Source organism: Lagenorhynchus albirostris, chromosome 17 (genome assembly GCF_949774975.1).
Source record: "Lagenorhynchus albirostris chromosome 17, mLagAlb1.1, whole genome shotgun sequence".
NCBI classification, from domain to species: domain Eukaryota; kingdom Metazoa; phylum Chordata; class Mammalia; order Artiodactyla; family Delphinidae; genus Lagenorhynchus; species Lagenorhynchus albirostris.
The window spans coordinates 13,340,696-13,917,411 of NC_083111.1; the positions used below are offsets into that span (position 1 = coordinate 13,340,696).

The following is a 576,716-nucleotide window of genomic DNA, read 5'->3' on the forward strand; positions in this document are numbered from 1 at the left end:
TCTATATAATAGGGTTACTTAATATTGTTTTAAGGGTTAAACATGGTGTAAGTGTATCATCTTATCAGAGTGCTTGGCACTTATTAAAATCTCAGAAGTTAGTGATGACTTATATTACCATCAGTCACTGTGATTTTTGATTGTAATAAAAACTGTAGCTAAAACCTAAGTAATTTCTACCTGCCAAGCAATACCTCCAGGTGCTTCACCCATACTTTGTTGTTATTGCTTCATTAATCCTAATGGTGATCTGAGGTGATAGTCTTTGCATCACCCCCATTTTACCGTTGAGGAAGTAAAGCAAAGAATAGTCCAGTGACTTGCCCAAGATCACATGGCTGACAAGTGGTAGAAGCAGGATTTGAACCCAGGAAGTCTGTCTTCTTAATACATTGTGCTGCTTTTCCTTATTCATATAGGAAATGTAATATTGCCAATTATTTGTTAGTAAAGTTGGAGTTATGTGTGGTGTGGGCCATTAAACTATACATCTTATACTGAGAAAAAAGTGAATTGAAATGTGTAAAATGCCTTTAATATATGAAAACCATAGGATTCCCTGGACATTTTACCATTCTGGATACACATTATGAGGTAACCCAATGCTGTTGCAATCTGAAAAAACATGATATATCCCTCATAATTGAAGATAACAGTTTTAGATATGCTTTGAAAGTCTGGAATAGTACATTATATAAAATTTGACTATGATTCCAAAACAGTGATAACAGTAAAAAATGTCAAATGAGTGAATTAATAAAGACAACTCTTCAGCACCACGATGTACCTCTGTGTGACGTCGGACATTTAACTGCCCTTGAGTTTTTAGATGAGAGCGGGTATGTTCAGGGTGGTATGACCATAGACTGGCCTTGAGTTTTTAGATGAGATCGGGTATGTTCAGGGTGGTATGACCATAGACTGGCCTTGAGTTTTTAGAATGGGTTTACCTCAATGCTCACATACTCCTCTGCAAGCAGTGTACCTTTAAACATTACAAAAGCCTGCTAACAGTTATTCCAAGTTCTGATGACTTTGAAGTTCTGAGTTTGGACATCTGCCTCTCTCCACCTAAAAGGGAAGGTCACACCTAGAAATTTTGGTTCTTAATATGGGACTGATTCATAAATACTTGTTAATTAGTCATTCATGGTCAATAAATCTTAAACATTCCATCATATCTTATAAAGTTTTCTCATTAAGTATTACAAAATTTAATATATTATTGAAAGTGTGAGTAATTTGAAGAGACTAGAATTTTACATCTACTTTCATTACATTTAACAAGAAAGAAAGAAAGAGGGAAGAAAGGAAGGAAGGAAGGAAGGAGGGAAAGAGAAAGAAAAAGAAAGAAAGAAAGGAAGAGAGAAAGAAACATGGAGGAAGGAAGGAAGGGAGGAACTTTTGTACTAGTTTTACTTATATTGGATATGTAATTTTGAATTTAGAGTATAAACTTTGTTTTATGAACCAATATCCCCATTTTGGAAGTCTCACACTATTTTCTGTCTTTTCAAATCATATTCTACCAGTGGCTTAGATTCACTGTGTGGTCAGTGGCCACTGTTATTGCAGCAACAATGTTCAATTTAAAAGTAGGTTAATTTCTCATGATACTATAATACATATGACATTATATTGATATTGGTTCTGACTCTACTAATTTAAATTTTGTGATAGTTAAATTCAGAATGAAATGATACTGACCTTGGCACTAACTGTAAAAGCCAAGAAAATGAATGGGCAAAAAAATCCCTAGGGGATATTAACTCATTTAAGAAACCAAACTACTTTCAACCCTTTGGACACATTTTAACAGCAAAACTAATGTTTATTGACTTGGAAGCATTCAGTTGAGTTAGTTACTCTATGTATTTGAAAATAATAAATTTGCAATTAGAACACCAAAGTATTCTTTCGTTAGTTCACGTAGATCTTTTCCTGTGTAGCATGATTTAGTGCAGAATAGAGGGCATACTTTTATTCATCTATATTTTCAGTAAAACATAAGATTGAAATTTAAAATGATCTTAATTTAAGTCATCTTCATTTACATTATACTTTAAAGGTCATTTTTAGATTTTCTTCACTAGCTGTATTTAGTAACAATGAAACTAACCTTTATCGTGTGACTAAATTGCTTCTGAATTTTCAAAAACTATGTTTCATTTTTAAAGGCTTATTTTTAAGTGAATTATCGTACAAAATTATACCTCAATTACTTTCCCAAAGTGAGTAGTAGTTATTTCATTAACATGTATATATATTAGCATTAACCAGTTTGCCAAATGAATTGTCAGTTGCCCTGCATAAACATGAAGGCAAAAGCTTTGGAAACGATTTAGGATGATCTGAACCTCGATTAAGAAAAATATTCTGAACTTTATCAACTTTTTTGAAGGGTTAGAGATGAGCCTCAGAAAAGTTTCACCCTTGATGAAGCAGATGAGGTGGGGTAAAGTTACAGCAGGCATCTGGGCCAGGAGTGGGCTTAGGCTGGTTCCTTTTACATACAGTGGCCATAACCTTTGTAGGTGCTGTGATTCCATAATAGTTATCATGGTTAGTCTTCTGTTTTCAAAATTTTTACTACGTAAAAGCTTTGCTTTTAACAGTGATCTCAGCGTTCATATTGCCAAGCTGTGCTATGCAGACACATGGCCTACTTCACTCAGGATAGCTTGCTTCTCTCACTGAGAAGAGATGTCTGAAGTCTACTAGGTGTACTAAGATATATATATATATACACATACACAGACACATATATTTATAATGTTTTGTTTTTACGGTAATACATTATAAAACTTACTTAGATTCTTCTGTCTTATTTTGTATGAAGGTATGAACTATATACTTGTTCAATATGTTGAATGTCTGTCTAAATATGCCGTAAGCATACCTGGTAGGCTATCTTTTGATCACTGGCACTAGTTTACTGCTCCATCTGGAGTCTATTGACCTGGCTTTGCCGTCAGAAGAAGTAGCCAATTACGAACAAAATTGTTGAATTCTTACATGATAGTTCTAGTTTGAATAGCTAATTTGGGGTGCAAACAACAGAATAAATGTTATCCACTCATGTGTTCATTCAACAAACGTGTTTGAGAATTCACTTTGTAAAAGGCACAGCCAGTGGGCCTCATTTATGTGTTGCATGTATTTGGTTCAAAAATCTTAACAGTATCTCCGCTGTGTTAATCTCCTCTGTGTCTTTTACTTGGAATGATATTATTTGTAACACAAACCTATTCTAATACCATGTATGTATATATACTGTGTGAAGTCAAGAATGCTAAGTAAGTAAAATGCCCTAGAAAAAGTACATTTGAATTTGAGTATCTAATGCCTCAAGCAAATTTACTAGAGTTTCAGATGAATGTATATTTTTGTAACTGCCAAGTAAATGAGTAGAACATAGCTTTTTGTTTAAAAAATATTTTTATAAGTATTCATTTACCCAGTATTCATTATTTTCAACATTAAAATATCAAATTGGTTCTATAAATAGTGATTCTTTTGAATATATTCATATTTAACATTGTATAACACCCAAACTGTAATGACAATTTCATCCAAATATATTATTATAGTAGTCTGTTTTTCCTTTGTAAAATATACATGTAACATAGTTTCAATCACTCAGTATTTTGTGTGTGTTAAAACGATCAAGTGTATTATGTATTTTATGTCATTTATTTTTGTCGGCATAAAAAGACTAGAACAGTGACATTGTACCATACATGTCAAAAATAATAAAGAGAAATCTAGTACGACCATCTCAGTTTCTATCCATTTAAATTTAACTAATTTCTATTATGTTCTCACCTGTTTAGGAGACACAAATATCCATGAAACAGAGCTTTTCACCCTTTAAGAATTCACAAGCTCAGTAGAAGAAATTTGATAAACATGTGAAACAAGTCTACAAATATGACCCAAGGTGAGTTGTAGAGACAGTGACTGTTAGAAAAAGAAGCTAACTATGAGCAGGAAAGCTTCATGGAAGATAAGAGACTGTGTGTTCCCTGAATTAACTAGCCAATCTACCAGGGTTTATTCAGTACCTGTTATGGATAAGCTCCTAGCCTAGTTGCATAATATATGCAATTATAAATGCATATAATTCCCAAACTCTGCAGTTAAAGAACTTGGTATATATTGATGATTAACGCAGTGCACAAACCAAAATTGTAACTACCAACATAAGGCAATACACACTAATACAAAATGAGAGGTAAGACAATGAAAAATGGGTACTATAGAAATTCGAGGAATTTATCAATAGATTCAATCCAACATCTCTTTATGGGACACCTAGGAATTACTTATCAGGTACTGAGCTAAGCTGGCTATTTAATCCATATATGGATTAAATATATATAGCTATTGCACATGTGGAGTTTACTGTCTAGAAGGGGAAGACTGACCAAAAAATACAGAAATAATGAGAGATGGCTAGGTCAGCTTTCAGCATGTGTAAGATTAAGCAATGGAAGAAGGGACTGCAACCTTTTTAACAAAAACATCATGCATACAGGCGAGATGCAAATGTGCCAGATATTTTGGTGAGTTGGTGAGTAGATCAGTTTGGATAGAGGATTAAGATTTGTGAATGTGGTAACTAATGACGTTGAGCTTTTTATCCTGTGTTTTTGGCTATTAATATAATGATTTTTAGGAACTGTCTGTTTAGATGCTTGCACATTTTTACTGAGTTTTTTGCTTTTTATTATTGCTTTATAAAGTTCTTTATATACCAAAAATCAAAACAAAAAAAGATTTGTGAATGGAATTTGATAGGGATTGCATTGAATTCCATAGATTGCCTTGGATTGTATAGTCATTTTAACAATACTGATTCTTCCAATCCAAGAACACGGTATATCTTTCCATCTGTTTGTGTCATCTTCAGTTTCTTTCATCAGCGTCTTAACAGTTTTCAGAGTAAAGGTCTTTTGCCTCCTTAGGTAAGTTTATTCCTCAGTATAGTATTCTTTTTGATGCAATGTTAACTGGGATTGTTTCCTTAATTTCTCTTTCTGGTCTTTTGTTGTTAGTGTAGTTAGTGTATAAAACTGCAGCAGATTTATGTGCATTAATTTTGTACCCTGCAACTTTACTGAAATCATTGATGATCTCTAGTAGTTTTCTGGTAATGTCTTTAGGATTTTCTATGTATAGTATTGTGTCATCTGCAAAGAGTGATAGTTTCACTTCTTTTCCAGTTTGGATTCCTTTTATTTCTTTTTCTTCTCTGATTGCTGTGGCTAGGACTTCCAAAACTATGTTGAATAAAAGTGGAGAGTGGGCATCCTTGTCTTGTTCCTGATCTTAGAGGGAATGCTTTCAGCTTTTCACCCTTGAGTATGATGTTAGCTGTGGGTTTGTCATATATGGTCTTTAAAAATGTTGCAGTATGTTCCCTCTATACTCACTTTCTGGAGAGCTTTTAGTCATAAATGGATGTTGAATTTATCAAAAGCTTTTTCTGTATCTATTGAGATGATCATATGGTTTTTATTCTTCAGTTTGTTAATGTGGGGTATCACACGGATTGATTTGTGGATGTCGAAAAATCCTTATATCCCTGGGATAAATCCCACTTGATCATGGTGTATGATCCTTTTACTGTATTCTTGGATTTGGTTTGCTAGTATTTTGTTGATTTTTGCATCTATGTTCATCAGTAATATTGGCCTTTAATTTTCTTTTTTCGTGGCATCTTTGACTGGTTTTGGTATCAGTGTGATGGTGGCCTCATTTTTTCACAGAACTAGAACAAACTATTTTTTAATTTGTTTAGAAACACAAAAGACCCCAAGTAGCCAAAGCAATCTTGAGAAAAAAAAAAATGGAGCTGGAGGAATCAGGCTCCCTAACTTGAGACTATACTACAAAGCTATAGTAATCAAGACAGTATGGTACTGGCACAAAAACAGAAATATAGATCAATGGAACAGGATAGAAAGCCCAGAAATAAACCCACACACCTATGATCGATTAATCTATGATAAAGGAGGCAAGAATATACAATGGAGAAAAGACAGCCTCTTCAGTAAGCGGTGCTGGGAAAATTGGACAACTACATTTAAAAGAATGAAATTAGAACATTAGATTAGAAATTAGAAATTAGAACAAAAATAAACTCGAATGAATGGATAAAGAAGATGTGGCACATATATACAATGGAATATTACTCAGCCATAAAAAGAAACGAAATTGAGCTATTTGTAATGAGGTGGATAGACCTAGAGTCTGTCATACAGAGTGAAGTAAGTCAGAAAGAGAAAGGCAAATACCGTATGCTAACACTTATATATGGAATTTAAGAAAAAAAAATGTCATGAAGAACCTAGGGGTAAGACAGGAATAAAGACACAGACCTACTGGAGAACAGACTTGAGGATATGGGGAGGGGGAAGGGTGAGCTGTGACAGGGCGAGAGAGAGGCATGGACATATATACACTAACAAACGTAGATAGCTAGTGGGAAGCAGCCACATGGCACAGGGATATCGGCTCAGTGCTTTGTGACCACCTGGAGGGGTGGGATAGGGAGGGTGAGAGGGAGGGAGACACAAGAGGGAAGAGATATGGGAACATATGTATATGTATAACTGATTCACTTTGTTATAAAGCAGAAACTAACACACCATTGTAAAGCAATTATACCCCAATAAAGATGTTAAAAAAAATAAAAATAAACTCGAAATGGATTAAAGACCTAAATGTAAGACTGGATCCTATAAAACTCCTAGAGGAAAACATTGGCAGAACACCCTTTGACATATATCACAGCAGTATATTTTGGATCTGCCTCCTAGAGTAATGGAAATAAAAACAAAAATAAACAAATGGGACCTAGTTAAACTTAAAAGCTTTTGCACAGCAAAGGAAACCATAAACAAAATGAAAAGACAACCACAGAATGGGAGAAAGTGTTTGCAAACGATGTGACCTACAAGGGATTAATTTCCAAAATGTACAGACAGCTCATACACCTCAATATCAAAAAACCAAACAACCCAGTCAAAAAATGGGCAGAAGATCTAGACATTTCTCCAATGACATACAGAAGGCCAAGATGTACATGAAAAGATACTGCCCATCGCTAGTTATTAGAGAAATGCAAATCAAAACTACAATGTGGTATCACCTCACTCTGGTCAGGATGGCCATCATCAAAAAGTCTACAAACAGGGTATCCCTGGTGGCGCAGTGGTTGAGAGTCCGCCTGCCGATGCAGGGGACATGTGTTCATGCCCCGGTCCGGGAAGATCCCACATGCCGTGGAGCGGCTGGGCCCGTGAGCCATGGCCACCGAGCCTGCGCGTCCGGAGCCTGTGCTCCGCAACGGGAGAGGCCACAACAGTGAGAGGCCCGTGTACCGCAAAAAAAAAAAAAAACAGAAAAAAAAAGTCTACAAACAGTAGATGCTGAAGAGGGTGTGGAGAAAAAGGAACTCGCCTATACTTTTGGTGGGAATGTTAATTGGTACAGCCCCTATGGAGAACAGTGTGGAGGTTACTTAAAAAACTAAAAATAGAGTTACCATATAATCCAGTGATCCCACTCCTGGGCATATATCCCGAGAAAACTATAATTTGAAAAGAGACATGCACCCCAGTGTTCATTGCAGCACTATTTGCAATAGCCAAGACATGGAAACAACCTAAATGTCCATCGACAGATGAGTGGATAAAGAAGATTTGGTATATATATACCCATGGAGAATTAGCCCTAAAAAAGAATGAAATAATGCCACTTGCATCAACATGGATGGACTTAGAGATTATTATAGTAAGAGATTATTATAGTAAGTGAAGTAAGTCAAAGACAAATATATGTTGTTGCTTATATGTGGAATCAATAAAAAGAGATACAAATGGACTTATTTACAAAACAGAAATAGACCCACAGACATAGAAAGCAAACTTATGGTTACCAAAGGTGAAAAGGGAGAGGGGATAAATTAGGAGTTTGGGATTAACATATACACACTACCGTATGTAAAATAGATAAGCAACAAGGATCTACTATATAGCACAGGGAACTATACTTAGTATTTTGCAATAACCTATAATGGAAAAGAATCTGAAAAAGAATATTTTATATATATATATATATACTGAATCACTGTGCTGTCAACATTGTAAATCAACTATACTTCAATAACAAAAGATTTGTGGATGTGATTAGAGAGAGATCTGGATAGAAAAGAAGGTTGAATCTGGATGCTATAGGTCTCTGAATGCCAGACTAAGAAGTCTGGACATTTTATGTGTTAAGAAAATTGAGATATCTAGTTCATAACAGTAATAAAGAATTATGAAATCCCAGTGAGGAGTTTGAAAAATGTGTGTGTTGTTGACTGTATAGGTACCTCATAAAAGTGAAAAGAAATAATCATTGGCGGAAACAAAAATCAATAACTAAATTTGACCTTTTGGATATTGCTGCTATACTGAGATTGCAAATATAATGCAGTAATAAGAAGAAAATGGAATCAACAAGCAGAGGCTATTTGGTTTAGAACAGCATTCCAGACACTGGTGTTCCAGAGATGCTATTAGGTGACACACACACACACACACACACACACACACACACAATGTATTTTGTGGTTCAAATAGATTTAAGAAACACAGAATTAAGCAGATTTCTTTATCATAGGATAAAGAAATCTGACCTTTTAGTGTACTTATGAAAATCATGATTTTGGAAGAGAGAGGTAGGATGTTGTGGTTCCCAGCTTACCAGAAGATAGGACATGTTTCATAGAAGATTTGCTAATATTTTCTTAGAATACTAATATTTGGCAGAGCACAATGTGGGAAAACTCTTCTAAAAACTTCATGATAACACGAAGGAGGAAAAGGTAAGCGAGATGGAGTAGCCATTTATTACCTGGTTGGGGGTGGGGTGCCGTGAAGGCTTAAAGGAAGAACTGACAAATATTTTTTTTTGGTTATCTATTTCTTAAAAAATTTGATTGCAGTATAGTTGACTTGCAATGTTGTGTTAGTTTCAGGTGTACAGCAAAGGAACTGATGAATATTGACGTAAATGAACAGTAACAGTAGATTAGAATTAAAATCAGGTTGTGATATTGTCACCATTCTTCCATGTTCAGGATATTAGGGGCTCGGATGAGCTTATTCCACAGAGAAATGCAGATGGCTCCTCTCCTTTCTGATCGTTTCAGCTCTGTAATATGATGGGACGTTAGGGTAGAGGACATTTTAGTAAGTCAACAATTGACACCAGTTTGCCAAGTTTTCTGGACTAAATTTGTAATTCTCCGCGGCCATGTCCAGGGTGTCTTGTTAAGATGACTTAAAGGTAAAAGACCAATTTTCTCTTCACAAAGGGTATTTTAAAATATGTTAAGTGTGGGGTTTTCTAGACTGACATTGGTCTGCCATTTGAACATGATCTGAATGCAGTAATACAAATATCTCACTGATTTTTTGAAGCTGGGTCTTGATAATATGAACCCGCAGGTCATCTCCGAGATCCCTTGGGATCAGGAATTTTCCAGTGGACCCTCTTCACTGTTAATTAAAGTGAACGAATGGGAGAAAGTTTCAGTATAAAACTGTCTAGAAATTCAGCAAGTCGCAGAGTTCCTCGACCCTCTGCCCTCAACTCACTATCTTGCTTTTACTTAGGAGAGTCCTGTGAATTCCTTGTCAGAAAAGTGATAAAATATATGATTCCAGGGCTGGGTGCTCGGAGAAAAAGGCAGTGATCGCCACATGATATAGTAGAGTGTTCTTCTGAGGGCACTTTAGTGCAGAAGGATGAAGACAAGTGGGGATATAAATGATGGTCCAAGAATGACTAAGGACATCCAGGGACAGGTTGCCAGGAAATATGAGGTCCATTAAAAACTGCTGCCACTCAAACTGCCCTCATGTTGACTCACTGTGAAAAATGTTTATCTCAGTCAGAGGTTAGAAGTTAAGATGTTACCTAACCTTAGCAGTGGGGTATCTGGAAATTACAACCAAACAGAAGAAATTGGCTTGATGATGATATGAAAAGTCTTTTCTATACAGCCTTTGAAAAACTTATTTGAATTGTACAAAATATTGGTTGGAAGGTTAGCCAGGATAAGCTTTTTTTCCCACTTTTCCCTAATTTAGGTGAAATTTGCATAACATAAACTCAACCATTATAAAGTATGCAATTCACCAGCATTTAGTACTTTCTCTATGTCGTGTGTGCAACCGTCACCTCTGTCTAGTTCCAAACATTTTCATCCCATCCAAATAGGTTTTTATTAAATTAAACTTTTGAGATAATTGTAGATTTACATTTTTGACAAAGTTGCAAAAGCAATTCAATGAAGAAAGGACAGCCTTTTCACCAAATGGTCCTCAGACAATTGGACATCCATAGGTATAAAAATGATCTTTAAACTCAACATTATGCCTCATACAAAAATTAACTCAAAATGGATCATGAACCTAAGTGTAAAACACACAATGACAAAACTTTTAGGAAAAATATAAAATAAAATCTGTGAGATCTAAGGCTAGATAGAATTCTTAGACTTGACACAAAAATCATGATCTGTAAAAGGAAAAATTGATAAATTAGAGCTTATCAAAATTTAAAACTTTTTCTATTTTAAAGCCTATGTGAAGACAGTAAAAAGACAAGTTACAGACTGGGAGAAAATAGTTTCAAACTAAATATTTGACAAATTATGTCTAAGAATATGTAAAGAAGTCTGAAAAAAGCCCGTTGCAAAAGATTTCATACTGTATGATTCCATTTACATAGTTTTCTTGAAATGGCAAAATTACAGAAATAGAGAATAGATTAGAGAAAAGTGGACAGGAAGGAAGTGGTGTGGCTATACAAGGGTGACAAGAATGATCCTTGTGGTGATGGAAAGTTCTCCATTTTGGCAGTATTAATACTGATATCCTGGTTATGAAGCTCTGCTATACTTATGCAAGACATGACTTTTCAGGGCAACTGGGTAAAGGGCATCCAAGATCTCTCTGAATTATTTCTTACAACTGCATGTGAATCTATAATTATCTCAATAAAAATTTCAATTAAAAATATAGAATGAGTGGCTTCCCTGGTGGCGCAGTGGTTCAGAGTCCGCCTGCCAATGCAGGGGACACGGGTTCGTGCCCTGGTCCGGGAAGATCCCACATGCCGCGGAGCAGCTGGGCCCGTGAGCCATGGCCGCTGAGCCTGCGCGTCCGGAGCTTGTGCTCCGCAACGGGAGAGGCCACAACAGTGAGAGGCCTGCATACCGGAAAAAAAAAAAAAAAATATATATATATATATATATATGTGTATATATATATATATATATACACACACATATATATAGAATGAGTTTTAGGTGCCTCTCAAAATGGTAGTTTTCAAGGTAGCTTTATTAGTAAGGAAAATATATTCCTGAAAATGAAATCACATTTTGAGATAAGGTAAGAGAGATAAGATAAGCATGATAATTTCTTCCTTATTCTTTCCTCCTCCTAGCATTCATTCATACAATGATTCAGAAAGTCATCTGCACGAATTGAGCACCCACTATGTGAAAGCTTGGTGTTGGAATTGAGTACCCTGCCGCCCTTCGGGGCTGCTTGAGGAGCTCATATTTTAAAGGTGTGGCAAGCCTGTGACCAGAGGAACAGTCTAGTACTCTGATTCAGGGGGCCGCTGCAGCAATTAATAGCTGTGTGACCAAGGGCAACTTACTTCTTTGACCCTCAAAATTCTCTGAGCTGTAAAACTATAATAATCATGCCCCTTACTTCACAGGACTGTAGCATGTATTAAATGAGATAATGTAGGTAAAAGTTTAGCACTGAGCCTGTCACCTAGAAACACCCTATAGTGTTCACTAGATAACAGAATATTAAATGTTATGAAGTAGAGCATAGTTAGGGGGAAGGACCTATCCTCCATTTCTTCAGACAGATGGCTTATCTGGGGAATAGGAAGATGGGATTGGAGGGGTTCGCTGCCCTTTGAAAGCATGGTATGCCATGTAAAGGAGTTTGCAGTTTATCTTGCGGGCGATGCTAGACCTTTGGAAGTTTTCAAGCAGGTCAGCAAATGAAATGATCAAAATAGCTACGTTCACAGCAGTGCAGTTAGAAGGCTGTTAAACAAAATCAAGTTTCTCAGAGTGGGATTTTCAGACCAGGTTCATCAGAGTTTCTTGAAGGATTAAGCTTAGGGATTTCATTTTAGTAAGCTTCTCAGGTGATTCTCTTTGCACGTTGGGATTTGAGAATCGCCGGTCTACAGGAAAAGTGATGGAATTCTTAACAAAAGAGTATCACAGAGAATAGAGAAGAGGAGTTCTGAGAAGTACATAGGAGGTACATTAACAAGATGTGTTAATTCACTGGATGTGGGGAAGCAAATTAAAGGAACAAATCAAGGACATCTCCAAAGGTTTTAGCTTGGACAGTTGGCCCCCATAATAAGGGAAGGCAGGATGAGTTGCAGTTTTGAAAGAAAATAAAATACAGTTGGCCCTCCATATCCACAGGTTTCACATCCACAGATTCAATCAGCTAGAGATCGAAAACATTTTTTAAAAATTCCAAAACGTTTCAAAAAGCAAAACTTGCTGCATGCCAGCAACTACTTATATTGCATTTACAACTATTTACATTGTATTAGGTATTATAAGTAGCCTAGAGATGATTTAAAGTATACAGAAGGATGTGCATAGGTTATGTGCAAATACTATGCTATTTTATTGAAGGGACTTGAGCATCCCAGGTTTTCGTATGTGTGAAAATCCTGGAAACAATCTCCCATCGATACCGAGGGACAGTGGTATATGCACCTTGCAGCATGTTGAATTTGAGGACATCCAGGTGGAGGTAGCCAGTAGTCCAACTAAAAATATCTGTATGGATTTTAAGTAAAAGATGGGGACTGGAAATCTAGGAAATATATGGGAATAATAAGGCAAGGCCACCTGCAAGAACACATGGAGTTAGAAGACTAGAAAGCTGAGTATAAAATTCTGGGACACTAAACTTTAAGCAAAAGTAAAGATGCTGTGAATGCAACCCAGAGGAAATATTTTAAGTGGTTGAGAGGAGATTCAAGAAATAACGGTGGTCATGGAAGTCAGAAAAGTAGAGTTCAGAGAGGGAATTGCCAAATGATTCATTGATTTTAAGTAGATTGAGAAGTAAAAAGAACATTTGACTCTTTTTAATTATTATTTATTTATTTTGCGGTATGCGGGCCTCTCACTGTTGTGGCCTCTCCCGTTGCGGAGCACAGGCTCCAGACGCGCAGGCTCAGCGGCCATGGCTCACGGGCCCAGCCGCTCCGCGGCATGTGGGATCTTCCCGGACCGGGGCATGAACCCGTGTCCCCTGTATCGGCAGGCGGACTCTCAACCACTGCGCCACCAGGGAAGCCCTGACTCTTTAATTTTTTAAATTTTCTTTATCTCTACATACTTTGTAAGATCAAAGAAAACGGTTTTCAAAAAAAAATTATAGCGATTAATCTCACCAGTGCCCACTGTCCATCACCTTTATATATCTATTATATAGATTATATAATATTGATACCTGTATTGACCCTGTTCTTTGAGTATAAGTAATAGAGAAACCAAACTTTGAGTGACTTGAACAACCAAAACAAAACATTAAAAGGATACAATGAAGTTGTTAAATGTTTTAGGACGATCTCCTGGGCAGGACCAGCCCTCAGGATTAAAATGTCATCAGAAATTTCTCTTCATCTCTTCACTTTGCTTTCCTCTGTTTCTGCTTCTTTCTCAGACCATCCCTCCCTTAGTGATAGCAAATTGGCCACCAGCATCACTGAGCTTGTATTTCACACAATTTACCACCTGCAGTTGAAGAGAACTTACCAAAAGTGCTGCAGAATTCCTGCACTGCTTTTGATTGGTTTAGTCTGAGTCATGTGACTTCCCTTAAACCAATCGCTAGAGCCAAGCAGATTCTGTACTCTTATTGGCAAGACTGGAATTACACTGTCTATCTCTTAACTAATAGTGGGGGCTGTCAGAGGATGCCCAAAAGAAAATCAGGGTGATATTACCAGAAGCAGAAATGGATTCTGGGCAAGCATAAACAACTGATGGCTTTGAGAATAGTACTAGTCATGTGCCAATCTTAATTACATGCTTTATCTTGCATTGACAAGTCTATTAGTGTATTTCCTCTTCTGTGAATTTCCTGATCTTTTAAAACTAGAAGTATTTATCTTTAAAAGAGACACTTGGTCCAGAAGACAGATTACAGTAGGTTATATATTGAGCAGAAAAGGAAAACAAAGGTCACTTTTCTTATCAAGTTGATGAAAAGGAAGGGAGCTATAGTTTGAATAGGAAGCAGTATAAAGTTTTTTGGGTTTGTTTTTGTTTTAGCTTGTAGGCATGGGATCAATGAAGATTTATTTCTTTGTTAAGAATGAAAATGCTAGATTTTTTTTCCATGTAGCTATTAGGTCAAATGCTTTTCACGATAAGCGTATATAAATATACATGTCTTGGATTTGTTTTATTTGGCTTCGGATCCTGCGGTCCATTATTTAACTGTAAGTCTCCAATGTGATGTTAACCTCGGGAGAGGTTCCCATGTGTTTTGGGAAAATGTGTTAAGGAGTCCCAATGCATATTTGGCAAATTAAGTGAGCCAAACAGAGCTTCATATTTTATATCAGACATCATCCAAGAGTTGAAAAGTTGTCAGTGTGGCTAGCTAAAGAATTTAGATACATTTTGAAATTTTAATATTTAAATTGCACACATTATTGTCCATAGTATAAAAGTATTCTTAAAAAGTAAACCAAATGAAGAAGGTTGTTGGTACACAATCTTGTATTCAGATCTAAACAATGTGTGGAGTGTGCGATTCTGAGCTTATTCCCTGACCATTCTCTCCCTGCTTTGGGGATAAAGTTAAAAGTCAGAGGTAGAAAAACGAGATGATTATTACCAGGGCAGTATTCACTGTGTGAGTTAATAAATAAATATCACTGGCCTTGAACTTCAACTTTAAAACTCAAATCCAGAGAGAAATATGACTTGTGAGTAAAAGAAGTTGATGAAGGGCCGTCACACTGTGTTTTCACATCTGACATTATAAATCATGAAGACATGTAAGAGGCATTGCCTTTAGCTTTTCTCAAGTTTCTGGGGTACATTTCAAGCATCTTTTGGAGTGACTTTAACCCACTGTCACTTATTCCTCAACTAGAGGAGAAAAGGAAAAGGGCTGTGATTAAGTTTCATTTTTCCTAGGACCATTTCATCAAAGTCTATGACATTAGCCAAACAGAGTTATCAGATGCCTGAGCCCCGGGTGACAGACTACAAGTGATGCCAAGTTCATCATTAGAGAAGAGGCAGAGTGAAAAGTTATCCGAAATATCTTTTTTTTTTTTTTTTTTTTTGGTATGCGGGCCTCTCACCATTGTGGCCTCTCCCGTTGTGGAGCAACAGGCTCCGGACGCACAGGCTCAGAGGCCATGGCTCACGGGCGCAGCCGCTCCGCGGCATGTGCGATATTCCCGGACGGGGGCACGAACCCGTGTCCCCTGCATCGGCAGGCGGACTCTCAACCACTGCGCCACCAGGGAAGCCCTTATCCGAAATATCTTATATTAACATCATGGGAGTAATGTCATCTGAAATGTTAAAGTTGAATTACATCTCCATTTCCAGTATCAGAATTATTATTATGTTAAGTATAGAGACAGTGGAAAATGGCATGCCAGAAAGGAAGGGTATGATATCAGTAAGGTAATGTATATTCTACAGATAAGGCAGTGCTAATTCTATGATTGGCATAATTTTCCTGATCTTAGCTGACTGAGTGATGGGGCTTAGGGGGTTGTATTGACCATGGCTTTTATTTTCTGCATTCTGATGTTTTGACATCTGCGGCCTTACTGACCCTGAAGAGTCTGCTCCTCCCAGGGTGACCCAACTCCTTGACAGAGTAAACAGCTCACCAGCTGCAGTGCTTTTCAAATGCAAACCAACCAATCCAGGGCCCATATCCCCACCATCTTTCTTATCAGGCTCTCACACTTGGGCCCCTCTCCCCCTGCCCTAGTCACTGCAGGTCCAGGTACCAGACAACTAGGGACAGCCCCTGCACCCCAGAGCCTGCTGCTGTTGCTGAAGCAGCCAGTCCAAGCCTGCTTACCCTGCCCCACCTGTTTCATCTCAGAGAAACAACAATAAAGGCTCTTGTTCTCATGTTCCCTCCTCCTCCTCTGCGTCCTGACCAACCCTGGTGCTTCCCCTTTTGTCCCCCTTACGGCATGGTGTACCCCTCCTCTTGGGAACTGTAACAAACTATCTTTTCTTTTTTTTCGTTTTTTGTAAATTTATTTATTTATTTTTCACTGCATTGGCTCTTCGTTGCTATGCGCAGGCTTTCTCTAGTTGCGGCGAGCGGGGGCTACTCTTCATTGTGGTGCGTGCGCTTCTCATTGCGGTGGCTTCTCTTGTTGCGGAGTGCAGGCTCTAGGCACGTGGGCTTCAGTAGTTGTGGCTCACAGGCTCAGTAATTGTGGTTCGCGGGCTCTGGAGCACAGGCTCAGTAGTTGTGGCGCACGGGCTTAGTTGCTCCTCGGCATGTGGGATCTTCCCTGACCAGGGCTTGAACCCGTGTCCCCTGCAGTGGCAAGCAGATTCTTAACCACTGCTCCTCCAGGGAAGTCCCAAACTATCTTTTCAATGGCAATCATCTCCTGGTCTGTCAGCCTTACTATCCCCAAATAATAATAAAACCTATCTTTAAACAGGGATGGGGGTATGAGAGGTGGCAGGAGTTAATTTCTTCTTAGGATATCTGATACACTGACAGTAAAGCTCTGTTGGATGGTCAGATTGTTCCCAGTACCACTTTGTGACAGTCCTGGCAGAGTCTCTCACTTTTAACTGCTTGAAGGCAGGGGACATCAAAACTTACCAGCATCACCTACCGTACTTCAGAGTCCATCAGCTTTAGGATTAGAACTGCATGACATTTTTCCAACAGAGCCAGGACTCATTCTTTTTTTAAATCATGTAGTGGGTTAATCTCTATGTGGGGAATAGGGGTCAAGTGGTAGTTCCTAAGTCTAGCTCACCATCAGAGTCACTCACAGAATCAGAAGACAAAAACGTACCTTTTCTCAGGCCTCCCCCCAGTTTCACTAAGTAATTCTGGTGACCTGCCAGGTTTGGAAACTCTTAAGAGAATATAGCTTAAACCAGTGCAACTTAAACTTTAATTTGCATATACATCCCCTGGAAATCTTGTTGAAACACAGATTCTGACTCACTGGGTCTGAGTGGGGTCTGAGATTGCATTTCTAGTGAGCACACATTTTGAGCAGCAAGGACCAGCACTCAGTTTACCCAGAGGGGCCTTTAAATATAAAGATTCCTGGGCTTCCCTGGTGGCGCAGTGGTTGAGAGTCTGCCTGCCGATGCAGGGGACATGGGTTCGTGCCCCGGTCCGGGAAGATCCCACATGCCGCAGAGCGGCTGGACCCGTGAGCCATAGCCGCTGGGCCTGCGTGTCCGGAGCCTGTGCTCCGCAATGGGAGAGGCCACAACAGTGAGAGGCCTGCGTACCGCAAAATAATAATAATAATAATAAATAAATAAATAAAGATTCCTGGGAACTTGTCTGGAGATTCTGATTCAGCAGGATGGGCTGCACCTGGGAATCATCTCAGATAATTTTAATCATCAGATTACTTTATCATTTAGGATACACCAGCCTAACGAAAATATCTGAGAGTCGTACAATAGTGACAATAGCCATAATACAAAGAATTTATTTTTTAATGGTACGTATTAGCCCCCTCTATGTACCAGCACTGTTCCAGGCTGTGGGGCTAGATGATACATTAAAACAGGAATTCTCGCTTCCCATGAAGAGGGTGGCCAATGAAAGAGTAAACTTCCCAATAGATAAAATAATTCCACAGAATGGTAAGTGCTTTGAACATGATAAAGCACTATGGTAAGGAGACAGCATCCTAGAGAGTTGCTGATGGGCAAGATAATAGCAAACACAACAGTAACTGTGCTAAAAAGGACACTTAGCATCTGGGAAGCAGATTTTACAAGTCAGGAAGTGTTGAAGCATTTTGCCTGCATGATTCTGTTTCCTTCCCACACCCAACTTAGGACAGATCGACTATCATCTTCATTTTACAGGTGACGCAGCTGAGGCTTACAGAAGTTTACTAAGTTGTCTTTTAAATTTTTATTTTTAATTGTGATGAAATAGCTATAACATACAATTTACCATCTCAACCATTTTTAAGTATACAGTTTGCACACATTGTTGTGTGACCAATCTTCATAACTGTTTTTAAGCTTGTAAAACTGAAATGCCGTACCCCTTAAACACTAACTCCCCTCCCCACTCCCCCAGTCCCTGGCAACCACTTTTCTACTGTCTGTCTCTAACAATTTGACTACTCCAGGTACCTCATACAAGTGGACTCATACGGTATTTGTCTTTGTGTGACTGGTTTATTTCACTTAGTCCAATGTCTTTAAGATGTAGCATGTGATAGAATTTCCTTTGTTCTTACAGCTGAATAATATTCCACTGTATGTATGTGTGGCTGAACCACACTGATTCCCTTTGGTCAGCTTCATCTTAGGCCCATAGTGCCACCCCCTCCCTTCTCTGCATGACTTGAGTGTTAGACTGCTCACAAGGAATGCACCCAAGCCAGACAAGTTTCCTATCAACTTTTCCCCTTGCCTACATCTGATATGAAAACTGGAAGAATGCTTTTTGCTGACACAGGTGGTTAAGGGTCATGAGAGCCCCCCCCCCGCCCCGGGAGGAGAAAACACTCCCATTTCCAGTCAGTGCAGATGTGCTTCTCACTTGGTAGTCAGATTCCATTGGCCTCTTTAAATCACCTGCAGCCCTTTGGGTGGTGCAGAGTGCAGCTGAGGAAGCCCCTGGATTATCGCGATCCTGCCTGCATGTAAGTTCCCCCCAATGCACTTCATAATTGCACTTTATGGAGTTGCCTATTTCATTTTTTGCTCTCAAAGTTCCTTCTCAGTTTGGAGGCTATTAATCAATATCTCCACCTCCCTGCAGTGTATGTGCCACATTTTGCTTGTTTATTCCTCTGTGGATGGACACTTAGGTCGCTGCCGCCATGTGACTCCTGCAAACACGCTGCTGTGAGTGTGGGTGTAATAACTGGCCTTCTTGCCTGTTTTCAAACACATCAAACTGACCAAGGTCCTTCTTGCCTCACGCCTTCATTGCTAGTTCCCCTTCCAGGGAGGCCTCTCCTCACGTATTCTCCTGGTTCAGTCTGACACTTTGCTCAAGTCTCTGCCGAATGTCACCTCCAAGGAGAAGCCTCCCCTGACAACCCCATGTAAAACTGTGCCTCCCCGGCCTCATGTCTGTGATTTCACTTTGCTTTATTGTTCTTCAGAGCACTTGTCAGTACCTGGCATTATATTATGTACTCTGTTTGTTTATTGCCTGTCTCCCCCTGTCCACAAATATTACCTCCAAGAAGGCAGACTTTGTCTCTTCCTATAATGTTCTATCTCTAATGCCTAGGATAATACCTGGCCATGAGTAGGTGTAAATATTTATGAATGAATGAATGGATGATGGAAGGAAGGAAGTGGTGAAATACGTATTTGAATCCAGACACTCTGCTTCCAAGGCCTTTGCAGGGGTGTTGGATGGATGGGGCATGGAAGTAGAGCTTCTAGGTGGAGGAAAACTTGTGGTGGGGATGCATAGTATCCGTGATGAGGTTCTAGAAGTATCATCCAGCTGCTACAGTTAGAAGAAACAGAGCCTAAGCATAAGAAATCAAAAGTGAAACAAAATCCTTAGAGTGGGTGGAATAGTGGCCCACAGAAGATATGCCCATGAACTAGCCTCCGGAACTTGTAAATGTAACCTTATTTATAAAAAGGATCTTTGAAAATGTAATTAAGTTTAGAATCTTGAGATGAGATCATCCTGAATTATGTGAGCAGATCCTAAATCCAGTGACAGATTCCTTATAAGATACAGAGGGAGATTTGAGACACAGAGGAGAAAGCCACGTGAAAACAAGGCAGAGACTGGAGTTATGCAGACACAGCCATGGCGACTCTTGGAGAAGCAACAAGGAAGGATTTTCCCTAGAACCTCTGGAGGAAGCCCGTCCCTGCCAACGCCTTGATTTCAGACTTCCGTCCTCCAGCTCTGTGAGAGAGTATGTTCCGGTGGTTTCAAGCTACCAGGTTTGTGGTCATTTGTATGACAGCCCTAGGAAACTCATAAATCCTACATTTAGCAAATCAGAAGCGATTAGGAGTGAAGGCTAGAGTTTGGCTTTCCTGCTGGTTCTAGGACGCAGTTGAGCCACGTTGAAGACAGGCCTTAAGGCACCAGGGGTACTTGCAACCTCCTGACTCTGCATATGTGACCGGACTGGCTCTGGCGCTGCACAGGGCAACATGGGGCAGTGTCTTCCCTTCGGGCTTCTGGGTGAGGTGGGCTGTGTAGAGCCAGCAAGGGCTAACTGCACCGCAGAGTGAATAAGCAAGCTCTTTCAGCTGCGGTTTCCACGGTCTGTACAACTTTATATGGTTTAACCAAGTGGCAGAGGATTGTAAAATGCAAAATATACATACCAAAAAAGAAAACATCGTGGGGAATGAAAATATCCCCCCAAAGTCAATTCTCCAAATGATAAAAAAAAAAAATTCCCATTTCTAAGTCTTTATCAAGTATATCCAATATTTTGCTAGGTGAAGAAATGGCCTTTTTTTCTTTCTCTCTCTTTCTGAGATTTTAAAGAGCTCAGAGAAGAAGTTTATTGAGATGCATTTAGATAAAGTTCTTTCCCGAGACAGGAAGATGAATTTAATAACCTACTGCAGTCCCTTATAGCCTTGCACTTCTAAAATTTGCTCAGTGCCCATTTATCCTAAGCCAATATTTCATATAAAAATTTTAAGCCTTTGGAGTTATAATCACCTCAAATAAAGCTATAAATCTTCTGCATAGTCTTGCTTAGTGTTTCATATAATAACTTTTAATTCCAGAACTTTATATTTATTATGAGAATTAAATTTTGTTTTATGCTTACACTAGCTTAATAATAGCGTTGGGATTATAAAGCAATAGGAAAAACTTGTTACTATTTTAATAAATACTAAGCTTTTAACTTGTGAAATTCTCTCAACTTTTTCTTCTCTAGCCAGCACATGGGCTTGTGTTATGGCGGTTTGCTATAGACGGAATATTTGTGTCCTCCCAAAATTCACATGTTGAAACTTAATCCCCAGTGTGATGGTATTTGAAGGTGGGGTCTGTGGGGTGAAGCCTAATGATGTGGGTGAAGCCCGTATAATTAGGCCATGAGGGTGGAGCCTTCATGAATGGGATTATTGCCCTAATAAAAGAGGCCCCAGAGAGCTCCCTCTCCCCTTGTAGGGTGCAGCAAGAAGCTGGCTATCTGTGAACCAGGAATCAGGCTCTCACCAGACAGCGAATCTGTTGGCTGCTTTATCTTGGAGACTCAACCTCTAGAACTGTAAGAAATAAGTTTCTGTTGTTTATAAACCACCCAGGCTCTGGTAATTTGTTGTAGCAGCCCAAATGGGCCAAGACACGGTTCTGCTTGGTCAGAAACAGACACAGAGCAAAAGCCTTGCCCATCACTACAACAGTTCCCACATTGTCTGTATTTGTGGGTTCTCCAGGAAAATTGTCTGTTTTCTCCAGGTTTCTCTAAGAAATCTTCATGTGGAATAGTGGAAAAAACAAACAACATACATACGTACATATGACAAGGATTGTGTACAAACACCGGCTAACCAGATACTTTGGCCAAGTCAACCTCTTTTACAGTATGGATGTGTAAATTAAATAAGATGATGTAAAATGCTTAAAACAACTCCTAGCACATAGTAGTATTTAATATATGTTACTTTCCTCTAATACATCTCTTTTCCTTTTTCCATGATAGTTTCATTTCCCCGTCAGCTTCAGGGAAAATAACCTTTATCCTTACTTGTTTTGTATCAGGGGTGTTTTTAGGAAATCCAGTCTTTTAAGTCTTCGTAGTCAAAACTTTCATCTAAAATCAGCTAGTTGCTAGCTTCCTGATTATTAGAGATTTCCAGACTCAGCCATTCCCATGTTAGAAATTTGGCCATCCATCAATAACAGAATTTCTTCTATTTTCTCCTCTCAGTATTTCAGCAGAACAGGTAGCAGCAAAAGCAGGTTTCCACCAAACTCTATATATTTATGCCTATTCATGCTGTTCCTGCTCCAAAGGGCTATCCATCTCTCAGGATACAGCAGACGGAGCAATCATTGCTGACTGATTTGAATAGAAAGTCTTCTGAGTTGGTCACGAACTTGGCTGCACATTGAAAGATGAGTGTGATTTTGCTACATGGAGTTAATAAAGAAGAACAGACAGGGTTTATGCTAAAATGTTTGGAAAATATAAATAGCAAGGCTCTGGTAGGACAATGCCACATTGACTATTGCTATTATGTTCTTTTTTGCAAGGGGCTCTGAATCAATCTTTGCTAATGATGGCACATGGACCACAAAATATGTTAACAGGTTAAACCAAAGAAGAGCCGGCAGTGGGGTGGGAAATGGGAACTAGGAAAGCACTGTGAGGGTCATGGAGAAAATACACTGCAGCAGAAACACCTCTTCAACCTTTGCTAAATGCTTCTACCATAAAAGCGGTAGTTTAGTTTAGAAAATGATTTCAGTTCTAGAGTCTAGTTTAAAGCTCATAAAAGCTTCTCTTTGGAGATTAATATCACTGTGATGTAATCAGCTTTAAAGTGCTTTTATAAAAGATCTAGAATCACGGTGAATATATTCAGGTAGCATGAAAGTGGGAAATGCTCTTCAAAGAGTATAATCATTAATACAAATGCATTTCACTGTGAACATTTCAGATACACGAATACCCTAATTTATCAAAAATATACATTGAGCATAAGTAATTCTTTCCAGAAAGTTGTACAGCATTTTTTAAATTGTAAGTATCCCTACTGTGATCATCTCTATTTGGTAGTATAACCATACATCCATCAGATGAGCTAGAACTCTCAGCTGATAATGGCAAAGTCGGTCATCTACCTTAGGCAGGTGGTATGTGCAGGGGAAGAACACAGGAGACCTGACTCCCAGGCTCAGGTCCTCCACTGAGAAGTCACTTTGGGGAAGGCCCTACATGCTTTGGGACCTGTTTTCTCATATGTTGAATTAGAGAGTTGGGTCAAATCAGATTTAAGGTCCCTTCCAGTTCTAAAAGTATATCAGAGGAATTGATCAAATGTTCAGGAGTCCCAGATGGAAAGAGAAGATGAGGAAATGCTTACTAGAGAAGGTGGAATTGGAAATGGACACCGAAGGATTCAGAATGGAAATCAAGCATGTTAAGTTTGCATTCCTGGGGAGCAATCCAATCCATTCTGTCTATAGGTATGGAAGTTAGGGAATGCAGAGCCTTAGAGGGAATAGCAAGGGCCCTCGTTTGTCAAGTACGGTAAGAATATGTAGAGAACAGGTGTGGACATGCAGATCAGGACCACACAGTTTATTTATTCAGCAGATATTTATTAAGCAGTTACTATGTGCCAGACACTGTCCCAAGCATAAGATATAATAATGAGCAAGAGAGGCAGGGTTTCCTTAGGGGAACTTATGGTCGGGGGAAGAGAGATACTTAACAGCCATGATAGGAAAGCTTATGGCAAGAACGTCTTCAAGTCTGTGGAGCTGGGCAGTCTTTGAAGATGTTATATTTAAGAGATACCTAAAGGGTGAATTGATATTAGCCAGCACTGTTTGGAAGACTGTCCCAAGCAGTGAAATGTCTGCCTTTCTTAAACTTTTATGTCTAAATCCTGTTAACCAAATTACAGGGCTAATTACAGCGTACATGTGTCCAGTAGCCAATAAAAATGAGTCACCAGGGACTTCACTGGTGGTCCAGTGGCTAAGAATCCGCCTTCCAATGCAGGGGACACAGGTTCGATCCCTGGTTGGAGAACTAAGATCACACATGCCGCAGGGCAGCTAAGCCCGTGCGCCACGACTCCTGAGCCCGTGCACCTCAACTAGAGAGCCCGCATGCCACAAACTACAGAGCCTATGCACCACAACTAGAGAGAAGCCCACATGCCGCCACGAAAGATCCCAGATGCTGCAAGGAAGATCCTGCAGCTAGGGCCCGACGCAGCCAAAAGATAAAAAAATGAGTCATTGGCACCCCAAGCAATTGAAGTTGGCAGGCAAAAGAGGTATATTTACCGACAGAGAGGGGTCCAAGCATTTCTGAGAAGACTGCTTCCAGGAAGAAAGTGGTGTCTACTGGCTGCCCAGGTTGGAGGACCTTTTGTGATTGAAAAGAGGACACATTGCAAGGCACTCTGCTGCTACAGTGATTTAGAAGAATGAGAGAGAAAGAGAGAGTGAGATCTCACCCTCGTTGCAAAGCCTGGCTTGTTGCATCCTGCTGCTGTTTCTCCTGCTGCTCCTGCAGCCACCATGTCTGCCATCAGCTACCTCATGCACAGATTCAGGTGCTTACAGAGACTGGAGTTAACAAATGTTTACAAAGCTCATGCTGTTTGCCAGGGATTTCTCCATATACACGCTTCTCAGCATTGTTCCCAGTGCTGGAAACTTAAAAGATAGGGATTCTGCCAGCAGCCTTCATTTGGGCTGCAACTCTTCCCAGAGTCTCAGGTCTGCTGGCCTACTACATCAAATTTTGGATTCACCAAGCCTCCACAGTCATAGTCTTGGAGCTCCGGCCAGGTGTTCAGGCCTGAGCCTCCGAGGTGGGACAGCCGAGTTCAGGACATTGGTCCAGCAGAGACCTCCTGGCCCCACGTAATATCAAACGTCGAAAGCTCTCCCAGAGATCTCCATCTCAACGCTAAGACCCAGCTCCACTCAGCAACCAGCAAGCTTCAGTGCTGGACACCCTATGCCAAACGACTAGCAAGACAGGAACACAAGCCCACCTATTAGCAGAGAGGCTGCCTAAGATCATAATAAGTTCACAGACACCCCAAAACACACCACCGGACGCAGTCCTGCCCACCAGAAAGACAAGATCCAGCCTCATCCACAGAGAAGAGGCACCAATCCCCTCTACCAGAAAGCCTACACAACCCACTGAACCAACCTTACCCCCTGGGGAGAGACACCAAAAACAACGGGAACTACAAACCTGCAGCCTGCAGAAAGGAGATCACAAACACAGTAAGTTAAGCAAAATGAGAAGACACAGAAATACACAGCAGATAAAGGAGCAAGGTTAAAACCCACCAGACCAAACAAATGAAGAGGAAATAGTCAGTCTACCTGAAAAAGAATTCAGAGTAATGATAGTAAAGATGATCCAAAATCTTGGAAATAGAATGGAGAAAATACAAGAAACATTTAACAAGGACCTAGAAGAACTAAAGAGCAAACAAACAATGATGAACAACACAACAAATGAAAATTTTAAATCTCTAGAAGGGATCAATAGCAGAATAACTGAGGCAGAAGAACGGATAAGTGACCTGGAAGATAAAATAGTGGAAATAACTACTGCAGAACAGAATAAAGAAAAAAATATGAAAAGAATTGAGGACAGTCTCAGAGAACTCTGGGACAACATTAAACACACCAACATCCAAATTATAGGGGTCCCAGAAGAAGAAGAGAAAAAGAAAGGGACTGAGAAAATATTTGAAGAAATTATAGTTGAAAACTTCCCTAATATGGGAAAGGAAATAGTCAACCAAGTCCAGGAAGCACAGAGAGTGTCATACAGGATAAATTCAAGGAGAAACATGCCAACACACATATTAATCAATCAAAAATTAAATAAAAAGAAAAAATATTAAAAGCAGCAAGGGAAAAGCAATAATATACAAGGGAATCCCCATAAGGTTAACAGCTGATCTTTCAGCAGAAACTCTGCAAGCCAGAAGGGAGTGGCAGGACATATTTAAAGTGATGAAAGAGAAAACCCTACAACCAAGATTACTCTACCCAGCAAGGATCTCATTCAGATTTGATGGAGAAATTAAAACCTTTACAGACAAGCAAAAGCTAAGAGAATTCAGCACCACCAAACAAGCTTTACAACAAATCCTAAAGGAATTTCTCTAGGCAGGAAACACCAGAGGAGGAAAAGACCTACAATAACAAACTGCAAACAATTAAGAAAATGGTAATATGAACATTCATATCAATAACTACCTTAAATGTAAATGGATTAAGTGCTCCAACCAAAAGACATAGACTGGCTGAATGGATACAAAAACAAGACCCATATATATGCTGTCTACAAGAGACCCACTTCAGACCTAGGGACACATCCAGACTGAAAGTGAGGGGATGGAAAAAGATATTCCATGCAAATGAAAATCAATAGAAAGCTGGAGTAGCAATTCTCATATCAGACAAAATGGACTTTAAAATAAAGACTATTGGAAGAGACAAAGAAGGACACTACATAATGATCAAGGGATCAATCCAAAAAGAAGATATAACAATTGTAAATATTTATGCACCCAACATAGGAGCACCTCAATACTTAAGGCAAATACTAACAGCCATAAAAGGGGAAATTGACAGTAACACAATCATAATAGGGGACTTTAACACCCCACTTTCACCAATGGACAGATCATCCAAAATGAAAATAAATAAGGAAAAAGAAGCTTTAAATGACACATTAAACAAGATGGACTTAATTGATATTTATAGGACATTCCATCCAAAAACAACAGAATACACTTTCTTCGCAAGTGCTCATGGAACATTCTTCAGGATAGATCATATTTTGGGTCACAAATCAAGGCTTGGTAAATTTAAGAAAATTGAAATCGTGTCAAGTATCTCTTCCAACCACAACACTAGGAGACTGGATATCAGTTACAGGAAAAAGTCTGTAAAAAATACAAACCCGTGGAGGCTAAACAATACACTACTAAATAACCAAGATCACTGAAGAAATCAAAGAGGAAATCAAAAAATACCTAGAAACAAATGGCAATGAAAACACAATGACCCAAACCCTACAGGATGCAGCAAAAGCAGTTCTAAGAGGGAAGTTTATAGCAATACAATCCTACCTCAAGAAACAAGAAACATCTCAAATAAACAACCTAAGCTTACACCTAAAGCAATTAGAGAAAGAAGAACAAAAATACTCCAAGTTTAGCAGAAGGAAAGAAATCATAAAGATAAGATCAGAAATAAATGAAAAAGAAATGATGGAAACAATAGCTAAGATCAATAAAATTAAAAGCTGGTTCTTTCAGAAGATAAATAAATTGATGAACCATTAGCCAGACTCATCAAGAAAAAAAGGGAGAAGACTCAAATCAATAGAATTAGAAATGAAAAAGGAGAAGTTACAACTGACACTGCAGAAATACAAAGGATAATGAGAGATTACTACAAGCAACTCTATGCCAATAACTTGGACAACCTGGAAGAAATGGACAAATTCTTAGAAAAGCACAACCTCCCGAGACTGAACCAGGAAGAAATAGAAAATATAAACAGACCAATCACAAGCACTGAAATTGAAACTGTTATTAAAATCTTCCAACAAACAAAAGCCCAGGACCAGATGGCTTCACAGGCGAATTCTATCAAACATTTAGAAAAGAGCTAACACCTATCCTTCTCAAACTCTTCCAAAATATAGCAGAGGGAGGAACACTCCCACACTCATTCTACGAGGCCACCATCACCCAGATACCAAAACTAGACAAAGATATCACAAAAAGAGAAAACTACAGACCAATATCACTGATGAAAATAGATGCGAAAATCCTCAACAAAATACTAGCAAACAGAATCCAATGGCACATTAAAAGGATCAAACACCATGATCAAGTGGGGTTTATCCCAGGAATGCAAGGATTCTTCAATATAAGCAAATCAATCCATGTGATAAACCATATTAACAAATTGAAGGAGAAAAACCATATGGTCATCTCAACAGATGCAGAAAAAGCTTTTGACAAAATTCAACATCCATTTATGATAAAAAACCCTCCAGAAAGTAAGCATAGAGGGAACTTACCTCAACATAATAAAGGCCATATATGACTGACCCACAGCCAACATTGTTTTCAATGGTAAAAAACTGAAACCATTTCCACTAAGATCAGGAACAAGACAAGGTTGCTCACTCTCACCACTGTTATTCAACATAGTTTTGGAAGTTTTAGCCACAGCAATCAGAGAAGAAAAGGAAATAAAAGGAATCCAAATCAGAAAAGAAGTAAAACTGTCACTGTTTGCAGATGACATGATACAATACATAGAGAATCCCAAAGATGCTACCAGAAAACTACTAGAGCTAATCAATGAATTTGGTAAAGTAGCAGGATATAAAATTAATGCACAGAAATCTCTTGCATTCCTATACACTAATGATGAAAAACCTGAAAGAGAAATTAAGGAAACACTCCCATTTACCATTGCAACAAATAGAATAAAATACCTAGGAATAAACCTACCTAAGGAGACAAAAGACCTGTCTTCAGAAAACTATAAGACACTGATGAAAGAAATTAAAGATGATACAAACAGATGGAGAGATATACCATGTTCTTGGATTGGAAGAATCAACATTGTGAAAATGACTGTACTACCCAAAGCAATCTACAGATTCAGTGCAATCCCTGTCAAACTACCAATGGCACATTTCACAGAACTAGAACAAAATATTTCACTATTTGTATGGAAACACAAAAGACCCCGAATCACCAAAGCAGTCTTGAGGGAAAAAAATGGAGCTGGAGGATTCAGGCTCCCTGACTTCAGACTATACTACAAAGCTACAGTAATCAAGACAGTATGGTACTGGCACAAAAACAGAAATATAGATCAATGGAACAGGATAGAAAGGCCAGAGATAAACCCACACACATATGGTCACCTTGTATTTGATAAAGGAGGCAAGAATATACAATGGAGAAAAGACAGCCTCTTCAAAAAGTGCTGCTGAGAAAACTGGGCAGCTACATGTAAAAGAATGAAATTAGAACACTCCCTAACAGCATACCCAAAAATAAACTCAAAATGGATTAAAGACTTAAATGTAAGGCCAAACGCTATAAAACTCTTAGAGGAAACCATAGGCAGAACACTCTATGTCACATATCACAGCAAGATCCTTTTTGACCCACCTCCTAGAGAAATGGAAATAAAAACAAGAATAAACAAATGGCTACCTAATGAAACTTAAAAGGTTTTGCACAGCAAAGGAAACCATAAACAAGACAAAAAGACAACCGTCAGAATGGGAGAAAATATTTGCAAACGAAGCAACTGACAAAGAATTAATCTCCAAAATATACAGGCAGCTCATGCAGCTCAATATCAAAAAACAAACAACCCAATCCAAAAATGGGCAGAAGATCTAAATAGACATTTCTCCAAAGAAGATATACAGATTGCAAAAAACACATGAAAGGTGTTCAACATCACTAATCATTAGAGAAATGCAAATCAAAACTACAACGAGGTATCACCTCACACCAGTCAGAATGGCCATCACCAAAAAATCTACAAACAATAAATGCTGGAGAGGGTGTGGAGGAAAGGGAACCCTCTTGCACTGTTATTGGGAATGTAAACTGACACAGCCACTATGGAGAACAGTATGAAGGTTCCTTAAAAAACTAAAAATAGAGCTACCATATGACCCAGCAATCCCACTACTGGGCATATACCTGAGAAAACCATAATTCAAAAAGTGTCATGTACCACAATGTTCACTGCAGCAGTATTTACAATAGCCAGGACATGGAAGCAACCTAAGTGTCCATCGACAGATGAATGGATAAAGAAGGTGTGGCACATATATAGAAAGGAATATTACTCAGCCATAAAAAGAAACGAAATTGAGTTCTTTGTAGTGAGGGGGATGGACTTAGAGACTGTTATACGGAGTGAAGTAAGTCAGAACGAGAAAAACAAATACCGTATGTTAACACATATATATGGAATCTAAAAAAAAAAAAAATGGTTCTGAAAAACCTAGGGGCAGGACAGGAATAAAGGTGCAAATGTAGAGAATGGACTTGAGGACCTGGGGAGTGGGAAGGGTAAGTTGGGACGAAGTGAGAGAGTGGCATGGACACATATACGCTACCAAATGTAAATAGATAGCTAGTGGGAAGCAGCCACATAGCACAGGGAGATCAGCTGGGTGCTTTGTGACCACCTAGAAGGGTGGGATAGGGAGGGTGGTAGTGAAATACAAGAGGGAGGAGATACGGGGATATATGTATATGTATAGCTGATTCACTTTGTTATACAGCAGAAACTAACACACCATTGTAAAATAATTACACACCAATAAAGATGTTAAAAAACACTTTTTTAAAGATCTAAAAAAAAAATGAAGTATATTTACCATCCCTCGTCTAGAGATACTATGCCAGATATAGCATGCCCTCTCCTTGTTTTTAAACACAAAAAGCATACTTACAGTTCAAAAAGCGTTACAGAGAGTCGTCGAAAGTCAAGAAATAGAATGTCAACAGCAAAGTGTTCTTTCAAGCTTAGGCAAATTTCAGTAAAATTCAGTAATTTTAAGAAATGGAAGTTGTGTGGTAAAGCAGCTTCTGATTAGGTCTTCAAGGCTGGATGATAGCCCAGAGGTAGGAGGCTATAAATTTTAAGTTGTGAGTTTCTTCAGCAAGATTTACCAGTTGGAGTATATAGTAAGAGAAGTCTAATGGTTAGATTCATCTAAGGTTACAGTTTGGCAGGAAAAATAGAATTGATAGTAATTGTACAAAGGGGTCTAGGCAAGATAGAAGAGGACATAAAGTCAGAGAGTTGGGGGTAGAGCAGGAGAGAAGGAACTGACAGTTTCAAGAAAGATGAGGAATGTATTGGGAGAGAGAGGAGAAATGAAGGAGAAGCATGCCAAGAGTTAGATATTGAAATTTGAAATGTCCGAAAGCGGGGCAGTTCTAGGGGATGACAATGTTTAGGGTGTGGCCACAGGAGTGTTGGCTGAAAGAAACAGGAAAGAGCACGTCCCTGTGAAGCTGTGATTTGTATTGAGTTCTCATGTAGATATTTAAGTCATCCAGGACAATTACAAGTGTAGGAATGGGGTCAAAGCTTCAAGTCCTATGACAAAATGTTCAAGGAATGTGGGCAATTTTATTGCAACTGGGAACAAAAAGGGAAGCAAGTAAATCCCAGTAGCAGGGATTATGTAAGCATCAGATGCAATAATCAACCTAAAAGCCCCTGGGAAGGAGGAACAAGGAATTGTTTGGAAGGGATAGTGGAGAGCAGGAGGGATACAGCCACTTGCTTCCGGGACGATGATGCCTGGAGAAGACGCAATGAGGCAGAGCCTTTGAGGAAGAGCTGAATACACATAAGATCATGGTGTGAGTATGGGACGAAGGGGTGGGGGTGTGTAAGGTGGGCACAGTGGAAATAAACGGCCAGGGGTTCAAAAGAACAAAGATGGGTTTGGAAAGCCAAGGCCTAGGGATGAGAACACAAAAATGGAAAAGAGACCGAAAAGGCTTGGGTTTATGACAATGATGAACGGTGGCCAGGATAAGGGTCTTGGTGTTCATTAGCTGATTTTAAAACGCTGACTTGGATCTTGGATATAAAGGCGTGTCCCTGTTGATGCAGAGAGAACGCAGTTATGTCTGAGGCCAGATGACCATCTCTGCCCTGTGGCTGACTTCTGTTCTTAAAAGCTGAGCTGTCTTTTGTGGAAACAGGCATAGCCGGACAGGAGCTGCGGTGACCTGCCCAGAGTTCTTCTATGGACACAAACAGATTTGTGGAAAAGGGAGCGGCATCTTACTTGAAGGTTACTAGGCAAGGGCATTAACTATCAATTGGTGTTAACCAGTTTATCTGGGTTGGAATTCAGGGTTGGCCTCTATTCTCAGCAGGGAGCTGGAGTGGAAGGTGTGTGGACCAGTCAGGAGTGAAAGGGGGGCTGGGAGAGTGTGGAAAGAGAAGGTAAATCTCTATCAGCTACATGCTCACACCAACCACTAGGACTCCTCTGGCCACGGAAAGCCATACACACAGGATTCAGACCCTGTCACTTTTGGCAAGAATTCCTCAAACATTTCCAAGTCTAGCCCCCTGTGATTGCATGACTGTGTGTAATTAAGGCAGCGGGACAAGGGTGAGTCGGGGCATGGACCACACAATCACGACTGTGAACACATTGAGCACTGAAGCCACTTAGGTGCAAGTCCTTTAAAGATGACCTAGTGGACAGTATATGAATGTTGGTGACAGGTTACTGTACCCACTAAAGGGGAGCAAATGCATCCTCTTCTCTGGAAAGTGAAGCCTGAGGTGGACACATTTTACCCGACCTCCTATCTGCTTTGAACAGCTATCTGAAGAGTTTGGGGGTGAACAGCCAAAGATGTGAGCCGCATCCTGAATTGGATGAAGACACATACCTTAGGTTTTCAGCATATAAGTCAGGAGGGTCGTCAAGACTTGTCTCCTGGAAGCATCCTTAGGATAGGTTTTCCACTCAGCATGGAATCGCTCAGAGCACTGCAAACTGCAACACGTCCCAACTGAATTCAAGAAGAGAGAAGAGGGGGGAACCTGGAAAAACCTAAATCAAAATTGACCTTTAAGACCTATTAAAAGGTGACTGTGCTAAATAAAGGCTAAATAACATAGATGCAAATAGCAACCAAATGTTACCCTCTAGAGAACAATGGCACTGTGACATTAATAATACACATAGCAGACTGGGAACATAGGTCAGGTTTTCTTTGTGGGAAGTGACTTTTTTTTTTTTTTTTTTTTTGGTTTTCATAATGCGAGAAGCTGGGTTTGTAATTTTGTTTCTGACTCAGTCATTTACAGCAATCTATTCAGGTACCAGTATTATTCACCCGTGTTTTAAGTAAAAGGTAGATGAAAAAAATGTGATTGTAAGGCTCCAATATTTGATTCAGAATAAAGTTAACTTTCCCTTTTGAGAGTATATCTGTAGCTTTTTATTTCAATTCAAGTTCAAATTAGAGCTGTATGAAGCTTATTTTTTTCGAACAGGAATTGAAGTATGTAGAGTACTTTATGTTCTCTTTTTTTAAGTGGAACTTGAAAGAGAAAAGGCTCAAGGAAAGTTCTCAAGGAGGTGTCATCATTTCCCTGTGGCCCTCTGTCTTGTCTTGTAAGTTAGTTGACACCCAGCTCCCCTGCCTGCACCCCTCACCACCTTTAAGGTGGGCCTCACAAAAACAAACCAGATCTCAGCGAAATGAAATTTAGTGAAATGAAGTGAGGATCTGGGTCAGGAAGGGTCCTCGGCCACCAAATAGAATGGATATCTGCCTTCAAAAGTTTCAGTTTTATCCAAAAAAAAAAAAAAACTCAACGATAGCCAAACTTTTGACCTATTTAAAACATTTCCATGGAAATTGTTTATATATATACACACACATAAATATACTTTAGCTCATATGGAAATTGGTTCTATATTTAGTTTATATACTTCCTTCCACTTAATCATTGTAACGTAATCCTTCCTGATGCAATTAAATCCCACTTCCTCTGCTTCGGTAATTAATGAAAAAAAGAGAACACTTTTTCAATTTGCCAGTGTTTCCTTCCCAGGCTGCACATCTTTTAGTTATCTGTTTTTTATTAACATGAATGAAAACTCAAATGGGAAACTTAGCAAACATGGAATTTTATTGTGTAAGCCTCAGTTAATCTCTGATGAGGTATTCAGTCTCCATTTCTATAATGTCAGTTAACTGAGTAACAATGAAAATCGATTCCAATTTCTATCAATGCTTAGCAAGGTTGATGGGTTAAGGTCCATGGAAGCTAGTATTTTTATTACACAAATTCAAATGCAATTGATTCTTCTCTACCATTTTGATACCAGACATAAAACTTTATATAATACATTATCCTTTTCCTACTACCTCTTACAGTATTTTATTTTGAAGTTTTGGGAGATCTCAAGCTGTGTTTTCCAGACCCCAAAGCTAAGATATGCACTAGGATTGATGTGCTTTTTGGAGACAATTTTTTTCTAAAGTCTGGTTTTTATCCAAGAATTATTTCCTTCATGAAGCTGTAATCATGAAATACTTTTTCCAATAAAAATCCTTCAGTGATATACCAAGAGCTTTTGCAACAGTTTATTACTACAGAAAGAAGTCATTTAAATCCAACAAAGCACCATCCTCATTTAACCTCCTTTATGAAGAGGTGAGCTTAGCTATTATAAAACATCTTTCCAAGTTTGGGCTTAAAAACAATTATGCAAACAAATAAAGATTTGACATTGGGTAAGAGCATGGGTTTTGCTTTGGGAAATTTTGAATCTTTGCTCTTTTATTTGCTAAGCTGCCTAATCTTGGGAAAATTAACTCTTATCTTCCCTCACCTGAGAAAGGGAGGAATATTGAGCCCCCCAGAGGTGCTAGTGAGGAATAAATGTCATAATGTAAATAAAATACCCAGTCCGGCAGCACCACAAGCATTCAACAGATGGTAACTGTTTATGTCAATTTAGCTATATTAGTTTGCAGTTATATCAGTCAGTTGAGTTATTTTTTATCAATTGTGTTATGTTAGTTTGCAGTTGCAACCTTTCCTTTATTTTTAGTTTCATTTATAAAAAAATGTTTAGCAATGAAAATAGGATAGGAAAGGTTACCCCCTGAATTTATGAAAAATCAAAAGGAAAGAATATTTACAAAATTATTTATCCTATTATATACTGTATGAATTATATAATAATTGTATATTATTATACACACATACATAAAATATTAATAAAGTTATATATTTTATTATATATTTACATATGTAAAATTATTATTTTATTTTTAGCTTACAGCAATGTACTAGTGTTTAATTACTTTCCAAGTGGTTTTTCATAAGTCAAATGGCATCAGTTAGTTAAAACTTACAATGTGTAATACGTGTGTTATGGCACGTAAGATTTTCTGGACATAAAAGTATTAAAGTAATAATCACCTGTGACCAAGTTCATACAAATTGCAAGTCAAGGGATGTCCAGTACATTAATGAAGTTTTGTAGAACAATTGGAATCATTTGCCTTGACAAGATTCATTATCCTTATGGTAATCTGAGCTTCCTATAACCACGTGGATTCAAGAGATCAGGGAGCGAACTACAGCCCCTCTAAAGGCAGAGCACCTGTGGTGGCTCCTCTGACGTTTTCGCATAAGCCCTACCAGTCCTTCTTGCTGAGATGTCTGGGAGCTCTCCTAGGAATGCTGGGAGTTAAACCGGGGAAAGAATAATCTGTAATCAAATCCAAACGGTGAAGTGCAAGCCAAAAGGAGAGACAGAGTCACGTGAGGGTTAGAAACTCAGCACCAGGAATGTGGCAATGAGCAAAGTCAGTTTGAATCTAGCAAGTTCTACATACAACAAGTAGAGACCGAAAAGCACCTGATGTTTTTCTTTTTCATTTCCTTATTTACGAAAAATTTCATTAGACACTAATTGCATGTTTTGTAGATGCTCTGCTCTGCTTTAAATATAGACATGAAAGAGTTTGGGTTTTATTCTGTGACAGTTGGAATGCACACACAAAATAAGTTTTGAGCAGGAGAACATTGGATGGGAATTTCAGAAATATTCATCTGGCAATAAGATGTCAGCTCAATTTAAGGTCAAGGTTTAACTGTTACAAGCAATAATTTCTAGAGAAAATAGTCAAAGTATGACTTGGGGAAATAAACATAGAAATGGAAATGAAGAGAAAATAAGGAAATTTATCTTGGAAGTAGAATTGGCATGGATTGGCAACTGGTTAGATGTGAGAGATCTCTCCTTAATCTATTTTTTTCCCATAATTCTTAGAGACATAGTCAATAATTGTTGGCTATACTACAGGAAATCTCTTGTCTTTTGCATGTTTTGCCAAATGCTCTTTTTCCTGTTTTGAGTCTAGAGCCAAGATTCTAAATTTTATGATACAGTAGGGAGTGTTGTAAGCGCCAGGTGGTGAGTACGCTCCAAGCACACCTATTAAATGCTACGACTGTAGAAATCTAGAAAGAATAATCAACAAAACACACAATTTAATGTTAACTTAGCAAAGCGTGTATAGTATTTGCTTTGTTTCCCCTCTCCCTGCCACCACATTTTTGGTTTTATAATTCATCAAAACATCATTTGGGATGCCTGGAGATTAGAAATCGCTTTCTATACAGCTTTTTCTACGTTCCTGTTTACTGTCCATGTTATAATGGACTCTGGTCCCCACAGCTGAGACCCTCAGCTAGGCAGTTTCTGATTTCAGCAGGAGGTCTTCAGTACTTTAAGACACCACGTGAAGCCTTTGCCAGTTTCTGAGGTTGTGAGCAGAAGGGGATCTTCGTTGTATTTTCTCATCATTGCTGTCTTTCCCCCACCTCTCTCCATGGCTTTTGTGTTGAGGCATAGAGTCACTTCCATTCCCTTTTTGTAGACTTTGCCCCATTTAAACCCTCAAAGATTTCTCTGCCCATAAGCTCTATTCCTACTTCTTTCTAACTTCTATAATCTTTCACCACACTTAGATGGAACGCTTTTCCCACTTCATTTATAATAGTTTATCAAGCACCATTTGGTTTTGGCCTTGGAGGGCTGATGGAAATCAATGAAAAACATTTCCTGCTTCATAGGGAAGTGGAATCTAAGTTCCAGGTTCCATAGAAGTAGACTGGGGAGCTGGCTGTCCCCCAGGAAAGGCAGAGATGCGGGAGACCAGAGGCAGCTGCCTGCAGTCTTGTTGACACTTCCGTGGATGGTTATGTTGTTGGCAGATGGTGCCTTGATAGATGTTCACTGTGGTGTTGAAAATGTTGTGAGCACTGAACCACGGGCAAGTCTTTATTCCCCTTGTTTCTGAAGCGACAAGAAAATATTTTCTGTCTCTCAAAACACTGCTGCAGATCCCCTGAGACTAGTTCAAGAGTGGAATTCTGGCCATTTTAGATTCCCACTCTTACGAAGTGTAACTACAGGGACCGAGAGACCACCCTATCTGTCTGTCTGTCCATCTGTCTATCTGTCTGTCTATCTATCTCTATTCACTTATTTATTTGGGGAAGCCATCCCTAGTTCTATTTTTATTAGAACTTTTGAACTATTTTATGTTTCCTGGCTGAACGGAAAAATGAGAACAAATAAATAAATACACAAATGAAGACTTCCTTAGCAGTCATCGGTTTGGATTGAACTGTGATTCATCTTGGACACAAGCAAATAGCCACCTGTCTCAAAAAAGTCACACCAAGTTCTGCTCTAGCAGAAACTAGCTGGGGAAGCCTAAACAGTAAGCTACAGCTTAAATATAGGCTGCAAATGGTTTCCTTTGTTCCTCTGGAAGGAGAGTGGTTTGAAAGAGGAGGAGTTGGGTGACAGAGCTCAGATACTTCTCATTTAAAAAAACTTCGTCGATATTATTTTCCATAAAATTTCTGTTTCTCAGGATTCTTTTAAACATTTTTGTCAGCAGCATAGCTAGGCATTGTTGATTTGTGCCTTCAGAAGCCTCAGAGCAAAGTGATGAGAGGACCAGCAGGTGCAGTTCAGCCCCATTGTCTGCAGCCGGGATTGTTTTATTGTCTGTTACTTGGGGTTGTGTGGGCCAAGCTATTCCATAGATGTCCATTCTTCCCTCTCATCTTCGTATCAGTGTTCTGTTCCTGCACCTGTATTCTATTATCGCTTTGTACACAGGTCACCTATAATACCCTCCACATCATGTTCTAGTTTTCTGTTTATACAGAAAAGCCAAACTGCTGACTCATATAGCATGTAATTTATAAATAAGCGAATTCTCCATCCTTGATTACAGTAGGCAAAATAATGACAGCAAAAATATATTTTTCTTCATGGTTCAAGACTAATCATTGGGGACTCTCCATTCAAATTTGACTATAGAAGGATGTTGTATAATTCATTATCAAGATATATATGATGGTTGGGAATGAAAAGTTTCCTTCTATCCTTCTAGGTTCTTCTGGCTGGTCTAAGAATTCAATTGACATGAGACACGTTAACAGGAGAAAAATCAAACAAAAGTTTAGGAAACATGGGAAAAACCCAGGAAAACTGAGTAACTTGCCCAAATAGTCTAAGCCTTCACCTTAAATACCATCTTCAGCTAAAGACAAAAGGGGATGTTGGGAGTAGTGGATTAGGACTTCAAAGGGGAAGAAGGCAATTGACATGGGGGTGAAAAAGCAAGTGTTTGGGAAACAAAGCTTTGTTGGACCATGCAGAGACAGTGGGGCACAAAGGGAACTCTGATCTCCAGGCTCTGCTAGTTTCCCCACCACACCTGGCCCGTATTCTTTGTAGATATCTCTGGTGATGCTCTATTCCGGGAACAGACCCTTTATCTAAATTCTTTTAGGTATTTAAGGGGGAGGTAACAAGTTCCTGAGTCTTCTGTTTTCTTAAAAATAGTTAGCTTAATCTTCATTCAAGAGACACATTTTGAGGTGGCAAATTTTGCTCCCCTACAACTTTAAGGGCATTTCTGTCCATTTTGCAAAGCAAAGCATACAATAGGAATTGGCATCTGACCCATAATTCAGAACTGAGATTTATCAAAGGACCTCTATCACACATAATGATAATTTTACCTGGTGAACACTAGAGTTAATTGAAAGATCTGAATCCAAATCTTAATTCTTACATTTTGTAGCTTTGTAGATGTGGGTGAGTTTTTGAGTTTTTATTCTCCCACCTTTAGAAGGAACCAGCAATAGGAACTGACACATAGGATTAATGTAGGGATCAAATGAGGATTTATATAAAGTGTTTAAAAACAAAGTGCTATGTATTTGTTGTTAGAGTGGTTGAGAAGGCATAGGTCTTTAACACTACACTTTGCAAAAAGTATCTGGTTCTTCTATTTTCTGTGATATGCAAATAAAAGTTGATCTTTCAGGAGACTGCATCTCCCCCAAAATAATTTTTTCTTTACTCAGAAAAATAGATAAATGATTCAGAAATACTTAGGAAGGGAATGTCAGTTTTATTAAAAATATTTGGTAATGCTTTAATTCAGTGGTTTGTGGTTCTACCTGTAGTTCCCTTTTCAGTTTCACATCCAGTTAGACATTTAGAAAACTGGAAGGCTCATTTGTTTATTTCTCTGTTTTTGAATGTTTTAGAGGGTGGTTTACGCTTTTAAATTATTAAAAATCTGATTAATTGGTTCACAAATGGTTTTCGTTTTTAAAAAAAACTGTACTGATTATATTAGATGTATAGTTCAAACACTGAATTCCTGTTTTAAAAGTTTGATAATACTATTACCAAATTTAAAATCAGAAGAAGTCATAACTAAGAATCCTTCTTTAAGATTCTTGGTTGAAAAATGGATTTGATCATTGTATGTACGCACATGTTAACTTGAATTTAAGTATCATTGTTACACTCACACAATATCTTTTTATCGCTAAGTTGTAACCAGAAGAAATGCTATTTGGTTTTTTCATATAAAAATATAATCCAAGTGGAACTTAATTAGTTGAAATCGTGTTTTGTTTTATTCATGGCCTTGGTGTGAAGGGCGTTCGCTTTGTTGGCTCGGCCCAATACTCTCCTGCAGCCTGGTCGATTTGTGGTGATGTGCTGTCTCTCTGTCCTCAGCAAGAGGGTAAAGAGTAAACACAGATTGCTCTCGTTGAATTTATAAAATACTGTGAACTGGAAATCAAGTTACGAAGAACACCATGACTTACAGGAAAGGTTAGGACACAGCAGAGTAACAACACTGAAACAAAATGAAGCCCCACCTAAGATCCTAAGAGAGGGTCCCATTCCATCATGGCAGACTAGTTCCCCTCTTCCCAAGACCACCCCTTACCATCCTGATCTCTGTCTCCATTTTTCAGGACCTCTCTGGATAGGACACTGAAGCATCCTCTTTTTTGAAAGTATGTTGTCAGTGACCTTGCCACGTATATGGCTTTACCTTTTGCCTATGAGAAAACTTCCAAATCAATCTATGATGTCCTGAAAAACAACTTCAGGGCGATAAACTACAGGTAGAATCAGAAATGAGTGTACTTAGTTCAGCACTGAGAAGTGGACACAGTATAAATGGAAAAAGCTCCATAGATAGGCACAAATCAAAAAGATAGTTGCAGAGTACTAATTGCCACAAATCAGAAGACAGTCTTATGTACAAATAGTGCTTTATCTGTCCTTTTGACTTTGCTGTCAGTAGCCATTTTCAAACACAAAAGATGCAATAATCTTAAATACTTTGGAGCAAAGGAGTGTTTTATATTTTTTATGGCCAAAAGCCTAGATCAAGGTCAACTTTTGGTATTAAGCCCAAGTTTAACTGATGGTGGGTCAAGGTATTCAGTCAGCGACACACAGAGAATATCTGACATGCAGATATTTTGTGATATGTCCTCGTAGTTATTGCTTCATGTGAAACATACCTGAAGCTAATAGAAGGGAATTTCTTACTTGAATTGAGGAATGGAAAGCTTTTAGAAAACATAATATTATTCCCTCCAACCAACACAAAAATCCATGTGACTGTGATAATTTAACTAATAAGTACTAAGTGGATAAATTTTAGCAACTTCTATGTACAAGCTATGAAATTTTTAATGTCTTTAACTAAAAGGTTTTAAAATACAGTTGGAACGGAAATATTTTCTGACATATAATCCAGTATCTTTTATTGTTTATAAAATGAATGATGGGAAACTAAATGTAAACCCAGATATTGTTTTTATCTCTATGAAAGCATAAATTCCTTATTATTAAGCAACTGCAAAATCTTTTTATGAGTTTAATGATGTGGCTGTTATAACACTAGATTGAATAAACTGCTCATTCGTTTGTGTTTTTTGTGAGACAGTTTCATTAAGAACAGTTAAGTTGCATTATGTGAAGCTGTGATCAGAAATATTTCTCATTTAAATTGTAAAATGTCTGAACAGCATAGTATTGGGGAGAATTACATCTATATTAGTTAGAAGACTGAGTTTCCACCCTTGGATTTTTAGCAAAAATATTTTCATTATGTCTTAATTTAACTTTGCATCTTTAACTTTTTATTTACAGTAGTATTTTTGTACTGGGTGTCAGGGAGGGAGAAATTTCCCCCTCTACCCCTCTTGAGCTCTTGTGGCTGGACTAATAATAAAATTGTTACAAGACAGATTAACAGGAGAAGAAACAAATTTAATTCATGTGCAAGGAGATCTCATAGAAATGGGACCTAAGAAGTGGCCAAAGCAGAAGGCTTTTATATTTTTTAGACAAAGAAACAATAAATTTAAGAGGAATTGACAGGACAAAGAAATGTAAGTGGCATGGTTAATTAGTAAGGAATTTAAGCAAAGTTTGGGCTTGGGTAGTAAATTAAGAAAGAAGTAACAAGGTTTGTTTCTACAGGCTTCTGGGCCCGGAATCCCCTGTCTGGTGATAAGGATGTCTTTCTACATCCTTGTTCAGAGAGGGTACCTTTCACATGGGAGATTTATTTCCTGCTTTCGGGAAACAGAGAGGAAGGTCAAAGTGTCCCTCTTACAATGGCTGTTTCTTAACTAACTTTAAAATAATCAATATGCCATTGAGGCATTGTTTGGGGCAGCCTGTGCTGGTCCCCAACATGGGTTTATTATTAAAGACTTGAGTTCTGAAAATTTGTGAGCAGCAAGTTCAAAGTGACCTTCAAGGTTAAGTGGAAATCTTCTCTTTTTTTCTAGCAAACTCCCTCTCTCACAGCTGTCTTTCCAGAACATTACCATTTTCTCAAGTTCTCTTTCTCACCCATTCTTGTGCCAATACTGTGGTGTTTGCTTTTAACCCATCTGGGTCTTTATATTCTAAGTGGATATGTAAAGTACAGTTGGATCTTGTTTGTTTGTTTGTTTGTTTTTAGCAATATAGTAATTTTTGTCTTTTGAGTGTTTATATTTAAATTGATAACTGATACAGTTGGTTTATTTTTTTTAACATCTTTATTGGAGTATAATTGCTTTACAATGGTGTGTTAGTTGCTGCTTTATAACAAAGTGAATCAGCTGTACATATACAATCCCCATATCGCCTCCCTCTTGCGTCTGCCTCCCACCCTCCCTATCCCACCCCTCTAGGTGGTCACAAAGCAGGGAGCTGATCTCCCTGTGCTGTGCAGCTGCTTCCCACTAGCTATCTATTTTGGTGATACACTTGGTTTAACTCTATCTTCTTGCTATCAGTTTTCTACTAGTCCAATGTGTTCTTTATTTGATGTTATTTCTCCTTTCCTAACTTCCTTTAGAATAATCAAATATTTTTTATTGTTGCATTTTTCTCCTCTGTTTAGTTCTAGTTCTAATTCTTTGTGCTTTTGGTAGTTGAATACACATTTCAAAATGCCTTCTTATTACCCTTAAGTAAATACTTGCACCAATTTCTGAATGATACGAGAACCTTACACAAGCTTATGCCCATTTTACTTCTTCCCACCAAACTGACACATCTTTGAGAGTGAAAAAGTTATGCTGTTAATAATTGTTACCAGAATTGGCATAGACTGGGAATATGTTGGGGCAATTCAGGACATGGAGAGACCCTGTGGACCCTGAACAACAAAATGGAGTCACTTATGTCAAAGGGATGTAAAGTGGAGGCAGAGGTCATTAAGGACGCAGAACTTACACACATCCACACCTGGAGGCAACATAAACTTCTGATTTAGCCAACCAGTCAGGCCACCTGGAGCTCATTTTCTTCAGTCTCTGGAAACTGCAGCTTAACCACCAATCAGCTGTCGACAGGTAACTGAATGCCTGCCAACACCAACCCCTGTTCCGCAAAACTACCTAAGTTACCTCTCTGGAATGTCTTTGTTCTCTTTCTAAACCGCTGCCATTTCTACTTCCCTTGGAGCTTCTTTGAGTTGCTGCTCAAATCTGTGCTTCCCGAATTGCAATTCCTAAGACCCTAAATAAACCCTTTTCTCATCTGCAGCTTTATGGTCGGGCCACCCAAGATGGCTGCCCTCTTGCTCTCTATCCATCCCCTGCTCAACCAGTGCCTGCTTCACCTGCACCTGCACCCTACTCACGTGACTAACCTTCCCGCATACTTGTCCCCAGAACCCAGCTAGTGATTGTTCTAACCTTTAGATCAGAACATCTCCACCACGATAGCTTATCAAAGGAGTGGTAATGGGTGTGCCCCTCTTCTAGTTTCCCTGGTAACTGATGGGCCAACCTGACATCAATTCCCCCTATAACTGGTAACCTCCCTCACCTCCAGGGAGCAAAGACTGCTACCGTGTCCTGCCCAGCACCTACCCAAGCCTCCCACCTTGGCTGAAGTTCTAGTTTATTTGGGTGTCCTCTGTTCCTGGCTTCTGTTCTTGGGACTTTGTTTCCTGTTTTGTCTTGGTGAGTAATTACTCCTGGCTTAATGGGAAGTTTGTTTTAAGGGTGAGACTGTTGCAGCCTCCTCCTAGTACTCTTGCTGGTTTTATGTACAAGAACTATGGTCCCCGGCTTCCCTGGTGGCGCAGTGGTTGAGAGTCCGCCTGCCGATGCAGGGGACGTGGGTTCGTGCCCCGGTCTGGGAGGATCCCACATGCCGCGGAGCGGCTGGGCCTGTGAGCCATGGCCGCTGAGCCTGTGCGTCCGGAGCCTGTGCTCTGCAGCGGGAGAGGCCACAACAGTGAGAGGCCCGTGTACCGCAAAAAAAAAAAAAAAAAAGAACTATGGTCCCTCAGCCTATGAGTACTTATCTCACTGGACTATGATTACCTGGGATGATTTACAATTAAACTGGCCAACTTGGGGCTCCTTTGAAATTCCTAAGTTATTTGACCTGGGCAGTCCATTAGAAAAGGGATGTAAGACAAAGCAGTCCAAATGGGAAGCTTATTTCAATGGCATTTTGAGACCTCAAAATGAGTTAGCTATTCCCAAATTGCTTCCCTCCAGGACACTAACTCCAAATTATCTAAGGCTAATTCTGACTAAACTCAAAGAATACTGACTAAACTCAAAGAAACTACTAAATGTTCCTCTGTCTCTGTTTTCTTCTCCTGCTGGTGCCCACCTCCTCCACTTCTCTCAGCCCATCCCCCTCTCTACCCAGCTCTCAAATTTCCCTTCTATAATGCTGAGGTTGATTCCTCGCAAAAGACTAGCCAGACTGCGCCCTGCTGTAATGACAGCCCCTTTGAAAACCATGTGTAAAATGTAGTTGAAGGGTGGATCAATGTTATCTCTTACAAATCTTTGCAAAACTGGAAATGCAGCTCCAGAGGCAGTTCAAATCCCACCCATTGCTTTCCACTGAGCCCCACACCTCTCCTATTTATTTAAAAAGTCATGTAACCTCTTCGGTAGCTCTTATCCAGACCATCTCCAATTCCTAAGACTGAAAAATAAGGAAAAGAGACCGCTTTAAACACAAACTGCTGAAAGGATTCTCTCCCAAACAGCCTCCTTAAAATTGCTTGTCAAGGTCAAATAAACATCTTAAAAGCCTTCTCCACAAGCAATAAAAGACTTCAGCCATCTGAGTGGGTAGACTTAATTTATTCTAACAGTTTTTTGTAAACTAGTGAGTTTTGTATTGTACCTGATTCGTGACTAAAATTTTAAAATGAAAACTATGGTATTTCTATCTGTATGTATGTACGTCCATATACGTTCATTATAGATGTGGTATTTTTCTACCTTTGGATGGTATAGCCAAAATTAATTTGTAAGAGAGTTTATTTATTTGGATTAAACAAATAATAAGCACTTATATAAAATTCTCAGAAATAGAAACAAACCCAAATGTTTTTCAAGTTCCCATGATCAAGGATTAATCCTTAGTAAATAAAAGCTAGTTTAAATTTGGTTTACTTAATACGGACAAGTCTTTAGAATTATTAACATTAAGTATAATACTTTCACTGTACCTAGGATTACTACAAATTTTTCAGCAAGAAAAATAACTTGGTAAGTTGGAATTTTCATAAGTAAACTAAATGTAAATGAGATAAGAATTTTTAGGTGAACCTTTAAGAATAATTATGCTTTTCTGTTATGAATACCTAAAAATAGTTTCCCCAAATCTTTCTGGTAACTTGAAACTTTAGAGTTTTGCTAGGTTAAGTTAAATGATGGGAATTCATTGGAAGTCTATGTTATTTCAAAATAAGATAAAATACTGAAACGTTGTTAAAGAAATCTAAGTTTACCTACTTTTGTCTTACTACAGGAAAACTAAAGACGTTTGGGTCTATTAGAAACATGTTTTGTACCACTTTGAGAAAAAAATACTGGTATAACAAACAGTTCACAATTGCTTAGTTTTTACTAAAAATTAAGGTTTCTAAGGGTTAAGAATTCTAATTAATATATGTACTTAAAACTACTAAAATTAATAAGGAAAACAATTTCATATGCAAGGAAATTTTTTTAAAAGGTCTAAGGAATGGAAGACCCATTTTGTTAAGAAGAAGAAAATGATTTTGTCCTAACAGCTGGTTATTTCTAAATGGGAAAGAAAGAAGGAGACAAATGGGCGTAGAAAGTTGTAAAAGGCTTGTGGAAAAAGGGATCTTTAGAAAGGAATTTTATGTGTGGTCAGGACTGGCTGAAATTGGATTAAATTAAGTAAATGAGTTTTAACTTCTCGGAAATATTTTTTTTTTCTTTTAACATCTTTATTGGAGTATAATTGCTTTACAGTGGTGTGTTGGTTTCTGCTTTATAACAAAGTGAATCAGTTATACATATACATATGTTCCCATATCTCTTCCCTCTTGCGTCTCCCTCCCACCCTCCCTATCCCACCCCTGTGGGTGGTTACAAAGCACCGAGCTGATCTCCCTGTGCTATGCGGCTGCTTCCCACTAGCTGTCTACCTTATGTTTTGTAGTGTATATATGTCCATGCCTCTCTCTTGCTTTGTCACAGCTCACCCTTCCCCCTCCCCATATCCTCAAGTCCGTTCTCTAGTAGGTCTGTGTCTTTATTCCTGTCTTACCCCTAGATTCTTCATGACATTTTTTTTTCTTAAATTCCATATATATGTGTTAGCATACGGTATCAGGAATATTTTTGTCTGTTGTCTTTATAAATCTCCGCCATTTTTACTTCCCTGAGAGCACGTTTGAGTTGCTACTCAAATATTCCTCCTGAATTGCAATTCCTAAGAGCCCAGATAAACTCTTATTTGTAGTTTTCTGCGTTTCTTGGTTGACAAGCCTGTTTATGTGGCCCTCCTCTGACTAGAACATACCCCTTTCGAAACTGCCACTGTTGTGAACAAAATCAGCACAGAGTAACGATGGAGATAAGTTGGGGCCGGGTCGGGGCCGGGAGGGGGTCACAGATCATGAGCCCAGTCCTTGATCTGCCACTTTCTAACTGTGTAATTTTTGGCAAATTAATTAAACTGTGCTGCCTCAGTCTCATCACCTGTGAAACAGGGATTAAAATGTGATCAGATGAGATCAAACTCATGTAGATGTTATGAGGATTTTTTTAAAAAAATGCTGAGGGGGCTTCCCTGGTGGCGCAGTGGTTGAGAGTCCGCCTGCAGATGCAGGGGACGCGGGTTCGCGCCCCGGTCCGGGAGGATCCCGCGTGCCGCGGAGTGGTTGGGCCCGTGAGTGGTGGCCTCTGAGCCTGTGCGTCTGGAGCCTGTGCTCCGCAGCCTGTGCTCCACAGCAGTGAGAGGGCCGCGTACCGCAAAAAAAAAAAAAAATTGCTGAGGGCACAAGACACTGCCTGGCATATAATAGTTACTTAACAAATGGTAGCAATATTTTTCCCCATCGTTTTTTTCATAAACACATACTTGCCTTAGCTGAAGTTTACAGTTTGCATTTTTGAGAATCCCCTGTTGTTCAAAGATTGGGAGGCACTGTCCCACCAGCCCAGCAGGAATGGCCTTCAGTCTGTCCCTGCTACTGATCTTTCTTAATGCACATTGAGCACAACACCCTTCTGCTTGCAAAGCTTTACAGGTTGGCCACCACCTGAGAATGAAGTCCAGACTTAGCACAGCACAGAATTTCCTTAGTCCTTCAGTGCCACTCCCTCTATACAGCCCACATTCTAACAAACTCAACTCTTGCTTCTCCCTGTTCAATAAATCACTCTTTGGGGCCTTTGCTTAGGCTACCTGGAGAGCACTTACTCTTCATGCCCAATCTCATCTTCGCTGTTTAAGTTTCTCTGGTCTTTCACAATTGAGTTAAGTTTTTCCTTTTCTCTGCTCCAATATAACCTAGTATAGGTAGGCAGCTCTGAAAACAAGATAAATAAGTGTTTGAGAGTTAACCTAATAACTGAGATCAACATGCCAAAGACACTTTATTTTTTTATTTTATTTTTAGTATTTTTTTAAGATTTTTCTTTTTTTTTGATGTGGGCCATTTTTAAAGTCCTTATTGAATTTGTTACAATATTGCTTCTGTTTTATGTTTTGCTTTTTTGGCCATGAGGCATGTGGCATCTTAGCTCCCCAACCAGGGATCAAACCCGCACCCCCTACATTGGAAGGCGAAGTCTTAACCACTGGACTGCCAGGGAAGTCCCTGCCAAAGACACTTTAGAGGTAACATTTCTCCAGTCAGAATCACGAAGTGCTACAATGGTGGTTCTCATCCCCAGAGAGGCATTTTTAAAAATTCGTTGGATGTTTTTTGTCATAACCATGATTGAACATACAGTCACTTCTGCTATAATGCTTGTTTTGAAACCATAAATTTATTCCAAGGAAATCAATATATTAGGGAACACATTTAGCATAAGGTGAATGTCACATTTGCTTTTTGCAAAATTTCATCAGTGGGAAAGCTAAGATAAGGTAAATGACTGCATCCGGTTGAATCCAGATGCATGAGAATACACAAAATACACACACACACACACACACACACACACACACACACTTCAAACATCTACCAGCTACCTCAGTTTACCATGTATGTTATCCTACAAAGTTATGTTTTATTGTTCTTTGGCATTTGTGAATATATATATATAGACACAGACAAAACACTTTTTCAACATCACAAGTCTGTTTAAGCATTCTGGTTCAAAACTCCAAGCAGTACTTACAAAAGAGAAACCACTTGAGGATCCTAATGGAAATTGTCAATTATCCTATTGGTGCTAGTAGTGTCGGGTTTAGTGGTTTCCAACATCACTGCAATTTCCAAAGTCTTCAGTTGCCAGATGAAACTCCCACTGCAGATGAGAAAGCTGGAAAAGAATTTCCAGCAATAATACATAAGTTAATTAAAGCAGAAGGTTATACATTGGATCAAATTTTCAATTTTGATGAAATAGATATCTGTTATAAACACACGCCGTGAAAGACCTGAATCTCAAATTCAAAAACGTGCACTGGGATTAAAGGCTGAGAAAGAGCTCTGAAAGGATAATGAGTCATACCTCTCTGCATCTGGTGTTACAATTCAGAAAACCCTCCTTCTAGTACCTCACCATCATTTTCAAGTTGCAGCCCTTCCCGTGCCCACTTCCCCAAACTCCAGGTCTTTTGGAAGGTAAAGTGCCGTATTTATCCTAGATTTTTTTTCTTTTCCTTTTTCTTTTTTTTGGCTGCGTCACGCAGCATGTAGGATCTTATTTCCTGACCAGGGATTGAACCTGTGCCCCCTGCATTGGAAGCGCGGAGTCCTAACCACTGGACCGCCGGGGAAGTCCCCTATCCTAGATTTTATGCACTTATTACCATTGAACATATATAAAATTGTGCTACCCTTTTTATTAGGTTTCTGTCTTTAAACATGTTGATGACAAAACTTAGCCCATTCTTCCCTATCATAAGCCCTATGGTTCTTAACTGCAGAATTTTGCATAGTAAGTGTTTTTTAAGGAGTGTGTATGTCATGTTAAAGTAGAACTAGCTGTACCACTGATACCTAGTGTGCAGATGTTAGGAATGGTAGACGTTGCCTATGTGGGAAACCCCCCAAATTTTATGTTGGACACTGCTTCCCAGTGTCCCTTTTGGCATAAGCATAGATGAAAAACTATATATAATTATCGGAGCCTAGAACCCAACTCAATTTTACATATAGACTAAAAATGTTTTTGAGTAGTTTATTATTAAACTGAATTTTCAAGAAATGTCATTACCATGTAAATTAAGAGGGGATTTTTTTCTCAAGAATTGTTCATCATCTGGGGAAGGCAGTCTCCTGATTGCAATGCTAATTAGGATTTTTTAGTCACCAAAAAAAAACACACACAAAAATGTAATAAACAAAACCCCACTGTCATCCATCTGCTTTTATAAGTGATACCTAGTGTGCAGATGTTAGGAATGGTAGACGTTGCCTATGTGGGAAAACCCCCAAATTTTATGTTGGACACTGCTTCCCAGTGTCCCTTTTGGCATAAGCATAGATGAAAAACTATATATAATTATCGGAGCCTAGAACCCAACTCAATTTTACATATAGACTAAAAATGTTTTCGGTTGTAAGGTCATAAAAATAAACCATGGGAACAAATAAACTCCATAAATTTCCAATTATAGGATTACCTATAATTTAGGTTATTACAGAATAATGTTAAAGATGGCACAAAACCTTCTAAAATTAACAAAAATGTACCTACCAAGAACACAGTTTTGGAACTTTGAGGTTCACGTACAGTACTCACTGGAGGAGCACGTACCTGTAGACTCACTAATTTTGATTTCTGCTGTTGTCCCCAATTCCAGCGCCAACTTCTCTGTGTTATGTGCATTAAAGTTTATTGTAGGCTCAACAAAAAGTTTACAGTTTGATGCCAGCATTTATTAGTGGTGTTACAAATCAATTCCAAAAAAAAAAATATGTTGGAAACACAATAGTCAGCACAAGCACAATCCAATAATTTGTGAGCAGTGTTGGCCACTTTCCACGGAGGAGTGCCTGGGGAGAATGGAGGGGAAACTTCACAGCTAAGTAGTCACTGGTCTTTTCACTTATTGGCTTTTAAATAGTGCAATATATTGTAGAGATATCCCCAGGTAAAGCAGGGGTGAAAAGGGCCTCAAAACATGGAAAAAGTAGAATACTCATCTCTATAATGTTCAATAAAATAATTCATTTCTGATATACGATGAGAAGATCATGGCCATGTTGAGTTTGAAAAAACTCACCATAATATTAAGGCTTTTGGCAATTTTCTCATAGCTGGGACATTTGTGATTTAAATCACCTAATTTAGTTCTTTGCTCCTTTTCCTTTTCAATAATGTTTTTTTCTTGTTTTATTCTAAAGCAACTGTGTATGTATTACCCATTCTTTAATAGAGATAATAGATTAAATGGAAATGCCAATGATTTATGATGATTGCTTCTTTGACATATGTAATTTAACTCTCTTGGTTATTTGAGATTCTATTGCATTCAGTTACTTAAAAAATATTTTCATGTGTAACTGTACATGTGACCTTATAATGCATTTCATTTGGAAAATGAGGCATCACCTAAAGTAGTATCTTTTTAAAAAATTCCCAGAACAGTAAATGATAATTGATAAAGCGTGCATTCATTTCAACTCAATTCCAAAACCTTGCTACATGTTCAGCCCTAAACTAGGTGCTACGTGGAATACAAAAGAATTCTACTTTAGACCGTGTAGGTGACAGTATGCAGTCTCTGAGCATGAATAGTTACATTCTTTGCTCATGAACAAAAACGTACACCTTGGGACTGAATATCAATCTTTAAAAATCGAACTTGGGATATTAACAAATGATAGATCAGATTTTCCTGCTAAAAGAAGATAATGAACAAAATAAACAAACAGATTTTAAAAGACAAACCCACTGGGATAATATGAGGAAACTGGGTGGAATAAGAAATAATCAAGGACCCAGTTTTCAACCTGGGTGTTCAGAAGAGGGAATGTTAATGCTTCAGCGACAATCATGTAAGATAGCTTTTTAAAAATAATTCAGTATAACAAATACCAATGTCAAGATAATTGCTGAAAAGCAAAGACGTCTGAAAATATTTGCTAAGCTAACTACAATTCTTCTTTTAAAACACTCAAGAATTGAATTTGTAAATCTAAGAAAAATGGGGACATTTAATCTTTATGGAAACCCCTAAAAATGAGTTCTGATTCATTTACAAGGAGCCAGTAAATTTACAGTGCTGGCCTTTCAGGGAGGTGCATAAGCCCCTAGGTTTCTATAGATGGGCATGAAGTGATGGTCTTGGCGAGGGTGGCAGTCATCTTCTGGGGTACGTGGCAACAGACAGCAGGGCACTAGTTTCTGGAAAGATCTAAGTAGAAAAAGAAGTAGAAAGACCCCATTCCCAGGAAACTAGAGTACCTCCTGAGCACCACAGGAGAGATTCATGTGCTCAGAAAAGAGAAATTAAGAGGGAAGTTTGAGAATCAAATAGACCCAGGTTCCAATCCAGACATATGATTTGGAGAAGTTACTATACCTTTCTAGTTTTAGTTATCTAGGCAGTAAAATATAGAAAACTGCAATACATATTCTGTATACTACTTTTGAGAATTTAATATGGTGCTTGGCATATAATAAACGTTGCCCCCCAAAATGCAGCTTGTGTACTAAAGTTGGTCTAATGTTGTGCTGATAGAACTAAGGAAAAGATGGAAGACAAAGGTTAGGGCAAAGCTAAATGTGGCAGGGGGGTGTTGATGGCTCCAAAGATAAAAGGATGAAAGGGCAAGTGAGGGCTGGTGAGCACAGCAGGTGACCACAGGAGCCAGTAGGGACTGGGTGAAGGAGATGCAAGGGTACCAGGAATGTCTTCAAATCATTAAGAATTGTGTTTGGATGGATATGTCTGCCTTTTCCCCTCCCCTGAGGACAGTGTCCATAGCTTTCACTGGCTTCTCAAAGGAATATGTAACTTAATTAAAAGGAGGAAACGCTGGGAGAGCATTTTCCTCTCTTCATGATTAAAGCACTGCAGTGGAAGACCAATTCATTCTCTTATTTTTAGGGGGCTTCTTTCCTGCCACAGCCAGCTCATTTAAGTAAAACAAACAGGTGCATGGATCTGCACAGCATGTTCATGGCTACTGAGTGTGAACTTGGGCTTCTCTCTGCAAGAAGTGCGATCAGCTGAAGAAGGTGTGACTGAGATGAAGAGATAGACTTTGACATTTACAGAAAAAAGATTGTCTGAGATTCAAAATCTGCGGTTGCATTTAGTGATCGTGGTGCTACTGAATCTTTTATCAAATTTGAAATTGTTTGCATTCGTGAGTACACAGCATTCTTGCCAGGTAAAGCTACTTTAATTTGGTGAGCTCAGGCCTGGAGTGTATTTTATTTCTAAATTTATTACTTTTCTCAAATTTATTCAGTTCAGGAGGTTGTAAAGTGGATGCCAATGCCTCTTATAAGGTAAAGATGTTGTTTACTTTGGCCAGCTTCAAACGCTTTTGGAAGGAGCCGGGTGTCAATAAATACAAATATAGTCGCACTGACTTCAATTTGGTAGAAAGAAATTTGGTTCTGATACTTTGAACTGCAGTTTTTAGCTCATGACCCCACTCCTCAGCTGTAATTCTACAAAAATTTTCCATTAAGGGCAGAGCACATTAATTTTATCTTTGAGCTAATATGTACACTTTATTGAAGTCTTTCATACGTTTTTAAAATTGTTATTGTTTTTTAGACTATCAGATGTAAAAATATATGAAGTCTATTCAAACATGGAATAACTCAGATTGTTGCTTTTTATAATCCTTTTCTTTTCAGTGAGATCATTCAAGTTTTGTTTCTCCCCTAATATGAGATCTCAACGAGCTTAAGCAACCAGGGGTGACATCACATCAAGTCATCTGGCTCAGGATAAATTTAGACAATATTTCTTAGTAACTGTTTTGGCTGAAATTCATACAGAATAACATCCTAATAGCTATTAATATGGTGAAAAGTTCACTGTCATCTATCAGAATGCATAGCACGCAAAGAAGATTCACCATCGTACATTTTCATTAAATTAGCACCTTTGACCCAAAAGTTCCAATACAAGAATTAACAAGAATAAAAACATTTTTGCATCAAACCCAAAAGTCCATGACATACCAGATCCATCTATGTCCCTTCATACATACATGGTCAATAGCTTTGTTTCCTTTTCATTACAACATTTTTTTTACATTAATATGTTTTATTTGGGAAAATTGTTCATATATATTTAAAGGTTTCTAGTTAATAAAATTCTATTTATTCTGATGGGAAGCTCAAACAAGTCTTTTTTAAAAATTTCTGTGCTTTATTGAGAAAAGGAACACTGACATCAAAAACGTGTCGCCACAAACCCAAATCAGGTCTCATATCTGTGATGTTATTCGTGATGACTAAGGTGATTATTGGTGAGCCTGGCACAGTGTAAGATCTGAAAGTCTTTCTGAACCACCAGGAAATGATTGAATTATTGAGATACAGAGGATATAATATGAAATCAGAAGAGCTGTTTTAGGCTACTGACTCGTCCACTTACTGACAGATCCTTTGTGCACTTTCCCCAGTCTCCCCTAATATTGAAATTTTACAAAAAATGGCACTTTATCATCACCAGAATGTTTGCATTGAACTTATTCACTTACCCAGTTTTACTTGTTCTCATTTATGTGTGTGTGCATTTAGCTGCATACAATTTTATCCACTACCACAAGGATCTCTTCTGTTGCCCTTTTATTATCAAAGCTACCTTCCTCGGCCCCTCCCCCATCACTAAGCTGTTCTCCATTTCCAAGTTTTGTCATTTCTAAAATGTTATACGAAATGGAGTCATACAGTTTGCAACATTTTAGGTTTGGCTTTTTTTCACTTAGCATAATTCCCCAGAGATTCACTCCAGTGACTGCTTGTATCAATAGTTCATTCTCTTTTATTTCTGAGTAGTATTCCACAGTGTTGATGGAATAGCATTTGCTAAACCATTCATCTGATGAAGAACATCTGGATTGATTTCAGTTTTGCATTTTTGTGAATGAAGCTGCTATGAACACTCACGTACAGGTTTTTATGCAAATGTTTTCATTCCCCTGGGTTAAATGCTCAGGAGTGCCATTGCTACACCACATGATAATTGCGAAACTTTTTCCAGAGTGGCTGTACTATTTTACATTCTAATGTGCAGTGTCTGAGTGGTCCAGTTCCTCTACATTATCACCAGCATTTGATATTATCAGTATTTAAAAGACTTTATCCATTCTGACATCCATGTAGTGATGTCTTATTGTGGTTTTAGTTTGCATTTTCTTGATGGCTAAAGATGTTCAGCATCTTTTTTTTTTTTTTTGGCGGTACGCGGCCTCTCACTTGTTGTGGCCTCTCCCGTTGCAGAGAACAGGCTCCGGACGCGCAGGCTCAGCGGCCATGGCTCACGGGCCCAGCTGCTCCGCGGCATGTAGGATCTTCCCGGACTGGGGCACGAACCTGTGTCCCAAACGCGTGTCCCCTGCATCGGCAGGTGGACTCTCAACCACTGCACCACCAGGGAAGCCCTGTTCAGCATCTTTTAATGTGCTTATGTACCATCTGTATATCTTTCTGGGGGAATTGTCTCTTCATCTCTTTTGCCTATTTTCTATTTTAATTGTGTGTTCTTTCCTGTTGAGTTTTGGGAATACTTTTATATGCTACACATTAGTCCTGTGTTGGATATCTGATTTACAAATAATTTCTTCCAGCCTGTAGTTTATCATTTAATCTACTTAATGCGGTCTTTTGCTAAGATGTTTTAAATTTAGGATAAAGTCTAATTTATCAAGTTTCCCTTTTATCGATTGTGCTATTGGTGTCAAGGCTAACACTTCCTTTGTTTTGCTCTAGATCCTTAAGATTTTATCCTATTTTTTCCTAAGAATTTTATAGTTTTACATTTTATATTTAAACCCACATAATTAACCAAATTTGAGTTAATTTTTGTATCAAGTGTGAGGATTAGGTCAAGCTTCATTTTTTTTTGCTTGTGGTTGTCCAATTGCTGCAGCACCATTTGTTAAGAAAACTGTGGTCGCTCCACTGAAGTGCTTTTGCACTTCCATCAAAATTAAGTTATATTTGCGTGGGTTTATTTCTGGGTTCCCCTTTTCATTCCAGTGGTCTATATGTCTGTTCCTCCAATACTAGACTATCATGAGTACTGTAGCTATAAAATTTGACTTTTTTGGTGAGAGTAATTTTAATCATTTCATTCTTCTTTTTCAAGATGATCCTAGCTCTGGTAGAGTCTATGAATTGCCATATAAATTTTAGAATAACTTGACCATGCCTATAAAATATCCTGCTGGGATTTTGATAGGAATTGCATTAAATCTACAGGCCAATCTGAGGAGAATGGCCGTCTTTACTACATTCATGAGTGTAACATGAACATGCATGTCTCTCTATTTATTTAGGTCTTCTTTTATTTATTTTATTAAGATTTTGTAATTTTCAGCATACAGATCCTGCACATGTTTCCTCAACTATATACCGAAGTATTTTTTTTCCTTTGGAATGATTATAAATGGTGTTAGGCTTTTGATTTCAGTTTCTGCATGTTTACTTTTAGTATACAGAAATGTGATTAAATTTTGTATGTTGCTCTTGTATTCTGTGACATGACTGAATGCACTTATTAGTTCTATGAGTTTATGTGTAAATTCCTTGGGATTTTCTATGTAGCTAATCATGTTGCCTTTAAATAGAGATAATTTTATTTCTTCCTTTCGCACTGGCATGCCTTCTATTTCTTTTTCTTCCCTTACTGCACTGAGTAGAGTTTATAGCATTATGTTGAATAGCAATGGTAAGAGGAAACATCCTTGTCTTATTCCTGATCTTAGGGGGAAATCGATCAGTCTTTTACCAGTAAATCTAATGGGTATATTCAACTGACATGTTCTTGAACAAATCAAATCATCAAATTGTATTCTGACTCATTTCGCATCTGTAAAAATAGGGAGAATCATAGAAAATATGTCTCTGAAATCTGTTTCTAGATAAACCAGTGATGGTGTGAAAAATGTAAACTAGCAAATGAGGGAGTTATTTTGGCAAAGACTCTCATGAGATTTTGAACCAGAGATTTCTTCAAGTTCACCAAATCAATAAATACTCAGAATATCTCACCATGTGACTTTAGGCTTTAGACATTTCAGTCTTCTCCTTGTCAATTTCCTATTCTATAATTCAACTTTTTAAAATGGATCTCAAAGATTCTTCCAGTTTTCTTTAACTCTGTGTTTTATAAGCTCTATTCTGGGCATTAGGTCAGATACAACGATTGAGACTGTTCTGTATGTGTTTAAAATGTCGTTACAGACATAAGATCTATACATGTAAAAATATTATTTAAGATATATTGTTAGAATCAAATTGTGGTCAAATATATGAATGAAAGCTTGCTAACTCCATGAGAGTAAAGACTGAGGAGTTGATTTTAATGCACTGTTTATCCCCAGTGTCTAGAGTAGAGGCTCAATGAACATTTGCTGAATTCATAATGGGTAGCACAGTAGAATTATAAAAGTTACATTTGATATGGTGCAATTTCCAATGAACAAAGAAGCATAGCTAACTAATCAAAATGGATGCCGGTTGGTATGCTGTACCAGTGTGCACCCTTGATATGATCCATGGGTGCAGATCCAGGAGAGGGAGAAATTGTTGGGTGGCTAGAAGAGGTGCCAATGGAGCTGGGCTTCAAAGATTAGTAGATTTCAAGTGCGGGGGGAGCGGGATGGTATTTAACTAGGGGAAATTATTTGAGTAAAACCACCAAGGTTAGAGTTGTGGAGAAAGCAGAACAATCTGGTTTAACTGGAGGATAGGAAAAGGAATTTTTAAACGTAGTTTGGCATCCAGGTATTGGAGGGTCTGACACTTATTACTTTTTACTGTTATCTAAATATTCGTGTACTTTTCCTGCTTCAAAACAATAATAACAATAAAACAAAAACTTCTGAATGTATTTTTTGATCATCTTCCTTTTCATTATATTATGTTAATTAATTTTTAGAAGTTCAGTTTTAAAAACCATTAACCATTTAATAAAAAGTGGAATAATGGTTCAAAATGTAGAAATTATTTATTATAGCAATACTTAAATGTTCTTATAAAATCAAATGAAACCTATTACCAATATTAAAAAACTGAAGGAAAGACATTGGCATATCTTGACCATGTTATTTTTAGAGCCTGTATAACCTATATTGGTTATCTCTTTCTATAGGAGGAAATGAAAACAGCTAGTAAAGTTTTATGTGGTATGAGTAATAAAGAGAGTGGGAGGGTCACTTTATGTGCTTATAAATAAATCATATTAAGACTCCTTCATATGTTTTACAGTCCTCCTCGACCCTGTTTTGATCTAGAAGGCATTGAAGAGAAAAGCAAGTGGGAGCCATTGTTTTGTTACATAGAAGAAAGGGCTAATAATTGTTAAATCCAGGACTTGGCCTCTCTTCTCTTTTTATGTTTTCCCAGCACTGTCAACTGGGACACAGACTGTCTTCTATCAGAATCTGGAAAAGTGAGACTTAATCACTGATTTTAAAAAATATCTGAAAAGGGGCTTCCCTGGTGGCGCAGTGGTTGAGAGTCCGCCTGCCGATGCAGGGGACATGGGTTCGTGCCCCGATCAAGGAAGATCCCACATGCCGCGGAGCAGCTGGGCCCGTGAGCCATGGCCGCTGAGCCTGCGCGTCCGGAGCCTGTGCTCCGCAACGGGAGAGGCCCGCGTACCGCAAAAAAATATCTGAAGGAAAAATTATTATTATAGAAACAGACAAAAACACACATTTCACTATTTGATTTGAACCTGGAATCTTATCGTATACATTGTATATACTGGCAAAGAAAGCCTGTGATAAGCGAGGCACCAAAATGTTTTTCTCGCTTAAGCAATACACAGGAGATCTCAAAACTGCACTATTGTGTTTTCTTCCACCCAATAGCACAATTGTTTCTTTCTAGGAAAATCAAAAGATAAAGAGTTGCCTCTAAATGATGAAAATGCAAATGTGGCATTCAGTCTTATTGTAACCTAAGTTCCTTTCTTTCTCTTAAATTGGGAAGGTTTGACCCAGCAAAATAATACAACGCATTCACCTTAAGAATTGCTTTCATGCCTTTAAGACGTTAATCGATCATCTCCTAACTAATCCAACTTTTCCCTCTGAAGGGCCATTGCAATTATTGGAGGGGAACACAAAAGCGTTTGGAATCCTCCTTTTCTTTAGTTTTAAAAGATGCTAATCTCAATGGTAATCTCCATAGGCCAATTTGTTAAACGGAAAATTAGTTTAATACTTGGGGAGTAGAACTTTTAATTAGTTCAGCGCCAACATCATTGTGGTGTTTGACTAATTGCAGTCATTTTCCCTTTTAAATCCTTTTCTTATCTCCTGTATCTTTCCAAAGCCCTTTAGCATTCTGTGATTTTTTTTACTATTATTTCATTCTTTCTTGTATCCTTATATCTGCTACGTGATCACTTACACTGCTCTTCGTGTCATTATTTTTTAATTTAGTAACATTTTTATTTAATCAAATAAATCCAAAATATTACCATTTCAAGATGTAATCCGCATACAAATGAATAATATATTTTATATTGATTTTTACTGAGTGTTCAAAATCCAGTGTATAATTTACACTTACAGCACATCTTGATTTCAAAGTTAAATTTTATCAGATTATTTGGTCTGTATTTAGATGTTATAAGATTTACAGTTGAAAAAGAGATTCACATGCCCAAGTTGTTCCAAATACACCTTAAAAATTTTCAATAACTGAATCAAATATCAGTTTTTAAAATTAAATATACACTAATGAAAATTAAATTTAAAAATCCCTTTCTTTTTATTGTAATAGAGCAGCTGTAAGATTTACATATAGGTTTCTGTGTGAACATAATGTTTCATTCTTCTAGGGTAAGTATCCAAGAGTGGGAATTTTGATTTCTTAACTTGAGGCATTTCAGGATTAGGTTTTGTTTTGATTACCTAGACTACTAAGGCATTAAAGCCACGTCAATCTAATGACCTTTTTAATTTAACAATTCAGTTAGATTATTTTGGCATCATCTGCATTTCATTCTAAGATCTCTTGACCTTTTAAACTGCTTTCTAAAAATTCGTACATATTAAGGTTCTTTCTTTGATCTGTAAAGTTCCAAGGGTTTTGATAAATGCATAGCATCATATGCCCACCACTACAGTATCATAAGAAATAGTTTCACTGCCTTAAATAAATCCTCTGTGCTTCACCTACCCTACCCAAACCCAACCACTGATGTGTTTACTGTCTCTATCATTTTGCCATTTCCAGAATACCATATAATTGAGATCATAAAGTATGTAACCATTTCAGACTGGCTTCATTTACTTAAGCCATATGTATTTAAGATTCCTCCAAGTCTTTTTGTGGCTTGAGAGCATGTTGCTTTTTACCATCAAGTGAGACTTCAGTGTATGGATGTACTATACTTTGTTTTTCCATTCATCTGTTGAAGAGCAACTTGGTCACTTCTAGTTTTTGGCAATTATGAATAAAAATGCTATAAACATTTGGATGAAGGTTTTTGTGTGGACATTAGTTTTTAAATCAGTTGGGTAAATCGGGAGTATAATTGCTGGATCATATGGTAAGACTATGTTTAGCTTTGAAAGAAATTGCCAAGTGGTCTTCAAAAGTACCACTTTGCATTCCTAGCAGAAATTAACAAGAGCTTCTGTTGCTCTGCATCCTCCCCGACAATTGGTATTGTCAGCTTTTTGGATTTGAGGGTAAAGTCTTAATCCAACCTGACCGCTGTCCTTATAAGAAGAGGGAGAGGCACTCGGGATGCATGCACACAGAGAAAAGCCCATGTGAGGTCACAGCGAGAAGGCAGCCATTCGCTAGCCAAGGGGAGCGGCTTCAGGAGAATGCAAACCTACCAACACTTATTCTCGGGCTTCCAGCTCCAGAACTGTGAGTAAACAACTTTCTGCATTTAAGCCATCCAGTCTGTGGTGTTTTGCTTTGGCAGCCCTAGCAAGCTAACATACTAGGTCTCATATGTTTTTCTTCTAGAAGTTTTATAGTTTTTAATTTGATATTTAGGATTATGATCCATTTTTTTTTTTTTTTTTTTTTGCGGTACATGGGCCTCTCCCGTTAAGGAGCACAGGCTCCGGACGCGCAGGCTCAGCAGCCATGGCCCACGGGCCCAGCTGCTCCGCCGCATGCGGGATCTTCCCGGACCGGGGCACGAACCCATGTCCCCTGCATCGGCAGGCGGACCCTCAACCACTGTGCCACCAGGGAAGCCCTATGATCCATTTTGAGTAAATTTCTGGGACAGTTGTAAGGTCCATGTCTGAGCCAAGCAGTATAGATACTACAAGATGTCATTTTTATTCAGGAGCTAGGGGGGAGTCAAGTCATATAAATTCCTACTCTAAAATCTTCACACCTAACTTTCCAAGATTCACATTTTCTTACATAGACCAGCCTCCTCTCGGTTTCTTCAGTTAAGTCAAAAATATGTGTTCCTCTTTGCCCATGTATTTTTTCTTGTTAGTATATTTCTTGAGCTGTTTTCATATTATTTCTTTCCTTTCTGTGAATTTTTTTTTTTAATTTGGAGCACCAAGTTGTAAAGATGTGTGTATTTACCTGACAATTATACTACAGTTAAGTTGAGAAGGGTGAATCAATAGCTTGTATTTGTTTTTCAAATTAAATTAATCCTGGACAAGAAAACAAACAAAAATACGGATGTAGAACTGTACCCACACCAATTATTGGAAAGACTTCTTTTTCTATTAAATTGTTCTTGCACCTTTGTTAAAAATCAGTTGACTTTTTGTGTGGGTATTATTATTTTAATATTTAAATAAGTGAATTTGAATTAAAATTTAAAACTAAGTATTATCTGCAATTATGGTAATAATCCACCTAGCTCAATATTAACTATAAGGCTATAAACAGATCTGTATAACTTACTGAATTATTTATCTCCAGCTTGATTTTTTTTTTCATAGATGAGTTCAGACTGATCTATTCCTTGAAGAGAATACTTCAATTTAAGGAAAATACTAATTATTTTGATTGGCATTTGGGCAGGCTGGCTCCAGGCCAGAGTTTTGCATGTGATCTTTCAGGTCCAACCATAGGCAATTACAAAGTCCTTAGTTGAGAGACCCCACATCAGACCGGGTGCACAGACAGTGCACGCCAAAGGGGGTTGCAGTTAAAGACTCCACTCCAGTCGGACTCCACACTTCCCAGTCCTGCTTCCTGTACTTACCACACATGCATACTTTTGCCAATGCAAAACTTTAACATGTTACAGTTGCTTTGATCACATTTTATCCTTTCTTCTTATTTCTTTGATTCTCTACATTCCATCTGGTTATGTAAACATTCTCATGGTTTTAAATTTTCATTTTCTTCACTTTGGGGTGAGGAAACTGGTGGCATACCTATTTTCAGAGATGTATTTCATTTGAGTGTAATGAAACTAACACTAGATACATTTAAAGCATAGACTCTATAATTTCACTTTTATTTATTTTCGGGATCTCAAGTCTAGTTCCTTGTAGCTATGAAGTATTGCATCTATTTGCAATCCTCAAAAGATTCTACGGAATTTTAAGCCAAATTTACTTGGAGAATATTTTTTCCTAATGCTTCAGTAGATTCGCACAACAGCTGCTGATTCTCCTTCAAACAGTTTGGTAACATGAAGATCTGGAAAAAGTACCACTCAGGGCTCCTTCTGTATACCAGGTCTGGAGTTTGCCACTTGTAATTGAAACGTAAGGCACCACAGATTATTTTATAAGTAGTAATTCCATCTCCATCACTGTGTAAAATCAACTACTTAAAAAGCTATTATATGTATTTATCCAGCTGACACCTGCACACATGAATACACAACATTTCAGAATGGAAACATATTTGCAAATTCATTACAGAACACATCTTCTCTCTCATATTAAATTCCACAACAGAAATCATAGTAGATAAAAGGGTAACAGACTCTATCCTACCTATAATGCATGCATTCAAGTTTATCAAATGAGACTCTAAATTATCATAACTTAGAATTTTAAATACTTGAATATAAAATAGCTTCAGCTAATACTTTCTTAAAATGTTGATGACACATATATATACACAATGCACACACATATGTATTCATTTTTTAACTAAATGCTATTCTATATTAAAAGTATCAGGTCTCTCCTGGGGCAATCTGAATCTTACTACAAAGAGAGTATAGAATGCCATTGATATGGATCTGTGTGGTCATTAATGGAGATGCTATCAGTTGGTAAGTTTGGTTTCAACAAGTAATGTGTGTCCTTGCCTTTATGGAATTCACAAACCAGTAAGAGAGACATATAAACAAAGTTATTGGAAGAGAAAAAGTAAGTATATGAATAGAGGTAAGTGCACTGTTTCAGTTAAATATAGAAAGGATGAGTCAGAATGAGTCTGTCTGGATAAGTCAGAAGAACTCACAGAAGAGGAGATCACTGAGCTGAATAATGAAGGAAAGTAGAAGCTTTGTAACTAAATAGAGAAAGAAAGGGGGTATTTTAGGAAGAAAGTATGTATTGTGTAAAGTCATGAAATTATGAAAGACTAAGATCTGTTTGACAGAAGGTAAGTAGTTTGGTATGGTTGTAACATAGGATTCACATGAGAAAGAAGAGCCTCTCTTACTGAGGATGAAATAAAGTTCCAATGAAAATAAAGGTAATTGGAATATCATACCATCCAGCACTTAAAACAAAATTTTAGGATTTTGAGGAGTTTCTGCTTGTTTGGTTTTGGTTTTGCTAATTAAACTGAAATATCTAATTCAGTCATTAAGCAAGTGTTCACTGAGAAAAGCCTGAGATAAAAGTAAAATAAAATAAAGTATACGCAACACACCTGAAAAAGGAATTTCATTAAAGATCTCTACCTATATGATTGACAACTACCTTAATTAACATATTTTCAGTGTGAAAATGATATGGGGATATCTGACTATATAACGGACCCATCCAAAGGAAAAGGCCTGTAGGTATGCATGTTTGAGGGTATCCCATCAAAGTAATGAGGAAATCTCAACAAGATTGTCCTTAAGAAAAGTCAGCCACTCAGGAAGCTACAGCCACCAGGGTGGACCTTTTACTCTGCCTTTTAGTGCATCACTGTTAAAAGTGAAAGTACAACCAAGGATCACCAGACGGTTAAGAAAGGTTTTAACATGAAAGGGACCCAAACAAATCAGTAGGAGAAAATCTTCAGAGGAAACAGAGAGAATGCAGAGAGTGGTAGAAAACTTCAAAAATGAGCTACTGGGGGCCCCACTTCCTGTGTGGTGCCCAAGTAATTTCCTACTAGACTGAACTTCCTGTATATTAGGTCTATAAACTCTGGACAACATATGAGAAACAACTACCTCAAGACACTAACGAATGAAGAAAAGTAGGTAGATTCTGGAAGGGAGATGACATTTGGAAGAAGACACCCCCCCACCTTTTAAAATGGCTTTTAGCCTAAGAGCAGCCTGAAGTTGTCACCACATTGAGTGACCAACAATAAGCAAGAAAACAGGTAGTCTTTCTGGCCAGAAGAGAGGACAGAGTTTGGAGCTATCAGAGACTCTGGAGAGGGAAGGGGAAATCCTAAAAAAGGTGAGAGCAAGGGAGAGGGATCTCCAAATGCTATGTTCAAGCTTTGCAAAAGATACCTGGTTGACCCTTACGCATGCACATGTGAAACAGAATCCAAGCAGCACAGAGTCCAGTATGAGATCAACCAAGTTAACTACCTACAAACCAAAATTTGACACTATTTGAAGGAATAAGGCAGAACCTAGACTTTCTAAGTCATAGAGTTCATGATAATGAGGATATAATACAACATTACTCAGCAAAGAAGAATAGGAAAATATGACCCATTCTCAAAAGAAAACAGAGACTCCACCCATTAATGACCCAGGTGTTGGAAACAGTATACAGGATCTTAAAGTGGATTTTTATAACTATGCTGAATGAGCAAAGTGTACTCATAATAAATGAAAAGATAGAATAAAATTAAATGAAAATTTTAGAATTTAAAATACAATATTTGAAATTAAAATTTACTGACTAGATTTAGCCAAATGGAGATAGCAGAAGAAAAGATAAGTAACCTTGAAGATAAAGCAGTAGAATTTGTCTAATCTGAAGAAGTGGAAGGAAAAGAGAGGAGAAAAAAGGGTGAGCACCTCAGGGATCTGTGAGGCAATACTGAAATGTCTAATATACATGTATAACTGAAGGAGAACAGACTGAGAGAAAAAAGTATGTGAAAAATAATGGCTATGACTTCTGCATCTGGCTAATATGCATGACCCAATCATTCCACTCCTAATGAAAAGATTGTACATGAATGTTTATAGCACCTTTCTTTGTAAGGGCCCTGAAGAGGAAACAATCTAGATGTTCTTCAACAGGTGAATGCATAAACATAATGTGGTATATCCATACAATAAAATACTACTCAGCAACGAAAAGGATCGGGCTGTTGATACATACAGTAACATATGAATGACAAAATAGTTACACTGACTGAAAGTAGCTAGACAAAAAGATGGACACATTGTATAAATTCATTTACATAAAATTCTAGGAAATGCAAAGTAATGTATAGTGTTGGAAAGGAGATCAATGAGCTTGTGAATGAGATGGAAGGTGGGAGAAATTATAAAGAGAAGAAAACTTTCTAGGGTAATGGATACGTTCATTATTTTGATTGTGTGGTGGTTTCCTGAGCATGTATGTCAAAGTGTATCTAAATGTACACTTAAATATGTGCTGATTAGGGTATGCCAATTATACTTCATTAAGCTGCTTTAAAATAAGCAGGGAACACAAATGTGAAAACTTAAAATAAAACCAAACTTTGGCTCATCACAATAAAATTACTGAATACTAAAAATAAAGAGAAAATCTTGAAAGCATCCAGAGAAAAACAACATACTCTAATAGTTGAACAAGGTCATGGAACAACATACTTAGAGTTTTGATAGACCAGAAAAAACATCTGACAACCCAAATTTATATATTCAGCAAAAACAAAGAAGGCTAAATAAAGGCAACTTCAGATAAGGAAAAGAGAATTCGTCATCAGCAGATATGCCCTTTGAGAAATGCTAACGGGAATTCTTCAGGCTGAGGGGAAATAATACTGCATCGAAATTCAAACTTCAGGAAGGAATTAAGAGCACTGGAAATAGAGTTTTTTCATAAGGCTAAAAGGGTCAGTTCGTCGGGAAGACATAATATTCATAAGTGTTTTTCTCAGAACAGCTTCAAAATTAATAAAATAATGATAGAATTGAAAGGAGTAATAAATGATTCTACAGTCATAGTTGAAGAATTTTTAACACTTTTTTAGCAGTTGATAGGACTAGATAAAGAAAATCAGTGAAGACATAGACGGATATGAACAAATTACCAACCACCTTGACCTAAATGATGTTTATAGAACACCACATTCAGCAACTACAGAATATACACTCTTTTCAAGCACACATGATATGTTCAATATGATAGATCATACACTGGAAGATGCAACAAGTCTTAATAAATGTAAAAAATTGAAAGCATACAAGATACGTTTTCTGAGCATAACAATTAAACTAGAAATCAATAATGATGCAACATCAGGGAAAATCACTGAAATCATTTAAAGCCCCCTATTTTCTTTAGCAAAGAAATTAGAAAAGACTTTGAACTGAATAATCAGCATAAAACCATAAAGCTTTTGAAGGGAAACACAGGATAATATCTTTGTGATTTGTGGAGAAGCAAAGTTCTAAAATCTGATGCAATAACCATAATAGAAAAAACTGAAAAGTTAGACTTGGCAGAATTAAAAACCAATTAACAGAAGGCAGCATTAATAACTTGGGCATGCCACAGATTTGAAGAAAATATATATTGCAAAACACATATCTGACAAAGGACTGGGATGCAGGGTATATAAAAAACTTCAACTCAGTAATAGAAAGACAGCTCAATAAAAATGAGCAAAGAATTGAACATACACATCAACACGCACATGATACAAGCACATGAAAACGTTCTCAACATCATTAGTTGTCAGATTAAGACTACATAGACATACCACAACACACACATCAGAATGACTAAAATTAGAAACGCTGTCAATACCAAATTTTGGTAAGGATGTGCAGCAACTGGAAAACTCACATATTGCTGGTGGGAATGTAAAATGTGACAGCTATTTTAGCAAAAGATCTAGCATTTTTTAGTAAAATACATGTTTACTAACCTACGATCCAGACAAAAAAATGTATATACTACGCTGCTTTATTTTTATGAAGTTCTAAAACAGTCAAAATCAATCAATGATGGAAAAAAAAATTGAACAGTGGTTCTTCTGAAGTGGTTTTAGGATTGGTGATTAGGAAGGGATATAAAGGATCTTTCTGGGATGATAATGATGTTCTATCATGATAGGCTTTGCATTATACTTACAAGTATTTGCATATTTTAGAACTCAGCAACATTTGTGCATTTGATTGTATGTAAAGTTTACATCAAAGGAAAAAATACTTAAATATTGAACTCTGTGACAAGAGTGCTTACACTGAATACAGTTGTCTGCAATTTACTCTAAGATGCATAAAACCATATGGTATATCAAAGTAAGAATAAATACATGAAAGAGCAAGGGTAATAAAATATTAATCCAAGAATCTAGGTGATGGGTATATTGGCATTTACTCTAAAATTCTTTCAGTTTTGCTATATGTTTCAAAATTTTGCTTAAAATTTTTTTCAGAATCTAAAGTGCTATAACCAACATCTTTAGAGAGAAGAGAAAGCATAGCATTTGGGTACACTGGGCCTGCAGGATGCCAGGGCTGGAAAGGTCTGTGCTCGCAGCCAAGACTATATTAGGGATCTTGGAAGCGTTGCCAACGTGTACGACATTCAAGAAGCCACTAACCAACTCCTGGATGTGAACTTTCATGAAAACCAGAGATCTATTCAAGTGACAGAAAGTGGCCTCAGAGTGAACATGAGCATCTCCAAGTCACTATTAGAGTGACTGTACCCACTGGTTTTGAACAAACAGGGGCAGATGAAGTGAGAAAAAAATTCAGGTCATCATGCAAAATCAGCAGAGACCAGGCAAAATATATTTTGACGTTTCAGTGGAAAGTCTGGCTCAGGTTCATTGTCTGAGATCAGTTGATAACTTACTTGTGGTTGTTCAGGAGTTTAAAGATTCTAATTCAAAGGGGGGAAAAAAGGAAGTTCTAAAGGATTTTGAAGAATTGACTGGGAAACTCCTGCACTCCGATCCTTTGAAAGTATGGAAAATTGACGCCAGTTTCAAGAAAAAAAAAAGGTGTAAAAAGATAAATCAGAATTCATGTAAAAGGAAGATGGATAATGGACAAGGAGACAAAATCGTTGAGAGAGTTGTTAAAAAAGAGTTTACTAACAATGCCTTAAGTTCAAAAGAAGAAATTGATTCTCAAGTGCTGAAGTTTAGAGTCACACGCAACAGGGTAGAAGAGAAACATTGCTTTACTGCACTAGAGACCACAAGAGATTTGGGGGGCGCTGTTCAAGATTATTTTAAGTGGAAGGCTGACATGACCAACTTTGATGTGGGTGTTCTTTGAATATCCATGATAATGAAATCACTGTGGGTATTGCATTGATAGAAGAGTCTCCACCAAAGAAATATCACACATTTTGGATTTGCAACTCTCAGATCTTCTCTTGCTTATGGGATGCTCCAGCTCTCTTCCCCTCACCCTACTGATATAATAGTTGATCTGATGTATGGACGAGAAACAAAACAATAGAGAGGGCGACTGAATGATCTCACTGTTATTATGTTGTTGGTAATAATAATCCAATATACCAGTGGCTATGATTAGAGCAGCAATTACATCTAATTTTTATTGACAAAGAGCCAAATTAAATAAGGCAAACTAAAAAAAGAAAAAAAAAAAAAAGAAGGCAAACTACCCTGGGGCTTGCCCAACGATGCTGCTCAATGGGATATCTGCAAACTGGCTCTGTGGATATATTGTAATGTTAGTTTGAAAAAGGATGGACTCCAAGAAGAGAAATTGGAACCTTTATCCAGCTTGCCTACACTACACGAATTAGTGGAAGGTACATCAGAAATAAATTAAACATGTATGAGGCATTGATTGAAGCCAGGGAAGCAAAAAGTTGTACAGGGAAATGTTTCCTTCATCAATGACTACAAGGCTCAGCTGTGATTATTATATGACAGTATTAATGTCAAACTGAATTATTAACCAAAAATGACTACACTAGGTGAATGGAGGAATGGGTATATAAGAGAATGAAATCTTCATGTTTCATAGTGTGAAGTCAATACATATTAATATTGAAAGAATCAAAAACAGTAATATGTGTTATAATTTAGGAATTTGATAGTAAATACCAGAAGAAAGTGACCTGAACAGCTTTTCTCTGGGAAACACAAGTCAGAGGTGAGGAAGAGACCAGAAGACAGCTTTTTAAAACAATGTGCGATAAGCTGTGTAAAGTTATTTGACTTTAAGTAAACAAATAAGAAAGTAAAATTTAATATGCAGTGATGTTAAAGAATGGTATCACTCAGATGACTCTTTGTTGAGAAAATTCATTCCTCCAGCTCTAATTCTTATTATAAAATATAAGAATCTTAATGTTTTTCTCCATGGGAATAGGTATGGAAAAGTTAAGCTTATTAACAAGAAATGTATGAGTATAAACTTTAGTGAAGCAATATACATTTTCCAGTGAATTTATTTATTTATCTATTTGGGCATATGAGAAAACTCAGTGATGTTTTCTAGACCTCTCTGCACTCAAGAAATTTACCAAGGGTACTGGAAATATGAAAAGTACAAAAATAAAAATGGGAGAAATTTTTATAGAATATTGAATTTACTTAGAAGAAATAGTTGTGAAACTTGCTTTATTGTATTCCGTATAGATCTAACAAAATATGTCACAGACGTAAGTTGATACAGATTGATTTCCATAAAACACAGCTTTGAGCAGGTCACTCCAAGCTCAAAAACATAACTTCTGTCTTATCACCTACAAAATAAAGCCTGAATTTCTTGACATTTAATGCTTTCTATGCTCCACCCGTAAAACGTATTTCCTAGGTAATTTACTGCTGTTCTCCTTTGTGTACCCTTCAGGATAGTCAAAATGAGATTCCAGCAGTGCCTCATAATCAATCCTTTATTTATTGTCTCTATGACTGTTTGTTTGTTTGTTTGGTTTTTGTTTTCCATTGACTAGTCAGCATCCTCTTCCCTCATCTCTAAAATTCTGTTTATCTTAAAAATTATTATTTTATCCTAAGAGTATTTATATATTAAATTTGCATAATTTAATTTAGTTTAAATATATTTACGCTTACAATTATTTATCTTAAAAATTATTTTCTTAAGAATTAAAAATAAATTATTTTACCTTAAAAATCAACTTTTTTTTTTTAAATCAACTCTTAACCTTACATCTCTTTCTAGCTATTATCTGGTCTAGATTCTGTCTTTTACAGATATGTTTCTTGAAAGGACTTAAAAATGTATTTAGATTTAATTAGGTCTTTGGCTACCTTAGCCAAAGCAATGTCAGTAGAGTGCTGGAAAGTTACAGAGATAACTGTAGATATCTCATAGAGATAAGTAAGAACTCAGAGAAAGCAAATGGAGATCTTTCTAGGCTAGCTGTGAGCAAACATTTTTCTTTTGAATTTATATTATATATAAATTATTCCATAATATATTACATATATTATGAGAAAGAAGGAAATTCTGCCATTTGTAACAACATGGCTGGACCTTAAGGGCATTATGCTAAGTGAAATAAGCCAGACAGAGAAAGACAAGTACTGCATGATGTCACTTATATGTGGAATCTAAAAAAAAGAAAAAAGAGTCAAACTCACAGAAACTAGAGTAGAATGGTAGTTGCCAGAGGCAAGGGTGTGGGGAAATAGGGAGAGGTTGCTAAAAGGGTACAAACTTTTATTTATAAGATAAAGCCTGAGGGTCGAATGTAAATTATGATGACTATGGTTGAGAACACTGTATTGTATAATTGAAATTTGCTAAGAGAATAGCAAAAAAAAAAAAGTGAGGTGATAGGTGTGTTAATTAACTCGCTGGGAGGAATCATTTCACAATGTATATGTACATCAAATCATCAGGATGTTTGCTTTAGATATCTTACAATTTTATTTGTCAATTGTACCTCAGTAAAGCTGAAAAAAGAATAAAGGGGCCAGGAAATACAATGTTTTTGTATATCTAGAATAACAGTGAAACCAGATAGTTCTGAATCATGAATGCTGTGTGGTAGGAAAACTATAGAATAAGTGGTCGGTTGATATGTCCACCATATAGATCCAACGTGTTTTGGTAAGACTTTTTTCTCTTCATATACCATTTTTCTCTTCATGTTTAAAGTAGAGTAACACTTTCCCTACTCCCCTGAGAAACTGTAAGTGAGGTCAAAAGTTTTGTCAAGTAAACTGTGGGATTGCAAAATCATATTGCAGACAAACATTTCCAGTCTTCCAGTTATGCTGTGAAAAAAGAAAATGACTCATTAGATGTGTGAGAAATTGTGAGATGACCAGCAGGATACACGCTTCTCTCTGCATGAGAAAGTCCAGAGTGGCCATGAGGTAATCACTTCCTCCTTCTACGCCCAGAAGAGAACTGAACTTGGCCTGCCTTGTTTGAGAACAGACACTGTGCAGAGGAAGGGTGCTAATTGTTTATCATGTTGTATCCCAAATTCATATTATTGTGGGGCGTTCCTGCCAGGCTTGCCATACGGGTTATGCGGTGAACCTCAATCAGTTTATTTCAATTTAAGTAAAGTGTATGGTACGACTGCTAAGTAAAAATGTTGTGATGTGTGTATGGCCTGAAAGGGTAGTCAGAGAATCATGACAACACATGACATCATAGCAGAATAAGTGGTGTCTTACAGACTGGGACCTAAGGTTCCATTCCTGTGCAGAGTCAGATGCTGAGATGTCGTTTCTCACAGCCTGAACATCCTCAGACACTCACACTGCCTAGTCTAGGGGAAGAGAAAGCTTTTTGCTCAGAATGCCTCTTTGAACCTAAAAAAGCTGAGGGGCCTATATGGCGAGCAGAAAGCCAGGTGGCTAAACACGAAGTGTGTGGACAGAACGGGAGGGAAGAGGCACGCCAGGGAGCAGCCAGCCAGCGCTCTGGCCGCGTTCCACGTGGGGAGGATGAAGGCGTCTGCGTTTCTTTCTTCCCTTCTTGCGTCTGTCAGCTTCTCTAACTCGCCACCTTCTAACATCCTTGCTCCCAGCCTGTATAAACGCTCGGCTGGCCCACACTGAACAACAACTATTTTGCTTGTATTCTGGGGCACAAAGAGCCTTCTACGTAAAATTCATTTATCATTAGAATCATTAAACTTGAGAAGTAGTGCTGTGATGTGGCCAATGTTAGATTGTCCGGGCTGGGGATTGAAGGGAAGATCGTTTTTTAAATATTCATAGACAATACAAAAACAAATGTATAATATGCGTTACTCTAATTGATTTATCACATGATTATGTAGCGTATGCTGTGTGTCAGATATAGTTCTAAGTATTTTTATTAATAGTAACTCATTGACTTCTTATACCAGTCCTACAGGTTAGGTTCTATTATTTACATACGTGTCCTACAGATGAAGAAATTGAGGCTCAGGGAGAAGAAGTAAATTGCCCAAGGTCACACAGCTAGTAAGAAACTAGTTGGGGGCTTCCCTGGTGGCGCAGTGGTTGAGAGTCCGCCTGCTGATGCAGGGGATGCGGGTTTGTGCCCCGGTCTGGGAAGATCCCACATGCCGCGCAGCGGCTGGGCCCGTGAGCCATGGCCGCTGAGCCTGCGCATCCGGAGCCTGTGCTCCGCAACGGGAGAGGCCACAGCAGTGAGAGGCCTGCGTGCCGCAAGGAAAAAAAAAAAAAAGAAACTAGTTGGGATTCAAACTCAGATAACCTGCAGAGTCCCTACCATTAATTTAATGCTGTGCTGCAGTGTGGTGACTAAAGAAAACACGTGAAGAGAGTTTAGTGGCTCATTGTAGTTGCTAATTCGATTGTACTTATTTTCTTTATGGAGTCCAACATCTGGGGAGTGCTTAAAGATTGCTCAGGTGCTGAAAAATGCTGTCAGGCATTTAAGGGTCTGGCAGTACAGATAACTTGAAAACCCTCCAGCTACAAACACCAGGAATTGCTCAATAAATTATAACTAACATCCTTATAAATGCATGACTGAACTGCTAAGAAAGGCCGGGAAATTGCCTTGGGCCAGAAATGAAGAAGAAACGGAAAATCAGGACAGGTGAACTGCAGAGCTGATGCTGTGACTGCCTGGAGGTTATTTATCTCTTTTAATAATATAGGGGCATGAATTTAATACCAATGCAGGGAGAGTTAGGACTGAGACCCACGCCTTTCATAGGGCTACCCCTTCGGTGTGAGTGAGAAGTCAGGAAAAGCGAACTCTCAAAAGTTGTGGGAAGGATTAAAAATTTATACAACCACTTTGGAGTGCAATGTAATCACGTCTCATGAATTTGAATATGTGCATCCTTCTGACCAAGCCATTTCTTTGCTAGGCTTATACCCTGGAGAAATTCTAGGCCATGGAAAAATCAGACATGGACAAGAATTTTCTCACAACATAGTTGCATCAGTAAAAACTTAGAACAGGAGAGTAGATAAGTGAATTATGCTATATTCATACAATGGAATACAGTGCAGTGAACATCAATGTCCTGTAGACATGTATCATCAGGGATAATTCTCAAAACCTTCACTTTTGTGAAACAGAAAGATAAGTTGCAGAGTATTTGCAGCATTGAGCCTAAGCGCTGAAATATAGAAAAATCAGAAAGAATTTTAAAAATTATAATTCTTAACCTCAAGAAAAAAAGAAACTAAAAGCACTTCTAATTATCCCTTTCCAACACAGAAGCTGTACCAGCAATGCAGATGTAGTTGGCTTCCCTTTGGCCCAGCGCTTACCCTCCAGACAGACCCTCAAAACAGGTCTTGGAGTACAGCGAGAAAGAAGTGGTTTTACTGAATGTTTTCTACTTACAGGAATATATATATATATATATATATATATATATATATATATATATATATATTCTCATCTATTTCACCAAAATTCAAAGCAAATCAATATACCTGTAACTCTCCTTCCACCTACACTGTATCTTTGCCTCTCTGGCCTGGCCAAGTGTCTCTCATTTCCTGAATCCGCACAGATGAACATAGTCCCAAACTTACGGCAAAGTCGTTTAATTCCCTTTTGCTTTTAATCCTGCATTTTTAGCCCATCATGCGGCTCACCAAATAAAGGACCATTTTAAGGATCTGTTTATAACTGTGTGTGTGCTTTATACTAACATTTTTTTCCATCACAAACAATTAAAAAAACCAGGAGTCAAAGAAGACCCTGGGACATACATAATATAACAATTATTGTTATTTCTTAAAAAACATTTTTATTGAGATATAATTCACACAAAATAATTCACCCATTTAAAGTGTACAATTGAATTTTTTTAAGGACGTTCAGCAGAGTGGTGCAGCCCACAGCACAATGAATTTTAGAACATTTTGATCACCCCTAAGAGAAATCCCCATACCTATTAGCAGTCACTCACTATTCCTCCACCTTGACCCCCTTCACCTCCCCAAACCCTCTCCCCCATTACCTGCCTCCTGCTCTCCCACCAGCCCTAAAAAACCACTGATCTACTTTCTGTCTCTAGACATTTGCCTATTCTGAATATTTCACATCAGTGGAAGCACACGATATGTGGTGTACTGTGACTGATTTCTTTCACTTAGCATGTTTTCAAGGTTCACCCATGCTGTAGCATGTATTAGTACGCCATTCCTTTGTATTACCACATCATATTATATTGTATGGTCATACCACCTTCTAGTTAATCTTTCATCAGATAATGAATATTGGGTATTTGGATTATTTCTACTTTTTGGCTTTTATGAATATTGCTGCTACAAACAGTCATGTATAAGTTTCTGTGGCGTCATGTGTTTTTCTCTTGAGTTTATACCTAGGATGGAACTGCTATGTAATATAACTTGATGTTTAACCTTTTAAGGAACTGCCAGACTGTTTTTCAAATTGGCTGCTCCATTTTACATACATACCAGTAGTATATGAGGGTTCCAACTTTTACACATCTTTGCCAACACTTGTTATTATCTTTTTGACCGTAATGAATAATGATGTTAGGCATGTCTTCACGTACTTATTGGCCATCTGTATATCTTCTTTGGAGAAATGTCTATTCAGCTCCTTTGCCCATTTTTAATTGGTTTATTTGGTATTTTTATTATTGAGTTGTAAGGGTTATTCATATATTCTAGGTATGTCACTTATCAGAAGTATGATTTGAAAATATTTTCTCCCATTCTGTGGGTTGTCTTTTAACTTTCTCGATGGTGTCCTTTGCATCAAAAAAGTGCTTGTCCTTGATGATGTCCTATCTATTTTTTTCTTTGTGCTTTTGATGTCATATATAAGAAAGCATTACTTAATCCAATGTCATCAAACACCTTTGTTTTCTTATAAAATTTTATAGTGTTAGATCTTATCCTTGAGATCCATTTTGGGTTTATTTTTTGTCTATAGTATGGTAGAAGTCCAGCTTCATTCTTTTGCATGTGGATGGCCAGTTGTCCCAACACCATCTGATGAAAATATCGATGAAAATATTGATCAACACCATTTGATGAAAATATTGAATTACTTTGACACTTCTGCCTAAAATCAATTCACCATAAATGTGAGGCGTTATTTCTGGACTCTGAATTCAATTCCATTGATATATATGCCTGTTCTTATGCCAGTACCACACTCTTGATCACTGCATAGCTTTTTAGTAAGTTTTGAAATAAGGAAGTGGGAGTCTTTCAACCTTGCTCTTCTTTTTCAAGATCATTTTGGTTATTCTGGGTTTCCTGCATTTCCATATGGATCTTAGGATGAGCTTGACAAAGAAGGCAGTTGGAATTCCAGTGGGAATTGTGTTGAATCTGTAGATTAGACGGTGAGTATTGCCATCTTAACAATCTGTGAATACAGGGTATTCATTTTATTTAGATTTTCTTTAATGTCATTCAACAATGTTTTATAGTTTTCAGAATGTGAGTTTTATTACTTTTATTAAATATATTCCTAATATATATCTTTTTCATGTTATTATAAATATAATTGTGTTGATTTCCTTTTTGGGTCGTTCACTGAAAATGTGTAGGAATACAATTGATTTTTGCATCTTGATCTTCTGTCTTGCCACCTTGCTAATAAATTGATTTACTAGTTCGAATAATTTTTTTAAGTGGATTCTTTAGGATTTTATATATACAAGATTATGTCATCTGCAAATAGAGATAGTTTTACTTCTTCCTTTCTAATCAGGATAATTTCTTTTTTTTCATTTTCTTGCTTAATTGTGCTGGCTAGAACCTCCAATACAATCTTGAATAGAAGTGACAAGATTTTTAATATATTTTTATTTTTTAGACTATGTCTCTCTGATTTCTTTCTCTCTTACGATTAGTAGTAAAGTATTAAAATAAAAGCTCGTGTCTTTTTTCCTTAGAAGCAGCAAAGGAGGAATGAACTGGAGGAAACCAAACATTGCCCTACAGCTATTGTCTGAGAAGAACAAAAAGGGAGAAAGAGGAAATGGTGACCTTTAGTAGTATGAAGAAGAGAAAATCAAACTGGGGCTCTCATGCCTCCTCCAGGAGACAAAAAGTGTGCAGGAAACTGGTCTGGGCCTGAGACATGTTTTTGAGAATGGACAGTATGAAAGTTTATAGAGGTTCCTTGTCAAAGCACGAAGCTTACTCATTTTAGAATATGTATCAATGTATGTAGGATTACCACACAATCAAGAGTGCTTTAATGTAATTAGATCTCAAAAATTTTTGCTGGAGGGAAAAGCTCATTTTAAAATAACTCCAAACTTCTCTAACTTTTTCTTATATAATTCATGCACATCAAAAATCAAATTCATCAGTATCAGGTATTAAATGATCTACTTACTTCTTGTGGACGGGAAAGAAATAGATTACTTTAAACTAGGCCTAGGTAGCTTTTGATATGCTAGTTTTTCTTTATTTTGAGTTTGAAAATGAGTATGTGTCATCAAATAAAAGTTTAAAAATATTAGACTGTCAACAATAACTTCCAAGTTAGGCCTTGATGTTTTTTTCTCCATAGTGCTTCTCCTTTTTTTTCCCTAAAACTGTCATTTGAAGTCCATTAAAATATTAAATACAGACAAATAAAAATATATCACTTAAATCTCCAATTTTTCATAAGTAGCAAGCAATACAGTGAAATGAGAGCTATTTTAAACTAAGAGGTAAGATATGAGAAAATGAGAAAGTCAGTCTAGCATTACTTGGTCAGATATTTCTTACCTTTAAAATGGGGAAAAGAAAGGAGGAAATATGGGTTATCTCTGAAATATCCTCCAGTATAGCCAAAAGCAATAATACAATGAATATCCATTTATTACCTGCTCCTTGGCATGCTCCGTGCTAAGTGCTTGATATATTCTCATGGGAACCTCACAACAACACTAACTTAGGAGGAGTCTTTTTAGTATCATCTAATGGTGTATCTGAGAGAACTGAGGCTTAGGCAACAACTTGTCAAAATTCACAAGTTGGTATGTGCTAGAAGCAGGGTTCCAATCCATGGAATCTGTTCTGTGTTCTTTTGTGAGACGGTCAGTCAGGTGTGGCCACAATAGCAGACACAGGACAGGCTCAGGAAAACAGATTTTTATATTCACAGGTCCTAGAGACAGGAGGCAGGACACACAGGGCCAACATGGGGGACCTCAGAAAGTAGGAGCGAGGGGAAAGCTGAGGTTAGACCTTTAGGGTTTTCTTAAGAGTCAAGGCAGGGCAGAGTGAATAGTTTAAGATTGGCTAATTTAAATAATTTCCTTGGGCTCTGAGATATAAGGGTGGTCCTTAGTTGCCTACCTGGCCCTGGGATGATTAAGGCAAAGGGATATTGACTCATAGGTGTCTGGGCCAGATAGAGGTGGTCTGGTTCTGGATTGGTTAGCTTACATATCAAGGGCACACGCTTTGCTGTTTCTAAGTACTGGCTAGCCTGAGGAGGGGCAGTCTCTCCCCAGTCAGAAAGGTTCTCAAGATGTCAAACGCCAAAGATAAAAACTGTATGATGTCACTTATATGTGGAAATGAAAAAATAATACAAATGAATGTATATGCAAAACAGAAACAGACTCACATATACAGAGAACAAACTTGTGGTTACCAAAGGGGAGAGGAAGATGGAGAGGGACAAATTAGAGGTATGGGGTTAACAGATACATACTACTATATATAAACTAGATTAGCAACAAGGGTATACTGTATAGCACGGCGAATTATACCCACTGTCTTGTAATAACCTATAATGGAGTATAATCTGCAAAAATACTGAATCGCTGTGTTATACACCTGAAATGAATATAATATTGTAAATCAACTATACTTCAATTAAAAAAATTTAAAAAGATGTCAAACACCATAATATACAGGAAATTTAAAAATGTGAACAATACAGAGTCTAACTTCAGAGCCTATGCTTTTAAACAGTCTCCAGTATTGCCTCTTTTATTCTAAAAACGGTTAGTGAGAAATTACCAAAAAATTATATTACAGTGTTCACATATCTTTCACATACTGTTGAAAAATAGGAGATTGACCAGTTGCATTAGAAATGCAGTAAATGGTGTGATTGAATACTGTTCTAAATAGAAATAGCTTTGAAAGTAAAAATAGTACCAAATAAAAACAAAAAAAGAGAGAAGTAATTGAGGTGTTGATGGGTATTCAAAACAATTGAAGTAGAAATTGGTCTTGTGTAATAAAATGAAAGGACACAAGCTTCGGAATAAGATGGACTTGGATTTTGGTTTTCTCACCAACTAGTAGGGGATGTTATTGAACTGCTCTGGGCCTCGGTTCCCTCATCTGTAAAATGCAGTGATAATGATCGGTGATCGTGGTCACACAGTTGGAGCTGTGTGTGTAGCTGACCCACAATTCAATCTCGGGTTTGACCCCAAAGCCCGTTTAATTACCTTTGAGAAAGGTACACTCTAAGGGAAATAAAAATGTCAAAGGACACTTAAGCTAGCAGGTCAAATACTGAACAAATACAGAGACCATTTATTTTCTCTTAGAAGCAGACAAGACACATATTCGAAAAATTCAGTCTTGCATATTTCATTTCATAAGGTGCCAGTCAGTGCCTAATTTAAGTTTTTCACTGGAGGGAGACTATTGTGAAATTAAATATTAGGAAATAGAAAAGGTTGACCATATTTCTTTGTTCCCTGCTTAAATTCCAAAACAGCCTTACTGTCATTGCTTTAAGACAAGTTTTTACATAATGCCATTTTATTAGAGATAATGAAATGAAAAGGAGAAAAGATTATATTTAAATACTTTATAAATACTTAGAATAATGGTGTATTGAACAAAATCGACTAACTTTATTATGCATGAAAAGGGGGATTTAGACATAAATGACTGAGGACCTGGTTATTAAATATGCCTCATGGTTACCTAATGAATTATCAGCATTTAATTAATTCTTTATTTCTTTCCTTCCTCTGTTCTTCCATCTGTCCACCTATTCATTCATTCATTCATTCGTTCATTAAATTTTTGGTTTCCTAATCCTCCCAGGTAAAGTTAGTAAGTTTAGCTGCTGTTCCTCATGACCTCATCAGAAATCTTTCGTGGTAGATATATAATAATTCAGTGTGATTCTCTGACGTTTGTGGAAGCTTCGCGCAAACCTTAGACATCACAAAAGAAACCTCTCTGACTCTCAGGACCAAAATCATCAGAGGGTTGGAGAGGGATGGGTATTATCCACAGAAGATAGACCAACATTTGCTTTGGAAGGAGGGAATCTGCTGACTACTTTGGGTACCATAGCTTCCAGAGTGCTTTTGCAGAGAGCTGTCATCCCTTTTTTTTTTTTTTAATTTAAATCCCCTCTAGGCAACGGTGGTTCCACTAATTCTGCTAAAATGTACCTTTAGCCTTTAGTGCTGGAGTGGTTGTGATGTGCCGCATTATAGCTGAGTATTAGCTGGCATTTACAGAGACGTGTGTTTGAGAAATAGGTCCCGTGTTATTTATTCCTTGATAGTTAGATTAGAGCAATAGCACATCCTGTCCTAGGCAGAGTGCCTGACTCTCCCCAGGGTGCACACCAAGTAGAATTGTTTTCCTTTCTAAGTCATCCTTTGTTTGTTTAGTCGCTCTTATTTTCTCCTCCCTTTCAATAAATTCAGTATCATGTTATAGTATTCTGTAGTATTTTTCATTGTTTAAGCTGTTTTTCTTAACAAAGACTCTCACTTATTGGTATGAAGAATCAAGACAGTATCATTTTGGAAACTATAAGTAAAAAGCATGTCGGGGTTAACAGTTTATTAGTAATTAATATCAAAGCTATCTGCAGTTTGATATCTGTAGATTTACTTTAAATGATTCATGATATAATGCAAATAAATGTTATAAAAAGTTATTGACATAAAGTATTTTAGATGGTGATTGCTTATAAACATGCCATATATTAAAAGTTAAATATTAAAACCTAATATTTAGAGCTTCCCTGGTGGCGCAGTGGTTGAGAGTCCGCCTGCCGATGCAGGGGACACGGGTGCATGCACCGGTCAGGGAAGATCCCACATGCCGCGGAGGGGCTGGGCCCGTGAGCCATGGCCGCTGAGCCTGCGCGTCCGGAGCCTGTGCTCCGCAATGGGAGAGGCCACAATAGGGAGAGGCCACAACAGTGAGAGGCCCGCGTACCGCAAAAAAAACTAAAAAACAAAAAACAAAAAACAAAAAACAAACCTAATATTTAAATGTGGAAATTTAAGAGATAGAAATGTCACCTGAGAAGGCTGGATGCAGGATTTCACAAGCTGGCAGTATCATTTGAGTTCTCAATTTAGGAGGTCCAGTGAGTCGATGTTATCAGTTCAGTTAGAATCAGTCCCAATATGATTGATTAGCATTATTCAAGCTCTCAAGAGACATATAAACCAGTTTGCCAACGTTTCCATTTAGTATGAGGCCAGAAAATTACATGGGTATCTGCCACCCAGGTTACCTCCTTCCCCATATAAACATACTAGGCAAGTCAAAGTAGTCACCCAGATACCTCCTGGTACAAACAAGTTCGAAGCAAAGGAAGTGACACTGGTAGTCAGAGCCTTGAGAGGCAGTTGAGTGGTGTTTAAAATACTACCCTCGTTCAAATACGGACTTTGCTACTAACTAGCTGGGACCTTGGACAAGTTGCTTACCCTCTCTGTGTCTCAGTTTCCTCATCTGAAAACAAGGGCATGTGACGCTTATGTGCTGGGTCCTGTAGCTTTTTGTCCTACTCGACAGATGTGGATAATCACCGAAAAGTTCCTATTGCCTCTCCTTTTACCAGGCTTCTTGTGGAAACCTTTCTTCCCTTATAAATAATTTCTTTATGTAGAGTAATAAAATTGAGTAGATCATTTTATATTACACTTTATACTCACCTTACAGCTCTCTTTTTGAATTTAGAAGTACCTTTCTTATTTCCTTTAATTAAGAGACTATAATATCCTGTCTTACTGCTTTGATTTGCAAGACATTCTACGTAGGACTTCTTCAGGTAATTGGTTTGATACAGCTTATGTGAATTTTGCAAGTCTAAATCTCAAGGACTTGATAATGATGGTGGTGATAATGATGATGACATGATGACAATAATGACAATATTAGCACTACCCTTTATTGAATCTTTACTCTGTACCTGGCCCCATATGCATGCTTCCTGCATTAGCTCGTGTAATCCTCATAATAAAGTGATGAACTACGTACTATTTACCTTTAGTTTACACATGAGGATACTGAGGATAGAGAGGTTAAGTAGCTTGCTGAACATCACACAGCTAGTAAATGGCAATGCCTAGATTCTATCCTGGGCTAGAACTCTGAGGTCAGTGTTCTCAATGATAATGCTGGTAGACTCCCAAATAATGTGTCCCCCCACCCCCTCCCCATTTCAGCTAGATTTGAACCACCACCTAAGAGTACTCAAGAAAACACTCTACATTTTCCTAAGGAGATACTAAAGAGAGAATCAAATTCAGGGAAGACCTAAATGATCCTTCACACATGCTAACACAGATATTGGTCCTCAGGCTAATCACAGATCTAACAGTATGTGGAAATCAGTCTTTATAACTAAAAGTATATTATACTATGTGAAGTGGTAATAAATATTCTTGCATTAGCATCAAAGTATACCCAGGCATCTTTTGAATTCTTTCCTGAAACATGTATTTTGAAAGTTTCCATATATAGAAATCCCACTATGTAATAGTTTTATGTGGTTTAAAGCATAATTATCATTAAGTTTTTGACAATTTGTAATTTAATTGAAATCAAATTACATTTAGGAAGTTCCCCATTCAGGACTTTTCTATGCCCCCACTTGTCTGCTTTATCTCTTCCAGAACTCCCTTTATTTCAGTCTCTGAGGCCACCTCTCCACTTAATAGGACAAAAATGAAAATCCTGGGTGATACACTGAGTTCTTTGGGAAAATAGAAGTCTCTGGCTGTTTTAAAGTGGCAAGGTGAGGGAATTCCCTGGCGATTCAGGGGTTAGGACTTGGTGCTCTCACTGCCAGGGGCATGGGTTTGATCCCTGGTCGGAGACTAAGATCCTGCAAGCCATGTGGTATGGCCAAAAAAAGAAAAAAAAGAAAGTGGCAAGGTGAGAGAGATACAGGAAGGGGACAAATACGCTTCAGGCTAGCAGCCTAAATTCAAGAAACCCGTATAGAGCTTCTCTGTTTCTTATTTCAGTATTTAATTTCAAGGGATTACATTGTTTATACTTCCTAATTAGGTCTACTGCCCTTCACCATTGTTCTCTTGTCTCTCATCAAAAATTATTTGTTTCAGGAGCTGTGCAAGATGCAGTTACACAAGGGCTTTAGAACATTCTATAAATTGGATTCTGTATATTTGTAAATTATGCTGATAGGCACTTCTGTAGCACAATGAGGTCAAGACAGTCTCACTGAAAATGGCCTTTTCATGCTGCGCTCGAGCCAAAAAAAAGGGAAAGCATCATAAAGGTACTGTGCTATGTTTGCAGAAGAATGCTGGTCAATTCAATCCAAGACAGTGGTTACAGACTTCCCTGGTGGCGCAGTGGTTAAGAATCCGCCTGCCAATGCAGGGGACATGGGTTCGAGCCCTGGCCTGGGAAGATCCCACATGCTGTATAGCAACTAAGCGTGTGCACCACAACTACTGAGCCTGCGCTCTAGAGCCCGTGCTCTGCAACAAAAGAAGCCACCGCAATGAGAAGCCCGTGGCGCACAGCAATGAAGAGTAGTCCCCATTTGCCGTGACTAGAGAAAGCCCGTGCGCAGCAACGAAGACCCAACGCAGCCAAAAATAAATAAATTAATTAATTAATTTTTAAAAAAGTGGTTGTCAGCCAACCTTAAAGAGACTAAATGAAATTCTCAAAATGTATAGCAATAGGATATTAAAGATATGTTTATGAAAAACATATTGTATGAAAATATACTATGTTGCATGCTATAAAGTGCAAGAGAATTATTAAGATACAGTTCATGATTTTAGAGAGTTTGCAATTTAAAAGAGAGACTAAAATATGCATGCAATTAATTAAATGGAAGAAAACAAAACATAAATGACACATGTCAGAGGCAAAGTTTAGCCTGAAAGAACATAGCTGGATTGAATTGAGCTACTAAAATTTAATTAATTCATTTAACTGCTATTTATTGAGTACCTAATAGGTGCCAGGTCATGAGACATAACCCTTTCTACCAAAGGATACTGATATCTGGAAACTAAATTCTTGACTAATTTTCAGGATACAGGATAAAAAATGGAAGTAGCTTCAGCTTGAGTTTGAAAATACTGGATCAAAATCTGGCCCAATCAATTATTCATTGGGGGACTTGGGCAAATAATTTATAATCGTTTAGCTTCATTGTAGAAGTCAGAGGGTCATCTTTGATTGCCTCTTCTAATTTCATCCTACATAAAGGTAATCAACAAATGAGTCTTTAAATGTTCCTTGAATATTTCCCATCCTCTCCATCCTTTTATCTCCCGTCCAAAGGCTGGCCCTCATGATTTGCTTGTGGATTCTGTACCCTAAATTAGTTTTGCTCTCCCTGTATCATTCTTTTTCAATCTATTATGCATGTTGTAACCAAAGCAATCTTTCTAAAACTTTTACCTGACCATAACACTCCTCTGCTCAAAACTCTTTAGTCACTTCTCATCACCCAGAAGATGCAAGCCTGTGTCTCTTAGCAAGTAAGACCTTTAATGAGCTGAACTCTGCTTGCATTTTTAACCACACACGCCAATCTTCCTCCATATCCACCCTATGTTTCTCTGATCACCAGGCTGTTTTGTGCCTCTGTGCCTTTGCATATGCTATTTTTTTTTTTGCGGTACGCGGGCCTCTCACTGTTGTGGCCCCTCCCGTCGCGTAGTACAGGCTCTGGACGCGCAGGCTCAGCGGCCATGGCTCACGGGCCCAGCCGCTCCGCGGTATGTGGGATCTTCCCGGACCGGGACACGAACCCGTGTCCCCTGCATCGGCAGGCGGACTCTCAACCACTGCGCCACCAGGGAAGCCCAGCATATGCTATTTTTTTAATGCCGAAGCCTGCAACGTTATCCCCATCCTCACTCCACCAATGCTATCTGGAAAACTTTAAAATTTTACTCTTCCTTTGACAGTTTGCTCAAACACAATCTCCTTCATGGAGCGTTCCTTGATTATTCGGGCACAGGTCATTTTTTCATCCTTCGGTATGCACACAGCATGTTTTATTTATCTATGTTAGCACCATGCATTATAATGTCATTATTCGTGTATATGCCAATTGCCTCAAAAAGACTGAACACCTGAGAACAAAGACAAGGCCCTTCACCTTTGAATCGTCACTCCTAACGTAATGTCTGCCATGGAGAGCCTGTGCAATAAATATTTATTTTAGTAATGAAGTCAGATTTGGGCATAAATGGAAAGAACGAAGAAATGCTTTGTGGAGGAGACGGTATTTAAGGTAGGCCTTGAAAAACTTCTGAAATGTTTCCTGAATTTTAAAAATGTAATTTGGGGATGTCCAGTGTTTTGATATACGTATATACATAAATGTATATATCTTCATGATCTTCCCTTTACTGCTTAAGTATTTTGCCAGCAAAGCTTTGTCTTTTCCATTCAAGGCCCTAGATGCAGTGCTCTGAGTACGGTGAAGGCTTAATAAGTAGGTTAATAGTCTGATGTAAAGAAGCATCTTCCTCAGTTCTCTTAGAATAAGGTATTGTTCTGATTCTCCAGTGCTATGTGTGGTGTCAAAAATGCCTGACTTTTTAGCTGAGTCATAGATGGCTGTGTACCATACCTAATAGCAAATAAAAATGTTGATATTCACTCTCTATATTTAATTTCTCCTGAACATATTAAAAATATATATAAGTGAGTATGCTTTTGATACACAACAGAAAATATGTGAGAACCCTGGGCACCTCACTGCTATTCAATTTAGCTCTCCCTGGGCAGATCACCTGAGTCTGATTGTAAACGTATTAACTTGGGCATCTTTTCAATCCAAATCATGTCTATTTCAGGTTTTCAGTGATGGTTATGCTCTTAGGTATTCTGGCAGAATAATAATCTGAATTATTAAATAGAATTAACAGTACTTTTGGAGATATTCCATTCTTAATTAGTGCATGTTTCTACTTAAGTAGTTCATTTAAAATACAGATGAAAAAACACTGGGACTTCCCTGGTGGTGCAGTGGTTAAGAATCCGCTTGCCAATGCAGGGGACATGGGTTTGAGCCCTGGGCCGGGAAGATCCCACATGCCGCAGAGCAGCTAAGTCCATGCACCACAACTACTGAGCCTGCGCTCTAGGGTGTGCGCCTAGAGCCCGTGCTCCAAAACCTACAACGAAGAGTAGCCCCTGCTCGCCACAACTAGAGAAAGCCTGCACACAGCAATGAAGACCCAATGCAGCCAAGATAAATAAATAAATAAATTTATCAAAAAAAAGAAAAAGAAAGAAAGAAAAAACACTGACACCAATAAAGATACTATGAATTACAGAAATCTAGAAAGTGGCGAAAGAAAAGGAAATCTACTCTGTTGCAGTCTGCTTTAGGATAACTGCTCCCTTCATTCTAACTTTCATGTTTACTAATATAAATCTTTTTATTTTGATAGCACATCATGGTTAGGAGACAGGGAACTCGTCACTGGAGGCCTCAATGATTGCTTTTTTTTGTTTTTCGTTTTTCCACAAGAAAGAGCTTGTGAAGGAACCTCTGCTGTCTGGAGATCTTCCCTCGGAAACTGCTGCATGATAAAAAGTTCCTGGCTAAATTTGAGGAGCTCAGGAAGCATCTATAGGAGACATCGTTAAGTGCACTAGCGTAGTATTTGAGATGTAGCTATAGATATATAGCCATAATTACGTGTGGGTTGTAATCCACACAATTATACGACGATTAGGAAGGCAAACTGGGAGGGAGGGCTGGCTCGCTTCCATCTCTTCTTCCTGTCAAAAGCTAAAGGTTTGCCCCAGCCTCTGGGCGTCTGCACCTTGGGAGTTTCCAGCTGAATTCTCCTCCCGTCGACTTGCTCCAAGCCAAGCCAGACCACCTGAAGGAAAGAAACTTCATGTTCGTGGCAGACCCTCAGACTCAAGCACCTTCTCACAACTCTCCCCATCTCGGCCCCTGAGCTAGCGGGGGCAGCGCAGCAGGTGCGAGGAGAGGCTCAGAAGGGGCGGTGGGGACGACCCCCTTTCGAACTGCCTTTGTAGCTGCCAAGGAGTAGCCAACAAGCGCCAGATTTATGTGCACTTTGAAAGAAGCACCTTCACCATTGGCTTTCGGAGCGGCGCTGTCGCTAGGGAGCAGCGGGCAGGGCGAGCAGAGACTGGGGAGAAGCCCGGGCGGGTGTTCCCGTAACCTGGGAGAGCGGGCACCCACCGTCGGCGCGGACACGCACGCACACGCACGCTCCCCGCGAGTTCGAGCCCCGCGGCCCCGGCCCGCCCGAGGGCGCCCCCCTGCGCCGTTCTAGGCAGAGCCGCGCCTCCCAGCTCGCCTCCCGCCCCCTGATTCCCGCCGCTGCAGCCCAGAGAGACAGGAACCTGGAACCTCTGCTCCAGGTGCCCCCGCGCGGGCGCGGCGGAGAGCCGTGGGGCTCGGGGAGGAGGAGAGCGCGATGAATGAGTGCTCCCTTCGCCTCCGAGTTGTCTGAGTTGGCGGCGCCGCGCCCCGGCTTCCGGCTCTCGGCGCCCCACGCGCTCGCGGCTCCAGCGGCTGTAGCCCACGTCCGCGCCGGGAGCCAAGCTCGCCGCGCCGCGCCGCGCCGCGACGCGCCGGGGGAGCCCGGGCTCCCGAGCTCCTGTCCCGGCCCCGGTCCAGGGGAAAGCAGGGGTGTCCCCGGGCAGAGGCGCACGGCCGCGCGGTCTCTCGCACTCTCCACGGCCCATCGGTCTCTCCATGGCCTCTCATCAGCAATCCCGGATCCAGGCTTACCTGGAGAAGAACAAGATCGGTCCCCTGTTTGAGGTAAGGCGCTGCAGGTGCGGGCGGTACCGTTTGTCTTTGGGGGGTTCCGGACACCCCGGAGGGAAGGAGGGAGACAGAAGAGATGCGCGGGAGGGACGCCCCTGTGGCCCCAGTTCTCTCTCTCTGTCCGGGCCAGGTGTCCTGGAACGCGGCCGCGCGGGCGGTTCTTCGGTTACTTGGGCGCGGACAGGTAAGCTCTGGAGGGACAAGCCTTATCCTGGCATGGCAAGTTTGAGGTGTCTGACTGTCTTGCACCTTGCAACCACATGCACGGGGCCCGGACAGGCTGAGACAGACGGATGCACACATTCAGCCTTACACACGCTCACTTTCTTCCTGGAATTCACACTGTCTTGCGCGTTTTTCCCCAAACGTAGGCAGTAGTAGAACCCGTAAAAGGTGGAGGAAGTGCTTAGCAATGGGATGGAATAAGGTTACCTGGGAGAAAACTGAACTGGTAGGAAGTAGGCTTCTGTAGGTGCGGGCGTGTGGAATGAAATTGCCAAGCTGAGGCGCTGACATGGGTCTCTGGATGAAAGGAGAATCCTTTGCCTTGCGGCCCCCCTACCTGTGTTAGGGGGAGAGAGGGGGCAGAGAAAGGTTCGGGAAAAGCACACGCGTATTTATGGGAAGGAGACAGCTCTGAGCTGTTTTCTCTCGCCATCAAAGAATTGATGACAAAAATACAGTAGGAGAATGGAAAAGTGGGAGAACAGGAGAAAATGAGAACGGGGGACTGAAACCAGGCACCGGCAAAGCGTCCCTCCGGTTGCCAGGGCGCTGGGTAGCTGCAGAGGCCAGCGGGGAGCGACGCCCACGGTCCCCTCCTTTCCTGTCCAACCGTCCAGCTGGGCACGGACCCGCTGCGAGAGGACGTGGGAGGGTCGAGATCCCCGCCCCCCCGCCAAAAAAATCCGTTGTGGTCATACTTGGGCGTTTACGTGACCGCGGTGTCTTAAGGCTGAAACGAGGCAGGAGGAAAGAGATAGCAGAGGATGGAACACCTTCTCCAGGACTGAAGAGAGGAGAATGATAACTGCAGAGAAAATAAGACTGCGAATTAATGTCCCAGCACAAAAAGGGAGCTGACAAGGGTGTGATCATAACGGGTTTCACATAACCAAGATTTGCAAAATCCCTTGTTTTTCTGACCAACTTTTAAGTTAACCATGTACTGTCTTGGGAGATATGACCATTATCTCAACTGAGAATCACTGTTGTATAGTCATAAAGTCCTACAATATATGTCTTGATTCTTGTTTTTGCGAAAAGTGTTAGCAAAGGAAGTGCATATACAAAAGCAGAGTAGAATTGCTGGAGCTACTAGAATTCCTTTCTTTGCCTTTAGTGTAAAGATTAGAGACTATACACTGTATTTAAAGGAGAAATATAATAACCCTCTGTGGCACAGTGTGTTAATTGTATCAAAAGAAACATAAAATAAATACATTTAGAGGGTTTCTTCTCTAGAATATAAGTACATTTTCCTAGGGAGAATAAATGAATTGTTTTTAATAGATGCTGTTCTCATTTGCTGACTTTTATAATTCCCAAGATTCTCTCCAAGTGACAGTAATAGAGTTTGGAATGTATGTAAACTTTCTATATACATAATTAGGAAATAAATCCAACTTGGTTTTAAATGCTCACTTTTTCAGTTCCACAGCTGAATCTTAAGGGATGGCAGAATTGTTTCGTAAAATCATTAAACCTCCTCACTAAAAAACAAACAAGGACAAAAGTATATGCTCTGTATTTTATTCATTTTTTCGGTAACATATTACATACATCCCCATTAGCTTGGATTGCAGTGATGAGTAGTTAATTTTTAAGGGTTGATGTGCACTTTAAATAATTAAAGGGAGAAAATGGATAAGTTCTCTTCTACTGAAATCAAGTCCTTATGCAACAGTTTTGATCATGAGAGAGCATCGTTTTGAGAGTAGAATTACATGTACTTTACAAAACTGGAAAGTTTCCTCATACTTGAAAACCAGTGGAACTAGTGTAAAATGGACATATTGATCTATCATTCCCCTCAAAGCTCCCAGGCCTTTGGTTAATAGTTCTCATAAAAATTGCTTCAAGAGATCAGAAGAGGAGCCTAGGAACCTGAATTTAGTAAGAAGTAGCACAAATGATGGTCACATATTTAATTCCTGGGCCACATTGTAAGAAACAGTGACATAAGCTAAAATCTCCATTTACCAATTACAAATTGAAATAGGTGGTACCAAGTTTTATTATCTGTGCTTTGTGGTGATTTTTTTTCGTGCTGAGGCACTGGCATTAGTGACATAGCTTTACTTTAGTTTTGAAAATATATAAGACCTGACAATATGTTCCCTTTACAGATTTTGTTAGCTAGGTCTGTTTTAAGAAAACTCACTGAAGCGAGGCACTTTAAAGAGAGCACATGAATGTTATTTAAAACAGTAGCAATGGGCTTCCCAGGTGGCGCAGTGGTTGAGAGTCCGCCTGCCGATGCAGGGGACATGGGTTCGTGCCCCGGCCTAAACAGTAGCAAAAGTAACATATACTGGTATTGAGGATACTTACATCTCATTTTTTTTTAAACCTGTACAGTTTACTTAGTTTAGTTTATTTCTTACTTAGTTTATTTATTTCTAACATTTTATCACTTGAGAAGCTTATCAAAGTGCTGCACACAATATGGTGTTTCAAAAACTACTTTAGAGTGAAATTAATCTTGTTTCCAGGTGATTTAGAAGTATACATTTATACTACCTTTAACTATGTTTGAAGATATTTTGAGGCATTACAAAACCATGCCTAGAAATCATTGCATTAGAGTCTTGGGTAATGATATTTTAATTAAATAGTATGAAGCTATAAGGTGAAAATGGCAATAATGACTTAAATTCCACAAACTCTTTGAAATGTTTGTAAGATATAATACTTTTAGTGCTCTCATTGGCTTGCTCAGGGCAGGCAAGTAGTTAGCAGTCTGGCATCAATCTATAACGAATGCTTGATGTTGCTACAATAAGTTAGAACTATAATCTTAATACAGATTTCACACATAGCTCCTCACTTAACTGGCAAGATGTGAAATGGTTTGGCTGCCACCAAAGTAGAATATTTTTGCAACATACGAAGGTAAGATACATGGGGCAAACGTAAGACTGATCTCAAAGCCTAGGGCTAGGCACCTAACAGTCAAACAACTTGGTGATCAGAAATTCTGTTGCTTATTAGGATCAAGCCATCTACTTTGTTTATATTGTAAGCAGTTTAACTTAATTCTCAAGAGGCTATATGATGTGAAACGTTGCAATAAATTCATTATTTTTAATACAAAGAAGTATACAATTTTCAGTTTCTCTCATCTTGTTAAATAGGATAATTATTTGAAAATTATGGGTTGGAATGGTGCTCAGGGCAGCCATATGTCTTGGTTCCGGCCTAGTCACACTCACAAGAGTGGGAAATCCTGCACCATATGATATCACTTATATGTGGAATCTAAAAATTGATACAAATGAACTTATTTACAAAACAGAAACAGACCCACAGACATAGAAAACAAATTTATGGTTACCAAAGGGGAAAGGGGGAGAGGGAGGAATAAGTTAGGAGTTTGGGATTAACAGATACACACCACTATATAGAAAATAGATAAACAACAAGTTATACCACAGGGAACTATACTTAATATCTTATAATAACCCATAATGGAAAAGAATCTGAAAAAGATTATATCTTGATAAATATATATGAATCACTTTGCTGTATACCTGAAACTAATACAACATTATAAATCAACTATACTACAATTTTTAAAAAGCAGAATAATGCGGTCTTCATACAATCTCCATGGAATTTTTAAATCTCTCTCTATTGAAGATGTGGCAAACTAAGTTCACTGCATTTTCCCAAATGTGGTCTGACCCACTCCAAGTAGAATGGAATCACTTTACAACCTTCTGTGTTTAGTACCTCTACTCACATAGTCTAAATTTGTGTTAACTGATTTGGCATATATGTTATGAGGTGGACTCATCAACTGGTCAACCATAGCAACCAGATTTGTGTTCTAAATGATATTCCCCATTAAGTGGAACCAGGTATCCTTGGAGAAATGGTTAATTCAAGGCTTGGCACTGGGAAATACAAGATGAACCTGGAACATCTTATTACGCTAAAAAGTAAGGAAGTGGTCAAAGAATGATAGGAACATGTCCAAAGGACATAGAAGCCAGCTTGAAGAGGCTCCTATTAACTAAATCTGGGACAATTTAAGAAGCAAAATAAAGAATGATAGTAACATTATCTTACTGTATAAAATAGGAATATTTTATTCCACACATTCATGGGATACATGAATGTGTTCAATTTATAGGGAGAAGAGAAAGCTTTACTTTATCATAAGTACAATGCCAATTAATAAAACTGGAAGGGATGATGGAATTAGAAAATCACTACTTGGCAACCATCTTAGTAATAATTCGGGCAAGAAACATTAATCAATGCTAAAACTAATGGGTGAAAGTTGGATAAGGAATGAGATGTTACATAATCTCTAGTATCTTTCCACAAAATAAATGTTAATTATAAAAGGGAAAAAGGTAACTCTGTAGTGAAGAAACCTGGCAGACGCTACTTTACTCAAGTGTTGTGCCCCCTCTTAGGATGCATTTAAAACAACATGGCATCGCTTCTGTAATATTCCTGCCCATCATGCATAACTTGAATTGAATAATGGGAAAATATCTGATAAGCTTGATGGGGAAATTCTGCTTATCTGGAGTCTTAAAAAATGTTAAGATCATGAAAGTCAAGGGAGGTCTCAGACTGAAGAGACGTGACAAGTGCAAAATATGTTTCTAGAGTTGATACTTTTGCTATGAAGGACATTTTTGGAAAAGTTGGCGAAACTTGAATGGGGTCTCTAGGTGAAGGGTATATGGAGTCCTTTGTGTTGTTCACATACTTTTTCTGTAAGTTTAAAATTATTTCAAAATTTTTGAAAATATTAAAAATAGAAAAGGACATCTAGGAAATGAGGATTTACAAAATAATTCATCCATTGGGTTTCTTTAAACATTAAATTATGTGAGCGTAGTTAAGAATTGTTATCAATGATTTATACATGGCAACCAATGAATAATGAACTAAAATTCTGAGTAAAGAAAATTTACAATTCTGGTTAATTAAGCATATGCATTTTCCTCTACTCCCTCTCAAAATTTTATTGAAATATCAGCAAAAATATTTTAAAAATAAATGCATAAGAGTGCTGGAACACAAGAAAGGGTGCTGAGGCAGAGATACTGTTTCTGTTTGTTTATGAGTGGTGGCATCTCCTTTGCACCTACATATGATCGAGTGTCATAGAGTCAATGATATGTAGTGAAAATGTTTGCAATTTCCTGGAAGGTACCTAAAATACATGGACTCAGCTGGGACATCTTCTCATATGCCTGTCCTCCATCCTGCTGTCTGGAATGCCTCTTTGTAATACCTCCCTCCTACCTTTCTTTACTTCTTCCACATCCCCAGGCAACCACTGATCTCCTTTTTGTCACTAAGGTTGTTTTTCCATTTCTAGAGTTTTGTATAAATAGAATCATACTCTATGCTCCTTTTTGGGGGGAAGGTGTATATCATTTTGTACTTGACATCATTATTTTGCAATTCACCCATGTTGCATCCTGTATCAGTAGTTTACTTCTTTTTATTGCTGAATTAGTATTTTGTATGGATTTATACTTTTGTTTCTCTTGGGGACCTGGAATAGGTTGGATGGATCATATAGTAGGTGTATGTTTAACTTTTTAAGACATTAGCCACTAGTTTTGAAGCTTGTACAATTTTACGTTCCTACCAACTGTGTGTGAGAGTTTCAGTTGTTCACTATTCTCACCCAAACTTGATATCATCTGTCCTTTTACTAATAGTCATTCTAACTGGTTTGTGTGGTATCTCATTGTGGTTTTAATTTGATTTTACATTGTTGCTTCACTCTTACCCCCGATCTGAGGCCAATGTCAGTGGAGACCATGTGGGGAGGCTGGCCTCCTCCCACTCCTGACAGTAATAAGGCATTCCTCTCCCTCCCCATTGGGGTTGTGTCAGAAGAGGCCTAGAGAAGACTCAGGACTTGTGGTCCAGTGGTAACAAGGCCACCCCTGCCATGAAATCCGTGCCAAGACACATCGAAATTAAATTTCTGGGAAAGAAAGACAAGAAAAATCTTGAAAGCAGCCAGAGAAATGCAACATTCTACCTATAGAGGAAAAAGCAATTAGAATGACACCAGATTTCTCATCAGCCCATGGAGGTCCAAGGGAAGTGGCACAATATTTTTCAAGTGCTGAAAAAAAAGAACCTAGGATTCCATTAGAGAAAATATCCTTCACAAATGAAAGGGGAATCAAGAGAATTTGTCACCAGCAGGCCTTCCCTAAAAGTATGGCTAAAGGAAGTTCTCTAAACAGAAAGGAAATGATGAAAGAATAAGGAAGTTTAGAACATCAGGAAGGAAGAAAGAACATGGAGAGTGCAAAAATATGAGTAAATATAATACGTTTTCCTTCTCCTCTTGAATTTTCTAAATTATGTCATGATTGAAGCACAATTATAACAATGTCAGATGAGGTTCTAAAAGTATGTAGAGGAAGTACTTAAGAAAATTGTATTATAATCAAGGAAGGGTTAAGAGGTGCAAAGAAGGTAAGGTTTCTCTACTTCACTTGAACTGATAAAATGACAATACCTGTTGACTAATTGTATATGTATAATGTAATACCTAGAGCAAGCACTAAAAAAACTATACAAAAAGATGCCCTCAAAAACAGTAGATAAATAAAAATGGAATTTAAAAAAATGTTCAAGTAACCTCCAGGAATAGGAAAAAGAAAAAAATAAAGCAGAGAGAACAAACAGAAAAAAAATAAATAACATGACAGACTTTAGCCCTAATATGTCGCTAATTCAATTAAATGCAATGGTCTAAGTATACCAGTTAAAAGAGATTGTCAGAGTGGATTAAAAAACATGACCCAACTAAGAAACTCACTTCAAATACAAAGATACAGGCAGGATAAAAGTAAAAGAATGGAAAAAATATTATGCAAACATCAAAGGAAAGCAGGAGTGGCTATGTAAATGTCAGATAAAGTAGACTTTAGAGGATAGAAAATTATCAGAGACAGGAATTGTCATTTTGTAATAATAGAAGGGTCAACCCACCAAGAAAAAGAGCAATCCTGAGTGTGTGCACTGAGCAGCAGAGCTGCAGACTGTGTGAAGCAGAAACTGATAGAACTAAGAAGAGAAATAGACAAATCTGTAAATATAGTTCAAGACTTCAAAACCCCTCTCTTGACAATTGAGAGAACAACTAGGCAGAAATTCAGAAACACCATAGAAGAACTCAACAGCACATCAGACAACAGGGTCTAGTTGACATTTGTAGACCACTCCATGCAACAGTATCAGAATGCACATTCCTTTCAGGTGGCATGGAATGCATACAGAGATAGACCATTCCCTGAACCACGAAACAATCCTCAATAGAAAACATACAAGGTGTTTTCTCCATCACAGTGGGATGAAACTAGAAATCAGTAATAGAAGGAACACAGGAAGATTCCCAAAACACTGGGAAACGGTGCAACACACTTCTACATAATCTACTTGTCAAAGAAGAAATTGCAAGGAAATAAAAACCCATCTAACAATGAAAAGGAAGGTATGTCAAAATTTATGAGACACAGCTCAAGCAGTGCGGAGAGGGAATTTTAGAGCACTAAAATGCATAGGTTAAAAAAGTGGACTGGGACTTCCCTGGTGATCCAGTAGTTAAGTCTCCGTGCTTCCAATGCAGGAGACACAGGTTCGATCCCTGGTCAGGGAAATAAGATGCCACATGCCGTGCAGTCAAAAAAAAAAAAAATCTTAAAAACGTGGACTGATGTGTGTGACTGGTCTGAATAGGGCCTCTGCTTTCTATACCATTTTTGTGTGCACTCCCAATAGTACAGGACAGTCTATCCAGAGGGAGAGAGGACCGTTCCACAGTGAAGGATGTGTGTGCATCAGTAATCTGCAGACAATAGGTATCAGTTCATATACTATGTCATGTCTTGTATCTAGAAGTAGATATTAAATTTTTATTTATTTATTTATTTAGGCTGCATTGGGTCTTCTCCACTGCACATGTTTCTCTAGTTGTGGTGAGGGGGGGCTACTCTTTGTTGCAGTGGGCGGGCTTCTCAGTGTGGCGGCTTCTCTTACTGTAGAGCACGGGCTCTAGGCCCACAGGCTTCAGTAGTTGTGGCTCGCGGGCTCTAGAGCACAGGCTCAGTAGTTGTGACGCACAGGCTTAGTTGCACTGAGGCATGTGGGATCCTCCCGGACCAGGGCTTGAACCTGTGTCCCCTGCATTGGCAGGCGGATTCTTAACCACTGAACCACCAGGGAAGTCCCCAGCATTACTTTAGCTGTCAATCCCAAACCCAGTCCATTCCTGGTGGCAAGAATCAGACTGTCTATTATTTACTTATGGCTACGTTGGGTCTTCGTTGCTGCACATGGGCTTTCTCTAGTTGCAGGGAGCCGGGGCTACTCTTTGTTGCGGTGCGCCGGCTTCCATTGCAGTGGCTTCTCTTGTTGCAGAGACATGGGCTCTAGGTGCGTGGGCTTCCGGGCTTCCGTAGTTGTGGCTCGTGGGTTCTAGAGTGCAGATGCAGTAGTTGTGGCACACTGGCTTATTTGCTCTGCGGCACGTGGGATCTTCCTGGACCAGGGCTCAAACCCGTGTCCCCCGCATTGGCAGGTGGATTCTTAACCACTGTGCCACCAGGGAAGCCCCTGACCATTTTTTGATTGGATTGTTTGTTTTTTAGTATTGAGCTGCATAAGCTGTTTATATATATTGGAGACTAATCCTTTGTCTGTTGATTCATTTGCAAATATTTTCTCCCAGTCTGAGGGTTGTCTTTTCATCTTGTGTATGGTTTCCCTTGCTGTGCAAAAGCTTTTAAGTTTCATTAGGTCCCATTTGTTTATTTTTGTTTTTGTTTCCATTACTCTAGGAGGTGGATCAAAAAAGATCTTGCTGTGATTTATGTCAAAGAGTGTTCTTCCTATGTTTTCCTCTAAGAGTTTTATAGTGTCCAGTCTTACATTTAGGTCTCTAATCCACTTTGAGTTTATTTTTCGTGAATGGCGTTAGGGATTGTTCTAATTTCATTCTTTTACATGTAGCTGTCCAGTTTTCCCAGCACCACTTATTGAAGAGGCTGTCTTTTCTCCATTGTATATTCTTGCCTCCTTTATCAAAAATAAGGTGACCATATGTGCATGGGTTTATCTCTGGGCTTTCTATCCTGTTCCATTGATCTATCTTTCTGTTTCTGTGCCAGTACCATACTGTCTTGATTACTGTAGCTTTGTAGTATAATCTGAAATCTGGGAGCCTGATTCGTCCAGCTCCGTTTTTCTTTCTCAAGATTGCTTTGGCTATTCGGGGTCTTTTGTGTTTCCATACAAACTGTGAAATTTTTTGTTCTAGTTCTGTGAAAAATGCCATTAGTAGTTTGATAGGGATTGCATTGAATCTGTAGATTGCTTTAGGTAGTATAGTCATTTTCACAATGTTGATTCTTCCAATCCAAGAACATGTTATATCTCTCCATCTGTTTGTATCATCTTTAATTTCTTTCATCAGTGTCTTATAGTTTTCTGCATACAGGTCTTTTGTCTCCTTAAGTAGGTTTATTCCTAGGTATTTTATTCTTTTTGTTGCAATGGTAAATGGGAGTGTTTCCTTAATTTCTCTTTCAGATTTTTCGTCATTAGTGTATAGGAATGCAAGAGATTTCTGTGCATTAATTTTGTATCCTGCTACTTTACCAAATTCATTGATTAGCTCTAGTAGTTTTCTGGTGGCATTTTTAGGAGTCTCTATGTATAATATCATGTAATCTGCAAACAGTGACAGTTTTACTTCTTCTTTTCCAATTTGTATTCCTTTTATTTCTTTTTCTTCTCTGATTGCCGTGGCCAGGACTTCCAAAACTATGTTGAATAATAGTGGTGAGAGTGGACATCCTTGTCTTCTTCCTGATCTTAGAGGAAATGCTTTCAGCTTTTCACCATTGAGAATGATATTTGCTGTGGGTTTGTCATATATGGCCTTTATTATGTTGAGCTAGGTTCCCTCTATGCCCACTTTCTGGAGAGTTTTTATCATAAATGGGTGTTGAATTTTGTGAAAAGCTTCTTCTGCATCTAATCAGATGATCATATGGTTTTTATTCTTCAATTTCTTAATATGGTGTATCACATTGATTGGTTTGCGTATATTGAAGAATCCTTGCATCCCTGGGATAAGTCCCACTTGATCATGGTGTATGATCCTTTTAATGTGTTGTTGGATTCTGTTTACTAGTATTTTGTTGAGGATTTTTGCATCTATATTCATCAGTGATAATGGTCTGTAACTTTCTTTTTTTGTGACATCTTTGTCTGGTTTTGGTATCAGGGTGGTAGTGGCCTCGTAGAATGAGTTTGGGAGTGTTCCTTCCTCTGCAGTTTTTTGGAAGAGTTTGAGAAGGATGGGTGTTAGCTCTTCTCTAAATGTTTGATAGAATTCACCTGTGAAACCATCTGGTCCTGGGCTTTTGTTTGTTGGAAGATTTTTTTTTTTTTTTTTGGTGGTACGCAGGGCTCTCACTGTTCTGGCCTCTCCCATTGTGGAGCACAGGCTCCAGACGTGCAGGCTCAGTGGCCATGGCTTACGGGCCCAGCTGCTCCGTGGCACATGGGATCTTCCCGGTCCGGGTCATGAACCCATGTCCCCTGCATTGGCAGGCGGACTCTCAACCACTGTGCCACCAGGGAAGCCCGGTTGGAAGATTTTTAATCACAGTTTCAATTTCATTACTTGTGATTGGTCTGTTCATATTTTCTATTTCTTCCTGGTTCAGTCTTGGAAGGTTACACCTTTCTAAGAATTTGTCCATTTCTTCCAGGTTGTCCATTTTATTGGCATAGTGTTGCCTATAGTAGTCTCTTAGGATGCTTTGTATTTCTGCAGTGTCTGTTGTAACTTCTCCTTTTTCATTTCTAATTTTATTGATTTGAGTCCTCTCCCTCTTTTTCTTGATGAGTCTGGCTAATGGTTTATCAATTTTGTTTATCTTCTCAAAGAACTAGCTTTTAGTTTTATTAATCTTTGCTATCATTTTCTTTGTTTCTATTTCATTTATTTCTGCTCTGATCTTTATGATTTCTTTCCTTCTACTAACTTTGGGTTTTGTTTGTTCTTCTTTCTCTAGTTCCTTTAGGTGTAAGGTTAGATTGTTTATTTGAGATTTTTCTTGTTTCTTGAGGTAGGATTGTATTGCTATAAACTTCCCTCTTAGAACTGCTTTTGCTGCATCCCATACGTTTTGGATTGTCGTGTTTTCATTGTCATTTGTCTCTAGGTATATTTTGATTTCTTCTTTGATTTCTTCAGTGATCTCTTGGTTATTTAGTAACGTATTGTTTAGCCTCCATATTTTTGTGTTTTTTACATTTTTTTCCCTGTAATTGATTTCTAATCTCATAGCATTGTGGTCAGAAAAGATGCTTGATATGATTTCAGTTTTCCTAAATTTACTGAGGCTTGATTTGTGACCAAAGATGTGATCTATCCTGGAGAATTTCCATTTGCACTTGAGAAGAAAGTGTAATCTGATGTTTTTGGATGGAATATCCTATAAATATCAATTAAACCTATCTGCTCTATTGTGTTTTTTAAAGCTTGTGTTTCCTTATTAATTTTCTGTTTAGATGATCTGTCCTTTTGTGTAAGTGAGGTGTTAAAGTCCCCTGCTATTACTGTGTTACTGTTGATTTCCTCTTTTATAAGTGTTAGCAGTTGCCTTATGTATTGAGGTGCTCCTATGTTGGGTGCCTATATATTGATAATTGTTATATCTTCTTCTTGTACTGATCCTTTGATCATTATGTAGTGTCCTTCCTTGTCTCTTGTACCATTCTTTATTTTATAGTCTATTTTATCTGACATGAGTATTGCTACTCCAGCTTTCTTTTGATTTCCATTTGCATGGAATATATTTTTCCATCCCCTCACTTCCAGTCTGTATGTGTCCCTAGGTCTGAAGTGGGTCTCTTGTAGACAGCATATATATGGGTCATGTTTTTGTATCCATTCAGTGAGCCTGTGTCTTTTGGTTGGAGCATTTAATCCATTCACATTTAAGGTAATTATTGATATGTATGTTCCTATTACCATTTTCTTAATTGTTTTGGGTTTGTTTTTGTAGGTCCTTTTCTTCTCTTGTGTTTCCCACTTAGAGAAGTTACTTTAGCATTTGTTGCAGAGCTGTTTTGGTGGTGCTGAATTCTCTTAGCTTTTGCTTGTCTGTAAAGCTTTTGATTTCTCTGTTGAATCTGAATCAGATCCATGCCGGGTAGTGTAATATTGGTTGTAGGTTCTTCCCTGTCATCACTTTAAATATATCATGCCACTCCCTTCTGACTTGTAGAGTTTCTGCTGAGAAATCAGTTGTTAACCTTATGGGAGTTCCCTTGTATGTTATTGTTGTTTTTCTCTTGTTGCTTTCAGTAGTTTTTCTTTGTCTTTAATTTTTGTCAATTTGATTACTATGTGTTTCGGTGTGTTTCTCCTTGGTTTTATCCTGCCTGGGACTCTGTGTGCTTCCTGGACTTGGGTGACTGTTTCCTTTCCCATGTTAGGGAAGTTTTCGACTATAATCCCTTCAACTATTTTCTCGGATTCTTTCTCTCTCTCTTCTCCTTCTGGGACCCCTATGATGCGAATGTTGTTGCATTTAATGTTGTTCCAGAGGTCTCTTAGGCTGTTTTCATTTCTTTTCATTCTTTTTTCTTTATTCTGTTCCACGGCAGTGAATTCCACCATTTTGTCTTCCAGGTCACTTATCCGTTCTTCTGCCTCAGTTATTCTGCTATTGATTCCTTCTAGTGTAGTTTTTTTTGGTGTTTTTTTTTTTTTTTTTGCGGTATGCGGGCCTCTCACTGCTGTAGCCTCTCCCGTTGCGGAGCACAGGCTCCAGATGCGCAGGCTCAGCAGCCATGGCTCACGGGCCCAGCCGCTCCGCGGCATGTGGGATCTTCCCGGACCGGAGCACGAACCCGTGTCTCCTGCATCGGCAGGAGGACTCCCAACCACTGTGCCACCAGGGAAGCCTGATTCCTTCTAGTGTAGTTTTCATTTCAGTTATTGTATTGTTTATCTCTGTTTGTTTGTTCTTTAATTCTTCTAGGTCCTTGTTGAACATTTCTTGCATCTTCTCGATTTTTGCCTCCATTCTTTTCCCGAGGTCCTGGATCATCTTCACTATCATTATTCTGAAATCTTTTTCTGGAAGGTTGCCTATCTCCACTTCATTTAGTTGTTTTTCTGGGGTTTTATCTTGTTCCCTCATCTGGTACATAGCCGTCTGCCTTTTCATCTTGTCTATCTTTCTGTGAATGTGGTTTTTGTTCCACAGGCTGCAGGATTGTACTTCTTCTTGCTTCTGCTGTCTGCCCTCTGGTGGATGAGACTATCCAAGTTCATCTATTTTCTTTCCTTCCATTGTTTCCATGGCTTGGACCTTCCCTTCATTTCTCTTTGCAGCATTATCTGATTCTCTCCACATGTCACTGATTCCTGTTTAAACAAAGAAACACATATTAAAAAATCCAAAAAAAACTGACCAGTGTAGGCCACTTTCTAGAAACTAAGAAAAAGCAAATTACTGTCTTAGATACAGCTGTGCCAGGGTACCTTCTGATCCTCATGGGTGCATATGTCTACACCTCACCCTTTGTCTTGTTGTATATTAATCCGAGGCTCTATGGTTAGAGAAAATACCTTCAGGGCCTTTGAGATTTTAAAATACGGTCCAATATGCCTTTAAATTTACTTGATAAATTTAAAAAATATTAGCTGCATTTTTCCCTGACAGGAACAAGATGTACTTGAAAGAGAAATTGAGTTTCAGTTCAGAAAAATAAGTTGTAGAGAATGAAAGAAACATGAAGAGAAATCTAGCATTTAATTATGTTTAATTGTCACTGTGGAAATTTCTGTTTACAGTATTGGCATTTAAAAAAGATATTTTCAGAAGTGACATTTTGATTAGGATAATCTTCTGCTTCCAACATAGTGTGTTTTTATCTTTATTTGGCTCCATGGCTGTCAAGGCAGCAAAACTGTTGATAAGCTTTTTTAGATTGGATGAATGCAGGTCCCAGATGTCTTGGTTCTAACTGGGGCTTGTTGTATGCATTGCTATTTCATTGACATAAAAAAACACTTTATGCCACACTAACTGAATTTAGTTGTACAACTTGGTGGATAGATATACTTAAGACATTGGTGAGCTCAGCAAATATTTTATATGTGTGACAATTTGGAAGGAAACTCAGGATTGAAACCCAGGCTCAGAAGAATTCAATTCAAAGCAATCAAAATTTACAACACATGCACTTGCTTCAGCAGATGTTTTTGGGAAAAATCTTTGACGCCTTTTTGAGTGTCAAAGCATGCCTTGAGGCTAAATTCCACCTGAGGGTCAATATTAATAAATTAGGTAAAAAGTGTAAGCAAAAAGATGGAAGCTAGTAAGATAAGTTATCCTAGCGAAAAGAAGGCTTTGAGGTGATGGAATTACAGTTAAGAATGGTAGAAGAAACTATCATGAACTAAAGTGTGAAGGATTTCAGTTATTTAGTACAAGTATAGGTTAATGAAAGAATACGTCAGCATTTTTTCAGCATAATAAGAAATGCAACAAAAAGCTTGACTACCTTGGCTAGTTTAATTGTCGCATTATCTGAAGGAGGAAGATTAGGCTATGATTCTCTCCAAAGGAAAAACAATAAACTTCATGAATCTGTATTCAGAAGTCCCGCTCTAAGTTTAAATCTTCCAGAGGGGCTTTGTGGGTTAACTAACCAGGCTCTAATTAATCCACCAAATCCCTGCATTTCATGTGTAGTCAGTACTGTATTATGTTGTTTTATGCTTTTAACAATGCTATTGTTTTATCATGCCTGTTTCCCATGTGAAGAATCTTAGCTCTCTAGAGTTGACATAACTTTCCCCAAATATACAGAGCGTAAGTGGGGGAGATGACGTGAACCTGGGATATGTCTGAGTCCAAAGCTTAGACTTTTACATTTTTTTATTTTTAGAATATTTTCAGCTTTTTTGAGATATAACTGACATATAATATTGTGTAAGTTTAAGGTACACAAAGTGTTGGTTTTCCCTTCTGGTAGCCACCATTCTACTCTCTGTGTCTATGAGTTTGGCTTTTTTAGATTCCACATATAAGTGATATCATACAGTATTTGTCTTTCTCTGACTTATTTCACTTAGCATCATGCCTTCAGGGTACATCCATGTTGTTGCAAATGGCATGATTTCCTTTTCTCATGGCTGAATAATGTCCTTGTGTCTGTGTGTGTGTGTGTGTGTGTGTGTGTGTGTGTGTACACCACATCTTCTTTATCCATTCATCCATTGACAGATATTTAGGTTGTTTCCATATCTCGGCTATTGTGAATGATGCTGCAGTGAACATGGGAGTGCAGATATCTCTTTGAGATCCTGTTTTCATTTCTTTGGGATGTATACTCAGAAGTGGGATTACTGGATTGTATGGTAGTTCTACTTTTAATATTTTGAGGAATGTCCATACTGTTTCCATACTGGCTGTACCAGTTTACATTCCCACCGACAGTGTACAAGCGTTCCCTTTTCACATCCTCACCAACACTTGTGATCTCGTCTTTTTGATGATCAAAGCTCATACTTTCAGCTGCTAGGCTAGTTTGCCCGCTGTCTGCTTAGACTCTCCACACTGTCCAATACAGCAGCCACTAGCCACATGTGACTGTTTAAACTAAATGAAATGAAATTAAAAATTCAGTCCTCATTCTCACTAGCCATATTTTAAGAGCTCAGTAGTAACAGGTGGCTGCTGAATTGACCACAGCAGACATAGATTATTGCCATTATTGCAGAATATGTAATTGGACAGCATTGCCTTAGCTTCAGAGGTATCTCCTTTTCCCATTCTCCCTGGCCTTCCAACTATTCCACGCAGTGAGATGCTGTTTTCCCTGGGCTCCTGTAACACCATCCTCTCCTAGTTTTCCTTCTGCCTCTTTAAGCCATTTCTTCTCTGTCTCCTTTGGGAACTCTTCCACCTCCACCTCCTCTTTAAATGTTGAATATTCTCAGGGCTTAGTCCTAGAGCTCATCCACTTCTATGGATTCAAATTTCGATTTGCTGACAATTCTGAATTTTCGACTTTCACTTCATATCATGTCTTCTGATATGTCTCCATCCTTGCCATTTGGATTTCTTTCCAGTTCCACCTACCTGGGAAAGAAGGCCTCATTAGACAAGAATTAGAAAATGAGAGGATGACTCTAGTGATTAGAAGAAGAGTATTATCTTTCCCTTTGGACCAGACATTGGGTCTGGATATCTATGAAGCTATTCAGTGCAGCAGAGGTTAAGGACGGCATTGGGCCAAGAACTAGGAAATGCAAAAGACAGGCAAGATGTAGCTGTCATCCTTGGTCCAGTGCACACTTGAAAGTAAAATTATCTGAGATCATTATCATGACTGTGTTCATGGTTTTCTTACTTCATAATCTTTAGTAAAAATGTTACTGAAAATTCTGAACCTATTTCAACAGTACTGTATGGAACATATTAAGGAGAGAAACTTTTGCCTAAATTTGGGTAAGAGTTAACCATGAAATTATGTCTTCCATCCCTCCATCCTTTCATTCCCTACTTCACACCCATGTGGCAGTGACTGTGATTATCATGAGTTGCTCCAGAGGTCTATGTCTTGCTTTTGTGGTTCAGACCTTTCCCCATCATGAAACTTTCCTTCCAGTGTTAATATTGAAGTTTATAGTTTTCAATATTACTAAAAATGCACATTCCTCTTAAGCTGCATACTGAGAGGAAATATATTTGTGTCTGGAAGATTTCTTCACGGTTTTAGACCTAATATATACATCCACACCTGCGATATGAGGATGATGAAGATTCTAAGTTATCACATTAAATTTGTGCTTCAAGTTGTAGAGTGTGCAGCAGAGCACCTTTCTGGGAAGAAATTAGGAAAAAACTCCCTCACCTCTCCTCGGCTTGCCTCCACCGAGCCTATCCTGATTCTTTCTATGGTCATATCCTTTCTATGGCCACCGGGATCTCCATAAATACTTTGCAGCAGTGTGCCCAAGAGAATTTTCTGGCAGTAACTATATGCTGGAAGAGTACTGAATGAAGGAATCCAGGTTTATATCATTAGGCAGTCTAAATGAAGCCATGTAGCTTTTCCAGTAGGGTGGCAGGTATATTTCTATTTTACTAAAAGCAACATACTAGACTTTGGGATCGATATGGGTGTATTTTAAGCAGTCTGCCATTCGGATGTGTGTCCTACTTATAAGGAGACACTTAACCACAGTGCCCTTTCTCAGCAGATACAATAGGATGGGAGGTTTTACCCATTTTTATAACTTGAACTAAAGCTAAATCTTTACAGACAGAAATTGTTCAAATTCTGCATTCTGAAACTATTAATTTAAAATTTTGTTTGCATCTCAAGTCAACATCAATGTAGACTTCTCAGCCCATTTCTTTGAAGTTTTAATGGGTTCCTTAATTCCAGAGGGAACAGATATCAGCAAAAGCAATGGATCAGGAGAATGTGTATTCAATGACTTTTGCCAGTTTAGTATTCTGCATCCAAATGTATTGCTGTTTGTGTCAATTCTAGGAGATTTGCTGAGTGGCCCCAACATCATGTTTGGAATGAATGTGTAATATGTGGAGCTGGCCTCTGCTTCTGGCTCTGTGCTTTTGTTGCCAGTGTATCACTTTACTTGTTAAATGAAAGAAGAGAAGATTAATTGGTTAATATTAAAATTCTAAGATTTATGGTTAAGCGTGGTATAATAAAGAACACTGAGTACTAAGGAAGAGAAACAATGCTCAGTGGACGCCAGTATGAGTTTACTGTGTACAATTTACCCTTTGCTGTTGCTGGTCACTATTAGATTAATTGGCTAAAATTGGTTGCTGAAATACAGAAAAATACTTTGACAAGGAAATTGATTCAGTTACTATGTGTAGACATCACTGTTATTTCCACCTAGCCAAAGGTGTTGTTCTCTCTCTCTCTCTGCATATATTTTGAAAGATTGGAAGTATAGGTTCTAATAATGTCATGATGGAACAGAGCTCATGGTGGGAGCAGATGGTGAGATTTTAGCAGATGACATGGAAAAAGTGGAATAATTCTACCTTTATTTTGCTGATATATTTTCTATCAAAAATGATTATCTTTAAAAAACTACAAAATAGGATGTTCTTGATTAAGAGGAAGCTGAAGATCTAGAAATGAGAAAAAATAATGCACTATACTTTTAATCAGTTAAAGGTTTCTTGTTCCAGAGCACTTATATCCTTCTGAATTTAAAGAACTTGGATTGAGGTCATAATAAGCTGACATTTAACCACAATTACTATGTGTCAGTCACTATTCTAAGCACCAGGATATATTTTATTTGATTCTCACAACAATCCTATGTGGGAATTTTGTTAGCTCCATTTTAATGATAAGGGTATTGAAGCAAAGAGAGGTTAACTTACTTAAGGTCATACATCGATCACATAGAGGAGCTAGGATGCAAACCCAGGTATTTTTATATCAATATCCCTGCTCTTCATCCCCATGCCAGACTTGCCAAGCTGGAACATAAAAGTGCCAAAGTATGGGAGGCAGGAAAAGGATTTTTAATTTTCAAGGTAGTAGGCTAGGTATATTCAGCAGAAGACAAGAATAATTGTTCTATAGTAAAATCAGAGAATTTATGATGAAATGTTGATGAATAAAATCTGTGTGCTTAGAGTGGGAAATCTGTGCCACTGAAGCCACTATTAGTTTATTGAAAACAAATCATTTCACTCTAGCTCAATCTTCCTTTCTGATATAAGATAACTAGGCTCACTGATACGATCCATTTAGGAGACATAGTCTGAGATTTTTTTCCCAGGCAATTGGAAAAGTCTTCCATATGCGTAAGATGGTTATATATAAGGTAGAGAAATGTGGATTGAGTGATAGTACAGTCACTTGGAGCTTGTTGGACCACCCTATCCAGGAGGATGCACTGGTGACTGATGTGAGCCTGGAGGGCAGTACTCAGTGACTTGCTGGTGCCAGAAATGTCCTGGTCAATATTTTTACCAATGACTTAGGTGATGAAAGGCAAGCTGTATTTTAAAAATTCATGGATGATATAATCAGAATTTTGAAAAACAGAGCCTGGAACTTAAGATGGACAATATGACCCTTCATAGGAATAAAGATGAAGTTCAACATTTAATTGGAAATAATCTAAATGCAATTGTCATTGCCATAATGGCTGGGATAATGAGAAATGTTTGAAATATTTAGAAATACTAAATTTAAGAAATAAAACTTAAGAGGAACATCACCTATGTCTTCAAATACATGAAAGATTATTGTATGGAACATATATTTTTGTCTGTATATGTTCAGGAGACAAAACTGGAATCAATGGGTAAAAACAACATGACAACTTCCTGATGATATTAACTGTTTAAACATTGAACAGTTTATTTTTTCCTTCTATAAGCTCCTAAGGGTTTATGACATAAGAGATTGGTTTTAGGTAACTGCCATTTCTACTTGGATCTCTGTAATTATTTGAGAAGTGTTAAGGGACTCCCTTCACCTCTTTCCAAAATGCCTTTTTCCACTCGAACTTCCGTAAACCTTTAAGCTTCCATCTTATTTATGGCATTAGGGCACGGTTTCTCAGCCTCAGCACTGTTGACATTTTGGACCAGATAATTCTTTGCTGTGGGGGAATGTGTTGTAGGACATTTAGCAACTCTACCCACTAGATGCTAGTAACACTTCTCCCAGTTGTGGCAATCAAAAATGACTCTTGACATTACCAAATATGCCCTGAGGGACAAAATCATCACAGATTGATAACCATTGCTTGAGGGAAAGGCATTAAACGTCTTTGCAAAATGCAAATGTTCGCAGGAGGTATATAAACCAATTACCAGTCAAGAATACAAGATGAATGGGACTTCCCTGGTGGTCCAGTGGTTAATACTTCACCTTCCAACACGGGGGTGTGGGTTCGATCCCTGGTCGGGGAGCTAAGATCCCACATGCCTCACGGCCAAAAAACCAAAACATATAACAGAAGCAATATTGTAACAAATTCAATAAAGACTTTAAAAATGGTCCACATCAAAAATCTTAAAAAAAAAAAGAATACAAGATGAAGGAAACATGATTTTTGGTTTTTTTCCCTAGCAGAATAAGCTGCCTCCTTCTCTAGCTTGAAGGCTCTTGCTTAGTACTTTCAATAGGTCTTCGGAAAGTGTTCTTTGTATTACTGCTAATTATGTTTTCTCTTACCCTCTAATTCAATTAGAAGTTTATTGAGGGCAGAAGTTGTTTACTTGGTCACACTGCCCTCCCCTTCCTGCTCTACCTCAGCATCTCCCTGTGTCTTGTCCAGTAGATGCTCGAAAAAGTAGCTGTTGAGTGAGCACAGGAATGAATAAGTGAATGAAGTTGCATTTGGGATGAATCTTGAGTTAGAAGAAGAGTTTTCAGCACAGTAAGAGATTTGGGAGGTGACGGAGGCATTCCAGGTCAAAGGATGGCATGATCCAAAGATGGGCTGCTGAGACTGGAATGTTTTCTTGGAGGAGCAGTTCGGTGTAGTTGGCTCACAGTACACGTGTATAAGGATGGTGGACGATGGTGATGGGACAATAGACTGGTCCCAGACATGGATCAACTTTAATGTCAGGCAGGAAGTAAGTACTTAAGTAGGTTACCAACTATTTAAGTTGGTATTAAGACTAGCTAATATTTGGACTAAGTATTAAGTTAGTTAATATTTAAGTTGGTATTAAGACCAGCTAATATTTGGACTAACTATTAAGACTAGCTAATATTTGGACATGGTCGTGCGCATCAAATTGCTGCTTTAGGAAGATACATCTTATAGTGGTGTGTGGGGTGACTGGGATGTAGAGAGCACTAGTTGGTGTCAATTACCAAGGGAAAGATGACGATGACCCAAACTAGGGTGATGGTAGGTGCAACTGGAAAGGGAGGCAGCAGGTGGGGGCTATTAAACAGGACATGCAATTGAATAGTTGTAGAGTATGTGAGGGTTGGGTAGGAAGTTATGGAGTATGTGAGGGTTGATCAGGATCAAATGTGAATTAATGTGGATTAAAAAGGTAATGTTAGTAATACAAATAGAGAACCTGGGCGGGGGGTGGGTGGGGGGTGGGGGTGGTGGTGACGCTCAGTGCTGGTGGTGGAGAGGATGATGAAAAAGGTCCTGAAGAGAAACACAGTTCCTACAGAAGAAGACACTGAATTAGATGGAGATTTTCCACAGACTAAGAGAATTCGATTTGTGGTACTGTGTGTCTATACTCCATGTGATTTTTTCTAAAGAAAAAAATCATATAGAAAGCCACTCTTAATGATTGGGCAGAACTAAAAACAATAAAAAGTAGCTCTTTCTTTGAGATACATACTTCATTGTTTACTGAAGTCTAAAATAAACGCAAAACAGGCAATGGAGCACGAATGTGACATTTCTAGTGAGTGTTTCTTTTTCCTTTTTAGCTCTAGTGTGTGTGTTATATGTTATTTCCCCTCACTCAGTGTTTGGGCATTTAGCTTCAGTCAGTAAAAGCCGCTTCACTGCCCACAAACTTGAGCTTTCTATGATAGTTGTAGGATTTCTTTGACATTTAGGGAGCTACTTTCTGACTTGCACCAGCTACATTTCCTTGTAGCGAGTTCATGGAATACTTAATTGCTTTCTACTGTTGATGGTTATTTTCCACTGATCATTTCCAATGAGTTCCATGAAGATTGCCTCTAGTTTTTATCCCCAAGACCAATTTTGAGGGTTTTTTTTTTCAGATAAAACAGACAATTTATGTTTCTCCCCCCCCCCTTTACTTATTATTCCATGGAGGTAATTCTTCACAAAGCTTGTAACAAGAGTTTGGGGATACAATGCAATTGCATATGTATTTTATTTAGCAGCTCCATCCTTTAAGCTTGCTTAACCTCATTGTATTTTGCTCCAGAGCCTCAGTGGAGTTGAACACAGTTGTCCTTCCTTATAGCGGTCATAAGAAGTCTCATCTGATCTCCTCAGCTGTTCAGCCAGCTGGAAACAACTCCTCCTCTGAGGTATAAAGTGTCTGTAACCACTTACCACCCATGTCGCTATCGTATGCATTTTGATATGAGTATTTTTTTCTCTTCTATCAAATTTTAAGTTCCTTGGGAGTAGAGACCTGTTTTCCTGCCCCCCCATTCCCCACCTGCCCCCCCCCAAACATCGTTTAGCAGACTGAGGCAATATGGTGTTGTGATACTGAATCTACGAAGAAATGAGCAAATGGGTATACATACAGTTATTTTTAAAGTTATTCTTTCTGGATACAGGTCAATGCCTTGATGCCAAAACACAGTGCAGGCAAAGGGATGCTACAGAGGACCAGTAACGTGGCCTGTGCTTTAGACTATTTTGAGGAGTAGAAGGACGTCATATCCTTCAAACCGTCTTCCGTGGATATTGTCTTGCTAAACTGGCAGTTCTCAAAACTTGAGCGTGTATCAAAGTCACCTGGAGGGTTTGTTAAAGCACCGATTCTCGGTCCCGTTCTCAGAGCTTTTGGTTTAGTGGCTGTGAAGTGGGACCTGAGAATCTGCACGTCTGGTTCCCAAGCATGTGGGTGCTGCTGGTCCAGGGATCCCACTTTGAGAACCACTGCTCTAAACTGAGCTTTAATGAGTGTCATCAGTTTCATGTTAGCCATTTCTGATGTACCGTAACCCTTCTGCATAGTCTATTGATAAAGTGTGCATGTAAATGATCAATTACAGAGTGTGCTGCCCACCAGAAATTCAGTGAATTGAAGCTTTATCACTGCTAACAAGATTTGGCATCCAGATTTTAGTATGCATTCATTATATGGGGGTTTATTAAATCCTCTCTCTCTGCTAGAAAATGCAAATAGGCTAGTGAGCAAAATATTGTCTTCAGGGAACCTGTAATATATCAAGGTAAAAGAATAGTAGGTAGGCAGTTATCAAATTTGAAGATACAGTTTCCATCTCAGTGATCCAGCATGATCTATGATCTAGGATCACAGTTTCCACATCTGTGATGATGATGATACTTGCATAACGTCCATGAATTAAATGAGGTATCATAAGGTGCTTGTATACTGTCAAGTGCTACGTAGAGGTGAGGCACAAACTATAAAAAATACGAATACTCCTAGTACAGGTAGGAGAGACCATGGTAGATAGAAAGAAAGATGACTGGACAGCATTGTGGTGGTGACTTATAGGCACATTTTGAGCACATCCAACACCTAAGTCTACATGTATCCACGTTGCTGCTCATGGCACACAGGCCTCCCTCTTTAAAGGTATGAACTTATTTTGTAATTATTATATTGTAAAAGGCATGGGTGACAATATCTTTTTAAATTATTGCTTAGGAACTCAGAACTTATCAGGCACTTGGAGACTTATTTATCCAAAGGGTTATATATTAATAATCGAAGGTGAGACCAAATTAAAGAAATACAGGAATCTTTTGATATATAGAAGAGATGATTTGACAATTTCTCTTCTATTTTTTAAAAGTCTTGGTGAACTTATGTGTATAGAAATATATTTACTTTTCACATAAGAAGAATATCTGGTTCAAGGACGGTGTCTTTAGATGGAAATTATTTTTAGGCTTACGCAATCCTAATGATGACCACTTGTCCTTGAACCTCTGTCCTAAGGTGCTTATGTATTAAGGCATGTGAGTAAGCATTTTGGTGACCTGGTTACTCTTGAAGTTATCCCCACAGCTATTAGTGAAAAGGTGATACCACCATTACCCCAGATTTGTGCAACTTGTTTCAAAGTTGAATGTGTTTTCCCTTTTCCCTTGCTGTTGTATCTTTCCTTTTGGCGTGGGGTCTTTTGCCATGGAAGGAATGAGAAGGAAGCAAGATTCAAGGAGAATACACTCAATTGGAGATGAGAGAGTCATGGGTTCTGCTTCTGAGTCTGCTAGTCTGTCTCCTGGACCAGTGTCCTAAAATTTTAATACCTTAGATTCCATGTCCATGAGTTAAGGACCATGAACTGAGTTTCTTCTCCTTGGAAAAGAAAAGTCTGAGAGGTAGCCAGATTTCACTGATTACATCTATGAAGTTTTTTGACCTAAAAGCTGGTGTCTGTTGCTTTCTACATAAACCACAAATGGGTCAAGAAGAAATAGCTAGCATTAAGATAATGTGTACAAAGCAAATGCCCTGGTTGTGGAAGTTAGTACAAATCAGAAGGGATCATGAATGGAGGCTGTATCACATAGAATTCTTTAGGGATCATGAATGGAGGCTGTATCACATAGAATTCTTTAAAAGTGGGACAGACTCTTGCTTTTCATCCCTGTCTATTTCTTTTTTTCCTTTTTCTCTTGAGCTATGGGAATTTTAGCCAGTGTTAAAAACCCAGCTTGAGTATCTCCCCCAGGCCACAGGCTTTGGAATCATGGCGTCCGAATTGAATTAAATTCTACTGCTTATCAGTTTAGTTGTTGTTGTTTGTCTTTTATCTGTAAAATGGAGAGGAAGGTTACCTGTGAATGTGGTTGTAGTCTGTATCAGTCAGGGTGCTCCAGAGAAAACAGATCTGTTAGAGATTTATTTTGAGGAATTGACTCATGCAGTTGTAGAGGCTGGCAAGTCTGAGATCTGTGGGGCAGGCTGGCAACTCAGGCAGGAGTTGGCGCTGCAGTCTAGAGACAGATTTCTCCTTCAGGAAACCTCAGTTTTTGTTCTTAAGGCTTCAGCTCATCAGATTAGATTGTACGTGTTAACCACGTATGCAAAGCATCTTTACATGATACAGCCACTGTGGAGAACGGTATGGAGGTTCCTCAAAAAACCAAAAACAGAACTACCATACGACCCAGCATTCCCCCTACTGGGCATATACCCTGAGAGAACCATAATTCAGAAAGACACGTGCACCCCAATGTTCATTGCAGCTCTAGTTACAATAGCCAGGACATGGAAGCAACCTAAGTGTCCATCGACAGAGGACTGGATAAAAAGATGTGGTACATATATACAATGGAATATTACTCAGCCATAAAAAGGAATGAAATTGGGTCATTTGTAGAGATGTGGATGGACTTGGAGACTGTCATACAGAGTGAAGTGAGTCAGAAAGAGAAAAACAAATATCGTATATTAACGTATGTATGTGGAATCTAGAAAAATGGTACAGATGAGCCTAGTTCCAGGGCAGAAATAGAGACATAGATGTAGAGAACAGATGTGTGGACACAGTGGGGGAAGGGGAGGGTGGGATGAATTGGGAGATTAGGTTTGACATAAATACACTATCATGTCTAAGCTAGCCAGTGGGAACCTGCTGTATAGCACAGGGAGCTCAGTTCAGTGCTCTGTGATGACCTAGATGGGTGGGATGGGGGTGGGGTGGGAGGGAGGTCCAAGAGGGAGGGGATGTATGTATACATAGAGCTGATTCACTTCGTTGTGCAGCAGAAACTAACACAACATTGTAAAGCAATTATACTCCCACTAAAAAAAATATTGGTAACTGACAGTAAAAAAAAAAAAAGTACCTTTACAGCAACACCTAGATTAGTGTTAGATTAAATAATTGAGTACTGTGGACTAGCCAGGTTGACACATAAAACTAACCATCACACAGTTGTCATGTTAATGATAGTTAGCATATGGTTACTATGTGAGCTACGTGTTCACATGGATTAGTTCATTTAGTTCTGATAAAAACCACAGGAGGAGCTATTATTATGATCTTAGGATAAAACTTGTCATTGTCCCACAGTAAGTTAAACAAGCATGGGAGCCAGGCCATGCATGGATCAACCAGAGTCCTGTCCCCCAAATTTCCAAATTTAAATTGGAAAAGATAGTTTTCCTTTACCATCTCAAAGCTCAAAGCTGAACCGATGTGCTGATGGCCATGAAAGAGGCTGGTTTAAGAGCGTGAGGCCAACATGCTTAGAGAAGATGACAAGAGTCAGAAAAAAGTAACCATGAATGTTTCAAGAGGTCATTCCTCTTCTACGACGTGACCTGGTTAACTAGTTGTTGCTTTTCTTCCCTTAAACAACTTTGAGCTGGGTTTCTGTCACTTGCTATCAGAGTCCAGCATGATCTGGCCATATTGCTATCCAAGTGATGGGTAACAAACAACCATACGATCTCAGTAGCTTAAAGCACAAAAGTTTATTTCTTACAGTCAGTGGTGAGTTCTGGTTTTTACCATCTTCACTCGAGAGCCTCCACTTTCTGAAATATGACTGGCCACCGCGGCAGAGGGACGAGAGCATGGAAGATCGTGCACTGGCTCTTAAGGCTTCTGCCCAGAGTGACATAATCACCTCTCACATTTCATTGTCCAAAGTAAATCACATGGCCACCCAGAACTGGGAAAGTGTAATCCTACCACATGCCCAGGAGGGAAAAACCAGAAACATTGATGACTATCACTAATACATACTGAATAGTTCATACAACTTGTCACTCATATAAAACACATTGGATAGTTTTGTTGGTAAAGGGTAACTGATTTGAAGAGAATATAAATTCTGATTTCAAAATTATTAATTTCCTCATTTTTTTGCCATGATTTTTGTTTCTTATCTATAAAATATTTTCCTTTTCTGAGGTTATAAAGATTTTTTTCTTATATTTTCTTCTAATAGTTTTTTTGCCCCAGTTAAGCTTTTAATATATCTGGAGTTTATTTTTATATGGGGTTTGAATTAGGAATCTGATTTTATTTTTTTATGTATAGAAAGCAAATTGTCCCAATACCCTTTTTTAAATTGTCCATTTTTCTCCTCTGATATATAAGGCCATCTCTAAAATATATTAAGTTCCCATCTTTACTTGGGTGCATAGGAGATTTTGATTTTTCTTTGCAATGTTCTACTTATTTTATAGTAAAAAGAAAAAACTGGAAACAAAAATAATGAATGTTACTTTGGTTTTGAGTACAGATGTTTGCTGGATTAATCTTTGTAAATTTTTGTATATTTTCCCCAAATATAAAAAGTCATTTTCTGCCAAAACTGTTATCTTGCTTTTTAAAGTCGAAGATATTATAGATAAACTTCCATTACAGGGACTTTCCTGGTGGCTCACTGGTTAAGAATCCACCTGCCAATGCAGGGGACCTGGGTTCCAGCCCTGGTCCGGGAAGATCCCACATGCCCCAGAGCAGCTAAGCCCATGCGCCACAACTACTGAGCCTGCGCTCTAGAGCCCGTGCGCCACAACTACTGAAGCCCGCACACCTAGAGCCCATCTCTACAACAAGAGAAGCCACCGCAATGAGAAGCCCGCACACCGCAACAAAGAGTAGCCCCTGCTCGCCGCAACTAGAGGAAACCCACGCACAGCAACGAAGACCCAACGCAGCCAAAAATAAATAAATTAGGACTTCCCTGGTGGCACAGTGGTTGAGAGTCCGCCTGCCGATTCAAGGGACACGGGTTCGTGCCCCGGTCCGGGAAGATCCCACATGTCGCGGAGCGACTGGGCCCGTGAGCCATGGCCGCTGGGCCTGCGTGTCCAGAGCCTGTGCTCCGCAACGGGAGAGGCCACAACAGTGAGAGGCCCGCGTACCGCAAAAAAAATTAATTAATTAATGAATTAATCGAAAAAGAAGATCCCACATGCCAGCGAAGATCTCACACTCAGCAATGAAAATCCTGCGTGCTGCAACTAAGACCCGGTGCAGCCAAATAAATAAATATTAAAAAAAATTTCCATTACAAATAATTTTGCTTACCAAATACTTTTTATCCCCAATTGTACATTACTTTAAAAAATAATACAAGTATTCCAATTAAATATATAAAAAATGGGTAGCCTCTGAGAATCCATTTTAAAGGAGATTGACCCTAGTTCATCCTCAGTCCATTCTCGGTTTGAAGAATATGCCTGTTAGGGACTACGGTCCTATTTTCTTTCATAGGTTATTATGATTTTGAAAAGAGATAACATCATGTTCTTGGCTTCAGGAAATAAAGACTAAGCTTTGGAAAAAGCCCGAGGATTGACTGTCGACCTTGGAAATGTTTCCTAAGGGAATATATTAGAGAAACACATTACTTTCTTAATTTTGTTCAATCCACTAGCCAAAATTTCATTTCATTTGTAAAACAATGCTGTAGTTCTCACTTACGCTTTAACCTAATTATTTGGGGCTGATGAAAGATGGAAATGCTGAAAACAGAAATGGTATATATCCATGTACTGATATTTAGTGAATTTCCTACAACTTAATAGCCTTTTTGTGAGTAACATGAGTTGAATTCAGGTATTAGTGATGGTTGCTCAAGTCTAGTCCTTCTGAAACCCAGGGAGAGTTTCAATCTTGTGCTGTATATTACAAGGAATGTTGGCTATATTAATAGGATCTGATTAAATATAAAAATGTGGAGAATTGACACATTCCTCTAGGCAGAGTTGTTCATTGTTGATGAAATAAATGGAGGATATCCTGAAGCAAAATAAAATTCACTAATAATCTCACATTTTTTGTAGAACAAGGTATGGAAATGTGATCAGATGAGTGAAAAGTGAGGCATTTTGCAGTGAACCTTCCTTCCCACCATTATGCAACAGTACTAGGTTGCAGTGACAAATCAGAAGTTATATCACAGCCTAAAAGTCAAGTTTCAGCATGACCTTTTCCCTCCCTTGGCATCCTAAGAATGGTGTAGGGAAGGAAAATGAACATTGTGGCAAAAAATAGAGAAAGGACGCCTTTAGAAGATTTACCAAAGGAAAGAAAATATTTCAGTGCAGAGTTTGAGAAAGAAGTGGCAGGAGATGAAATTAGAGAATTCAGCAGGAGTCAGTTCACGCAGCTCCCCACAACAATCTGTGGGAGATTTTACATGATTCTGAAGGTGATAGCAAGCCATTGAAGGGCTTTGAATAGGAGAGTGAAATAATTAGATGAGAGCAGTACAAACATGCTCTTGCTTCAGTTTGAAAAAATGGATTAGAGGGGAACAAGGCTGAAGGTGGCGATACCTGTTAGGAGAGCATTACAGTGACCTAGGGGAGAGATGATGGTGGCCAGGACTAGGGGGTGGCATCTAGATTGGAGAAGATTGATTAGATTCGAGATCTAATTATGAGGTTCTATCAGTCAGACTTAGCATTTGACTACCTGGGGGTGCAGGTAAAGGAGAAATCAAGAATAATGCCACAGTTGAGAAATCAAGTGGGTAGTCGTGCTATTTCTGAGAGGAAACATGCGTCCCTTAGCAATTATTGCATGGATTTAAGTGCCAACTATTGTACAAAGTAATTTTGTTTCTAAATTTATAACATTTCCTACAATTTTAATGAGGAATTCCATCTTATTTTGGACTTATATGCTTTACAGTAAACTCATAATTTCTCATTTTAAGTAAAGGCAGTTATCTCAATAATTTAGTTCTGAAAATAATGGCATGTCTGCTGTTACCATCTAGTGGCCACCGTTAGTTATGGTACCTTTCATTTAATTTTGTGCTCAAGATTTCATTTTTCCTCTGAGGGAGAAGTAAATATTAACTATTAGAGGACCAGCATCTTTGAAAATGCAGTAGGTCTCCCTGTAGTTGAATGAATTATACCATGTATGATGTTGAGTGTTAGTGATATGAAGATACTGTTAAATTTTTTAGCTTAAATTCTGCAGTTTTTCTAGAGTAGGACTTGAAACAACTTATTTTAACAGCTTTAGGGAGAATTTAGCAAAACATTCAGCAATAATTTGAATTCTTCCATATCATGTCAAGTAAGAGGATATACCTCAATGGCAAATATGTGGAAAAGGTACAAAGGGATTTTTATAACTATCAGTGTACAAATACCTAGTGAACAACTTTTGTGTGCCCAGGGATTAACACTGTCGTACTCTGAGGGACAAAAAGAGCAGAGCCTGGGATTTTCCCTGGACATATAACTCTACAGGGGGAAGGTATTAAAATATATTATGTTTGTTCCACTCCTCTCTGAATCTAACTACTACACGCACACCTTCATATTCTCTCCTTCTCTCTCTCTCTCTCCCCCCAGCCAATAATTCAAGATTCTGAACATCTGGAACGGGACCTCCTGTTCCTGTTTAGATTCATTGGTCAAATACTAATTGTAAACTCCTCGATGTCAAGGAATGTGTTCTCTTTTATACTTCTTATGTTTGCCTCACCGTGTCAAACAAACAAACAAAAAATTAAAATAAAAATTAACAGTCCTACTTAATCAATACAAATCACTGCTATGTACTAGGAGAAATTTAGAAATATATATGAGCCCAGATCCTTGTAGTTTAGGAATTTATGGTATATTAAGGGACAGCCCTGTGGACAACTATTATATTAGAACTATATTATTAGGACAATTATATGATAGAGGGGTATTGGAAGGGCCAATTAGGAAACAAGTCATCTTCAAGTATCTATGCTGGAGGTTGATGCTGTGGGGTAGAAAACTAACATCCACATTTTGTCCAACGTGTTCAGTGCTATGAAAACGTACAGATTCTGAAGGCAGAGAAATAGAAAGTGTGCTGGGTACTTTTCATGGTACATGTTATAAAGCCATACACTTTTTCAATATCTGTTCCTAAGTAGACAGTTCATATTTAAAATTTTCTTTCAACGTGGACCATTTTTAAAGTCTTTATTGAATTTGTTACAATATTGCTTCTGTTTTATATTTTGATTTTTTGGCCATGAGGCATGTGGGATCTTAGCTCCCTGACCAGGGATTGAACCTACATCCCTTGCATTGGAGAGTGAAGTCTTAACCACTGGACCACCAGGGAAGTCCTGGCAGTTGACATCTAACTGCAGCAACTTTGTTTTTGTTTTTGTTTTTTTTGTGGTACGCGGGCCTCTCACCGCTGTGGCCTCTCCCGTTGCGGAGCACAGGCTCCGGACGCGCAGGCTCAGCGGCCATGGCTCACGGGCCCAGCCGCTCTGCGGCATGTGGGATCTTCCCGGACCGGGGCACGAACCCGTGTCCCCTGCCTCGGCAGGTGGACTCTCAACCACTGCGCCATCAGGGAAGCCCCCAGTTTACTGGATTCTTATCCTAAAAACCATAAACGAACACTCTGAGTGTTGTTTTCATTTAGCAATTTAACTTGTAGAAAGATCCATATGAGTACGTATAAACTGCTTTATTTTGCTTAATAATTGTAAAATATTCCAAAGTATAGTGTATAATTATTTCTTTAGCCAAAATCTTATCAAAAGACTTATAGTAGTGCTCAGTAAATATCCATGTATATTTCTGATTTTTGAATTGCTAGATTGGGATTCACATTTTTACTTTTGAAATGCTCTGCTAAATTGTGTTGCAGTGTGTAAGAGCCATTCCTTTTGTCCTGTGAATTGTCTCTGCATATTTTTTATTGGATGTTTTTAGTCAATTTTTTTCTTTTATTCCTGGTGTATCTTCTAAAGAAAAGCAAAATAGGGCTTCCCTGGTGGCGCAGGGGTTGAGAGTCTGCCTGCCGATGCAGCGGACACGGGTTCGTGCCCCGGTCCGGGAAGATCCCACATGCTGCGGAGCGGCTGGGCCCGTGAGCCATGACCGCTGAGCCTGCGCGTCCGCAGCCTGTGCTCCGCAACGGGAGAGGCCACAGCAGTGAGAGGCCCGCGTACCGCAAAAAAAAAAAAAAAAAAAAGAATAGCAAAATAAAGAAATTTACAGCCCTGAAACATAGATTATAGAAATAAAGGTACTAAAATATAGCCTATGATTTTTTTGCAGCCACTTTAACTATTAGAAGGCTACAGGGCCTCTTAATTAATTTAAAAGCCAAATGGGTATGCTTAAACAAAGCTAATTAAAATTCCCTTGCAAATGAACGGGTGATTAATATCTCTGACCACTATCCTATTTATTTTAAATATATGCTCACAGGTTGATTAGCATAGCCTGAAAGGAATGTGTAATCAAACACTTATCAGGAGCAAAGCATAGTATACTGAAATAATATTTTGAAAATCCAGTGGTGTTATCACAAAATAGTTATTGTTTTGGCACAGGAGAATTTACTTACATAATCTAACATCCCTATCAAAGAAATGATTTTTTAGCAGTTTGAAAAAGTTTCAAGTACTTGAGATGTTCATGCTGTATTTGAATTGTTTTGCTGAATATGCACTTTTAGCATTGGGGAGATTTACTGAAAAAGCAGTTTATAGCACAGCAGTGTCTGACTCAGCAACTCTTTACGTTCCTGTAGCCAGGGCTGGCTTCGTGGGCATGTGCCCTGTGCAGTCACACAGGGCCCTACGTTCAGAGGTCCTCACTCTTGGTTTAATGCTCTGCTCTCACTGACTTGAAATTCTTAATAATTTTTGAATAAAGGGCTCCACATTTTTGTTTTGTACTGGACCCCACAAATGTTACAGCCAGTCCTATCCTTAGTATATTTTTCAGGACGAAACTGTTTATTCGCATGTATCCTTGAATCAGTATTCATCCTAATTACAGTGAAAACTTTCGAACGAAATCTGTATGACTACATCTATTCTATTGGAAACCAATGGCCAACGCATGATGATGGCAAATGAAGTCCTCATCCCTACAGGGTCTGTGCGAGTAACCCCTGCCACCCCAGCCCTGTCTGTCTCCCCTTCCTGGTTACTGAGAAGCATCAGGCATTGGAAACCCCTTGATGAGGTTCCCTGCTACTCCAGGAGTTTCAAATCTATGCAGTTCAGTGTCTCCAAGTGCCAAATTACTTCTTGAAGACCCTCACTCAACCGGGAGCAGACATCAGTAAGGAGCTTTGTGATGTTATCTTTGCAGAAGAGGAGGTCACACCTCTTCTGTGATGTACTTTTATGCCCCCGCGGGAAGCTGTAGGGAGACAGGAGTGCCTGAATCACAGGGTGTGGTTCCCGGGGCCACCTGGTCATGTTCCATCCCTTGCTGGCTTGCTCGTTCTCACCACTGGCTGCTCTTGCGCTTATTCCTTTTTTCCCCCTTTTTTGGAAGCCTCAGAGTTACTACATATTGAGTGAGTCAATTTGTCTTTTGACTCTGCACATTCTTTTTTTTTTTTTGCCGTACGCAGGCCTCTCACTGCTGTGGCCTCTCCCGTTGCGGAGCACAGTCTCCGGACGCGCAGGCTCAGCGGCCATGGCTCACGGGCCCAGCCGCTCCGCGGCACGTGGGATCTTCCCGGACCGGGGCACGAACCGGCGTCCCCTGCATCGGCAGGCGGACTCTCAACCACTGCGCCACCAGGGAAGCCCTCTGCACATTCTTAAGGTGATTTGAGGATCATCTGTCATTTGGGGCCTGTCATCAAAGTTAGCTTAGACTGGGCTTATTTTGACATAGAGATCTTACGTTGGATCTTCACAAGGAGTAAAGAAATACGGGTCTCTTAGGACACTTCAATCTTGAGAGCTTGGGAATACTTTCAACCTAAGAATATGGTTTATTCTAGGATCACTGGGTCCACCCAGGTCCTAAAATAAAATATTGTAAGTCTGTTACCTAACCTGATCTCCCTAAGATATTGTGAGTTCAAAGGTGTAGGCAGTCTGAGTCATGGCTTTTTAGCACAGTTCTCATAGACTTGCCGTGAGAACTTGACGGCAGATTCAACTCTGGGCTGGCAGAGAACATACAGCTGGCTGATTGGTTATGTGATGGGTTACAGTTCATACATCATCTAAGGTGTTTTCCAGAGAGGGTCATTCACCTCTGACAGTATTCCAGTCTATAACCACCTGCGTCACATACACAGAGGAACAGCAAGACAAACACATAGGACAAAATCTGGTTATTTACCACTACTGAAAACTAACCCAGAAGAAAATAAACATTCAATTTTTGTTTCCAGTTTAACTTCTTCCCGTAATTCCTTGAAAAATTAAAATAAAGGCAAATCAACTACTTTTAAAAAATCACAAAGCAAATAAAATAAACTCTCTCTTGTTTTCCTGCTATAATGAAACCATTAGAGAATTCTTATTGTTGGATTTCCACTTTCAGATTTCCTGAATTTGTCTGACTTCTTTGGCCATGAAAAATACCAAAAAGGGCACAAAAATGTTGGCTTTTGGAGCAAGGAATCAAAAGTATGGGGACAGAAAAACCATGTTACCAAGGAACAGGCACAGAATAAGATTGACAGAAAGTATTTCATTTACAGGCTGGAGAGTTGAGTGTTAAGAGGAAGGGAGTGAGGTTCTGAAACGTAAAGCAGGAGTTGGTGCTGGGGACCCAACCATGAGCTAAACGCCTGAGTGGACACAGAGAGGAAGCAAGTGGGAGGAATAACATGGACTATTTGATCTGCTGGTCTGCTGGTGGCTTTAGTTTCAGTAGATTTAAACATGGTTTCCATCCTTCTTTCAGTGTACTGTCATAGAACGTGGTGGAAGGGTCTGGAATCATAGAGAGGGGGTGAAGATAGGTTAGATTTGTGAATTTACAGAAGACTATGGGTATGACAGTCTGGGTGCTAAACTGGGAGGCTTGTGTTTCTGTTGATGACACAGTTGGGAGAGGTGAGGCATGATGGGACCTCCTGAGAGCCTTGTGGGTGAAGGAAGGTCATCCAGTTACACTGGACCTTCTTGGGCAACACTGTTCTTTCTGCAGATCCCAGTGTTGATGTCTTGGAAGGCTGCTTCTTTGGCTGGACTGGAGTGTAAGGGGCTGTGGGAGCATCTTCTTTGGGTGGAGCTGTGGTGTGGGCCCCTCAGGGAGAGGAAAGCCAACCTGCCCCAGAAGTAGGACACCGTGGAGGCTAAGCACGAGGTGTGGGGCTGCAGAGTCATGTAGAGTGACTATACCCATAAAAATGGAAAAGTAATCACCTTTTACTAAAATATTATTACCTGAAGAACTTACTAAAGGTCAAATTCTAGATTAAAAAATTCTTTCTATCATTTCACCATATTTCTGAATACCTGGCTGCCTTTGGTTTTTATATTCATGTTATACTTTTACTTAGATTCCTTTTCTATCATTGTAGAGCATCTCTTTAACTTTTTTTTTTTCAGGAAGGGGGGAAATAAGCTCTCCGAATTTCATGTCTGAAAATATCCTTATTCTTTCCCACACATTTGATTTATATCCTGGCCCATTCATACAATTCTAAGGTCATGTCCCCCACTCACCCCAGGTGAGCATCTTAAAGTTTACAGCCCTTCTGTTTTTTAACATTGAGTTTTACTGATGAGAAGTTTAATATCACTCAGATTCTTTTTATTTTATAAGGCAGCACTTCTCCCCTCTGACATCTTTTATTATTCTATTTTTGTCTGTGAACTCATAACATTTCATCAGGGTATTTTTAGTTAAGGGTCTTTTGATTAATTCTGAGCTCTTTCAGTCTGATGCTTTGGGTATATCTCTTTAGCTTAGGGAATTTTATTGTATTTTTCTTTGTTTTCTTATCTGCATTGTCAGTGTATTCTTCTGAAATGTTTCTTAACAGAGTGGTGGGCCTTCCATATCTTGACTTCCATACCTCTTAATGTATATTTCCCGATTTTTGTATTTTTATTTCATTTATCATTAGGTTTATTCAACTTTAGTCTTTAGATCGCTACATTGCCTTGAATTTATTTAGTCCTTCCATTTATATTTTGATTTTCGCAATTCCATTTTAATCCTCATCAATGCTATATAATATTTTCCTTAGATTTCTTATTTTTCATGGCAGCAAGTTCTTGTTTTATAAATGTAACACTCTTTCCAGTAGTTTCCTGAAATTGCTCTATTTCTTCTCGTCTCAGTTGTCTTGCTTATACACTTGCACAATTTTTCCTAAGATTTCTGGTGATTTCTGGTTGTCGATTCATCTGTATGAATGAAAGATAAGATTTCTTATTATAGGTAGCTTGTGTGGGTTCCTCTGTACTTGAGTAGATTCCCCATCTTACCTCTTCCTTGACTGGGAAAGCTGGGTGAATGGGCTTAGAGAGCTTAGCAATCAGACTTCCTTGTACAATATGCAAGTGGAAATCCAGCGTCCCCAAGAAAGAAGGGCCCTGCTCTGGGGGTAGAAAGCTTTCCTGTAGTTCACTCACTGGACTCTGTCCTCACCTTCCATGAGATGTGGAGCCCAGGGTTACCTCAAGTTGTACTCTGCTGCTTCTTGGAGTCTACGGCTATTCCTAGAGTCCATTCTTAGACAGATGGCTTTGGCAAAGAGTTCTCTGGGGACTTCCCTGGTTGCACAGTGGTTAAGAACCTGCCTGCCACTGCAGGGGACACGGGTTCGAGCCCTGGTCCGGGAAGATCCCACATGCTGCGGAGCAACTAAGCCAATGCACCACAACTACTGAGCTTGAGCTCTAGAGCCCGCGAGCCACAACTACTGAGCCCACGTGCCACAACTACTGAAGCCTGTGTGCCTAGAGCCTGTGCTCTGCAACAAGAGAAGCCACCGCAATCAGAAGCCCTCACACCACAATGAAGAGTAGCCCCCGCTCTCCACAGCTAGAGAAAGCCCGCGCACAGCAACGAAGACCCAATGCAAACAAAAATAAATTAATAAATTAATAAATTAAAAAAAAAAAGAGTTCTCTGACCTCACTCTGTGTAAAAGCCCCAGCTGCCAACAACATCCCTTAGAAGAGGGAGATGGGTCTCTACAAGCCCAGCTGCTCCGGATGTAGTTCTTTGATGCGTTACGCTGATGGCTTCTCCTTGGCCTACGGTTGGTGCTTTAGCTGGAATGGTCTCTCTGGCTCTCTTGGGAAGAAGAGAACTTCCTTCTGGTGTCTTGGGCTGTAGTGTCTCGGCTGTTCTAATGTAACCATTAGCCTTACCCCATCTGCTTAGTTCTTCATGCTTTAGAGTTTCTCAAAATTTCCAGTCCACCGATGGCACTCTTTCTTGCTTTCCCGTGCTATTGTGCTTTCATTTTTTACATAACATCCTTTCTGTTATTCTAATAGGGCTTTGGGGCATGAGGCTAGTCACTGTGTAGCTTTGTAAGGTCATTCCACTGTATTATACAAGAAACCAACTTGTATTTAACCTGTTAAACATTACAGAGCCACTGCTTCCAAATAGTGTTTGTGGTCTAGGTTCAGTGTTGAGGGAAAATGTTTTTGGTCAAATAAAAATATATAAGCATACACGGCATACTTCATATGTAAGACCATCTTGACAACAGCTGGCAAGATTATTCATTGCCTCAGCAGAAAATGGATTTTATTGAGTGATTGTGAATCTTTCTAAATCACCTTGTGATTTACCAGCTGCAGTGAGCCTAGTCGAACTCAGTGAGCGTTTGTTGAAACTGATTGCTGTTTATTGTTCATTAAGGAATTTAGTCTTAAGCATATGATGTCTGTTTTTATCAAAACATATATAACTCTATAAAGCCTACGCAGAGTGTGTATATATATATATATATATATAAAATCTCTCTCTCTCTAGATATATAGATATAGATATATATCGAGAGAGAGAGAGAGAGAGAGAGAGATTTTAGCACATACCTTCTGTGAATGGGGTATTAGGTGTCTGTAAAATAGAAATTTATTACCAGCAATTACTAATGATGTCAATTTGCTCTTTTACGTTCCATAAACAGTAGAGAATATTTGATGCCAGCATGCTGCTAAATTAATTTATGTAAGAATTTCTGTCTATGCTTAATGCCATGACTTTTACTTTAATGTTGGTTTGGGACTAAATGCCTTATCAGTTAACTTTTTTTTTTGTACATTGACTTGGTGTTCTGCATATTAGCTATAATTTTTCTTTGAAAATGAATATATAAATTTGTATATTCACCTAATGTTTTATAATCTTGGATTTTAATAATAAATAGTATGGTTTTTTTCCTAGCTGAAAAAAATTTTTTTTAACTTTTTAGTTTATATCAGAGTGTAGCCGATTAACAATGTTGTGATAGTTTCAGGTGCACAGCAAAGCGACTCAGCCGTACATATACATGTATCCATTCTCCCCCCAAATTTTTTTTGCTGATGAAATATTTCTAATAAAGAGGAAACATTTGTACTTAAATGTTCTAGACTTACTAGATTTAAGGAAAAATTTAAAAATAGACCTATCTTTCAACTGTGTCATCAGATTATATTGCCTACCACCTCAGTTGTAACTTTTATAGACCCCTGGGTGGCTCCCCTATATTCCTCAATAGTCTTAACTCTATAGACGTCTGGGTCGTTTCCCTGTATTTCTCAGTAGCTTTAACTCAATATATTGCCATTCTTTCTAATACTACTGTGTTCATTCTTGCAATCTTTGTATACATGTAAATGACCTTTCCGTCACACTGACCTCTTTGTTGAACTCCTCTCACCCAGTGATCTATTTTTCACCTTATTTCCTGTCTTAGCCACTCCTTTTGTTGTTACTCAATAACTGCAGTTCTCCAGTCTCACTTTCAAGCATCCTTCTCTCCAACCATCTTCTCCTCTTTATCTAGCTCACTGCCTCTAGTATCCCAACCCCAACTTTTCCTTGACCCCACCTGGCTGTCCAATCCATTGATCCTACCACATTTTCATTTTCCCTTACCTCTTTGATGTCCTTGCTCAGCTTATATTCTGGGGCCAGTGGCCAGTCGTCATAATCGCTCCATTGCACGTACTCCCAAGTATTGCTACCTTGCCCCTCTCTCAGCTCATCCTACTCAATTAGTTACACCATAAACCTGCCTAAATACAAACTTTTGCCTCTTTCATGCCTACACCTATGCAGCTGAACAGGGCTGGGGGAAAAACACGCTACCACACAAACTTGTCTTACTTAAATTTGTGACACCAAATCTCAAGTGGCCAGGTAATCCTACACTCCTGGGTCACTATCTTTCATTTGTTTCCCTTTTCTCAAAACTCCCAGTCTTCATCTCCCATTCTGTTTCTGCTGTTGACACTTGTTTCCTACTTCCAGACGATTTGAGGAGGAAACCCACAGACCAACAACTGCAGAGCAGGGATACCATTCTGTTTTGTTCACTGACCATCTGCAACGCACAGTGTCTAGTTTATAGTGAGCGCTCAATAAATATCTGATACACAAATAAAAGAGAATGATTGTCATTCTAAGTAAGCATTTAAAAATATTAATTGAAAAATTGCTGTGAACACTATCTGTCTCTTCTGTCTGGCTAGTTCACAGCTCCTTTCCCATGTTCATGTTGGAACGCTTGGTCTTCCACCACTGAAGCATCCCTTGTTCGTTGCTCCGTATTATAGTGAATGGCACTGACATCAGCTCAGTCATTCAAACCCAACACCTGGGTGATTCATCTTTTTTTTTTTTTTTTTTTGCGGTACGCGGGCCTCTCGCTGTTGTGGCCTCTCCCGTTGCGGAGCACAGGCTCCGGACGCGCAGGCTCAGCGGCCACGGCCCACGGGCCCAGCCGCTCCGCGGCATGTGGGATCTTCCCGGGTTGGGGCACGAACCCGTGTCCCCTGCATCGGCAGGCGGACTCCCAACCACTGCGCCACCAGGGAAGCCCTGGGTGATTCATTCTTTAGGCTGATTTGACCCACTCCTCGCCGGGTCAGGTCTACTTTTAGGAATTTATGTATAAAGTCAGGCCATTGCTTTGCACCCTCACTTAAAACACCACTATATAGTTCAGTAGTCTCTGAACAGTTTCGGCACATCTTTTCAAAGGGTAAATCAATTTCATTTCCTTAATTAGCATCATTCACTAGCTTTGCATTCCGTTTAAAGTAATATTCAGTCTATATGTCAACCGACAAAGCCTTGCAAGTTCTGGCGTCTGCCTACCTCTTCAACTCACTATTCCCTGCTGGCATTTGACAGCTGTTTAGAATATACCAAGCCCCACAATGCCCAGGACTCTTTGCATTTATTCTTCTCTCTGCCTGAACTGCTAGATTTTTGAAGGTCTGGTTCTAGTTTTACCCTCAGGTCTCAGATCAAATATCATTTCCTCAGAGAGGCTTTCTTGATCACTCCCTGTAATATATCTTACCCCCATTTATCTAATATATTCTCTGCCTTTTTTTCCCTAGAACTTTCCAGAATCTATATTTATTTTACTTATTGATTTTATTATTTGTTTATTGTCTTACTCTTCCAAAGAATGTAAGCTCCCTAATCCCTGGGCCATGCCAGTCTTGTTTATTCTGAGATGAGAGCCTACTATAAATATGTGATATGAAAATGAAAGATGTATCAAGGGAACGTTTTCTCTCTGTAGAATCTAGAGCATCTTATCATAAGAGATGAAACCACAGGTTGGGGACCATGTTTAGGTAGTTTTGAATGCTATGAATGGAGGTATGTGGGGTTTGTTTGTTTTTTTGTGGGGATTTTTTTCAGGTAATAATGCAGCTACAGAAGGGTTTTAGTAACGTTATTGACATGATTTATTCATTTATTCATTTTTTCTTTTAGCACATGTGCCAGGAACTGTTCTTTGATCTTGGGAAACAAAGATGTCTAAGACATGTTTCCTGACCTCAAGAACTCTTCAGAGAGCTGAACTGGTAAACACATGATTTAATACAGTGGCATGAGTGTTGTGTACAATTGTATTTGTAATATTATTCAGACACTTACTATGCCTAACTAACTCTGCTTGGAGCTGATCAGAGCCTTTTTTTTTTTTTTTAATTCCATGTGGTTCCTATTATGCTGGTGACTTCTTTGAAGCTATATTGAGTAGGCATCTGTGTCATCATTTGCCCACAATTCCTTCTTCTTTTAATAAATGCCATTTTTAACATTCACATGGCAATTAAAAAGGCTATAATTTTCTTCATGTCCTTACGACTCTAGCCTCAGTAGGATAGCTCCAGGTGGGCACCTGATCAATACGTCCACTCTCTCTCTGCTGGCAATATTTGTATTTAAGACCCAGAGACTCAAAGTTCACTTCTGTCTGTTGATCTAAGATGTAGGAGCTAAGTAGGTTGGCTGTGTGTGACTGTGTAGCACTGCAGTCCTGGAAGACCAGGAATCATGTTTCCCAGCAGGTGGAGAAAGCCAGATGCAAAGAAAGATAAAGGATGTGGCGAGATGAGAGATGGAGAGAGACACGTGGCAGGTTTCAGGTGCTTGCCTCCACTTGTTCCTGAGACCCAGCATCATCACTGCACTTCCTGTAGATTGGCTGTCCAACCCATTCCGGAATCCATAAGCCAAAATATTCACCTATTCATCCAAGCTAGAGATTTGACTGAGCCATACTCTTTTTCCAATATTATCATTGCTCTCAGTTTTATTGTGATTTAATTGACGTACAGCACTGTGTAAGTTTAAGGCGTACAGCATATGCCTTCACGTACATATATTGCAAAATGATTACCACAGTAATTTTAGTTAACATCCATCATCTCATATAGTTACAAAACAAGAGAAAACCTTTTTAAAATCCCTAGAAAAAGCTAGATTTTTTAGAAAGAAATATGGTTGAATTCTCAAAAGGAATAATGGGAAAAAAAATGGAAAGTAATCCCAATATATAGATACAGTGAAATTATCTTCAAGTTCAAAAAGCAAAAAACAGACATTTCTGTGCAAACCAAAACACACAGAATTTGTCACCACTAAAAGAAAGGTATTCCTGGGCTTCCCTGGTGGTGCAGTGGTTGAGAGTCTGCCTGCCGATGCAAGGGACACGGGTTCGTGTCCCGGTCCGGGAAGATCCCACATGCCGCGGAGCGGCTGGGCCTGTGAGCCATGGCTGCTGGGCCTGCGCGTCCGGAGCCCGTGCTCCGCAATGGGAGAGGCCACAACAGTGAGAGGCCCGCGTACCGCAAAAAAAAAAAAAAAGTATTCCTTATGCTGCTGAGAATAATCCCAGATGGATGGTTAGAGATGAATAAAGATATAAAAGCAATAAAAATGGTAACTATGTGGGTACATATAAATGTATGCTAATGGCATAAAATAAAAAATGCCTTGTGGGGTTTATGTGTATATATTTCATATATAATATAATATTATATATATATATATTACATATGTAATTATAGTACACAACAATAAAAATAAAAGCCAGGGGTGATAAGTGGTATCAAAGTATTCTAAATTCCTTGCAAAATCTGAGATGAGGGAAAGATACCAATTAATACTTAATGTAGATAAGTATTAATTTTATAATCTCTAGGTAACCACTAAAAGAATCTTAAAAGTGTGTATAACTTTCAGACTAACAGAGGGAAAAGTAGAATAAATTTCAATCAACCCAAAGAAAATAAGAGAAAAATGAACATAATCTTGGCAGAATAACTAGAAAGGTGATAGAAACAAAATAGGATGATTTTTTCCACAAGACATTAGAGTTATTGTATAGCTCTAGTCATTAAGATATTGCAATGACGGTATAAGATTGACAAATAGATTAATGAAATAAAATGTAGTTCTAGAAATAGGCCCATATGTATATGGTCCCTTTGATTTATGACTCTTTTAGGATGGAATCAGAGTAAGGCTTACTAAGTAGTAGTGTTCACCTAGGATGGTCCCATGTATCCATAACCAACTTGAAGATATCCTTGCCATAGAGACAGAGATGTGGACATCCTTTCCTTAGATCATCAGTTCCAAAAGGAAGTACCAGGTGTGCACTATGAAATTTCTTCATTATTCTGTCATGCTGAGCACCTGTTTTAGTTACACATTATTTATAAATGGCAAAAGGCTAAAATAAAGTAATTCTGACTCAACTGAGGGACAGCCTCCTTACTCAACTTCTATGTACATCTACTACTTCCACCATGGATCGATTTAGTTATTTTCTTTGAGTTATGAAGTGCTTGCCTATTTCTGCTGAGTTTCACCTCTATTGTACTCCTACAGACATATTTTCAAGACCGTGGAAAGTCCTACCTAACATCAAAATAGTTGCGTTGATAGACTATATATTGAACAATGTAAATTCCTTAACTAAAAGTATTTCCATATAGTATGCTAATATTTCTCTGGAGACCTTGATGTTTGTGTGGAAATTTAACTACAAGCTTGTATGTTTATATGAAAACTGTTTCAAAGTGGATACTAAATATTCAATAATTAGATTAAATACTAAATCTCCTTTAGCATCTCTAATATAGAGATGTCAGAGGAGGAGGGATTAATAGGTATTAGGCAAAATATTCTGTCACTTGTCATCTGCTGGTTAGAGTTATTATTTGTCTATATTATTAAAAGCAGAGAGAATTTAGTATCCAAAATTCAGCTCTAGAACTTAGAATGATTATTTTTTAATTGTGGAATTTTCATTATTCTTAATCTTCATTATAAAACTACTCATTTTTTTTTTTACTTTCCCTAACTGGATTATATTCTATAATATATAACGAGGTAAATTAGTTGCCTTTTACTGTGTATTACAAATGAGTATCATAACCTAATTTTATATTACATGATATTTAAAAAGGGCCAAAGAGTCTTTCAAACCAGGGGTGAGAATTTCTTATTCCCTGGGCCTGTATGTCTGTGTTTGGATGCGTGGCTAAGATTGTTTGCATCGGTGGGTTGTTGGTGAGGGGCAGGTGACCTGAAATAAGCAGGGAGTTAACACACACCTTTGTAAAAGTGCATATATCCTAGTTGGGTTGTGCATCTTGTATGCAGTCCTTTAATGTATAGTGAGTGGTTAAATCTGTGGAATATACTTGACACTTGTGCATATCAAACTCAGTAAATAACTGATACTTTGAATTATTGCTATCTTTCCTGTTGAGCTCAGCCTTCCAGTGAAATCTCAGTTCTGACTGGGAATGAGAGAACGTTTAGGGTGGGCCTGGGCACGGTCCTGAGGTGGAGGAAGGTTGAGTAACCAGAGGACAGTTTGAGTTCTGTGAACGGAAGAGTCTGACCGGAAAACATCAAACAGATGTCTGTCCCCTTCTCACTTGTGCATGGAAACCTAGATGCTGTATTGGAACCTATTTGTTGCCAAAGCCAAAACTCGTAACAGAGGCTAGAGGTGTAATGAAGCAGGAAAAAAAATTTCCTCCATTCTACTTCTATTTAGAAAAATGGAATGAATGAAAAGGCAAGGGTTCTGGTGGGGGTGGAAACCAAGTGGGATTCTATCAGTTGGGAATGCTGACATCAATTTAAAATAAGGCTGTTTCAGAAAACTAAGCTACTTTGGAGACAACTGATTTTCAAGTTGATAGTCTCTCATTTATTTGTTGACAATTCAATGCCCATTAACTACCTATTTATGAAAAACAGGTGGTGGTGGAGAGGGTGAGTGATTGGAAGGTTGTGATCTCATGCAAATTTTTAAAAGACCTAGTTAAAAAGAGAAAATTGAAACATATGCAGATTTAGAATGAATTAATTCAGCCGTCAGATCTTAATGCCAGCTTTGAACTAAAATATTCTACAGATGGTAATGTGCCACATGCCAATTAATATTTAAGATAATTATGGTGTTGAGTAAAAAATATATCTGATTGACACCACCTCCATTATTACTATAGTGTAATATCCTGTATATTTATTGATTTAACAAAAAGACTATATGATGAGAAAGTCCTGAGATTTTGGAGATGGTTTTAATTTTGTTTCCTGATAACTTTCTACTGAGGCTAGTACTTACCTCTCAGGAAATGAAGTAAGAAGTAACTTACTCCCAAGTAAGAAGTTAAGTAAGTAAGTAAATTTTTAGGCAGAATGCCATGCTGTTTGCTGTGTGACCTGAAGCAAGGATTCTTAACCTGGAGTCAATGAAACCTTAGAGGGTTAGCCCATGGATGGGTAAACACCCAGGAATATTATGTAAGATTTGATGTTTGTGTGTATACATGTACTTTTTGGTTTTTTAACCAAGAGATTCCATAGCTTTCATCAGATGAAAAGAATCTATTAAAATGTTTTCTACTGTTGCCTGATTACTCATTCCCTTAACTACTCACACATTATTTAATAATAAATGACTGTGATGAGCTACTAACTCACTCATGGTTTTGCTTTTATCTAGTGGACGTTAAAATTAAAATGTATTTTGTGACAGTCATTATTGCTATTTAGTTAGCATTCATTCTCCAACTTATTGATTATGGCCATGCTCTATATAGTACAAGGTTATAATAGCCCTAACTTCCATGTATTCACATGATGTATAATACAAATTTGCAGTCAGTAATTAATGATTTATGTTCCCTAGATTGTTTTTCAAAATTTTTAAAAATAATGTTATCTTCCTATATATTTATGTTTTAAAAATAGATATATTTGAATTGGTAACAAAATTATAATTAACAAAAAAGGAAACATATCAATGCAGGGGCTGTCTTAATATTCATGAAGTTAAAGACTGCAGTTTATAATAAACTGTATTAAGAGAGCATTAATTAGTTTTATAATCAGAAAAAGTAAAGCCAATAAAAAGATGCAATGTACATAGTCTATCAAAAACATATGCTATAAAAATATCTGATAAAAATGGTAATAACTGTAGTGGTAATAATAAACATATAAATATATAAAAATAATATAGAAATATATAAAAGCAATAATAAACTTGAAAATAGTAGCTAACACCACCTTTGGGTAGATCATTAAGGGGGGTTTAGTCAGGAAAACAGAAGCAACTCCGTATCTGGGTCATATAGGGTTTAATACAAATAAGTTTGCATGATGGAGAGTTAGAAGGTCGGGGCGCAGAGGCCAGGGAAATGCTGTCTGTCACCAAAGGTGGAGGAGCCCACCCTGAAAATCACCACCTGGATATCCAAAGCAAGTGGTTTTCAATTCCTTGCCTGGAAGCTGCTGCAGTTCTCCAGGACTTTTGTACCACTCCTACAGCTATCCCAGTCTGCAGTGGAGGTTTCCACAAATTTGCTGGGAAGCTGATGTGAATCCCTCATCTGCCATCACATCTGCTTGCAATCAACTCCAGAGAATAATTTCTTCTGCTTCTCTTACTTTCTAAGTCTTCTATGAATTCCTCACATTGGGATACTGTACTCTAACCCAGATCATATAAAGAAGATTCTGGGAAACAGTTCCCAGCCTTAGAAGAAAATGTTAGGCCTCCCATCACAATAGGCTACATATATCCCAAGCACTTTATGAATGCTTTACGATCATTATCTTATTTAATCCTCCTGGCAACCGTATCATGTAGGTACTATTATCATCCACATTTAGTAGATGAAGTATTGAACGTTAAAGTGATTGAGTTTCTTGCCCAAAGTCATACAGCTACTAAGTAGAAGACGAGTGATTTGAAAAAGTGTCCATAAGATTTCATTCAAAGCTTCTGTGTCTAATCGCTGCCTTATCCTGTTTCTTCTATTGCATCTCGCTTACATCGGTGATATTATTGATATCAATTAACTATGAGTTAAATCCTCTGTTGAGGACAGCTGCTAACATATTTTGTTTGCAACTTGAATGCCCCATCTTTAGCCGTTGAGTGCAAACAGGGTCACATTAAAATTAATACCTTTATTTTATCAATTCCCAAGCCCTTGGCCTAAAATTTCCACAAAGTTTTTGTTCCAGAACAGGAGTGCTATTGCCATTTCCATTGTTTCAAGTTATTTATGCCCACAGCCAAAACCTCCCAGGGATCCTCCGCTAAAGGAAAGCTTGAAAACCACCAAAGGAGCAAATGAGGAGGCGGCCCATACTACAGGCCTGATTCCTGGTTGACAGGCAAGGGTATTAGTAGAAGCTGCCAGGCGGGGACCTTCCAAACCTTCCTGCCAAAGTTCAGGGCAGCCTCTGAGCCTAAGGCCTGAGCTCTGGGGAGGGCTCTCGTCACGGAACTGTCAGGCGGGGACCGGGCCCTGGTCCTCCGAGCTGGGAAGCATCCTCATTGGGTCCGAGGCTTTAGCCTCTGGTGTGGGCAAGGCAGGAGGGTGGGGTTTCTGGCTCCAGACACGACTCAGTACATACAGGGATACCCTGGTACACTGCAGCCAGCTCCCGGGGCGCTGGGGTCGCCATCCAGACCGTGGCAGGGTTCCCGGGCTCTGCAGAGGGCGTCTCGGGACAGGCTTGGGGCAGCGGCCCAAAAGCCACGTCGGTGTATCTCCCTCGGGACAGCTTTGGGGGCGACTGCATTCCGGGGCAGGAAGAGGATGACACCCCAGGGACCCTTGCTGGGGAGCCTGCTCTCAGGCGCTCGGGCACCGCTAGGGCTCGGGACGGGCGGGCGGGATTCCCCGCACCCGCACCCGCACCCGCACCCGCACCCGCACCCGCACCCGCCTCCGCCTCTGCGCCCGAGGCCGCGCCCCAGAGTGCGCCTGCGCGGGGCCGCCCTCCGGCAGAGCGGGCGGCGTCGGCCGAGCGCGTCGTTGCCGCGCCGGCTGGCGTCCGCGCGGGCGACTGGTGGCCCAGTAGGGGAAGGGCGGATGCAGCGTCGCTCTGTTGGTCAGGCTCTGACACCCAGGAGTTCCATGGCACAACTCTTACGCTCAGGGTAAGAATAGTAAATGAGCCCCGCTCTCTCTCCCCGGAAGCACGGAACATTCCCTAACGGCGTTCGGCCTCCATCCCCGACACTGGCCCGCGCTTCTGGAATACTCTTTTCCTTATGGTGGCCGGTCCCTGACCGCCTTCTGCGGTCGGGTGTCTCTCTTCCACCTGACCTTCAAGGTGCGCGGCTCCTTTCTCATCTCCTCGATCTGTCGGCCCCTCGGTTCTATCTCTGTGTGTCTCAGTCCTAGTGGGGAAACCAGTCCTTTTATTGCCGGTAGCATCTTTGCAAATCTAAGGATTTAAAATATTCACGTCTGGGAAAGAGTTTAAGTCCTCAGAATCATTAAAGTCCGAATGCCAGTGGATATACATGGATTGAGTGAGAGGCAGGGTAATTCCTCTTATAAATGCAATAATCTAGAACTAGACTCTTGATCAACCAAGATACCCAATACACCTTATTGCAAACATTAGCTCTTTTCATTTTGTTTGCGACGGTTTTTGTCCTGTGTCTTTAGTCTCGTATATTCATTCATGGAATATAAGGGTATCCAAAACTAGCTACTAGACGGATGTTATTTAAAAAAAATTAACAGTGACTACTTGGTCTATTATGACTGTATGGTCCATCTCCTAAAGACAATGTAGGGACACTTCAGTTTATTTTAAAAGGAAAAAAACCCAGAAACTTTCCATCTAACTTGAAAGTTAAAAAAAAAAAAGTGCATGAGATCTTCAGAGATTTCAGGGTAGAAATTGCTTTAGCTTTAAAGCCTTGTTATCTGACCTAATTTTGCTTTATCGGAGTGCCCAGGCCTTCTGTGACAAGAGTAATCTAGTTGGTCCTTCTATTTATTTTTCTCTCTATTTTCTCATAGCTTTTGTAATGTACAGTTAATTTAAATAGAATATAATGCATCTTTTCTACAGTAGCAAAATCTAAAATGTTTTAAATTATGTTCCACTTCTGTGTAAGTTTTTAATTGAACCTTGCATTGCTCTACCATGTAGAGGAATGACCTCTTAAGTTATAACCATAATAATTGAGACTTTAAATAACAGAAGTAAAGAAGACCTTTTCCAACTGGTTGTTTGCTCACCTATGTTTTAGAATATAAAAACATCTTACGTTTGTCTGACAAATATTTTGCTTCACAGTGTGTTCATAGTAGAAATCGTTTCCTCTTTTTAGTTCCAACTTTATGTTCAGTCTGCACATTTTTGAAATACCTTGACTTACTTTATCCATGTCTCTGAGATCAGCTTGGAATCTTGTCATCTATAAAATTCATTTAGCCTCTACTCAGATAAATCCATGTGTTTCTAGACTATTATAAATGTCAACAAATATCCCTGAGATATGACAGCAGTTTCTTGTGTAGGAGTTCAGAAGAGTGTGTTTTGCTGGGCTAAGAAATTTATGGATGCTTTAATTATTGTTTATTAGGACAGTAAGGGATTTTAATTTCTAATATTTACCTGGGGTCAGTAAACCAAATGTTCATTTGTTCATTGAACACCACCTATGAACTAGGTAGAATCCAGACCCTTAGGAGAGAGTAGAGATCAAACCAGGCCAGTTCTTGGTCTTAGTGCTGTAGTAGCAGGGGAGAAGAGTCAGGCACAAACTGATGAGCAAATATTAAATGAGATGATTCTGGACAGTTGCTAAATACTGCGAAGAAGATAAAGAAGTGATAAAAGCTTATGAAGATTCATTAGGGTAAGCTTTTTTCAGAAGATATCATTAGAGACTGAATGATGACAAGCCAGCCATCTGAACATCCTGGAAAAGAGCATTCAAGGCAAAGGAAATAGGCCACCAACAAAGAAAGACAAGGGGATGGGGAATTTCCAGTATCCCTTCCATTAGCAGTCCTAATACCTGATACCCAGTGTATCACTAGAACCACCGCCTCTCATAGAATCTGAACTTAGAATGACAATTGACAGACTAGAATTCTGGGCTAAACCCAACATGATGAATTGTGACTAATATGAATCTAAAGTGGTGGATGCAAGTTCGCAAACCCAGTTGCACAGCACGAAGTGATGTTCAGTGGGCTGGGCAGCCGTTCATCGGAGAACAGTCTGGGGATTCTAATGGACCATAAATTGGCACTTGCTCTTGCTGTTCCTGACTGGCAAAACCAATGTGTAGAGATTACCCTTAAGCAGATTTCTCCCCAATTTAAAGCATCCTTAGAGCTGTCTAAAAATGGGACTCTCCATCGCTTCACTCATTAAAAAAAAGGAAAGAAAGAACAAGAACAAGAAAGAATGAATACCCATCAGGGCTTTTGGAAAAAGGAATTTCTGATGGAGAACCAGTTGAAGACATTTTTTTGGTTGCTGTGAAGCTGTGACTTGTTACTTTCATTCCAACAACATTTTCTTCATTTAGGGATATTTATATATAGTTAAGAAAGAAAAATGATATTGGTATATAAGGCATATGGTGAGGTTTATTGAAAAGTTAATATATAATGGCATCTCTCAAAATAGTAACCTGAAATTGAAAATTCTTTTTAGAATAAATTTCTAGTATGTTTTTGGACAAATATAATAATAAAAATAAATATATCTTGGCTTTGCCATGTATTAGCTGTGTAACACAGTTTACTTCTCTGCACTTCAGTTTCCTCAAGATTTGGGCAATAACTTGTGCCTGCCTGAAAAGATTATTATGAGGATTAAATTAGTTGTAGTGCTTGGCAGTAGTAAGTTATATATACGTGTTTGCTATTATTATTAGATGTAAACATATGCTTTACTTTGCCTTCAGGAATTAATGACCAAGTTAATTACTGAGACACCTGACCAGCCAATCCCATTTCTCATTGACCATCTTCAGTCTAAACAAGAAAACCGTGGACACCTTCAGAGAACTTTATCTGGATCTGCAGCTCTCTGGGCAGAAAGTGAAACATTAGGTAAATGAAAAATATATTTTACAGTTAATGTTAATGCATTTAAACTAAAATTTACGAAAGTCTTTCTCTTTATAATGAGTAAATCTAGGTGGTTACCTAGGGTTTCACGTATTCATCGGAGACTTCATCTGTATGCTAAAATTTGTCAAAAAATATTCTTGAATTTGAATATATTGTTATGTATTAGCTTCAAAATATGGGCATCTTTGTATTCAGTCTGAATAGAAATAAGATTCAGATTTGCATGAAAAGCTTTCATATGAATGAAAACTAATTATTTTAAACATCTTTTTTTTTAAACTTCTTATCTTTTTATGAAGAATTTGAATTAAGTGCTTATGGAGCTCATCTGTGTAGAAAGGTAAACAGTAGATTTCTACAGTTACCTTTTTTGTAGCCCAAATGGATAATTACTCTCTGTTTCCCTCAGTTCTTCTTTTTTTTTTTTTGCGGTTCGCGGGCCTCTCACTGTTGTGTCCTCTCCCGTTGCGGAGCACAGGCTCCGGACGCGCAGGCTCAGCGGCCATGGCTCATGGGCCCAGCCGCTCCACGGCACGTGGGATCTTCCCGGACCGGGGCACGAACCCGTGTCCCCTGCATCGGCAGGTGGACTCTCAACCACTGCGCCACCAGGGAAGCCCCCCTCAGTTCTAATTTTACCTTCTGTAGTAAGTTCAACCTGAGGAAGCTTTATTCACTCTGTTGGGGAGCCAGCCTTACCAAGTATGCAATAGCCTTACCTCCCCAGTAAGCACTGGTGATATAATTGGGTAGACGTGACTTTGATTTTTATTTATAAAATGTGTGTCCGACAGCTTATTTCTTCTACACCCTGTTCTGTTCGTTTGGTATTAGTATTTACTTCCAAACCCAAATCCCCACTCCCCCCCAGACCTGTTGCTTGGGTAGCTGACTCCTCACCTGACTCCCATGGTTATCTGACTGACAGGATTCCAGATGCTCCTGCGGATAACACCATCGCTTCTCTTCTCTCATGCTCTATGGGATCCCGTGAAAGGATTTTGGTTTTCTTTGGCTGTATTCTCACATTGGTGCCTAATGTGGGTAGGGGATAGGGTATCCTCTGAAGAATGTAGACAACTCTGGTGTTAGTTATCCATACAGAAGTTCTCTGCTGCATACAGGAAACTAGAATATGGGCTTCTGGCGTACAAAAGAGGGGACTCTTGGTTTTTCTTGGCCTCACTGTCTTATTGTTAGATTCCTAGTAGGGTGGCTCTTAGGCATAGGCTCTGGTTTGTAGCTGCAAAGAAGGCACCATTCTTCTGAAGGTGGACCAGATAAACATCTGTGAGCTCATTGAAGTTGATATGAACCCATATTTATAAATTATATCTGGAGAGACAGTAGTGTATTAAATTCTGTAGCTTTAATCAGCAGACATGTAATATCTCACATTTTTCACAGGTCAGAAGTCTGTGCAGGGTTTAACTAAATCTTCTGTTTAATCTGCAAAGCTGCACATCAAGGTGTTGGAGGCTGGAATAGAATCTGCTTCCAAGCTCACTCAGGTGGTTGGCAGAATTAATTTCCTCGCAACTGTATGACTGAGGTCCCTGTTTTCTTGCTGGATCTCAGCCAGGGGCTGCTTTCAGCAAATAGGTACAACCCACAGTTCTTTGCCACATGACTCTTGCATCATGGCAGCTTATTTCTTTAACAAGGAAGGGAATTTCTTTCATACAAGTTTACTAAAATGGAATCTTATATAATACAATGTAATCATGGCATTGACATCCCATTACCTTTGCCATATTCTGTTGGTTTGATGCAAGTCAAAGGTCCTGTCTACGCTCAAGGGGAGGGAATTATTTAGGGCATAACATCAAGGGACAGATATCGGGGGGATCACTTTAGAATTCTGACTAGCACAAGTATTTAATGCCTCATTGCTTGGAAAGGGAAGGAGATTATTATAACTTGCAGTTTACTAGGGTAATGGCATAAGTGCTTGTTTAATAAAGCAAGATGGGAACACAGGACTAAGTTTATGAAGACCCATAATAAGTCCAGGTCCTTTGGATGAATTTGAATTTCTTGTGGGGTATCTTAGTAGGTAATTCCAGCAAGCTGTTGGATATGAGTCTAAAACTCTGGGAATGGCTTAAGGCAGGAGTCGCAGGTATGGCATTCAGGATTGTGCACAATAAAACCATGTGAGTGGGAGAATGGGAGAAGTTGTGGTCAGATTTAGAATAGGAGATGGACTAGGGGAAGGCAAGGGTCTTTTGCCTTAAATTCTGCCTGTTTATTAGGAAGTGAGGTTGTTTGCTGAGGGCAAGAGGTTTGGGGATTGAATAGGGGAGATTGAAGTGAATGATATTAATTGTGAAAAGTCACCATGGGAAAGAAAAGAAGAGTTGGCAAAGGAAAATAAAAAAGACTAAAGCAGTTCTGGGGCTTCTCTGAAGTTCAAGACATGAATTAATCATGGAAACCATGGGCAAGATTGTGATTTTTCCCCACAGTGCCCAGAAGTGCTGGGAGGAGGGACAGAAAAGCCTTATGAGAGACTGATGAGAACTGTAGTCGTGCCCTAGTGAGGACGGAGAGTGGAAGAGCAGTTCTGCAAAGGAGCTGAGGGTATTTGTGGGTAAATTGTGCAAGTGATCAAAGCACATGGTCTGGTATGAGCGGGTAGGGAACAAGGAAACAGTGTAGACATAAAAAGCTAGTCAGAGAGCTAAAATCCTTTGAGAGGCCTGTGTAAGGGGAGGTGTGGTGAAAACATGAAAGATTGAGAAGGACAGGGAAATTGTGATATTTGGGATCAAGGCTTTTGAGGTGGAATGATTCCAGATGATGGGAACATCCTGTGGGTGACCTGAGTTTGGGGGTGTCTGATGTCCAGGGAAGGGAAGCTCTTTAGAGTTGAGGAGGACAGTGAAGTATGAGGTTCAGTGCATGGTTTGTTTAAGGATTAAGAGGTCACCAGGGTTTCATTCTCGCTGTTAAAAGGTCAAGGGTGAGGGTGCCAGTGTCTCGAGTAGGGCTGCGGCAGGAATGAGGATGCAGTAATGAAGAGGGGTGAGCAGTAGAGACAGGCAGCACTTACCGGAAGAGAGGAGGGACTTTCAGCTTAACGTGGACGGACCAGAAAAACGCAGTCTGTGGCAGGTGACACGTGGGGGAATGAACACCCTCCATTCCAGGAAACTGCAGAGGAGGGAGTGCCCTTGTGGAAAGAATGAGTGGCTCTCCTGACTTGAAGGAGGGGATTTGAAGATAGAGGGCTGTTTGTTTACCGTGGAACGTATGCCCCAGAAGGTGAAGAGGAAAGATTTTAGAGGGAAGGGTATGGCAGGAGGGAGAAGGAAAGCATCGACTAATTCTTGGATGTGAATATTAACTGATGAAGTTATAATTCAGGTGACAGTAAATAATGCCAGTTTAAACTGTAACTGTAATTTTGAATTATTTCCTTTGGTGCTTTTTCTAATTAGTTAGAAAATGTCTCAATCGTCAAAATATATAGGTCAGTACTTTTTGAAAGTATCTGAAGGTGCCCTCTTTTTGCTTTTAAATGTATCCAGCATCTTGGGACATAACATCTTCTCAGAAGTCTGTCATTTAATGTCTAGGAGAAAATTGAAAGCAACCTTGTTTTTACTCATTTTTCGATATTCTGTTATTAAATACTTATGGGATTTGTTTTTTCTTTATTTCTGATATTCCAAAGTTTTACTGGGACTACATCTAGATGTTTTGTCTTTTTTCTTTAATTTTTCATTTTATTCAGTGAATCCTTTCAATTAGCAAACCCAGGTCTTCAGCCTAGAACAGTTTTCTTCTTATGTCCTTAGTTAGTGTTTCTGTGGTGTTTGTTTTGATTTCTTCTTCAAGAAAATCAACTATGTATAAATTGAGTTTTCTTTACTTCATTGGAACTTCTAGGGAGGTTTGTCAAGCATGTTCTCTGTGTCACTGATTCAGTTTTCTGTAGTATTGGTTTTCTCTTTCTGGCTTTGTACACAAATTTAAATGTTGGTACGTATTGCATTTTAGCTTCCTGTCGGTGTTTCCTTATCTTCTTTAATTTCTCTTAGCAATTATATTTTTATAGTTTTATCTCTTTTCTCATTTCTTTTTGCTTCACAGAGTCTATTTTCTTTTTCTTAAGAAGATAAAATAGCCACATTCTAAAATTTGAAGGTTTTTTCATAGTAAATCTTTCCCCAAACTGTGAATTTCCTCTGTATTTTGAATGATGTATTTTTGTTTTTTATATTAAATCTTCCTTCTTAAAATGATATTTATTTTGTTTGTTTGAATTTAAATGAGGAGTGTTCTGTCTAGTTTAAGGTTTGTCAATAAATAATGGAGGTAGACTCTTCTTTTCTGTTCGCTCACCATATAGCTTGGAACCGTTTCGTTTTCAAAACTTTGGGGGAGACAGGTGAAATCATGGTTGCTACTAAACTTTCCAGTATCAGTCAAATCCTGTAGGTCTCTGCTAGACTGACAAGTGACTTTCTGTCTCTCATCTCTTTTTAACTGACTAAATAAGAAAAATATCATTGCTGGAATATTTAAATTAATGTGGATTTTTTTTTTCTTTCCAATAGTGGAGAATTTAAAAAGCCACAAAATCCAATATATCATTGTTTCTGGCTCCTTTTAGTTTTTCTTTGTATCATGAGATGCTATGTTTTGTGTCCATGATTCTTTATTCTTTTAGCTATGTTGCACTAGAAGAAAGTACGGTTCTAGTTTGTATGTAAAACGACAAATTCTGATAGATTGTGAAACAATATAAGGCGATGAATCTGAGCTAGGGGCAAGCATTGTGGATGTCTAGAAATTTTTCAGTCTCTTTCTGATATGCCGATCTTTTGTCTTAATTCTATGTATGGAAATACTTCCTGGGTTCTGGCAGAATATGGACCAATATTTCTGTTCCTAGTGTTTTAGAATATTTATGCCTCTTTTGATATTTAATGGGATGTTGGAAGTAAAAAAATTGGATAACAGCTCATTAAGTACAAACTTAACATGAAAATTTGAGGAATCCCGATAATATTTCATGATGTCTACTTGGTATTTATAAGTGGGTAGTCAGAGAAAGATTTATGAGTCATCCATAGAGCTGGGATGATTTGAGGCTGTTTAAATTTAAACAAGAAGGCAGAAGGAAGCTAAGGAATGTCATACAGATGAAAGATAAGGAAGCATGAGTAAGACAGAGAAGGAACAGTTAGATAGGTGATATGGGGATGAGGAGAATGTAATGCCCTGAGAATAAGAGAAGAAAAAATTCCACAATATAAGTCTGTCTAAAAATATGGAATGCAAAGGAGTTAAGAGAGATGAACTCCTGGAAAGATCATTTCATTTGGAAGTTGGTATGACACTGACCACCTTTGAAGGGGAACTACAGCTTTCAGTAAAGGTGGTTGAACTACTCTTTCTTGAACAGAACAGTGGAAAAAATGAGGGATACTATGGAGGAAGTGTAGGTGAGCACCAGTGGTTTTATGTGCCACAGTGAATACAGGTAAGGTAGCATCAAATGAGTAAAATTTACTTTAACATTTAGCTGTTTTTATTTACAACAGAATACAAGGCTTTATTCCATGACACCCATGTATACAGTGTTATTTTAAGTAATCTGTGCCTTAAAAAGACTTTTGAATAATTTCCCAGTTTAGCATGATCTTAACCATATTAATATATAAGCTAATTCATATCAAATTCAAAACTCAAATTTACAGGAGAAATAAAGCAAGTATTACTTTGGGACATTTGCATTATTTTGATATGAGGTGACATAGCTTTTGCCAGGTATATCTAATTACTTCATGGATTTAGTTTTTGGCCAATCATGAAATCACTACTGTTTTTATATGTATTTTTTTTTGTTTTAACAGAACATAAAGGAACAAGAAAAGAATTGAGAAACTATGATAAACCCTGGCAGTTAAATGCAAAGAAGCCTAAAAAGTCAAAAAGCGACCTTGCCGTGTCTAGTATTTCTCCACCATCACCAGAATCAAAATCATGTAAGGAAGTTTGTCATTCAGATATTACTTAATGTATGTAAGTGTGTGTTAGTAAAATGAAGAAAAGGTAAGAATTGAAGCCACATTTTTTATCTGATATTCTGGCTATTCTAATGAATTTCACATTTGTTTCAGCATTAACATGGGGCTTTACTTATATATAGCTACTCATATTCTCAAGCATATGTAAGTGATTTAGATCTTTTTGAGTATAATATTCTTTTAAGAATGTAAACTGCGTGGAGCAGGTCCCTTGCCTCATGAATAGTTGCAGTGTTTTATCACATTCAGAGCAATACCAACCCTACATTTAATAAAGGACATAAAAGCAAATTAAATATTTTAGAGAGAAAGCAAAGATTTCTGTTCAAAACATTTAACAAAATTTAAAAAAAAATCCTTCACCCAGGATCTCTCTGAAGCCCTACCCATTTATTACTGAAGCTTGTATATTTACTCTCTCCCACGATGATAAGTACCCCTTCTCTCTCAATGCCTCTCCTCCTTTCCCACTGCCTTTCTAGCCACTAAGTTTTTCCAGTGCTCTGTTACCACCACGTACGCATAAACATGTCATGTAGCTTAGGATCTTGTAGCAAGTCAGTTATTCTTGGAAGACAAGAGAGCTTGAAAGCTGTTCTAACACATCAGTTTCTTGTGGTTGTTACAGAGTGAGATGTTTGATTTTAATTTAAACAGGAAAAGGAATAGGTAGAAAATGTTTATTTTTGTTTGAAAATTTTGAAAAATCATTATGTGCTAACTGGAATCTGAATTTGGGTCATTTGTGAAAATGACTGAAATTAACTCCTTGAGTTTATTTATATAGTGGTACTCATAAAAAGTATTGTATCAACCACAAAGTTCTTGTGAGAATTATGTGAAGTACTACAAACTACAAATGTTCTTTTAAAATTATGATTGTAGCTAAATTATCCTGCTTCACCAGTTTGGTTTATAAAATTCGGTCCCAACATTTAAAAAAATATGCAAGTTTAAAATTTAAATGTGTTGTTCACAACCATATTCCCAGTAATGTCCAGTATAGTTCCTGGCTCAATTAATGTTAAATGAAAAAAATGTAAAGGAATAAATGAAAAATGAAATCATCAGTTCTCAGTCTCACATTTCCCTTTCTATCCTTGGAAATGTCTTTCTGTCTGCCTCTCTTCCCCTCTCCCAGTGATAAATCCATAACCCTAGGGGCTTATTTTAAAGGGCTGAGTCCTGGATCGCATCACCTTGAGGGTAGAATGCTGTAAGGTCTTTCATTTTGTAGAGCCTTTGCTATTTATGGGATGCTATGTAGCCACAAAATGTTACTGGTGGACTGGCATCTGGTATCTTTTTCTGTTCAGGTGACCTACTCTCAACTTCTGGTTCCATCGGACTGTTAGCTCTTTAAAGGAAATTAATAACAAAGTATCATGAATATTTAATAATATATGTAGAGATATTGATACATGACAGTAAGATTATAGGATTCAGAGTTATTGACTGGAAATGTATTGTTGAAACATAAATTATTCCTGAAGTAATAGAATATCTTTTGAACATAGACCATGGTAAGTTAAAGCTGTATATTGTAATATGTAAAGCACCACTAAAAAGCACAAAAAAGCATAAATAAAAAGTTAATAAATTTATTAAAATAGGATGCCCCAAATTTTTTGATTTATTCTCCCAAAACAAAGGCAAGAAAAGAGGAACAGAAATAAATAACAATCTCCTATTGAAATAAGTACAATCCCTATCCAAAATCTAGCAGGTATTTGACCCATAGAAATTGACAGTATTATTTTAAATTGATTTGGAAAGGGAAAGAACCATGATTATCTAAAGCAATCTTGAAAAACATGAAGTAGTTTCGAGAATTTACCCTACCTGACTTCAAGTCTTATAGAACTACAGTTATCAAGACAGTGTGATTTTGGTGAAAGGATGGACAAATAGATCAATTGAATTTAATAAAGAGTCTAAAAATAGACCTACATATGCGGTCAAATGATTTTCCACAAGGACATCTAAGCAATACGGTAGGAAAAGAAAAATCCCTTCAACATTGAACATTCATATGGAAAATACACACAAGTTGATCCCTACCTTAATTCATACTGAAAATCAATCTGAGATGGGTCATAGACTTAAAGATGGAAACAAAAACAATGAAACTTCTAAAATAAAACATACAAATATAACTTTGTGACCTTGGAGAGGCAAAAAAGTTTTAGAGATGTTCTAGTTACCATGGCTTCATAACAAATCACTCTAAAATGCTTTTTTTTAGGTTAAATTAGCATAACAAAAATTAACCATTTTAAAATGTACAATTCAGTGGCATTTAGTACATTCAAAATACTGTGCTACCCTAACCTCTTTCTAGTTCCAAAACATTTCATCATCACAAAAGGAAACTCTGTAACAGACAGTCACTCAGCATTTCTACCTCCCACCAGCCCCTGGGAACTTGCTTTCTGTTTCTGTGAATTTACCTGTTTTAGTTATTTCATATTAATAGAATCATATAATGTGTGATCTTTCTGTGTTTGGCTTATTTTACCCAGCATAATATTCATATTTTCACGGTTCATTCCCATTGCAGCAGGTATCAGAACTTCATTCCTTTTTTGTGGCTGAATAACATTCCATTGTATAGATATACCACATTTTGTTTATCCATCCATCTATTGTAGGGTATTTTGGTTGTTTCTACATTTTGCTATCATGAATCGTGCTGCTATAAAATTCATGCTCAAGTAACTGTTTGAACACTCATTATCCATTATTTTGAGTATATACCTTGAAGTAGAATTGCTGGGTCATGTTGTATGTTCAAACTTTTGGGAGAACTGCCAGTTGTTTTTTATGAAGGCTGTACTATTTTACATTCCCACCAGCAATGTAAGAGGTTTTCAGTTTCCTCACATTCTCACCAACATTTGTTTTTTTCTATTTATAACAAAAGTATTATACCATCCAAATGGGTGTGAAGTGGTATCTCACTGTCGTTTTGATTAGCATTTCTGTGATAACTAATGATGTTGAGCATCCTTTCATGTTCTTCTTGGCCATATGTATATCTTCTTTGGAGAAATATCTATTCAGGTCCTTGGTTTATTTTTTAAAGTAAGTTGTTACTCTTTTTTTCCTTGAGTTTCAAGAGTTCTTTATATATTCTGATCCTACACCCTTATCAGATATATGATTTACAGATATTTTCTCTCATTCTGTAGATTGTCTTTTCACTTTCTTGATAGTATTCTTTGATATGCATGTTATTAATTCTGATGAAGCCCAATTTATCTATTTCTCGCTCTCTTTTTTTTTTTTTCCTTGTGCTTTTGGTGTCAACCCTTGCCTAATCCAAGACCATAAAGATTTACCCCTATGTTTTCTTCTAAGAGTTTCATAGTTTTAGTTCTTAAATTTAGGTCTTCGATTCATTTTGAGTTAGTTTCTGTTTATGATGTAAGGTAGGGGGTCTAAATTCATTCTTTTATATGTGGATATTGAGTTGTCCATTTGTTGGACAGCGTCATTTATTGAAAATACTATTTTTTACTCATTAAATGATGGTCTTGGCACCCTTGTTGAAAAGCAGTTGGCAATGAATGTATTTATTTCTAGACTCTCAGTTCTATTTCACTATTCTATATGCCTATCCTTATATAAGTACCACACTGTTTTTATTACAGAAGCTTTATAATGAGTTTTAAAATTGGGAAGTGTGAGTACTTGACCTTTGCTTTTCTTTCTCAACATTATTTAGGCTATCCAGGGTCCTTTGCAATTCCATATGATTTTTAGGATCAGCTTTTCCATTTCTGCTAAAAAAGGTCATCAAGATTTTAATAGGAAATGCATTCTCTTAATAGATCATTTTGGGATTATTGTGATCTCAACATTGTTAAGGATTCCAATTCATGAACATGGGATGCCTTTACATTTATTTGTCTTCTTTAATTTCTTTGAACAGTGTTTTGTACTTCTCAGTACCTTCTTGGTTAAGTTTATACCTAAGTATTTTATTCTTTTGTATGCTATTGTAAATGGAATTGTTTCTTATTTTCTTTTTCCAATTGTTCATTGGTAGTGTTTAGAAATACAACCGATTTTCAAGTATTGATCTTATATCCTGCAACTTTGCTGAGCTTGTTATTAGCTGCAACCATGTTTTTGTGGATTCTTTAGGCTGTTCTACATATAAGTTCATGCCATCTGCAAGTAGAGATAGTTTTCCTTTTCCTTTTCCAATTTGAATGCTGTTTATTTCTTTTTCTTGCCTACTTGGTCTGGATAGAAATTTTAATAGTATTGAATAGACGTGATGAAAACAGGCATCCTTTCTTGCTCCTCATCTTAAGGGGAAATTTTTATTATTTTACTGATCTACATGATATTAGCTGTGAGGGTTTCGTAAATGTCTTCTTTCATATTGAAGACATTCCCTTCTACTCTTAGTTTATTGGGAACTTTTATTATGACAGAATGTTGAATTTTGTCAAAAGCCTTTTTCTCCATCAATCAAAATAATCATTCATTTTAAAATTGATTATATGAACATAATTATTATACCGATTATTTTCTTATGTTAAATAACTTTTGCATTCATGGATAAATCCCACTTGGTCATGATGTTTAATCCTTTTTTTTAATGAGTTCACTTATCAGTTTTAGTTTTTATTGCATGGGAACAGCTTATAAATACTTTTTTAAATTTGATTTTTATTTTATATAGGGTATAGTTGATTTACAGTGTTGTGTTAGTTTCAGGTGTACAGCAAAGTGATTCAGTTATATATATACATATATCCATTCGTTTTCAGATTCTTTTCCCATATAGGTTATCAGAAAATATTGAGTAGAGTTCCCTGTGCTATACAGTAGGTCCTTGTTGATTATCTATTTTATATATAGTAGTGTGTATATGTTAATCCCAAACTCCTAATTATCCCTCCCCCCACCTTTCCCCTTTGGTAACCATAAGTTTGTTTTCCAAGTCTGTTTCTGTTTTGTAAATAGTTCATTTGTATCATCTTTTTAGATTCCACATATAAGTGATATCATATGATATTTGTCTTTCTCTGTCTGACTTACTCCATTTAGTATGATCATCTCTAGGTCCATCCACGTTACTGCAAATGGCATTATTCCATTCTTTTTTATGGCTGAGTAATATTCCATTGTATATATGTACCACATCTTCTTTATCCTTTTCTCTGTCTATGGACACCTAGGTTGCTTCCATGTCTTGGCTATTGTAAATAGTGCTGCAATGAACATTGGGGTACATGTATCTTTTCGAATTATGGTTTTCTGTGGATATATGCCCAGGAGTGGGAATGCTGGATCATATGGTAGCTCTATTTTTAGTTTTTTAAGGAACATCCATACTGTTCTCCATAGTGGTTGTACCAATTTACATTCCCACCAACAGCGTAGGAGGGTTCCCTTTTCTCTTCACCTTCTCCAGCATTTATTGTTTGTAGACTTTTTGTTGATGGCCATTCTGGCCAGCGTGAGGTGATACCTCATTGTAGTTTTGATTTGCATTTCTCTAATAATTAGTGACATTGAGCATCTTTTCATGGGCTTTTTGGCCACCTGTATGTCTTCTTTGGTAAAATGTTTATTTAGATCTTCTTCCCATTTTTTGATTGGGTTGTTTGTTTTTTTGATGTTGAACTGCATGAGCTGTTTGTATATTTTGGAGATTAATCCCTCGTCGGTAGCTCCGTTTGCAAATATATTCTGCCATTCTGTGGGTTGTCTTTTTGTTTTCTTTATGGTTTCCTTTGCTGTGCAAAAGCTTTTACGTTTCATTAGGTCCTATTTGTTTATTTTTGTTTTTATTTTCATTACTCTAGGAGGTGGATCCAAAAAGATATTGCTGCGATTTATGTCAAAGAGTATTCTTCCTATGTTTTCCTCTAAGAGTTTTATAGTATCCAGCCTCACATTTAGGTCTTTAATCCATTTTGAGTTTATTTGTGTTTTATAGAATATTCTAATTTCATTCATTTACATGTAGCTTTCCAGTGTTCCCAGCACACTTATTAAAGAGACTGTCTTTCTCCACTGTATGTTCTTGCCTCCTTTGTTGTAGATTAATTGACCATAGGTGCATGGGTTTACTTCTGGGCTTTCTGTCCTGTTGCATTGATCTATATTTCTGTTTCTGTGCCAGTACCATACTGTGTTGATTACTGTAGCTTTGTAGTATAGTCCGAAGTCCTGGAGCCTGATTCCTCCAGCTCCATTTTCTTCCTCAGGATTGCTTTGCCTATTCAGGTCTTTCGTGTTTCCATAATCCTTTTAATATGCTGCTGAATTTGATTTGCTACTATTTTGTTGAGGATTTTTTCATCTGTATTCAGAAGAGATATTGGTATGTAGTTTTCTTTTCATATCTTTGTCTTTTGTGTCAGGGCAGTGCTGGCTTTATAGAATGAGTTTAGCTGTATTCCCTCCTTTTCTGTTTTTTTGGAAGTGTTTGAGAAGAATTGGTGTCAGTTCTTCTTTAAATGTTTGGTAGAATTCACCAATGAAGCCACCTTGTCCTGTGCTTGACTTTGTTTGTTGTGAGGTTGTTGATCATTGATTCCGTGTCTTTACTTATTATAAATCTTTTGTTTATTCTTGAGTAGCTTTTGGTAGTTTGTTTGTTTCTAGGAATTTTTCCATTTCATCTAGGTTGTCCAGTTTATTGGCATTAAATATTCATAATATTCTCTTATAATCCCTTTTAAAAACATTTCTGTAAAGTTTATAGGTTACAGACTTGATTACATTTCTGATTTTAGTAATTTGAGTCTTTTCCCTTTTTTCTTAATCTAGCTAAAGGCTTGTTAATTTTTAAAATCTTTCTTAAGAATCAACTTTTGGTTTTGTTGATTTTCTCTGTTACATTTGTATCTTCGATTTCACTTATCTCTGTTCTAATATTTATGATTTACTTCCTTCTGCTGGGTTGAGTTTAGTTTGCTCTTCTTTTTCTACTTCTTTAAGGTATAAAGATCAGTTATTGGTATAAGATGTTTCTTGCTTTTTAATGTGGGCTTTACAATTATAAATTCCCATCTGAGCACCACTTTTGCTGTGTCCTATAAATTTTGGTATGTTGTGTCTTCATTTTCATTTGTCTCAAGATATTTTCTAATTTCCTTTGGGATTTCTCCTTTCACCCATTGGTTGTTTAAGGGTGTGTTGTTTAATTTTCTCATGTTTGTGAATTTTCTGCTTTTTCTTTTTTTTTCTTTCCAATTCATTCCATTGTGGCCAGAGAAGATACTGTTATGATTTAAATATTTTAAAACTTATTGAGACTTATTTTGTGGCCTGACATATGGTCTATACTAGAGATTGTGCCATGTGCACTTGGAAGAAGAATATGTATGGCTGTTATTCTGTGTATTTTTCTCTATATGTCTATTAGATCTAATTGGTTTATAGTGTTGTTCAAGTACTCTGTGTTCTTATTGATCTGTTTAGTTGTTCTATCCATTATTGACAGTGAAGTATTAAGAGTCTCCAACTATTGTTGTAGAGCTCTATAACCTCAGTTACGTCAATGTTTGATTCATGTATTTGGAGTCTCTGTTGTTAGGTGTGTATATGTTAAATAATTGTTAAATCTTCTTGACTGATTGACCCTTTTATCAATATATGATATTCTTTGTTTTGTAACAAGTTTTGTCTTAAAGTCTGTTTTGTCTGATACTAGTATAGCCACCCCTGCTCTCTTTGGTTTCTGTTTTCATGGAATGTCTTTCAATCATTATTTCTTCAAATATTCTTTCTTCTCCTTTTTGGGACTACCATTAGGTGTATGTTGGTACATTATACAAATTGATAAAGTAAGAAAAGTCATATGACATCTCAAATAATACTTGAATGGTATTTGATAAAGTTTTACATCAATTTCTTATTTTAAAACAAAACTAAATAAAAGGACTTTTAGAATAAAAGGATATCTTCTTAACTGAATTATTGTCTGGCAGAAACATTTATATAATATGTATAAAAAGTTTTCTAAGTGATTGTTCTCAAAAGGAAAAAAAGACAATAATGTTAAGTCATTAACTTTCATATGGGGTAAATATCATTAACATTCATTAAAAACATCTCTATTGCTAAAGCTTACTTAAAAATAGATACTATATATTAATTAGGCCAGTGAAGAACAAAATAACCTGTTAGCCTATCCAATAGATTGTGAGCTCCTATAGAATGTCATCCCCATGAGGGCAGGGAATTTTGTTACATTTATTCCCACTGGTTTACTCTCAGAACCTAGGACAGTGCTTTGTGCTATATACCAATGAGAGAATAAATGAGTAAATGAGAATTTAAGGATTAATTAGTGCTAAAATGTTTAGAAGCTGTGCATTTTCAGATAACAAAAAAGCACCTTACACCGTGCAAACTGGTATAGGTACAAAGATCTGCAAGATAATATTATGTTTTTAATTTTCAATTTCGATTTCTCATAGAGGAAAAATAATGACAAATAGGGTTCGATGAAGTTTTTTCCTTTGTGGTTCAAGCATTTCTACTATTTATCTGGTGGAGTGGTGGTTCTGCTGGAGTGGTTGAGGATGATGAGTAGGGTCTTGGCAGAAAGAACCAGCAGAACATGTGTCTGTCAGGCCCTTGTGCATGATAGTGTGCACGGATTCTTTTAGAGCTATTTCAGATTTGTGATCCAGATGAGAAAATTGAGGTAAGTACGTTAGCTTCAGTTAAAACCAAAAACTAAAACCAGTCCTCAGTAATTTTATTTATGCGCATTTAGAACAGCATATACAAAGAGGAATAGCTGTATATTTGCTAAAATTTTAGGAAAGAAATGAAAAGACCATGCATGTGTATAGAAAACACAAGTTACATAGATACGAGAGAATGAAGATGGAAAAACAATGTCTGAAAAGTCATAATATGGAAATGCAGAAGGCAGGAGACATGAAGTACTACATTCACTGTTATCAATTTTAGGTATATCTATAGTACTGGGGAACCTCCCGGCATATTTAAATGAAAGAATGGGAGAAACTTTCAGGAAAGAATATTAGCATTTATTAAATTTTAGAAAACAGAGTTGAAAGATCTAAATAATTGAAATTATTTTGGTTCCAAAGAAATAGATAGTATCTCAAAAGTTATTTGGAGGAAATGGTAAATTTATTATTTAACCCACAGATGGAAATTATTGGTGGAGGTATCAGTGAGTCAGCATTTGATTAATATAATAAAGAATTGTTCAAAATAGGCCCTGTTCAATATACAATCGGCTGTTTTGTGAAGTAGTGACCTCTTTATGAATGAATGGAGCATGCCCATCTACACGGTGCTGTGGATGGGCTCCTGCTTTGGGGGTGAGTTTTGTCTCAGTGATGTTATGGGTTGTACCTAATCTCAGATTCTTTCACCTCTTATGGGTCATATTATGTTGTTTATATTGTTCTGCTGTTTTCCATATCTCCTGAGGATATTTTTTAGAAAATGTATTTAAACTGTAGCCCTGAGTTTTAATACTAAGTATGACCTAAGCAAGGTTTTTTGTTTTGTTTAATATTTATTTATTTATATTTATTTTGGCTGTGCTGGGTCTTAGTTGTGGCATGCAGGATCTTCGCTGCGGCATGCAAACTTCTTAGTTGCGGCACGCGTGTGGGATCTAGTTCCTCGCCCCGGGATCGAGCCCAAGCCCCCTGCACTGGCAGCGTAGAGTCTTACCCACTGGACCACCAGGGAAGTCCCTCAAGGTTTTTAATCCATCAGAAACCTTTAGAGATTCTCATCTGGAGACTGTATACTGGGCTGATGACTTCCCAAATCACCTTCCATTATTTACTGAAACATCTTTTGAAATTATCCAGTGTAGTTGATTAGACCATGATTATACTGTGGCCTTTCTTGTCCTAGATTTGGATCCTATGATAAATTGGGTATCACATGTGTAGCAAATTGTCACAAGCTACAAAAATATAAAAAAAAATTTGTCTTAGTTTCTCTCAAAAGTTGCTGAGGAAAAGAGCTTGGGTGTCGTTTCATTTCTCTGTAGTGCTGCATATGACCTCTCCTAAACTCAGTAGGTTAAAACAACAATTTATAATTTCTCATGGTTCAGTGAATGGGCTGGGCAGTTCTGCTGGTCTCACCTGGGCTTGCCCACGTGGATACATTCAGGTGGAGTTCTGCAAAGGCTGCTAGGGTGGGCAGCGGGGCATGTCACATGATTATCTGGGGAGGTTGATTGGAACTGATTTTTTTAAAAACCTATGTTCTTATTTTTTTTAATTGATGAGATCTTAATAGGATATGGTAATTTCCAGGAAAATTAGATAATGTAATGATGCAGATTAGAGAAATTATTCAAAAAAGGTTAACAAAAGTGCCAGTAAATGTTTTGAAGGATCTGGTTCAAACACAGTTTTCTCTGTCTCCTCTTCTGATCTCTTCCCTGTGCCTGGGCTTGTCCCCCCGGGAGCTCCTGGGTAATGACCTGTGGCGTAATAGCAATATGCCTGGAAGTGTTTTCTAAAACCATTGATCACAATCACTGCTTCCACTGTCCACACTTGAACACTGGTGTGTTGATGTTAGCTGACATTTCCTTCCCAGAGTCCCTTAAACAAAGAAACATGGAGGAAGCAGCTGCATGTTTTTAGTTTAGATTTATTTAAATTATAGAAGCAATGTTTACTTATTTTGACAATGAAAAAAATAGAGACATGTGGAAAGATAGTCTCTCTCCCTTTAGCCCTCTCAAAGTCTACTCCCTCGGAAATAGTTTGCATCCTTTTACATCCTTTTCTTTGTATAAACTAACATAAGATGTGTGAGTTGAATTGCTTTATAAAATTGGCTTTAAACTGTACAGTACACATTCTTAAGCAACTTGTTTCTATTATTTTTAAATGTATTACGGACATATCTCCATGCAAATAAATTCAGATCTATGTTATACTTTTCCGTAAGTGCCTACCTGTACCATAGTGTGAATACGCTATAATGTATTTATTCCCCTGTTGAAGTACAGTTACATTATTTCCAGAGTTTTGCCACCACAAACTTTTCGGTGAAATAAACAAATATCGTGCACTTTCCGATAAAATAAACAACCTTGTACATATATACATAAGTATGAGTGTTTTCATTTATTTATGATAATTTACCAGACAGAATAAGATTGCTGAGTCAGAGGATCACTATATGTTTTATTATAATAAATATTTCTGAATTACTTTTAAAAAGGTAGCAGAGGACTTCCCTGGTGGCGCAGTGGTTGAGAGACCACCTGCCGTTGCAGGGGACGCGGGTTCGTGCCCCGGTCCGGGAGGATCTCACGTGCCGCGGAGCGGCTGGGCCCGTGAGCCATGGGTGCTGGGCCTGCGCGTCCGGAGCCTGTGCTCCACAGCGGGAGAGGCCACAATAGTGAGAGGCCCGCGTACCGCAAAAAAAAAAAAAAAAAAAAAAAAAGGTAGCAGAAAAAAAATTTCAGTAGGTTGAGACTGTCTTTCTTATAGCCTTACCATATAAACTTTAAAAAATTATTTTATTTTTATCAAAACAAAAATATATATGGTTTAAAAAGCAAATTAGTACCACAAGGCAACGGTGTCCTTCTTTTTCTCCTGTTCTGCTTTTAATGTGGAGCCACTTTTAACTCTTAGATGTTTCCTTTGGTACACAGATCTACATATGTAAATATACAAGATACTTATATAGTTCTCTTTCAGTTTTTAAATTTGAGGCATTATCTCTTGACTTCCTTCTAAGACATTGTGCTTTCTACCCAGGGCCCATCACATTCTCATAGTACAGGCAGGCAGCTATTTCAGATGTTGGTTGATGTATACTTTGCATTGATTTTTTCATGATTACGTTAATTAGCCTTTTTCACAGTAGAGCCATAAAATAGCCAACTGTTAATTTGTTTCCAGAATTAATAATTGGCTTGTTTTTCTGTTTGCTTTGCTTTCTCTGTACCCATCACTAATGCTTCACCAAACTCTGCCTTACAGTATATATTAAACACTCTCAATATGCTTAAATACATCGTGGTCTTCTGTCTTAGTTTATATTTTATACTTTATTTCATTTAAGAGGTTTTAGAGACTTCTCTCCTGTAGTCCTTTGTCCTCTTGCTCCAGTCTTTACTCCTTAGTTTCCAGACTTTTTCTCAGCTCTCTGCTGAGACCATCCTTTACTGTCATCCCAAGACTTACCTTTTCCTTTTTCTTATGGAGGATTATCTGTTTCCTGAATCTCAGGTCTTTCCAGTCTTGGGTTTACTTATTTATTTTGGTGGAGCACCTCCATTAGGAGCTTTCTGTAAAAGAGCGCTTGCCAGATATAGTTCTGAGTCCTTACAAGTATCTTGATTGATTCTTTCATTGGATATAAAATTCAAAGTTAGAAGTGATCTTCAGTTGGAATTTTGAAGGAATTTCTCCTGTGTCTTCTGGGGCCAAGCATTGCTATTGAGAAGTCGGATGGCAATTTGATTTGCTATTTTTGTCCCTGAAAGCTTTTAAAGATGTTCTCTTTATTACCACTGTTGTAAAATGTTGTGATGATATGCCTTACATTATGCTGTGGACGTTTTATGGATCCTTCCAATCTGAAAGGCAATTATGTTTTTATATCCTTATTATTTTGGCATTGGTCCTCCTTGATTGATGCTTTCATGTTTAAATGGTATGAAATGTCCACTTTTTTGGGGCATCTCTCTCTTCAGGGACTAGGTTTCAGTATTCTCTACCTTGCTAAATCCAGTTACCACTCAGTTCATTTTGCATCTTCCAAAAACAAATGTGTAGCTATTTCTTGCCTAATGATGTCTTCTCTCTTTATTCAACCAATTCTTTGATAAAAGAAAAATACCATAATGTAATTTTAGTGGGAATTTGAGGCAAAGTGAAGGTAAATAGAAGTATTCAGTCTTCTTTGTTTTATCAGAAGACAGCAGGAATGTCTTAAAAATGTTTAACTAATTGCTCATGAAGAAGGTAGCAATTATTTTTTAAGCTGCTAAAACATAATAGAAAATATACTTTGCTTGTGTTTTTCCATGATTTATATAAATTATTAGTTTTACATCAGCACCTGCATTTTCTTTGTTCTATAAACACTGTCACACTTCCTTACTTGTTCAGTTAAAACATGTCTTAAAACCCAGCTTCATAACTTCCCCTCTGTTTGCTCACAAGAAAACCATTTCCAAGCATTTTTATTCTGTACACTGATCTTGATACAGTCTTTCACGTAATGATGAATAGTAAGTTTTTATCATTATGTAGCATGCTTATGAAGTAATCATTTTTTTTAAACATAGTGCCAAGGTCAGTAGATCATCCTAAGTGGAACTGGAGGACTAAACCAGAAAGCCGTGATTTTGATGAATTGAACCACATCCTTCAAGAGAGCAAGAAACTGGGAAAAGCCCTTGAGAATCTCTCTCGAAGTAAGTTTATTTACTTCATTATAATTGGAATTCCTAACCAATATTAAAGTAGAAACATTCATTACTATTACCAGTAACATATTTCCAACATCCTCATTATAACTCCATGAGGGATTGAGGAGTTCTAAGAGCGTGAGATGGGAAATGAGGACTGATCTTGCATGTTACAGGGATTCGTGGGAAGACTAGTTTATATAGAGTAGGAGGGGCTCTAGACCCCCTCCCCACAATGGCTATTTGATTCCAGTCTCTCTACAGGGTCTTTGTGCATTGCCCAGGTGAGCTGGACACCTAATGGTCCCTTACTCATTCTTCTCTTTGAACCCTGTTGTTTTGTGTCATTCCAGTTAATGCATGTACCTGTTTCTTCCATGACTTTCTGATGTCTCTAAACTTCTTAAGGATAGTGACTGGGCCAGATTCTTCTTCGAATCCTCTCAGAACCTAGCAACATACCTTTTTGTAAAAGCAATGATCTGTAATCCTAGGGCCTGGGTCAGAAGTTTTGCTCTGCCACCTGTGAGGTGAATAACATTACGTAAATCATTAAACCTGTACGAGCCTTGGTCCTCTCATCTCCAGATCAGGAAGACATGATTCTGTGTCCCTCTTCTGATAGGGGAGAAGGTTTGAAATGATACATTTCAAGTAAAACTTTTAAACGTTATTGTTATTGTTGTGAGAGTAGACAAACAAATATTTTGATTTGATAAATGCGTTGTGTATGTAGAAATACATATGTACTTTATGGTTTTAGTAGTGAGTTCAAGGTATTTCTATCTTTCTCTGGTTCTAAGTAGCTCTTAGTTTTAAAAATTAGGCACCTTTAGATGCGTATTAATGCTATAGCCCCACTAAAATTTTCTTCTGGTATTATGGAATATTAAAGATTCTTAAATGGAAAATAGAACACTAGCAAATTGTAGTAGATTATATTTGAGGATCAGTATGTTTTGTAAAATAGCATTGTGTTACTAGTTTCATGATACCTTTTTTTTAAAATTAATTAATTTATGGCTGTGTTGGGTCTTCGTTTCTGTGCGAGGGTTTTCTCTAGTTGTGGCAAAGCGGGGGCCACTCTTCATCGCGGTGCGTGGGCCTCTCACTATCATGGCCTCTCTTGTTGCAGAGCACTGGCTCCAGACGCGCAGGCTCAGTAATTGTGGCTCACGGGCCCAGTTACTCCGCGGCATGTGGGATCTTCCTAGACCAGGCCTCAAACCCGTGTCCCCTGCATTGGCAGGCAGATTCTCAACCACTGAGCCACCAGGGAAGCCCCCATGATATTTTTTAAAGTTAGAAATTTCCCTTGGTATATATTTTGGGAGAAGTTTATATATATATGTATATATATGTGTGTGTTTATATATTGTATTATACTGTAATTATATATTTATATACTATATTTTATTGTATTACAATTTTATATATAGAGAGAGATTTCATTTTTTCATACTTCTTAATTTATAATTTACTAGAGCCTTTTTTATTAGACTTTTGTGCAGTGAACCTGTCTCAGAAGTTAACTTGACTTATGATAGGGTCTCGTAATTTTGCCATTAGTAGAAACTCTTTGGTTGGGGTACGAGAAAATCCTGCTTTTGTCTAGATTTACTGTTGGAGCAAATAATGATAAAGTGAGTTTTCAGCTAATTATTACGTTCATGAAAAGAACCTTACCTGTTAACATGTCAAAGGCTGTATGTGTGCATATGTATGTATGTCTTACCCCTTTGGTCAGAGTCTGTGGCTCTTTATTTATCTTAATTTATCTATAAACGTGAGTTTAAAAAAAGATTGAAGAAAAAGCCCAATTATTACACATCTTCACTTATAGTATTAGTCAATTTTTGTCCTTTAAAACATGACAACTACCTTTTAAATACTTGTTATATCATTGTTAATTTGTAAGAAAGCATTTGACCACTAACTAAAACATTTAAATAAAGGAGTTTGACGCCCTTGCCCAGATCTGTAGCAGACGTGTCAAGGTTCACGCTGCGGTCTGTCCCAGGAAAACCTAGCCTTAGATGGGGGCTCAAAACTGAGTCGTCTGAGCAGAAGCGAGTGGGAGCTATGACAGGGGTTCATTTAACGCAGGCAGGGAAGTCTGGAGAGATAAAATGGCTGGGGTAGCGGTTGATCAGGGGAGTAGAAGAGATGCAGGTTTGGGACATTCCTCTTGGGACAGAGTCAGGGCCAGAGAAGTTGTTGGGTGAGTCCGTAGCTTGGCCAGGATACAGTGTAACGTTCAGCGTCTATGTATGTGATGTGTATGACCGAGAGTTGTTTTCGGCTTCACTGATCATTTTAAGGGGCTCTTTTTTGTGTGGCAGTAGTGGTGGTGTTTATGTGGCATAAGGGAGCAGTTGGTCACACAGTGAGGGGTCGCTCATTTCTCTGTATATGTTTTTCGAGTCTCTTTTAGAACAAGATGCTACTTTCTTGGATGACTTGAGTTTCTGTGACTTTCACTGAGATTTAATATTAACGTCTTGTCTTAGGCCCAGCATGTATCTCACTACTCAGTTATCAGTTCACCTGAGATGGTGATGTTTATGTACTGACCTCACTGCCCAGAATTGAGCTATTTAATCTCAAACTGTTCTTCCATCTTTCTGAAGGAGGATGCTGTTCATTCTTGTTTGATCTTGTTTTGACTCTTATGATGGCTGTGGCTTGGTAACTCTTTCTCTAATCTAATGATAACTTTATTAACCATTGTTTTATTTACTAGGAAGACTTAGGGAATGGAGTCTTTTCTCCAGTTATAGTCAAAAGGAATGTTCATTGTCTTGTTATTGTGGACCTTCTTCTCCTGTGTTACAGGAAAGGTTGAAAGTTTTTAGTGATCTCCTAATTTTCATACAGTCTCTGATCGAATTCTCTCTGGCAAGGTTGGTCTTTGCTTTATCTTAGTTTTACTTTCTGAAAGATGTTACATGCTTTTAAAGTATTTGTTATTTAGTTGAGATTGACAGCAAAAAATCGTTTATATCCCTCAAAATGGTAGAATTATCTCATCTCTACACCTGTCAGCTTATGCAAACTGTACCATGCTCTTTCTGGCTTTTTGCAAACCTCTCGATGTAATGCTTTATCTTAATAAAGTCAGTCATGAACTGTGACACTCCTCATGCTGTGATTCTCTCCTCAAGGTATACGTGTTAGAATAACTTCAGTGGCTTGCAATAATGCCAGTTATTAGTTTTGTGACCTTGGGAATCTTTCTTAACCTCTCTGTGTTTGTGTCACCTTTACTGTAAAATTGCAATAATCATGGTACTATTTCTAAAGGTTTTGTGACTGTCACATGAGATGCTGTATCTAAAGTGCTTGGTATGGTACCTGGTATGAAATAATTGCTAATTAAATGTTAGATATAATATTCAGTTTCTATTATTGTGTAACAAATTACCACAAACTTCGCAGCTTTAGAGAGTACAGATTTATTATCTTACGATTTCTGTGCCTCAGGAGTACGGGTGCGGGTTAGCTGCGTCCTCTGCTCAGGGTCTGGGCAGGCTGAAATTAAGGTACCGATTAGGGCTGTGATCTCACCTGGGCTTGGGGTCTTCTAAGCTCATTCTTGTCGTTGGTCAAATTCAGTGCTTGCTCTTGCAGCACTATGATCCCTGTTTTCTCACTGGCTGTTGGCCAGGGGCTGTTCTGAGACCATCCTCAGGTCCTTCCCTCGTGGCCTCCTCCTCTCGAAACAACAGTGCACTGTTTCTTCTTTGAAGCCACTGGGGCGCATCTCTCTGAAGGTTTGCCTTCTTTTAAAGGGCTCATCTGATTAGGTCAGGGCCACCAGGATCATCTTCCTTCTGGTTTACATAGTCAGCTGTTTAGTAACTAAATCAAGAGAGTGATACCCTTTCATCTTCAGCGGTCCCACCATGCAGACTTAAAGGGAAAGGACTGCACAGGTATGTGTCTTGGGAGTCGTCCTAGAATTCTGCCCGCCACAGATATTATTAGCGTTATTACTGTTTATCCCTAACAGCCTGTAACATGCTTCAGCTGAGTGCTGCCCAACAGAAATGTAACACGAGCCACATGTGTGATTTTATATGTTCAAATAGGCACATTTCAAAAAAGGAAAAAGAATTTAAAATTAATTTTAATAAAATATTAACCCAGTGTGTCTAAATTATTTTCAGTTTAATTTGTATTCCATGTAAAAATTATTATTGAGGTATTTTATGTTCTTTTCCTTTCATACCGAGGCTTCAACAATCCGGCGTGAATTTTATTCTACAGCACACCTCAGCATGGACGAGCCATGCTTCAGATGTTCATTAGCCACATGCGGCTCCCACATTGAACACCAGAGCTCTACCTAATGTTAAAACAAACACACGCAAAAGCCCTTCTCAGGGCTTCCCTGGTGGCGCAGTGGTTGAGAGTCTGCCTGCCGATGCAGTGGACACGGGTTCGTGCCCCGGTCCGAAAAGATCCCACATGCCGCGGAGCGGCTGGGCCCGTGAGCCATGGCCGCTGAGCCTGCGCGTCCGAAGCCTGTGCTCCGCAACGGGAGAGGCCGCAACAGGGAGAGGCCCGTGTACCGCGAGAAAAAAAAAAAAAAGGCCCTTCTCTTGAGGTTGAGTTACCTCACACAGAGGTACAACAGAATTCCTTCTTCCTCTTTCATCCAAAGTTTCAAAAAGAACAGTTAACACGCATGGTCTCCACCTGCTCATCTTGCCCTCACTCCTCAGTGCGGTTACATAACTGCAGCCATCATTCTACTCAGACCTTTCTCGCTGTGGTCACCAATTGAATCCAAGTTGTCAAACTGAATGAACACTCTTCCTCACCTTACAGAATTGCTCTGGTAGTTTTAACACCGTTGATTACTTTGTCTGCCTTCAAACTCTCTGATCTTTGAGTTTCTGGGACTTGGCCCTCATTTGATCGTTTCTGGATCTCTCCACATCATATCTTGTAGGTTTCATTCTGACGCTTCTCTTTCTTTCCTGCCGCTATGAATGCTGTTCCCACAGTTCATTCTCTGCCTCTGTTCTTTCAAATGCTCTCTGTGTCCAGCCTTATCCTCCCTCAGAGATTTAATTATCACCCCTACACAACTAACTCCGATAAGTGTATTTCCCATCCAGACTGTGTATGCTTTTATACAAGATGGTGGATATCCCACTGCCGTGCTAAATTCAGTATATCTAAGTAGATCATACCTCCTTCTTTACTGTGACCTTTCTTCTTCATGCGTTGTCTCATCAGTTACTGGTTCAGCCAGCCTGGAGCCCTTCTAGACTCGTCTTTCTCCCTAACTGTTAATAATTAATTTCCAAGTCTTGATATTTTCCCTCTATCTTGGGTATGATTTTCTTCTCTGCCACATTAGCACCCTCTAATTCACACTCAGCACCACTGACCAGACCATTGGTTTATCCATTTAACATGTTCCATTTTGTTTCATGTCATTCCTGCCCCGTGACAGAAAAAACAGGTGCAGTCCCTGCTCATACTGAGCTTGTGGCTGGAGGGATTACCATGGCCCTAAGTTAGGGGAGTCTTATGGCCAAAATCTCTGTGGCTTAATACAGTGTAAGTATTTAGTCACTCCATATAGTGTTCCAGGGTTGCAGACGGTTCTATCCTGTTATTCTCCTATCTTTAGCACCTGATCGAAGGGTCCTGAAAGCAGAAGGAGACAATAGAGGATTATGGGGGTGGTTTCTCATGCCTAGAGGTGGAAGTGCTCACATTACATCACCCACCTTCTGCAACTGACTGCAAGGGAGGCTGGGGAATGTAGTCTAGCTTGTGAGCCCAGGAGAAATACGGAAATAGTTTGAAGCATGAATAACCATTCCCGTCCACACTCTTGTTTCTCTGTATCTCCAAACAGCCCTCACTGCAATCAGTGGGATGGATCTAGAGTGAAGACTTGGCACCACTTGTTGCAGACGTTCAAGGGCTCCTTAAAACCTCATAGAAGGTGCTCCATGCTCTGACCCTTAGTCATGTGTCCAGTATCATCTCTCATGACTCATCATCAGGCCACTTGTGCACCGGTAACAGGGAAGTTTTTCACACTCACTGATGTTTCTGCATTTCATGTATTTGCTTACGCTGTGTCTGTACCCTGAAATCACACCCCCACTTGCCCCAAGCTAATCTCTGCTCCTCTCTTTAGCCTCAGCTCAGATGCCACTTGATGGTTTAGTGCTGCTGTCTTTCTGTGGAATGGATCTGGTACCCCTCTTTCTGTGCTTCCGTACTTTTCTCTGTACGCGCTGAAATGCTGTGATCTGCTTTCACAGCTCTCTAACTCTGAGCTGCGGGGAGTGCAGGGGCACCTGGACTCCCCAGCATGCAGCACAGTGATCAGTGCATAATTCAGTCCCAATTCGCTGGGCGAGTGCCACCTCTGCTTCCATTTCTTCCTGGTCCATCTTCTCTGTGACCCCCCCCCTTACTCTTTCTTCACTGCACATCTACCTTCTGCTTCTCTAAGTGTGGGCCTTTGATGTCATATTACATAGGTTTTGGTTTTGATATATTTGATTTGTTTGCTGAGATCTTTGGCTTTAACTGTGGGCCGTCTATTAAATTAAACAGATAGGTAAGCAAGTGGGAGCCCAAGGCTCTTCTGAGCCCAAGGCCTTTGCTGCCTTTGGCAGTTTTCTGCGAAGGAAGGCAATGATAGGATGAGTATCTTTAGCCCATTTAGACATTGATCTTCAGATTGTAGTTCATGTGAAACACTGGCTGGAGCTTTTCCAAGGAAAAAAGCCCAGCTGTTGGGAGAACAGAGGACAGATATTTATGCTCTGTGACTGATAATAGCCATCTGGACTCAGCCAGGAAAAAAATAAGAGGACTTTTTTAGTTCAGCAATCGTGAACGTCCCCCAAAAGTCTCTTCTGACAAACAGCCTGAGGAGTTAGGGGATAATAGCCTGTGAGTGAAAATGGAAGCAGATGATGTGGTCATTGTTTGTTCATTGCATGCAGACCTCAAGTTTACCTTTTAGTAGGAGAGAGAGTTGTGAAAAGCAGAATTTCAAAGCCTTGTAAGGAGACGTGCGGGAGCCTTCAACAAGGAGGTTTAGGGCCAACGTGGTGAAGAATATACCTGAGTAGAGTCTGTAAGGATAAAAAGGTAAAGCTAAGGTAAAAGGAGAGTGAAGATGTGTCATGAAGTGGGAGGTTCCTGACAGAAAAGCACGTGTGTAAAAAGAAGGAAGAAAATTCACAGAAAAATTTCAGAGAAAGAAGAAAATTTTGTACTGTTGATGCATTAAGGTTGAAGTGAGTAATAAAGTCAGCGAAGGTGGAGGTCTAGGCGGCAGGGGAGTCGGGGCTGAAGATGATCCTGTGCTTCCGAGCGATCACTCTGGTGCCACGTGGAAGATGCAATTGATATGGTTCATGTCTCGGCGAAAACCAGATGAAGAGAGCCTGAAGAGCAGTAGCTGTTGGAGCGAAAAGAGGGAATGGTTTAAGACAGGTATTGGTACTGGTCAGCTGCGTGTTAGCAGCCAGGCCGCACGGCAGGAGGTGAGCGGTGGGCAAGCGAGCAAAACCTCATCACCCGCTCCCCGTCACTCGCATCACCGCCTGGACCATCCCCGCCCTCCCCCCGCATCCGTGGACAAATTCTTCCATGCGACCAGTCCCTGGTGCAAAAAGATTGGGGACCGCTGGTTTAAGAAGTGTCGAAGATTATATGGTTAAGACTCACTGATATGAAAGAGGTGTGAGGATAAAGAGAGAACGATGTGCTTAGATTGTTTTATTTTTTTGGTTTTGTTTATAATCAAGGTGACTGGGTGCTGCCTCTGCCTCAGATGGGAATTCAAGAGGGTTTGAGGGTGGAGGAGGAATGTTGTTTCGAACACCTTTGGTATATCCAAATGGTGTGGATAGCCCTCCTCTGTTCCCAGCAGTCAAGTGTGTGTGTGTGTGTGTGTGTGTGTGTGTGTGTGTGTGTGTGTGCGCGCGCGCGCGCGTGCACGTGTGTGTAAATTGCTATTTGGAGAAGAAATTTGATTAGGGATATAGGTACAGGAATCTTTAGCATATAGGGAAAAAGAGCCCTCCCCCAAACACATACCATCAACATTTGAGATACAGGAAGAAAAGTGATCTAGTTGACACTGAAAAGGAATTTTCGGACAGGTAGGTTGAAAACCAAGGTAGAATGCTTTCAAAAAATCAGGGAGAGAAAATATTTCAGAAAATCTAGCTGTCCGAAGTGGCAGATAACTTGGTAAAAAAAAAAAAAGATGGCAAACACATTCATCGTGTGTGCAGGCATCGCCAAGCTGTGCTTGCATTGTTTCCTGCAATAATAGGAAAAGCTGGAAATTAAGTATCTTTTATTAGAGAAAGAAAAATGGATGAAGAAATCACGGTACATTCACACAATGGTATACTTTATAGTCATTAAAAATGATACTGTAGAAAATAGTTACTAATATAAAAATAGAGTTTTATACAAAAAGCAGATAACAAAATAGTATGTTTGCCTTTACTTTTGTTTTATATATGCATATAGAGGCATACCGCATTTGTATGTATGCCTGTATACGCTCAAAAAATTCTTTGGAAGAATTCACAAGAAACTGTTATCCTTATTTATGAGTGGAGACTTGTTTTCCTTTTCCCTTTATTATATTTTTTATTTTGTTCTGTGATAAATATGTATCGGTTTGACCAAATGAAATCAAATAGGCTTTTTGCAAAAGGCAGAATCGGGGTAATCTGTCTTTACAATTCTGATATCATTGGGATTTTTTCCAATAGGGAGTCAGACTTTGGAAAATAGCTACTTCCAATTTATACCATATGAATTTTCTGATCTACTCTCATGAAATGAATTACACTGACTAAGCTGTAAAGAATCGTGAAAATTTGCTACTTTCATTTGTCTTAGCTGCCACCTGATTCTAACTCTAGGGCTAACCTGATGCCTGGGAGAATGGAAAGCTTGGTGGAGCAGGTGGCCCCTGTTTACTTGATCTAGCGCAGCTTGGAATGTGAGAACTGTTTTGGAAGAAATTCCTGATACCACTGAGACCTCTCTGAGGGTTGGAATAAATGGAAAGGCCCATAAGTTGAAGGACACAAATGAAAGTATCCAGATAGGTTTGCAGTACAGCAGAATCAGGAACCAACCTCCGATATGCCTGTGGGAGCCCTTGCCTCTTTATCTAGAAGAGAAGCTTAGTTTCTGAAGGAACTCACTTCCCCCTGTTCATTTCCAAGAAGCCCACTTCTATCTGGGACACTGTTGCTGCCCTAAGCCAAGCCTCTTTGGCTACTCTGAAAGGACAGTGTCTCCTGTAAGATCTCACTTGGACTTTTAGGAAGACCATGTGATCCAGTATGCATCAAGAGTCCCATAATCAAATCCTGGGCCTTCTTTCCTTACAACATATTGTGGCAACCCACTGTATTTTCTCTCGCAAATTCTGTTCCCCACTGCCCCTCAGTTTCTATAAAATTTAAAACTATACCTTAAAATATGATGGATTTTGAGAGTTAATGAAGTGCCTAAAAGTTGTGGATCTCATCTCAGGGAATAGCTGTGAATGTTCTGCTTGGCACTGGGAGAACTATCCTGGCTACTCAGTATGAATGGTTCTCATTAGAGCTTCCTGCTTCTGTAAAGAAGCGTGTCTTTAATATTCTTTCAATGGCTTTTAGTCAGGTTAAGCTTTGATTAAAATCGAAATATAAAAAGTGAATAATATCCTAGGCAATTTGACATGGATAATAGAGAGCCTAAAGAATTATACAATGTATAGTATTTATTTAGATAAATTCTTAGGTAAAAATCATCAAAATATTTAAATGTTAAAAAAATATAATAATAGGTATCTGAAAAAATGTGTAAGACCAGACATTTAGAACGATTAGAGGCATTTCTTCCCCAAACCAAGTTCCCCATTTAGTTAGTTTGAGCTTTATTCTGGGACTCATCACTTCTTATACTTTAATATGTCTTCATAGCAACCTTTGTCTTCATTTTAATTTTCCATTGGTAAAATTTCTTGGCCCTGCAAAACAGCTTCTGATACTTGCTAAAATGGACAGTGAACAGAGGATGTACGGAGCTAGCTCACAAGTGAGGTGCAAGTTCTGTGTGACATGCATTTTGACCATTCAAGGTCGTTAAGGCCTTTTGACTTACTTACCTGCAAGTTCTTGGCTACACTCTAGATAGGTGAAGTATTGCTGCTGTCTTTATGAATAATGGATTCATAAGTCTGAGGTGTAAAAGAAATTTAAAGACCAACTGATAACTTTCTAAAAACGGAGTGAGGAAACTCTTTGTGCAGGGCCAAGGGCATTAATGCAGAAAGTTAAAAATAATCAAAGGAGTTTCAGAAATCTCAGACAATTGGGTAATGGGTTATTTAATTCCAGATATCTAATTTTTATGATTTTGGATGAGAAAGAAAATTTTGTTTTATGTATCTACTCTCCCTTTCTGTCTTTTAAAATAGATTAAGTCTTTTTAACATTTATTTTTAAACAATATATTCAGTTCTAATCTTGAAATCATACTGGAAAGGAACATTTTTGTAATAATTGTATCAATGTAAATATAAGCATTTGAAATATATATTTGGCTTCTATAAACTGGACTAATATGTTTACATAAACCATTTGGTACTGTATAAAATTCCTACATTATCTTGAAATCTCAGTTATTCCAGGTGAGCCTGAATAATTTCATATATTTTTTAAACCCAAATATTCATAAGTGTGTGATATGCTAGACCTCTAGACATGTTTATCATTGCTCAGAAAGCTGTGGGATCTGCCTGTCTCACAGGTCCTCCCTACTGTAGACTCATTAGAATATCTCAGAGTTCTTCCCCACACTCAGTCAGTAGTGACGCTGCCCAGCTGCAATGCTACCTTCATGAAGCGTTCTCTCCCTGAACTGTTGAAGCAGGTACCTTCATAATACAGCAAGTTCCTGAATAATTGTTAAGCTTAGGTCACCCCGAACCCCCAAAGTCATGGCCGGACTCTGTTTTAGTGTACTGACACATAAAAATTCTTAATTACCAACAGTTTTTACCAAAGAAGAATTTTATAGAATACTGTTATGAAAAATTCATCTTGAATACACCTGTGTTTCTGGTTTTATCTACAAGGGGAAGAATGATGCCATTTGTTGAGATGAAGTAGGGCATAGTATTTTTTCTGCTTTGTGTGTGATTAATTTACTAGTTTAGTGGACTGAGATGATAGAGCAACTGGTAAAGTGTCCTCCACAGACACTCTGTACCTAAGCAGAGAGGGGATCTTTACTCAGGTTCATTTTCTTGAGACTACTTTCAGATTTTCTCTTCCAACCCAGTTCATTCTTTCTTGTGCTTTAGAGTCTGCTGAACGCTGGCTTCAGTCTGTTCTTATTTTCTGTGTTTCCTTGGACTTCAGAATTTTCCTTGTCTCTTGGCCCAGGAAGGTGATAGTCATCATGACAGCAGAGCTAGGGACTGACACCTTGGTAAAGAAAAACAGACAGAGACAGGAGAGAGCAAAAGAGCTGCTGAGAATGAAAGATAGATGTAGACAAAGATTGAAGTGGAAAAGAATCTTTTCAGTCCTACTTTCTGTTCAATTTACATTGATTTTATGAACTTCCAGGAGCCTGAGGTTTGGAATTATTATGTGGAGGTCCATAGAAAAGCCAACCCCCAAATAAGGGCTAGGACTAGATTTGTCTGCAAAGGTTTAAATGAACCAGAAATCAGAAAGTATGCTAACCGCTGCCATCTCAGGGTTTCTCATCACTAGTCACTCCTAGTCACTGCTTTAGGAATAATAAAAATCATTTCAGTTAGAGGTGGAATTGTGCCATCAGTCTGTTGTTATTACTCTACAAGGAAGTAACAGAAACTGTTGAAGCATATCCTAAGGAATGAGGCTTGGTTTGAATATTCAGCAAACATTTACTGGGTTATGATCATGTGCTTGGATATGAACTGTAATGGGAGCCACGGAGATAAAAAAAACGATAGCTGCCTTCAAATAACTTGATGGTCATAACTCTAAATCCTTAAGTCCTGTATTATGTCTTCTGGCATATAAACCAGGCTTATACTGGAAGAAACTCCATGATGAAACCAAATTATGAAAGAGACCCATAACCCTTTCCTTCCAAATCCCCTCACAAACTTCATGTCCCTGTATTTCAAGAGCTCATTAAACAAAACAGAAATCAAGAAAAGCCTCATGCACTCCCTTCAACTAAGTTGAAGGAATTTAGTAATGATTAACTATAGATGGAGAAAACTAGCTTGGACCACCAGAAGATCCCACTACAGTTCTTTGGTGAATTGGACAAAAGACAATGTAGCTCAAATTCCTTCCCTCTTCACCCCACCAACCCACATTCTGACTGTATTCATTATGGTCAATAGGAAATGGTTTCTCTACAGGGTGTTCAACCATGTGAATTGTGAAGTAGAGGGAACACTCTTTTGGACACATTTTCTTTCTAAAAACTTCTTCAACACCATCTCAGAGACAAGAAAACAAACTTTTTGCCGTTAAAAAAAACCCTTTATTTCATTTATTTATTTTTTACAAAGAATACCCCCCACCTGGGGTGAAAAATATATCTGGTTAAGTACAAAATATAGTTTTTGTCATACAAAAAGATATACAATTAAAAAGCAACAAAAAAATGAAACCACCTTCAGCCCACATACTTTCTCAGGAAAGGGAAGATAGAGCTCAGTGCTCTGACACAGGACCGTGAACAAAGTGCTGAAGCTGAGAGAGACTGAGCCAGTGCTAGAGGCTGCAGTGAGAGAGGGGCTGTCAACATCCCTGTCTCCTAACACTGGGCAGGAAGGGAGCCTTCACGGCTTTTGTGAAGACCTGCCCTCTAGTTTCTCATGGCAACATAAAAAAAAAAAAAAAAAACAACAACAACACTGGGGTTTGACACCAGCTTCCCTCTGTCCTATGTCCTAAACCTGAGGGCTGGCCACACCTGCTCCAGTGCCTGGCCACAGTGCCTGTGTGCAACCATAGGCACAGCATCCTTCAAACAGAAGGGGAAGTGAGACAATGGGAGGAGGATGTCTTTAGCCTGACGCATTACGACTGAAATGCCCACAGGGATTCAGCAGCTGGCTCGGAAGAAAGACTGTGCTGGTGATAAAGATTTGCTGGTCATCACCATATAGAGGAATAAAAATGTCAGTGGTATGGGTTAGGTTACCAAGGGAAGTGTACCCTTGGCATTTCAGGCAAGGACTCCCTACCCCCAGAGAAGAGTATTCCTGTGAAGGAGACAAAGGAGAATAGAAAAGGTAGGGTAGCATTTCAAGAAAGAGAGTGGGGTTAACAGAGTCTCTCTCATCACAGAGAAATAAATTAAGGACTAAAACTTTTTACATTACTAACTTAGAACAATTTTGGAAGAATGGTAAAGACAGAAATTGGACTGATGTACATTGAGGAGTGTGTAGATGGGAGAAGGGGAGCTTGTGAGGATAGGGGAATTAAAATACATGACCTACAACCACCTTTCTGCCTTAATGTTTTATCACTCTAGGAATCTGAATCAGTTCTTAAAAGAGAACAAAATTGTAACAGGCTAAGTTGCACTTGATTGTCATTATCACATAAAGACAACATCTCTACAGTTGTCTTTGCAAGTTAGCTCTGCATTTAATAGCCTACAAGCTGGTAGGCTTGTAGGTGCCTGTTTTGTTTGGTATTTGTTTTGTTTTTGTTGCATCATTTGCATTGTTCCAGCAGTTCACGCTGTTATAGTGACTTAAATTTCTAATTTGTTTTCATCAGTAGAAAGGATGGTACCACATTATTCTGAAGCACTCTTAAAAAGAAAAAATAGCATGGAAAATGCACTAGTTCTACAAATTGGAACTTTCGTTTTTGTTTTTAAGATTGGGTTATTAAGGATTGCTTCTAAAACTTTTTTATTTCTCTCTCTCTTGAATCCCAGGTATTGCAATTTCAGAGGAACTCGATAAGGTACGTTGAACCATCTAATGAAAATAAAATATAGAACTTACATTTTAATCCATTGTCTAAATGAAAGAGTTTCTGAAGCATAAAGTGTTCAAATGTAATTTATTTGGTGCTAACATTTTAAAACTTTCAAAGTTATATGCTTTAAGAAAGTTATTGCATGAAATATATATCACCTGTTCTTTTGAGTTGAGAGTTTTAGAATTTGGTTAGAGAAAGCTGAATCCCTGTAATCACTGAATCACTATATTAAAAATGAAAACTAATATGAACTATTTGGATTCTGCCTGTATCTAGATGATGATGATGATCATGGTGATATGGAAGACACTTGTACTTTTCTATAGCTACCCATTAGAAACCTTACTCAGTCAGATTTTTTTTTTTAATTCCAAGATGCCAAGGGAATATCATGGTGCCTTGGACTGGGGTGATAGTTGTGAAGGTGGTGAGAAGTGATATGATTAGGAATATATTTTAACAGTAATGTCAGTGGAACTTGCTAATAGATCAGTTGTAGAAGAAATCAGTCAGTGATGATTCCTAGGTTTGGGAGATGAGCAAGTAGGTGAATTGTGGTGCCACTTGACAGCATTGGAGAACCTGGCGAAACAGCACATTGGGCTGGTTGGGGTGGCGTCAAGATTTCTCTTTTGAATTGTTTAGTTTGAGTTGTCTATGAAACATATTTATATGAGTTCTTGCTCATGAGTGAGATTTGATTTAGAGTTATACATTTAGGAGTCATTGAAATAGAAGTTCTCATTTTTTTTGGTCTTAGGACCCCTTTATACTCCTAAAAATTATGTAGAGGACCCCAAAAGCTTTAATTTATATAGGTTTCATTTATCAATATTTGCCATGTTAGAATTTAAAACTGATAAAAATTTTACATGTTTATTCATTTTAAAAATAGCACTGATAAAACCATTTCACAAAAATAACATTTTTATGAAAAATACTTTATTTTCCAAAACAAGATATTTGTGAGAAAGTGGCATTGTTTATACATTTTTGAAAATAATCTTTTTACTGTCTGGTTTAATTGAAAATTTTAGATTTTCATATCTGCTTCTGCATTCAGTCTGTTGTGGCTGAAAAAAAATCTGACATCGTATTGGAAAAAAGAGAAGCACCTAGAAATAGCCATCAGTATTTGGTGAACATTGGTCCAGATGTCTCTCTAAAGAGAAAACATATTGAAATTTGGCTTGGTGCCTAGATATATAGGTAGAAAGAAAGTGCAAAAAATGGGATTATATAAGTCATGACATTTTAAAATAATAAACTATAAGGTAATAATTATAATTTACAAAAGCAATAAAGTTAGTATCCTTCTATTCCAAATAGGACTATACCTTTTGAGTTTCATACCCAAAAATACATTTCTGATTCACTAAATAAATGAAATTTATGAATGTACTTTTAAATATGAATTGATAGGGCTTCCCTGGTGGCACAGTGGTTGAGAGTCCGCCTGCTGATGCAGGGGACACGGGTTCGTGCCCTGATCCGGGAAGATCCCACATGCCGCGGAGCGGCTGGGCCCGTGAGCCATGGCTGCTGAGCCTACGCGTCCGGAGCCTGTGCTCCGCAACGGGAGAGGCCATGACAGTGAGAGGCCTGCGTACCGCAAAAAAAAAAAAAAAAAAAAGAATTGATAAACCATCCTAATATTTTAAAATTATTTAAATTTCAATCTGTACTATGTGCAAAACCAGATTCTGACTATATACCATAGCAAGTAGAATAAGTGGCAGGTGAGGTCTTCCAGCTTTGTCCTGCTCTTCTAGTCCTCTGCTGTCCATCACTGTCTTTGCCCCAGCTCGTCTCCTCCTTGTACCGTGACTTTCCTTATAATTTGCAGAAATTTAATAATCCCTGTCTTGTATTTATTTTTTGTGTACATTCTAAGTGCAAAGACATAATTATCACTATTTCTGGGTTCATTTTTTTGCTCCTTCCAGTATATTCTGCAAAGCCCTGCCTGCCTGAGCCATAAATTAGCTTGTGAGACTGCTTGGCCCTTGCCCTTCCCTTTTTTTCCTGGGCTCTGACTTGCAGCCTGGTTAGTATCTACGTCAGCCTTATTTTTTGGTGAGCTAAAGGACATACTAATTGTTCTTTGAACTGAAAATGTATTTCACCTTCATTGGATAAAAATGTGGAAGCCTTGACACTTGGTTAAATAGCATCCTTAGGCTACATCCTCCCCCTTCTCACCTCCTCTCTTCTAAGCACTAGCTCAGGGGAGTTTCCATTTAACTAAGTTGCATAAACTGCAGATTTTCACTACTTACCTAATGTTCCCATTTTTGAAGACTCTGTGGAAATTGCTGAAATTTATTACGTATTTATTATTTTTCAATAGGAAGATGCCAGCTATTGTCATAAATAAGCTTTTATTGAAAAAAATTATGTCAGTGCAAAAAGATTGTTCCCACTCTCACATCTGATATTCAGGAGTGCAAAGTTATACAGAGGACACACAGGCTTCCAGAGCCAAAGCACCATCCTTTGCCTGCCCCTTGGGGGAGAGGGAGAGCCTGCCCCATGGCGCCCTCTGCTGACCATGAAGCTCACAGTCTTGCATTTTTCTCGCTAAGAAAATGTGAATCTCAGGCTGGTACTAAAACTGTAGTCAAAAAGAATGATTTAAAAACTCTTAGAGGAAAACATAGGAAGATCACTCTTTGACATAAATCACAGCAAGATCTTTTTTGACCCACCTCCTAGAGTAATGGAAATAAAAACAAAAATAAACAAATGGGACCTAAGGAAACTTCAGAGCTTTTGCACAGCAAAGGAAACTATAAACAAGACGAAAACACAACCCTCAGAATGGGAGAAAAAATTTGCAAACGAATCAGCGGATAAAGGATTAATCTCCAAAATATATAAACAGCTCATGCAACTCAATATTAAAAAAACAAACAGCCCAATCAAAAAATGGGCAGAAGACCTAAATAGACATGTCTCCAAAGAAGACATACAGATGGCCAAGAAGCACATGAAAAGCTGCTCAGCAGCACTGATCATTAGAGAAATGCAGATCAAAACTACAGTGAGGTATCACCTTGCACCAGTTAGAATGGGCATCATCAGAAAATCTACAAACAACAAATGCTGGAGAGGATGTGGAGAGAAGGGAACCCTCTTGCACTGTTGGTGGGCATGTAAATTGATACAGCCACTATGGAGAACAATATGGAGGTTCCTTAAAAAACTAAAAATAGAATTACCATATGACCCAGCAATCCCACTACTGGGCATATACTCAGAGAAAACCATAATTCAAAAAGACACATGAACCCCAATGTTCACTGCAGCACTATTGACAATAGTCAGGTCATGGAAGCAACCTAAATGCCCATCGACAGACGAATGGATAAAGAAGATGTGGTACATATATACAATGGAATATTACTCAGCCATAAAAAGGAACGGAATTGGGTCATTTGTAGAGACGTGGATGGACCTAGGGACCTGGGTCATACAGAGTGAAGTAAGTCAGAAAGAGAAAATCAAATATCGTATATTAACACATATATGTGGAACCTAGAAAAATGGTACGGATGAACCAGTTTGCAGGGCAGAAATAGAGACACAGATGTAGGGAACAAACGTATGGACACAAAGTGGGGAAAGCGGCAGGGGGTGGGGCTGGGAGTGTGATGAACTGTGTGATTGGGATTGACATGTATACACTGATGTGTATAAAATGGATGAGTAATAAGAACCTGCTGTATAAAAAAATTAAATTTATTTTAAAAAAAGAATGATTTAAATGGGTGTTGAGCTGACACCTGTGTCTTTAATATAGTAATAAAAATCAATACAGCTTCTTCCTTTTAATCTTCCATTAACAATTTTGGGGGCTCACTAAAGATCTGCTTTTCTTAACCTTTATAATATACTGATCTTTAACTGTCATATTCGAATTGACTTATTATTTCACTGAAGTTATTTTTTCTGTGACTTTTAAAGTTAGTTTATGAATTCTGATAAAGGTAATAAGAATTATTAATTCTACTTAAGATGGAAAAATAAAACAGAAGCTAATGTTATTTTTAAGGCTCTTTTAAAAATTGTGAGACTTCAATAAATGTCTTATTCATTAGTCTTTTCCTTTCCCTTTTCTTAGCCATCGTATTGTTTTCTACTGCTGTTCTAACAAATTGAAACAGCACCAATTTATTATCATACAGTTCTGTAGTTTAGAAGTTAAACCATGCGCCTTGCTGGGTTAAAATCAGGTGTAATAGGGCTTCATTCCTTCCTGAAGTTCTAGGAGAAAGGTGTTACCTTGCCTTTTCCACTTTCTAAAGGCTGCTGCATTCCTGGTGCATGGTCCCTTTTCTGCATCTTCAAAACTAGCAGCAGTGTCTCATTTCTCTCTAAGTGCATCCCGGAAAAGCTGTCCACTTGTATGAAATCCCGTGATTAGTTTGGGGTCACCCAGCTAATCTGGATAATCTCATCTTAGCATCTTTAACCTTAATCATGCAAAGCCCCTTTTGCCATGTAATGTAACATATTTAGAGGTTTGGGGATTGGGATGTGGACATCTTTGGGAAGAGCCATTATTTTACCAAACAGCCACTATCCAAGCTCAGATGGGATTACCTTTCATATCTTTATCTAATTCTTCAGGCTCCTGCCATTCTGATTCACCCTTCAAAATGCCATATAGTAAGCCTGGCTGGTTCCTGCTCGGTTACCCTTCAGTAGGGCAGTGTGACCCATCCTTCAACTCCTGTGAATATTGGGTGCTTATGGACTCACCCTTCTCCAGAGGATGGTTTCGACTCAGTGGGAGCCATCCTGCCCAGAGATGCCTGGGTTCACCATCAACCAATGACTGACTAAAGTAAGACTGAGTTGTCGTTTACATTACAGAGCTCCTTATGGGATAGGCTGAGAGTAGACTTTAGCTGAACCCATATCTTTGCCTAGCTTCTTCCCGTCTTCTCCTGCTTCCTTTAGTCTCTTACAGGTTTCACTTAAAGAGACCCCCATCAGTAAACCACTTGGTTAGCCTCGGGTTTTAGGGAACCCTACCTAGGGAATTCTGCTAAAAAATTTTCCATGACTCCCTGTTACTTCACAAATTAAGTCCAAATTTCTAAGACTAGAATTAACAGTTTCCATTTTGTCTTTCAAATCTATATCTTATGCTTCATTTTCCTCTTTTTCTCTACTCAGAGTCTGTGCTGTGCTGACAAAAGGAGTACTGTAAGGCAGCCAGACTACAGTACTTCCAAGTCATATTTTTAATTTATTTCCACATTTTTGCTCATTGTCAGTCCCTCCCCTTTCTCCAACTCTTTTCCATCCTTCAAGCTCCAGGCTTTCAATGTCTTCGTATATAAAAAATTATATGTGCAGTTATTCTTTGATCAGATGATCCTACTTCTATGAGTCTATTCCAAGGACACACTGGCAAAACTATAAAAAGACCAATGTGGGTGACTATACATTGTTGTGCTACTTTAATAGGAAAAGAGTTGAAATAACTAAATGTTCATTGAAAGAAGAATAACAGATAAATTATAGTACTTCCACTATAGAGTACCATACAGCTATAAAAATGAAAGAATATCTCTGTAGATACTATAGAGTGATCCCCAGGATATACTGTTGAATAAAAAAGGCAAAGAAAAGAAGTGTGTTTATAGTGTGCTATCATTTATCTAAGTAAGTGTAATGAAAATATAGATGCGTATTTGCTTATATTAAAGCCAAAACAACAATGGCAGAACCTGCCATACTGTGAAACACACACACACACAATTACTTTTTAAACGTTACCTATGGGAGAAGGGAAGGAATAGAGAGTAGGAGTGAGGAAGGTGTAGAGAGGATAGGAATAGAATCTTGACTTCCTAGAATTTTATGTGAGACTTTGGAATCATTTAAATATTTTATATAATTTTTTAAAAACAAGGTTAAATCTTAAAACAGTGATTTCTAAGAAGCAAAAGCAAATGAAACAAATGAGAACAACGGTATTTCAGGTTGATGGCAAAACACACTGAGGTGAATTACTCCAAGTCATTATAAACACAGTTATTTGATTGTTCTCTAGTGGGATATACCCAAAGGCCCAAGGGAACAGCATCAGCTCTTAAACTGTTTTTAGTAATTGTATCGTTAATGATAGTGTTGATATTATTATAAAGAGACTTTTGTGTATGCTTTGTGTGATATAGCAAAGAAGTAATTATATTGATATCCTAAGAACCAGAATTTTTGGCATAGGGGAAAGGAAATACAGATATAAGATTATAAGTTTAAGTAACAATCCTATATCCTGTTTTGAATTGAAAGTATCATTCAGAACTCATAATATTTTTTTATTTTAAAAACAAAAATATACTATCTACAGGCAGTAAACTCAACTAGAGCCCAGATATTGTTTTCTGAATATTTTTCTCTATTAAAAGGAACCAGGTCTCTTTGGAAAAATGTCTGAATCTAGATTCAGCAGCTGAGAAAGTACAACTTGAGTCTGGATATCATTTAGCACCAGCAGGTAAAGATGAAATCAAAGAATGATGGAACATGTCAGAAGGACACAGGAACCTCCTTGCAGGAGCTCCTACTAGGAACATTAAAGCCTGAAAATAATGATAGTAATGTGTTATAGTCTATTGAATGAAGTAAAATCCATAAGTCCATAGTGATAGACCTATGTACATACGTATACCTACCTACATACCTACATAAGTGGAGGTGAGGGAGAAGCTCTTTCTCATAGTAGAGTACCAACAAATACATTCAGACCGAATGGTGAAATTAGAAAATCACAGATTGGCAACGTTCATAGTAATTGATGAAGACAAAGGTCAGCAAAGAATGTTAAAATTAGCTGATGAAATTTTGATGAATTACAGGATATCTACATAGTCTCACAGTTACTACTTTAGAAGATACTTAATAATTGACAAGAGAAAAGTAGCAACTTTACAATGGAGAAACATGGAAGACACCCCCTTAACCAAGCGATCAGGGTTGTTGTCATTAGTCCTGGGACAAATCAGCATCATGTGCCTTTTGATATGAAAGGAATACATCACTTCTGTGTTATTCTTGCCAAAAATGTATAACTTGAATATAATCATGTGGAAAAATTTGAAAAACAAATTGAAGGACCGACTAAAAAATAACTGGTCCTTGTTTTTAAAAACCATGAAGGTCATAAATGTCAGAGAAAGACTGAAAACTGTTCCACATTAAAGGAGATAAACACATGACAATTGAATGCCATACATGATCCAGGATTTCTTTTGTGGTGTGCAACGTTATTTGAATAATTGGGGAAATTTAAACAACGTTAGTCTGTTAGTAGTATATCACTATTAATTACTGGTTTTGGTAATTATACTGTGGCCATATAGGAAAATGCCCTTCTTTGTAGGAAGTACACCCTGAAGTATTTATGGGTAAAAGAGTATTCATATCTACAAATTACCTTCAGATGGTTCTGGGGAAATTATGAGTGTGTGTGTGTATAAATACGTATGATAAAGCAAAATGTCAACTAACAACGTTGACCTTATCCCATTAACAATATTTTGGCAGTCTGGGTGAAGGGTATATAGGAATTTTTTTTTCTTTTCCTCAACTTTTCTGTAAGCCTGAATTATTTCAGTTTAAAACATAGGTATTTCTTAGACCTGTCCACTATTACCAACCCCAAAACAGTGAGTACCCCGAGTGTTCAGATTCTAGTCTTAAAATGTATTTCCAACTAAAAAGAATCATAATCCCTTGAAATAGTGGTTGCTTCCAGGTCAGGAGCAGACAGTGTACAAAATGAGCCTAAAATATCTTCTCATGCCAGAGGTAAGAACTACGGGAGGCCACTAGGATTGTGTCAGGAGAGCTCAGGAGCCGGCTCGAGTAGTCTTCTGCTGGAGAGAGTTAAGAAAATTTGAACATGAATAAGAACAATAACTGCAATGCAGTGAATTATACCTAATATGTTAAAATCCATATGTTCATCCAAAGAATTATTAATCTTTAGCAGGTGCTAGGGGACCAAAGTTACCATTTTAAAAAACTGGTAAAAGTAAAGGGAAAGAATGAAACTTTTAATCTTCCTTTCCCATATAAATCGTACTTCAGAGTAACCAAATATTTGATGACAGGAAGTTTCTCTTTCCAGAAGTATTCCAGCAAATAAGTGAATATGGAATTATAAAATTAGACAATTATCATTTATCAATTCCTAGTGAATTAATGGATCTAAGCAGTAATATCAATGCTGCCAAAATCACTAAAGAAGAGTCAAGGGGATGGTCTGTGCCATTCTCTCTGAAGCAGTATTGGCAAAAAACAAAAACTACAACAAAAAAAACTTTATCCTGGGGCTTCCCTGATGGCGCAGTGGCTGAGAGTCCGCCTGCCGATGCAGGGGACGTGGGTTCGTGCCCCGGTCCGGGAAGATCCCACATGCCGCGGAGCGGCTGGGCCCGTGAGCCATGGCCGCTGAGCCTGCGCGTCCGGAGCCTGTGCTCCACAACGGGAGAGGCCACAACAGTGAGAGGCCCGCGTACCGCAAAACAAACAAACAAACAAAACTTTATCCTAACTTACAGAAAGTATAAAGAGCAGAGGAACATTTTAAGCCACATCACAGGGATGCAAAGGGAAAAACCAGACTCTGGAAAACACACAGGACAAACAACTCGAGTTTTCTGAACAACAGCAACAGCAAAATTACAAGACAGGAAATGAGACAGAGGAAGAGAATACATAGCTTAAAAGAGGCATAAAAGACTGTTGATCAATCATAACCTACCAAGTCTTGCTTAGAGTCTGATGTGTGCCAACTGAGATAATTCCCTGACATAATCAGGTAAATTTGATAACTAGTTAGATATTTGATATCAGAAATATTCTTACTTTATATTTAGGTATGGTAATGGTACTGTATGTGTTTACAGAAAAAGCACTCTTACCTTTTAGAGATTACAAACTGGATTATTTACAAATGATACGATATATAGTGAATGGGATTTACTTCAGAATGATCTGAGCAGAGAGAGGGGTGATGTGGGTGGAGATAAGGGTGAAGTGAGTTTATCCATGAGTTGTTAATTGAGGAAAATGTCTGGGGGTACAGAGGGGCTTGCTTTACTCTTCCTTCTACTTTTGTATTAGTGTGAAAATTTCCATAATAAAGAGTAAAAATTTTAGATCATGGGTAGGAGGGTGCATAAGATAGTGAAGGAAAGGAGGAGAGATAGTATTGAACACCTGTTAGGGTTAGCAGATATGCTAGGTGTTTTTTAATTTTTATTTATTTATTTTTTTGCGGCACGTGGGCCTCTCACTGTTGTGGCCCCTCCCGCGGTGGAGCACAGGCTCTGGACGTGCAGGCTCAGCGGCCATGGCTCACGGGCCCAGCTGCTACGTGGCATGCAGGATCTTCCCGGACCGGGGCACGAACCCGTGTCCCCTGCGTCGGCAGGCAGAATCCCAACCACTGCGCCACCAGGGAAGCCCTATGCTAGGTGTTTTGATATGTTATTGAATTTAGTTCTTGTACCAGTCCAATGAAGTGGTTATGCTTTTCCTGTTTTACAAATAAGAAAACTGAAGCTAGAATGATTAAGTGATTTGCTGAAAGTCTCAGAATTAGTGGAGATGGAATAAATAAATACTCCCCTGCTAGCTTTTGATTCTTTATCTGCCTGATTCCAAATCCATGCTTTTCCCTAGCACTATGTACTGTGTACTCCACCATAAAAGGGGAAAATCTGAGAATGAGTTGTTAAAATATATTATTTTAACAACTTTATTGAGATAAAATTCACATAATAAAATCTACCCTTTTATACAGTTTAGTGGGTTTTAGTGTATTCAGAGAGTTGTGTAACCACTACTTCAACCTAAATTTAGAACATTCTCATCATCCCCAAAAGAAACCTCATGTCTACCCCCAATTCCTCCTAACCCCTTAGCCTAAGACAACCACTAATTTACTTTCTGTCTCTTTAGATTTGCCTATACTGGAAATTTCATATAAATGCAGTCATAAAAATATGTGGTCTTTTGTGACTGTCTTCTTTCACTTAGCATTATGTTTTCAAGGTTCATTAATGTTGTAGCATATATCAGTACGTCATTTCCTTTTATTGCTGAATAATATTCTATTGTATGGATATACCACACTTTGTTTATTCATTCATCAATTTGTGGACATTGGAGTTGTTTCCACTTTTCAGCTATTAAGAATAATGTTTCTATGAACATTCATGTATAAGTTTTTGTGTGAACATGTTTTTTAAATTTCTCTTGGGCATATATGTAGGGAATGAAAATGCTAGAACATATGCTAACTCTATATTTAACTTTTTGAGGAACTGTCAAACTATTTTGCACGGTGACAGCACCATTTTACATTCCAACCAGCAAGTATGAGGGTTCAAATATCTCCATATCCTTGTTAACACTTGTTGTCTGTCTTAAATTATAGCCATCCTCCTGGGTGTAAAGTAGTATTTTACTGCGGTTTTGGTTTACATTGCCCTAATGACTAGTAATGTTGGTAATACATATTGAAACACTGAATCATACATTATCTTAATTTTGTCATTCTTTTATTCACTCTACAAATGTTTATAAAGTACTTTCTATATGTCAGACCTTGGAAAAGAAATGACAGTTCAACTTTTGTAAGTGTAGGCAACAGTGCTAGTAGCTGGTGGGTTTGGTGGTGAGAAAAGGAACAAATTCTCGGCCGATTGCTTTCATTTCTCACTGAGATAAGCACCATGATCAGCTGAGAATCAGGAGGAGACAGATGTTGTAACTAACTAAGGAGGGAAAATATATCTGAACTAGAAAAGAAAAACACAACTAATTGAACTTCAGTTAATCTAGCAATATGGCATGTGCATTTTTAACTTTTACTAGATACCGCAGAATTTCTCTCAAAAGAAGTTGTGTTAATTTATACTCCCAGCAGCAGTTTATAATAATATATATCACTCCTGGTCCTTGCTAACACTCACTGTCATCAGGTATTTTAATCAAAACTGGTTTCTCGGGCTTCCCTGGTGGCGCAGTGGTTGAGAGTCCGCCTGCCGATGCAGGGGACGCAGGTTCGTGCCCCGGTCCGGGAAGATCCCACATGCCGCGGAGCAGCTGGGCCCGTGAGCCATGGCCGCTGAGCCTGCGCGTCCGGAGCCTGTGCTCCGCAACAGGAGAGGCCACAACAGTGAGAGGCCCGCGTACCGCAAAAAAAAAAAAAAAAGGTTTCTCATGGATTCAATTAACAATTGTATAATTTTTTAATAGGATTGAATGCCCACTTGTCTCTTTTGCTCATGTTTATTGCCCAGTTATTTTTCTTTTCTTTAGATTTGTGTGAGTTTATTATACATTCTGGATGTCAGCTCTTGTTGTGCGTCTCAAATCTATTCTTAAATATTGAGGCTTGTCATCACTTTTTAAATAGTGCCTTCTATTAACAGAACATTTTAACATTAACTTGTAATGTTTTAAGAAATTCTTTTCTACTTGATATCCTGAAAACGTTACTGTTTATTTTCTATTAAAAATTCTGTTTTTATCTTTAATCTACTTGAAATTATTTTTTTAATATGGCAAAAAGTTGGAACATATGCATTTCCTATAACTGTTTATTGAAAAGTTCATCATTTGTCCGTAAATGTGCGTGCTTCTGTCACTTATCTTGTTTCTAGACCTTCTGTTTTCCTCTTTTGGTCTGTTTGCTTGTTTCTGTTACTCCATTGGGTTTGGAATTGCTTTGTATTTTAGGTTGATAGGAGAGAATTGACATCTTTACATTTCTGAGTCATTCTATCAATGAACGAAGCATGTTTCCATTTAATTAAATATTATAGTGTTTTATGATAAAGTCATATAGTTACATTCAAAAAGAGCATGCAGATTTTTATTAAATTGATTCCTAGGTACATTGTCTTTTGGGCTATTATTGTCAATGGTATCTGTTTTATAAGTTACATTTTAAAACTTATTGGCATATAGGAATGAATGTTATTTTTCTAATTTTATCTTAAATTCAGTAAGCTTGCTGAACTCATATTAATTTGTAACTTGTTTCTGAGTTCTCTTGGTTTGTCTGTATAAAAAATATATGTGAATGATGATAGTTTTGTTTCATCTTTTCCATTAAGTGATGAGACTGATGTGGGATAACCACATTAAATATTCCTGTTAGAGAAGGGAAATAATGAGAGGTTTATAGAAATTACTGGTTCATAGCAGTTCTTAAATCTTGCTGGGCAAATGTCATCAGGTCTTCCTGTCCAAGGGGTTGGGAGGTGTTCCTTAATTAAGCCCCAGTTCTGTTCCCTGGGAGTCCCCATCTATTGTTTTCCACAGCTTCTGGTTTCTTTCTTTTTTGTTAACCTTTTGGCCACTTCTGAAGAAGGCATTGGAAAAGATGCCTCTGGGCAACTTCCTCAGTTTTCTTCCTTTGTGTAGAAAAATGGGTCCCCGAGAGCTGTTCACTTCTTGAATAGTCTCAGTCCCTTTTACTTCAGGCTGTTGCCTTTGCCAATTCAACTATCCCAAATGATGTTTGGGTTTCCTGTGTATATGATTCCTGTCTTCTTCTGGTGCCAAAAACCACATCCACAGTTCTTTTCAAGACATGCCTCTCTCTAGATTTAACTGCTGGTCTTTTAGATGTTGCGAAACAACATTCTTAATAGACACCATCTTAGTTTTTTTCAGAGGTCTTAATGAAGGGTCTTATGGCAGCATCCTTGATTTTTTCTATACCCTGCTGTATAGCACAGGGAACTATACTCAATATCTTGTAATAACCTATAATGGAAGAGAATGTAAAAAAAGAATATGCATATATATATATATATATATATATTCTCTCTATATATATATATCTGAATCAGTTTGCTGATTCACAACTTTGTAAATCAACTATATATCAATAAAATTTTTAAAAAAAATTTTTAAAAAGAGAGTTAAAAAAATTGTTAATCAGTGTTGTCCATCAATTTTTATATGATTTTTAGACATAAAGATACTTCATAATTCACCGTTTTTTATTCTTTGAATTATGTTTAATTCAATCAGGACAGATTTTTGTGCTTACTTTATTAAATCATTGTGCTAGTTATTATGGAGGAGAAAGGAATTTAAGACATGATTCCAGCCTTCCATGAACAGCTCGTTTTATTAAGATGAGAAAACATTCGAATAACGTGGAATATAATCAAATGTTGTGCTGACAACCAGTGGTCAGAGCTGTTGAACTCACTGTGAGTTAGCCAGCGGGAGCAGGCTGCTTGGAGAGAGTAGCCTTCCCCTAAGGTAACTACTTCTTGGATAGAATAGCTTCCTATTAATAGGAAATATTAAGCAAATCTGTGACCTTTGGAGAATGTTTGACTACTAATGCTTTTCTTATTATTTAAGCATACTTGTTTAAGAATCTGAACATTTAGGGACCTCTAGCCTTAGGAGGGCAAAGGAATATGTATTTATACATTTCTAAGGAATCATTAGCATTTACATTGTTTAGCACTAAAATTTTAAATGTTTTATTTATCCACGTACTTCAAATATTTTCCAAAACTTGTATTCAGTGTGAAGTTCTAAAATTTCTTTTGCCATGTACTGATATTTGTGGAACCGCTTTCTCCACTGAAATCCTTTCGTAATGATTTATGGAGAGATTTTTACTTAGCTTAATCAAATGTAAGTAATAGAACCAAAGAAAAATCTGCTGTTTTGCTCTGTTACAAGTAAATGGACTATATTCAAGAATTTTTAGAGATATAACATTCTCATAAAGCAGTAAATATAAGAATAGCTTTGTGCATTCTGAAAAATAAAAATAGAAGAGTCCCACTTTTCACCTGTAAAATATTCACTCCCTAACTCCTCTGACCCTATTTGCAGCTCTTTGTATTGCTTTGCTCATCAGCTATTTCTCACTAAATTTCTGCTGCCAGCTGGAGTTAAACAGGCTGCATATCAAACTATTTATCCTTCTCTCTGTGCTCTACTTTCCAATAGCAGTGGTATCTATCATTTAATTTCCCAGTAATCAACCAAAAAGTTATTTCTGATTCTCTGCAGTTCTCAACTTTAAGATCATTCTCAACTCTATGATCATTCTCAACTCTAAATCCTGTTTCATGTTTTTCATTTATAATGCCTAAACTCACCCACTTCTGTTGTGGTCAGTGGTCAGTTTCTTTGTCCCAATTCTTATTAAGCCCAGTTCTGTCCCATTATGTAGAGATTGATAATGCTAAATTAATTATCCAATCTTTTTAATATACTCTCTGTAAAATAAAACTTTATAGAATGAAAACCTGTATTATCAATTCCCTGTTCTGTTACTCTGCCCATATTGACAACCAAGCATCTGTTCTCACCTAACTCACCCATTCCTGCTGTTCTGTACCATTTTTTCCCAGTTACGTCACATATTTAGAAGTAGTTTAAATACAGCCCACGTCCTTAAGTAATTGTGTCTAGCATATGTACAGAATTCTGTGGTTTAACTATGCTTCTTACTATTTCATTTGATACAATAGGTTTTATAATTTCTATCATGACCATTTTACAGTTGGAGAAAACAAAATTCAGAGAATAAGTAACATTTCAAAGTCACACAGGCCAAAACTGATTCTGAAGCTGTAAATATGTTTATAGATTTTTTTCTCTAGAACATGTCTTTTCCTTAATCTGCTCTTAAATGCAAATATACTTTTAAAATTTAACAGTATTGCTGTTAATTTTAATTCTTGTGCTTCAAATGATATTAAATTGTGGCAGATGAATATGCCTTTCCAGTAATTGCAAACATTAATTTGATTGCATGATTTCACAGCTGCAAGCTTTGGGAATATAAATACAGAAGGATTTCATATTAGTTGCTACATTATACAAACACTAAAATTTATCTACTACATTTTCCTGTAGGCTGGGGAATCAATATTAAGATATCCAGCTACTTTCTATCACTTATAATCACTTGGATAAATGTTCATCAGATATGTCTTAGTCATATTTCACATGTTGCTTTTGGTGTGTATTTGTATATTAATTAATGCTACATTGTATATATTATAATATAGTATTTGTATAATATTGAGGAGAATTGTACAGATTCAGAAAATCAGATCTAAATTTTTAAGGAATTGTTCAAGACTCTTGTAATACTACAAATTAAAAGCCTGTGTTTCTCAGATCAAGATATTTTAAAAATACATTTTTTCTCATTTTAAGACAAGTACATATTTCTCATAGAATATTGAAAAGACATGGAAATGCTAAAAGAAGAATTAAAATTACCTGTAGTCCCTCCATTCAGATAAAACCATTACATTTTGGTGTTACCATTGTTTTCCCAATAAATCAAGCAGTATCTGGCACTTAGTAGGTCATAATAAGTATAAAAGAATGAATAAATGAATGGATTAGTCTATGAATGCTGGATTGATGGATTATAGTATAAACCCTGACAGTTTTTGTTTGTTATTTTTATAATGCAAGTGCCTGACTTAAGCTTTGATTGCTGAGGCATCCACTTCAAAGATGGCTATCTCTGATAAACTACTGCAGAGATCCAGGTCACTTCCCCGTACTGCGTGCAGCACCTTTGTTTTAGAGTTCTTAATTGATTGTTTTATTTTATTTTATTTTTCACGGGCCTCTCACTGCTGTGGCCTCTCCCGTTGCGGAGCAGGACGCGCAGGCTCAGCGGCCATGGCTCACAGGCCCAGCCGCTCCGCGGCATGTGGCATCTTCCCAGACCAGGACACGAACCCGTGTCCCCTGCATCGGCAGGCGGACTCTCAACCACTGCGCCACCAGGGAATCCCGTATGAATTTTTTAAACAAAAATTAGATCATACAATACGTATTGCTTTTTAATCTGTTTTTTTCCCATGTACCGAGATACCCGTAGCAGTTGCACGTGTTCAGTATTCGTTTTAAATTATTAAATGATTTAAATATTTAAAATACCATTTTAAGAGCCACATCACATCCAAGTCTATGAAAAGAGTTTAGCATTGTTTTGAATTGTCATAGCATGCCCGTCATCGATAGTGCTCTGCTTCCAACCTCTACTGGATTTCTATAAGTCCAGAGTGCTTTGCAATTGGAGGCCCTGCATCCTTCCAGCCCTGTCTCTTCTTGACTTTGTTCCCTGACTCCACCTCAGTTTCCTCCATATTTGAGAGCTTATTTCCTAGCAGCACCAAGCTCTTCCGCTGTGTGGGCCTTCGCACACACTCCTCCCTCTGGTACAAATGCTAATCCTGCCCCGCCATCCTGAGAACAAACATGCAGCTGTCCAAACCAGAGATTTCACCTCTGGATCCCTTCTCACGGTGGCCTTCACGAGCCAGCACAAATCAGAGAGAGTAAGTCATCTAGTAGAGACGGAGAGAACTGAAATTTTAAGTCAATTCAGAAAGAAAAAAAGGAACATTTTGATTTGAGGGAGCAGTTTAAAATCTGCACAAGATTATTTCCCTGTTGTCCTATTCATGGGAATATGTAATCTAAGGCACAGAAATTCTTCTCTTCTCCTCAGGAAACAGTGGCGTTTAATTCTTCTCTTCTGAGACCCCGTGTAATTGGAGAGTGGATTGGTCGAGAAGAGAATGACGCTGATCCACTGGCCGCTGAAATGCTACAGCCCCCAATTCCGAGAAGTAAAAATGAACAATGGGAAAATGAAGATAATACCTCTAGCCCTGCAGGAAGGTGAGATGAGATGTCTTCTAAGATTCTGAATATTTTAATCATTTAAGGCAAAGGGGAAATCAAGTGCACGATTTTGATGAAATAACTCTTGGCAATTTTATATAGAAAATTATGTTACATATAAGATAAAAATTAATTTATCTGTTTTAAAATTAGAGTTTTATTAGATTTGCTTTTATTATGGATTTGGTTTTGATTTTTTTTTTCTTTACATCTAAGAAGAGTATCATCTCTTCGTTACTAAAACCAAACAGAAAAATAATTTCAGGACATAAACTGTCAGTTGAGACCTACTATAATACTGGACAGGACCTACTATATTATTGGGCTGACTGTTAAGATTGGAGAGGGAGGAATTCTGATGTACCATAAAGATCTAGTTGTTCAACAAGAAGAAAACTATTAAATGTATGATAGACTACACAAGGTGGAGTTAGATGGAATATAGAGAGAAACCTTTAGTTTAGAGTTGATAACTATGATTGAATGTAATTATTACATTCTCTATGTTTAATTTTTGAAATTATTCTTGAAACTGTTGTGAGTTGTGAATTTGAAAGTCCCTAATTCATTTTATTCAGCCCTGTGATGCTCAAAATGGTGTCAGAAGATTTGCCTCAAGTTCCCATATGCTGGTAGAAGTGGGGTAATTTTGAAAAGTCTAGATCATATTTTTTAGAAAAAGTATCAGTATATTCAGTGTAGCCATTTCTTGTAATACTAACTGAAGTGAGTAAAATTCGAAACAAAAATGAAAACTTCTACAAGGAAGTTGGAGTGAAAAAGCATTATCGAGGCACGGCTCACACGATATTGAGAAAAAATACTCATGAATTAAAATGTGACAGGAGCTTAAACTTTCTGTGAGTGTTACTAGCTGACCACCACAGAAGAGTTTTTCCCATATAGAGCATAGCCACAGTAACTTTGTATTTCCTACATTAAATTTAGCAGCAACCAATAATTATTCTTTCTCAAGAAGAAAATTGTATTTTCTACAACGTAATATGGCTTTCAGGGTTTTTTTTTTACTTTGACTTATCACTTGGCTGGAGGGAAGGAAATTCAGAATACTCGTTCATGCGCTTCAGGCATATAGAAAATTGATTCTATTTCCATGAGAAATAATCTTTAAATTATTTAAATAGTTGAAGTGTACTGTATAAGGAGAAGAAAAGCATTTCTAAAAATCCATTTACCTTCTTTTGTGAAATGTCAGATCAGTTTCACCTGTCAATGAGGGTAATTTTATTTCTAACACTAGACTAATGAAACCCACTAGACCTTTATCTTTATTCATTGCTAGATCTTTAGTTCTTAAATATAAAATAGAGAAATGTTGACTTTCATTTTGCTTTCATTTAGTCATAATAATAAATAGGAGCTGTTTATTGCAAATGTTAGTGCTTCTGTTTTCTTCCTAGCTTCAGTGAGCTCTTATTCCCTCTTGAATATCCAATAAAGGAGAATCTTTCCTGCAATCCTGGTCAGATCCGTTACCCAGAAAACTTAATCCATGAAGATCTCACTCAAATATCTGTTTTGAAAAGGTGTTTTCAGTTTTATTTTTCTCTGTCTTTAAATTATGAGTTGATATATTACCTATGAAATGAAGAAAGTGGTGAAATCCTGCCCAGATGCCCCATTAGAGGAAAAAAAAAAGAATGCATGCTTTCTGAACTAAATGTAAGAGTAGCAATTAAGTACAGGTTAGGAACTCTATCCCATCCTCTAATATAAAACCAGGATTTCTGAATTTATACCAGGAACTCACATAGCATTAGGTTTGATTTGAATGAATAAAAACAGATTGGGGAACAATTTTTTAATGACTCTAGTGTCTATAACTAGAGTATTAGCTTTTGCCCTTAAATAGTAATGATCTTGTCATTTATAATTTAACAGTCTTAAACATTAACAGACTAACTGATATTCTAGACTCTTGAAAGAGAAGACTTAATTTTCAAGGATGACTTCTTCCGTTTTTCTCTCCCCTACTGGGCCTGGCACATTGCCATTGTCAGTAGGCATCTGTTATGTGAGTGAAGGAGGCACATAGAAGGCCGTGAGTAGACGTCTGATTAATAAAACTTATTTATAAGAAGGGTTGTTTATAGTCTATCTTAACTTTTTATCCCTTTTCCTATTATGGATTTCCCTCTTGTTAATTGCTCAAGTCTTATTTGAATGGCTGTTATTACAACACTCCATCTTTAGTACATAACCAACTTTCCCGTTCATTCAGAACAATACATACATGATTGGCTGGACTTTCACCATTAGATTAGAGAAGATTAAATAAACGGTGTAGTAAACTTTGAGATTCTTATGGGTAGACTTTGAGCCACGATTTTTTCCAGGAACTTTTTTTTTTTTAATGATATACCTTACCTGAACTTTTTCCTTAGGTCCTACAAATACAACATTGTGTGAAGAGGGTCAGCAACTTTAGTATACATAGCTGTCACCTGAAAGGTTAAGTGCTGGTTAAGACGAAGGCAATTATGAGGGCAATATGGAGAAACTAATAAAATAAGACAAGAGCTACTAACGTGGAGTTCATGACCCCTACATGATCTCTGGAAGGACACAAGAGATCTACGAGTCTCTTGAAATGATGTGCAAAATGCCCCGTGTGTGCAAATGGACATTTTCCTGCCACATCTTTCTTAGATTCTCCACGAGCTTCTAGATTAAGAGAGTTTAAGAAAGAAATTAAAGCATCTGAGCAAGAAAAGGAAGAAGGATTCATAAGGGAGAGGTGAATGTGTTAGGGAATGATTGCTGGCTTCCTGTGACCATCACGTACTACCAGTTGGCATTGGTTGCCATGGTTTGTCCAGCCATCTAGTGGGAAAGCATATATATTCCTTGTACATTCATAGTTACTGAAATAATCACACATTGATAATATAAATGTAAATAAAAATTGAGTTAATAAACCTATATACTTCTATTTGGAGCCATCTTAATTCGACTTTGCAATAGCTGATAATAGATTTCCTAAAATTACTTGCTAAATTATAATGTGAATTTTTAAATAGGCTTACCAAGCCTTGAAAGCCTAACGAAGCTCCTCTAAGCTGAACCACTTTATTAAAGTAAGAAAAATATCAATAAATATTATAGATCTTGTGAATTGGCTTTGTTCATTAAGTGAGCATTGTTATTAGATGGTAAATATTGCCATGAAATGAATAGAAAATCTTACAACTTAGAAATATATATTAAATATTAGAGGCTAAATTCACTTCCCATTAAGAAGTGTTCCTTTTCATTAAAGCTCATAATTGCTTCTGATATATCTGTTAACAAACCCTAGAAATGTTCCCCTCCTCTTAGAGCTCCTCTCTTGGCAGCAAGAGACAAACAATAAACAAGCAAATATACGAATTTATGACATAAATTCAAGTAGTGATAAGTGGTATGATGGGAAATAAACCAGAACAAGAAGGAAGAAAATGGATGGAGGGCACTCTTTAACGTAAGAAGTCAAGAATAAAGAAGTCACCTTAATATTGTGTAAGTTTGGCTATTGTGGACATGTTAGAAAATATACAACACATGTGGCAGAGACTAAAACAGGCTTGGTAATTTAGGAATATTCTCACATGCAAATTTTAAGCACAAAGAATATTGATTAATCAAAAATGATTTTGCTAAAGTAATCAAAGAACAGAAACCTTAAGAATATCTAAAACATACAGAAATTGTATCTTACGACTCACAAATTTATCTTTAAAACCAAAAGAAGTATTGATATGTAGCTAAATCATGTGTTTCAGAATATTGATGAGGTCATTTTAATATATTCAAAATTTGTTCTCATTTATTTAGGAATTCATTTATTTAGGAAATACATATAGTAATTCAAATAATTATTTTATGAAACACATTGCTAGTCATCTTTGGACTCATAGACTCATAGATGGACTCTTATTATTAGACAGGCAACATTTTGGATTCAGTCAGTGTCTAGTTCTTATAGGCCAGCACTATCGTCATGGCCAAACCATGTATTTTATTTTATTTTATTTATTTTTTATTTTTTTAATTTTTTTGCGGTACGCGGGCCTCTCACTGCTGTGGCCTCCCCCGTTGTGGAGCACAGGCTCCAGACGCGCAGGCTCAGCGGCCATGGCTCACGGGCCCAGCCGCTCCACAGCACGTGGGATCCCCCCAGACCGGGGCACGAACCTGTGTCCCCTGCATTGGCAGGCGGACTCCCAGCCACTGTGCCACCAGGGAAGCCCTCCAAACCATGTATTTTAATGAAAACACTTGCTTCAACCTTCATGAAATGGTCTTGGTCATTGTCAGCTGGTGACTGGGAGTTACAAATTTATTATCTACCATTTATTCCTCATTATTCACATTCCAATCTATTTTTCCTTCTTTTATTTCACTACCAACCTTTCCATTTCCCTGGATTTTCACATCTGTCAAGTTGGAAGACTCAGATTACATCTACTTAAATTAATTCTTATTTTATTTAGTGTGTTAGAAAAAATGAGGTTCACAAAGAAGGAGTGAATTTGTTAAATACTTATTGAGCATTAACACAAGGTGATGTGCTGGGTACTGGGTGAGACCAATATGAAAACAAAAATCCTAGATTCAAAGTACTTGCTTTAAAGCGAGGAGAATGACAAGGACATGTGTCTTATTTCTGCAGCTCAGTGCCCACAATGCCTGGTATGTAGCAAACACTTAATAAATGTCTGCTAGATAAATTATAAAACATCACATTTAGACGTGAAGAAAAAAAGACAGAGCTCTTTTGCATAAATCAAAATGAAGCTATTAAGTGTGAAACTTTTTGTTAGCTCTTCAACAGCCTGGGCCTTAATAAAAGAGAACCCTTTAATTTCTGATTAGAGTCAAGAGAAAAGGCACAGATTTCTCTATTAGGCTGCAATGGTGAACTAAACAAGCTTAGGAGATAGTTCAAGAGAGGAATCATCCAGTTTTCCACCAAAGAGAGCACATGTGGCCAGATAAAATTAATCCTTACCAACCTGTGTTCCGAGTCAGAGTGTGAAACAAAATGGAGCAAGGTCAGGCCCCCTGGAAGAGTGCAGCCAGGAGGAAGAGAGCAGATGGTAGGAGGCAGGCCATCCAGTGGGAAGAAGTGGAGGGCGTGGCCACTTTAAACTGTCCTTTTCCAGCTGATCCTGGTTTAGAACTTAACCTTTTAGACCAAAGCAAAATGGAGTCCTAGAGTGTATTGACACCACATTGAAATGTAGCTGCTATTCTTTTTCATAAAGACACTTTTTTTTTTTAAGAATTGGCTTTTTATTCTTTTTTATTTTATTTATTTAGTTTTGGCTGTGTTGGGTCTTCGTTGCTGTGAGCGGGGGCTACTCTTCGTTGCAGTGTGCATGCTACTCATTGTGGTGGCTTCTCTTGTGGGTGTGCGTGCTTCTCATTGAGGTGGCTTCTCTTGTTGTGGAGCACAGGCTCTAGGGGCATGGGCTTCAGTAGTTGTGGCACGAGGGCTCAGTAGTTGTGGCTCATGGGCTCTAGAGCACAGGCTCAGTAGTTGTCACACATGGGCCTAGTTGCTCTGTGGCATGTGGGATCCTCCCGGACCAGGGGTGGAACCCATGTCCCCTGCACCTGCAGGTGGATTTTTAACCAGTGCATCACCAGGGAAGTCCCAAGATAGTTTTTTATTTCCTTTCTCTGTTTGTTGGGATGTGGGATGTTATGGCTCAAGAAAAGACATGTAAATATCTAGGATGCTGCCCATTGTGTTCTTTGAATATATAGTGATATTAATTACCAATTAGTAGACTGCTGTATGTTCTCTACATATCTTAACCCATTTCATCCTCTTGAGAACATTACTATTACCCCTGTTTTAGGAGTAAGGAAACTATGTCCCAGCATGGTTACATCACTATCCCAAGACTGGATAGTTATTAAGTGACTGAGCCAGGCTATCTTGCTCCAAATTCCATATGCTTAAATGCTTTGCTATACAGCCTTTCTTCAGGAAGGTATTCTAAGAATCCTGTTATTAAGATTCACGTCCAAAGTCTAAATAAGGGGACCCAGAAATCTGAGTGCTCTGAGAAAGACTCCAAACCCCACCTCTTCCCACTTACTCACCACTTGTGTGCATTAAGACCCCTACTTCCCAGTAGCAGGACCCTCTTTTCTCTCTAATGATGCAGTTTTCACTTGTGCAATCCACAGGAGAAGAGGGAGGTGTGAACCTTGCATCTCATTCCTGCTTACAGACCTCGCTGTCTCTCTTCCCCCTAAAATTATCACCAGTTCTGAGTCTCATGTTTTCACACGGTGGTAATCTTCCACCTCTTCTTGTATCAATAATTTACCAAATCCTATGTCATTTCCTTTTCCATGAATAGTCAAGCATCTGTCTATAGCTATTTAGTGGGAAGGCATATATATTCATGACACATTTAGAGATATTAAAATAATCACACATTGATAATGTAAATGTAAAAAAAAAAACCTAAGCTAAACATGAAACTACCATATAACCTAGCATTTGTACTCTTGGGCATTTATCTCAGAGAAATGGAAACTTTCACACAAAAACATGTACATGAATGTTCATAGCAGCTCCATCTTAATAGCCAAGAAACTTAAAACAGCCAGATGTCCTTCAATGGGTGAATGGTTAGATAAACAGGAGTATATCCATGCCGTGGAATACTACACAGCAAAGAATAGGAACGGACTTCTGATATACACAACTACATGAATGATTCTCCAGGGAATTAATTGTACTGCATGAAAAAAGCCAATCCTAAAAGATTACGTACTGTATGATTTCACTTACGTAACATTTCTTGAAATCGCAGTATTATAGAAATGGGGAACAGACTGGTGGTTGCCAGGAATGAGGGAAGGGGAAGGAGAGTTATAGAGGGAAGTGGGAATTGTTAGGAAAGGACAACACAAGGAAATCTTGTAGTGTTTGACCTGGTCTGTACCTTGACTGTGGGGGTGGATACATGATACACAAACCCACAAAAATACTAAAATAGTCTAGAACTAAATACATAGAGAGGCACACACAAAAGTGAGTCCAATTAAAATGGGAACATGAATAAGATTGGAGAATTGTATCATTGTTAGTGTCCTGGCCGTGATATTGTGCTATAATTTTATAAGATGTTACCATTGAGGGACGCTGTATCAATGGTGCACAGGATCTCTCTGTATTATTTCTTACAACTTCATGTAAATCTATAATTCTTTAAAAGCAAAAAAATTCAAGTAGAAACATAAATAATCTGTTGGAAACCACCTTGAGATTTTTGACAGTCCTTCTCCCCCAACAATCTGTCAGCAAAGGGCATTAGCATCCCTTGATGATCCTTGCCTGAGCAGTTACTGTGTTGGTGGTTAAAATGGTGGTTTTCTGATTCCATCATTCCTTGTGCATTTATTAAATAGCCTTAACTTGGGGGAGAGAACAAGCCTTCTCTCCACCCGTTTCCCTTGGTCTTCTCTGTCGTGCTCCGCCTAGCTTTGAAGTGAACAGTGAGGTGGAGCTGACTGGTCTTTGCCCACTGATGACATACGATGCCATTTTGCCCTTTCCAGCCTTCTCTTAGTGTGGAACCTGGCCCTTCTATTAAGACCGCTTGAAATGTTTTGATCCATGCCCTGAAACTCACCTGGTTGTTTTTTTTTTTTTTTTTTTAACCAAGTGCATGTAGCCTCTTGCTCATTTGCCTTCCCTCCTGGACCTTCTCTCTGAGCACCTTTAGAAAGGGTCCTCTCTCCTTCCTGCTTAAGAGAGACCTCCTCCTTTTCATCATGTCTTTTTCCTTCATGAGGTGACATTTGCCGTTTTCTTCCTTTGGGCAGTTATATGGAAAGAAATCAGATTATAGGAAAGAGGAGAACCTTGGGACAATTTTTAAAACTATAAATGGTTGCCACGTGGACATGTAAGTTTTCCCGTCAGACACTGTCTTGGGAAGTTGGGGGAGAGAGCCATGAAAGACTGGCTCCTTTACCCAAAGGAGTCTGGCTTTATCACAGGAAGCTCTTCCAAATTTGCAAAGACTCCTTTAGACTGGAGGGCACTGAGAGTCATTTAAATGCCAATTCTGGTTCCATCCCTCCTTCTACCCTGTCCTACCCCCAGACCTAGGCAACATGAGAGGACTAGTGAGGACATTTATTTTAATGATGGAAATTAAAGTTTGCATTGAAAAAATGTTATTATAGTGTGTTAAAATAGTTATCCCATTACATGTGTTTTGCTTGACATGCATTTGTTTTGTAAATCAGGGAATTTTATGTAATGATCTGAACTTCCTACCTCCTCTAAAAAATTACAAATCCATTAATAGTGGGCTTTAATTCCCACATGGCAACAATTGTTAGGAGCCAATTAGCACCTCCTCCCTTAAATGGGGCAGGGGTTGTCGTATTCTTCATGTATTCCAATCTAGGAAATTGTTAATGAGGTACCGAAGGATGTCTTAGAAAGAAGACGGTCTATATTTCCATTATCCTTGGGGGAAAATTTTACTAATATGTGCATAGATTTGCAAAGCAAAATAACTGAGTGAAAATTTGTTTGTAGATTTTCTTTAGTTACCACAGCTAATTGATGATGTTATCATCATTGAAAATTAACATTTAACTGTTTCTTCAGCTTAAAGGTGGAGCCCAAGACTAAAGGATTAAAACAGCAGCAACAGCAGCATAAGAAACTTCTGGCAGCAATGCTCTCTCAAGATTCTTTTGAGTCTGTCCATAGCCCCACCCCATCGGTAACAGAAGAAGATATTGATAATGAAGATGATGCAATGGAATTGCTGGGTAATTTTAAAAATTAATAATTTCTCTTTTTCTTCTCTGGCATTGTAAAAGTGCGTAGTGGTTAAGAGATTCTCAAAGTTTTGAGTAGTTTTGTCTTAGGGGAAAGAAACCATTTAGCACACACTTGCATTAGACTTTCATGGAGTTGCATGCAAGAGTTAAGCTGAAATCACCTGAGCATGTGAAGTATTTATTAGACTGTATTTTGTGCTTTGTATATGCAGCACTTCCCTTCTGACTACTTAATCAAGATTCATTCTCTGTGCACTTGTGATACTAATTCAAGTTTGTCTGCTTTATCCTCCTATTGTGATTGCCTTGATCACATCTTTTGTCTAAAATGTATCCAGAGTACATATTTCAGCCCGCATTCCAAGATGTCTCCTTGTTGTTTCAAGGATGTTTTAGAAAAAGCAAGTTAAATTTAAAAGGGAAGATAGTAAATTAATGTTTTATGTCTTTCATAAATGACAGGAAAGTTGGCAGAGATTGCAGTGTTTTTACAGGCTCATACTTTTCATGAAAGTTTTATACACAGGAAATCTTTTATATCTTTTAATGAAGTAAGTGTATATTTTTGTTTCATCAGAAATCTCTGCATAATAGTTTTTTTAAATTGAACTTCCTTTTGTAAAACCATTTTTTCAAAAGAAGGAAATTAAATTTTATTTCAGAGCGAATTATCCACATATAAAACATTGAGTTTTTAATTCAGTGATATTAGCTATTCTATTCTAAATAATTAGAACAATTTTCAAATACTTTGTAACAATATACTAGAAAGTGAGTAAATAATAAAATCATTTGAATGCTTCAGATAAATTTAACATATAGAAAAAGGAGCTCCAGAAGTATACAGATTTTTTTTAAATTATTTTTTTCTAAACTAGCTTCCTTGGTTTTAGGTGTTTATGGTACTAAAATACTATCATTATAATAAATGATATAGGTCTCCATGCATAGGCCTACAAGGTGTTATTAATTAGTGGTGGCAGGTTCACTGATACTTTCTGATGTTATAATAACTACATTCATTCCAGCATTGAGGAGGCTATGTCATGGCATTTTCACTTCATGCTGTCCATCTTTTTTTTAAGAACTGTTAAATCTGGGTGTTTTTTAAGGAATCTCATCTCCCTGCCTCCAAATCGGTAATGTGGCAGATGTGGCAGATGTGGCAGATGTGGTAGATGTGGTGGTGCCGCCTTCATTCAGCTTCCATTCAGCGAGCGTTTACTGAATGCTAGGCCCTAGACTCGGTCCTGGGGACGTAAAAATAAAATAATCATGGTTTCTGTTTGCAGGAACTTCACATTCTAGTGTTCAAGATGAAGATGTAAATATCACTCTAATATTTTTTGCTACAGTTGCTAACGTGATTAAGCGCAGTGTGTACATAGGAATAACATCTAATGCAAAAGTAGCGGCCGGTTATCAGGGAATGTTTCCTAGAGAGTCTGATTCCTCTGGTAAGTCCCAGAGGACAAGTAGATGTAGTTCAGCAGGCAGTGTGGTCATTACCCCTGCAGGTTTGCTGTTGTAAGGATGGACTCTTGCAGTTGTGCTCCATGACTGTGCCTGTACATTGTTCCTCTGCTTCAGTCAGTAACAGTGAAGGGGGCAAGTCTGGAACCGTTAATGGATGTTGCCTATGTAACATCAGTGTTGGTGTGTTGGTACATTGACATTGGGTTTGCAGGTATCCTTCTGTCCCCCTCATTTCCTTTATACAACAGCTCATGGTCAGTTGATAGCCACATGAAGGCGGTTATGCTCTATGTTGCAAAGAGAATCTTTTGAAGAAATCCAAGCATTCTCCAAATCACTTTGGGATTCCTGATAGCCTCAGGAATGTCTAGTCAGAGTGGAGGAACTCATATAACCTCAGTAATATCAAGAGATTCTTTAAGGAGACTGAGGTGTCCAGTCAGTGCTGGTATCCCTAGATCTCAGCTCCTCTGTTCTGAGGTTTCTAGTCTCCCGAGATGAAGACCAAAGGATTGGGTTTTGGAGATTACCTAATGTGAGCAATTAACAGCTGGTCCTCACTAATTTTGTTTCATTTGACATTTTAGCCTCTGGTCTGAGCAAATTTAAGAATGAGAGATAGCTGGAGGTTTGGACTTTCGCCATGTCGGTCCACATGTCAGCACAGGCAGCTGGTGGTGTACTAATGCTGGTCTATAGGTTATGAGATTTCCCTGCAATAATATGGAATGTTCCAAGTCCACTGGGCTGTCCCCTAAAATAATGCCATATTTAACCCTCTCGCCTAGTTGTCTCAGTGAACAAAGGTCATATAACAGAAAATTCTATCCACAAATTGTTTTGCCCATAAAGTTCATCAATTAAAGTAAAATGTTATTTAGATATGAAATATATTTGTCTTTAAGGCTCTAATACTCCTACCCATGAATATTATTCTATTATTTTAGAAATATATGTTTAAAATATAGACTCAGAGTTTTCTTCAGAAGTAGAGTATATAAGTTCATGACTTATAATGTTATGTATGCCTTTAACTAAGGTAATGAATGGCTCATGTCTTACATGAAATCAGACAGATGTACATGAATATTTTCAGTTAATGCAGGAGCTAAGAATTTTTCAGTCATGATAATAGTAATGGATAAATATGTGAAGTATAGGTATGAAATAAAATGGTTGTTAAGTTATTCAGTTTTAAAACCTTCATCTTCAATAGGCATGTATATCTCTATTAATATTCCATTGGATATCAAGTCCTACACTAATAATTGAAGCAATACTCCTAAATCAATATAGAAACTATATAATATCTGTCTTCCCAGTCCTTTTAATATTAGATTTACATCATTTTGTTTATTATTAAAGAATTTTAAGATAATAGTTTTGAAACTCTGATTCCAGAGAAACGTAAGTGATTGTACATATGTGAGGCAAATACAAATGCTAAGTTCTTGAAAACATATTTGAAATAAAATTTTAGTGCATGAAATAATTGTAAAATGCAAGAGACATCTGGTATAAAATATCCTTTTGAATCCACAACATTGTTTAGAATGAATTTGCAGTAGCTTATATGTTTTAAGGGTTTAACTTGTCATTGTTACCTATACCAGGTATAACTGGCTGAAAATTTTATTTATTATGCATGGGAAGCAGTCTATATGCTTTGTGCACTGTTAAATAAGTAAAAAGTATAATTATTAGTTAACGTTAATATAACAAAGGATTATTCCTAAATAAAACTGGTTGATTTGAAGGGGAAAAAAACTTTTAGTTTAGTAGTAAAACTATTGACCCTTGTTTTGTTTGTTAAGGAATCTAGCATTGTTAATACATACTGATTAACATTTAATTTTTCGCAGTTGTTTAATTGTATATTTGTGAATTTCTTTTCTAAGTGTACTGGGCATGTGAAAATACTATAATACAACATCTATGACTTTTAAGTAGATTAAATATTTTCTGTAATTGCTTTAAATACTACTTATAAATTCATAGTACAAAAGTAGCTTAATATGGAATTAATATATACCAGAGAATAAAATTTCCAAATTTGTGGAATTTTAAGGTATAACAATTTTAAGCACCTCTGAAATTGGTGCTTTAATTACAGAAGTTGAATAAGATATCTGCCAATTCATCTCAAACTAAGTAGGTCTCAACTTCATATATAAGATATTCTCAAATATTTTGGTAATTATGCTGGAAATTGATCACAATGAATAAAACTATGAAGAATCTGCATATTATTTTTAAAAGTTATTAAAGTCAATAATCTTTCAAAAGCAGAAAAAAAGTTACAATGGAGCAGTAAGAGATTAAAAAAAAAATCTCTATATATTTTACTCCATTAACTTTCACAGAAGATTTGAGGAACTTCATTAGTTTAAGAGATATTTCAGCTTGTAAATGTGAGTCCATTTTCATTATATTACATGGACTTTTCATTTTATTTTTGATGAAATGCTGATTGCAATTATGTGTTTGATTTTTCTCCATATAATTTACACTCATTTAAAAATGTCATCAGAATTATTTAAAAACTACTTTTCTTACACATTTTAGTATATTACTTTAAAAAGTTGTTTTTAGATTTTCTCAGAATTGATGATGAGACAAATATCTAAAAATCACATTCCAGAGATGCTAAAAAAGAAAACTAGCATTAGTCATGCTTTATACTACCTGGTCTTAGCTTTTTGCTAATCATATAAAAATTAAAACTGTGTTGGCAAAAATAAACAAGGTGATTGCAGATACATTTTATTTATTTTAAATTTAATAATCAGGAACAAGTATAATCATACTGGTATTCTTTCAAGAATACAGTTATTGAGTTTCTAAAACCCCAGTATCTTGCCAAATTATGTAAAATATAAACTTAATTTTCTAGAGGGACTCATTACATTAAGGTGATCCTTTGGTAAATTCTTTTTTTTTTTTTTAAGTTGCATGCTTCTTAAAGCAGAAATCACTCGTTTGCAAAATAAACATGCATTTCACCTAGTGAGAAATGGATTCTGTCACTCGATGTTAAAAAAAAAAAAAAAGAAAGGGAGAGGGCCTTTAAATGTTTAAAAGAAAAAAATCTACCTACCTATCTCTACACCTGTATTTTAGTGATCTAAAGTATGTGAAGTGGTCTAAAGCACAGGGGAACATTCATACAAACTTTATTTCTTTTGAGTATTGATTATTGGGAGCATCAGGATGACAGATAACTTGTCACTTTAAAATATTCTTTGTAAAATGATTCTTTTAAAAAGTCTGAGGACTTCCAAAAATTAAATTTATGGATCCTTTAATATTATCTGTAAGATTGCTTTAAATACTGCTTAGAAATTCCTTCAGCATATACCAATGTAATTTAATATGGAATTAGTACATATTTGAGATTAAAATATCCAAATTTGTGGGTGTTAAGAGATAACAATTTTGAGTACCAATGAAGTTAGTACTCTAAATCTAGAACATACTGAATAAAATATCTTCCAAATCACCTCAGTGTAAGTAGCTCTCATTTTTAAATATTAGATATTCTCAAAAATTAGTTATTAAACTGACAATTGATGACCACAGTTAACCAAAATAGAAAATCTGCACATACATTTTTAAATGTTCACTAAATTAATTAGCATAATTGAAAAACTAGGATATATGTACACAGATGTGCGAAAATATTTTTCACACGCTAAATAATAAATATTTCCTCCTGTTAAGCCATGTGATATATTGTTAAAGAAATTCTGTGAAATACTTCTGCTATAGAGTTTGTCCTATATTTCTGAATTCTGACTTTCTTGCTTTAGTGCCATCATTGCCTGCACAAATGCCAAGTGAGCTTGGGTTGAAGTGTAGCCTGAGTGGAGTTGAATAGCACAGTGCTTGTCTCTCTGAATTACAGTAAAAACATTTGAGAAAATCCACTGAAACACATTTTCATTCAGCAAGTATCATGCACCTGCCATGTGGATAGTACTAGTACATGTTAATATATAGCACTAAGAATATTGTGCCCTTTGTTTTTCTAATTATCTTGACCTCTTTAGGCTCTGAGAGAACAATGAATCTAGTGAGTGTTGGCATCTATGTAGAACCAAACATTTTGTAGGTCTTTAGTTCAGCTCTCAATTAGTCCATTAATTCATTCATAGATTTATTAATTTCTCCACTTACAAAGTGACTCTGCATATTCCTGGGAGTTCAAATTTGCACAAATACAGACATGTTTCACGAACTGTTAACTATTCAGGGATGATTCTCAGGATTTGGTTTGCTTAAGAATCATTTGAGAAGCTTATTTAAATGCCAATTCCAGTGGCCTTTACCCCCAATTTTTGTTTCATTAGATTTGGATACAGCCCATGAATCAACATTTTTCAACACGACTGCCCTTCCTCCTGTCCTCCAAGAGATTCTGTTGCAGGTGATGTGTAGAACATACAGTGAGGAATTCTAATCTTAGTCTGGGTATGGTCAGTGCACTTTATGTTTGATGTGATATATCCTGAAGCAAGAGGAATAAAATATTAGAAAGTCTAATTTTTACAACAGAGAGAGAGCATGGAATAGAGGTTTCTGAGTTAACCAGGCTCTATTGAATTGTCTCCTGGAAATAAGGAAAAGTCTTGCTAAGAAGCTATGGGTAATGCAATTTGTATTACCTTATTGTCTCTGTCTTCCTTCCTGATATCATATTTACAGGAGTGCTTGAAAAATGAACTGCTTAGAGTAGGAAAATTACATATTAGGAAATGATTCTAGCATAGACCTGAGGACATGGTTCCGATGAGCTTCTGTTTTACATTAAATCTTTATTTAGGACTCTTACTTTGCTTTCATTAGATGTGACTCATAGCCTCCTTCATTGCTTTCTGGACGCACTCGTTTCATGTTTGGAATTGTATTTATGCTTCATTCTCTTCACGCTTTTTTTTTGTGTTTCTTTTCAAAAAATATCAGAACATTTGCAGATGATAACTAGGGTTTGTGTATAGAGATTGCATTTTAAATAAATATAAACTTGCATGCCACCAAAAATAGATATCATGCTACATGATTTACTTCTATGGTATTTGATAAGAAATGTTGCTTTTTTCCTTTAAAAAGTTTTCTACACTTCTATATTTAAAACAGATAACCAACAAGGACATACTGTATAGCACAGGGAATGCTACTCAATATTCTGTAATAACCTAAATGGGAAAAGAACTTGAAAAATAATAGATACATGTATACATATAAATGAAAATAAAAAGCTGAACAATAAAAACAAAACAAAAAATGATCTACTTTCCACGCATAAGCAGCTTAGAGGAAAATGGCAGCTCACCAAGGAACAAAAAATAATAGTGAATTGTTGAGATTTTTCTATATGTATAAAGGGATGAATAAACTATTTGAAATAATGAGTAAAAAAGTTTTTTTTCCAATGGTAAAAGCAGATCAGCATTATAGAGTGAAGTCAGCAGTTTGAAAATAAAATCTAAACCCATAAACAAATTATTGACAATTGTCCTTCATCTCATTTGTATACCTGTGTGACAATTCCTTAATTTGAGAGAGAGCTGTTCTTTATATTCGTGGGTAGGTTGTTTAATACATATTTCTCGCTTTGAAGTAAGTTAGAAAATTTTGACATGTAACAATGTAAGTTAATGTGCTTTTTCATACTTAGGCCATAGCTTTTCACTGATTATTTTGCAAAGGTATGAACCACACTGTGAGATGTTTTGTGTGGTCTGTGGTCAAAGCACTGGGCTAGAACTCTAAGACCAGCTCCAGCCCTCATGCTGCCTCTTGTTAGTTTTGTCACCTGAGCTACAAGTAATTCATTGTAAAATGCAGATAAAAATATTCCTATCACATAGAGATGCTGTGGGAATAAAAATGAGGTATTCTCTGAAAGTGCTATAATTTTTTTTTTTTTGCCTTGACTAACAAGAATATCTGAAAAAAGACACTGGAATTTATATACAAAACTTTCCTTCCAAGTAAATTCATATCTTCTAAGTTACATACATGTTGTCTAGTCATAAGCAACGAAAAAAAAAAAAGCTTTCTTTAGCATTGAGAAATTGCCTATTAACAGTAAAAATAGAAGTTTCCCACAAGACAGTAAAATCAAAAGCTTGAAGACAAAGAATGTAAAACTACAGATGTATTTGCAAGCCAAAGTATTTGCTGTATCACTACAAAATATTACATTTATTTTTAACATGGATATTTAAGCAACAGCAAACATTAATGTGATTTGGTTAAAGATATAGAGCGAATTATTCTACTCTCTTCAATTTTCTTCCATATAAATGGTTTTTAGGAAGAAAAGAAAAATGATTTGTGCATACACATGAATGTCCACTAGCAAAAGTTGGGCTGGGAGCAGGAATAGGAGGGGGAGAGACAAGGAGGAGAGATATAAGAACTAGAAATCTGTACTTATGTTTACATACTTCTGTGTAAGTAAAGTCGTAAATGTATTGAGAAATCTATGAGCTTTAAAAACTCTTAATTATATTGATAAGTATGAAAATATTTGAAACAGCACAATTTTGATGGTTTTACATTAATTCATTGTATAAATGAATCACAACCAAATTGAAAATCACTGTTAAATATTTTTAGGGTTTTGTTGCTTTTGAAATAAACTTGTCCATTTCAAATACTTAATAAAATGGTGATGTTATACTTCAAGATGATTTGTTTAGCTGTGGTAATGATTTTCATATAATTTGACTGAATTTGAATTAATTTTGCACTCCATGTAAGAGCCATTTGAAAGTGGTACAAAATCATGGCTTTATTGTGTTTTTTTTTTTTTCTTGGTTGAAAATGTGCAAAGAAATGCAATTAATTCAGCAGTTATTTGCATTTTAACATCAAAAACAATAGATATTAAAGAGGCATTAAAACTCTTCTCTGAATTCCTTAAAACTTCTTATATAACTATAGTAATCTGTTTAGATTTTCATATGTTATGATACCACTGATATCTTATTTAATCATCTCTAAATAGAAACCTTAAAATTATTGAAGTTGAACACTGAATATACATTAACAGAAGAGTGCTCACAAAATTTCCCAGTTTTCAATATCTGAAAACAGTAGTTTTTGTGAAATAAAGTTTCATTCAAAATTTTTAAAGTTATTTAATAAACATGTTTTTCAAAATTTGAAATATTTAAACTGGTCCTGTATATGAATTTCTTTTGGAATGGAAATATAATTTTCTTTTTTAATAGTCTCATGTTCAGTAATTTCAGAAAGGAAATATTCTTAAGAATAATGAATGTATTTTTTGAAAATTATTCTAAAGCTTTTAAATAGAAGAGTGCTAAAGTACATAATGGAAAAAATATGACAGTGTTCTAATGGAGGTTAATTAGATTTAGTGACTTAGATTTTACTTTTCACTTTTTTAGTTGCTTTCTGCAAGAGATGAATGAGTGCCTTATATTGGTATAGGATGAATTTGCTTGTGTCAGAATATAAACTTAAAATTCCGTATAAAGTTTTAATTTCTTTAAAACTCAGTTTTTCAAGAATTGTCAGAAGGGGGTTCATGAGGCCAGCTATTTTTCATCTCTTAAGTGCTGTCATATTTACTTATTAATTACTGACATTTGTTTTGGGATTCTGTATTTCAAGAATTTAATGTAGAGTGTTGCTAATATCATAAAACAAAATTGAAATTAACCTTCTGAAACTGATTTTTGGAAGGTAATTTAGCATAGTGTTAGGAATAACAGCGGCATGCATGAGCTTTGTATTCAGGCAGCCCTATTTGCAGGTTTCCCCATTGCCCCTTACTAATTCTATGATTTGAGAACAGTAACGTCCTTCTCCCAAATATCAGATTCGTCATCAGAAAAATGGGAATTATAACAATACTTATATCACACGGTTTTGTGAAGATTAAAATAATTTCTGTAAAGTGCTCAGTGTAGCTGATAAAGGATTAGACCTAGAAAAAAAAGGTTTGTTATTGTAATTCATATCATTTTTATATCAGTTTCTTTCCTGTCTTCAACTAGCACAAGAGGTTTAGTACATGTGAAAAAGAAAGTGAGACCATAGGATTTTGGCCTTAGAGGTTTATTGTCTTTTGTCATAAATGTTTCATCTAAATATGCTCCACATGTTTAGATATCATTTCAACAAGTACTCTCTACTTGATATTTAAGTCCTAGGAATTATTTTATCTTCTCACAATTTTAGAGAATTCATATCCAATAATAAAAGCAAAAATATCAAGAAAGAAACGGGTGGGGGGATTTTTTTCTTTCTTATTTTTCCCCAGGCTAAAATCTGATGTTCTTATCTTCTTTTTTATGGACTTCGCACATTTACGATCTGAAATTCTCAAATAACATTTTAATATCTGATACCATCGGATTTCTAACATCTCGGTGGCTGAGTTAAGGACATCTTTTGTAGAAAGCAGTTTAAGATAGGAAACATCTCTGTTCATATACAGTTTAAACACAAAAGGGACAAACAAGCTCCAAGTAGCTCCATTTTGTTAAGGAAAATTATGAATGTGAAAGAAGTTATTCTCTGATATAAAAGCTTTTAACTGAAAGAAAGAAAATCCTAAGAACACACATTTTAAAAAAATCACAGACACAGCATTCCTTTTACAATAAAATTCAGACTCTTTGCTCATAAAGCGATTCCTTTTTCCACAAAGCAACAATCATAGTTGTTTCCTTAGAAATCCTATGTTTGTTTAAAACACACTTTCCAACCATAATGCTGTCATAATATACACATTTATAAATTTACTTTTTAAATTGTATCATTGCTTTCCCTAGTAATCAGGAGTTTAAATAATTCTCAGTTAAAAAAAATAGCAAGAAAAGTGATATGTGCTCATCACTGGCCTTTTAATGGCTTCAAGATCTTAGCATCTCTGTGCTACTGACTGTTTAAATGTGTATACTGTCAATGTGATTACATTGCTTATTATCTTCCTGACGAGCAAAAAATTTTAGAAATTTGAACAAAGAACGATTCTTTTGGGGAAAACTATTGGCACTTATAAGTCAACATAGGCTAATTTTAGGGACTTGTCATATCAAATCTTCTAGGAGTCAAATTTTCTTTAAAATAATATTTTTTTGATTATTAAAAGACAGATATTCAATTTAAAGAGCATGGCATTACAGAGGTCAAAATAAGTAAATAAAAAGTGTTACCCAGAAATAATTACTTTTAATGTTCAGTGATGTACCTTCTAGGTATTTTTATACATAACATAGAATAGTATTAACATTTATGTGCATTACAATATGCAATGCACTGCACCTAAATGCTTTGTGTGCATTACTTAATTACAAAAGTACCATGGGATAGACAATATAATTACTCTTACACCATAGAAAAGGACACAGATCCTTGCGAAACAAAATTTTCTTAGATTACATGGTTGGTACTCAAGAGTTAGATTCCTAAGCTTTAAGAATCAAACACTAAACTGTGGAATACATACACATTAAAATACCCATTTTTGTTAATATTGTAGAGACTTACTTGCCTATATATGCAGTTTCCACACAGGCAACAAAGTTTTAAAATTTAACGTCGGGCTTCTGCTTCTGCTCATGATGGAGTAGCTGGTATTAGCCTTACTCCTTCATATTAAGTAATTATAAAACTAGACAAAGTATATGCCAACTTTACAGGCACAGGACAAAAGGTAGCATGGGACTGTGGTTCTTGAGAGGAGGGAAACGAGAGGTGAGCCATGTGTTTCATGCTGGCTTTCTTCATGGTGACACTCTCCCTGGCCAACTTGTATGGAGGTGGAGTTCAAGTGGAGTGAAGAGTGGCGATCTCACTGATCTGAGGAGGAAATGGCTAGGATTTGTGGGACAATGTGCCAAGAAAAGGCAGCAGAGGGAGAGGACAGAAGTCTATACGTGTATTTTCTTAGATTCTTAACTGAGGACTGTGCTGTTCTTGCACAGGGCAAGACTACTTTAGACCTGAGAGAGTGATTATTTTGAGTCTGGGAACTGAATAGAGAAAGAGAGGTCAGGCAGAGCTGGGACACTTCAGAGTTACAGCCCAGCCAAAGAGAATAAACCTTCCTGAGTTCCTTGAGCATTCAGAAGAGACCTTGGAAAAATCAAACATTAAGAGTTATAACCACACACTGAATTGAGAGCCACTTATAAGAAAGAGGGAAAAATTGAAATAGACCCAGCCTAACAAAGCATACTTTGTTAATGCTTATGAAGGTGAGGTAGATCTGCCAATAATTTAATTCCTGACATAAAACTTAGTATCCTTTAGAGAAGACAACATAAACCAGCCTTCCTACAAAGAATCAACTATAGTATCCACCATATTATAAAAAATTACTAGTCATGTAAAAAAGCAGGAAAATTGTGACCCCAAATCAAGACAAAAGAGCATTCAACAGAAACAGACCTTATTATACTCAGATACTGGAATTAGCTGACTTTTAGTAGCTTTTAAAAAACAATTATACATATTTTGTGGACTTAAAGGAAAGGAACACAAGGAATAAACAGATGAGACATCTCGGTTGAAATACTGAAACTAGAAAAAGAACCAAAGGACAGCCTAGAACTGAAAATACAATATGTGAAGTTTTAAAACTCACCAGATAGAAATAACAGCTGATTTGAACAGTGCAGAAAGAAGGGTCAGTGAACTTGAACACAGGTCAACAGAAATAATCCACACTGGAGATCAGAGATTTTTAAAATGAAGAATAAAATGAAAAGGGCTTCAGTGACCAGTGGGACAATAGAAAATGATAAAACGTTTAATCAGAATTCTAGAAAGGGGAGAAAGAATGGGAAAGAAAAAAAGATTTTAAGAAATAATGTCCAACTTTTTTTTAAATTTGGTGAAAAATATGAGCCTACAATACAAGTTCATAGAATGTCAGGCTGATAAGATAAAACAGTTTCAGGTAAACAGAAGCTGATAGAATATGTTATCAGCAGACCTGCACTATAAGAAGTGTTAGAGTCTCTGAGGCTGAAGGGAAATTGTATCAGATAGAAAATTAGATTTGTAGGAAGGAATGAGAACACCAGAAATATTTAATACATGAGTAAATATATAAGGCTATCTTCCTTTTGTTAATTTTTAGAAAGACAGCTGACTGTTTGAAGCAAAAATACAAACAATGTAGTGTAGGGTTTATAACATACAAAGAATTAAAATCATAGGAAAAATAGCACAAAGGATGAGAGTAAATGGAATCACTTTTTATAAGAAGTGATACAATACTAATTGTAAATAGACTATAATAAGCTAGGGAGGCATGGCTTTAATCCCAAAGGCAATCACTAAAAATAAATAAATAGAGAGCTTTAGCTAAAAAGCTAACAGAAAACATAACATCAAATACTAAAATACGTTTGACTAAGGAGGAACAATGGACTCCAAGGCAGTTGGGGCAAATAGAATACAAATAGTGTGATGTTCAACTTAAACCTAAACATATTAATAATTACATTAAGTATAAATGGACTACACTCACCAATTAAAAGGCAGAGATTGTTAGCCTGGATAAATAAGCAAGACTCATATGCTGACTATAAGATTCATAGTTTAAAGATCAGGTAGGTGAAATTAAAAGGTTAGAAAAGACATTACATGCCAGAAGTAGGCACAAGAATGTCGCTGTAGCACAATGATGAAAAGTACATTCATCAGGAAGACATAGCAGTTGTAAATGTATATGCACTTAAAAATATTTTCAAAATATGTGAAGTAAAATTAGAAAAATTAGAGAGATGCCTAGTCACAGTAGGATATTTAATACATTTCTCTCAATAATTGATAGAAAATGTAGACAAAAATCCATAGGGATATGGAAGACTTGAACAATACTATCAACATTTATTGTAGGTTGAAATTTACAGTATACCCAACAATGCAGAAAACACATTATTTTCAAATGCAGATGGAATATTCATCAAAATAGATTGTATGGGGACTTCCCTGGTGGTGCAGTGGTTAAGAATCCGCCTGCCAATGCAGGGGAACACGGGTTCGAGCCCTGGTGCGGGAAGATCTCACATGCTGTGGAGCAACTAAGCCCATGCGCCACAGCAGAGCCTGTGCTCTAGAGCCCGTGAGCCACAACTACTGAGCCCACATGCCTAGAGCCTGTGCTTTGCAACAAGAGAGACCACCGCAATGAGCAAAGCCTGCACACCGCAACGAAGAGTAGCCCCCGCTCACCACAACTAGAGAAAGTCCTCACACAGCAACCAAGACCCAACACAGCCAAAAATAAAAAAATAAATTTACAATTAAAAAAAAAAAAGACTGTATGCTGAGCCAACTTTCTGTACTCTGATCACAACAGGATTAAATTAGATATCAACATAAGACAAGTAGGAAGATTCCAAAATATGGAAATTAATTCTTCATAACAGATGAAAGAAAAACCAAAAGGGAACTTAGAAAATAATTCAAACTAAGAGAATGAAAATACAGCATACAATATTTGGGGGGATGTAGCCAAAGCACTGCTTAAAGGAAACTCAGAACCTTAAACAAAAGAATTTTAAATTATTGATATAAATTTCTCCCTTTAAAATCCAGAAAATAAATACAAATTGAATCCAGATAAGTTGAAAGAAGGAAATAATACAGATAAGGATAGGAATCGATGAAATAGAAAAAAAGGCTAACACAATATTCGCAATGTTGTAACTAATAAATTCCTAGTAATACTGACAAAAAGGTAGAGAAACACAAATTACCAATATTACAAAGGAGAGACACGGCCAAATTTCACTACTAGATTTTATATAGACACAAAAGATAACAGAAGAATATTGCAAGCAACTTTATGCCAACATAGTTGACAACTTAGATACAATGGGAAAAAATCCCAGCAAAACACATCATACCAGAGATAAAACAAGAAGAAGTAGTGCATCTGAATAGTTCTACATATGTTAAAGAAATTGAATTTGCAAGCAAAATCCTTCCCCAAAAGAAAACTTCAGGTTCAAGTTTTCAGTGGTGATCTCTATCAACAATTTAGGGAAGAAATAATGCCAAATGTAACAAACTCTTTCACAAAATAGAGAAGAGGGAAAATTTCTCAGATTGTCTTGAGACCAGCATTGTTCTGATATCAAAACCTAACAAAGACTTTAAAAGAAAAAAAATTACAGATGCATCTCCCTTATGAACATAGATACATGTGTTCTTAACAAAATATTATTAAATTAGATCTGTATGATCCAGTACAATTGAATTAAACTCCTAATGGGCTTTAAAAAAAAGAAATTGATGAACTGATTCTAAAATTTATATGGAAATCATGACCTTGAGTGGCCAAAGTCATCTGGGAAAAGAACAGTATCTGTGGAATTACAGTATCTGATTTCAAGATTTACCATAAGGCTATAGTAAGACAGTGCAGTATTGACATGACTAGATGAACAGATCAATGGAATGGATTAAAGTCCAGAAATATATCTGGTCAGTTAGTTTTCAACAAAAGCTTCAAGGCAATTTGATATAGAAAGGAAAAGATTTTCAAGTATTAGTGCTGGAACAATTGGATATATATACAGAAAAAGAATGAACTTTGACCTTCTACTTCATACCATGACAGAAATTATTTTGAAATGAATTACAAGCGCAAACATAAGAGCATAGATTCTGAAACTTCTAGAAGGAAATGTAGAATATATTCACAACCTTGGGGCAGGCAAAGATTTTTCTAGAGATAAAAAAAAATCACTAAGGGTAAAAGAAAAATTTGATAAACTGGACCTCATTAAAATTACAAATTTCTTCATAGAAAATGAAAGTAAGAGGAAAATAAACAAAATGTAAAGGCATGCCACTGACCGGGAGAAAATAGATGCAGTATATCTGACAAAGGACTCTTATCTACAATGTATACAGCGCCCCTGCGAATCAGTTTTTCAACAGGACAAATAACCTAATAAAGATAGGCAAAATATTTCAATATACAGTTCACAAAAGGAGGTAAACAAATGGTAAATAAGCACATGAAAAGCTTTTAACATTGTTAGCCATCAAAGAAATGTAAATTAAAACAACATTGAAATATCTCTTCCCACCAACTAGAATGACTAAAATGAAAGACTTTAAACACCAAATGTTGTCAAGAATGTGGAGTAGCTGGAATTCTCAAACAGTTGCTCTTGGGAATAAAATTTTATAATCACTCTGGAGAAAATGTCTGGCAGTTTCTTATAAAGTTTAATATGTACCTATCATGTGGTCTAGCAGTTCCTAGATGTTTTCCCAAGGGAAATAAAACATGTATTCACAAATACTTGTACATGAAAGCAGTTTTATTCAAAGTAACCCACACAGAAAACAATCAAAATTACATTCACTGCAAATTGTATATTCACACAATGGAATACTATTCAATAAAAATGAACTAAGTACTGATACATGTAACAATATGATGAATCTCACTGCTATGGACTGAATCGTTTCCCCCTCTCCCACCAAAGTCATATGTTGATACTATAACTCCTAATGTGATAGATTGTATTTGGAGATAGGGCTTTTATGAGGTACTTAAGGCTACATGACATAAGGGTGGGTTCCTAATCCAGTAGGACTGGTGGCCTTGTATGAATAGGAAGAGCTTTCTCTCCCCCCCTCTCCCTCTCCCCACGTGCATGAACTGAAGAAAGGCCGTGTGAAGACACAGTGAGAAGGTGGCTATCTGCAACCCAAGGAGAGAGCTCTCACCTGTCAGACCTGCTGGCATCTTGATCTTGGACTTTCCAGCCTCCATGACTGTGAAAGAGTAAATTTCTGTTGTTGAAGTTACCCAGGCTAACATACTTTGTTATGGCAGCCTAAGCTGAATAAGAAACTCATAAACATCGTATTGAACAAAAGAAACGAGACAGAAATGATTACATACCATACTAATTTAATCACAAGAAATTGAACAACAGGCAAAACTAATTTATGGTGATAGAAATCAGAACGTAGCAGGGGCAGTGAGGGATTGGCATGAGGAAACTTCCAAGGTGATAGAAATATTTTATATTTTCACTGGGGTATTCATTATATAGGTGTATACATTTATCAAAACTCATTACATTTATCAAAACTCATCTGCATTTCATTGTAAATTTGAATTAAAAAATAAGACAACAATTTTAATATATAAAAATCATGGCTACATAATGTTGCATCATAGAATACTCAGGGAGTCAAAATTAAACTTGACATTTGTTATTGTTTCTGAAATGAAATGATTAAATTTAGGTAAAAGACACATGAGGTATGAAAAGTAATTCAAGACACTCATATGGGCACTTGCTATGGAAATATCTCATAACCGTGACCTCTGATAAGTTTTCAAAAAGTCTGTGCTTATTGTAAGCGTGATGTTTGAATAATCCTGAGCAGAAACAGAAATCGTCATTTTAATTTCATAGTAGCACATCGAAAAGCAGAATTTGACCTTTGTTGATGAATTTCCTAGTTTTGAATATATATACTCTTCCAATATGGTCACACTATCTTTTATTTGATATACTAACAGTTCCTTTCTCATCAATTTGTCTGTGATATAAAGAGCTAAATATGTGGAAATTTGACCTGAAAATGTCCTTACTATTAACTGCAAATGTGTAGTATTAAAACGGGAATCTGCTCATATTCTTTTTTTAAACATCTTTACTGATATATACACATGACATGAAACTCACCCATTTAAAGTGTACGGTTCAGTGGGCTTTTACTATATTCACAGAGTTGTGCAACCATCCCAGAATCTAATTCAGAGCAGTCTCATCACTCCAAAGAAACCCAATTAGCAGTCACTTCTTGTCCCTAGCACCACCCACTCCCACACCTCTAGGCAATCAGTAATTTTTTTCAGGCTTACAGTTTTGCCTGTTTTGAGCATTCTACGTAAATTAAATCATACATGTAATATATGTGGTCTTTGGTGAAGGACTTCTTTTGCTTAGCATGATGTTTACAAGGTTTATCAATGTTATAGCATGTATTCATTCTTTATTCCTTTTCTAAAAAATATAGACTTTAGGTTTTACAGCATTTTTAGGTTCACCGGAAAACTGAGCTGAAGGTACAGTTGTTTCCCACATACTATCCTGTCCCACATTGGTACAACCTTTCCTACTGTCAACGCCGCACACCAGAGTGAAATGGTATAATAAATGAACATACATTGACACCTTATTATCACCCAAAGTTCATACTTTAACCATTGTTCATTTTCGGTGTTGTTCATTCTTTTGGAAATGAAAAATGTTTAATGACTTGTATCCATCATTATAGTTTCATACAGAGTAGTTTCACTGCCCATAAATCCTCTGTGCTGTATCCATTCATGCCTCTAACAGCCCCTAACTGTCATTGACCCTTTTTAACTGTCTCCATAGTTCTTTCTTCTCCAGAGTATTGAAAAGTTGGGATCATACTGTATGTAGACTTTTGAGACTGGCTTCTTTCACTTAGTAATGTGCGTTTAAGTTTCCTCGAGGTCTTCTTATGGTTTGATAGCTCATTTCTGTTTAACACCAAATAATATTGCATTGTCTCCATGTACCACAGTTTCTTTTCCATTCTTCTACTGAAGAATTACATCTTGGTTGCTTCCAAGTTTTGGCAGTCATGAATAATGCTGCTAAAAACATCTGTGTGCAGGTGTTTCTGTGGACTTAAGTTTTCAATTCATTTGGATAAATACCATGGAACATGATTGCTGGGTTGTTTAGTAAGAATATATTTAGTTTTGTAAGAAACTGACAAACTCTTTTCCAAAGTGGCTGTACTATTTTGCATTCCCACCACCAAGGAATGAGAGTTTCTGTTACTCCACATCCTTACACAGCATTTGGTGTTGCAAGGTTTTAGGATTTTAGCAGTTCTAATAGGTGTGCAGTGGTATCTCATTTTATTTGCAATTTCCTAATATGATGTTGATGTTGAGCAACCTTTTCATATGCTTATTTACCATCTATATATCTTCTTTGGTGAGGTGCCTGCTCATATCTTTGGCCCATTTTTTAATTGGCTTGTTTGTTTTCTTATTGTTAAATATTAAGAGCTGTTTTTTTTTTCTTTTGACCACTTCACCCTGTTTGTATATGTTCTATGTATTTTGGAAAATAGTTCTTTATTGGGTGTATCATTTGGAAATATTTTCTCCCAGTCTGTGGTTGTCTTCTCATTCTCTTGACATTGTTTTTCACAGAGCAAGTTTTTAATTTTAGTGAAGTCCAGCTTGTCAATTACTTCTTCATGGATTGTGACTTTGTGTCATATCCAAAAAGACATCTCCTTACCCAACGACATCTAGGTTTTCTTCTTATCTTCTAGGAGTTTTATACTTTTGCAATTTATACTTAAGTCTTTGATCCATTCTGAGTTAATTTTTGTGGAGGGTGTAAGGTGTGTGTCTAGATTCATTTCTTCTGCATGTGGATGTCTAGTTGTTCCAGTACCGAACTATCTTTTCTTCATTGTATTGCCTTTGATCACTTGTCAAATCAGTTAACTATATTTATGTGGGTCTATTTCTAGGCTTTCTATTCTGTTCATTGATCTGTTTCTTTCACCAGTGACACCATCTTGATTACTTTAGATTTATGGGAAGACTTGAAGTCAGGTATATCAGTCCTCCACCTTGGCTCTTCTGCTTCAGTACTGTGTGAGCTACTCTGGATTTTTTGCCTCTCCATATAAACTTTAAAATCAGTTTGTTGATATCCACAAAATAGCTTGCTGGGATTTTTATTGGAACTGTGCTCAATCCATAGATCAAGATGGGAGGAACTACATCTTGATGATATTGAGTCTTTCTATCCATGAACATAGAATATCTCTCCACTTATTTAGTTCTTTTTTATTTCATCAGAGTTTTATAGTTTTTGTCTTGTAGATCTTGTACATATTTTGTTAGATTTATACCTAAGTATTTCATTTTGGGAGTTGCTAATACAAATGGTACTATGTTTTAAATTTCAAATTTCACTTGTTCATTGTTGGTATTTAGGAAGGCAATTGACATTTGTATACTAACCTCTATCCTGCAACCTTGCAACAATTGCTTATTAGTTCCAGGAGTTTTTTTCAGTTGTTTTGAATATTGTACATGGACAATCATGTCATCTGCAAACACAATTTATTTCTTCTTTCTTAATCTATATACCTTTTACCTCTTTTTCTTGTCTTACTACAACAAAGTAAGAAGTTGAAATGCAGTGTTGAAAAGGACTGATGGTAGAAAAAACATCCTTGCCTTGTACTTGACCTTAGTGGAAAAGCTTTGAATTTCTCACTTTTAAATATGATTTTAGCTGTAGGTTTTTGTAGGTATTTTTTCTCAATTTGAGTATGTTCCCCTCATTCTTAGTTTATCATGAGAGTTTTTATCATGAATGGGTGTTAGATTTTGTCATATGCTTTTCTGAATCCATTGATACGATCATGTGATTTTTCTTTTTTAGTCTGTTGGTGTGATGAATTACATTAATTGATTTTTTTTTTTGTGGTACACGGGCCTCTCACTGTTGTGGCCTTTCCCGTTGTGGAGCACAGGCTCCGGCCTTCAGGCTCAGCGGCCATGGCTCACGGCCCCAGCCACTCCGTGGCATGTGGGATCTTCCTGGACCGGGACACGAACCCGTGTCCCCTGCATCGGCAGGCAGACTCTCAACCACTGCGCCACCAGGGAAGCCCACATTAATTGATTTTTAAATGTTGAACCAACCTTGCATGCCTGAGATAAATCTCCCCTGGTTATGGTTTATAATTTTTTATACAGTGTTGGATTCGATATACTAATATTTTGTTGAGGATTTTTGCATCTGTGGTCATGAGAGCTGTTGGTCTGTAGTTTTCTTTTCTTGTATTGTCTTTGTCTTTTTATTAGGGTAATACTGGCCTTTAAAAATGAGTTAGGAAATATTCTCTCTGCTTCTATCTTCTGGAAGAGATTGTAGAGAACTGGTATAATTTCTGCCTTAAATGTTTGGTAGAGTTCACAGGTGGACTCAGGTGGGCCTGGTGCTTGTTTTTAGAAGATTATTAATTATTGATTCAATTTCTTTAATAGATACAGGCTTATTCGGATTGTCTATTTCTTATTTTTTCTTATGTGGGTTTTGGAAATACGCATATTTCAAGGAATTGATGTCCCCTCTTTTCTGATTTTAGCAATTTGTGTCTTCTCTGTTTTTTATTTAGATTGGTTAGAGGCTTATCAATTTTATTCAGCTTTTCAAATATCCAGCTTTTCTTTTTATTTTCTTTATTAATTTCCTGAATCAACTTCATTGATTTCTGCTCTGATTATTATTTCTTTTCTGCTTCTTACTTTGAATTTAATTTGCTCTTCTTTTTCTAGTTTCTTAAGGTGGAAGCTTAGATTATTGATTTTAGATCTTTCTTCTTTTCTAATGTACATAGTCAGTGCTATACATTTTCCTCTAAGTACTGTTTTACTGTATCCACAGATTTTGGTAAGATTTGGTTTGCTTTCATTTTCATTTAGTTCAACATATTTTTTAAAATTTTCTTGAGATTTCTTCTTTGACTCATTTTGAAATGTGTTGTTTAATCTCCAATTATTTTGTGGTTTTCCATTTTCTTTCTGTTACTGATTTAGTCTTATTGTGGTCTGAAAGTAGACATTTCATGATTTTTATTCTTTTAAATTTATTAAGTTGTGTTTTATGGCTCTGAATATTGTATATCTTGAAGCCTGTTCCATATGAGCTTGATAAGAATGTGTATTCTGCTGTTGTTGGATATAGTAGTCAGTAGATGTCAATTATATACAGCTCACGGATGGTGCTGTTGAGTTCAACTATGTCCTTACTGATTTTTTGTCTGCTGGATCTGTCCATTTCTGATGGAGGGGTGGTGAAGTCTCCAACTATAACAATGAATCCATCTATTTCTCCTTGCAGTTCTTTCCGGTTTTGCCTCATGTGTTTTGAGGCATACCTGTATATGTACATTAGGCATATACATATTAGGAATTATTATGTCCTAGGAGAATTGACCCTTTTATCATGCTGTAATGCTCTTCTTTATCCCTGATAACTTTCCTTGCTCTGAAGTCTACTCTATCAAAAATGAATTTAGCTACTCCCAGTTTCTTTTGATTATTGTTATGCTGGTATATTTCTCCATCCATTTACTTTTGGTCTATATGTATCTTTGTATTTCAAGTATGTTTCTTATAGACAAATATAGCTAAATCTTGTTTTTTAGTTCACTCTGACAATATCTGTCTTCTAATTGGTGTATTTAGACCATTGATGTTTAAAGTGTGATTGATATAGTCAGATTAATATCTACCATATTTGTTATTGTTTTTTATTCATTGCCTGTTCTTTGTTTCTGTATTTGTCTTCCACTTTTTTTCTGCCCTTTTCAGTTTTAATTGAGCATTTCATGTTATTCTATATTCTCTCCTTAGCATGTCAGTTAATATATATAATATATTTTAACATCTTTATTAGAGTATAATTGCTTTACAATGGTGTATTAGTTTCTGCTTTATAGTCAGTTATATATTTTTTTAAAATCTTTTTGGTGGTTGCCATAGAATCAGCAGTATACATTTATGACTTATCTAAGTTCACCTTTTCACAGGTAGTACAAGTACATTATAATAACAAAATAATCATAATTCCTCTGTTCCCTCCCTTGTATCATTGCTGTCATTCATTTTACTTATACATAGGCATACATAAGCATATATATATAATACTATGTATTTGTATATACATAATCAAGTGCATTGTTGCTATTATTACTTTGAACAAACTGTTACCTGTTAGGTCAATTAAGAGAAAAGAAAATAAAAAGTTTTATTTACCTTCACTTATTCCTTCTCTGATGTTCTTCCTTTATGCAGATCCAAGTTTCTTAACTACATAATTTTCTTTCTCTCTGAAGAACTTCTTTTAATCTTTCTTACAAAACAGATCTACTGGCCATAAATTCCAGTTTTTGTTTGTTCAAGAAAGTCTTCATTTTTACTTTACTTTTGAAGGATAACTTCACAGGGTTCAGTATTCTAGGTCTGTGAGATTTTTCTCTCGATGCTAAATGTTTCACTTTTTTCTTGCTTGTGTGGTCTCTGAGAAGTCAGAGGTAATTTATACCTTTGCTCTTCTATGTAGGTTAGGCTTTTTTTCTTTAATCTTTGATTTTGTGCAGTTTGTATATGATATGCTTAAGTGTAGGGTTTTTTGGTTATTTATCCAGCTTCCTGGATGTTCTCTGAGCTTCCTGGATCCGTGGTTTGTTGGCTGACATTTATTTGGCGGAAATTCTCAGTTACTACTGCTTCAGATATTTCTTCTGTTTCTTCCTCTCTTTCTTCTCCTTCTTTTATGTATACGTTATACCTTTTGTGGTTGTCCCACAGTTCTTGGATATTCTGTTCTGGAGTGTTTTTCCTCTTTGCTTTTCTGTTTTGGAAGTGTCTATTGACATATTCTCAAGCTTAGAGATTGTTTCCTCAGCCATGTCTAGTCTACTAATGAGCCCATCAGACACTGTTCATTTTTGTTACAGTTTTTGATCTCTAGCACTTCTTTTGGATTCTTTCTTAGAATTTCATCTCTGCTTAAATTGCCCCTCTGCTCTTGCTTGCTGTCTTCTTTATCCTTTAGAGCCCTTAGCATATTAATCATGGTTGCTTTAATTTTCCAGTGTGATAGTTCCAACATCCTAGCCATATCTGTCTTTATCTTATTTTGTTATACTTTATCCAGCATTTCTGTATTTGGAATGGCAGAGAGCCTTTTGTGACATTCAGTTAGTCATATTGGTGGAAACTTACATTGTCTAATTTGAATGAAATCCAAATAATAGTAAAAAAAAAATGAAACAGAAATATATAGGGAAATACACAAGAAATAATTAGCTTTTAAAAACAAGTAGCAAATATGTATTTCATCTAGTTATTGAAAAAATGTGGTCAAAAACTGTATAAATTTATATGAGCTATAAATATGTAAATATTTAAGTATCTATTTTTATCTCTCTCTATATTAAACCAAACTACTATCCATGGTTAGCTTAGGGGAGTAGAATTAATGTGGTAGAGATCTTTAATTTTTCTAGCTTATATATTTCCTTATTGTTTGATTTTGTACATAGGCATTTTAAATAAGAAAAAGATACTAAAACAGCGAATTATTTTAAGGTGAAGTGATCTGTAATTTCCCTGATTAATATTTTGATAGTTACTAACAGTGAAAACCCTGTACACCTAAAAGGCAGATTGGGAATTTGTTTCATAGGCTGAGGTGTTAATGGCTAAGTTGGGAGGTGCAGTCAGCCTCACAGTGGACCCCAGGATCCGAGTGCTGGAGCAGGTGGGGGAAATGACCAAGAGTAGACCCAGTCTTGGACACCTGCTGGAGAGAAGGATGGTGCGAATCAGACCATGACAGTTACCACCCACAGTGGAAGTCAGTAATCGGCCTGTGTCCTTCCTGTTGTGTCAGCCTTATGGCATTTTGAGTTTGTTAGAGAGGGCCACAAAGTTCTTGTGGATTTTAAAACATTTCTGGTAATGTAGGTTGTAGGCATGATAGATACTATCCACAAATGGCATTTAAAGGTCAATTGAATTTCCCTGTCATGTCCCACACTGACTTCAATTCTGATAACCATATACCACCTTTTAAAATGTTTCATTCTTATTCAACCTTCCACAAAGCCACATTTGATTCATCATAAGAATGCTTACAATAAATTTTCTCGAACCCAAGTTTCTTAATTTTGATTCGACTTATAGATCCCTTCTACCATACATACAACCTATGTTATTCATATCAACAAAGACAAAATGTGTGTTTTATTGAATTTCAGTACATTAGTAGAACCAGGGAAAAACTGTTGCTCTCTCTACATACTGATTGAACAGTACTTCAGGCTACATTATGTCCCTGCAGGGTAAAATAAAGTTTGTTAGCTTCTGTGTTTTGTAATTAACTCATTACACATTTATATTTGGCATCTTCCTCTGCACTTAGTTCTAGGCAAATAATCTTACACTGAAAAATCCATTAACCACCTCTGTGGGAGAATCATTTTCTTGTAAATTAAATTTGCCTAATTAGCTGATCCTTTGGAAACTGATTCTAGGCTTGATCCCCAAAAGCTTAACCAAAATGTTTCTCCTTTGAAAATAAGCTACTTACCTACTACTTCATAAAGATAGCAGATTTAAATTACTCTTAGACCAGCAATGAGGCCACTTATCCTAGGAATTAAGTGACCCAGGATAAAACTGTTATTATATTTAGCTGGTATTTATTTGCTGTATGCCCACCTAGATCTTGCAAGTGCATAGAAAACCCTCACCTCGCGTGTGGGCTCTCAGAGTGTGCTTCGCTTTCCTTACAAACTGCCTTGCCATAGAACAGCCTGTAACAAAACGTGTGGCTTTATTAAATCAGCTTCCTACATCAGCAAGCAACAAATATGCTTCCAAAAGAGTGATTGAGAAGCATTGTTATTCAGGGAATATTGTGACTTTCATTATGTCTCCTACTTAATATTCAATTTGTAATAACAGGGATGTTTTCCTATGTGCAGTTTTATTCTAACAGACATGAGTGGTGGAGCCTTTGCACACCAGGTGCGCATAGCATAAACATCAGAACAATGGGCAGCGTGGCTGCTGGCAGTCAGAAATGAGAGGCGAAGAATGAACAGATGTGAGTTAGTAATGAAATATTTTAGAATGTTCTCTGCCTTGATTTTTTGGCCACTTGAATGAGATGCCCTTATAACTGGAGAAAGGAAAAGTGGACATTTTGCACTTAAAATGTGAACAGATGCTAAAAAGCCTGTTGTTCAGAAGGTGCTTCTTTATGAATCTGGTTCTCATCTACTGGTATTCATTTCTTAATTCTAAAATTTTTATAATGGTGAAAGTTAGACTAGATGAAGATCATACATGATACTCTAAGCATTTTCTTTCTGAATCAACAGCAAAATAAAGCTGTCCATTGTTCAACAAACATAGCTGTGTAGACACCTAATTTAAGAGGAAAGTTAAAAACTACATTTCTGTCACTTCATTTTGGGCTTTGAGACTAATTTTGATGACTAATCTGAAATACAAGAATTTTTAAAAATTGCCAGTTAAAAACATTTGGAAAGCAAATGTTTGTTGCTGTTAGGTTTTTTAATTAATAAAATGTGCCTCTCTTACAATAAATTAAACTGTTTTCAACAAACAGAAGAGAAAATTCCTGACCATGTAGTTTCTTTTTTTCCTCCTCATAGAATGTAATAATATGGAGAATTTAACTCTTTGAAAAATGTTCATAATTTTTAGGAATATGCCGGTAGGAGGAGGGGGAGGGAGAGGGATATATCATAGGGACACAGGAAATCATTTTTTGTCTTCCAGCAAAAAAAAAAGGTTAGACATAAAAATAGGCTAATTTTCTTTGTGATTGTAGCTGGATAACAAGACCAGTAGAGTTTTATTTTTCTATGTATAATTAGCTGTTCAGGTCACTGATTATGCCGTGCCCTGTGCTAGGTACTGAAAATACAGAGTCAAATGAAGTACAGTCTCTACCCAGATGCAACAGACAAGAAAAATACAAAGCAAAACAAAAGAGTAGCTACAAACCCATGTGATATATATACACTATCAGAGGTATGTACAAGATAAGGTGCGATTCACGGGAGTGGATGATTGACTCTTTTAGTGGGAGAATCAGGGAAATCATTTCAAGAATCCAGGTGAGAGATGATAATTACACTAGGGAGGTTAGGGAGATACAGCAGAGTATAAAGTCATTTCCACGTGTCTGGCCTGGGTACATGTTGGTGTCACCAACCTAGAGAAGGAATGCAGGAAAAGTTGTTAATTTTTAGTCTTAAAGGTGTTTTTGATATATTCTATAAATTATAAGGCGTGTGGGTAAGTCTGTAAGTTGGGAGTGGGGTTGATGAAAGAGATAGGATAGAGAGTTTAGTTTTGCGGATTAAAACTGCTTCGACAGAATGTTAAAGTAAAGATAGAAGGGACACTAACGAGGACTTGAGAAATGGCAACAGTCATGGCAAAGAGTCATTTTTCTTTGGGTTTTATAAGTGCCTGTCTTAATACAGAAGAATGAAAAGATCATCTGGATTTGTTTTTATTCATACATGTCCTCAACTACCTCACCTTAAAAATTAAAACCCAACATGATTTAGGTATGAAATTAAACATATAGCCAAGAACTTCAGATTTAAGAAAGTAGTAGGTTAGGTGAACAGTTAAATACCAAGAGATACATGCTAAGAATAGCAAGAATGTGATACTGTGGGAACATATGGATGGGCTCCACACGAATGGAAGAAGGTGGAGATTGAAGGGAAACTGATGATGGCACAGAATCCCTGAAAGTCAAGTAGGTACAGAGAGGGAAATTAGGTTTTAGATGAGGGCAACAGAGAACATGGAAATACTCATCCTTGGTGGGTCACAGGCAGGAGGCAATCATTGAAAGTGATGAAGCAGACAAATTGGCTGAGGTCAGATAATGGAGGGCTTTGTGTTTCACATTAAATGTTTTGGTTTGTCTCCTGAAGTGAGTGGAAAATTATGGACGGGTATAAGTAATAGAGTCACGTGATTATATATACATATACTATATATATATACTATATAAATATAATATATATATTATATATATATGTATGTATTTTTTTTCATGAAACATTGCCCTAGTGACAGCTTGGAATATGTATTGGAAAGCATTATGGCCACATGTAGGGAGAAACACGTACATATATGTGTACAGAACCGCACATAACAGTATGGGAAAGAAACAGAAACTTTCATTTCTGCCCTTGTGTTTGCTTTTTAGTTTAATATTAAAAATAGTATTAAATTGTATAGTCACACCTTCTGAACATTTTACTTCTAAGGATTTGCCTTTCACTGCCTTATGCTGTTTCCCAGTCTGCCCTGAAACCAGGACCTAAATTAACAACAACAGATGTACCTTCATCTAAGTATTTGGTAGGGTGAGAGCATGATACTAAAATGAATCTGATACTTGGGAAACCCATTTTCTTTTGTGACTTTTCATCATGTTTAGCTGCTCTTTTAAGTCAATAAAGGGATTTATTTTCATTCAACATTCAGTAAATCATTTCTGCATTCTTAGCTCTGTGGCAGATACTGTGCTAGGCACTATTTATCAACCTCTGCCTCTCTGATTATGTGGAAGTTGGAAGGAAAATGTATGCAGTTGCAACACTCATAGTTATTTAAAGCAGTAGTGGGAGAACAGGGGAGACTGTGAGGGAAAAATAGCATGATTTATCCTAAAGCTACTAGGGATACATTGTGTCCAGTGTCTTTTAAAAGGCTTTGTTGCATGGAGGTGGGGGAAGGAGGAGGGAAAGCACAGGCAAACTATTTTGATGCATAACTATATTGTGTAACTTATTTATTCATGTGTATCAGTATGTGTCTCCCATCAGATTGAGAATTAACACTTAGAGTGAATACTTGATCTTTGCTGTTTTTATACCCAGTAATTTAGCATGCCATCTGAAACGTTGTTGGTTTTCCTAATACCTGTCAAAAGTTGACACATTAATATTTCCTTAAGGAAATATTTATATCCTAGGATATAAATTTATATTTATATCCTAACCTTGGTAGTTAGGCATAATTGCTGGACTTGTATCCCAAAACTACATTTTATAGCATATCACTGTAATTTTTAAAAAATAATTTCCTGAATGGCACAGTTCATTTTGGTTTTAGGTTACTATATTAACAAAGTGATGCCTTTCAAAGGTGTGTAAAACTGTTGTTTGGGGGAGCCATTAGCCTATACAACATGTCTCAGTCTACCTGGACTGTCTGACCCATTATAACACCATTAAACCCCCCCGCCCAATGCTACTAACATTGCCACATCCTCAGTACTGCTACTAATTAACAGGGGTTCAGAGAAATTGTCTAATCTAGTTAGACAGCTAGGAAAATGGTTAAAAAACAGGAAACTTAATTAGAATACTGATTTTCTCTTCAAGGTGAAGAGGTATGTAAACACATATGAACAGAGTTCTAAGGCCGTAGCTTCCTGTATTTTGAAAAGCTGTTCTCTCAGCTTTTACACTTGTGGCATCTCTAAGTATTCCCAGCTCTATTTAGAGACGAGGGGTTGAAATTGAGTCAAGAAAATAAAAGTGTTTTTTTTAAGTGTTTTAAAAATGCTATGTGTGCCATAATAAGAAGCAGTCCTATCCGTGACCTTAACAAAAGTCTGGGGAAGTTTAAAATAAAAACACAACTTTTAAAGGGTTCTTATAAAATGTTTTCTTTTTTGTCACATCGGGTGACCTGCAGATCCCAGTGCCACAAAGAGAGAAGGAGATCTCAAATGAAAGCCAGCTAGGAGATTTTGGGGGGCTTGTGTTTCCGGTTTGGGATTATCTGCTTGAGAGAGCTACATTTTTTAAAAAAAATGGGTGGGGGGCATATTAACTCCATCAACACTCAATACGTGTGTCATGTTATATTGCATTGATACTTAAGTAAGTATAAAGTTTCTACCCTTAAAACTTTTGCAGATTAGTGAGGAAATGGATATGTAATTGAATAATTTACATTGCCTGGTAAGTGATGTAACAGATTCGTGTGCAAATTTCTAGGGGGAATTCAGAATGGAGCAAATTACATTGTCTAAAACAAAATCAAACAGACATATAGAGGAAAGGGGAATTACTGAACGCGATTTAGCTTCAGAAAACTGCCAGGAGCTATCACATAATATTTAGTAAAGACTAGATAACGTGATAGGATAGCTGAAAAATAAATGCCTGTATCTTATTTAAATTTCAAAATAAAAATTGCTATGATATGTGACTGCAGAGTCTACATTATCCTTAACTAGATGAGTTTGCTGTTTATTTCTTAGTAAGGAAATACCTTTATGCCCTACATTTTGTTAGTGTGATAAAAATGCCATGTATGTATATTTTCATTTCTGAAGTTTTCTATTTTACAAATGAACAAAAACTGCAGTTTTCATGAACTTTGCAAACTGGCACTTGCAGACAATATATTTCTCTTTAAAAAGAGACTATGTTATTTTAAAAGAACAAAAATGAAATAAAGTATAGTTGACCATTGTTACATCATTCTCTTGAAAAGATGATATTGTGATTACATATTTTGTCATCTTTTCTCTTTGGAATGCTACATTTGAATTAGAAGAGGTTCCAAAAGGAGACTTAGAACCTGCTGACTGAGGATTCCCCCTGGGAAGTGTCACATGGTTATAAAGTAAAAAACCTTCTGCTTTTACGTATTTTGCAGGTTAGTCCCAGTTGTGGAAATGAGCCTAGGCTGAAAATAGAGTATTTGGACAGGGATGCCTAAGCCTGGAGCCATTGGGCTGATTGACAGATACTTAAGTATCTGCCCTTGTCTTGGGTCTCCTTGACCTTGGACTAGTCATCTCATCCTGTGGGCTCTGGTTTCTTACTCTGTAAAGTGAAGGAATGGGAGTAGGGGCCCCTAAGGTTCTTCCATCATGGATGAGGATATTGTTATCTGAGAAAAATTGGTACCAGAAAAAGATCACTTAAAATGGTGTGCACAATTTCATACTTAATACTGGAGAAAAGTATGACTAGAAGGTTTCCTAAAAAACTAACAGTTATTTTTTTAATTATATTTTACTTATAAAGCTTAGGTTGCTCTTCTACTATGTACTCACTCTTAAAAATAATGAATGTGTTGTGTGGACTTTTTCGGCATGGTCAGTGTAGGATGATAATAGTCACTGTAGCCTAGTATCACAGCCTTTATCCACATTTAATTTTTCAGCAGTTTCCTAGAAATGGCCAGTTTTGCAAAATTATTTGAAGGCTTCAATAATGTTTCCAGGGTTCTCTCTCAAGCCCTTGATATGCAAATACTCCTCTTCTGAAGCCCCTGTGATCTCCTCATTGCTGTCTTTTCTTTTTCAGTTGCTAACTGCTCCAAACTCAACCCAACCCCCATTTCTCAATAGCTAAGCACAGAACTCCAAGTGGTCTCTAGTCTGCTTTCATGTTCATGTTCTCAGCACTTCTTGTTATCCTTTTATCTGTTTCAAGGTTTTCAGTTTGCGTTTTTTCACTGTATTGCCAGGTTCCAGCAAGAATGCCTATGGTTAAAGAGTGGAGAATAAGGCTAAGAGGGGTTTGAGAGTGACGGTTGATTTGTATGCGTAGTTAACTCATTGACAAGTATTTTTAGTGACTTAGTATTTGTTTCTCTCTTCAGCCCTGAGATGGGGGGACTGGTGTAATGAAGAGCTGGAGAGTGCATCCTTCTTCTCTGGCCTTACTTTGATCCTGGTCTTTGTATGGCTAGAGGTGCAGGAGCCTTATCCTGGACCAGGCTGCTGCTTTTCAGACTATCTTTAAAAGCAGGCACAGGTCCAGGGTGGCAGCTCCTTCCAGCCCCCTCACTTGCCCTTCCTCCTGAGCTCTGTATCTCTCATTGGTCTACACTGCTGGTCTATGATCTGTGGCCGCAGGACAAACAGCAGAGAGGGTGGGAGAAAGGCAATATTAGGTGAAGCAAAGCAAAAGAACACAGAGAGGTTTGTAGGTGGAAGTCAGTTCCAGGGCTGCTTTATATGATGTCTAACCCCTTTTTGTCTTGTCCTTGTCAGTCCGTGTTGGCCTCATTGCTTCTATCCTTTCTGGTTACCTTTAGCACTGTAGTTACAGTGTTTTCAGAATTGGATCTTTGCTTTCTTAAAGAATGGGCTTTTTATGATATAGATCTTTCTTAGATCCAACTTGGTTAACTTATTCTCCCTACATTTTAGGAAGCAAATCAATCCCCCCAAATATAAAGCTGTTAGCCAATGGTTTGAGGTCGGGTGAAGCCAAAACAAATTAGTGCCGTCATTCCCCAAATAGCCTCTGAACATCCCCTGCAAGGCAGGACTTTCTTCAACTCTCTTTCCAAGGGTGAGAGGAAAGGAGAAAGCAGAGAGTGGTGAGGGAAAAGAAGAGAGAGAGGGAGTGAGTGAGCCTTTAAAGGAATACATAGAAACACAGGGTACATTTCAAAAGCTAAAATAATGCTCATTGCAGAATGGGTCTATCTTTTGTATAACAAAGCTGAGGGCTCTGTAACTTCATTGAAGAGCAGTGATAGACTGTACAAAATTTCTCATAACATGCTTAAACTCTTACGTTATGTGGCAGCATAGACTAAGATTTGCTCAGGTTTTATCTTACCTTTAAACAGAATGTTTAAATAGGATTTAGGGAGTTTGTTATGAGATGATTTTTTTTAATGAAGCATAGCTATATAGCTGTCAAGGATTTTTAAAAAATTGTTAGTGTATCCAAATTGAACAATCATGTAAGAAAGAGGAAGAAGGTACATATTATACATGAACAGCTAAGGAGAAATTGGCTAATCAGAGTTTTATTCCAAATGTTGTTGTTAAACATTATAGCATCGTTTTTTAATCTGTATTAATTATATTTTTATTTTATCTGTTAAGCATTTCAAAGACATTTATAATTTCATATCTGTGGTTACTTATTTGTAATTTTTTTAAGTTTGCATGTAATTATATCAAAATACTATTTATTTCTGTTTTGTGAAGTAGTAGTTTACTGAACTTTAGCAGTAAGAATCTACTGAATATTTAATATAAATATTGCTAGAGAGACTTAAAGGCCAAGGATTTGAATAGGATTTAAGTTTTAATGTTGACACCGTCACTCTAGTTATGTGATACTAAGAAATTTTATAGGCTCTTTAAGCTATTGATTATTAATCTGTAAAATGTATTACTATACGGAGCAACTGAAACAATGTATTTATATTTCACAGTGTTTACAAAGTAGACGACTAATGTATGGTAATTTACACAATGACTAGATCAGTAGATTTTATGAAGGCCCACATTGTTCATAATCCTTTGTTGGATGATCTTTATATGAAAAATTCTAACAGTATAAAGCTTCATAAAATAGAAACTGATAATACTTTAATATGGAACCTGATAAACAGGATTTTGTCTCTAAGGTTGAGAATAACTATTAGAAAACTTTTTCTGTAAAGGACCACATAATAAATATTTTAGGCTTCTTAGGCCAGGAAGTCTCTCTCACACTGTACAACTCTGCCGTCGTATGGCGAAATCAGTCATAAGTCGTCAGTAAACAAATGGGCATGGTTGTGACCTAGTAAAACTTTATTTACAAAAACAGGCATTGGGTCAGATTTGGCCTATGGCCTTTCATTTGTCCACCCCTGTTGTAGTTTGTCTTCTTTCCCTTCCCTCCACCCACTTATCTTTCCCCCAAGAATAACCACTTGGTTTATTGACTTTTAGAAATAGGGTACAGATTTCTATGCCTAGAATTTCAGTCTTCACCTGCTGTTCCTGACTAAGAAAAGATAATTTGGAACTAACCCTGCATCACTTAGAGTGTGCTCAGAGGAACAAAAATGCTAAGATACAGAGTAAGGGATTTACTTAAGATTTGACCACATGCGTGGTGGGAGTGGGTTACATATCTATGTGAAGATGTTGCTTCTGTGTCTGGTGTTGGGCTCAAGTCAGCTGAGCAGCATGTGAAAGAGAAAAGACGGGCATGAAGTAGCAGAGAGCAGAGACAAACCAGAACCCAGAAGGACCAGCTGGGGCCCACGGCAGCCCCACCCTGCCTCTTGGCCTCCAACTTCACTGATGGAGGTAACTCCCAGCAGAAGTAGCACATGCTTCTGGCCTGGAGGTCACAGACCCCCAAGGTAGACATCCAGCTGGAGCTGGAGTGGCTGCAGGCCCCCTGCTGCACCCCAGACAACCTAGCCAAAGTCTGCCTGACCTTCCTAGCCTCAACATGGCTACTTCTTCACTTCCTCTTTCCACCTCCCCTGCAGAGTTCTTAGCCCTGAGCTCTGCAGGACAGGGTACGACAGACCCTGCAACCTAATTTGAGTATCATCTGCCAGGAACTCAGAGGAGGTCAGTCAGTGTCATTAAAGTTTAAACATGCTACCCTTGCCTCTGCTTTTAAAATAGTCTTGCGGGCAAATACTGCTGACTTTGGCATTTTAGAAACTGCCTCTGAAGAGCACCTACATTCCCTCCATGCTTAGAGCCTATCTATCTGAATAATTTAATAAACTTCAGGTCATCAATTAAGCTACCGGCACCAAAGCTTCTGTACAGGGTGCCCTTGAATTTCAGTCTTCCCTAGACTGAGTCTCTTCTCATTGCTCATTCCCTCCCGTTCTGTTCTCTCATACAGTATTTTCTATTATCCTCAAAATACCTGGCTGGAAGCCCACGTTTTTCTGTATTGAAGACCATTTTATCTCTTCAAAGTGTCATAACCATTACCAGAGGGCAGACCCGAGCATGTCTTGAGCATAGAGTCACTGTGCAGCTGAATCTGGCTTAAGAACATTTAAACAAATTCTGGAACGATCTTCTTGATTTTCCTTAGTTTTATTTATATTTTTTCTGCATTTACTGTCTCCCGCTCATCTTTAGAAACCTTCCCATCTCATGCATGTTTCCTGTGTTGTCATGAATCTAGTCAGTGTCCAAACTCATGGGAACAATAATAGGAGACCCATCTCCCACCTGCACAGAGCAACGCAGAGAAGTCAGTATTCGGCAACAGTCTTAATATGCTCCTGTGGTGAGGAGGGCAATCCGCATGCTGATGAAGAAATGCAAGCCAACCTCACTGTGAATGTCTGTGGAGCATCCAATATTGATTGCAGTTCCCCTGCCTAATTTTAAAGCATCCAATATTGATTGCAGTTCCCCTACCTAATTTTAATACACAGCTTGAAATATACCTTTGACTACTGTCAGGGGCCCAGATTTTCACCTGCTGAATATAAGCCCTGTGAAATCAATCATTCACCCCTTGCTACCCAACAGATGCTCTGAACCAGCAGCATAGGCGTCGCCTGAGAATTTGCAAACCTGTGGAATCTCAGTCCCAAACCCAGAGCTGCTCTATTGTAATCTACATTTTAACAAGATCCCTTGTCATATACATACAACTTAAGGTATGAGATGCTCTGACTTAACTCTTGGAGTCTTCTCATTCAGTTAGAAATCACAATATAATACACAAGTGGTCAAAAGGATTATATGAGATGCTTTAATGCTGAGTGTCTGGCACAGAAGCCTGGGACAAAAGGAGCTTCCTCTACGGAAGAGAAGGGAATGGGTACTTTTGTTAGTCTCTGACTGATCATGAAAACTGATAGAAGAGGCATTGACTGTAAGGCAATTATTGGGAAATGGCACTATGCCGCAGAGGAGAGCAGGGCCTTGCAGGAAGGAACTTGCCCACCCTTGGGAATTAAGCACTGAGAATATGTATGTGGTCGAGCTCTGTGATCTCAAGAAAGCCATTCCAGTGAGACCCCTCCTCCCTGCAGAGGGAGTGCTCTGAGCCTCTGGCTAGACCAAGATTCGTTTAGTCACAAGACCACATTAATTTGTTGTTGTGTCTGCTTCCCACATAATGAGGCATTTATTAGGAATTCTGCTTATTTTTTCATAAGTGAATCTCCAGAAGGGAATTACCCTTTGGGACCTTCGTAATTAGGGTAGACAGTAGTCAGTCTTCTAGCCCTGAACTTGAAGACAGTGGATACAATGGCAGTCCATCAGGAACTATCATCTAAAAAAAGGTATGGAGCGCCCATAGCCTGTAGGTACTTTAAAAGTTATTCTTAATCCTACTGTGCTTATTGTGCTGGTGGTCGAGCTTAGTGTAGGCAGATAGTGTGTGCCTGTGAATAGTATAAAAAAGAGATAAGGAAAACCGCTTTCTGTGTGCAGGCTTAATCTGTTACGGCTGATAAATAGCCCTTATATCACAGTAGGGAAAAGCATAGAGAAATTGCAAACTAGCCTTCTTTTTATATTTTAATGCCAAGGAGAGCTAGGTGTTCACTTATATCACTCACATGGATTTCAGTATATGAACATATTGACTGAGTCTTCTATCTGCTATGAAAAGCAAACGTAGATTTTTTAATACTAACAGTAATGGTAAATATAAAATTATATATATATGTACATATATATATTTGTTAAATAATACTTTTCAATGATTTGGTCATTGGTCTTCCCAAATGAGATTATTTGTCTACTTTAATGTTTTCTACTTGAAGATATCATTAAAACGCTATACTTGCTATGTATCTTGCACTACTCATCTGACGCTTTCCCACTATAAATACATAAAGATTTTTGGAACAGTGTTGCGGTATTATTATAATCACAATTTCAAGAATATGTATAAATATATTTCCAGAATATATATTTAATATAGTTTATAATATAATTTCTGGTATATATATGATTTTTAAATAGTATATGTGCATATATACGTGTGTATGTGTATATATACGTGTATGTAAATATACGTATGTATGAAACACTGATGATCCAGAAAAAGAAATCCATTTCGTTTATCTACATCTTTAATTGGTATGTATGGCGTTTTTGTTCCTTATCAGGTTATAGAAATATCGCTCTGCTTGAAACTATACTTAGGGGTACTCTTAAATGTATTTTACTCCTATTTTCGCAGCTTTGGTTATTACACTTTAGTGCACCATAAACAGTACGTTTGGGTTTTATGGCTGCTGTCTGTTCTTGAAAGTGCTAAGCTTATTAGCAGGATTGTGCTGTGATGATCATTGCTTTGAATCTGACAGATGTTGTGTGTTTCTAAACAGCATGGATAATGATAGTGCATGACCTGTCTTTTTATATAGGGCTGGAATTTGCCTTTCTGTTATTTCGGTCTCCTGATGCAACCCTGAATAATTCTTTCATACTCAGCTGTTAGCTGAGTAGAGGCATCATGGATATGCCAGCTCATCTTTTCTTCTGCTGACCATCTCGTTTTCTTCAGCTCCTCCATAATATACTCGCTTTTAGGGATTTTTCCACTCTAGGCTGCTCTTCATGATCTTCTCTAGTTAAAGGTGGTTTAGTGTTGCATTTGGCTTTTTCTGTTCTCCTATCGCAAACCTATTCTTGGCTCATTCCTGGCTATGATAGATCTCCTTGTCTCTTACTCATTTAGTTGACCTTTTTTAATGTAATCTAAATATGTAATTTTATATTGATCCCTATTAAATTTCAGTTCAGTCATTTGGCCATTTGTATTAGACCATCAAAAGTGCATCTCGTGAAATATTAGTCCTATGCACAGATGTAGAGAACAAACGTATGGACACCAAAGGGGGGAAATTTATTAAATTTAATAATTAATAATATTATATTTAATACTATTAATATTTATTAAATTTAATAAAATTAGTGATGAACTGGGAGACTGGGATTGACATGTGTACACTAATATGTATAAAATAGATAACTAACAAGAACCTGCTGTATAAAAAAATTAAATTAAAAAAAATTCCTTAAGGAGAAAAACCTATGGTCAAGTAAAATTGTAAAAATTATTTATACTATATTCCTGTCTTTCAGATTTTCAATGACCATTAGATAATCAAAAGTTCTGAGAATTTCTACAGTTATATAAATAACTTAAACTTTATTTACCCAGTGTTTTACAAATTTATTTGACCACTGAATTATTTTTCAAATAATACTAATGACATACTATAAAGCCAGTTTTCTGCTTAATATAGTTTGTGAATTGTTAACTTAGTCCATTGTATCTGTTTAATTTTGATTTGTTTTTCCAATAATATTAGCTGCTATTTCAATATCTGTATAAAAATGTAAGCATTTGATAGGTGTGATATTTATCTTCATCCAAGATCCTGAGAAAAATGGTGAAAACTTAATGTTATGACAAGTTAATGGAGATTTTATCTAAGCTTATTATCTGTCCCCTGATTATGTGATATTCTTTGAACATCACTGTTCAAGTAGAAATTATTCATCTACTTGAGATACCATCTATCCTGCACTACTTCTTCTTGTTCACAAAATTAGAAAAGGAATATTATCCAGTGTCTTAAAATCAGGTTATTTCTCCAGTTTTAAAAAAAAAAAATTAACGTATAGCAAAGGTTATCTCTGTTTTACCTCTTTGTGCTTTAAAGTTTTTGGAACTGCAGAATAGACAGTACTTCTTATAGATCATATAGAATCAATTATGCAGGATCTAACCTAAAATAGAGACAAGAGTAACAGAGAACTGGTTATATTTTTGTCTTACGTGTAATAATGTACTGCACGCATTTGTCTCATTTCATATAAACTCAAAATGCATGCATAAGGAGCTACTATTCTACCTGATGTAAGATCTTATTTGAAATTCTACTAGTTTTATAGTTATTTGTCAAAAATCTGACAGCAGTGGTAATTTCTTCAGAAGTAGAAGATAGTCCAAATCCGTCCATATTGGAAGATTTTCTGTGCTTGCTAGGACTTCCACAGTGAAATATTTCTTCTTCTTCTACTTAAAAAAAAAAAAAAAGAAATAGATCTTATTTTAATAAGGAATTCCTTATTTTCATATATAAATTTAAATAAATATTAACCTCACAGCTTGAAGCTTTTCTAAGTAAAACAATAAGTTCTAATAAAATTTAAACAGTAAGTGACATTCCTATGTTAATTATACTGTGTCTGCAAAGAAAGAAATACAAACCATTGAAAGTTGGAAATGTCATTAGGAGAAAGGCACAAGAGTATCATAAGTTTATAATTTTTCACTTGTAAATATGCCTTGTACTTAGCTGTGATGCATCACATTCTTGGTGAATTATATTAAAATGCTAATAAAATGGCTGTACATCTAAGTCAGTGTAAATTAAATGTATAAAGCTAAAAGTAATTTATAACAGCTACTTCCTAATCACTTTTGTCTTTCAGTTTATATTGCTACTTTTGCCATTATAAACAGTGCTGTTTCCCAATCCTTCATACTGTCACTTCCTAAAGTCCTTGTATTATATTACTGCTTACTGATATTTTCAATCCCTTGTATGTTACGCTCTGCAGTGGTACACTGGACAAGAGTTTGAACTGGCATTAGAGATCAATACTCCTTTTTCATCTCATGAAATAATTGAAGTATGAAAAAAGATACTTTGTCAGAAGAGAGGTGTATCATCTCTGGAGCTCACACACAGTGAGAACATTCTAAATCTGTCTCGAGACTGAAGTACCCAGCCGCTAGCATGGGCACTGACCACCCAACAATGGGTGCTCTTTTAATGGAGGCCTATGTTAAGAGTGAACAGAGGCAATATGATGAGTCTTCCATATACTCTGTGTCCTAAAGGGCCTACATACATTAGAGAGCTGTAGTTCCTGTCTTCAGGAGCATATCATTTTTACTGGGACTTAAGTGTTATCAATGGCTCCCAGAGACAAGGTAAGTTATTTACCGTTCTAAACTTTGATTTCCTAATTTGGACAAGTTGGGTGATAATATATGCTTATTTACATGCTTATATATGCTTTGAGGGTTTTTCCCCTTTTCTATTTATTTTTTAATAAAATTACGTTATTTACGTATCAAAACTGACTGTCATTCCCAAAGTTTCCTAGGACCTGAACAATAACTTTTTTCCCCTATCCGAAGATTCAAGGTATTAGGTCATTTGCTTATCACCAGTTAAATGTTCTTTTATTACACATGCACACACACACACGTCATTCTGTATGTTATCTATCTGCCTTTCTAGAAATAAAGATGATTAGAATAATATTTTAAGTATATGGAAATATTAAAAAAAATAATAACCTTTCCCTGAGGATTTAAAGCCTCAAATGCTTTGTGGTAAAGGGTAAAACTCAAACAGTAAAGTGTTCAGCTAACATTCAAGTAGTATTTTCGATCTTCTAAATACGGCACTAAATTAGGGATGGAAAGTTAGTGAAACCAAGAGTCTTTAAAATAGCTGTTTACTGTTATAGGTGATAGGCAGTGTCCCTTAGCAGAAGGAAGCACAACTAATTAGTTACTTTTTCCTAGCCACAATCTTTTCAATATAATTGTCTACAAAATCATTATTGTAATTGATGGAACGAAATAATAATAGCTAAAATATAAAGAGTTCTTATTATGTGCCAAACAACTGCATTGTTCCTTTGATATTTGGTGCTGATAAAAGTTCGAGGGTCAAATTCATTCTTCTAAGTGAGTTTTGGCTTAAGCAAATATTTCTGTGAAAGTCTGATAGGTAAGAACATTTAAAAGGAAAATATATATCAAAACAGCCTTTTGTTTTGCACATTTGCACATCAAAAAGCATAGAAGAAAACTATAAATGCAACTTGGGAATTTTCTGTGAATTTATTAATATAAGATAGCATATTAAAATGCACACAAATCAATTAGTTCATAAAAGTATTCCTCTTTCTAAAGTGCAGTTATCTCCCAAAGAATTGTATCTTTATTACTTAGCCAGACATGTAAAATATATATAAATATTTTTAAATGGCTTTATACAAAAAGTTTAAATATTTTTCCTGACTAATTACCACTCAAAGTGTGCGGCTTGGACCAGCAGCCTCAGTGTCTTCAGGGAGCTTGTTAGAAATACAGTTTCCACACAAACCTATGGAATCAAAATTTACGTTTTATCAAAACCTCAGCTGATTCATACACACATTTGATGTTATATATACTTTCTAAAAATAAATTTAAGTGCTTTAAAAATATTCTGTCATTATCATAAGGTCAGAGAAAAAATATCACAGAGTATTAATATAAATATGTAACAAAGTATTAAATTTCTCTTTAAGTCAGTAATACTACTTTTAACATTTTTGATTGATTTATGCTGGGCATTTGCACTTTGAAATGACCAGAATGTATTTAAAATTACAAGTTACGTGTAAGAGATTGTAAAATATTTTATGCATTATTAAAAACAAGATAAATGAGAGGACAGTTGAAGCAAGTTTGAAGATACCACTCCTTTGCACTTAAAATTTGTTATACCACAAGGGGGCGCTAATGCCTTGGATTTGCAATTTCAAAGATTTACATGTGCTTGAAATTATTTTCACACAAAAGAATGAATATATGTAGTATATAAGTAAAACTCACACAGGACAAAATGTGTAGAAACCATTTGTTTCCATTTTAAATGGAAACCTGCGTTGTAAATTACATGTGTTGTACAAGATTCTTTTATGTAAAAATAATTTTTAGAACTTCCTTTATATTTCTACCTTTTTGAACTTTCTGCAAAGTTTAAAGAAAAATATTTAACATAAAAACATTGAAGAAAATATGCGAAAAGGTGAATAGTGGCTACCTCATGAGACAGGCATTATAGGAGAGTATTTTCCATTTCATTTTCTACATGGTCATGGGAGATTACATTTATAACCAGCAAAAAAAATGAAAAAAAAAAATTGAAGGAGAGAAGGTAGGAGATTAAGAGGAAAGAAAGAAAGAGAGAAATTCATTTAGCACTCATTTGCAAAGATATCTGATGGTTAAAACTCAAATTTTGCTTGAGATTTGCAAATTATTTAAACATATTTAGGACACAAAAAACAAAGCAACTGAAATCTTATGAATATGATTCCATAATATGTACGATACCAGGATGGGCCTGAACTTTCTTGTCTTCATGTGGTCCATATGGAGGTTACAGAGGAAAGTAACACAGCTTCATTTTTAGTTCCTGCATAAATTAGTGCAACATTACACAGTCTTTCAATGGAAACTTCTTACTGAGTGAGACTAAGCTTAAACTAGTACTAATGTGTTCCTCTGGCAGGATATACTAATTCTTTTAAATCAGGAGGGTACCACTGATGTGGTTCCTATGAAATCTAGAACGGACTTGGTGGCCAAAAGAGGCACGTTACTTAAGAGGCTTCATTAATGTGCTGATAAGTAATTTAGGCCCAGGAGAAAGAAGAAGTATGGTAAAATATTTAGTGAAAGATATTTGTAGTTCATTGTAGATTAAATATGATATGCAAATATATATATATATTCTCCGATACTGACCTACAGCCTGAAGAAGAATTTAACTGGTTAGCAGGTTTTATCTTGGTTCGCTGTTATTTTGTCATTAGTATATAAAACAATTGATTGTCACTAATGTATTTGCATTTCATGCTGTTGCATTTCTAATCAAAAGTTTATCTATTGCTTTTCTAATTTTGGCAGAAGATCTTAATTAGAAGAAAAAAAATACTATATTGTTTAAAAGTTAAAAGCAAACACCTGATCAAAATTACTAAACATGCTACTTTTACTTTCCTGTGTGGAGTATTTGCCAGTTATTTAACTTGTAAAGTAATCAAACCTATTTCTTTGTGACGCAGTAGAGCTCTTTAGATGCTCATAAAGCATAAGTCTCCCTCATTAAAAGAACACAGCACAAGTCTTCCAAAACTGTGAAGAAAATGTATATTTTTTAATGTCCGAATGAGAATTAAGGAGTAACACCTATATAGATGGTTCACGTTCCAGACTCTGCCCCTCTGAGTTCTTGTCGCCTTCAGGCTCTGAGACTTTACTTCTTATAATCACAACTGTGTACATTGACCCACTGCTCCCATTTACAGAAACTGCTTTGCCTTGGTTCATCTTGACATGAGTGAGAGAATTCCTAAATCAGTTTTAGCAAATTCTGTGTGAACACAAAATAGAAATAATTGATGAAAACACAATTTAAAATTTTCACTTTTCCAAAGCATCTCTATTCTTAAAAATGTAAATGGACATACTGAACAGGTATTGATTAATTCTTCGTATCATGATATAAAGACACGTTAGTTCCAAAGGACCTAGTACTTCTTTAAATTCATTCTCCTTCTCAGACAGTACCTACTTCTCAGCCAGGTAAACTCTGACTACTATCTTGTTCTTTATTGCCTTCAAGAACTAGTCTGATGGTTTATCTTACTCTTCTAAAGGAAAATTGTGAAGTAAACTTTCTTTTTTTATTAAATGAAGCAGCTTCTACCTTGCTATTCCCAGTGTCTGTAGGTGAGCAGCATCAGTGTCCCCTGGGAGCTTGTTAGGAAGGCACACCTGTGTCCCCTTACCATTTGTGATCTGAAGGTTATGCCTAGCTGAGAGCTTATCCTAAGGGCAGAGATGACTGAACTAATGAATTTTAGTTGAAGGGTGGCAAATGTGTGGCACCTGTGCTATGACTTTCTTCTACACCAACTGATGGTAATAACAGTCATCACTAAAAGAACATGCCACTCTTTTCCCGTGATCCCAGACTTTGCCTGAGATAAATTCTCAGCCTAGCGCTCCAAGTAGCCCCTAGGATAGATTCACATAACCTCTAGTCATTACACTTTATCTAAGCCTTCAGGTCTCACTCAGATTGTCAACTTTATTCACCCTTAGAGAAATCTAAGACATAGAATTTACTTTATAAACAGCTGCTTATAAGAGTATTACAATATAAATTCATAGTAAGTAAAGAATCTAGAAAAATATATATTATGAATGAGTAACAAGGGTTGACATAAACATAGTGAGAGAGGATTATTCATTCCCAGACTGTAAAGAATATCTTGGACAAAAATCTCTGTAAACCAAGAGCTTTTTTTTTTTTTCCTAAATACAGAAAGAGAATATCAGAGCATTAAGGGATATGAGAAATCACCCAAGCCCTCCCTTTTAAATTTATAAAAAATAAAGAAGAGGAAGAGAAAGAGGAAAAGGAGAGAAAAGGATAGGAGGAAGGAGATCTAAAGTGCTTATTTGACTTGCTAATATATTCATTTATATTATATTACATTAATGTATAATATTTGACTTGGGATTTTTACTTATTTAATTAGAAGTTTAAAAACCCAGGCAATTTTACAGTAAATGCTGTCGATACAAGTATAGCAATGTACTTATGGCTCCAATCAGGTTGATTCAAATTCAAGGTGTGTTCTGACTTTAACAATTAGATTGCAGAAGAGGACAGAGGTTATGGGTAGAAAATTTGAGTTACTAACTTATGTCTACCAGTATAATCAGTGCCTAATACTAATAAATCATAAGAAGATAGGCTTAATTACATCTCAGAAAATGAGAAATTAAAGAATGTGTACCAAAGTTATTAATTTTATATAAAATATAATATTTTCCAGGCATTCTCTTGTGAATAAGGAAAAGATATTGATTTTTCTGATGATGGAGTTGCCTCCTCCACAGACTTTGACGTTGTCGAGATTTGAAAGAAAATCTTTTTCCACTCTACATTTCCAGTGTCTAGAACATGCTTAGAACCTGTTGTGGTCCGAACGACACCAAATGTTGTGGTCCGAACGTGGGTTGGAAAAGAATTTCTAGACACAAGGCAGAATGTAAAGAAGATAGAATTTATTAGAGGGAAGGGTCGCTGCCAGAACAGCGGGCCAACTTCCTAGTAGTTGGGAGAGTAGAGCCCAAACATGTGCTATTGATCAGTTTTTATAGCCAGAAAACAAAGGAATGGTCCGAGGTGAAAATTTCGTTTACTGATTGGTCAAGGCACATATACCTTCCTTCTCTAGGGTGGGAATGGGACAGGGCGGATGCTTTTCCTTATTTGCGACAGTTCCCTTCGCCCAGGTGGGCTCAGGAATTTCATGACCATAGCAACATGGTGCGGAGGGTGATTACGAGTCCGCCCGGTAGGGGGTGTAACGCTGACACTTTTTCAGGCAAGGTTGTCCTTTGTCCTTGGAGCACCACAGAACCTAGTCAAGGCTCAGTGCAGAAAACCCTCTAGCTATTTCAAGTGATGAATGATATAGTACAGGGGTTAGGTGCTAACAAAATTATTGGGATAGATGGAGAAGCGAAAGGGTTTCAGGGTTTCAGGTTTTCACTTCTGTCACTTCCATTTCAGTTTGCATTCTTGGGAGGTAAAGGTGAAATGGACATCCTGCTCTATAACACATTATTTTTAAATAAATCCCACATTCACTGTGAGTGATTTTATTGATGGTGATGAATCTTAAATTATTTTACTTAATCACAAAATTTGTTTTAAAATTGTGTATATCTATAGGAGTATGTCATCTATGTGAATATGGTCAGTCATGTAAAGGTGATATTTTTATCGTGGAAGAAAAAATAGTTGAAAATTGCTGATGTAGAATATTGAGAATGACTTTTCTCTAGCTGTGGATTCATAGGTAATCACTTGGTGCATTAATCCTTTTATTATTCAACAAATATTTATCATGTGCCTACTGTTTGTAATGCATTGCATAGGAAGAATTAGAAATCTGCTCCTAATTCTAAAATGGTACCTTCAGGCAGATAAGATCTCTCCATTTAGCCCCTAAAACCCACTTGAGATTGTTGCAAAAAGCCCTCCATCCCGGTAGAATTCTCTAGAAGAAAAAGAAGTTGGATGGAACCTGATCAAATAATAAATGCAAACAAGAGATTAGCAAAACAGAGTATTCATATGGGTATCCATTTTCCTCAGTAGGGGAACCTTTTTGTCCCACCAACTGAGATGTATATATCTTTCTATGGAAATCTACTTATATGCATATAAATATACATGTCCGTATCTTCAATGTCCGATCTCTTAGGCACCAAATGGACAGAAAGAACACATGCAACACAAAGAGAACAGCTGGGAATCATTAGGCACAAGCATAGCCAGGATCAAGGTAAAAAACCCTGCAGGTGGAGTGTTCCCACTGACAAAGTAGTCATCTCGAGAGAGAAACTTTGTTTAAAACACAGGTTTTAAAATAAATCATAACTGTAACTTCTGTCAGTCTTGATTTTCTTTCTTTTCTTTTTTTTTTAAACCTGGTTCTTACTGCTTGAAAGTGGAATATTTGGCATGATAAAAATAATAAACATGAATTCAGTTGAGATGGGACTTAAAGGATTCCACAAAGAGCAGAGAAGTAGGTAGAACCACTTTTCCTCTGTTTCTGCAGTTTATTAACTGTCATACCAACATCATTTTTTGTTTTAAAGTGGTGATGTGGAAATAGGACTAGATGGAGAAATATCAATAGAATTCCTGAATCTAATGCAGACCTGTCATTATGTACTGTTGAGGAGGTTGTTTATTCTCTCTAGACCTCAAATATTAAGACTTCTGTACTCATTTTAATTATAAAGTTCTGTCTTTGAGCCTGATGCTCAGCATTGGGCTATAGGCAGAAACTTAAAAGCTTAAGATGTAAACTGAGATTACCCTTAGGATGCTTACAATTCAATGTAATGAGCAAAATGGGGAGAAAATAGCAGTGTGGTGAGTAGATCTGTAGAACAGAGAGAAAAAAAAAACTAATGTTTAGTGTAGCTTCTTAGAAGTCATGGAACAGTGAAAAAGGCTTAAAAAGGTAGAAAGGAAATCTGTGGGGTAATTTATGGATTTAGTTTGATCAAGAATGGGTAAAAGACATTTTCAAACAAAAAAACTGGATTCTCATGTTGGATAAAAGGTATATTAAGTAAAATATTAAGAAATTATATAGTAGTTTGTGTTTCATTTTGCCATGTTAGAATACTATATTAGTAATCTATCACTGCATAACAAATTATCCTAAAACCTGATGGCTTGAAACAGCAAATATTTATTATCTCACAGTTTCAATGGGTCAAGAACTTGGGATCCTATTTGCTCAGGGTCTCCTACGAGGTTATAGTCAGGATGTCAGCCAGGTTTGATGGAGGCTGCGCTAAGAAGGCTCACTTACATGGCTGTTGGCAGGGGGCCTCAGTTCCTCGCTACATGGACCACTTCATAAAACTGCTGAAGTTTCCTCATGATATGGTAGATAACTACTCCCAGAGAGAGCAGTCTAGGAAGGGAGAGAAAGGAAGATGAGAAAGAGAGGCAGACAGACAGACAGAAGAGAAGACACATGTCTTTTATGAGCTAGCCTCAGAAGGATCACGCCATCTCTTCTGCCATATGATATTAGTCACCCAGTTCAACCCTGATGCAGTGTGACAGGGGATGGAGTGTGATACTAGGAGATGGGATCACTGGGGAGCATTTTGGGGACTGGCTGCCACAAATACTAAAACAAAATACCATACTAAGTACTGAAGACAGATGAGATTTTGATTCTAAGTATATAGTATACATAAAAAGGAGAGGAAAGATTTTACAGAGGAAGATTATTCCACACGTCCTTCATTGTGACTTTTATTATTTGCTGAGAAGAATGCAAAATATTACCAAGTCAAGCTGATTGATAAAGAATAAATCTTAAACAGATCATTGAAATGGACTACCTACTCAGATATACTATGTATTTTTACTGGTTTGTGCATGGATCTGAAAATTAAGTGCTTTAAACACTGAAAGATATAAAATATTTCTCAAATACCATAGAAGTCTTTCTGACCAAGAAGCCTTAAAGTTTCTGTCTTTCTACTATCTTACATTAATGTTTGCTATCATAGAATCTAGGTTGTTGTAACACATCTGCTACCCTAAGGAACTTGTATATTTTTATTTCCAAAAGCTTTAATGATGATATATAGGGCTTAACTGCAATGTAGTTTAGGTTTCTATATGAACAACAAATGTAAGATGTCCCTATCCACCTTGAAGTCAGTGGACTCCCATGATTTTGCATAGTGGTCTCGATATTCCCAGGAGTAATTTCTTACTATATAAGTAATCCTCTGTTGCTTGTCTCTTTGCCATTCTCTAATTTAGGATTAGAGAATGGAAATTATTGGGCTCAGGTGGTATTGTTGCATTAATTTCAGCATTCAGTATACATTATGAAGTGCATACTCTGTTCCAGGCACCGTGCTAGGCACTGGGTGTGTAACTGTGGTCCCTGCCCTGAAGCACCATTAGATTCTAGTAGAGCAATGGTCTCCAGCTGCTTTTGATGATGCCCCTCTCTAAAGGGGGGGAAAAAGAGCATCAGTGCATGTATATATAATTATTTACAAATTGTCTACAGGTCCTCTATCATCAGTAATATTTCAGTGAAAACTATGCACTTACGTAGAAAATCTGCACTTGTTGTCAGATGTGATTAGATGATTATTTTTTTACCTCCAATGTGTCTGACAAAGATCTTGTACTATATGAAGGAGAAGAGGCAGTGCTACAATTTTCTTGTAAATTGCTTATGTTCTCATTATTGGTGTTATCTTTAATAGGTAGCTTCTCTTCAGAAAGCTTTTAAGCTATCTATTTTGTGAGGGCTAATTAGTTAAAACTGGATAATAAAATCTATTAATAATCAGGCCAGATATAAATGGTATACCTTTCAAGTCACCAAGAGCAGATAAAATCTAGACTGTGTTTTTTTTTTAATTTTGCAGTTTTCTGGGATGATTCTGTAACATAGAAACTCTGTTGGTTCCATTGAAGTTTGGTTGAACCACCTGTGAAATTATCTTTGTTTTCACTTGGGTGAAGAGAGATTTTTTAAATATTATTTTAAAAATTTCTTTAGTCTTTTATAATTTTCTTTAGTATTTCTTATTAGCCTAGTAGAAGTATTTTTCTTCTAACCGTTTTGTTTTTAGAAATGTTTCACTTATAAAATCTCAGTTATTTCTATACTGTCCTGTTTACCTTTTGAATTTTGTTCGTTTGCAACTTTTCTCTCATTTTTTTCTTCTTCCATCTTGCCAAAGATTTCTCTATCTTAATAGTCTTTTCAAAGAAGTATGTTTTAGCTTATTACTCATCTCCTTTTTGTTGTTTATTTGTTTTCTATTTTGTTGATTTCGTATCTAATCTCTATCATTTTATCCTTCTAGTGTCCTCAGGTTTATTATTTTGTAGTGTTATGAGTTTCAATTCTTTCTGTTTTCTAATAAACATGTTCAACTCTCTCATATTCCTTAAGTGCTGATTTAGTTGTGTCTCACAAATTTTGACATATAATGTCTTCATTTTAATTTAGACTTAACTATTGTTTAATTTCCTCAAAATGTTCTTTCTAAGCTAAGGGTTATTTAATGGTGATTCATTTGAATTACAGACAAGAGGTTTTTTTGTTCCTTTAGGTATTCTTTTTGGGGGCATAGTTTCAAAATTCGTTCATTGGTATTTATTGAATGTCATGTGCCATGAAGGACTTTTCAGAATGTTTAAAATGTGCTTATTCTCTGCTTGGGAGTGTGATGTCCTCTGCATCTGTATGTTGATTCTAGTAAATATGCTCTCAAATATTCTGCTTTTTTTGTCCTCTTGATCCTTCTGTATACACATTTGTCTTTTCTTACATTCTGTCAAAGAGTTGCTTTACATCTTTAAAGATAATGTTAGACCAACATATGGAGATGATGATTATGTCTTCTTGATCTATTGTTCTCTTCACTTAAATATAATTTCCCTTTTCCTGTTAAGATGTTTCTCTACGTTAAATTCTCTTTTATCTAAAGGTATCAAAATGGGTACTCTAGAATCCATTGTTTATGTCTTCATGGTTCATTGGTTTTATATCTTTATGTTCTACCTTCCTGCACTTTTTTGTTTTATATTTATAGTTTTTGGCCATTATAATTCTGAATCTTTTAAAAATTCAACCTGAGAGTCTTGGGCTTTTGATCAGAGAACTTAACACATGTACCTTCATGGGAATTATTCTTCTGTCAGGGAATAGTTCTGCCATCTTGTTTTAAAGTTATTGTTCATCATGATTTTTTTCATCTTTCATAACTTCAATAGGATAGATCGATTTTACTCCTGCTGCTCATTCAGTATCCACAGGTGACATAACAAGGCCAGGTGACACCTATGCATCGTGTACAGGAAATTAACCCCAAACTTAGGCAACTCTTGTCTTCTACAATGGGCTGCAAGCAAACCTGCCTAACTTTTATCCTGGAGGGAGATATCATCTCTAAACAATTCTTTCTTCTGCACCTTAGCGATATATTCTCTGTGTTCCAAGCCTGTTCACTATAAAACATTCTTGAAAAGATAGTACAGAACAAAAGGCAGTCAAGGCATGTAGAAACACAGTTGTTTCTGAACATAGGTGGGTAAACTATTCTAATAATCAATTCAAAGAATTTCCCAAATTATGTATAGTAATGGATCCTCAATGTATATATAGTTGCTATGAATAGTACATATAGTTGCTATGAATCATTTAAGCCTTTGAAATACTTTCTACTTTAGAGCTGAGTGTTGAAATCTGATTTATTTATCTTTAATTAAAATAATGTTTTGCCGTCATGTTGCCCCCTGGAAACATGCAAACTTTCAAAACCACATTTCACAAGGAGGTGGAAAGTTTATGGTTTTGCTAAGAATTCTTAACTAGACCACCATCCTCCTCAAAAACAAACTATATGCCTATAGAGTAAAACTCTGAAAAAGTAAGTCGTCGTTTTAAAAGCCAAAGATGAAGGAAATCTGAATCATTTCAAACAGGATTTTGCTTTTCCAAAAGCGCAAAAATACAAATGAAACTCAGAGGGAAGCTCTCAAATTAGAATTCTGATCTCAGAGCATCAGAGATACTAGAAGATTTTCCTGACAGAATCTTCGGTGAACCTACTCTCATGAGCATGCTGCTGAGGTCAGATACCCCCATGGAACAAGGGGTGAGGGAGGGTGACACAAAGAGAAGCATTGTGTCAGCCCAGTGGCAGGCATCCGGTGTCTCAAACGTGAGGGGGTCACATGCACATTCATGTGGCCTACAGATTGGCTTTCTGACTCTATTCTAATGACTAGAGTTTTTTTATTATTTTTATATATGTATGAAATAAGAGGATATTTATTTTAAAATGATTTTACAGGGAATGCCTTTATCTTTTAAACAAAGGATCCATGTGCTTTGGAAGAATGGTTGAATTATAAGGGCATGAACTTTGCATTGAAAACTCCTCTGTCTATTTTTCTAAGTACAAATCTTGGGAAATCAGAGGAACTTTAATAGATTCAACTTGCAGTTCAGAAGTTCAGATAATACATATGTCAAATTAGTGTGTGTGTATGTGCGTATGTGTGTGTACTGGTAAAGGAAATTTAAATGGATTCTTTCCCTCATTATTTTGGCATCCAAGGAAGAACCCCAAAGGGACTCTCTTTGCTAGAAAATTGATATGGTAAGAGCAATTTTTCTCATGTTTCAGATAATACCTTTAAACCCACTTTAAACCTTAAAGTAATATAACTACTAGGAAAGAGTAACTTTATTCCTGTTTCTTGTCACACTCTGACAGCCAGTAGCGCATATGTCTTAGTTCTAACTTTGTTTATACTGATCAAAAAACTGAAGGTGGTGAATACTTTATTTTAAAACCAGAAAGTTTTTTTCTTCCCACAACTAGTTAGATTTAAGCCCTTTTGAATTATGACCTTCCCTTTTTTCCTTACCTACATTCAAGAAAATTAACATTTTGACACAATTGTGATAAGGTAATTTACAAATTCAAAATAATGTTATTCATTGTTTTTACAAATTCGAAAGTAATGTTAAGCTAAGGTGACCACTTGAACAAATTTAAGCTACTCCCGCTTTTCTCATTCTCTCCCATATCAATCAAAATAAACAGTGCGTTACTACTGACAACCAAGGAAAAGGGCCACCTATTTCCGTAATCCTTGAAGTGTTTCTCCTAGAAATAATGCAGCAGAGATCAAAATAAAGACTCCACAGAACAGCTTCAATGCCCCTCCCTAGACAGTTAATACACTGTTCCATTAAATCCCCCAAATACCATTTGGGATTACTTTTGCTACAGGAGGTCAGAAACAATGGGTACCAGTGCTTCTTGGGGTCCAAGATTTATTGGAGTTATCCCTGGTGTGGTGAGGTTAACTCCTTAAATAGCAAAAAAAAAAAAAACCAAAACCAAAAACGGAAGAACCTATGGCACAGCTAACCATGCTGGCATGGGTATAGAAATCTGGAGCATGGCTTTAGGGTATCAACAAACAAAACAGAAACTAGAAACCAGATGAAGGCATTCCTCTCTTATGACTACCTATGGCTCCCGTTTCCTCCCAATTTTAAGCTTGTTGGTTCATTGACTATATTATAGAAATTTTTATCTGTCAGGTTTTTCTTTTCAGATGTGAAAAGAAGATTCTAATAGTAATTAAGTGGAGAATGAAAGAATCCAATGAGAACCTATAATTCTCATTCAGGGAAAATATCAGATCCGAATAGAAAGCCTCATAAAATTAACTAAAAGAAAAGTGAAAATGTTCTAGATCATAAAATAAATAGAAGAATCTAGTATACAGGTGAAGAAGATTTTCTGTTGATAAGCTGACAAGATTTGCTATATAAGAGAGAGATAGGTAAAATTCAGACATTTGTTTTGTACTCTTAACATTGAGAAAATATGGAGTTTATGAAACAAGAGATAAAAGAATATTAAAAGACAACATGGTGAAATTTAAGTGGAGCTGGAGGAGAGAAAGGAAAACTAAAATGAAAATGAAATGAAGTTAGGTCAATACACAAAAATCAACCTTATTTTTACATGCTAGCAGCAGAAAAATAAAGATAATCAAAAAACAAAATCCACATAAAAATAGCATTACTAACATAAAATACTTAGAAATAAATTAAACAAAATTGTAAGAGTATACACTAAATGCTAAGCATACATTTCTGGGAAATATTAAAGAGGACCCAAATAAATGGAAGTTACATTATGTTCATGGATTTGATGAGTCAGTCTTGTTAAGATGTCATCATAGTTTTAATGAAATCCCAATGAAAATCCCAACAGGCTTTTTTTGTAGAAATTGACTTGTAAAATTTGAATTTGTAAAATTTGAAAAGTCCTAGAGAGTCAGAAAACAATCTTGTAAAAGAAGAACAAAGTGGAGAACTCTTACTACCTGATTTAATATTTACAGACTGCAGCAATAAATACAGTGTGGTACTAGAATAATATAGAGAAATAGGTCAGTGGAAAAGAAAACAGAATCTGGAAGTGGAGCTTTGTGAATATAGTCTGAAAGGAGTTTTTTAAATGAATTATTCTTGGTAAAAATGAAGATTGACTCCTTTTTCACACAATATACAAAAATGAATTCAAGCGTATTATAGCACTAAACATAAAAGCTAAAACCATAAAAATTCTAGGATAATATATTCACGGCCTTGTGGGAAACAAAGATTTCTTAGAGAGGACATGGAACATACCAGTCACTAAAAGAAAAGTGATAGGGGCTTCCCTGGCGGCGCAGTCGTTGAGAGTCTGCCTGCCGATGCAGGGGACACGGGTTCGTTCCCCAGTCTGGGAAGATCCCACATGCCGTGGAGCGGCTGGGCCTGTGAGCCATGGCCGCTGAGCCTGCGCGTCCGGAGCCTGTGCTCCGCAACGGGAGAGGCCACAACAGTGAGAGGCCCGCGTACTGCAAAAAAAAATAAAAATAAAAAAATAAAATAAAAAAGTGATAAATTGAACATCATCAAAATTTAAAAGCTCTGTTATCAAAAGTCATCTTTAAGAAAATGAAAAGGCCAAAGGGGAATATATATATACACACATACATATATGTCAAAAGAACTTTTATATATCTAAAGAACTTTAATAACAAAAACATAACCCACAAAAATGAGGAAAACGCAGACATTTTACAAGATACATTGATGGCCAGTAAGGACATGAAAATATGGTCGATGTAATTAGGTGGTATTACAATTTTTGTTTCAACTATCAAATATGATTTTTAAAACTCATGGCAAAGATAGCCTATTATATTTAAATATCCTAATGTTCTTCTTTCCTTTCTGAAGTTCGAATTCTTCTTTTATTATCGTTTCCTTTCTGTTTAGAGAGCTTCTTGTAACCATTCTTTAAGGATAGCAACACAGTCTCTTAATATTTCTTCATCTGAGAATGACATTATTTCTCATTTATTCCTAAAGTATATTTTGACAGATGAAGATTTTCAGTTGATAGTTTTTACTTTCATCACTTGAAAATGTGTCACTTTCTTCTGGTGTCCATGGTTTCAGATGAGAAATCCAGTCATAAGGGAAAAAATGAAATAAGATTAGGAAAAAAAAATTTAAACTAAAAAGTAAACCTACAAAATTAAAATTTGCATTGGAAATAAAGGCAGAAAAACACCATGGAAATTCAAATTATTATATGGAAGGCACTGTTTGGGTATTTTGAACCTAAATTTGACTGTTTCTACGTTAAAAAGAGACTAAGCTTATTGAAAGCAAAAATTTAAGCTAGAAGAGATTAAGATACCTTTAAAAGGCAAATTTAAGGTTATTATTATTATTTGTTTCGTTTTGTTTTGCTTTCCCTGTTACTCAAAAGGATGGAAGTTCAGATCACTTATAGAAAATAAAGATGTTCCATTTTTTAGCCATCTTAATTGTAGTTGGTTTTGGAGCCAGTCTGCTTGTGTTTTGGAGGCTATGAATAAACCAAGCCTCCTAAGGTGGAGTGTTTGTGTTAGGAAATAGTGATCCATAGAGTTAGAAAAATACAAGTAGTTATCTGGATGTGGGAACACCAATATATTGAAGTTGGATCTTAAAATATGTTCAGTATGTTTTATATGAAAAAGTGCTCTAATTTCAAAAGTTCCAGAAGATGAACCCCAGAAGAAATATTGGATGAGTTTTTCTCTGGCTCTTGCTTTATCTAAGCCATGGGTATAGTCCATCTGGGAGATTCTGAGCTAGGACCGTGTGGAACATAATAGGTCATGTGGTGCTTTAGTTACTCCAGCAGTATGTGTGTGTAAGTGTGCCTGTATGCATGTATGTGTGTAAGTGTGTGTGTCCGTGTGTGCATAAGTCTGTATTTGTGCATGTCTTCTATGGAAAGCTGCTACAGGCTGACTTCCGTTTTTTGGTCAGAATGTGTTCATGAAAACCACATACTGGATCTGAGACTCACAAAGTGGATCATATTTTTCCTACCCAAATGATGTTGTAATTTTGGTTTGAATTTAAGACACAGCATCAAATAAATCATAGCTGTAATCAAAACTATAACTACAAAGGGAAAAATTCAGTTACTACAGCCTTTATAGATTATATCATAAAGTTATGAACTGTGGATATAAGTATTATATAAAATGATTATAGGTGGGACTCCAATATACAATAAACTGTATATAATGTACTCTACAGACAACTTAGCTTTATCATATATTGGGTCAAATGTTAAATTATGATAACTATTAATCTTTAATTCATAATTTTACTTGCCATTTTGAAACTGGGAAAACACTTTAAGGAATAATTTATATGACCAGGTCTTTTAAAATAAGGTGGTCTGAAATTTTAACTGTCTTTTATATATTTTGATAAGTCTCAACTGATCTTCAACTAGGGTTATTTAATGTAAAACTACCTACGAAAATAATTCTTTAAGACTTCATTAAGAACTTTATTCTAAATAATTTAGAGAAAAGAAAAATTGTTTGCATGTTGCATTTGTTGTCTATAGCTTTATAACAGGTTACCATACACTTAACATATTGAAACAATACACATTTATCACCTCAATTTCTTTGGGTCGGGAATCTAGGCACAGCTCAACTGTGTCCTCTACTTCAGGGTTTCTCATAAGGCTATAATCAAGGTGTCAGTCAGGGCTCCTGGGGTCTCTTCTGAAGCTCAACTGGGGAAGAATCTCCCTCCTACTGCTTGTTGATAGAATTCAGTTCCTCAAGGGTGTTGGACTGAGGGCCTCAGTTCCTAATTGGCAATTGGCCAGAGGCCATCCTGAGTTTTTTGTTGTGTGGGCCTCCAAAACGTGGCAACTTGTTTCATCAAAGTGGGCAAGCCAAAAAAGCAATAAAGTGTGCTAACAAGATGGAAGCCACAGTTTTTCATAACCCAACCACGGAAGTGATGTGCAATCAACTTAGCTGCATTCTACTAGTTAGAAGCCGAGATGCTATGTTTAGCCAATTTTCGATGCGAGAGGATTATATAAGGGCTTGGGTACCAGAAAGCAGGGATCAAGGACCATCTTAGAGTCATCCTGACACGGATGTGTTCAGCATGTTGATCTTTACTTATCTCTTTTTCTTGTTTTCTTTCTCATGTACAGTGCTCTTGAAGGGAAAAAACTCACAGTATCGTGAGTGGAAAAGGGACCAGAACATATGTGCTTTTTGTATTGCTTATAGAGCAAAGTGGTAGGTTGATGGTATGGTTATAACCTTGATGCTTTCATGATACTAAGAGGCATTGTAATAAATGGTCATGGCAGAAAGTATTTCCTAGGGAAGATGAATCTCAAGGCAGTATCTTTGTTTTACTAATCATGGCGTTGAGTGGGGATGCAAACTGAACAGTGAGTTCAGTTGTTACTTCAGAAGGACTGCAGATGAAACTATAGTTAAGAAAGGTGGGGGAATCAAAAAAGAATATATTTTACGTATGGAACAACTGTAGAGAGCAAAAACTGATGAGATGTCTAAGATGTTTAAAGGTGATTTGGGGAGGGTTTTGCTGTGCAAAGTTCAGTTTAACTCTCTCTTCTGTAGACTCATGAAATTTCCAGTAAAAATCTCCATCAGTTAGACATCATTTGAAATGCAGTGAGTGAGCGATGAGATACTGAGATTGGTGTTAAGGCAAAGGCAGAGCAGCCTTGCTGACTAGAGTTCTGTAACATAGACTTAATTGGGAATATAGTGTGAACAGGGTATTATGCTGTGGTTGCGAAAACACGGCCTTAGTGTTCAAGTCCAGGCTGTACCACATACTAGCTGTGTGACCTAATCGAACTAAACTCTCACTCAAATGTCAGAACCCATAGGCTGAACGTGGCTTACACTGTTTGGCTTATACTTTAAATGCCTTCAAAACTGCCCAATCTCCAGCCAATACTCTATTTTTCATACCTACCTCTTTTATTCCTATATGGCACCTGCCTGTAATGCAGGTAAATAAAATAAGCCTTAGCGCAGCGATTCTCAACCTCAGCACTGTGGACATTTTTTTTTTTTAAATATCCTTATTGGAGTATAATTGCTTTACAATGGTGTGTTAGTTTCTGCTGTATAACAAAGTGAATCAGCTATACGTATACATATATCCCATATCTCCTCCCTCTTGTGTCTCCCTCCCTCCATCCCTATCCCACCCCCCTAGGTGGTCACAAACCACCAAGCTGATTTCCCTGTGCTATGCGGCTGCTTCCCACTAGCTATCTGTTTTACATTTGGTAGTGTATATATGTCAATGCCACTCTCTCACTTCGTCCCAGCTTACCCTTCCCCCTCCCCGTATCCTCAAGTCCATTCTCTGCATCTGCATCTTTATTCCTGTCCTGCCCCTAGGTTCTTCAGAACCACTTTTGTTTTTTGTTTTAGATTCCATATATAAGTGTTAGCATATGGTATCTGTTTTTCTCTTTCTGACTTAATTCACTCTGTATGACAGTCTCTAGGTCCATCCAACTCACTACAGATAACTCAATTTCATTTCTTTTTATGGTGGAGTAATATTCCATTGTATATATGTGCCACATCTTCTTTATCCATTCATCTGTCGATGGACACTTAGGTTGCTTCCGTGTCCTGGCTATTGTAACTATTGTAGAGATGCAATGAACATTGTGGTACATGAGCCTTTGAATTATGGTTTTCTCAGGGTATGTGCCCAAGTAGTGGGATTGCTGGCTTGTATGGTAGTTCTATTTTTAGTTTTTTAAGGAATCTCCATACTGTTCTCCATAGTGGCTGTATCAATTTACATTGCCACCAACAATGCAAGATGGTCCCCTTTTCTCCACACCCTCTCCAGCATTTATTGTTTGTAGATTTTTAGATGATGGCCATTCTGACTGGTGTGAGATGATACCTCATTGTACTTTTGATTTGCATTTCTCTAATGATTAGTGATGTTGAGCATCCTTGCATGTGTTTGTTGGCAATCTGTATATCTTCTTTGGAGAAATGTCGACTTAGGTCTTCTACCCGTTTTTAGATTGGGTTGTTTCTTTTTTTGGTATTGAGCTGCATGAGCTGCTTGTAAATTTTGGAGATTAATCCTTTGTCAGTTGCTTTGTTTGCAAATATCTTATCCCATTCTGAGGGTTGTCTTTTCGTCTTATTTATGGTTTCCTTTGCGGTGCAAAAGCTTTTAAGTTTCATTAAGTCCCATTTGTTTATTTTTGTTTTTATTTCCCTTTCTCTACGAGATGGGTCAAAAGGGATCTTGCTGTATTTATGTCATAGAGCATTCTACCTATGTTTTCCTCTAAGAGTTTTATAGTATCTGGCCTTACATTTAGGCCTTTAATCCATTTTGACTTTATTTTTGTGTACGCTGTTAGGGAGTGTTCTAATTTCATTCTTTTACATGTAGCTGTCCAGTTTTCCCAGCACCACTTATTGAAGAGGCTGTCCTCTCTACATTGTATATTCTTGCCTTCTTTATCAATGATAAGGTGACCATATGTGCGTGGGTTTATCTCTGGGCTTTCTATCCTGTTCCCTTGATCTATATTTCTGTTTTTGTGCCAGTACCATACTGTCTTGATTACTGTAGCTTTGTAGTATAGTTTGAAGTCAGGGAGCCTGATTCCTCCAGCTCCATTTTTTTCCCCTCAAGATTCTTTGATGATTCGGGGTCTTTTGTATTTCCATACAAATTGTGAACTTTTTGGTTCCAGTTCTGTGAAAAATGCCATTTGTAGTTTGATAGGGATTGCATTGAATCTGTAGATTGCTTTGGGTAGTAGAGTCATTTTCACAATGTTGATTCTTCCAATCCAAGAACATGGTATATCTGGCCATCTGTTTGTATCTTCTTTAATTTCTTTCATCAGTATCTTATAGCTTTCTGCATATAGGTCTTCTGTTTCCTTAGGTAGGTTTATTCCTAGGTATTTTATTCTTTTTGTTGCAGTGGTAAATGGGAGTGTTTCCTTAATTTCTCTTTCAGATTTTTCATCATTAGTGTAGAGGAATGCAAGAGATTTCTGTGCATTAATTTTGTGTCCTGCTGCTCTACCAAATTCATTGATTAGCTCTAGTAGTTTTCTGGTAGCATCTTTAGGATTCTTTATGTATAGTATCATGTCATCTGCAAACAGTGTCAGTTTTAGTTTTTTGTTCCAATCTGGATTCTGTTTATTTCTTTTTCCACTCTGATTGCTATGGCTAAAACTTCCAAAACTATGTTGAATAATAGTGGTGAGAATGGGCAACCTTGTCTTGTTCCTGATCTTAGTGGAAATGGTTTCAGTTTCTCACCATTGAGGATGATGTTGGCTGTGGGTTTGTCATATATGGCCTTTATTATGTTGAGGTAAGTTCCCTCTATGCCTAATTTCTGAAGGGTTTTTATCATAAATGCATGTTGAATTTTGTTGAAAGCTTTTTCTGCATCTGTTGAGATGATCATATGGTTTTTATCCTTCAGTTTGTTAATATGGTGTATCACATTGATTGATTTGCATATACTGAAGAATTGTTGCATTCCTGGGATAAACCCCACTAGATCATGGTGTATGATCCTTTTAGTGTGCTGTTGGATTCTGCTTGCTAGTATTATGTTGAGGATTTTTGCATTTATGTTCATTAGTGATATTGGCCTGTAGTTTTCTTTCTTTGTGACATCTTTGTCTGGTTTTGGTATCAGGGTGATGGTAGCCTCATAGAATGAGTTTGAGAGTTTTCCTCTCTCTGAGTTTGGGAGTGTTCCTCCCTCCTGTAGGAAGAGTTTGAGAAGGATAGGTGTTAGCTCTTCTCTAAATGTTTGATAGAATTCGCCTGTGATGCCATCTGGTCCTGGGCTTGGATTTGTTGGAAGATTTTTGATCAGTTTCAATTGCAGTGCTTGTGATTGGTCTTTTTATATTTTCTATTTCTTCCTGGTTCAGTCTCAAAAGGTTGTGCTCTTCTAAGAATTTGTCCATTTCTTCCAGGTTGTCCATTTTATTGGCAAATAGTTGCTTGTAGCAATCTCTCATGATCCTTTGTATTTCTGCAGTGTCAGTTGTCACTTCTCTTTTTGCATTTCTAATTCTATTTATTTGAATCTTCTCCCTTTTTTTTTGATGAGTCTGGCTAATGGTTTATCAATTTTGTTTATCTTCTCAAAGAACCAGCTTTTAGTTTTCTTGATCTTTGCTATTGTTTCTTTCATTTCTTTTTCATTTATTTCTGATCTGATCTTTATGATTTCTTTCCTTCTGCTAACTTTGGATTTTTTTTGTTCTTCTTTCTCTAATTGCTTTAGGTGTAAGGTTAGGTTGTTTATTTGGGATTTTTCTTATTTCTTGAAGTAAGATTGTATTGGTATAATCTTTCCTCTTAGAACTGCTTTTGCTGCATCCCATAGGTTTTAGGTCGTTGTGATTTCATTGTCATTTGTTTCTAGGTATTTTTTGATTTCCTCTTTGATTTCTTCAATGAGCTCTTGGTTATTTAGTAGTGTATTGTTTAGCCTCCATATGTTTTTATTTTTTACCGATTTTTTTCCTGTTATTGATATCTAGTCTCATAGCATTGTTGTCAGAAAATATACTTGATACGATTTCAATTTTCTTAAATTTACCAAGGCTTGATTTGTGACCCAAGATATGATCTATCCTGGAGAATGTTCCATGAGCACTTGAGAAGAAAGTGTATTCTGTTGTTTTTGGATGGAATGTCCTCTAAATATCAATTAAGTCCATCTTCTTTAATGTATCGTTTAAGGCTTGTGTTTCCTTATTTATTTACATTTTGAATGGCCTGTCCATTGGTGAAAGTGGGGTGTTAAAGTCCCCTACTATGATTGTGTTACTGTGTATTTCCCCTTTTAGGGCTGTTAGCATTTGCCTTATGAATTGCAGTGCTCCTATGTTGGGTACATAAATATTTACAGTTGTTATATCTTCTTCTTGGATTGATCCCTTGATCATTATGCTGTGTCCTTCTTTGTCTCTTGTAATAGCCTTTATTTTAAAGTCTATTTTGTCTGATATGAGAATTGCTATGCCAGCTTTCTTTTGATTTCCATTTGCATGGAATATCTTTTTCCATCCCCTCACTTTCAGTCTGTATGTGTCCCTAGGTCTGAAGTGGGTCTCTTGTAGACAGCATATATACAGGTTTTATTTCTGTGTCCTTTCCGCCAGTCCATGTCTTTTGGTTGGGGTATTTAATGTATTTACATTTAAGGTAGTTATTGATATGTATGTTCCTATTATCATTTTTTTAATTGTTTTGGGTTTTTTATTGTACGTCTTTTCCTTCTCTTGTGTTTCCTGTCTAGAGAAGTTCCTTTAGCATTTGTTGTAAAGCTGGTTTGGTGGTGCGGAATTCTCTTACCTTTTGCTTGTCTGTATGGTTTTAATTTCTCTGTCGATTCTGAATGTGATCCTTGCTGGGTAGAGTAATCTTGGTTGTAGGTTTTTTCCCTTTCATGACTTTAAATATGCCCTGCCACTCCCTTCTGGCTTGCAGAGTTTCTGCTGAAAGATCAATGGTTAACCTTATGGGGATTCCCTTGTATGTTATTTGTTGCTTTTCCCTTGCTGCTTTTAATATTTTTTCTTTGTATTTGATTTTTGATAATTTGATTATTATGTGTCTTGGCATGTTTCTCCTTGGATTTTTCCTGTATGGGACTCTCTGTGCTTTCTGGACTTGATTGACTATTTCCTTTCCCATATTAGGTAAGTTTCAACTATAATCTCTTCAACTATTTTCTCAGTCCCTTTTTTTTTCTCTTCTTCTCGAACCTCTGTAATTCAAATGTTGGTGCATTTAATGTTGTCCCAGAGGTCTCTGAAACTGTCCTCAATTCTTCTCATTCTTTTTTCTTTATTCTTCTCTGCAGTAGTTATTTCCACTATTTTATCTTCCAGGTCACTTATCTGTTCTTCTGCCCCAGTTATTCTGCTACTGATTCCTTCTAGAGAATTTTTAATTTCATTTATTGTGTTGTTCATCATTGTTTGTTTGCTCTTTAGTTCCTCTAGATCCTTGTTAAATGTTTCTTGTATTTCCTCCATTCTATTTCCAAGGTTTTGCATCATTTTACTCTCATTACTCTGAATTCTTTTTCAAGTAGACTGCCTATTTCCTCTTCATTTGTTTGGTCTGGTGGATTTTTACCTTGCTCCTTCATCTGTTATGTATTTCTCTGTCTTCTCATTTTGCTTAACTTACTGTGTTTGGAGTCTCCTTTTTGCAGGCTGCAGGTTGATAGTCCCCGTTGTTTTTGGTGTCTGCCCCCAGTGGGTAAGATTGTTTTAGTGGGTAATGTAGGATTCCTGGTGGAGGGGACTGGTGCCTGTTTTCTGGTGGATGAAGCTGGATCTTTTCTTTCTGGTGGGCAGGACCGAGTCCAGTGGTGTGTTTTGGGATGTCTGTGAACTTACTGTGATTTTAGGCAGCCTCTCTGCTAATGGGTGGGCTTGTGTTCCTGTCTTGCTAGTTGTTTAGCATAGGGTGTCCAGCACTGTAGCTTGCTGGTCGTCGAGTGGAGCTTGGTCTTAGCATTGAGATGGAGATCTCTGGGGGGTCTTTCGCTGTTTGATATTATGTGGGGCTGGGAGGTCTCTGGTGGAGCAACGTCCTGAACTCGGCTCTCCCACCTCAGAGGCTCAGGCCTGACACCTGGCTGGAGCACCAAGACCCTGTCAGCCACATGACTCCGAAGAAATGTGAGAAAAAGAAAGAAAGAAAGAAAGAAAATAAAGTTATTATAAAAAAATTATTAAAATTAAAAAGTAAAAAAAAACAAATGAAAGAAAAAGAGAAGAGAGCAACCAAACCAAAACACAAAACCACCACTAATAACAAGTGCTAAAAACTTAAAAAAAAAACCCAAAAACTGACAGACAGAACCCTAGGACAAATGGTAAAAGCAAACCTATACAGACACAATCGCAAAAAGAAGCATACACATACACACTCACAAAAAGAGAAAAAGGAAAAATATATATATACACAAAATTAAAAAGACAGCAACCAAATCAATAAACAAATCTGCCAATGATAATAAGCTGTAAATACTAAACTAAGATAAACATAAAACCAGAAACAAATTAGATGCAGAAAGCAAACCCCAAGTCTATAGTTGCTCCCAAAATCCACCACCTGAATTTGGTATGATTTGTTGTCTATTCTGGTGTTCCACAGATGCAGGTACATCAAGTTGACTGTGGAGGTTTAATCCGCTGCTTCTGAGGCTGCTGGGAGAGATTTCCCTTTCTCTTCCTTGTTCTCACAGCTCCCGGGGCTCAGCTTTGGATTTGGCCCCGCCTCTGCGTGTAGGTCGCCTGAGGGCGTCTGTTCCTGCTGAGACAGGATGGGGATAAAGGAGCCGCTGATTCTGGGGCTCTGGCTCACTCAGGCGGGGGTGGGGGGAGAGAGGGGTATGGAACGTGGGACGAGCCTGCGGCAGCAGATGCCAACATGACATTGCAGCAGCCTGAGGCGCACCGTGCGTTCTCCTGGGGAACTTGTCCCTGGGTCACGGGACCCTGGCAGTGGCGGGCTGCACAGGCTCCCCAGAAGGGGGGGGTGTGGAGAGTGACCTGTGCTCGCACACAGGCCTCTTGGTGGCGGCAGCAGCAGTCTTAGCGTCTCATGCCCGTCTCTTGTGTCCGTGCTGATATCCACGGCTCACGCCCATCTCTGGAGCTCGTTTAGGCGGCGCTCTGAATCCCCTCTCCTTGTGCACCCCGAAACAATGGTCTCCGGCCTCTTCGGCAGGTCTAGAGTTTTTCCCGGACTCCCTCCCGGCTAGCTGTGGTGCACTAGCCCCCTTCAGGCTGTGTTCACACAGCCAACCCCAGTCCTCTCCCTGGGGTCTTCCCTCCAAAGCCCAAGCCTCAGCTCCCAGCCCTCGCCCGCCCCGGTGGGGGAGCAGACAAGCCTCTCGGGCTGGTGAGTGCTGGTCGGCACTGATCCTCTGTGTGGGAATATCTCCACTTTGCCCTCTGCAGCCCTGTTGCTGCGCTCTCCTCCGTGGCTCCAAAGCCTCCCCCCCTGCTCCCCGCCCAGTCTCCACCAGAGAAGGGGCTTCCTAGTGTGTGGAAACTTTTCCTCCTTCACAGCTCCCTCCCAGAGGGGCTGGTGCCATCCCTATTCTTTTGTCTCTGTTTTTTCTTTTTTGTTTTGCCCTACCCACGTACATGGGGAGTTTCTTGCCTTTTGGGAAGTCTGAGGTCTTTTGCCAGTGTTCAGTAGGTGTTTTGTAGGAGTTATTCCACATGTAGATGTATTTTTGATGTATTTTTGTGAAAGAAGGTGATCTCCATGTCTTACTCGTCCGCCATCTTGAAGTTCCCCCAGCACTATTGCCATTTGGGGCTGGATAATTCTTTGTTGTGAAGGACTGTTCTGTACCCACTAGGTTCCAGTGGCATCAACCCCCCACCCTCCTTTAAGTTATGACAACCAAAAATGTCTTCAGGTGGTATCCTGTGTCTGCTTGTACTGGAGGGAGGAATAAATCACCCATGATTGAGAACCACTGCCTTAGAGGGTTGTTTTGTGGAGCAAAATGAAGTGTGACATCTCAAAGCACCTAAAAGGGTACTTAAAGTGTAATAGGGACTCAACAAATGATGGTTTTCCTCTAAAATTTGGCATTGGAGAATAGTATCTTATACATGGAGTTAACTCAGTGTAAGTCTGCTGAAACATGGAAGGCAAATAGTCCTGTGTTAATAATAATTTATGTAGCTACTAATTTGAGAAATCATTTGTTACAGGTATTTGTGTGTATACATAAAAGGTGACCCTCACCTCTAAAGCCAGACCAATCAGACTTCAATTGCTGTCTGTTCCAATTAATACTGTGTGCTCTGGGGAAGTCCTTCACACTTCCTGAGGGACTTTATTTGTAAAATACCTTATTAATAAAATGGAGTAACAGTGACATGGATATCATGGTGTTGGATGATTCAGTCACTCATTCATTCAATGTATACATTGAATGAATGAGTGACTGAATAGTCACTCAGGCTATATAGTCTGAATAGTCATTCAGAGATAGTCTCTGCCATGTTGAGAATTCGTTAGTGAGGAATCAAATGATGAACAAATAAATTAAAAATGTAATAATTCCAGGATGTAACAGTTGTTCTGAAGATAAACAGAGATAACAAGGATAAAGAATAATAGAAGATGCTCTCTTAGACAGAGTAGTCAAGGAAATCCCCTCTTATAAGGCAGTATTTGAGCAGAGACTTGAATGAAGGGAGAGAAAGGCAGTATGGTCATATCTGGGGCAAGGGCACCCGAGGGAGAAAACACAGCAAGTGCAGAGACCTGAAGATATTAATGATCTTAGATTGTTCATGGCACAGGAAGAGGCTAGGGTTGCTATAGGGAGTATATTGCATAGTCAGTTCATTCTCTTTTAGATTTTTATGTTTTTTTTTCTTATCACCAAATACTCTTCTTTAGGAAACTCAAAAATTTATATAATGTAGGAAGTGAGATGAGGTTCTTAGGTGGTATCATCCTGCATGACATGCTATTAAAGAACAGTTCCATGGAGGCAACTGTCCAAGAAAATGGAACAAGATGAAAATAATCTTGTAGAATTTAATGTGTGGTGGCAACGTTTTGTGGCTTGAAGTGTAAGGGATGAGAACAGCATGTGAATTCCAAGAAAGCATCACAGAATGGAAAGTGGATTTACAATGTGTCAGACAGGGTGGCAACATCTTGTGGCATGTGGCTCGTATCTCGGTGATGGGAAAGGTATGTCCTGTGACTGCTTTTCGCCTGTGGCACACCACAAGGGAGAAGGAGTTGGCAGCCGTACCCAAAATACATCAGCAGCAAGTTTAGCATATGACCAGCCACGATCTTCTTTTTTTATTTTTCCTAAAATGTGATTCTTTTTTTACTTATCCCAAAGGGCTCTACATAGAACAGAAATGAAGGAAGATTGAAGGAGAGAGGATAGGAGGCAGTTATGAGACTTAACATCTTTTTAGACTAACCATATTGGATTTAGGGTCCCAACACATGTGACAAGCATACTAAAATACTTTTTTATATTTTATTTTTACTTTTTAACATGCGTTTAGTTGGTTAAAATTTGCTTCATTGAGAATATTGCATGGTGGGTTGAAACTCTCAGTATCGACAAGCGCAAAGTTCAGAGGAGGGTCGCCAAGTACAAAGGAAATAAAACGGAGGACGGTTGAAGTGAAGGAAGTCTACTCGGCTGAGGCTTTAGTGAAGGAAGGGTACTATCAAAACTGGAGACTTAAGCAAAAAGAACTTCAGAATACAAGAGAAGAAAGAGGAAAGGAGGGTGATGGCGGGAGGTGTTCACCACCAAGACCTGTTACACTTGAAATCCAAGAAAAAGGTAAACTAACAACAAATTCTGAGTTTAATCACTAACCTCGTAGCAATCTAGTTTTATGTGTTTGTGTCAGGTATGTGAGGTCAACTGACTTCAGGCAGAATCACCTTTACCAAAGACAAGTTTAGAGCATGGATACTGAACTGTATAGTATTGGGACTATAGCAGTTAGGGTATGAATGGATCATACTCTCTCCAAAGGGCTTATTTCGAGTTAGCAAATTATGTAAATAATGCAGAAACACTTATCAAAATGAACTCAGTTGATACTTGTGGTCTGGATCAAGAATAAAAATATCATCCAGGGCTTCCCTGGTGGTGCAGTGGTTGGGAGTCTGCCTACTGATGCAGGGGACACGGGTTCATGCCCCGGTCCGGGAAGATCCCACATGCCGTGGAGCGGCTGGGCCCGTGAGCCATGGCCGCTGAGCCTGCGCGTCCGGAGCCTGTGCTCCGCAAGGGGAGAGGCCACAACAGTGAGAGGCCCACGTACTGCAAAAAAAAAAAAAAAAAAAATGCTTGAAAATATTATCCAGTATGGTATAGGGTGTAATTATTAGGTTTATGGTCAAAAGTTCATTAGCAAGCAACAAATTGATACAGTGCACATAGGAACTTCCCAACATAAGACCTTATTTATTTAACACAGAGCCTGTGGGAACATAAAAATTATATTAAATAGCATTCATAAGTAGTTTAGAAACAAACAAAAAAATAAGTGTTAGTGTGATGTATCACCTGTAATGGCTGAAATAATGCTTACTGTAACATAATGGTACCTAACAGGGTAAGTAATCATCCCATAACTAAACCATTGGGATGAGAAATGCTTTCTCACTATTGAGAGAGATAAATGATATGAGTGCTTTAGCCAGAGACATGTCCCAGGGGAATTAAAATTAAATACACTTTTAAATGGTGGTTAAAATGATGAGCTCTGCAAGATTTTGTATGATTCTCATTAAAAAATTACATATTTTACCCATCATCCTACAAAAATTAATAATCTATCTAATCCCAGCCTTTTAGATTAACCAGACTTCCTTGCCTTGCTCTTGTCTACACTGTGAACCCTGTGCTTGGTTTGCCTCCTTTCTGTTTCCCAGCTCTATTCCTGAACACCTGTACTTAGCTCTGCTAACCTCCCATCTGTGGCCTCCCCCTCCTAGCCCTCAAGTCTGGTCCTTGGTGCACCTCCTCTGGCTGTCTCTAGATTTCTGTGTTGGTCGCGAGGTGTCCTCACTTCAATTAGGGCTGTAACGAAGCTTTCAGTCATACCAGACAGTCTGCTTATCGAACTCCACCTGAAATGAGTCCACATGCCTGGAATTTCAGTTATTTTTAAAATAAAGAGACTTGTTCACAACGTCTGTCTGTCAAACCTTTAGGGGGTGACAAAAGTTTCAGGAGGAAGTCAGTTTTTTTGTGTATACAATATAATCTTTTGAATTTGTGGTAGGTGCAAATTGAGGAAAATATAGATGTACTCTGATGCAGAAATCAGACTTTGAGTAATGTTTGGGTTGAAATTTGTTAGAAGCACTAGTATTTTCTTACGGAATGGAAGGAGAAAACCACTCCCAGATGTCTTAATTTTTCTGACTAACAGAGAAGGCTTCACAATTTATGTAATGATGGGTTCAATGAACACAAGTCTTGGGATTCATTTGCAATCTAAGCAAACAAGTTCCAGCCCATAAGTTTTTACAAATGTTTGTGATCATCATGTATTTGGCTGTTGATGGTCAAAGAAATTAAACAGGAACTGGTAGCTAACAAAAAATATCTCAGAAAGTTTTTTGCTCTTTTCAGTTAACACTAGAAGACAGAGAACGAATGTAAATTTAAGTTTACATAAACATTTTCCCTAACCCACTGGCCAAATCACTTTCTTTGTTTATTGATCTCACGTGGTCAAGGAAAGTAAATATTCTGTAACCTACTCTCTCTCATTAAAAAGGGAAACTTCAACTCAGCTTTTAAATTCCACCAAACTTTTTAAAATGCAATGCTAACTTAAATTTTTTAAACTAAGTTTATTCTAAAAAATTCCAGCCTGTAATTTCTCATGTCTACCATTTTGTTCTTATCAATTATGAATCTAGTTAAGCCATACTACACTGATATACTGAGAAAGAAAACCGAACTCATATTGGAGGCATGATTGTAGAAATAGAGAAGCAATAGAAGCATGGCCTCGACATCCTTCTTCCACCTTTCAACCAGAATTTATCCCAGCAAAGTGAATTATGTTTTGCTCTCAATTCTTTCTTTCCCTTTTTTAAGGAAATAGTTTAGCTGTCTCACATAACAAAAAAGTATTCATAAATATTTTATTAAAACCTGTCTCATTTCTTATATGTTTTCCTAACATTTGTTTTTTTTTTTTAATAATTCACTCAGCATATATAACATCTGTTTAAAATATTTGACCAAATCAGCTCTATCGACGTAAATCAACCAAACAGTTGCAATACAGGGAAAAACTGCCGTATAATCTTGTGTAACCCATCACTGAATCACTGTGAAGGGACTTATGTTTGGAAAGCTTTTAATTTTTGTTCCTAGAAACAGATGTGAAAATTCACTCATATCCCACATTGTCTAGTTCAAGCAGCTGTAAATTATTTCATGGATTACACTTGAATGAAATGAAAGTCCTGGGATTATTTCATCTAGGCAGCAGTTATTTCCTTAAATTAAATGAAAACAATTCTTTGCTTGATTAATTCTTGGTTATTTGGATTGCGTGAAGTGCTCATGTCTTTAGTCATAAATTAGTTCATTTTTCTCTGTAGTAACCCTGTGATTCAAAAGGTGCATCACAACTTTATTGGCTACCTTTAAAAATAAATTACTGCTTTGGGCTCTCTATTGTGAAAAAGAATAAATATGGTACTCTTCTTTTAAATATAATATTCATATAATGCACACATTTCACTTGTAAAGAAAGTTAGACATAAGAAGTGTCACTGCTTGATTTTAACTGCTGGGCTGATAATTCTATCAGCTTTTCTCAACCATATGGTCTATAGCTTCATTCCACACTCCATTACTCCAGACTTGCCCTTCTAACTGCCTACCAAATATCCATATGGATATCTTGACGATAGCTCCATCTAAGCATGTGTGAAACCAAAGATGTTATCTCTTCCTATATTCCCTGAAAGTGGTAATATGGAGAAACCTGCAAGGATTTCACATGCAATCATTCACGACAACCTGTTGAATCTTCCTCTGAAATTACCTTCTGATGCATTTCTCTCTCTTGCTACTGTTACTTCCTTACTCCAGGCCCTCAGCAGCTGGTACATCCATTATGGAGGATACAGGCTTCTTCCCGCCTCAACTCCTTGTTTCCGGTTTTCACTTTGCCAAATGGCTGTAGGCAAGTGCAACACATGTATTCCTTCAAAAACCAATTTTCCAAAAGCCAATTCCACATAAAGATCAACTTGTCAAATAGTTAATTAACCAAGTTTATCAAATTATACAAAAATCTTCTCTTGAGACAGGTGTCTGATAAGTGCTCTGAGTGACATCTCAGGGGAGCTCAGGCCTATCATTTGCAGAAAAAAAAGTCTTGTAGTCAGCAAATATCAGTGAATGCCTACCCTGTGCTAGACATACTTCTAAGACAGTGAGATTACAATAGTAAGTGAGAAAAACTTATTTCCTATCTCTAGTTATCAGAAAAGCAATTTTGTAAATTTAGAAAATTGTTTATTTCAATAAGTACATCTACAATGATCTCTATAAAACACAGATTCAATGACTCTATCTCCCTTCACCATCTGAGACTAAACCCTTTTCCAGTATTACATTCTTCTAACCCTATACATCTCAAGTTACGGTCATATAGCTGTATAACTTTCCCTGATATACTATGTCCCTTCAAATCTCTGCTTTTTCAAGTTCCTACATCCCTCTTTACCACCTGGTCTGGCTTGTATACTTTTACTCAACTGTTACCTAATTATTCCTTCCTAATAATTCCTTTATCATTTAGGTTTCAGTTAGGAAACTGAAACTAACCTACATGATTAAAATAGAATATTGTCAAGTGCTGACAGATAATACTTGGCCGTTTCATGGGTTTGTTTTTAACTTCAGTTAGTTGATTTTTCATATGTTTTCCATAACATACAAAACATTTATTTTTGTTTTTTTTCTGGGATAGAGCTGATCACATTACCTTATAGTTATATCTAACTTCTTAACTAGACATTAACAGTCACTACAGAGTTTGACCTCAAAGTATCGAAATAGAACAAGTATATTTTAAAAAATTCCCATGAGGTTATTTTTACATAATCTTTCTTTACCACTGTTACCTTAAGAATCATGAGATCCCTTGATGAAAAAAGTATTACTGCTTGCTTCAAAGAAATTTCTAGTTGGCTAGAGTCTCTCCTTAATATTACTGACTTTGGGAACTCTGATATCTCTTCCGTGTGACAGACCTTTAGATATTTGAAGTTTGCCATTTGTGGAGATATGCATTTAGCTTGGGGAGCATATTTGGCTTTCTCTGCTTGGTTCTGAGTTGGGCAAAAGGAGGGGACGTGGCCTCTATGAACCAGGTCCTGAGTGCTTTGGGCCAACTGCTGCAGATGTTGTGATTTGGCTTCACTGATCGTTTCCATCAGAGGTTGTGGGTCTCTGTTCTAATGTCATATATGATCTTCCCATTGTCTTTTTGTACGTTCAGTCTCTCACTCTTCTCTTTTAGTCATTCTCTCCCTGGCAGGAAGTTGGCCAAAAGACAAGACTCAAGATTCAAATCTTCACTGCTTCATGATTGTCGACTTGTCTCCATAGTCAGTTTTATCACAAGAGCTTCTTAATCTTTTTGGTGTTGTATTAAAATGGTGATCATCTGATGAGAGAGGGGCTGCATAAAAGCATATAAGACTCTGGATAGAGTTCAGTGGATGGGCATCATGACCACTATGACAAAAACAAGAGTAATGAAAAGCGTGTTTAAGATGCTTCAGAACCAAGAACCCAAATTATCCAACCAAGGCTAAGAGAACAATCCCACAAGTCATAAAGATCAGCCTTGGTGAGCCAAGTAGCTTTTTCCTTCAAGTGATAGGTAGCCTTTTCTACCTTACCTGTTTCATCGAGCCAAGTATAGCAAGAACTGTTAGCAATTGCACAGGTACTGTCGTGACTAGTGAACAGGAAATCTAGATTGTCCATCACTGCTCTTGCCAAGGAATTGAGACTGATCTGTATTCCGTCTAAGGTAGAGGTGATATTATTTTTAACTTCTGCCAGAATTAAAATGATCTATGTCTCATAGCCTTTTGTTTGTATGATTCTTATTATTGGAAGCACTGCTTTGATTGTTTGCATAAACAATGAATCAGTAACACCCCCAGGTAAAGTGCCTAAATAATTGAGGGTAACCTCATTTTGGAGCGCACATCTGAATTTCCTGCTTTCATGACTTTAGAATTAAGGTGTCTGTGCGCAGATAAGTTTTGGAATACTGTTTCTAAAGTGCGTGCAATATTAATTTGAGACAAGCAAAACTAGCCATCCTGGTTGCAGAGGAAGTAGTATCTGGTAGGAATACATGGATATCCAGGAAAAAAGAAATTATTCATGGCATGAAGTTGAAACCAAGACCTTACATTGGCCTGTTTGCACATTTGTATCTATATTAGTCTCTTCCAGATACTAAGTAATTGGCCCAACATTTTAGGAAATTCTGAATTCAAATTTAGAATTACCTAGGGTCTAATTGATAGATCGTAATAATTTTTTCTTTTTCTGTGAGAGGGCATTGCTAGGAAAGTAGCAAATGACCTTGTTTAAGGTCATTTGTCCACATAAGTGCAAGTGAAATGCCATTGGCTGTGATTGTCTTTGATCTCATTTGTTGAGACTGGAAATAGCCCTAGGTTTTTACCATGGAGGTCTGGTGAGGAATGGCATATCCAGCAATCAGTAAGCTTGAAGGGTACTATTTGGGAAATCTAAGATTGGTGTTAGAATAATTATGCTCTGATCTAACAATTTTAGTAAGAAGGGAATAAAAGGAGAAGGGCCATTATGGGTGAGTGATAACCAGGGGTCTATAGAAATTAGAAGAAGAATGTAAATAAGCAGATAAAAAACAAAATAGTAATTAGGCAAGGGTTTTGGTCCACTATCTTGTGCAGAAGCTGTCCACTATCTGAGGTCATCAGGTTGTTCTGAGGATCTTGGGTCATCTGTCTACTTTGAAGATCAGCTGCTTCTAGAGAATCTTCATTTTGAGGTCCCCTATTAGAGCAGGCTTCCAATTTTGTTGGTTCTGGATTGTTTCTTTAGTTATGAAATGTGAGCCCAAGGATTCACTCCAGGGAGCTTTCCTTCTGTATTCGTTGTTAACAATATCTGATAGAATCCCTTCCAGTGATGTTCAAGAGCGACTTTTCTCTGGTGTATCTCCCAACAGATGAAATCTTATAGTTGAATGTCATGAAGAGGCTGTTTAAGATGTTTGAATGCAACATTAACCTGTTAGTGATAGGACTGAGTGTAGTCCGTGAGTCTCTTGCAACATTTTGCAATGTCTACATGCATCAGGGCAGAGTATAGTATTGTAGGTAAAATCCTGATGCACTTGGGCCTTCCAGTAACTAGTTCACAGGGAAATAAACAGTATGTTCTCTAGGAGTGGACCATATTGGCATAAGGGTGGGTGGGAGTACCTTTGACAAGGGAGCTCAAGGACTTCTGAAAGTTTTGTTAATTTCATTTCACGATGTCATTGATTCTTTTCACCTTTCAGAAGTTTGTAGGTGATAAGAGCAGTGTGGTTTCTGAGTAAAGGGTAATACTTTACAGAGCTTTTTTTTTTTTTTTATAATATTTCTTGTGAAGTGTGTGTCTTGGTCACTTGATATGAAAGTTTATATTCCCAAGATTGGAATCACAAAATCGACCAGCTTTTTAGCAACTGTAAAGATTATAGCTTTTTGGCAAAGAGATGTTTAAACTCACTCTGAAATTATATAGACATTCGATAACTAAAATATATTCAAATCTCATGAAAAGTGGAAGCTATATAAAATACATCATGAGGTGTTCAAAGGGCCTTCGAAGCTTTGGTTCCTGGTCATTTCCCACATTCACAGGTTCTCTAGAGTTATGCTGTTGACAAGTCCATGTGACTTAAAATTGACCTCAGCTGTCTTTTTAAAGTTTCCCCAGCCGTGTTGATTTAAGATAGTAACCAATTTAACTGTACCATGATAAGCAGTTTCATGGAGAAATTTAGCTAATATCTATTTGAAACCATATAGTGCCACTACGCAGCTGTCTTGGGAGCACCAGAGATGATCTGAGTGAAGCTAGAACCACTTTTTTTTTTCCATTTTTCTTTTCAAAATGAGGGGCTAAAAATTGATATTTTATAATGGTTTCTTTGAATTCCTTTAAGGATTCATCCTTTAAGAGTTTAGATAGGATCAAAACCATTGTTAAGGCTGCTTGTTTGGCAAAATGATCTGCTGGAGTATTTCTTTTAGCCTCCATGTTATTTCTTTTTCACAGCAGCTACCTCTTTATGAAGTAAGAGGGCATCTAAAAGTGTGTTAAACATCTTGTCCATTTTTGATGGGGGTTCCAGCAGAGATGACCCTTTCTTTCCAAAGCATCCCAAAGTCATGGTTTTTCTAAAAAAACATGCCTGATATGTATTTACTCTGTGGTCTTTGGCTATAGTAGACAAGCTCAAGGAAGTGCAGTGGCTCTGCCCTTTGGGCTGATTTTTCCCTCGGGTAGAGGACTGCATTCTACAGGCAAGCTTAAATTGGTGTTAGCGTGTTCTGCTCCAGTTTCAAGTTTTGAGGTATGATCTGTCAACAAATAACATTAGGTCAGAGTTTTCAATGGGAGTCCTTAAAAACACTGAATGAGGTATAGCAAGTTCCTAACTGAGCTAAGAAAATGTTAAGGTTCCCTTCCCCTGGTGCAGGGAGGAGGGTGGGCAAGTCAAGGTGTCTCAGTGGTGAATAGTAGTGTGATGGGGAGAGTCTAACAGAATCTCATGGGAGGCTAATTAGCTAACTGAAAAGTGTTGTGTGTTCTCAGGCAGTAGTACTGTCTGTGCCGCATGACATGAGGAACCATGAGAAGAGAGGGGCGCTTATAACTAGTTAAGCAGAAGCAGCACGTTTTGAAGGGGTTACCCCACAACAAGGGGACTATACGTTTACAACCAGGTCAAGGTGATGAGTTTTTTTTGACTCTCATAAAGTTTAAGTTGAACCTCTAAGGACACACCCAGATTGCTCATATGCAAGTAGATGAAAGGATTTCATTTGGGGTTGCCTGTGGAGGTAGTGTGTTGACTAATCTTCAGATAACAGAAGGTCTGTTTATGACTTAGACTAGTCACAATCTCAGGAAAATTTGGCACTTGTTTGCCATATTCGGTTGTTAGAAACAAAATTCAGCTGAGTAGATGATTCATGAATCAGGCAGCCTCCAATCTAGCAGGAAGAAAGGAGCTCCAAGGAGCTGTACAAAACTGAAGACTTTTATAGACAGAAGGCAGTGGATGCAGGATGCTATACTAGCAAACAACAGGTTGGTCGTGGCAAGGTCACTTTCCTTTAGGGGACAGCAGGGGTCTATCAGGCAAGTTAACTCACTAGTGCTGACCAGGTGATGCCTGATTGTTTAGGATTCCGTTGCTGAGAAAGCTTAAACTGTGATTAAATTAAGTATCCGTTTGGTAACGTGGGCTTAGCATAAGCAACTTCGTTATGGGCCTGCTGTCCTATTTTTAACAGTTAGAAATCCTCTCGATTGTTTTGTGAGAGGCCTAAGATGTTTGGATAGTCTACAGCCTTATCAGGAAAGAGCGATTTCCCTTCTTATATAGGTAGTAACCTCAATCGTGGATTATGTCTTGGCAAAATTATAATTGATCTTTTGAAACTTTATGTCCCTCTTTCGCTAAGGCTGAGAGCAAGTAAATAGAATCCTTTTTACAAGACTCCCTATCCTCTGAATAAAGCAGGAGATCATGTACAAATTGTATCAGGACTAAATTACAAGAGAAATAGACGTTTTAAGTGTTGATTGAGGGCCTGGAAGAAATAGGAGGCTTCAGTGAACACCTGGGGTGTGACTCTCCCGGTATACTACTGTCCTCCCAAGGTGCAGACAAAAAGGAATGGTTTAGAATGGAAAAAGAGAAGGCTTCAGGTATATTCTGATTGGAGGGTGTTGGATGGGGAGGCTCAAGGCAGGCACATTAGAAATGAATGACCTTGTGTAATTGGTTTGGGAGCATAATTTGTCTTCCTCTGGATTGTTCTTAGTTGGAAGGGGGCAGTCACTGACTAACTCCTGACCATTTGGGGCCAATTGCTGTAGAGATTATGGTTGACTTCTGTGGGTGGTCACAGCAGAAGTTGTGGATCCACGTCCCACAGTCATGTATGGTCTGCCCATCGTGCAGACAGATTCATCTCTCACCATTTTGCTCCTGTAAATCTTCTCATATAATTTTCTCCAACTACATCTAGAAATAATTGGAAAACGAATTGATGCATGAAGGAAGATTTTTGCAAAGTGGAAATGTAATGTTTTGCTAACCAACTACTGGCAGATATCTGAAAACCTGGACTTTTCTTCTTCATTCTATTAGAGTTAATTTTTTTCTCTGCAATTGTTTATGTTGTTACAGAGGATCTTGATGATTTAAGAATGGAGGGAGTAACTACCCTGGTACCTTCTGGGAACAAATTTAACCAAGGTCGAGCTACTCACTCTGCTGAACCTCAGGCCAAAGTCACACTGAACATCTGTTCAAGGTGTGCCAGGTAAAGCAAATAATAGGTATATCTTTGTATAAACATGATGTTGAATTTTTTAAATCTAAGCTTTTGATGCAATGCGTGTACTCTTCTGTGCTGACATTGACAAGGGAGTTAGTTGTACAGTTTATCCCTGTGCCCAATGCCACTCAGACCGACAATGAATCAAAGAGTTTAGATTGTCTTTACTTCACAGCCGGAGACTATTTTAAGACTTTCTGTCTCTGAATTTCATTTGCTGTCTGCCCTTCTGTTCCTTTTCAAAAGAAGATTCAAGGGGCTCTGAAAGTTCAAAGCCACTCTAAAGCACCTGCATAAAGGCCAGTTTGCCCAGGTACAATTTTAGATCTGATATTATTGGCCTCTTAACATGCCCCACATCCTATTCTCGTCCTGGAAAGAATTTAATCAGCTTGATGCCTTTCAGTTTTGGCAGCTGAAAGCAATCCTTGCATACACTGTATGTGGCCAAAGAAGTAGCTTAAGTTACTGCCAAGTCAGCTCCCAGTGCTGGTCTAGCAGAAACTCACCAAATAGCTAGAATTCATTCTTTTGTACGAACAAAATCTCATTTGCAAAGAGGCTTTTAAGCCTGTTTAAACGATAAAACAAGCCTTCTAACCCTTATGTAAATGGCGCAGATTAGCAAGAACAATGCACTGGCTGGCCAGTTTTATCTCCTTTTCTTTATGTCTCTGCTGTTCTATTGTACAGTTTGAGAGGGGATTAGTGGCTTGGAACTGGGTGGGGGGGGAAGTGTAGGAAAATCAAATCAGATTTTTGTAGCTTTTCCTTGCCTTTACCCCTTTGGAATTTTAATTTTAATTGTCATAGGCTTAGAAGAATAAAAAGAAATAGAAATAAAAATAAATAGAAAATCAGGGGATATTGTTTGAGACCATTAAGAGAAATGGCATAGCACAGTGAAAACACCAATGGAAACGTTGCTTCAGACAAGTAATATTTGCGTGGATTGATTTTTCGATGAGGGCTGTGACCAAACCGGCTAACATTTATGTGATGATATTTAGGCATCGTGAGTGTGCAAGGTCATCTCTGGAAGAGTTGTTTGGCAGTTTAAAGGAACTTTGTAGTATATTTGTACATTTACAGTTTGACTGGAGAGGGGTTGGTGCTTGGTCCTTGGTCCTTCTTATTATTGGTAGAAGACTGGGATATGAGGTGTTTTCTTTTTGAAAGGAAATCCTATGCAAACGGTATGTTTTAATGAAGTATTGAGGACTTGAATTGGCAAAGGGCCAAACCCATTCATAGCCCTAAATTATTTACATTTAGTTTCCCAGTGATAAGTTAGATTATAAATTACAGGCCACCTGCATTTAAGGTAAACTCCTACTGAAAGTTTTGAATATTCAACTGAATAATAATCAGTTACATTTATTGTATTCTTTCTATGTTACCAAAGTACACAGCTAGTGAGTGGCAAACATAGTTTCAAACCCAAGCAATATAGCTTGACAGTCTGCCTGCTTAGTCGTTTTATTTTTGTGCTAAACACCAAGCTATTGTGTGAAGTTGAAGAAGGAAGCCTAAAATAGAAATGTAGAAATGATGAGCTACAAAGAGATTTAGGTGTCTGAAATGCTTTGAGTTCATGATTGCCCTGATGGAGAATAAAGCAATACTGTACTTTCAAAAGCAAGATTGATTCAGGGAAATCAATGGGAGAAGTATGGTGGAAGACACTAGGCTGTTGAGTTTAGAGCAGCTGCTGTAGCCAGAGTTTAGAGTGGAAGAAAAACTAAGATCAGTTGTCAAAAACTATGAGGAACCTGAAAATTTACTCTATTTGCAACCTAATACTGTTTTATGATGCTGGCAAAAGACATGAAACTTCTGGGTCAGAGACCAAGGACTTACTACTCATGACAGTAACAACTGTCAGAGTATTAGCACTTTCATTGGTTCCCTGAGCCACAAATCTCATGGGATGACACACAGAGGACAGCAGGTTACAGTATATGAGAGGAACACTGAGTTTAGGAAACCTGAATATTTTATATGAAGTTAGCACTGCTCTAGAGAGAGACCCCATAGCTGTCTTCCAAGGCTGTTTGCTATACAAACATCCCCAAACAGATGGTTGGAAAGAAAGGCTGTCAGTGTCTCTGCTCATAAGATATGCAGACACGTGAGAGATTCATGGAGAACTGTCTCCCAGTACTATTTAGAGTGGACTGCCTCTGTGATGCACTGATGTAGTTATCAGAGTTTTCTGCAGTTAGTTGTCAAACATCAATTTGTGTTGCTGGCTCACCTCTTCTAGTTACAAGTAAGGCTTTTAGGACTGTGAGAATTAGACTTTTTAAGCCAGGGCTGAGCTGTTATCTGAGGCAGAAGTCAGAAACTGGAGGACTGTGGGTAGTGTCCAGTTTTGTATCCACATAATATTTTAAAAATACCACTGGAGGGAACCTTCAAGATGGCGGAGGACTAAGACGTGGAGATCACCTTCCTCCCCACAAATACATCAGAAATACATCTACATGTGGAACAACTCCTACAGAACACCTACTGAACGCAGGCAGAAGACCTCAGACTTCCCAAAAGGCAAGAAACTCCCCACATACCTGGGTAGGGCAAAAGACAAAAGAAAAAACAGAGACAAAAGAATAGGGACGGGACCTGCACCAGTGGGAGGGAGCTGTGAAGGAGAAAAGGTTTCCACACACTAGAAGCCCCTTCGCGGGTGGAGACTGCGGGTGTCGGAGGGGGAAAGCTTCAGAGCCCTGGAGGAGAGCACAGCAACAAGGGTGCGGAGGGCAAAGCGGAGAGATTCCCGCACAGAGGATCGGTGCCGACCGGCACTCACCAGCCTGAGAGGCTTGTCTGCTCACCCGCCGGGGCGGGCGGGGCTGGGAGCTGAGGCTCGGGCTTTGGTCGGAGCGCCGGGAGACGACTGGGGTTGGCGGCGAGAACACAGCCTGCAGGGGCTTAGTGCGCCACGGCTGGCCGGGAGGGAGTCCGGGAAAAAGGTCTGGAGCTGCCGAAAGGCAAGAGACTTTTCCTTCCCTCTTTGTTTCCTGGTGCGTGAGGAGAGGGGATTAAGAACGCTGCTTAAAGGAGCTCCAGAGACGGGCGTGAGTCGCGACTAAAAGCGCGGACCCCAGAGCCGGGCATGAGACGCTAAGGCTGCTGCTGCCGCCACCAAGAAGCCTGTGTGCGAGCACAGGTCACTCTCCACACCCCCTTTCCGGGGAGCCTGTGCAGCCCGCCACTGCCAGGGTCCCGTGAGCCAGGGAAAACTTCCCCGGGAGAACACACGGCGCGCCTCAGGCTGCTGCAACGTCACGCCGGCCTCTGCCGCCGCAGGCCCGCCCCGCACTCCGTGCCCCTCCTTCCCCCCTAATCAGCTGCTCCTTTAACCCCATCTTGTCTGGGCCAAGAACAAACACCAGAAGGTGACCTACACTCAGAGGCGGGGCCAAATCCAACGCTGAACCCCGGGAGCTGTGCGAATAAAGAGAAAGGGAAATCTCTCCCAGCAGCCTCAGGAGCAGCAGATTAAACATCCACGGTCAACTTGATGTACCTGCATCTGTGGAATACCTGAATAGACAACGAATCATACCAAAATTCAGGTGGTGGACTTTGGGAGCAACTGTGGACTTCGGGTTTGCTTTCTGCATCGAATTTGTTTCTGGTTTTATGTTTATCTTAGTTTAGTATTTAGAGCTAATTATCATTGGCAGATTTGTTTATTGATTTGGTTGCTGTCTTCCTTTATATATATATATATATTTTTTTCTTTTTTCCTTTTTCTCTTTTTGTGAGTGTGTATGTGTATGCTTCTTTGTGTGATTTTGTCTGTATAGGTTTGATTTTACCATTTCTGCTAGGGTTCTGTCTGTCCGTTTTTTTGTTTTTTTTTTTTTTTAGTATAGTTCTTAGGGCTTGTATTCATTGGGTGATTTGTTTATTGGTTTGGTGGCTCTCTTCTTTTTTTTATTACTTTTTTATTTTAATTATTTTTATTTTAATAAATTTTATTTTATTTTTTTATTTCTTTTTTATTCCTCCCTTTTCTTGTGAGCCATGTGGCTGACATGGTCTTTGTGCTTTGGCCGGGTATCAGGCCTGAGCCTCTGAGGTGGGAGAGCCGAGTTCAGGACATTGCTCCACCAGAGACCTCCCGAGCAATGTAACATCAATCGGTGAGAGCTCTCCCAGAGATCTCCATCTCAACACTAAGACCCAGCTCCACTCAACCATCAGCTAGCTACAGTGCTGGATACCCTATGCCAAACAACTAGCAAGACAGGAACACAACCACACCCATTAGCAGAAAGGCTGCCTAAAATCATATTAAGTTCACAGACACCCCAAAACACACTACCAGACACGATCCTACCCACCAGAAAGACAATATCCAAACTCCTCCACCAGAACAGAGGTACCGGTCCCTTCCACCAGGAAGCCTACACAACCCACTGAAACAACCTTACCCAATGGGGGCAGACACCAAAAACAACGGGGACTATGAACCTGCAGCCTGCAAAAAGGAGACCCCAAACACAGTTAAGCAAAATGAGAAGATACACAGCAGATGAAGGAGCAAGGTAAAAACCCACCAGACCAAACAAATGAAGAGGAAATAGGCAGTCTACCTGAAAAAGAATTCAAAGTAATGATAGTAAAGATGATCCAAAATCTTGGAAATAGAATGGAGAAAATACAAGAAATGTTTAACAAGGACCTAGAAGAACTAAAGAGGAAACAAACAATGATGAACAACACAATAAATGAAATTAAAAATTCTCAAGAAGGAATCAATAGCAGAATAACTGAGGCAGAAGAACGGATAAGTGACCTGGAAGATAAAATAGTGGAAATAACTACCACAGAGCAGAATAAAGAAAAAAGAACGAAAAGAATTGAGGACAGTCTCAGAGACCTCTGGGACAACATTAAATGCACCAACATTTGAATTATAGGGGTCCCAGAAGAAGAAGAGAAAAAGAAAGGGACTGAGAAAATATTTGAAGAGATTATAGTTGAAAACTTCCCTAATATGGGAAAGGAAATAGTCAATCAAGTCCAGGAAGCACAGAGTCCCATACAGGATAAATCCAAGGAGAAACGTGCCAAGACACATATTAATCAAACTATAAAATTTAAATAGAAAGAAAAAATATTAAAACCAGCAAGGGAAAAGCAACAAATAACATACAAGGGAATCCCCATAAGGTTAAACGCTGATCTTTCAGCAGAAGCTCTGCAAACAAGAAGGGAGTGGCAGGACATATTTAAGGTCATGCAAGGGAAAAACCTACAACCAAGATTACTCTACCCAGCAAGGGTCTCATTCAGACTCGACAGAGAAATTAAAACCTTAACAGGCAAGCAAAAGCTGAGAGAATTCAGCATCACCAAACCAGCTTTATAACAAATGCTAAAAGAACTTCTCTAGACAGGAAACACAAGAGAATGAAAAGACGTAAAATAACAAACCCAAAACAATTAAGAAAATGGTAATAGGAACATACATATCAATAATTACCTTAAATGTAAATAGATTAAATGCTCCAACCAAAAGACACGGACTGGTTGAATGGATACAAAAGCAAGGCCTGAATATATACTGTCTACAAGAGACCCACTTCAGACCTAGGGACACATACAGACTGAAAGTGAGGGGATTGGAAAAAGATATTCCATGCAAATGGAAATCAAAAGAAAGCTGGCGTAGCAATTCTCATATCAGACAAAATAGACTTTAAAATAAAGGCTATTACAAGAGACAAAGAAGGACACTACATAATGATCAAGGAATCAGTCCAAGAAGAAGATGTAACAATTGTAAATATTTATGCACCCAACATAGGAGCACCTCAATTCATAAGGCAAATACTAACAGCCATAAAAGGGGAAATCGATAGTAACACATTCATAGTAGGGGACTTTAACACCCCACTTTCACCAATGGACAGATCATCCAAAATAAAAATAAGGAAATGGAAGCTTTAAATGATACATTAAAGAAGATGGACTTAATTGATATTTATAGGACACTCCATCCAAAAACAACAGAATACATTTTCTTCTCAAGTACTCATGGAACATTCTCCAGGATAGATCATATCTTGGGTCACAAATCAAGCCTTGGTAAACTTAAGAAAACTGAAATCGTATCAAGTATCTTTTCTGACCACAACGCTATGAGACTAGATATCAATTACAGGAAAACAACTGTAAAAAATACAAACACACGGAGGTTAAGCAATACAGTACTAAATAACCAAGAAACAATAGAACTACCATATGCTCCAGCAATCCCACTACTGGGCATATACCCTGAAAAAACCATAATTCAAAGTTATGTACCACAATGTTCATTGCAGCTCTATTTACAATAGCCAGGACATGGAAGCAACCTAAGTGTCCATCGACAGATGAATGGATAAAGAAGATGTGGCACATATACACAATGGAATATTACTCAGCCATAAAAAGAAACGAAATTGAGTTATTTATAGTGAGGTGGATGGACCTAGAGACTGTCATACAGATTGAAGAAGTCAGCAAAACAAATACCGTTTGTTAACTCATATATATGGAATCTAAAAAAAAACAAAAAAAATGGTTCTGAAAAACCTAGGGGCAGGAGAGGAGTAAAGATGCAGACAAAGAGAATGGACTTAAGGACACGGGGAGGGGGAAGGGTAAACTGGGATGAAGTGAGAGAATGGTATGGACATATATACTCTACCAAATGTAAAATAGATAGCTAGTGGGAAGCAGTCACATAGCACAGGGAGATCAGCTCGGTGCTTTGTGACCACCTAGAGGGGTGGGATAGGGAGGGTGGGAGGGAGACGCAAGAGGGAGGGGATATGGGGATAAAAGTATACGTATAGCTGATTCACTTTGTTATACAGCAGAAACTAACACAACATTGTACAGCAATTATTCTTCAATAAAGTTGTTTAAAAATAAATAAATAAAAATACCACTGGATTAATTACTCATTTACATGAAAGTTGGGGTTTCTGTCTTCTCTTCAGAATGCACACACGTGACAACACTGGGCCCACATTCTCTAATGGTTTTCCAGCTGCAGCTTCCCTCTCGAGTCCCTTAACCCCAGTTGTGCTTTAGTTCACCTCTGGTTATCTTTCCCGCTTCCCTCATTTACTCCACCTATCTGAAGTCTGTAGGTCTTTCTTTGTAACCTCTGATTTGTAGAAACCCTAGAACTCCAAAGATAAGCAGGGAATCAGTACTGGAGGGTGCAGGTTGAGGTACATGGCCAGGCCACTGGGAGAGGAATCTGGAGCGTAGAAGGGGCAGATCGTAGTCTCTCAGGGTTTCAGGTTAAGGGGTAGGGTATCAGGTTATGGGGTAGTCAGGCAGTAGTCTTACAGTGACCAGGTAATCCTTCAGAAGTCAGATGGAGTGAGCTGGTCAGAAGCCTAGCACTGCGGACTAGACCAACATGGAGAAAATGATTGCTTCATTTAGAGAACTGTGCCCATTCCCACTGCTCTCTTTGTGGGCACTGGTACCCAGCCTGGAAGATAATGAGAGATTATATGGGATTCATAGAGGGAGCCCAGACATTGGATTTGGGGCCTTGGACCAAGATTTAAGTCCAGATCTCCCTAGATTGGAGACAGTATGGTGCTAATGGATAAACCGGATAATTAATGTTAAGTTGTGTCAGATACTTACCAACACCTTTCAAGAATTTACAACAAAGGTAGAATAGAAAGACCACCTACTTTCAAGTCTGACAAAGGGATCTAACATTCATACTCTAAATTACCTAGTATGTCATCTTGGGGATAATTATGCAAAGATTAAGAAAATCTGACCCCTTGTCTGTGAAATAGAGTTCGCCTCTTCCTGGAGATAACCTCTAAGGATGACTGAGAGTACTGAGCAGGATAATGTATGCAAAGGCAGCCAGCGAAGTGTTCCGGTGCATGGCTCTCAAGGAACTGGGGGTTTCTCATCTCTTTCTCCCCGCTCATTGGGATAATTACCATGTAAATACTTAAGCAGTTTAAAATACTTCAGGTTTTTTTCCCATCTTTTAGAAAGGCCCACATTAAAGTACTCAGGTATTGAAAGAAAAAGCCTCATTTTCCTGACATTCAGGAATTTTCTCCTGTGTTAGGCTTGTGACTGACCCGGGGAGAAAACTATTGTCCGTTGTCGAGGACAGTAAGACAGTGTAGGGTGGCAGTGTTTTTGTTGGTTTGTTTCTTAGAGTTTCGTGGTCAAGGAATCATTTTTCCCATAGAACTGGAGGGGTAAAATATAAGTAAGTTTAATAGATGTGTTGTGATCTTGAAATACTACCGTAGCCCCAAGATACCCAGGAGTCACTGAGACTCAAGTGATGTTCAGAGTTTCTGCAAAGAACCCATCAACGATCAAGTTAGTGAAAAGAGGTGCAGTCTACTCTTTAAATTGTCATTTTCCTCAATCTCTTTTTTTCAAATACTGCACCGCTCGTGAGCTACTTACAGGGTCACAGTATCCAGAAGTGAGTTTGCATATATTTCCAGAACATTATTGCTCTTATCCAGCTGAGGGCGTACAGCCAAAGGCCACAGAGCCCTTCTCATTCAGAACCTGACTGGAATACAATGATCTGTAATGAGACTAATACATTCTGCTGGGAACGATTGAGGGATGTAAGATATACATGACCATTGGAAGGACTTCCGCTTTCCAAGAGATCAGAAAAAGAGGAATTCAGCCCACATTAAATTGCTGTGTAAAGTTTTATGTGCAACAAAGTGACTAAAATATCAAGAATGTCAAAAAGTTTATTGATTAGCATGGTTACAAGAAATAAAAAGATTACAATTTTTTTTTCGTAAATATTTCACACATGGTTAGAAAAGTGCAGATGGAAGAAAGCTTGTTTTCAAGCTGGAAAATTATTCCAGGGTAATATTACTCCCATACCTCTTAGCGACCTTAATCAGATGTGGACATTGCTGCAATCTGTGTGATTTAAACAAAGAGATGACATCATTTGGCAAGTGGAGATACGCATAGTTAATAGATGTCTGACCACCAAGATGTATGAAGATTCTAACCCAGAATATCTCAATTCTCCCTTCAGATCATAAGGGAAAGAAGCCATTACAAAACAACAATTTTAAGTAAACAAAGAATTTTCTCTGTAGGATATAGTAGTGTCCTTCTAATTGTTGATTTTTTACATTACAAGGTAGATTTTTAATATATTCAGCAAGTGTCTTGGCTTGACTTTTAGAAGCTTCTATTCCTATGGCTAAAAATCCTTGAATAGCATGGACAAGATAAGTTTAATTTGTTGCCTAGGGGTCACACTAAGTCATGTCAACTGAAAAGTAAAATGTCAGTAGGTCACTAATGCAAATTATCAGTAATTATCAGAAGAACTTTTGTGGTTTTAAAAACTAGTGGTTTGCAAAATTGTGAGTTTCAAATTGAATTTCTCTATTAAATATCCTGAATTTTCTTTTTAAGATAACAGTTAAGATACCAATAACAAGCAGACAAATGCTGATACCAAGGCACCGAATTACTATTTCAGTGAAGTTTATAAGCCATTTTTCTGGAAAGACCACCCATTAATTCTGTCTACACACTGCCATTCTGAGGAGTTAAATCTTGTTTTTGTGGACTCCTGCCAGGGCATTCCGGGTGGTAAGATGCTATTTGTTTTTGATTGTGCAAGTGTTTGCATTCATTCATGCCTAATATCAATAGTGCACAAAAAAGGAACGGAAAGCCATTTTAAAAGAAATTGGATTATAGAGAACATACAGTGATACTGGCTCAGAAACTACAGCAGGAGACTGTTAGGAGAAACTTGTTTCCAGACAGCCTGCTGATTTTTCACCGATTTGCTTCATGTCATTGTACCAAAAATTGTTCATCATTTCTCCTAAACACCATCTGCTTCTGCTTTATCAAATAAACATAAAACTAAACTCAGTAGAATTGGTGATAGGATGCTGAAGAAAAGAAGAATGTCAGAGCTTGTAAATGTGAACGAATTTCAAACTATACGTTTAGGATTACTAGGTGACTTGAGAAAACCTACGTAATTAATCATACATTATATTTTGTTTCACTTCCCTATGCATTTTTTCTTTTTTTTTTTTCAACTATTTTTATAAGGTTTATTTTCAGCAAGTTCCCATTGGGAAAAAGGGTGAGCAAAACTGACATAAACGAAAACGGATAAGGACAAAAAGTACTGCTATCATTTGTTTAAGGTTAAAAGTTTTCCATAAAATTGACTTCTACACCTAGAGGATTAAAGGTCCCATTTGAGTGATGAATACAGTGCACCACCTACTGCCATGTTTTAAGTGACAAAAATGTTTAATTTGAACCGAAATGAATTTATGGAAGACTCACTCTGTGTCAAGTGCTGTGATAAACTCTGGAAATAAAAATTAGTACCGCTGACCACTAGGAACTTATATTCTAGCTGGAAACAGACTTGGAAAAAATAAGTGCAACCCAAAATGTCAGATGGTGATAGAAAAAATAAATGATGGTAAAATGGCTCAGCTATGCAGCTGTGATTGATTGTTATTTTATAGGGGCTTTTGCTTTGGGAAAATCAATACCCTTGGAGAGATTGATATATGGTTTTCATTGTTCATTCTGTGTGAGAGAAGAAATGAGACCAACACACACCAGCCAGAAACTGGGGACCACTTCATCTCAGTTCTAAACACATTAACGTCACAGTTTTTCTTTTATTTATAAATTGATGCAAGATCCTCCCCATCTTCACTTCTTGTAGTGGTTGCTTTGTGATTCGTAGGGGAGGGAGGGCCTTGGATGCAAGCACTTGGGTGCATATGCACACAAACACACACATAATCTAAAAAGCCATTTTCTTGTTATGTGACAAAGAGCTGCAGCTTTAAAGCAATAGAGACTAGGGTTAGAATCTCAGCTTGCCCACTGAACAACTTTGGGAAATCACTTAACATCTCTAAACCTCAATTTCTCATTTATAACATGGGGGTAGTAATTTCTGCCCGTGGGATCATAGCGAACTGGAGTGGTTAGCTCAGTTTGAAGCATAGAGTCTACTCTGGGAAAAAAGTATTTCAAGATAAAAATAATTATATACATTTCAAAAAAAGTTAAATATGCATTTGAAATTCAGGGAAGTCACATTATGTGCTGAGAAAAACAAAAGGAGCATCAAGTTCAAGGTCTATAAAAATGTTCAACGGTTTAGGGAGTAGAATATTACGGGTAATATTGGTTGATTTTGCACTAAATACATAGAAGTGTTTTGATTATAGAGACTTTTTCTCATCATTTTCCTCATAATTCCTCTCTCTGTGCCTGTACCAGTCTACATATTTATTTTATCTATCTATTCATCCATCCTATAAACCCTTTCCAAGACCATGATGTAAGAGACACTTGAAGGAAATGGATAGCAGGAGAGGCAGGGAAAGATGATCTTCTAGTCATCTTTGCTAAGCAGCAGCAGCCTTGAATGACAGCCAAAAACTGTGAACCCCACAGTCTGTATTAGTACACTGGTTTTCAAGTTCATACCAGAACACCTGAGGTTATTTTTTCGGCATCTCCATTTAGTTTGTCAAGCCTGCTGTGGTCTTCAATCAGGGTAACCTCTTTTTCCTTTATAGACTTTTTGGGCCTTTCATATCATCTGTGCTTTATAGAAGAGTCCTTTTGGGGAAAGCCACCCAGAGAATACGCATCTTAGCATTAGGGAATGGGAACAGCATATTGCCTGGAGAAAGTCAATGTTGTCAGTTTGCAGGTGGGAGAAGATTCCTAACTTTCCAATGGGACGTTAAGTAGTACCCATGGACTGGCTTCCCCACATCCTAACAGGTACAGTAGGGCAGCACACACAGTAAGAAGTAACTGTGTTAGAAAATCTAGGAACAAATAAAGTATCAATATTTGTTCTTGTCGATTCACCCTGCCTCCTTTACCCAGTGTGTCCCTGAAAAGGGTGCCTGAACCAGCTGAAGGAGGTGGACCAGCACACTTCATTCCTGTTCTTTTATCAGCAGATGGACATTGGGTTGTTTCCACTTCTGGACTATTATGAACAGTGTTGCTATGAATATTTCAGTACAAGTTTTAATGTGAACATACTTTTTCATTTCTCTTGAGTATATATCTAGGAGTGGAATTATTGTGGCATATGGTAATTCTGTATTTACTTTAAAGGAACTGCCAAACTGATTTCTGAAGTGGTTGCACTGTTTCACAATCCCACCAGTAATGTATGAGAGTTCCAATTTTTCAGCATCCTCACCAACCTTTGTTACTGTTTCTTTTCATTTTGTTTTGTTTTGTTTTTTTAAATATTAGTGATCCTACTGGGAGTAAAGTATTATTCCATTGTGATTTTGACTTTCATTTCCCTAATGATGTGATGTGGAGAGGCTTTTCATGTGCTTATTGGCCATGTGTATATCTTCTTTGGAGAAATGTTTATTTCAATTCCTTGTTCATTTTTAATCGGATTATTTGTCTTTTTATCATTTAGTTGTAGGAGTTATTTATATATTCTGGATACTAGACCCTTATCAGATACATAGTTTGCAAATAATTTCTCCCATTCTGAGGGATGTATTTTCACTTTTTTAATGGTATACTTTGAAGCACAAATGTTTTCAATTTTGATCAAGTCCAACTTATCTATTTTTTCTATTGTCATGTATGCATTTAGTGTCATATCTAAGAAACAATTGCCTAATTTAAGGTTATGAAGATTTATACCTGTTTTCTTCTAAGAGATTTATTTATTTATATAATGTATGGATACTTTATGCATTCATAAAGTACCTTTTTAAAAGAATTTAATTAATTTATTTATTCATTTTGGCCACGCTGGGTCTTAGTTGCTGCACGTGGGATCTTCTTTGCACCATGCGGGATCTTTTTTAGTTGCAGCGCGTGAACTTTTAGTTGCAGCATGCTTGCAGGATCTAGTTCCCTGACCAGGGATCGAACCCAGGCCCCCTGCATTTTGGGAGCATGGAGTCTTACCCACTGGATCACCAGGGAAGTCCCTCTTCTAAGAGATTTATAATTTTAGCTCTTATAGTTAGATTTATCATGCATTTTGAGTTAATTTTTATATATGGTATGAGGTAGAAATCTAATTTCATTCTTTTGCATGTGGATGTCGTTATCCCAGCACCATTTGTTGAAAAGACTGTTTCTTCCACATTGAATTATTGTGACACCCTTTTCAAAGCCAAGTTAACTGTAAAAACTTCCTTGCTTTCGGATGTAATATCTTCAGGTTTATCTTATGGCTTCTAGCATCAGACTTGGAATCAGCCATTTCTCCAAGGATCCTTGTTTCCTTTCAGCAGAAAATTTGTAGTAGAGAATAGATTCTGCTCACTAGGGTGCATTATGGGAGTGGCATTGCTTTTTGGCCATTTTACTGAAAAAGATTAGGACAGAAATGTACTTTATTAAATAAAAATGTCTATAAGACAGGAATTCACATTGATATTTCCAATCCAATTATAGCAGTATAGTGTTCCTACTTAAATTCTTGATTCTAAAATTGAAACTTCTTTTATTGAAAATCTTTACTTACAACAAACTATACAATTATTTATTTGCTGTACTACCAACTCAAGAAAATAGATCACAGATAAAATATAGGGTGCGCCAAAATTCTTAGTGCAGTCCTAAATTGTTACAGCTTAAAACTGCACTAAGACCTTTGGAATAACCTGTACAGAGTTATGCAAACAATAAAACTACTGAATTAGTTTTGGAAATTCTATGTGGTTTCTTTTTCTTTTAGATTATATTGATTACACCAAAGATTTGCAGTAAAGTTACTCGTTTTAGAGACTACAGTGTCACTAATTATGCCTTATTCTGTGTTGCAAGATAATAATCAATAGTCAGTGAATAGTTGGTTCCATTGTTTCAGTTCTAATACCCTAGAAGACTTCTGCTTTTAGCTACTAATCTTTTCTTGATGGAGATTGTCAACCACTAAGAGGAGGAAGGGTCCAGCTTTAAATAGAGAATTGGAAAAATACTCTAAAATTATGTAACATGGTTTTATTTGGCCACCATCAGATCCATCCACAATGTTTTAATACACAACTATACATTCAAGATTCATATATATTATTTTTGCCTGAATAAAACAATTCTGTTTCATATTATTAAACTTCTAGGAATTTAGAAATAATAATTTAATGTTGAGCAATTTAGAATTACTATACCTTCGTTCATTCAGTACTTTTTAACTTTACTAAATCCTGATGTATTATACAAAATTTATAATTTTACTTCTTTTTCTGATCCACAAATACATCTTTTATTATAATCAAACATATCAATTTATATATACATATAATATAAAAATCCAAATGATTCTTCCAATTTTTTTTCTCAGTGCACATCAAAGGTTCCTATTTTTCCACAGGAATATGAGGAAATACCATGATTTCTATATGATGTCTGTAGTTTTATATGAGTAGCAAACAACAATACAGATAAATGTGTTGATGCACTTCAAGTTTTGCCTAAAATTCTTTTGATTCATGGGTTAGAAATCACAATTTACTTTGTAAAGTAAATAAAATTTCAAGCATCTTAATGCTAATTAAGAATATTAGTTATATAATTTTTTTTTTTTTTTTTTTTTTTTTTTGCGGTACGCGGGCCTCTCACTGCTGTGGCCTCTCCCATTGCGGAGCACAGGCTCCGGACGTGTAGGCTCAGCGGCCATGGCTCACGGGCCTAGCCGCTCCGCGGCATGTGGGATCTTCCTGGACTGGGGCACAAACCCATGTCCCCTGCATCGGCAGGTGGACTCTCAACCACTGCGCCACCAGGGAAGCCCTGTAATATAAATGTTATGTAGCCAGAGTATATAAACTAGAATCCAACTGATATTTAAAAGATAATTGGAAAATGTGTCAGCTATGATGCCTGTGGAGTATACCTCAAAAGTTTTCATGGAAAATTTTCTAAATAATCAACTTCCAGGTTATCTGGATTTTCTAGAAGCATTTAGATGCAAATGGTGTTTGCATTTATTACACATTTCAATTACAATATGTTTCATTGAAATCTCATATTTTATATTTACATAAAGCTTTAGCTTTATATTCAATTTCAGTGTAGAAATTTAAACTCTTATATGAAATCAAATGACATTCTCCAAATTCCCAGTATTATATTCAGCAATGACCATACCAATTACAACAAAGTAAAACACATAGAGCCATCCCTCAGTATCCCAGAAGATTTGCACCAGGACCTCAGCAAGATACCAACATTTGCAGGTGCTTAAGTCCCGTATGTAAAATGGTGTAGTACAGCCGGCCCTCCATATCTGCAGATTCTGCGTCCATGGATTCAGCCTTTGAAATTAAAGTAAACCCATACATCACCCAGTTTCATTACAAGATAATTTTTTTCCTGTTGCCAATTAAAAGGCATTTTAATATAATTTTCTTGATTTTGACAATATGGAGGAGGGAGGGAACTCTACAGCAACAACAGCAACAAAATTTACAACTCAGTTTTTATCTGATAAGAGGGAGAACGTTTTTTATCCTACCTCCGTTTTATAGAATCTCTGCTTTGGCAGATTAGACCCCTACGCTTGAGACCCAAGCCACTTTTTAATTCCTTTGCCTGTGACTTTTTCCTTGTTAACCTGAAATTAAATTGGTCTCTTGGAGTTTAAAACTGCTAAGGGAAAAATAGAATTATTGCTTGAAAAATTTAACTCAGATAGGATCATCTTCCTCAGATGCCCCAGGCACCGCTGCTCAGGCACTGCAGATCGCGCCTGAGAAACCGCAGAACTACACCTGTATTAGATCCTAAAGAGGGCCTCTCACAATCCACATGCATTTCTAGAAATCTGCAAAGACTGGGACCCATTGGTAAGGGCTTCTGGACAACTGTGAGAGCAACTTAGAGAGATCCATGTTGGGCACACTCCACAATGGAGCTCCTTCTCTGGAAACAGCACCCAAGATAAGTGCACAAAAACTAAATACTCTCCTGGACCTACTTCTTCCTACTCTCAACATCCCAATGCCTGAAGTGTGTAGAATATGACCAGTGATATCAAGAGCTGATAAGGAGGAGAAGATGGAAAGTGTTGAAGTGACAAAAAATGTCATGAAGAACTGTGTCTATGATGGCCATTCTGACTGGTGTGAGGTGGTACCTCACTGTAGTTTTGATTTGCGTATATGGAGAGCTGATTCACTTTGTTATACAGCAGAAACTAACACACCATTGTAAAGCAATTCTCCTCCAATAAAGATGTTTAAAAAAAAAAGAACTGTGTCTAAAAAATATAAATTTAAGACCGTTAGCCTTTTGGCAAGAACAGTTCCTCAAAATGTTGACACATTGGGATCAACTCCATAGTCAATTAAATAAGTCAAATGATTTCACCCGGTTTTCCCCAGCTCTTGATGCATTTACAGATGTCACTGTGGCTGTTCAGTTGTTTATTCATGGAGTCAATGCCAGGTTTAAAGGAGATATGGGGATGTATGTATACATATAGCTGACTCACTTTGTTATACAGCAGAAACTAACACACCACTGTAAAGCAATTACACCCCAATAAAGATGTTTAAAAAAATAAAAATAAAGTGACTGCAGAATTAGCCTCTGTGAATAGTCTGCTTGGACCAACTGCAGGTACTTTAAGGAAAATATTTGAATCTATCACATGTTATTGAACCAGCAGCATCAGCGATGAATTTCACTTGCTTTTTTGGACTTAACCATCATCAATTATGTGAATTTTTGTCAGAAATAAAAGCTGAGTATTCTGACTTTCCCTGCTACGTAGCAGTTTGATGACTTATCAGTGGTAAAGTTTTCTTGCAATTTTTTGAGCTAAGGGCTGAGATTGAAATTTTTCTGAATGAGAAGAATCATCCTCAACCGTTATTATTGAACACTGAGTGGCTTTGGAAATTAGCTTCTGCTTCCGACTTGATAATGTTACCTAATGAATTCAACCTAAAATTAAAAGGCAAAACAGCACTTATACGAAAATCTTATATTGTGTGAAGTCATTTTGATGACAACTAATGTAGTTTGAATCACATCATGCCAAGCTATTTTATATGCTTGTGAGTTAATATTAGCATTTGACAGTACCTAGTCGTGTGAAAATACATTTCAAAGATGAACTATGTAAGGTCTCATTACAGAATCAGCATTAACAGATGAAAATTTGCTATCAGTTTTGATGAAAGGGAACCTCAATTTTGAGAAATATCGTCTCCCCCCCAAAAATTTATTGTCATTACTAGACCTGTATTGTAGATTGTAATCAATTATTATATTTTGAATTTAATCACTAAAAACTTGTGGAAAAAGTGAATTCACATCATTTTATTCACAAACACAGGTACTCACCCTGTCCATGTCCAAAAAAAAAAAAAAAATCAACATCTGTCTTCAAACACGCTTTTAAAATTCAAACTCATCAGATTTCCTGGTTATTACCATACATATTTTGGATGTGTGAGGTCACCTTTCCAAACAGATAATCCTTGAAACCCTGAGATCCCTGAAGTTGTTTTTAATAAAACAGCCTTATGATTAATCTGTGATGTAGGCATTAGTCCCTCTAAGATATGAGGGGGTGGTCTTCCACTCTGTGGCCTTTTAATTTTCCTGAGAAGGATTGTACTCAAAGTTTTCTATTGCTTCTCTTTTGAAGTCCTTAATGAGTTTCTGTGACTTCTACTGGGTATTGGTGAGGGAGGCAAGTAAAGAGTTTTGTTTTTCTTTTGAAAGGTTTCTCTTCCTACAGATAGCATGGCTTCATCTGTCTGAGATGGAAGGTGGATATTTCAGGACATCTTGGTCCTGAATTAAACCAATGGAATCTAGTAGATTAGGGATGCATAAAGAAAGAGGAGGGCTGGGATGCTCTCCTGACACGAGAATTGAGAAATGCACTTAGAAACCTGATGTAGTTTAGGGACCAAAAAAAAAGTAGATCCATGGTTTTTTGTTTGCTTGTTTGGTTTTTGTTTTTGTTTTTTTTTTTTGGTTGTTTGCTTGTTTTTCCCTGGTAAGAGAAATAGCACAGGTAATAGACAGCCACAGATGCCCACAGGTTCAGTTTATGATGCCTACCTGAAAGAAGGAAGTCTTTTGGATATGAAAACTGCTCAGGTATGAATCATAGGCAACCCTTCCCTGGAAGTGGAGGAAAATAAGGAAGAAAACATAAAAATAAGAACTTGTCCGTGTCCTGTAGGCTGCGTCTGCTATCCTCAGGGTCTGCATTGCTTGAATCCTACCTGGGGTATGCCACCTTTGTTGTAGAAAAGAGAGCATGGACTCAGTATCTTGAAATACGGTTTATGTCATTTCATCAAGATCTGCCCACAGGAAGAATTGAAGTGAGGTATTCACCCAGCTTCTGGTGTGAAGATCTTGAGAAACAACAAAACTTATGTCTAGTCTTAGACCAAGGTGATAACAGTAGAGATGGCGAGAAATGGTCAGATTTAGAAATCTTCGAAGGTAGAGCTGACAGGATTTGCTGATAGACTTCAGTGTCATATATGAGACAAAGAGGATCACAGATGATTTCAAGGTATTGGCCAGAGTAACTAGAATATGGGATAGCATTTGGTGATAGAGAAGATAGGGAGAAACTTGTTGAGGAATCAGGGGTGTTTGCATATTAAATTCGGGTTGCCCGTTAGATGTATGTGGTCAAAATCTCTCCCTCAGCAACAGAACTGACAGTTCATAGAGTGAGAGGTTGTATTCTCTTTTAGCAACAGTGTGAAAGAAGGGAAAGACTTCGTCATGTCTTTCCAGAACAGGCTTTGTGACTGGCTGTCACCGGCATTGGGGTTAATAGGCTACATGTATCAGAAGTCACCTCACACCTCGTAACTCTTCACCTCTCCCGGCATGCTTGGCTCACGATCTACCATAATCTGCTTGACTTGAATTTCTTTTATAAATTGGTTATCATTCCTTCACTCTCATTAAAATATTAACTCTATGAGAACTGACACCAAGTCTGTCTTGGATCGCTGATACATCCTCAGTACCTTAAATAACCCCTGACCCACATGAAGTAGTCACTGAATACTTGGATGAATGAAAGATTGGAGGAGTAGCAACTGGAGTTTCTTTCTTCCTCTCTTTCTGTCTCCCTTTCTCTCCATTTGCGTCTCCATCTCTGTCTCCAAACTCAACTTTCTTTCTGTCTATCTACATCTCTATTTTTACCTCCAGATTCTCCTTTCTGTTGGGCTGCTCCATGTAGTAGGAAAGATGGCCCTGGCACCTGGGTGCTCCAGCATTATAAGTATCCTTAGAACTTGGGCCCTTTTCTCATCCAGAGTTCATGTGATAATCTTTAAAAAGACTGCTAACCCCTCCTCAAGTATTTGCTACCAGAGATCAAGCACTGCATAGGGATGACGAGATCTCTAATTTATCTTCAGTCATATAGGCTTACCCCTATGTTAGGGGAAGAGGCACCCATTGGTTGGAAATTTCATCAGAAGTTGAGGAGAAGCATTTATCAAAAGAAAGAGATTCAGTGCAGACAGAATAATAGCATGACCATCCCAACAAAATAAAATTAATAAGATACTCAATTCACAGAGAGCTTAAAATTGTATGAAGTACTTTAACAAATACTAATTCATTTAAAACCAGTCCTCCTAATTTTTACATCAACTGTACGGATGGTAAAACTTGACCCAGAAAGTTGAAATAACTTCTACACACAGCTAATAAAGTCTTTGGTGGGCATAAACCCAGGGCTTCTGAATCAAAACCTGGTATTCCTTCAGCTATAGTACACGGCTTCTGTAAGTCATTCTGAAACTCAGTGCCATTCCTAACCTTCCATTTTCTAACTTGAGATTAAAAGTCCTGTATGATGTCCTTTCCACTAACACTGTGTCACCTTTAAGCCTGGTGACAGGTTCCAGTCTCGCATCCAACAAACGCTTCAGTTGCTACCCACAGCTACCTTGGGGACACTTTCCTTCTCCCTCTTTCAATGCCCTGTCTCTCTATTTTACCCCGGTTCCTTTCCTTTCCTAGATCCAGTTTCCACTCTAAGTAGTTTTCTCATTTTACAATGTAGGAATTCATATAGTGTGACTCTAGATTCTTTTAGTACGAAGTCAGCATGGTAACATGGTTAGGAGTTAAGTCCTGAAAAGTGGTATCTTCTTCTTACTTTGGATGATAAGGGTAGAAAGTGGGTATGGGAGAACAGCTTGAGAACATGCGTATATTTTTGTCTTTACATCTTTTTATTTTTCATTTTATTGCCTGAGCCCCAACTAAACTGGGCTTCTCTCTTTCCCCATAAAGATTCTGTGAGTGTCCCCCATCTGCCCCATATTCTCCCTTCCCAGGTGAGCGGACCTCAGTCTGCATGGAAGGACTTGTTCCTTCCCTACAACCTATGGACACATTCAAATACTCGTTCTTCTCCAAGCACAGCTCAGATTTGCTTCCTTTCCTCTAAGGTTCTCTCAGTGCTTCTAAACTGAAAGCCATTAAAGGTGTCCCTCAGTATCCGTGGGTGTGGAACACACAGATAAGGAGAGCTGACTGTCTAGGCCATTTCATATCAGGGACTTGGACATCCACAGATTTCGGTGTCCCTGGACTTTGTACGTCTTTTGTCCTGGTTCATTTAAAAAATCTGCCCCCTTGGGAATTCCCTGGAGGTCCAGTGGTTAGGATTCCTCACTTCCACTGTAGGGGGCACGGGTTCCATCCTGTAAGCCATGTGCCGCAGCAGAAAAAAAAAAAAATCTGCCCCTCTTGAATTTCTCACTAATTGTTACATACTGACTTTCTCTCCTCTTCTAGAGAAAAAGGAAGCTACATATGTATTGATTCATTTTGTATCCAATTCAGAGCTCCAACAGTTTACAGGGAATATGTTTGAAATCTGACTGGAATGGCTGTCATTCCCGTCACATTGCCTACATGTTTAATGAAGGGGAGAGGGTTAGTGCCAAGATTAAGAGCCGTTTTTTTTTTTTAAATTTGTGATGAAGTCTGAAAGTTGGACACTTTTCCTTGCTGCGTGGCCTAGGAAGTACACATTTGTACTCTGATGGTTTGAAATTATCTTTATAGGGTTCCAAGATTTTATTTGTTGATTTTATTCACCTGTTTCCAGCAATTTTCTCCCTCGTGAGCAGTCCTGGCATTTTGACCATGTTTTTTAACTGACCCCATCCTTCCCGCCCCACTCATATACATTTTTTTCCATAATAACAGGATCAAAGCACTTTTCATTGGATCTCAGTAAGTTAGGAATTTTACCATTACAAAAAAATCACTACTTAATACCCACGTTTTTCTTAAAATTTACTTTTCTTCTTGCTGTCATAAGCCATTTAACACCTTTTTTTTCAGGTGCTCTCTAGGTAGTAGAGAGTACCAAAACACTTAGTTTTTGTGTGTCTGAAAATGTCTGGAATTCTCTCTCCCCTGTGAGTCGCAGGCTCCCCTGTGAGTGATAGTGAATCTAGTCACTACCACTAGACAGTGATTAGTGTTCCAGTGCACCTGTAGATGTTATGCCATTGTTTTTTCTATCAGTGTTGCTGATGAGATCTCTAATGTCTATATAACTGTCATTCCTTTGTAGGTGATCTTTCTTTTCTCTGTGGAAACTCTTAAGTTCCTCTCTTTTTGCATAAAATTCAACTCTTAAACTTCCACTTTGGGTAAGACTAGCAAAATGAGCATTCTCCACCTGAGATTCATGGCTCCCCTACTCTAGTCAGGTTCTCAGACTCTCTCCCTTTGAATAGTTATTCTCCTCTATTCCTTCTTTTCTCTCCTTCAGGCACCCACCTAGTTAAATGTTAGGGCTTCTCAGTCTATTCTCCACACCTTCTCTTTGATGTTTTTCAATTTTCTTTTTTTTTTTAGCATCTTTATTGGAATATAATTGCTTTACAATGGTGTGTTAGTTTCTGCTTTATAACAAAGTGAATCAGTTATACATATACATATGTTCCCATATCTCTTCCCTCTTTCGTCTCCCTCCCTCCCACCCTCCCTATCCCACCCCTCTAGGTGGTCACAGACCACCTAGAGCTGATCTCCCTGTGCTATGCGGCTGCTTCCCACTAGCTATCTATTTTACGTTTGGTAGTGTATATATGTCCATGCCTCTCTCTCGCTTTGTCACAGCTTACCCTTCCCCCTCCCCGTATCCTCAAGTCCATTCTCTAGTAGGTCTGTGTCTTTATGCCTGTCTTACCCCTAGGTTCCTAATGACCTTTTTTTTTTTCTTAGATTCCATATATGTGTGTTAACATACAGTATTTGTTTTTCTCTGTCTGACTTACTTCACTCTGTATGACAGACTCTAGGTCCATCCATCTCACTACAAATAACTCAATTTCGTTTCTTTTTATGGCTGAGGAATATTCCATTGTATATATGTGCCACATCTTCTTTATCCATTCATCTGTTGATGGACACTTAGGTTGCTTCCGTGTCCTGGCTATTGTAAATAGAGCTGCAATGAACATTGTGGTACATGACTCTTTTTGAATTATGGTTTTTTCAGGGTATATGCCCAGTAGTGGGATTGCTGGGTCATATGATAGTTCTATTTGTAGTTTTTTAAGGAACCTCCATACTGTTCTCCACAGTGGCTGTATCAATTTTCATTCCCACCAGCAGTGCAAGAGTGTTCCCTTTTCTCCACACCCTCTCCAGCATTTATTGTTTCTAGATTTTTTGATGATGGCCATTCTAACTGGTGTGAGATGATATCTCATTGTAGTTTTGATTTGCATTTCTCTAATGATTAATGATGTAGAGCATGCTTTCATGTGTTTGTTGGCAATCTGTATATCTTCTTTGGAGAAATGTCGACTTAGGTCTTCTGCCCATTTTTGGATTGGGTTGTTTGTTTTTTTGTTATTGAGCTGCATGAGCTGCTTGTAAATTTTGGAGATTAATCCTTTGTCACTTGCTTCATTTGCAAATATTTTCTCCCATTCTGAGGGTTGTCTTTTGGTCTTCTTTATGGTTTCCTTTGCGGTGCAAAAGCTCTGAAGTTTCATTAGGTCCCATTTGTTTACTTTTGTTTTTATTTTCATTTCTCTAGGAGGTGGGTCAAAAAGGATCTTGCTGTGATTTATGTCATAGAGTGTTCTGCCTATGTTTTCCTCTAAGAGTTTGACAGTGTCTGGCATTGCATTTAGGACTTTAATCCATTTTGAGTTTATTTTTGTGTATGGTGTTAGTGAGTGTTCTAATTTCATACTTTTACAAGTACCTGTCTAGTTTTCCCAGCACCACTTATTGACGAGGCTGTCTTTTCTCCACTGTATATTCTTGCCTCCTTTACCAAAGATAAGGTGTCCATATGTGTATGGGTTTATCTCTGGGCTTTCTATCCTGTTCCATTGATCTGTATTTCTATTTTTGTGCCAGTACCATACTGTCTTGATGACTATAGCTTTGTAGTATAGTCTGAAGTCAGGGAGCCTTATTCCTCCAGCTCCATTTTTCGTTCTCAAGATTGCTTTGGCTACTCAGGGTCTTTTGTGTTTCCATACAAATTGTGAAATTTTTTGTTCTAGTTCTGTGAAAAATGCCATTGGTAGTTTGATAGGGATTGCATTGAATCTGTAGATTGCTTTGGGTAGTAGAGTCATTGTCACAATGTTGATTCTTCCAATCCAAGAACATGGTATATCTCTCCATCTATTTGTATCATCTTTAATTTCTTTCATGAGTGTCTTATAATTTTCTGCGTACAGGTCTTTTGTCTCCTTAGGTAGGTTTATTCCTAGGCATTTTATTCTTTTTGTTGCAATGGTAAATGGGAGTGTTTTCTTGATTTCACTTTCAGATTTTTCATCGTTAGTGTATAGGAATGCCAGAGATTTCTGTGCATTAATTTTGTATCCTGCTACTTTACTAAATTCATTGATTAGCTCTAGTAGTTTTCTGGTAGCATCTTAAGGATTCTCTATGTATAGTATCATGTCATCTGCAAACAGTGACAGCTTTACTTCTTCTTTTCCAATTTGGATTCCTTTTATTTCTTTTTCTTCTCTGATTGCTGTGGCTAAAACTTCCAAAACTATGTTGAATAAGAGTGGTGAGAGTGAGCAACCTTGTCTTGTTCCTGATCCTAGTGGAAATGGTTTCAGTTTTTCACCATTGAGGATGATGTTGGCTGTGGGTTTGTCATATATGGCCTTTATTATGTTGAGGTAAGTTCCCTCTATGCCTACTTTCTGCAGGGTTTTTATCATAAATGGATGTTGAATTTTGTCGACAGCTTTCTCTGCATCTATTGAGATGATCATATGGTTTTTCTCCTTCAATTTGTTAATATGGTGTATCACGTTGATTGATTTGCGTATACTGAAGAATCCTTGCATTCCTGGAATAAACCCCACTTGATCATGGTGTATGATCCTTTTAATGTGCTGTTGGATTCTGTTTGCTAGTATTTTGTTGCAGATTTTTGCATTTGTGTTCATCAGTGATATTGGCCTGTAGTTTTCTTTCTTTGTGACATCTTTGTCTGGTTTTGGTATCAGGGTGATGGTGGCTTTGTAGAATGAGTTTGGGAGTGTTCCTCCCTCTGCTATATTTTGGAAGAGCTTGAGAAGGATAGATGTTAGCTCTTCTCTAAATGTTTGATGGAGTTCGCCTGTGACGCCATCAGGTCCTGGGCTTTGGTTTGTTGGAAGATTTTTAATCACAGTTTCAATATCAGTGCTTGTGATTGGTCTGTTCATATTTTCTATTTCTTCCTGGTTCAGTCTCAGCAGGTTGTGCATTTCTAAGAATTTTTCCATTTCTTCCAGGTTGTCCATTTTATTGGCATAGAGTTGCTTGTAGCAATCTCTCATGATCCTTTGTATTTCTGCAGTGTCGGTTGTTACTTCTCCTTTTTCTTTTTTTTTTTTTTTTTTTTGCGGTACACGGGCCTCTCATTGTTGTGGCCTCTCCCATTGCGGAGCACAGGCTCTGGACATGCAGGCTCAGCGGCCATGGTTTATGGGCCCAGCTGCTCTGCGGCATGTGGGATCCTTCCAGACCAGGGTACGAACCCATGTCCCCTGCATTGGCAGGTGGACTCTCAACCACTGCGCCACCAGGGAAGCCCTACTTTTTCATTTCTAATTCTATTGATTTGAGTCTTTTCCCTTTTTTTCTTGATGAGTCTGGCTAATGGTTTATCAATTTTGTTTATCTTCTCAGAGAACCAGCTTTTAATTTTATTGATCTTTGCTATCATTTCCTTCATTACTCTTTCATTTATTTCTGATCTGATCTTTATGATTTCTTTCCTTCTGCTAACTTTGGGGTTTTTTTGTTCTTCTTTCTCTAATTGCTTTAGGTGCAAGGTTAGGTTGTTTGAGATGTTTCCTGTTTCTTAAGGTAGGATTGTCTTGCTATAAACTTTCCCCTTAGAACTGCTTTTGCTGCATCCTATAGGTTTTGGGTCGTTGTGTTTTCATTGTCATTTGTTTCTAGGTATTTTTTGATTTCCTCTTTGATTTCTTCAGTGATTTCTTGGTTATTAAGTAGTGTATTGTTTAGCCTCCATGTGTTTGTATTTTTTATAGATTTTTTCCTGTAATTGATATCTAGTCTTATAGCACTGTGGTCAGAAAAGATACTTGATACGATTTCAATTTTCTTAAATTTACCAAGGCTTGATTTGTGACCCAAGAAATGATCTATCCTGGAGAGTGTTCCATGAGTACTTGAGAAAAATGTGTATTCTGTTGTTTTTGGATGGAATGTCCTATAAATATCAATTAAGTCCATCTTGTTTAATGTATCATTTAAAGCTTGTGTTTCCTTATTTATTTTCATTTTGGATGATCTGTCCATTGGTGAAAGTGGGGTGTTAAAGTCCCCTACTATGATTGTGTTACTGTGTATTTCCCCTTTTAGGGCTGTTAGTATTTGCCTTATGTAATGAGGTGCTCCTGTGTTGGGTGCATAAATATTTACAATTGTTATATCTTCTTCTTGGATCAATCCCTTGATCATTATGTAGTGTCCTTCTTTGTCTCTTGTAATAGCCTTTATTTTAAAGTCTATTTTGTCTGATATGAGAATTGCTATGCCAGCTTTCTTTTGATTTCCATTTGCATGGAATATCTTTTTCCATCCCCTCACTTTCAGTCTGTATGTGTCCCTAGGTCTGAAGTGGGTCTCTTGTAGACAGCATATATACAGGTCTTGTTTTTGTATCCATTCAGCCAGTCTGTCTTTTGGTGGGAGCATTTATTCCATTTATATTTAAGGTAATTATTGATATGTATGTTCCTATTACCATTTTCTTAATTGTTTGGGGTTTATTATTGTAGGTCTTTTCCTTCTCTTGTGTTTCTTGCCTAAAGAAGTTCCTTTAGCATTTGTTGTAAAGCTGGTTTGGTGGTGCTGAACTCTCTCAGCTTTTACTTGTCTGTACAGGTTTTAATTTCTCCGTCAAATCTGAATGAGACCCTTGCTGGGTAGAGTAATCTTGGTTGTAGGTTCTTCTCCTTCATCACTTTAAATATGTCCTGCCAGTCCCTTCTGGCTTGCAGAGTTTCTGCTGAAAGATGAGCTGTTAGCCTTATGGGGATTCCCTTGTGTGTTATTTGTTGTTTTTCCCTTGCTGCTTTTAATATGTTTTCTTTGTATTTAAGTTTTTATAGTTTGATTAATATGTGTCTTGGCATGTTTCTCCTTGGATTTATCCTGTATGGGACTCTCTGTGCTTCCTGGACTTGATTAACTATTTCCTTTCCCATATTAGGGAAGTTTTCAACTATAATCTCTTCAAATATTTTCTCAGTCTCTTTCTTTTTCTCTTCTTCTTCTGGGACCCCTATAATGTTGGTGCGTTTAATGTTGTCCCAGAGGTCTCTGAGACTGTCTCAGTTCATTTCATCCTTTTTTCTTTATTCTGCTCTGCAGTAGTTATTTCCACTATTTTATCTTCCAGGTTACTTACCCGTTCTTCTGACTCAGTTATTCTGCTATTGATCCCTTCTAGAGTATACTTAATTTCATTTATTGTGTTGTTCATCATTGCTTGTTTCCTCTTTAGTTCTTCTAGGTCCTTGTTAAACGTTTCTTGCATTTTCTCTATTCTATTTCCAAGGTTTTGTATCATGTTTGCTATCATTACTCTGAATTTTTAAGGTAGGCTGCCTATTTCCTCTTCATTTGTTAGGTCTGGTGGGTTTTTATCTTGCTCCTTCATCTGCTGTGTGTATTTCTGTCTTCTCATTTTGCTTATCTTACTGTGTTTGGGGTCTCCTTTTTGCAGGCTGCAGGTTCGTACTTCCTGTTGTTTTTGGTGTCTGTCCCCAGTGGCTAAGGTTGGTTCAGTGGGTTGTGTAGGTTTCCTGGTGGAGGGGACTAGTGCCTGTGTTCTTGTGGGTGAGGCTGGATCTTGTCTTTCTGGTGGGCAGGTCCACATCTGGTGGTGTGTTTTGGGGTGTCTTTGGCCTTATTATGATTTTAGGCAGCCTCTCTGCTAATGGGTGGGGTTGTGTTCCTGTCTTGCTAGTTGTTTGGCATAGGTTGTCCAGCACTGTAGCTTGCTGATCGTTGAGTGAAGCTGGGTCTTGGTGTTGAGATGGAGATCTCTGGGAGATTTTCAGCATTTGATATTACGTGGAGCTGGGAGGTCTCTTGTGGACCAGTGTCCTGAAGTTGGCTCTCCCTTTTCAGAGGCACAGCACCGACTCCTGGCTGGAGCACCAAGACTCTGTCAGACACACGGCTCAGAATAAAAGTGAGAAAAAATAGAAAGCAAGAAAGAAAGAGGATAAAGTAGAATAAAATCAAATAAAGTAGGATAAAATATAATAAAGTTATTAAAATAAAAATAATTATTAAGAAATAAAATTCTTTAAAAAGTAAAGAAAAAAAATGGACAGAAGAACCATAGGACAAATGGTGAAAGCAAAGCTTTACAGAGAAAATCTCACACAGAAGCATACACACACACACAAAAAGAAGAAAATTGGAAAAAATAATATATCTTGCTCTCAAAGTCCACCTCCTCAATTTGGGATGATTCGTTGTCTCTTCAGTTATTCCGCAGATGCAAGGTACATCAAGTTGACTGTGTAGATTTAGTCCACTGCTCCTGAGGCTGTTGGGGTAGATTTCCCTTTCTCTACTTTGTTTGCACAGCTCCCGGGGTTCAGCTTTGGATTTGGCCCCGCCTCTGCACGTAGGTCACTGGAGGGCGTCTGTTTTTCGCTCAGACAGGACAGGGTAAAAGGAGCAGCTGATCTGGGGGCTCTGGCTCACTCAGGCCGGGGGTGGGGGGAGGGAGGGGCATGGAGTGCGGGGCGAGCCTGCGGTTGCAGAGGCCGGCGTGACGTTGCACCAGGCTGAGGTGCGCCGTGCGTTCTCCTGGGGAAGTTGTCCCTGGATCACAGGACCCTGGCAGTGGCGGGCTGCACAGGCTCCCCGGAATGGAGGTGTGGATAGTGACCTGTGCTCATACATAGGCTTCTTGGTGGCGGCAGCAGCAGCCTTAGCGTCCCATGCCCGTCTCTGGGGTCCGCGCTGGTAGCCGTGGATCGCACCCATCTCTAGAGCTCCTTTAAGCGATGCTCTTAATCCCCTCTCCTAGGGCACTGGGAAACAAAGAGGCAAGAAGTCTCTTGCCTCTTCGGCAGGTCCAGACTTTTTCCCGGACTCCCTCCTGGCTAGCCGTGGCACACTAACCCCTGCAGGCTGTGTTCACGCCGCCAGTCCTCTCCCTGGGGTCTGACCTCCGAAGCCCGAACCTCAGCTCCCAGACCCGCCCGCCCCGGCGGGTGAGCAGACTAGCCTCTCGGGCTGGTGAGTGCCGGTCGGCATCGATCCTCTGTGCGGGAATCTCCCCGCTTTGCCCTCTGCAGCCCTGTGGCTGTGCTCTCTTCCGCGGCTCCAAAGCTTCCCCTCTCCGCCACCCGCAGTCTCCGCCCGCGAAGGGGCTTCCTAGTGTGTGGAAATCTTGCCTCCTTCACAGCTCCCTCCCACTGGTGCAGGTCCCGTCCCTATTGTTTTGTCTCTGTTTATTCTTTTTTCTTTTACCCTACCCAGGTACGGGGGGAGTTTCTTGCCTTTTGGGAGGTCTGAGGTCTTCTGCCAGCGTTCAGTGGGTGTTTTATAGGAGCAGTTCCACGTGTAGATGTATTTCTGATGTATCTGTGGGGAGGAAGGTGATCTCCATTTCTTACTCTTCTGCCATCTTCTCCTGGTCCCCCCTCAATTTTCTTATTTGTCTTAACCCAGTTCTTTCAGTTTCTTGATTTACTTTCAAGTAGCCAAATGATCTCCTTATGTCCAATTTAGCTGAAATATCTCTTAAGTTTTTAAATCATGTAAACTCTTTTTTCCCCTTGTAGTAAATGTTTTCAAATATCTTTGTTTTTCTCTTTCTTTGAGATTCTTAAACATACTCATTTCAAGTCTTGGGTTGTTGTTGTTTTATGCTGAATGTATTCTTACCATTTTATTTTCAGTTGTTTGGCGATTTTTCATGGCATATATTTTTGTCATGCACTTTAAAGTTTTGTAAACCCATCTGGAGGGGGGAATCCTTCTCTCCCTCTCTCTTTCCTTTTCTTAACCCTTGTCTGTCTTCTGGCTTTTCAGTTTCCTTCACCACTCCTCTCTGTGGTGTCCAGTATAATACTGGTCTGATGTAATATTAGATCTTGTATTGGAGCCTCAGGGCTCCCAGCCAGCAGATGACTTGGTTGGATTTCTTACTGATGGCTGTTTCTGCATCCTTGAGCCATCTTTAAGTCTACAGACCTACAGTGGTTTTATGCATTTCCAGCCTTTGCTCATCATTCAGCCTCATCTCATACAGCAAGCCTGGTTTCAATGTAGGGTATTTTGCATCCTTTTGCAGCCTTCTACCTCTTTCTCATGCTGGGAGCTCAGTAGGCTATGGTGATTTTAGCCTCCTCTTTGTCAATCTGTTTTGCTTCTATTTCAGTCTGTTATCGTGTTTTATCTTGTATTGAGCATGGTTCTATCTTTTAAAACATGTTTTAAAATGTATTTTGTCTCTTTCCACTCTGTGTGTGTATGTGTGTGTGCAGGCAGCACATTTTTATATAAATTTATTTCATTGATTAAATACTTCAGTATCCATATACACAGGTATGAAAGTAGAAAAGAGATGAATGGGGTCATCAGATGAATATGCTGAGAATTAAAACTAAGGTTTTCTGGGAGGAAGCAGTCATAGGAGTAGGAGGGAAGCAACTCAGGGTATCTTTAATATGACCTCATATATAATTAATTTCCTATTACATTTTTAAGAAAAATATTTTTTGAGCTATGCTAGTCGTAGACTATCATGTTATAAGAATCAGAAACTTTAGTGGAATTTACTTTGGGATTTCCCAGCTTATCTAGAAGTTGAGCAAACAGTGCTTAGGACCCAACAGGCCACCATGGTCCTCTCTTAGCTCCTCCATATCTGCTTCTCTCTCAAGATGCTTTGTCAACAAATAACTGCTTTCAACTTTTTGCAGTCTGCTGGATTTTAATGCCTCATGGAATCTGATTATGCTCTTTTCTTTGTGCCTCTCTAGTTCTACTGTTATAGATTGAATATTTGTGTCCGTCCCCCCTCCCCCAATTTATATTTTGAAGACTTAAACCTCCAATGTGATGACGTTTGGAGGTGGAGCCTTTGGGAGATAATTAGGTTTAGGTGAGGTCATGTGGGTGGTGTCCTCATGATGGGATTTGTGCCTTTATAAGAGGAGCAGGAAGAGACAGGAGAGCTGTCTGTCTGCATGCACACAAAGAGGTCATGTGAGCACAAATGAGATGGTGGTCATCTGCAAGTCAGGAAGGGAGCCCTCACCAGGAACTGAATCTGCCAGCACCTTGATCTTAGACTTTATAGCCTCCAAAACTGTGAGAAATAGATGTTGTTTAACCCACTCAATCTAAGATATTTTGTTATAGCAGCCTGAGCTATGACATCTATCTTTACAATCATAGTTTTCACTAAATTTTATATACAAATTCCCAGAGAGGGAATCTGATGGAGTCCACCAGTTACTATTCAGTATTGTGTCTGAACTTGAGGAGCAGAGTTCTTATTCTACACCATCTTGATATCAGTGCCTCAACTTTGAGGGATCCCTGGTATAATCTTCTGGAACCATGGGCATCAAGGCCACTTTGTACAAAACAAGGGTACTTAGGTTTCAGTAGCCTTATGAGTACCTTGCCCAGAGCAGAAATTTAGAGTTTTAAATTTAGTATCCTAGACTGTTTAGACTTTTTTTTTTTATTCAACAGAAATAAAGTATCACATTATTGCTAGTTAGTAATCTGCCATTCATTTGTAACAAGATTAATCAGATGCCCCTTCCTTCTTCTTGTGCTTGAATGAGTTAGAGTGCCCTAGTCCATTCTCAGAGAAAGCACCAGGAAATCCACAAGATGGCATATCCTGCTGCATTCAGGAGGGGATGTGCTGGTGGTGCAGTAGCTGCTGCCTGGGAAATTCATATTTCAATATGATTCACAATGCCCATTAGCCATTAAAAGTATTATGTGATGGGGTACAATTCACATTTTAAATCATGCAATTAGAGAATTTCTGATATAGATCTTAGAATATCCCATATGTTTTTACAATGGAGAGAATACCTAAAACTTAGAGAGATTTATAAAAACATCATCCAATAAAATAATACTCAGGGAACAGCCTCTACTGCCAGAGTTTCAGCCAAGAAAATATGGGCTCAATTTAGTGATGTCATAAGGTCGGGAGAAAAGTCATTGTCAAGATGAAATTCACATTTGTGTAATGAATAGTCCACTCCTTCACGTGAGTTAATATAGAGATATTTGTGGTATGTCTTAGTAGATCAATTTTGATTTAAAATACAGATGAAAATAAGAAAGGCAACTTTAAATTGTGTATGCAGGCAATGTGCAGCAGTGAGTTTGCCCAATTACTTGGATATTTTAGGAAAGTACCTATTTTGGGGGCGAAGGAGGATTGTCCTTTAGAGCCAATCACCCCATTTTATTACCTTTCCTAAAAGGAATTTATGAGATAACTGCTTGACTCTCTATTCAGAGTTCTTTAGCTTTCACAGAAGCAGGCAGAAAAGGGTAAAACATTCCTCTCCACACAGCTGCCTTTCCCCCAGCTGCAGCTTTCCTTCATTGTTACATAAAGGCAGCTGGGTGATACGTACTGCATCCAGGTTTTTCTTCTTACATTTGCTAGAAGCACTAAATTCTTCTTAACTGTCCACAGAGCACCAGTGCTTCCTGGCTTCTTCTCTCAGAACATTTGCACTATTCTCCACTTGCTCTTGAACAGCAATCATGCTAGCCTTCTGGCTGTTTCTCTAACAGGTCAAGTGCATGCCGAGCTTGCTTTTTTGACACTTCCTATTTCCCCTGATGGATGACTTTTGCATGGCTTACTTCTTCATTTCAAAAGTCACTTAATCAGAGAAGCCTTTCCTGATCCCAACCTCATCTCTCTCTCTCTCTCCTTACCTGACTTCTTTCTCAAAGTTTCATTACTTATTGTTTATTTCACTACATGCTCCCTTTGTCTCGTCCTGCATGAGGTCAGGAACCTTGTCTGTTTTGTTCACTGCTATAATTCCAGCACCAGGAACAATGCTTGGAACACATATAATTATTGAATGGTTGAATAAATTAATGGCAAGTGCATGAGGCACATTACTTATTAAAATTAGGAGTAATAGCTGCTAATTTTTGTTGAATGTGTTTCATGTCAGGTATTTTTCTAAGCTCTTTATATGTATTAATTCATTTAACCCTGACAGCATCACAGAGGTTGGGCAATTTACCAAATGTTACACAACATGTAAGTAACAGAGTAGGGAATTTAAGCAGCAGGTTTGCTCGGAGAAGGCACTCTTTCCCCCTGTGCTGCCAACAATAATAATGGGGGGATGTAGGTTTAGGAGGAGGCCAGGGAAAGGAGGGAACGATATGGCTATGTGGCAAGTGGCTGTCATAATTAGTTGGATTTTTAATAATGAGTTATGTCATCACTTCCTCATCAGTATGATGAACAATCAATAAGAATAAATTTACTGATGTTGTTATGCCTGCCCTTGTGGTATACAATCTAACCAATATTGCTGTTTAAAGTAGAATGAAAGGATACACAGAATTATCAAAAAGTCTGAAATGCTTCCAACCAAGTAACTTCACTGTAATTCATTAGAAAGGAATGTGTATCTATAAAAAATTTTTGGACCTTCAGATTCACTATGATAGACAGTGTGTAGGTGGCATAGATTTATAAGGTACTGAGTCTGCCACTCATGGGTTAACCAGAAAATCATAACAAATAGACCTGAATGGCATTTGACATGTAGATTTGCAATAAAATTTGCTTGCACATATTCTTCTTGTTTAGGTGTATCCCAAATTATATTTTGACTTACATACAAATAGAAACAGATTTAGAAACAATAAATTGATTAGTGTTTCTTTTGGCCTTAATATGATTGTTGCCTTGTCAAAGTGACTTAAATTGTGGTCAAGGAAAATGCCACTTTCATCCTCAATGTTATTTTTATCATCTTACCATGATAAAAATAAAATCAGCCTCTAGCCAGGGTAAAAAAAAGGAAAGTCGACACAAATTACTAATATCAGAAATGAAAGAAGGGACATTATTACAGATCTTATGGACACTGAAAGAACAATAAAGAAATGCTATGAACAATTCTGTGCCCACACATTTGATAATCTAGATGAAATGGGCCAATTCCTTGAAAGATACAATTTGTCAAAACTCATAAGAAGGAATGGATAATATGAATAGGCCTGTCTTTATTAAAGATTGAATCAATAATTAATAAGCTTCCAAAATAGAAAGCACCAGACTCAGAGAGGATCACTGGTGAATTCTACCAAACATTTAAGGAAGAAATTATACCAATCCTCTACAATCTCTTTCAGAGAATAAAAACATAGGGAATACTTTTTAACTTGTTCCATGAGGCCAACATCACCCTAGTACCAAAACCAGACAAAGATATTACAAGAAAAGAGAAATACAGACCAATATCTCTCCTGAATGTAGATACAGAAATCTTCAACAAAATATTAGCATATCGAACCCAACAATATATGAAAAGAATTATAAACCATGGCCAGATGAGATTTATCCCAAACATGCAAGGCTGATTCAACATTTAAAAATCAATTAATGGGCTTCCTGGTGATGCAGTGGTTAAGAATACACCTGCCAATGCAGGGGACACAGGTTCGAGCCCTGGTCCAGGAAGATCCCACATGCTGTGGGGCAACTAAGCCAGTGCGCCACAACTACTGAGCCTGCACTCTAGAGCCCGTGAGCCACAACTACTGAGCCCGCAAGCCAGAACTACTGAAGGCCGCCCGCTTAGAGCTCCTGCTCTGCAACAAGAGAAGCCACTGCAATGAGAAGCCCATGCACTGCAACAAAGAGTAGCCCCCACTCTCTGCAACTAGAGAAAGCTGCCCATGTGCAGCAATGAAGACCCAACACAGCCAAAAAAAAAAAAAGAATCAATTAATGTAATTCATCACATCAATAGACTAAAAAAGAAAATTTACATGATTATTTCAATAAATGAAGAAAAGCATTTGACAGAATCCAACACCCATTCATGATAAAAACTCTTAGTAAACTAGGAATAGAGGGGAACTTCCTCAACCTGAGAAAGAATATCTACAAAAAGTCATACCTAATGGTGAGAAACATGAAGATTTCCCACTTCAAGGTACAAGGCATGGATGTTCTCTATCACCAGTCCTTTTCAACATTGTATCAATACATCAACTTCTAGCTAATGCAATAAGACAAGGAAAGGAAATAAAAGTGTATAGAGTGGGAAAGAAAAACTAAAATTTTCTTTGTTCACAGATGACATGATTGTCCATATACAATATTCAAAACAATTTACAAAAAACTCCTGTAATGAATAAGAAATTATAGCAAGGTTGCAAGATAGAGGTTAGTATACAAATATGAATTGCTTTCCTAAATACCAGCAACGTACAGTTGGAATTTGAAATTAAAACACAGTACCATGTATATTAGCACTACCCCAGAATGAAATACTTAGGTATAAATCTAAACAAAATGTGTACAACATCTATATGAGGAAAACTACAAACTTGATGAATGAAATAAACAAAAGAACTAAATAAATGGAAAGGTATTCCATATTCATGGATAGGAAGACTCAATATTATCAAGATGTCAGTTCTTCCCAAGTTAATCTATAGATTGAGTGCAGTCCCAGTCAAAATCCCAGCAAGTTATTTTGTGGATATTGACAAACTGATTCTAGATTTATATGGAAAGGCAAAAAAACCCACAGTAGCCCACAAAATATTGAAGCAGAAGAACAAAGTTGGAGGACTGACAGTACCCAAGGTCAAGACTTACCATGAATCTAAAGTAATCAAGACAGTGTAGTGTTGGTGAAAGAATAGACAAAAAGATCAATGGAAAGAATAGAGAGCCTAGAAATAGGCCCACATATAGTTAACTGATTTTTGACAAAGTATCAAAGACAATAAAATGGAGAAAAGTAGTTCTTTCAACAGATGGTACTGGAACAACTGGACGTTTCATGCAGAAAAATGAGGCTAGACATAGACCGTATGCCCTTCACAAAAATTAACTCAAAATGGATCACAGACCTAAATGTAAAATGCAAAATGATAAGACTCCTAGAAGATAACATAGTAGGAAACCTAGATGACCTTGAGTAAGGTGATGCCTTTTTAGATACAACACCAAAGACATGATCCATGAAAAAAATAATTTATAAGCAGAACTTCATTAAAATTAAAGACTTCTGCTCTGAGAAAGATGTCAAGGAAATGAGAAGACAAACAACAAACTGGGAGAAAGTATTTGCCAAGACGTATTTGATAAAGGACTGTTATCCAAAATACACAAATAACTCTTAAATCTCAACAATAAAAACACTAACAGCTCAATTAAAAAATGGGGCAAAGACCTGAACAGACACATCACTGGAAGAAGATATACAGATGACAAATAAGCATATGAAAAGATGCTCCACATCATGTGTCATCAGGGAAATGCAAATTAAAACAAAAATGATATGCCACTACACACCTATTAAAATGGCCCAAATCTGGAGCTCTGAACACCAAATGCTGATGAGAATGTGGAGCAACAAGAACTCTCATTCATTGCTGTTGGGAATGCAAAATGGAACAGCCAGTTTAAAGACAGTTTGTTACTTTCTTACAAAGCTAAACAGACTCTTACTATAGGATCCAGTAACCACCCAAATGAGTTGAAAATTACACCCATATGTAAACCTACACGTGGGTGTTTATTGTAGCTTTATTCATAATTGCTAAAATTTGGAAGCCACCAATATATTCTTCAGTAGGTGTTGGATAAATAAACTGTGGTACATCCAGACAATGGACTATTATTCAGTGTTAAAAAAGAAATGAGCTATCAAGCCGTAAAAAGGCACAGATGAAACTTAAATGCTTATTACTAAGGTAAAGAAGCCAATCTGAAAAGGCTAAACACCATATGATTCCAATTATGTGACATTCTGGAAAACACAAAACTATGGAGACAATAAAAAAGATTAATGGTTGCCAGAGGTAGGGTGGGTTGGAAGAGATGAACAGATAAAGCACAGAGGATGTTAATGCACTGCAAATACTCAGTGTGATGCCATATGATAAATACATGTCATTATTCATTTGTCCAAACCCTAAAGAATGAACAACACCAAGAGTGAAACCTAATGCACACTATGGACTTTGGGTGATTGTAATGTATCAATGCTGGTTCATTAGTTGTAACAAATGTACTACTCTGGTGGAGATGTTGACAATGGGGGAGGCTACACATTTGTGGAGGCAACGAGGTCATGGGAAATCTCTGTACCTTCCTTTCAATTTTGCTGTGAACCTTAAACTGTTCTAAAAAATGGTTTTAGTAAGTTTTTAAAACAAATTAAAACAAAATGCATCCATTATTTATGGGATGGTTTACTATATCACTTGTAAATTACATTAACTTATTGCTTATTTGTTTAAAGATTTGTTTTTGCTTGCAGAAAGGATCATTTAACAGCAAAAGAAGAGAACTCACAGAACTCATAGTGATAGTTATCACAGGATAAAAAAAGCCTTTCAGAGCCAACATATGATTGATTTTCTTTGCAAATAATAAAACAAAAGCACACCTCCCTGTTTGTTTAAAGTCTTGTGGGCTTATTTAAGTATATACATAATAAATAACAAACTCAAAAACTTATATCCCTTTGGTCCATCAAAATATAAATATTTCTTAATGATTACCAAATGACTTTATGCCTTAAAAGTAAAAACTTCATGGAAATATTTGTTACTTTCTCTTTTTAAAATGAATCAAATCAAACAAGAACCAAAGCTGTGCAAATTAGACATTTCTTCCCTGATTTCCAAACCCTTAATTTCAGTTTTAGGAAATGACTTGTTAAACAGAAAATTAATGTCAACAGTTCAGTTTTTAATCTCAGTGGTTAGAGATTTTTTTCTTTTCTATACCAGATTTTCCTGCTGAGTTAAGTCTAGTAGCAGCTGTTGTTGTACAGCAAATTGATCAAATTCAGTCAATATTTTTTGAATGTCTACCTTATGCAAGGAACCATGGAGCTAACTACAGGAAAAATAAGACCTTATCTAAGGGTTTTCCTGGTTGTCCAGTGGTTAAGACTCTGTCTTTCCACTGCAAGGGGTATGGGTTCGATCCCTGGTCAGGGAACTAGGATACCACGGGGCTCAGCCCCCACAAAAACAAACAAACAAACAGAAGACCTTATCTAGCCTGTAGTCTCATAGGCTAGATGTGATAAATACTCCAATGACTATAATTCAGAAATTGACGTAATCATTAGTGTTCTGGATCCACTTAACTCATTTTTATTAATGAAAAACATTTTACACTAATATTTTTGTCAATTATCCTAACAAGTGAATAGGTGCTTATATTTAAGCCAATTTTCTAGTCACTAGAGGATTAATAGATAACTAAAAAAGAAAACTGTCCAGGTAAATGTTTCTGCTTAGGATGAAGGAACCTGAATTCTCTATCAAAACTAACCAGCACACTTTGAAAGAGACTTCACAAAAATATAAAAACAAATCACGTTATGACAGCTTTAATTCAGCTAAATAAAATCAGAGGAGAAAATAAAATGCCCCTCTGACACATTTAGCAATGCAAAGCGGAAATTTTAGGTGGTAGTTATGTAGTAATTTAGAAATAATTGAGAGCTCAGAAATTCTAGAAAACAATAATATAGATATTAAATAGATAATCAAGGAAGGTCCTTTTAATTTAAAGTATAAAGGTATATAAAAGACATCAATTTTTTCTATATGTCAAAATATAGCTACTATATTTAGTCTTAAAGACACATTTTTTTTTGAAACTCCATTAAAAATTGTCTTTGGGTCTAACTACCAAGTTGTCCAACACAGGAGAAACATAAAATTTTCCTCAGCTCAATGGTTCAAGAAAATAGGAGGATTTAGGGAGTTTATATTGGAAAAGAATAAATGGGGCTATGCATTTTTGAAGGACAGTCCCATGGAAGAAAAAATATACTTTTTTTTTTGCTCCAAAAGGCAGTACTGGCATTAAACTGAAGGACACAGGCTTTACTTCAACACAAGAAAGGACAGTGGGACACTGGAGTGGTAGAAAATGGACCAATCTGACTCTCAGCAAGTGTGAGTGCTCTATTGCTTGAATTATACAAGCAGATACTATCTGATGGAGGGTCTGTGCAGAGTAAGAAATAGGGCAAGATGACCTAGTAGGCAGACCTTCCAGAACTGGGAGAAACTCCTGTTGTTTGTAAGCCACCCAGTCAGGTATTTCGTCATAGCAGCCTGAATGGACTAAGACAGTGTTGTATCCATCTTTTTGAGCTACGAAGAGCTCTGAACTTGAGCTTGAATTCATACATCTATCACTTGCTGGCCCAGTTCTTCCAGTCCAAACAGTTGGGTTCCTTAGTATATCAGTAGGTCTTTTAGAGTTCCAAGGCAGAGATGCAGGCAGCTCATTGGAATGATGGAGCATTATGTCAGAGTAAATTCTCATCTCAGAGCACGGTCACTTCAGGGCTCCTTTTCTCAACTCTGGGATGGGTTTCTGGTTTTCCAAAGATTGAGAAAGCTGCTTTTCATTGTTGAGGACAGGTAACAAGAGCTTAATAACCTGCCTGACCACTGTTTACTCAGCAGCCATGCCTCCCAGATATAGGGTTAGAGCTGACTGCTTTGGCAACATTCAGGATGATGGAGCTTCTGTATGGAAAGCAGACTGCTGTCCTCCCTGGTCAACAGCTCTCCCTTCTGTATTGTCTCTACAGTTTCCTGGTGTTAAATAATAAAATTCAACCGAGTAAATTTTAAAGATCTAATCGGCTTTATTGAACAATTTGCGAATTAAACATCCATCAAGTAGAAAAGAGTTTTGAGGAGCAGTACAAAGTGGAAGGCTCTTATAGGTGGGAGGGGGAAGGGAAGAGGAGAGAGCAGATTACCTCTTCTTCCTTTAAGGGACAGGGAGGGCCTATGTGGCAGGTTACCTCATTGGTGCCAACCCGAAAATTCCAGACTGACTGGTTAAGATTACATTCCTAGGGGAGGTTGAAACTGCAATTAAGTTAGGTATTAAGTTTTGGTTTGGTGTCTCATGCTTTAGCACAAGAGACTCTGTTTGGAGCTTGTTGTTTCCTTTTTAATAATTTCCCTCTTTTGATCAAAATCTCAGCTTAACTAAGAGATGTGATTAAAATTTTAAGGCATTAGTGCCACTCTGAGCTCTGTAGTTCTCTCGACTTTTGTCAAACTTTTGTGTGGTATTCATAGGTCATGATGTTTTTTGCTTAGTCCCTGTGTATTCACAAGTTACAGCTTCAGGTTCACAATGTCTAAGTCTGTCAATCTATTAGTTCCTTTTCTGATGTTCCAGTCTTAGGGAGATCATTTGCGTGATGGTTAGTGGGTGTGAACAAGCATTTAACGCTTTTGAGAGAATACAACACACCAGGAAGATTTCAACGATTATAATACGCAAGATAATTCCCAGTGTTTGGCATGCACTTTGGAGACATGGTTCCCAAGACCCAAACCCATCAGAATCAAGTAAGTCAAAGAAAGACTGCTGAAGGAATCACCAAGCCAAGTGGCTTGCTCAGTGATCTTATGTAACTGAGTTTCAACTTCTCCAGAAGTGTTGCTCCAGGTCCAGCAGGTGGTGTTGGTTACAGATACCTCCTTGCTCAGCTAAAAGATAATCAAGGGCTATCCTGTTATCAAGAACAACTTTGGTCAGAGAGTCTAGGGATCTTTGTTGGGCAGCTATTTTCTTAGCAATGGATTCTGCAATATAACCAGGGAAGTAGGGCCCTGTCAAAAAGAAGTGAATCCAGAATCCTGAATGCCTCCTGGTAAATTTGAATCTGTGGCTCAGAAATGGAAAGGTGACAGCTATGGAGGCCAGTAAATTCTAAGGGTCTGTGGACCACACAGGCAGTTTTATTCTGGCTAATCTTGCCTTGTGTCCCTTTCTTTGCAAAGAGCATAAATGCAAATTTCCCTAAGTTTGGGATGTTAACTGCAGACAAGGAAATGGACCAAGGGGTCTCTAGCATCATGGACAGATCAGAGATTTTGATGACAAATCCAGCACCCTGAAAGGTTACCCCCATTAGCAATGGCCTGGGAGATACAGATGAGGGCATTATCTTTCCAGGTCAATGCCAGAGTAAAGGAAAGAAAAAGGAGAAAGAGTTTCATGTTGAGTATGAAGTCTTGATCTGGCATCTTAGGCAGAAACAGTCTACTCCGATGACAACTACTTCTCTTCCTAGTCTGTTTGATTTGGAGGTCCCCAGCATTTGCAAAGGACCAGATGTCAAGTGGAGACTTTTTCATCTGTGAGATGTGTATCCAAGGTTCAAGACCCTGCAGTTTGGCTACAGTCTGGGTAGTGAGCAGGAACTGGTATTGTCTCTTCCAAGGAGATTCAAGGGCAGTCTTTGTTCTTAGAGACTGAAATGTTAGTTTGAAGATTTGTAGCCAGATATTTGAGACTAGAAAAATTTAGGATCCAGTCCAGTTTACAGATCTATAACAAAACCTCAAAAACAACAGGATTAGAATATAATACAGGCAAAGGTGCAAACATAATTTTTTCCTCTACACTTGCCTCCGTTTTCATCAAAGATAATCACACTAAAACTGATTTATTTGCGTTAAAACTTGGCCTGCTTATTTACGTAAGTGCAGCAAGAATAGTGATTGACCACATAAACTCTTTTTAAGACTGCTTTACTGGAACCTTTTATAGTGAATCTCAGATTGATCTCTAAAAGCTTTTTTTTTTTTTTTTTTTTTTTTGCGGTACGCAGGGCTCTCACTGTTGTGGCCTCTCCTGTTGCGGAGCACAGGCTCCAGATGCGCAGGCTCAGCGGCCATGGCTCACGGGCCCAGCCGCTCCGCGGCATGTGGGATCTTCCCGGACTGGGGCACGAACCCGTGTCCCCTGCCTCAGCAGGCGGACTCCCAACCACTGCGCCACCAGGGAAGCCCTCTTAAAGCCTTTTGAGGCCAGGAAGCCAAGCCAAAGTCTAAGCAGTTTCTTAAAGCTGTCTAGTCATATCTGGGTCTATGCACCTCTGTCTCAAATATGATATTCCAGCCAAACCCTCAGTAATACAGACAACGTTTCTAATTGTCCTGTTATAAGGAGAACAGATTTTTATTGAACTTATGTAAATAACTAACTATATTGTCTTCCAAATTTTAGAGGGATCAGGTAGGGAGAAAAAGTAAATGTTTCATCTTTGTTCACAAAGGTATATTTTACCAAATTGCTGTAAGTCATAGATAGGTTAAGAGAAAAGGTTTCCTTAAGTCTGGAAACTCAAAACATTAAGGAACTAACAAACATCACCTCCTCATTTCATTCAGTTCTATGTTATAAATTCCTGTTCTTCTTGAATCCAGTTTTTTCATTAGTTCTGGAAATTGTTGCCCGTTCAATTTTATAATCTTAAAGTTGTCAGAAACCTGTATTTATCAAAAGTCCTTTCCATGACCTGAAGATGAAGCACTTTTGTAGGAAAACTTTTACAAAAGTATCTCAGTGAAACAATAACTGTAAATGACAAGAGACTTAAAATAGCCATGGAAGCAACCCAAGTGTCCAATGACAGATGAAGGGATAAAGAACATGTGGCGTATATATACAATGGAATATTACTCAGCCATAAAAAGAAATGAAACTAAGTTATTTGTAGTGAAGTGGATGGACCTAGAGACTGTCACACAGAGTGAAGTAAGTCAGAAAGAGAAAAACAAATGCTGTATGCTAACACATATATATGGAATCTGAAAAAAAAAAGTGGTTCTGATGGACCTAGGGGCAAGACAGGAATAAAGACGCAGATGTAGAGAATGGACTTGAGGACGTGGGGGGGGGAAGGGTAAGCTGGAACGAAGTAAGAGAGTGGCACTGACATATATACACTACCTAATGTAAAATAGATAGCTATTGGGAAGCAGCTGCATAGCACAGGGAGATCAGCTCAGTGCTTTGTGACCACCTAGAGGGGTGGGCTAGGGAGGGTAGGAGGGAGACGCAACAGGGAGGGGATATGGGGATATATGTATACATATAACTGATTCACTTTGTTATACAACAGAAACTAACACAGCAGTGTAAAGCAATTATACTCCAATAAAGATGTTAAAAAAAAAATAGCCATGGTTAAAGATGTGATGAGAGTTCATTATAATGCAATTGACAAGGAAATTTGCTAATTTCTATGACTTACAGTTTAAGGTAATAAATAGATTTATGACTGATAATATTATACTGGAACATATATTTCTGGGAAGTTCATAGAATTTTTTTTCATATAACGTATACCTCTATAGACACAACATAAAGAGGATTAGTATTCTTATTTGACAATGCTTCCCATGTCAGTTAATATATCAAATAAGTCTAATTAGGTTAATATCTCCCTTTTTAGAAGGAGAGAGAGCAAATCTTTTGATATGTCCTCGGAGCCCTCTGGAAAACTTTAAAGTTAGTTCAAGGTAAAAAAAATTCATTTAGAATTTGATTTTGGGAAGTTTGTCAAACATATCAAAAGGTTATAAAACACTTGGTCAAATAGGATCAGAGGTCACTATGAAACAATAGTTATCTGCTTAACCATGGTGACAATTAGAGACTGCAGATAAATACAGAAAGTGTAATACTTTTACATCAAACTTAGCTCTTTTTAATAGAGGAGACTCAGTTTTCATAAGTAATCAAAGGCCTGATAAAAACAACATGGAGGGCTTCCCTGGTGGCGCAGTGGTTGAGAGTCCGCCTACTGATGCAGGGGACACAGGTTCGTGCCCCAGTCCGGCAAGATCCCACATGCCGTGGAGCTGCTGGGCCCGTGAGCCATGGCTGCTGAGCCTGTGCGTCCGGAGCCTCTGCTCCGCGGTGGGAGAGGCCACAGCAGTGAGAGGCCCGCATACTGCAAAAAACAAAACAAAACAAAAAAAAAACATGGAACATAGGTGATTATTTTGACTAGACACACCCTCTTTGTTTTGTCTAGGCAGATTCATAGTCTATTATGAAGAGCAGACCAATAGTTCTAAAGGACTTGTCCTTTAAAAAGAGGGAAAACCAAATTCTAATTTTGTACCAGCTTACTTTTGATATTTAAACTTATTTTTTAACTCAAATAAATTTATTTAATCTTAGTTAGCTTGAACACACATAAAATTCTTTTCCCAAGACTTCTTTTTTGTAGACCTTTTACAACCTTTTTCTGGCATATGGAGATATTTTCCTTATTATTTCTAGTGGCTTTAATTACATACATTAGAATTTTAGCTCTTTAAAATCTTATGTTTTGGGACTTCCCTGGTGGCTCAGTGGTTAAGAATCTGCCTGCCAATGCAGGAGACACGGGTTCGAGCCCTGGTCCGGGAAGATCCCACATGCCGCAGAGCAACTAAGCCCGTGCGCCACAACTACTGAGCCTGCGCTCAGTGGCCCACGAACCACAGCAACTGAGCCTGTGTGCCACAGCTACTGAAGCCTGCATGCCTAGAGCCCATGCTCCGCAACAAGAGAAGCCACTGCAGTGAGAAGCCCACGTACCACAATGAAGAGTAGCCCCCGCTCACCACAACTAGAGAAAGCCTGTGTGCAGCAAGGAAGACCCAACGCAGCCAAAAATAAATATAAAAAAATAAATAAATGAATTTATAAAATCTTACATTTTAATGAAAATAAAGGATTAAACAATTATAAACCATTTTTGATATTAGCATTCTGTGGCTTGGTAAATCTGTAAATACCTTTTATAACTTCTAGAAACATGTGCTTTCTCATAAAAAGTTTCTCAACATGGCATAAAAGATGTTTACTAATAGATGCAAGTATTTTTAGTTCTGTAAAAGAAAACCAAAAGTGGATAAACTTGTGTTTAGTAATTAGTGTTTCAGTGTTTTATCTTATTTGGAAATTATTTGGCTATTCAATGAATTTAACTTAACTCATCATTTAACTGAACTTAGTAAAATTTTGAAGTTCCAGGTTACCAAAAGATTTGGGGAAACTATTTTAAAAGGTCACCTAAGAACTTTTTGTCCTACTTACATCTATTCCATTTACTTATGTTTAACAACTCTATTTAGATTACCCACAAAAACTTTGTAAGACATTAAACAAAGTCAGCCGTCATCTCAAGCTAATTTTTCTTGCTGACAAATTTAGTAAGAGATAATGTGAGCTCATTTGATTAATAAACCCAGGTGAAATAAGAGTTATTCGTCTGCATTATGTTCATTGTTGCAAACTCGAAAGACATGTCTATTTTAATTAAATCAACACACTTAAACTAGCTTTAATACTGAATATTTTCCCAGATCACATGAACCTGAAAAGCATTTGGGTTAATTCTCTATTATATTTCTGGGAATTTTATAAATAATTCTTGTAAGTGCTTGATTTTCTTTAAGCCAATTAAATAGAACTCTTTTACAAATTAATATAAGTAATACCATCCAGAGGTAAAAAAAATTTACCACACATCTAACACATAACTAGACACACATACACACACAAACACGGAGACTTTATAGTTTCATTTAAAAATGTCTAACATGAATCAGGTCCAATGATACAAAGCTCACTATTATAAAAGGACAGTTGGAATAAGTTAAGTTTATCTGTTCAGATGGCTAAGGCTTTTTGTTTTTCTCTTTTTTTACAAATATTTGTGAAGATACATGATTTTTTTTTTTTTTTTTTGCGGTACAAGGGCCTCTCACTGTTGTGGCTTCTCCCGTTGTGGAGCACAGGCTCCGGACGCGCAGGCTCAGCGGCCGCGGCTCACGGGCCCAGCCGCTCCGTGGCATGTGGGATCCTCCAGGACCTGGGCACGAACCCGTGTCCCCTGCATCGGCAGGCGGACTCTCAACCACTGCACCACCAGGGAAGCCCGATACATGATTTTTTTATTTGGTTAAATTTCAAATGACCTTTTCCCCTTTTATTCCCCTTTTGATAAAAATTATCTCCCTAAACTTGTAGAATATTCACATCTCAAAAGCACAAGGAAGGAATGCAAGTAACAGGCCTTTTAAGATAAATAGGTTTGGTTTGGGAATTGGTAGGATTAGGTGAACTTTGAATCACTTCTAGAGCTTCATTTCTGGCTCTGCAAATACTTGTAAGGTAGAGTCATTTGCTTTTAATTCCTCAAAGAACTGAGTTGTATCCTGGATGGTGAAGGACTGACACATCCATCCACCTATGTTGGAATGTTTTCCTTCCCCTGTGGGTACATTTAGCATAAAGGAGAAGGGCTAAAAGAAAATTTCTATCAGGCTCTCAATGTTAGCTTCTAATTTGGTGAAATTTCTGATTATAGAGTTATTAAATCCTTTCAAATATCTTGTCAGGTTTCAGCCTAGACAAATAGTAAATATTTCTGACAGTATTAAATAACTCCGTGGACTAAGAGGCATCCTCAAAGAGATGCAAAGGTTACTACCTTCCCAAAATCCAGAGTCACTCCCAAAGACAGACACAAGAAGGAACCTACATGTTGCAGGCAGGCAGAAACTCTTAGGACACAGAATGAGACAAATTAGAAGGCAATAGCTATCCCTTGGAGAGGAAGTATCAAAAACCAATGTGTCAGACTTGAAAAGGAAGGGACAGTGTGAAATTTTATTTTCGTCTCTCAATTGTTTGCTACAGAGAAAGTTGGGAGAGCTGATTCTGGTCAGAATTTCCACCTTATACTGGCTTCTGCCCAATGCCTCAGGATCCCATCTGCAGGTACTGAGTGGGGTTTAAAGTGGAGAGTGTAGCTCTGATATTACTAGAATTTGTCAAGGTGCTTTGTTAATTTTAATTTTAGTCTCCCCTTGGTTGTTTAAGGGAATAATGTAGCAGTTTGTCATCAACAAGCAATTGTTGAATTAAATCAATTTGCACCAAAGTATTAATTTGGAAATTAAAAAAATTAAATTCAGACCATAGACATATTCACAGTATTTTCTAGCTAAAGAAATTTTTTTTTTTTTTTTTTTTTTGGCCATGCCCACACATGGGATCTCAGTTCCCTGACCAGAGATAGAACTGTTGCCCCCTGCAGTGGAAGCAGAGCCCTAACCATTGGACCACCAGGGAATTCCCAAGAAATTTTATAATAGCTCCATGAAATTCTTTTTTAAATCTTGTTTATTTTTTCCAAATTAAAAAGCAAACCATTGTATTTCCATTGAGTTTTCAGAAGGAAAAAATATTTTGTGCAGCTGTACTTGGAAAGGCACTCCTAGCAATCCCACATCTTATAGACTCATTGTAGCCAAGTGCCAGCATGGCAGACTGACTGCCAAACATAGCTATTGAGATTTAACACTGATTTTGGACCCAAGGAAGCTTTTCAGTACAATCGTATTGAATGGAAACAAACAAGGTGATTTATAGTTGATTTTGACAATAGTGAGAGACTCTGGAGTCTCAGATCCTGGACTACAGGCTCACTTAGTTGATGGTTTTCAAATGTTGCTGCATAAGTCATATGGAATGTTGTTTGGGGAACTCAGATTTTACTTAACAGGATATTCATAAGATTTAAACAAAATTATGGCTTGGAATTAATGTGTGAGTATCAGTTCCACTCACTGTTGAAGTTTCAGAAATGGAGTATGGCTCCATTAGATGGTCAGGATCTTAAAATTGATTCTTATGAAAAGGAACAAAGATCCCATCATGACCTAGCAGGGAGTACTGATCTGTTTCTCTACTACCTATTGCTCAAGTGCTTAGAGAAAGGGTGATATGAAGGGCTGTAACTCTATTTTCCTTTGCCCCTCTTGATACCAGAAAGAAAGAGAAATAAATAAACAAGAAAAGAACTGTGCTGTGTACAAATTTAAAACATGAGTAGAAATCAAAATGGCAAATTTAATCATCCTGGAAAGAAGTCTCAATTTGAGAAAGAAAGTGTTAGGTTGGAAACCCAAACAAACTTTTTGGCCAACCCAATATATATCCCAACAGCTTTTAAATATTTATTGTAGTGAAAAATCAGAATCTAATTATACATAGTCTTTCCAACAATTATAAGAAAAAAAATAGATGGTAGTTAGATAACAATAAAAAAGATGTTACATGGGAATTCCCTGGTGGTCCAGTGGTTAGGACTACGCACTTCCACTGCAGGGGGCAAGGGTTCCATCCGTTGGTTGGGGAACTAAGATCCTGCAAGCCGCGTGGTGTGGTCAGAAAAAAAAAAAGTTACATTTATTATTTTTGATACCTGGCTTTGGGGAAAATTTTCACATTCAAATTATGGACGTAAACATAAGAATTAAAAGTGGGCAGACCCCGTTGGTACAAGCCAGCATCCAGCTGGCTGCATCTGCATTCATTGTAGCCCCAGATGGTAAAGGCAGACAAGGGCTGCACTGTGCTTACCTTCAGAAGTGTTTTAGAGACTGGCTAATGTTTTCAAATTGACTTTTAAAATAAAAAAACCCTATAAAATCAGAAAGCATTATATGTAACATCCAAAGGAGGGTAAGTTTGCTTATTTCTCCTTCTGTTTCTTTCATCTTCTTTATTTCATTTTTTCCACTTCCCTTTTCCTTCACCATTTGAATGAAGTCCCATGTGACCAACTGAACCTTGTTTATTTTAAAACATTCAATGAACTTATAAAAAATACAGAGTGTGATGGGGCCTTCTTCTGAGAATCAATGTGTGTCATCGTTGGCCAAGGTTATGTCTGCTTCATGGCAAAAATAAAATACAAGATCATCATTCCAGAAGAGACAGAGAATTGGAAAGGACCTAAATACTTTGTGTGTAAAGTAGCTACATATCACAGAGAGAAAATCTTTAACAGAAATAAAGTATTAGGATTTAGGAGGCGGTTTGCATAGATATTGGGATTGCAAAAAGTTTGAGTTGTAAGAAATATTCATAAATTCTGTACAGGAGCATATTACTCTGGATAGGAGACAGTTACGCCATTTAGATAACTTAGCAAGCCATTCTCCTTCCTCCAAAGTCATGAATTGTTATTACCTCTTTCTAAACTTGTCTGATTTTAGATTTGAACAGATATAACTGATTCTGACTGATTGTCTAACTTTAGTCTCTGACATTATGTGTGATTTCTGAGAATGATTTAATAATTAACATAATATTTAGCCTTTAATGTTCAAAACCAATAGTGATAAGAATCATGCTAATAGATGTGTAAATCAAGTTTCTTTCTTTAAAATGCTCATCTAGTGTTATTTAGCTTTCTAGAAGAATTTTAGAAAAAAAATTATAGCCCATTTGTAAAAAACAAAAAATTAAAAATTTTGTATGATGAAAGGAAAATGGCGTTATGTTGAATTTAGTAAAATAAATGATAATAATTTAGAATAATTAGTTTTGTTATATCATGTATTTATTAACATAGTATATTAATTATATTTTATTAATATACAATAGATAAAATGAGAATATGGTCATTACGCAAATTTCAATTATCCTGTTTTAGTAAATCTCAAAAAATCAGAAATTTGTACCAGTTGTTTTATCATTATAATAATTATAATAATTAATTATAATACTTCGGAACTAAGGCACTATATTAGCAACATAGTAGACACTTTTCTGGAATAAAATGGTCTTTGATAATGGAAGTGGTAAGAGAATCCTTAAATGAATATAATGTATGTTTAATGCATGAACTTCCTATTATCACAAACTTTCCTCTTTATCCCTTTTTTTTTTGAAAACCAGAGCTCCTCTTCATTATCACTAGTATCAGTTAACACAGAGAGTTCAGACACATAAAGAGTTCAGATTCAATTCTATAGCCTGTTAAATTCTCAAAGCGAAATGGTCAGAAAAAAGTTGGGGAGGGGGAGATAATGGTGATTCAGAGCCAGAATTGACATTTATTGAACAGCTAAGGCTCAAAAGTCATGTCTGTAAAGTGTTAAAATCAATGATCAATTCAGTTAAAATTCTCAGTGAATGAATTCAGCCAAACTGATCAATTTGATGGCCTTATATGTAATATTGAAATTCATATGTACATTGAGGCATGGATTTGGCTATTACTTTCAAAAGTACATTGACAGCGTCCCTTGTTCCGTGGCATTTTGAAGCTATCGTTGTTCAGAAGCACCAGGTGTGTACCAAACTTCACATTAGGTGTTTAGAAACATTATCTCTAATACAGACAACTCTTGCAAGTGGATGCATTTAAGATTCATTTTGCAAGTGAGAAATGAAGTTCAAGGAGACTAAGTAAACTGCTTAAGGGCAAAAGACTAGTAAGTGGCACAGGTAGAATTTGAACCTTGCTCAATCTGACTTGAAAGCCCCAATTCTTGCTTCTATATGATGCTGCTTCCTGGTTTTAAAGCAAATTGTTGCTTCTATTTTGGAATTAGGTACATTTTTCAAATTTATTGCACTGTCTAATCCATTTTAGGATAAAAGGCTGTTGGGGGGGCATCAGGAATGGTATTTAAAAGAAATTAAAAAAAAACTGTTAGGCAACAAAAGTTCAAATAACGAAAGCAGATAAATTTTTGCCTATATTATTGGGATGAAAAAATTACCCTATTTTTATAGGTTATGAACTTTGTAATTTAGATATTACACTAGAAATTTGGAACCAATGTAGTAATGAATAACTTCAGAGTGAGAATTTGATTATTTAAATATCCTTTTTCCAGCTGTGCTTTAAGAAAAAATTATATTGTTGTTATTTGAAATGAAAACACAACACAAGCATTATGAATTTTATAGGTATCTTGATTCTGGTTATTACTGTGCTTCATATAAGGGGAGGAAAGCCTTGTTTCTAATTCTTAATGGGTTTACTTAAAGTTCAAATTCCGTTTAGGTTTCTTCGCATAAACATTAACTTGTCAAAAAATATTTAGTTGCTATGATGGAATGTTTGTGTCTCCCCAAAATTCATGTGTTGGATCCTAAACCCCAGGGTGATGGTGTTAGGAGGTGGGGAGGCCTTTAGGAAGTGATTAAATCATGAGGATGGAGCTCTTATTTTCAGACTGAATTGCTATGATTTGATAGTTGATCCAGTAAGATGATGTTTCCATCTCACCAGCTGAGCGCATGAAAACAAGTACAGCATGATGTTTAAATCCTTAAATTTCAGCGTCTAACAGTATCCCAGTTTCGCTGAGCATCCTTGGGCAAGATGTTTAATTCCCCAGTGACTGGCACATAAAAGTACTGGACATGTTGCAGCTCCTATGCAAATCAGGAAGGGGCACCACAAGAAGTGGAAGAATGTTACAATGTACATGCTGCTGTATTTTTGTTCAAATTAATAATCTCCCTCAGGGATTTCCCTGACAGTCCAGTGGTTAAGACTTTGCCTTCCAATGCAGGGGCTCTGGGTTTGATCCCTGGTTGGGGAGCTAAAATCCCACATGTCTCGGGGCCAAAGAACCAAAACATAAAACAGAAGCAATACTGTAACAAATTCAATAAAAGACTTTAAAAATGGTCCAGATCAAAAAATCTTTTAAAAAACATAGAATATCAGTCATTATGTGAAAATAATTTTGAAAATATTCTAGTATTCATTCTTGCTTAAATACCCTTTCTAATAATGTAATAGCAAGAGCACTATTGGACTTTATTTTGTTGTCATAATATATGAAGATTAATTTAAATGTCTCTTCCTATTTTTTTCATTTTTATTTTCATTTCCCTACTGGAATTAAGATGAGGTATCTTATGTGAGAAATAGGAACAAATAGTGAAAACTTGTATTTCACTTTTTTATCCATATCTGGAAGCTTCTTATTATTCACTTGCTTGACATGCTGGACCTCCCAGGTACCCTTTGTAGTAAAATTAAAATCGCAATTACTTTCAATTACACGTTATGATAATTACCCTTGTAATTGGATCACAGTTCCTAAATGGCCTGCATAAGCCAAATCCAACATATAATTATATTTATTTTATTTCTATGTATGTCTTCTGTTAACTATCTTCATAATCACTGAACAGTTATTAGCCTCACTAATATAAAATAAATATTTTAGAATCAAACCAGACTGGATATAGTACTGCTATAAAAGAAAGAATACTAAGTGTCATTAAATTTTGAATTTTTAAATAACATTTCAAAATAAGAATCAAAATTCACAGAATATGTGTGTATTTTCAATTATAAACGTTAGTGCTCAAAATGGAGTATGAAATACCTAAAAAGAAAAGCAAATAACTTTGTATCAGTGCCATCATGCATTATGTTTCAATAAATCTGTGTTTTCAGGAAAGAGCATTTAAGTTTTAAAATTAATAATTTTTCAGAATTTTAAATATAATTATTTTCTCGCTTAAAACCAGAAATTCTATAACATCTAAATCATGCCATATAAAAGCCAGAAAAATAAATGAAATCTTGGAAAGAATACCTTATGACTTGAAATATGATCATTATATAACAATAAATTAGATTAAGAACTAGTTAAGACCCCTTGGAAAGTCTTATTTACAAGCTAACTCTGGTTACCAATGCAAACTATTTTTCGTTTCCCTAAGCAGAAGGCAGAGAGAAAGAAGTTTCACTATAAACAAATTCTATGATCATTTTAAGAGATCAATTGAGGTACACATCAGAAAAAATAAATTCTAGACTAAGGTAGTTAAACTTTAACAAAGTAGTGTTTATATTCCCTGGTAAGTCACTAAATGTATTTCTTCCAGACTGTTAATTAAGCCAAAAGATGAATCATCCTAACATCTTTACGCCTTATTGGCTTTTCCAGTTGTGCAGACATTTGTATTTAGTGTTGTCCTTCTTAAGAATTTTCAGAGCATTGTTAAAAGAATAAAAGAAGGCCTTTATCTTGTCTATTATAATCTCTTCAAGGACTCCACACATGACATTTTCTAAACCATCTTGTTTTCCAGGGCATCAAATTGCTTACAGCAAATTTCAGCCTATGCCATCCAAATCCTACTAAAAAAGGCATTTTAACGTTGAGTCATTCAAAAACCGTTTATTATCCAAATTTGTATTTATTACACAAGGTTACGTTAAAAACAAACTTAAACGAACCAAGCTCCTGCCCTAGAACAAACTTAAAACGTAGAAGTATATCAAGCTTACAGGTAGTGCTAATGTAAGATTTATTCAATTAGGAACTGTTAGTTGCCTGTTATGGGCGCATAAGTGAAGCATGGAGCAGAGGAGACCAAATTATGTCGGTATGCTTACACGTCTTACGTTCTACTGTGTTCTGTTGGAATATAGAGAGTGTTCCTCTTATGGAGAAGTAGGGTCATAAAATCCCCACTTCGGGAGCCTTTCTCTTTGATGTGGAAGCAAGCTGGCTCACCTTGCTGAGGCTGCAACCTCAGAACACAGTGGTTTCGGATTTCTAAGGGAATCGTGTCAGATTTTCCCTGTGCTCTACCTCCCATCCCTCCTAATTAGATGGAACTTGGTGGGGTTTTCTGGGACTCCTTTATTTACTCCTCAGAACAATGTACAACTTTCTCAAGGAGGATTGCTGTGAGGCTGCCCATGGTTCATTCCCTCATGCTAGTTCCATATCAAGTAACAATTTCTCGGAGTTCGTGATAATGCATATCACTGGCAACATTCTCTCAATTGCCATCTGTAGACAGATAGAACCCTGCTAAAATCTTACCTCTCTCTGGTACAAAGTAATATTACTCGTAATTTGGGAATATCAGTATGTCTAGTAATTCTGCTAGTCATCACAACGTACTTTCAATTATTTCAAATGTTATGAAATGGAAATCGCAAAGAAAGGAACATAAACCATCTGACTAAGGCAGCACGACATATTGTCACTTCCAGGGCTGTAGCATGGAAGAATCTGACAGTGTTGAGTTTGCCTTCAACTGCCTCAGAGAGGGAGAGGGATTGACTATATACATAAGAACTCGGCAATCTAACAGATGTTTCCAGGGCATATACGAAAGAGGGGTGGTCTTCCATCAGGTACACAAGTGAGGCAGCTTTCAGTTTCAGTACCATGAGTAAAGGGTCTCTGATTAAAGGAAGGAATGGTTAAGGAAGGAACAAAAGTTTGGGCCATTTTTCAAAAGGGTGCTTTGGCTCCCTAGACAATCCCATTTTTCAACCTGTTAGAAATCAGGGCTTTAAGAAGACTTCTCACAGCTGCTGCTACGCTAGATGCCTGCTGACCAGGCAGATTGGCTCAGCGATGCTCTGATTTAGGCTACGTATGCGGCATCCTCAGCTCAAGTGCAGTCTGACTCTGAGATTTCTAACTTCAGTAAGATGGAATCATACATACCTGGGAATAAAATTTAGTGTTCAGCTAAAGTCAACACCCAGCTAGTTGGAGGAAGAGAAATACCAACATCCTCTGGTAGAGTCTTCTCTATTTTTGGCATCCCAGGCATGGTATACTATGACTACACAGTGAGGATGGCTGGGGAACTCCATCCCTTCCAGAGCTATAAAGAGGAGGCAATATGGAGGGCTGTCCCCCAGCCTGCAGTGTGGGCATCACCTGGGAACTTGGTAGAAAGACAATTCCTGGGCCACCCTCCAGACCTGATTCAGGAGCTCTGTGGGTGGAGCCCAGCAAGCTGTGTTTTAAGAAGTCCTCTAGGTGATTCCAATGCACCCTAAAAGTTGAGGACATTGCTCTACACTGTCAAATAAGGACCTTAACTGCCTATTTCTGTGTAGATAGATTTTAAAAAGGGTCCTCTCTAGGGATGATGGCAGGCTGAGAGCATACCCGCAATTCACCAGATCATTTTATAGATATGAAATCTAGTTTAAAATGTGCATGAATGGTCGTGTTGAAGGAGGCTTGAGGATTCCAATGCCCAGAGCTGCCTCTAGCTCAGCATTCCGTGTTTGGCTGCTTTCTCTTGGAGTTTTCTTAGCTCCGGAGCTGTCTGGCAATTTGAATGTAATCCTTTTTCATGACTGCCTTGGATTTCAGGAAGGTTGGAATGTCCCCAGGGTCATCCTTTGTGCGAGTAATAATATGACCAAGGTGTGTGTCAGTGGCCCACAGATTGGTCACATCTGCCTGGAAAATCGAGTTTAGTAGTCCCAAGGCGTAAGAATCAGTCCTGCTCCGTGCGGGATCTTCTCTTCCTAACTTTGTGTTGACATTTTTATGTTTGAGTTGAGGTAAAGCAGAAGAGACCGAAAACAAAGGACATCTATTCTCCATGTGTGCTTCCCTTAGATTTGGTTTTAGAATTCTTAAACTTCTGCCAGGAGAGTAATTAGCAGCCCAGATAAGAGGCCACCCAATGGCAGCTACACGTCCGCAATCAGGTATGCCTGAGAGAACTACAAATTTGATTAGAGAGTTACCGGTATTTTGTAGGCTCATATCTTACTTTCAGGAGGTAGGAAATTAAAAGGAAAATTTAAGAGGAAAGAGCATGGTTTTTATCTCTATGTCACCATCCATCATTATACTTTAGAGCTTTATGTTCAAAGATTCTTGTGAACAAGGGAGAGAATTTAAAAAGCAGAATATAAAGAAAGCCCTCTGGTGAAAGAGAATGTTATTCTCTTCCATTCCACTGTCAGGAAAAAGGGGCTTCATCTTGATGCATTGCTCACATGGCATAGCAAGAGAAAAGGAAAGGCAGAGTGCCTACAGATGAATGCTGGAAGGAAGAGTTTTTAAGTGAATATCCTAGAATAAGGAGGGAAGTGTAGGTACTGTTGGAAATTTTCTCTTGGCGGGGGATTCACTGGGGCCGAAGTATTTGTCAGAGGTTCCGGGGTGGGAAGTAGAACCGCGTCTGGGGCACAGACAGCGCGGCTGAGGGGCTGAGAGATGGTATCAGAGGGCCAGACCGCCCACCAAAGGGTCAACTGGAATGACCAGGGGTAAAGGAGACCCCCGAGGTGGAGTCAGTGGGCTTGGAAAACAGAGTGGGAGGAAGAACATCCAGGTAGTTCTCTGAAGAACTGGGACTTGGTTGGGACTTGGGTGGAGGGCCGCAAAGTTCCACAAGACAGCAGCGCCATTTTTCTAGAGTAGAGAAGGAACTCTTACAGGTGTTTAGCGACTTCAGATAGATGCCATTTAAATTAGGTAGTTATTCCGGTGAGGGGGCACAAGTGTAAATTACTCTGCTAAGCCCTGATGGTGTGGTGGCTATCAGACTTGGTCTCTGACTTCAGGAAGCTTGCCGAGTAATTAGAGAGATCATGAAAATGCACGCAGGTCTCGCGCCAGATTGCAGGCTCGTTGCTCAATGGAGGGCTTTGCCTCTGAAGATCCCCGATAAATGTTTGATGCTGATGACAATATGGCTTTTCTAAGACTTCAAAATGGAGTAAATGGGCTTCCTTGTGTGGTGCAGTGGTTAAGAATCTGCCTGCCAATGCAGGGGACACGGGTTCGAGCCCTGGTCCAGGAAGATCCCACATGCCGCAGGGCAACTAACCCCGGGCACCACAACTACTGAGCCTGCGTGTGCTCTAGAGCGTATGAGCTGCAACTACTGAGCCTGCGTGCCACAACTACTGAGCCCACGTGCCACAACTATTGAGCCTGTGCTCTGGATCCTGTGAGCCACAACTACTGAGCCCACACGCCACAACTACTGAAGCCCATGCGCCTAGAGCCCGTGCTCCACTACGAGAAGCCACCGCAATAAGAAGCCTGCACACCGCAATGAAGAGTAGCCCCCGCTCGCCACAACTAGAGAAAGCCCACACGCAGCAACAAAGACCCAATGTGGCCAAAAATAAATAATAAAATAAAATAAATAAATTTATTTTAAAAAATGAGTGAGAATAAGTTGCTAGAATTTCCATCAAAAAATAATTCTGGAGAAACGTACTGGAATCCTAAAATGGAAAATTAACATTTAGAAAGAGACTTAGAAATAACTCTCTGACTGATGTTATGAAAGAGGATTTGTGAATTAAAAGACTTTAGAGGGGGGCTTCCCTGGTGGCGCAGTGGTTGAGAGTCCGCCTGCCGATGCAGGGGACACGGGTTCCTGCCCCGGTCCCGGAAGATCCCACATGCCGCGGAGCGGCTGGGCCCGTGAGCCATGGCCGCTGAGCCTGGAGGCCCGCGTACCGCAAAAAAAAAAAAAAGACTTTAGAGGGGAAGGATAAGTTAATTTTCTAACCCTTTGAAGAAAACGGTTCAAAATTTCTTAAAACCTAAACTGTTTATTGTGGTTCCCCTGGTCTAATCGGCACTTATCACGGTATACTATTTACTTTCCAGTGAAACAGAATTACCCATCCTTCAAAATAGCTCAATTAAGTAGTAGCATATCATATTCTGAAGTTCTCTGTAGAGGTTTTAGAGCCCAGAGAGGCCAAGCCTAGTGCACAACTCATTCTGTTCAGCATCTCCCCACAGATATCCAAATGCCTCTCTGCACCTCTCCACCAGCACATCTAAAACGCACTTGAAACATACCATGTCCCCAGCTAAAGTCCACTTATCCCCACCAAATTTGCTTTTCCCTCAGTTTTCCTTGCCTCAGCAAATGGCAGCATGATCATTTCAGTTGCCTAGGACAGAAAAATGGTGACATTGTTTATTCCTCTTTTTCTCTCACAACCTCCAAGTCTCGCATATCAGAGGGACTGTGGGCTCCAGCTGCAGAATTTACCCAGAATCAGTCCACTTCTTATCACCTCCACCACTGCCGCCCTTGGGCAAAGCATGCTCACCGCTCAGCAAAGTTGGCGGGATAACCTCCTAAGGAATCTGCCTGCAGCCACGCTTGCTGCCCACAGTGAACTCTCCACACAGCAGGCAGAGTGATCCTTCTTAAAGCAAAGTCTGATCATGTCCCTTCTCTGCTTCAAACCCCACCACCACCAACAGGCTTCCCATTTTCCTGGGGAAGAAGACTACATATTCTAGCATCGAATTTCTAGATGACGTTGTAGGGGAGCAAAATTTGCCACCCCAGAAGATCTCTTTGGCCTGAGGATTAAGCTGGGCAGGTTATTTTTCAGAAACAGAAGTCTCCTGTCAGCTTAATTCTTAGACCAGCCAAAAGACCCTGGAAGGGTGGAGGGAAATTTCTTCCTCCCCAGCACTGTAGAATGTCCTACCTGGTCTAGCCTCAGCTTCCTCTCGGACAGCATATCCTGCTATGTACCCCTTGTTCACTCCACACCAGTCATTGGCTTCAATTTGCTCTTCCCTCTCCTTGTAATGCTCTTTCTCAGACATTTATTTGCTTAGTCCCTCATTGCTTCAAGTTTTGGCTCAAATATTGCCCACTGATGAAGCTTTCCCTGGACACACTATGTAAAATTGCATACTACCCTTTCTCTGGAGTCTTCCTATATAGGCTCTTCCTTCCTGGCTCTACTTTCCATCCTTGATTTTTTTTTTTTTTTTTTTTCACGGTACACGGGCCTCTCACTGTTGTGGCCTCTCCCGTTGTGGAGCACAGGCTCTGGACATGCAGGCCCAGCGGCCATGGCTCACGGGCCCAGCGGCTCTGTGGCATGTGGGATCCTCCCAGACCGGGGTACGAACCCGTGTCCCCTGCATCGGCAGGCGGACTCTCAACCCCTGCGCCACCAGGGAAGCCCTCCATCCTTGATTTTTAACCAGCTTTCTTATTAACACCAATTCTATGTATTTTAGTTGTTGGTTTGTTCGTCATCTTTGGTCGGTAGGATGAAAGCTCCGTTGAGGATGGGAATTTGGTTCATCGTGTCCACAGCCCCCAACTGCAACCCCCCAAACTGGAACAATGCTTGGGCCATTGTAGGCACTTGCCTAGACCTGGTCACCCCATGCTTTTGATCTTCCATTTCTGGTTTATTGCGAGAGCTTCCCAAATGGCCTTACAAAATACCTCAATGAATATTATTTTCTTGGTGCAGCTTTTATTGTATTAGACAATAATTTAAAACTTTCAAAGTTTCCTGCTACATTAAGTCTAATTCTTGTTTAGTTTGCAAGCTCCCTTCTGAATACATCTTATAATCTAGATGTGTTTGTGGCTTTCAATACACTACTTTCACTGAAGCTCTTAGTCAGTTTTTTGTTATACTTGGTGTTCCTTTTTTCTCTTTCTCTCTCTCTCTCTTTCTTCTTTTCTTTTTTTACCTTTTTTCCTCGAACGGCTTCTTTTTCCAAAGTAAATGTACTCTATTATTTCACTGCTCTTTCCTTGGAACACCCTTCCTCTTTTTCTTCATCTAATCAAACTTTAGCATTTTCAAAGCTCAGTGCAAGTACCACGTACTCCATTAACGTTTGTTGAATTAATCCAGATTCTATTCATCATTTCCTCTGAACTAGATATGTTAGAAATGTTAGCTTGGCATTTAATTTCATGCATGCCATAATGTATTCAATTTGTTTCAAAAAAAACATTTGATGAGTGTCTACTCTTTAGTTAGATACTATTTTCTTCCAGAAAGTGTTCAGGGAAGATTAAAATATGTCATATATAGTGTGATAACATAAAAACAGAAAGATGGCTGCTCGTGAATCTGAATGTCTTCCAGGCCAGTGTGAAAAGTTCAGAATGCACTTATTTGAGTCTTCTCTCATCACATCATGTGTCAACTGAATTGACAATACCAGAGGTTTTTTAAAAAAATGTTTTCTTACTGAATGTCTTGGATTTTTTTAAAAAAAAGTATAGAAAAGAAGTAGCGCTCATAACTTTCTCTATCCTCCCACCGCTTACAGTATTCAAAACTCCCTCCTCAAAATGCGTACGGCTGGTGGTGATGTGTTTTACTGACCATTTTGGACTAGGACTGGGCTGCTACTTAGCTCTGGTTTTGGTTTCCTTGCATCTTCTTACAGAGCGAGACATTGGAACCAGCTGGATCTCAAAACATTACCAAGCAAGCAAAATTTGAACCACTGCTATGGCCACAAAACTCCTGAATGAGCTTCAACATCTTTTCTCTTTACTGGTCCATCTTCCTGAAGGCTATTTTCTAAGACATAGGGACTTTTCAGCAGCATTTACTTAACAAATGTCTATTGATCACATACATGTGCCTGGTACTATGATAGGCTGTGATAGGCACTACAGTAGTCTCTGAGGATGCTATCTTTCATTGGCTTATTCACTATTGAGACTGAGTCAATGGAAGGTGACTGTTGACTCACAAACTTGGATGTATAATTTACTAACATTTATAACAGCATTTCCTCTAGCCAGGTCGCACTGGTCAGTATTAAATGAAATCTGATTCGTTTATTTGAAACCCAAACTCATTTGCCATCTTTGTCACCTCTGCTTGCACCTCACTTCAAATACCCCAACTTTAATTAGCAACTATTTTGGCACGTTTCTAGCTGTGGCAACCAGCTTTGTGCAGGTGCAACCTTTAGCATCTCATTTATAAGCCTAGATATATGTAGGATAATTTTCACCCCTTTTCAAGAGAATGTAATTGTAAATACACTAAAGTATTCTGTAGAAAATTCCTTATACATAGGCTGGGTCTGCTTTTCCTTTCCTTATCTCCAAGGTGAGCTACTCACTAAAAAATACCTTAAGAAATCTCTTTTAGAGCTTACAGTGTACCAAGCTCAACCTAAGCTAGGCTTTAGGGACATAAAAATATGAAAAATAAAATTCTTATCTTTAAGACACTTGGTTTGTGTTGATAGACATGAAAACAAGCAATTAAATATGGTAAAGATTTGCAAAGGTGCAAAGACTTCTGGAAGAAAAGCTTCTGAAAAAAAGGAGAATCTGTAATTAAAACCTAGGATTAAGCTGAATAGTAAAAGAGGGGAACGTAAATTCTGCCAGAGATAATTATATAATGGCACAGAGGCTTAATAAAATATCTGCACAGAAATAAAAGCAGTTTGGAGTTTATGGAGTATAAATTCCATGGGGAAATATCCAAGAAGGTGAAGTTGCAGACACAGGTAGGGCTTGTGCAACAGAGAGACTTGAATGACTTGGTAAGGAAACCGTAACTCATTTTGCAGGTGATGAGAAGCCAGTAAAAATGGCAGCTGTTAAACTCCTTTGAGGCAAGGATTGTTTTGAGAATCTGGTTGAAGTTACTGTCTCCCTGTCCAAAAAAGAGCAATCCACCAAAAATTTTTATTCCATTTATTGTGAATTACAGTGAGTCCCCTGAAACCTGTCTGTGGGCGTGTCTAAGCATACTCATGTTAAAATCTCTTGCACTAAAATATTTAAAGCATGAGAATAATAAAGCATGAGGATTTATTTTGAACTTTCTGGTAGCCATATGGAAAAAATGGATTTTTGAAGGACAAGTTTCTCTGTATGAATATCATCAAGGAAACTAATAATCCAAGCAAGTAAAGATGAACAGCACAATTATAGTAGTAGCATAAAGAAGAAGTGATAGAGTCAGGAAATCTCTTTAGGAAGAATAATTAACGAGGCTGGGATTGATTAGCTATGTGTAATATGAGGCAGGGTATGATGAAGATGAGTTTGCTTTGGACAAGTTCCCTTTGAGATGCTTATGGTTAATCCAATTAAAATGTCCTGCAAGAATCTGGGTACACCAATCTTGAGCTGAGAACTCAAGATTTGAAAAAACTCACTGTAAATGTAGTTAAAACCATAAGAGTGGATGAGCTGATTCAGGGAGATGGTGCAGAGTGGGAAAAGAGTGTTCATACAAAGTACAGCTGAAAGTAAAATAAAAACAATATCAGAAAGTTTTCAACCGTATGTGGCAATTAGAAGGTCAGGTAGTCTTAGTATAACCAGTCATCTCAGAATGGTAGGAGCACAAAGCAAATTAAAATAAGTTGAGGGAATGAAATTAGAACACTCCCTAACACCATATACAAAAATAAACTCAAAATAGATTAAAGACCTAAATGTAAGGCCAGACACTATAAAACTCTTAGAGGAAAACATAAGCAGAACACTCTATGACATAAATCACAGCAAGATCCTTTTTGACCCACCTCCTAGAGTAATGGAAATAAAACCAAAAATAAACAAATGGGACCTAATGAAACTTCAAAGCTTTTGCACAGCAAAGGAAACCATCAACAAGACCAAAAGACAAGCCTCAGAATGGGAGAAAATATTTGCAAATGAAGCAACTGACAAAGGATTAATCTCCAAAATTTACAAGCAGCTCATGCAGCTCAATACCAAAAACACAAACAACCCAATCCAAAAATGGGCAGAAGACCTAAATAAACATTTTTCCAAAGAAGATAAACAGATTGCCAACAAACACATGAAAGGATGCTCAATATCACTAATCATTAGAGAAATGCAAATCAAAACTACAATGAAGTATCACCTCACACCAGTCAGAATGGCCATCATCAAAAAAAATCTAGAAACAATAAATGCTGGAGAGGGTGTGGAGAAAAGGAAGCCCTCCTGCACTGTTGGTGGGAATGTAAATTGATACGGCCACTATGGAGAACAGTATGGAGGTTCCTTAAAAAACTAAAAATAGAACTACCATATGACCCAGCAATCCCACTACTGGACATATACCCTGAGAAAACCATAATTCAAAAAGAGTCATGTACCACAATGTTCATTGCAGCTCTATTTACAATAGCCAGGACATGGAAGCAACTTAAGTGTCCATCGACAGATGAATGGATAAAGAAGATGTGGCACATATATACTATGGGATATTACTCAGCCATAAAAAGAAACAAAATTGAGTTATTTGTAGTGAGGTGGATGGACCTAGAGACTGTCATACAGAGTGAAGTAAGTCAGAAAGAGAAAAACAAATACCATATGCTAACACATATATATGGAATCTAGGAAAAAAAAAAAAGGTTCTGAAGAACCTAGGGGCAGGACAGGAATAAAAACGCAGACGTAGAGAATGGTCTTAAGGACATGGGGAGGAGGAAGGGTAAGCTGGGACGAAGTGAGAGAGTGGCATGGACATGTATACACTACCAAATGTAAAATAGATAGCTAGTGGGAAGGAGCCGCATAGCACAGGGAGATCAGCTCAGTGCTTTGTGACTGACTAGAGGGGTGGGATAGGGAGGGTGGGAGGGAGATGCAAGAGGGAGGAGGTATGGGGATATATGTATATGTATAGCTGATTCACTTTATTATAAAGCAGAAACTAACACAGCATTGTAAAGCAATTATACTCAAATAAAGATGTAAAAAATAAAATAAATTAAATAAGTTGAAGGGTGAATTAAAACTGTGGAAGTAAAGGCATTGGTGGAGAGTTAGTATCAAACATATAAAGAGCTTGTACAACTCAAAATCAAAAAAACAAACAACCGGATTTAAAAAGTGGGGAGAGGACCTGAATAGACTTTTTTTTCTTCAAAGAAGGCATGTAGATGGCCAACAGGCACATGAAAAGATGCTGAACATCACTAATTGTCAGGGAAATGCAAATCAAAACCACAATGAGACTTTACTTCACACCTGTCAGAATGGCTATTATCAGAAAGACAAAAAATAACAAGGGTTTGCAAAGATGTGAAGAAAAGGGAATCCTCATGCACTGTTGGTAGGAATTAAGTTGGTGTAGCTACCATGGAAAACAGTATGGGGGTTCCTCAAAAAATTAAAAATAAAGCTACCATATGATCCAGCAATTCCACTTCTGAGTATTTGTCTGAAAACAAAACAAAAACAAAAAGACTAACTCAAAAAACTATATGCAACCATATGTTCATTGCAGCATTATTTACAATAGCCAAGATATGGAAACAACCCAAGTGTCCATATGTGGAATCTAAAACACAAAGCAAAGGAACAAATAAAACAAAACAGAAACAGACTCATAGATACAGAGATCAAACTGGTGGTTGCTAGAGGGGAGGGGGGGTGAGGGGCAGCCGAAATAGGTGAAAGAGATTAAGAGGCACCAACTTCCAGTTATAAAATAAGTAAGTCATGGGGGTGTAATGTGCAGCATAAGGAATATGGTCAATAATATTGTAATAACTTTGCATGGTGACAGATGGTAACTAAACTTCTGGTGACCATTTCAGAATGTATACATAAATCACTGTGATGCACACCTGAAACTAATAGGATATTTTATGTTATACTTCAATTTTTTAAAAAGGCATTCAGGGATTTTTGGAATGTTTAGGGAGTTTGGCTCAAAGAAGAATAGACTAGAAAAAGCAACAGGTAGATCTTTTAGATAATTATGGGAGGCATTTGTTTTGTTTTGTTTTTTTAAGGCTGCAGCAGAAGTGAACTTGTTTCTATGCTGTGGGAAATGAGCAGTAGAGATAAACAGAATGAGTGGTGGTGAGTAAAAGAAATTAGGTCCAAGAGGCAGATGAGATGATGGGACCCAAATCACCAGCCTGATGGATGGTCTAAGCCTTAGTCAGGGGAGAGGTCTCTCATCCTCTGTGAATTGGAAAGGTGGTGAATACACAGGTCAGGGTGAAGATAATTCTGTTGGTGCTGTGTGACGGGGAGTGGGAAGTCCTTATTCCTGATTAGATAATTTTTCTGGATGACACAGGAGAGAGGTGATATTTTTGAAAAGACTTTGTAAGGAATGGAAGAAAGAAAAACAACCGAGAAGCCAAAGTTTAAAGTTGGAGACTATTGATTTATACTCATCAGTCCTAGAGTGTCCTGATTTTCACCAGTAGTTTTCAGCTGCACATGTGAATGAAAATGATGAGTTAACACAGGGTTCGGGTCTGGTTGGCAGTAATGACTTAAAGGACATGGGTGCATGGGAATTGAGGGGGCAGTAAGTCCCAGCTGAGGAGGGCAGGAAGGAAATCAGGAGAGGTGTGAAACCGGGAGAAAACCAAGGGAAAATGAAGATCTATGTTTGATTAAAGAGAAAGTGAGTTTGTGAAAGAGCCTACAGGAGGCGAGTTTGTTGTCAGAGAACAGGATATTGGATTTAAAGATTTCTGACAGAGCAATTGAGGTATCTGTCCTTGGGTTAGGGAAGGTGAAATGGAAGGGAAGCTCTCCAGATTTGAGATGGAGGGACTTTGAAATTAGCAGGTAGATACACATGAACACAAAGATCATTCATGATAATAGTGACACTTGAGTTGAAGAAGAAAATATTGAACCTGATGGAAGTCTTCACAGGCAGAAAGAGAACAGGTTAATATTTATAATCCTGTGTTAGCTGAGGTTGAGGGCTTAGACAGCCTCCTTTGGAGAGGAGGTACTATAATATTCTTAGAGGAAAAAGGGATGTCATATTCTCAGACGAGAAACGGGCTTCAGTTATGACAAGGAAGAGCAAAAAACATTGTGTTTAGCAGCTGAGAATATAGAAGAGTGTTTAATATGGAAGGGGAGTTTTAGAAAGCAAAGTGAAAATGTTTGAAAGTATGAGTATAACTCTTGAGGTGTAAAAAAAAAAAAAAAGATTTAACTTTTATTAAGACCGTATTTCCCAGACTTGCCCACACAACTCTTGTTTACATAGTACCTATTAACCTCTTACAAAAGTAATGCTATGTGGATTACAGCTTGGGAAACATTGGCAGAGTGCTCAAGGATAGCAGGGCTGAGAAGCATTCCTCAATGGAGTTGCTGCCAAGTCACGGTGAATTCAACTCTTAAGGTATCTGGAGGGCACTGTTCGGACAAAGATGAGCCGGCTTCAGGGCCACCCAATTTGTTGGTTGTTTTCATGGCCATTTGTCTTTTCAACTCAGCTAAATTGAGAACTCTGTGAAATCAAGGGCAGTAGCAATTTCTTCACATCTCCACAACATTTGGGTTATTATTGAGCATATTGATAAATACCAAGTAAGTATCTCTTTTTATTGAAGCTTGCAATGAGCAAAAAAAAAAAATTACAGCTTACTTTTGATTTCTTGTTTCATTCTGCCTTTGTTGGAGATTTATTTTCTGTTTAGGTTTTTAACCTAATGTTAAATACCCAAAGGTGTTGGAGCTCATTGTTAATTTTTAATGATAATTTTTACTTACATGTTTCACTATCTTGTGTACCTACATACTTTCTTTCTTTGATAATTTTGATGAAAAAAGAATATTTCCCAATTATTAGAAGTAAACAAAATAAAAAGAAGTAGTTGGGCAGATTTGGGAAGTATGTAGCTAAATCAGTCTCTTAAAAGTGATGCTGTTTTTTTAGAGTAAAAATTTAAAACTTAACTAAAAGTGTAAGATTTTTGACCCAAGAGTTTTATATGACTATCAGCAAGCTACTCTTGAGAATTATTTAATTAGCTTGTATAATACAGTAAATATGGTTTGTGTATAGAAGGTAATATGTAAGTATAAATGTATAATATATACAGAAATGGACAATACTTAATATTGTAGGAATAAAAATATAATGTACAATATTTATAATTATACAAAAGGTAAAGAGAGAGTCATGCGTATATGTTATTGGATTCCACTGTAGTGATATAGTTGAAAATTTTGACTGTTGAGCCTGGTACAGTTATGAATTGTATTTGAGTTTGTATTTTTGAAAATATTAATGGCATATGTCATGTTTTTATTAATACTCCCATGAGAGCACTTACCTCATGGGAGTTAAATGCAAGAAAAAAGTAAGGGCACTGGTAGAAATTTCCAGTCTCTGGATTATTTGATATACTGTCCTCCAACATTAGCAGAGCTTATTCTGCTGCTCTTAGGTCAGAGTTCCAACATTTATTGATGAGCTCTACCTCCTTTGATACAGTGGTTTCACAGTATAATGTAAACCCAGACTAGTCTCTCTCTAGAGGTAAGGATATAGAAACTCAGAAATCTATTGTCCTAAAAGTTCCCATGTAATCTGCCTCTCCTGAAGAAGACGCAGTGTCTATGAGAACCCTGGGCAGCCACACGTATCGAGAATCTTCACACCCCCTGTTGAGACGAATCTTGACCTGCAGGCCTTTAAGCGCAGGTTTGGTTGATTTGGAGAATTGTATTTGATAAACCTCTGTGCAGCCATGGGAACCCTGTCATGCCCCCCAACCCAGAAGTCAGGCAAGCACACTGTGTTGGATGCTTGCTTTTCTTCCAATCACTTCCCCATTGTAGTTTCCGTGAAAACATTTGTCTATAAACCTTCAGTGAGGCTAAGAAGAAAAGTAGATTCTATCTAGACTAATCTTCCCATGTATACAGGAGAAAAGAAGAAGGACTTTTCCTTAAAGGTTAGAAAAGCAAAAACACTGTATTACAAAGGTTTTGGTAAGGCTGTATTTCTACTTGGAAGAAGCATGTCTGATTTTAGAGTTTAGAAGTTCATAGTCATGTTCTCTGTAGTATGTAGTTCACATTTCACAATTCAACCTTATTAGAGTTTCAATGACCACTGTTAATCATTTAGGCTTCAAGGAGACAACCTGGTGGAAAGGACAGAAGAGACCTCGCAAACACTTCATTCTCCAGATGAAATAATCCCAGATTTTTTGGGTAAGTTTTAAATCCAACAATAGATATTGTAATTTTAGCGGCACTTAACGATTTTTTACAAAAGAAAACTAAACCAAACATCTTCCCCTGTGCCAAATCACCGTAGCTGCCAATCATACATCCACCACTTCTGCAGGCTGTGTGTCAGGAGGTTAAGGGCAAAGGAGAAGATGAAGCAAGAAGTGTGGGTCCTGAGGAGCAGCCTCTTAACGCCTGTGCCTGTTTAAGGTACAAACATGTCAACTCTACGTTGGCTGCCCCCAAAGTTTGTCACCAATTCCAACTTGGTTTTGGAGCTTACATTGCCTACTCACATTCACACATCATGGACCCCTTCAGTCTTCGGGGCAGAAATGTCAATATCAAACTTGATTTTCCTTCCTCTCTCTCAGCCCTATGTTAAATTGGTCTCAAATCATGTCACTGTCACCGAGCCAGTCTCATCTTCATTTTCCCTGTGACTGCCTAGTCTATGCCCTTGTCCTCTTTCTCTAGCTAGTGTAAGAGCTCTGTAAATAGATTCTCCTTGTACTAACTCACCCGTTTTGGTTCATTATCGTTATAAAAATAAAGCTGCTATTTCTTTCCCATTTTCTATGGGACAGAATTCAAACTCCTTGGCGTAGCATATTAAGTTCATGCCAGGGCACTTCAAAATGTTTGCAGAATAAATAAGTAAGTACATGTAATGCCACTACAGTGACATCTAAGGTATATCACTGCTTCATCATTCAGTGTTCTAGCAGGGAGCAGTCGGTACATCCAATTGGAATAATTAGAAGAGAAACCGTAGGAAAACATTTTCCTTACATCTGGATAGAGAAGGACATCTTAAACAAGATGCAAACGTTCCTAAACATTAAAAAATATTCAACTATAGAGTGTTGAGAATTCTTGTTCATCAAAAGATGCCAGAAAAAAGTGAGTTGACAAGCTACAAAATAGGAAACTATATTTGAATATATTTGTCACTGATCAAAGATTAATATTCAGAATATATAAAGTACATCTATAATTTAATAAAGAAAGGATCAGCAAACCAATAGAAAAATAAGCAACAGATATGAATAGACATGTCACGGAAGAGGAAACACAAATGACCAATGAGCATATGAAAAATGTTTAGTAACCAAGGAAAAGCAAGTTAAGACCACAGAGAGATGCTCTTTTACAACCTTTTATTTGACATTAATTAAGAAATCTGGCAAAATCAAGTGCTGGTGAAGATAGAGACAAAAAAAACTCATACTCTACAGGTGGGGCAAAAACAATTTTGGAAATAGTCTTCCATTATCCTAAAATCTGAGTAAAGCTCAGAATCTCCACTTCTGGATAAATATGTTAGAGAAGCAAGTCTCGTGAACCATGAAATGTATGCAAATTTGTTAGTATGCTGGTGGACACTAAGATGGATAGATTATAAAATTGTTACACTGTAGGAAGCTGAATGCATTTCAGCTGCACACATAGAATGGATGAAATCAGTGATGTGCTGGTAAATGTGAACAACTGTTTCTTTGAAAAAGAAGGCCCTGGTTTGTAGAGATTGACGGCTTCCATAATCTAAATATAACATAATATAAATGCTGATTTCAAGCAACTGATCCGAAATGGCAGTTGGGTCTTCCAATCTGGTATGAGTAGGTTGCAGCTCACAACTGAATGAGTCTTAAAAGCATAATATTTGTAAAAAAAAAAAAAAGTTGTAAAAATATGTATCTCAATAAAATAAAATGTCTTTATAAAAAAAAGCATAATGTTGATTGAACAAAAGCAAGTCATAGAATGTCATTTTTTTAAAGCTCAAAACTAGCAAATCTAAATAGTATATTCTTTAGGAAAACATACATTAAGTGATACAATTATATTGAAAAAAGGGAATGAAAGACTCGAAATGGTGGTTATTCTTAGGGGTTAGGGGAAGCAAGGAGATGGGATTAGGAGGGAGCTCACAGGTATATGAAGGTTATTGGAAATGTTTTAATTCTTAACTTAGGTGGTGGGTTTGGGGTGTTTATTTTATCATTGTGCTTTGTAACTTAAATGTACTATTTTTTTATTATACATGTATATTTTATATGTACTTTTTTATATATCAAATATTAAGAACATTATAAATAAAAGTTAAAAAATAAAGTGTTGTGGGAACATAAACCAATGCCAGGGTAGCACAATACTAAACAAAGGTAATAGTTTCAATATACTCAAATCTCTCATAGTACTGATCAGATGAAACACTCTCAGGACAAACCTTTAACCCTGCCAGTGAAAGGTGAGCGGTGTGTCATAATTCCCCGACCGGAGATAGAACCCACTCCCCCTGTATTGGAAGGCAGAGTCTTAACCACTGGACCACTGGGGAAGTCCCCAACCCCTAATTGTTTTTGAATTACTCCTTGTGTGTTTATTCTTCTTACCTCAGTTGGATTATATGCTTCTTGAGGGTTTCTTGTGTTCTCCACCATGCTCAATATAAAACTAGATACAAAAAATAAATAAAATAAAATTCAAAAAAAAAGGAGATACAAAACAGGTATTAACTACTGGCCCATTATATACATACTTCTTAATTCTATCAAAACCACTCCAATCCACCGATCTACAGATAATATATCCTTCAACAATCATGTTTACATAATAACTGAGTATTGTTAGGATTTAAATTTTTAGAAAATTAAACAAGGCATCAGTAATGTGTTGATTATACTTACTTGCATTCACTGGGAGAAAAGGTATTCATTAAGTTTAAGCTCCTTTCTTGAACTTCTTATATCCTGCATTCTTCACATTCAGATATTAGAGACCTAATCAACGAATTCCAAAATATGCTTTCTGATTCAGTACATTCTTTTCTACTGAAGTTAGTCAAATCACTAGATCCAAAGAGTGCTAATGTGATTTTTATGTTAAATATGCATCCACATTGAGCTTGGCTAAATAAACGTAAATATTTCTATGAACAGGTATAATTTTGTGCTTAACAAAAACCTGTTATGACACAAACAGCAAAAGTACAAATAATGACAGGAAGACATTAAGTGAAGCTAAACAGCGACAAACCCTACAGGTCTCCAGGTTCTTAACAGCACACCCAATCAACCACAGGGGCTAAGTTTTTAGTCCAAGTGCTGCCAGAAACTTAGATTTTGACAAAAGTACTTTATCTTTCGATGCTTCAGTTTCTTCTCTCAAATGAGGAGATAAACTCTCTAACATTTGACAAATTTAGAGACTCGTTTTCCCCTCCATGTTATTAAAGAAAGCTCAAAGAATTCATTGCTTGCATTTTGAAAATCATTTATACTTATTCTATCACTAGATTTGGGCTATTTAAGGGTCCTTTCAACTTAAGTTTTAATACAGTCAGGTATGTAAATTCACAAATATTCTGGTGCACTTCACAGTTGTCCCTTTTCACTGTAGATCTCACTGGATATGGCACCAATAACCAGGAAGACTCCAACCAAAACAAGAACAGAACAAAATGTAAAACCATATAAAGTTACCAATACCTTCCCTTTATAAATGTTAATCTTTATTAAAAAAATCAATACTGTAAAGGTGTTCAAATAAATTCCAAGAGAGAAAGAGTCATAGAAAATTTTCTTGCTCAACTTGTTTTGAAAGCACCTAGCTGAGAGCCTGGCATATAGTTTTTTTGAATAAATGAATATACAAATACACAAATAAATGGATGAATGAATTGATTAATGTACATATGCATAAAAAACAAATGCAATGACAATATCTCTTTAAAACCATTAACTGCTCACCGAGAGGAACTTGAGAACTCACTTATTATATAGTATTTCTACCTATACAAAACCTAGCAAATCCACGAGAGTGCGTTTTCTTCTGTAAATGAAATAATTTGCTTTATAATGTAGAATAGAACACTTTAATATTACTTATTGTCAGTATTCTACACAAATAAAAATTTCAGCACAGAAATAAAATAGAAAAAATACTAAGTGAATGCTGAAATTACAGGAATATTTGCTCACAGTTCTGCAGAATATAATTCAGTCCTGGAGGACTTGAATTATGCTAACTTATACATTCTAATGTAAAGAATCTATCTAGTGTCATATTTACAATGGGGTTTTAATAGATAGGGGTTCAAGCTTCCTTCATTAATAGATTAATATTTTTAACTTGATATAATTCTCATTTATCCTGATTTTATTTTTCTTTTTGAATATAAAATTCTAAATTATCTGAGATAGAGAGAGCTCCATGATTCAAAAGCTATGCTTATGGATTTGTGCTAAGCTGTCCATTGTCTCTCTGGTCTTGAGTGGCCATTAAGGGCTTGGAGGATTTAATGCTCTGATTTTCTTCCCAGAGCACACATTTTATGCAACAGGAAAAAAATCTGTCTCCATATGTATGTGAATCTGAAGAAAGTCTTCTTTAGGGAGGCATATGGCTCTTTAAAATTAATAAATATAAGAAATCAATTCTTAAAGTTTTCAGTGGTTTAGAATACCTTCCTCTTAACTGATGTTTTTATTTGAATGGAAGGTATTAAAATGCAGACTGTTTCTAGATGCTCCATGTATCTGTCTTTATAGAAGAATTCTTTATAGCCTATAGAAATCTTTGTTATAATTAATTTAATTCAGCAGACATATGGAAAGTGTTGCCATCATTTTATTCACATATTTGAAAGTTGCTACCCACCCACTCATCAATCTAGTCAAGTGAATAATTACAACTTTTTGCTTGATACATTAAAATGGAAAGCCTACCACCATTTAATAATATGTACTTTTCTCCAAACTTTTCAGAATTTTTCATCCCATTTAAAAGAGAGAACACAAATTGATACCTAAATAGTGTAGCAAAAAAAAAGTTGATGGATAAAACAAATACAAAATTACAAGACAGAAAAAGGACATTAACGTTCCAACAATTAGCTAACTAACATGCCAAAAGGAGTGTTGCTCTGAGATGACTGCAGCTCTTGCACCTTCCTCACTGCACTGTGCCCTTTTAAATTAGAAATACAAAACGTTTTTCATACATTGTCTTTAAGATAAGTAAATAACATTCTACACCCTATTTTAAATCACAAACACTATGATTTTTCAAAAACTGGTTCAGTCACTTTAATATCCTTCTCGTAATAGGTTTGTATATCAGAGAGTTAGTAAGCAATATGTGACTCTAGTTTATTCATTCTTTTTGTGAAAATAGATTCTTTAGCTGGAACTGAAGAAGCACTGATGGAAGAGGGTGAAGAATTTGAGAAAGCATCTAGATTAACAGGACCTGTAAGTATATTCATTTACTTATTTTTATCTCTAAAACTAATGTATATCACTAATAGGAACATCTAAAGGGAATAGGAAACAATATTATTCAAACTAAAGAGTATTTTAAAACATGCATCCAGTATATTCCACAGAGTCATGCAGTTCCTTGTATGAGTAGGTGGCCAGCTTGATTACAGGTACCCAGCAAAACTGGACTGAGCTCTTTCAGCAATTGAGGAATAAGATTTGAAGGAGATGGGAAAATCTAATTTCTGGTATTATTAACTTTTTGCTTGTGCACATGAACATTCTAAAAGATTATGAGCTGCCATCTTAAACTTCACTAAGTGTATATACAGCTTGATAGAAAAATAACTGTTTTGCATATCCTGAAAGTTTATATATAACTTAAGCATGGTATTATTAGTTGTGAAGTCCTTGTGATATTTTGCTTAAACTATATCTCTTCCATAGAGTATGTTGGGAGGAAACCATTAGGTTTAAGATTTTCAATGCAATTTAATGTTAAAAGGATAAACACAGAAAAAACTGAAATCTACATTTAAATTCTAAATATAAAGTTTGTAAAAGATTCTGAGTTGCTCTAAAAAATGGCTATGCAATCTTGCATTATCCTAGACTTAATATTTAGACTGGGTTAATATACTACAATATTCTCTGCATTCATTTGTTAGGGCTGCTGTAACAAAGCACTGGGTGGCTTAGACAGCAGAAATGTATTGTCTCACTGTTCTGGAGGCAAGTGTCAGCCGGGTTGGTTTCTTCTGAGGCCTTTCTCCTTGGCTTACAGACAGCGCCTTCTCTCTGTGTCTCTGTCTTCGCATGTTCTTCCCTCTGTAAAACGTCTGTGTCCTAATCTCCTCTCCTTATAAATACACCAGTCGTTTTGTATTGGGACCCATCCCAATGATCTCATTTAACTTAATTACCTCCTTAAAAATCCTATTTCCTATTAGTACACGTTCTGAAGTGCAGAATGTGTACTAGTCCTATTTAGTACACATTCTGAAGTACTAAAGGTTAGAACTTCAACATGAATTTTGGGGGAACACAATTCAGTCCATAACATTTTCTGATGAGATTACATTATTTGGAACATTATTTGGATCACAGGATTTGGTTGAGGGTACCACATTTTTCAATGGATTTCATAATAAAATTAATTTTACAATTACTGATGAAATTAATGTATTTTTGTTCATTTGTCTGCTTCTCATTGAAGCTTCCAGGCCTTATTTAAAATTTCTAATTTCTCTATTTTTCTATATAGCACTTCTCAGCTTCTACTATACTCTGTGATTTACTTATTTATTGTCTGTCTCCTCCCACATAATATAAGGTCTATGAGGACAAGCATTTTTTGTGCAGTTTTTTCGCTTCTGTATTTGTAGAAGAGTGCCTAGTAGGCACTATATACCTATTATACAACAGAATAGTTATATGTTGAATAAGAGGAATTATTTAGCAATAATTTCTTACCATGAGATGAAAAATATCTTACTTTCACTTATTATAAAATAGTAGAAACTTAGAAATAGGAAGAAGCATGGTGGTCATCTAGTTCGGGATTTCTTCTCCCTTACCTCAGTATTCTGGCCTCCTGTGCCACTTTCACCCAATGCAAGAACATCCATTTTATAGATAAGGAAATGGAAAGTCAGAGAAGTTTAGTAACTGGACCAAGATCCCAAAGCTAAAAAAAGCAGTGAGGTCAGACTCTACTCAACGCTCTGTGACGAACTAAATGGAAAGGAAATCTAAAAAGAGAAGTGTTATATGTATACAACTAGCTGATTCACTTTGCTGTACAGCAGAAACTAATATAACATGGTAAAGCAGCTATACTCCAATTAAAATTAATTTTTTTTTCAAAAAAGCAGTGAGGTCACGGGCTTCCCTGGTGGCACAGTGGTTGAGAGTCCACCTGCCGATGCAGGGGACACGGGTTCGTGCCCCGGTCTGGGAGGATCCCACTTGCCGCGGAGCGGCTGGGCCCGTGAGCCATGGCCGCTGAGCCTGTGCGTCCGGAGCCTGTGCTCCGCAACGGGAGAGGCCACAACAGTGAGAGGCCCGCATACCGCAAAAAAGAAATTTTTTTTAATTAAATAAATAAATAAAACAGTGAGGTCAGGAGTTGAGCACTAGTCTCCCTTCTACTGCACATTCTTGACAGTTCTAGTGCCTTCCTGTTTCTTTTATAAACAGATTATTCCTATTTGTTAGACATTTTCTTATATTTCTCACAATCACGTGTAACCATTGGTCTTAGTTCTACTCCTGAGGTAATAGTCCTTCTTCCACTGAACCGACCTCCAGATAGTAGAAGCTGTTAGTATGTCCCATCTGACACTTTTTCTCAGCCAAAACACAATCTGTTCTTTCAACCAATTCTGACATTGTGTAGTTTTCAAAGATTTCATTTTCCTCTGGATGCTTTCTCTGAACAGATTCTTGCTTGCCAAGTCCCCTGTAAAGTGTGGGTTATGCCACAACCAAACGCAGGGTTTCAAATAATGTTCCCACATCATAGAGTGTAACTGAGTGTGCATTGATACGAATATTATATTCGGATTGTAATCTGGGTCTTTGTTCACTTTTTTTGAGGAACTTTCTGACATTTATAAACTTCAGTATGTCTTCATAATCTCATGATGATACAAGCATGTCATCCTTCAGTTTGGGATAATCTGTCATTCATCACTTTTTGCAAAGATTTTTTTCATCATCTGTGAATTCCACCAAAGCCTTATTCATATCTCAAAAGATACCGTGAAATTCTTTTTCTAATAATGTTCTAAAATCAAGATTTATCCTGTCCATAGTATTTAGCTTACTTAATAATACCTAGTAACCCAAAGAGAAAATAGTTTTTTTGGTCAAACTCCTGAGTGATTTCAAACTGACCTTTGGAAAGTTGCTTTCTTTTCACAGTGCTCACATAGTGTTTTTCTAATGCAGAAATTTGTCCTAAGCCAATTTAACTTTTCATTTATCACATTCATTAGATTTTGAATTCTTAAAAATTCTGTAATTCCATTTAAAGTCAAATGTAAATTTAAACATTTAATTTAGGGGTAAGTATGTGGAATATAAACAATAAATGGATAAATAAATTAATATCAGGACCTTGACCATAGTTTCTACATGGTAGCTGCTTTTATTATGAAGAAAGCATGGATTTAAAAAATTATGTCAGATTGATGATATTTTAGATGGAAATTCCCTAAATAATATTTCTTACAATTGTATTTTTGGTAAATCAAGAAGAAAATTGTGGCTTGATCTAAATATTAATGGAGAATTGGAGCAAAGCAGAACTTTTTTTTTCCTTTATTACCATAAGAAGTACAAAATGCTTCAAAGCAAATTTTGAGTCATTTCCTGCAAAAATATAAACATGCCACAAATGTTGAAAACCATTTAGAGTAGTTTCAACACATGCTGTCTCTATTTGCTAACTTTCCATGTTGGGTATTGGATATTAATAAGTGGGTAACAGACTCTTGGAAACGTTTTTTCCCCAGTGGCTTAAGCGGTGTTTAAAATATTTTGTGAATATTTGAGTGAGGTAAAAGCAATATTTAGATTTACATTTTTATCCTCCCCCAAATAAGCAAATCATTCTTTTGGAATTTCCCTCTCTTCCTCCTCCTTTTCTGTTCTGGAATGTCTCAGCATATCTACACCTTGTGAAGATTAAAGCTGGATTTGTCAGATAAATCTGTTCACTAAAAATGAAACAACAAAAAGGAAGTCTTAGGAAGAAAATACAAAGCAGCAGATATTGATTATGACCTTTTAGTTCATAAATAGAGTACATAAACTTTTTTAGATCAATGATCCATAAAGACTATCAATGATTTTTAAAATTTCACAGTTCCTCTAGTTTCTTAATCTTGGAAATTCTATTTTGTTTTGAAAGTATTAAACAAGTATGTGAGCATAATGGGAAGATGAAAAGATAATTAAGAAAGATACTTAGCATTCAATATCTTACTGTTTTTCTTTTTCCTTTGTAAGTCTTATTTATTTTATTCATTGGTCAAAACTGACCAGCCCATCATAAGCTGACTCCTATAAGACTTTATGTAACTGGTCATCATTTCTTAGTTAAAGCAGAAGGAAAATTAAAAGAAGGACTCTTGTAGGGAAAGATTTCCTAAAATTCCTAGGAGTTACTAAAAGTTATATTTTTAGTACATTTTCCTTCTGAAGAGTCTTATCTGTTTGAGAAGATGGGTAAAACTAACTAGAATGATGGTAGTAGTAATGATAATGATATCACATATGTGTATAGCACTTTTTAATTGTTAAGCATTTTCACATACTCAATATCAGTCGTCTCTGAATTTTGCAAGTCCTATGACTTATCACTTAGATTTGACAACCCTTCTGTGATATATTCATATTTCCCAGTGTGCCCAAACTCTCACAGAACTTGTCAGGGTCCATACAATTATTAAGGCACTGGAGCCACTACTAAACAGCAGATGTAATGTAGAAAGAATAAAGTTAGGCCACTATCAGTAGCCAATATTAAAGATAGGATTATTTGTTAGATTAAGTTGATAGTGAAAAAGTGAAGTTTGAGGGACTAAATCATGAGACAGGTAAATTTTTATGACAGCAAGTGATCATTAAATCTGGAGCATAAAAGACTACTAATCTTGCTTGTGTCCTTGAAAATAGGAGTATGAGAAACCAGAGCAACATGACGAGAAGGGGATCTTAAAATTCAGAGGGTACTCAGAAGGAAAGGAAACAGGAAAATAATACATGTCTCAGAAAAGATTCCTTCGGCAAACTTGATGCAAAAGTTAGACTCAGGTGATTACAGAATCATCTTAGTAAAGTAGACGTCTACTTAGCTGGATTAGGGGTAAACTTTGATTACTTTTAAGCTTGACTTGGCAATATTAATTGTGCTTTCTGAATTAGTAAATAAACAAACCATGTTTTAAATTGATGTTCCAGGGACGAGTGATAGCTTTTTTTTTTCCCCCCACTCTTCAGTGATTCTTTCTATTTCTACTCACAAGTTAGCAAGGTGTGGACCTAATTGTCTGGAGTTGGAATTTCCCACACATACTGCATTTTCTCAAGACCCCATGGATATAAACTTAAAAAAGAGTAAATTTGGGTTAGATATAATATTCTTTTGATAACAACTGTAATTGAAAGACATGAAGATAAAGAAACACTTATGTGCATAATTCCAGTAATATACAACTGATGTAGAAATTCAGAAAAGAGTTTTGATAAGAAAGGCATTGTTTATAAGTGAATTTCTTTTTATTGGGTCGAATTAGGTAAATTGATTTTGCTAATTTAAAAATTTTATTCAGCCAATGAAATAGGTCAGCAAAGAGTTCCACCTGTATTTCTATTCCCTGTCGGATTGTTAATTAGTACAGTGGAATCCTCTAATAACAAATCCGGGGTGCTCTTGGGAATTGTGTTAGAAGAAGAATTCCACTACACTCAATGATCACTTATTGCTGAGACTAAAGGAAAATTTTGAAATCTGCTGAAATCATATGACTTTTACAATATGTAGGTTGCACAAATGCCTTTTACAATAGGTAGGTTGCACAAATGCCTTGTATTTCCTTGGAGATTCATTATTTTCTACCACTTCTTCTTTCCCAGATTGTTACCTACCTCTTCTCTCATAAGGCATGCCATAAAAAGATTACATTTAAAAAAATTAAAATTACCTATATATAAAAAAAATAAGGTACAAGGATATATTGTACAGCACAGGGAATATAGTCAATATTTTATCATAACTTTAAATGGAGTATAACCTATAAAAATATTAAAACTCTGTGTTGTACACTTGAAACTAAGGTGATATTGTAAATCAACTATACTTTAATAAAAATAAGATATAAAAAAATAAGATATAAAATTACAAAATTATCACTTAGACTTGACAAGCATTAAAACAATTGTCCCCATGGCTTACCAGTATAAAATATGGGTATGAATTTTTAGTGGACTTTTAGACTATTTCTTTAACTATGAATTTTGATACTTCTACTTTCCACCTTGTTTCTTACTGATAGTGTTCCTCCCTACAAACAACCCCTGCCGTGAAAATTATGTCTGTTTCATCATCTTCACAACTTGACATTTTAAATGTTTTCAGTAAAACATCTTCAAAATTCTTTTTCATACTCAAGTATAATTTTATGATGAGTAAATTGTTGTACATATTTTATACAGTTTGTAATTCTATGTAAATTGATTTAAATAGCTGGCCAGTGGAAGAAATGTTGAATGTACAGGTTAATGAACAAGCTGCAATTTTTTCTTGCATTATATACCTAGCATGGAAAATAGGATCACAGCTAGCATTTATGGAATTAAGACTAAACATATTTCAATTTGTACTCTTGCAAAATAAAAAAAGAAAGAAATTAATGTTCATTATCATCTCACCAAGTAGAAATAATAAATTATGGTGGATTTCATCCCTTGAAATACAGTGTTGACAAATTGCTGGCAGCTAATTGTAGTAATGGATTATCTGCTAAAGAATAGCAATTGGTACACATTTTGCTCAACCCTAAAGGTTTTTACTGTTTCATTTTCCTTCTATCCTGTAGAATTTTGCTTGGCTTTTGTCACTCACAGATCTAGGATGCCAATAAATTGCTTAAAACCAAGTACTATAGTCGGCAAGTTATCTAACCAAATTTTGGAATCTACTGGGATTTTTCCATTTGACATTTCAGGTCTGTTGATTTCTAACACACTGATGGTGGAAATATTTGCCTAAACCTATGCAAATATTATTTTTTAAAACTTCTATGAATTTTAAAAATGTAAGTTCTAAATGTCACATTTGCACCCAAAAAATGGCCTGAGATGATAAAGCATGATGTAATGAGTGGTAAAACATTGACTATGGCTTTTGTAATTAATCAGTCTCTCTACATAATTTCACTGTTTCTCCATTAGTAAAATTATGAAATCATTTCTTGGGATCAGTTAAATTCTGAATTTTATTTTTAAGATAGTTGGGGAAGAAAGAGTGGCCTAATATGCACTAATGTAGATACAATTGATTTATAAGCCAATAATGCCCAAGAAGATGTATGTCAACATGCTATTTATGTCCTGAGGATTCCAACTCAGGACGAATCCATTAATTCTTATAAACATGATGGGCAAAAAAGAAAATGTATTTTGACATTTTCAGTATTTTCAAGTTATTGCTAATTCTTTATTAAAATGATTGCCTGCTACTGCAAATTTCATTTGTTTGGTATATAAATATACTGAAGCAGATGGAAAGCAATATGGATTTTTGTGTAGTGAGGTAAAAACCTTATTCATACTCTGATTATGAACTGTGCAGCATGCGTGCTGAAATGGTCTCTTTGTGTGTGGAGCACAGGAAGTTAACATTCTGTCCCTTAGTGGGGATGGAAAAACATTAAGGTCCTCACAGAAAGGTTTTCTCCTACATGTTCATCTTCTTCAGCTATAAAAACTACATAGATTACATTAAAACGATTGGATACAACGTGCTTTCCTAGAGAAAATTAAACATTGGTGGGCTTCCTTGCCCTCTCAACCACATTAATCTAATCAAGATCATTTTTTTGCCCTGTGATAAGAAGGGGCCACATATAAAGTCTGAGTCTCAGGAGCGTGCGGACTCAAACTGAAAAAATATGATATATTCCTGCTATTATGTTGACATAATGATGTATATTAGAAGAACATTAGGGAAAAAGATTATTTTAGAAACTGTGCTTGAAAGGGTCATATTGAATGTCCATCCTTTTTTAAGATATTGAACTCTTTTTTCCTCTTTTCTGTGTATTGTACATTTCGAGAGAGATTTCCCAAAGTTAATAAAATATCAATATCAACATTAGATTTGCACAATATTTCAAAAATGAAATTTGGTATAACTTCCTATTATCTATGTTACAGTCTTCTTTATTTCAAATTTGTTTATTTTTTAATCATAAATATAATAGTATATATTATAAAATGTTTGGAAAGTTCAGTAAAGAGTGTAGTTTAAAATCCAAAACCACAACATAAAAGATGAATTTTCACATTTTGTTTTATTTTTCCAGTATTTTTATGCATGTGTATCTGTAAATATCTCATATCATAATTTGAACTTTGGAAAATAGTCTGTTAGCAACTTTGCATCCTGCGTTTCCTTCCTTTACATAATTATAATAGTCTGACATAAAATTCTTTATAAACCTAGTTTTAATACCCACATATTTTTGCAGCCTTATCTGTTTTAGTATCTATTAGACCAAATATCCTCATACCTTTTTAAAGTTTAAGACTTTTATTTTAGTGTCAAACCATAATACAGAGTTGTTATATTTGAATTAATGCTAGAGTTTTTGGTTGGATATTCCCAGTTAGTTTGTCCAAGGCTAATGGTGGTTGTGAAATGGATGGTCATGAGTTGTTGACAGATGTGTTGGGATCCAGGCATTCCAGCCCTCCTCTTAAATGCTTTGAGTCACATTCTAGTGCAAATAGTCGATTCCAGGTCCTGCTGTGTGTTGTACAAATATTATTTTGTATGTTTGTTTATATGTGAAAAGGTATGGGAAACACTGAGATTTGGGGCTTAGAAGTAATGCTTGGAGATAACTGTGCACTAAATCATCATTAGTTTTCCTTAGGCTGGATTCCTAAAAGGGTCAAAGAATATGAACCATTTTAAAGTTCTTGACACATACCCCGAAAAAGTCCATTTGCCCCTTTAACCAGGAATCTCCTAAACCCTTCCTAGAATTAAATATTCTCTTAAAATGTATAAGTGAATAACAAAAGATTCACAAAATTAATTTATCATACTGATAAATGTAATATGAAATATTTTTAGCCCATAAAGTTTGGTTTCTTTGTTTACTAGTAAATTTCTTTGATTACAAATTAACAACTTTTATGTATACTTATTAGACTCATGTACTTCTATTTTTTATGAATTGTTTTTTCTTGCCATCAGCCATATTTCTTTTGGGGTGTTTGTTTTCCTGTTGACTTGTTAGTATTTGTTATGCATAATGACTTGTTCTATTTTATAGATGTAGTAAATATTTTTAGTAATTTTTCTTTTGCTTTTTAATGTTTTTCATGATAGTTTTTCAATTTATTTATTTATTTTTGGCTGCGTTGGGTCTTCATTGCTGCATGTGGGCTTTCTCCAGTTGTGGCAAGCAGGGGCTACTCTTTGTTGTGGTGCATGTGCTTCTTATTGCAGTGGCTTCTCTTGTTGCAGAGCATGGGCTCTAGCATGCAGGCTTCAGTAGTTGTTGCATGAGGGCTCAGTAGTTGTGGCTCATGAGCTCTAGAGCACAGGCTCAGTAGTTGTGGCGCATGGGCTTAGCTGCTCTGCAGCATGTGGGATCTTCCTGGACCAGGGCTTGAACCCGTATCCCCTGCACTGGCAGGCAGATTCTTAACCACTGTACCACCAGGGAAGTCCATGATAGTTTTTTTTTATTATACTTAAACTATTACTTTTCTCTTTCTGATTTCTTTCATTTTTTTAGACATAGCTTTCCCTCCCCAATATTAGATATTTACCTAAAAGTTCTTTACATTTTCCCCTTAAATTCTTTAATCAATTTTGAATTTATTTTAGTGTTATTGTGAAGCAAGGATCTAACAATATGTTCTCAAATAATATGTGTAGTGTCATTTGTTTTTGAGAACCCATCCCTTTCTTATTTTGAATTTTTCCTTTTTATCTTAATTTACTAGGTATAACAATATCATAACTAATATTTATTTAATACTAAATTTTTGCCTGTTACTTTACACGCGTTATTCCTTATTGTTTGCCAACAGGTCTTAATTATATACCCAACTTATAGATGGGGAGACTTAGAGTTAGGGAGATATGATAACTTGCCTTGGGTACCTCAGTTGGTAAGCCAAGGAGCCAAGACAGCACCCATGCCAGGTGGCCCAAATCCAGGGTCTGCCCACTTAACCACTCTATCATCTGGACAGTGGAGAGTTAGCTTCTGTTGACATGTGCACTATTTTTGTTTTAGTTATTGTAGCTTTACCTGTTTTAATACAAAGTAGATAAATCCCTCTTTTTCATTCTTCTTTTGCAAAATCAAAGAATTTAACCATCATACAATAACTAGCTGTTCTTTATCACAGTCCTGAAATGTGACTTCTTGTGTGATTTTTTTTTTTAATATAGATTTAGGATTTGGTTTTTCAAGAGAAGTTTGGTGTATCATTTGCCAGAATACAGGAATCTACTCATCAGCCTCTGCAGATTATTTAGTTTGCTTATATAAAAAGCATTTTATCTAGTGATTTTTGCAGCATTTTTGAAACAAAGCTTAAATAGTTTTCACGAGAATGTTCTAAATTAGAGATGTAATAGCTATCCTCACTTCCAGTTATTTTGTTCAGTACATTGGGACATTTGATTCAGAAATAACATAACCTTCTTGGGAAAAAGGAAGCTGAGTAATTTGTAAGTAAATATCTCTCTATGATGTCACAACTATAAAAAGTTATTCATATTTCTTAAAAATCATAAATCAGATGCCTGTGTTTATTTTATTTAAATATGAATTTCGGGAACTTGTCATTTCCTTTTTAAGTTTCACTGATGTTTTTTTAATGTTTATTAAGAAAGTATTTGCATTCCAATAGTAAGAAAGCAGACGTGTTGTAAAAGGCAATTTCTAGAAGAATCACTCAATCAAAGAAGAAACAAAGAGTTTATTGCTTAAGGAGACAAACCTCAAATGAGGTCAAGAAAAAAATAATTAAAATTTAGCAGACATTATACTTGGAGGCCACAAAAGTTGAGAAATATCCATGTAGAGTCTATTCTTCAAGAAGAGACAAAACTATCCCAGCTTGGAGAACCTGCTGCCCTAGGACAATAAAATGAGAGCAGTCAGTACTCAGATCTTGGATGTGCAGATCATTTATCTCTTTCAGGGATACCGTTTCCTTACACTTGTCTCTTCCCTGTGGTCCCACCACTTGAGACCATTAGTGATCAACCTGGGGGAAATCAATAATGCTTTGGTGGATTTGCCTCACTGCCTTGCCTTTCTGGTGGATCACAGAATGAAAGAACACGCCCTGACTCTAATACTTGCAGTCTTTTCCATGCCCAACATGTCTTCCACCTCAAAATCTCTTCTCTTTTCATCTCTTTCTTCTGGCCACCACCCCTACCCTCAGCAGAAACTTCTTCCTACAGAATACCACCACTGTTTCTCCCAGTCTACTAATCTAGGAAGCTGGGAACTATCCTAGATCCCTCTGTCTGCTTCAAGCCTGGATCAGGGCAGCCACACTCACTATCTTAACATCTCTGCACCACGCTGCTTGAATTTCTTTGCCCGCATGAAAGTCCAACCCAGGAATTCTCATCTGGAGGATAGTGGACTACAAATCCTCAAGGGGTCCAGGCCTTCCTGCTTGAGATTCACTACTATAGATGTTAATAAACATATGGAAGGGGAAATGAGAATGGCTAGCAACTCTCAGTCTGTATCCTCTTGAGAGCAGAGACTCTGGCTGTAACCATATGAAATGCTTTAGCTTTACCTACATTAACTTATTTAAAATTGTATGAGCCCTCTGTGAGGTAAGTTTATCTCCATTTTTAGATGGAGAAACTAAGCCTTACTAAAGTAAGTAACTACAACTAACGGTGGAAATGTGATTGGAACCTGCTATAGACTGAATGTTTGTGTCGCCTCAAAATTCATATGTTGAAACCTATTCCTCTAATCCCCAAAGTGATGGTATTTGGAGGTGGGGCCTTTGGGAGGTGATTAGGTCATAAGGGTGGGGTCCTCTTGAATGGGATTAGTACCCTTATAAAAGAGACTCTGCAGGCAACTTGATCTTGGACTTACCAGCCTCCCAAACTGTGAGAAATAAATTTCTGTTATATATAAGCCACTCAATCTATGATATTTTGTTAAAGCAACCTGAACAGCCTAAGACAGAACCCAAGTCTGTCATACTTAAAGCCACAGTCACCCACTCTGTGGCACTACGGGGATTCAAGTAATCACTTTTCCATCTGTTTTTGGAGGCTGAGGAGCATGTACTCTGCTATAGGGAGCACTGTTCTGGGCTCTGCTCCCCTTCAACTAGAGCAGTTCCAGTGTGACCGCCCTAATACATAAGGTTTGGGTGTAAGATTGTTTCAAAAATAAGAATTACCCTGCTATAAATGAACTTTGAAAATTACTGTTCAGATTATTCAGAAATTGGAGTATTTACTCTATTTCCTTATAGAGCACTAACATTAACATATAGCTCTCTGTTCCTTTTGCATCATGTTTTGTCTTTTTTCTTAAGCACTTTTAGGGCTCAAAAGGATTGAAAGAATTATAAAAGCTGTTTTTCTTACAAGGAAATTTATAAGAGATTTTGAATGCCTTTAAGGTCCTAGAAAATCATGTTTTGTTTGGTCAAGTAGCAAACACATTCAGTTATATTAAGCAAAATGCTATTAACCTTTTCAAGACTGATAAAATTAGAAAGGAAGCTGCAGTTACAATTTCTTATTCTTTAAATCACTTGCAAGAATATCTGATTAATTCAGTCCATACAGATTTAATTAAATATTTGACTGCATCTTTGAATTGCTCCTCAACTTGAGAGAAAAGAAATAAAACCCCATAAATGCAATATGTCATTAATAACTTAAAATTGTTGAAAATTCATGAGGAAGTGTTTTATACTCAAGGGCTGACCCAAGCCAATCTTATCACTTTCACTTTTAACAGACATTAAATTTTAACTATATTACTCCTAATCCAGATTTGTAAAACACCAAATTTCCACTTCTCTCTCTTTTTGTGGGACTGCTTAACTATTTAAATTCTGTCCTGGGAGGTGGATTCTACAGAATGAAGTTAGTTCATGAACTTTGATTCAACAACACCTCTTTCACATGTAGGAAAACCTCCTTATTCCACTGTTGACTGTTTTTCTGCTAGACAAGAGAAGACTGATGTTCTCTATTTCTTAGATGAGTGATTTTTTTTCATACAGCTGTTGACATAAAAGGAAAGCAAAGAAACTTAATAAATCATCTTTTGTATATTGGAAATTCAAGTGTAACATACTCATTTTATCTGTGGTTTTTCAGTCTTTGCTCAGCCATCATGTGCAAATGTCAAATAAATAGTCAACTTTTGATGTGTTTTCACACAGTCAGTGAAAGAGACTGTAACAAGGCAAACTTTGTCTTTATACATCTCTGTGGCTGGGTTTCAGAAATCAAGAGCTAACATTCATATGTGCATTTCAGTTTATAAAACACTCTTACACTATTCCAACAATCCTGGAAGTAAGTACTGTTGTTATCCCCATTTTAAAGATGTGAAAAGAAGCTCAGAGAGAATAAGTTGCCCCAAATCACATAGAATTAGAATTTCTTTAGGTATGTTCTGAATGTCCTGTAGAATTTTAGCAAATAGATGGCAGTGTGGCTTGCAAAATCATCAACCAAATTATTTTAACTGTGTTTGATATCAGTTCGGAGATTTCTATGGTATGGTTTCTGTGATTATCAACATTGAGGTATTTTTTACCAATAATATAATAAAGGAGAAAATAGAATTTCTATCATAATGAGTCATATTCATCTCAAGATATTCAGCACCTAGCACAGTGCCAAGAGGAGGAGATGCTCAGTTAATGCTTGTTGGATTGAATTGAAGGAGGAAAAAAATCACTCTGGAATATTTGGGTGTTCTTTCATTCATTAGCCACCTTTTCCAATCGGCTATCATCCTAAATAGAATATCATGGAGTACTTCGAACATAACATCACAACTCTTTTAACTGCACTTAAAGCTGCAGCTCTTCTGTCTTGGGTACCTCCCAGTTTGCTGGAGCCTATGGCCTTGGCTGATGTGGGTCTGAATAATTTCCATTTTGTGACCTTTAATCTCTTTTGAAGTTTCTCCTTTTATCTAATTAAATAATGATACTTCCTAATCAGATGTTTGAGTATGATGCGATATTATTATTACTATTGTTGTAGCTATTATATCAGTATAAATATAAGTAATGGAGTCGTGATCAGGTTGGCAATGGAAACCAGGAGGTCCCAATACGTCCAAGACATGTCCTTTATTCTAAAACAGGCTTGGAAAGCATTCTCTGACACAGAATGCCCTTAAAACTATCTAATTTGGGGGCTTCCCTGGTGGCGCAGTGGTTGAGAGTCCGCCTGCCGATGCAGGGGACACGGGTTCGTGCCCTGGTCCGGGAAGATCCCACATGCCATGGAGCGGCTGGGCCCGTGAGCCATGGCCGCTGAGCCTGCGCGTCCGGAGCCTGTGCTCCACAGCGGGAGGGGTCACAACAGTGAGAGGCCCGCATACCGCAAAAAAAAAAAAAACAAAAAAAAACTATCTAATTTTGAATTCTTATGAAAAATAAAATGATCTGTATTTGCAAGCCCTTTACCTATTGCTGCCTTCTTTCTGTCCTTAGTGGAAACCTAATACTCTCCCAGACATTTCTTCACCATTTCTTCTCATCCTTTCATGCAAATACTCATTGTTTTCTCATATCAGTTATAAGAGGCAATACTGTGTTTATCCTGGTTCTCCATTGCAACTTACTGACCATTCATTTTCAACTCCAGATAAAAATTCTTCTTCCTCTGAGGTTCCTATTATTTGATACAATGTCAACTTAGTCATTGAGTACTTTGACACTTGGCATAACCAATCTATCCAATATGCTATCTTCAAAATGTCTTTACATTCTATTCTTCAGTAGCGTCCATCCAATATCTCACACCTATGGTCACACCCAGACCTTACCAGAGCTAGTTCTGTTCTATCTCTGGACTCAAATTCCAGAGTATTAGTCTCTACTGATAATACCCTCCTTTCAGTTTTCTCACTCCGTTAGTCCCACTGCTCCCCTTCTTTGACTTCCTTAAGAACTCCAAGTCCTGGCATTGGCTCCTTATAGCTGCTCTGTTTAGCTGAGACCTCAGTGATGCACAATATCAATCCCTTTCCCATTTAGGCTTCCTTTGCTACTCACGTCCAGCCTTGGGTCCATCCAACCTAGTCACACTATATTTTTACACAGAGGCTGATGAGCCCTACAGAAAGAAATCACGTGATTATGGAGATTGTCACAATGCAGTAGTAACGCCTTCTAATTTTATTTCTCAGTTCACCTTGGCAGTCCATAATCAGCTGTCCTTAATCAGCTTCCAGTCTCATTTTCCGTATCAGCTATCCCAAACCTATTCCTAGCTCCCTACTTCTCAAGACAACAAAACCAACAACAAACAAAGCTGAACAAATAAACAACACTTAGGTCCATCAAGTGTGAAGTCTCTTAAGATCCCATAAACCTATTCTCTCTTGTATATGAGCAGCCCCTCACCTTTATTTTTCATCCAGTCTCACAAGAAGAGGTTTGGATTATCGTCTTTCAGAACTGCTTTTGAGAAAAATCATTCTGTTCCTTCTATCTAAAAACATGTTTTCTCTTTCTTTCATTCTATTTTCAACCCATCCTTTTTCTTCAAGCTATGGATGTCCTCAAGCATCTCCCAATAGCAAACAAATATGTGAATTATTTCATGTTTCACTGTTAGTTATTACTACCCCTTCCTGTTATGCCCTTTACATCAAAATCCTGGAGAGACTCAGCTTCTTTTCCATTCATTAGTTCTCTAATTTACTGCAAAAGTGAATGTTTATTTCTTCATATCCAAATCCAATGAATTATCATGAGCCTTCATTTTATTTATCTTTTTGTGGAAATTGGCGTAGTTGACTACCACTTCCTTATTCTTGAAGCTCCTGCTTCTTTTGTTTTCAGGGACAATCATTCTCCTCTGATTATCTAGCTCTCTGTCTACCTTAGTCCTCTTTACTAGGTCTCTTCCTCTGTCTACCCCTAAAATTTTGGTGTTTAGATACTACTTCTTGTCTCTCTTGTTTTTTCTTCTCATCTTGTATACTCCCTCTCGGTAGTGTCATTCACACTCATGACCTCTGTTGGCTTTAAGTCCAGTTCTCTCTTCTGGATCTCTCCCTGAGGTTCAGAATTTTATATACCAAACCAAACCAAACCAAAGATCACTACTATCATGAAGAAGAAGAAAAATAACAACATAGAACCTAGTCACTGGCTGTCCTATTGGCATTTCAGTTTTGAAATGTCAAAGCTGAAATCCTCAAATGTACCTTGTTTTTGCCTTAATTCAAAATTCTTACCATGTCTGACCCAAGCTATTTTGAAAATTTTATTTATCCCTTCAGTCTTATACTCTATCAATCCATCTACTCAAAACTAAGGACATTTTTCTAAAATAAAAATCTGATCATGTTACAGTTTCTGGTAGGATAAGATTCAAACTAGTTGTTGGCTTGGCATACATTACTCTCAATAATCTGACCCAACCATCTCTCCACCTTGTAGCCTGCTCCTCTAGCCATTGTGAATGGCTTGCCACCCTTGGAACCACAGATGTCAGTTTCAAGCTTTTGTACTTAGATATTTCACTTCATGGAAAACTCTCCTAACCTCTTTTTCACTTCTTGAATTACCAAGACAGCCCCCATGTTCTATTAATGTGAAGCTTTCCAAATCCTTTCTCTTTATGTCTTTCCTTTTTGCCCCATTTGCTGCTGCATTCCTGTGCCCACCTCAGTCTTATGTACTATGATACTTTAAGGAATTTCGTTTCTAGTCTATCTCAGCCTATTAGATTCTAACCCCCTGAGGTTAGAAACTGGTCTTATTTATTTTTACGCCAGGGCAAATTATGCAGACTAAGGAATGAACACACGAATGATTCAGCCCAGGGCCTCTGGAAAGTAAAATTTGTTGTTTTTCTGTTTGCTGGTGATGTGACACATTGTGTTGCTTCCTTTTGCAGTTGCTCTTTGACTGTTGTGTCTAAGTAGAGACAAGCTCAAGAGGATAGACATTCAGGCAGAACCAGGAAAAAACCAACAATTTCATTATACCCATAGATGCAGAAACTATTTGCCTTTCAGTATGTTAATTAATGAATGAATCAGTCAAGAGTTCAGTCAATAAATAGTTGGCTAGTCATTGTGCCAAGTGCTGTTGAGAACACAAAGACATATTGGGTATAATTTCTATTTTCAGAATGTATCATCTAGTCATAAGAATAAAGGCATTCACTAGAAATCAATTAGATTAAAATTTAATATAGAAAAACAATAAAAGTTGTGATAAGAACTGACATTTACTGATTCTTTCAATGATCCAGTTGCTGTGCTAAGTGTTCTCATGCATGATATATACTTTTCACAGTGAATCAATGGCAAATTATCTTCATTTTATTAATGAGTAAATTAATTAAAGGTTAATTAGACTTTCTCAAGGACACAATTTATAAATTGTCCAGTGATGATTCCAACCCAGGAAATCTGGTTTCCAAGCTCTCTATAGCCCAATACCATCTATTTAAGGGTAAAAAGGAAGGATTAAGACAAATATGACTACAGAACACTGAAGTAGGCTTAAAAGCATAATAAACGACTCTTGAAGGAAATGAAATGAAGGAAATCTTAAATGTTGGGAAAGTTTTCTACATCCTATGAGAAGAAGTAAAACACACTAGATGAGAAAGAGACGTGTAAGGAAGTCTTGGAGTTTAGAATAAGTGGTATTATTGCAAGGGCCATAGAAACCTGCAGTGTTGTAGCAGATGATTTGTTATTGAGTTGTAGACATTATGGTAGATTGTGGATCCTGCATGCTAGGTTGAGGGCCATAGAGATCTCTGGATACCACTGAGCATGTTCTATTAATTTTGGAATATTTGAAGAAATAACCTGATGGCTACTTGATCTGGTTAGATTTGAATGGAGAACAATTATAGAAATGGCAAGGACACGAATTAGGAGTCTTTGTGATCCTTTAGTAGGGTGATAAATTTATTACGCCAGAGTAGCAATGGATGACAAGGAGGAATAGCAAGTTTTTTACCTTGAATTTTCCTGTATGCGACTGTTTTTACTTTACTGAGACATAATTTATGTATCAGAAAATTCACCTATTTCGAATTCAGTGATTTTTGGTAAATATCATTAGTGTACAACCATCATCGTAATCCAGTTTTAAGATATTATTATCATCCCAATAAGATACCTCATGTCCTATTTACAGTTAATCTTTATTACTATTCCCAGTCCCAGACAACCACTAATCTACTTTCTGTCTCTATAGATTTCCCTATTGTGGACATTTAATATATATACAATTACATAACATGTGGTCTTTTGGGTTTGGCTTCTTACTTAACATAATGTTTTTCAGGTTCATCCATGTTGTAATATGATCAGTAGTTCATTCTCTTTTGTTGGTAAATATAATACTTCATTGCTGGATACACCACATTTTGTTTATGAGTTCATGAGTTTATGGACAATTTGGTTGTTTCCAATATTGAACTATTATGAAAAATGCTGCCGTGAAGATTCACATGCAAATCTTTCTGCAGATACACGTTTTCATTTCTCATGGGTGATTCTTAGGAGTGGAATTGCTGGGTCGTATGGTAAATCTATATTTAACTTTTAAAATTTCTCTTTTGCAATTTTTAATGGCATAAAATTAAAGCTGTGAAACATAGAATTACCACGTGGCCCCCCAATTCCACTTCTAGGTGTGTACCCAAAATAACTGAAAATAGGTGCTCAGAGAAAAAACTTCTTTATGACTGTTTGTGGTAGCACTGTTCATAGTAGCCAAAAGGTGGAAACGATCCAATGCCCATCAACTAATGAATGGATAAACAAGATGTAGTACAAAATTCTATACAATAGAATATTATTCAGCCATAAAATAGCAAAGTTCTGATACATGCTACGTGGAAGAACATGGAAAATATTATGCCAAGTGTAAGAAGCCAGACACAAAAGGTCACATAATGTATGATTCCGTTTATATGAAATATCCAGAGTAGTCGAATTCATAGAGACAGAAAGCAGATTAGGGATTGCCAAGGGCTGAAGGGAGGGGAGAAGGTGAAGTCATTGTCTAAGCATTTGGGCTTTTCCTTTGGAGAGATGGAAACTTTCTGTAATTACATAGCGGTGACGGCTTCAAAACATTGTGAATACACTTAATTTCATTGACTTGTATACTTTGAAATGGTTAATATTGTAAATGTTATGTTTATTTTACCACAGTAAAACACTAAAACTTTGTATGATCCACAGACTGAAAATTCTAAAATCCACGTGAATAGAGTGGACTGATTTGCTTTGGTCCACTGCTCCTGGAAAGTCAGAGTGTCCAGGGAAATGAACTCTTCTTAGAATCAATTACCCATCCTCATTATCATCATAGCTCACTAATTCAGTGTCTACTCAATTCTTAACGGTGGTCTAAGGGCTTCACAGACGCTATCTCTATTTTCATAGTATTCCAGCTAGGCAGGAATCATTATGCCCAATTTTCGAGATTAAGAAATAGAAGCTCTAAAATATTAGTATATCCATAGTTGCAGAGTTAGTATATGTTGGAACCGGGATTCAAGAGACATTCTCTTTTATTCTAAAGCCTATGGATTCCATACTATATTTTGTTCTTCTAAAATTGTTTGAGGACATACTAGCTGGCAGGCACCGTGCACAAAAGAATAGGAGACCAAAGCAGCATTATTGGAGAAGGCAGAAGAACCTGGAAAAGGGACTCTTTTATGGGAAACCTCAGTATTTTAGGAAATTCACATTGTGCTTAGTGCTAGTTGACCCCTGGGTAAACTGGAACAATGACCATAATTTATCCCATATTGTAACATGGCAGTTCCTAGCTCAGTATATGCATGCTGTAAGCTGAGTTCAAATACTCTGGCTTAGTTCCAGCAAGAACACAGAGCTTGTAATTTCAATTACATGGCATTTCAAGTAGAACCATGTCCTAGTATTGGATGCAAGGATTAGAGCTGACTGCCAGGACAGCAACAAGGTTCAGAAGAGGATTATTATTTTTAGTTCACTTTAAGGACCAAGTGGACCAGCTTACTGCTGTGCTTGAAAACATCCCAAAGGCTAAAAGGACTTAGTACTTGGTGAGCCTTAATAGAAAAATGTAGGTTTTGTGAAGTGGTGTATACAGGGTCTCAAAAGAAAGTTAAAACTCTTCCACTTTACATTTACTGAAAGGTTAGAAGACTGAATTACAACTAGTCTCCTAAACTGTGGGTTAGGATTTGTGGGATTTAAAGGTTTAACAATAGTTGTTAGAAAAATATGAAATTACTCTGAGAAATATTTGGCTAGACTAAAGGAAACAAACAAAACATCTCCAAGCTTGAAAAGATAGACTATAGGGGTTAGAAGGGATGTATGAATTATTTTATTATGACATTACTTCCAGAAATTATAAGCAAAATTTACATTGGTTGACATTTAAAAAATATAAAATATTTATTCTATTTTGTTAATTTAAAAATTTAATCATATTACAAACAGTTTCTCAAAACCTCTTGTATAAATTTAGATATCAAACAATGTCAAATCACAAGATTCATTATGTTGGAGTTTAACTGCAGTCTCAGCTTCACAGGCTCAAAGTATATAGAGAAACCCTGACAGTAATTCCATTCTCAACCATCTCTTTTGAGATCTTCCAACTTTTCCTCAACTTCTCCAGGTTAAAGGAAACTAGGACCTCGAGATGAAGAGCAAATCTCTGTTAAGCTGTTAGAGAACTCTTCCTTATTTAACGTGATCAAAATTTGGTACTTTTACCTTCCACAGATTGTGTTGGTGTCTTATTAAATTCAGTTTACCTCCCTTTGAATTCTATGAATGAACAACTCCTTGAAACCTTTTTAACAATTTCTCTGGCAAGACGTATAACTGTGAGTTCATTCGTTATCATCTAGGATGTTCTCCTCCTTTGGCCAGATTGTCAGAAGTAGCATTTTGAGCTGTGTGCTGGAGCTGGTGCACAGTGGCTTCCTGGAGGTGGTGATGCCATCTTTCCCAACTCTGTGTACGGTGACATCACGTTGGTAACTTGAAATCAGCGCTGTGGGACTATTTAAACTACAGAAATCAGCAAATAATAAGAGCCTTAATTTTCCCCCTAGAGAACTGGTTGTTAAACTTTTACCAGCACACCACTGATATTAAGAATCCAGGTTAGAAATACGGAGAATGATGCTGTAGAAACTGACAGGTCACTTCTTTGGGGATCACTGGCAAACATTATTGTGGATGTACAGCTGGGGCTCCTGAGTCTGCCACCCAGGAACTTGTATCCTTATAAAGAATCCACAGAGTTGTATATGATGTGTGATTACGATTTTCCAAATTGAAGGTGGAGGAATTTTCTCCCATTCTTACATAAAACATCAGTGAGATGCCGTATTCTATGGATCAGAGACTGACCGGCTGACGGGAAAATGCTTCTTAATTTTAACATTATGTGGTACGTTCAGGCTAGCATTTCTTTTTAGCTAGCTCTTGAATTGTGGAGTTATTTTTAATATCAGGAAACTCCCCATAAATTTGTAGGTAGATTTTTTTTTTCTGAGAATAGTATGGTTTCAATTGCCTAGCAATCCACCAAGAATGTTGATTTTTAAAACATGATAAGTGGTATCTTATAAAGTTCTGTACTGCTGCACATTATTTTGTTCTTCAAGGAATGCTTAAAAGAAAATGACAAATAGCATATTTTTGGTCATAACACTGGAATATTGAAAACATGTTGTCTTAGATCAAGTGATCGCTATTTTATAAAAACAATGAGCACTCTTGGATCATATAGATGTGCTTGTGAACACCGAATATAAAATTTTGTATGCTATTAGAGCATGAGACTTATTTAGTAAGTTATTAATATGGCCCCTTTCACCACATTCTTTGAATAAAGCCTCGTAGAAGACAAATGGAAAGTGATATGGTTTTTAGCCCTAAAGACATTCTGGTCTCTTAGGAAGATTAACTGTATACCAAGATGAAAACCGCTAAGTAAATTGTATGATACAGACTGTATACCTAATTTTGGTTTAAAGACAGGAGAGCCTTCCATAGGTTGAAGAGTTCAATAAGGTTTCAAGGGAGAATTGAACTTGATCTTTGTGCCACAGAAGTCATTTTTGATCATTTGTTTTACTACTTGACATAGTATCTCTTTCTATCCCTGCAAAGTAAAAGCATAAAGACGATAGAAAACTGGGAGCCTCAGGTCCATTAGATATGACCCTGCTTTAGAAATTTGAGCATGTAGTTTACATAGACTCAGATAGGCCATGTCTGACAAATTATACTTTCAAAATCTTTTTTGTTTGTTTTTTGGACTGTGGTTTCTAACACGATAAAGAGGATTGTGATGTGTGAATAACATGCTCCGTATTGTTGAAATTGACTAATGGCTTTGATCTGTCATGCATGGCCCCTACGTGATATTTCTTGGTGTGTATTCTGTTCCTGGTGAGGAACAGAGTCACGGTCAGTGGTGCCAAGCCTTCCTGTGGCTGCTGGAAGGGTCAAGCCATGCTCTAGTCAGGAGCAGGAAGCTCTGACAGTAAGCCTTCCACAGTCTGTACAAGTTCTCACGTCTGTGGTTGATTTCTAGCATATGGTTACCATGTTCTTTCAAGCAATTCTGTGCATGTATTAACTTTAAAAAAATTACTTCCAAAAACCAAAAAATGCCAGGAGTAATTTGGTGAAACAAAGTGATTAAAAAATATAGAGCTACCTGGAGCTGATTATGCTATGAGAAAACCCAAACTAATATCATACTGTAAACTAATAACACAGACTGTTGACCTTAGAAAGGGAAAAGTATATCCTGAAAGTGTTACTTTCACATTTTTTTTTTTTACTAAAGCTCTGTTAAATTGCTACCTTAGTTCAAAGTGGGGAAAAGAAGCCAAAACTTGCTACCGGGAGTAGAGTTGACAAGTATGTTCTGTCATGATTATTTTGTATTGAGGCAAAAATTCCCGTTAGATGTAAACAGGGCTTTTTAGGAATCTGGAAAGGAATGTTAAACAGCAGGTGAAGGCTGGAACCTTGAGGCCAAAGAAGACGTTAAGTAACCTTAACCCACCCAAACTACCTTGAAACTTGAATAAGTCTAGAGGTTGGGAAAGAATACCTAAGTCTCTCCTGCTCACAGAGAATTAATGTTTGAGTTAACTGAAACTGTACTATTTGCATGGAGAACTTCTGGGAGTTTTAAGAAGACAGAAATGCAATGACAATTCTAATAGGCTCTATCTTTGAAATTCTTCTTTTGAAACTTTTAAGAAGATATGAATATCATGGTCTACCAATCATGGAAGAAGTATATATTGAAATGTTTACATAAAATGTCTACTTTTACAAGAAAGCCAAGGTAGAACAGATTTCTCAGGGCAACTGTACTACATATGTAACTTGGCTAGCCGTGGGATAGATACATCAAAACACCTTTTAATGGTTACTGAACCTTTAGTTAACAAATAGTACTTAATATGTTTTTGTGTGTTCAAAATCTTCTTGGAGATATTTAAGCTTGTAAGAAATTCCTGAACCTATAAAACAGAAAACTCTATAGCACAACTAGAATGAATTTTTGTTGTTGTTGCTTATTCTGATGAAACAATGCGTGCTATATCATTATAAATATTCACATTGTCTCGAATGTCTTCCTTCCAACTTGCAGCCAATATTTCTCACCATGCATGTGTAAGGGATATTTCTAGAAAATAACAGGATCAGTCAGGGTCACTGGCTTCATTTGTGGCTTAAAACTAAGAGTGACTGTCCCCAGTGTAAACAGACAGTGCATGTGAGAGCTGCCAGCAGCCCTGAGTTCAACCCTGGAAGAAGGTCATGATTTCACTGTCAAGAGAAATTTGTATCCCAGATTAGTGAGGTCTCCTGTTGAGTCTTCCTGACATTGAAAATATTAAATCTTCCGTAACTCCCTATGGACTGTTGACAAAGAATCAGCATTAATGGCAGTGTCAGTCATAACAGTAATAGAATAATAAGCCAGTGTCATAATGACAGTTGCCTTTACATATTGAAAATATCATTCTCTAGTCCTATGCTATGTTCTTCACAGATATTATCTTATAAAATCATCACATGCGATAGGCATTGTTATGCCAGTGTCGACTGAAAAAATGCACAACCTAAAAGTTGAGAATTCGGTTTTATTCTGTGGCCTTACTGAGGACTGTAGCCTGGGATGGCAGCCTCTCAGATAGCTCTGAGGGACTGTTCCAAAGAGGTGAGGGAGGAGCCAGGATATATAAGAGTTTTTGCTAAAAACAAACAAACAAACAAAAAACCATGTAGTCAAACATCAAACGATTGCTGCTAATCACAAAAAACCGACATCTCAAGTTAATGATGTTAGTGCTTTTCTGTGTATAGGAAAATGCAAGAGTCTGGGCTTATTGAAATCATGCCTTAGGTATGCATCTTAAGTATCTAAAGCCAGTATCCTGTTTTTCTCGATCCTGAATTCCTCTCAGGGCACACTGTCAGGGACAGCTGCAGTGGCTGATGGCTTTATGACCACAACATCCTTTGTTTACTGAAAAGGCAGGTGACATTCTTTGTCCACACCAGTTTCACAGCTGTAGAAACTGCTATCAGGAGGCTCAGCAGTCTTTCAGGATTACAGTGGAGCAGCAGAGCGGCTTTGACACAGGTCTGCATGGCTGTGCAGCCTGCACTCTTCATTCTAGTACAGTGCTGCCTTTCTCTGTATGTCCAAACACCTGCAATCGCCCAAGCCACCTGGGTACCCAAGGGGGAATCATATCCTTGGTTTTGTAAGAAGTCACTGCACGCACAAGTACATTTGTGGCTTAAAACTAAGGGTGACTGTCCCCAGTGTAAACAGACAGTGCATGTGAGAGCTGCCAGCAGCCCTGTATTTTCCATCAGACCATCTGATGTCCCCTGTGTCAGGTACGGTACTGTGACCAGAGAGCGTGCTTGATTGAAGGAATGAGACAAAGTGGGAGACTTTATTTTTCCTTCATTTGTGGCCTGAAAGAGATACAAGTACTCAGGTGCTGTAAACCACTTACACAGAATTAATTCCATTAGGAACTACTTTATTCTATTTTGAAAAGTGTAATTCTACTAAATTCCTAGCCTGCTGTTCATGATAAATGTAGAAAATATACTCTTAGTTTTCTTTTTAAAACATTAGAATTGATACTAATTCACACACTATCATTCATAAATCGTTGATATATTCATATCCATATTTATAGCAATATTCCCCAAATATTTGATAAGCACTTTTTCTGACATTCTTCCAAGTGTGCAGTGCTGAGGTGAGGGCTGTGGATGGGAGGACAATCTTGATTCTAAATTGAGTCTTGAAGGGTGAAGAGAAGTTAACTATGCTTCATACAAAAGAATTTTTTTAAAGTAGGAAAATTTAAGTAACATCTCATTTAAGCACCGTGTATTTTGAGGGGGTTTGTTTGTTTTTTAAGTTCACAGATGTGTTAATTGGAAGGATATTAAGGAATGTTCATCTAAACTTGGGAGTGAATCTGCACACCACAGTGCTCCAGACATTCTATCTGTAAATAAATACCCTCATCAAAATCTTGAATAACTCAAATGGTGTTGATGGATATAATTTTGAACAGGACTAGCTTGTTTCTCTGTGAAAATCTGGAGACTTCACATATGGATATTTCTTCCTATAGATGAAAGAGAACTCTTTGTTAAACACAGTTGACAGAAGGCTTAATAGATGATTTACACATAGGGTGATCAGATGCATACCAAGTATACTGTTCACGAAATGAAACAATTCTTCCACCATAACTTAAAAAGTGGGCCTCTTATCCGTGCGCTGCATTTCACAGTCAAAATGTGATTGATGCCATTTTAGTCTTGCTGTGCAACTGATAAATAGCAAAATTTTTCATTACTTATTTATTATCTATGTTTGCAGTTTTCTTACAATCAAGGTCTTTCAAGACAGCTGGTAAAATGAAGATTAAACCCTGTACCATTGATAGGAAAGTTCTGCAACTTCGGTGTCCCTCTCTCTACTCTGTCTACAGTTGAGTTCTGGAGGCAGTGGGGCAGGGCTGCAACTTAACCAGCTCGCGTTAACAAATCTGCTAGGTTAAAAAGAAAAGTGTTGCCTGCGCTCAATATTATGCTGAGTCTGTGCAGAGTGTTCCCAAAATTTAAATTTAGACCAAACCAAATCTTATATCTGTTCTGAGAAGTAAAGACAATGTACAGTGGATAGAACACGGCTTCTGGAGTTCTACAGACCCAAGGTCGCATCTGGCTTTAGGGGTTTTTAGCGCTAAGATTCTGGGCAAGTGATGTGGTCTCTCTGAACTCAGTATTTTCACTCATAAAGCCAACTTTATACAGATGCAGGAAGGATGAACTGAGATCATTTATATGTCAAGTGCTAAAAATGGTAGCTACTGAACTTGTTCACAGTTGCTCCAGATTGCCCTAGGTTCTTGGACTGAAATAGTCCAACAGAGTACCATTGAGTCAGTCAGCAAATATTTACAAGGTGTCTGCTGGAAGCCAAGCACTGTGATAGCACTAGGGACATCTGGGATGAGTCTCAGCCATTGTCCTTCAGGGGCTTCCGGTCTGTGTGCAGAGATCACAAAATGATGAGCTCTTAGGCCAGCACGCTGTGATGGCAGTAGGGAAAGTCACAACGGCAAGGGTTTCATATAAACAACAAAACCGGCTCACTTTTTCCCCCCATGTGGACTTGTCTGCTTTTCTTCTGTTGGCTCAGGAATTTCTGGTAACCCCAACCTTTGTATTAGAGCAGCAAATTCCTGAGCTAACCTAGAGTCAGGACAGTAACACAGAGTGGGCTCTTTTACGATGTTGAATTCAAGCCATACTCCTTAGTCAGCAGCTGATATGCTGGGACTGTCAGGCTGGAATATCCTCTCCTGAAACAAGGGGTATATGAACATATTTACGATAGTTCTGCAAATTCAGGGAGTATAACATCATTATTAAGAACTATCTATCTTTAATTGAGCTTTTCAAGTCTGCTGACTTTATTCCAAGTTATAAGGGATTGTGGCAGCTTGCTGTCTGCGTGGGAACCTGGGGGCCTTTCAGAGCTACACTTCTTTGCACTCCAAGCAGAGATAATGTAGAACATGCAAATTATGCCTAGGCTTATTTTCTTGTACTGCTCTTATAGGCTCACCCACTTAAGTATTGGATTATATCTGATAGGTGCACTTCGTTAACAAATGGTCATGACTTTGCTCAAAGGTGGAAAGTTGTTCTAAACTCAGCAGTAAAGGCTATCGAACTTATACTTACTTTTCCTGTGATTACTGGCAACATTGGCACAGCTGTCACTTTGCTGTTATTCCATACAATAATGATAAAAATAAAAAGTAATTATTTTAGCTTTAACTATTTGCATTTCCGAGAAGAATGCCAGAGCTTTTGAAGAAGGCATGATTTTAAAAATTCTATATAGACATACACGTATATACATGTACATATTACACAGACTGTATTCCTCTTAACCATTCTAACCAAATATTTGCATATGTGTAACCAAATTCATATTTTTTTACCCATTATATACACATCCATTTTACTTAAGGGAGGAAAAACATTAAATTATTAGAGTAATTTAAAATTAACATCTACTAACTTTACAGGAAAATACTTCACCCTCACTTTGGTAAATACAACCAAGGAGGGTCTAGCCTTCCTTTGTATGGAAGGAGTGAAAAGTAGAAAAACGTAATTTGGAGTTTCCTTGTTCGCCTCACGTGCACCACTACCCCCACTGTCTTGACTTCTCGCAGTGTGGAACTTTAGTAGCTAGTCAGCCAGAAGTGAGAGCTCCCCCAACATTAAACTCTCAAAAGACTCCTCGGTTGTCATGGAATTACAGAGTATGGATGAGCACCTGTTCATATGTATTGTGTCTATTGAATATACATATATATGTGGGAATAAATAAGTGGTATCTTTTTTTTCCTTTTTTTTGCGGTACGCGGGCCTCTCACTGCTGTGGCCTCTCCCGTTGTGGAGCACAGGCTCCGGACGCGCAGGCTCAGCGGCCATGGCTCACGGGCCCAGCTGCTCCGCGGCATGTGGGATCCCCCCGGACCGGGGCACGAACCTGAGTCCCGTGCATCGGCAGGTGGACTCTCAACCACTGTGCCACCAGGGAAGCCCCTGAGTGGTATCTTTATTTGACTATTCCTGGAAAATACAGAGAAACTTATCTTTTATTGTTCTGAATCCCATTCAGGTTATCTTGTTGGTATCGTCTGAATATTTGTGTCCCTCCAGATTTCAAATGTTGAAATTTAAATCTAGTACCCAGTGTGATAGTATTAGGAGGTGGGGCCTTTAGGAGTGATTAGGTTATAAGGGTGGGACCCTCATGAATGGGATTAATGCCCTTATAAACAGACCCAAGAACTCTGTTGCCCCTTCGACCACATAAGGGTACAATAAGAAGAGGGCCCTCACCTGAACATGCTGGTACCCTAATCTTTAGCCTCCAGAACTGTGAGAAATGAATATCTGTTATTTATAAGACACTCAATCTATGGCATTTTGTTGTAGCAGCATGAATGAACCAAGATGCTTATAAGTGCACATTTGTTCTAAACTGTTGAATTCTTAAGTAAGATGTTGAGAGGATTGACAGATAAAAAAACCGTTAGAAAATGACTTGGTATAGCATTGGAACAATATGCTATACTGACCTTCTAGGATTAGTGCATTCATTCATTCAACACACATTTATTAAGCATCTTCCATTGAAAAGCTCTCCGTGAGGTACTCAGAATCTGGAAATGAAGTCTATACCTCCTGCCATTAAAGAGTTGGAAGTATGATGGGAAAGGAAGTTGGATGACCAGATGTTTGTAAGAGCACAGAAATGCTCTGACATATGCATACACAGCATGCACGTGAGAGGGGGAGGTATCTGATGTAGCCTGCAGGGTGAATAGTGATCAATGACAAGCTTCCAGCAGAAGGCGGCCTCTGGGTTGATGGCTAACTGCGCTACAGTAAGTCCCCTACATACGAATGAGTTCCGTTCTGAGAGCACGTTGGTAAGTCCAATTTGTTCATAAGCCCAACAAAGTTAGCCTAGGTACCCAACTAGCACAATTGGCTATATAGTACTGTACTGGAATAGGTTTATAATACTTTTCACACAAATAATACGTAAAAAACGAGCAAACACAAAAAATAAAAATATTTTAAATCTTACAGTACAATACCTTGAAAAGTACAGCAGTACAGTACAACAGCTGGCATCCAGGGGCTGGCATCAAGTGAACAGGCAAGAAGAGTTACTGACTGGAGGAGGGAGAGGAGGTGGGAGATGGTAGCGCTGAAGGATCACCAGCAATAGGAGATGGAGGTCAAGCAGCAATTTCACTCACGCCTGACGTTGACGGCACAGGTTCTGGTTCCTTGTTGGATTCAATTCTATCTGCCCTCTTGGAAAAATGATCCAAGGAGGTCTGGGTAGTAGTTCTTTTTTTCTCATCATAGATGACTCAGTAGCACTAGATTGCATTCTGCACAGCTGCTGCAACCTTCGTGTACCGTTCTACATTAGGGTCCTGTGCCTCAAAAACAAACAGTGCCTCCTCAAATAAAGAAAATCCCCTTGCCATTTCCTGTGTCATGAATCTCTTCAGTTCTTCAGTTACTTCTTCTTCCCCTTGTCTCTCTTTGTCCTTTCTCTGGGCCTCCAACTCCATCAGGTGTTCATTAGTAAGCTCCTCATGTTGCACAGTAAGGAGTGCAATGAAGTCGTCCTCTTGCAGATCTAGCTTGAAATAAAGATACTGTACTACTGTACTCTATGCAGTACTGTACAGTAAAGTACACAAAAGCACAAGCACTTGCAGAGGATGCACGCATGTGACAATGTATGCCAGACAGCTGAACTAACTTACGTGATTGGACATGTGAATGCATGTTCGCATCTTCGAAAGTTTACGACTTGAAGGTTTGTATGTAGGGGACTTAGCACTAGGAAAAAGGAGAGAGCAGTTGGCTTGGGAGCCCACATGCAGTTCAGCACACCTGGAGAATTAGATGAGGGAAGGGGTGTAGGTAGGGTGAAAGCCATGATGTTGGAGTCCCAGGTTGTAATCAAAGTAGGAATGATTTATTGAGTGCCTAGCACTGTACTTTATAGATATTACCCCAATCTTTCCATTGAAAACATTTTTAATTTTTTATTCTCTCTTCACAACTAAAGAAAGAGAAACTTGGGGACTCTAGGTGACTTGACCCAAAGTCCTCGTGCCTGGTGTGTGACTCACACACAAAAAAATAATTCAGATCCAATCTTGTCTCCAAAGCCAATACTCTTTCTACTGATTTGGGGGCTTGGTTCCCAGGAGTGTTGAGTGGCATGTTTATATCCTGAAAGCCTTGAAGAGACACTAAATGATTCCAACACTTGCCCTTGCCTACTTCTCTTGGCAGAAATGAACTAATTTCTCTGGGCATGGAGATTTTGCAATATTATTTACTTGAATGGGTTCACTGTCCATACTAATAATTACACTCAGGTTTAGTGCAAATAATCTATTGGGCTCGCCCTGGACTAGCAAAACCAAGAAGTAGAAAATATCGGCATAACATAATTGAAAGAGAACTGGATTAGGAATCCAAGTGGGAGCTTAAATCAACCTCTGTCACGTTTAAGCATTTAATTTGACTAAAGCAATGGTTGATTTCATTCTCTGTCTTCTGGCAAGATCATAGGCTTCAAGAATATAGGATTCAAGACCCAGCTCTACTTTGGAATTTTCTTAGTCTGTTTCTTCATCTGTAAAATAAAGATAATTGTTTCACAGGAATATTGTGAGGATTGAGCACAGACATATATGTGCTTGGTCTATAGCAGCTGTTAGACAAAGGCCATCTTCCTTTTCTTTATTCAGACAACACTGTCAAAAGCAAAACTGACTATTAAAGACTTTACTACCTCATTGTCCTGAATTAAATGCAACATGGTTATAACTGTTGGAAACAAAAGTCGTTCTAATTCTATCTCCTTAGTACCAATCTGCCTCAGTTTAGATGCCCAACTTTGGAACTTTAGGAGGCGATCAAGTTTCCTAAGGGTAGGAAATGCAACAGAAGTTCAATATAAGAAGACTGTAAGGCAACTTTTTCCTCACTGAGGAATTCCTTCTATAGCCCACGGCCTGATCTTGCACCCAAGATTTCAGGCAACAGCTCTTCCCTGAAACCCCCTGCTCCAGCCCATATTTCATTACTGCTCTAGAAGAAGGCCTCCTCATTTTGAGAGAAAATCTGTCTTCATGAAACTTTCATCTATATGCCCCAATTTTGCTCTCTGAAACAGGAAAGAACTCTAATTTCCTCTCCATCTTTTAAATCTTCAGTGAGTTAAATATCTCAATCAGTCCTTAAGTCTTCCATCCTTCTGATGAAAATTAAACAACTTCTTCAACCATGACTTACGTGACCTTTTTTCTAGACCAATATCCATTCTAATCACTTTTCCTTCCAATGCAGCAAACTTGATCACAATACTCTCAGTTGATCACAGTGTACAATTCAACTATTAACAGCCTGGAAGAGTTGACTGTGCTTTCATTAATGATGCTTACTATTGAAATAGCTTTTCCAGTAGCTTCCACTGAATTGCTGGTACACGCTAAAGTTGTTGTTACCTCAAATTCTCATCTTTTTTTATATGAACTGCTATCTGGCAATGTTTCTATAATTCTATATTTACGTGTTTTTTAAATTGTAGTAGAGTATTTTACCATTATTTTCATTGGGTTAGTTTCAGCTTTTGGAATATTTGAAGATTTATTGCGTGCATTGTTTTAACTCGTTTGCCCTTAAAGCTCTTTCTCCCCTACAAAAGTGGCCAACATTTGCTTCCACTCGCCTCCTTGGCTGGGACACATTCTGCTTGATTGTACGTGGCGGTCAGCCCCGCGTCTGGTGTTCTGCCAGATGGGTGATTAAAGAGTCTCCCAGTATTCTAAGGAAAAACTCTGTGTGGCAGGTGCCTTGATTAGCTTGATTTGTGTCGTCTCTGAGCTTCAAAGGACATTCTACAAGAGTCAAGAGAACTGTTTCCCAGGAGACATGTGATCTTTAAAAATACTGAGGCTGCTTTTCCGTGACTTGGCTTTATTAAATTGATATATTTAACTAACTGGCAGGGACCAAAAGATGAGTTACATTTAACTTCTCACCTGCAATATTGCTATGGGTTTGAGACAGGGCTACATAGTTTGGCTCTGAAGTTCATTGTCAAAGCGTATCCAGGATTTCAAGTGTTTATCTCAATTAACATTGAGAGTGTATAAAATTAGGCTACACATGTTATAAGAATTATGTTTTTCTCTTGAAATTTCTGGCTTTTAGATTCCCAGACCTGGCAGGAAATCTTTCTGGCTCCTCTGCTTCTGATCCTAGCTGTTTTCATAAAATGCAAACACATGCAAAAACATTGTAAAAAACCTCAATGTTCAGTCATGTTCAGTAAGACTTCAAAAGATGTTTGCTTTGAACTTGGTTCTAAAGATGGGCATACCTTCATGAGAATGGAAGATATCTTCTTACTCTCTATGATGTGGTTTGGCCCTTTTCAGGGCCCCAAAGTTAGCTTTGTTCTGTAAGGCACATTAAATTCACTTTTTTGGACTAGGAATGAACATGGATATTTCTTCCTATAGAACATCTTGGGGCTCTAGTTCCCAAAGGGGCAACGGTTTTAGACCGTAAAGGGAAAACTGTACTGCATCAAAGAGACTTGGGACAGCATCACGAGCTCCACACTCTGTGCCTGGTCTTAGATCTAATGAAGCATTTGAATTGTGGTTCCTTAGGGTTTTGGATGTTAGGTGATCCATACAAACTCTGGTACCATTCCGTAGTTTACAGAAATGGGAGACTAGGCTGATGGGGTGTAGTACACCTGTAGTTAGCAGAGTGCGATTGCAGAGATACCTTCTGTAGACAGGTTTTCCGCATCTTTTCCTACTTTGTTTTCTTTCCAGGTTTTATCCAACTTCCCTGGTAATCACACTGCAGAACACCCTGTCCTAGAGAGAACCTTTGCCATTGATCTCTCCTCAGATAGATAGTTGTAGCTGATGGGACTGAGGTCTCTTTTTGGTAGGCAATTTCATTGAATCTCACTCCTTTATCATTATTCTTATATTCTATCTTTATTTTTGTTTATTTCTGTTTTGGGGCCATTATCCAACTCAAAACAAACACAGTCAATTTTTTTTTTTTTGCAGTATGCGTGCCTCTCACTGTTGTGGCCTCTCCCGTTGCGGAGCACAGGCTCCAGGCGCACAGGCTCAGTGGCCATGGCTCACGGGCCCAGCCGCTCTGCGGCATGTGGGATCTTCCCGAACCGGGGCACGAACCCGTGTCCCCTGCATCGTCAGGCAGACTCTCAACCACTGTGCCACCAGGGAAGCCCCAACATAGTCAATTTTTAAAATGTCTTTCTCTAGTCCATATTTGTACTTTATTTTCCGTGGATCCTAAACAGATCTAAAATGTGACCTTTCCCCCATCTCTTGCTATGAGAATCTCCCTGATTTTGTCATTTCTGAAATATTCAAAACTTTTACACAAAGTCTTTGTCTGTCTATGCTTCTTACCACATCTTCTACTATCTTTTGATTATTTAGCACTTTGAATTAGAAATGTATGCCTTTTGTAATAATGCTTATTCATTCTATAAATATTTGGGAGTGATTTTTAGATGCCAAACCCTGCACTAAATATTATAGACAGTAAAGAGTTAGGTGTGTTTACTGTCAGACAGTCTCAGTGCTGTCTTAGACAAGCCCAGGGCTGTGCCCCTCTGCATGGGGTAAGGAGCTTATGGGGTCACGGTAACATGTCCACCTGGAGTCTGACCATGTGCTAAGTACCAGGATCCTGGAATCTGCTGCCCAAAGTATCCCAAACCCACTTCCTGGACTCGCATGGTCCCCTTTCCCTAGTTCATCCTTCACGAGAGCTTAGTTCTAGGCCTGAGGAGTGGACGAGAGACAGACATTTTGGGAGGGTGTAAACAATCTTGGAGATGCAGGCAGGGGTAGCCTCACGTGTGCTCACAAAGACCTTTGTGTTGCAGTGGGGCAAACGGGGAGAAAAGGGGCCAAAGGGTATAGGATCGGGGTCATTGCTGCCTTCCTGCTTTCCCCTTTTTTGCCAAGTTAAGGTGCAGAACTTGAAGGAATACAAGATTTCTGAATTTGAAGCTGGCTTGCCAAGCCTGATTGAAAGTCAGAATATAATTATGAAATAGTTTGTTGGCAGCGTGGACCTGTTTGACCTCTTGCTTCAGGCCCTGAAAATGTGAAGGGTGGGTCTGTGGAGCTGACAACGTAAGAGAGACTACTTCAGGCCAAGGCAGTCAGTGTGGCAAACTCTCTAATTGTAGGGGTCATGGGAACACACAGCAGCCGGGATGGGGGCAACACGAACACGCGGGTCAGGGGAGTCCTCCTGGAACTGTGGCACTGAACTTAGACTTGCCACGAGTAGAATCTTCCTGGGTGGCATCAAGAAGAGGGCACAAAGGGCTGCACACAAGGATGGCAGAGGAGGGAAGGAAGGACAGGAGGAAGGGAGGGAAGGAGCTGGAGAGACAGAGAGAGAGAGACACTGACTGTTGGAGGTCCTGGACGTTTTTCAGGATGACTGCAGTATTGGGAGGTCGGGAGCAAAGTGGTGTTAAGGATGCTGTCTCACTCCCTTTTCTCAACAATTCATTTCTCTTGACTTGTGTTACTTGCTTCTTTCTCCTTCTGGTGTCCAAGGTTTTTTAAAGTCCCTTTTATCTCACCGTCAGTCAACCTTCCATTTACCCTTGAATTTACTGCTGAAAATGTATTTCTACATGAAGCCATTCAATAATTACCTGTCTTGCACAAAGTGCAAGTGAAAAGAAAGTGCAAGATTCTTTTCATGAAAGTGACACAAAAACAGGAATAGATTAAAAGTAGCATCTGATTTCCTCATAGTCAGGTTCCCTTCTCAGCTATATTCTTAAAGAATTAAGCATATTCCTAATTTTCCTACCTCACATAGTATAAGGTTGGTTTTCTCTGTCTTCCATTTACTAAAAACCTCCTAAAACTAGTACTAATACTTATTATCCTCATTAATAATGATGACAGCCAGAGTTTTATTCTTGTCTTCTATGCCTTACAGACATTAGTTCATTTAAGCCTCACAATCACCCATGAGGTGCCCAGGGTGTTATCACCATTTATAGATGCAGAAATTGGGACCCAGGAGAGTTATGTAACTTGCCCGATGCACATGAGCATAAATGGCAGAACGGAATTATGAACCCTTATTTGCTTGACTCCAAAACCTGCACTCTCGCCTCTTTAGGATGTCGCCACCGTTTGCCACTTCTGACAAACACATGGAATCAAGGCCAAGTCTTAGCCCAGTGACCAGCCCACACTAAGCCCATATTAAGCAGAAGAAATACTGTAGTACATTAAACATGGGTGGTGAGTTGGGACACACTTGTGAGAATTGCCTTTTCAAATTATCCTAGAGACTATAGGTAAACCTGCAGAATTAGTATTGTGCTACTTTGAATCAGTTGACAGCCTCCTTTATCTTCCCCTCCAAGTCACTCCTCTTATTTATTTGGAGGTCACCTCTTTTTCTTGGAAAATTGATTACGAGTCTACACATTTCCCCCAAGCCTGTCACAACTCTCCTAGTGACACTGTCTATGACATGAGCTGCCAGGGTTTTGACAGGCTAGATAATGTAAACTCGTGCATTTCATTTATTTGGTTTGAACCTTAATGCTGTGGATGTCATTCTCTTTGGACCACTTAAGGAATCCATTAAAAAATTAGCCCTTTTCAAATAAATGTGTTAAGGATTAAAAATACACTTTTCAATGTACTTCTGCATTATTACTACCTGCATTTATTTACAAGTCAGCGAAAAAGACTTTTTCTTACAAAGTTTAAATTATTCTGTAGCCCTTTAATGTGTATTTAAAAATGCAAAGGTGTCTGAAATGTGAAACTGGTCTTCTTTGTTGTTGAATTAAAAAATCAGAGACATATGTTAAAAGAAACCAGCACAAAATTATTTGTGTCCATGCATCTGTTAGAGAAACATGTTTCCCTCAATGTAGAGAAATGCTGAGGATTGTTACTTATCTGAAGCACTGATCATTTTTTTTAAATTAAGGAAACGTGGACGGAGAACAATAGAGACATAAAAGTCTTGGTATTTCATGAGCCTTGGGTATCGGTTTTCTTGCAGGCTCCCGTCGGTTTTCCCAACTTTGAGTCACAGTACAGGAAGTTGGTCACCTTAGCCATTTAGGCATTTTGCAAAGACACTGGTTATTTAATTTTAAAAGAATACATTGTATGTTTAGTTTAAATTATGAGGCTGACATTCATTTTTCACCAACCTTGGAGAATTTATACAGGTACTTTATAGATTCTCAAGTGACATCTATTGATTTTTTAAAAAGCTTAATGGAACAGAATTTAAAGGCTTAATTGTTTCAAACGGTAAAAATCAAAATTGCCAACTGATTTTTATTAGGTCAGTGTTATAATTAGATTAGCTTAAGATTGAATTAGGGGCTTCCCTGGTGGCGCAGTAGTTGACAGTCCGCCTGCCGATGCAGGGGACACGGGTTCGTGCCCCGGTCTGGGAGGATCCCGCATGCCGCGGAGCGGCTGGGCCCGTGAGCCATGGCCGCAAAAAAAAAAAAAAAAAAAAAGATTGAATCAGAATGGTAAGAGTGTCCTTTAACTACTTTTCTAGATATATAACCAAAAATTACCTCTTTACATAGACCAAAAGATTTAGATCGATGGGGGATTGGATATGTGACCATGTAGATATAGCCAACAATAAATAGAGCATTATAACATTTCACTCCAATTTTTTAAAAGTTTCATTTGGATCTTACAGTTATGCCTGTAACACTACAGTTTAATATTAGAAATGGCTATCCGTTTATTTTTAAATGTCTTTTTATTACAAAACACAAATATAGAAAATCACCCAAATCAAATGTATGGCTTACTTTCATAATGAGAGTATTACTCAGGTCAAGAAATAAAACTTTGCCAGACAACGGAGATGGCCTTTCAGTATGCCCTTTCCCAATCACAACCTCTGCCTCTCCCCACAAATAAAAATTATTCTTTTATAATAATCAACTTGCACTTTAAAAATAGCTTTACCACCTAAATATGCATCTCTTGACACTATTGTTAACCTTGCCAACTTTCAAAAATCAGATATGTCTTTAAGTCTCTTTTAAACTCCACTTCTTACATTTTCTTTTAAACTCCATTTCTTGCATTTTCTTACAATTTATCTGTTAAAGAACCCTGGCCATTTGACCTGCCAAGTTTTCTGCAGTCAGAGTTTTGCTAACTTCATATTCTTGGTTCAACATGTTCTTCAGTTCTCTGTTTTCTCCTGAAATGTATCCAGAAACTGGATAAAGCTCCTCTTTGGCATGACTATAGGAGACACATAATATATGGTCGTTTCCCATGCTTGTCATCTTAGCATCTTAGCAGCCATAGATGCTCAATGCCAATATTTATGTATACATTGGTAGTTGAAAAGCGGTGATATTTTAATTTCATCATTTCTTTTGTATTTATTTGTTGGAATACTTTTGCTGAGAGACCCTTTCTCTCAGTTACTATTTGATTGGCCAGTAATACAGTTCTCTTAAGAAGGGCAGGATACGTGCTTGATTTCTCTCCTTTATTTGCTAGTTTTCAAGGTAATGTATAGGATACCTAATATCTTCTGAAGATAAACAATACTTTCTTTAAACTTATTTGGTAAGTTTCAATGCATGGCAATTATTATCATTGCTAAAGCTCAAACTGGTCCATCTTTGGCATGAGGACTTCTTCACGTTTGTTTATGGGTCATGCCGTCATGCCCCCGGTAGTCTCTGATAGCTTGCTTGCTCTTGGGTAGCGCAAGATGTTCCAAGCTAATGTTGTGTGTATCCTGTCCCTAATATGGAATCAGTCCTTTTTTTGTTTTTTTCTTTGAAAAGCACTAGTTTCTTTTAGTGAGAAATGGTCTTTCAAGACCACAGTCTGGACACCACTGATACTCATTACTACTGGATTGATCATTATTTCCAGCCCCTTTGGGTGGACAGTTAGTTCACATTGATACTTTCAATTCAAATTAGAGACTACCAAGACTTAAATTTAACCCATTTTCTTACATCTTTGTCTCCTTTTTTCCATACCGACAATTCTGATTCTCAATGATAAAGGCAACGTTGGAATTAAAATATTCCATAATAACTCATTTGTCTTATTCCATATTCTATACAGGGGTCTCAGGATAAAAATATCAATCCATCTACCAACACAAATTCTGATAAAATGCACATGCTTGCTCTATTCTCATCCAACTTGTTAATAGTTGTGCCAAATCCGCATTGTCAGAGTATACAGCCAACGCATAACATATTCTCTGCTTTTCAACTCTCATGTGGTCTTAGGACAGGTAACTCCATAGTTAATGCTCGCCATCTGTTCTTAGATCTCGGCATTTTAGTTTTCTGAAGTTCGTTCTCCATTAGATTACTGGGCTCACATTTTCTTTCCTTCAGTATTTTAAATATATTACTTCATTTTTCTACTGTTCTAAATCACTGCTGTTAAACTCTACTGATAATATAAATATTTTCCCTGTATAAATCATACAGTATGTTTTTCTAGATGCCCAAAGGACGTTTTTTCTTTAAAATACGATGAATTTGGGTTTCCCTGGTGGCGCAGTGGTTGAGAGTCTGCCTGCCGATGCAGGGGACGCGGGTTCGTGCCCCGGTCCGGGAGGATCCCACATGCCGTGGAGCGGCTGGGCCTGTGAGCCATGGCCGCTGGGCCTGCGCGTCCGGAGCCTGTGCTCCGCAACGGCAGAGGCCACAGCGGTGAGAGGCCCGCGTACCGCAAAAAAAAAAAAAAAAAAATACGATGAATTTGCTAGAGTATATCAGTCTGGCTCACTATTGCCAGGTATGCAGTGCAATATGTAATTTCTTTTATTATTATTTCAGGGAAGTTTTCTTGAATTATAACTTTTTGTATCGATTCTGTTCCCTTTCTTTTGTTTTCTGCCTTAGGGTCTCCTATTTTCTGTGTATTTCGTCTTCTCTGCTTCTCTTCAATATTTATCACTTTCCCTAAAATCCTTAAAAAAAAATCTTTCTGAATTTCTTTTTGATTTAAAAAATTTCTCTTATTCACCTTCTAGTTCTTTTATGACATTATCTGTTGCGTTTGTTTATTCTTTTGTCTGTCCTATTTTAGTCTTTATTTCTGAAAGTTTTTTTAAAGAAAACTCTTTCCTAAACTCTGTATCTCATTAGATTTTTAAAAGACCAATTTTATATATTTCCATTTTTCAGTATTATGAAAATAATTATCCATAGCACTAGTTTAACAAAATAGTAAAAGTATACTTATGAATACATAGTTTTCATATTTCAAGGCGAAAGTTCTATTCAGTAATTACTTACATATCCTAAGTAATCAGCAATTTCTTCAGTGTCATTTTTTACTTTTTTTTTTTTTTTTTTTTGCGGTACGTGGGCCTCTCACTGTTATGGCCTCTCCCGTTGCGGAGCACAGGCTCTGGATGCGCAGGCTCAGCGGCCATGGCTCACGGGCCCAGCCGCTCCGCGGCATGTGGGATCCTCCCGGACCGGGGCACGAAGCCGTGTCCCCTGCATCGGCAGGTGGACTCTCAACCACTGCGCCACCAGGGAAGCTCTCTTCAGTGTCTTTATTGCACATTCAATACTACTATCTACTTAATGATTTTAAAAGTGAGTTCTCTGTTTTATCTTATTATTTATAAGCTTTATGATTTTATAGTCTCTGTGTAGATACAGAGCCAGCTAAGACCTACAAATTGTTTGTTTGCTCATTCATTCTTCAAATATTTAGTTTTCATCTATATTGCCCAGCCCTGTACCAGGACTTGGGAAGCAAAAATGAATAAAAACAATTTTTGCCCTTCAACAACTTAGAGTTAAATGAGAAAGACAGAGAAAGTAGCCAGTGGTTGTAATAGGGTGTGATATGTGTTTTGGTAAAGATATGCATACAAAGGACCGTGTGAAGATTTAAGTGATGGGGCCAGGGGAGAAGACAGGAAAACTAACAGGTGAGTGGATCAGTGAAGATATGCACATTTACAGAACAATAATCCTGCACTTTACAGTTGTATAACTCTGAAGCTTTCAGCACTCTTTCACATTCACTATCCAATGTGAAGCAACCCTGTGGTTCTGAAACAACCTTATATATGAGGAAACCCACCTTCAGAAGACACGTTGTGACTTTCCAAGATCTTATGGCTGACAATTTGCTGTTATTGGTACAGTGAATAGTTCAAGGTCATATGGATTTTTTAAAAGTCAATTGACCAATAATATATATCTCAGTCTATTTTATGTCATTGCAATTAAAAATGATTAACACTAACCATCCATCCTACAGCTCTACCCTCTCATCTTGTCCCTTCTCCTATTCAATATCCATTCATAAAAATTACCACTCTCCTAAATAGGGAGCTTGTCATTACCGGCATTGCACTCCCATATTTTTTACGTGGGAAGAAAAGGAATAAAATGCACTTTTTTTTTTTTTTTTGGCAACTGAATAGCCACTTTTCAGAAAATAACAAGGAACGCTAAAATGCCTTAAAATTTAACATTATTAGTAATAGTCATTAGTTCCATAATTGCTCCTGCCTTTTTAAATTGTTTTAAGGTAAGTCTCTAAGGCAAGGGCATTATCACTAAAGGAACTATTTAGCTTAACATGAAAACATTGGAAGAAAAATGTAGATTGTTCTCATTTTAATTTAAAAGTTGGTTATGTGCATAGAGATTGAGTGTTATTTGTCCCTTCTGAGAGGGCAAATTTGGCTTCTGACCACACCTTAGGTTGCTGATTCCTGGTACAGATGTAACCCACAGCAGCTGTGGAACTTAAAGGTAGAGTAAGATCATAACATCTTCTCTTAAAATGCTGCTGTCTTTTAGCCCTTAGCAATGCTAAAGCAGTCTACTGGATAAAGGTGTCATTTTCAGAGAAAGAAGGTCTGCACTGGTGCTCTAATTGTTCATGAGATTGTGAGCAAAATTTCAGAAAAGAGATTTTCAACAGTGTGAAAAGACTTTGAGGCCAATTAGAAACAGTATCTGTTTATATATGTAAGTGTGAAAACTCAAGTGTAACTATTAATTTATTGACTACATCAATGATCTAGAAGACCTCTGAATTTTCCAAAACAGTTTTGATTTTCTAAACTATAGCACCCAGTTTTTTACTAATTGGAAATAGATCACTGCTTATTCTCTTGGACATCAGTAGTAGTTGCCACCTATAAAGTTTGCTGGAGTTTGGAAGGCTGAACTTCAATCTATCTGTCATCTATCACAAATTCAGTAACCCCGTGTAATAATGCACTTAGAAAACACAACAGTGTTTGTTTTTCTCTTTGGGATATGCAGATATGTGTATGTATACGGCTGATTCACTTTGTTGTACAACAGAAACTAACATAGCATTGTGAAGCAATTATACTCCAATAAAGATGTATATAAATAAATAAATTAATAATAATAGAAAAAAAGAAAATACAACAAGGAATTCCCTGGTGGTCCAGTGGTTAGGACTCTACGCTTCTACTTAAGGGGGCCTGGGTTCTATCCTTGGTCAGGGAACTAAGATCCCGCAAGCCTCATGGCATGGCAAAAAACCCAAAAAATGTGTAACCATTACATTAGCAGCTGTATTACAGGAAATTATAGTATAAAATTAGGAAATGACACGATGTTAATATCTCTATATCTCAAAATGCAATACACATTTCAGTGCATAGTATATTGGTGGTTTTCGTAGTAATACTTGTTGTTTCATGTATTTGCTCTGTTGGGTCTGGACCCTTGCACAGAATTTTCCTTCTACCTGGTATGAGTTCTCCTCCTTATTCAGCTCCTTCATCTGGCTAATTGACTGTCTTTAGGACTAAGCTTAAAAATAATTTCTGCAAGTTTTAATCCTTCTACTTTGACTCCTTCATCATCTATATCCAATGCTTATAACAGTTCCCAGCACATAGAATTTCTCAAAACATGCCTGTTAAATAAATGAAAGAGTAGGTGCCTTTTCCTCCTATTTTTTCCTGTGGCACCTTGGGCTTACCTGTGTCAATTAACTTTTGCTCTGTATTCTAATAACTTGTAGATCTGTTTTCTCAAGGTAAACTTTTTATGGTAGGGATCAGTTCTTATTCACCTCTTTGTTCCCAAGCCTAGTTAATTATGTGGCACACAAAAGGTGCTTAATAAATACTTGTGGAATAAATAACGGGGTAAAGTGTTATGTGTCCCTTAGGTTCAGAAATGCCCTGGCCATTCATATGGAGCTTCCATTCTTCTGTGGGTTCTAAGTACCACAGGTACTTCTTAAGAGAGTGTTGTCTGTATCAGGATTATTGTTTAGTTTCATTTGAAAAAAAAAGTGGGAAGAAAGAACATTCTCGTGGAAGTAGGGTTCTCATGGAACTTTCTTTGAAGGAAATGAATACCAGAGGTCTTAGACATAAAATGTTAGTGAATAAATGTACCCTATATGCAAGTGCAAGTCTGTACGCATTTTGTCTAAAGATTAGTAAGAGATGAACAGGAAATACTGGTTGAAACAAGAGCAGCCTGGTATGGTGGAAAATGGTGATGGATTCAGGAAAGTGTGGGTCTAGTCCTAGCTCAGTCTCTAGAATATGCCATCTCACTGAGAATGTTTCCTTAACTGGAAAAGAACTAGGGGAGTGACGATAGCCTTCGTCTCTGACAGTTGTGATCCCACGTCATATGTTAAGCAGTAATCATATCAGCCTCTTTTTCTTTCTTTCTTTCTCTGAGTTTATATTTTGTAATTCACATTCAAAACATTTTTATCTCAACTGTTGGTTATATTAAGATTCATGATAAGTGAAACCACATTTCAGGAAATTCCTTTTCTTCTTTTTTTTTTTTTTTAAGGCATAGTTTCCATGTATTCTGCCCTTTCCCTCCTTCACACGCCCCTGTCTGCCACCCTTCTATCCCCTTTCTTCTCTTTGTTTTTCAAGGGAAATTGCATTTGGGTATTTTTGATTCATTTCCAGATGATTAACAAAATATTATATTGTTAGAATGACTTGATATTTAAAATGCCCGTTCTTTAAAGCTAAGAAAAGGATGACTGAAGTTGATAGCTTTGTGCTTTGGAAGGGATTTTATTTCATTAGCACCACCAGTGGGGGAAGGAGGGAAAATCAGCATTTCAGCAGTGCCATGTTAGAAATGGGGAACCTGGGGCAGCCATGTTGAATCAAGCCTCTTGGCTGGGGCCACCTCTTCTGACCCCAAGGCTCAGAGATCCTGATGTCTTGTTCTTTTCTTTGTTCCCTTGGCTCTGTGCCACATTTGTAATTCTCTCTGCAAAAGGTCCATTTCCTCTGTATTTTCCTCCTGGAGTCGTTTACTTTGTGTTCCTCATTCATCAGTGCCACCCATGTCAGTGATTTATGAAAGGTGGTCATAGCCAGACTCCAAGCTGTGTGACCTTTGAAACAAATAGCGTTGTGTAGGTTGCTCCTTTTCTATGGTGTAGATATTGAAAAGGACCTGGCACTGTGGGAAAAAGAAAGCCTGTCGAGAAGCCCTGTAGTACACACAGTGCTTTAGTTATATCTGGTCATCAAGAAAACCCTCAGTCGTCACCAGGTCTTGGCATAAGACTACAAGTATGCAGACAATTTGGGAAAACCACTGCACTCCAGAGTGAAGGAAACAGATAGGTGTCTTCAGCGAGCACCCAGGGACTAGTCTGCAGCATCTCACCATTGGCCCTCAGATGCTGGCCCTTCCAGAAAGCAGATCTGTTACTCCAAGCAGCTTGCCACTCATTCTCTTGCCCCTAGCAGCCCAGGCGAAGGGGATTATTGGCACAAATGGACTAGTTCTGTCACACAGAAGAGCCAAATTGGAAGAACCCACAGCATTCTTTGTGGACCAGTTGTCCAAATGAGGGCTGATAGCGTCGTTAGTTCAACTATAAAAAGCAGTTTATTTGAAGTAAGTTTCCAGCCCTGTCTGCATGCTTTGAGTTAAATTCCTCATAGTTTGGAGGATTTATATGGATTTGATATTTTCTAATAGTTTATGTTTCAGTTTAAGTAAATATAACTATCCTATCTCTTTCACTATCTTATCCGTTGAAAAAATCCCACAAGATTGGAAGCATTTGGAAACATTTAAACTATAGCATATTAATCTTTTTGCTAGTGGAAACCATGATTTGTGAAAAAATATGACCACATCTGTGATTTCTAAGGAATCCCAGAACTTTATTCCTAGCTTAATTTTTGTTTTGAAGAAAAAGCATGCTTTTTTTTTTTTTAACCCTCTGAAAGTGCTTTGGAGTATACATCACAATTTTTTTAAAAAAAACTAAAGTAAATTTAATTTTTTGTTTTAGAATTTTCATTGCAGCAAGGTAGAAGAGTGTCAGGGTTGAATCCAGTCCCAGCAATGCCTTTTTTGGTTCCTGGGCTTTAAGCACTTCAATCAGCAGCTCTGCCTTCAATTTCTTTATGGATCGAATTGACCTGAGGATGCCTTACCCTCAAATTGTAGTGAAAAACCAATCAAATAAGATCATGTCTATGAGAGCCTTGAGAAGTTAAAAAGGAGGGTCTTTGAAAAGTTATAGAAACAAATGTAAGCTTTATTCACACTTATTTAGTTATCTTTTAAACACATATGGTGTCCTAGAATTTACCATTTCATATCTCAGAATTTATTTCCAAACATTTCTGGCCATGAATTATAAAAATATATCTTTTTCTAACGGAATCACTTTGCTTTTATATATATATAACCTTTCCAAACTGACAAGCTGTTTGACAATTTTGACCACCAATGTTTAGATGAGTTTGCAATATCTGTTTAATTTGATGTTTTAAATTTCAGTGATTTAAAATCTCAGTGATTACTAGTGTTCAATGAAATGCTGGTAAAAGGCACAAATAACGGAGAATTTACTAATAACACACAAGTAAGGTGAGGAAGACTGGATATAAACATTTGGAAAAGGGCAGGCTAATGAGCTGTACTCTTTTCCATAAGTACTTTTAAGTCCCTGTGCCAGGTCTTCACACAGATTTATCAAAGACAGAATTAGTGACTGTTTTCTTAATCTAGTTTTAGGTGCATATTTATAAAGTTAATAACAGAAAATCTTATACTACACATTTAGCATTCTGTCCACCTAGCTCCACTAGGTGGTTGTTTGTTTATGTGACCTAAAATCCGCCTAAAAGATATATTGTTGCCTTGAAACAATTATTATCTCCTCCAGAGTAAGAATTTGCCAAGCTGATAATACCCTAAGTACGAACTGAGATGGTGGAGGACAGTAAAGATTTGGTGTTGCTCCCAGGTTTCACTGCTCTTCATGACTCATCTTCTTTCCTATTTTCTCTTTCCTTCTCTTGACTTTTTCAACCTCTCTTCCTCTTTGCCTCTAGGGAGAAGCCTCCAGTGGAGGACAGTCATTGAAAAACTACATGGAAGAAGTGAGTTTTAAGGTAGTCTTGTAACATGGTCTGAAATCAGTCTATCATATAGGGTGAGACACTCACTTGGGCTTTCTCCATCTGCCTGTAGGGTTTCCAGTCATGCCCTCAAAAACAAGATGGTAAATAATATGCTATCAAAATAGTGTTTTGTTCCTCCTTGGTTGGGAGATCCTATAAATATTAATTTATCTTGAAAATGAAGGTAAAACTGTATAAACCTAAGGCTATCATATATTTTCACTCATAAACATTTGTTGCTATCCTAATAAATGAGAAACACATGTTTTATATTGGCCATGCACAAAAAAATAAGATATAATCATTGCTCTTATGGAGAGAATAATCTGTACCAAATTGGGATTCATTCATGTGATAAATGCTCATCAAGGATGTTATTCATACAAGCCATTAAGCAAAGTGCTATCTTGACAATAAAAATGTCTGGCAGATTTTTGTTGCAAAACCATTTAGACTCCTGGTTTTATTTTGGAGATATCCAGGGGTGCTCTGTGTCTCAGGATGTGTCTTTGGGCTGTCTGCAAACTGCATTTGGGAACTCTCAGATAAGCCAGTGGACAGACTCCATAAAACTTGGTCTGAAGCCAAACCATAATGGTCACTGAATTAGCCATCTGAATCTGTTTCGGGTGAAGGAAACCGGAAAACAGTTTGGCGATGATATCATAGAAGTAGCAAATATTTGGTTTGACTATTGCTTCTCAGCAAGACAGAATCTGTTTCTCTAAGTATCTTATTCTTTCACGCATGAATCCATTAAAAGACCATTTTGAGTGGCCTACTGAGTGTAGGAGGTAGTCCGTACATTTATTCAAAACAGTGTACCCATACTTAAACTCACTCTTGCTTCCAAATATCACTTGGAGAGGAAAATCAGAGTGCATAGCACCCCTCTAAGTCTCAAATCTCTGGTTTGCAGGCTTGTTTGGAGATGGTTGAAGTTTTACCAAAAGCACAATGGAGAAAGGGTAACAAAAGGAAAGAAAGGAAATAACTACGTAGATGGTCTCAGTTCGGGTTAGAAAATCAAAATATATGGGGCAAAAAATTGGAGAGTTGGTGCACCAGTTTTAAATTTCAGTGTAATGGATTTGATGCCGAAATTGAGAAAAATACAGTCAAGAAGTTAATGCTGCCCAAGGAGAGAAAGATACTATTTTCAATATGTACACCAATAGAACCTCCCTTTAGGATTCTGTAGTTGCCCAAGCCCTTGGCTAGCATTCCCCATTAGGGACTAGAGGTGGTAGGTCACCTCCACAAAAAGGGTACCTAATGCCTTTTGTCGTGTGTCCTGTATGGGTCTAGTACTTTGGAAGAAGAGGTGCTGGTACAGGGTATGGGCTGCATACGTGATAGAACTCTAAAAATGAGTCATTCTAATTTGGGTTCTTATCCAAGGAAAAGATCCTTATTTTCTCCATCGTTATACATGTGCAATCTAAACATGCACGTTGTAAGCAATTGTAAATACTTAATGTGACAAGGTTGGGCATTTGTGCCTTTTCACTAGAAGTGCTGGCAGGGCGTCTCTCCTCAATGTGGTCCTCTGACTAGGTAAGAAATGGGGGCTTGTAAGAAATGCCAAACCTCAGCATTCACACCAGATCCAAAGAATCAAAATTTACATTTCTAACAAAATCCCTGTGTTATTCATAAACACCCTAAGGTCTGAGAAGCTCTACCCTGAAGTGTTCTTTCCAATGCTATTTCTAGAAAGTAACTGCATACTTCATGGAAGATCCCCAATTTTATAAATATGGGTAAAAGGGAAATTCTTATTAATAAATTTATGAGTTTTATTTATTCATTTATTCTCAAAAATAATATTTTCGGTTGATTGGGGTATGTAATTTCTCCAGCTTCTGAGATTCATTACTGACTTTCAGTTTGAATTTATGACTATGTTTGAGCTGCCCAAGGTAAGCCTTTCCTTTCTAGGGGTTCAGTATCACATAGTATTTTTTTTTCTAATATTGATTGATATTTAGATTTTAGCTCTTTTTAAAAGCAGTAAACAATTATCCTTTACAGAAAAACTAAGCATGATCTTAATTAATGAACTATTAATTTATCAATAGTTGGTTTCTTTTTGCAGACATTAATGCATTTGGTCTTTAGGAAATATGTGTTCTAACTCTTTCCACTGGCAGTCCAAATATGTTAAGAATGTGAGCCATAAAAGGCTAGTTTTATTTTTTCTCATTTATACTCTTATTTCACTTTTGCCTTCCTTCTTCTTGTTAATAGAATCAGCAAACAATGGGGAACAGTATTTATAAATGTTAGAAGCATTGAAGTTAGAAGTTAAAAGTGAACTAGCAAACATTTGCTTTTATTTAGTACACACTAAAACTCACATAAACCATAGAGTTTACATTTTTATTATATTTAACATTTCTTGCTAAAGTTTGAACAGCTCTTTGCACATCAAAGTCCCTGTTTTTTTTTTTAAATTTAGTCTTATAATTAGACAGAATCATAACCACATGATGTTAGGCAATTCTGTTTAGACCTAAGTCAAAACTAAGGAGATGATATGGTCTCCTCAAAAAGTAAAGCTAAAATGAAATTTCTATTTATATTTTCTATATATTTAATGTATTATTTTTTTCAGATAGGATTTGTATTTTTGACCAAATAAAAATGAGATATTTTGTAATAGTTTATTTCGGTTAATCCTCAAAATGGTTCTAACAATTTTTTTTTAAATTGTGTGTTCTTTACATGTAAGGCAATTGCTAACTCAAGGTAGGAATAGAAACTTCACATCGCAAAAATTTTAGCTGTTAGAATTATAATATTAATATTCACTCAAAAATATATATATAATTAAAAACAACTTATCAAAATCAAGTACTTACAAAGCTTACTATACATTTTATAGAGAAGCTAATCCATTTAAACTGTCACATTTCCCAAAGGAATAACTGGAGAAATAGCATAGTACACTGATTAAAAATCCAGTAATTAATAGAGAAATGTATTAATTTGCATATGTATTCAACAAGTAAGTATTGTCAATTTAAATGATTGAGGAACTATAAAGAGCTAAAGACTGAAGTTAATGACTTTTAAAACTTTTTCAAGAGCAGTTTAGAGCCATTCCTCACAACTTCAGGAAGTTAGCTGAAGGCCAAGGCAACACACAGAGGAGTGTGAACTAACTCAAGGTGTCAAGCAGCAGCTTCACAATCTCTGAGGGTGTCAGACAGTAAAAGAAGCACATTGAGCAGGCAGGCCTTTCCAAATCTGTTGAGGCTGATTTTGCCAGCTGTACCATCTGAACTGGAAAGGGGATCAATTCTATGTAACAAAATATCTTAGGAACGTTCTTCACGCCAGTTTTGGCCTGTCTTTTCCTCCTGTGGTATATTTTGTGATTGTTAGTGTAATGAAGTTCCAACTATACTTTTGAAAGAGAGTGCATGACATTATTCTCCTATAAAAATAAGAGATAATTTGCTTTTTATCATGCACAGGGATTTACTTGTTAAAAGTGGAAATAACTATTATTCAGCATTATAGCTTTAGTCCACTTAGGAAACTAGAAAACAAGGGTTTTTGCAGGGAAACCCCATTTGGTCACCGATATTCATTAAGAATTCATACATGTTGTTAAAGGATAGCAATTTTTTAAAAACTTATCATGATGGCTTTCATACAGATGTAAAATGAACACATGTCAAGGTTTGTTTAAGTCATTAATGAATGAGGAAACCAGTAAGATGTTATAGCCAGTTCAAAGGAGAATTCTAACCCTCACATGTGTAGTCAAATAAAGAATGCTGAAATGAAGTTATAAACAGATGTAAAAAATGGCCAAACTGATCAACATCCATAAGCTAATAACCAATTACATTAAAATAGATGCAATTTGCATTTATATGGACAAGAATTATTTGCACTACTATACATTTCTATAAATTACAAAGTTGTAAAATAGCTCAAAGTCAGTGAAAGACTCGGAGCCTTTATAAAATCAGATAAACAGGGCTTCCCTGGTGGCGCAGTGGTTGAGAGTCCGCCTGCCGATTCAGGGGACATGGTTTTGTGCCCCGGTCTGGGAGTATCCCACATGCCGTGGAGCAGCTGGGCCCGTGAGCCATGGCCCATGAGCCATGGCTGTTGAGCCTGCGCGTCCAGAGCCTGTGCTCCGCAACGGGAGAGGCCACAACAGTGAGAGGCCCATGTACCACAAAAAAAAAAAAAAAAAAAAAAAAAAATCAGATAAACAAAAGGGCTTGCTAGAAAAATGACTTATTTTTCATTGACTACACCCAATAATCTTTTGCTAATTTCAAAGTCTTTTACAACTTCATCCTACAATTTCCTTGTATAGAAAAACCACAAAATGGAATGAATTAAGAAAGAAGATGAAAAAAAATTTTTTTAAATTTAAAAGAAAGAAGATGAAGGTGTCATGAAAATAATCAATAAACAATCAATAAGAAAGACTAGAAAAGAGTTTTCTTTGTGCCAAACTGAGGACTAGCCCAGAAGACTCTGCTTGTAGGGAGCAGAGTTTTCAGCACAGTTTTATATCTTGTCAGAACAAAGAACCTTAAACAAGTCAGGGTTATATTCTTCAAGGTTTCAAACAAAAGAACAGTCCAGCAAGTACACAGCAAGTCAGCTTGGTCTTGACACCTGGGCGGGGAGTCTTATCATCAAAGGAGGACCAGCATTGGCATCCCAAGAAGAGACGCATTTAATCTTTATTTTTAACATGGACATTCTTTGCTTTTGGTCAATGCATCCTTTTCTCTAAGAATTAAAGCAGATGTACAATGTATGTTTAATAGCAAACAGGCTATTTTAGTTAGCATAAAATTCAAGTTAACTCATGTATAAGCCAGAATGACTTTCCTATATCTCAATATGTGAAAATTTCTTTTATCAGAGGGCAATCCCAATGTGTAGTGTAGTTGTAGTGTAGTGTAGCAAATATGTCAGGTAAAATTTTTTAGCAACTTGTGTTTATTTTGTAATATTTTCCACAATCTACCATATTTTTGTACTGATAACTTGGTTATTGCTCCCTTTCTTTTCTTTTCCCAGATCCTATTCGTTCCAACTTATATTTTCTCAAATGTATTACTTCCCTGTTCTTATGTTTTAATTGCCCTTTGATGATATGCAAAAGAAATAAACTATAGAAGTATAATTCACTAAAAAGTTACAGAGTTCAGCCTGATAATACTAGCCATTTCATTAACAAAGTTATTTCCAAACTTTATTAATTTAAGAATGTAAATTATATATGGAGAACTTTATTTTAACAGAAGTATAGGCTTAATTCTTTGTCAGTATTGCAGTCTATTAAATGTATGTAAAGTGGGGTGTAATTTTATTTTGCTTTATTTGCAACATGCTTCAGCGATACTTACTGTATATAGATCTCATGGTTATAGAAGGGAAATGAAAATGATTAATCCTTTTTGAAAGATGGAAACTGATGTTTGGTGTGTTATTTTCATTCTTAACCAAAGGGAAAGAAATATTTAGTTGCCTCAGAGTTAAATTATCCAATGGTGAAAGTTTGAGCAAAGGAGCATTTTTTTTTTCTCTAAATAACCTGAATAACCTATGGCCACACATGACATAAATCACTGATTGATTGCATTTAGAGAATCCAAAAATAAACTACCCACGTGGAATAACAATATCGCTAAAGTTTATAAAGCACTTACTCTGTTAGCAGATAAAATGATATGTTGATACAGGGCGAGAGACTGTTTTCCATATGATACATGTCACTATTTCCCACCACTCCTGGTCCCTGGACATTTACATACTTATGGGGAAAGTGTTTTAGAAAAAGGATGAATGTCATTTCTTCTGAAAGCAATCCAAAGAACTTGCTCTTGGGAATATGAAACAGTTTGCACTGTGCTCATACAGAGTTTAATATTCCTGTAGAAAATTTTTTGAATAAGTTGGCAAAGAGGAACATGTCAACTCTTGTTTTTAAAAATGTTCACGATTTTAGCTCCTTGACCCCATCAAAAATAATTATAAGAAGTCTGATGGGCTGAACTTTGGACATACATAGTACTGCCTGCTGGTATTGATGAAGCAAACAGGTGCATTATATTACTAACTGTATTCAAGGGAAAACCAAAGTAAAACATTCAAATGATCTATTAATAGCAATATTTGTACTGTCTCTATGATTCTGATTACAACATCTCAACATTTTAAAGTTTTTCCCAAACTAGATATTTTGCTGAGCTCATGTTTCATTTGTATTTTATATGATTTGCAATAAACAAAGAATGGTTGCAATAAACAAAGAATAACTTGCCTGTTCAGTAGTAAAGCCATTAAGACCAGAAACCAATCAGTAGTATTACTTAATATTCTGAACTATTATGGGAAAAAGTAACACCATTGACTTCTTAGTCATATCTTTTCTTACGAAAACAGATTTTAGGATTTGGGCCAAAAAGCTAAATAATCAAAATACTTTTTCAATTAAAAACATTTTTTCATGATCACTTTAAACTTTTTTCTGTTTTAAACAAAGAACTTTTGCCATTCGATTTTACCTTATAAAACCAAAAAGATCATTTTTCATATTTCCTCTTTAAACACCAGAGACTCCATGTTCTATTTTTGAAAAACTGCAGGAATGTGATTATCCCTCTCTGTTACATGAAAATTTTTTAAATTTTACTTCTGCTGTTCTTTATACTGTTATGGAATTTTAAAGCTAAGATTTTTCACGTTTCTGCTGCTTCTGTAGTATAGCCCTATAAGACCAAATCCAATACTTGATAAATTTGAAAAAAAAAAAGTTAAATCCTAAAAATAAACACTGATTTATACCTAAATTGTATATTCCAAGATGGAATATCTTTAACGTTTGCTGACTTTTCCTACAATAGTTCATTTAGTTCCTCTCACATTCTACTGAGAGTCTAAAGGAATCTAGGTATAGAAATTTACTAATTGTAAAGTCCTAGAGATGATCTAACCCAGCACCTTCACACGCTTCATTCTATCCCGAGAGGGGAACTGACATGCCCTAGATTAACCGGGATAAAAAGCTGTGATTCCTGACCCCTGGGGCAAGGACTTTTCATTGCAAAGACCATCTGTCATTTGGTAGGAATTTAAATTTTAGTTCGATTAACAGACTATTTTCAAGAGCTGGTGATGCTAAAAGAGTTTTTAATGAATCTCATTAAATTTTTTTTTATTATTTCAATTTTTTAAATAAACTTTTTTATGTTAGAACAGTTGTAGATTTACAGAATTATTGTGAAGGTAATACAGAGTGTTCCTATATACCTCCCCTGCAGTTTCAACTATTATTATTGCTTTACATTAGTATGGTACATTTGTCACAATTAATGAATATTAATACATTATTAGTTACTAAATCCATGCTTCATTCGAGTTTGTTGTCCCAAGATGCCACCTAAAATGTCACATTACATTTCGTTTTTTAAAATTAATTTTTTATTGAAGTTTAGTTGCTTTACAATGTCACATTTTGTCTCATACTTACATCTCCTTAGGCCATTCTGGGTTGTGACCATTCCTCGGACTTTCCGTGTGTTTGATGACTATATGTATTTCCTTGTGTTTGAAGAGTACTGGTCACATATTTTGTTGATTGTCCCTCAGTTGAGGTTTGTATGATATTTTTCTCATGGTTGGACTTGAATAATGTATTTTGAGGAGGAATACCATAGAGATAAAATTCCATTTTTATCCCATTCTATTAAGGCTACATACTATCAATAGGAATTATTGCTGTTGATGTTAACCTTAATCACCTGGTTTCAGGTAGTATTTGTCAGTTTTCTCCACTGTAAATTTACTCTTTTTGCTTTCTCTTTCCATATTGTACTCTTTGGAAGAAAGTCGCTATACACAGCCCACCCTAAAGATGTGGGAAGTTATTTTCTGCTTCCTTCCTTAAGTATTTACATAAATTATTTGAAATCCTTCTGCATGGCATATTTGTCTATTCTCACCCACTTGTTGATTTAGTCAATCATTTATTTTCATCAGAATGGATTGATAGACATTTGTTTTGTATGTTGGGTAGTAACCCAATGCTACTTTATTTCGTTGCTTGAATTGTTCTAGCTTTGGCCACAGAGAGATTTTTCAGTTGGCTCCTTTAGCCCTTTGATATACCCCGGCATTTGTGTGTGTGTGTGTGTGTGTGTGTGTGTGTGTGTGTGTGTGTGTGTGTGTTAGCACTTTTTTTGCTTTCTGGCACAAGATGCTCCAGGCTTATCTTGTATCTTGTATATTTCTTGCCTTGGTCTAAGAGTCAGTCCTTTGTCCAAGAGTCTTGATTCTTTCATTGAAAAGGGTATTAGAGGGCATCCCTGGTGGCGCAGTGGTTGAGAGTCCACCTGCCGGTGCAGGGGACGTGGAGCGGGTGGTTGTTGTTTTCATTGCTATTGGGGTGTCATTGTGTCTAAATCCTTTAAGCTGCCATAGCAGCAAGATATATGTATGATTAGTAACCATTTATATATATATATATACACACATATTTATATGTGTAGCCATCTGTATGTATAGTAAGCTAAACATGAGTTCACACTGATGTCTCCAACTCTAATATCAATACATTATACATGGAACATTCTATCCTTGCTTATCTGTAAACTCCTCTCCAAGAGTGAAAAACTTGGCTTCCAACATCTGCCATCCATTTACTTTGTTCAATTCCAGAATATATATACACACACACACACACACACACACACACATATATTCAGAATTTTTAACCTATAAGCCCATAACTTTATCCACTATAATGCAGTGCTTATGTACATTTGCTTTTGCTTCTGATCTTACAGGCTCCATGCATTTTCAGAGTTACTTAGGTCAGCACCTTATTCCCCAACCCACTTCAGTGAGGTTCTTTTACATTTGTAATTCATTTAGATTCTTTTTTTAGTATCTTGCCTTCCCTCCTGGGACATCCCACCTTCCTAATTGATTTTTTCATTTGCATACATTAAGGTTTACTCTGTGGCCTGAAGTTCTACAGGTTTTGACAAGTGCTTAATGTCTTGTATTTACCATTAGTACATCACACAGAATATATCACTTTCCTAAAAGATCCCCTGTGCTTCACCTATTCAAGTCCTTAATCCCCTTTGTAACTCCTGGAAAACTGTACTTTTTTAAAACTCTAGATTGGGACTAAACATATCCAGAGGTAACCATCACAGTCAAGGGATAGCTGATATGTTGTTTCTCTTATACAGCACTTATTTTAAACAAAGTGGACACTTAATGTTTGGTGTATCATGTTTCTTAGAGATCGGGGTCGTGAGCCTTTATTTTTATCTTGTTAGTATTTTTCTGAACAAAATAAAGCAAAATATCTCAAGTTGGAGGAAAAGATCTTTCTTTCAAAGAGGGGGAAGATGATGAATGAATTGAGAGGTCAAAAGAGTAAATGGACAGGTAATATTGATTTTATGTTTTTAGTTTTCAAAGTTATGTTTGAAAAGATTTTATTGAATGATGACTCAATAAATTTAAAATTGGTATTTATATTTTATTGTCAAAGGGACCCATCCTTCCTTCCTCCTTCCTTTCTACCCTTCATCCTCTCCTTTTTTTCTCTTTCCTACTTCCTCATACACAAATGTTTACTGTGTACCTGTTAGTGAGTACCTGTTTTTCCCCAGACATTATAATGGATACTGGAAATTAATAGGTAAAAAAAGTTATCCATGGCATAAAGGACTTTCCACATTATTTTTGAGGCCAGAAGATATGAAAGGACAATTACTATATAGTGTTTGTTATATTGATACAATAGGCACACAAAGGAGTAAATCTGTCTTGGAGCGTCAGGGAAGGCAACAGAGATGATACCTGAGCCTTGGGAAGAGTGTTAATGTCTGAGACAGATAAATATACTGCATTCTAGGCAGGAAGTATAACATATGAAAACATCTAAGTAGATTAGAGAGAGTGACAAAATTAAGGTGCTACCAGTTAATTAAGCTGGAGTGGAAGTGTCAGTCGAGGTGGGATGGAGATGGAAGTGGTGGTAGAACAGAGGCTAGACAAGTATAGCTCGTGGAGGGCCTTGAGTTGAGATTTTATGCTGGAAATTATGAGAAGACTACTCAAGGGTTTATGAACAAGGTAATGAATACATCATGTGACATTTTAAAAAGCTCTACTTGGCAAGGAACTGGTGGAGAGAATTAGGGAGGGTATGAATCTTAATCCTAGAAAACTTTGTAGATGATTATAACTACAGTCAGGATGGGAGATGATGAGAGTCTGCTTTAGGGCAATGACAGAGGCATGGAACAGCAAGGAAGTATTTGAGAAATATATTAATAAAAATAGGAAGTAATATGAGGAAGGAGGCAATGAAGTAATACTGAAGGGTAAAGTTGAGAATGTTCTCTAAATCCTACTAATCTTTAATCTCATTTAAGGGAATTGGAACCTTGATGGCAAACAGGCACATTTTGTGCAATTTTATATTGAATATTTCATTATTATATTTCCAAGAATGGGTGCTAAGAATTCCATAAAAATATTAACTCAGGGAGGAACATAGTCTAGATATTTCTTCTTATTAAGACATTAAATCTTATTTAAAGGAGAATGTCAAAAAAATGAGTTCAGAGTTTGTGACATGTCCATGAAATGAAAATGAATTTAAGCTTAAAATTCTTCTCTGTTGTGAGGAAATTCTTGTTATGGTTTTTTGACATGTAATTCATAGAAACTGAAGTGTTCACCCATATTGGTATTCACAGTATCATTCTAGAGGTTAATCCAAATAAACTTTTTCTTTGGCAGGATGACTCTTTAAAGCAATTGCAGGTGGTTCATCAACCGTGGATCCTGCCAAGTGACACAGAAAGTGAAGGAGTGGAAGCAGAACAAGAGAAACGTGAGTAGACGCTGCTGTTTATTGACAAATTGCTTTTAACCAAAGGACATCCATGATGATGGTACATGCCTTTCCCAGTATCAAACGATGTCTGCAAAAAATTCAGACTTATTTAGGGAGAACATGTAAAGCTAAGCTATACTTTTGGTCTAAAAATCTTGATTCACTGATCTCTTAATTGTGGTGCAGAGGCCCATAAACTTTAACTTTCTGAAAAGCAGTGTAGTACGTTAAAAGAAGGAATTATTATTTCTGAAGACCAACATAAAATATCCATTTGGAATGTGAATCGTCTACTAATGCTGTAGATTTATATCATATAAATCTATATTTATATCATATATCATATCATATATACAGTGATAACTTGTGATTATTAAAAAGTTTCAAAGTATGTTAGGATTGGCTCGTTATTATTTTTGAAAGTATCATTATTGGTTATATGGATACATTTATGTATGTAGAACTGTTCTAAATTCACAAAACAGATTAATTTTATAATAGTAGCTAAGACAAAGAGAATATACAGCTCCTGATTTAAGTCACTGGATTATAATCATAACAAGAATGAATTACTATAATTTGGCATGACTCAGTGCATGCTCTCCAGGGGTTACTGACATTGTCAGACAGATGGGTTCAGCATGAAGGTGAGAAGTTAGTGTCTGGATCATAGAGGAAAAACATCAATTTTTAAAATAATAAGATATCAGAATCTTACTTTTTTTTCTTTACCAGTGGTAGCCTGCAGAGACAAATAAAAATTGTAAGTAGTAATGTAGCAGTCATGATAATTGGAGTGAAGCAATTAATTCACTATTCCCCTGAGCTGCAGTCATCAGAGACACCTGATATATTACACAGGTAGCATCATGACTCTGTACCCAGGGAAATCCAGGAAATTACTTTTCCAGGTTAAGAGGCATTTATAAAGATCCTTATCCCACTTCCATAACTGCAGGCTTATGTGGCCAGAGGGAGCACAGCCAGGAGAGGGACCTAAGAGGCAGGTGCTCAGGTGAGAGGAGGAGACAGCCCCAGTGTCACTCAGCTGACACATTCGAAATGCCGTGAATAAATTAGTGACATTGTACAGATTCTAATGGAGGGAAACACCTTCCATAGAAAACAACTGATGAAGACTCAGAAAGTAGACTGTACTTCAAGCATGTATTATAGAGTAGTTTGGAAGATCTTTAATGCAAGTGATCCTAAGTAAAATAGTCTAGGAAAGGAGCAGCATAGGGTACAAAGAAGAGCATCCCCTAAATCTGAAAGAATTACTACGAGTGGCCCGGAACTTTTATGAAAACAAACGCAAGCACATTTATACCTCCTACTCCCCACACATTTAAACATACATAAGCTCTCATTCTAGAGTTTGGATTTAATAATTTTCATCAAATTCTTTTGAGGTCTTCATAAATTTTGCATTAAATAAATCCTTCAAGCGAATATGTGTGTATATGTGTGTGCGTGCGTGCACGCATGTGTGTATTGTATAAAGACAATATATATAATTGGGCTAGCTGTACTCTCTCAGATTCAACATCCAGGTGCCCAAAGTGGGCATGACCAGGTAAACAACACCCTTACAGGATGCACAGTGTATTAATTCTATGAATGTGCTATAACTTTTAATGAACTAAAATCAAGAAAATAATCAATCAGAAGTATATTTAATCCAAGTCCAAATTCAGACTTACTTACTTTCCCTGAAATCCATGTGCCTCCATCAGTATTAAGTCTGGAAAACAGCTTACTAATTTAAAGGAGATTGAAAACCCCCAGAACTTTCTTCAACCCTTGTCCTGTAATCATATTGCCTTTCTGCCATATACTTTCACAAGATTTTGTTGATAAGTTGTAATCATCTTCTCTTCTATTAGGGTGCAAATTCTTTGAGGGAAGGAATCTGTTTTCTTCATCTTATTTAGCTACATAATAAGACCTCAATAAATATCTGAAAATTTAACAGATGAATGAATGTATAGGTTTCTTGGGTACTTTCTAACTTGTTTATCAGGACAGTTATAAATATGAAACAGATAAAATGAATAATAATTGTGACTGAATAATTGTCCTGAAAATTATAGTTTTATTAAAATTTTAATATTGGATTTATAGTTTAGCCATAGATTTTGCCATATGGTCTATCAGTCACTCTGAAGAAGGTCATTCTTAAACTCTCCTAACCATAGACCTAGAACCAAAAATATTTGATTTCAGGAATGTCATACTTGGAGGTGACCCTTGACAATGGTAAACTGTTTGAAATAAAATCAGGTTTTAAAAATAATTAGGTGGTAATAGGAGCCATCAGGAAATGGAATGCTGGCTGGCAGTGCAGCCAGACTCATAGTACAGAGATGCAAATACTCTTCAAGAGCAGCATCTAACATTCAAGTACTAGAACAAGTGTAAGATGGAGCCACTGAGGTTCCGATACTTGTATTCAATGTATGAGTTTTGTGGAACAGCTGGCAAGATATGTATAGATCATCTACCTCTTTATTTTCTCAGTGAAAAGAAAATAAGTGACATAAGTCTATGTGAACCCAGCATCTGATTTATAGTGTAGAGGCTCATATATTGGAAATTTATGAGTGAGGAAAAGGACAAGATTCATCATTCCAATGGCAACACCTGTTTGTTGACTCAGCTTTCTATAAATTATACGTAGGTAATTTTATGGAATTTTCAGATTTCTCCTGAGACAAAATTATCATGGTGGAAGGTTTCCAGATAATGTTAGGATCTTTGTAGTTATGCATATTTCTTATTGTTTCATTTTAAAATAAAACTTAGTACAAGTAAGTTTTATAAAAGCACCATTTAGGAAAAGACATCTTGAATAATTCAATGGGAAGCTTTAAACAGTTTTATTATAAACAAACTGTTTAAGATAAACTGTTTAAGATAAACAGAACCCTTAAATAGACTTTTTGTCTACTCTGATTTTAGTATAAAAGTCTACATCACAAATTTAAAAAACTCACGTCAGGAGTGTGGTTTTTTTTGTTTTTTGTTTTTTTACATCTTTATTGGAGTATAATTGCTTTACAATGGTGCGTTAGTTTCTGCTTTATAACAAAGTGAATCAGTTATACATATACATATGTTCCCATATCTCTTCCCTCTTGCGTCTCCCTCCCTCCCACCCTCCCTATCCCACCCCTGTAGGTGGTTACAAAGCACTGAGCTGATCTCCCTGTGCTATGCGGTTGCTTCCCACTAGCTATCTACCTTACGTTTGGTAGTGTATATGTGTCCATGCCTCTCTCTCGCTTTGTCACAGCTCACCCTTCCCCCTCCCCATATCCTCAAGTCCGTTCTCTAGTAGGTCTGTGTCTTTATTCCTTTCTTACCCCTAGGTTCTTCATGACATTTTTTTTCTTAAATTCCATATATATGTGTTAGCATATGGTATTTTTCTTTCTCTTTCTGACTTACTTCACTCTGTATGACAGACTCTAGGTCTATCCACCTCATTACAAATAGCTCAATTTCGTTTCTTTTTATGGCTGAGTGATATTCAGTAACATTGTATTTGGTATGCTTGCTGGTGTCCCACAGGGCCTCTGAGGAACTGTTCATTTTTCTTTTCTGTCTGTGTGTGTGTGTGTGTGTGTGTGTGTGTGTGTGTGTGTGTTCCTCAGGCTGGATTTGGACTGACCTATCTTAATCTCTTTGACTTTTTCTTATGCCAGCTCAAATCTGTTGATGAGCCCCTCTAGGGAATTTTTCATTTTAATTCCAGAATTTCTGTTTTTTTTCCTTTTATAATTTGTATCTCTTTGTCGTAGTCTTCATTTGGTGAGAGCTTATTCCTATACTTTTATCTATTTTACATGATTTCCTTTAGTTCTTTGACTATATTTCTAGTAGTTGATTAAAAGTCTTTGTCTAGAGATTCCATCGTCTGAGCTTCCTCAGGGAGAATTTCTTTTGACTGCCTTTTCCCCCCCATTTATGGGCCATACTTTCACGTTTATTGTGATATCATGATTTATACATCATGTCATTTTGTTGTTGTTGTTGAAAACTGTACATTGAATATAATAGAATGTGGCCACTCTGGAGATTGGACCATCCCCACCCTCCAGGGTTTGTTTGTTGCTGCTGTATTTTCTTATTGTTATTGCTACTTTTTGTTTACTAACTTTCCTAAACTAATTCTGTAAAATCTATATAATTTGTTGTACACAGATACTGAAGTCTTTGCTCAGTAGCTTAGTTGTTAGCTAATGGCTGGACGAAGTATTGAGGCATGCCATGAGCACTCCAGAAGTTTACAACTGTGCTTAAACAGACCTTCTAAGTCAATCAGAGGTGAGAGGTAGATCCGTATCGGGTCTTTCCTGAGCAGGTGCAAAGCACTGCACATCTGTGTGGCATTTCTAAATCTACACGCCTATGTCAGAGCTTTTGAAAGCCTCCTATGGACGTATCACTTACTGTATTTTTTTAAAAAATTTTTTGGTAAGCCTTTTGTTTGCCTCAGGAAGCTTCTGTATAAAACTATAGTCCCTGATTGTTTTTGACAAATGTTATATGGACAGGGTATCTCACTGAGTGAGCTCTAATTCAGGTCAAACAAACAAACAAACAGAAAACATTCAAGGGAGGCATTTCCAGGCAGCTTCCATATAGGTCAAATAGTGACAACTCTAGATATTTGGGGAAACTCTAAACCTGTTCTGCCCCCTCTAGTGGATCATAGGCTGTTTGTTTCATAGCTACCATCATTGTGAGAATGCTGATTTTCAAGACTCCCGCAGAGCAGGAGAGAAGGATATTAATACTGGGTAAAATAAAACCCTACATAGTTATTGTTTCTATTGAGATTCAACTGCTTTTCTTTAATAAATGTTCTATGGATTGTTGCAAGCCTTCGATAAATTTCCCGAGTTCGGAAATAGTTGATTTCAGTGATTCTTGCTCATGTTGTATTCTCATTGCATTTATAGAGGAGCACATTTTTTGAGATCTCTATACCTGCATTCCACAAGTGCTTCTCCTCCACTATTTTTCTTGATTTTATCAGCCTAGTTTTCTCTTTGTTTGAGGAACGGGAGTATGCTATCTTCATAATAGGTTATAAAATTGGACAATATCTGCTTCTTAAAGTCCTGTCTCATGAGAAGCTATTAAAAACAAATTTGTGGGGCTTCCCTGGTGGCGCAGTGGTTGCGAGTCCGCCTGCCAATGCAGGGGGCACGGGTTCGTGCCCCAGTCCGGAAGATCCCACATGCCGCGGAGCGGCTGGGCCCATGAGCCATGGCTGCTGAGCCTGCGCGTCTGGAGCCTGTGCTCCGCAACGGGAGAGGCCACAACAGGGAGAGGCCCGTGTACCGCAAAAAAAAAAAAGACTTTGTGGTAAAATAAGTTTTGAGAAATTCTACATATCATTGTATTTGAGAGGCTTTCAATTGTAAGACATACCATTGACATCCCTTTGCAAGAGGAACAAGGCAGCTCTGTAATTTTAAGTGAACAGATCAAGTGTAATCAGCATCCTGGCTTCAAATGGGGGAAAATATTGTTCATTGTTGACTTGAAAAAACACTATAGAGTCTCTTCCAAAATATTTACATAGTAAAGTCACTGGGTAGCCCGACAGCAACAAGATCTGCTTGACCTGTGTTTATCCCAGGTATTTTTTTCATATTTACTTAAGTCCTTTTCACAGAATGCCCATTAATGCCTATTTTCTACAATGCCTATAATTTGCAGAGTGCCTATTAACTGCTGGAAGGACAAGTATTCTGGGATTTTAGGAAGTGCTAAACTAATCTAATCCTCTCAACCTCAACTCTTTCAATTTAGTGAAGAAGAAATTGATGCTCTAAGAGATGGTGGGCTTGCCATGTCACCCAGTTAGTAGCAGAGGCGGGAGTAGAACCGAGAGCTCTTCTTTGGATCCAGCGGTGTTTACCTCCGTTGCCTCATCTTTCACTAACACCTCCCTTCATTTCCCTTTCCAGGGGGTGACGCAGTTTATGCTGTGACTCTTGAGAACCAAAGTGCTTAGAGCAGTAAGTGGGGCCGTGGGATTCTGCTGTCCACCTAGGATTTGGCCAGGCTTTTCACCTTGAAGAAAAACCTTTGTTCTCCTTAACCAAACATCAGGTCATTTCTTTCCAGGCAGTCTCCCAAGATTTGTATGTGCACAGTGCTTGAGGCAGTGGTGTGAGGGTACCACAGCTGATTATTTACCAGTCCCAAGATAAGGACTAACACCCTATCAAGTGAAGTAGAAGAGGTGGGTAGAGGAGCAGCGGACTGTAGATAACAGAAGGACCAAAGTGAGTTAACAGACAATGATGTCAAAGTGTCAGGCTACATTATACGTGGAATTCCCAAGATTTTAATGGTATTAGGTTGTGGCATCAGAAATACAGACTAGAATGAAACATTTTTAGATTATTGCATTTTGTTTTCATAGAGTGAGAAAATATTAATATTATATTAATACTTATATTAATATAAACATAGTGCCAGATACATAGTATATGCTTGGTAAATATTAGTTAATTCTAAGTCTTTACTTTTAGGCTAAGCATATATCATATGAAATGGTTGCTATCTATTTTTTAAAAATTAATGACAATATTAATGTATCTTCTGTCCCACAATGACTTTTGTCTCTCACTTACTGTTAGATTCTATTTACCATTACTGATGTTATTATTGATGAGGTTGTTCTTACTCCTGCACGGAATTTCTTCCTAGCACTTGCTAGGTTCTCACTTCAATTTACTAATGGACTCATTTTTTTTTATTGTGAACACACACTTAATATTCTCAGTGGGAGTCTAATTTCCTCTTTTGAGATGCTGTGATGGAGTGGGAAAAGAACTAGGAGTCAGGAGATGCATTTAAGGTCCTATTTCTTCCCTGTGGTCCCCAGGCTAGTAAATTGCAGAGAAAGGGCTGACACTCAGGTGCATCTATAATTGTTCAATTCTCAGATTTTAACTCTCAGAGATACATTAACTACATGGGAATAAAGGAGAATGCTGTCCTCCAAGGTTCTCTGCCAAATACTTTTTGCCTTTTACTTACTAACCAGGAATGATTTATCTTTTCACTTGTGAAGCTACAACTCGTTTTTCTGTTTTTCTTAATTATTTTATGTCTTTTACATTCAACTTGTTGCTTTTAATATGCCTTGACATTGCAGAAGAGAGAAGGGTTTTATAACCCTAATTTGGGGCAAAAAGAGTGACCACGCCCTTGGGTGGGCTCATGGGTGGTATGACTGTCTTATGCAATGCTCTTACATATTACCCCAGGCTGTAAGAGGTCATCTCATATCTGCTAATTGGGATACCTGCAGCCATGTGATCTTTGATCTCAACCTACCTTATTATTTCATTCTTCTTTTTCTTGCTACTTCAGACTTGTGCTTACTTTTCTCAAACTAAATTTTAAAAAACCAATGAATGAACTATTCCTTCCAGAAGATGCTATATTTCCATTGTCTCCGCTAGGCTGAAAGTTTACTGGCATAATTTCTGAGGAGGTAGTGAAATATTTGTTGTTAGGATCTGGCAAGAAATCCTAGCCTGAAAATAAACACTGTAGCTTAAGAAACTATTTGGGTAGGCATAATAAGGAGGGTATATGAAGATAGACTAGGAGTTCTAAGCACAGAATTTCAAAAATGTGGCATAATAAATCTTTTTCACTGAGAGACTTAGCATATATTCTAATATATATATATATAATTTAATAATAAATTGGGAAATTTGACACATAGCCTAACATAAATAAAACTACAAAGTCTATTTGGGGGATATATTTAGAATTACAGCATTCAGTTTCTCCTTAAAGCCTACTATGAATAATTGACATTTTAAGGCTTATATAGAAACATATGTATCTCTAAAAAAGGAGAGAATGGAAGAGGACTGACATTTATTACATTTTTGTTGTTATGTGCTATGTAGTATCTCCTTTAATTCTTGTGTCAACTTGATGTGTAGGTGGTATTACTGATTTTACAAACTCAGATTTGTTAAAAACCTCTTCCCAAGGATATATAATTAGTTAGTGCAATTTAATTCTAGCTTAATCCAAAGCCATATGTTCTACTCTGAAATGTCATTGCATTTCTAAAAGCTTAAAAAAGGAGGGAGGGGGAGGGAATGTGTGTATATATAGTATCAAGAAAGGAATTATTTCACTGAGCACTGAAAGAATTTGTATCATAAAGAAAACACTATAAAACATGAAAATAAGAAAAAGTGACATATAAAGAAACAAGCAGTAATACATTTGGGTAGGAAATCTGCTTTTAATATAAACTTCAATTTGATTTACTTATCTTTACACTGTGCTCCAAATTATTCTCTATAGGCAAAGTCATCCAGAAAATTAAAGGCGGCATATATGATAAACATAAAAATTAAAATTTTGACAGAATAAAATAAATAACATTTAGTAATTACATTAAGCATGTTTTCAATCCCATAGTATGCTATTAAAAATAGAACAACTGTTCAAAGCATGCTGCCAGATTTCTTCAAAATGACTTGTTTTGAAATGTTGACTAAATATCCCGAAACTGTATATCAACTTTAGTATAATTAAACATTCTTCAGACCAAAAACATAGCTTTTTCTATATTCATAAGCATAAATTATACATGACTCCCCTTCATATTAGTACATAAAGGTTTATCCACTTGTTAACATTTAAAATGATGTTCTGAAAGTTTCTGCTAGTTATATAAGGCTTTATAATTTATAAATTGCTTCCACATATTTAATTCCCAAAAATTAAGCTGTTAGGGAAAATTTAGTCTTACTATTCTTATTGTACACTGTAAGTGTTCAACACATATTTACTTAATAAATATTTATACATTCAGTATTTACTTAATAAATATTTACTAAATGAATTGAACGAATGAATGAATGAATGAATGTAGTTCAAACCGGGTAAGTGACTCGAAGATTACTTGAGCAGCGGCCAAGCCTCAGTCTCCTCTTCTGATTATTCAGAGCCCATAATGTCTCTCAAACACAGACAGATGTGTATAACAAATGATTTATTGGTATACACAGCAAAACACGATACATTCAACGACGTTGAATACGTTCAGTGTGTTGTTCCTCTGTAGTAACGATGGTTCCATCAGAGTTAAAGTGAATATGGTGCATTCACACAGCATTTACGTCAGTCCCTGCACATGCATGTGTGATGCACTGCCTCAGGCATTTGTGTTGCCGTTTTGCACTAATAAACCACTCAGGAAGAAAGAAGAGGGTTCTAATCTGTAAACAAAACTCTTATCTTTATTAAGATCTTGTTTATCTAGACTTTATGGCTACTCTCTCCTTGCTTGTTCTTTCCCCCACCAAAGCTGCTTCATTTCTTACATTCCCACAATTATGGGGAATAATGGGCTACCCCCTGTATGGGCAGTCCTGCTTCACTAAGGCTGGACACCTAAGTCAGTTGCCATACAAGAAGGTTATGCCAAAGTTCAGTTCAGAAACTTGAGATCGGTTACTTCTGTCTCTTATTCCTGTTGTCCTTGGCTACTCTGCCTTGCCCCACTGCCTCTATCAAAATAAAATCTTCTCATGTATTTGTATTCTTAACCGCTGTTGACATATTTCCCAGATCTTTCCACTGTGGCCTATGGAACAGGAATTTGATTTGCAAACTGATCATTCTTCAGTGCTACTCAAAGAACACTCTCCATGCCTTTTTTGCCTTATTTGAAATGGTTCCTAGAAGACATTGCTTCCCTTTTAGCCTTCACCAGGGAAAGCTGCTCTTTTCAGTTGCCACGTGTCAAGCACCATGAGATAACATTAATATTCTACCTGAAATTCTCCTTCTTTTTAGGCTTATGCCATTTGTCCTGTTGTCCTGTGTCTTTCCTTGTCACTATAATCTCATCAGTCCCTGCTGTTTTTTCATGTGGGGTGCTGACATTTGGTTCATTGGTTTCCTCTCTACCACACTCTTAGCATTAGGAAATTTTAACTTTCATCTGGGTTATTTATCCAATGTCCTACCATTAAAATTCCTTGGCCCTCTCAAGTCTAGTGCTCTTCTAAGGAAGTGTAATTATTTTTCTCATCAAATGTGAAGTAGCATCCTACTCTAAGATCTTAGATTACTATAATCTACAATCTACCCAAACCTTCTACCTTTCAGATTCTCTATTTCCCACTAAACTCACACTTCAGTCTTCCTTTGGTACCCAGACACTTCACTACTCCTTTTTCTTCAAGTATGCCAGACCACAGCTGGCTTCATGCTTCAACCTAAAGTCCGTGCTACGTAGAACAGTGATGTTCATCTCTTGGGAACTTGTAAGAAATGCAGTTTCCTTGGCCCCATCCGACATCTACTCAGTCAGAAACTCTAATAGTGGACTCCAGCAATCTGTGCTAATTCTTTTTATTTTTGTTTTTCATAAATTTATTTATTTTTTGCTGTGTCAGGTCTTCCCTGCTGCACACGGGCTTTCTCTAGTTATGGCGAGCAGGCGCTATTCTTTGTTGCGGTGCACGAGCTTCTCATTGTGGTGGCTTCTCTTGTTGCAGAGCACAGGCTCTAGGTGCATGGGCTTCAGTAGTTGTGGCTCATGGGCTCAGTAGTTGCGGCTTACTGGCTTTAGAGCACAGGCTCAGTAGTTGTGGCGCACGGGCTTAGTTACTCCATGGCATGTGGGATCTTCCCGGACCAGGGATCAAACCCGTGTCCCCTGCATAGGCAGGCGGATTCTTAACCACTGTGCCACCAGGGAAGTAACAATTTGTTTTAAAAGCCCTCCAGGTGATTCTGATACACTTAAAATTTAAGGGAACCACTAATATAGAGCATTAATTCAACTGCTTTCTTGCCAGAACCTCTAATATCTTTGGGTGGTAAAGGACATTCAAATGTGAATACATCATTATTTTACTCAAAGCCCCTCTATGTGTAAGATTTCTAAAATGTTACCAAGTTCTCCAACTTTACTCAGCATCTACTTTACATATAAAATCACCACCTTGAATCCAAATGTTTTTGTAGTTCCTATTCATCTAAATTTGAATTTTCTAAAACTGTCAAATACCAAATGCTTAATGATACTTCCAAGGGTGTTTCCCTTTATAACTCTCCTCTGTGGAGGATGCTGAGCGATGCTAACTTGCTCAAGGTCATGTGTATGAGAAGGGGTTGAGCCAGAATTTGAACTCAGGTCAATTGGAGTACAAAACCCATGCTTTTATCTCTTGCTTCTAAATTTGGTGAAACAGACATTGCATTGCCATGCCTCTTCACTCTAGCTGAAGCAGTGTTTACCATTGTAGAATTTTTTAAAGTGAGTTATATAAAAATCTCTTATCAAATAACTTTGATAAAGATCAGGTAAAGAAGGTCTCTTTATTATAAGACTTCTAAGAGCCCTTAATATGCTGGTGTGTATTTTGATCCTCCAATAGGCCGATGGTATATTGCTGTTGATCAAGGAACCGTTTGTTTGTGGATCATCTATATTAACAGCTTGTAGGACTAGTGTTCCAAGATCTGCTTTGGAAAACTTGGGCTTAATCTATTTCCTTTCTCTTCAAGAAATGTGAAGGTTTATCTCCCTCGATGCCCTTATTTCACTTTCTTTGATCTTCTGTTTTATTTCCCCGCTCTTTTTAACTAGAATACTCATGTCCCCTTGTCCTCCTACGCACTGCTCTTCTGCCTCAGGGATGCATTCAGAGGAATTACATTTAGTGTTTAATATTATGCGCCAAGCATTAAAAATATAGGGTAGGGGCTTCCCTGGTGGCGCGGTGGTTGAGAGTCCGCCTGCCGATGCAGGGGACACGGGTTCGTGCCCCGGTCCGGGAAGATCCCACATGCCACGGAGCGGCTGGGCCCGTGAGCCATGGCCGCTGAGCCTGCGCGTCCGGAGCCTGTGCGCCACAACGGGAGAGGCCACAACAGTGAGAGACCCACATACCACAAAAAAAAAAAAAAAATATATATATATATATATATATATATATAGTATACATGTAAATATGCACTACTTCATGCAAATCTCGTAATAATTTTGTGACAATTACGTTAAATTACAAATGTTATAGCATCACAATATGTGACATGTATATATCCAATCCTGAATATTCTGTGTTATGGTAGCAGTCTGTAGAGCATGACTTTCCTGCCAAACCCATGCTGGACGTAAAAATTATGACTGTGATTTAGATGAGATCTTCCTGCAATCCACGTATATATTCATAACACTATCTGGAGGGGCATTTTGCCCTAGTTTTTATTTAAGATGAGAAAAAGTTTAAATTGAAATGACTGAATTATGAAATGAGAACATACACACTATTAAACAGTTAACTGGTGTGTCATTGCAGTCACTATATACTCTGAATGTAGTTTCGATATTAATTTCAGTTAATCCTCATTAGAAATTGGTCAAACCGCAAGGGAATTGCGTTTGATGGACTTTTTTTCCTGGTCCAGCACATGACCTCTTTTCCTTTCATTGTGCAGGTTCTGCTGATCTTCTTCTTTGTGTTCCATGCTCTTCTTGTCCTGCACTCGTCTACTCTGGTATGTTTGCTCAGGGCACTTAATGTCAATGTCAGGTAATGACGGACACCACTTGCAACTACTTGAAGTTCAGATTTTTTTTAAATACATAGTCCTCGTGACCTATAATGAGAAAAGGATTTTCCTCCAGCTGCTCTGCATGATGTTTTCTCTTTGTTTTTGTGATTTTCATGGATCTCAGGCCCCTCACTGAGCCTGTAGTCTTTTGTGCTGAGGAAGTGGGAAGAGGATTTCAATCCCCTTCTTCCTATAGCAGGAAAATTACTTTTAGATACATGTGAGATGAGAACATATACCCCCCTTTGTGCAGACCATGGACTCTAGGACACCATTAAATATATCTTAGAGATACAGCATCTCAAAACAATTCCACATCCGTGGACATGAGGTTACTCTATGGGCTGGATATATAAAGATGAACAATTCTCAGTATCTTCTCTCAAGCATGTTACAGAGGGAAGTAAAGGGTCGAGTGTGCCCTTAGCACTCATAGAATCATAAGATATCAAAATAAGAAAGAATTTGAGAACTATCTACGTCTCTTCCCATCTCACGCTCGTCTCTTCTCTGCAATATCCCCACCAAACAGTTCCCTAGCTTCTGTATGGGCACCTTGAGTAATGCGAGTACACCACCTCCTGTGCTCTGCTCTAGTTGCTCAGTGAGCCAATCATTTTGTATTAAGAAATCACCTAAAGAAATAATGTCCTCAATGCTGTGTAGTTATCAGAATATTATTATGCTCACTGCACATGTTTTATAATAAAACTTGGAAACTGATTTATAATAAAACTTGGAAAATGTAAAAAATGGAAACAACCTAATGGCCAACAAAAGAGGATTGATTTTAAAAAATTACAGCAATCTATATAATGGAATAATGTGCATCTGTTATAAAGAATGAGATATATATTAACTCGATATATACATAGATTTGTACTGATATTAACTGAATCCATCTATCTATATTGATATATACTTTGATGTGGAAACAGTTTTTACAATATTGTTACATAAAAAAGTGAGTCACAAGACAGTATACTAGATACAATTCTTTTTGTTATATATGATGCATAGACACATACACAATCATATACAGATGATTCTTGAACAATGTGGGAGTCAGGGCAACGATTCTCTACATGAAAATCCGCATATAACTTCACAGTCAACCCTCCGTATCTGAGGTTTCACATGTGTGGAGTCAATCAACCGTGGATTGTGTAATGCTGTAGTGTGTATTTATGGGAAAAAATCTACATGTAAGTGGACCTGCGCAGTTCAAACCCATCTTGTTCAAGGGTCAACTGTATTTACATCTGCAGAATACTGTCTGGATGGCTAAAAAAATGTCTTAAAAAGCTATCTGCACCCCCATGTTCATTGCAGCATTATTTACAATAGCCAAGATACAGAAAAACCTAAGTGTCCATCAATGGATGAATAAATAAATAAAATGTGGTACACACACACACACACACACACACACACACACACACACAATGGAATATTATTTAACCATAAAAAATAATGAAATCTTGCCATTTGCAACAATATGGACAGAACTTGAGGGCATTATACCAAGTTAAACTACTCAGACAGAGAAAAACAAATACCATATGATCTCATTTATACATGGAATCTAAACAAAACACCAAGCTCATAGATACAGAGAACTGATTGGTGGTTTCCAGAGGCAGGAGGTGGGCAAAATGGATGAAGGTGGTCAAAAGGTACAAACTTCCAGTTGTAAAATAAATACGTCCTGGGGACGTAATGTACAGCCTGGTGACCAAAAACAAACAAACAAAAAACACGTGAATTTCTGGTGTTGTACAAAATGTTTAAAAGCTACTTTAAAAGAAATTACTCTCCTATTTTGCTCCAAAATCTGAATCCTCATAGCTTCCTTCTTTCTAGTTCTGTTTTTTTTGTATCACAAGCAAAAATTGTATCCCTCTTCTACGTAATAACGGTACCATTGCAGGAGCGCAAAGATCATGTGGTTCTCTTTCTTAGTCCTTCAAATGTTCTTTGCATGACATACAGGCATATTGCCCTTCAGACTAAGAGATCAAAATGAGTAAATCATTCATGTGGTTTATATTAAATAAAGGCCTCCAGTGAGTCAGGAACTATGCCAGAGAAGGACACATCACTGTCACAGGTGACAGAAGCTACTAGATGATGAAGTCACACTATAAATATTACTTACATGCAATAATGATGATTATCATTATATAAGCATTAGGTTGAGATAAGTGCATGCAGCAGGGGGATCCTAGCTTGACTACTGGGCACAGGGCCCTGAGAAAGTGATATTTAAGACCTGAAGGAGTAAGTGAGAGAGAGGAGTTGGCAGGTTTGGCTGTGCTCTCCTCCGCGGCTCCGAAGCTTCCCCCCCCCACCTACCCTCCCGTCTCTGCCAGTGAAGTTTCCTAGTGTGTGGAAACCTTTCCTCCTTCACAGCTCCCTCCCACTGGTGCAGGTCCCTTCCCTATCCCTTTGTCTCTGTTTTTTCTTTTTTCTCTTGCCCTACCCAGGTACGTGGGGAGTTTCTTGCCTTTTGGGAGTTCTGAGGTCTTCTGCCAGCGTTCAGTAGGTGTTCTGTAGGAGTTGTTCCACGTGTAGATGTATTTCTGATGTATTTGTGGGGAGGAAGGTGATCTCCACGTCTTACTCCTCCGCCATCTTGAAGCTCCACATAACGTATTCTTGAAGTGTGGACATATCCCCTTGCCATCCTAGTCATATTTTTCTAGGAAAAAATAAATTCTTTCTAATCAAGCTGTATGGACAAGTAGTTCCACTGCCGAAGTAGGACACATGCAGCCTGACCCACCTTATGCTGCTCTAGTTTTCTCAATTCAGTTTCATAATTCCTTCCAGGACAGTAATTGTGTACATACCTTGCAGGTATTTCTCATTGGCCATATTTGGAGACAAGCCAATCTATTTTAACAGCCCAAGATATTTTTGTGCATTATATATGCAAAAATTCTTTTATACAGATACCAGAAGTTGATATAATGGCAGTAAAATATGGTATATAGAGGTAGTACTCTAAGATCAGTGTCACTGTAAAGGTTCAGATGGAGTATAGGAAAGCATTAAAATCCCAGTCTTTCTTTTGAACATGCTGTGCTATAGATCCATCATTAAGCACATCTTCGTCTGTTTTCTTTCTGCCTTACAGGTCTGTGAAGCAGGCAGGAGAAGTTGCAAGTGGTCCTTAAAGAAATGGCATTATTCAAATCCTTATGTATAGTTCTAATTTTATTTACTACGTGTAATCATTTAGAGAATGGTTATTTTTATAATATCAATAATAAACAAGTACTCTTGTAACCAGGGGTGCCTAAGTGTGTAATCAGAGAACACTAACTCTGGCAAAGCATTCTGGGGAGGTCAGGCTGCCTACTGCCTTTCGACATGGTTAGTGTCCTGGGTTTAGATTACTTTATACCTAGTTATTAAGATTACTATTTGATACTTTAAAAATTGCCTGATTCAAATAACTTTGCTTAAACTTTTTCTGTATTTTAACTTGTCTAGGGTTTTCTACTTCTTATATTTTTATAATATTTTCTCGTTTTTTAGATTAGTAAACATTGTACTTACCCACACGTGCCAAGACAAGCCATTTAGGTCTCTCCAGGAGTTAGCTGTTGGTGTCGTCACCTGCCATATGTGTTTCTGTGCAGCAGCGAGAGGCGTGTTCTCCACCACTGCTGCTTCTTCCTCTGACTATCTTCCCTGTTCTTATCAAAATAAATAATTGATATGTTAATTCAATAAAGCAGATCCTTAAGGAATGAAATGCATGGCCCAAAGCATATGCAATGAAAACTGTTTGACCATTTATCCGATAATTGAACCCAATTAAGGTTATCCATTTTAAATTTGATATATGCTCGCTTTTGGAATGTGTTATGCATTGATGCTAAATGAATGGAACTAAGTAAATTTGTTGAGTATCTTACTGTCTGTTTTATCTTATTTGTCTTAATCTAAGTTTACTTTCTGGACCTTTAAGGCATATGGTTAAATTATAAAACTGCGTGTATAACTGTCAAAGAGACAAACATTAAAGGCCAGAACATGGCTAAAGAATAAACAAAGAAATTCTGATTGTATGAATGAAGTCATAGTCCTAAATCAAGTAATATAATAAATTTTTTTAGTTAACATTTTTGTGTGCATGAGAACTCATGAGACTAATTTTCATCAAAGTTATTGTTTTTTATGGGTAGAAACAAATTAAAGGCTTAGAAAACAGTATATTTTTAAGCAGAAAAGAGAAAAGTCATGAGAATAAGTTTATGAGACCACAACACGCCTGTATTTAAACATCCTTACCACGAAGAATATCTTCAAAAAAGTTCTGAGAATCCAAATATTCTCCCTGTTGGGAATAGTCTTTCTTTAAAACATGTCACCCCCATGCCTTCATCTGAGCATTACTTTCCTCCATCACATCCAACCATCACTTGGTCAGTTTTTGTCCTCCTCTTGTCCACAGACCATTTCTTGGAGACAGTCACCCTACTAACTGCCACATCGACCTCGGGAATCAGATCCACCAGGATGTCAGAGTGTATATTGCTGAAAATGCTACCACTGGACACGAATTAAGGTGGACAGATTTTAATCAGTGATGAACTGTTGCAATAGAGAAGAGAGTTCAGCATGAACTGAACTCAACTTCGATTTGTACAGAGGTGACTGGATGTTTTAAAGGGAGTGAGGGAGTAGGTATGAGGGATTGCCACTACTTGAGCCAGGTCCAGGGAATGGAAATTTGTAAAAAGCAGGAAGGGGGGGTTGATCCATGTGAAAGTCCTCTGGGTTTGCTAACTGGCACTTATGGAAGTTTGACTTCTATCCTCCCTCAGAGACTGGACAACAGGGGCTCTATCTTCAAGTGTCAGCTGGAACAAACAGTAAATTCTTTTGACAACCTTGTGCTTTCCCAGATAGGAATTTAGGAGGTCATTCTCTGGATGCTGCCTTGACTTAGAAACTAGGTTTGTGTTTGTTCAAGTCTTTTAATGTGGGGGTAGGATGAGGTGGATAAAATCAGTTGTACTGAGAGTCTGCAGTTTTTATCGGCCAAGGTTGAGGCCTGGTCAAGAAGAGTGCTCGATAAAAGAGAACGAAATAATGCCATTTGCAGCAACATGGATGCAACTAGAGATTATCATACTAAGTGATAAGCACCATGTGATACTAAGACAAGCACCATATGACATCACTTATATGTGGAATCTAAAATATGACACAAATGAACCCATCTATGAAACAAACAGAATCACTGACATGGAGAACAGACTGGTGGTTGCCAAGGGGGAGGGATTTGGGGGAGGGATGGAGTGGGAGGCTGGGGTGAGCAGATGTGAGCTTTTATATATGGAATGGATAAACAACAAGGTCCTACTGTCTAGCACAGGGAACCCTATACAATATCCTATGATAAACCATCATGGGAAAGAATATAAAAAAAGAATATATGTATAACTGAATCATTTTGCCGTACAGCAGTAGTTAACACAACATTGTAAATCAACTATTCTTCAATTTAAAAAATTAGAAAAATAAAGAAGAGGTCTCAGGGGAGCCAGGCTAGATACATGCTCACTTTCAGAAGGAGAGACTCTTCATCGATGTCAACCGGCAGGTCTCTCTCTCACGCGCGCGCACACACACACACACCCCCCACAATCTTTGCCCTCTTTGTTTTGTTTTTCTGCCCTCTCTTCTTTGTCAACTCCAATAACCATTTTCAGAGCCAAGGGCCAGTAAACAGCTGGAGCCCAGCACAGGAAATTTCTCCAGGTTGCTTTCCTATCTCCTCTTTCAAATGTCACACATGAAATCTGAATCTCTTGGCACTCATCCTGGCTCCCGTTACTCATTTTGTCTCTTTTGTGTTTCTTTTTTTTTGTTTGTTTTGCGGTACGCAGGCCTCTCACTGTTGTGGCCTCTCCAGTTGCGGAGCACAGGCTCCGGACGCGCAGGCTCAGCGGCCATGGCTCACGGGCCCAGCCGCTCCGCGGCATGTGGGATCTTCCCGGACCGGGGCACGAACCCGTGTCCCCTGCATCGGCAGGTGGACTCTCAACCACTGCGCCACCAGGGAAGCCCCCTTTTGTGTTTCTTAACAAACTCCAGAGTTATTGGCAGAGGTAGGCTTGAAAACCCCACACAAAAAGGGCTTCTAGAAATATGTTTAGAATGAGGGGAAGATGTTGAGTTCCATTGGGGACATGTCGAACTCAGACTGGGGACGTAGCCAAGACTTTGAGTGTCATCAACATAAAGATAATCTGAGGTTTCAGAGGTCAGGGCAGTAGATGGCATCACCCAGTGAGAGTGTGTGCTGCGAGAACAGGGCCTCAGGAACATACACACCCGCACTGAAGGGACTGAAAAAGTGATTTCAAGAGTAAGGATTTTATGTACGCTGGACAGAGTGGGTGGCCCACACACTGCTTCTAGGAAGGAGAAGGTCAAAAGCAATGCACTTTAAGGCCCCCGGTTCCTGTAAGCACAGCTGGATTTCAGGGGAGAGACAAGCATGGGCTCATTTGTGGAACAACCTTTAGTGGTCTCGTTTAAGACTGTAGAAACTTCCTGTGGGTAGCTGGAATAAAAAGCAGCTGTATGGGGGGTGGTGTGTAAGAAACTAGTATCCCTTATTTAGGAAGAAAAACTAAGGCATTACCAATTTGAGGTGTTTTTAGTTAGGGTGTGGAGACATCTACCTTGCAAATTCCTTCTTCTTTGGTTAACAACTAAGGCCTTCGGAAAAGACTTAAGAATGAGTCCTGCTACAACATTTTGATCTTCCTTTTTTTTTTTTTTTTTTTGGCGGTACTTGGGCCTCTCACTGTTGTGGCCTCTCCCTTTGCGGAGCACAGGCTCCGGACGCGCATGCCCAGCGGCCATGGCTCACGGGCCCAGCCGCTCCGCCGCATGTGGGATCTTCCCGGACCGGGGCACGAATCCGTGTCCCCTGCATCGGCAGGCGGACTCTCAACCACTGCGCCACCAGGGTAGGCCTGATCTTCCTTTTTTTCTTCAAAGTAATTAAACGTAAGTTTTTAATTGGTTATAAGGAAAATAACCATCGCCTGAAGCTGCTGAACCCGGAGTCTTATAAGGCATTCTTTGGGGGTGGGGCAGTGGAGGAGAGCCTCAATCATTTTCCTCGGTCCTAGGGACAGAGTTGGTCCTTTGCTATAAATCATGTATAAATATTTGTTGGTTTTTCAACTTGCTTTTGGCTCTCTTACCACTATTTTTTTGTCTGTTTGATGGCTTCTTGTCTCTTTTGAGTCTTTGGTGTTTATAGAACCGATCTCCACAAAGCCAGCCTAAGTGGATTTGGGTGTGGGCAGAAGCTATGATTTGACACCTCTTCTCACCATTTTCATCATTTAAGATGTGTCTGAAGATGCCCGAGTGCTCCGTGCAAAATAGCAATAGTAGTGTGCCCCAGTATCTGAAAACTCCAGCCGATACACAGCAATTTTCTCTCCCAAACCGCCTCGCCGTGGCAAGGGCTGTGAATGACTTTGCAGTGTATATTGCTTCTTGGGGAAAATGGCCACGCGATGGCTTAAAATGGAGGCTCTGAAAGAGCTTGCAGCTGCCCTGGTGGACCTGCAGTTTCCAGCCCAGAGCATTACAGCTGTGCCTCGGGGCCCTTTACAAACCACAGGCGTTTGACTGAATGACGGGCCTAAGGTTTTCCACCTGGCTCCTGAGTGAAAGAGGAACTACTGTGCTGGTGGAAATTCTATTACCCTATTTTGCAAAACTTTTTAGGTAAAGAGCGTGGGCGTGTACAGGAAAAAAATCCTTAGAGCGTAATCAGGATTGTATTATCAGTGGCTTAAATGGAGCTGTGTGGTTCATTGTGGAAAACAAACATGGATGTATCTGTAGTACATTGTGAGCCAGGTTTTAGCATCTTCCGCATACTTGCTGTTTGAACTTGCTGTGAGATATCTTTCTTTGGGTCTGTGATAGAGGTTAGTATTGCTTACCCGATCTGGCTGTCTCCTTTCCTCCCTGGGCATGTGGAAAGATTTCCCAGCCCCTGCAGTTAGGCAGGGTAGTGTGCCTAATTCTGACCAATGGGCCAGCAGTGAAAGTGAATGCAGCATTTCCAGCCCAAGGCATTTAGTAGAGGTGTGAGTTAGCCACACACACTCTCTCTCTCTCTTTTTTTCTGCTTCAGTGAGTCTGGATGTTATAAATTGAAACAGCAGAGAACTAAAGGTGTTTGGGTTCCTGACTATGTGCAGAGTTCCTGCTGACCTGTATTAACAGGTAATATGAGTGAAAACTAAATCTTTATCCAGCCAGGGACGTTAGGGATTTATTTGTTACTACAGCATAGTTTGCCTTATTTTGAATAATGCTAGATCAAATTCTCTCCTTGCAGAAGCTGATGGCTTCAAAATACGCAGTTCTAGGTCATACTAACTTAGGCTTGGTAGACATTCCTGAACTTAGAGCAAGTATGACTGATTATGATTCTTTTAAAGAAACTATACCAGTTAGCTGTACTTTGAGAAAAGTTGATTGTAACTAGATGCATTCATAATCAAATTGAAATGTCCATCTAGAATAAGCTTACCTTGACATATTCTAATACATTTTTTAATGATCTCAAAGAATTTAGCACTTGTATATATCTGTATTCGCAAGACAATCATGTCATTTCATTTAGGATTATTTCTCATAAACCCTTCTGTGATTTGGGGTTTAAATGACTTTAGAATGTCAAGATAGGATCAAATTTCACATGGAAAATAAGGGAGTTGGCATCCCAAGGCTATGAGGTTTTTCAAGTAAAGAGGATATTACGTTTCCATAGGTAGATCCAAGCCATAGAACACCGAGTTTGATGGAACTGATCTCGTAATTCCATATGTATTACTGATATGTTTTTAACACCTTACGTTCTATCTTTGGTTTGTTGTATTTGAAAGACAGAATTGTATGCTTTGAAAAATGCTTTTGATACTGACAGATATAATAGTCATCAGAAAATTAAGTTTACGTAGGGAATCTTTGCCAATGATAGCCAGATTTAAACATAGCCTTCATAGTATCATAGAAGGAATATTATTATGCCAAAACAGGTATCTGTTGAAGGGAAAAGGCAAGGATAATGTATTACAGTAATAAGGTCATATGGTTTGTTGTTCAGAAATGCATGTTTGAACAGGTACTGCGCTCTCTGAAGCCATGTAGATTTAGCTGATGGAACTAACCTCTCTGAGTGTCAGCACAATAACAATATTGTTTCTGCTGCTGCTGTGGCTACGATGCTAAGCAGGGTGCTCTGCTGTGCCTTGCGTGCCTCATCTCATTTAATCCTCCCCACAGTTCAGTGAGGCTTAGAGAAGTTTAAGACCACGCCTCTGCTATGGCATCAGTGTGGAACAGAGGATCAGTCCCAGAGTGTCTTATTAATCACTAGATAATATCCTAATTTAGTGAGAGGTACTGTCTTTGTCAGTTAGGGCTGCCATACAAAATACCATAGACTGAGTGGCTTAAACAACAGAAATGTATCTTCTCACAGTTCTAGAGGCTGGAAACCCAAGAGCAGTGTGCCTGCCTGGTCTGATTCTGGTGAGGGCTCTTTTCCTGGCTTGTAGATGGCCACCTTTTCACTGTCCTGTGAAAGAGAGAGAGAGAGAGTTCTTTCCTCTCTTTGTCTAGTTACAACGACACTAAGTCCATCATGGGGACCCCACCCTCATGACCACATCAAAATCTAATAACCTGCCAAAGTCCCCACCTCCAAATACTATCACATTGGAAGGTAAGGCTTCGTTTGACATGTGAATTTTGGGAGCACATAAAATTTCAGTCTACATTTAAGAAAGTGCTAAACAAATAGTAGCTATTACCATTTTTCATAGTAATGGTATTACTACTATTCATCTTCTTAAGAAATGACCGTAGAAATGTAGTCATCAGGTTTCTGGATCTTCAGACCTCTGAGGGTCTAACAGTTGGACATGAGCATTTTAACATATATCAGAAAATTAGAATTCAGTTTCAGTGCCACATTTTTCAAAATAACCTATTTGACTGTGAATCCCCATTGTCATCCGTAGCAGCTAAACTACGGAAACACCCTAAGATGGCAGCCTGGATGTCCAATTGAACTCAGTAAGGGTCAAGTTGTACTTACTCTTCTGACCCAAGTCATTCTCAAAATTAACTGTACTAGCTAATCACTTGGAAAGATTTTTTTTAAAACACTCAGGGTTGGGATCCAATCCCAAAGCTATTAACCAGAATATGTAGGGGTGAAGTCCAGGCACGAGTGTTTGTGAATCTCCTCTGCTGATTCGCCCAGGCTGGAAAAGCACCACTACCAGAAGCGCCGTTAGCAGTGATGTAGCTTATTAAAGAGAGTGGAAGACTCTGTTTGCTTTTCAAGCAAAAGTTAACCATACCTGTAATCTTCATGAAACAGATTTGTAGTTACACATTTTAAGATGATCTCTTGTTAAATTACTAGTTTTATTAGGAAGGTGTGTTGAGGGCTTGTCATTCTATCGTTTATCTCGTCTAATCTTCAGAGCATCCCTAAGCTGTTGCACTGTGATTGGCCCCATTTTATAGATAAGACAACTGAGCCACCGGGAAATGTGAGTTAACTCATCTGGGATGACGCGGGAGGTTCCAGGGCAGGTCTATGAGCCTTGGGACTGGGCTCCGCCAGGATGGGAGTGTAAGCCTTCCAGGCTTCGTTACCACTTAATGAAGTTTAGTCATGGAAAGATTGATGGTGGCGATTCTGAAAAATAACCTGAGGATACGCCATGCTGCTCACGGGGGTAACATTTCCAGCACATCCCCCTCCCTTGAATCACGGACAGCCACGAGCAGACACTCTCAGCCGTCTTGAAACCGAATCCCCCCGAAACCAAATCCTCCTCTGCCGAGTTTGTGATTAACATCTCTATCCAAAACGTTATTCCCTTTCTTGTCCAACACCTGTGCCCTCAAGATTGAGGAGTATCAAAAAGGGGGGATTGAAACCAAGCAAGACTCTGTGGGGCTTTCCCAAGTACAGAAGCCCCGCTGTGTCCCCCGTTTCTTGTTTGTAGGAAAAAGGTTTCCGCCTCCCAGACCTTCCCTGAGTTCCAAAGGGCAGATTCAACCAGTTACGAACTAGGGGAGTGAAGGAAGGCAGGGAGAACGAGTAGTGTAGAGACGGGGCCCAGGCCTGGCTCCTCCTGGGGGATCTGACACACATCTCAGAGTTCTCAGGCCCCCACCCAGGGGGAGGATGGTAACCTCAGGCTGAGCATGAACCTGTGGACCCCAGACGGGCTGGAAGCAGAGGCTGATGATTGAGACTCCTGGAACACCACCCTGTCACGGCACTACCAAACAATCAGAGGAAGGCCACACACCCTGAAGCCCTCCGCCCATACTTTACCTATAAAAACTCTTTCCTGGGAATTCCCTGGCGGTCCAGTGGTTAAGACTCCACTCTTTCATTGCCAAGGGCCCGGGTTCAATCCCCGGTCGGGGAATTAAGATCCCACAGGTTGCACGGCGTGCTCAAAAAAAAGAAAGAAAGAAAAGAAAAGAAAAAAAGGAAAAACTATTTCCTGAACCCATCGGGGAGCTTGGGTCTTTCGAGCGTGAGCCGCCTGTTCTCTCTGCGCGGCCCTGCAATAAACCTTCCTCTGCTCCGAACTCCGACCTTGTGGTTTGTTTGGTCTCACGGTGCACCTGGCACATGAACATGGGTTCGGCAACCATTTGGCTCTGAGAAGCTTCTCTAGGGGTGATTCTAAATCATGATTGTGTCCCCGGGGGTAACCCTGTGTTTGCACGTAGGAGACCCCCTAAAAACTAAATACATGTACAGGAAAAAGAGCCTTGGGTATTTTCCTAAGCTTGGCTCTCCCTTGGGAAAACAATCAAGAAAGAGTTTCACCTCCCTGGAAAGGAAGTCACCTCATCGTCCCACCTTGAAACCCAGCAGCAAGGCTCCTCCAGGCCATACCCTGACTGCTTGTATCGGAAGGACGGATGACAAGAGCAAACAAAAGAATATTCATAATAAGATTAATACTCTGGTTGTTAGTTCAGAATCAACAGCATTAAACCAGAGAGCCGTAACTACAAGGTATAAAGCTGTTTGTCGATGGGGTGAGGTCTCAAATGCCGCACCAAGAAGAGAAGCAGGTTGTGATGTTAAGAAAACTGCTCCAATGGCCATGAACAGATCAGGCCAGCCTGGCACCCTGAACCCTGGGCTTCTGGTGACTGTAAATATTGTAGCTGAAGGCATTTTGCTTTGTAACATATGTTGGAGGGGCTTAAGGTTTTTTTTGATGTGTTCAGTAATAAGAAGAGTACCCATATTTAGTACTTACCGTGAGACAAACTTTGTATCGAGTGTCTTCCATGCACTGACCCACTTACTTCCTCAAAGCAAATCAATCAGTTAATATCTTCCTCACTTGATGGATGAGGGATTGGAGACTTAATGCTCTAAGTAATCTCTCAAGCCAAGACGTGGTGGAGCCAGGATTTGAACCCCGATTGTCTGATGTGACGATTATATTATCTCCTCTTCCTGAGCACACGGAAGGGCATCGGCGTGGCTACAAAGAGCAAGTGATTGGATGTATGGCGGACCACGGTGTGCCCCCGGTTTTCCCGTCCCCCCTGGGAAGAGCCTCCTCTCCCACTTTTCCCTTTGTTGGATGAGGCTGAGTAGTATGGGATTCAAAGTAAATATTCACAATTGTTCTCTGGTCTTTAGAGAGAGATTTTCTAATTCTCTTCAGTTCTTTAGTTGAGACTTTTGCACAGACTTCACATTTGTGTACCATTCCAGGCAGGCCGAGGTTGTACAGGTATTCAAAAGCAGGCTGTGGATGGAAGGTGTGGTTGGTACCTCCCTGGAAGCCAGCAGGCCAAACTCTTTGCCGCGCAATGAAAGCAAAGGGTTTCCCGTGTGGAGCCAGAGCCAGGCAGCTTTGAGCTCTGGTCAGTCTAGAGGAAGAGAGGACGGCTAGTGCTGACACGCCTCCCAGCTTGGTACCTCCTTCCCTGACAGTCCCGCCTGCCTCTGACCAATCACCTCTCATTGTTTTCCCTTGAAAATCATGGTAAAATACTTAGGAGTTTTTGTTTCCGTGTAGACGTTAGTGCTGCATTAAAAAGGACATTTAACTGGGAGAGAGGGGGAATGACTTCCAGAGCGGATACCTGCCATTTCGCTTAGTCCCCTGCTCTGGTTGAGCGTCTTTGGCAAAGGCAGAATGAACTCTTAGAATTGCCCCTTGATTCTTTTCTGAAATTGCATTTCAATAGAACAGATCATCTTTAGGGAGAAAAAAAAAAAAAAACACCCTTGTATGTTCTGATCACAGATGCATGGGAAACACACCAAATTTGCTTTCACTACAAGTTGAAGGTCTGCATCTGCCAAGTCGATTGGTTCCAAAAGCAGGTTCACTGTTGCCTGCCAGCGTTCCTCATATGAGCTGGCAGAAGCCAAGCAACACATTTATGGCATTGGCTCCGCATCTCTGCATTGGAATCTCGTTTAGTGGAGTGTGAGGGGATGAAAAGGAACAGGGGAGCTTAAGTTGGTCTGAACTACACGACAACGCTCGCCATGAAAATCAAACCAGATCCTCGCTGGGGGTCGCCCGTCAAATTCCCTTCCTGTTTTCTTTTTCATGCTCTTTGTTTTGTTTCCCTGATCCTTTGACCGCATGGCTCTCATGGAATCGGAAGTCAGGCAACACCACAGAAGAAAGCGAACCGAGCTTGTGGTGTCCCTGACTGAGCCAGACCCCAGAAACGGTGGAAATACACAGACCAGCGAGGTTTCGAGTGATGTGCGGGCCTCCTCGCCAGGAGCCTTTGCAAGGTTTATGTTTATTATTTCACTCATCTGTCAGCGACATTGATTTTGAGGGTTAACCTTTCTTTTTTCAGAGCCATTAAGTAAACACACTTCCAATAATCCACAAGATCTAGCTTTACAGGGTGTGAAATATTAGACTAATACTTTCCCCTCTAACAGACATTAAAGTTCAGTCATAACCAGTCTGCATTTGAGATTCTTCGTTTGTGAAAGACCCTTAGACTGATGAAGGTCATCGTCAGTGGTGTGGAGGTTAATAATAATCAGCCTGATCTCCCCTAATAAAAGGCTCTGATTTATAGTATATGCCTGTCACGTAGCATCCTCTCTCTATGGCTCATTTCAAGCACCAGTGTGTCATCACTGACCGCACAGTTGGGAAGAGATGCATGAATAGCTCTCGCCAGGTGCCGTGAGCCACCTTCAGCTCGCCTCTCCGGCTTTGTCTGGAGAGCTGCTGCATGGAGACGCTGGTGCCCTTGGGCCTTGATGGGCAGATGGGGAGAAGGGGAAACTGATGACTCCGTGCCACCTACCTACGGAATTGTCTGTGAGATCCCTTACACCTTCTGTGCTTTCTGGGTTAACGCTTGTAGCTGCAGGAAAATTAAAGGAAAATCAAGATGTGTGTCTCTCTTTCTCTCTTTGCATGACTATTGAAAAAACTAAGAAGAGGTTTCCACTCTGGGGCAGTGAGAGTTGACCATTTGAAGTTCAACTGGGACTGATTTCACACATGCTCCCTAGCTCTTAGATGAGGAAGTAATTCTATGGTCACAAGTGTGCTATGTGCTCCCAATTCAGGCCAAACCATGCCCAGCGAAGCATTTGTCTGTATTATATAAGGTAAACTTATTAAGCTCTGACCTAATATCTCAGTCCTATTAGCCATGAGCCGGCGACCTTTCTCACTACCATCTGAGGTAGCTCCGAGTAGGAGAAAGAATTCCCCAACCCGTCTCTCACTATCAGTTCTGTATCACTGACCTCCTAGGCTAGGCAACGTTCCACGCTTTTAATGGACGTTATCTCTCAACCTCTTTCAACCACATAAGGTAAAGATTCTCTGCATTTTATAAATGAAACTAACTGGACCCAGTGAAATTAAGTTGCCAACGTTTACACTGATCATTAGAGCAGGGCTGGGATTCGGAGCTCATTCTCTCTGAAGTCAAAGCCTTTCCGTCTCTTTCTAAGAAGGTATTGTCTCTTGTGTATATTGATTTGTATAAAGTGCTTCTTTAAGCGAAATTCTGAGCCAGGAATAGAAATGCCAGTCCTTGCGATGGATCTGCCAGCCTTTTTCAAAATAATCAAGTCCAGAGGAGAGGAATTCCAAGGAGTACAGAGGTAGTGGAGGCTGTTCGTGAGGGGCTCTGGCCTACGGATGCTCTGAGCTCCAGGGCCTCTCCCCCAGGGCTGGAAGGTGGCTCCTGCGACGGACATTCTCCCTGGCCTGGGGCCCATTGTCACAGTCAGTGGTAGGAGAAGATTACTGCACATTCCATCTGGGGTCAGGTTCTACGTCTGAAAGTGTAGTGATGCAGGCCTCAGAAACGATGAGTGATCATGTATGGGAAGGGAAGGGCAGGCCTCGAGTCCTCAGCTCCAGGGGAACCGCACAGGTTCTTTCTGTGTCTCCGAATCTCGATGAGCTGCCAAGGGCTAACACTGCCTCAAGTGGTAACTCAATGGCGTGATCTAAAGGCAAGCGATGATAACTTCGGCCACATCATTTATTCAGCTACCATTTACTAGAGATCCGTCCACCCAGAGTGCGGGAAAGGGCTTATTGTTGTAGTTGGCATTATTTGAGGGATAGCTAGAGAAACCCTGGTTCTACTGAACATAACTTAGTAAATGTGGATGGAAAAATGTCAGAACAAGGAGTCGACTTTAAAGCGTAGACTTAACGCTGTTGCTGACTTGTGTTATTTTGGAAAAGTTACATAGCTTCTCCGAGTTTTCATTTCATCTTTAAAATGTGATTAGTATTACCTAACAAGGTACTATAATAAGACTCAAATTAGTTATTATACATGCAAATGCTTGAAAAATTATTGATAGTTATGAAACAAATGAAAATTGGCATATATGCGTTGAATACATGCTAGGTGCCTGTAGAACGTGAAGAGATATGTCATAGTCTCTGACACCAAGCACCTTACAATTTAGTTACAAAGAAAGGGTACAAACACTTAAAAAGTGAAACAACACGAGGGATGAATAATATACAAACTCTAGAAATGCCATGCAGCAGTTCATGATTAATTTCCAAATGAATGCCTCTGTCAGTTGTCCTAGGAGCTTAGGGGAAGACAAAACAATTGATGAGTGTGATATGTAAAGTGTGTTGGAAGAGGAATTTTTTTTTTTTTTTTTTTGGCGGTACACGGGCCTCTCACTGTTGTGGCCTCTCCCGTTGCGGAGCATAGGCTCCGGACGCGCAGGCTCAGCGGCCATGGCTCACGGGCCCAGCCGCTCCGTGGCATGTGGGATCTTCCCGGACCGGGGCATGAACCCATGTCCCCTGCATCGGCAGGCGGACTCTCAACCACTGCGCCACCAGGGAAGCCTGAAGAGGAATAATTTGACAGGGGGAGAGAGAGAGGGAGAGGGGGAGAGAGAGAAATTGATAAGTCAAGGACAACCCAGAATGCATATTGAATATACAGGTGTACAGGACTGATCTTTGTTTCCCCAAAATTTGTGGGTTGAAGCCTTAACCCTACATGTGACTATGCTGGAGATTAGGGCCTTTAAGGAGGTGACTGAGGTTAAATGAGATCATAAAGGTGGCACCCTGATTCAATAAAACTGGTGTCCTTATAAAAGAGGAAGAAATACCAGAGATGGCTTTCTCTGTCTCTCTCTGTCTCCCTCTCTTTGTCAGGAGGACACAGTGAGAAGGCAGCCATCTGCAGGTCAAGAAGAGAGCCCTCACCAACAACTGAACCCTGCCAGAACCTTCATCTTAGACTTTCTATTTTACTATCCAGAACTACAAGAAAAAAATGTCTGCTGTTTAAGTTATGCAGTCTGTGGTGTTGTGTTATGGCAGCCTGAGTGGATGAAGACAACAGAAACTGTGTAAATAAAAAAGAGAGGAAGGAAGGGATACACAGTACTCTTTAAAAGTTGCTTTTGTGTTGTTGTTGTTGTTGTTGTTTTTAATTAACATTTTGGCCAGTAAGTAGATAACCTTGGAGTTTAATGTTTGGAAAATGATAGACTGAAAAAGACATAGGATAAATCAGGGTCAGGTTGAAAGTGACTTTGAATGCCACTAAGAAGTTCACATTTTACCCTGTAGCAAATGTGAATGCACCTCAAATTTTAAGAGCGGACAATATGCTCAGTAGTAAAGCAGCACTTTAGCAAGAATAATCCTGTGAGAGTAAGAAGGCTGAATTTTGAAGAGCAGAGACACAAGGCAAAAGGTTGTTGTAATAATTCTTTTAGAGTTTAATGCTAAGTAAAAGATCATCTTGAATCTATATCAAAAGTGAGCTTGGTAACTCACCACATTCCTGTATTTCTGCCAAGAAACTCAGCAAATGCAGCAATTAGTTCCATCTTCTCATTTATTTGTTTCTCTTACTTTATTACATGGATTATCTATTTTTAATACATGTTTCCCCACTATCAAAATAAATATAGAGCGTTCCTATGGAAATTTTTGTAAGCTGAAATGGTGTAATGTGAATAAGCAATTACCTTAGGACGCATCTTGCAAATGAATGTGCAAAATAAATGAAGATAGAGCACAGACGCTCACAGACACAGTTCAGTTTCTGGCGGCTGGATGCTGAGATGCTGAGTGTATCCTGGGGAAGGGGCTTGGCGGGGCCCCTCTCACTGCTCGGGGTGCCGCCTCTATAAAGCCCCACTGCAAAGTAAATGCGGAGAGGTTTTCACTTTCACCTTTTCTCATAAAAGCAAAGATTCTCTTCAGATTTCTCTTGTTTAGCGAAGACAGGCACTAATGTAGGTCTTTCGTAAAAGTGAAGTGACTAAAAAGAAGCTTCAAAAAGTGAAAGATACCTGTAGCTCTATTTATTAATTCAACAAATATGTATCAAAACCTACCAAATGTCAAGCTCTGTTCTAGGCGAATGAAGATTCCCTGCTCTTATGAGCACATCTTCTAAGACAGAGAGACACACAATAAACATAATAAACCGGAAGTCATATATATTAGAAGTCATATAGTATGTAGTATATAACTATTATACACCTCAAGGATATACTGAAGAGCTTTTACATACCCTCTATGAAAACAAAAAGAAAAACTAGAGCAAGAAAAGTGAATTTAGATAGTGTCAGGGGAGAACAGATGGCAGTTTTAAATACGATGGTCAGGGTAAGCCTTACCGAAAAGGTGACCTCTAAGCAAAGACTTGTACCTGCATCTCATATTGTAAGTCAATATGAACATTCTTTTTAAAGAAGGAGGGTTTTAAGTAATACACAAAAAGAACATTTCATTCTTTTTGTGTATTATTTAAACATTAAATAATACACAAAAAGAACAAAGTTAATCATGCAGTGATAGAGGCTTAGGCCAGTGTTTTAGTGGTGGGGAAAAGAGATCAATGTAAGAGAAATTGTTAAAAATAATTGATAGTTAAATGACTAACTCACCCTTCTCGTCTGTTCTCCGTATTTAGAAAGGTGAGTGAGGTTTCAGACTTTAATGAATGGAAGACTTACAGCTTCATTCATGGAGGTAGGGCTTTCAGTGAATGACGGTCATGCACTTGTGAAATCTATGACCCTTGCTGAAACCAAACCAAAAGAACAACAAAAGAAGAAAAAAATATAAAAGGAAATTTTATTTGCAGTGAAAATGGAAAACAGCTACTTCCCTAAACCACAGTCTTTGAAGAATGTCAGCCAAACATTCTGAAATTCAGATGAATCGAGGACGGTTGCTGAAAGCCAAAACAAATGAATATCTTCACATCTTGAATGAGGTATAGAGTTCTCTAAAAGTCCATGAGACTCCTCACGGAGCGTGGGTGGGCTGCAGTAATAAACATCCCTGTGGGATGTAGGTCTCTTTGAAATCTGGGCTCCTAAATGGCAGAAGTCATTTGGATGTGAAGTGAAATCAAGAAGAAACAGAAAATACTAGCTCCTGATTAAAGCCAATGGGGCATACATTAAATACATTGAATAACCTATCAAACAATGAACAGGATGCTTAATTTTGAGCTACACAGACCTGTCTGGATCATCTGTTCACCTGAGGAGACATGTGCCACAAAGACATAGGATGAAAAATATACACTGATGTTGTGTGTAAGATAACACATCTCATTTCAAATTGCCAGTGGCCCCAGATGACTTCTGCTGCTCTGTAAATTATTCTTGAATGAATAGGAGAAACAGAACTATACTCATTCAGAAATGAGTCATAGGACTTGCACTTCTGTCTAATGTGGCTAACAGGGGCCAGACTTCCCCTTCACCAAAATACATGACACATGGGTTTTGAGCTGTTAGATACCAGGCAGTGAAAGATAATGTTCATGTAGAGTCAAGAAACAAACGAGGCCGCTGTGACCGCCGTGGAGGCACTGCTGAGCTGGGTCGCTTCCCAGAGCAGGAGACTTGGAAGGGTTTCCAGTGCTGGCTGGGGCCGCCTGGCCGGTGGGGCAGGGCAGAAACTGCTTTAGAGGGGCCAGCTGGCTGGGTGGATTGGGCAGGGAAATTCCTCAGTGGAGCCCTGGGGAGGGGCACACGGGGTGAGCTAGGTGATAGAGAGTGACAGAAATGGTGGCTGCCAGTGCCAGGCCAGTGAGGTCAGAGTATAGTGAAAAAACAAATGGTGCCCACCAGCACCTCCTTCCCCAGAGAAAGATCTACCAGATCCCTGTCCCTCCAGCACATGCCTTAAAATTAGTCACTGTATCTCCATTTCATAAGAGGCAGGTGCTTTTCAGGCTGCTGCCTCTGGGCTGGGAATCAGAGTGAGTGAATTTGCACTCAAGCCCCTCGAGACCAGAGTCTCAGTTTCCATAGCCCTAAGGTTCTCCCAGACAGAAGCCCCGCTGGTTTTCAAAGGCAAACGTGATGAGAGCTCATCTTCCCAGTGCAGGATCCTCCAGGCTGAGGGTCCTGACATGGGGCTCAGACTCCCCGCTCCTCGGGAGGACCTCCATTGCTGTGATGTCCCTCCTGCTATGGTCACTGCTCCAGGGGCGTGGGTTCTACCTAGACCACACCTCTGTCCCCTCCTACCCGTCTCGATGTGGCCTTTACTTTACATCCTTAGTTGTAGAAAATCTGTTCTGTTAGTCTTCGTGTTATTCTCAGAGAGAGTTGTTCTATATGTAGTTGTAGTTCTGGTGTGTCCGTGAGAGGAGGCGAGCTCAGGATCTCCCTACTCCACCATCTTGATTTGATCCCTGGGTAACTGTACATTTTTCTTACCTACATCTCTTTAAAAGATAATCAATTGTTAAAGGAAAAAACATTTTTTAATGTATTTTGGGGTTTATAATGTACATAGAATTGAGTGTATGAAAATGAAAGCACAAATTCCAAATTAAAATAATGACAGACCACTACTTACCCATTATAACAGTTAAAAAAATTTTTTTAAAAAACTGACAATAACAAATGCTGATGAGGATAAAGAGCAAAGGGAACGCTAGTCGTTGCTGGAGGAAATGCAAAATGGTACAACCACTTTGGAAGACAGTTTGGCAGTATCTTAGAAAGCTAGACTGTAGTCTTAGCATATAATTTAGCAATTCTGCTCCTAGATATTACCTAATTGATTTAAAAACTATGTTCACACAAAAACCTTCACACTGTTCATAGCAGCTTTATGTGCAAATCAAAACTACAATGAGCTATCACCTCACACCAGTCAGAATGGCCATCGTTAACAAGTCTACAAACAATAAATGCTGGAGAGGGTGTGGAGAAAAGGGAACCCTCCTACACTGTTGGTGGGAATGTAAATTGGTGAAGCTACTATGGAGAACAGTATGGAGGTTCCTTAAGAAACTAAAAATAGAACTGCCTTATGATCCAGCAATCTCACTCCTGGGCATATATCCGGAGAAAACTCTAATTTGAAAAAATACATGCAACCCAATGTTCACTGCAGCACTGTGTACAATAGCCAAGACATGGAAGCAACATAAATGTCCATCGACAGAAGAATGGATAAAGAAGTGGTACATATATACAATGGAATATTACTCAGCCATTAAAAGCAATGAGATAATGCCATTTGCAGCAACATGGATGGAACTGGAGATTATCATACTAAGTGAAGTAAGTCAGACAGAGAAAGACGAAAATCATATGCTATCACATACAGAATCTTAAAAATATATATATATAAATGAACTTATTTACAAAACAGAAACAGACTCACAGACTTAAAGAATGAACTTATGGTTACCAGAGGGGAAGGGTAGAGGGAAGGGATAGATTTGGAGTTTCAGATTGGCATGTACACACTGCTATATTTAAAATAGATAACCAACAAGGACGAACTGTACAGCACAGGGAACTCTGCTCAATACTCTGTAATAACCTAAATGAGAAAAGAATTTGAAAAAGAATAGATACATGTATAACTGAAGCACTTCGCTGTACACCTGAAACTAACAAAACATTGTTAATTAACTATGCTCCAAAATAAAATAAAGATTTAAAAAAAACAAAAAAGGGCAAAAAATACAAAAATATTTTAAGCTCCGAAGCATTGAATAAATTCTGAGATGTGATTTGTGAGGAAAAATAAATAAATAAATGAAAACTATGGTCACATAAAAATTTTCATGCAAATGTTCATAGCAGCTTTATTCATAATCATCAAAAACGGGAAGCAGTCAAGATGTTCTTCAATTGATGAATGGATACATGAACTGTGGTGCTTTCATACAACAGAATATTATTCAGTAATAAAAAGAAATGAGCTATCAAGCCATGTAAAGATATGAAGAAAACTTAAATGTATATTGCTAAGTGAAAGAAGCCAGGATGAAAAGGCTACATATTGTATGATTCCAATTATGTGATATGCTGGAAAACACAAAACTACAGAAACAATAAAGTGATCATTGGCTGCTAGGAGTTTGGGGAGAAGAGGGAAGGAAGAATAAGTGAAGCTTAGGAGATTTTTAGGGCTGTAATACTGTTTTATATGATACCATCATGGTGGACACAGTCCATTATTTATTTTTCTAGACCCATAGACGTGTACTAGATTTTTATACATGCCATTTAAAAGTATCTTTTAGGAGGCTGAAGGATTTGAGGAAGGAATGCAGACTATGCCAATGAAATCTGTTTTACAAATGTATGAAACAACCTCGCTGAAGTAGATGCATGGAATAGGTGCTGATCTCAGTATCTCTGGAAGTGTGTAGAGCCTGTAAGACTAAAGGCAAAAGGAACTACAAATAATTACTGCACTCTTGTTGATAAAGTTGTTTCCTATGGGACTATGGTTGACAATTTTGATGCTGTTATACTTGTGTACGGGAATGGGAACATACAATAAATATATGCTAGAAGCCAGGTTTCTCCCAGTTGGAGTGGGAAATTACAGGTTAGGAAAGGAAGAGGTTGAATGATCCATGTGGCAATGGATTAGAATTGGAGACATAAGTATAAATTTACATTTAGCTTAATATAGATACGTTACATATAGAAATATTTATAGATATGTGTATATACACAGATTCATATAAACGCAGAGCATACTTTTTTTCTCTGTCAGCTGAGAAGGGCTAAAAGGGATGACAACAAGCACATCCAGCCCGAGATCTTGTTTTCTAGTACATTCTCTAATAAAAGGAACAAGCGCTTCATGGAGAAATGACTGATTCTAGAACTGGGCAGAAAATATCCATGATGAACTTAGAGCATCTTGTAGTGCCAGAGAGTAAGGAAATGCTTTAAAAAAAACCCACAGACAAAACCCTCACACATTGATGGGGTAGGCCAGAGGAGCTGAGGCGACAATTAAAAGAGCTCCCAGTGGCCCAAACTGGAACAATTTGAGCAAAAAATTAAGTAAAGCAGTGTTGGATTATAGCCCAAAAATAAATATCCATCAGTCCATAATAATACAAATAAAATGAATTGGATCAAATGATAAGTGGGGGAGAAGAGACAAATGTCCCATGCAGAAGAATTCCAAATAATTTATGTAGCTGCACTGTCCTCAAGGACATAGCACCCCACGCGTTAGGTGTGGGCCGCACATAGTTTCTTCCATTCAAAGTGTACAGTGTAGAAAGCGGAAAAAACAGGGTAACTTTGTAGTAAATAAACCTGACCACCACTACCTCAGCCAGATGATCAAGGCCAACACAATAGTCACAAATGATGTTGATAATACGTACACTTGATATGATGAAAATGGCACTTTACCTCCCAATAACCCATAACCCCAGCCATAAGAAAAGCATTAGACAAATCACAACAGTGGGGCATTCTTCAAAATGCCTGACTGCTACTCCTCAAAACTTCCAAGGTCATCAAAAACAAGGAAAATCTGGGCTTCCCTGCTGGCGCAGTGGTTGAGCGTCCGCCTGCCGATGCAGGGGACGCGGGTTCGTGCCCCGGTCTGGGAAGATCCCACATGCCACGGAGCGGCTGGGCCCGTGAGCCATGGCCGCTGAGCCTGCGCATCCGGAGCCTGTGCTCCGCAACGGGAGAGGCCACAGCAGTGAGAGGCCCGCGTACTGCAAAAAAAAAAAAAAAAACCAACAAGGAAAACCTGAGAAAGCCTAAGAAGACATGACAACTCACTCAGCTCTCTGCCTCCTGCTGGTCCTGGTGAGGAAGGAACGGAAAGGATACCCAATGCCCAAGCTGGGAATTATTGCTCGATCAGCCTGTCCCATGTGAGAAATAGCTGTGGCTATTGCTCAGTTTCTAGGTTACAGCACTTCACACCATGGGCAGCAGGAAAGAGTGGGGCAAGGATCCCAGAGCGTTTAGGGAACACTGACCTCATGGGAACCAAAACTGCCTGGACAGCAATAATAACTGCTGACACTTATTGATAACTTACTATGGGGAAGCCACTCTTCTCTGTGATTTATATAGATTTACCTCTTTGATACTTATTTTTTAAAAACCCATTAGGTACATATATTATGAAATCCATTTTACAGATGGGGAGACATACTAGGAAGTTACAAATGGTTCCTGAACAGAGTTGGAAGTGGAGCTATTGAAGAGAATCCAGGAGTCTGTTTTCATGGCAAATTGAATGTTATGAATTCGCTCACATAGTCATGGAAACCAAATGATCAAAATAAGAGTATCTGATTAAGGGCAAGCAGCAGTTTGAAAGTAGCATAAGATTTTATTTTTGAGACTATCTTATTGTTTTTAATATTTTTTTGCCTTTCTTCTCCAAGAAAAGAATTAACTTATAAGTATAAAATTTCTCTAATTTCGTTTCTGTTGTCAAATCCATGAGTAATTTGTGCAGAAACTGGGAGCCCTTTGGGGGGTGGGCATCTATACTCACTTTTGTGTTCCCAGTGTCTAGAATATACTTAATAATGTTTTTGAAGTGTTAATATTTTCTAAGAAAATAAGAGCATCTTATGGGGTTAATTTTCATAGGAAGCCCCAGAAATAATTGTTTTCACTAATGAGTCTAATCCAAGTACTGTATACTTAAGACTTCAGCTTGAATCAATGCTAAGGCCCTTCTCTTATAGTTAATTGAATAAAATGTCTGAAGCTTCAGACTTGTCTAAACTTCAGTTCCCTTTACTGCTCTAGCTTTACTGCTTCTAGAACAACTATCTCTATGTGTTCTCCCACTGGGAGTGCTCTCACATAATTTAGTTCTCCCTTCCCAGAATTACAAATGCTAAAAACTGGAAATGATCTTGTCTGGGGCATGTGAATATATGTGCTCATGAGAAATCAACCCAGCTGGGAATATCCACTCAGGCCATAACTTTAAATCCACTGTGTGCTAAGGCTCCATGGTAGGGTGAAGGCTGCATATGCTAAGAGAGCCATTGTTTCCCCAAATTTCTGATTCTTATCCAAGCAAACCCACTGTATTCTAATCTATTATGTTGTCATAAGAAACGTGCAACATTACAGTCTGGTACATCTCTAAGTGTCTTTAGGGGATTCTTTGTTTCTGTCAATTTCTTGGCTTTTTCCTATAAGTCAGATGGATATAACTACCTAAAGCAGAACTCCTGGGGAAATCTCTACATGATCAGGCTTGTGGGAAAGTTCAGGACCAGGTGGTATTAAAGAAATTATGATAATTTTCCTCAGATGCCCTTTAAACAAGCCAGTCTCCTGGAATACGAGAGAAATGGGATTTGTGTCCTAGCCCTCTTAAAGCCATGTCTGTAACTCTAGGCAGTGTGTGTGTGTGTGTGTGTGTGTGTGTGTGTGTGTGTGTGTGTGTTTCTTGTACTTCAGTAAGCAAAATTACTTCAACATAGGGCCTTTCCTCTTAGGTTCTACCTGCTGTCATCCAATGAAACTTTACATATTTACAGTTTTGTCTGTGATTATATAGCTTATCATTACATAGCTTATCATTGTGATTATATAGCTTGTCATTCAGTTATATACTGAACCGAACTTGAGTCCACTCGCTTGCCACACAGCAAAGCCAATTTACTGACATTAGCTTGTGGTGAAGGAAAGTACAGCATTTATTTGCAGGGAACCAAGGAAGGAGAATGGGCAGCTCATGCTTAAAAAACTCAAACTCCCTGATGGCTTTCAGGGAAGGGTTTTTAAAGGCAATATTTGGGGGTGAGGGCTGCAGGAGGCATGACTTTCTTCTGATTGGTTGGTGGTGAGGTAACAGGGTGGTGTTTCAGGAATCTTAATCATCAACATTCTGGTTCCAACAGTCTGGCGTCTAGTGCTTGTGGTCAGCACGTAGTCACCATCCTCCTCGTTGGTGGCGGGCAGAGGGAAGGGGGGTGGGTGTCTAGTTTCTGCAGAACAACTCAAAGATATGTGTCAGATTGTATGCATGTCCCTTGAGGAAGAATTAGGACTTTTCTGTCACTGAACTATTGTCATTACTTTTCTTGTTTAACTACTTTTCCTTTGTTTCTGCATTCCCTTACGTCCCTAATTAGTAACTGCTTGTACAGGGGCTCTTTGGAACTCAGGGAAGACATAGGAGGCTAAAGCCTTCTTCTACAAACAAGAAATGGGGAGAGGGGTAGCATGGAGGGGCTTTTGTACTCAGGAGCGCCCTGCAGAGTCCTGCTCGTTTTTTTAAGGTCTCATGTTGTGTTTCTAAAAATTCAGTTATGTGGGGATTTAGAAGAAACTTTTATGTGACATCCATTTGCTGCAATGCCATATCAGAGATTTCTTTTTAGGCAGATAAATTTAAGTATTGCTTGGCTTTGCACCCTCACATTCACTTCTTCCACCACAGCAATAACATTATAAGAAGCTTTATCTCAAGTAGGAAAATGGAAAGTTTTTTTTTTTTTTTACAAGAACTTAATCGTGGAAGACTTATTCACAGATGCACATGAATCAGAATATGCCTTCTGATCATGCAAAGAAGTTCATCTCATCTCCCTTGGCATCTTAAAAGCTTATGTGAGTCCCAAGTTAAAAGAAAAGACAAATTCTACTGCTGGCCTGGTCTTTTACAAATCTACCCAAACAGATTAGAAAAAAGATCTATCAGTAATCCAAGAAGCCTGGAATTTGGAAATTCTCAGATGACTGCAACTGCGAGCTTTTGCCAACTCTTGTAGCTTAGCAGCAAACTGATTCCACCAGGGAAACATCTAAGTACCTGACTCTTATCCCCTGCACCCAATTGGTCAGAAAGTTCAAATTAACTCTTTAACATAGGTTTTACCCTTCCATCCAAACTACCGTCACCTCAGTCCATGCCTTCCCATCTCTTTTCTGGGCTTTTCCATGGTCTGCTTCTATCAATGCTGATCCAAGTCCTGTTTTCATGGAGTTGCCAGTAACTTTCCTCAGAAGATAAATACAAATGTTACTGAACACAGTCATGTGACTGATGCACAGCGAGGCCAAACAAGCCAAAACGTTGGAGTTTAGAGCAGAGAAAGGTTTACTGTAGGGCCAAGAAGGAGAACTGGTGGGTCACGCCTCAGATAACCCCAGACTCCCCGAAGGCTTTCAGCAAACCATTTTCAAAGGGCAGGTTCAAAGGGCGGGGCGGGGGGGTAGTTGTCACAGGGCATGTAATCAGCTCATACACAAGTCTCTGATTGGTTTATGTTGAGGTCACAGGGCATCATTATTCCTTAGGTGCCAGTAGGTCTGGGGGCTCATGATCATCAAGTAGTTAATTTCTTCCCTTTTGGTGGTGGTTTCAGCATCTGTAAAACAACTCAGGACGTGTGCACCAGATATATTATCTAGGTACTTCAGAGAGGAGGTACAGCAGAGGATAAGGGGGAAGGGTCCATCCCGGAAAGACCCCATAGGGTCCTGCTCAGTTACACAAAAAACAAAAGCTAACGGTTACTTCTCTAAGAAACACTCTTAGCAACCTGTTATCAATGCCTGTCATGCCTCTCAATTTGAGGATCTTGTGTGTCCCCAGAGACACAGTGGATGTACTTTGTGACTCAGAGCCTGGGACACTTTTCTGGAATGTCCATTCAGCCAAAATTCAGAACCAACATGTTGCCTGCCTCTTGGGCATCAGGCATAGTAAATTGTCCTCAATAAATTATAATTTCACATATTATCAAATTAAAAACCATAACAAAAAATGAAAGCCGATGACACAGATGGTTGCAGGTAAATTTGACTTTTTCACCGGGAAGCCTCAGGCTACAGTCTCAGGCTCCCTCGAGCATGGAAGTGCCCTTCCTCTACTGGTAGCAGGACTTTGGAAAATTATAAAGACAAATTTCTCCACTGGGACCTCAAAGTTCTTCAAAATCGACTCAGATTACATTTCCATTGTCGTCTATCAGCTTTCCACTGTTTTACAGATATAAAACAGAGCCTTGCACAAAGTTCAGACTCACATTCATTCTTCAATATTCGTTTCACGTGTCACTTCCATGGGAACTTATTTTAATTCCCTCAATCCAATTAGTTGCTTCCTTTTTGTCTCACAGAAAAAACTTGATCACAATTTTTTTGCAGATTTGTGTCAGGAAGAATTGTGAGAGACCTGAGGGCAGTTGGGGCAGAGATTTGCTCATATCCTTTATAGTGAACTCTTCTAGGTTGTCTGTGCTTTTCACACCTCTGAGCTGTTTAAGACTTTTAATGGTGCAAATGATTCTTTTCAGGAAATACAAACAAATTGGGTCCTTGTGGAGTGTATTCAATAGTTGACTATTGTCCTGTGGATAGACCAGTGTTACATGGACTTATAGATGTGTTTTTGTTTGTTTTTTTGCTGTACGTGGGCCTCTCACTGTTGTGGCCTCTCCCGTGGCGGAGCACAGGCTCCGGACGCTCAGGCTCAGCGGCCATGGCTCACGGGCCCAGCCGCTTCACAGCATGTGGGATCTTCCCGGACTGGGGCATGAACCCGTGTCCCCTGCATCGGCAGGCGGACTCCCAACCACTGCGCCACCAGGGAAGCCCTATAGATGTGTTTTAACATTCCTTATTGACTATATTTGTATAGCTTTTTAAAAAATTATGCTCTGAACTGATTGTAACACCTTACCAATTCCCTTGTTAATTGACAAATTTAGTAAAATCTTTTACATTTGCTCATTTTACATTTTTGAAAGCTATGCTTTTATCTTTTAAAAAACACTATCCTGGACTTCCATGATGGCACAGTGGTTAAGAATCTGCCTGCTAATGCAGGGGACGCAGGTTCAAGCCCTGGTCCGGGAAGATCCCACATGCCGCGGAGCAATGAAGCCCGAGCGCCACAACTACTGAGCCTGTGCCCTAGAGCCCGCAAGCCACAACTACTGAGCCCACGTGCTGCAACTTCTGAAGCCCACGCTCCTAGAGCCTGTGCTCTGCAACAAGAGAAGCCACTGCAATGAGAAGCCTGCACACCACAAGGAAGAGTAGTCCCCACTCACTGCAACTAGAGAAAGCCCACACGCAGCCAATAATAAATAAATTGGAAAAGAAAAAAACCACTATCCTTTAACATGCATATACTTTAGTGTTATAATTGCTATTTCTTCCACTAAATTGCAGTTTTCTTAGAAGCTTGATTAGTGCTTAATACGTGTTAAGCAAAAGCAAAGAATAAATGCATTCATTTTGTGCTTTTGGATGTGACCAGAAATAAGGAGAGTGAGTAACTCAGTTGTTCATCACATTTTTAAAAGTACAGACCTCTCTTGAGAATCCGTTGAAAGTGTGAAACTTCTTACCAGAAAAGTGCACTTATGTGTAGACAAACACAGCACAATTGTAGGGGAGCAGAATTTACCACCTCAAAATATGTGTCTTTTGCATGAGGATTATTTTAGGCTGATTATTGTTTAAGAAACAGCAGACGTGGGAGGAGCGCTGAAAATCAAAGAGAAGTTACCCTTTTGTAAGAGACATTTACAGTACAAGGAAAACCTCCATTTATGAGTGTCTCCTTCCCTGTACCAGGAAGAGGAGAATGACCTTATCTCTAGAAACTCTCATCAATGGCCAAGGCAAGAACTTAAATCTGCCTAACAACCTCACCCTAGTTTCCTGTGCTTTTCCTGGTCACCTGCCGAAATGGACTCCTGTTCCCTCAACATCTTTTGTCTTCAGCTGAAGATAGTTTTGTTGTTTTTGTTTTTTGTTTTTTTGCGGTACGCGGGCCTCTCACTGTTGTGGCCTCTCCCGTTGCGGAGCACAGGCTCCGGACACGCAGGCTCAGCGGCCATGGCTCACGGGCCCAGCCACTCCGCGGCACGTGGAATCTTCCCGGACCGGGGCATGAACCCGTGTCCCCTGCATCGGCAAGCGGACTCTCAACCACTGCGCCACCAGGGAAACCCTGAAGATAGTTTTAAGATGATGACTTTGCACACTTGGGCAGGTTACTGTTTTCCTGGGTCTCTCCTATGTTGTATAGGAGATATACATGTTATTAAACTTGGGTTTTCTCCTGCTCATCTGTCTTATGTCAGTTTGATGATGAGACCAGCCAAGGAACTTAGAAGGGAATTTTTTCCTCTCCAACACAGTGCATGTAATTTTAGTGATTTAATGGTATTTCCAAGTTCATTCAGGCCCCACCCGCCTGTTAAAAGCAGCTTTAAACGCTGTGAGTTGTTTAAGCTTTTTGTGAAGTGAGCCACGTCGGAGCTCCGTAGCCTCAGTTTTATCGCTTCAGCTAAGAAAAACAGTTCAGCAAAACAAAACGGCAGATCCTGTCTCACTTTATAATCACTGTGTTATAATAGTCATAACAGCAAACATTCTTGAGTTTATGGCAGAGAAGCTTTTAAATATTCCTATTCTGAGCCAGTTCCTCCACAATTGCTTAAGAACAAATGACTAACTATAATTCAAATACATGGATAAAGATGATACATGCAGAATATGGATGCCATAAAAAAATACAAAGAGCTACAGCTTTTGGAAAGAAATCAAATACCCAGTTAGAAAAAGGACCAGGGACATTTGCCTTCTCAAGATGTTTTATTTTTGTGAGAAACATGTTAGGAGTTGATGAAATAAAATTCATATTTGGAGGCAAGACAAGAGAAAATTAAATAAAAATTTGTTCACTGCCTGTTTGGGCCTCCCCTCTCCCCTCGGGTGTACATCGTGCATCTGCTTTACGTCTTAACCAGACCTCCCCAGTGGCAGAAATACCTGCTCAGCCATAAAGACCCATTTTTCTTCTTCTGGCCCCAGCCATGTAACTCCTTAGAAGACGGCATTACTTACATATGACCTTATGAATAGTACTAGCTTTATTACTTGTACTCTGCCTATTTGATAAGATTATTGTTTCTTGTGTGAGATAAAATTCATATTTTATGGCAAGACAAGAAAAATTGAAACATAAAAATGTTTCTCTGCCCTTTGGCCTCCTCTCTCCCCCCACCTCCTATGCACTGTGTGTCTGCATTAGGCATCTACCAAACCTCCCCCATTGGCAGAAATACCTGCTCAGCCATAAAGAACAACATTCTCCTAACATCAACAAGACAGCTCCTTAAAAGATAACATTCCTTCTTGATCTTATAAGGGGCCACATGAAGCTTAGCTCTGGGCGGTGTAAAATGTCAATAATACGTCATTTAACGTACTGCCCTCTGTCTCCAAAAACTTATGTAACTGCGGTTTGACTTCTAACAGGTGGAACAATTCTCGGTGCTTTCTGAGATGCTCTTCCCAGGTTATAATCCTCAAATTTACCTCAAGTAAAGTTTTCCATTTCTTTCTTAGATCGACTGATTAACCTTTTGTTGACACTTGTAGTACCAAATGTGTGACTGAGCTCCAATAAAAGTAGTGACAACTAGGCAACTTGAAGGGACTGATCAAATGTATGGTCCTATAAGATCAATGATGGTAATAGTGTAACTCTGGATATGGGAAGAAGCAACAAGGGGGAACCCTTTCCAGGACCATTACAGGCTAGTAAGACAGGCGGCCCAGAGGCTTTTGCCTACTATTGACATGGCCAAGTCCAATAACAGCACACTGAGTGGCCCATCAATGAAATCCTTGCCTGACCTGGGAATAAGCATTCCTAGCACCATGGGACAAACTGGTCATGAAATACCTCCCAAATCTTGGTAGAAATTAAGACCAAAAGGGAGGGGATTATAAAGTAAAGAATGTTGCCCACCACCCAGTTCTACAAGAATCAAGTCATTAGCCATGGCCGTCGCTGACCTATAGCACACGCTGAAAGGGATTCAGGCTGAAAATCAGGATGAGGCCCTCTGTGCTCTAGGAAAACTGGCAGAACTGGCCCTCGGATAGATGCATATTTTCAGGAGAAAATTTTATGAGCCCAGTTTTTCCTATCTTCCCATACTTAGAAAAGCACTAAAGCCATTAACTAAGATATCTGTTCTTCGAGACTCATAATAACCTTCTATCAAAATGTGTACCTCATTGCACACACCCCTTCACCAAAATCACATATATACTGGCTTCTCCCTCTAGTCTCTGGAAGCCCTCAGAGCTTTCTGAAAGACTGTTACCTGGGTGAAAATCCTCAGATTGGGGCTTCCCTGGTGGTGTAGTGGTTAAGAATCCGCCTGCCAATGCAGGGGACACAGGTTCGAACCCTGGTCCGGGAAGATCCCACATGCCGTGGAGCAACTAAGCCCGTGCGCCACAACTACTGAGCCTGCGCTCTAGAGGCCCGCGAGCTACAACTACTGCGCCCGTGTGCCGCAGCTACTGAAGCCCGCGTGCCTAGAGCCTGTGCTCCGCAACAAGAGAAGCCACCGCACCGCAGCGAAGAGTAGCCCCCTCTCGCCACAACTAGAGAAAGCCCACGTGCAGCAACAAAGACCCAACGCAGCCAAAAAAATTAAAAAAAAAAAATCCTCAGATTGGCTTGAATAAAATTTTCCATTTCTTTCTTAAACCTATTGATTGATTTTTTTTTTATGGACGGGATTCTATGTATACTGTTCTGGGAAGTTACATTATCTGGTGAAGAAGAAGATAAAAGCCAAGTCTCCCAGCTAACTTAGAAATATAGGCTCTGCTCACTATTATTACCTCAACATGATATTCTTGTTTATAAAAATGAATATTTAACATCCTAGGGAGACTCTTAACCAATATAATTGGATAGTAACCCAAAGCTTAGTTAATCATTCTCCTTATTTTCAAAGAGAATGCTTAGTTATAGTGGAATAGATAAGATTCATTCCTTTTTGTTGGAAAGGAATTGTTAACTATTGTTAAATCTATATTGTTATAGATTTAACTATTGTTTAACTATTGTTAACTATTTAACTATTGTTAAATCTATATTGCTATAATTGTTAAATCTATATTGTTAACTTTATGCATTATTTATATGGTGTTCTTACTTTTTACTTCCTTTGACTAAAATAAGATGAATAAATATATACTGAACTTCATTCTGAGCATGGCAATTTGATGTCATTTTCTGTTCTTGAATTAACCTTCGTGGTATCTGTGGAGCTGACTAGCAACAGTTCAAGGGAATGCAGCAGCCCTGCTTGCAGAAAAATCATGCCCAGGAAGCAAACACCATTTTAAGACATTTTGGAAGTAATATAGTCCATTGAAAGTGGTTTCATGTACTCACTGCTATGATCCAATTACAGTTGTCTTTAGAAAAATCTATAGCTTTAGTGCTTATTAAATCATGTATGTTAGTAAAGCCTATTTTGAAATTTTGATGCATTTTTCTTAATCGAGTTAGGATCTGTCAGGTCGCTTATTGAGTTCTGATTTAAATTGCTATGGTCATTTCAAGGACTATATTCAATGACAGAATATAGAATTAGATACTATTTATCCGCAGTGCCTTCTAATACTTGGTGAGGCAATGAAAGGATCCTCCTTCCTAGATAGTTTGCTAAGCATTTATAAGAATAGAAAAAAGTTAGTAGTACTTCTATTTATATACATAATCAGCCTATTAACATTTTATTTCTATTTCCTCCTCTCTCCTGAAGAGTTCAAGGAAAATCAGTGAGAGATTTTTCTCAGCCTGGGGAGAGGGTGAGGAGGGTGTTCCTTTTTTTTTTTTAGATGCCTAGGATAGCAGAGATATTCAGATAGGCAATCGGCTGATCCTCCAAGTGTGGGTCAGAGGACACTTTTCAATAAAAGGCCTCATGAAACAGATATTCTCATGGATATTCATTCTTTGTTCTTTTTCGGCCCAGACCCATTATTCTTTTTCTTCGTCTTCTTCCCCTTTTTGGGGAAGTTGCCTTCCAGATTAGCCTCTTCTCTCAACACTTAGGTAATTGTTGCAATAGTTACAGTGATACGTTCTCGTTAGGTGAGTAACCAACTGACTAATTACATGAACGATTTGTGGTATTCGGATAGTTGAGCATTTTATTGTCCCCTTCTTGCCCCTTTGATTTTCAAGTATTCTTAGATTTCTAATTGCTGGCTGTGTGTAATTTTGTTATGTGAGTTTTCCAAGTTCTATATTAACAGCTCTTATCTATGTTCCCTTTTATACCTCTTCCCTTAAGAACTGCCTCCAAACTCATGTTTTCAATTAATATGTTATATTTAGGTGGTTCTCAAAACTGCAGTGTTATGGACTGAATTGTGTCCGCCCCAAATTTATGTGTTGATTTCCCAAATCCCAGAACCTGAGAATATAACCACATTGAGAGATAAGGTCTTTAAAGAGGTGATTAAGTTAAAATAAGGCTGTGAGGGTCAGGGTCTAATCCAGTAGGACTGGACAGTACAGAAAAAAGGCCACGTGAGGACACAGCTAGAAGGCGACCACCTGCAAGTCAAAGAAAACCCCTTGGAAGAAACCAATGCTATGCTATCATTTGAACATGTCCCCACCCCCCACAATTCCCACGTGAGATCCTAATCCCCAAGGTGATAATATTAGGAGGCAGGGCATTTGGGAGGTGATTAGGTCATGAAAGGGATGAATGGGATTGGTGTCCTTAAACAAGAGAACTCGGAGAACTTGCTTGCCCCTTGCACCATGTGAGGACAGAGGAAGAAGTCAGGCTGCAACCCAGAAGAGGGGGTTCACCAGAACCCAACTGTGCTGGTACCCTGATCTTGGACTCCCAGCCTCCAGAACTGTGTAGTTACAGTGATAGCAGCCTGAAGGGACGAAGACACCTGCTGATACCTTGATCTAGTACTGCTCATCTCTAGTACTGTGAAAACACAAGTTTCTGTGGTTTAAGCCACACAGTCTGTGGTATTTTGTCATGGGAACTCTAGAAAACTAATACCAATAGTAAGCTGCAGCTTTACATTTCTAGAAGTCTTCCGAATATCTTCAACACCTCCCAGTTCAATTCCAGATGATTTCTACATACTTGGTATGGTCTTTAACATTATCTTTTTCCCAATGAGGCTTGAAATTCCCGAGCACCTCTTCTGACTGGTATCCTGAAATACAGTTCTGACACTAACCACCTGGTTTAACCTGTGTCACATTCCACAGGTTAAAGGGCATGGTCCCCAACAGAGCTATCCTCACTTCAAACACCAGCCACACTTTAGGGTCTCCAGGTTCCCCAAACTTCTGTCCAATTGGATACAACTCATGGGTTCTTAGGATTCCCTCAGGTTCAGTAATTTGCTAGAAAGACTCAGAGAACTCAGGAAAGTGTTATGATTACAGCATTATTATAAATAATTCAAATCAGAACCAGCCAAGTGAAGAGACACATCAGGCAAAGTCCAGAAGGGTTCCTGATGCAGAGCTCTGTGCCCTCTCTCTATGGAGTTAGTATTCATCAATTTCCAACAATGGCTTCACCAACCAGGAAGCTCCAGGGAGCTTCGGCATCCAGTTTTTATTGGGATTTCACTGTGCAGGCATGGTTGATTGAATCATTGGCCACATGACTGAACTCAGTCTACAGTCCCAGCTTTCTACTCAGCTGTGCTGTTCTTTCTGGTGATCAGCCCAAAACCTGAGTCACTTCATTTCTTAGCATAAATTCAGGTGTGATCCCACAGGTTCATGAATAGTAAAGATACTCCTATTACTTGGAAAATTCCAAGGATGCAGAGTCTTCCTTCCAGGAAACAGGGATAAATGCCATTCAGGTTCTTTATTTTACAACTGCAATCTTTGACTTTATTCTTATTTTGTGACACAATACTCAATTAGTTACCATATTGAACAGGTTCTTAAATAATCCAGTAATTCTCAGACACTGTTTCTTATTCCCAAGCTACTTCAGACTCTATTATGCCTTGCTTGGACTACTGCAGTGGCTTCCAAAATAGTTATTTCTCTTTCAGTTTGCCACTGTCCCTATTATAAACACCACAGTCAAATTAATTTTCAAGGCAAATTTTCAATTGTTTTGCTACATTTCCAAAAACTCTCTGCTTTTCAAAAATAAATCCTATTTCTTCAATCAAAGTTTTCTATCTGACCTTGCCACACAGTTACAGCCTTAACTTGAAAATGAACTACTACTTAATTTTTACAGACACATTATAATTACCTACAGGCAACATAGTATAGTGTTTACTGGAGTGAATTTAGAATCAGATAGATCTTGATTCAATAAGAAAGATTGAATTTATTTACTAGCTGTTTCACCTTACTCAAGTAACTTAACCTCTCTGTGCCTTGGCTCTCTATTTTATTAAATGGATATAATGCTTACGTCATAGGAATACTTTAGAGATTAAATGATGTAAGATATTTATTGGAGTGTCTGGCACTAAGAAAAATATCAACCACCAGGAGCCACTTTTATTTTTATTTTCTTCCTCTAGAATGCCTTTTCTCCGTCCCCACAGGGAGGTTTCCCATCCATCTTGCTATATCCAATTCAGAGATTTCCTCCTTTCTGAAGTTCTTCTTAATTCCCCCCACCCCCGCAAACCAACCAGATGTGAGTTCTTCCTTTCAAACTGCATAGCACTCTCAGTTCCTTGCAGGTAATTTTCATGATGTTTTGTTTATAATGTCAATGGTATAGTGTCCTTATTCTGCCCCCTCACAACGTTGGGTTATATGGCCATTGAAGGCAAGGGTTATCCTATGCATCTTAAATTTCCCATGGCTCTAGGCACAGTCCTCACACTTGATGGTCATTGTTGGATTGAGTCGTCTGTAATTTAAAATTTGTGAAAGACTTTTTCATATGAAATGCATTAACTTAAATGTTAGAACTAAAAAATCCAGGAGTATCTTATTCTCTTACAGTAATAAAGATTTTTTCTTTCCTTTTTTTTCCTGTAACAGTATAGATAATGTCACAATTTTTCTGTGAATTTTTTGCTTTAAATACATACATACCCGTAAACAAAAGAGCTATCTATTTTTTAAAATCTACTAGATACATGGCTTTATTTCTAATTTTCAGAATAAATTTTTAATTGGGAGGATAGTATGCACCCTTACAGATGCAAAACTAAGATTCTGAGAAGTTAAGTGAACTTTCCTAGGTGACACAGCCAGATCGCAAATGCAGGTCCATCTGACCCTAAAACCCATCCCATTTCCAACATTCGTTATATTGCCTCTTGGCAAAATTCCTACATACTGCTGTACAACACATGTAAAGGAAACAGCCTCTAGGCTAAAGGCTCAGTTAAACCTTTCAAAACAAACAAGTCAGGGGAGTGAGTGACAAAATAAAAACAGAAATGTGGTAATGCTTCCCAGGGCTCACAGTGATATTGTGTGGACATGAAGTGATTAAATACCTGCACCCTATAAGAAAGGCTGAATTCTCTCTGGGAGCACAGGACTCATGTCTTGGGCATAGCCTTGGCTGAGAGCCAAGCTGGAGGAACTCTAACACAATGGAGATATTGATTGAAAACCATCTCTGAGTTGGAAGCACTGAGTTCAGTTAGAACACATAGGAAGGAGACTGGCTTTCTTCGGATGGTAATTTGGTAAATATAATTAATACTGATGACATTTTATGCAAGGTAGCTGAAGCTTGTGAATTGCTGGGCCAGTTACAGCAACTATGTCTATCTCTCTGGTTATAAGCATGTTGAGTCTATGTCCCAAAACATCTAAAATTCTTTTTGAGCAGTGTTAGAGATCCAATGGGATAGGGCATGTCTACTTCCCAGTCACGTCATTGGGAATCTTATTTATGGCTAGATATGCATGAATGAATACTAGAGCAATGAATTAAAGATACACTTGTGATTGGCACACTCAGACAGTGGAAGATAACCCTTGTCTATGAACGTTATGGACTCCAGGGGGTGCCATGAGGCAGGCTCATCTGCTTAAGTGCATTTAAAAGTCCATCCCAGGAGCTGCCCATTTGGGACTTCCTAGGCGACTGAGACTGAACTCCTGAGATAGCAACAGTCACCCCGTAGACATTTAGGCTTTCCCTGACCAGCAAATAAAACTCATGTCCAATGCTGGAGGTCCTAGTTTCAATCCAAGTAAACCCAAGGGTATTTTCTCCTGGGGTTGCATGAGTGTGAAGAGGTTCTCATGCAAAAGACAAACCCATTAGAAACTGCCTCTAACACTTAACTCAAAATGAAAAGTTTGCATAGTTAGACAAGTAGTACAGACTCTACCTCTTGACTGGATGTCAAGCTATCCAGTGACTGTGTATTCAACTAATTCTTCCTAGTGAGCAAACAGAAGTGTGTTTGTATAAGGAACGATGCAGGTGAAGCTAAAACAAACCATTCTTATTTCACTTCACAAATATTATCTTTGTCTGGCAATATTTTCTTGCAACATTATTATATACTAATACTACTTGAATGACACGATTTAAATTTATGTCCTAAAAATAGTCTGTAAGTACTGAGTTATTTTATACTACGCTTAGACCACTCAACTTATTCTTTTCTCTCTTGTACAGGCTTTTATTCTATCTAAATTCCTACTTAAAATCCTTGGTTAACTCTATTGACTATGGGAAAATCTCCTATTAAAATATATTTGTTTTTGGAGAGTCATAAAATTCTTGTTGGACTTCCAGTTTTGACAATGCGACACAGAGACAGTTCTACATTTGAATATCTATTGAAGATTACTCCTAACACCAAGAGAACCACACATACACACAACATAGACAAAATTAAAGACGTTTGTAGAGAGTTGGGGAAATAGTGTAAATAGAATTAATTCCTCACTTAACAGCCAAGAGTCAACCCTTTGTTTTAAAAGCCGATAAATCAGGTAATGAAACTGTGTTTTTTTAATGTCGTAAAGCTAAATACTGTGAGAACCAAGAAAGTAATATGATCAACTATTACATACGGAGTGGCCAAAAGAAAGAAAAGGAAGGCGACAGAAAGCAAGTAGGAGATGCTCATTTCTTGTGACCTCATACTGGATAGTCATTTGATACCTATCAAAATAAATAAAAGATTAAATATATTATATTAAATTATAGTTAGAGAAGTAACTGCTAAGAGTTACTTGGTGATTTACGTTCTGAATTCCTTTTAGGGTGCGTTGTTCGTCAGTGACTACAGTGGCTAATGATTTAATCCTTGTAGAACCAAACAATGAACAGCATTCTTTGTTTTACATACATATACACACACAGAGTGGGAAGACCTCTAAACATGTGACCTAAAAAGCAGAAGGCATAAGACCAATGAATTTGGTCCTAAAATGAAAAATAAGAACACAAGCATACTACACATATACTACACATATAATAACAAAATGACCACTTTTCATTGTATAAAAACGCTCCATAAATCCATGTTTTATTTATTTATTTTTTGGGTCGCCCCACACTGCTTGCGGGATCTTAGTTCCCTGACCAGGGATTGAACCCAGGCCACGGCAGTGAAAGCGCTGAGTCCTAACCCCTGGACCACTAGGGAATTCCCACATAAATCCATATTTTAAAATCTAACAGCTGAATCAAGAAAAATGATAAAGAACAAGAGAAGGTAATGGGGAGATGAGTAGATAAAATTTACTGCATATTAAATAGCAAATTATATAGTGTATAGTATATGACAGGATATCATGAATATCATAATTTATAGCCTAGTGTATAGTAAATGACATGATATCACGAATATCATATAATTTATAGCACTATGAATGAAAGAAAGTCAGGTGAGGGGGATTGAGAGACGTGACTATCTGAGGGGAAGTTGCAGTATTACATAGATAACCAGGGGGGCTTCACCTAAGAGATAAAATCTAAGCAAAGACTTGAGGAGGGTGAGGTTAGCCAAGCAGATAGCTGGCTAGGAGAGGCAGAGCTGCCAGGGCAAACTTCCTAAAGCGTGATCTCTCCTGGCATGGGTTCAAGCTGAGAAGGGGCCGGAGGGACAGTGGGGGAGAGAGCAAGGAAAGGAGCAGCTGAAGCTGAGGCCAGAGGTGTAAGGGTGCAGGTGGGCGCCTTTCGGGGGCAGCTGGGAGTCACTGCAGGAAGGCAGCTTAACTCAGTGGAAGGGACGATGGATTTAGGTGTTCAGCTCTGGCTGTGGGATTTAAAAGTGACAGTAGGGAAGCGAATGTAGAGACAAAAAATACAAATGACTCTAAAAGTCAAATGAAGAGAAATACAAATTTAAATAATGGTAATAAACCATTGTCCTTCATCAAACTGGCAAAGATTAAAACAAACCCAACACAATAAATGGCTATGACCAAGGAGTAGAGAAGCAGGCACTCTTTCACTTTTCTGGTGCAAGTTAAATTGGTTTGAGAGCAACTAGCAAAATAAAAAATGCACCACCACTTTGATCCTACAATTCCATTTCTATCATACCCTATTGGTTTAGCAAAAAAATGTCATCATGGTGTGTGTATATAATTACACACACATACACACATATAAACAAGGACATTAACTGTGTCAGGAAATGTTGGAATTATTCAAAAAGTGTATGAGATTGGTAAAGTAAGTTACAAAAATATATACAATGGAATATTCTACTTTCAAGGAGTTATGATTACTCTGATGTATTTGGATTTCTTTTTACTGGTTTTGTTGTGTGTGTGTGCATGCATCTTATTTCCACACTTTTCCTTTGCTTCTCTTCATCCTCTTTTCCTTTTCTCTATTAAGTTAATCTAGTTTTCTTTATTACTCCCCAGCCAACCATGAGTTTGGAAATTATCCACTCTATTTCTGTCCTTTTAGTGGTTTCCCTTAAAATCTCCATTAGTCTAAAATGGTCTCTACTCTGCTCCAACGTACAAGTATTTGAGAACACATGACAGTAATCATCACTTCTTTCCCTTCTTCCTTTTAGTCTGTCATACTTATAAACATACTTATGGTATAAATCAGATTGTTCTTACTGCCAGTTTTTGGATCGCTAATTCTCCTTTGCTGTATATGATTATTCGACCTCATGCTTTCTCACGTGGCTGTGCATTTAAGATTGCGAATTAATCTTCTGCAGGGGCTGTTTGTGTGCTCTGGGCTCTGACTGTGTTCTCAGAAGGCAGTTCTGCTTTGGATCCTGCCAGTACCTCTGGGTTTCACGTGTCTCATACAGATTCTATGTTAATGTTTGGCCTTAGGGTGCTAGCTCCACACAGGCTGAACATATATGAGCCACTCTATCCCATATGGAAATGGCTGGCTTTCCATGTCATGCTGGTGCCTTTTTCTTTTGTCACCGGCGGTCCCAGGTGGATGGCAAGATTCCCTGGTTGCTGTACTGGGCTGATGTATGGACTGGATTTTTTCCTAGCTCTTTTTGAAACAAAACCAAGCATGCCTTTTGAGGAATTCTGCCTATACACAGAATCCCCTGCATCAATTCTCTTTCCCAAATCGGCCAGTCAGTGATGATAAATCACTAACTCCAGGCCATAACAGGTAACTCCTTCCAAAACTGCTGTAGACTATATCATAATCTCACAAGCGCACACACACACACACCCTGGATAGCAGTCCTTTGTCTTGGCTTTTCAGAAGCCTCAAGTACTGATATTTTGTCAGAAGTTCCTTTTTAACAGTTATAACGGGCCAACTGCTCCATTCTTTTTCCCAACTTTGCAGTTCAAATTTTCCTATTTGTTACCTGTGTTGTCTTTTTTCAATGATGGTACATTTCCTTCTATGGTCAATCATTTCTTTTATCTTATTTTTTAATTTTTATTGGAGTGTAGTTGCTTTACAATGTTGTGTTAGTTTCTACTGTACAGAAAAGTGAATCACATACACATATACACATATCCCCTTTTTTTTGGATTTCCTTCCCATTTAGGTCAGCGCCAAGCACTGAGTAGAGTTCCCTGTGCTATACAGTAGGTTCTCATTAGTTATCTATTTTATACATAGTATCAATAGTGTATATATGTCAGTCCCAATCTCCCAATTCATCCCACCCGCCTCCTTTCGCCCTTAGTATCCATACGTTTGCTCTCTACATTTGTGTCTCTAGTTCTGCTTTGTAAATAAGATAATCTATACCAATTTTTTCAGATTCCACATATATGTGTTAATATACGATGTTTGTTTTTCTCTTTCTGACTTACTTCACTCTGTGTGACTCCTTAACACCATACACAAAGATTAACTCAAAATGGATTAAAGACCTAAATGGAAGGCCAGACACTATAAGACTCTTAGAGGAAGACATAGGCAGAACACTCTTTGACATACATTGCAGCAAAATCTTTTTGACCCGCCTCCTAGAGTAATGAGAATAAAAACAAAAATAAACAAATGGGACCTAATGATACGTAAAAGCTTTTGCGCAGCAAAGGAAACCATAAACAAGATGAAAAGGCAACCCTCAGAATGGGAGACAATATTTGCCAACGAAACAACTGATAAAGGATTAACCTCCAAAATATATAAACAGCACATGCAGCTCAATATCAAAAAAACAAACAACACAATCAAAAAATGAGCAGAAGACCTAAATAGACATTTCTCCAAAGAAGACATACAGATGACCAACAAACACATGAAAGGATGCTCAACGTCACTAATCATTAGAGATACGGTCAATCATTTATTTTAAATGTAAGCCCATCTTTGGTGAAATTTACTTATGTGCAACTGCTGTGAATTCTGAGTTGCTGAAGCATTTCTACATACTTCCTGAGCCCAAGATCTACACCAGTTATTATGTTACTTCCTCCGTGTGAGTTTCCCAAACCACAGTATAGTACAAATTCACACCTCGCTCCTGTACATATTAAATAGGCTGGGGTTTTTAATTTCCCCTCTGTGCCTCCCAGCAGTCCCTGAAAATATCAAATTCCTTAGATAGTAGGTAGAATTTTCTAGTTCCAGTTTCACGGAAGGTGCCTTCCCTCAAGACTTCTGGGTTTATTCAGGGCCTTCTGTGATTTATCCTGTCCCCTCTCCCACAGTCCCCAGACTGTGTGTCCTGACTCAGCTTAGGTCCTAAAACCCCACTCCTCAAAGGCCTTTATCCAGATGCATAGCTATAGCCTTAGGTTTGCATTCAATATTCGCTTATGCATTGAAGAAATTTTTTTTTCTTTCCTTCTTTTGAACTTGACTACATAGTTAAAATTAATTTCTTAGTCTCTTTTATTCAACATTTCTATTAGTTTGGAAAGGGTGCCAACTGTGTGATTTCTACCTGCCACAGTGCCTAGAAATAAATGAAAGAGATGAGATCTTCCCAGATCTGAAAGTGATAACACCCAATCTTAAGACAAAAATCTTAGTATGTTTACCTGAAATCTAATTTTTAACCTAAAAAACAGAAAAAAATGAAGAGAAAAGAACAAAGTAATAAACATCTTATAAACTGAGGTAACCAATGACTTCTTGCTTAGGTTATTGTACAAGGTGGAATATGAAATCATTTGTGAATCTCGGCTGGGAAAATTTATTTAGCTCTTACTATGTGCCAGGCCCTGTATTAATCCCACTAGGCCCAGAATATTTAAGCAACTTGATAAATATCATACATTCAATTAAATATTTGTGCTGAGATTCAACACCAGCTATAACTAAAGTGTACTTTTCCCATTTTAATGTTTATTTTCAAGCCTGGGAGTCCACAGACACATTCTGAGAATCCAACAATGTGTAAGTTATAAATATCAACCACAGCAGTAATTCACAATAGAAAGTCATTTTTGTGGAGTACACTTTTCTTCAGTCAACCGTTCTATAACTAGGTCTGAGGAGCCTTGATAGTAGTGAGACAGGAAGGGGGCAGGGCACAACCTTTAAAAGAATGACAGCCACGGAAGACCCGCCATTAACCTGGTTAGAACCAACTAGGTCCAAGATGACGGGTGAGTCGACTTCCACTAGCCCTTAAGCCTCATTATGTGCTCATTGTACTATATTAGCATATGCTAAACGACACACACACAGGTGCCATGACAGTTCCAAGGCTGACCATAAAAGGCCAAAAAGTGAGCAGTGGCTCAATGCCTGGAAATCCCTGCTCCTTCCCCAAAATAGTTGGAATAATCCTCCCACTCAGTAGCCTGTGAAATTACCCACCCTCATAAAAACTGACAACCTCATACCGTGGTGCCTCTACCTTCTGAGATGGCCCACACTCTGTCTATGGAGTGTATATCTCCCTGAATAAACCTTCTTTCACTTTACTATGACTCGCTTTTGAATTCTTTACTGCACAAAACCAAGCACCCACACTGGTGGCCCGTCCCAGGGACTCGCCTGAAACCTGGGACATGACCATCCTCTCTGGCCCCCATTTTCTTTCCTGCAACTGGAGGACAAAATGTCCTAGGGTACTCTGAGGGATGGGAGAGAAATATTTTCCCTGAAAATGAGTCTGTACTTCGTTCAAGTTTTATGAGACACCCACGGCCTCTCATACTTGTTCCATGATGAGGTGAGTTTGACAAGATTTTATCAGCTTTTCTGTTTTGTTTTCCCTGAGATTTTTTTTTTTTTCTTAAATCGCAATCTTGACGGAGCTGCAGTAGGTTGAAAATGGATTTTCTCACATCTCTTTTGGGGTAGGGAGGGAGATCCGTTTCCCCCATGGCTGGCTGGCTTGTTTACAAAAGCTCTCAGGGGGAAGGTCCTGCGTGGGAAGCCTCCACGTGCAGGGCTGTGGGGACCGGGAGGGGGGGCGCAGCCCAGAACCTTTCCCCCCTCAGCTACTTCCTCAAAGCTGAGGTTCCTGCCTCACACAAAGTTCAACCCTTGGACGGCCCTGCCTTTCCCACTGCAATCCAGAATACAGATTTCCTGAGGCCCATAGACAAGTTTGTCAATACTTAAGTATTTAATCTAATCTTGTATCTAAACTGATTTTTTTCCTTTCCGGTCTTTCCTTCTGTGTCTGGTTTCCTTTTCATGTCATTGTCATTATCGCTGTAGCCTGCCTCCCTGCCCTCCCTTTCTTGACCATAGAGATATTGATAAGATTGGGAGGAGATGTTTACAAGGAAATAACTCAGATAACTGAGGGCATGGACTTATTTATGTGGGAAAACTGAGACCAGAAGGAGTCCTGTCCTTTAAGACTCTCAAAACCCCTCTACTCTCCAGGGGGATTTAAGAAATTTTAAAAAGCCATTTTATGGTTGTGGCAATTGTTGTTGAGGATTTTTATGGATTTTCAGACAGAGATCAAATGTCCGTGATTTTTGCAATGCTTCTAAAATACATTTGCAGTTCTTTTGTTTCTTTATTAGTTTTTTTTTTTTAAACATGAGCTTTTCTGATCTATGGAAGAAACAGGCTGTTTTGCGACATCTGGGACGCTGTTGTGTCGCAATAAGTTTATGGGAATGAGCATCTCTGTGGACTGCAGCCAGGTACGATGGACACACAGCTTTGAAGACCTCCTAACTGACCATTTTAGTCTGTGGGGCGACCCAACCGCAGCTTCCCCAACCTTTTTGGAGAGAAGACAGAAAACATGGCCGTACACCCAGATCCCACTGGCTTATCCAAAAGACAATCAGAACCACTCTGCCACGTAAAACTTGCAGCTTATAAAATGTCCAAATACAGTTTCATTTAATGAACACAGATTATGTCATGTAGACTTTCCTCTGTCACGTCGACTCTCCTCCAAAAAGAGGACACTAAAACATCAAGAGACATTTGCCCTAGGTCACTATCTAAATACGTAACAAAACTGAAACCAATGTCAGGTCTTCTAAATCCAAATTCAACTTTTCACAGCAAAGAAAAAGAAAAATGCTGATTATCCTCTGACTAGAAATTCAGGCTGCTGAATCCAGTTGTACAGTATGTGCACTGCACAAAGGCCCCCTGCTGAGGAGAGGAACCTGGCTAAAATTGTGCCCTGTGCTCTCCTGTCCAAGCCTGGTGCCAACTGGCGCAGAGGACTGCATCTACCAGAGGAAAGGGTGACTATTTCTTCTTAAAATGTGCCCTCTGCTCTCCCAGCTATGTGCCCAGAGGCTTCTTTTACCTAAAGGGATTGTATTTTTTCTCGTCAAGGGAGCTTCATAGACTAGAATAAACCCTGGTTAGAACTCTCTAGAGAGGTGTCATTTGAGTGGGAACTTTGAGGGTGGGTGTGGGGCAGCTGATAGACAGCACAAGTCATTTTCGGTCGGTGATGTAATCATCCTACAGATTGAACTAATGGAACACATTCAATGCATTTGTTTTCTTTTTCAGTACAGGGATTTTTTTTTTTAATCTCTTGAGGCAGAAGCTGCTTCTAGACAAATGCTCCCAGATAATGGCTGGCCCACCATCCCGTTTTGCCCTTCTCTGTTCTTTCCCAGTCTTACAAGCCTTCATGGAGCTGCTCGGCTGTTTGAATTTGCCCACTGGTTAGGAATACATAATCTGGATTTTTTGTTTTGTTTTGTTTTGTTTTGTTTTGTGGTACGCGGGCCTCTCACTGTTGCGGCCTCTCCCATTGCGGAGCACAGGCTCTGGACACGCAGGCTCAGCGGCCATGGCTCAGGGGCCCAGCTGCTCCGCAGCATGTGGGATCTTCCCAGACCGGGGCATGAACCCGTGTCCCCTGCATCGGCAGGCAGACTCTCAACCACTGCGCCACCAGGGAAGCCCCATAATCTGGATTTTCACTCCCTTTTGGGTAAGCCAAGGTCTATATTTCGCTATGTACCAAGATCTAGCTTCCCAACAAATAAATCTATGTTAAAAATCTGACAGATAATAATCAAGTAAGATGTAATCATTCCCATAGCGGAATCATTTTGGATAGTGCCAATTTTGGAGTGCCAATTCTTTTTTATTTTAAATAAATAAATTTATTTATTTATTTATTTTTCGCTGCGTTACATCTTCATTGCTGCGCGCGGGCTTTCTCTAGTTGCAGCAAGCCGAGGCTACTCTTCGCTGCGGTGTGCGGGCTTCTCATTGCAGTGGCTACTCTTATTGTGGAGCACGGGCTCTAGGTAAGAGGACTTCAGTAGTTGTGACACGCAGGCTCAGTAGTTGTGGCACACGAGCTTAGTTGCTCCGCAACATGTGGGATCTTCCTGGACGAGGGCTCGAACCCGTGTCCCCTGCATTAGCAGGCAGATTCTTAACCACTGCGCCACCAGGGAAGCCCTGAAGTGCCAATTCTTAAAAGTTAAGAGTTAAGCTAAGAAAATGAATCTCTGATGCTGGCAATGTGGGCATTGTCCTATGTGGGTGTGGTAGGCAGCCCTCTACAATGGCTCCCAATGAACCCTGCCTTTGGTATTTTCACCATTGTGTAATCTTCTCCCCTTGAGTGTGGACTGGACCTAGAGATTTCCTTCTAATAAATAGAATGCGGCAGAACTGATGGGCTGTCACTTGTGAGTTAGCTTATAAAAACTGTGGCATTGTCTCTCAGCCTCAGCTTGTGTACTTGCCTTGATGGAAGGAACCACCTGGCAAGGAGATGAAGGTTGCCTCTGGCCAACTGTCAGTGAGGAACTCAACCCCTCAGTCCAACATCTTACAAGGAACTGAATCCAACCAACGCCTCATGAGTGAACTTGGAAACTGATCCTTCCCCTGTCAAGCCTTGAGATCAACTACAGACCCGTCCAAGACCTTGACTGCAGCCTCGTGAGGGATCATAAAGCAGAAGACTCAGCTAAGCCTGGATTCCTGTCCTGAGGAATTGTGGGATAATAAATACTTATTGCTGCTAAGTTTCAGGGTAATTTGTTATACAGCAGTAGATAACTAATACAGCAGGTACGTAGGGAATATTTAGGTAAGTGGAGTTCTTTCTGACATCCTATTATTTAGGAAGATGCTACCTGGGGGTGGGGACAGGGGGCAAAGTCTTGGTTCAAATTAAGAAATTTGAGATAGGTATTCTGAGGCACATTAGATATTAGAATCTAAACTAAGGCATATTCTCAGTGATTTTATCAAGATTAGTTGAAATAAGACTGTTAGTTTAGAACTACATGTGAAAGTTCAGATTATTGTTCACGGAAGGAAGATAAAATGTTCAGAAAAAAACAAAGAACTAATCGGGTGATCATGGAAAAATTACTTAACCTTTTAGAAACTCAATTGTCTTAGTTGCAAAATGGGGCAATCAGACTAGAAGATTTCTAAGGCCCCTCTGCGTTTAAATTCTATGGATGAAACATAACTGCTTCTAGAGTCACCAAAAAAAAAAAAAAGCTTTACACCAAAGATCTAATTTACTGTTCAACATTCCCCTGTGTACCATTTATTACCCTTGGGAATTCTGAGGCTCTCCTGGAATTATGAGATGCAAATTTCAAAATCCATAAATTGAATAAATGAGATACTAGATGACCAAAACTAGACCACTCTCAAAAGGTGGTTACTTCTAACAAGACTTAGGAAATAAATAAATGCACACAAGAGAAAATCCTTGTGCCCTTAGAGAGAGCCAAGAATGCTTAGGCAGCACAAATGCTTAAGAAGCAGTACATAAGAAGCATGAATCATAAAACAAAATATTGACAATACATATTTCTGATAAAGAACTGACAGGCAGAATATATGGAGAACTCTTAGAATTCAGTCATAAGAGTAACAACCCAATGAAAACATTAGTAAAAGATTTAAATACCTCTCAAAATGTAAAGATTAGTAAAAGACTTCAATACTTCTCAAGATGTGCTAATGGCAAATAAGCACATGGAAACAGGAAAAGATGCTGAACTACATATAGTCATTGGGGAAATGTACGTTATACCAGATGAAAACTCACACACCGATAATGGAAGTGTAAGATTACACAGCCATTTTGGGAATGTCTTTGACAGATTTTCCAAAAGAAAAACGTCCATTCATCCCATGAACCAGCAATCCCACTTTATGTATTTAACCAGGAAGAATAAACGTCTGCACAAAACTAGATTTCTAAGAGTCAAAAGCTAGAAACAACTCAAAAGTTCATCAACCAGGGAATGGATAAACAAAATGCAGTATGTTCACACAATAGGCTATTACTTAGCCATATAAAAGAGCAAAGTGTGGACATATGCAAAACATTAAGTGAATCTAAAATCTTTAAGTGAAGGAAGTCAAGGACAAAAATTACATGTTGCATGATTCCATTAATATGAAATACTGAAAATGCAAACTAATCTAATGTGACAAAAGCTAATCAGTGTTTGCCCAGGGCCAGAGTCAGCAAAAGGAATGGATAGCAAAGGGACATGGGAAAATAAATATCTTGTATTTCGATTGTGGCATCTGGATCTGTCAAAGCGCTTTGGATTATACATTTTAAATGGATGTCACTTATTGCTTGTAAATTATACTTCAATAAAGTTAGTTTTAAAAATGACCTAGAGGTACGACAAAAGGAAAACAATCATAAGCAGAAAATTCAGTGATTGAGTGGGGTTTCAAATGAAAGACCTTATTTAACAGGAAGTAAGATTGAAATGGATTTGGTTTTGAGCTTTGGAAAATGCTACTCAGCTTCCAGATGTAAGCCAGAGGTCTTTCTTTACCTGTCAAATGTCTTTATGTGTAATTGTATCCCACAGTCCTGTTCTCACACCTAAACAAATCGAGGTTATTTATTCTACCTTTGTTCACTGATTTACTTTCTACGTAACAGCCTACTCCTGAAGGACTTCAGACTGTTCCAGATCTATAAATGATTGTAGTCTTGGGCTTACTATTTTCAATGTTGACAGTGAGAGACATAAAGTCACCAGGAAAGACAGGTGATTTTCCAAGTACTTATGCTTTATGGTGGAGACAAAGAAGATAAATGACCAACATATCATAAAGGGGAGACTAAGAGAAACAAGATATTAATGTCATGTCCCAGGGGAAGTCTTTTGAAACTTCTCCAGAGGATTGGACTGATAAGTATACAGCACTCACCATTGGCCAAGCAGAGCTGGGCTCTGGAAATCTGGAGATGGTCCAGACTTAGACCATGAGCTAAAAGAAGTCCTGTTTGTATCTTTATTACATGAAAAAACATCAGCTTGCCTCTCAGGAATTCACCTTATACCAAGCACCATAAGAACTGAACATTTTGAACAGACTCAGCCTTTAAACCTTAGCGTGGAGGGGAGTGGGGAGGCACTGTGAATACTTTAGTACCAGTTTCTGCTTCATCATTTCACTGCCCTTCTTCCTTCTAACATGTCTGGCTTCTTGGAAAATCTGACTGATTTAAAACCTAGTTCTATGTGAATGGTATTTAGACAGGAATAGCCAATTTCAAAATAACAGCTTTAGTACAAATAGAGCAATAGGGACAGGTAATATTTTATCACTGCTTCTAGTTCACACTCAGTTCATAAAACTACTTGCTCTGAGAGCCAGCGTCTTAAGTCATTCGGGTTCAATAGTGCTACTCACTGGGAGATCTTGAAAGGGTAGGGTTGAATTAATTAGGCAATGGAAAACCTTACTGGGAATAATGGGGTTCTTATGTGCATTTGGATAGCTTTGATAGGCAGCCCTTAGCAGAGAACAGGAGCTCCAATGTAAGCTAAGAGGGCCTGGGAGGCCTGGCTATACAAAGCAAGCAGGACTGTTGCTTTTCTAACCTGGGACTTTGTAACTTTTAATCAGTTAGTGGTTTAATGAGATCTGAGTATGTTTTTAGTGCTGAGTTAGATGTTGATGCAGATTACAAAAGAATTATATAATATGTTTCCTGCTATTAATGATCGTATGTCACTTGAATAATGTGCAAGAAACATAGTATAATCTAAAATATATTTTAAACCATAAATATAAATATAAGGGCCTTCATAGGTGCCTCGTGAGTGTTATGCATGAGTCTGTTGAAGTATTGTGAGAGCTGAGTGAAGGCTGCAATCATTTAGATCTTCCAATTGATCTGATTCTACTCGAGGTTTGGGGGCCACTAAGAGGTATTTATTTCACCCTCTCGCCTTTAGACAGAAAAAGGTCTCCCTAGACCTTTGGCATATTTACCTCCAAGTCATAAATGCTCCCTGGTTAGTTATAAAAAGTGTTAGTTATAAAAACTGATTGTTTTTCCAACTAAAAAAGGTAAAATGTGGAATACTTGGCACACATAGATGTAGTGTGAGGCTGATCTCTTGGGAAAGAAAATATGTAATGAATAGTTTTTGTGTTTGATAGAAGTGTTCATGTCATTTGTAAATAATTTTGACCCATGATACTTATGGAATTTGAAATTTTCAGGACTTTCATGCTAATATTTTCTTCAATATTCTTGCCATTATGTTATCCCTTGGTTTTATCTCAGAAAATCTGGATTTTGAAATGTGAGAAGCATTTTTTTTCCTTAGGAAACGCTGGTGTCACTTGTAGACCTTTTAGGTGTCACTTGTAGACCTTTTAGGTGAGTTTCTCTGTTGCCAAGGTGGGAGGTGGCCCATGGCAAGGACCTGAAAGTGGCCTCTAGAAGCTGAGAGTGGTACCAGGCTGACAGCTAGCAAGACAATGGGCACCTCAGTCCTACAACCACAATGAAATGAATTCTGCTAACAGCCAGTGAGCTTGGAAGCAGGTTCTTCCCCAGAGTTACAGGATAGGAATGCAGTCTAGCCAACACTCTGATCTCACTCAGTGAGGTCCTGAGCAGGGACCTCAGCCACACCATGCCCAGACCTCTGACTTATAGGACAGTGATCTGATAAAAGGGTCTTGTTTAAACCAATAAGCTTGTGGTGATTTGTTATATGGCAATAGGAGACTAATACACATCCTGAGTTGGAGTCTCAGTCACACCACTTACTAGATGTGTGACCTTAAGTGAGCTACTTTCCTCTTCTGAATCATAGTTCCTATTTCTGTAAAATGAGTGTGGTGCTACCTCAGTTCTCACAGGGATTTTGTGCAGACTCGGTGAGATAACCTATCCTTTCTTTGTATAGTAGTTGACGTGGTAAGCACTACATTTTATTATGAAACAGCAAATTTGTCTGTGGTCCCTAAGCAGATGAAGTCCATTTCTTCATTTGAAGAAAATATATTTATAAGTATATATCGTATTTTTATACTCAGTAGGTATATAAAGTTTCTATAATATAACTAAGTATGAAATTTTTGCCTTCCTGGATTGCCATTAGAACACTATTCAGTGAGTACTTTGAAGCAAAGGGTATCACTTAATATTAATGCCTATTTAAGGACTCTGAAATTATGTAATTTGAGGTTATGGTTCAACTGCCTTCAGAAATGGAGTTACAGTGACCAAGTGTCCCTTGTGGTATTTTATATACTCCAGGGCAGTTTTTGTTTTGTCTGTTGCTGTTTTGGGGGAATAGAGTTTTTTTAAGAGAAAGGAGGACTAAAAGTATATAGGGCAAAAGAGAGACTGTGGCAGACTAGAGCTTTGGGAACCATGGAAAGGGCTGGAACTCCTGAGACAATCATGCAGCAGGACCAATATGCTACCAGTATAATAGACTCTTGGGGCATCTGTTTTCTATGAAGATGTTTAGCGGTGTATAAGTTCCTCTAAACTGATGCACAATCTTGGATATTGATACACACCCCGGATGTATCCTAGTGTGGCTAGCACAATGGATCAGTAATTGTTCATATTCTCTGAATGTCATATTCTGTCACGGCACTCTTTGAGAATATTTTAATATCCCCACAATGACAAGCATAGTGCTTTGCTCATTGAACAGTTGTTGAATGGAATGGGCCATCAATAGCGAAAAGAAATCCTCATGAGTCTGTCCCACATGTTTTTCTTTTAAGTGACCCTCTAACCCAGGAAGTTTTACACTTTTATGCCATGGACCCCTTTGCCAGGCTGGTGAAAAACACAAGCTTCTCTTCAGAATAAGTTGCTAAATACCCCAAATAAAATACCTAGGACTACAAAAAAAAAAAAAAAAAAGTCCCTGGAAATCCATCTCATTATTCAAGATCTTGAAAATAATATAAGTAAAAAGAAATATAGATGACCACTAAACTACAAAAAATCCCTACCATTATAATCACAGGGATTTTTAAAGTAGTTCTCTAATGATAGTTATACTTTCAAGACCCAAGAAACAAGCTAAAAAATTATGTGCTTGGATGTAGAATTTTTCATAAAAGGACTATTTTAAAGTTGTACTAAAAACTGGCTGTGATATTTCAAATAACTGGAGACTATCCAGAGAGACTTTTAGATAATCTTTTAAGTCATAAAAAGATTTTTGAAGTAGAATCATGTTAAGAAATTACTCAGCTGATTGGCAAACAGGTAAAGTACTTCTATACTTACTTCTATCTCAAGAGGAAAAAACCGAATATTTCAAAGTTTGTATATTTATTTTCATGGAAATCTGAAGTTTACACACTGTTGCTTAATTCCAAAATATACTGGTATGTAAAAATGCTTCTGATATTTTATCTTCCGAAAGGGGACACTCATGTAATGCTGAAGTCATTGGTAATTTCTTCAAAGATAGAGATCATAAACACATTTAATTTGTACATTATAGAGACTGCCTTAATGGGAGTAAATGGGATGGCTTATCAACAACCACTCCCCCTTCTGGTAACAGGACACCAAACACCATTCCCGAGTCTTCGAATCCAAACTCTTTCTTGTGCAATACTTGCCTTTGGTTAAAAAAAAGAAAAAGTTGCCCATCCCTTATCATATCATACCTACATCTATTCACTTATTAAATAATATTTTTCTTACCAACTCCAATAGAAAAACACCCATAGTTACAGCCATTTCTCTTGCCTATTTTCTCCATTAAATCAAGACAATTAGACAAAATTTACCTTCACGAGCAGAGACCTTATTGAGAAGAACAGATGTGAATAAGAGATAAACAGCAAAGTGGTATTTTGTTATAAAACTTATTCTATTTAGTCACCAGACAAGTGACAGTTTCAACAGTAGGAGAAAACACACATTTGTAGATGTAGAGTAACTTGTCACTTTGGATCAAAATAATGTTGTTAGTTGTCTACTTTAATAAGAACTCTATGCCTTAATAATACCCTTCTGTGAAGGGAGGTATCCTCTAAGCTTAATAGCCTGGTGAGAAGTCACCATTTAGGAAACCAAACCACTTATTTCACGGATTAACTGTCACCAGGTGTGTTTTCTTTACAAAGCCTTCCAGACAGGGAGCTGTGTGACCTATGCACAACACATGAATATCTTCTTTGGTTTTTGCTACATTGTTAAAGGCATTTGTAGGGGATCATTCTGGATGATCCAGAGCAGCATCACACAACGCCCCTCAGTTTTAGTCTCTAGAACTTTCTCATTTTCTGCAATACGACGTTGAGCATTAAAACAGATTTGGCAGTATCAAATTGTTTGTATTTCTTTCTTTAAGTGTGTGAAGCATTACAAAGAAAAAGATATGTATGTCTTATGGGTACAATGGAGAGACATGTATGTACTATGACCACTAATGAGTACAAGTGGAAATCTATGTGTAGTGTGTTTTCAATTATTGTAATTATTGTAAAGGGTGTTAGAATGTTTTCTTTTTTGAATGCGAAGTGGGAAAACATGATGGAATTTCAGTTTGTAGTCTGTCTACAAACACTATAAATCTTAACTGTTAGTGGCAGAAACGTCTGTTTTACTTACAGTATTTGTTTTTCTTTGAAAACATAGTGCGTGCAAAAGTATTTGGATTGGGTTTTACAGAGTGGAAAAACAAATGAAACAAGAAAAAGAGCTGGTGGTGGTGAATGTTGCAGTGTGTAAATTAAATTCCTTATGACATAATTTGGTGAATTTCTTCTTTTGCAACAAGTAAGCTTGCATGGAGTTTTATTCCCGTGGAAACCTGGCACATTCAGCAATCTGCTCATTTTATTTTACCTTCCAATATCTGAGTAAATACAAGCACTTAGACTTCGGTTCCTATTATATGAATGTGTATTTGCAAGTAAATCTAGCTAATGGCAGCTGCTGCTGAAACTTGGCTACAAAGAGGTTTTTTTTTTTAAATAGAAATATATACTCATCAGAGTTCTTGATAACAATTTCTCCTTTTTTGTTTGGTACATAACTACACCTCTTAGTTTTGTTTTTTTTTTATAAAGACCTCCAACTCTCCTAATCTTCTTTTGGATCGTGTTCCGAATTATGGCTGTCTGTGCTTCAGGGATACAATGGAATCATCCAGGCTGCCATTTTTCTTGGAAGACAGTGGCATTCTCTACTGATTTATTTAATAGACAATCATATTTCCAGGTCTAAAATAAATCCAAATCATCAAAGGTTAAGATGCCCAACTGAATGATTTTACTCATATATCTTCTTTGATATGAACACTTAAGGATTTTAAAGTAGGAAGCTTCAACTGCTCTGTAACTAAAAAGGAAATTTCAAAATTTTTCTAGTTCTTCAAAATCCAGGTTGAGGCATTTCATAAGAACTTTGTAAATGCCAGTGAACTATGTTATCCATGCCTTTTCTGTTTTATTTAGAGAAAAATGAAGTATCCAAAACCTATACTTTCTGGACTGAAGTACAACAGTTCTCCCTATTGTCCATCAAACACTCACAGAGCTCCATACCCTTGGTTTGTTGTCAATTAGAACACTGGATAGCAGATTCCATGTTTAAAGTTTGATCACCCATAGACCTTTACGTTTCCTTCATTCTGTTCTGTGGTCTCCAACTGTCCCATAACTCAGGCACGTTACTTGGCAGATGTGTCAAGAGAGAGCGCTAAACATTTTCAATGTTTCAGCTAAGTAGTACCACCACTGCCAGAAGAAATAAATGGAGTATGTGTCTACTGATGGATCAGTGAATAACTTTTGCTTCACTTATGAGGCTGATACAGCCTGCACATATTTATTGGTATATCACATTTTGCCATTCAAAAATTATTTGAGGCAGTTATACTAAACTTACAGATTTAATAAACTCTAATATACAGCAAAGATTAATTAACTTTTCCTTCTTCCCACTAATAGAAAAAATTATTAAAAGAACTATTGCAATTATATATAAAACTTAATTGTAGACTTCCTGTGAGCTAAGGTAAAAGATGAAACTCACAATGTTGCAAGGACTTCAGTGTATAACAAAAATTAGAATGAATTTAATTAATGTTTCTTTAACTGGTACCATCAACTCATCAATAGTTTGAAAAAACTGTAGGCAGAAAAACATATGAAATATGTAATACATATGAAAATATATTCATAAATAAAATGGCATTCCTTACTTTATTTTTTATGAAAATTTAAAAATCTCATCCCATAAAGCTATTCTTAAGGATATCATGCTGAGGCACACAGGCTCTTCTTGGGTAGAGTATCTACTTTTATGTATATATATATAATATATATATATAATATATATTATAGTATCTATTTTTAGGTAGATATATATATAAAATCTACTCTAAGAGTGATCTTTTAGTCTACCACTGAAAACTTTTTACAAAAGCTGTAGAGATTTCAGAGGTCATAGACAATTTAGTTAACTGCCCATTTTGAATACAACATGCTTTGAAAAGTTTTTTTTATGGTGCCTAATTCTTTATGGTGTCCTTTGAATGCTTCACTTGTCTCTGATATCACTTCAAAAATAGCATAGATTGCTATAATAAATGATTATTTGTGCTTGTATATAGATGTATAAAATATGTACATATATATATATATTTCATAAAACTACCTGACACCTTGACTTTATATATATATGGTATTAGAATAGCTTTGTTGTCATTTAAAATATCACCTACTTCAAAAATATGATGCATTCCTAATTATAAACTTGGAACAAATGATAATTTTAATAAAAATAAAATTGGATATAATAATAAAAGTGCCTGTGATATGCCACTTATATATATTTATCAATTTCACCTTCACAAAATGCTATGCAATATTACTGTTTCTGATTTATTTTTATTTTTTATTTATTTTAAATTTTTTCTAAATAGGTGGGAAAACCTGAAACTCAGAATGATTCAATAAGTTATTCAAGGTCACATAACTAGTGGATCTAGAATTTGAATCCAAGTATGTAGGATTCTAAGACTCATGTTCTTCCCACTGTGCTTTCCTGTCTCTCACTATTCTTCCAGGGTAGTGGGAGGGAAACAATGCAACCATTCTTTCACACTTGGCTCCTTGACCTGCAGTGCAAATTTGCTGGCACTCATACACTTTTCCAACCTGTGAATGCATTTGCCTTGAATCTGTAAGCTGATAATTTGGCTCTAACTTTGTCAACTCTTTCTGAATTTGTTATGAAAAGAAACATGCATTCTGTACCTGCTAGATGAAAAGAGCTGCTGTCACCATGGAAGTATGATTTTTAAAACTTTCTGAAGTGGAAACTTCAAAGATGCTTTAGTTTTCACTGAAAATTTTATCTTGCCCTAGAATGTCGCTCCCAACTCAACAGAGTGGATGAGCAAGTAAGGCAACTTCACAAACAGTAGATTCTCCCCAGACCCTCCCCTATAATAAGTGGGCTAAAACCACCTACCACCTGAGAGCTGGACCAGGCACTATGGTGATGACATTGTTAAGATGTGTGGCATCTCTTCTCAGAAAGCCTTTCTCTGTAACTAGATGGAGTTCTGACGTCCAATGATGTCTTGCCTAATTCCTATTCTTTGATATCTACTCTCTGGTCACGTAATGTACTATGCTGTATTTCTTTTATAACATGTAGATATCTTAATTTTATGCGAAGTTGCTAAAGCTTAGCCCACGTCAACTATGGGAGCCTTAAGTGGGCATCAAAGAATTAGTGCGTAAGTTATTCTGCATTTGTTGTCCCATTTGAAGGCACAATGGGTGACTCACAGATCCCTTAGTGGCCCATTTACTCTAGACTCCAACTCACAAGTTTTCAAAACTGCACCCAAAGTCAATTCAGCAATGAAATAAAACCCTACAGATTTTATTGAGTTGTGATGAAACGCCACAAGTTAATTTTATTGTATTTCATTATAGAGATTTAGTCTAACTGCAAATCATACTTGAACTAATGTATTAGGAATAAAATGTTTGATGTTTCTCAAAGAACTTTGTTAATAGTTATTAACTCTTTTTTCTCATTAGGCTATTGCATATTATTATAAAATAATTGATTTTGCAGTCATCCTTTTAGTCTTGGCATTTCTAAATATTTTCAATTATCTCTAGAAATAACGTCCACATCTACTTTTCTCAGCCGTGGATTCCAGGCAAGATCCCAATTATCTCTTAATGGTCATTCTTATTAAAATATATATAAATACCTAATCTGACAGCTAACTTGAAGAATATTATCTACAGTCCCAAGTAGATTTGGAATATAAAAATACCATTAAATATTTCTGTTTCTACTTAGTCTATATTATATATCCATGTAGCTTAAAAACAGTCACCCTTTCCTGGAGTGCAGACTTTGTTCTTTGTAAGTATTATGACTGAAGTGTTGGAAACATAAACCAGCATTCTCACTGGGTTGCTTTTGCTCAATTGTGACATTATTCTAAGATTTGCCAAAGAAAAAAGTTTAGGAACTCCAGGAAAATTGAGAAAGATTGTCTGGTTCCCAGCTATCTAGGGTAAATCTCAGGATGTCTGTGAGACTGCATCTGTACCAAACCATTTTTCTGCCTGGACACTCAACTTCTAGCCAGACTGTGTTCCTGATAGGAACAAGAGACCCAATTATCCTGTATGTCCATATGGCTACATTTAGGATTGGTTCCTGCCTCCTGTGCATTTGTTCATCCTATAAGAAAGGTTTGAGAAAGTTCTGTTTGGAAACTGGGATATCATTTGGATGGTAACATAACTCTTACCTCCACCTACATTGGTCACCCTATACTGGCATCTTCATCTCTTCATCACCAACACAACACAATGTTTTCAGTTTTTATACACTCAGCGAACTGTGTGTTGTGTAAATGCGGAAGGTTATCTTGAGCGGAGGAGGAATCCAGTCATTATGTTCAATCTTTCATTTAAAAGCATTTCTTGCGTACTTTCTACGGGACAGGCTCTACACCAGGCACAGGGCATACTGTAGGGGATAAAAGAAATATGATAATGTCCCTCATGTTGCTTAGAGTGACCAACAATTAATGGCTTTCCCACAAGGGCCCCAAAGAGTCCTATCAAAATTAGGAGTCCCCCTTTGATTTCCAAGGCCAACCAGAAACAGTCATCCTTACTTTCAGTGTGGCTGTGGATTGCCCTCTCCCCATTGCTCAGACTGAAACGTAATCCAGACATGGTTTGGGTCCCTTGTTGACATTACTAAAATACACAGATAGATCACATAAAAGTAATCCTTGCGGGTGAGAAATCGCTTGTAAGGGCTAGGACTCTGAGGCAATAGTCTCTAGCATGGTGGGACAGGCTACTTGGGGCTCTTGTTTTCCAAAAGTTCTTGCCTTTTCTGACTCACAAGGGTTTTTTTCCTTCCCAAACTGATTTTCCAGCTTACTCTTTCCTAACCTATTGTTATATTTTTCAGTGATGGAGAATTGGGATTAAACAAGGTAGGTAACTGAGAAAGGAAAAAGAAATGGCATCCTAAGAGAGAAAAAAAAAATTGCTATAAACGGTGGTAAATAGTAATTTGAAAAGTCTAACTAGTCGCCAGTAATCAATTCACCATGTTTTTGTGTCTGTTCTATTCACAATGACTTGAGAAAATTCTAATTGAAAGTATCTAAGGTAGCTATGTATGGTGATAGATGTTAACTAGACTTACTGTGGTAATCATTTCTCAATATATATAAATATTGAATCAATATGTTGTACAGCTGAAACATCTAAATTAAAAACCTTGCTCTTCAAAAGAAACAATTAAGAAAAGGAAAAGTCAAGACATACACTTGGATAAAATATTTGTAAATCACATGTCTGATAAGGGACTTGTATCCAGAATGTAAAAGAACTCTTACAACTCAATGATAAGAAGAAAAACAATAAAAATTGTCGAAATATTTTAATAGCCATTTCACCAAAGAATATATGTGAAAAGCTAATTACCACCCGAGAAAATGCTTAATATCATCAGTCACTGGAGAAATGCACGTTAAAACCACAGTCAGATACCACTTTACACCCAATAGAATGGCTGTATCTCACTTGTTGGTGAGAATGTGGAGAAATTAGAAACTTCATACTCCCTCAGGTGGGGATACAAAATGGTATAACCACTTTGGAAAACACTTTGACATCTTCATAAACGTTAAACATGTTCTTACCGTACACTCCAGCAATTCCCTTCCTAGTTGTTTACCTGAGAAGAATGAGAACACAGGTCAACCCAAAGGCATGTACATGGATATTCCCAACAACGGCATTTATTTAAAGCTGCTGAAACCTGAAACCAAGCTTGATACCTATCAACTAGTAAATGAGTACACAGAATGTGGTATAGTGATATAATGAAATACTATTTACTATTAAAGGGGAACGGACTACTGATACATGGAACAATGTGGATGAACCTCAGAAACTTTCTGCTGAGTGAAAGAAACCAGACGGAGAAGAAACCATATTCTATTCATATGGTATGAAATTTCTAGAAAAGGTACATTTATAAAGACGTAGCAGATCAGCAGTTGACTGGGGCTGGTAGTGGGTACAGGACTGACTACAAATGGGCAGGAGGGAACCCTTTGGGGTGGTGGAAATGTTCTAAAATTGTGTTATGGTGGTGGTTGCACATTGTATAAATTTAATAAAAATCACCAACTGTTATACATATAATTGGTGAACTTCGTGGTGCATAAATTATACTTAATAGAGATATTAAATTAAAAGTATGTGGAAGGCTGGTCTCTACTAACATAACTATTTTATCATACTCTTAAGAATAAACAACAATTAAGCCTATTAGGAATTTAGTGTTTATAGAAAAGGATGAGTGATTTACTGCTACCTGGAAAAATTATTTCGAAGTCTAAGGTTGTCATTGTTTCCTAACAGATGGCAAGTGAGCCTCAGTGGACTATTTTCACATAAACTAAATCTAAGGAACATTGTCCTTACCTTGGTTTCTCTGTAAATTCACATAGTAAATCCAGCAACTTATGAAATTAATGAGTTTTCCTTCTCTTCTTAGTATCCTGGACCAAGAATTGTTTGTATCTGTCAAGAGCCGTTATTGAAGTGCTCTTTGCAAATTGCCTGTACATCGATTGCTGAAAAATCTTGAATAAAGACTAGAAAGGACCAAGCAACATAAATTCATTTTAGAAATGAAATGAAATAAGATAAAATCTTAATAAAGATTAAACACAGAGATAACTTTTTTCTCCTTAGTTTCTGCATTCTCTTTTTGACTCGTTCCAATGGAGGAGCTATCAAAGCAGATGCAAAGAAGGGAAGGAGAGAGGTGGAGGGAGGGGAGAGATTTTGGATAATGTTCAATACAAGGAATGCAACTTATTTTAAGATCCTTCATTATTGATTTCTTGATGTGCTGCTTTACCTAGTTGTCTTTATTCAGTAAAACAAACTACATCCATTTTCAAATATCAGGCAATTGTTTTGTCAAACCCATCATCAGATGATCCTTTCTCTGTCTTTTATTTGGTTTTAACTAGCCATGGTCTATTGAAATTCAGTTCAACTCAGTGTTAGTGGAGATTAAAAGAGCGTTTGAGAGGAGAAGGCACCATATGTTATTCTATGTTTAATGTATATCCTGCTCTGGTTAAGAAAAAAGTATCCTAGCACCAGGAGGGCTTTTGCCAGCACAGAATCCATAAAAAGAGAAATGACGTAGCTTTCTTATGAAAATGTTTCAGTTTTGAGATACAACCTGCTGGAAAAGATAGGGATGGATTGAACTAAGGGAACTTCAGTCCCAAAGTCTATGGCTAAAAGTTCATAGTAGGGAATGTTCACAATTGAGAGCTATGTTCTAAATTAGCAGCACCATTCAGAGCAATATACAGGACTTTGCCACAGATTCAGTTCCCTGGAAGAAACTGGGTATTGCTTCAGTGGGAATGTGTATACGCTGAGGTTGACAGCTAAGATATGTACGTCTCGGATAAACTTATTGAGTAGTTAAATCCAGTCTCTGTTAATAATGATTTGATCATTTAAATTCCATATTTCTTCAGAGCCTTCTTAGACTCCTTAAATGAGTTCCCTATATTCTAATTTCTCAGGTAGCTAAAAAACACAGAATGTGAACTTAGAGTTTTCCCAGTTTCAAAGACTTATCTGTGCCTCCCCTCTCCATTTTTTTTTCTAAACCAGTAATTGACTTTTATTCTCTTAACGTATGAGGAATTATATTAAGCATAAAGTTTGAGAAAAGCTTTGCCTAGTATTCATAATTTAAACTAATCTGTTCTGGAGGTTTTCCTACTGCCTTCTTCTGTCTGCTTCTTGTAAATCAGCCTGCAGAAAGAACATACAACATATTTACTTGCACATTAAAAACTTCAAAGTTACAATTGGGGCAGTCCATGTTTACAGAAGCAATTTGAAACACAGTTAAGAGAACGTTTTCATTCCTGCGCAAACTGCTGCATAACACTCAATATCAGATTCAAACGTGACTTGCAGGCTTAGAAATCAGTGTCTGCCAGTTCACAATGGCAGGAGAAGGGAGGACTCAAGAAGCATGAACACAACTTCAGGAAATTTATTTTTTAGGAAAATATTGTCTCATTTATTTATTTATTTTTATTTTTTTGCGGGACGTGGGCCTCTCAGTGCTATGGCCTCTCCCATTGCGGAGCACAGGCTCTGGATGTGCAGCTCAGCAGCCATGGCTCACGGGCCCAGCCGCTCCGCGGCATGTGGGATCCTCCCAGACCGGGGCACGAACCCGTGTCCCCTGCATCGGCAGGCCGACTCTCAACCCCTGCGCCGCCAGGGAAGCCCTGTTCCTTTTATTTAAAAAAAAAACAGGATATTGTGGTTTATGAGGTGAAGATGCAATAATTGTAATCAAAGTATAGAGTTTGTACTGGAATTACATTTTTAAAGCTGGCTTCTGAACAATAAACATATTCTCACAGGAAACACGGAAGGGAAAATTCTGAAAATTTCGAAGTTGAATTTTACTCCTCAGCAGTTGGGAAGGCATTCAGTGAAAGGGAAAGGCAACAGAATATAGGAGATCATACAGGTTTTCTAAGCTTTCTCTTCGGCTTCTAAAACATCTGGCTGAGGCTATGCTGGGTGTTCTCCTTAAACGTTTTATTACTTTCTCTAAGCTGACAGCAAAATACTTTGGCAGTTCATTCAGCGTTCGACTCTCATGGTCTTAAGTCTGAGGGAAGTTGGTAATTGCTTTGCCAATATCAAAGATAGAAATGGCATTTTTTAAAGTCTAGGTTTTATTCTTTCTTGTTTGTTATGTATTTTTCCCAAAGGTAGACTTTTTAAGAATTATGGGAGTTGTATTTTGTAATTTTGCCAGGAATGTATTTGTGAACATAAATTGAAAGAGATGGGATGATAGGACATTGTTTGTATTTCAGGAGAGAATAAAATGACAGTATATGATGTCTGTTTTCTTCAGGGTACAATGCTTCACCTAGTGAAAAATGTTTAAATATGTTTTGCAATCTATCATCCTCACCCTCCTAGAGTTGCTTATATCCCAGTGACATTTTAAACTCATAAACTCACAAAGGATACTGTCTTCTTGGATGTGAAGCAGGCAGATGTTGTTAATGAAAAGGAATTAGAATAAAAGGATGGGAGAGGCAGGCATTAGAATTGAAAGGAAGGTGTTTTATTTAGGTGTTGTATCTAGTCAGGATGGACTCGATTATGCTTCAGGAATTAAAAAAAACACCCCCAAATTTTAGCGCAACAGAAATTTGTTTCTCATACACAGTACCCATCTAATGTGGGCCAGCAGGAAGTTCCACTCATCTTGGTCACTCGAAGACCTAGAATGACAAAGGCTTCATCCTGACACAACTCCACTAATCTCACCGAAAGTGAGGTCTGGCTGTTTGAAAGCAAACTCCCCCATCACAATCAGCGGGCAAGGGTTTTTAAAGGGGAGTTTCATAGGTGGAGGGACAGAGCTGCATGCAGTCAGCTCGGACAGTCATCTTGCAGTTGGTCATGCGGTGGTCTGATCCGTGTCATCTTGATTGTTTTGAGTACAGTTAATCTTTAGTTCCAGGGTCGATTTTTTCCCACTTCTTTGAGGCCAGTTCTCAGAATTGTACCAGCCGATGTCATGGCTACAGTCTGGTCATTATGTTAACTTTTTCCACCTGGTGAGAGTTTCAGTCTCTGTAAGACAGCTCACAGGATATGGCTCAGAATATTATCTATAGCCTTTGAGGAGGAACTAAGGGTCCTTGACTTTGCTTAATGACTAAACTATTATTATTCTGTCCTGTGTGACTGCCTTCCTTTGCTTCTGCATTTTTCTCACTTCTCTGATTAAACTGATTCTTTGGCTAAAGTTTTTCTACAGGCAAAAGGCAGGCAGAGGACACGGGGAGTGGGGTTCTGTCCTAGGAAGACCCCATGGGGTCCTGCTCTGTTTTACTACCACGGTGGGATGAGGGATGTGGCAAACCTCAACCTGGCTCTTAAAAAATAAAAAAATTTTAAAAAAAGAGTAATTCCTAAAACTTGCAAAAAAAAAAAGTGGGCTTGGATTTCATTGGCCAAAGCAAGTTACTTGGTTGGCCAAGTCCAACTTCACAGACACTAGAGAAGCTCAGTTCTACCCAGTGCTTCAAAAGAGAGAGCCAGAAACATGTGATAAAGAGCACCGATGGATTAAACAGTATATAAATGATATTTGAGGAATGGTTTGTTGGAGACCTAACGGATCACATCTTAGAGAGACAATCAGTTTTACTCCCAAAGATTTATTTCAGTTTCTTTAGTTAGTCTGTTTATTGGAAAAAGAAACTCTATTATGAACTGCAAAGTCCTCTGTGGTATATACCATTTCCATTTAGTCTTATCATCAGGAGTTTCTTTGATTTTGAATTTAAGAGAAGAAACTGATTCGCAATGAGATGGGTCTTGCCCGAAATAATAGCTTCATAAAATTCTCTGAAGTAGCCCTGAGGCACATAGTTTAGTAGGTGTAAGAAGGCTCTCGAGCATTTTTCCTCGCACAGATAACTCTTATGAACTATAAACTAACTATTCTCATTTATGTTAGGAGTGGTGACTTGTGGCCAGGTCTTGGTCCTGAAAACTAAATTACAACTAAGATAACAATTATACTCTGCCGGTTGTATCTGTTTGTTAAACATCACATCATATCCCAATTATGGGCCATTGAACACTGCCTATAAGGTGTTATTGCTCCACAGTCACACACCCAACTTGAGCTCCAAAATATGGTCACAACAGGTCAAGGTGGTGATGGTACGAATACTTTAACACTTAACTAAAGTTACCATATTTTTCACTCCAATTGTTAGAATACTTGGTTATAAAAAATGCTTTTTGTGCCACTTCTATGCATAAGACATAGCCTACAAAATATAATTTGGCTGCTAAGAACACAGTAGGTCCTCGATAGAGATTTGGAAATGAATGTAAGAAGAGTTAATCTTCTGAAATATTTTCTTTACTCAAATAATGCAGTATTTGAAAGTATGTGATGATCTCTGAAAGTACATGACCAATGCATGTTATGACATCAATCTGTAAGCATTCCTTGCAAAGTAAAATGCAATTAATACATCTTTTTGCTAACAGGTCAGTATTCGAAAAATATCTGAGGCCAATTTTTTCCATACCCTCTCTCAGTACTGCCATATCATTGAGATAGAACATCCCAATTGACCACTGGCTACTTTAATGTAGGAAGTACTCTTTAAAAACTTACAGAAATTGAAAAGAAAGAAAATCTGAAATAAGTTGTTTTTTTTTTTTTAAATCAGAGTTTTAAAAAAGTCTAGTCATGAATGAATAGAACATCATTTAGTGATGTGGGATGGCAGGGTAATTCAATGTTTTTATAGTAGAGATTTTTTAAAATCCAAAAGCCCCATATATTGAAGCAGAAACTGAACAGGAAACACATTTTCTTTTGATTTGAGGTCAAAGGCGTCCTGAGGCTGAGATTTTAAACTCCCCAATAGGTTTTTGGTTTTACAGTGGTTGGCAAAGTTGTTTGCATACACCCACTGAACTAATGGTGGGATGTTTTACTTGAAAAATAGAGAAAAATAAACATATTAGAAAGTATAAATCACTCATAGCCTTTTAAAATTTATGTAGGCTCTGAAGTGAAAGTCCCCTTGTCTTCTTTAATCCCAATCTTTTTTTCTCTGTGCTTACACAAACACAGGCACAGAAGTATATATCTTTTAAAAATGGGAAGGCCATGCTATACACATTTGAAAGTTTCTTTTTAAATGTGCTATATCGTGTACACCTTCTAGCTCCATACACCTAAAGTTATATTGTTGAGATAACTAGTACTTAGTATATCGCTGTACAGATGTGCCCTAACTTACTTACTTGTTCTCTAATTGATGGACATTTTTGTGGTTTCTACTTTTATATGATGACAAATAAAGCTGACGTAATTATCTTTTTAAATACTGTGAATATTTTTAAATACTGTGAATATTTTTAAATGTCAATTATAAGAATCAAGATAACAACGATAAGAAAATGTATTAATTACAAGAATTATGGGACCAATAAGAAGAAAATAGAGTGGGACAGGAGGTGGATAAGAAGAAATCTCTGTTGGTTAACAAGAAGCTGGAGAAGTCATTGCATATTGCCTCTCTATGGGGTAATTTTCAGAATATTTTATATATGATACTATTAAGGCATAGGGTAATACATCCTAGCATCTGACCTTTGACCCTTTAAGGGCCTAAATGCGTGTCCTCTTACAAGTTTCAGTGGGCACTTTCAAGTATCACATGGCTTGGGAATGGATATAACAGTGAGAGATGCTAATTAGGTGGACGATACTAACAGCAGACAGTCAGGGGTACTAGTTCTCAATGTAAGATTTCTGTTTGGTTTTAAACCCAATGAAGAAAAATGTGTAGTGTCCAAATGTTCCTTGAGAAAATGTAAACTTTAAATTTTAATGTCCAACATGAAAACTCAGATGATTTGCACTTTACTATTGATTAACCAAGGTTTATCTTGAAGAGACTCAGTCTATTTACATGGCATGATTGTTTTCCATGAGGGTTTTTTCCCCCAGTAATTTGCAAAGCAAAACAAAACAAAAGGCACAAAACTCAAAACAAAACTTTACTGCAGAATGGAGATAACTCTTCATAAATTTAGATGAATTTCATGATCAAATCTGAAAAAGATTGGAGGTTATTTTAAAAAATGTTGTGTGGACTTAGGCTTTGCCAAAATTCACATTTCCTTTTAAATAGGCTCTGGAACATTTTAAATCTACCTCAAGCTCACCTAATGTTATTCAGAGTGACCGTGATGTGTGTGATACCTCTGACTTTTCAATTGATTGTTTAGTTTTACATGTTTCTTCTACTGTTCATTTTTTTGTTTAGATCAGATTTCAGGTGGTTGTGATATTTCCCAAAATACTTAGCGACTTTACATTGGGAAAATGAGAGACTGGTTTATTTTTAGTCTGCTTTCAAGGTCATAGTTGAATCCCTTGTATATTATCCTCATGTAGAAACCATGGGGTAGAGAAAGAATTTATTAGCTTCTTAGCCATCAGCTTCATAGACAAGGAATTCTACAAAAGGTTAACTTCAGAATATTTAATTTTAGTTCATGGAAATATATGCATTTTATTAATCTTTCAATTTTTATAATTTTGGTTTTAATTTTGTGGTTAGAGAATACCATTAAGCGAATCCATAGCCTATTTATAGACTTTTAGCAGCTCTACATTCTAGTTATATTTTTGTTTCTTCTGGAGGGAATACAAGTCCATAGGGCCCCATCTGATATAAGATCTCCTAATTTAGGAGCATAAAAAAACTAATGCAAATAGTCATAATAAGTAATGTTGGCCAGTATTCACAACCTTTCAATTTAATAGTGCAGACATGTTAATAAAATTCAAAGTTCTAAGTTACCACAAATCATGTGATTTAATGATTATGCATTACAGACTTATACTTGAAATTCTACCCCTGTTTCAAAGACCTGATTTCTCTGGAGAATATTTCATAGCCATCTTGCACAAAATAATTGCAATTGTCCGTCTTTAGATTGACCGTATGCCCTCCTGTTTGCCACTGTTTATTTTTTAACCTAGTCTATCTCATTTATTCTTCTTACCTGTGTGGCCCTTGTAAGTCTTTTGAGTCTGTGATTCACATCTTAAATAATCCTATTTTGTTTCATATAGTATCATCCAAGGAAAACTGTCTGCTAATTAACAATGCGATAGTATTTCCAGTCAGTTTCAAGTGGGCATTATAGTTAAAGTTATTAGTTTAGGCCACCCCATGTCTGAAGTCCCTTACGTTTGGGGAATGCCCCACCCTGTGATCTTTGTGGAAGGGAGAAATTGAAAAAGTGGTTGGCAAAGTTGTTTGCATACACCCACTGAACTAATGGTGGGATGTTTTACTTGAAAAATAGAGAAAAATAAACAGATACTAATTAATTGTCCAAGAACCCCTTGCAGCTGAGGTTCAAGCACATGAAGTAAGTTTCCTTAGTCAGATCCGCCTGTCTCAGAGACTTTCTGGCCATGGCAGCTGTCATGGTGCCCTGAGTCCTGGGACAGAAGCAGTGAAGTTAGGTTTGGGCTCCAGTGGCCAGTGCTCATGGTATTGGTGGGACATGCCACAGCATTTAATGCTTAGCAGTGGCAATAGCAGTAGTTAGTTCTACAACATGATTTTAGACCTTGTTCCTGGAGTGGGAGTACAGATCAGCTCTCCAACTTCCCTGATGAAACTGTAAGCTACTCAATAGCCATTAACAAATTTTTTTTTCTGTTTAAATCAGCTAGAAACTTGACTAACTGCTCTCAGCTTTTATAAAACATGTGGAGTTACCTTTACTCCAGGGGGTCAGCCAACTTTTCTGTAAAGAGCCCAGTGGTAAATATTTTTGGTTTTACAGGCTATATGACTTCTATAACAGCTATTCAACTCTGCCATTGCAGTGGGAAAGCAGTTTACAATAATAAACAAACGAACGTGGTTATGTTCTAATAAAATTTTATTTACAAAGACGGGCAGTGGACTGGGTTTGGTCTGCAGGTTGTAGTTTGTCCATGCTGGCTCTGCTACTTAATGCCAGAGCTTGGAGGGGATGGGACTCGTTGAATCTGTTGATTGAAACCATGCCATCCAATGCATCCATCCCTGTCTTTTCCTTATTCAACATTTTCTAACTCTCACAACTTTATGAGTTCTAATATCTTTCTGAGACTTAGTTTCACTTTGACACTATTAACTGCACATAGCCTACTCTTAAGTCTCAAAATAAGTGTTTAGCTAATGAATTTATAAAAATCAATTTATCTTCTATAATAGAAACACAATTTTTAAAATCCTTCTTAAATTGTAATTCATCTTTGTATAGTGAAATATAAATGCCAATACATTCTTAGTCAAAAAGGCTGTTTTGAATTTGCTTCAGATGAGATTCTTTACTTTGGATATTGCAGACTCTGTTTTAATTTGGAAAGAAGGCAAATTAGGATAACACTGTAGGAAGTTCTCTTCTGGTGCTCTTTCATATATGTCAGTATCCTTGTCCACCTACCTTAAGTAAAAACATTTAAATGAGTAACAACTAAATCAACAAGAGAAGTTTATTATTGTTAGGAGACAATTCTCCATGAATCTCTCACATTTCTACACTTCTTACAAACACTCTGGCGAACAGTACATGACTGCATTGTTCTCAGTCATGTTTTCAAGGATGTCTACATAGCAAACAGCCTTGGAACACTGAGAAAAGGGCAGGTTTATTTACTGTTCAATATATTATAATAAAGAAAATGTGTCCCTCAAGGCAAAGGTCAGATATGCTTACTGCCCATTATAAAAGATCTGGGCTTCCTAAGCTCCGGGTTCCCCTCCTGTAATGCGACCTACAGTATGCACTGGTATCACCTGGCCTTCTTTGATTATCTTGTGGAATCGTGGCTCAAGGAAAGAGCACAAATGTTTATACTCTGGAAACTGCAATTGCTGTAAGTCAAAAACCCATCTTTTGTATCTGTTCCTGGAGTCTCATGCCTTCTTCCAGCATCCAAGAAACTGTGGCAGGCTATCTTGTTAGCTTGCAAATAGAGTAAAAAAATCACAGATTCTACATATCTTATACAGAGATATACTATATATCTATAAGTATATACAGATATATGTATATATATATGTGTGTGTGTGGGGGTAAATTATATTATTTATATTATATAAATTATATATATACCAGAGTACCAAAGCCATATATCCAACTGCTTACCAGACATCTCCATGGAGATGTCTTACTGGTATCTCAAACTTGAAATGTGCTAAAATAAAGTATTGCCTCCAAACCTGCGTCTACATTTCTATCTCAAAGAATGTGTTTGCTGAGGCCGTCATAATCTCACATATGGGGATCTTAATAGCTGCTAATGAGTATCTGTCTTATCTCAAGCTTCTGTAATCCATAGTCCAGGCGGCTCCTATTCATTCATACAAGAAATACTAAAAGAGTACCTACTATGTGTTGAGCACGATTTTAGGCACTGGGGATGCCTCAGTGGCTCAGTGTAAACATTAGAAAGTCATAAGTGAATAGGTGTTAGGGTAAAGTCACAGCCAAGATTAAGACTGCCTACAGAGAGGTCAACTGAGAAGAAAATCAGCTGAGAATGCATTCCTTTAAAACAAAAACTAAAAGGCAGGCAGGAAAAGAAGCTGAGAATAAGGAAGGAGAGAGGTAGGGAACGAGGAGAAAAAGTAACCAGGATTGATGAGTAATTGTTTCCTTTTCAGGAATGTATACTTTATATAAGGCAGATGTCTAAATAGGTAATCTTTCGATTCCAAGGGAACACCTTCCAGAAATATTTTTGTGGTTTAGCCTGATTTGGAAGTGAAAAAGAAGGAATGACTTTGTCTTGGATCCTGGGAGAACATGTGATCTGGTCATGCTGCGTTAGAGTCCAGACAACCAAATTCTCACCTGAGAAACTTGACTTCCTCTGAGTCAAATTGATAGTGAAGCAATCGCTTCATGTATCTATTTAAAACTTGAATTATTCTCTTTCAATGTATTTATAAAATTCTATTCTAGTGTTTACTGTGAAATTCTTAAATACCAAAATGTAAAAACCATTCTTTTAGCTTCATTTTCAGAATAGCTTGATCTTGAGAGCGTCAGGTCACTCAAGGTAGAAGGACTAAGCAAACGAAAACAGACACAGTGAAGAGGGAGCAGAAATGTTTCGGGTAAGTTAGTCAGGTTCAGGGACTAGATTAAAGGTTCTAAGGTCTGACTATATCCAGAACTCAGGCAAGACTCTTCCTGAAGACCCAGTGGGAATCCACTCCCATCGAGATTGATATTTGGATACTATCCTTTAGGAAACCTCACGAAAGTTTCCTGGTGAACAGAAAAATGTCTTACTTGTAAAGTCCTTTCTTATCAAAGTTGACCCATCTATTTTCCTGCTGGCTTTGCCTTGTACCTTCACATTTTATTAATATACCATTTACCGATTTGGGGTCTGAATTTTGTTAAAATTCAATTACTTTTGTTCGGGTTTTTTCAGTCTCTCCATCTCCCTCACATTTTTGTCTATAATATCTCTTCATTGGCAGTCATCTAAGATTAGACCTCCATTGAGGTAATTCTGGCAAGCGTTTTTCAAAGACAACTCTACATAAAAAGCAGTAGAGAAGTAAAATTATTGTTGGCTGTTTGCCTGAGAAAAATATACAGAGCTGTCCACAAATACCAACTCAGATCTTATAATATTTCTGTCAAGTGAAGTGTGAAGTAGTTACAGATATACATCAACTAACAGAGAGAGACTTTGGCTATTTTATTTTACCAGAAACATTAGAATACTTGTGGTCTAAATCATGAAACTGAACGTTTGAGTCCATGTATTAATGAAGTCCTTTTTACAAATTGCAGGAGACATTTCAGGGTTAAAAAGGGATCTGGGTTACTAATAAAGTACTAACAATACAGTAACATTTTTACAATTAGAATATAATGTTTATAATTTTAAGTGTTTTAGAAAATAGGAATTGAAAATCTTCCCAATCGTCCTATTTTTGAATATACGTATTGTACTAAATCATCTTTTATAAAGCCTACACAAGGCAACGTTTTTCTTTTCTTTCTTTTCCCCCCAACTTTATTGCAATATAATTGACAAATAAAATTGCATATATTTAAAGTGTACAACATGATGATTTGATATATGTGTACATATATCAAATGGGAAATGGGAAATGATTACTACGATCAAGTTAATTAATTAACACATCTATCACCTCACATAGTTACTGCGTGTGTGTGTGTGTGTGTGTGTGTGTGTGTGGTGAGAATGCTTAAGATCTACTCTCTTAGTAAATTTCATATATATGATACGGTATTATTAACTATAATCACGATGCTGTACAATAAATCCTCAGAACTTATTCATCTTATAACTAAAGGCTTGTACCTTCTGACCAGCATCTCCCCATTTCCCCCACTCCCCAGCCCTTGGTAACTACCATTCTGTTCTGTTTCTATGAGTTTGACTTAAAAATTGTTTTTCTCTTTTAGATTCCACAAATAAGTGAGATCATACAGCATTTGTCTTTGTCTGGCTTATTTCACTGAGCATAATGTACTCCAGCTTCATCCATGTTGTCACAAAGGGCAGGATATCATTTCTTATGGCTGAATATTATTGTATATATATCATATCTTCTTTAGCCATTCATCTGTCGATGGACACTTAGGGGTTTTTCCATATATTAGTTATTGTAAAATACACTATTTTGAATTGGAAAATTTTAAATAACTTCAGAAGTGTGTCATTGAATTTTTTTTAAATTTCTGCTGTACTCTCATTTTCTCTCCCTAATGTTTGTGTACTTGTCTATAGAGGACTTATTATTATTATTATCATCATCATCATTATTATTATTATCATTATTGATGGGTATTTGTGTTTGCATGTTTTACTTTTTTCTGATTGGAGATTCTTCCAAAGTAAAATTTTAGTGTATCCTGGCCCTCTACCATTGATATAATTCATTTTAATTATTGTACCAACGTAATACCTTGGCATATAATGCCTTAAAATTGTTTATTTTTATCGTCTGATGACTCTAATTTTTAGTTATACTCTGGGATGTTGACTCTGAATGCCCTGGAGTTTTCTCTTGTGTTAGTTTAATAAAGAACCGAGCATGAGGATTCTTAGAAGATTCCTAGAGACTGGGGCAGCTCTGGAAATGAGTCATTCTGGGCTGCTGAATGTTTTTTAACAGCTTCTACAAAAAGTTCAGGTAGGTAGGATAAAGCTCTAAACAGCCATCGTGATTCTTCAAGTTCCTGCAGAGGCCCTAAAACCAAGGCAATGGAATAGGGACTTTCAGGCCCCTCAAAGTTTGCCCTCAGGGCTCATGGTAACCGCTGGATGGTCAAAAACTCAGCCTCAGTTGTTAGCTGTAGACTTCCCTTAGGCAGTTTGGATCTCGACGGCCTCCCTCTTCCTTCCAAATTTCTACTTTTAGACCATTTTAAAATCCATTTCAAATGTCATTTTCCTAGAAAACAAGAAGAAAAATTATTTATTAACATTGTCAAGGTTTTAGTTAATTTATACATCAAGTTCACCAAAATTTCAGAATATTATTTGCATAGTTTTTAATGACATCATATTAGATTGGAGAGATCTATCTGAAATATTTAAATAGGTGTTATGAATATAAATTTCCTGTGTGACTTTTAATCCTACTTGATATATTTCCCAATATCTGTCACATATTGGCCCTGATTATATTTGTTGAATGAATGAAACGTTGACTGCTTACATGAGTAACGCAATGAACAAATTATTTAACTATGATAGTAGGCAAAACTTTGAACTTTATTTTTTAAATGCAGTTAATTTTATGTTATACATTGGCAATTGAAATTTTAAGGAATATTTCTTAGAACTTCATTGTTTCTGACGAGTCACTTAATCAACTGTGAGAATGACAATGCCTGCCTCAACACTGAGGAAAATATGATAAAATTTTAAATATTCTATTTTTATTTAGGCGTTGCTTTTTGCCAAAGGCAATAAAGACTGAGATTGAGAAATCACAACATCTAATATGTCATATTGTCTTTTTTTCATTCAAAATTCCCCAAAACAGTAATTTTAATTTTTTTTACTGTTTTTTTATTTAATAAACAGTAACAAAGTTTATCTGGTCAAAGTGAAAACTGAACATGAGAGAGCAATACTAAACAAATGTGAATAGTATGATTAACTCCATAAGCACTGACTGAATGATGAATAGCTTCAGATTATTTTAAGTGCCACAAATTGACAACTATTTTAGGGGCAACATCCAACTAAAGTGCTATTCCTGTACTTCTGCTACATTTTGAAAGGAGAAATGAGTGGAATACAAATATCCAAATACAGAATCTACAGGGTATTTGATACTAAGCCCAGGGACTGCTGAAGTTAGAGTTCAGGCTACTGGCCTTTGAGTAAAGATTATCAAAATTTAGCAAAGAGACTTGAAGTCTGTGGATCTGAAACAAATGACCCTAAAAATTCACACATGGACTAATTTAAGCAAAGGTTTGTTTGTTTTGTGTTTAGAGACAGAAATCTGAGAAGAGAGGAAGTTTTAGGTCAAATGGTAGGAACACTTGGGAGTTTCAGAACTCCTGGATATATTGACAAATATACAGAGCTTCTCAGAGGGGTCCTGTTGGGGCTCAGGAAGTAGAAGTGAGTGTTGACGGGATGGTGATAACAACTGCACAAATGTACAAAGCAATTTTTGAACCTGAGATGGTTGGTTAGGAAGAAATGCAATCTAATGTTGAAATCTAAACTTTAGCCCATTGGGTGTGATTGTCAAATTACATCTAAAGGCGCTTGAAGAATGATCAGTTTTTCTAGAATGAATTAAATCTTTGCAATGAATTTCAGTTTCAAGAGAGACCTAGTATAAACCTAGAGTACAAACTCCATTAAGCTATTTGCAGTGAAGGTAAATACAACTTGCAGAACCGTGTACGTGTGTGTACTGATGAAAATCAGGATATACTCCGAGAGAAAGATGGTGAAACTCAGGTGCATTTGGTCTGAGACACTGAAGTCTTGTGAATTCCTGAAAGGAATAGCCCTGAGTTTTCCACCTCCCTATGATTAGGAGAGGTGTTTGAGACAAGGCAGCTGAGTGTCCTAACTGCCTACACTTGACCCATTTCAGTATCTTCTGAAGAGCTCAAGTGCAGACTCTGCTTCTGGGACTTGACTAGGAGGAAAAAAAAATTAATTCCTTCAAATGGAATTTTTGGCTTTCTTCCTGTTCCTCCAACCAACTTATTTACAGCTAAGAAAATTTTTCTTAAATACATATTATGTGATGGAGGATAAAGGATTGTACCCTTAAAAAATCAGAAGGAAAAGGAATAAATGCTGCATACAGAAGAAATTACTGATGATCACTGAACGTGGGAACAATGGTCTCATTCCAGTTTCAAAAGCTAGAATGGTGCCCTAAAGCCTGACAAATAAGCAATAGTAAGATGCAAAAAAATAATTAGAAAGTGATGAATTTTGTGTGTCTATTACTTTTGTTTTTAGTCTATAATTTATTTACTTGTAAGTTTTTTGATACACAAAAAGCTGTACGTAATTAATGTACAACAGTTTGATGCATTTGTAGATAAGTGTGTATCTGTGAAACTGTCATCTCAGTCTATGCCATAAACCTATCTCCATAACCTCTAGAAATTTCCTCTTTCCTTCATTTTTTATTACAACACCATTATTATTATTATTATTCTGTGGTAAGAACACAACATAAGATCTACCCTAAGCAAAATTTCAATATTTGCAAGTTTTTAATTTAATTTTGTAATGGCTGTGTTTAAAAACCAGCTTGCAAAGTTCCTAAAAGTTGAGAAATTAGTTCTCTGGAGCCAGTAAGCACCAGCTCCAGTACCTCCCTACTTCTACTTCCCCCTGATGCAGATAAGAAAGGAAGTGGAGCAGGGAACTATATTCAATTTTTTAAAATAATCTATAAGGGAAAAGAATCTGCAAAAGAATATATATATATTTTTTATATATAATATATATGTTTAACTGAATCACTTTGCTGTACACCTGAAACTAACACAATATTGTAAATCAACTATACTTCAATTTAAAAATTAATTAATTAAAAAAAAAGAAAGGAGGTGGAGCTTGACAGGTCAAGTTCTGAGATTGTGTAAGAATCAAGATTCTGTCCTGAGCCTCAGTTTTGAAGGAGAACAAAACACCATCATTGCTTCTGATTGTTCTGAGTTTTGTTAGAACTGTAAGCAAGAGGCAGCTCATAAGAACCACGCTGAAGGAGTAATGTTTTTACAACATTATGTGAATTGTGGAAACAATACATATGGTTTCCTAAGTTGGTTTGAATTCACTAGAACAAATTATTGAAATGAAGAAGTGCTTTCATTTGTGGCAGAAATTATGTTTTAAAATGACAAGTCCTTGACAGCTGTCATATGCTGTACTTCAGTCTGAAAGTGAATTCCTATATAGAGCTGAAATCTGAGAGAATAGAATCAATTTCGGAGTGTTTGCGTTGTATCTGTTATACTTATCTTTGTGTGTTTCCCTATAACCTTTCAGTGTCTAGACATGTTTATTTCAGTAAATTAGAATATAAATTGACCTCTGTTTGTGAAACGTATGAAATGATGGGAACTGGACAAAAAACATGTTATCAATTAAAATTTCATTCATGAAATTCTATACATGTTCATAAATAACTGCTTGTTCTAATTTTCTCAAGCTAACCTAAGTTAAAATGAACCCCAATGAAACTGAAGCTGTAAGACATTTTATCATGTATTTTATGTCGATAGTGGGTTCGTTAAAGTATGAATAGAAGAGCACACCTGGTTCTGACTCTAAATATTTCTCGGGCAGCATCTGTTACACAGATATTTATAAAGATTTGGCATTAATTTTGTGTACAGTATAACTTAAGAGGAAGTTCTTTGATGCTCTCAATGTTAACTCTTGTAAGCCCAGTTGCCCTTTTCCGTCTTTGTTTATCTCCAGTTAACAGACTTCTCTCTCCTCTTTTTCCTTCAGTTTACTTACTGTGCTTTCCATAACATCCAAGATAGACTCAGAGATTTTTTAATAACACCATGTAAAAGTCAGTCTTTTCAGATATCATATGTGATTTGCTTTGCAGTTGATTTCAGTAAAAGTATATTTTCTTTGAGGAAGAAAAAATTTGGTCAATGATCAGCAGTCATTTGGCACAGATCAATAGAGATACAAAGACTCGGTTTCCGGGCAGAAAGTGCTAGCTTCGTGAGGCAGGTGATGTGTGTATTTGAGCCGATATCCCGCTTTAAGCTGTGTCCTCACAGAGGGCATTCACAGAGGAAGGTGAAGACTACTTCTGAAGATGAATCGACCTTGAAGGTCCAAATGAGTCAGCTATGATGGTGGAGTGATAGGCAGTGGGCTTCTACCTTGGTAATGGGCCCTCATAGCCAATCAAATGAACAACATTGAGAGTCACCTACTCTTCCTACAAATGAGGTCACATTGGACTGAAAACCAACTCTTTGACCACTGAACTGAATTTACTAGAACATAGTCAGGGGTGGTGTGAGGGAAAGATGTAAGAGCATATTAGCAGAGGTTGCTCTGTCCTTTTGCATAATCTTGTGAAATTGCTCTTTCCGGGTCATGAAATGAGTATTTCCAAATCATTTTTCATTAATTATTTATCTACTTTTTAAATGATCTATGTTGCAGTGACTAGGCATAGAGTTGACTTGTGTGTGTGTGTGTGTGTGTGTGTGTGTGTGTGTGTTCTCATGGCTGGTATTAAAATACAGCTCTGGGAGGTGACCTGGAGAGAGAGCATTGCTGAGATCTGACTGGTTGAATTCACATGCGGTCCGCTTCCTCCAGACGATAATCAGTGATGCATATGCACAAGAATGTATGTTGTGGTCACTGCTCTTGCAGTGAAGTATTTTGCGTGTAAATTGCTATATTTTATATAGTACCTAAGTGTTTATTATCTGTCAAGTTCAAAAGATTCTGCAGATATCTTCCAAATAGCATTCCCCATGAAGACCAAGGGTTGTTGCAGAAGGAACATATTAAAGTGCAGTAATTAACTATATCTAATGCTCCCATGTAGCTAGGGAGGATTTTTACAGCCATTAATGAGTCTCCTGCATGAATGAGAAGCAGTTCATACCCCCAGAGCGGTGCGTGGATCATTGCTCTTCTGAAACAGGTGATGTTGGGATGTTTCATTCAATTCTAGAAAGTGGAAGAGTGGTTCTCCAAGTGTCACCCCCCAACCAGCGGCAGCATCATCACCTAATAGCAAGTTAGAAATATGAACTCCCTGGGTCCCACCCCAAACCTCTGGGGCCAAGAGCCTGCCATCTGTGGTCTAACAAGGCCTCCATGTGATTCTAATATACATCAAAGTTTCAGAATGTCTGCCCTAGAGTATCTCTTTCTATCAAGAAAATGATAAAAGGCAGTTAATTTGCAGCAGAGTATGTGTGAGGTATGGGGGTGATCAGACAACATCGACTTAATGCAGGTTTAGACTTCAGCTTGAAAGACACCTTTGATGGCTCGGACCTGACGTTCCTTCATTCTCTATGGTTGTCTCATAAACTGAGAATTTACTGGAGCTTAGGTTTTACCATGGTTTCGTAGGGTCCAAGCCTTGATTTGACCCCCCCAGTTCCTGCCATTTTGTCCAGCTCTGATCCTTGCTTGCAGACATTCTTGCCTTGTACCAAGTCTGCTGAAATCTCAGTAAGCAAATCGTTAGACTCGATCCCTTTCTATTTTCTCCCTGGTCTATTACCACAAATGCACCATTATCTCTGGATAATGGTAACTAGGCAACACCGGGCTGGAGGATCTAGGAAGGCAGGAACCTTTTCAATTTTACTTATCCCTCTATCCAGTGATATGCCAGTGAACATTTGATAACTGATTGAAAACACAAGCCCTGATATGTAGGGTTGCTGATTGCTGTGCTATAAATACTCCCATTTTAGCCGATTTCAAGTTACCAATGTGATGACACCAAACACAGAGTTGGGAAGAGATGTGCACACTGGGATCTCCCAAGTCTATAGGAGCTTGGTTCCAGGACAATGCAGCCTCTACGTCCAGTTCCCTCCCAGATACCTGGTAAACAGTAGGTGATCAATAAATAAGTACTTAATAAATGAATGAAGATGGAGAGATCAGTGTTGATCCTTTCAGCACAACTGGAAAAGCAAGTCAATGTGCACGTGCCATTGGTGAGGAAACACGGCATCTATATATGTGGGTAGCACATTTTGGGTTTTATACTCTTATCCAGCCTTGAAGAATAAACAGTTGACATCAAATTGCATAAACATTTGTCGCGTAATCAAAAACAGCTATGTTCTTTTAAATTGGTATAACTCAGCAATTCTTACTCATCCCCAAATAATTCCACACATGTACATTAATAGGAGTATATAATTTCAAAGCAGAAACGGTCCATATTTTAACATGTTTAAGTGAACTTGTCAGTGAAGTGGGATAACTAAATCGGTGAAACTAGCATTTGTAGACATGACTTTTTTTTTTCCCTCTTAGCTCTTATTAAGCATACGTAAGGTATGTGAAACTTACTATTTAATAAAGCCCTCGTTTACTTCACTTCACATTAGTAAGTGCTACATGCAAAGAAGTCATGTTTAACATTTCAGTAATATCTGTGGATAAGGATTTTCCCCTGAACTATTTATTGAAGCGAACAGTATTTGTCAAATGTTTTCAGGATAAACGTCTATTCTCTAGTACAATTTTATAACCCTATTTGGAAAGAAAAGCTATGCCCCCCCCCCCCGCTTTTTTCTTTGTAGGGGCAGAGCTGATTTTTGTGACTTCAAAACATGTATTTTGACTACAAGGCTTTTGTTAACGTCTCCGCAATTAGATAATAGAAATCACCGCTGTTCCTCTCCCTGCTCTGTTCTGCACGTTTTAAATGCTCCCTGTGGGTGTTCATGTTCACTGGTATTTTCTTTCAACAATTCCTGTAAGTTAGCCTTTCTTTGTGGATAAGTAAGAGTTTGCAAAACTTTACACCCTTATTCTTCAATTAAATGCTGACACGGAGCCACAGAGTGGAGCATATGCAAATCAGCGGGACCTCCCTGTGGGAATCGGGCCTGGAAGACTGGTTCACATTGAAAGCAGACAGCGCTGTTGACACTGGCTGTCAAAAAGGCCTCACGTCTTTGAAAGAAAATCTTAATCTTCTTTATTCATGTGTGAACAGGTCCAGGCCCCAATCCCGGGACTCAGATGCATTGGCTGTTTAAACTCCAGGTTGCTAGGTTTTGGGGGAGAGTCTGTTTGCTGTGTCTAGTTCCCCCGAATGGATGAGGACTGAAAATTAAAATCTGTCTGACCCAGACCATGGCTTTTCTGTCTCTGTTTGAAGAGACATGGCAACCTAGGGTGAAATGAAAAGGAATTTTATTGAGCGCAAAACCACTCAATGTTGAAATGCTGGATGGGGAACCGAATGGTGATTTGGGGCAACCGGTAGATTGTTTATAGACAGTGGGATGGATGTCAATCAAGGGACAATGGCAAAATTTGTGTCAGGAAAAAAAAAGTGCTTTTCTAGTGGCTGAACTCCCGTTTCCTGTTGAAATGCTCAACTCCACGAATGAAAAGCTTTTTTTTTTCCTTGAAGTTTCCAAGCACAAAAATTTCTGAATTAGAGATGCTGTTACTGTTAAACATTGTTTGATCTCGGTGGCATGGTGCTTATTAACAGTTTAAAGCTGTTATACCCTGAAGATCTTCTATACAGTTTGTCCGTTGCATTTGAAATTTCTTCCTCTTGGTTTTATCTCTTCTTTCCACATTTTTCACTAATAGAAAACAGAAGAAACAAAGATGTAACCACCAATTGGAGATCATCAAAGATATTAGGGAACAATATGTACTGGAACATTTTTAAAGCCTAATACAAAAAAGATCTTAAGCATATGATTGATTTTATTTTGAAAATCCATTTCTTTCTAGGAGTCTGAAACTTTCTTGAGTGCTCTCTTAGATCATTTATAAAACATTTTAATTGCTGGTAGTATTTGAAAAAATATATATCTATATATATAGTAGAAAAAAAACTACCATTTAGCAATACAAACTAGATTTTCAAAATAATTTCTGACTCTATGTCCCCAGCGAAGTCTTAGGGCATGCAAGTAATATATATTACATTAACCTACTTTGTTAGTCAAATGAGTTTCTTATTAAAAAATAAATATTTGAGATCTTATTAGATAATAATAGACTCCAATAGAGCCTCTAATTCTCTGAGTATTTCTTAGACATCTATGAATCTATAGTAAGTTTCTTCTACCTATACGGAGACAGTAGCACTCAATCGTCAGTAAGGAGATACACATCCCTTGGTGTTGTTCTAGGAAGATATTAAATTTGCCCTGCTGGGTCTATGACAATTCAACCCAGCTCACTTTTGGATTCATGTCATGTATTTGTAAAATGACTAACCAGGGATATGGTTTGGTCCTTGAGAAGGGAAAGGAATAGACCTAAAGCAAAAAGGCCAGCATAAACATTCTATTGTCATTTTTGGTTCGGGAGAATGCTAATTAATCATCCTTCTTATTCCCTACCAGCTCTGAACAGTTTGAGAAATAGTCATAGGACTATTTCTGGGATTAAAAATTTGCAAAACTGAAATGGAAAACGTGGTTTATTCCCAAGCCTGAATCAAACTTTTCACCACTTCCCTTGACAAAAGCTTTTTCCTAGCACTTCCCCTGAGTAGATTTCAATGGTGGTGAAATGTTGTACTTTCCAGCTCTGAGTAGGCATATCAGGTAAGTAAAATAAGAGTTCTCTAATAACTAGAGGAATTTTATGAGACAAAGCCGAGCACAGGGAGGAAGAGGAGATAGCACGTTCTAGGAATACTTCGATTGTCTTGAGCCGCCATCAAAATTCCTGGAAAAGTAAATGGAGATTTATCCAATTGGTCATTTCCACCCATCATAAAAATAGCAGTAGGAGAGCTGAAGCTATATACCTGCAGCATCACAGGCCCCCCTTTGGAGATGACCACAACCCATGTTCCCTGAGTCCTGCCTGCCACCCTTCCCACCGCTTCAAGCGTCTCTGCCTGCCGTCGGGTGGGCAGAGGTAAGAACACGCCCAATCCCACCGTAAAGCAGAGAAGTTGGTTCCACTATTCTGGCAGTTCACTGAGACTCTGGAAGTGAAGGTAGATCTCTGTACATGGTCTTAATGCTGCTAAGAGCTACAAGATGGGGCCTACAGATATTGCTAGAATTAGAACCATAGAAGACTGAAGCATCCTTGCAATTTTCCATAGCCCCTCCAAACTTCAAGAGGAAAGAAAATTGAAATATGCTTACATATTCCCTCAGGAACGAGGAACAGCTGGGTTACCATGTCCTCATGTTGCTATTTTAGATTATTAGCTTTGGCTAATTTAAAGTTACTAAATCACCTTGAGCTACATGGAGAGCAAGAAAAAAAAATCATGCATGTAAATAATGTTAATACAGTAATAATAATGTGGACGCCCTGGTGATTAGGAGGAAATATTTGAAATTCCACAAAACAAAAAGGTTTTGAAACATACACTTCTCTTTAGGGTGAGGGACAGGGAGGGGGTGTTGTTTGACCACACTGTCTTGGTCCAGTCAATTTCCTTGTTAATAACACTGGCACTACATGCTTCAGGTGCCTTAGCTGCTAACACTCATTACTCCCCTGAAATTATAATTCACTGCGTTACTACAAAGGACAGACGGGGAGACACTTAAAGTCTTGGACAGGAAAAACACTCATCTCTTGTCTGAAACTGTTATATCTGCCATTTCTGGGCCCGTGTTATCTTCCTTCACCCTCAAGGAAATGGAAAATTTTTGAGTGATGTGATGACCCTAACTTCCTGGGCTTCTCCAGATTTCAGCCTTTCCTTATAAATCAACCGTAAAAAAATTAACCCAGCACTTGAAGTTGTCTATGGCATTACTATTGATTCCATCCCATTTACAAAGGTTACCTTTCCCTGATTCTAGACATTCTAAAGGCCTTCAGGAACTGAAATGAAAATCAAAATAAACTACCCCTAATGGCACACGCTAGAAGAGAGAATATTATATTAGGTTTTCCATGTTTCAAATCAAATGCAATATTTGTCTTAAAAACAAAAATTAGACATAAACTTCTGTATATTTCAAAATTGTAGAACATGAGTCCAGTAATATTTTAAACAGAATGATAATATCATTGAACTAAGCACATGTATCTCTGGGGGAGTAATCCTGACTCCGCTTCTAGGGCATTTTGTCTTTGACCGACCATCACATTGATTTATTTAGTTGGTTGCTTATTTGTCTTTGACCCTTGGTACCTGCTGTCACAGTCTCCATCAGTGCTTTCCCCAGTGCCCTAAGGCTGCTTTTTTTCTGGCTTCCAATGTCTCTATTCTCACCAGGGAATTTCCTTAAAGTTTTATCCAATAATACACTGATTTTGATGCAGCCAAACACCAGGTCCTAATACGGCCGGGTTTCGCTTGCTTTGATGAGGAAACGCCACCGTGTCTCAGCTTCTGTAGACATCTAGTTGGTTCTTTAAAAAGTCCTGTTGGATACTGGAATGAGGGCAGACTTTCTTGCTCCGTGTTCAACGGAAAAATAAATGAATAAGTAACTGTGCTCTAAGAGCTAACATCCTAGTGGTCACGTTCTCCCATAGGTGAAGTTTCAGAGAGGTCCTTGGCTTTTCTGGTTCCTTTCAGTCACCTGAACAGTCTCATTTCAGTGATTAGAAGAGTCATCTTACTATTAGCATTTCAATTTTGTTCTAAAGGAAAGCAGCTGCTATTGGTTTAGAGTTGATGGGGCAGGTGAGTAAGAGGTTAGTTGAAATTCAGGGTGCTGGCTCTTAACCCCTGGGCCATTCTCCTGGGTGCATTGGCAATTCATGTGGGAAACTAACAGCTCTCTCGTCCGAGCAGTGCCTCCTCAGGCCATTTCCTTGGTCTGTTAGTATCTAGACTTCTAGTCATTCACACTCCCTCAGACCCAAGAGTTCATAGCCTCCAAGGTGGGGTCTGGACTTTGAGGTGTTTTATAAGCTCCCTAGGTGTTTCTGACCTGTAGTCATACTTGCGATCTATGGATTTATACCCAGGAAACATTTCTTATCCCCACCCTCTACACTCTACCCCTGCACCCCAGAAAGCAAAATGTTACTCAATGAAATGATTTCCTTTCAACCACATACAATAATTTTTGCTACCAAAGAGAACAGTAAACTACTCATGCTAAAACATCTGCATTTAGGTTAATAGCTATCCCTTCTCCCCTCCAGAAAAGATGTACTTAAAAAAAATTGTTTATTTAAATATTTAACATGTTGGTTTGGGTAACTTTCTCAAAACAAATGAATGGTTACCTTTAGGGAGAACAAAATGCTGGAAAATTTTAACCCCTCTTCCAGCTTTGATTGTTCTAACACCTGTTAATAAAGTTTAAAAAAATTATGAGGCCTGACCCTCATGAGGGCATCCCAAAACTAAACAACTTGTGGCTGAGTGCTGCAAAAACACCATGGCTCTCCTGTCAATTAAGAAAAGATGAAACTGTATCAGTTTTGGGTTCTGTAAAGCAAACAAGGCCAAAGAGAAATCATCAGTTTAACCATAAGTCACAGAAACTACGTGTTCTATCAAGAAGCAATATCTACATCATTGCCTAATGAAAATGAACATCAGATGAGCTATGATTCATTTAAACCAGATATTTTTATAGATGATCTCCTTAACTGGTAAAGGTAATTAAGATTAATTGACTAAGGATGTCAAGGGAACCTCACAACTGTATAATAACCTTTCTGGAAATGCCAAATGAGCATAAACCTCGTTTCATTTAATAGAGTGCCCTTTGAGATACTTTTACTGTGAGAGTAAGTGCTGTGTCCAAGACAGCATCAATACTGTTTATTTTCCCAAATGTGGGTTTGCAGTGAGCATTTAAAGTACCTTAAACAAAGGCAAAAGATAAAATATTCCCTTATACACACATAGCTCTTTCCATATGGTCCTAGGCTAAACATGATTTTAAAAGCATATAAATTGCTGGCAGGCTTTATAGTAGGTTGATCATAACTTTGTAGACAGCTGAACTGAACTGTTCCAACACCCTCTCTTTGGTCAAAACTTCAAATGAGAATTCATGATTTGTCAAATCGGGGTAATCCTGGAAAAGAAAGTACAATAAGAGATCCACCGAGTTCAAAAACAAAATGGAAACTGTGGTTCCTGGCAGGGACAACTGCAGCCGGATACATTTTATAAAGCAAATCAAGATCTGGCTTCTGGTTAGGATGACATCAACATAAAAAGAATGACTATAGGTCATGGGATGTCTGGGCAGGAGATGTCAAAGGAATGCAGGCCACAAAACCATGGCCATTTGCTGCATTAAAAGCAGTTAAGTAATATTTCATCTCTTTCCCAAACTTCCCTTCCTCTTCTGTCTTTTCATAACACCCCCTTCTTCACCCATAAACATCTGTTTTGGTGCAAGAATAAAACTTGGGTTTTTTTCAGAGGTGATTGTGTTTAAACAGAAAGCCATTCCAAGCTTGACCCAGGATGTACTTCCTTAGCTGGAAGAGATGTTTTTCTTGGGCGGAGCAGATAACCCACTAATACACAAAGAAGACGACCCTCAAACGCTTCACAACATTTTTAAAAAATGCTATACATGACCAGGTACTTTTACAGTGATAAGGACCTAAACACTGAACTAATCCCTCTGAAACCATAACCTTTGGAACCAGCTTAATCCCTGGTGGCAACCTGTACCTTTCAGACAAAGGTTGATTGTTCGTCCTTTGTGATGGTTGTATGTCTTGCCAACTGATGTAGTGATATTGTTTGACAGCTATCTGTTTTATTTCTCTAACTGCGTACCCTGGAGCTGCATACTTCTGAAAATGAAGAGAGTTGAATTGTCTCTGATGCCCAGCCCCAGTTTCAAGAATGAGGAAGAATTGGGTGAATTCCTCTATACAGGGCTCAGGGTGAACGTGTCTTCCTGAATCTCCTTTTCAGGCTGTTGCATTGTTGAGCCTAATTTTTCGTGGCTTTTCACAAATGCAGCATTCAGTTCTTCCAGCAACACACAAAGCACTGCTGAGTAAGAAATCACCTCCCTGTTAAGCAGTCAGAGGAAAAATTACTTTAAGGAAATGAGAAATTATTTTTAATTGAGAACTGCAGATATTAAATAGAGAATAATGCCATGTATTGACACTTACTTGGGATCCTCCCGGACCGGGACACGAACCCGTGTCCCCTGCATCGGCAGGCGGACTCTCAACCACTGCACCACCAGGGAAGCCCCTACATATTAGTATTTATTATGGAATCACTAATACAGAGAGTTCTACAGGTACAAGCTTTAGATTATTCTTAGGATTGGGGGGGAAGTATAGCTGTCACAGAGGTTAGTTTTGAGAATCAAATAAGATAAAGCACAACTACTGGCTTAATAAAAATGGCTATCAGCATTTTAGAAGAAATAGACAATCATTCCCACAAAGGGTAACAGCGACATTCTCATCTAGGTCAGTGTTCTGGGAAAGCTTCAATTCTTCATTTATTTGAAGATGCATGGCTCCATGGAGACTGTTAGCTCTGCAAAGATGAATGAGACATACTTTAAGGAGGAGGATGGAGAAGGGAAAACTAACAAAAGCATTTATTTAATTACAAATTATGAAGTGGTAGGAAAGACAGGAATTGGCTGAGGTGAGCTTTCTAGAGCTTCTGTGAGAAGCCTTCTTTCTCAGAGCACAGGGCACCCTCTGCAGGTCCAGCTAGTGTAACCTGGGCCCATTATCTTCACGGGTCCCCTTGCAGTGCTTGCTACAAAAGATAGTCATTACAACAAAGGACAAATCATGTTATTCTATTTTCCTCATTACCTAATGTGGTTAGGGACCTCATCATTTGATCTTTCTGTACAAACTAGAATAAACTTGTGAAACCTGCTTAACATTCTCCTTCTGACAGTCGTACAATTTAAATTCTTCTCCTCTCTCTAATTGTCATTGATGGTTCAGAGATCTTAATCTGTATCAGAAGAAGTTGGAAATTTGCATTTTGAAGCCAAGGGTTTATTTGGACGTCCATTAAAACTTAAAGGTTTTGAATCCATTTATCCTCCTGATGATTCATGGAGGGTTTCTTTTAGGTTTTCTGATGAATCTTGCCTGAACCGGAAAATTAACCATGTATGATAACATATACACTGATCTTCAAGGCGTTTATAGTACTTTTATCATTAAACTTAGAAATTAAATGTAGTAATGTAATAGATGGTTCCCAGATTCTAATAAACATAGCAAATACACGTAAAATTCCTGCACCAGACTTTCTAATGAAAAAAAAGAAAAAGAAATGGTAGCTTCTTTTTTGTTTGTTTGTTTTTGTTTTTGTTTTTTTTGCGGTATGTGGGCCTCTCACTGTTGTGGCCTCTCCCGTTGCGGAGAACAGGCTCCGGACGCGCAGGTTCAGCGGCCATGGCTCACGGGCCCAGCCGCTCCGCGGCATGTGGGATCCTCCCGGACCGTGGTACGAACCCGTGTCCCCTGCATTGGCAGGCGGACTCTCAACTCGCAACTCTCACTGCGCCACCAGGGAAGCCCCAAGAAATGGTAGCTTCTGAAAAATTACTTCCTCATTGTTTTGTTTTGTTTTTTTCAAGCACTCCTCATTGAGATAGAGCAAGTTGATTTGATGCTGTAGGAATAAGTTTTAAATGAGCCAGTAATTGGTATTCAGTAGAAGACTTAATTTTATCCTGTATCAAAATGTTTTACTCCCTAAGATACAGGCTCAATGCCAAATCAATGGTTGTTTTACAAATTCTATGACAGTTGAAAGGGAGTTGCACAGGGACAGCAGTTGGATGGCAGGGGATCTTGGGACCTTTCTTGAAGCAGTGTTAACAACCACACCATTTTAAAGTATATATTTGTCAGGGTAGATGGGACAATGGAGACATGATGACAGCATTTACTATCCAGCCCAAATCACTTCACAATGCTGTAATTCTCAAAGGTCCAATGTGTGGCTGAAACCATAGATGAGAGGTTGCAAAGGATGTAATCACACCCCTCTGTTGCTGTTATGCTAAGTCAATATCTGCTTTTGTATGGAGTAGCACTAGGGCTATGTGAAGAAAAATGCTGCCAACTCTAGGAAGTTTGTGAAGATAGAATAAAAAAATCTGGACAGAGCTGAAGTCTTGCCAGAAGGATTGAAGCTGATTTTCCTTGACCTTGCCAGGTCCTGCCCAGTATAGTGTATCACCATTGTTCAGTAACAGACGTTTATTTTCCTTTTTTTAGATGAGTTATGAGTTTTCTGTACTTATCCATAGAAAAGCAAAATGTACATTACTACGTATATCCATGATCATACAACTGGGTTTGTGTTGAAAATGATGCTGGTGAGAATAAGACTATGCAAATCCCTTGCACAAAATTGTATGATGTCACAGTCTCTGGCTGAATCTGTGATTTAGCAGAGCTCATCTCTACTGCCAGTTCTGTCTAGTTTCCCATTGGGCTGTCACCTTGGACATTCTGATGCTCTTGGGCAAGTTGTTTAATCTTCTCAAACTTATTTTACTCATCAATTAAATAGGGTTAATAATATCCAGTGATGGAGCCAATTCACACTGACACTTGAGAGTGTGTGTTCGATTTTCAGGAATTTTGTGATCTGGTTGGTGTCACTATGGCAGCTCTCAGTGGGCCATGGGAGGAAGAGTCACACCATAGAAATTGGCAGCGCTCAGATCAGAGCTTCCTTCCCTCTCCTCCCAGCCCCACAAGAGTCGGTTATTACCAGCTGCACAGTGCTGGTAATATCAATCCCATGGGACTGTTGAGGGAATTGATTAATATAATGTATGTAAGGCAGTGTCGGATCATAGGAAGTTCTCCAACAATGACAGACCTTCTATTGATATTAACATTATTATTCAACATAAAGGGTATTACGGGCTTTTTTCCCCTAGTTTCCTTTGTTTGTTATCCATTCCTATAGTTTTCGTTTTCTGGGGCTGCCATAACAAAGTACCACAAATTGGGTAGCTTAAAACAACAGAATTTTATTGTCTAACAGTTATGGAAGCGATCGGTCCAAAGTCAAGGTGTTGGCAGGGACATGTTCCTTCTGAAATGTGTAGAGGCATCTTTCCTTCTGGTGGTTTTGCAGACAGTTGTTGACATTCCTTTGCTTTCAGCTCTATCACTCTCCTCTCTGCCATTATCTTCACCTGGCTTCCTCCATTTGTGTCTCCATCTCTGCCTTCTGATAAGGGCATCAGTCACATTGGACTAGGGCCCCACCCTACTCCCTACGACCTCATCTTAACTAACTGCATCTGCAAAAACATTCTTTCTGAATAAGATCACATTCTGAGGCCCTGGGTTTAGGACTTCAACATATCTTTTTTGAGGCGACACTTCCACCCATAACATCTATCTAGAGTGATTTGAAGTTGTCTTTCCATCTGCCTTTATAGCCCTGCTCAGCTCATCTCTGCTTGTAGTCAGTCTGTTTCAACTTGCTCTGAGTGTTCATCTGTCACCCGATAAAGTGAAGTTATAAACAACATTGCTTTAGGTCACTACTACGGGGGTGGTTTACCTGAATAAACAAAATACATTTATAAAGCATTAGATGTTAGCCATTGTCCTATATGTATAAATTATAGAGATACATAGAAGATGGATTAACCCTCGAGGTGCTGAGTAGGGGAAATGGACTTGCAAACAAACACATCCACTTGCATGCACATGGGGCCTTGGAATCATATCAGATGTGGGGCCTACGGATACCCGGGATAAGTGGGGTGCGGGGGTGCCCAGAAAAGCTTCACTGAGATGGTTTAATCTGGGCCAGAAGAGGGAGGAGCAAAGTTTAGGATATTCAAGTTCCTTAGCTTCTGGAAGATAAACTGATATTTCATTTTTAATTTTTATTTTAAAAATATTTTCAAAACCATTTTCTACTGCTTGACTATGTAAACCTTTGGCAGTTGCGCTACCCGAGAAGTAGGCACAGGTGGCAATTTTCATCTTTTAAACCAGTGAAAATCTTAGATGGTCCAGCTTCTTAATGCAGGCTGTTAGTCTGAGCCGTTGGGTTAATTGGGTTGTTCTCTAAGGACTTTTTTTAGGACTTTCCATGTATTTATCCGATGCATAGCCTATTATTGTTGGCTCCTTTATACCACTGCAAGATCTTTAGTGATTTTCTTAATCTATCGAGTTAAATTGCTAAGAATGTCATAAGAGTTAACAGCCAGCTTGTAGGAAACCTGTCTCCAAGTCTATGAATGGGAAAAATAAATTGGATAGTAGCACTCACAATAGGCAATCATGAAAGAGTCAGTAATAACATAGTGAAAAGAGAAGACGCTTTGGAGGCAGAGATCAGAGGTTAAATTCTGGCTCTGTGTTTTATGAGCTTTATGACCTTTTAGTAATGTTATGTTTTATACGATTGTTGTAAAAATCAAATTAAATGACAGAGAGAGACAGACTGGGCCCTAGAATAAGAGGAAAGCTCAGATTTCATTGGTTAAGTTAGGTTTCTATATCAACAAACTGAAGATAAAGTAATCTATATCATAGAGAAATAGGTATGAATTGATATAATCTATTCTCACACGACAAGCTGTTCTTGGTCATAGGGTTTTTATCACAACTACTCAACCCTGCTGTTGTAGCAAGAAAGCACCACAGAAAATATATAAATAACACGTGCCTACCTAAAAGTGTCCCTGTTCCACAAAAACTTTATAGCACTAAAATGTACTATCACATAAATTTCATGTGTCATAAAATATTATTTTTCTTTTCTTTTCAACCATTTAAAAATGTAACAATCTTTCTTACCCATAGTTTGCCAAGCCATAACCTATACCATTATGGGCCAACCCTAGGATCTATGGATACCACGTTTGATTGGGGTTGATAATGGCTGCTTGCTCTTGGGTCTTTTGTTTGTGTGTAATATTCCAAGTTTTATATCCTGTGATAATACCTACATTGTCTTATTTCACATTCCCAAGAACACTAGGACATAAGCACTTCTTCCTCTCAGCTGATGAATTAATTAAGGTTGTAAGGACTGAGTAAATATTTATTCCCTACTATATTTCAGGAAATTCTCAGTAGAGTGGAAGAGTTGGCCATATAAGTAGGGTTACTGCCCTCAGAAGATGTACATTCTGGGGAAGGTAGAAATATAATGAACAAGTGAAAAAATCAAACCATAAGATCCTTATGGATTATGACAAATTTTTGAAGGAAATAGAAAAGTAGTTAAAATAGAGAAAACTAAATCATCTGAATAAATACTTTAGATGGAGTGTTCAAGAAAGGTCTCTGCAATGGTGACATTAGAACAGAGATCCAAAGACTAAGAATGATCCAGCCAAAGAAAGAGTCAGGGCGAGTCCCAAAGAATGGCATGGATATGACAACAACAAGTCAGTGTGACAAGAATAAGACACAGAAAGAGAGTGAGGACAGATGAAGTCTGAGAGGTAAGCAGGGCAATTCATGTAGGGCCAATAAGCCACACCAATGGATTTGCTTATTACAAATACAGTGGGAAGTCATTAACGTGGTTTTAGAAGGAGAGTGGTGGCTTTGCAGTGAGTGGTCTGCACAGAGTCAAATTTGGGAATCAGGAGTCCAGTGAGGAGGATATTGCAGTGGTCCTGGAGGGAGATAATGGTGGTTGGGACAGCGGGGTAACAGCAGAAGCAGAGAGGAGTAGGTGGACTTAAGATAGAGTTTGGACATAAGACTGATAGGATTTGCTGACAGAGTGAACTTTGGGAAATGGGGAAAAAGAAGGAATCAAGGATGAGCTATGGGCTTCTGGTTTATATACTTGGCTAGATTGTGGTATGATTTATTGATATATCAATGGACCAAATTGGGGTGGAAAGTCAAGACTTTTATTTTGACAGGGTAATAAAGATGCCAATTATATATTCATGTGGATATTCCAAGACAGCTGTTGACTATATAATTCTAAAATTAAAAGAGCAGTTAGAACTAGAGATATAAATTTGGAAGTCATCAGCTGATGGATAGTAGTTGAAGACTTGGGATCACATGATATCATGTAGGGAAAATATAGATGAAAGCCCAGGGAAAAGCCCAGGAAAAGGACATTTCAAATCAAACATTTGATTTGGGTACTGAGGATTAGTCAATGTGGTAGAAGCACGTGGTATCCCAGAATGCATGTGCAGAAGGTGTTTCAAAGAGTTAGTCAGTTAGTTAGTTAGTTAGTTAGTTAGTTCTGGAGAGAAACATATCCAACATAGGTATTAGTAAGAGGAAGAAACAGAGCTTGAAATTACGTTCTCTCCACTCCACATGCTAAGGACTTCATATAGTTTGTTGTTTCTGGATTAACCAACAAATTTCCCAACTCACTCATGTATTCAAGTTCTGTAATTCAAATTCTGGTACTCTTCTTAAAGCCTACAGTTGCCTCTCAATAAAGTTGATAATGTTTTATTTTAATTAGATTCTAAGTTACACAGATATTATTGATTTTAGGTCACCTCACTGCCTTTGAATTTGGGGCCGACTTACTCATGCTCAAATATTAACGGATTATCTGAAATCATTCACACTCAACTATTTCTCTAGTTTTTGTTAAATTTTAAAAGAGAACAAAAATATTTTTACGTACCCTTTCCAACTTCATAGTCTCATTCTACTTGGATATTTAAAACAAGAAATATAGAATTTTCTTATTCTTTTGTTAAAAGGAATAAAATCAAAAGTAAGTATAAATGTTCTAGGAATACAAGAAAAAAAGAATTCTGGTATTGTCCTTTAAGACTAAAGAATGTATTATATAGTACTCACCCGTAATTAAGAATTGTGTATCTTGGTTTTGTAATTAAATTGGCACTGTAAAATATTACTTGTGATTCTGTGAATTATGTGAGTTAAATATTGCCATTCAATATAAAGGTTATATACTCATAAAATAGATTCATAATTGGAAAGTAAAGCTAATGGTATATAAGACAAATGGGAAAGAAGAAAACTGTGAGATTCTGTAATAATGATTTTACAGGCTATTGTAAATCTAGTGGGATAACGACATAACATGATGCTCCAGCTTTAAAACGCCATTAGAGATTCTAGCAATCCAACCAGTGAGCAAAGTAGATTTAAACTACCAGTAAATTACTATTTAGTTCAAAATGATCTAAAACATATATTAAAATGTTTGCAGTTAAGAATTTAGAAAATTCACAATAAATGCATGAAATAACTGGGTTAAAAGCTTAATGTTTTAAAAAAGAATGTGTAAAAATATCACATACAGTCACACATTCACACATAACCACCCCCCGCCAAACACACACCCGCTACTCACAAAAGCCCCCTGTAAAAGTTCCTGGATACAAGTTTAGTATTTGTTTAAATCACTAACATTGATGAACTAGGAAAAAACTTATGAACTCAAGCTCCCCTCCCCAGCCCACTGTGTGTGTGGTGTGAGTGTGTATTATGTATCTTTGCAAGTAGCTCAAGAAAAAATTTTTTCCATTAAAGATTTAAGTTGTACCTTACAAAAAAGCGGTTTCAAGTTAATTGTTTGTACCTCTATTCCTTATACCTCTATTGTTTACACCTCTATTTTCTGCTTTTCTATTTGATGTTCCACATAAGGGTTACTTTTTAAATAGTTAACCAACTTTACTTTCCTAAAGCTGTTTTCAAAAAAATTATTTTCATCCTATGATTTTTCTTTCAGCCTTTCAAAATATCTCAGACACCGGTAGGGTTTTAAAGGGCTAAATTCCAGTAGTAAATAGGATTTGTATCATTTAATTCCTGCACTTTAAATATATTTGCAAAAGAGGTAAACTTTATTTAAGGGAGAACAAATTTATTGACTTTCAACTGTGTGTATAGCTATCTCATCCTTGGCATAGAGTTTACACAATCCCTGCATACCACTGAGACCCATGAAAGAGCCGAAGGACACATTTACTGAGCAATAAATTAAAAATGTAAGCTAACATTGTAGCTGAGAATCTGAGTCCATATGTGCTGAGAAACATCAAGCAGAAGAATGATGAGAGACAGCTGATGAAGGTATCCAGTGAAACTTTTTGCCCCATATTTCTCTATATATTAAATTACTAATAAACAACACTGGGAATTTTCTGTCTTACATGCATGTGTAACACTGGAATGATATGTCTTTGCTGTTAAATTTGCTACATCTTAATTTATGTAAAATGATTATTAATTAAGTAGCCTGGTTAGCTTTTCCCTCAAAGATTGCTTATAACTTTATTTATTTTATTTTTTAAATTGAAGCATAGTTGATCTACAAAGTTTCAGGTATACAACAAGGTGATTCAATGTCTGTGAGTCTATTTCTGGTTTGTAAATAAGTTCATTTGTACCATTTTTTTTTTTTAGATTCCACATGTAAGTGATATCATATGATATCTATCTTTCTCTGTCATAGTATGATAATCTCTAGGTCCATCCATGTTGCTGCAAATGGCATTATTTCATTGTTTTTTTATGGTTAATAGGTCATTTTATATATATATATATATATATATATATATATATATATATATATACACACCACACCTTCTTTTTTTTTTTTTTTTTTTTGCGGTATGCGGGCCTCTCACTGCTGCGTTGCAGAGCACAGGCTCGGGACGCACAGGCTCAGCGGCCATGGCTCATGGGCCCAGCCGCTCCGCAGCACATGGGGTCCTCCCGGACCGGGGCACGAACCTGTGTCCCCTGCGTTGGCAGGCGGACTCTCAACCACTGCGCCACCAGGGAAGCCCCACCAAGCCCCACTACATCTTCTTTATTCACTAATCTGTTGATGGACACTTAGGTTGCTTCCATGTCTTGGCGATTATAAATAGTGGTGCTATTGAGGTGCATGTATATTTTTGAATTAGAGTTTTTGTCTTTTCCAGATATATGCCCAGTAGTGGGATTGCTGGATCATATGGTAGCTCTATTTTTAGTTTTTTAAGGACCCTCCATACTGTTCTCCATAGTGGCTGCACCAATTTACATTCCCACCAACAGTGTCTGAGGGTTCCATATTCTCCACACCTTCTCCAGCATTTATTATTTATAGACTTTTTGATGATGACCATTCTGACTGGTGTGAGGTCATACCACATTGTAGTTTTGACTCACGTTTCTCTAATAATTAGTGATGTTGAGCATCTTTTCATGTGCCTTTTGGCCATCTATATGTCTTCTTTGGAGAAGTGCCTGTTTAGATCTTCTGCCCATTTTTTGATTGGGTTGTTTGATTTTTTGGTATTGAGCTGTATAAACTGTTTGTATATTTTGGAAATTAATCCCTTGTCAGTTGCATCATTTGCAAATATTTTCTCCCATTCCATAGGTTGCTTTCTCATTTTGTTTATGGTTTCCTTTGCTGTGCAAAAGCTTTTAAGTTTTAGTTAGGTCCCATTTGTTTATTTTTCCTTTTATTTCTTTTGCCTTGGGAGACTGATCTAAGAAAATATTTCTACAATTTATGTCAAAGAGTGTTTTGCAAAGAGTATGTACTCTTCTAGGAGTTTTATGGTGTCATGGCATACATTTAGGTCATTAAACCATTTTGAGCTTATTTTTGTATATGGTGTGAAGGAATGTTCTAATTTCATTAATTTACATGTAGCTCTCCAGCTTTCCCAATATCACTTGTTGAAGAGACAATATTTTCTCCATTGTATAGTCTTGCCTCCTTTGTTGTACATCAATTAACCATAGGTTCATGGGTTTATTTCTGGGCTCTCTATTCTGTTCCATTGATCTATGTGTCTGTTTTTGTGCCAATACCATGCTGTTTTTATTACTGTAGTTTGGTACTATAGTCTAAAACATGGAAGGGTTATGCCTCTAGCTTTTTTCTTTTTTCTCAGCCTGCTTTGGCAATTCTGGGTCTTTCGTGATTCCATATAAATTTTAGGATTATTTGTTCTAGTTCTGTGTAAAATGTCATGTGTATTTTAATAGGGATTGCATTAAATCTGTAGATTGCTTTGAGTTGTATGGCCATTTTACCAATAGTAATTCTTCCAATCCAAGAGCCGTGGATATCTTTCCATGTCTTTGAATCATGTTCAACTTCCCTTATTAATAATTTTATAAGGGAAATAGTTTTCAGCATATATTGACCTGCACTTTTTAATGTCTATAGACACAACTTTTCTAGAGCTGTAGCACATTCTCCTTTAGAAATGATAAAATATCCAGGAGTAAATTGACCCATACACACCAAGATGAACAATTGGTAGTAACTCATTATCCCATTTAAGAGTCACTGAGGAAAGAAAGAATAAAAACACATTAAAGAGGCTCTAAATAGAAATATGATTTACATCTGATATGTTTGGAGGACCTCTAAAACCACAATAGGATGTCTCTTCCTCTGATCAACTTCTGGTACTGATCTTCCCAACATTTAATTACTCAGAGACTTAAATTCTCTTGACAAAGGCACAGTGACTTAGAGCCTCTCTGTGTGACTCATTGCCACCATTTTAAGTATTTCTAAAAATGCCAGAATTTAAAGAAGCATTTGCTAGTATAAATTCTGTATATAATATGCATTGAATAAGTGGAGTGCCAGTCCTTAGGGTCCATAGGACAAAACTTGGCATTCACTTAATTAGACTGTAGGAAAATAGATAAGTATAGTGTTTACAGTTAGGCTTTGGATCAGGTAGTCAATAGCTGTACTGTCTCTCTCTTAAACTCTTTAAGCCTCAATTTACTTAGCTGTAAAATGGGAAAAATATTACCCAACTCTTAAAGGTTATTGTGAAGCTAAATGAGAATATATTTTTAGGTTGATTAGCACAAAGCCTGAGACAGACTCAGTACTCAATGAAAGTTACTTGTTTTATTATTATTATTAATGTGTAGATATACAACTAGCTATTTCCAGGCTCAAGAATGTATATTGCAAATTAAACAGGAGAAAAATTCCATTTAAAGGAAAAATTTTAATCTGAAAGAGAGGTTCAGAAATGCTTCTATCATTTAGTTTAGCGATGTAACTTCTAGAATTGCATAGTATTCTGAAAGCTCGCAACAAAATGCTTATTTGGGGGATACTGCAGTACAGGCAAGAGAACTCATAAAATGTTCTGAATATGAGAGTATTTTGAGTATAGAATGGCATTGACTATAACATGCAAATAATCGAAAATATGCCTCTGATGATAATTTCTCCACACCTATAGAGTACGTAACACATTCTTCCATATTATAAGGAAAATTTAGTTGGTGCTTCTCCACCTAGTGTTAACTGGACACTTACACATACTTAATTAACTGCCCAAGTGTTCATCCTGGATTCTTAGAAGGAAATATCTCCTCTAAAATCATATTTTCTGGATGGTTCCCAGATTCACAAAGCAGGGGAAGGACGTTTTCTCTATGGAATATTTACTGCCTGATATTTCCACACCACTGAGTGTGGGAGTTTGGAGATGTCTCTCCCACCACCACCTAACCTACTGGATTTCTAACCCAGACTGAGAGAATTTCTCTCTGGTTGGAGGGTGAAAAGAGACAGATGTAACTCAGGTGATCAATATCAACAAGAGAAAGGGTTGCAGTGCTTCATTCTGAGGAGGGAACTGGAGTGTCAGTATTTCTTCATTCCATCCTCCTAGGATCTGAAACCACAAACCCCCCTCTCCATCCTCCCTCTCTCCTCACTTCTACTCTCCCACCAGTTCCCTCCTCCCCAGGTGAAGTCTGGTCAGAATTGGTTAACTGACAGCCAGAACAGGAGTCCCAAAGAAAGAATAGGCAAACAGGACGAGTAGGGGAAGGTAAAGTGATACATGGACTAGCAGGTCTTTAGAGGAGAAGAAAAAAAAGATGGTGATACAGTAGGAGGGAAGAACTTTCTGGTACCAACCTGAGATAGACCCAATGTGCCCTGAGAGATGAGTTGAGGGAAAACAAAGAAAATTTTACATTGTTAAGATTTCTTGCATGTTCTTAATTTTCTTTATGAACATCGGTTTCATTTTCTTATCTTTGCAATTATTAAGAACATAACTAAGGACCAATTATTAAGAACATAACTAAGGACTTTCACTCGTGTTATTCAGCTTGGGCTGCTAGAATTGGGTGACTTAAGGACAAACATTAATTTCTACTGGCATCTTGACCTTGGGAAGTCCAAGGTCAAGTTGCCAGTAGGTTCAGTTCTTGGTGAGGGCCCTTTTCCTGGTTTGTGGATGGCCAGTCTTCCCATTATGTTCTCACATAACACAGAGAGAGAGGGAGCTCTGAGTCCTCCAATCCCCTTATATGGGCACCAATCCCATCAGGGGCTCCACTTCCATGATGTCATCTGTACTCAAAAGCTCTACGTCCAAATACCATCCTAATGGGGTTTAGAGATTCAACATATGCCTCTGGGAGGGACACAAAAATTCAGTCCATAGCAGTAAGGCTGTGACTGGCTCAGGAAAAATGAGAACTAAAGGAAGGAGACATGGTTTGCCACTAGGGTGTTGTATATAGACATTAGGAGTGTTGACCTTTCTACTCCCCATCTTTGGTTTCCAGTTTTTCTACTGTTTTTATATAGTGATGTCATTTAGTGTATCCAAGCAATATATTTAATAGTAAAACATTAAACATTATTTCTGCAATAGAGAAGTAACAGGGAGGGATATTTTATTAATGTCTCATCTTTCCTATTTTCCTTACAGAACGTAATACTTGTGTTGTCACATTTATGAAGATCTTTAGTGTACTTTTTCTTTTCTTTCCATTTCAGAAATACAATGACCTCAGATGCATTGTGTATGTTGCATGATGGAGTGTTCAAAAGTATGGACAGACCCAGGTTCAAATACTAGCTCTGTCTCTTACTAAGTTGGTTTGACTGCAGGCCAGTTAAATAAACTTTCTCTGAATCATTTGCTCATTTGTAAAATTGGTAAAATTACAGAGTTGGGAAAATTGAGTAAGAGAATTTAGCACAGTGCTTGACATATATTGTGTATGAATTAAATGGCATACAATAAACTCTGACAGTTTTGTTAGTATTTTCTGTTTTCCCATATCTGGAAAGATCTGGTAAATTAAGATTATGCCATTTTGTTAAGTAGCCAAAATTATAGATTTTCTTTACTGAGATTAAAGTAGTTTAAGTTGAGCAAATTTGCAGACTCCTCTGAAAAAGCACCCAGATTCGTATCAACACGTAAGAGCACAACCAGCATGATCTGTAAATGTAAAGGTTACTTCTGCCCAGTTGAGATGCTCTATGGCCATTTCTAGAAGTTCACTTCTGAATTCTTTCTTATCTTGTTGGCTGTGGCCATATTTTCTAGGAATTGTCATTCTTCCTCTCTTTTTCTCATCCTCTCATAATCAGGCATCAAATCTTTTAAATTGTATCCTCGAATTATCTTGGAAACCCATCGTCTCTTCTCTTTACCCACTGCCATCGTGTCATTGCTTATCACAGTGGCCTCTTAACCAATTTTGGTTCGTTTTTCCCCTTACAACTCTCGAATCCATCCTTTGCACCATGGCATTTCCAAAGAACAAATCTGATTGTGTTTCACCCTCCTGAAAGCTGCCTGTTCTGTATGCGTTATGGAATTCATTCTAAGATTCTTTGGTTGGTCTGCCAGACACCACTGGTTGTCTTCAAATTATCCATTCTCTCCTTTTCTTTAATAATAGAGCCCCCCCCCCCCGCCTTTTGTAGGAGGCACATGGCTTCCCACACTGAAGGCTAAATTCCAGAGCTTCCTTTGCAGTTCACTGTGACCGTATGCCTCAGTTGTGGCCAATGGAATGGAAGCAAGAGTGTCAAGTACCACTTCTGCTAAGCATCCTTAAAGGGAGGTAGCATGTCCTTCCTTTATCCCTTTGTGTTTCCTGATAACTGGATTGTAGATATGAGGGTTGGAGCCAGACTAGCTCTTTGAACTTGTGAGGTGAGATTCTACAGACAGTGGAGCAACTGGAGAGAACTCGAATTGATAATGATCAGAGCTTCCTAGCTTGCCTTAGACTGGCTTCCTCAGGGAATAACTTATGTGTGAGAGAAATAAACTTCTTTCCTATATAAGCTAATATTATTTTGAACACCTAAGACATTTAGGCAAGCTAAATCTGATATGTATAACATCTGTTATCTTTCAAAATCCTGTCTACTATTCTATTGTCTTTCCTATTGGACTTTTCTCAACAACAGTTCTGAACTAGATATAGGGCTCAGATCTTCAAATGATTTCAGTCTTACTGCTTTTGTTCATGTTGTTCCCTTTGCCTAATATCGCATACCCCACAGGTCTGGTCTTCTTCATTTGAATTTTAGAATTATTACTTAATTTTAAATACCCTGTTTAAACATCATCACTTTTAAAATGCAATCACTGACAACATTGGCCAGGATGATCACATGACCACTTGTAGCTGAAAGGGAGGCTAGGAAATTTAATTTTGCACCTGGCTACATACTGCCTCAATCAAAATCAGGTGACATCACCACAGGTGAAGGGGAGAACAGACACTGAGTGGGCAAGCAAAAGTGTCACAGGGAACAGAAGTTTGAGTGAACAATATAAACATTGTTCAACATGATGCAATTTTTTTTTTTTTTTACTTTCCCAAGGAACAAACGTATTTGCTCAGTTATTTGCTGCCAGGGCAAATGCTATGCTTCATTGTTTATATTTAATAGTCAGATGACTGTATTTGGAAACAGTCTGTACCCTAGATTTGAAATAAAAATAGAAATGCTATGTTTTGACAACAGGTACACCTGGACCAGATCTATCTGCAATATAGATTAGCGTTTTTGCCAAATTATCTCATAGTCAATGTAGTTAGTGAGTATTTTCACAAAAATCAGTTTTGTATACAATATTCCAAATGGCTTGTATTCATTTTAAAAAGCTGCTAAATGGCTCTAGTGTACTTCTATGATGAGGTCTTTCCAAAAGCCCTCATAACTAAAATATAGCACTTATAATTAATCCCTTTAAAATGAATTATACATGTGCATATTTGCATTAAACGTAATTAGCTAACCACAGCCCACAGCATGTGTCTGTACAGCTTGCGTAATCTGTTTATAGAACTGAGCAGATGACATAATGTAGATTTTGGCTAGCAATCACATTCTCCTTCCACAAACAACATCTGGAATGATAAAGACAACATACAGATGAATAGCTCCCAATAGGTAAAATCATTATAACCCACCTTTGCCAACACAACTTTAATCCCATTTTGTTGGTCAAATATTTTGAGAGGGAGGTATATGATTCTAGCACATGGCTCAGTGTCACACTTTGACAGGAGAGTAACTCAGACGTCAAGAATGTGGGACTAGGAAACACTGCAGTGGGAAGGCTGTGCTCTGGGGTGAGCCACACGCCCGGGGTTACAGTTGCTGAAAACTCCAAGGCCATGAGCCTACACACAGCCTTCATGCCTACTTCCTTATGCTTCCAAGCAGAATTCCAATAACAGGTACTCCCCATGCCCCTGCAGGAAAAAAAACAAAAAAGTTATCATCTAAATATGTCTTTTTCTCCCTTCTGCTTTGCTTCCTAGCACATAACATTATGGAAATCCCTATCATATGTCCAGCACGGAAGGGCAGATCTTTTCCTTAGTTTTATTCAAAATGATGAATATGTTGCCATTAATTTCTGATTTTTCAATTTCTCCTTCCAGGATCCCAGCTACTCTTAACTGGATTCCCAGTTACCTTGTCATAAATAAAGTTTTCCATTTCCTGAAGCATTTCTTTAAATATACACATGTGTTCCTGATTATAAAATACTTCTTATTCACTGTAAGTTATTTTGAACATTTAGAAAGGTAATGAGAAAGAAATTTAAAATTATCTAAAATTAAGAGACAAGTATTAGCATTTTTATATTTATATCCTTTTAAATATATATATATTTATTTTATTTAACAAGGAGATAAATATAAAAATGTTAACAATTGTCTCTCTCTGTGTATATGTATGTATATATATATACATATATATGTATATATATGTATATATATATATACACACACACACACACTCAGGCCTTATCCTCTACGTACAACTGAAAATTGTGAAAATATTATAATCTATTTTCCAATTAAATATTCTTTGGAATATTCAGAGTATCTTTAATGTTCGTATCATGTCATAGTTACACTAATTGGATTGCTATTGTTTCCATTTTTGACATGATAATCAACATGGCAATCTTTATACAAAAATTATATCTGTGTTTCTAATTATTTCCTTAAGTTTGATATATCAGTTGGGATGTTTTCAGTCCATAGTAAAAGAAGACCAAACTCTAAGTAGATGAAAAGAAAGAGATCTACTATCTCACTTAACAAAAAGTCTTAACTATTAAAGGGTAGCATGTAAAACATTTGTTTTAAGTCCTGACTTCAGGCAAGTTTTCTGTGCAGAAAGAATGTGTCCTAAATCTGGTGAATAAATGATTATATAGCTCTTCAACTGTTCCTCACGAGCACCCCAGAAAAAGACTGTAACGCCAGGAGGTCCACTTCTTTCGGTGCCTGCAGGTAATTTTCCACACTCTAATATCCCCTGTCAAAGAGAGGTTGAGATCCCATCTTGAACTATCAGTTGATTGTGCATCGTATTTCATTTTCCTAATCATTTCAAATTTCCTAGCATGGTCTCTTGAAGAGAAGTTAATGATTTTATGTCTCTCAGGCCTTCCACCATCCTTGAGGTTAAAAAATTTAACCTGATTGAGGTCTTACTATATTTCAGGTGATAACCTAGCTCAGACTCTCAACTCTCAGACTCTCTGAGGTATTTAGAAATAATCCCCCTTTTTAATTAAAAGCAAACTCAGACATCCAAATAGGTTGTATGCGTGAATTGCATATACACTCAACCTTCCCCCTGGACCCACACTTTCGGGTTCATGGTCCCATGTGGTAACATTCTGTGCTTTTATTTTCCTGAGGCTTCAGTGAATTTGGATTGGGGAACCAGGAAATGGACAGTTTCAACAACCTCTAAGATGATTTCTACTTGTGGGCCATCCTTGGAGAAACACAACTTGGAGTGATCTGCCTACTTTACTTCCGGCTGTTTTTATTTCCTTGTGCTGGCTAAGTTTAGATGGAGCAGAAGTATCTTTTTCAAAGCATGTTAATGTCTTCAGTTTCCAAAATGGTCAGTGTATCTAATTAATTCCAGAGCTACTGAAAGAATTCATATTTTCTGGGGTTTCTGTTTGTTTGTTTTTGGGTTGGATCGGGTCTGTCCCTTATTCGACAAAAGAGAGTTTGTGAGAAGTAAGCTGTTATCAATACGGAAGACAGATGATAAACATAAATTGGTGTGTATGCCCAATTGGAAAATAAATTTCAAAGCTTTCCTTTGTATTTGGCAAGAGTAACCAGTCTAATATTTATCACCAAATTTTTGCTCATGTCCAGACCCTAACATTGTTTTTTTAAGATAGGCTATTCATATGGGACCTTTAAAGAAGTGTTTCTTTTCCGTAACATCTTAGAACAAAGCAGTGATTTCCTTAGCATACCATATGTTCTTCAACTGGCCCCTGCTTGATTTTCTGGAAGTGGTTTTTAAATATAATAACTTTGGAACAAGGGTCATCTAAAGAACAAATAGTTGCATTCTTATTAATATATAAAGATTATAACAATGCTTCTTCTTCTATAGTCATTTAGAAAAAGTGAAAAATTTGGATCAAATCTCTAAGACTTGATCCACATCTTCGAGAAGGACTCTCCAAAGTTTATATTAAGAACTAACACAATTATATAGCCTGCACTACTAGCCAACTTGTATGTTTTCTTCAGATTCTGAAAATCTTACTGTAAGATTAATCATTACAATAAACTGCTACGCTAGAAAGCATCTTTTATTTAGTATTCTTTTTCTGTTATTATTCCTGCCTAATTCTTGGGCTGCAGTCAATATCTGTAAAAAAAAATTATCTATTATATCCTAATTCCCAACACAGTCTTTTGGATTAGGTACAAGAAAAAATGATGACAGACAAATATCTCCATATACCAAAACATTTCACTCTGTTAACAAGGATGATTCTTTCTAACCTAAGTTTTTATAATATTTTTAGATGATACCTAGTATGAACACTCTCAATACCACTTTATTCAGGTTATCCTGTAAAAATTTTGAAGCAGAATGCTTCTCCACTTTGAAATGAGGCCTGGGGTCAGATGCAGAGCCAGGAAGAAGACCCCTAAATCTTAAACCCACATTTACTATAAGATAACCAATTGCTATATATTACTTCATTATTTAGATGAAGAAAGAGGGGATACCATTAGGATAAGAACCTTGCCTAAAGTTACACTACGGCTAATTAGAGCATGTCAAGAATAAAACAACAACTAAGGTGTGTCCTACTCCTTAATGTACCTTGTCATGATTTCAGAGAACCATAATATGTATATATCTCAAAATAATACCAAATAAGCATTCCTGCCCGTAGAACGCTGTGACTGAGCGTGAGAGCTGTGCTGAGGGCTTACGTGTATTGGCCTTCCTGACTCTGTGTTAGTGATGCTGCTTGAGTAGTGCAGTGGTGAGGGGCTTGGTTCAAACCCCACACCTACCACTTCCTTGTTGCATGACCTTGGACAGGTTGCTTAACTTTTCTAAACCTCAGTTTGCTCGTATGTAAAATGGAGCAAGTATTAGAAGCAACCCATAAAGTATTTGTGAAAATAAAATAACAATAATATGATGTTCTAGACCCAGAGATCTGGCCCAGAGTGAGCTTCGATAAAAGTCACTTGGCTACTTTTTCTTGTGACCCGAAATATGAGTTTTATTATGTTTAGTTCACAGAAGACGAAACTCAGGGCATCAATTAAGGCACCAAACCAGCCCAGCTAAAACCATGTAGCTAAGAAGTGATGAATCTGGGATTGAAACCCAGACCATATGACTCCAGGTAAATAGGATGCTTAATCCTTAACCACTGTGCTAGACGGTCCAGAGGCAACTGCACTCAGATTCCTCTATCTGACATGCATTTCCCAGCCCATCTCTCCTTCAGGAAATTCGACTTTCTCTGGGACTCTAAGATGGCATGAAATGGACACGCCAGATGACCTTCCACAGCGAAATGGGAGGATAATCGGAAGGGTTCCTGCCAGCTCCCAGTGCGGCTGGGCCTTCAGGTGTTGTCGAGCTGAGGGCCATTGCCTCTGCCTGGTTCTTTGAGGTTCTGGAAAACAGATTTCTATTAGAAATGATGACACCCATCTTACCCTACCTCCAGGGCTCTTCCTGTATCTATTCTTACTTCGAACACAAAAACAGGAAAGGTGATACTTCCCAGAACACAGCATTCCACCATCTCCATCAGCCTCCTCCGTTCCTCTTTCTGCCTTGAACCTTTTCTGGGGTTGCAGCCTCTGAGTGGGTAGAGGAGGAAAAGCTTAAGGAAGTAAACAGTGGCACTCTGGCTACTTCCAAAAACAGCTCCTATGCAAAAGTGAAATAACTGCTTGATTTTCTACAGGGCCCTGAGTTGGGGAATCTGATTTGGAGAAAAGCTAGGAGAGAGAAAGGTTTTTTGGAACTTCTTTCTGTTGGATAAGGTACTCTTGTTTCAGGAGGGAAAAACATGGGTGGGCCACACATTATTGCCTCCAGACAGGGTCCATGGCTGTAGGCAGGCCGATGGACAAGGCTGGGGAGTAGATTCAGGGGCTCCCTGGCCACTGAGAACACAGAGTTAGGTGTTTGTCTCTAACGAGGGACAGGCAACTGAGTGAACAATGACAGTCCAGCGTGATGAGTGCCGTAATAAAGATAATACGTGAAACTTAGGAGACACATAAGAGAAATAGGTGATAATCCCCTGTGTAGATGGCATTTGCTTGGAGGAAAAAAAAAAAGCAAAACATGTCACTGGAAGGTAGCTGGTATGCCAATATTGCAGGCATTTATACAAGCTCTAAGTTAGGTCATGAATACGATCCCAAGAAGGAAAACAGAACAATGCTCCAGTGTGAAATCTTTTGTGGAGAGTAAAGAAAAATGAACTTGGGCAATGCATGAAGAAGGAAGATGGGAAAGTAAATTTTAATTCAAAGCACATGGAAATATGAGCACCCAGTTGAGAGTAACATGATTTAGATTTTTGTCCCGGTTATCTCACTATTCAGCGTAAAAGGTGAGTTAAATCCCATCTCTGGACCTCATTCCTCAGCCATAAAGAAGATGGTAGACAAGATGGACTCTGAAGACCATTCCAGCTCTAGCATTCTCTGGCTCTGTCTTAGTCGTGGAGAGAGCAATAACGCTCAGCAGCTCCAGTGAAATAGTTCCAGTTAGAGAAGAACGCCATATGTAAGGAAGCAGCCTCAGACAATGACAGCGCACCAAGGAAGCATAACCAGGGGGCATGTTACAGACATTGGAGGTTTAGAATGTTGAGTATATTCAGCTGTGAAGTCTCAGCCTCACACCATACCAAAAAAATAAACTTAATTTTTCCTGAATTAAAAAAAAAAGGCTTAATCCCAGAAAGGAAAAGAAGGAATTTGAAAATAAAATGAAACTCAGAAGAATAAAATGAACAGGACTGATAGCTCTGAGCAGTCACATGTTTGCAAGTCCGCTGTTTACAATAACCTTACTTTAGATGGATTATTTTATTGAGCCGGCTAGTCTTTTGAAAATGGTTACATCAAATAGTTGAAAATGAATCCAGGTATAGTTGCTCCTTTGACATTATTGGGACTGCATGAGCAAATGGAAGATAGATCATTTGACTAAAAACTCATTTTCTATTTGAAATTTGTGAAACAGTTTTAGTGTTAAAGGCACAATGTGTAAATTTAAAAGACAATTAGCCAATCTGTAAAAGTGGAGGAATACATTGGCATTATCGCTCATTACTGAAGCTTAGTGTATTTATGTGATAACTCATCTTTGCAGAGTTAATTGGTTACTTCTTTCTTCTAAAAGAAAGTGGAAATGGGTGAAACTGTCAGAAGTGGGTATCTCTCATAAGGATGTTACAGTAGCTCTTTGTTTATAGAAGCAAAAAGATTATGGGACTTTACAGTAATTGGAGAGAGCATTTATTTAATTATAGATATCTTCACTATAATTTTAGAGGAAATACCACACAATTACATAAACACTGAATACAATATCTTTTAAATTTACATAGTGTGTGGTTAGATCTATTCTCTAAAATAAAGCAGAGCCATAATTACGTAGACTTTTGAAGTTAATACCTAATCTACTCACCAAGTACGTGTCTATTATTTTATTTGTAAATATGTTAACGTATCAGCACTTTTTAGCCCCTAATATATGGTGATTTCTTGAGAATAATTCTTTATATTTTCTTACCCTTTTGAAAATATTTACATAATTTCATCTGGTTAATATTTTCGAAGAATGTAGTTGGCAACATTTTAAAAAACTCCATGTTTTAAAATTGTATTTAAAGGTCTATGTAGGATACACTGCTTATGATTTGCAATCTATAAGGCCCTATTTCAAGAATTTTTCTTTCCACTTTGAACCCTAATTGATATGCTTATGCTATTTGATAATTTTACACACACTAAAGTGGTTTTCTGGTTCAGTGTAGGTTGCTAATACAATTTTATAGGATTTTCTGTAATGCACAGTTTTTTAACTGCTGGATCAAAGAATTGATTTAACTTGTCTGAATCTTCCACAATATAGAGTGGATTGTCAGGAAAAAAAAGATGTATTTCTTTTTAGCTTAAGTAAAAGAGTTTCTGGGGATTATAGTGCATTTTGTTTTTAAAACCTTAATTCTCTTAATAAATTTTCATTGATCATCTACTACGATCCAGGCATAGGAATTCACAGATGAACTGGCATGAACTCTGCCTCCAGAGAGTTTACAAACTCTGAGGGGAGATAGAACACGTGCACCACCAGGAAAACAAGACGAAAAGTCAAAAGTTTTATAAGAGAGGAATGAAAAAACTCCGAAAAGATGAAACTGCAAAAACATTGAGAGATAGACAAGAAATAAAGTGGTTTAGTCCTCTGACACCTTCTCATTAACCCTCACTCTCAGCAAAGTACAACCTGGCTTCCGTCTTCACTGAGAAAATTGAAGCAATCAGAGGAGAACTCCCATGAAATACCACCACCACTTCTACTTACCTCCCTACACCCCTGCCCTAAATGCCACCTTATTACAGGTTATCACTGGTGACCTCTATATTTAGCCAAGGTCAAGTCCCCATTTTCTCGCCAGATCCCATTCCTTCTTTTTTTAAATGGACATTTGGGGGGCAGTTATCCCCTCCACCTCCTGCATCATTAAGTTTTCTTTCTCTCTGGATCATACTGATCCCCATACAAACATTCTCTTATCTCTTTCATTTAAAAAGTAAACCTCTTGACCTCATTTTCCTCTCCAGGTGATGACATATTCCTTTTCTTCACTCTATAAAACTCCTTGAAAGAATTGCCCCTCCTTTTCATAGCCAAAAGAATTCTGAACACACTCTTAGTCAGATTCTTCCCGTCACAGCCCAGCCAAAAATGTTTTTGGCATTAGGATGCCATTCAGGATCTCTTCTTTCATCCATCTCTTCCCAGCTCTCTCCTTCAGCATCCTTCACCTATTAGCAGCAGTAGACAGAGCTGATCACTCCCACCTGAAACGCTTGCTTTATTTTGCCTTCTATTATACCCCATTCACCTGGTTACCCTCCTAACTTTCTGTCTTCTCCTTCTTAGTATCCTTTACTATTTCTCTTCATCACCTGACCTCTACACCGAGTGCCAAGACTCACTCCTTGGATCAATTTGCATTGCAGTCCGAGCTCACTTCTTCGATGATCTCATCCGATCACATGGCTTTAAAGATGGTGTTTAGGTTGACCTCTCATTATCCAACTGCCCACTTGATGGGACGACCAAATTTGTCAAATAAAAATATAGGACATCCAGTAAAATTAGAATTTCCGACAAACAATGAATAGCTTTTTTTAGTAGAAGTGTGTGCCATGAAGTATTTGTTTTGTATTCATCTGAAATTCCAGGTTACCTGGGTGTCCTGCATTTTATCGGACCCCCCTACCATCTAACACCTCCACATCTCCATTTGGATGTGCAAGAGGCATCTCAAGTATAAAATATCAGAGCTCTGGACATTCCTTCCTACACCAGTTCATCTTGAGATGCCCTCACCTCCTTAAAAGGCAACTGCATTCTTCTAATTGCTCAAACCAAAAACATCATGGTCATCTTGATGCATGTCTTTTTCTCACATCACAGCTAATTTATCATTACATTCTGTTGGGTCTAACCTGGAATACTACGTATTCAGAATTTGATCTTTTCTCATGGTCCTGCTGCCGCCCCACCTCTTGCCTCCTAATTGGTCTCCCGGCTTCTGCCTATATCCCCCTTCAGTCTGTTCGCAAAACAATAACCAGAATAAATAAATGGATGGATGAGAATTGTGTCTCTAAAAAGTCGGCAATCGTTTTAAAAGATGGCACGAACCTTGGATGAAAAACTTCTAGGATTAAAGAAATATAAACAGATCTCGTCTAGATAGTTTTAAATAACTACTTTACAAGTATAGCTATGCTATCCAATAAAGATATTTCCTCCAAGGTTGATAGGAGGGTAATCCACTATTTTGTAGCCTATATTTGCATCCTTGAAGTTATGACATATTGCAGGGAAAATATCAAAAAGTCCTGACAACATAGCCAAAGGCTAAACTCTTAAAAAGGTTTGAGAAAGTTAAAAGAACAACAATTCAATAGCTATTAAATGGTTAACTGGTTGTTTTGCTTCCTCCTGTTTTCTGCAATATAATAATAGATAACATTTATTGACAATTTACTGAGCGCCAGATCCGGTTCTCAGGATTTTGCGTGAGTCATAACACTCTACTCCCGTTGACATGTGAAGAACAGAAAGGTTAAGTGACTCGGGCTTCCCTGGTGGCGCAGTGGTTGAGAGTCCGCCTGCCGATGCAGGGGACACGGGTTTGTGCCCCGGTCTGGGAGGATCCCACGTGCCGCGGAGTGGCTGGGCCCGTGAGCCATGGCCGCTGGGCCTGCGCATCCGGAGCCTGTGCTCCGCAATGGGAGAGGCCACAACAGTGAGAGGCCTGCATAGTGCAAAAAAAAAAAAAAAAAGGTTAAGTGACTCTCCTGGGGGCCAGCAGCACTGCTCTGGAGTCCAGTGCACTACATAGAGCTCAGGCAGATCAGGGGCGCCTCACCTGGCTTATTCAGAATCCGTTTTTTCTTCTGGAAGTGAATATGTCCATGTTATTATTTTAGTTACTTGGAGCTCTTATTTCCTTTAAAAATTCTCCCTTGCAAGAGTTTACTTCTGCCCTTATGTCATCAGAGAAAAAGATACCAATAAGCCCGGAAATACAGACGGGTGATTGAAATTCACATACCTATACCCACACAGATTCCCAGAGTTGGAAACGTCTATTATGCTGACATTGACAGTCCCAGCCTGCTGAGATACGTTTGGAAGATTAGAACTTAGTAATTATGCTTCTCTGTGACTCCTTGAAATTATGTTGGTTAAACAATGCCACTGTATTTTAAAGCCCAACACTTATTACTGATGAGTTAAATACCGTGGTTTAGTATTATTGGCCGGGGGGGGGGGGGTCTCTCATGTGGTGCTTAAGAGGATTATGCAGCTGTCCTGTGTCTCGTTTGGAATCCCACAACCCCAAGAAGGTTGGCAGAAACCCATGATGGAATCCACCCACTGAGGAGCCCCGCATACCTCACATATTTTACTGGCCACACAGGAAAGACTTTTCCAACCTGAACAAAGGCATTAAGTGAAAATTCGAATCCGCAATGATGAATCAGCAGTTCTGGAGTCTGATCCCCACTGTGTTCCTCATCTGGCCATCAGAAAGGTAAATCCTCACTGAGGGCCCCTGGATTTCTCAGCAAGAGTAGCTCACAGCTATTTATAGATAAGTCACATGGTGACAACAGAATACAGTAGCAGCGGTCACGTGGGCATTTGGCCTCACTCTCAGGCAGGATTTGTTTATTTTTAATAAAAGAAACTAGATTAAATAAAGCCAGTTCACTTGGATATCATTTCACTCAGGAGGGCTAAGAGAGAAAGTGTTACATGTTTGATGTCAAAACATCACCTTGGTTCCCTTAAAAGACAGCAATGGCCAAATTAATTTCTTGTTCTTCATATAGCAAAACAACTGATTAGAAGACTGTTTTTTTTAACTTTTCAATTGATCGAGCACCATTCTTTCGGGGGAGAAAGCAGAGGATGACTATCATATTGACTAGACTTAATTGTCTTTTACTTTTTAACTAAACGGAACGCATCCCTTATTTTTTATTCACCTTTGGGCCAAACCAGTAGTTGGTAAATGAAATCACCAAAAATTGGAGAGTGATTATCAACATTTTTGTTTCTAGTTAAAAACATTTTGGCAGTATCCATGAGGAGATTAAAAACTCAGAATGATCCTAAACAAGTCGGGCTTCCCTGGTGGCACAGTGGTTGAGAGTCTGCCTGCCCATGCAGGGGACACGGGTTCGTGACCTGGTCCGGGAAGATCCCACATGCCGTGGAGCGGCTGGGCCGGTGAGCCATGGCCGCTGAGCCTGCGCGTCCGGAGCCTGTGCTCCGCAACGGGAGAGGCCACAACAGTGAGAGGCCCGCATACCGCAAAAAAAAAAAAAAACACTAAAAACAAGTCAGCATATTTAGACAGACATCATGGACACATCATAACACTGCCTATGGTTATTGCACTTGTCACCTGCTTACCATTCAGTACTGTTGGTGTTTAGAAAGAAATGTTTGCTGACCTGACTACACTCACTAAAGAACTCATAAGGCAAAATCCTTGCAAAAGTTACATGGAATATTTATTGAATATTTCCTGTAGTAAAAAGAACCCCACTCTAGAACAAAGCAACTATTTCACTCAGTTCAGCATTTATGTTGATAGACACTGCTAGAAGAATTTATACTCAGTTATAGCAAAATGTTTATGTGTAATGAGAAGAAAAATGCATTCTAGCATGAGAATTATTATTCAAAAGTACGATTGCAGGGCTTCCCTGGTGGCGCAGTGGTTGAGAGTCCGTCTGCCGATGCAGGGGACACGGGTCTGTACCCCAGTCCGGGAAGATCCCACATGCCGCGGAGCGGCTGGGCCTGTGAGCCATGGCCGCTGAGCCTGCGCGTCCGGAGCCTGTGCTCCGCAACGGGAGAGGCCACAACAGTGAGAGACCCGCGAACTGCCAAAAAAAAGTATGATTGCATTAAAACATGTCCACAAATTCTTTGATACTTCTCCCTTCAAGCAGTGGAACTCAATCCCCCTTCCCTAGACATAGGGCTGTAAGTATTGACTTGCTCCTGACAAAGAGAATTTTGCAAAAGTGTTGGTGTGGAACTTCCAAGAACAGGGCAGAAATGGCACTGAGGCTTCCTCTCTAGAATTACCTACTTCGTGGAAATTGGATGCCATTCTGTGAGGCCATTCCAGTTGCCCTAGAGAAGTCCATGTTGTGAGGACTGAAGCCTCCGGCCACCTGAATCCAAAGAACTGAGGCCTTCTGCCAGCAGCCATGTGAGGGAGCCATCTTGGAAGGACATCCTCCATCTCCAGTCAAGCCTTCAGATGACTGTAGCCTTGGATGCTGTCTTGATAGAAACCTCACGAGCCAGACCCACCCAGGTAACCTGCTCCTCAATTCCTGACCCACAGAAACGGTGAGATAATAAGTGTTTCTTGTTTTAAGCTGCTAGTTTTGGAGAGTAATTTGTTACATAGTAATAGATAACGGATACAAGTAGGAAATAGTCTTTGTTCAAGAAAATACATGAAAAAACACTTGGAGTGGGAATTCCCTGGTGGTCCAGTGGTTAGGCCTCTGAGCTCTCACTGCTGAGGGCCCAGGTTCCGTCCCTGGTTGAGTAACTAAGAAAAAGTCCTGAAGGCATGGATTGGTGTCAGAGCCCAGGAAGCCCATAGTGATTGTTGATTTACTCTAAATGAAACAAGTAAAGGGAGTAAGTATGAGAGAGGAGAAGAGAAGGGAAGAACGGGAGTAGCCAGTCAAGTACCTAGAGGCTGTACAACCTACGGGGAAGGGCCAATGAGAAACCTCCAGAGTTTGGGAGTAGAAAGGACATTTAAGAACTGGAATGCCTGATATAATTTTTTTTTTTTTTTTTTGTGGTACGTGGGCCTCTCACTGTTGTGGCCTCTCCGGTTGTGGAGCACAGGCTACGGATGCGCAGGCTCAGCGGCCATGGCTCACGGGCCCAGCCGCTCCGCGGCATGTGGGATCTTCCTTCCTGGACCGGGGCATGAACCCGTGTCCCCTGCATCAGCAGGCGGACTCTCAACCACTGCGCCACCAGGGAAGCCCCTGATATAATTTTAAGCTTTGGTGTGTGTAGGTGTGTGTGTCCGTGTATGTGCATATTTGTGTGTGTACTTGGAAATCAAGGAAATTCAACATTAGGAATGAGCAAAGATAAACGTGGAAATAAATGCCCCCATTTGCTTATTTAAACATCAGGGAGCTGGGCTTCCACAGCATACTTTGCTTAAATCTCAAGGCCATAGGGGTCTTTAATTATAAAAACATTTGACAAAAGTTAATGACCCTCCTACAAATGATTTTCCCTAGACTGAGACATATCAACTGAAACCAGGGCAATAAGTATGTCATAATATTTCAAAGGTCAATATTTTTCTTATTAATGTCATTCCATGATGCCAGAGGAGTAAAACGTAAATTGACAGGTTAGTGGATTGGACTAAGTCTGTTCTCCTCCTATCTATCTGTCTCTCCTTTCATTCACTCTCTCTCTAACCCTCTTCATCTCCAAATAATTTTCACCAAAAATGTCTATTCTGCATCTCACTGAAACAGAGCGTGTGGTTTTATTCTAGAAATACCATGAACTTGGAGTCAGACACATCTTGGTTCAAATCTTAATTCAAAATTTCACCTGAAAGCTGCTCTAGCATCTTAAACAAAAATTTTTTACTCCCTTTCAGCCTCACTTCTCCTTCATGTAATATGTGATTTATAATTACTTCCTATGGTCCTTGTAAATATTAAGTGAAATAATATATATAAAAACTTTACTCAGGGCTTAGCCACAACTGGGAATTTGTAGACTGAAGAAATGGTTGTTCTTGTTATTATGATTATAACTTGAGACTTGCTTTTAGCTGTCTGCCCCTACTAAAATGTAAGCTGATAAAGGTATAAGTTACTACCTTTCTATAGTATAACTGAAGAGAGACAAGCAGAATTGTCTGAGGAATTATCCTGGAACCTCAGGTTGCCTGGCAATGAGTCCCCTGAAATTTGGAGTTCTGTTGCTATTAGGTCGGGAGAGAGGGGTTTCCACTCTCTTAACGGGATAGCCTGTCTCTGAACTCAACCACTGAACTCAACTTTCCATGGGAATGACAGAAGCAGGCTTCCTTTCTGCCATTCAGCACGTACCTTCAACACGTAGCCTCTGCTCATGAGATCACCAGGCACTAACACCGGCTGCTATCAGGCAGCTAACTGCCTCTACTGTTGCCACAGTCCTGACTGTTGACTAATAGACATACACAAGGCTGTTATCACTATAAAAGACATGACCAGGGACCAGGCTTCATCCTGTGGAGTGCAGCCCCGTGGTGTGTCCGATATCTTGAATGTTTCTCTGGGAGATAATGAGAGAATGGGGATCATGTGCCTCCTCTTAATGATTTTTTGGCTTTTGTGTTTCCCCAGTAAAGTCTGACTTTTACATCCAGACCGCGTTACACTGTAATATTTGCCGGTACGTATCTTGCCCATATTGAACAAAACAGGTAAAAATCCTTGCCCTTGGAGTGTATATTCCATTGGGAAAAAGAAAAACAAAAAATAAAGGAAATGAATAAGAAAATGCTCTATACGTCTATGTAAAGTATGTAAAAGCTATATGTGTGTGTGAAAAATATGTATTAGATGAAGTTAAATGCTGTGAAGAAAAATTAAGCAAACAATGGAGAATGCTGGGAAGACATACGTACTTTATAAGCTGGTAATTTACTTATAGGTATATATACCTATGCTCAGCAAATGCCCTAGATGATATACACAGTGATGCTTGTTACAGTAATGTTTAAAGTAGGGGGAAAAAAAAAAAAGGAAAGCTCTAAATGGCCATCAAAGAGATATCACCTGGTAGTAATCTTTATTTTTGGTCACACCACGCGACTTGCGGGATCTTGGTCCCCCAACCAGGGATTGAACCCCAGGTCCTCGGCAGTGAAAGTGTGGAGTCCTCACCACTGGACCACCAGGGAATTCCCTGGTGGTGATCTGCCTAAGGAAAGATCTCTGTAGTCAATTATGGGCGATGGATTGAAGAGAGAGAAGATTGGCCCCAGGGAGATTTGGTGGAAGAACACTGAGGTAGTTTAGAAAAAAATAAGGACAGGTGATACTTTGGGGTGCTTACCATGTGCTGGATGGTGTTCTAAGAATTTAATATAATATTTAATCCTCACAACTCTATATAATAGATATTATTTTCATCTCTTTTACAGGTGAGAAAACAGAGAAAGAAAGAGGTTAAGGGACCTTCCCAAGACCACACCTTAGTGAAGACAGGCCTCAAACCAGACAGTCTGAGTTCAGAATCACTGTTTTAACTATGATTAACTATGCTACATGCCATAGGTTCTCAGTAATCATAAGATCAGACAAAGCATAAAGAATTTTGACTGGAGAATTTTCCTGTGTGAAATTCTATTTTCTTCTGTCTAGTTACCCTCTTTTATGTTCTGGGATTCCTGAGAAAAGGTGCTGTGGGAAGAATAATTTACATGAAAGGAATTCCAGGAATAATTTTTATGAATGTAGTGTTTTACTGTCCCGGATTCACTTGACAAAGTTCTATCTTCATTAATATCTGCTTAGAGTAATTTGCTCTTCTAATTAGGTTTAAAAATATTTGGAGAAAAAGTACAAGAGTTTTACATAAATCATAAAAATGTAATTGTCTCCTGTCTGCTCTAAGAGAGACATTTCATTAAGTGCTGAATTACGAAACTTAAAATGATAGCAGAGGCATTTTTTCCTTTATGTTTTCTCATGTATATGTTTTCACATTGTTGTCACTAGTGCTTGATTTAAGGTAGATTATAGTACTTTTTTAGTTATTCCATTATCATCTTGAGTATGTATCGTAAACCTAACATTTTAATGAGATGGCAATAGTTTAAGATCAGGCACTACATGTTCCAAATTATAATGGGTCTGGATTTTTTTTTTTGCAACCATCCTTTTTCCATCAATTGTGAAATCAAGTGTGTACTATCTAGTAGGGTTATAAGCTCCAAGACACATCAAACGACCATCCCTATACCAAAAATATCAGAAATCATTTTATATAATGTCTACAGCCAGGCCATTGATAATTTTGGACACAGTGAGCCTTCTCTTAGTTTCTCCCTAAAAATGTTATTATCTGCTTTTAATACATTTGTCTTTAGATAGAGTTCATTGCATTGCTTGGCTGTAAAAAGAAAATAAAAGAACCTTTTAGATAGATTATTGGATTTATTGGTCTAAGTAAATCCACTTTGGAATAATAAAAACCTTACTGAGTCGTTAAAGACTGAAATATGGTGTATTTGTTTTTACAATTTTACCTCGTGTGCTTCACGCTACATGGAAATTTTTAGAACTTCATAAACTTTCTCACCTTGAAATAACTATGTGTTCAGCTATAAAACGGTTTGACTTCTATCCAGAATGTCTCAAGCATGTCAACAATCTTAAACTCCTGTGACATTTCTCTTTTTGTAAGCAGGAAGTAATCACAACTCAAATACATTCTTAATCCAACTTAATCATTGGGGGAATTGAGAAACTTATTCTTCTCTGAGAAATAAATGCCAAAATGTCCATGAACTGTGGAAAACCACTTAAGCTAATTTCTATTGCTTCTATGTAGTCATTTGGAAGGAAGACCTGGGTTCAAGTTTCATTTCTGCCCCTATCCTGTGATCTTGTAAAAGTCATGTTTTTCTTTTTTAACTTTTTTAGGTTCAATTTCTTTCCCTGCATTAGTAAATTTGGGGTTAAAGTAGTACCTACCTTGGAGAGTTGTAATGAGGATTAAATAAAGTGTTTAGCGTGGTGCCTATGATATACTAACAGCCCATCATGGCAGATATCATTAATATTTCTACTCCATTATTTTATCTTACCCTTCATGATATTCAGTTTTTCATGCATACATAATAAGATGGAGAGGAATATTGTCGCTCCGAATGAAAGCACTTTACTTGAAGGTATCAGAAAGCCAGGCGCTAAGCAAAGAACATGTAAGTTCTTGATTTTTAGGCACTGTCACTCTATAAGACATCAATATAACACACGATTCAATATGCAGACATTGCACCAAGTGGATTTCAGCATATGTCACATTATAAATTAACCCTGCTCACAGAAATAAAAGGATCATAAGAAAATACTGTGAACATTTATATGCCAACCAATTAGATAATCTAGATGAAATGGACAAATTTCTAGAAACATGAATTATCAAAACTGGCCAAGAAGAAGTAGAAGATCTAAGTAAATCTATAACCAGTAATGAGATTGACTCAGTAATCAAAAACCACCAAACAAAGAAAAGTCCAGGACTAAATTGTTTCACTGGTAAACTCTATCAAGCATTTAAAGAAGAATTAACACCAACCTGTCTCAACCAATCCTAAAAACAGAAGAGAACAATACTCAACTTATTTTTTGAAGCCAGTAGTACCCTGATACAAAAGCCAGAAAAAGATACCACAAGAAAAGAAAACTGAAAGCCAATAACCCTTATGTATATAGATGTAAAAATGCTATAGAAAATACTAGTAAACTGAATCCAGTAGCATATTAAAGGGATTATACACCATATCCAAGTGAAATTTATCCCAGGAACGCAAGGGTGGTTCAAAATTCAAAAATTAATCAGTGTAATACAGCACAGAATACTACATCAATAGAATGAGGGGGAAAACCACATGATCATCTCCACCGATGCAGAAAAGCATTTGACAAAATGCAACACCTTTTCATGATTAAAAACACTCAGCAAACTAGGAATAGAAGGGAGCTTTATCAACATAATACAGGACATTTATGAAAAAAACCTACAGCTAACATCATATTTGTCATGGACTGAACTGTGTCCCCTCAAAATTCATATGTTGAAGACTTAATTCCCAATGTGACTGTATTTGGAGAGAGGGCCTATAAAGAAATAATTAAGATTAAATGATATTTTTTGGGAAAAGGAGAACAAAGTTGGAGAGTTCACACTTACCAATTTTGAAACTTACTACCAAGCTATGGTAATCAAATCATTGTAGAACTAGTATCAGAATAAAAATACAGGAATACAGACCAGTGGAATAGACTTGAAACCCCATAAATACACCCATGCTTCCATGGCCAGTTGATTTTAGACAAAGATGACCAAACCTATCAATGAGAAAAAAGTAATTTTTTCAGCAAGTAGTGCTGGAATAACTGGATAGCCACATGCAAAAGTCTGAAGTTGGACATCTACTTCATGCCATATACAAAAATTAGCTCAAAATGGAACAAAATCTAAACATAAGAGCTAAAACGCTGAAACTCTTAGAGGAACCCATAGGAATAAGTCTTCCTGACCTTGGATTTGGCAAAGGATTCTTAGATATGACACTAAAGACATGACTAACATAACAAAAACCAGATACATTGGATTTTATCAAAATTTAAAACTTTTGTGCAGCAAAGGATATTATCAAGAGAGTGAAAAGAGAACCTACATGATGGGAAAAAATATTTGCAAATCTGATAAGGGTCCAGTATAGAGAATATATAATGAACTCTTACAATGTAACAATAAAAAGACAAACAACCCAACTAAAAAATGGGTGAAGGATGTGAATAGGTGTTTCTCCAAAGAGGATATACAAATGGCCAACAAGCACAAAAAAACACGCTCAGCATCATTAGTCATCAGGGAAATGCAAATCAAAACCACAATGAGATTTCACTTCACAGCCATTAGGATAGACATAATTTTTTTAAAAAGAGGAATATAAGTGATGGCGAGGATGTGAAGAAATTGGAACCCTCAGACTCTGCCAGTAGAATGTAGAATGACGCAGCCACTGTAGAAAAGTTTGATGATTTCTCAAAAAGTCTAACACAGAATTAATATATGACCCAGCAAATCCACTCTAGGGTATATAGCCAGCATACTGAAAACAGGTGTTCAAACAAAAATTTGTACACAGATGTTCATAGCAGCACTATTCATAATAGCTAAAGTGTGGAAACCACCCAAATGTCCATCAATGGATGAACAAATAAAAAAACTGTGGTATACACATACGAAGAAATCTTAGCTTTTCTCCTGGGGAGCTCTGCCCACAGAAAAAACAAGTATTCCTCAAAGTCCTGGATGAATTTTGATGAGCGGTGCCAACTTACAAAATACATTATCGAAATCTGACTTACATGTCAGCTGTTTAGAATCCAGAAAGCACTTCCCAGAGAAATAGTGCTTTACATTATTGATATAATCATGGTCCAGCCCTAAAATTCTATTTAAACCATGTAGACACATAATAACTATTAGTTGTCTATTGCGACACAACAAACCACCCCAAGAAACATAGTGAGTAAGAACAAACATTTTATTATTTCTCTCAATTCTATGAGCTTACTGGGTTTTCTGCTTCAAGTGATGTGCTGTTATCTAGAGGCTGGATGGGCGGAAATGGCCAAAATGGGCACTCACATCTTTGGCAGGATGCTGGCTCGTGACATTCAGCTGGCAAACAGCCAAGGCACTTACACATGGCCTCTCATTACACTTCAGTTTCTCATAGCATGGCTGTTGGTCCCAAGAGGGAGCATCCCAAGAGACAGAAAGGAGACGGTATAAGGCCATTGAGGGCTACACCCAAAAGTGGCAAAACGTCACTTCAGCTGTATACTATTAGGGAAAGCAGTCACAGAGCCCACTAAGATTCAAGGGAGTAGAGAAATAAACTCTATCCGTTGGGAGAATGACAAAGTCACATTTCAAAAGAGAATGTGGGATGGAAGTCCCTTGTGTAGCCATCTTTGGAAAATACAATCTGCCACTCCAACTATCTACTAATACATCCATAAATTTACCATCGCATAAGCATAGCCACGATGCATTGTACTAAGATCAAGAACCTTAAGGCTTTACACCCAGCTCTACTTAATCTCTCTAAATTTTAGTAACCTCTGGTAAAACATGGGATGTTATAAAAATATAAAAACTGCTTGTTTAACAACTACCATGTGCCGGACTCTTTTGAAGTAACTTAGGCTCATTTATGTATTTAATCCTAATGACAGGTCTATGAGGTAAATTCTTTTATTATTCCTATTTTAGGTATAGGAAACTGAAATTAAAAGGAATCAAAGAACATTCCCAAGGTTACATAATCAATAAGTGACAAAGTTGGAATTTTTCAGTGTGCTCACAAGGACTAAATCAGGTAATGTATATAACTATAGGATGAAAGGTCAAGTCATCCTCATTATTTATAACTATCTAATTCATAACGCTCTTTCAAAATTAAACACATTTTCATTGTGTGATATTGCCAACATGCAGAAGAGTTAGGAAACCATACGACATAGTTACATAAAGAACTAGCGTATACATCTTGTTTAGTAATTGTCTGACATGTTAGAAGCTCACTGTTATTATTATAAATAGTCTCCTGTTTATACAAAAATGATAGTCCTTGCTACATCATGACATTTGAATTAATCATTTTGAGATTACATATAAAAATTCCCTCACAATCTGCACACCTTTCTCTGCCACTTCACAGCCCAGGAGAATGTAAAGTGTAGAAGGAACTGCCCAATTTTAAACTTTGAGAGGTGTGCTTTGCCCATAATCATACTAGTGTCTACCTTTTAAATATTTAGTATTGGAACTAATTTGGGGAGTACGGTGAAGAAAATAATCCCTTAGGCAGTTCTAAGAAACAAGAAACTAAAGAGAAACCCAGATCTGAGTGGGTACATGGGAGACAAAGAAATTATGTTAAAGAAATAAACTATCCTCACGTCAAGACCAAGTGTTTTTAAAAGGGGTGATTTGCCAAGTTACAGGAGATAAACTTTTACACAACAAGGGGCCTTTTTGTAGTCTCTCTATATTTAGGAGAAGCTAGAATGTACATCCCAGTACATTCCTCGGTCCCTATGACCCAGGAAGAGTCCTAGTTATCCTTGAGTGATTATTAATAGCACCCCTTTTCACTGAAAAGCGCCCAATTTGGACAATAAATTACATGGTCACTGTACCTAGCTTTAGTTAATGGAATTACCATCCTTACCAATAGTCATCCAGAAACCTGTTTTACTTTATGATCTCTTTGGCTTTCATTCATTCATTCAGCAAGCATCTACTCACAGCCTAGGATGTATCATCTTTGTCCTTGGGACTAAGGATACTAAGATAAATGTAACATAGTTTCTGTTCTCAACAAGCTTATACTTGCTGGAGAAACAGTCATGTAAATATATTATTAAAAATAATGTATTGTCAGTGAAACAATAGAAATACATGTATTATATTGTAGGGGAATAAATGAGGACATATCAAGGAAATCTCAGAAGAGGGGAATCTTGAATTGAGCCTTAAAGGATCACCGAACCAGGTGAGCAGAGGAAAGCCTTGGGATATCAGCAACAGAGAGAGTGACACAGGCAAAGACACGGAGATGGTATTAATTTTCTATTGCCTCACAGCAAATTACCACACGCCTAGTCGCCTTAAATGTTGTACATTAATTATATCACAGTTTCTGTAGGTGGCAAGTCTGGGCACAGCTGGTTGGATTCTTTGCCCAGGGGCTGAAATCAAGGTGTCAGTCTAGGCTACAGTTCTGTCTGAGACTTGGGTTCTTCTTCCAAGTTCACTGGTTGTTGGCAGAATTCACCTCCTTACAGCTGTGAGACTGGGTCCACGTTTCCTTCTAGCTATTGGCTGGAGACCACTCTCAGCAACTAGAGGCCACCCTTAATTTCTTGCCACATGGGTATGTCACAGCCAGAATGTTGCTTTCTTCCAGTCTAGAAAGTGTCTCTCTCTCTAACTTCTTAGTTTGTGATCTACTGGAGAAAATTCCTTGCTTTGAAAGGGCTCATGTGATTAAATCAAACTTACTAGATAACCTTCCTATTTTAAGGGCAACAGATTTGAGACCTTAACTACACCACAAAATCTCTTCATAGCAGGAACTAGATTAGTGTTTGATTAAAGACCTAGGAGAAGGTATGTGTATACCAGGGGGCGGGGATCAGGGTGGAGGTGGAGAGTTAGAATTCTGGGTACCGCAGAGAAGTAGCATGGCCTGTTTGTGAGGAGAAATCCCAAAGAGCTTAGCATTGTGGGACCCTAGCATTTCAGACTTTACCAGTGTTTGTCAAACCGTGGACTATAGCCCTCTTGCTTAAGGGGGCTGTTGTGCTTGTTGTGCTTGTTGAAAACACCTGTTGTGCTTGTTGAAAACACAGATTAGAATCTTAAACATATACTTATCTATATAATAAAGATTCAAGGTCACAGAATTGAGTTGATTATAATCCTCAGTCCCTGGCATGCTATCATTTGTAATCTACAAGGCCCCTCTTTTGTTTTATATTGATTCTTCCTCTTCATCCCCATTCTCATTCCTATTCCCAAGTCCCGCAAATATGGTGACCCTAGTATACTTAATATTGTCCTGCTAATCTGCCTTCTGTGTGGTCCTTAAGTATATGCGCCTCCTTGAAAAATAAACAATGTCGTTGTGTATGTGTGTGTTTTATTAGGTTTTTCATGTATGACATTGTGCTGTAAATCTCCTTCGAGTCCTTTTTATTCCAGTAGTCACGTTTACTTAGTGACTGCCACAAAATGTTCTGTCCTATTCAGAATCACAATTTGCTCATCGACTCCTCGGGATGGAGATCTGGACTGCTTCCAATTTCTTGTCAACACATCTTTCGTCCTCTTAGGGAGCTCTGTGAGAATTTCTCAGGGCTACACATCCAGGAATGCAATTGCTGTATTATTGGGTTAATATATACTTAATTTCCTTAAGTGCTATCAGATTTGTCTCCAGAAATCTTGGTCTAATTCAGCCTCCCATCAAAAATGCTTGAAGGGGGCTTCCTGGGGGCTTCCCTGGTGGCGCAGTAGTTGAGAGTCCGCCTGCCGATGCAGGGGACGCGGGTTCGTGCCCCGATCTGGGAAGATCCCACATGCCGCGGAGCGGCTGGGCCCATGAGCCATGGCCACTGAGCCTGCACGTCCGGAGCCTGTGCTCCGCAACGGGAGAGGCCACAACAGTGAGAGGCCCGCGTACCGGGGAAAAAAAAAAAAAAAAAAGCTTGAAGCCTTTCGTTTCCCTATATATTTCCCTATAGTAGGTGCTTTCAAAAATCCTTTTTTTTTTTTTTTGCCATTGTAGTGGGATTAAAAAGTTATCTTGTTAGTTGAAGTACATTTATCTGATTCCTACTGAGGCTGAATATTTCTTCATGTTCTTTTTTCAGTATTTTGGGTACTTTTCTTGCTCTTTGACAAGAAATGATTGTATATTCTAGCTTTTAAATCATGGCCAGTTTTAGAGATTGCAAATACCTTATTCAGTCACCTATCTGTTAATTCTGGTTTTGATATTCTTTTTTGAATAGAATCTATACTTTTGATATTATCAAATCCCTTATCTTTAACATTATGTTTACTTATGGTCCAAGAATTATAATACACTTAACTTCCTCTGCTCTTATATTTCACATTTAGCCCTACAATTCATTTGCAGTAATATAGGGTATGAGATAGGAATCTGACTTTATCTGTGTCCCATACTGTGAACTAATTATTCCTTATCATTTACTGAATCATTTCTCATTTCTGAAACTTCTATAACATCATCTTTATCACGTTGGCATATATAAAAAGCTTGAATCTGAGCTCTGTTTTGTTCAGTGGGTCTATCTGACAGTTGCTGGGCTAAAACCAGTTTTGTTTTGTTTTTTTTAAGTATGATAGTTTCGTAGCATGTCAATAACAGATAAAGAAAGCTTCCTTCTTTGCTGTTTTTTTTTTCAAAAATTGCCTTGGAATTTTATTCATATGCATCTTAGAATTGGTTTGTAAGTTTCAAAAACAAACATACAAATCCTGCTAACATTTGATTGTATTGCTCATATGCAGTAATTAAGGAAATGCTTTATTAGAGATATTTTAATTTTATAATACAGGGCTTGTGAATTTTTAGGTTTATTTCTAGACATTTTTGGTCATTGTTCTTTTAAGTTTTAGTTTCTTGCTCCTGTGACTTGCATCTTGTTTCCTACTGTGAATTTCTGATGTAAATAAATGCTAATGATTTTTCTTTGCTTATCCAGTAACATTGCTGAACTCCTTTGTACTCTCGTTGTAAAAATTCATATGTTTAGAAGAGCAATTAAGGGCTATTTCAGAAAATAAACGCCTAAGGAGAGAAAATGTACTGAGCTAGTTACACAATGACCTGGATAACAGATGCCTTTGATAGGAAAAAGAGAAAATGTATCTGATTACAAAACGGTTTGCCAAAACTTGCCACACAAATATCATTTTTTCAATATTATTATTTTAGATGCCATTATAAAATAAAATTAATATGTTGCTATAACACAAGATTCTATAACACATTGTGTATTTACTTTGTATGCTGTTACTTTTTTAGAAAAAATATGTAATACCATATATACTTCTGCTTTTTCATTTATAATGTGAACATTTTCACTTTATTGATTTTTTAAAAAATATGGTTTTTAGGGGTTTAACCATTTTCTTTTTAAAATGAAAACATGCTATTAAAACAATTCTCTCAATTTGGGTTAGGAGAAAAGGATTTTAGGTTAGTAACTGGGTTCCATGTCTTCCTTTGTGTGTAACTCACTTAAGGAAAATGTTTAAGCGTATCATTTCCAATTCAAAAAGGAATGGTGGACAACCCCTTGTCTATTCCTTATTCTATATTTAATCTAATACTAAGGACAGTTGCTGTCTATTAAAGCTGATGAAACTTAGGTGATTTTTACTGCCTTGAAATCTGAGAATTACTAGAAAGACTGAGCAGTAAGTTATGCGATGCTAGATATCTGTATCATATCATATCATATCTTGTGGTTGGGGTAATTTGACTTTACATCCAAGTCAATATCCAAGTTATATAATTCCACCTTAAAGGACCTTTAAAGAAATATTGTTTTTTGTAAGCAATTTTAGTTAAAAACTATTTATTCTCTGTAAAATAAAATTCAAGTAATATCCAGTAAAGAAGAAAGAAGAAAGTCAAAAATTTCCAAAATACCTCTTTGCATATATGAGAAATAATGACCAGTAATGTGTTGGCTGATGAGCATTCTTTCTCACCTGTCTATTGTCTATGTATTCTCTCATCCATTTATACAGACACACACACACACACACACACACACACACACAAAGTCAGTTAAAGTTACAATGAAAAAGAAGATGATATTTAAAATAGTAACTCTAAAGGTCTACCTTTATGATTACTATTTTAAATACCACCTTCTTTCTGATTGCATTGTTTAATATCTCCAATGTCATGTGGGTTTTCCTGTTTTTTATCCCTGTTTTCAGTAGGAATAGGCCTAGTGTTTCCAAATTATATAAAATGCTAGGTTGGGGGATGAAATATATATATTATAAAGTCAAGGAAGGAATATCTTTGAATGCTTTCTCACTATTTAAACATTTGAAGTGTGATTTTCTTCCATAGAACTATTAATATGGTGATCGAACCAATGGATTTCCTAATATTAAATCATACTTACAATCTTGAAGTAAAGGTAACTCTTTTTTTTAATGTGCTGTTGGATTCTGTTTGCTAATTTTTATCTCAGAATTTTTGCATTGCTATTCAGAAAATTAACCCATAGTTGTTCATTTTGTGCACTTTTATTTCAGTTTTAGGACCAACAAATAAGAAGTTATTGGTTTAAATGGAAAATTGCCTAATATGTGAAAATAAATGAGAAAATGGCCAACGATAATGATATTCAATACTGGCATAGATGGCAGAGTGAAACTGAGACGATTTTTCCGAGATTCCTTCAAAAATAAGATATTCATCTATCAAAAATAATGTGTAAACTCTTTCATCAAGATTGGACCCTCACTGAGAATTCTTTCCATGGATTATTTTTTATCTAATGTAAACTTCCATCTTTTGCCTATGACATATTTTATAGTCATAAGCTATTAAGTCAAGTTGTATCCCTGGTTTTTTTTATATAAAAAAAATGCTACATCTACAAGTACATTTGCAGGCCACAGAATTAGTAAAACAACCAGAACACTTAAACCCTTCATGATTCTCCTTGTTACTCCTGAAGCTCGACATAAAAGTTAGCTCTCATTTTGCTTGGCTCTAATATTAACATTATCATTGTATTGAATTCCATTGTGTGTTGCAAAGCTGAACCTCAAGATGTAGGAATAAATGGCCATAAATTAGAATTATTTGACACGTGTCAATAAAATAACGCGGCCAAATACTAAAACACTTTGGCTTCATGCCAAGTCTGAGGTCAGGATTTGTAAGAATGACAGTCCTTTTTCTGGCCTGCTTCTTGCGGTGGCCCTGAGGCTGCAGTAACCAGATGTCTGGTACTTTGCATTTAAAGATCTGAGAGTTTTAGCAGATAAAGCCCCACTTTTTTCTTCTTTAACTCAAAGTCCGACTGTTTCCATTAAAATACACACTGCTTTTTATTAATCGAATGTTTTCTTTTGCCATAATCTATCTTAACAATGAAAAGTAAGAAAATTGTAACTTATTGTATGTTTGAATTAGCCTGTTTAACTAAAGAATCAAAAAATAAATATATTTAATTTTCTCTTATGCTGCTTAGATTGTGTGGTATAAATCAGGAACTGTTTGAAACTTAATTTCCCCATGTAGTATCAGTAATTTGATGGCAAGCTCTTTATCTCCATCATCTCTGAATCTCCAGCCCACTATACACTTAAGGAGTGTGCAATAAATATGCTGAAAGAATAAATAAATGGATGAATCTGGAATTAACATCATTTGCAACCGAGACTCTTAAGAGTTCCTCCACGGGGTGATTTAAAAGCAAAACGAAACCCCCCAAAATTGGCCTGCACTAGTTTGTTGAAAGATTGTTGGCTAAATCTCTATAGGGGGATTTACAGTTGGACCTACTGTCATAGCTAAAGAGAACTGAATCTCATAGGTATTCAGCTATACCTTTAATGGTATGTATGGGGAGATGAGGATCCAAAATGTACCCTTAGTACCATAGCAACTTTATCACTAAGTTCCCTTTATTAAATTTTAAAATTAAATTTTATCGTGGTTATTATGACTTTATCTGAAAAACTGGGCTTTATCTGAATAACTCAAAGACTATAGGGGCTCTGTTGCATCTACAATCATCTTTATTTCAGAGAAAAATAAAACAATGTCCTTTATAAAGTATAGGAAGAAGCTCAAAATACTATCTAAAGGGCAGTTGAATCCTATAATAGTACTATAAAAATGCAGTCAAAAGACAGAGGCCACAAAAGGTCCAGGGCTTCTTAGAGACTTGACTGATTTCGGGTCAGGCACAAGGGATATACAGATGAACCTGGGGCATTGTGTTGTGTCAGATATCAAGAAATCTATTAAACTTTACTGAAGGGTATATCGAAAGGACTCAGGAATCAATTTGAAAAGGCGCCCACTGGCTAAAGATGGGATCATTTGAGCCTCCATAACAGGAAGTGCAGTGTATTGAAACACTTCATATGTTTAAAACCATGACATCACTCTCTCTCTCACACACACACACACACACACACACACACATCCATCATTACCTTCGTTGGGGTCCTTCAGAAGATATTGAGTAAACCATCTCAGTATTTTGAAAACTGGTAATGAAGGAAAATAAAGATTTATCCTGCCTTCCCCATATAAACTGTACCTCAACATAACCCAATAGTGGATAAAAAGAAGTTTCTCAGTATAGAAATTTCCCAGCTAATAAATGAAGAAGGAATGATAGAATTAGACCATTTTATCTTGCCATCACCTATGAACTAATAAATCTAAGAAATAATGACTAAATGGCAATAAACACCACAAAAGATGAGATAACCAGACACTCATGTCTGCTGGTGGACGTATACAACACTACCTAGGAAGCCGTCTTGCAAAAAATTAATTCTGAGTCTGATCAAGACATTAGATGGGCTACCAACCTGTCAATTCAAAAAATATATAGACAGGAGGCAAAAGAGCATCTTAACTGACATTTTGGGGATGCAGTGAATAGCACCCTGACAATGGTGCTTCTCAAAATGTGGTCCCTAGAGCCCCTAAAGTTCTGGGAACTGTTTGTACTTGTCCATGATGAGATAAGGAGCTTGTGTCAGAATGTAAGTTAATTACATCACTAAGCACACTCTGTAGTTCAGCTGAAGGAAGTTGTATGTAATTGTCATTCTGGGGCAATCTCCTTATTTTATGTAGACCAGTACATTGACTAGGACAGCACTACCATACAAATGACCTTTTGAAATTTGTATAAAATAGAGGAAATGAAAAAGATTAAAAGAGATTTCATAGAAATATCAACTAATTACAATACATTAAGTATATTTTATGCTGATTTAAGTAAACTAATGAAAAGGTGTAAGAAAATTTGGGCATTGAGTATTTAATAATATTAATGGATTGTTAGATTTGTAGACAAGATAAGGGCATTGTGGTTATATTTAATGTTCAGAGACACATTTTGGAATATTATGGATAAAATATATCATTTCATCTTGTCTAGGATTTGCTTCAAAATAATATGGAAGGGTGTGGAAAGTGGGTAAGAGGTGTGAAAGTAACAGGATTAGACATATGTTAAAGTTGTTTAAGCTGGAGGATAGAAACATGTACTTTCATTACATCATCTTCTCTACTTTTGTATATGTTAAAATATTCCAAAATTAAAGGTTAAAAACTAAAACAAAAACCAAACCAACACATGAACTTCACCAATGTAAGAATAAATAATAAAGAGAGAATTCACAGAAAGTGAGAACTGGAATTAGGACCAAAATAACACTGAGTAATTTTTAAATAGGCAGAAATAGTTTGTCCACACACCTTATTCTGGATGCATACTTACAGTTTTCTTTGCCCCAAACTTTGTTTTTCTAACATTGAAATCCAGCTGTTGTATAAGGACATATGCAAATGTTCCTATAAGCCATGATTATAGGTTGAATTCTGACCCTCAAAAACACGATAAAGTCCTTCCCTGGTACCTATTTAAATGTGACCTTATTTGGAAAAAAGAGTCTTTGAAGATGTATTCAAGTTAAGATCAGGCCATTAGGTTGGGCTCTAATCCAAGATGGCTGGTGTCCTAAGAAGAGGGAAATTTGGATACAGAGAAACACAGGGAGAGTGTCATGTGGAGGATGAAGACAGAGATTGGAGAGACGCTTCTACAAGAAGAGGGACACCAGGAGCTGGGAAGAGACATGGAACAGCTTCTCCCTCCCAGCCCTCCGAAGGAACCAACCCTGTTGACACCTTGATTTCAGACTTCTATCCGCCCAAACTGTGAGATAATGTTTCCATTGTTTTAAGCCACTTAATTTCTAGCACTTTGTTACAGCCAACCTGAGACACTAGTACACTCGCCGAGCTTAATAAGATTGGTGTCTACATATCTGTACGTTGGGAGAAGCAAGCGAGACAGAAGGTGGTTCGTTGTGGTTTTACATAGTCCTTTGTATCAAAAATCATGTTGTCATTTAAAGTTGCCTGAGTTGTTAACTGTTTTGTTTTCCAAATGACAGCTTTGTGTTTCCTTTTTAATCACAGAGCTTCAGAATAGACAGCTACAGTACTTATCACGAAGCAGAAAGAAAAAAACATCCAAAACTTTGACCAAGCAAACGAGCATTTTTCCTGCAAGATAAACCATGACTATCCCCAAAAAAACACCAAAGTCGTTTGGATGAAAACCTAGTTACTTGGTGAATTTTTTAAAAATGTGGTTAACTAATTATGTGGGTATCATCTGGACCACTGTTTCCCAGTCCTATGTACTACTAGGTACTTCTAAATGGCCAACTTTTGAAACACACTTTATAATGAAATTTGATTTTGTTTGTGCACACAGATCCATGGAACAGGAGACTTTTTAAAACTATATTCTTTACTACAATTGTGAGGACAATGGAAGAAAAAGAGGAGAAAGTGGGAAAAGGCATCCAACCAAAAAAAAAAAAAAAGAAAGAGAAAAATGAAAAGAGAAAAGCTTAGAATGGGTGGCAGATAACTTATTCTCTGCTTGGTCTCATCTACCATTAATACAGGTTTGCTTTTTGGGGAATAGATTTGATGTCTTACTATGCCTGCCGTACATTCTCCAGAATGACTGAGAAGTTATTTCTGTGAGCCAGCTAGGACCTAAGTATTGGTCCGATAAAACAGATCTTTTTCTTTTACAAAATGATAGTACAAGAGAAAGAGCATAAAGCCATCAGTCCCGAGGAACTGAAGACTCAAGTTTTCCTAGAAAAGAATGCCAGGGAATTAAACTCAACCCCAAATAAGTTTATCCGCTGTTCACAGTCTTAAGTTTTGTTGGCAGTTCCTAACTCTTGGCACCATTCAAAGTTTCATCAGTGGTGAGACAACTCATTGCTACCCTCTCAACGCCTTCTTCTGAGTGCAATGTATGGTACTTTCCTGCTGCCTTCTAGCAGCTGCTGTCATGTTCCCCATGAAGTCTTCTAAGTTCTTCAGAGCTGCACCAGGGAACTAGACCTAGGTATGGAAAAACATTGTCGTCTCCAAGATGCTCCTGAGAGCTTTAATGCCAGAAGCCTGATGTTTAACCGAACAACTTTCTGAAATATCCTAAGGCTATAGAGTATCCACAGTCATTCATTCAAGGACAGGTGGGGAGTGAGAGGTGTGTATACTTAAGAAAACATGTGAATTGGAACATGCTGTTACTTATCTCTTTTTTCTTTCTTATTTTTTTGTGCTATCAACAGTTTTAGTCACCATAAAACTACAGGTCAAGCCATGGTTCAGCATACTCTCTTGGAAATAAAAAACAAGACAACTCTAGTGGCTAATACAATTTTTCAAGTATGTCTATAATTTTTTTAACTTTTTATTTTACATTGGAGTATAGCTGATTCACAATGTTGTGTTAGTTTCAGGTGTGCAGCAAAGTGATTCAGTCATACATATACACGTCTCTATTCTTTTTCAAATTCTTCTCCCAACTAGGTTGTTACAGAATATTGAGCAGAGTTCCCTGTGCTATACAGTAGGTCCTTGTTGGTTATCTACTTTAAATATAGCAGTGTGTACATGTCAAGCCCATGTGAATTGGAACATGCTGTTATTTCTTAAAGAAATAGAAAATATTTCGGCTCAAACACTCTCCAAAAGAAGATCAGGGATAATAAAGTTTGACTCAAAAATATGATGCGTGTGTCCATCTTCAGTTTCATGTTTTTTTCAAGTTAGTGTTGGAGAAGAGATGAGATGGGATGAGAAGGAAAGGGAAAGCATTGAATGACCAAGAAAGATAAAGGAGAGTGGAGAGAAAGAAATCAAGAGAGGATACAGAAAAGGGGAGAAATGGAGAACAAAGGAAGAAAGAATCGGCTCAGTACGTTTTGAGGTGCTACTTGATTTATTTGGGTTACAGAGAGTTATCTGATCTTCTGCAATGTTAATTAACTGATTCGTCATTGCCCACAACTTTTACTTCTTAACCTTAAAACCAAGGTTCTCAGTTCTGAGTACACATCGCAACCACATGGAATTTTAAAAAATACCGATGCCTGGATCTCACCCCAGAGATTATTTTTTATTTGATCCTGGTACAGCCTGCAATTGTGGTTTTTAAAAGCTCCCCCAGACAAATCCAATGTGTAGCCAAGGTTGAAGTTACTGCCACGAAGCTCCCATGACTGACAAAATCAGAGCACTCTCCTCCAAAATAAGGAACAAACAGCACCCAGAACTGTGGGATCCAATCATACTTTAGATCAGTGATTCTCAAAACAAGATGTGCAGCAACGTCCCTGTGAAACTTTTCATGAATATCGATTTCTGACCCCCATATCAGTGATTCTGATTCAGTAGGTTTGAGGTTTTGCCTGAGCATGTGTGTTTTGAAAAACCTTCACAGGTAACTTTGAGTAAAACAAGTATATGAAATCACTGACTTAAATATGCAAACTTCAATTCATTCAGACGTTGAGATTCAGGAAAGTATTAGAAAAAGAGATGATCAGACAGATAAGTTTGCTAAGGCTGCCTTAATAAAGTACTACAACTTAAACAACAGAGACGTTATTTCACAGTTCTGGAGGCTGGGCGTCCAAGATCACGGTGTCAGTCTGATTGGTTCCTTCTGAGGGTGGTGAGGGGCAATCTGTCCCGCGCCTCTCTCCTAGATTTTTGTGATTTTCTGGCAACTTTGGGCATTCCTTGGCTTGTAGATGTCTGCCTTTATCATCTCATAGTGTTTTCCTTGTGTACATGTTTTGTCCAAATTTCCTCTTTTCATAAGAACACCAGTTATATGGGATTAGGGCCTCTCTCAAATCTAATTCCATAAAGTTCCTATCTCTAAATAAGGTCATGTTCTGAGGCACTGTGGGTTAGGATTTCAACATGAATTTTGAAAGGATACAATTCAACCGGTAACGTCAGATGTCTGTTGTTTTTCTCCAAAAATACATTGGCATTGGTCATATCTGCATTGTCAATTCTCAAGGCATTAGGATTCAATAAAATATAAGTCATGTAAATTATCCTGAACCTAACATAAATCCTATTTAAAATCTTAAAGACTTTAGAAATCGGATTCTGTAGTTCATGCATTGACCATTCTAGTCAGATAAAAGTGCATTTAAGACATTTTACAATTGCTTCTCTGTTTGCAAAACATCCATGAGGAATTGATAGCACACTAAATTTTAAGAAAGCACTGGCTTAGGGACATTTTAAAACTAAGATGATGGTGAGAGAATAGTGTCATCTTATGCTAAAAATATCAAGTTTTCCCCAATGAAAAGATTTCTATTGCCCATGAGTTCTTGTCCAGCCTTGAGACAAATTTTGTAGAGAAATCCGTCATTCTGAGGGTAAGGTATTCTTTGTGATTCTTCAGTTATCAAGCTCATTTGGGCTCATATTTTCTTTATTGTTTCTCTTTTTTTTGACAGCTGAATGTCAGGTCCTTGGGCATATATGGTCATTTGAGACAGTGAGATTCGACCTCAATATTCAGCAAACCACCTAGTTGACTAAATTGATCCTTTTAAAATAATATAGAACGTTCTCTTTTTCATGCTACAATTTCTAACTAGAATTTTTATCTTTTGCAAAAAAAATTGAGAACCTGTCAACTTGTCTAACTAGCATAAAGTCTGAATAAAGTTATTCAAAACTGTTTCAGCATACCAGTGTTCCATGATTTTTCAGTGGAAAATTAGAAAATAACATCACTTTATCAGCACAGAGGAGAATCTAGTTCTAGCATGTTCAAATGTAGACAAATCAGCTGAATCTGAGAATTCAACAAATGAAGAAACACTGAAAGTGCTTCTACTTTATCACGGCTGTGGGAGAGCAGGAGAGCTAAGGGAGCAATAACAGATGAAATTACGGTAAGAACCAGTTTCATGGAAGTTTCACCAAGAACGGTCATCATTTGCTCATGTGGGAAATGCTGTTAGAACAAAAGGCCTTAGAAAAGAAGAAATGAACACACAAGCCAAAACACTAAACAGTGGGATTTGGTTTTGTTCTGTTTTTTTGTTGTTCGTTTTTTTACAATTTCTCTTTGGGGACTTTGCTTTAAGGTAGAGTTCTGTGTTAAGTATTTTGCCTCCCTAAACTGATTCCATATTTTGTAAGATAGGGAACAAGGGGTGTGTGTGTGTGTGTGTGTGTGTGTGTGTGTGTGTGTGTGTGTGTGTGTGTCTCTGTGTGTGTGTGTGTGTGTGTGATTGTTGGACTGTGTGAATATTGCCTTTCTCTGATCTACAAAGGCAGCATAGTTTATATGCACATATTTTCCACCTAGAGAGAAGCGAAGCCAGAACTGAGGGAAAATTTTGGCTGACAAGCTCAGCAGGAATGTGGCAAGCAAACAGAATAAGGTTAGTTGAAGGTTAAGCTGCGTTGTATTGATGTAGTAATGTTGTCTTTAGAACAAATTAGCTCCCTGGGACTTGGTGACACAGTGGAGTGTTAAACCCTTCTTTACAAAAAGAACATGTGCAGGTTGTTTCTGGCTTGAAAAGTGCCAGTGAAAAATTACACAAAGATCAAGCTTGAAAAATGTTTACTTTGCAGAAAATCGTTTAAAAATGGAATCTCAATTTTGTTGGCAGCTCAGTTTTTTAAAAGGGCTATTTATTCTAGAGTCCTGCTGCACATGGTTTATGGCCATTTATAAGGTGTATTGAAACTGCATGAACTCGAGCACCTTAGGGAATGTTTGTTTTTATTTTTTTTAAAGTGGTTGGACTGAGATTCAGTATGAATCACATAAGAGAGATTTAGAAGCACGTGAAGATAAATGTTTCCCGTGTGACACTGAACAGCACATCTGGAAGGTGGTCTTATATAAATACCTGAAAAGACCATACTTTTAACAGATATCAATAAAGAATAGGGTTGCGTTTCCCTCTTAATTGGAGAAGAAAATATGGTTTTTATATTTTAAAAAAATAATATCTTCTCATGCAAATTTCTGGAAGCTCCATTTGTGTAGAAATAGTCCTACAATTTATTCTTTCACTCAGTAATTCACTTACTCAATTGCCCAACAAACATTACTGAATATCTATCTGTTATAGTTGCTAATCTGCCACACTCTATAGATAAAAAAGGAGTAAGACACACTACTGGCCATAAAATATTTCTTACATTAGTCATTAATAAGCTTTTTTAAACATGTGACTTTCATGCACATCAACTGATTTATATGTATTAAGATCCTACTATAACATAAAGAATTATCTCCAACCCCTACCCTGTCTGGTGAAGAATTTCTCTTTCGCATTATTTAAAAAAATTTTACACTTACTTTCTCCCTGTTGCCAGGAGCATTTCAATATCACTTGGTAATCCTTAAAATGTAGTTTTTACTCCTGTTAAAAAAAAGAAAATATCCATCAAGTGAAATATAGTTTCAAGTTTAAACCAAAGAATCTTCCCGTTTGTTCCTTCCTAATTTTTTTCTTTTAAAGATTATTTTTAGAGCAGTCTTAGTTCACGACAAAATTGAGAGGAAGGTATAAAGAATTGCCCATATACCCCCTGCCCTACACATACACAGCCTCCCCCATTGTCAACATCACTCAGCAGAACAGTACATTTGTGACCAAGGATACACCTATATTGACACATCATAATCAACCTGAGTCAATAGTTCACCTTAAAGTTCACTCTTGGCATTGTACATTCTATGGGCTTGGACAAATGTATAAGGACATATTTCCATCATTATAATATTATGCAGAGTTTTGTTTTGTTTTGTTTTTTGCAGTATGTGGGCCTCTCACTGTTGTGGCCTCTCCCATTGCGGAGCACAGGTTCCGGACGCGCAGGCTCAGCGGCCACGGCTCACGGGCCCAGCCGCTCCGCGGCATGTGGGATCTTCCCGGGCCGGGGCACGAACCTGTGTCCCCTGCATCAGCAGGCAGACTCTCAACCACTGCGCCACCAGGGAAGCCCTATGCAGAGTTTTTTCACTGCCCCCCAAATCCTCTGTGTTTCTCCCATTCGTCCCTCCCTGCAATCCCACCCCTGGCAACCACTGATTTTCTTAGTGTCTCTATGTATCAAAGGAAAGGGCTTCTGTGCTGGTGAGTTAAATATTATCTTTATTTACTCTTAACCTCAACCCTTCAAGGTAGTTTTATTAGCCAAGATAGGCTGGATGCAGTTCCTAGCCCACCCAATATCCCAGAGGTTTAATGTAATGCGAGTTTTCTTCTCATTTACCTCACAGTCCAATATAGATCAACCAGGAAACTCTACACTGCTCAGACGTTTAAGGAACCAGGCATTTTCTCGGGCTCTGTACTCTCCTAGGGCTTCAGGGTCTTCACATTGATTCTCTGCTTCCAGGGAGCAAATAGTGAAGAGAGGGCCAGAGTAAAGAAAAGGGTGGGATTCAAATTCAGCATCAAGATTAAAACAGTAACTGTAGGACTCTACAACCTTGCTCTTTCTTAAGCTATGCTATCTATTCCTCTCTGCATCTTACCATTTTACTTAAAGCATTTGTTTATTGAATTATTCATTCAACAAATAGTTCCTTATTGGTTCTCACAATATGTTAGTTGAATGAATTAAATATTAAATTTACTAACATAGGTAGCCACTGCTTACCTATAGATATTACTCAGAAAAATAAGAATCTAAAACAGGTTCTCTGTTTATTGGCAACCTCCTCCATGTCAGTTTTACTCTATTGTTCTATAAATTTAGTGTCACAGCACAATTTAATTATGCTAAGATTTATTTACTACCTGAAATTAACATTACTTTATTTCCAATGAAACTGGAAAAAAAGACCAAAATAATGTGTTATTCTTTATTTTGTGCTTTTCTAATGAAGCAAAGAAGAGAAAGCTGGCCTTCATTTAGATTTAAACTTAAAAAACAAATTATTGCTGATCACATTTCTCTTTCGCCACCTAGAAAAGATTTAAATGGCAAGATTTCTGTTCCATAACAGTAACTATGAAATCCAGAAAACTTATTTTTTAAAAAGAGTGGAGCTGTAGAACAGGATGTTAGATATAAGGTACAGGAGAAGGATTGAACTGAAGATGAAAATTTGAGATTATAAATTTATGTAGTATTTATAAAACTAAGAAATCAGTCTCAGCCTACAAGTAGGTTTAGAATAGAAAGCATAGCCAGAACCCCAAAGAACATTTATTTATGTTTATTGTGTAGATAAATGTCCTCTGGATTAATCCTACTTTAAATGAATGCCAACATGTTATGAATATTTAGAGTTCCTGGTTCTCTTATCTATAGGGCTTAATGTCCTAAAATTTCTAGCTAAAAAATTTACTTAGACACTGCTTCTGCTGCATTTTTCAATTATCAAAGCAAAGTTGTGAGATCTCCAAAATTTCATTCTTTCTCACTTATTTACAAAAGCTTATTAGAAAACCAAAGGTAGTTTTATTTTTACATGACTAATAGTCTGCTTTTCAAATTCTTAATATTTTATTGATTTTGAATTGTTCTAAATGATCTGCAAAACACCTCCAAAACTTGGGCAGATGTATACCCACCTGGGACAGCGTTGGATATAAGAATGAATGACCTTCCTGAGGCCAGTTCTGCTTCTGAGAATGAATTCCCATACAGAATGTGTTTCACTGAATTCAACGAACAAAGTAGAGAATTATACAAAGTAGTAGACAGGAGAGTTTACTTACCAAAGTAAACTTGAAAATTCTAAAATCACTGAGCTGAAGAAGAAAACGATAAGCAAAATAGCAAGTTTTATGCATTCAATCATTTAGTTTTTAGTTACAGTTAGTCACGAACATTTCAAATTATGTACATAAATGTATGTACACATTGCACATTTAATGCTATCTTTTACTTAGGTACTGTTTTGCAAAACACAAAGCTGGTTCAAAAAGGACTTGGCAGAGTATTTGTCATAGAGGAAGGACAGATAATATTCTTTGTTGTTGTTTGTGAAGCTCTTTGCTTACATTGTCTCATTTAAACACTCACCAGCCTATGAGTAGATGCTATTACTGCTACTATTTTAGAGGAAGGAAACAAACAATAAAAAAAGCTAAGCAATGTTTTCTTTACCCATACACTTCTTCTAGTGCTGGGAATTCCTTTCAAGTCTTGTGACTCCAAGTGTTTCTTCTTTAACTTATCTCTACCTATCATAATTTTCATGTGACTCTCTTTGCCCATGTATGGACATGGTCCATTTTTCAGCAAAATTGATTCCTGGGCAAAGGATACAATTTAAAGAGCAGACATGGTTGTTTACGGATCACGGTATGTATCTGTTTCAGACATGATTACGTCTTCACAGAAAATTAGAAAATGTACCGGTAATGTGTGAAATAATTAAAGTACAGGGTTTTTATTAGCATCCAATAAGTAGAAGGCTCAAAATGCAAATAGAGGTTGCTTAGATTCTAACACAGTCTTCTTGAGAAATAACATGTCCCAGGTTTTAACAGTCATTCAGATTAAAGTTAGACCCTCCTATAATCTTATTTCAGGTAATGATATATGAAGTCACTTCCTGTTACAGCAGCTATTTGCATAAATGCCAATATTTATGTTTCCAGTATAAAAAAGCACCCCCTTTTAGTTTCAAATTTAGCACAAGGTTGCCTGATGAAACCCTGAAATAGCACCTGGCCACCTACCTTAATTTGAAGACCACTAAAATCTAGAGCCTTAAAAATGCCATCACCTTGTTTGACTTGGTGAAACCTGGGAGAATGTAGTAACCAGAGCAGGCTGCTAAGATGAAGTCATCTTGCCAAAGGGACAATTTGTAATGGGGCACTGTGCTGACAGGTCTGCAAGCCTATAGTCTACAGTCAGTGTGCACATTTGAGCTCAAAATAGACACCGTGTATGACAAAAACAGCATTATTCTCAACTGTTGAGGGAAACTGATGGATGTTGCTTCTCCAAACTCTGGAAAATTAAAATTGAGGCCCTATGGAAAGGTCTATTCATGTAGCATGTTCTGTTTTCTTAAAGAAATGATGGCATAGATAGAAAGAATGGTCTACGTATGCTTGCTGAACATGAAGAACTAGCTCTGTCTTTATTTTCCAAATGAAAAAAACCAACTACAGAATATACTGACATAGTTCGGGTGTTTTTTTAAATTATTATTATTATTTTTGCCTCCTGATCATTAACAAGGTTTATCTCAGTTTAAACTCTAAACCATATTTAATAATATACTGCTTTTGGTAAAAAGATTAAAATTAAATTAAGTAGTATTTTTCCCCGCCCCCAAATCTGGGTGGAATTGTTTATCTAGAACCTGATATACTGTTGACAGAAAGAGCAGAGAATATTGAGTATTTGCAGGAGGCATGAAAGTCTCTTCTTTTCGAAATGCATACTTTAGGCTCTTGTGTGTATTCTGTATCATCAACATAAGTTCAATTTTCTCTTTAATTTTCTTAAGTATCAAGCAGAAAAGATGGACATGCGAAAAAAGAAAATCCCTCTTTTTCAAGGATTTGTCTATTCTAGATTTCTAGATGCCTCAAAAATCAGACATGCTTCACGTTCGTGTTAATTTATAGATCAGATAATTCTTCCCTCTTAGTAACAGCAGAATTCATTTTCCTCGGGAAGGATTTGCTCTGAGATTCTTCAGGGGCCATCGTGGGTGGCTGAGAATCAGAAAATGAGAACTGTCGTCCTTGCTCTGCCAACTTGGTTCCTCCTCTGGATCAGCTTCCCATCTGGAAGATGAAGAGCTTGAAGTCAATAGTGATAGTTAATATTTTACTGAGAACATGTTATGTGCCAGCCATGATAGCTCTACAAGGTAACTCCTAACATTAGCCCCATTTATGGATGAGGAAAATTAAGACACGTAAGATTAAATAACTTGTCTAAAGCCCTCACAGATAATAAGGAGTGATTCCAAATTTTTATAGATTATAGTTCATTTAAGTTATTATAAAATATTGGCTATATTCCCTGTGCTGTACACTATATCCTTGTGGTTTGTATCTCTTAATCCCCTACCCCCGATCTTGCCCCTCCCCCTTTCTCTCTCCCCACTGGTAACCAATATGGTTGGTAAAGAAAACAATTTTCAAAGGAGCAAATTTACTTTCTTTTGGACATCTAACTTCCACATGGCAGAAACCAGGTAGCTTCAAAATCATATTTGCTTTATTCCAAAGTCAATTACCCTTCAGTAAAATAACTGAGTGTTTTTAGTTATTGTATTAACTGTCATCTTTGGTTAAAGACAAAGGAAATGCAAGAAACTTCCATAATTCATATCTTGAAGAAGTAGAGAAAGACCTTTCTTGACTCCCTTCTCTTTAAATACCCATGTTCCCCCCACCATTTTATTTCAGTGTCCTTTAGCATGGGCCCCATACACCGTGTTTCTTTTGCAGAATAATGGGCAATGCCATTGTTTTAACAAAAGAAAAATAAATAGTAGTCTTGACTTTCTCGTTCCCAGATAGTCAGCTGCTCCATGGAGGAAGTTAGACTGGAGGGCGTTAGGAATTAATGAACTGTGGAGATGGCATCTTCTTTGTTGACAAAGCAAGACTGAGAGAGAAGAGATTAAGGCTTCTGGTTAAATGGAGTGGTGACCTTATCAGAAATACAGAAAATAACATCACATCATGGAAATCAGAGCACACAGAGTTAATTCTAGGCTCTAAAGAAAGAAGAGATTATTTAATAAGGATAGTGGCATAGCTTGTTAACTATTTTCATAAAACAAAATACTACATGATGGCTTCACCTGTATTACACACACAAACTCCACATGGATTAAAGAATTAAATGTAAAACGTAAACCAAAAGAAACAAATTTAAAATAATAAAATGAAAAAATATTCATAAAAAATTTATTGGATTGCAGAATGGTCAAAAAATACATTAGTTCAAAACAATGGAAGAATTCGTAAAGGATAACTATTACAGACATTTTCCCATAGAATGTTTTAAAATTTATGTGGCTGAAAAAAACAACATAAATAAAATTAATAGTCAAATAAAAAATTTCAGAAAATATTTGCTCATATAGGACAAAAGAGTTAATAACCTTAATGTATAAGTCTCCTCAAAACAACTTAACCAAGTGTCATTTTGGAAGAAAAAAATACACAAAGCAGTAGTTAAATAATAAGAATGAGGCCATACCAGGCCTGGGATGGCTTCTGCTTTGGAGAAGCTGAATTAGACACACATTTCCCTATTCTACCACCTAAGTTCAACAACAAACCCTGGATATTATACATCTTTTTTTTTTTTTTTTTTTTTTTGGTGGTACACGGGCCTCTCACTGTTGTGGCCTCTCCCGTTGTGATGCACAGGCCCCAGATGCACAGGCTCAGCGGCCATGGCTCACGGGCCCAGCCGCTCCATGGCAGATACACAATTTATTTAAATGAAGAAGAAGGAGAAGAGGAGGAGGAGGAAGTAGAAGGGGAAGAAGAAGAAGACAGTTGAAATGTGGAGCAAAGGCAGCCCAGTCAGAGAATAATATGGTGGTGAGTTTCCTGGGCTTTCTTCTTCTCTCATACCATCCCAGACTTGGAGCTGAAAAGCGAGCAACTCAGAGATAAAAATGAGGATAGAAAAAGGCCCCCAAAAAGATCACTCTCTCTAACAAAGGACCAGGAAAGGAGCAGACTAACAAGACAGAAAACTTTTAGACCATAACCACCTTATTCCAGCCAAAAGTCAGAGTAAAACCCGTGACCCCATCAGCACCCCTGCCAGCAAAGACCAGGTGTAGAGCGTAAACTTCCTCCCTCACGAGGCTAGAAGGTGGTGCTCTCATGCCCCTGCAGGGATGGTATCTGAGGGTGCCAAGTAGGGACCTGGGACTTTTATCCCCTCTAGCCAGTAACAATATCCCTTTGCAGTGTAAATGGAGACCATATGGGGAGCCTGGACTTCCGTGACTTCTCATTCCCCAGTGGAATGGCGTTAGAGAAGGCTTAGTGAAGAGTGAGGACCTTCACCATCTCTCAATAATAATGAGGCCACCCCCACCATGGTGTCAATGACAACACAAACATCCATGCCCGGCAGCGATGAAGAACCTCCCCTAATCGGGTCAGGTGTCAACGGAGGCGAAGTGGGGAATCTAAACTTCTATCTCCACTTGACAGTATTGAGACAGCTTTTCCTCTTCCAGAGAAGTGTCAAACAAAGCCAGTGAAAAGAGAAGGTTTAAATAAGATCCAAAGACTCAGAACATATAATGAAATTATGCAGGTTTCAATCAGAAATCACTCATCATACCAAGAACAAGGAAGATCTCAAAAGGGAATAAAAAGAATACATTCACTATATGTCAACACTGAGATGACAGAGATGTGAGAATAATCTGACAAATCCTTTAAAGCAACCATGATAAAAATGCTTCAATGAGCAATTAAAAACATGCTTGAAGCAAATTTTTTAAAATTAAAAAATAAAACAGAAAGCCTCAGCAAAGAGATAGAAATCTCAGCAAAGATATAGAAGATGTCAGAACCAAGTAGAAATTTTAGAACTGAAATATACAATAACTGAAATCAAAGCTGAGTGGATGAAATCAACTCCAGAATAGAGGGACATAGGAAAGAATCAGTAAACTAAAAGACAGAACAAGAGAAATCATCCAAATGAACCATCACAGAGGAAAGAGAAAAGAACAGGTGTCTTCAGAAACTTGGAAGGAGAAGAGAAAAAGAATGGGTCTAAAAATGTACCCCAAGAAATAATGTCCGAAAAATTTTCAATTGACGAGACATAAACCAACAGATTAAAGTAAGTGGAACTCAAGCAGGATAAACATAAAGAAATTCACACTAAGGCACATCAATAGTTAAACATCTGAAAACTAAAGAGAGGAAAAGTCTTAAAAGCACCCATAGAAAAATGACACTACCAATAGGAGAAAAACAACTGAAGAGCAGATTTCTCATCAGAAACTGCAGAAGCCAGGCTGAAAGAAAAAATTGTCAACCCAGATTGAGATTGACACATATATGCTATTGATACTATGTATAAAACAGATAACTAATGAGAACATACTGTATAGCACAGGGAACTCTACTCAGTGCTCTGTGGTGACCTAAATGTGAAGGAAATCCAAAAAGAGGGGATATGTGTATACGTATAGCTGATTCACTTTGCTGTACAGTAGGAACTAACACAACATTGTAAAGCAACTATACTCCAATAAAAATTTTAAAATAAAAGAATGAAAGGGAAATCAAGACATTCTCAGTAGAAGGAAAACTAAGATAATTTGTTGCTTGCAGACTTGTCCCAAAAATAGAGCTAAAGGAAGTTCTTTAAGCAGAAAAGAAACAATAAAAGAAGGAACTTTGGAACATCAGGAAAGAAGAATACAGTATTTTAAAAAAATGAGTAAATAAAATAGACTTTCCTTCTTTTGAGTTTTCTAAAATGTTTGATGGTTTTGAAATTATACCACTAATGTGATTCTAAATATATGTAGAGGAGATATTCAAGAATATTATATTATAAACAGGGGTCAGTAAGGGAGCATAAAGGGAGGTAAGGATTCTATATTTGGTCTTCTTTGTCTTAGTCCTAACCCACCCTCTTCATCTTCCATGAAGACGATCTTCCATAATTAAAACCAGCCATCCTCATGTTTTACAAGACAGTGTGTCCTTTACTTAGGAACAATTCTACCTCTACTTATTAAATCAGCATTTTTTCTTTCTCTCCAGTATGTGTACATATTTTTAAGGGAAATTATCTGGAAGAGTCTACCACAATATTTTAACATTATTCTTTTCTGGGCATCAAGAGTCTTTTTATTTTATTTTCATATCCATATTTTGTATTATTTTATACATATTTCCTCCTTTAGTAATAATTTTTAATTGTAAGTTTATAAGGAAAAAACAATTAGGATACTTCAGGTTTAAATGGTGGTATTTCTTTCACTTCTGTTTAAATTATATACCAACATTCAAGAGGACACAAATTAGCAGTAGTTTCAAAAAACAGAAGCAAGGTTATAATTGATCAGAATCTCAAAGTAATTATTCTTTACCATCAGTGCAAATAAATTAAGAAATAAATTTGTGATCTAAAATAATAAAAGCACCCTGGTCAAGTACAAATTAGTAAGAAAAATTAAAGTATTTTGAATACTTGTCTAGCTCTGAAAAATCAGGAACTGTACCAAGTACAAACCATGAAATACATGCCTCTGTCTACTACCTTGCTGCACATAAACTTCAAGAATTTTTTGAAGATGATGATAAGTCTCTTGCTTCCATCAACACTTCCATATTGTATGTCTCTTTAATCCATTTTGGGACTAAACTTAAATGGAAAAATAATAGAGAACAGGAGATCAAAAATTAAATATAAAAGCAATTCTGTTCATAATGAAGAGAAAATGAAACAAAATAATCAGAAATATGTTTAAAAACTGTTTTTGAGCTTAAAAATGTATTCTACAATGTTTCAGCAAAAAAATAATTATGAGGGTAACAAATGGACTCTTCCTGGAATTATCAATAGATGCCAGACAAAAAGGAAACATTGTTCACAGAGATTTGAAGAGAAACCTCTTATAATCCAAGAGTCCTGAATTCAGAGGTTATTACTCATGTGGAAAAATCTCAGTGACACAAGCGCTTAGAAATATAAAACACATTTAAACTTCCTTTTAAAAAAATATATGCAAAGTGTACTCCAGCTAATTAAAAGATTAATCCAAGTAAACACTCAGAAGTAGGGAAAAATAATATGAAATGGCTGATTGCTACAATTGAGAGCAAAGAAACATATAGAGTTATTGGAATAATGAGTAAAGAATTCAAACATAAATTTGAATATAAATTTGAAAATAAAACTATCCACAAAAAATTAATTAGGGAAAAATGTTATCCTTATCACTGTCTTCCTCTTCATCAAAGTGTAAACATCAAGTTAAATTAGCATATATGGGAAGGTAGAAATATGAAAGGATAGAGGAAATAAAGAAAGTTAGGCAAAATTATTTTCCTTACATAGAGCAGATTACAAATACAGGTATTTTAAAAAACAATTTTTAAATTATTACAGTAACATATGTATAGCTAAGGGTCCAGGAAATCTAATTGATTTGTATATATTTTTAATATGGTGTATATATGATACACCATATTAAAAAAATGAAAAATAAAATTCATATGATTATCTCAGAGGAGTAGAAAAAGCATTTGACAAAATTCAACATCTTTTCATGATAAAAACTCAACAAAGTGAGTATAGAGGGAATGTACCTCAACATAATAAAGGCCATATATGACAAGCCCACAGCAAACATTATACTCAGGAACAAGACAAGAATCCCCATTCTATGCACTTTTATTCAACACTGTACTGGAAGTGCTAGCCAGAGCAATTACACAAGAAAAGAAATAAATGGCATCCAAATCAGAAAGAAAGAAGTAAAACTATTTCTCTCTGCAGATGACATGATATCATATATAGAAAAATCTTTAAAATTCCAGCAAAAACTATTAGAACTAATTAATAAATTCAGTAAGGTTGCAGGATCCAAAATCAACATACAAAAATTCTGTACACCAACAATGAAGTATCAGAAAGAGAAATTTAAAAATAATCCCATTTACAATTACATCAAAAAAGAGTAAAATACTTAGGAATAAATTTAACCAAGGAGGTGAAATATTTGTATACTAAAAACTATAAGATATCAATAAAAGAAAATGAAGAAAACACAAATAACAAATAAATGGAAAGATATTCCATGTTCATGGATTAGAAAAATTAATACTGTTAAAATATCCATACCACTCAAAGCAATCTCAGATTCAATGCAATCCCCATTAAAATTCCAATAGTATTTCTCACAGAAATAGAACAATCCTAAAATTTGTATGAAACTCCAAAAGACCTCAAGTACAATCTTGAGAAAGAAGAACAAAGCTAGAGGCATCATGTGTTCTGATTTTATACTATATTACAAAGCTATAGTAATCAAAATGGTATTGGCATAAAAACAGACACATAGATCAATGAAAGGAGAGTTTCTTTGATAAATGGTGTTGTGAAAACTGGATAGTCACATTTGAAAGAAGAAACTAGACCCCTTACATCACACACAAAAATCAACATAAAATGGACTAAAGATGAAAATGTAAGACCTGAAACCATAAAACTCCTAGAAGAAAATATAGGGGTTAAACTCCTTGACATTGGTCTTGTCAATGATTTTTTGGATTTGACACCAAAAGCAAAGACATCAAAAGCAAAAGTACACCAGTGGGACTACTTCAAACTAAAAAGCTTCCGCACAGCAAAGGAAACATCAACAAAATGAAAAGACAATCTATGGAATGGGAGAAAATATTTGCAAATTACATGTTGGATAAGGGGATTAATATCCAAAATACATATAGAACTCACACAACTCAATAGCAAAAGACCTCCAAACAAACCAGTTTCAAATGGGCAGAGGAACTGAATAGACATTTTTCCAAAGAAGACATACAAAATGACAACAGGTACATGAAAATGTGCTCTACATCACTAATCATCAGGGAAATGTAAATCAAAACCACAGTGAGATATCACCTCACACCTTTTAGAATGAACTGTCATCAAAAAGATGAGTGATAGCAGGAGTTTTCAAGGATGCAGAGAAAAGGGAACCCCTGTGCACTGTTCATGGGAATGTGAATTGGTACAGCCACTATAAAAAACCATATGGTGGTTCCTCAAAAAATTAAAAATAAAACTACCATATGATTTGGCAAATCCACTTCTGGGAATATATCCAAAGGAAATGAAATCACTATCTGTAGAGAAATCTGTACCCCCATGTTCACTGCAGCATTATTTACAATATCCAAAATGTGGAAACAACCTAATTGTTCATCAACAGACATATATACACACCACATTTTCTTTATCCATTCATATATATACACATAAATAATGGAATACTATTTGATCATGAGAAAGAAGGAAATCCTGACTTTTGCTACAACATGGGTAAAGCTTGAGGGCATTATGCTCAGTGAAATAAGACAGAAAAACAAATACTGTAGGATCTTACTTTTATGTGAAATCTAAAAAGGTGGAACTCAAAAACAGAGCACAGATTGGTGGTCACCAGAGGTGGGGAGTAAGGGGTGTGGTAAATGGTGAAGCTGGTCAAAAGGTACAAGCTTCCACTTATAAGTAAGTTCTGGACAGCATGCTGACTACACTTTACAGTGCTGTATTGTTTATTTGAAAGTTGCTAAGAGAGTATACCTTAAAAGTTCTCATCAAAGAAAAAAATGTAACTATGTGGGGCGATGAATGTTAACTTAAGTTATGGTGGTGATCAATTCGCAATATATACATGTATCAAATCATTGGGTTGTACACCTTAAATAATATCATGTTATATATCAATTATATCTCAGAAAAACTGGGGAAAAAATAAAATGCCAAAACCATTAATTAACCTAGGAAAAGAAAGAGTGTGAGTAAACTGAAAAAATAGATTACAGTAAATCGTTGAGACTAAAGTTCACCAAAGAAAATAAAGGATCAAAGGAAAAGTGCATATGAGAGAAACAGGATATATTATAAAGGATCTAACAATATTTACAGCTGCAGTTCTAGAAGGAGAGCAGGAATGGAGTACAAGAAACATTTAGTGATGAGGATGAGAATTCCCATTACCAATGGGGAAATCAACTCTGAGCTTAAAATACATATTCTAACAAGACTTTTTTTGTTTAATGAGGAACAATAGCACACCAAATCATAATGGAGTACACAAAAGTGAAAACAGGAGACAAGAAAAAACCTGACAGCAGCCTGAGATGGACAGCACAGTATTCGCAAAGGAGGAACAATAATATAAACAGCTGAAAATTGAAAAAATAGAAATTGGAGGATAAGAAAACAGTATCTTCAAAGTGCTGAAAGAAAATAACTTGCAACTGAGAATTTTATAGCCTGTGAAACTGTACCTCAAAAATGAAGGTGAAATAAAAATATTTTTAGACAAACCAAAACAGAGAATTCATTACCACAAATCCACTGGAAAGGAAATACTGAAGAGTGTTCTTTAGTCAAGAGAAAAATGATTCCATCTGGATTTATCAGTAATGAGGGCATCATTAGAGTTATATTATAAACCACTATACTGTGATTTTACGACTTTCTTCTTCCATCTCACAATTTTTCTTTATAAGTTTTAATGCCACATCATTCAGAGCATAAAGACACATGGCTGCTAGATCTTCTTGACAAATTCCATCTTTTAATACTATAAGTTATCACACTTAGTCCAATTGAATGCTTTTTCACTTAGAATTATATTTAATTAGTTATTACTATCACCACTCCAGGTATTAATATAGCTTATTTTTGTCCATTCTTTTTTGGGTAATTTTTCTGTGATGTGTATCTAGTAATAAAAAAATGTAGCTGATTTTTTTACATTGGATTTTTAAAACTGTGCCTTTTTATGTGAAGATTTAACTCGTTCAATTTATTATGTTTACTGATATGTTTGGCTCTTGTCTGCCATTTCTCTGTATGTTTTCGATTTACTATGCACAGCTTTCATTTTCCTTTGGGTAGTGATAGGAACAAATTGATTTGTTAGTACTAGGTAGTGAATCAACATATTGATTGGTCAATTTGTTTTATTCCTTTTGTCTTCTCAAGGATTGAAAAAAACTATATATATATATGTCTTCAACCATAGACTGCTAGAATTCAGCCCTCCTATTAAATTTTGGCTATCATATTTTAATACCTAAGAAATATTTCACAGTTGACAATTACTCTTTTTCATAGCAGTCTGTTCATATGTTATGTATATACAATCCTTTGTTTTTTTCTGATAGTAAGTATAAACTAGATTTTTTTATTTTTTGCAATGATTTGGAAACCTGGGCAAATTATTTATTATTTGAGGTCTTGTGCTGTTGATCACTGAGTAACAGGAAGTCTAGATTTAATAGAAAGTACCAGCAAGGAATCACTTGTCACGGACATCCATCTCGTGACCAACTCATGCACCCTCTTGTTAAGTTACCTAATAGCCATTATAGCTATTAATGGCTATAATAGCCTCCTCTGTGAGCAGAATTAAGTGATGGGAGTGATGCTGCCACAAGCCCAGGCTGGTCAGGAATGCAACATCGTTCACAGTTTCAATGTGTAGCCTTCTTTGAAGGAAGCAGCGGGACAGAGTTTCAGGTACTAGCGCCTTGCCACGAATTACCAACCATGCAGCAATGGTTCCGCATTCAAGCCTGCAGCATTTCAGCTTCTTATTGTTTGCTCCTACTTAGCGACTTTTCACCTAAAAGAAAGAAAATCATGATTTCTCTTAAAGAAATGTAATGCTACATCTGTGGTTTGAAATGCTGTAAGATTATCAATCATGAATTAACATTTTTTTAAGTACAGTAGTCTCTAAACCCCTGTTGTGATATTTAACTTTATGTGTTATTTCCACCTGAGCATTAGTCATTTGTCCTGAGATTTCCCACAATATTTTCTATGACCTTCCATTAGCATTTATGTTACACTCTTCTAGCTGTTTAGTTTCTTGTCTTCCCCCCTAGTACTTTGTGTAAGGAAATTTCTCACAGTAGATGATATATACTCTAGCTTTGCAAAGAACCTGTACTTGGTACATGTGTGCTGAAGAACTAAACAAATATTTGCAGGATTTTTTTTTCCTTTTAGTTTGGCTTTTTTTTTTTTCTTTTTGGTCTTAAAGAAGAGATAGCATGATTTAAGGATTTATATTTGGAAAGTATATCTGGAACTTTACAGTAAACTAGCAACTATCAAAAATTTCACACTATAGAAAACTTATCTTCATTATTTCAATGTTTCACTGTATTTCACTACTTTATTGTTTAAAGAGAACAGACCAAAAAAAAAAAAAAATGCCACTGCGTTATTTGCTTTTAGCCTTTCTTTGAGCTCAATCAAAAAGCAATCTTTTGCCATACTAACGACTGGCCCTTTTATGCTGGCAAAAATACAAATTAAGATTGAGTGAAAAATAGAACCATAAAAGGCCCTAATGATTTTATTATTCAGTGTCAGTATTGCAAGTGATTAAAAATGAGGGAAAGGGGCTTCCCCGGTGGCGCAGTGGTTGAGAGTCCGCCTGCCGATGCAGGGGACGCGGGTTCGTGCCCCGGTCCGGGAAGATCCCACATGCCACGGAGCGGCTGGGCCCGTGAGCCATGGCCGCTGAGCCTGCGCGTCCGGATCCTGTGCTCCGCAACGGGAGAGGCCACAACAGTGAGAGGCCCGCGTACTGCAAAAAAAAAAACCATAAACAAAAACCAAGGAAGGAGACTGATTGATTCATGGCCTTTTTTATTTTTTTCAATAAGTTTACAAAACCTCATCACTGCAACAAAATATTGTTCTCAGGATTTCTGTCCTGTCTTTAATGCTTTTCTTACTTGCAGTACCTGAAAGGGCTTCATAGGTTATACTTTTCAATTTCATCTGGGGCAGGAAGCTCCTCTCTCTGTATTTCTTGTGCTCTTCATTTCCATTTGCTAAAAAGATCTCTTTGGACAGCAACAGCAAAAAACAAGCACCACCAACAAAACAGCACTTATGTGCTAAAATGCATCTAATTTCATATTTATCAAAGTCCAGAGAGCACATCTTGGTTTGCTGTGCCTCCAGTTAAATGAATCAATACCTGGGTTCAGCAGAGAGGCAGATGTGTTGTCTGCTTGTACTGCCATAGGAACACAACTTTTAAAATTATTGGTTTTAAATGATGCTTCATTCAGTACAACATGCAAGACAGTTAGGCTCTGAATAGGAAGAACTTCGCAACAGTTAGTGCTGTACAACAATGCGATGGATTGCCTCGGTGAGTCATAAAATCTATGTCTCCAGGGTGTTCAACAACCTTTTACTGGGAAAATTTTAGCATTAAACAAGATGATCATTAAGTGTCCTCCAACTGTTATTTCTATAACACATTCACCATGCCTGCAGTGGGAGACAGAGAAGATAGGGATATGAAATAAACACTTCACAGTCTCATGTCAGGAACTCAAGGAATTTACTCTCTTGCTTGGTAGACAAGACAAAGAGAACAATAGTTTCAATGCTACTATCAGAGGTGGCCAAACCTGAGAAGTGAAGCAATCTGGTTAGAATTTAAGTAGAAGCTAGAACATTAGCTGGTGTCACAAAAATGATACCATTTTTGGATTAGTTGGGAAGAACCGAAGAAAACATATTCCAGGTAGAGTAACGCAAAAAACAAGTAAAAAGAAGAGAATGAACATTGTGTTCAAGAAAATCTTGTTGAGGTATATTGAGAAGACAGATCCTATGAATTATTTTTACTCTGATTCATCCCATTCTAGTACCAGAGGTAGGAAAATTGCCTGAAGCAATTTCTGAAACATCCAAATTTGGGGGCTTTCCAAAAAATTTGCCTTAGGGCTAACATCCCTCTTTAATCTACTTTAACCCTTGCCTCCCCAGGGGTCATGAACAGAGCTACTGTTGTTCATAAAAGTTAATTGATCTCTAAGTAGAATTTGTTAAGAAGATTCTTATACCGGTTTGTCTTCTCATTTTTATTTCATAATCATGTACAAAACTGTTGACAACATGATTGCGCACGAATAAAGCAAAAACAATAAATGATTTTTGAACGGGTGAATAAAAGATGTGATTTTATTGTGCTTACGAAAGGAAGTCTTTGTTTCCAAAGCTTCAAATCCTCCCAACTAAATATAATCAAAACACAATAGCCATCATCTGCTATGATTCCTTGTTCTTTGAAAGATGAATTAGCTATAAAACGGTACATTTATATTTTAAGTACAGGAAAAATGCTGCACATCCGATTATGGTTTGCGGTGCTCTTTTTCAGCTTAAAAAATAGCTTGTTTTTCTTAAAGTAACTGGCCTTTGAAATCATATTTTGCCGGCCACAAATTGGTGTTAGTTACATAGAAGCCAGATGTCCAGTGCTGACTTCAGAGGTTAACTATTGAGGGGTGAATCAATAGAAGCTTGCGTATAAGAATGCTCTAATAAAAGCAAGTCACAGAGATCAGATTCTCATTAGGAAAACCTCGGTCTCTTTATAATTTCTCTGAAACATTGTTTGGAGTAACCTTTGAAATCCTGTTGGGGAAAAAGCAAATCAGGCTTTGGCAGATATTCACAGAATAATCGGATCCTTAATCACAACTGGAGTGGGTATAACGAGTGGGTGTTTTAGGGTAGGCAGTGGAGGGGGTTCTTCATGTCTGTTTTACGTCAGCTAATGTTGGCAGGTAATGCCCCTATTGTTGCCACTGTTTTGTTAAGAAGGAAGAATGTGGTGTAAATCCCCGTAAAATTAAAAATGAGGAACCAACCCTCACCCCCCAACATGAGTTCATTCCACTAAAATGATTTCTTTTAGAAGAGTTAAGGAAGGTTTCAGACCTACACCTTTCTCCACCCAATTACTGGAAGTCTTTTCTTTTTTTTTTCCTCTGTGGGCTTCATGGTGACAGCCCTAGAGTGGAATGTGAATGCCTTTTCTATAACCCAAGTAACGAATCATACCAGATTTGTGAATAATGCCTGGGCTCAATATGAGACAGGCAAACAAGTCAGGGAAACCAGTGTGAAGAGAACTTTGATTCTTGACTGAATCAGACAAGTTTATTTACCAACAGCATTTGAATCAAAGGCAGCCAAAAATCCAAGCTGAAAACACACTGTCCCTAAACATTACAGTTAGACACTGAACCCGAAGCAATTCCTTGTATTTCTAAATCAATGTAGTTGTTATGCTCCCTATTTGATTTTTGCAAGTGTTTGGCTAGTCCCAATTAGAAGACCATAAGTTCTCGCTGAAAATGCGAGAGATGATAATCAACAGCTTTTGGAATGAAAAAGTGAAATCCTCTATACAGCAAGCTGCGGTTCTAAAGCCACCTCTGAAGAATTCCAAGGACACAATCAAAAATGTCAATTGCCTTTCAAAACAAATGCAGTAAGTTTCATCCAACTGATTTTAAAGGGCTAAGAAAGCCCAATACAATCTCTGAAGTAACTCAAACTTTACAAACCTTAGGCAAGAATATTTTGATGCCAAAGTAAATGGTTAATTGCCTTTAAAATTTTATACAACAAAACCAGGGATACGTGCATTTTTATCTTCATTTGACATGTAGTCTTAAAAAGGCAACTATGATGTTACCTACTTAGCACACAACTCTCTGTTATGATCATAAAATTAGAATGTAAATGCATGGAGGTCATCGCTAATTTATTTCTGGTTTCCAGTTTTTGTTTTTTCCGGACTTTGATGGATTGATAAATTATCAAGCTTTCATCATTCTATGTACTGTAAAGAACACGCAGAAATTGTCAAAAAGTCAAAGAAAGAATATTAACCATTCCCTCTATGTCTTGCTCTCTGTTTGGGAAGCATTTTTATTATCCTGATGGGGATGTTTGTGGGTTTAGTTTGTCTCACTTAGGCCATCTCACTTATTAGGATGGGAAGTCCTTTAGAACAACCATCAGTAAGAACGACTACCATTTACTGGGTCCTTAATATATTCAAGGCAAAATATGAACAGTTCACATATGTGGTTGCATTTATTTTTCAGATGGGATCCTATTATTACCTGCAGTTGATGATAAGGAAACAGAATTAGAAATCCTAAGTAAATTATCAAAGAAAATAAAACAAGGTGACAAAGTAAAGGATAAAGCAAGATTTCAAACCCAGGCCCATCTGATTTGAGGGTCCACGGTTTTAACTACCACAATGCATTATCTGTATACTGTTACAGTATTTAGTTGCTTGGGGTGAGCAAATAAAGTGACCTACGTGAAGGGAGTATACCCTAGACACAGGATATATCTGAGGAGATAAAGATAATCCAATTTGACTAGAGTGAAAGTAATAGATAGTAATAGACAAATAAAAGAGAAAGGGCTTTCCTGGTGGCGCAGTGGTTGAGAATCTGCCTGCTAATGCAGGGGACACGGGTTCGAGCCCTGGTCTGGGAGGATCCCACATGCCGTGGAGCAACTAGGCCCGTGAGCCACAACTACTGAGACTGCATGTCTGGAGCCTGTGCTCCACAACAAGAGAGGCCCACGCACTGCGATGAAGAGTGGCCCCCGCTTGCCACAAGTAGAGAAAGCCCTTGCACAGAAACGAAGACCCAACACAGCAAAAATAAATAAAATAAATTAATTTTAAAAAAAATTAAAAAATAAAAAAAAATAAAAGAGAAAAAACAAAAACGGTATCTAAACAATGAACTTAATGCATAGGGCTGTGAAGAACTGGTCATAAATCATCTGTCCATTTGTTTCCAACCCCAAATATCTGAGTGTTTATTAACTATTCTAAGTCACCAAAGAGGACATAAGGATGAGACCAACAGGGTCACTGCCTGACCTGCCAGCGCCAGGCTACAGGGGATAATTTGCTAATGCCTTTAGAGGGGAGCAAGAAAACTGACAGCGAGAAACCACTTCTTTTTTTTGGTTTATTTATGGGGTTTTTTTGTATTTTTTTGCTTTTTTAAAAACATTTATTTATTTATTCATTTATTTATTTTTGGCTGCATTGGGTCTTCGTTGCTGCGCGCGGGCTTTCTCTAGTTGCAGCAAGTGGGGGCTACTCTTTGTTGCGGTGCGCAGGTTTCTCATTGCGGTGGCTTCTCTTGTTGCGCTTGTTGTGGAGCACCGGCTCTAGGTGAGTGGGCTTCAGTAGTTGTGGCATGCAGGCTCAGTAGTTGTGGCGCACAGGCTTAGCTGCTCCGTGGCATGTGGAATCTTCCCGGACCAGGGCTCGAACCTATGTCCCCTGCATTGGCAGGCAGATTCTTAACCACTGCGCCACCAGGGAAGTCTGATATAGTACTTTTTTTTCCTAAAATAATGAGTTTATTGAGATGTAATTCACATACCATAAAATTCACATTTAAAGTGTACAATTTGGTGGTTTATAGTACATTCACAAAGCTGTGCAATCATTACGACTGTCTAATTCCAGAATATTTTCATTGTGCCAAAAAGAAACCCTGTACACACTAGCAGTCATTCCCCATTCTCCCCTTCCCCTAGCCTCTGGAAACCAGTAATTTACTCTCTGTCTCTGTAGATTTTCCTATTCTGGACTATGTTTAACTTTTTGAAGTGTAAAAAAGAATTTTTTTTACCACCCCACCCCCCAGCCGCTTACCCTCCTTGGTGTCCATACGTTTGTCCTCTGCATCTGTGTCTCTATTTCTGCCCTGCAAACCAGCTCTTCTGTACCATTTTTCTAGGTTCCACATATATGCGTTAATATACGATATTTGTTTTTCTCTTTCTGACTTACTTCACTCTGTATGACAGTCTCTAGATTCATCCATGTCTCTACAAATGACCCAGTTATGTTCCTTTATATGGCTGAGTAATATTCCATTGTATGTATGTAGCACAACTTCTTTATCCATCCGTCTGTCAATGGGCATTTAGGTTGCTTCCATGACCTGCCTATTGTAAATAGTGCTGCAAGGAACATTGGGGTGCATGTGTCTTTTTGAATTATGGTTTTCTCTGGGTATATGCCCAGTAGTGGGATTGCTGGCTCATATGATAATTTTATTTTTAGTTTTTTAAGGAACCTCCATACTGTTCTCCATAGTGGCTGTATCAATTTACATTCCCACCGACAGTGCAAGAGGGTTCCCTTTTCTCCACACCCTCTCCAGCATTTGTTGTTTGTAGATTTTCTAATGACGCCCATTCTAACTGGTGTGAGGTGATACCTCATTGTAGTTTTGATTTGCATTTCTCTAATAATTAGTGATGTTGAGCAGCTTTTCATGTGCTTCTTGGCCATCTGTAAGTCTTCTTTGGAAAAATGTCTACTTAGGTCTTCTGCCCATATTTGGATTGGGTTGTTTGTTTTGTTAACATTGAGCTGCATGAACTGTTTATATATTTTGGAGATTAATCCTTTGTCCGTTGATTCACTTACAAATATTTTCTCCCATTCTGAGGGTTGTCTTTTCATCTTGTTTATGGTTTCCCTTGCTGTGCAAAAGCTTTTAAGTTTCATTAGGTCTCATTTGTTTATTTTTGTTTTTATTTCCATTACTCTAGGAGGTGGATCAAAAAAGATCTTGCTGTGATTTATGTCAAAGATTGTTCTTCCTATGTTTTCCTCTAAGAGTTTTATAGTATCTGGTCTTATATTTAGGTCTCTAATCCATTTTGAGTTTATTTTTGTGTATGGTGTTAGGGAGTGTTCTAATTCATTCTTTTACATGTAGCTGTCCAGTTTTCCCAGCACCACTTATTGAAGAGACTGTCTTTTCTCCATTGTATATCCTTGCCTCCTTTGTCATAGATTAGTTGACCGTAGGTGTGTGGGTTTATCTCTGGGCTTTCTATCTTGTTCCATTGATCTATGTTTCTGTTTTTGTGCCAGTACCATATTGTCTTGATTACTGTAGCTTTGTCGTATAGTCTGAAGTAAGGGAGTCTGATTCCTCCAGCTCCATTTTTTTCCCTCAAGACTGCTTTGGCTATTTGGGGTCTTCTGTGTCTCCATACAAATTTTAAGGTTTTTTGTTCTAGTTCTGTAAAAAATGCCATTAGTAATTTGATAGGGATTGCATTGAATCTGTAGATTGCTTTGGATAGTATAGTCATTTTCACAATATTGATTCTTCCAATCCAAGAACATGGTATAGCTCTCCATCTGTTGGTGTCATCTTTACTTTCTTTCATCAGTGTCTTATAGTTTTCTGCATACAGGTCTTTTGTCTCCCTAGGTAGGTTTATTCCTAGGTATTTTGTTCTTTTTGTTGCAATGGTAAATGGGAGTGTTTCCTTAATTTCTCTTTTAGATTTTTCATCATTAGTGTATAGGAATGCAAGAAATTTCTGTGCATTAATTTTGTATCCTGCAACTTTACCAAATTCATTGATTAGCTCCAGTAGTTTTCTGGTGGCATCTTTAGGATTCTCTATGTATAGTATCATGTCATCTGCAAACAGTGACAGTTTCACTTCTTCTTTTCCAATTTGTATTCCTATTATTCCTTTTTCTTCTCTGATTGCCGTGGCTAGGCCTTCCAAAACTTTGTTGAATAATAGTGGTGAGAGTGGACATCCTTGTCTTGTTCCTGATCTTAGAGGAAATGCTTTCAGTTTTTCACCATTGAGAATGATGTTCTCTGTGGGTTTGTAGTATATGGCCTTTATTATTATGTTGAGATAGGTTCCCTCTATGCCCACTTTCTGGAGAGTTTTTATCATAAATGGGTGTTGAATTTTGTGAAAAGCTTTTTCTGCATCTATTGAGATGATCATATGGTTTTTACTCTTCAATTTGTTAATATGTTTTATCACATTGATTGATTTGCGTATATTGAAGAATCCTTGCATCCCTGGGATAAATCCCACTTGACCATGGTGTATGATCCTTTTAATGTGTTGTTGGATTCTGTTTGCTAGTATTTTGTTGAGGATTTTTGCATCTATATTCATTGGTGATATTGGTCTGTAATTTTCTTTTTTTGTAGTATCTTTGTCTGGTTTTGGTATCAGGGTGATGGAGGTCTCATAGAATGAGTTTGGGAGTGTTCCTTCCTTCACGATTTTTTGGAAGAGTTTGAGAAGGATGGGTGTTAGCTCTTCTCTAAATGTTTGATAGAATTCACCTGTGAAGCCATCTGGTCCTGGACTTTTGTTTGTTGGAAGATTTTTAATCACAGTTTCAATTTCATTACTTGTGATTGGTCTGTTCGTATTTTCTATTTCTTCCTGGTTCAGTCTTGGAAGTTTATATCTTTCTAAGAATTTGTCCATTTCTTCCAGGTTGTCCATTTTATTGGCATAGAGTTGCTTTTAGTAGTCTCTTAGGATGCTTTGTATTTCTGTGGTGTCTGTTGTAACTTCTCCTTTTTCATTTCTAATTTTATTGATTTGAGTCCTCTCCCTCTTTTTCGTGATGAGTCTGGCTAATGGTTTATCAATTTTGTTTATCTTCTCAAAGAACCAGCTTTTAGTTTTATTGATCTTTGCTATTGTTTTTTTGTTTCTATTTCATTTATTTCTGCTCTGATCTTGATGATTTCTTTCCTTCTGCTAACTTTGGGTTTTGTTTGTTCTTCTTTCTCTAGTTCTTTTAGGTGTAAGGTTAGATTGTTTATTTGAGATTTTTCTTGTTTCTTGAGGTAGGCTTGTAGAGCTATAAAATTCCCTCTTAGAACTGCTTTTGCTGCATCCCATAGGTTTTGGATCATCGTGTTTTCATTGTCATTTGTCTCTAGGTATTTTTTGATTTCCTCTTTGGTTTCCTCAGTGTAAATGTGTGCAATTTTTGTATATCAGTTATATCTCAATAAAGTTTTAAGAAATCAAATCATCTTCTGGATTTTTGTGAAGATTTTAGTGTAACCACAGAAAACATAAAACAATATTCATTGATATCTTGTCTAAATATAAACTAAACTTTGCTCACTTATATGCAATTTGACAATTTTCATTTAGTATATAAAGCTTTTATTCAAGAAAAAGATCTTATCTGCACATTCCTGCATACTTGGTATACAATGTTGCTAAATATGGGTGTGATTTGCTTACTGGTGGTTTTGAAGTTGACATAAAGTTTGGGGTCACTGTTAGTTTCTTCAAAATGTACAATTAATATAATTTTGACTTTCTAGAAATGGAAGAAGATAGCCTCCCTAGACATATGTTTTCAAGAAGGGCATCACTGTTGCTTGACATATAAAGATGTTTAAATGTAAGCCTGCTGTAATATTTATTTTCAGTATATGAGATGAGAAGAATATCATCTAATTTGGAAACATTTTGAGGATGAGGATGCAGAAAAAGGTAATAGTAAAACATAAATTTATATGCTGTATTTCCAAAATTGTTTGCTGACCTGTGAAGAGGGCATAAGAAGCCTAGAAAAAAATGAACAGATTGAACTTGAGTAGTTCATTATTATATGTATTTTGTTAAGCTCATGCAGTAAAAAATGACTTTTTTGAGAATAAAGACTGCTTCAGAACTCAAAAAACATCAGCAGCAAAGGGTAGTCAAAATAAACAGGACTTTCTTAATTTCTTTACTAAGACTCCATCTTTAATTTCACAAGTTTAAATTATCTACATAATAATTAAAAAAAAAACATTTTCCCTGAGAAAGAAAGTTATAACTTAGGATGACATTCAATGTGCCTCCCAGGATTTAAAAATGATGGCCATTTTAGACACAGAGAGCCTGTGTGATGTATTTGTAGACCCAAAGGACCTGATTGACAAACAGCTGGTCTATCAAAACAGGATGTAGATAAAAAGTGCACATTTTTTGAGATCCGAAAATTAATTTTATGTTAGTCTAAACTTACCTTCTGCTGCTATGAAGTCAAATCCTAAGTATTTCATGCTCAGATGCTTTTGTGGAGAGGCTTAATAGCTTGATGTCATCACATTGGAAGGATACCAGGAATCAGGGTAATCTGGGCTTGATAAGAATAGAGATGCAAGTCAACACACATTTTACTTTTGACTGCATTCAATTTACCACCACGTTAAAGAGAAGAAGATTTCCTAAAAGTTTCAGGCAGTTCAGAGAAGTATTTTTGGTGGAGGAAATAGAAATAATAGAAATATCCTACTGTATCACGGGTATAAAAAAATATTAAAATATTGTTATTTGCTCACACATATCATTTTTAATAAGTCCTACTACTAATTAATTACTACTAGTTGCCACTGTTAACTAGTCTTATTGTTGCTTTGCTTCAATAATGGCACTTATGTAATAAAAAAACCAATAATAAGAAACATTATATAATTTCAAATAACACCAATTTTAATAACACGTATGTGCCTGATTATTAACTATATGTTATATTGTTATGTTCTTTACTGTTTGGTATGGCTGTATCCCAGATTGGCTCTCTAACAAGTTGATTACCCTATATCCAAGGCCGAATTCTGTTTCAGCCTTTTACTAGCAATGTAGCCTTGGGCAAATCACTTAACATTCCTGGGCTAAACACTCCTCATTTTGTAAAATAATTATAAATGATAATAGTTCTTTAGAGGTTGTCAAGATGATTAAAGATGGTGGAATGTCCTATCATAAGTAATCAATAAATATTAGCTCTTCTTTCCATATAATTGTCCCTTCTGAAACTGTAAATCCAGTGTGAGATCTTCCATGGCAGTTTTGTTTTCCGTTATGACGTTCTTGGCTCTGTGGTTTCCTGGCTCTCAGCTTGCTTGTTCAAGTTCTTCTCCTTCAAGGTCCCGTAAGGTCTCTGAGTGTGGAATTTTAGTTTAGGCAAAGTCGTTTCTGATTCATTCTCTGGCCTGTTCTGGAGTCTGTTCTCACACTTAAATTGTCTTAATCAATGTACTTGTACTTCTTTTTTAACATTTCTGAGTGCATTCCATTCACATCAGTTCTTTTCAGCAAAAACCCTATCATCTACTTCTGATTCCACCACTTTGGACAGAGTAGGTTTGCTCCATATTCTCAACCAAAGCTGGATGTAAGAAATACTCAAGCATCATGGACAGGAAAGCACTGAAGGCTGGAATTACTGAATGGCTTCTCTTCAGGAAACGTGGTGATTTGAGGGAACAGTTTTTTTAAGCATGGCCTTTTGTTTCTTAACCTAAGTGTGCTAGTAAGAATCAGTTCTAAGTAGAGAAACAGGAAAGCATCAGAAAGGTTGTCAATTTGTTTCCTAAACGGATACTTTTCTGGTGGCATTGTGCCAGAAAGCTGGTCTTTCCCAGAGTCCTTTTCCATCCCTCAAACACAGCTACAGACTGTGTGTAGTGTCAACGCAAACTGTGTCATCAGTCAGAGAAGCCAAACTGGAGAGAAATGTGAGATTTGGTTTGTGGCTAGTGTGACCAAGAGGCCAGACTGAATGGTGGTGCCAGGAGGTTCAGTGTGGTGTAATCAGAGGGAGACAACGATGTGACCAATGTAATCATTTGCTTTATGACTCTCAGGCCAATATGAGGTCTTGAAAGGATGAGGTGGCCTGAAACCTCTCTTAAGGGAGGATGTGGACAAATGTCTTTTTTTTTTTTAAGTAAACTTTGGAGAGATCAGATAGAGTACACTGCACAATAATAGAATCTCATCGAAAGAAGAACAAATAAGTATAATGTGAAAATAGCTGGAAAGAAAAAAGTACCATGTGAATTACTGACCCACGTCCTCTTCCAAATTTAAATATAAACAAATCTATGGGAAATTCCAAGATACAGGCATGAGAGGTCCTTACAATGTTGTCACTGTCATTAAGAGAAGGCAGGTTCTTCCAGAAGTCTTGGCATAAGGACTCACAGGGTCACTGAGGGTACCCTCCCCCGGGGTGGGAGGCAGCTGTCACTAGTCTCATTGACCAGGGAATGAATATATATTAGATTCTGGTTTTGAGGACTTAAATTCTTAAGCCTTAGAATCTGAATTTTGGGGGATGGAAAACAAGATAGAGAATTTGAGTTTATGAGAGACCAGATGTTACTCTGAGAGCCAGCAGCTGCCTCTGGCATTTGGTTGGTGGTGGTGGAGGAGAGGGTGAGCATAACGAGATATGTATGCAACCTAAAAGAGCTAAGATTTAAGGAATTCAAGCATGGGCTCCTTTGTTTAAATTTAGTCTTGAGAGAGAGGAATTATACTTGATTTTGCAGAGAGAAAGAGAGAGAGAGAGAATGAGATCTTGCCATGGGAGTATCAAACCAGGATGGGCTACTGTTGTCAGACAGTGGAGGGCCAGTTTCTAAAGGTGACGCCACGTGGCAGCAAGAGGTAGATGCAGCAATAGGCAGACTGCAGCGCTGGCTGGAATTGAATGTGGAAGCCAGTTCACAGTCCCATGTTCCATTTTAGGGCTGTATAAGACCCTTGGGTTCATGGAGAATCCAGCCTGAGGAGAAGATGCTAGAATTCTCACTATCAAGGAAGGTACTGAATCAAGCAATTCAATAAAAGTCATAGAGGTTAAGACTAAATTTTTTCACCCCCAAGCAGTAAAGCACATATTCAGTCTGCACCAAGTAAGAATTACGTTAAGAGGAATCTACATCTTTAACAACCTGCATCTTAAATATATCACTAGAATCTCCTAGTCCTTCATTAGAATATAAGTTCCATGAAGGTAAAGAATTCAGTGCTGTCAATAAGTACTCATATAAATGAATTTTAAAAATCTATTCAGTATAATATTTTGAGTTTGCAAATACTAATTAAATATATAGGCCATTAAAATAGAGAGAAAACACAGATACATTATTTGCGTATCAGGGATAATCAAATATTTTAAATTTATCTAGGCCTAAGAAGAAAATAAAACAGAATTCAATTAAATTTATATGTGGTTATTGGAATGTTTATATTATGCCAGATACTGTACTGAAATGTAAGTAAAAGAGGAAGTCCCTGTTTTTAAGCAATCTAGTGAAGGAGAGACATAAGCCAAAGAGAAGACTGCAGGAATTGATCTAAAGCTGAAACGAAGGAGCTTAAGACAGACTCTATGGAAGTGTCAATTCAACTGACCCTTAAACAATGGGACAAAGGTTAGCCAGCAAGGAGCAGGAAAAAGATCTAGGCACAAAATGTATGCAAACTGTGGATAAGACAGAACACCGAGTATTTTAGGACAGCTAGAATTAGTTTGATATGACAAAGAAAGTATGCAAGAAAAAAAGTACGGAAGGAAGGGTATGTCAATTACAAGCAGAACATTAGGAGAGAAATAGATACATAGATAGACAGAGTGATAGATAAAGTTTATTACAGTGATTTGACCTTGTGCAGGAATGGACTGATTAAGCAGTTTCCGTAGTACAGTGGTCTTTACGGGCAAAGACCGTAAAGTCTTTACTTCTTCGCCACTGGCATCCCACTATTCCATCATACTTGCTGGCCTTTGTGACCAGGTGGGTTGTGCCTCATTCAGCTATGGCCACTCTTTCCTCTTCCTCTGCTGCTGTCATCATTTGTCCCATCTCTCTTCTTCCCAGACCCTCCTCCTGCTCGTCAACTTTTGCAGCCTAGGATGCCACTTCCTTGAGTT

At 37.7% G+C, this 576,716-nt stretch overlaps 2 protein-coding genes and 1 pseudogene across 2 annotated transcripts; 2 read left to right on the forward strand and 1 right to left on the reverse strand.

The window, feature by feature from the left end:
• The first annotated feature begins 52,442 nt into the window (after nt 1-52,442).
• Nucleotides 52,443-68,224, forward strand: LOC132508388 (tRNA (guanine(6)-N2)-methyltransferase THUMP3-like; annotated as a pseudogene).
• Nucleotides 68,225-86,519: 18,295 nt separating this feature from the next.
• Nucleotides 86,520-417,634, forward strand: C17H8orf34 (chromosome 17 C8orf34 homolog). The gene is given in 15 exon segments (XM_060128306.1): nt 86,520-86,729; nt 86,731-86,865; nt 137,260-137,407; nt 143,296-143,427; nt 156,767-156,895; nt 170,867-170,895; nt 187,472-187,644; nt 196,298-196,464; nt 271,846-271,981; nt 338,923-339,008; nt 344,208-344,284; nt 389,950-389,997; nt 400,831-400,924; nt 413,444-413,503; nt 416,700-417,634. Coding segments are annotated over 15 exon segments (1,632 nt in total). The 3' UTR covers nt 416,708-417,634.
• An 81,009-nt stretch (nt 417,635-498,643) lies between these two features.
• On the reverse strand, nt 498,644-522,189 carry LOC132508419 (uncharacterized). Its single transcript, XM_060128574.1, has 6 exons — nt 522,082-522,189; nt 518,978-519,089; nt 518,785-518,899; nt 514,881-515,165; nt 499,574-499,715; nt 498,644-498,754 (listed from the first exon to the last, which is right to left on the reverse strand). Exons 1-6 carry the CDS (start codon nt 522,160-522,162, stop codon nt 498,644-498,646), a joined length of 846 nt encoding a protein of 281 aa, XP_059984557.1. The 5' UTR covers nt 522,163-522,189.
• Between the last annotated feature and the right edge of the window lie 54,527 nt (nt 522,190-576,716).

Bases quoted from the DNA above. Each gene is read 5' to 3' on its own strand.
- LOC132508419 (XM_060128574.1), bottom strand. From the start codon at position 522,162: ATGAAAAGGAGGGGCAATTCTTTCAAGGAGTTTTATAGAGTGAAGAAA. The intron at 518,900-518,977 runs GTAAGAATAGAT...TCTGTTTTCCAG, and splicing joins TTCCTGTTTTTGTGTTCGAA to AACCTCAAAGAACCAGGCAG. The intron at 515,166-518,784 runs GTCATCTGGCGT...TTTTTCCTGCAG, and splicing joins CTCCCATTTCGCTGTGGAAG to GGGCATGGGGAGTACCTGTT.